This window comes from Manis javanica, chromosome 1, assembly GCF_040802235.1.
Source record: "Manis javanica isolate MJ-LG chromosome 1, MJ_LKY, whole genome shotgun sequence".
NCBI classification, from domain to species: domain Eukaryota; kingdom Metazoa; phylum Chordata; class Mammalia; order Pholidota; family Manidae; genus Manis; species Manis javanica.
In genome coordinates, this window is record NC_133156.1 from 6381114 (window position 1) to 6957829 (window position 576716).

General features: G+C 38.8%; 6 protein-coding genes, 2 long non-coding RNA genes, 1 other non-coding gene and 1 pseudogene across 40 annotated transcripts; 6 read left to right on the forward strand and 4 right to left on the reverse strand.

The window, feature by feature from the left end:
- The first annotated feature begins 282 nt into the window (after positions 1-282).
- Positions 283-389, forward strand: LOC118972231 (U6 spliceosomal RNA). The gene has a single exon (XR_005061074.1). It is a non-coding gene; the product is annotated as a U6 spliceosomal RNA (small nuclear RNA).
- A 46437-nt stretch (positions 390-46826) lies between these two features.
- LOC108394995 (uncharacterized) lies at positions 46827-55861 on the reverse strand. Of its 2 annotated transcripts, XR_012125409.1 has the most exons (4): positions 55562-55861; positions 54954-55246; positions 53076-54638; positions 46827-47159 (listed from the first exon to the last, which is right to left on the reverse strand). It is a non-coding gene; the product is annotated as an uncharacterized lncRNA (long non-coding RNA). The 2 variants fall into 2 exon arrangements; XR_012125402.1 differs by lacking the exon at positions 46827-47159 and having other exon boundaries at positions 47166-53291; positions 55562-55857.
- Positions 55862-56012: 151 nt separating this feature from the next.
- ATP12A (ATPase H+/K+ transporting non-gastric alpha2 subunit) lies at positions 56013-87213 on the forward strand. Of its 2 annotated transcripts, XM_073222305.1 has the most exons (23): positions 56015-56206; positions 56869-57027; positions 59973-60032; positions 68558-68761; positions 69547-69660; positions 70631-70765; positions 70896-71013; positions 71270-71538; positions 72784-72982; positions 73150-73259; positions 74774-74908; positions 78024-78216; positions 80078-80253; positions 80905-81041; positions 83142-83292; positions 83801-83969; positions 84058-84212; positions 84417-84540; positions 84721-84866; positions 85309-85442; positions 85569-85670; positions 86052-86143; positions 86236-87213. In XM_073222305.1, the coding sequence occupies exons 1-23, from the start codon at positions 56198-56200 to the stop codon at positions 86262-86264; spliced, it is 3120 nt and encodes a 1039-aa protein (XP_073078406.1). In that variant the 5' UTR covers positions 56015-56197; the 3' UTR covers positions 86265-87213. The 2 variants fall into 2 exon arrangements, 1 of the variants encoding a protein (XP_073078406.1); XR_012125374.1 differs by lacking the exons at positions 85309-85442; positions 86236-87213 and having other exon boundaries at positions 56013-56206.
- A 28394-nt stretch (positions 87214-115607) lies between these two features.
- On the forward strand, positions 115608-227394 carry RNF17 (ring finger protein 17). Of its 7 annotated transcripts, none has more exons than XM_017656924.3 (36): positions 115608-115772; positions 117734-117828; positions 119267-119358; positions 120700-120808; positions 121752-121832; positions 123072-123172; positions 137909-138080; positions 139271-139347; positions 139616-139690; positions 142935-143239; positions 145584-145742; positions 150704-150893; positions 151705-151876; positions 153159-153349; positions 154241-154382; positions 160849-161002; positions 163123-163238; positions 164161-164281; positions 166216-166336; positions 169545-169772; positions 170432-170582; positions 170737-170855; positions 186631-186721; positions 187763-187878; positions 190897-191027; positions 192463-192626; positions 203489-203608; positions 204556-204636; positions 206821-206946; positions 208053-208106; positions 211227-211343; positions 212533-212692; positions 215133-215268; positions 217000-217189; positions 218337-218436; positions 227189-227394. In XM_017656924.3, the coding sequence occupies exons 1-35, from the start codon at positions 115643-115645 to the stop codon at positions 218433-218435; spliced, it is 4686 nt and encodes a 1561-aa protein (XP_017512413.3). In that variant the 5' UTR covers positions 115608-115642; the 3' UTR covers position 218436; positions 227189-227394. The 7 variants fall into 7 exon arrangements, 6 of the variants coding, with proteins under 6 accessions (XP_017512413.3, XP_017512412.3, XP_073078645.1 ...); XM_017656923.3 differs by lacking the exon at positions 227189-227394 and adding an exon at positions 218906-220430; XM_073222544.1 differs by lacking the exons at positions 169545-169772; positions 227189-227394 and adding an exon at positions 218906-220430.
- Positions 220741-277288, reverse strand: CPAP (centrosome assembly and centriole elongation protein). 7 transcript variants are annotated; one of them, XM_017656930.3, is made up of 18 exons: positions 275813-276073; positions 274697-274761; positions 271650-272159; positions 270987-271110; positions 266387-266671; positions 264234-264342; positions 263326-263422; positions 261567-263196; positions 259557-259689; positions 256285-256450; positions 243821-244063; positions 240386-240470; positions 226252-226316; positions 225875-225994; positions 223908-224048; positions 223745-223829; positions 223540-223663; positions 220741-221087 (listed from the first exon to the last, which is right to left on the reverse strand). In XM_017656930.3, the coding sequence occupies exons 3-18, from the start codon at positions 272091-272093 to the stop codon at positions 220895-220897; spliced, it is 4044 nt and encodes a 1347-aa protein (XP_017512419.3). In that variant the 5' UTR covers positions 272094-272159; positions 274697-274761; positions 275813-276073; the 3' UTR covers positions 220741-220894. The 7 variants fall into 7 exon arrangements, with proteins under 7 accessions (XP_017512419.3, XP_017512422.3, XP_017512418.3 ...); XM_017656933.3 differs by lacking the exons at positions 274697-274761; positions 275813-276073 and adding an exon at positions 276356-277288; XM_017656929.3 differs by lacking the exon at positions 274697-274761.
- A 21292-nt stretch (positions 277289-298580) lies between these two features.
- Positions 298581-345475, forward strand: MPHOSPH8 (M-phase phosphoprotein 8). 5 transcript variants are annotated; one of them, XM_017656936.3, is made up of 14 exons: positions 298594-299595; positions 312860-313015; positions 325953-326771; positions 328017-328116; positions 329993-330250; positions 332982-333107; positions 333184-333272; positions 335288-335428; positions 335945-336031; positions 339700-339854; positions 341891-342045; positions 343332-343459; positions 344541-344624; positions 345140-345475. In XM_017656936.3, exons 1-14 carry the CDS (start codon positions 298765-298767, stop codon positions 345179-345181), a joined length of 3171 nt encoding a protein of 1056 aa, XP_017512425.3. In that variant the 5' UTR covers positions 298594-298764; the 3' UTR covers positions 345182-345475. The 5 variants fall into 5 exon arrangements, 3 of the variants coding, with proteins under 3 accessions (XP_073079188.1, XP_036873062.2, XP_017512425.3); XR_005061064.2 differs by lacking the exons at positions 343332-343459; positions 344541-344624; positions 345140-345475 and adding an exon at positions 341146-341286 and having other exon boundaries at positions 298584-299595; positions 341891-342028; XM_037017167.2 differs by lacking the exons at positions 343332-343459; positions 344541-344624; positions 345140-345475 and adding an exon at positions 342444-343301 and having other exon boundaries at positions 298586-299595.
- A 1056-nt stretch (positions 345476-346531) lies between these two features.
- Positions 346532-436330, reverse strand: PSPC1 (paraspeckle component 1). Of its 7 annotated transcripts, XR_012125697.1 has the most exons (11): positions 435777-436328; positions 429617-429918; positions 419564-419659; positions 415316-415512; positions 408294-408378; positions 401524-401629; positions 384663-384720; positions 381169-381338; positions 350220-350316; positions 348975-349035; positions 346532-347052 (listed from the first exon to the last, which is right to left on the reverse strand). XR_012125697.1 is itself a non-coding variant. In XM_017656937.3 (9 exons), exons 1-9 carry the CDS (start codon positions 436140-436142, stop codon positions 379026-379028), a joined length of 1566 nt encoding a protein of 521 aa, XP_017512426.1. In that variant the 5' UTR covers positions 436143-436325; the 3' UTR covers positions 378718-379025. The 7 variants fall into 7 exon arrangements, 2 of the variants coding, with proteins under 2 accessions (XP_017512426.1, XP_073079318.1); XR_012125722.1 differs by lacking the exons at positions 381169-381338; positions 384663-384720 and adding an exon at positions 392542-392647 and having other exon boundaries at positions 435777-436330; XR_012125731.1 differs by lacking the exon at positions 384663-384720.
- Positions 436331-457559: 21229 nt separating this feature from the next.
- LOC118972230 (uncharacterized) lies at positions 457560-458967 on the forward strand. The gene is made up of 3 exons (XR_005061068.2): positions 457560-457763; positions 458437-458564; positions 458728-458967. It is a non-coding gene; the product is annotated as an uncharacterized lncRNA (long non-coding RNA).
- A 21454-nt stretch (positions 458968-480421) lies between these two features.
- On the reverse strand, positions 480422-528602 carry ZMYM5 (zinc finger MYM-type containing 5). Of its 8 annotated transcripts, XM_037017187.2 has the most exons (9): positions 528447-528602; positions 527323-527390; positions 512158-512656; positions 511823-511916; positions 495500-495785; positions 494779-494938; positions 493625-493837; positions 481554-481860; positions 481163-481339 (listed from the first exon to the last, which is right to left on the reverse strand). In XM_037017187.2, the coding sequence occupies exons 3-9, from the start codon at positions 512644-512646 to the stop codon at positions 481311-481313; spliced, it is 1578 nt and encodes a 525-aa protein (XP_036873082.1). In that variant the 5' UTR covers positions 512647-512656; positions 527323-527390; positions 528447-528602; the 3' UTR covers positions 481163-481310. The 8 variants fall into 8 exon arrangements, 7 of the variants coding, with proteins under 7 accessions (XP_036873077.1, XP_036873079.1, XP_036873078.1 ...); XM_037017182.2 differs by having other exon boundaries at positions 480422-481860; XM_037017184.2 differs by lacking the exon at positions 528447-528602 and adding an exon at positions 528179-528410 and having other exon boundaries at positions 480422-481860.
- On the forward strand, positions 507251-509832 carry LOC108384124 (obg-like ATPase 1 pseudogene; annotated as a pseudogene).
- Positions 528603-576716: the final 48114 nt, after the last annotated feature.

The following is a 576716-nucleotide window of genomic DNA, read 5'->3' on the forward strand; positions in this document are numbered from 1 at the left end:
CCTGACACTGCCCTGGACCTATGCTTACTGGTCCTTCCAAAGATGCAACAGAATACCTCTGGCAACCTAAAAAAATTAAAAATAGTTTTTGAAGGATCGAAGTCCAATTCTTAACAGTGGCAAGCAGAACTGTGTGTTAGCTTCTCTGTAACTTAAATTTAAATAACCTGATAAGCTACCCCCTACTTACTAGAACCAGATCCTTTTTCACTCAAACCAGGAACAGTCTTAACTGAACCCGTTGGCCTGTCACTTGGTATCAAACTAAAACAGAAGTCCGTGGTGTTTGCTTCAGCAGCACATACACTAAAATTATAACAATACAGAAAAGGTTGGCATGGTCCCTGCACAAGGATAACACACAAATTCATGAAGCTTTCCATATTTTAAAGACAAAAACCAGAAGTTCATGTATTTAGCAAAGCTTCTCTAAGTATTTATGGATAAAACTAAATAACCCCATTCAACACTTTACATAAAGTGGGAGCTTTAAATTATAACACTATCTACAGCTAAATTATACATCAAGACACCAAACCAAATCAGATCAACCTCAGGGACCAGGTTTTAGTATGATATGGTCGAGGATGTAAACTGGTAACGTTTGCCCTAATATTTACAGACTAAAATTCACTCTTCCATGCTAACAGCACAGACCTTAGAATCTGGGTCAAATATTTAACTGAGAGTTCCAACAGAGTTTCAACAGCCTTTATTGAAAAATCTGACCTTCCTCTAGGCACTCTGAAAACGGGCATCTATTTAGGCTAAAATATACATTAGTTTCCTAGATTTACAAAACAGAATGCCTACTGCAAAACCCATTATTTGGAATCTACAACACGCAACTATTAAGAATAAAAGCATTTCAGATATTTGGCTTACCAAAGGTTTAAAAGAAGTAAAGAAACTATTTTACTTTTGTACCCAATCTTACAGCCAAGGCACCTTTCTTTTTATCATTCCATAATTCTTCCTAATATTACATAAGAAGGAATAATTTAATGGCACTAAAGTTCACAGAACACATTTTGGCAAATGCTGCTCCAGACCAAATTGCTTGCTTCTTTTACTTGAACATATAACCTGTTATGTTTTCCTTCTGTTTTTCTTTTTTTTTTAACTTTTTATATTGAGGTTCATACAATAAAATGAACAAATTTTAGTGTATAGCTGGATGAATTTTGACATTTATATACACTCATGTAACCACCACACAGACCAAGACAGCAAATATTTTCACTATCATTCCCTGTTCACCTATTTTGCTAATTCCCCCATCCCCCACCACTATGACAACCACCAATCTGTTCTGTGTGTTTATGAGTCTATTTCAGTACTGTTTATTTCTTCATCTGTTTTGTTTTTTAGATTCCACATATAAGTGAAATCATATAGTATTTCTCTTTCTCTGATTTATTTCACTTAGCATAATACCATCTAGGTCTATCCATGCTATCACTAGTGGCAAGATTTCATTCTTTTTTATGGCTGAGAAATATTCCATTATATGTATGTACCACATTTTTTTAATACATCTATCCATAGACATCAGTGTGTTTCCATTTTTTGGCTATTGTAAGTAATGCTACAAGAAACACAGGAGTGCATAAGTGGGGTAAATTGCAGAATTTCCAGAATCTCCCCACTAGCCTTAGTCTATTTTCATGTCAGTAGCTGTTTTGCACTGCAACCTCCCACAGCTTCCAGGGCAAGGGGTGGAGAGATGATGGCCTCTCCATTCCTGGTACATTATTGGTCTGGCATCTGCCAGTCACCAAAGACGCACCAATGGGCCTCATCCCAGAAGGGGAGGTGGGAAGTAGAGAGCACACTGGGATGGCAGAGCCTGAGTGGTGGCCAGAGGAGACAGACGGGGCCAGCCCTAGCTAGCAAATTCGAGCAAGCTGTGAGCAATAAAATGATTTCTCCCAATTTATCCTTCCCCTTGATTTATTTCAGTTTCACTGGTTTCACTGGGGGATTCGCCCCAGGCCAGGAATACCTTCCCCTTGGAGCTACAACCAGCATGAGTCAGTAGGATCCAGTGAACCTGAAATCTGCCCTCACAGGTGTGCTGTTTGGGCAGGCTTCCCCTAGAGATGGTGGGAAAATACCCTTGGATCCCCCGTGGGTGGTGGAGATCCACCCAATAACCACCCGCCCTGTGCATGGCGGGGTTTCACCTGGGGATTCCCCAGTGGGGCCTTGATCTCCAGTAAAGTGCCTCCTACAGGAGTGGGCTCCTCCCCAGAATTGGGGAAGGGTGGGGACACCAGAGGCAGTAGAGTTGACCCTCTGCAAAATAGGGGACCCCTTAGGGGGACTGAGGAGCCACAAGGCAGTAGGAATGCTGGGGTTTCTCCCGGCACTGGAAAAGCTTACGAAGGAGAGAGAGGCACTTCAGCATTGATTCGAAGAACAGGGAGAGGTTGTGGGATGCTTTGAAAAAGGAACAAAAGCTATTGAGAACTGAGATCAGGCTGCTGAGAGACACTACAGGCAAGTGAGGAGGCAAGGCAGCAGAGAAATGCAAGCTGCAAGAGGTGTGGGGGAGACACAGGAAGGAGTGGGGCTGTGAATAGGGGAATCTGATGTTGTGCCTGATGTTATGCTCACCTCTGATTCTCTTACAGGTAACTGTGGTATTACTGCAAGAGGTTTTGGGTCTCATAGGCTACTGGAGAGTGTTTATCTCACACTTGGCACAAATTCGGAAGCCCTTGTGCCCCTTGGCATGTAAGGGTATCAAGTGGGGTAGGATAAAACGTGTATAGTCACCTCCACCTTTGCAAAATGGACAGGCTAGATGTCCATGTGACTAGGGCCTCTGGCAGCCACTTGCAGGCCATTTGCCTTGCCATCCCCAGGGAAGGATGGAGCAGATGAGCTGGTCCAGGGCAGAGAGCACTGTGGGCTGTGGTCCATCAGGAGGCGTGCCTCTGCCTGGCAGGAGCTCATTATGTGACTGAGACTACATGGCCCTGGACATATCGGCACATGGACCATTGATGGCTGGCCCTGCTGGCACCTGGAGTAACTGCCCAGCAGCCACCAGAGGTCAGGGTAGTGCGCCCAAAGCTAGAAGGTGAAAGTACCTTGTGGGGGAGTTTGTCTCATTACTGTGGCCAGTGCCTGTGCTTTCAGGAGTGCGGCATCCACCCCATTCCTGCCACTGTCCCAGCACAGGACCCTGTCTGCACACATCCCACCTGCACCGCCCCTGCACAGGACCACTCTCCTGCATGCATCTTACCTGATGGACAGGATTTGCCTAAGCTGGTGTCATTAACACATGTATCTTACAGCCCTTAAGGTCATTCTCTTCTACAGTCCTTGCAGCCTGGGCCCACCTCCTAGCCATAGCGCTACTTGCTGAGTGTGCTCGGAGCTCCCTACCGATTCAGCTGCGGGCTTCCTGTGGATGGACGAGCTGTGGTCTTACTCTGAGTAGGACATTAAACCCAGCTGGATCCTCAGGATTGAGGATTGTCATGATTTTATTGCTATCTGTATCATAATTTCTGTTATTAGTCTGGTTATAGTGCTCTAGCTTTCTCACACAGGGGCCATTGCAGAACATTGGAGGCATGTAGATTGTGAGGTGAGAATTCCAGAGGGTGGATTATGGGGTAAATTGCAGAATTTCCAGAATCTCCCCACTAGCCTTAGTCCATTTACGTATCAGTAGCTGTTTCTCACTGCAGCCTCCCACAGCCTCCAGGGCAAGGGGTGGAGAGATGATGGCCTCTCCGTTCCTGGTACATAATTGGTCTGGCATCTGCCAGTCACCAAGGACCCACCACTGGAGCTCCTCCTGGAAGGGGTGGGCTGGGCGCTGTGAGAGAGCATTAGAGGTGGCAGGGGGAGACAGATGGGGGCCAGGCTTAGGTAGTGAATTTGAGCAAGCTACCGGCAATAAAAACAGTTTCTCCCAATCTACCCTTTCCCTTGACTTATTCTGGTTTCACTGCTTTCTTAAGGGATTTGCCCCAGGCTAGGGAACACCCTTCCCCCCAGAGCTACAATATGTATCTTTTCAAATTAACAGTTTTTATTTCTTTGGGTAAATTTCCAGAAGTGGGCCTGCTGGGTTGTATGGTATTTCTATTTTGAGTTTTTGGAGAAACCTCCATCCTGTTTTCCACAGCGGCTACACCGATTTACAATTCTGTCAGCAGTGCACAAGGGTTCCCTTTGGTCCACATCCTCACTAACACTTTTTATTTCTTGTCTTGTTGATTGTTTTCCTTTTGTTTTGACTTCCAGAACCTTAATACTATGTTTATTTTAAACTCTCAATGAGTCATTTATTTGAGGTGCCTAGTACATATGTCTCTTTATTCATTCTGATATTTATGTATTTTCTGTGTGCAAAATTAAGGCATACTTATTGTAGAAAAGTTGAAAATTTAACAAAACATAGAGAAGAAAATATAAATCTTCCATAATTTTAGCACTCAGAGATAATCACTGTTAAAATGTTGTTATATTTATTTCCAATCTTGTTTTTATACTATCCATATGTTTTTAAAAATTGGAATTGTTTTTATATAAATTTGTAGGCTCCGTTTTCTATGGAATATTTCCCCCTGCAACTAAATATATCTTCAAACTGTGATCTCCACTAGCTACAGAACAGTCTGTAATATGTATATACCTTCATTTATTTAATTATTGTTAGACATTTAATTTTTTCAATTTAACTATTATAAATCATAATGCAATAGGTATACATTTTTTAAAAGTCATGATGTACCTGTCAAATTGCTTTCCAGAAATCTGCCAATCTCCACCCCTACTAGCAATGGATGAGATTGCCTATCTCAACACACCTTGGCCAGTATTGAATAATTAGAGGGTTTTCTTTTTTTTTTTTTTTTTCATGAGCACTAATGGTTTTAATGAAGACACAGGATCTTATGCGAAATAAACTGTTAATTAGTCACAACAAAGCTACAAGCGTATAGCACATGAGTTTTCATAGTATTTCAAGCTGCTTAATATTTCCTCCATCACTGTTCTCGTCTTGCATGCACACAGACTTCTGTACTTCATTCTCATTCTTGTCATTAAGCTTTAGACTATTACTGATGTCGATGGTGTTTTTCATAATAACATTCATGTTGTCAGCAGAACTTGTTTTCCGTAATCAGTTGTCAAGAACAAAATTCTCAGGTCTGTCTACCCTTGGCCGCCGCAGGGGAAAGAGTCTTTCCTGAGTTCCTATAAGGAGTCCTGTGTAAAAGAATCAGGGAATTTCTAAGGTTTTTGACAAGCGTAGGTAGGAATTTCCTTGCCGAGATGGTTATCACTTCTGGAAAAGTCTTCCCAGAAGAGGAGACACAGGTATGTGACACATTCAATCAGTATTCATGGTTTCTTTTCTTTTTTTTTTTTTTGAGAGGGCATCTCTCATATTTATTGATCAAATGGTTGTTAACAATAAAATTCTGTATAGCGGAGTCAATGCTCAATGCACAATCATTAATCCATCTCAAGCCTAATTCTCGTCAGTCTCCAATCTTCTGAAGCATAACGAACAAGTTCTTACATGGTGAACAAATTCTTACATAGTGAATAAGTTCTTACATGGTGAACAGTACAAGAGCAGTCATCACAGAAACTTTCGGTTTTGATCATGCATTATGAACTATAAACAATCAGGTCAAATATGAACATTCGTTTGATTTTTATACTTGATTTATATGTGGATACCACATTTCTCCCTTTATTATTATTATTTTTTTTATTTTTAATAAAATGCTGAAGTGGTAGGTAGATGCAAGATAAAGGTAGAAAACATAGTTTAGTGTTGTAAGAGAGCCATTGTAGATGATCAGGTGTGTGTCTGTAGACTATGTGTTAATCCAAGCTAGACAAGGGCCTTAAAACATCCACGGATGCAGAAGATTTCTCTCAAAATAGGGGGTTGAGGTTCTAAGCCTCAGAGGGTTTTCTTTTTAATTTACCTATTTGGCAGGTAAAAACATAGCATCTCATTTTAATTTGAAAGAGTTTGATAGTTAAATAATACATTTCTTCATTTGTTAATTTCCAGTTTGTTTCTTCAGTGCCCATTGTCTTTTCCTACATTGACATGTTTATGTTCATTTCATTGATTTAAAAGAGTTCTTTAGACATTAATAATTTTAATAATTTTTCTTTCAGTCTTGTGTATATAGTTTCATTTCTTTGATATTAGAAATTAAAAAATTTTTATGGACAAATATATTGATGTTTTCTTTTGCAGTTTCTTCCATTGCTTATACCACCCTCTGTATCCCAAGATTAGCTGTATTTCCTTTTTGGTTTGTTTGTTTCTTTGTTTATATACTGTATAAGGTAGGAATCTAATTTCATTTTTTTATATGTCTAATATCATTTCGTCACTAATTTGCAATACCTCCACTATCTTATAGCAAGTTCTCATATAAACATATAAACACGTGTTTGTTTTCTATACCTTCATCCATTTTTTAATTTCCTCTATTCCATTTTTTAATTCAATTATCACTGTTTTAAATACTATAGTTTCATGATAATTTCTTATGTTCACTAGTTCAAGTTCTTCTTCTTAATTCTTTTTTTTTCAGATATATTTTAGCTATTGGATTTTTCACTTTTTCATATGAATTTTAGTAACAATTTGTGACATTCCACCAAAAATTTGTTGGAGTTTTTATTGGAATTGCATTGGACCTAGAATCGATTTGTGTCGAATTTACATCTCTGTGATGTTGATCTCTACATTCAGGAAACCTGGTCTATTTCTCTATTTATTTGGTTCTTCTACATCTTTCAATAATATTTTATAATTAATTCCATAAAGTTCTTGTGTATTTTGAAGTGTCTTGTAATTCATTGCTATTGTCTTTTTCTACTACATTTCCTAGTTGGCTATTGCATAAAAATGTTATTACTTTTTAAAAAATAACTTCATTAAGTATAACTAACATAAAGTAAAATGCACACATTTTAAGTGTACAGTTAAATGAGTTTTGACAAAACACATGCACTCATGTGGCCAACACCTGTCATGATACAGAATGTTTCCATCATTCCAGTGGTTCCCAATCTCAACCCATAACCCCAAGCACCACAGATTCATCGATGTGCTTTGTACTGTAGATGAGATTTGTCTTTCCTAGAATTTTATGCCAGTGGAATAATACAGCAAATACTCTTTCGTGTCCTGCTTCCTTTGCTCACCAAAATGTTTTTAAAGTCCATTCATATTGTATCAGAAGTTAATTCATTTACATTGCTTCCATGGTATAGATGTACCATAAATTGTCTATCTATTCATCTGTTGATTGAAATTTGGATTGTGTCCAGTTTGGGACTATTTTAAATAAGGCTGCCATGAGCATTCATGTACAAGTCTTCGGGTGACTGTACATTTTCATTTCTTTTGACTAAATAATGAAGTGGAATTGGTATGGCCTATGATAAGGTATGCTTAACTGTACAAAATCTACCGAACTGTTTTCCAAAACAGGAGTACTATTTTACATTCCTACCTGTAATGCATTCAGTTGCTCCACATCTTTCCTAATAATTGGCGATTTGAATCTTTAGCAATTTGGTAATTTGACTCTCTGCAGATTCATCCATTGCATTTAAGTTTACAAAATTGTTGAATTTAATATCTATTATTCTTTAATGTCTCCAGGATCATCTGATACTCTTTTATTCTTTCTTTTCTTTTTCTTTTTTCATTTTTTAATTTTACTATTTTTACTGTTGACCAGTCTAAGTAGATTTATCTACTTTATTGATTTTTCTAAAAACAAACAAACCCAATTTTATATTTTATTTTCTGTATTGCCTGTCTTTTCTGTATTTCATTGATTTCTAAGCCTGTCTTGATTGTCCCCTTCCTACTTACTTTGAATTTAACTTATTCTTCTAGCACCTTAAGGTGGAAGTTTAGATAGCTGGTTTTAGGCCTTTGTTTCTTTTCTAAAATAAACATTTAAAGCTATACATTTCCCTCTAACTACTACTTTTATGCTACATTCCATAAATACTATGTTGTGCTTTTATTTTCGTTTTTATTCAAAATATTTTCTAATTTCCCTTGTGACTTCTCCCCATGGATTATTTAGAAGTATTTGCTTAATTTCAAAATATACAGGGATTTTCCAAATATCTTTGTTATTGAATTTATAAATGATCTATTCAATAAACTGTTGAGCTCACTTATTAGGAATTCCAGTTCATAACCAGATTTTCCTGGATTTTTCCTTAGGCGATTATTTCATATACAAATTTTACACTGGCTAGAAACTCTATTGTGACATTAATTTGTAGAAGTGAGAACAGGGATATTGTACATCTGATTTTAATATGACTCATTTAAGGTTTCACCCATTCAGTATGACGTTTGCTATAGGTTTTGAGATTAGAGAATATTTATATGAGCATAAGTTGGATATTTTGAGTGTATTTTATTCATCTACTGATAGAACAATATGAATTTTTTCTCTTTTAATTTGTCGAAGGGATCAATCACACTGAAGATTTTCTGACATTGCACTGATCTTTGCAATCGTGGGATAAACTTTAATGTTCATCGATGCGGGGGTTCTTGCTCGTGGAGTCAAAGAATGAACGTCGTGAATGAGCAAGGTAGGAGATTTACAGAGAAAGTTCTATTCAGGATAAGAGAAAGCATGGAACTGGGGTCTTGGTGTCTAGGGTTTATGCCTATTGCAGTGGGAGCTGTCTGCTTTCTATAGGTTCAGCTAGAATGCTAGTTATGTTTTAACCAATCTCGTTAAAGGTTACCCTGTGTTAAACTAATGTGCCTACGTGATTATAATCAGCAAGCTGTTCCGTATCACTGGGTCCCAGCGTGGGGAGGGGTAGGGTGGGGAGTGAGGGAGGGGGCTTCTCTGTACATTGTTACATTGTTTCAGCCTCAAGCACCCTGCTTTTTCCTCTACATTCCCGACACCTCAGTAAGACTTTGTTCTTTCCCAGGGGCCACACTCTGCTCTGACTGGGCAGGGGTTACTCCCTGCGGCCTCGCTAACTCATTCTCCCCTCTATGAATGGAGACCCTAAGCGCTGTTAGGGTGCTGGGCGATGGCCGCTCTGACTGCTTCAGGCTGAGAGGGACGAAGTGAAGGGTGCAGTCAGGTCTCCATCACTGGCCCATCTAGGGACCTCAGAAAATGGGCGCTTCCATCCTGGGCTCCCTTTCCATCGCCTTCTCTAGACTTATGGCTTCTAGGTGAGATAGAACTAATAGTATTACTAAGCTAAGTAGACAGGGGCCAAATACTAGTATAAGAATAATGATGAGTCTGATAAGTAGAATAGATTTTCACCAAAAGGATTTAGAAAACCAGTTCCATATTGTAGTGGTTCACGGGACCTCAGGATCTGACGCAGCTTGGACCTGACTCTGGAGATCCTAGAGTGAATCAGAAACGTTTGTGAATAATCTGGAATTTACACACAGCACTCACCTTTAATTATGGCACATGTTCCCCCCTATGCTGCTGTTAAGATACCTAGTGCCATCCTGTTTTGTATAACAGCTTGATACACTAATTTAACTTTGATATTAAGGAGAGCAATTCCTTGGATTGTATCGTTTAAGGCCTTTTTGAGTAAAATTGGTTAAGAATTCAATATGCCAAATTATATCCTCTAGCCCAAGAGACGGTATGAAAATGGAAGCTAGGTGATCATACTCATGAAAAATGCTCCTAGTCCATCAATGTCGGAGGCTTGGGAAGTTTGCAGGGTGTGGGATGTCTTTGACCTAATGTCCTTGTAACAAAGGGAATCCTAGCACCCCCTCTCCCTATCCATCCTGGGGGAGATCAGTTCCACACAGCCAGTGAATCCCGTCTGCGGCTGGCCAACAGATACCAGGGCAGAACAGCCGATGGTGGTGAACCAGTCTGTGCCTGCCTGTAAAGTTATATGTGAACAGTGGTCCTTGGGAAACCACCCTAAACACTGGGTAAAGCTTAGGCGATGGTTATCAGAATGGTTTCTTTGCTTCCAACAGAGGGGGGCCTTTTGGTTCAAGCGTCCTGCCATTGGCATAACCCAAATGAATGCATCCCAGATTTGAAAAAAAAACATTTTTGTATCTGTGATTATTTATAAGGAGAATTGGCAGTCCGGAGGCATTCTGCAGTTAGGTAATGCTATAATGATGGTTAAGTTTTTCGTGCCCTTATAGGAGAAAGGGAATTTGTGCCCTTTGTTTGGTAAAGTTGCATTAATGGGCCAGAATCTCACATTCTAATTAGTTATTCTAGCATTTAATGCACTCTTGGCAGTCTGTGTGTCATTTATAAAAATTTGTCATTGAAACCAATCATGTCCCTGAAGTGGAGACACCCACCAAGGGATTCCAGAGGCACTAGAAACATGAAGTGTTCCACATATCCAACAGGATAAACTTCATTTATCCTAGCTACATCTTCAGCCCAATTTAAAAAGGAGTTAGATTAATTTATTACAGAAGGGGCATTAGAAAGCAATAGGTAGGAGAATAACATAGGTCTCATATTGATCTCATAGGAGGTGATCCCTGACAGTAATATGAAGCAATGAGTGGGCTCATTAGAATGAGAACCAAAGAATCCAGTATTTGGGAGTCATAGGGTACTTATCTTAAGCGTCAGTAGTAGGGGAAGACTTCATTCTGAACAGTAGTTTCAGGTCTTCTAAAAGTTCACAGGTGTGCTCAGGTTTCTGACACTCGGTGCTCTGTGCAGTAGGTTCTTATTCATCTGTGTTGTCTGAGAGGTCTTGAAAGGAGTTTTTCCAGGCTTTTACTCTGGAGTGGTGAATCCAAGCCTTGATACCTGTGACCTCTCCATAATAGAGGGGCCTGAATAAGTGCCTTATAAGTCTCTCCGGCTGCTTCTTTGGCTTTTGTATCTGCTCACCTGTTTCCTTCTGTTGTCTCATCCATTCCCTTCTGATGGCCTCTGCAGTGAATACCTGCTGCCTCTTTAGGCTTATGTACAGCTTGTATCAATTGGTTGATTTCACTATGCTATTTGATAGGGGAACCTTCAGAATTTAAAAGTCTCTTTCTTTCCGTATGGCTGCATGGGCATGCATCACTAGGTAGGCATACTAACATCGCAGTATGTATTAACCCTCTTTCCTCTCCCTATTTCAAGGGCTTGAGTGAGGGCTATTAATTCTGCCAGCTGGGCACTCATTCCCAGTGGAAGTGACTGGCACTTGATAGTATCCCACAGAGTGACAACTGCGTAGCCAGCTTTCCTCTGGCCCTGCTCAATGAAGAAACCAACCTCTGTGAAGAGGACAAGCTCTGGATTCTCTAAGGGAGTAATTCTGATCTTCTGTGGTGGAATCGTTTAGGGCGAGGACCTGTTGGCAATCGTGCTCAGGTCCTTCACTCATGGATTCAGGGGTAAAGGTGGCTGGGTTCAGGGTGGAGCATGTCCGCAACTGGGTGACAGGGCCCTCAAGGAGAAGTGACTGATATTTTAGTAGCCTGACAACTGCAGGTCTCCTCAGTGGGGGTGGGGGTGGGGCTCAATAAGCAGGTGATATTATGGGGTGTATGTACTATTAAGTCTCTTCCCAGGGTCAGTTTTGTGGCTTCAGGTACTAGCAGGGCTACAGCTGCCACAGACCTCAGACAGTGCGGCCAGCCCTTAGCTACTGGGTCCAGCTCCTTGCTTAGATAGGCTACGGGCCACTGCATTTCTCCTCGAAGTTGGGTGAGTACTCCCAGCACCACTCCTGATCGCTCAGTGACAAGTAGGGTAAACCAGTTTCCAGTTTCCAGTTTCCAGTGGGCAGGCTTAAGGCGGGGGCCTGGAGCAGGGCTTTATTTTAAGTCTCATAAGCATTAATGGCATCAGGTTCCCATTGGAGTTCTATGGTGCCTTCTCTTTGGGCTTCTTTAAGGAGTTGGTAGAGGGGTCTGCCTAACTATGTTCGGGGATCCAAATTCTGCAATATCCAGTGATGCCCAGCAGTCCTCTTAGGTGATAGAAGAGGGCAAGGGGTGGCAGAGAATGGGCTCTGGTACCTTGGGAGAGGTTAAGGCTCAGATATTTCACCTGTTGTTGACATATCTGTGCTCTCTGATGGGAGACCCTATAGCCACAATCAGCTAGGGAGTTCAGTGATCTCTTGAGTGCTTTCCTTACACTCACTCAGCCTCTGTGGTGGTGCATGGAAGTATATCATCCACATAGTAGATGATTTCTGCCTCCCCTGAATCAAAGGATGCCAGGTCTTTGGTTAAGACCTGCCCAAATAGATGTGGGCTATCTCTGAATCCCTGGGGCAAAATTGTACGGTTTAACTGGGCTGAGGGATTTACAGGATCCTCAAAATCAAAGAGAAACTGGGACTCAGGTGCAAGCAGGATACAAAAGAAAGCATCCTTCAGAACTACCACAGTAAACCATGCTGCTCCCTCGGGAATCCGGGATAACAGGGTATAGGGATTAGGTAGTACTGGATGCAGGGGCACAGCTGCTTCATGATTGGCCCATGGGTCTTGCACAAGGCACCAGCTTCTGTCTGGCTTTTGTACTCCAGATACGGGAGTGTTACAAGGACTTATATATATAGTGTTACAGGCTATCAAGGGACCTTGGGTTTTCAAGTTATCAATAATTGGCCTTAGACCTTCATGAGCTTCTGTTTTCAAGGGATACTGCCTCTTATGAGGAAAGTGATTAGGGCCTTTAAGATGAATCTGTACTGGTTGGGCTGATTTTTCCCTTCCAATAATCCCTTGGTCACCCAGACCTCAGGATCAATGTCTGCTTCCACCAGAGGGAGATATCACTTGTCCCTTTCCACGTTCATGTATACAGAAGCTTGCACCTAAGAAAGTATATGACAGCCTAGAAGTGGTGCTGGACTTTCTGGACCACCAGGAAGGCATGGGAGAACAGCAGAGAGTCCCATTCACAACCTAAAAGCTGAGTGAAATATTTGGTCATGGGCTTCCCAGATACGCCTCTGATCATAGCTGACCAGAAGGGGGGAGGGCCAGGACTATGGTGGAGGACTGAATAGGCAGCTTCCGTATCAAGCAAGGAATCAACGGTGTGGTCTCCTACAGAGAGAGCTGCCCAGGGCTCCTGTGGGGTTATGATGGTGACAGAAGTCCCCACGGGCAGCCCCGGGACCCTTCAGTCCCGACCACACTGATGCAGGCCCGACCCCAGTTGCCTGCGCCTCTGAGGGCAGGCAGTCTCACTTCCAGGGGTCTCCTTGACAGAGCAGAGGATTTTTTGGTAGCCAAGCTTAGGGCATTCTTGCCTAAAATGCCCATCTCTGCCACAGAGGAAACAAGTCCTGGGCCCAGTCCTTGGGCTGGTCTCTGTGTCTCCAACCTCGGCGGCCCAGAGGTGACTCTCTGCAAGGCCGTCATGAACGCCCCTGCCTTTGGCTTCTCTCCCTGTCCCCATCCTTTCTCTCCTCCTTATCTCCATTAGAGAAAACTGATGTGGTGACCTGCGGGATGTTCTCCAGATTCTGTTCTGGGTCAAACGCAACTTCCGTACCTTCCTCCCAATTTCTGGGCTGACTGAGTGACGGATTTATCTCTAAGAACAATTGGGCCCTCTGGGGACTCCAGGGGCATGCAGGTATGTCTCACCAGTGCCTCCCTGGGTCTTTCCAGAAAGGCCAAGGGGCTCTCTCTTTCTTCCTGTATTACTGCTGATCATATAGAATAATTCAGAGATTTTACTCATGCTCATTTTAGCCCTTCTGGAATACAGGTTATAAAGTGGTTCCAGTGCCAGGTATCGGTATCGTCTGCATCTTGGCCCCACTCTGGGTCAGTGAATGGCACTGCCTGATGCCAGTGGGGACTCGGGTTAGTTCCTCTGGAGGTTTGCTGCCTGCATGTACAGTGCACCAATCATCTCCAAACTCTAAGCCTCCCCTGGTCACTTCTTCTTTCTCCCCTCTGGTAAGGGTTTGGTTCAATATAAGCATAATGTCCTTCCAGAACCACTCAAATGTCAAGATAAGTCCGTGGAAGGCTTCTATCTACTCATCTGGGTCATATGAAAACGTACCCAGGTCCTGTTTGATGTGCCTCAAGTCTTGGAGGGAGAAGGGACATGGTTGGGAACCAGTTTCCATTCTCTGTTGGATACTTCTTGTAGGGACAATAAGGATGGACATAACTGCTTTTTTACCCCTGGGGGAGCCTGGCGGGGGCAATCGGCCCAATGATGCTTGGGGAGGTCATTCTCCTGTGGTCTGACTCTTGGAGTCTCAGCAAGTGGACCTAAACCTGGACAGGGTGGGTGGACATGGTGGGGCTGATATGGGGGAGTTAGTGTTTAGAGTTGGGTCAGGAATTAACCCACATTTTTGGCATATTCCTTTATTTTCCCTAAGGGCAAAGAAATCCTGTACATATGGGACTTCTGATCATTTCCTTTCCTTGTGGCAAAATAAATGTAGCTGCATAATCTTACTGTATTGAATACTTCCCTCAGGAGGCCAGGCCTCTCCATCAGTGAGTGTGCATTGAGGCCAGGCTTGTGTGCAGACGGTAAGTCACTTATTTTTCAGGGTGTGGGGATCAAATTGCTCCCAGTTCTTCAGAATGCACACCAGAGGCATGTCTGGCTTTAGACTTGAAGAGGAAGCTCCCATTAGGAAAAGAACAGAGGAACATGTGTCCAGCACCTGGCCTGAGGCTTCATACTGGGGTGTCCCCCTACAGACGGGGGGTTGAGTGAACAGTGATAAGTCACCTCCCTCTCTGGCCTGCTGGACTTAATTGCTCCTTACCAGCGTGGCCCATGCCTTGATTTACCTCTTGCCTTCCCAATAAACAAGGGTAGTTTCCGAGCTCTGGTTGTAGTGGGACCTCACCAGCGTGCTCTCTCTCTGCTCCTTCTGGGAGTTCTGATCCAGACCCTGGTTTCCTCTGCACGGGCCTCAGCACAGTACACTTAGGCACAGAGTGTGCGATAGATTTCCTCAGTGCACCATTCAAACAGCCTCCTCATGCATAGCTCAGCAAGGGAAGAAGGGGATTTGTCTTTCCTCACCCTAAGTTTGTTGGGGCTAATGCCCTTTGAATTTCAGGGGACTCTGTCAACCACTTTAGGGTAGGGTCATCCCCTGAGGGGCCTCTGCCTGTCCAATCAAAGAGAATTAGGTGCAGGGACTGTGTGACCTCTCCCTGACAAAGGAGTGCTCAGTAAGAGTCACAAGCCTGTACCACTCCCCTGGGGCTGCAGAAAAGGAAAGGTCACAGCCCCAGGGGGACTGCCCCCAAGAAAGAGAGGTTGGCAGGATAGACCCATGGCCTGGGCTCAAACAGGCCATTGGGATTCCAAGGTCAACACTTATAAGCGTATGGACCTATGATTTTGAGAGTGATTTCCTCCCATGAGATGGGAATCACCCTCCTTGAGCGGTCCTGCAGGAAGATGTTGCTTGTGGGAGAGGGGTCTTGAAATATGGGGACATTTATGAGGGGCTGCCTTCTCTTTCTATTTGCCTCTGCCAGGAATATGGAGGCATGAAGTTGGTACTATATCTCCCCAACATGAAGCACAAAGATTTTCCTCACACATATGCCAACTAGGGACTGTGACTTTCTCATTTCAGGCTCAGATTTTGGCCTGATCACAGGCCAGCTCAGTGATGCCAGAGATGCCTCTAGAGAGTGAAAGGGGTGAGGCGTCTCGAGTCCTGTGACTGTCCAGTCTAGGGGGATCAAATGCGTAGTCCATGTAAGGTTCTGAAGCCAGATAAGAGGCCTGAATATGGGGCCCACCGTGCAAGCCTCATTCACACTACGCAGGAGAAGGTGCTGCTGTCCCAAAAGGACCACCTGGAACGAGGAGCAGGGGAGCTCTTCCCAAGGCCAGCAACAGAAGTGAGACAGAGGCGACTGTGGTGGCGGGGGAGTAGGGACACTCAAACACCAGTTCCCTCCACTGCCTGGGAATCAGCCTGCGAGTCACCCACTGCGGGGAGGTTCTGGACTGTGAGGTCACCTGTGACTCTCTCATAGACAGCAGCCCAGCTGGAGATTCACTCAGCACCATCCATTCAATCAGCCAGAGCCCAGACTCAAGGCCCCCTGTCTACTAGTCTGGTCTGCCAGATTAGGATAGGAAAGTACCAGTCAGCTCAGCCACTCCTTGACATTCCTGTTGGGAGGACGGGGATCAAGGAGCAGCAGATGCTGGGAACGCTTTCACCTGGGCTCTGAGACTGGATGTCTATGCTAGTCATTGTAAGTGGCTAACGGGTGCCCAGACACACTTCCAAGATAGTGAAAAGAGGTGCAGTGTTAGAATTAAGAGCAGAAGTGAAGCATTGACCTCCTACCTCATGGCGGTGAGCACTGGGCCCCGTGAAGTTGACGGAGGAGTCAAAGGCCTACAGAGAGTGTAAAGGAAGCAGGGAGTGCCTCTGCCTCACACAAAGGCCAGGGCGGCCTGGAGACGCAGGCTGAAGGCCAGAGAGAGAGAGAGGAAGAGAGAGAGGCTCCTTGTGGGCACCCGACTGGGGGGTCGGGGCCTGATTCCAGGCACGCAGGCCTTTGAGGGGCCGCTGAAGTGCAGCCTCAGCCTGGACTCTCACAGTTGCCCACAGCCTTCCTCAGTCCCTCACATCCAAGGAGAACCCCTGAAAGGGAATCCCGGCCTCCACTCAGGTGACTTTCCCGGCTCCCAAGGGAGATGGGGTATCCACACAGGGAGACACAGGGGAGCCTGTCACTCGAGACGAGATCAGCAGCCAGGCTGGTCCCATTTGAGTGGCTGACAAGTGCCCTAGACGGCTTCCTTGTAGAAGGAGAGTGAAAGAAAAAGGAGAGCTCAGATGCTGATACTCAGCCCCAGAGATGATCCTGGATGAGCCCTGAGAAATGATGTCGGGGTTCTTGCTCGTGGAGTCAAAGAATGAACTTCATGAATGGCCAAGGTAGCAGATTCACAGAGAAAGTTCTATTCAGGATAAAAGAAAGCATGGAATGGGGTCTTGGTGTCTAGGGTTTTATGCCTGTTTGCAATGGGAGCTGTCTGCTTTTTATAGGTTCAGCTAGAATGCTAGTTATGTTTTGACCAATCTCATTAAAGGTTACCCTGTTTTAAACTAATGTGCCTACATGACTATGGTCAGCAAGATGTTCTATATCACTGGGTGGCTGGCTTCTCTGTCCATTGCTACATTGTTTCAGCCTCAAGCACCCTGCTTTTTCCTCTACATTCCCCTTGCCTCAGTAAGACTTTGTCCTTTCCCAGGAGCCACACTGCTCTGACTGGGCACGGGTTACTCCCGGTGGCCTCCTTACCTTGCTCATTGTTCAAAGTACAATTCTGGATTCATTTTTGTTTGGTTTGTTGCTGTTGTGTTCTGACAGTGATTTTAATGTATATGAAATTTGGGCATATAATGTGAGAATCAAATCTAGTTTATTCAATACCTAATTTTCCCTACATCATTTATTTATTTATTCATTAAGGTATTATTGATATACACTCTTACGAAGGTTTCACATGAAAAACAATGGGATTACTACAGTCACCCATATTATCATGTCCCCCCCACAACCCATTGCAGTCACTGTCCATCAGTGTAGTAAGATGCCACAGAGTCACTACTTGTCTTCTCTGTGCTACACTGTCTTTCCTATGATCCCCCCCCACACCATGTGTATTAATCATAATTCCCCTCAGTCCCCTTCTCCCTCCATCCCCACCCACCCTTCACCACCCCTCCCCTTTGGTAACCACTAGTCTCTTCTTGGAGCCTCTGAGTCTGCTGCTGTTTTGTTCCTTCAGTTTTGCTTCATTGTTATACTCCACAAATGAGGGAAATCATTTGGCACTTGTCTTTCTCCACCTGGCTTGTTTTGCTGAGCATAATGTCCTGCAGCTCCATCCACATTGTTGCAAATGGTAGGATTTGTTTCTTTCTTATGGCTGAATAGTATTCCACTGTATATATGTACCACATCTTCTTTATCCATTCATCTACTGATGGACACTTAGGTTGCTTCCATTTATGATAAAAACTCTCAACAAAATGGGTATAGAGGGCAAGTACCTCAACATAATAAAGGTCATATATGACAAACCCTCAGCCAACATTATACTTAAAATCAAGAAGCTGAAAGCTTTTCCTCTAAGATCAGGAACAAGACCAGGATGCCCACTCTCTCCACTTTTTTTCAACGTAGTACTGGAGGTCCTAGCCATGGCAATGAGACAACACAAAGAAATACAAGGCATCCAGATTGGCAAGGAAGAAGTTAAACTGTCCCTATTTGCAGATGACATGATATTGTACATAAAAACCCTAAAGAATCCACTCCAAAACTACTAAAACTAATATCTGAATTGAGCAAAGTTGCAAGACACAAAATTAATACACAGAAATCTGTTGCATTCCTATACACTAATGATTAACTAGCAGAAAGAGAAATCAGGAAAACAATTCCATTCATAATTGCATCAAAAAGAATAAAATACCTAGAAATAAACCTAACCAAGGTAGTGAAGGACCTATACCCTGAAAACCATAAGACACTTAAGAGAAATCAAAGAAGACACCAATAAATGGAAATACATCCCATGCTTTTGGGTAGGAAGAATTAATATTGTCAAAATTTCCATCCTGCCTAAAGCAATCTACAGATCCAATGCTATCTCTATTAAAATACTGACAGCATTCTTCAATGAACTAGAACAAATCATTCTAAAAACTCCAAATAGCCAAAACAATCCTGAGAAGGAAGAATAAAGCTGGGGGGATTATGCTTCCCAACTTCAACCTCTACTACAAAGCCACAGTAATCAGGACACTTTGGTACTGTCACAAGAACAGAGCCATAGATCAATGGAATAGAATAGAGTTCAGATATAAACCCACACACATATGTTCAATTAATATATGGTAAAGGAGCCATGGATATACAATGGGGAAATGACAGCCTCTTCTAGAACTGGTGTTGGCAAAACTGGACAACTAGATGTAAGAGAATGAAACTAGCTATATGTAAGAGAATGAAACTGTATTACTGTCTAACTCCTTCCACAGAAGTAAACTCGAAATGGATCAAAGACCTGAATATATGTCATGAAACCATAAAACTCTTATAAGAAAACATAGGCAAAAATCTCTTGAATATAAACATGAACAACTTTTTCATGAACATATCTCCTCGGGCAAGAGAAACAAAATTAAAAATGAACAAATGGGACTACATCAAACCAAAAAGCTTCTGTACAGCAAAGGACTCCATTGGTAGAATAAAAAGGTATCCCTCAGAATGGGAGAATATATTCATAAATGACATATCCAATAAGGGTTTAACATCGAAAACATATAAAGAACTCACACACTTCAACAACCAAAAAGCAAATAAAACTATTAAAAATGGGTGGAAAATATGAACAGACAATTCTCCAAAGAACAAATTCAGATGGCCAACACAAACATGAAAAGATGCTCCACATTGCTAATTATCAGGGTCATGCAAATTAAAACCACAGTGAGATAGCACCTCACACCAGTTAGGATGGCCAACATTGAAAAGACTAAGAACAACAAATGCTAGTGAGGATGCAGAGAAAAGGGAGCCCTCCTACATTGCTGGTGGAAATGTAAACTAGTTCAGTCATTGTGGAAAGAAATATAAAAATAGAAATACCATTTGAGTCAGGAATTCCACTCCCAGGAACTTACACAAGGAAAACAAGATCCCTGATTTGAAAAGACATATGCACCCCTATGTTTATTGCAGCACTATTTACAATAGCCAAGACATGGAAGCAACCTAAGTGTCCATCAGTGGATGAATGGATAAAGAAGATGTGGTACATATACACAATGGAATATTATTCAGCCATAAGAAGAAAACAAATCTACCATTTGCAACAACATGGATAGAGATAGAGGGTATTATGCTCAGTGAAATAAGCCAGATGGAGAAAAACAAGTACCAAATGATTTCACTCATCTGTGGAATATAACAACAAAGCAAAAACTGAATGAACAAAACAGCCTGAGACTCACAGAACCCAAGAATGGACTAACAGTTATCAAAAGGGAGGGGTTTAGGAGGGTGGGCAGGAAGGGAGGGATAATGGGAATAAGGGGTATTATGATTAGCACACATAATATAGGGGGAGTATGGGAAAGGCAGTGTAGCAGAGAATACAAGTAGTGACTCTATAGCATCTTACTATGCTGATGGACAGTGACTGTAATGGGGTATGTGGTGGGGGACTTGATAATGGGGAGAAATGTAGTAACCACAATGTTGCTGATGTGAAACCTAAGCATTAAATTGTATATCAATGGTACCTTAATAAAAAAAAGTAGTCAGGACATAAATGATTGTTTTTTTACTCCATGAAGATATTCAAGATTTTCTCATACAAGACAGTGTAAAAATATCACTCTCAAAAGGTCATCTATCTGTCTGTCTTGTCCAGAACTGTTTATACTCAGTAAGAGGGAGCTCTGCTTATCTTTGCAAGGGTATTACCTCCTATTACCCTAAATGCATTTTAATTGATGGGAAGGAAAGCAAACCCAATCTAGTCTACCCAAATGATAACTAAGGTTGGAATCCAATTTGAGCTGAACCTGGGGAAAAGAATCAGGCCCAGGTGACTAATAAGTAATCTGATTAGGCTCCATTCCCTTCAAATGCTGTGCAAGGACAAGGTCTGACCCTTTAGAGCAGGCTGGATTGCAGCCAGTTCCAGTCCCTTTGCCTGCATGTAACCACTGCTCAGTTAGTGTGTATCCTTCCAGAGCTAGGATACATTCACCTGAGACTGTGTTTATACATACGTGCATTGCAGGTATGGGTGTTCACCTGCTTCACACAAGTGATATTGCGTGTCCTTGTTTCACTCTGCCATGCTTTGGCACTCTTTCCGTGTGAGCACATGTAGGCCCAACTCAGTCTGCCTCACTGCTCCATGCTGTGCCGTGGATTGGCTACATCATGACTATGTAACTGTTTCCTGATTGGTGGGCATCTGGGTGGCTGCCATTTTTCACTACTACATTGTAATACCAGTCTTTCAAGACAAAGGTATTCAATGGTATTTGAGGTTCTCTACAATGTCCTCCAACTCTCTCTGAAAGTCCCATCTCCCAGCTATGACCCCTCCCCCAACAGTACACTCCAGACAAACTGGTCTGACAGGCTTTTCTGGCCTCAAAATTTCTGTGCACATCCACCCTCCCACAGGAGGCCCTTCTCTTCTTCCGTCTTTCTAGGCCTGGCCTGTGATAGCGGCCACCTCCCGACCCACTCCTCCATGAAGACTTCTCTCTTCCCTGGCCTCCCAGCCTGTAAGTCTTTTTCCAAATATCTATTGTATTCTATACCACTCATCCAAGATTTGTAAACTCTCTTGTATTATATATATAATGAGATTAATAATCCTGATGTCTCCAACTAAAACTGAGAACAGAAGTTAAGCCTCTTGTCTGATCTCCCTGGCTCTATTCTCTTTCTCTCTCTGCATCCTTTTCTCCAAATCTTAACAAATTTGTCCACATTATTCCTCTGCTCACAAATCAATGATGATGACGCCCTCCTCAACAGCTCTCTGACACGTGACATCACCTGTCTTACTCAGATTAAGGAGTCACAACAGCGTCTTATAAGGTGATTCCTGTTTTCAGCCTACAAACCCTCCCTTTTCCACTCCCCACCCACACTGGATCCCGTCCCCATTGCCTGTGTGCCTTTATTAGTCCAGATGGGTCAGGCTATGTGGGAATGAGTCCCAAAGTCTTCATCGCACTATAACTCTGAGGGGAAAATAAGTTCCCAGCCTAGGACTAATTACCTTTGAAGCCAATATCAGTCAAACGGAGAAATAAAGTGGGAAAAACCCATTTATTGCTTACAACCTGTCATCCACTTCTGCTTGCCTGTGTCTCTCATGACCCAGCTGTTAAAAGAGACCCCACCCAACCTCTCTGGTCCAGACATACCCTCGCTCCCCCCATCCTTGTAATCACATATTGATGTGAAGATGGACTACTTCTCTCCACCCACTGGAAACCCCTGTTGATATGGAGATGCACTAAGGCCAGCCCCGAGATTCTGGAAATATTGCAATTTTGCCCACAGCACAAATACAAGAGGCCTGTCTCCCTTGCGTCACACTGGGCCCATGGTCAGAACGGTCTCCTGCCAGCTCTTCCTCTGCTAGCTCTGCTGCCATCCCTAGGTCTTCACTTGTAGCCCCCAAACGGAAGAAAGAGTGGATGTTGAAGGCTCACACTTTCTCTTCACTACCTCTTCCCAGAAGTGACCCCCAGCCACCACACTCACGTGCCCCCAGCAAAAATGAACTTAGAACTTTAACAAATGGAGGCAGCAACACCAAAGACAGAAAGAGCCTCAGGAAATTGTTCAGGAGAAAGCCTTCCATGCAAGCCTGGGATGGAGTCTCTGACCAAAAATATGTACCCTGATCCTACCTAAGAACTCTGCCTGAAATCCTACCAGTGATAGAGGCATTTGGCTTGGCGAATATTCTTCCTGAAAATTGCAGATACTCCGAGAAACATGAGGGCCTGTGTCCTTTCTCTGTCCCTGAATTAATTTAAGTAAGGTTTTCCCCACCATCCCTAAATGAGATCAGTGAGAGAGGATGCATGTGCAGGGAGAAAATAAAGACGTTACTTTGGAGCAGGGTCCTTTAGAAAGTGGGCAGCCTGGGCAAGAAGCTAGCCACCATGAAGAGCTGGGGTGCAGGGGAGAGCAAGCAGCAAATGGGGAGCACAGGGGCCCTGATTTCCACACGGTGCTTCCGCCGTCTCTGGAAGGGGAAAGAATCACTTACTTCCTCTTCCACAGCACAGATTTCAGTCTGGCTTCAGAAACACAAATCCCTTTGAGAAACATGGCAGATTTTATACTTAATTAGATTAGCTTTATATTTTTCAACTACTTTATGGGTTATATAGGATTTTATAATCTCACCTGAGGATCCAAACAGCAATTTTAACTTGCCATAGAAAAATATGATAATGATCTAAGTTCCAAACATCTGGATTACATTTTTAAAAATGAAATGTACTGCCTTTTTCTGATCATAAAAGTAATACCTGTAATAATGAACTTTGGGAAATGTAGGGAAATATAAGGAAGCTTATATCACCCAAAATTTCACGTTAGAAACACAACCCATTCTTTAATGGGGTCTGCACACACTGCCAGCCACTAGCCAAAATTCATGTTTTTACATCCCTGGGTACAGAGGTGGAACTCATTTCCTCTATTGCTGTCAGATGTGGCCCTGTAATGAAATCCTAGCCAACGAATGTAAATAGAAAGGCCCACATGCCTGGCCTGGCCCAAAGAGAGCTCCCACACCTGTGCTTTGGTGCTCCCTACCTCTCCAGCTGGCATGAAGATGGTCTCCAAAGCAACCCTGGAAGCCACACATTCAAACAAGTGCCCAGATCGGCTTCCGTCCTGTGATAGCTTCACAGAGGAGGGCCTAGGCCCATCTGCCATCCACCGGGTAGTGCTAAGAAAAGGCGGTCTTCTCCTGTATTACAGCTTCCATGCCTGTGGGCCTACCCCTCCTACAGGTACCTTCCTCTGTTAATACAGGTGAGGACTACCTGGACTTCTCTAGTAGCCTGTAAACTCTGTACTGTGGGTCTAGTGTATGTAGAGGCCCTGAACAAACATTTCTTGTTTGATTATTGACCAACTGGTCAACTGAACAGATATTCTCAATAGACTGTTTCGTATAGGATCCCTTCCTTTCTACAGCTGCAACATTTTAAGTACTAGAATTGAGGCCTTGCTCTCTAAGAGCCCCATTGCTAGCCATTCTGGGAAGCCTTTAGCACACTATGGAATTTTCCATTTCCTCATATCCTCTATTGGGAAACAAGACCATAAATGTTTCAAAACACAGTGAGATCACAGTGAAGAAAGAGTTTAATACTTATTTTACAAATCCAGAATGACCAGGGAGTGTCATATCATCACATCTAAATGCTAATTAGTATCCTCTGGCAGCACAATAAGCCTGCATTAATGGAGCAGTCTAGATAGAATTTTCCCTCCATGTGGACTCATGGCTTTTAGAATACACACAATAAGTAAATGTCCCCCATGAGTAAAGAAAAAGAACAATGAGAAAGAAATGAGAGGATGGAAAATGAAGATCAAGAAAATACAAGAAAGAAAATGCTTAAACTGAAAAAAATAGAAACAAATGTATCTCTTAAAAAAATGGAAAGATGGGACAAAAAATGAAAAGAAAGCTAAATATCTTGGTAAAAGCCCTATGATTTTCCAGCATCCCAGCACCGCTGGAGGCTGGGCAGAGTCTGATCTGGATCAGCATGCTGCATCCCCAAGACCTTTCTTTTGTGAAGAAAGTGAAGGTTCCTATAGCCAGGATTCTCACCTGGCCCTGGATAGCTTGCTCACTACACACATGTGAGCAATGCTTTGTTATTAACTCTACATAAAGAGCTCTGCCCACTTTCTGGGCAACACAGCTGCCTGACTGCAAGGCTGCAGGAGAGCAGAGGACAGAGACTGAGATGGCTGCAGGAGTAGAGAGGCCCTGAAACAGAGACCGGCTTGCTGCATGCAGACTCGTGCTGAGGTGGACGGGATTCTAGTGACTGACCTGCCACTGTGGAAATAAAGTTGGGTGTAACCCTTTCACACCAAGAACACTCCACTGTCATTTTTTTGGTCTCACTGAATCCATAGTGAACTTGTCCAGGACTGACGCCCATTGACCAGACACCTTTCACCTACTTTCTCCTCAGTGAACATGCCTCAGTATGGAATTATGCTAATTATTCTGGAATTAACTCTGCAAACCAGTCGAACAGCTTGCTTAAGCCAGAGTGAGACAGGACTGAGACTGATGGAAACAATGGAAAGTGCCACCAGGGTTGTCTAGCTGGGCTAACACTTGCCCTAACACCCACAGAAAGGGCACCTTCTGAGGGACTCACTGCCCAGAACCTGCCCCTCTGCACTGCGAGTCAGACCCTGACAAGGCCACTGCTGGTCCAGGTGGGACCCTAATGATCATGCCTATGAAGGAGGCGTGAGCTGCTGGTGCTGAGCTGGCCTTAGCACTTACCACCAAATGCCATTTTCTTTAAACACCAGAAGGATGTATGTCAGTATCTCAGTAAACAGTCATACCATATGGGGCTTTGGAAAGTGTCTAGAATCAAGCCATCACCTGTACATCTCCAAAGACATGCGCATCCCTCTAAAATGACCAGTAGATAAATGCTGAAGGATGTGTATGTTTTAACAGAGACTCTTAGAAATTTCTTTAGAAAAAGCCTTCAAAATCCTTAAATGGAAACCATAATAGTAGGATTTCAGGCTCTTCACAGATGCTGGAGAGACTAGGGAACTAGCAGGATCCTTCCAAACCCCATGCTTGAGTACCAATAACTCAGTAAATGTTTTAGACTACTTGTGTCCAAAGACATGAGTCTCCAAGCTGACACATTTTCCTGACTCCAGAACATCTGGCCAGTCTAGCTGTGGAATAATGTCCACGAGGAGCGCAAACTATTACTCCTTCTCTTCTGTCAATCAACAAGAGGTCCATGCGTGACACAGCTGATGCCAGCCTTCCATGCACAGAGCTGCTTGGCGAAACCATGAAGTGACTGGCAAAACCATGAAGTGATTAAACTCCAAGAAAATCCAAGCAGTTCTTGCTCCCCCTACCTTCTCCCCCTGGTACCCTGTTCCAGAGTGGAGTAAGCATAGCAAAGTGAATGGATTTATGCTGTCTCTTCACTTCCTGGCCCCTTCTATATCCTATAGGAGACTCGATTATAAAAGAAACAGTAATAATCAAAGAGGAAAGGTAGGAGAAGAAACCAAGGGCTGGGTGGTAGATGTGCTGAGCAGTCAGCCTTGAGGACCAAGAGTCTGCCCACTAAGTAAGGGCTCTTGGTAGAATATGAAGCATCTCATCACTCACGGCTTCACATGGTCCTCACGGCAATCTGATGAACTAGGGAAGGCGGGTGTTATTCCAGCAGGTCACCTAGCTACTAACTGACAGAAGAACATAGGTTTTCTGGTTTCTTATGCAGTGGTCTTTTCACTGTATCAAATTATCCCTTGGACAAATATGTCTGACTCCAGAAAACTATATTCCCAACTGGCTCATACAGACGCTTGTCAAGAGAGAGGGATTCCTAGGCTCCCAACCTCTACCCACAAAAAGGCCATTGACCCAGAGGCTAGATGGAAAGAATTCCATTTCTTCCTTCCCATTGTCCATTTCTTGGGAAAGATGGGTCTCCCTCAAGCACACCTTCTGGGTGTCTAAGTCTCAGCCAGTATGGGAAGGTGTGTAGTATGAGAGGGCAGAGGTAAGTAATAACCCAAATATGGACTAACCAAAAAAATTGACTAATTTCATCTGTTTTTTAAACCCACCTAAGTGTTACTTACAAGAGGCAAGTCTTAAAAGAAACTGACACAGAAAATTGAACATAAATTGATGGAAAGCAATGCACCAGACAAATACTAACCAAAAGAAAATACATTTCACAATATTAATACCAGAAAAATACAATTTAAGACAAAAAACAATAATTAATAAAGATAGAAGGTCCTTGCTGCAACTGTTGTGGAAAGCAGTATGGAGGTTTCTCAAAAAACTAAAAATAGAAATACCATTTGACCTAGGAATTTACCCGAAGAAAGCAAGATCCCTGATTTGAAAAGACAGATGCACCCCTATGTTTATTGCAGCACTATTTACAACAGCCAAGATATGGAAGCAACCTAAGTTTCCATCAGTAGATGAATGGATAAAGAAGAGGTTGTACATATACACAACGGAATATTATTTAGTCATGAAAAGAAAATAAATTCCACCATTTGCAACAACATGGATGGAACTGGATGGTATTATGTTCATTGAAATAAACCAGGTGGAGAAAGACAAATACCAAATGATTTCACTTATTTGTGGAGTATAAAAAGAAAGCAAAACAGAAGGAACTAAACAGCAGTAGACTTACAGACACCAAGAAAAAACTAGTGGTTACCAAGAGGGAGGGGTGGGGGAGGGAGGAAAGGGATTAAGGGATACAATAATTCACAGTCACAATATAGATGGGTCATGGGGACGATAGTACAGCATGGAGAATAGAGTTCATGATTCTGTAACATCTTACTATGTTCATGGACAGTGACTGCACTGGAAGGGTGAGGACTTGATGATATGGGTAAATGTTGAACGACAGTGTTATGTATTTGAAACCAACATAAGATTGTATATCAATGGTACTTAAAAAAAAAAAGATAGAAGGTCCCTACATAACAGGAGGAAAAACACATCAGAAGACAACAACATAGATAATTATAGAGACTCTAGACCATAAAGTAAAAACTGTCATAAATTACAAGAAGAAATGAACAAATCCACAACTCCAATGGGAGATTTTAAGACACCTCTAAATCAGACACTGAAAGATCAAACACATATTAAAAAATTAATAAAATGATAGAATATTGAACAACACAGTCAGTGAGCCTAATCCCATGGTTCTCAAACTCTACACCATGGCACCGCAGATGCTGAGGAGGAATCATGAGGACACTGTGCCAGTTCTCAGGCCCCAAGGGGAATGGCTGCACCCAGTTGACGGTCAGGCGCTGTGCATGCTCACATTTCACACTAGATCACACTGCATTCTTTCCACAACTTCATGTTTTGTGAAGCTGAGGTTTTGGCAGTTGTCGTAATGAAAGGCACTTGCCATGGAAACCAAAGGGGAATGGGATGGGGCTGTTAGTGGCACCCAGTCTGCTTCCGGGTTGAGAAGACGCAGTCCCCAGCAAGCACATAGACTGTCCATGAGCAATCATGGTTATTTAAGATACTACAAATATTTTTTTTCTCAATTTTTTTTCAAACAGCTGTTGTTGGAGCACAAATGCTGAAGTCATTTGGATCTAACTTACTTAACCAGGCATTTCTTTGGGTCTAGGGGTGCTGCAAAACATTATTGAGATACCAAGGGTGCTGTTGTAAGTCCAGGGAGAGGAAATGCCAGGGTGAAATACCTCTAAAAACCGAAATCAGTCAAAGGGAGAAATAAAGTTTAAAACCCATTTAGGCTCACAAACTGCAGTCCGGCCCATCTCTCTCTCTTGCTCCAGCAGCAGCAAAACCGGCCCTCCCCCCACCTCCCAGGTACAGATAAGCCCTCCTTTGCCTAGGTAACTACCCATTGATATGGATGAACTTCTCTCCACCCCTGAGGAATTATGCAAATCCACTAAAGCCATACTTCTCCCCACCCTTGAGCTCTTGTTGAAATGCATATGTACTAAAGCCAGGTGAGATATTCTGGATAAATTACAATTTTACCCACAGCTGTGAACAGGAAATTTTGGGGTCTCTGGTCTAACTTAATAGCACACTTAAAATCTATACCCCCAACATCAGGAAAATACATTCTCAAGAAACTTTTTTAAAAAATTGATCATTATGTATGTTAGGCTGGAGGAAGGAAAAACAAGGACATGCAAACAGAACAGAGAGATGCCACAGGGGGAGAACAGACCAGACCCCAAGGTCCATGCCTTATATGGAAAGGAGACAGCTCTTCCTGAATTCCATCCTTCTGATGTACCAACTAAGACCGGGATGTCAGCCTCCTCCCTCTTGGAAGGAAACAAAGTTTCTAGTTGTCTATTATGTCACCTTTAGCCAATCATACCTCTCCACACCCCCTAGGATAGCTTGCCCACTCCTCCCCCTCCTAATCCCTTATAAGCCCCAACCTCCCTGACCGGGTGTGAGTTCCCCCGGCCTGTAATACCCAGACTGCGGAACATCACCCAGGAGTTGCGCTCAAATAAACTAACTGGCCCTTTGTTGCCTCTCTTCGCCTGCTTATTTCCATTAGAATTTATTGGAATTTATCTTACAATGTATTAGGTCACAAAGTCTCCACCTCACTCAAAAAATTATTATTCCACAACCCATAACATCTGATCATAATGTCTTTAAACTAGAAATCAATAATAAAGATGATTTTTACAAATATATATATCTATAAATTTAAGACCACACTTCTAAACATCACTGGCTTAACAGAAAAACACAGTGAAAAGCTTTGAAATATTTCTAACTTAACAAAAAGAACTGCATTTTAAAAACCTGTGGAAAACACCTTATGAAGGAAAACACCTTATGCACCTTATGCAAAAACATGAAGGATTGAAAATAAACACAATCAACTAGGGAAAGGACAAACAGAGCAAATGCAAAGAAAGCAGGAAGAAAATAACCTAAGTTAAAGTAAACAGTAGTAGAATAAACAAGATAAAAACAGTAGAAATAACCAAACCAAAGCCTCACAAGGACTATTAAAATAAACAAAACCTTTGAACATTGATCAAAGAAGAACAAGCTGCAAATAAGCAAATTTAAAATGAAAAGGTGACATGCTTACATAACTAGCAGAGTTTTAAAAGGAGAATACTACAAACAACCTTATGTCAATAGATCCAGAAACTTCAATGAAACAGAAAAATTCCTAGCAAAGTAAAACTTACCAAACTTGACCAAGGAATGAATAGAAAGAAATTGATTCAATACTCAAAAATATCCCACCTACAAAAGATAATAGGGAATAAAAGAATAAATGAGGAGAAAAGACAGATCTCCATGCAACAGCACTCCACATACTTTATGCAGAGGCTCCATCCTCAGGAAAATGAGTCATAACTTCCCACGTCTTAGGTATGGGCTGCACTTGGTAATTCTTTTTTTTTAAATTTTTTATTGAGGTATTATTGATATACACTCTTATGAAGGTTTCGCATGAAAAAACAATGCTGCACTTGGTAATTCTATCAAAGAGTAAGCATGGATGGTGAAGGGTTGGGAGAGTGACCTCACAATGGAGAGATCTGACAAGCACTACCTCAGCCAGGAGGTCAAGGTCAGTATCATCAGGGATAAGTCATTCTGAGAGTATGTACTTCAGCTATAATATAATGAGAAGGTTTTCTCCTCTGTGGTCTTCTCCCCCAAAACATGTGACCCCAGTCTAATAATGAGAAAAACCTCAAAAGGAACCCATGTGCATGTAAGTTGGTGCATGTAAGTTGGTGTAAGTTGGTGGGCATGTAAGTTGGTACAGCCACTATGGGAAATTGTATGGAGGCTCCTCAAAAACTAACACTAACCATGTAACTCAGCAATCCCACTTCTGGGGATTTATCCAAAAGAAATGAAAACACTAACTCAAAACGAGATCTACTCCCCCATGTTCATTGCAGCATTGTTTAGACACAAAAACAGCCCAGTGTCCTTCAGTGGGTGGGCAGATAAAGAAGACACATGGCATATATATATGATAGAATATTGCTCAGCCATACAACAAGAAAGGAAATCTTGCCATTTGTGACAACATGGATGGACCTAGAAGGCATTAGGCTCAGTGAAATAAGTCAGACAGAGATAGACAAATACCATATGATCTCACTTATATGTGGAATCTTAAACAAAATGGAACTCATAGATACAAACCACAGATTGTTGATTGGCAGAGGCAGGATGGGAATTGGACAAAATGGGTGAAGGGGGTCAGAAGTACAAACTTTCAGTGATAAAGTAAGTCCTAGGGATATAATGTATGGCCTAGTGAATATAGTTACTAATCCTGTATTATATATTTGAAAGTTAATAGAGATCTTAAAAGTTCTCACCACAAAAAAGAAAACTTGCTGAGTGGTGATAGGTATTAACTAGACATGGTTGTGTTCATTTCATATACATACATATACCAAATCACCGTTGTACACCTGAGACTAATATATATATGTCAACTACATCTCAAACTTAAAAACAGATAAATAAATAAAATTTTAAAAAAGGAAAAGAAAAACACCAGCAAATCCTAACTAAGGGACAAAATACCTGACCAGTTGCCTCAAAACCACCCCAGTCATCAGAAACAAGGGAAGTCAGAGCCCGGAGAAGGGGAAAGAGACGTAACCGCTGAACATGATGTGGTTGCCTGGAAGGGATCCTGGAACAGTAAAAAGACATTAGGGAAAAACTAAGGAAATTCAAATAAAGTATAGGATTAAGTGGATAACAATGTATCGATATTGGCTCCTTGATTGTCCACATGTCCACACAAAGGGAAGGTGTCAACAACAGGGCAAAGCACGTGGTGGGGTGGACAGTGCACGGGAGCTCGCTGTGCTATACCAGACCCGTTACAGATGCAGTATCAAAAAAGCCACATGACTACTTCATTATAGATGCAGAAAAATAATTAAAATTCAACAATTGTTCACTATTTGTTCAATAGTACATTCTCTTTATTGAATTATTATTTAAAAAGTGAATTAATTTTTTAAAGCTCTTGGCAAATGTGGAATAAAAAAGAATTCTTTTAAGCTGATAAACAGCATCCACTAAAAACATCAAACTTAATTGTGAAGCATTATAAATGTCCATTTAAAGTCAGGTGCAAGACAGGGCGGCTACTGTCAGCAACCTATCCAAAGTTACACTGGAGGCCAACTCAATGCAATAAAGAAAAAGAAGAAAAGAAGTTAGGATTGGAAATAAATGGGAAAATATTCATCATTTACAAATGATAGACTTTGTCAAATAAATGGAAGTGAGTTCTCAGAGCACCTGGCAGAGTCCCACACCCAGCTGGCTCCCGACCAATCCGAGTGCTGGAGAAGGGACGGAGGCCCCTGTCAGGCTCACTGTGGTTTATGCATTTCTCAAACCATCTCCTGCCCCTGCCCTGCCCAGCAGGACCATCTGGCCACCTCTCCACCATAAGAGGAAAAGGGACGTTGACAGATTCGTCCCACAGTGTCCCTAGGACAGCTTAGGGAAGTCGGAGGCCAAACAGACATTCTGTGCAGGGTGACCGCACCGCAGCCCTGCGCTCCCACATGCCTCCCCGCCCAGCCCTGCTGCGTATGTGTTACAGCCATGGTTTCCTGCATCCCATGGCCAACCAACAGCAGTTTTGTCCCTCTAGGAGGACAGAAAAATCCAGGAAGAGACGGTCTCTCCTCAAACACCTTGAACTACATAAGCCTTCTGCACCACCCAGCCCCAGCACTAGGGGAAGCAGGGTGACCCCAAGTGAACCAGTGCTCACTTTCTGCCTCCTGGCAAATAGATTTTTTTAAATTATTTTTATTTTTTTGAAGAACATTATGTTTACTAGGCTCTCCCCTACCCCCAGTCACCCCCACAAACCCCATTACAGTCACTGTCCATCAGCATAGTAAGATGTTGTAGAATCACTACTTGTCTTCTCTATGTTGCAAAGCCCTCCCCTTTCCTCCACCCCCCACATTATACATGCTAATCATAATACCCCCTTTCTTCTTCCCGACCCTTATCCCTCCCTACCCTCCCATTCTCCCCAGTCTCTTTCCCTTTGGTAACTGTTAGTCCATTCATGGGTTCTGTGATTCTGCTGCTGTTTTGTTCCTTCAGTTTTTCTTTTGTTCTTATACTCCACAGATGAGTGAAATCATTTGGTATTTCTCTTTCTCCGCTTGGCTTATTTCACTGAGCATAATACCCTCTAGCTCCATCCATGTTGTTGCAAATGGTAGGATTTGTTTTCTTCTTATGGCTGAATAATATTCCACTGTGTATATGTACCACATCTTCTTTATCCATTCATCTACTGATGGACACTTAGGTTGCTTCCATTTCTTGGCTATTGTAAATAGTGCTGTGATAAACATAGGGGTGCATCTGTCTTTTTCAAACTGGAGTGCTGCATCCTTAGGGTAAATTCCTAGAAATGGAATTCCTGGGTCAAATGTTATTTCTATTTTGAGCATTTTGAGGAACCTCCATACTGCTTTACACAATGGTTGAACTAATTTACATTCCCACCAGCAGTATAGGAGGGTTCCCCTTTCTCTGCAACCTCCCCAACATTTGTTGCTGTTTGTCTTTTGGATGGTGGCCATCCTTACTGGTGTGAGGTGATATCTCATTGTGGTTTTAATTTGCATTTCTCTGATAACTAGCAATGTGGAGCATCTTTTCATGTGTCTGTTGGCCATCTGAATTTCTTCTTTGGAGAAGCATCTGTTCAGCTCCTCTGCCCATTTTTTAATTGGATTATTTGCTTTTTGTTTGTTGAGGGGCGTGAGCTCTTTATATATTTTGGATGTCAACCCTTTATCGGATCTGTCATTTACGAAAATATTCTCCCATATGGTAGGGTACCTTTTTGTTCTATTGATGGTGTCCTTTGCTGTGCAGAAGATTTTCAGCTTGATGTAGTCCCACTTGTTCATTTTTGCTTTTGTTTTCCTTGCCCGGGAGATATGTTCATGAAGAAGTCACTAATGTTCACATCCAAGAGATTTTTGCCTATGTTTTTTTCTAAGAATTTTATGGTTTCATGACTTACATTCAGGTCTTTGATCCATTTTGAATTTACTTTTGTGTATGGGGTTAGACAGTGATCCAGTTTCATTCTCTTACATGTAGCTGTCCAGTTCTGCCAGCACCATCTGTCGAAGAGACTGTCATTTCCCCATTGTATGTCCATGGCTCCTTTATTGAATATTAATTGACCATATATGTTTGGGTTAATGTCTGGAGTCTCTAAGCTGTTCCACTGGTCTGTGACTCTGTTCTTGTGCCAGTACCAAATTGTCTTGATTACTATGGCTTTGTAGTAGATCTTGAGGTTGGGGAGTGAGATCCCCGCCACTTTATTCTTCTTTCTCAGGATTACTTTGGCTATTCGGGGTCTTTGGGGTTTTCACATGAATTTTTGAACTATTTGTTCCATTTCATTGAAGAATGCTGTTGGTAATTTGATAGGAATTGCATCAAATCTGTATATTGCTTTGGGCAGGGTGGCCATTTTGACGATATTAATTCTTCCTAGCCAAGAGCATGGGATGAGTTTCCATTTGTTAGTGTCCTCTTTAACTTCTCTTAAGAGTGTCTTATAGTTTTCAGGATATAGGTCTTTCACTTCTTTGGTTAGGTTTATTCCTAAGTATTTTATTCTTTTTGATGCAATTGTGAATGGAATTGTTTTCCTGATTTCTCTTTCTATTGGCTCATTGTTAGTGTATAGGAAAGCCACAGATTTCTGTGTGTTAATTTTGTATCCTGCAACTTTTCTGTATTCCAATATCAGTTCTAGTAGTTTTGGAGTGGAGTCTTTAGGGTCTTTTATGTACAATATCATGTCATCTGCATATAGTGACAGTTTGGCTTCTTCTTTTCCAATCTGGATTCCTTGTATTTCTTTGTTTTGTCTAATTGCCATGGCTAGGACCTCCAGTACTATGTTAAATAACAGTGGGGAGAGTGGGCATCCCTGTCTTGTTCCCAATCTCAGAGGAAAAGCTTTCAGCATCTCACTGTTAAGTATGATGTTGGCTGTGAGTTTATTGTATATGGCCTTTATTATGTTGAGGTACTGGCAAATAGATTTTGAAATAGAAACCAACTTAGCTACAGGTAAATAAAGTTCTGTTTCTCATACACCCAAGTTTGTGATTTGAGTCTCATTTCCACTACATGAGCATTATTGGTGCTTAATATATATTAAGGGGTCATGACCCTTAACCATGTTACAGATGCTACAGCTTGGGGGATCTCCCTACCTGTGGCCTCCTGACACTCTTTCTCCAGTAAGCTCTTGCAGTGATGATTTCTGAGAATAAGGATGAAGGAAGAGAGGCATAGAGACTTTCATGTTTACTTTATACAGTGCTACTAACTTTTCTAATTTTTAAAAAATTAAAACGAACTTCTTTATGTCAATTTTATCTCAATTAAAAAAAATGTTTATAGTATATGCAGCACACAGAAAACACTAGAAATGAGAGCTGCCAATGAGAAGATCGATGTAAAACAATGATTCTTGGAAGACATCTGTCCACAGCCATGAAATTACATCCTTTTCAATGAGGATTTGCTCTTATTGTTATTGCTTCTTCTGCCCAATGTTCAAATAGGATATTTTGACTCACTGTTCAAGCATTTAATCAAATGAATTACTTTAAAGATTAAAAAGTTCTAAGCAACAGAAAATAGTGCATAAATTAAGATAAAATCTAATATAAATGAGTATTTCCAAAGACTGCCTGAGTCCCCAGGAGTCATGAAAAGGGTGGTGCAGATTGACTTGCCTTCGTGTACTTGCCAAGCAGAGGGAAAGAACGATGCTCATCATAAAACTAAATTCTCCTTTTTAAAGGGAAGATGATGATGCTAATCAGCAAGTTATAAAACTAGAGAATTTCAAGATTATCCGAAGAAGTCCTCCAAAATCATTCAGGAAAGGAACACTACTGAATTTGAACAGTTGCTCTGTTGTGTTTTACTTTAAAAGTTACATCATGGGCTCTCTATACTGGCCTGTACAGGATTTCCTTATATTCCCCAAAAAACCAAAGCAGCTCAGCTTCAAAAAAACAAAAAAGAGAGAGAGAGAAAGAAAATAACAAAACGTCTATCCTTCTAGCCTTCATGGTTCCTTGCTCCCCAAATGAGGGGATTTTTTGAGGAAATAGAATCTTTTGTACAAATCACACATCTGACCTTGAAGATATAATTCTCCAAACTATTATTAGAATCCATATTTATGCACATTTTCTGAGAACATAGATGAAAATTCTATGTTAAGGGTATGATAAACTCATAAGGAACCTGCAAAGTTGAATTCTAAGTAAATATATTTGGGGAGTGTGCTCTCCTTCATAAGCCCAGGAGTCTTACTAGTTGGGGAGGAGCCGCCCTCTGACCTGGAAGGATGACTTTTATATCTCATTACATATAAACTCATTTTCCTAGGAAGAATTTTCCAAGACTTCCTAATTTATCTCCTGCATCTGGAGTTTGTGAGTTTTTCAGGTTTTGGGGCAGGAATGCTACCTACACTCCTGCTGCCCCCTGTCCTGCTTTTGGCATCTTCAATCCAGGCAAGTGCTTGGACTGTGGACACTGAGATTCCGGGGTGACTCTGAGATGGGAAGGGAGTTCACTCAGCTGTCGCTGCCAGCTCACCCAGGAATCTCTCTCGGCCTCTTCGTGGACTGGTGCCTGCCTGCCCTGACTTCAGCTCACCAGCCCCAGGCTGCGAAGGGAAGCAGCAGGGAAATGGACTACCACCCGGACGTTCTTAAAGAGGGCTGCATAAACTGCTTCCAGCATTTCAAAAGAAACTTCTTGCATCTCTCAGCTCTCATGAAGCTTTCAAAGGAACTTTATAGAGAAGGCTCAGCAAATCCTCCCTTCCCCTTTTCCCAGAGTCAGAAAAACAAAGAGGCTACCCAATCGGATTGCCTGGGTCTGGTCCTTGCAGTATTTTTACAGAAAAACCTGAGAAACCTGGCCTGGATTGCCGATGGAAGATCCAAGCAGTACTGGAGGTCTTGGAGTGCTGAGGTTCTATTTTTACACTGGTGGGCTCAGAGGGGACTAACCTCCCAAGGTCTGAGCCCCAAACAAAGGCAAGGGAACCAATATATATCTTTCTGCTTCCATATCTGCAACATTCCTATGTGCACAGCAAGCGACCAGGCAAGGGGGAGGGAGTTTAGGGAGTGAGTGTCTGGCAGAGTGGGGGGTGAAGGGGAGGTGGACAATGGGCATTTCTGCTCTTTGCTAACTAGAGAAGAGAAGGGAGCCACCTGGACTAGACTGCTGCCCTTGTAAGGATTTCCCTCTCAGTATCACTTACCCACTCTGCAGATACTGTAAAAGCCACTTACCTCAGTGCATTTCCATTTACTTATCTAAAAGTGCTTGTAGTAACTGTATCAGTACAAGTTCAACCAGAGAAACAGAGCAGTAGAGGATAGATAGTGAAAGACAGATTACAAAGAATTAGCTCATGAAACTGTGGGGCCAGGAAGGCAAGTCCACAGGCTGTCAGCAGCTGGGGCCTGAGCTGATGGGGGCTGTCCCCAGGTAACATTTCTTCTTTGGGAAGCCTCCACTCTGCTCTTAAGTCCTTTCCCATTTTTGGATTGGACCCACCCAGATTATCAAGGATAGCCTCCCTTGCCTAGAGTCAACTGATTGTAGACTTCAGTCACATCTTCAAAATGCCTTACAACACCCAAATGAGTGCTTGGTTGAGATGTGGGGAAGCAGCCTCACCAAGTGGATGCATCAGACCACCACCACGTGAATGTCTTTCCTTCTCTTGCCCCACACCAGTGAAACGGTGACCCCCACTTCACATACTTAGGAGGGTTTAAACTTGCCCTCTTTTAGAAACTTGAGCAGTTGTATGAAAAAAGAACACAATGACTATTAAATTATAAACCACTGGAAGAGAATTAAAGATGGCAGTGTGAGAAGAGAGACAGAGGCTTCCTCCTAAAACCGTATACAATTAGAAAATATAGTCGGTGCAACTAATCATTAGAGAGCAACAGGAAAGAGGATGGCACCAGACTGCATAGACCTGGAGAAAAGAGCAGACTTCACAGAACAGGGTAACAAAGCAAATCTGTGGCCCAGCAGGACCCAAGCCCTTCCCCCACCCCAGCTCACTGGCTGGAGGAAGAGAAACAGAGCGGGGAGGGAGTGGAGGCCTGGGACTGCTGAACACCTAGCTTCAGAGATCTGCTCTGGGAGCACAAGCCTACATTTCATGGTGCTTTCATGATACTCATGTGATTACGGGGTTGGAAAGCTAATGCAGGTAGAGTTCCTGGAGAGACTGAGATTCCAGCCGCTTGTGGAAAGCAGGGATCTATATCTGGCTGCTCTGGGACAAAAGCTTATACCTGTGTGTTCGACCCACTGGTTCAGGCAGTGAAGACAGGCATAGCAGCCGGGAAGCAGGAAACAGCTCTTTCCTCCCCCAAGGCACCAATACCACTCCCCTGCAACCTCCAACATTGCTTAGGGGCTGAGCAGCTCCAGAATAGAGCTTCTAGACACTAAATGGCGCCATATACAAACATGAAACACCTAAGGAATCTTGTCCAGAGTAAAATTAATATAACTCCGGAGAAAGATTTAAATGACATGAACCTTATGACTCTTCCCAAAAGGGAGTTCAAAATAAAAATCATCAACATGCTAATGGAGGTACGGAAAGATATCCAAGAACTCAGGAATGAATTCAGGTCGGAGATCTAATCATTGAAGAGCACAATGGAGGGTATTAAAAGCAGGGTGGATGCGGTGGATGAGACGATCAATGAAATAGAAACCAGAGAAGAGGAATACAAAGAAGCTGAGGCACAAAGAGAAAAAGGATCTCTAAGAATGAAAGAATATTGAAAGAACTGTGTGACCAATCCAAAGGGAACAATATTCGCATTATAGTGATACCAGAAGAAGAAGAGAGAGAGAAAGGGATAGAAAATGTCTTTGAGGAGGTAGTTGTTGAAAACTCCCCCAATTTAGAGAAGGAGATAGTCTCTCAGGCCATGGAGATCCACAGATCTCCCAACAAAAGGGACCCAAGGAAGACAACACTAAGACATATAGTAATAAAATTTGCAAAGATAAAGGATAAGGACAGACTATTAAAAGCAGCCAGAGAGAGAAATAAGATCACATACAAAGGAAAGCTCATCAGGCTAACATCAGACTTCTCAGCAGAAACCTTACAGGCCAGAAGGGACTGGCATGATGTATTTAATGCCATGAAGCAGAAGGGCCTGGAACTAAGATTACTTTATCCGGCAAGATTATCATTTAAATTTGAAGGAGGGATTAAACAATTTCCAGATAAGCAAAAGCTGAGAGAATTTACCTCCCACAAACCATGTCTACAGTCTATTTTGGAGGGACTGCTATAGATGGAAGTGTTCCTAAGGTTGAATAGCTGTCACCAGAGGAAATAAAACTACAGTAAAGAAAGTAGAATAGCTAATTACTAAGCAAATGCAAAATTAAATTAACTATCCCCAAAGTCAATCAAGGGATAGACAAAGAATACAGAATATAATACCTAATATATACAGAATGGAGGAGGAAGAAAAAGGAGGAGAAAAAGAAAAGAACCTTTAGATTGTGTTTGTAACAGCATATTAAGTGAGTTAAGTTAGACTCTTAGATAGTAAGGAAATTAACCTTGAACCTTTGGTAACCATGAATCTAAAGCCTGCAATGGCGATAAGTATATACCTATAGATAATCACCCTAAATGTAAATGGACTGAATGCACCAATCAAAAGACATAGAGTCACTGAATGGATAAAAAAACAAGATCCGTCTATACGTTGCCTACAAGAGACTCACTTTAAACCCAAAGACATACACTGACTAAAAGTGAAGGGATGGAGAAAGATATTTCATGCAACTAACAGAGAGAAAAAAGCAGAAGTTGCAAAACTTGCATCAGGCAAAATAGACTTCAAAACAAAGAAAGTCACAAGAGACAAAGAAGGACATTACATAATGATAAAGGGGACAATCCAACAAGAAGATATAACCATTATAAATATCTATGCTCCCAACACAGGAGCACCCACATATGTGAAACAAATATTAACAGAATTAAAAGGGAAAATAGAATGCAATGCATTCATTCTAGGAGACTTCAACACTCCACTCACTCTGAAGGTGATCAACCAGACTGAAGATAAGTAAGGAAACAGAGGCACTGAACAACACAATAGACCAGATGGAACTAACAGACATCTACAGAACTCTACACCCAAAAGCAACAGAATACACATTCTTCGCAAGTGCACATGGTACATTTTCAAGAATAGATTATATACTAGGCCACAAAAAGAGCCTCAGTAAATTCAAAAATTTTGAAATTGTACCAACCAGTTTCTCAGATCACAAAGGTATGAAACTAGAAATAAATTATGCAAAGAAAATGAAAAATCCCAAAAACACATGGAGGCTTAACAACATGCTCCTAAATAACCAATGGATCAATGACCAAATAAAAACAGAGATCAAGCAATATATGGAGACAAATGACAAGAATAATTCAACACCTCAAAAATCTGTGGGATGCAGCCAAGGCTGTGCTAAGAGGAAAGTATATTGCAATACAGGCCTACCTCAAGAAAGAAGAACAATCCCACATAAGCAGTCTAAACTCACAATTAACGAAACTAGAAAAAGAACAACAAATGAAGCCCAAATCAATGAAAGCAAGAGCTGGTTCTTTGAGAAAATAAAGTAGATAAACCCTTAGCCAGACTTATCAAGAAAAAAAGAGAATCTACACACATAAATAGAATCAGAAATGAGAAAGGAAAATGACTATGGATACCACAGAATACAAAGAATTATTAGAGAGTACTATGAAAAATTATATGCTAACAACTGGATAACCTAGAAGAAATAGACAACTTTCTAGAAAAATACAACCTTCCAAGGCTGACCAAGGAAGAAACAGAAAATCTGAACAGACCAATTACCAGCAATGATATTGAACTGGTAATCAAAAACCTACCTAAGAACAAAACCCCTGGACCAGATCGCTTCACCACTGAATTTTATCAAACATTTAGTGAAGACCTAATACCCATTCTCCTGAAAGTTTTCCAAAACATAGAAGAGGAGGGAATACTTCCAAACTCATTCTATGAGGCTAGCATCACTCTAATATCAAAACCAGGCAAAGACACCACAGAAAAAGAAAATTACAGACCAATATTCCTGATGAACATAGATGCAAAAATACTCAACAAACCATTAGCAAACCGTATTCAAAAATAAATAAAAAATCAAGTAGGATTTATGCCAGGGATGCAAGGATGATACAATATTCGAAAATCCATCAACAACATCCAGCACATCAACAAAAAGAAGGACAAAAACCACATAATCATCTCCATAGATGCTGAAAAAGCATTTGACAAAATTCAACATCCATTCATGAAAAAACTCTCAACAAAATGGGTGTAGAGGGCAAGTACCTTAACATAATAAAGGCCATATATGACAAACCCTCAGCCAACATTTTACTTAACAGCAAGAAGCTGAAAGCTTTTCCTCTGAGATCGGGAACAAGACAAGGATGCCCACTCTCTCCACTTCTATTCAACATTGTTCTGGAGGTCCTAGCCATGGCAATCAGACAACTCATAGAAATAAAATGCATCCACATTGGTAAAGAATAAGTTAAACTGTCACTGTGTGCAGATGACATGATATTGTACATAAAAAACCCTAAAGAATTCACTCCAAAACTACTAGATCTAATATCTCAATACAGCAATATGGCAGGATACAAAATTAACACACAGAAATCTGTGGCATTCCTATACACTAACAATGAACTAGCAGAGAGAGAAATCAGGAAAATAATTCCACTCACAATTGCATCAAAAAGAATAAAATACCTAGGAATAAACCTAACCAAGGAAGTGAAAGACCTATACTCTGAAAACTACAAGACACTCATGAGAGAAATTAAAGAAGATTCCAGCAAATGGAAACACATCCTGTGCTCATGGATAGGAATAATTAATATTGTCAAAATCGCCATCCTGCCTAAAGCAATCTATAGATTCAATGCAATTCCTATCAAAATACCAAAAGCATTCTCCAACGAACTAGTGAAAATCGTCCTAAACTTCATATGGAACCACAAAAGACCTCAAACAGCCAAAGCAATCCTGAGAAGGAAGAATAAAGCAGGGGGAATTATGCTCCCCAACTTCAAGCTCTACTACAAAGCCACAGTAATCAAGACAAATTGGTACTGGCACAAGAACAGACCCATAGACTAATGGAACAGACTAAAGAGCCCTGATATAAACCCAACCATATATAGTCAATTAATATATGATAAAGGAGCCATGGACATACAATGGGGGAAATGACAGCCTCTTCAACACCTGGTGTTGGTAAAACTGGACAGCTATGTGCAAGAGAATGAAACAGGATTATTGTTTAACCCCATACACAAAAGTAAACTCAAAATGGACTAAAGACTTGAATGTAAGTCATGAAACCATAAAACTCTTAGAAAAAAACATAGGCAAACATCTCCTGAATATAAGCATGAGCAACTTCTTCCTGAACCCATCTCCTCGAGAAAGGGAAACAAAAGCAAAAATGAACTCATGGGACTACATCAAAATAAAAGGTTTTGTACGGCAAAGGACATCATCAACAAAACAAAAAGGTATCCTACAGTATGGGAGAATATATTTGTAAATGACATATCTGACAAGGGGTTAACATCCAAAATATATAAAGAGCTTACACACCTCAACACCCAAAAAACAATAACCCGATTAAAAAATGGGCAGAAGATATGAAGAGGCAGTTCTCCAAATAAGAAATTCAGATGGCCAACAGACACATGAGAAGATGCTCCACATCACTAATCATCAGGGAAATGCAAATTAAAACCACAATGAGATATCACCTCACACCAGTAAGGAAGGCCAGCATTGAAAAGACTAAGAGCAATAAATGCTGGTGAGGATGTGGGGAGAGGGGAATCCTCCTACACTGCTGGTGGGAATGTAAGCTAGTTCAACCGCTGTGGAAAGCAATATGGAGGTTCCTCAAAAAACTGAAAATAGAAATACCATTTGACCCTGGAATCCCAGTCCTTAGAATATACCCAAAGAACACAACTTCTCAGATTCAAAAAGACATATGCACCCCTATGTGTATCACAGCACTTTTTACAATAGGCAAGATATGGAAGCAACCTAAGTGTCCATCTGTAGATGAATGGATAAAGAAGATGTGGTACATATATACAATGGAATACTATTCAGCCATAAGAAAGAAACAAATTCTACCATTTGCAATAACATGGATGGAGCTGGAGGACATTATGGTCAGTGAAATAAACCAGACAGAGAAAGACAAATGCCAAATGATTTTCCTAATTTGTGGAGTATAAAAATGAAGCAAAACTGAAGGACCAAAATGGCAGCAGATTCTCAGACTCCAAGAAGGAACTAGTGGTTACCAAAGGGGAGGGGTGTGGGAGGGTGGGTGGGGAGGGAGGGAGAAGGGGACTGAGGGGTATTATGTTTAGTACACATGGTGTGGAGGATCATGGAGAGAACAGAGTAGCACAGAGAAGGGACATAGTGGATCTCTGGCAATTTGCTGCACTGATGGACAGTGACGGCATTGGGATATGGGTGGGGACTTGATAATATGGGTAAATGAAATAACCACATTGTTTTTTCATGTGAAACCTTCATAAGAGTGTTTATCAATCATATCTTAATAAAAAAAATTTTTAAAATTCTAAACTACTAACCTCCTTCAAATTCCTTATATTTGCTAAAAGACACACATACAGTTCCACAACATTATAACTGCTGTACACATAACTTACTTTTGGCACTTTTCACCTAACTTCATTTCATTTAGGCATGTCCTTGTATTGGTATTTCCTACATATATGTCATTTTTGCAATTAATTCACAGCACTTATTCATGTTAATATGCTATGATATTAAGTCATACCCCTTTCCTGCCATTTGTATAGTTCCAAATATTTGCCATTCAAAAAGTACTACCATGAACATATTTATGCAAATAGTTTTCTTAACTTTTGAATAAAAACCATTCTTACTACTTCAGATCCTCCAAAGCATCAAACCCGCTGTGGATGCTGCACTTACAATGGCCCTAGTCGGCACCTGGCAGAGGTGACATGACCTCACCTGAGCGTCCATGCATGTATGCAGTTCTCCCAAGAACTTCTGCAGCATGAAGGCATTTGCAGGCTTGGGAAAAAAGGAGCACTTTCATAATGCATGGTAACAGTGTACTTACTGTTTTAGTTATGCCTCTTCCTGCTGAGTTAACATGACCATTTAAAATCAGTGATCTTCTAGAGCAGGTTTTCTGTTCCAACAAAGGCCCCTCTGAGGGAGGTTGGTTAGGTCCTAGCAACTTTTGAATGCTAACAGCATGGCAAGTATCCAAGGATGAGAAGGCCCTGATGTAAAACATCACTGATTGTGTTTGTCCTTATGACCCACTGCAGGGCGAAGATTCCATGGCACACATTTGGGGATCACTGCTAAGATAAATAGACTCCTAGAGAAAGCACCTTTCAGAATTTCTCCTTCTCATGCATTAATAATCATAGCTGAATAATCGGATTGTATGGGGCTGAGACCCAAGAAGCCAAGAAAACAAAGGTATTTCAGCAGTTGTCGGGATCATTCTGGTTCCTAAACCTCCAAATCTAAGTGTTCATGTAAGCTGCAGACTTGGTGTCTATACTGATCAGATCCCCCAGGAAGTTGCTGCATGCCCTATTTCCTTTCATTTTGTAGAAGCAAGTTAGATGCTGCATTTGAAAACAGAGCTTATAACCAATATGAGATTTAACAGAAATAGCTTGACTCTCTGAGTTCCTAGGAAAATCAAGAATTCAAATCACTTAGTTGTAGCCTCTCCAACATTTTAAAACCAGACCTTATGCTCCATTCTTCTCCCACCTGGAGCTGATTGCTCATTGTCTGCCTCCGTACCACTACCCAGACACCCCAAGGTCAGTAACATGGCTTCAGAACAAAACACAAGGAAATCTGGTTCTAAACAGTGTTTATGAAAATGGAGCAGTTGAAGATAATATCTGGTTATGATGACATCAATAGCTTCTTCATATAAACCCCATCCTAAAAGGCAAGTGATCATATAGACCTTCTTTAGGCTGCAGATGAAAGAATGAAACCTGCCTTTGATACTCGATTTCTTTTGTATATGCTAGAAATTTTCTGTGTGGTTTGCTGGGCTGATGAGCTTAGGGGGCTTAAATTGGTTTGTATTAGCTCAGGAGTCTCCAGAGAACATAACCAATAGGATGTTGAATAGAGAGAGATTTATTTTAAGAAATTGGCTCATACAATTGCGGGGGCTGCAAACCCACTCTCTGCAGAGCAGGTGGGCAGGCTGCAGGTCCAGAAAGGACTCCCTCTTCCTCAGGGATCTCAGTCTATTTTCTCTTAAATTCTTCAAACTGATTGGATGAGGCCCACCCACCTTATGGAAGGTAATCTCCTTTGCTGGAAGTCTACTAATTTAACTGTTAATCATATCTAAGAAAAATACCTTCATAGCAACATCTAGACTGGTATTTGACCAAAACCTGGGTAGCATGGCCTAGCCACGCTGACACATCAAATTACCCATCACAGAGCTTTAGTCAGAATTTTCTAACAGCTGCAAGGTTGCATCAGAAGTAAAATGGAATGATGGGACTGAGACCAGCTATTTTTTTTTTTTGAGAGGGCATCTCTCATATTTATTGATCAAATGGTTGTTAACAACAATAAAATTCTGTATAGGGGGGTCAATGCTCAATGCACAATCATAATCCATCTCAAGCCTAATTCTCGTCAGTCTCCAATCTCTGAAGCATAACAAACAAGTTCTTACATGGTGAACGAATTCTTACATAGTGAATAAATTCTTACATGGTGAACAGTACAAGGGCATTCATCACAGAAACTTTCAGTTTTGATCATGCATTATGACCTATAAACAATCAGCTCAAATATGAATATTTGTTTGATTTTTATACATGATTTATATGTGGATCCCACATTTCTCCCTTTATTATTATTATTATTTTTATTTTTATCTTATTTTATTTTATTTTTTGAGAGGGCATCTCTCATATTTATTGATCAAATGGTTGTTAACAACAATAAAATTCTGTATAGGGGGGGTCAATGCTCAATGTACAATCATTAATCCATCTCAAGCCTAATTCTTGTCAGTCTCCAATCTTCTGAAGCATAATGAACAAGTTTTTACATGGTGAACGAATTCTTACATAGTGAATAAATTCTTACATGGTGAACAGTACAAGGGCATTCATCACAGAAACTTTAGGTTTTGATCACACATTATGAACTATAAACAATCAGGTCAAATATGAATATTCATTTGATTTTTATACTTGATTTATATGTTGATCCCACATTTCTCCCTTTATTATTATTATTATTTTTATTTTTAATAAAATACTGAAGTGGTAGGTAGATGCAAGATAAAGGTAGAAAACATAGTTTAGTGCTGTAAGAGGGCAAATGTAGATATCAGGTGTGTGCCTATGGACTAAGTATTAATCCAGGCTAGACAAGGGCAGCAAAACATCCATGGATGCAGAAGATTTCTCTCAAAACAGGGAGGGTGAGGTTCTGAGCCTCACCTCTGTTGATCCCCAGTTTCTCACCTGATGGCCCCCCTGCGACTGTGCCTGTCTTAGGTTGTTCCTCCCTTGAGGAATCTTACCCGTCTCTGGCTAACCAGTCACCTTCCGGGGCCATACAGGGAAATGTAAAGTTGGTAAGTGAGAGAGAAGCCATATTGTTTGAAAAGGTTAGCTTTTTACTTCTTTGCAGATTTATGCCCTGTGGCTTCTATGCCCAGCACTTGTCTCGAGGTATCTTTACCACCTGGAGGAATTATGATACTTGGTAAATTCGATATGAGGCACGAATTCTATTTAAGGGTTGTAATTAGGAAGGAAGAAGAAAAGCTATAGAGGTAGCATATGGAAGAAAACATGGGAGGGTTGATTATTTCTTTGACATATCTTCTTGTAGAGTACCTTAAGCATGTATAGGTTTTAAACTACTAACTAACTTGCGCTCACATATTAACATAATAGGAATACGGTGACATAAACAAAGCAAATCTATAATTACCATCCATCTCCAGTGAAGCCAAGAAAACCATTTAGGCACCCTAGGTATTTGTGAAAATTTGTCTATGATATGATGGATATTGTCCAACTGTACTTGAACAGTCTGAGAGAAATCAGACAAATTAAAGCAACCCATTTCTGGGATCTGTTCACATCCCATATGTTCTTTTAACCGTAGATAGTCTATAGTCATAAGATTTTGGAGTGCTACAACTTGCACCCCTCCCAACTCCTGGTTGAGTTCCAACAGTACAGATCCGGTCAAATTCGTTATCTCACTGTATGCACATGCCAGCCTAGACATCTCCCTCTTCATTCCAATGGCAAGTCCAGGAAATGGTGGGGTGGATGCAGCCGCAACTGCAGCATTGTCCGGATCCCTGTGGAGGCTTTTTGATGATCATCCCCCGGCACAGGTCTTCCAGAGAGTGCTGATGCTGGAAGCTCCTCCTCATATTGTATCTTAGTTCATTTTCTGGGTAGCCAAGCTAGGTCTTGATCTTCTGCATAGAAACAAACAGACCCTTTGCCCACACTTTGACATGCCCTCTATACCACTGTGTAGAACTCACTGGAGGTCAGCACACAGGAACTGCTTTTTTTTTTTTTTTATTAAGAGAAAGGAATATTATCAGAAAAGAGTACCTCCATAGCTGATCATCTGACAAGAGACCAGCTATTTTTTCCATGTGGCCCACCTTCCAGTGCTTGGCAGAGTGGAGCTGATGGGTGTTCCTGGAAGAGGGTCAGGTTCCTAGCCATGAGCAAGCCTGTCCCTTGGAAAGGTGGAGATGCCAGGGCCCAGAGCCTGGCTTCTCTAGTCTAAACCCAGCCCCAGCCAGTCTTTCCTTGCCACATAGGAAGGGACTGAAGGAGAAGAAAGATACCCCTAAGTCACCATGTAAAGGCTGACACATTTCCATAAGCATTCCAGGAAAAGAGGAGGCAGGTATTAGACACACAGATGGCTATGACCTCTGAAATTGCCTAAACTAGCAGGATTTTCCATCACTTGCTCACCATAGGAGCATGCTGTTCTCAGTGCAGATGAACCAACCCTTGCACACTCTTGATGACAACATCAGGACTAAAGGACCAACCCAGAGAGGTGGAGGACAATAGACAGAGCCTGGCATTTGCTGAACTGACCTGGAAAAATCTCCGGAAGAGATCACAGGTGTGCGGACCCTAGACTGGGTCTCTGCGAACTGGAAACTGACAGCATGGATGGTGGCTGTGTTCCCTCTGCTAATTCAGAGCCCAGGTTTACGGAGGCCCTCTGGCAGCCCTGCAGCACCCTTCTTCCCTTCCTCTGCTTTAGCCCTGGCTGCTCTCCACCACTAACTGTCACCCCGTCCACCAGATACCAAGGCTTATCACCACCTCCTGGAAGTCCTCACTGGACCTCAGTTTTCCATGAAGCATCACCACAGCCCTGCCCAGAGCCTACAGGTGCCTGAACCTCCATGTTTGTGGGGCTTTGTGAAATGGACTTCTGAGATTTTACTTTCAGTCCCCACTCTTCCTAGGGCCAGAAATGCGTCTATGAGCTGGGCCATGAGCCTCACCCTGGCTATGCTTCCTTTGGGAACTATATTGCCCTCCCATTGGCTAAGGCTTGTGTACTAGACCAGCCTGGCACACCTCAGTCCCTCTTCCCTGCAAGGAGGTGCCTCCATGATGTCCTGCCTTTTGGTCTGCCCCAGGTAACCAGACATGCCAGGCAAGAAGCCCTGTCATGCTCGCAAATGTGTTCCTTTGTCTTCATGCAAAAATACACGTGCATCAGTTACATTTAGAAATAATTTGACATGTTAGTACTTTGAGGTCATCACAACTCAATATGCTGTTTGAAGAATGAATCTACTTCCCTGTTTATGAAAAGCTCTGTGCGAATGTAAATAACACCTACATAACCAGAAGCCACCACAGGGCTGGGATGCTCAGCCTGCTGTTGGTGGACATGAACTTTGAGCTGTCGCCTTGTGGCACACTTGGCCTGGGCTGACTCACCACACTCCCACATTCCCTTCTTCCTGTGAACAGTGGCAGCCCCTGGTCAGGGGTGGTGGGTGCGAGACATCCACCCCCTAGCCCACAGATTTGAGCTACAAGACTACAGCACCCACTTTAACTAAATGCAGTAAAATTACCATGTAAGTAATTAAAGGAAGGCAAGGTAACATTCTCAGACTGTAGAGTATTAGTCAGCAAGGATATTAAAGAGTATGGAGCCCAGGACCCTTGACCTTGGCTGCACGTTGGAACCACCCGGGGAGGCTTGCACCAGACCAGTGAGGTTGCTCCCTGGTGTGCAGGCATCAGTGTGCCCAGGTCGGGGGCCAGTGATCCCGTTCATGGTTCTCAAGCCCACTAGCTCATAAGAATCACCTGGGGAGCTGTACAAAAATAAACTTCCAGGACTCATCCCAGACTTATATGGGTGTAGGGCCCAGGGAATCCTTAAAACTCCCAGGAGATTCTGTGATCAGGGAGGTTTGGGAACCACTGATCTACTCAGTTCTGACACTCTTGAGGCCACAGAAATGTTCCACGTCTTGCCCTAGCAAATGTGATCAGCAAACAGAAAAGCCAGCACCAGTGCTCAGGGCTACAGACTCTCAGCTGAGCATTCTTGAGGAAGAAATTACTAAATCTCTGTCTCTCAAGCTGGAAAAAAATAACGGCTTTTATATTTTAGGTTTCACAAAGAATTTAAACCATGTTCTTTTCCTATTTCATCAGGACCTCCTCACATCTAGAATAAACTCCAGCTGCAAAAGGAGTTTTTTTAGTAGTTTATCAGGAAGAGTTCCCTAATTGCAAGCATCAATCACTAAAATTATGGATGATGAGGCAAGATTGCAGAATCTCCTTTTAAAATGATATTTTAAAAAATATACTTTCATTTCTCCAAGAGACTTGAGAGGTGGAGGCATCTACTCTGTGCCAGTCACCATGTCTCCGAGAGACCCAAGAGATTATAAGACATGGCATCCAGGAGCTTATTTCCTCGGTGGGGAGACCAACAAATAAAGGGAGGCAAATGGACTGTGGGCCAGACAGTGAGCGCACTAGGCCTGCAGAGGAGGTGGGGAGTGAGCCGGATGCTGCTCCGAGCTTATCTAAACGCAAGACTCAGGACGCCGAACATGGTGTTCCCAGATCCCACCCAGCCCTGGCAGTAGGAAAACACTAACAGGTTTTTTCTTATAATCTTGTAGTTCATTCTTTATGCTAATTATCACTGGAGTTTTTTTTCTTTTTTTTGGTAGATTTTTTTTTCTAGTTGGATTGTTTGGAGTTTGTCTTTTGCCTGTGTTGTCCTCGGCTCAGTCAGAAATGACATATTTGGCACACAGTTGCAAAGCCTGCGGGTATTGTATAAATTCTTGGTGCCTGAGTGATTCCAGGTGGCCTCCACAGGGCCGATGTCACCAGGTACCCCAGCTCAGCACGTCCGTGTCAGAGTGCTCCCTCTGCTGGTTGATTCTAAAAGTGAGACTTGGTTTCAAGACAACCTTGAATTACTCCTGCACTTTCCTCACATTCAAGAATGTGTCACTACACAATAGTGAGAATTTCCTGGCTGAAGAGATATTTGACTTAAGAAAAAAATCTTATTCCAGACTCATTTAAGCTGACCATCTTAAGAAATGCCAGCTCATTTGGGTTTTTAAGAAGAAACAGCATGACCAACAGAGAAAATCTGAATGTGTTTTTACTTTCACGTTTGGCCTAGCAATGAGAAGACCGTAGAGATTAGACCAATGTCCCCAGATATGCCTGCTAGTGAGGAGTAAAGAACTGACTCACAGGGCATCTGGAGGGAGTTGGGATTGTCAGAGTTAGCAAATAAAACAACCAGTTAAATTTGCATTTCAGCTAACAATGGATAGTTTTTGTAGTATATGTCCCATGCAATATTTAAGGCACACTAGAACATTATTCATTGTCTAGCTGACATGCAGCTCTAATGGGAAGCCTGTGTTTTATCTGGCAACCTGACAAGGGAGGAAAGAGAGACAGGACGAGGAGAAAGGTCAGCCCAGAGTCTAAGAAGGCTCTTGGCTGGATACTCAAATGTGCTTGTAGATGGAAGCTGGTAACAGTTGAGCCATTAGGATTGATGCCAGCCCCACCAAGACCCTTTTAATTTAATTCGTTCTCCCTATAGCTGGAGACAGGCCAAGCTTTATTGCATCTGTTGATTAACTAAATGCAGTTTGTCCTGCTTTACTGACTCTGCCTGTTTCCCAGGCTGTAGTCATTCTGGTCGCATGTTAATTAACACATACTGAGCTTCATTGGCCAGTAGCTTTCTTGCCAAACACTTTGGCAGCCACAACAAGATTGCTATCAATGTACCAAGTGTTTTCTCTGACCTGCCCCAGCGCCCAGGTGCTCTTATGGACCAGGTCTGACCCTTGGCTGCTTCCCCTGTGGGATGCTAGGTCAGTCCTCAGAGCCTCTTCCCTATTAGGGAACTTCCCAGTGGATTTGCAACCAAGCACTTGCTGCTTTTCTCCTGATTATCCCTTGAAAGGAGTTTCTCATCCCTTTATTTGTTTTTTATTTCCTCAGGTTTATATTCAAGACATCCAAAGTCTGTAGCTGTGTTTTAGACTGCTCGCTGGGTAATGGCGTGGCCCGCTCCCACACACCTGTCTGCATCAGCAAGAGCTAAACTGGGCCCTGGTAGGAATGAGACCAGGCGTTCGGGCTATGTTCCTGCGCTTGTGTTCCCATTTGCTTCTACAGAATTTGTGTTCTTTTGAATCCCATGATAGAGATGTTCACCGAGCTAGAATGACTTACTTCACGCTGACTTCAGATGCTGTGTTACCACAATTATTTTAAGTACATCAGAGAGAGAAAGACAGACAACCAAGGCAGACGAGAGACTAAGCTATTGTACCTGGTTTATGTGGAACACAGACCCCGTAATGCCAAGGTCATTCCTCTCACGCACCCAAAACCTGAACCTTGCAGCTCACAAGGGGCAAATCAGGCATGAAAACTGGGGGAGATGTACAGAGCTCCACTACTGCTAGAAGAAGGTCAAAATCTACTTTCTTTAAATCAGCGTAGCTCATCATAAATAATGTCCATGAATAGACTGAAGCTTACCTGGGGGCGCGAATGACCATGGCCCTCCTCAGTTCACCCTAGAAACACAGAGGAAATATGCACTTCCTAGGGGCATGAACAGGGGAGAGTCCCAGAGCTTCTCTGATAGGGTGAGTGACTATCATTTGTCTTTTCCTGGTTTCATTTCAAAAGACTTTTGTAGAACAGATAAATTCTATCTGAAATAACAATTCTCAGACGTGCTCAGGGCATTGGGGTGCTGATGTACATGTGACGGAAGCGGCAGGCCATCGAGTTTACAACTCACTCACTGGCAGCAACTGAGGGTGAAGAGAACAGGCCTGAGACCCATGTGGGGGCAGGTGCAAGCCCAGCAGTTTCAGAGTCAGCAGAGCTCCCAGTTTTTGCTATAAACTCTTTTATCTTCTCCACAATGTGCCCTTTATGCTACTGTCATCCTCAGAGGGCTCCCAGGGCATAGGATAAAGCCCAGTCCCTGGTGGCCCTACCTTGGCAGCCGGACTCTGGCAGCTGCCTGGTAGAACCCAGCTGCTCAGACCCTTGCTTTCCCAGAAGCGCTGCTTTTTCCATCCTCGACCACCCCGCCGTGCCCGCAGCACTGCCGCGGCCGCCCTGCTCATCTCAGGTTCCCTGGTTTCCAGTCCATTTGCACCTGACCCTCTTCAAGCAGCGCGCCCACAATTCCATAGCACAGAGCTGACTCCTCCCTCGGTCCCCGGGCCTTGGGCTCTGCCTCCCAGCTCAGAGCGGGCCACCTGCAGTCCGTGACATCCCTGGGGGATGCATCTTACCTCCTCAACCAGGCTGAATGCTCTCTCAGAGGAACCACCGGCAATGGTGCAACACTGCACAAGCCTCCAAGAAACACTTCAGGAATAAATAAATACTGTGGGGTCTGCTTCTGGCTCCCTAACTCTGAGGAATGTGGGAACAGGTAACCAAGAGAGCATCACCTCCATCATCAGAGGAAAAGCCAATTCCTACAAAGTTAAAATGTATTTGTATGAATAATACCCTTCATGTCATACAGGTTATATGTCGTATATGTTACATATGTATACATGCTATAATTTCCAGATAAAGGTGCAGATTTGAGTGGGAAAATTCTTTCACCCTAAGATTAAAAAACAAATCAACTTGAAACTATTACAATATTGTCAACTATACTTCAATTTGAAAAAAATTTTAAAATTCCAGAAGGCAGTCAATTTTTTCAATTTCTTATTAATAAGAAAATGATAAATTTCTGAAAAAGGATCTTATTACTCAAAATAAGTCACAGAGAATAAGCGCGGTGGTAACCTAACCTCCGAGGCAGCTGTATTCACAAGAGGAGAAGCACGTGGTGGCGGGCCTGTGGCCGCCAGGGCCCCCGCAGGCCTCCAGCTGCTCCTGGAAGCTCCACAACCTGCTCGGCCGCAACTCTAACAGCCCCGCACTGGCCTGTCACCGCGGCACATGAGCTAATTACTGAGGGCAGGTGTCCTTCCTGCAGGATGTTCATATGCCAATCTCAGGGTTTCCTGTAAATGAAGAAATGAGGAAACAGTACAGGAGTGTGGTTGGCTGAATGTTTGTTTTGTTTATGTCTTTCCCTTCTGACTGCAACTCCAGGCAGCCATCATCAGTGGGGAAACGCTGCCTCGTCATAGCCTGGCACGATGAGTGGACACGGGTGCGTGGGCAGCCCGGGTGCGTGGGAGAGGAATCCAGGGAGAGGACCTGGGCACCGGGCAGTGGCGGCGCCGTCTGGGTCTGGAGTGGGGCCGGGACAGAGCCCTCGTCTGCCCGTGACCACCAGGGCCTCCTCTTCTGTGCTTCTGACCCTCACACCCACACTGCGCCGGCAGCGGGAGGGGCCCCCCAGCGCTCGGAGGGCCCCCCCCCCCCAGCGCTCTGCCTCTCTCCCCTTCCATGGAGGGTGCAGAGGGGTAGGAAAAATCTGAATAACCAATTCTAAGTAATAGAAATCCTGCCGTCTACCCCCATCTTTCCTTTAAACTCTTAAAGCACTTAGAGTCTAAACCATTTAGCACTGCATCTGTCTCTGCTTGGGTCGTTTACTATTGTTTATTTGTTAATTTCACCTCCCAAACTCAAGTGTAACTTCCTCCAGAGCAGAGAATCACATAATTTTAGTACCATTTTTTCCACATCACCTATGTCTAGTACAGTTTCAAATACATCAAGTGTATTAACTAATTTAAATGGGCAAGGAATAGTTATACTGGTGACAGCTTGTCCCAAATATGTAATATTTGTCAATGGAAACAGTCCTGGAGACATTCTTGGCATAAACTGGCTTCTATTCAAAGACAAGAAAACACAGCCCCAAGCAGAAGCTGCTTCTAGAGTGTTCTAGCTGTGGAGGTATCCGGGGTTGTACCCTGGCCTTTATGGCTAGCCCAAGAGAGGTGATTAGATTTGGGTGGAGTTCAGGGTCCCCTGCCCAGAACAGCGCAGGTGATATTGCCTGGGGCCAAGAGGAGAGGAAATCCAGTTCACAGTGAGTTCTGTCAGGTGAGGACTGCTCCAGGGGCCTGCATCAGATACCAGGAGGCCAGTCTCCTCAAGGAGTACTGGGATGTCTGGATTCTGGGGCAATGGGACTGGAGAGCAAAGCAGCAACTCTGGAGTTAGGGTGGCTTTGTGGGGAGTGGCCCCATTTGTTCTCTTTGATGGGGTCACTCTCTGGGACATTTGGTGGCACCGGTAGCTGTCACATGAGCCACAGCAGCAATGGCTCAGACTGATGCCTGGCAGAACAGGAACTCTGCAGGACTAGAGATGCTGGGGAATCTGACCATGCTCTCTCGGGTCCAGTTTGGCAGTAATTAACACTTTCCCAAACAAGAATTAACAGCAGTCACCTGGAGGAGAAGGAGGTTGTTACAGTGTACTCATTTGTGAGCCCCCTCAGCCTACTCTTCTGCTGGGGACACCCTCCCAGACCCCTAACCAGGTCAACAGTGAGTCAGCCTTTGCTCTTGGGGCTTGAACTAGACTTGGGTTAAGCGGTGTCTCTCTCCCACCCTGTTCTCTACTCCCTATCTGTGCAAACAGGCGGAGCAGGGACCAGAGGAGGTGAAGGTGAGCACAGCTACCTGGGCCTGCAAAACCCCTTGTCTTGGATCCCCAGCAAACTGTGGGGACATCAGTTCCATACAAAGTTAGTTTCTCCTTACCCCAGAAAGATCTTCAAATCTGTCCTTCGGAGTGCATTCTTCAGGGAAGGAGGAGAGAGGGGGGACACACAGAGACCTCACCTAGCTCCACTGTTGCTTGAGTTGGGACCAGAATCTAATGTCTCCTCCAACTCTAAAGAGCCCGTGGCGTGTGTCTGTAAGCCAGGTGCAGCTGGGAGTCTTCTGCCCCTCACGACTTGGTGTAGTTAAAGAGTGGCTCCTTGGTGCTGCTCTTGCTCCAGGGCAGTGGGCGTGGAGGTGGAGTGGGGAGTGGAGACTTCAAATTCTGCTCTCTGTGAAAAAAAAGAAAGAAAAGGCAGACGCATGGGGAGAACAGTGTAGCACAGAGAAGGCACATAGTGGATCTCTGGCATCCTGCTGCACTGACGGACAGTGACTGCATTGGGGTATGCGGGGAGACTTGATAATATGGGTAAATGTGGTAACCACATTGTTTTTTCATGTAAAACCTTCATAAGAGTGTATATCAATGATACCTTAATAAAAAATTTAAAAAGAAGAAAAGAAAAGAAAAGGCAGAGGGAAGGGACTTGTGCGTGCAACATTGTGGCCCAGAACATCCGTCCCGGCCGGGGTGGGGTCTTTACCGGACCGCGGGGCAGCCTCGCAGAGCCTCTGGCCTCGCATTCCGGGGGCTTTGCGCCGCCTCCGCCCATCTGTCCTGGCCACTCTCTCCTTTTGCAATTGCATCCGAACTCCAAAAGCCCCACGGATCAGGCAGAGTACCTCCGCCCCTAGCTGTGTGCGTGGCTCCGAGCTCACTGTGGGACCCTGTGTGCCGAGGAAACCCACCCCCGCGCTGCAGCGTCTGGCACTGCCCGACACCGTGCACGGCAGCCGCCTCTAGGGACTGCCACCGTCCCGCTTTGCCCACGTATTTATGTAAATTCCCTTACGGGTAAGCACAAGAAATCCCAGGAGCGGGGTGGGTGCGGGCTCTTCCAGAGCTGGTACCGGGGCGTGGGAGCGCCCGCCGCCGCGGCCGCCGCCCTCCCTCCTCCTCCCTGGCGGCCCGAGGGGCGGGGCGCGCGGCCTTTAAGGAGGTGCCGGGGAGTGCGGAGGGCGCTCGTCGCCGGAGGTGCGCTCGGGTCCGCGCCGCCGCCGCCCTCGCGACCCGCGCCCTCCGGATCCCCTGTCCGCCCGCCCGACGGGCCCTCCCCCACCCGCTCTGAGCGCGGACCCCGCGCCCACAGCCTGCCCCGCGGGGAGCCGCCAGCCGAGTCATGGACCAGGTGGGTGCAACCCCCCGCCGGCGGACAGCCCGGGGACCCGTGCGGAAGCCCTGCGGACGGCGAGGACAGGGAGGGAGGGCCGCTGATCCCGGCAGGGCTTCGCTCTCCACGCGGACAGAGTTGCAGGCTGTCCGCGGTGAAGACCCAAAGCCAAATGCAGGGATGGGACCCCCGGGCCCTGGCCGGCTCCGATTCAGAGGGAGGCACCGGGCAGGAGGCTACAGAGAGGCATGTGGTCCGTCAAGCCCACCTTAACTGGGCCTAGGGTTCGCGGACTCAGTGGGCACCTTACGCCCAAGAAAGGGGACACACAGCCGGTGCGTCCTGCAGGAAACAGGTGCCATGGAGGCCCTGTGGTAACTTCCCACTTTGCCCACCCCCAGGGAGGGGTCACCTGAGGAGGTGCCTCAGGCCTGTGGCAGCCCAGCCTTCCCTCTACCAGCAAGGGAGCAAAGGGGAGAAAAGACAGGCTAGGCAGGTGCTGTTGAAGGTGGGGAGAGAACCCCACCGCAGTCCTGCTCCTGCCTTTCAGCAGAGGAGGGATGAAGGCAGTGGCGGTGATGGGCGGCCTCCAGTTGGTCCCTGACCCGTGGGGAGACATGCTCTTCACCTCTTCAGAAAACTCATCTTGAGCTGATATTGCACCTCTGCTTCCCTTTCAGAAAATACCAGAAATTTTCTCTGTGGAGCTCAGTGGAACTAAAGACATACAGGAAACAGACGGGTGGCATGAAAAAGAGAAGTATAGGGGTCTGAAGAGCAAGCCCTGGGAGCTCAAGAAGCATCACCAGAAGGAGGAGCTTAAGAAAGACCTGGATTTGGTCAGTGGATTTGGTCCTTAAGCCTGAGGGGTCCCACTGAGAACTGCCCTTCCCCCAAGTGCTGGCCCCTATAACCTACCTCTTACAAAAGAAAAATCAGTCTCAAGGATTTCCAAATCCCCTTGAGATTTGTTTCCTTGTTTAAAAAAAAAAGTGATAGTATCTGCCCCAGGGTCAGGCTCTCTGCAGGATTCCTGCCTTCTGGTTTTAGGCACTCCCAGGTAGAACTTAAGGGCAAGAGACTCTGATTCCAGTCCCCACCTGCGTGGCCCAGGCCTCTCTCCTACCTGCTGCTTCACAGAGAGACACACAAACACTTGCCAGGTTTTAGCTGATAAGGTAAAAACTATTTGAGTCAGAACTGCCCAGGAGGAAAACCAAAACCACTGAACTTCGCTAGGTCTCTGGGTATACCTGCCCCATGAGAGAGAATAATTTCACTGGGAAGAACATGGGGCTTGGATTCAGATGCCCGCCCCAAGGCTCAGCTGAAGTCCCACATTCTGTGGACTGATGTGTAACTGGGAGCAAAGTGCCTCACTTCACGGAAACTCCATTTCCTTCATGTAAAGTGGAGAAGAATTGCATGGGGCTGTAAGGAGAGAAAGTAAGAGAAGAATTAAGAGCACTTTGTAACTAAGGTGCATGATGGAAATACAATATAATTACTATTAAGGAAGAACCCTGGTGCTATGAAGGTTGGCCATCATGAAAAAGAGCAGCTTCAGAACTGAAATGTGATAAATCTCAGGGGAAAACTTGTCAGAGGGGAGACTTTTACACTTGAGAGTGAGGTTTTGCTGGATTGCCCCTGCAGTTCATTGCAGACTTTAAAGCTCAGTGATCTTGGGGGCAGATGTGGTGCTGTGAGCTCATGCAGGCCGAAGAGCTGATTGTTAAATATTCAGGAATTCGGCAAGCTAACTGACCGTCAAGTTAGCAGCTTGAAATTTGGCTATGGTGAGAAACTGGCAAATGCTACAAATAGAGCTTTTTGTTTATTTTTCCTGAAGAGCTTGTTAAACATTCAACAGCACACCACTAGTCTATATATATATTCTGGTAGACACTTAAGAACACAGCCCTAAAATTGGACTGAGCTGATTTGAAATCACAGTTTGACTAAGTTCAGTTTCCTATTTTGAAAAATAGTAATCAAATATGGTGTTTACTTCTTAGAGTTGTTAAAAGGTTTAAATGAGATAAAGCAGGAGAAAGACTTAGCAAAGCACCAGACAATAGTCATTCTTACTTCTTATGTATCTCTAGCATTTCGGTTTGAAGACATATCTAGTGTTATTTGAAATTGCCACTTATAACATGGAAATACATTCATTCTATGATATGCCTGTTTATTATGGTAAGAATCACCCTTTGAGGAGTTTGTGAAGATGTGTGATAAAGAAAAATAATTTCAAGAGTGTTAGCCAAAGTGTTCCCCTGCTACCCTGATGAGAGAGAAACATCCTCCCTCTTTTTTTGGAAGCTTCACCCAATAATCCGATCATTTGTGAGCACATATTTGGATGCTCTTGCATCCCTACCTCTCTGGCAAATTCGGACCTTGAGAACTAAAGTACCCCTGGCTTCTGAATAAAACCGCGGACTGATAAATGATCCAAGCCTGAGCCCGCTATGTGGTGCTGTTCCAGTGCTGGCCAGCAGAGTGCACCCCAGACACCCCCTCCCTCCCCTATGCCCTCAGGCTCAAAGCTGAGCTGAAGCGAGCAGGGAAAGTTCTGTCTCACAGCACCGGCCCCTTGAAGTCTGGGGTCCGTCCGCGCAAAAACGGCTCTAATCCATTACTAGCATCTGCCGAGAACTTGACCTGCCGGGCTCAGAACTGTGTCTGGATCCTCTGAATCCCCAGCAGCAGCATATTTAGTCATCCGTACAGGGAATGAAGGAGAAAGCAGAAATGGACGAGGGGAGGGCAAAAGTATATTTCTGATTGTAGTCTAACCTGTTAACACAACGTGTAACTTTTTTGAGTATATTTAAGAAAAGAGATGGTGCTGATACAATCACAGTATATAAGTCTCAGTATCAGACGATCAGAGTTTAGAGTCCTAAGTGCTGGGTTTTCTAGGTGGGGTGCGGGAGACATACCTCTGGGTTTTCTGAAACAGGAAGACGCTTCTAGTTCTTCAGCTCAGTGGTTCTCAAAGGAGAGAGAGGCAGATTTTGCCCCCCAGGGAACAGTAGTAACATCTGGAGACATTTTGGGTTGCCACAGAGGGAGGGAAGGTGCTAGTAGGTGGCGTCTGGGCAGAAGTCCCCTAGACAAAGGGCTATTGGCCCAAAATGTCATTCATGCCAAGTTTGAGGAGCTGTGCTTTAGTCTAATGATCCTGTGGCAAAATTAGCCAGTGTGGGCCTGCTGGTATTAGGCAGGTTTTGCATCTGCAAGTCTTTTCCAACTAGTGAGCTACCTGAGACTCAAGTACTTGAGTAAGAAAAGGCATGCTTCTCTCTACCCGAGACTACCCACCTGGAGGGCTGCATGGACAAGGGGTCATCAGAACACAGGAAATGGGTTTGATTTAGTAGTGCTCGTCTGCCTCAACTAATCCCAGAATTCAGGTCTGAGTTCAGTATCCAGAGCATGAGAACCTGGAAGACAGGTGTGCTGTGACCTGCATGTGCTGAGAGATCGAGGTGAAATGCATTGCTTTGTTCATAAAAACTAACCATAGCTAAATGGCAAGTTAAGTCTACAGTCTTCAGGGATGGGCAGAAAATCCCCTGGCCAGCCAATCAGAGGACGCCTCTCCTGCGGCAGACTCTCCTCCCGCACTGGAGCCACCACCTGGCACCTGGGGCTCTTGCCTCTTTCCCCCACGTGACCTGGCCCCTCACCCAGCTTTCCGTGACTGGTCAAAGCTTAGGGTTTGAGTCTTTTGAAATTACCTAATTGACTCTGTTCTTCCTCTTATGGACTTCAGGATGACCACAAACTCAGCAATAATGAATTGGAAAAGAAATATGGAACAAACATCATGACGGTAAGTCATCAGGGAATAAGGGGAGGGGAAGAGAAGTTCTGTGGCTGTACAAGGGAGAAGTCTGTGCGCAGGGTGTGTGGAGAAGTAGGTGCACCTGTAGGACGGGCAGCCTACAGCCACAACTTTGAGAATGCCTGTCACCCATGTGCCTGGCAGGTGAGTGCAGGCTGGTTATACTCACAGGCTGGCATACCTGATCTGAAGCCCCATCTGAAGCCCCATGTCCAGCCCCTCTGCAAAGCCTACGCTTGGCTGTGAACAGTTCTTTTGACTGTGACTGCAGGAAAGCCATGGTATCCCCAGAAAGGTTTGCATGCTTCCTCATTGTCATGGTCAGAGGTTGCTTTTAATCCCTGTGTCCAAAAAGTATAATGATCCTATCAGAGAAATAGGAAAACCAGTGTTAAAAAGCAAGGATCCAGAGTAACAGTCTTAGCACCCTGCCTACCTGCCCTCTAAGAAGGGGATGGCTCCTGGGTGTGCTGTGTGCCCCACGGCGCTCACAAATTATCCTACCAGGGAAGTACTACTTCCTCTGTGAATTCAAACTCAAATTAAATTTCAAAAGTTTTGGTATGTTGACCTCAGGAGATTTGGATACATCTGTTCAAACCAACAAAAATTCCTGCTCTGTGGATGCACTGGCCTAGCAGTGAGGGCAAAGAGCAGCCCCTCATGGTCCATGAGGAGGCGACTCCTTGGGGGAGACAGATGTGCAGGACAGCATCCCATACCTACTACATCCACTGAGATGGCCAGGAGAGGTTTGAATGGCGTGCCCAGAGAGCGCGGAGCTGGCCAGAGGGGCAAAGCGGGCTCAGGGACAGCACCAGCGCTTGAACTGGGACATAAGAGGAGGAGGAGGATTTAAGCTGGCAGAGTGCCCAGGGGGCTGGAAAGGACAGGCTGCATTCAGAGAGCAGTCTGGGGTTTCTGGGAGCTGGTGTGTACAAAAGGGGAGAGGTGAGGAGAGGTAATTTGGGTGGAACTGCCAAGCACTGTCATACTGAACTGAGTTAGGACTCTATTAATTGTATAAGGGGCACAATTTCTAAATGAAAGTGATTTGATAAGACTGGTTATAAAAAGGCATTCTGCTAGGAGATATATAGAGATTAGACAGATAGATGTTTTTCTTTTCAGTGGGAGATAAAAGGATCTCGAAGAATGAGACAATAATCCAGGACTATGAAGTGAGTACCTGAAATAGGGCAGCAGCAGTACGATGGCAAAGGGACAGATTCAAGAAATAACTAGTAGTACTTTGCCTTGCTAGGATTTTGCTTTGTTTTGTTTTTATTAAATTATAGTTGACATATATTAGTCTCAGGTTTACAACATAGCTATTCAACAATTATATACATTATGAAATGCTCACCATGAGAAATGTAGTTAACTGTCACCGTATGAAGATATTGTAATATTATTGGCTATTACTGACTATCCCCATGCTGTACTTTTCATCCCAGCAGCTTATTTATTTTCTACCTGGTTTGTACCTCTTGATCCCCTTCACCTATCTCCCATTCTCCCACCCCCTTCCCTATGGCAACCACTCATCTGTTTACTGTATTTATGAGTCTATTTGTTGGGTTTTTTTTTTTGGTCTGTTTGCTTGTTTGTTCATTTGTTTTTTAGATTCCACATGTACATGAGATCATATGGTATTTGTCTTTCTGTCTGACTTACTTCACTTAGCATAATAGCCTTCAGTTCCATCCATGTTGTCACAAATGGCAATATTTCTCTTTTTTTCATGACTAATATTCCATTGTATATATGTACCACATTTTCTCTATCCATTTGCCTAGTAATGGCCCCTTAGGTTGCTTCCATATCTTGGCTATTTTAAACAATGCTGCAATAAACACAGGGGTACATATGTCTTTTAAACTAGTATTTTCACTTTGTTCAGGTAAGTATCCAGAAGTGGAATTATTGGATCACATCATGTTTCATTTTTAATTTTTTAAGGAACCCCCATATTCTTTTCCATAGTGGCTGCACCAATGTACATTCCACCAACAGTATATGAGGCTCCCTTTTCTCCACATCTTCACCAACACTTGTTATTTCTTGTTTTTTTGATACTAGCCATTCTGACTGGTGTGAAGTTATATCTCAATGTGGTTTTGATTCATTTCCCTAATGATTAGTGATGTTGAACATCTTTTCAGGTACCTGTTGGCTATCTTTATGTCTCCTTTGGAAAAATGTCTATCCAGGTCCTCTGCCCATTTTTTAATTAGATTATTTGACTCTTTTGTGTTCATTTGTAGGAACTTTTAATATATTTTGGGTATTAGCCCCTTATGAGATACATCATTTGCAAATATATTCTCCCATTCAGTAGGTTGTTTTCATTTTGTTGATGGTTTCCTTCACTGTGCAGAAGGTTTTTATTTTGATGTCACCCTATTTGTTTATTTTCCTCTTGTTTCCTTTGCTGAGAAGACATATCCAGAAAAAAGTTGCTAAGGCCAATGTCCAAGTTTACTACCTATTATTTCTTTTAGGATTTTTATGGTTTCAGGTCTTTCATTTATATCTTTAATCCATTTTGAATTTATTTTTATGCATGCTGTAAGATATGGTCTGGTTTCATTCTTTTGTGTGTAGATGTCCAGTTTTCCCAACACCATTTATTGAAAAGACTCTTTTCCCCATTGTATACTCTTGCCTCCTTTGTCATAGATTAATTAACTGTATAAGCATGGGTTTATTTCTGTGCTCTCTGTTCTGTTCCATTGATCTATGTGTCTATTTTTATGCCAATACCATACTGTTTTGATTATTAGCTTTGTAGTATAGTTTGAAATCAGGAGGCATAATACCTCCAGCTTTGTTCTTTCTCAAGATTGCTTTGCCTATTCAGGGTTTATAGTGTAGTTCCATACAAATTTTAGGATTATTTGTTCTAGTTCTGTGAAAAGTGCCATGAGTATTTTGATAGGGATTGCATTAAACCAGTAGATTTCTTTGGATAGTATGGATATTTAACTATTTTAATTCTTCCAGTCCATGACACAGAATATCTTTCCATTTGTTTGCATCATCTTTAATTTCTTTCATCAATGTCTTACAGTTTTCAGAGTGTAGATCCTTCACCTCCTTGTTTAAATTTATTCCTAAGTATTTTGTTCTTTTTGATGTAATTATAAATGGGATTATTTTCTTAATTTCTCTTTCTGCTAGTTTGTTACTAGTATAAATGAAATAGATTTCTATATACTGATTTTGTATCCTGAAGTTTTACTGAATTCATATATTAGTTCTAAAATTTTTGGTGGAATATTTAGTGTTTTCTGTATGTAGGATCATGTCAGCTGCAATTAGTGAAGTTTTATTTTTTTCCTTACAAATTTGGGTGCCTTTTATTTCTTTTTTTTTGTCTAACTGTTATGGCTAGGACTTCCAGTACTATGTTGAGAGTGGGTATCCTTGTCTGTTCCTGATTTCGGAGAAAAAGCTTTCAGCTTTTCACCTTTGTGTATGATACTAGCTGTGGGTTCATCATATATGGCCTTAATTTTTTGAGGTATGTTCCCTGTATACCCACTTTAGTGAGAATTTTTATCATGAATGGATGTGGAATCTTTGTCAAATGCTTTTTCTGCACCTATGGAGATGATCTAATGGTTTTTATCCTTTGTTTTGGTAATGTAGTATATTACATTAACTGCTTTGCTGATGTTGAACCTTCTTTACATCCCTGGAATAAATCCCACTTGATCATGGAGAATGATCCATTTAATGTATTTTTTTAATTTGGTTCACTAATATTTTGATGAGGATTTTTACATCTATGTTCATCAGAGATATTGGTCTATAATTTTATTTTTTTGTCATATCTTTGGTTTTGGTATGAGAGTAGTGCTGGCCTTGTAGGATGAATTTGGAAGCCTTCTTTTGTCTTCTATTTTTTGCAATAGTTTAAAGAAGGATATTTAAAGGAGGTAGTAACTCTTCTTTAAATGTTTGTCAGAATTCATCTGTGAAGACTTCTGGTTCAGACTTTTGTTTGTTGAGATATTTTTTATTACTGATTCTATTTCCTTACTAGCATTCAGTCTGTTTAGGTTTTCTGTTTCTTCCTGGTTCAGTCTTGGAAGATTGAATGGTTCTAGAAATTTATCTATTCCTTCTAAGTTATCCAATTTGCTAGCATATAATTTTTTATAAGATCTCTTATAATCGTCTATATTTCTGTGGTGTCAATTGTAACCTTTTTCATCTCTGATTTTATTTATTTGAGTCCTTTTTCTTGATAAGTCTGACTATCCATTTTATTTATCTTTTCAGAGAATCAACTCTCAGTTTTATTAATGTTTCCTATTGTTTTTTTAGTATCTTTCTTTTATTTATGCTCTTATGACTTTGGGTTTTGTCCTTTTTCTAGTTCCTTTGGGTCTAAGATTAGATTGCTTATTTGAGATTTTCCTTGTTTCTTGAGTTAAGCCTGTAATACTATTAATTTCCCTCTTAGAATTGTTTTTGCTGCATCCCAGAGGTTTTGCACTGTTGTGTTTCTATTTTCATTTGTCTCCAAGTGTTTTTTTAATTTCCCCTTCGATTTCCTCATTGACCCATTAGTTGTTTGGTAGAATGCTGGTTGGCCTCCTCATTTTGTATTTTTTCCAGTTTTTCTTCTTGTAGTTGATTTCCAGCTTCATACTGTTGTGGTCAGAAAAGATTCTTGACATGACTTCAATCATATCAAGAATATAAGACCTAATATGTGATCGATCCTGGAGGATGTTCCATGTGCACTTGAAAAGAATGTGCATTCTGCTGGCTTTGCACATAATGTTCTGTATACATCTGTTAAATCCATCTGGTCTAATGTGTCATTCAAAGCCACTGTTTCCTGATTGATTTCTGTCTGGATGATCTATCCATGATGTAAGTGGGGTGTTCAAGTCCCAAACTATTACTGTAGTTTGTCAATTTTTCCCTTTGGGTCTGTTAATATTTACCTTATGTATTTTGGTGCTCCATTGTTGGGTGCATATATATTTGCAATTGTTTTATTCTCCTGTTGGATTGATCTGTTTACCATTGTGCAATGCCCTTCCTTGTCTTTTGTTACAGTCTTTGGTTTGAAGTCTATTTTATCTAATATAAATATTGCTACCCCAACTTCTTTTTTCTGCATCCATGGAATAGCTTTTTTTTTTTTTTTTTGCATGGAATAGCTTTTTCCATCCTCTCTCTTTCAGTCTGTATGTGTCTTTAGGTCTGACGTGAATTCTTCTGCAGGCATCATATAGATGGCTCCTGTTTATTTATCCTATGCCCTGTTTATTTAGTCACCTATGTCTTTTGATTGGAGCATTTAGTCCATTTATATTTAAAGTAATTATTGATGAGCATGTGGTTGTTTTCATTTTATTAATTGTTTTCTGGTTGTTTTTGTGGTTTTTCTCTGTTCCGTTTTTCTTCTCTTTCTCTGTTCTCTTGAGAAATGATGACTTTCTTTAGTGTTGTACTTGGATTCCTTTCTCTTTGTTTTTGTGTAACTCTTACAGGTTTTTGGTTTGTGATTACTATGAGGTTTATATATAGTATCCTCTATATATAAGTCTGTCATTAGCTTGATGGTCATTTAAGTTGAAACACTTTCTAAAAGCACTGATTTTTAATTACTCCTCCTCCACATTTTATGTATATGATGTCATATTTTACATCTTTGTAGCTTGTGTATTCCTGACTAATTTGTAGCATAAGTAGTTTATTTTACTATTTTGGTCTTTTAAAGTTTGTACTAGCTGCATGGGTGATTGATCTACTACTTTTATTGTATGTTTGCTTTCACCAGTGAATTTTTCCTTTTATAATTATCTTGCTTCTAGTTATGACCTTTTTCATTAAATAAGTCCCTTTAATATTTCTTGTAAAGATGGTTTATTGGTGGTAAGTTCTTTTAACTTTTGGTTGTCTGGGAAACTCTCTCTTTTCATTCTTAATGATAACCTTGCTGAGTAGAGTATTCTTGGCTGCAGTTTTTTTTTCTCCTTTCAGCACTTTGAATATATCCTACCACTCTCTTCTGGCCTGTACAGTTCTGCTGAAAAATCAGCTGATAACCTTATGGGATTTCCCTTGTCATAGCTCATTGCTTTTCTCCTGCTGCTTTTAAGATTCTACCTTTTTCTTTTAAAAATCTTTGCCATTTTAATTACTATTTGTCTTGGTGTAGACCTCCTTGGGTTCATCTCATTTTAGGCTCTTTACTTCCTGGACCTGGATGTCTGTTTCCTTCACAAGGTTAGGGAAGTTTTCAGCCATTATTTCTTCAAATAATTTTTCTTCCCTGTTTTCTCTCTCTTCTCCTTCTAGGACTTCTGTATTGGGAATGTTAGTACACTGGAATTTGTCTCAGAGTTCCCTTAACCTGTCTTCATTTCTTTTTATCCTTTTTGTTTTCTGCTCTTTAGCTTCAGGGCTTTCCATTACTCTGTCCCTCAGATCACTGACCAGTTCTTCTGCATCCTCTCATCTCCTATTGATTCCCTCTACCATTTTCTCATTTCAGCAATTGTATATTTCATCTCTGACTGGTTCTTTTTTATATTTTCTATCTCTTTGTTGAAGTTCTCACTGAGTTCATCTGCTTTTCTCTGCAGTTCCATCCAGAGTATCTCTATGGTCATTACTTTGAACTATTTATCTGGTAGATTGCTTGACTCCATTTAGTCCTTTTTCTGAAATTGGTCTTGTTCTTCCTCTGAAACTTATTTCTCTGTCTCCTCACTTTGATTCTGTGAATTCGTTTCTATGTATTATGTAAATCAGGTATGTCTTCTGCTCTTGAAAGCAGTAGCTGTTACGTAGTAGGCATCCTGTGGTGCCCAGAAATGCAATATCCTCTGGACACCAGAATCAGGTGCTTCAACAGTGTCCCCTGTGTGGGCTGGACTGTGACTGCCACAGGTTGCTCTGGTGGGAAGGGCCTGTCCTCCACCCAGCTGTTAGCAATGGAAGCCAGGCTGCTATGGATGCATTGATACAGAGGGCTTATTCCCATTGTAGCTTCCCAAGAGGCCCAGATGTATCTACTGCAGGTATGCTGGTGGGTGGGGCTACCTGCCCCACTCTCTGGGGCAGAAACCCTCTGGAGGGGCACCTATCCTATCACGACTGCCCACAAGGTGTGGTGGCTGCTTTGGAAGGGTCCTTGTTGAGACAGGCAAGTTGGGTGGGGTGAGTCTGCAGGAGAACACTGAGGCAGGGCAAGCAGTGCTGGCACACTAGACACAGAGTGTCAGAAACAGCTCCCAGAAGCATCTGGCCAGCTAGGCTGAGAAAGGGCAAGAAAAATGACACCTGCAAGCACCTCCTCCCTTGGAAAAAGCTCCCGCTGACCCCTGCCCCTCCAGCCTTGCCAGGGTGTGTGAACGAATCCCTAGTCCCAATTACCAAAGTAGAGAAGCAGGAGGAGGAGGAGACTTGGTTAAGTGGTGGACTGGGCCATGGCAGGCAGGTGGGGCATGAGAGATCAGAGAGTGAAGAGAGGGTGATGGCTTTTATTCTGAATTGTACTATTAGAAATGTCTCTGGAACACCCTGGTGGAAGTGTTTAATAGGCATTGAGAAAGATGAGTCTGGGGTCTGGAAAAGGGGGTGATGATATCAAGTTGGTGACTCCAAATACAGTTATTCAACAAATATTTCAATCTCCACTACAGAAAAAGCAGACCCCATAAAAAATGCAAAAATGAACAAGAATCAAGTCTGTACCTTAAAGTAGCTTACAACATAATTAGGGAGAAAAAACATGTACAAGATTTTCTCCATAAAAGATAATGGAAAAACCCCATGAGTGGCAGTACAGGTTTTAAGGGTGTCTAGGGGGCTCTCTGCACCTGTGGATGGCTTGTTTACCAGGGGGAATTTCTGGTAAGAAGTGATGGCTAATGTGGGCCTTGGAGGCTCTCACGGTGAGCGAGGACTTAGAACTCAGGGTGGATATATAGAAAAGCAGGAAGGCTGCGGGTTACGATGAAAAGGTGGCCCGTTTGCTGTTTGGAAGTGCTGGAATACAGAATGTTATCTGGATAGTTACTGCACTGCCCTTAACCCTGGTGAATAGCTTTTGTATTATAAATCCTCCTTAGCCAAGTTATTCTAGTCTCTGGATAAATCTCTAAGAAACTTAGATGCCTTAGCAGAACACAGTATGGTCATTCTGGAGCCAGCTTGCCTGGTCAAATTCTGGTGGAGTGTTTAGTAGCCAGATGACTTAACTTCATTTACATCAATTCCACTTCTATAAAATGAGGAAAATAATAATACCTTCTTTAGAAGGTTATTTTGAAGAACAAATGAGGAAATACATGGAGAACACTGCCTGGCTGATATTAAGCATTAAATATTCTTTTTATAAAGGTGAGGATTGGGGAGATGGGCATCATCCACCTTTCCCAGGCCCTCCTTGGGCATGTGTCTCTTACCACAATGTGCAGAAATATGATGTCCAACCTGAGGGAGGAGAAATGTCTAATTCCTATTTATTACTTTCTCAGGGTCTCTCCAGTGCCCAAGCTGCCGAGCTCCTGGCTCGGGATGGGCCCAATGCCCTGAGCCCTCCCAAGGAAGCACCAGAGATTATCAAGTTCCTCAAGCAAATGGTGGGGGGATTCTCCATCCTTCTGTGGGTAGGAGCCATCCTGTGTTGGATCGCATATGGGATTCAGTACTCCAATAATAAGTCCTCGTCCTTGGACAACGTAAGGCCCTGGGGCTCCCTTCCTGGTTTTTCTCACTAGTAATGGGAAAACAGAACCATAAAGTAAGACCTTTAGAAGACTGAGTGCTGGGCTAGAATCAAGAGTCCACCACTGATCAATCACTGCACAGGCTTGGGAAAATCAATTAATTTCCCATCTGTACAATAGAAATTATATCTGACTTTCTGATGTCACAAAGGCAGTATGATGTGAATTTTAAAAAGGGAGAGGGGGAAATACTCTGTGTTTCTAAATGGGAAGAAAAATCTATATCCATGTAAAGTATTTGTGGCCTCTTTCCCCTCAATGGTGATTGACCCCCTTGAACACAGAGAGCAGTGCTGTGTGTTGAGAACTGAGAACCGAAACCACAAAAATGAGGTGGCCAACTTGATGCTAAGAGAAAGAAGCCAGGTACAGAAAGCCACATGCTGTATGATTCCATTGATATGAAATGTCTAAAACAGGCATATCTCAGAGGCAGAAAGCAAACCATCGATTGCCAGGGTGGGAGGGGGTATGGGGAGTGATGCTGATGGCCACTGGGAATCTCACTGGGATGACAGAAATGTTCTAAAGCTGGATCATGGTGATTGTTGCACAACTGTACATTTATTAAAAATCGTTGAATTGTATATTTAAAATGGGTAAATTTTGTGTCCTGACAGTGACACCAGGACACAACTGCTGTCTCTCGCCTTTCCATAGAGGGGCTCCAGTGTGAGGACCTGGCTCATTCCTGACGCTTGTTTTCTGATGGATGCCTCTCCTTGTCTGTCACCCAGGTGTACTTGGGCACTGTGCTCGCTGTGGTTGTTATTTTGACGGGGATCTTCGCGTACTACCAAGAGGCGAAAAGCACCAACATCATGGCCAGCTTCAGTAAGATGATCCCGCAGGTGAGTGGCAGCCGCTTGTCTCTGGCCTCTTTGTGGCTTCAGGTGAGGAAGCATCAGATGAGGAGGAGAGCGGTGCCTTGGAGGCGAGGGTTGGCGCTCAATCCCTGGCCCTGTCCTTTGCTGACTGAGCAGTCTTGGAAAAGTAACCTAATGTCTCTGAACCCCCATTTCCTCCCAGGGTTTTGAGATGATCAGTGAGGTAAGAGATAAGAACATGCTCAGTCAAGAGTAAAGTAGAACAGAAACACGGGCCATTCAGAACCTCTTCTGTTCCTGCTCTTAAGCATTGGTGAGCTGCTGGGAGAAAAGTGATTCAGAAGGTTCCCAGAGCAGCTGTAGGAGCTCAGGAGTGACCACCAGTAGCCAAGGAGATCAAACTGTGATTCTTTATCTGTGACCATTTCTGAGCCTCACTGCATGTTGCCCAAAATGCTCTCAGCCTAGGAAGTCCACTGCTCCCCGTTCCCACAGGAACCCCTGGCAGGTGTCCTTAGAGTCTGTGCTCCGCCCTCAGCACAGCAGTAAACCACACTCTCATCTTGCCCACGGAGCTGCCAGCTGGACAGGATTCCAGGTGGAATCCTCTATGCTAAGAAGTGGGAAATCCACTTGTACTCCATTAGTTTTCCTGACCTGAGCAAGATTATTAAACCCTTCGGCTCAGCCTTCAGGATTCTTCCTGGACACCCCGGCAAAGATCACTGATCCTTGACGGCTTCCCTTTCCCTCAGGCCCGGGGCTGTCGCTGTGCTAGATCTGCTCATGGCAGCATTTTCTGGTTTCAAGAACACCTGTGAGCTCCTCGTCAGTAAGGACCCCAAATAAAGATGTCTCATTTCATTGTTTGCCATTCTGACCGCTGTGGATTCCGGTGCATCGGCATCTGATCCTGAGATTTGGGGGTGTGGGTGAAGGAGGGTTAGCAGCACTCCAGAATCTGAGGCATCTGTCACATTTTTTTTTTTCACAGCAAGCTCTTGTCATTCGAGATTCAGAAAAGAAGACCATCCCTGCTGAGCAGCTGGTGGTGGGGGACATAGTGGAGATTAAAGGAGGAGACCAGGTCCCCGCGGACGTCCGCGTGCTGACTGCTCAGGGCTGTAAGGTGAGTGGCATGGGCCCCTCAAGGGTCATGCTTGTAGCAAGCTGGCGTCCGTCATCTTTCCAGGTTTCAGTACGTGGGGTGGCAGGAAATAAGATGCCTCATTTTGAACTTTTTTCAAAATTCCTTCTAGGTCGACAATTCATCTCTCACTGGGGAATCTGAGCCCCAGGCCCGGTCCTGTGAGTTCACCCATGACAATGCCCTGGAAACAAAGAACATCTGCTTCTATTCCACAACATGCCTGGAAGGTAAGTCCTGCTAGCTCTCGGACTGTGTGCCCTGCAGGTCATGTCTCCTTCCTCAGAGCCTTGTGCTTTTGTTTCTATTATCTCTTGTACAAACTCTTCTAAGAGAATGGAATTAAAGAGCCCAGAGAACTAATATTTGGCCTTTGTAATGTCATGTGCTAATTGATCATGTAAGCCACCAAAGATAGGACTGTAGCAGGTTGTGGTCCTCCCCTAGCTGAGGATCCCTGGAATAAAATGTCTACTTCACCTGTAGGCACAGCGACTGGCATGGTCATTAACACGGGTGACCGCACCATCATTGGTCAGATCGCCTCACTGGCTTCAGGAGTCGGAAATGAGAAGACGCCCATTGCCATTGAGATCGAGCACTTTGTTCATATCGTGGCAGGAGTGGCTGTCTCCATCGGCATCCTTTTCTTCATCATCGCTATGTCCATGCAGTATTATATCTTGGACTCCATCATCTTCCTCATTGGCATCACTGTGGCCAATGTGCCTGAGGGTCTCCTGGCCACTGTCACTGTGAGTCCATGCTGTTAGGTGGCCTGCACCCTGACCCTGTTATCACAGCCATTCAGCTGGGCTAGGGGAGAGCCCCCTGCAAACTGAGTCTCTTCCATCTTCAGAGCCACACTTCCTCCCCATCAGGGACAGCCCTTCGACGTTCTGAGTAGACTGTTTCTTAGAGGGACAAAAGGAATGCGATATTGTTAATATCTGAATACACTGTCCTTGAAACCTTTATATTTTCATTTTCAGGAGATCTATCTGCAAACCATGTATGTTACTTGCCCCTTAAGATACAGATAAAACATATTCGAACCACCACTTGCAGATTTTCTAGAAGCCTGATGCCTTTGCCACATTTCTACATTTCCTAAAAAGGAAAAAAAAAAGTTCTTTGGAAGTTTCTATAACTTAGGAACTCAGGAACATTGTCTACCTCCCTTCTTTTTCCTCTCAGACACACATATGCACACATGTGCATGCACATGCGCACATGCACACATTCCTCCCATTTTTTTGCAAAGCAGTTCAGCCCTTTGCTGCCCCTACTTTGGGTCTCCCTCAGTAAGGGCGCTTCCAATTCATCCTTAAACAAACCCCTGCCCCAGTCTCTGCTGTGGAGGCCCTGTGGGGTGGGGAAGAGGAGATCCATATTCCTAGTTCTGTAGAAAGGCAGCCTCCACGATCATTGGCCTGGTGTTGTTCTGAGCAAAGAGAGAGGAGTTTGTAAACCCCAGTTCTTCTAACTCCAGCAGATAATAGTTTTAAAAAACTGGAGTCAGAATAACACTTTGGATCTTGGTGTTTAAAATACAGTGCTAAGAATCTAAAATGTGGAGCTCTCAAATGAAACACACGCTCATTGATTCTCCAGATCAACAGGTGGGCCCTTTGGGACAAGCCCTTCGGCACACACCAGTCAAAACCCTCTTGAGTATTCGTGCTTGTGAATGACGGGCCAGGGGGCCAGCACCCCCTTGATAATCATGTGTGAGCTCTGGTCACATCTCGCCTGGCTCTGCCACCTGTGGGTCCCTCACCATCATTTTCTTCAAGGGGTGATGGGACAAATAAAACATCTCATATTTAATAAGAGGACTGTGGCGAACAGGGCTTTATAGGGTTTATTAGCCACCGGGTAGGTTTGTGGCATCTGTAACTGTCCCTCTGTCCTGAAACTAGTCCTTCTCTAGCTACTTCTGTGTTAATGGACCTGAGTCAAAATGGTTTTCCTCAAAGCTTCCTCTCTCTCTCATCTAGGTTACTCTGTCACTGACGGCGAAACGGATGGCGAAGAAGAACTGCCTGGTCAAGAACCTAGAGGCTGTGGAGACACTGGGCTCCACCTCCATCATTTGTTCAGACAAGACTGGGACTCTGACCCAGAACAGGATGACTGTGGCCCATCTGTGGTTTGACAACCAGATCTTCATGGCTGACACTAGCGAAAGCCATTCAAGTAAGTCTTGTGGAGCATTCAGTATAGCCCGTGCCGTGGACTCCTGCAGTGGGTGCTAAGCTGAACATGGTGGTGGCCCTGGTCTGCAGTCTCAGAGAGCTGCTTGAATAGTATGGTTCGCAAAGAGTGGCCTGGCCTACAGCATCCTCTGCTCTTCTGTTTTCTAGATCAAGTCTTTGATCAAAGCTCCGAAACCTGGGCCTCCTTATCAAAGATAATAACATTGTGTAACCGAGCTGAATTCAAACCAGGACAGGAAAGCGTCCCAATCATGAAGGTAAAGCTTCTGCGTCACTTGGTCTTAAATCCCAGCCAGTTTGAAGTCACTTTCTCTGTTCTGATTTGGTGCTTGATTTAATCTCTCCGAGTGAACTTTGTACTAGTAAGAGCCAGTCTGACTCACAAGACCTGCAGAAAATTTTCTTCATTAACTAACTTTGAGAAATCAGAGATGTCTAAAATTTCTCAGCACACTGATTTAGATCTTTTGATAATTGTGTCTCATTCCAGAAAATAAATGTGCTGCCTTTAAGTGACTTTCCTAATTTCTTTACCAGCTAAGGAGATATCATCAAAGCATCTTTATTACATAAATGCCACTCACTGAAGCTTGAAATGTAATTGGGAATTGGGTGGAAATAGAAGGACTGATCTCAGAACGTACTCCCTTGGCAGCAGATGGAGCCCTGAGGGGTCCTGGAATACTGGAATATGCACAGACAAACTCCTCTTCTCCCTCTCATGGGGTCACGGCATCCGTGTTCTCCTGGCGTGTCTATTTGCCATCTGTTTCCTTCATTGACTCTTTCTCTTTATTAAATTGTTTATTTGCTTTTCTTTCTCTATCAGACAGCTTATCAATTCTCTTTCTGGCCAGTCACTTCCTTGTCTGCATCTGTCAATCCCTATCTCTAGTTCTGGTTTCTGACGCAGACTCCACGGATCTCCAGCCACCTGCATGTTTATACTTGGAAATTTTGCCATGTTAGACTCTCAGCAAATCGTACTTGTGTCTTGCACCTGTATCCAACTTGGCTCCAAGTCAATGTCTTGTCCCAAATGTCCTGTTTTTCTGTGACATAACCATTTTACTTATCACCAAAGTCAGAACTTTTGGAAGTCATTTTTAACTTTCTCCTTCCCTAATATCTAGTGAATCACCAAGTCTTATTGTTCTTGCTTCAAAATATCTATGACTTTGTATTTCTATTATCACCAATATGTAAATAATTGTACTAACCTCTTAATCAGCCTCCATGATTCCAGTTTAACCCTCTTTATATTTCCCTCTTTGTATTTATTTCCATAAATACTTCATTAGATGAAATACATCACCTGACTTTACTCAAAAACTTTCCTCCTGTAGTTTCTGCTTCTCAAGTCCAGACCTTGGCCTGCCCCAGCCCATCAGGGCCCTCTCTGTGTGACCATATCCACCTGCCCTGACCAGAGACTCTTTCCCACCATGCCTTCATTCATGGCTTCCTGGTTTCTAGAAGGCTTTCTTCTACTGTTCTGTCAATAACCCACCTGTCTTTCAAGATCTAGTTCACAGCCACTTTTTTCATGACACCCTCCAGCCCTCATAAAGCTCTAATTTTTTTGAACCATAGTGCCTGTCGGCAACACCGTTTAGTCTGACACTTTGACCAGGTCTCAAATCAGTCACTAATTGTGATGTAATCAATTTTTCTCTCTAGTTTGATGGTAAACTTAGTCATTGAAAATAATCACAAATAACCAAACCAGAGTATGTGCTGCAAATACTTGTTTCTCTCTTTTGATTCTCAGAAAGTTGTGGTTGGAGATGCTTCAGAAACAGCTCTTTTGAAATTCTCAGAGGTCATTTTGGGCGATGTGATGGAAATTAGAAAGAGAAACCACAAAGTGGCTGAAATCCCTTTTAACTCGACTAATAAATTTCAGGTGAGTTTTTTCTCCCAACTAAATCTTTGTCTTCACTAGAATGGCATTTCTACCTGTAAGTATCCTTTGGATGGCTTCTATTTTGAATGATGCTTGACTTCAGAAACAGTCCCTGGGGATGCAGGGCCCGGGCATCAAGGAGACCCAGAGCGGGTTTCCTCTGCCCACTTCCTTCCTTTGTTTGAAGTCAGAAGAGAAAAAGAGAAAGGTGGGTATCTTGTCAGGGTCTGGCTATTCCTGTGAGTGATCTAGCTGTATTACGTACACACTCACAAACACACCACTACCAGCACACCTCTGCTGAGTGACTTTTACACAAACGAGGAGCAAGGCCCACATCCCAGAGACTAGGCGCAAGGGTGCGAGTGGGGAGAGCCGACACTCCCGGAGTTCACTGCGCCCTGGTCTGCATCAGGCACTCTATGCACTTCATCCCACTTGGTCCTCAGAGTAAGCCTGTGACGTAGGACTAAAAATAATCCCGATCTCTAGGTGAGGAAACAGGTCCTTAGGAAGGAGCAGAGTCACACAAGCATCTAATGGCACAACCAGTTTGCACATCTTTTTGACTCCCAAGTCCATGCTTTCTCTACCGCAACACAGAGGCAGGTGTTTACTTCAGGCCATGTGAGCAGCCTTGCCCTTTGCAAAGACCAGTGAGTGGTCTCTCAGGCGGCCAGTCACGCTGAGCTCCAGGACTGTCCTCTGCCCCTGGGAGGAATTTCCTTTCCATCCATCGCTTGGGAAGAAGTGGCCTCCTTGCCTCATTGTCTCCGCTCCTTCTAGGGGTGACCCACGTTCAGCCCTCCCCATCCTCCTCATGTTAGGACAAATGACAATTTATTGCCCAAGGTATGGATGCAGGTGGGATTTCCCATAGACACCAAGTCTGAGAGCAGGGCATCAAGACTTGGCCTCTGTATGACAGGAGAGTTTATGAACAGGATAAGCATGTTTGTAAAAGTTTCTGATGATTACTCAAACATTTTGTTTGGATGGAGTTTAGGATTGAAAAAGAACTGTTTGTGTTGCAAACATCTTTGTGGATAATGGGCTAATAAAGAATTGCAGTTTGCCAAATAGACATCAAAAACATATGATATAAAACGTTAAAGCCAGGAAATCAGACCTCTTGTTCAGAATGTAAATGAAAGTCGAATGAGTAACAATCTTAGAATTACAGTTGCAGTGGTAGCTATTATGTGCCAATTCCCACGTGTATTAAGTCACTCATTCTCACAACAGCAGGTAAGTGGAGAGTGAGGGAACTGAGAGCAGAGCACCATCACACAGCCAGTAAGGGCCAGGGCCAGGATTCAAACGGAGCCAGGGAGTCTGTGCTCTGAAGTACTAGTTTGATTGACCTTCTGGTCAGAAACAAGACTCCAGGTCCTGCTGGGTCTCCGTCTACCAGGAACGGCTTCCTTGTCATGTGAGAAGCAGGTTCCCCAAGGCCTCACCTACCAAATGCTGAGGGAGAAAGCAGGCTTCGCAGAGTCGGGACTGGAAAGGAGAGGGTCCCGTATGGGTCCCTGCAGAAGAGATCAAACAGCCTCTTCGGAGCTGTTAGGGCCCCTCTGCTGCTGACATGAGCAACACGCAGCCCTCGACCAGGACCCTTAGTGGCCCTGACCTTAGAAGGTCTCCAGGGTATCATTCAACCCAAGGAAACAAAGTGGAGTCTTTGCCTTGTTGACCTTAGGCTAGCAATTCCCCAAATTAAGACTGTATAAAAATATTTTCAGTAGTTTATGGCAAATGGGAAGATTGGGACAATATTTTATGAAGTTTTATATTAAGATGAATACATTTAATTTAAAAGATCATCCTTTATTTCTTACGCAGTTAGGGCAGGGACCCTGGAGCCTGCTGGCCTGAATTCAGATCCCAGGGCAGCCACCTGCTAGGGTATGACCTTGCTCAAGTCACTTCAGCGTCCTTCCCTGTCAGGGTGACAATACTCACAGCTTGGGCTAGTTTTGAGAATTAAATGGGTCACTGTATGAGGCACTTAAAACAGTACACACTAAAAAAGTGTTTATTATGCCTACTTTTTAAATATTAAAATGTCCTATCTTTGAGAAAATAATAGTAAAAATAGATGGGAGGTTTAGTTTTGGTTTTGGTCGGTTAGTTGGGGTTTTTTTTAATGTGTTTCCTTGACCATGAAAAAAACGCTGGCAACCCTATGTTTGCCATTTATTTTTTTGTACTCACCTCTGATATCCAAAAGTCTGAGAACTACTAATGTAGAATCAACTGACAGACCCTGATGGTAGAAAGTTTCTCTGTAACTTAATTCATTCTCTTCCTGAAATTCCTTTGAAGGGCTTAGACGAGTATCTGGTATAAAATAAAGGCTACATAGACTTAGCCACTTTATCATCATCTATAATTTTTTTCACATTTTTCCTTATTACTTATTAGGATGAATCTAGAAATGGAATCACTAGATCAAAGGATATAGATGTTAACACGGTGACACCTATTTCTTGCCAGTCTTCCTGGAAGCCTGCCCCTGAGATGCCCACTTCCTCACAGGCCCCTACCCCCACCCCCACCCCATTTTCTTTCACATCCAGGCGGTTAAACCGGATCAATTCGGGGATGAGGAGGGACACGGCTCCTGCCGCCCTCAGGGGGTCTGAGCTCCGAACAGCTTGGGTCTGAAGGCTGCTCCTCACAGTAGGGTGGCAGAGACAGGAGGTGAGGTGAGATGGCTCAGCTGCCACCCCACCAGGCACTCCAGAGATCTTACTCCAGTTAGGAGATGTCATGACCAATAGCCACATTTTGCCTCCCTACAGCAGCCAGGTTCTGCTTGGAAGACAGTCTCCACTTAGTTCGAATGCAAACTCAGGGTTCGCCCTGGGCTTGGACTAAGTCTAGATCTCTGCATATTTTGTGGCCACAAAGTAAAAAGTGTAAAACACACCTGTAGAAACTACTCCTCCTTTACACTTAAAGGGTAAGAGTCCAGCAAAGGCAAAGGATGTTTTGGGTCGTCTTGTCATGTTCCTAATCAAAGGAACTGCACAGCCTAGGCCCTTAGCAGTAGTGATGCGTCACTGCCGCATAGCCTGCTGTACTTACCACCTCAATCCCTTCCCTCCAGCTCTCCATACACAGGACGGATGACCCCAGTGACAAGCGCTTCCTCCTGGTGATGAAAGGGGCCCCGGAAAGGGTCTTAGAGAAGTGCAGCACCATCATGGTCAGCGGCCGGGAGCAGCCTCTGGACAGGAGCACGGCAGAGGCCTTCCACACGGCCTACATGGAGCTGGGGGGCCTGGGCGAGCGCGTGCTGGGTGAGCGCTCAGCGGCAGAGCCATCCTCCATCACCTGTGAGGTGGGAGGCTCCAGGCCAGGCCAGGGCACAAGATGAGACAGCTTATATCTAGCAAGTAGCTGTGGTATCCACAGGACTCATGGGAAGAAGAATACGGGGTGCATATAAGAGAATCTGTGTGATAGCCCTGAGCATGGGGTCTCTCCCCGCGAAGGAGACTCTGGGGAGAGTTTATAGAAGGAGTTACATTTTAACCTGGGCCTTGAATGACAGCCTTTGAAGGGAAGCAGGGGGAAGCATTCACAGGTGAGGAAGCAGGCCAGAGCACACAGGCAGGAATGGATGGGTATGCACACATGGCCAGCAGGCCTGTCTATGTTGAGCTTGGCAGGTAGATGAGATGACATAGTCATGGGAAATAGGCCTGGAAAGAGCAATGAGTCGTGATGCCACATGCCTAATGGGGCAGGGACAGGGTTTCATTCTGCAGTCAGTGCGCAGCCGCCAAAGGCCATGTGGCAGGGGACAGATCAGGCACAGCGACAGCGAGAGGAGAGGTGTGAGGCTCAGTGGAGGTGGTTGCCCCCACTCAGGTGAAAGAGCAATGGGAATAGGAGAGGGGTCAGATACACGAGCCTTCATGGAGGCAGACCTGGTTAAGCTAGGCAGCTGATTAGAGGAGAAAAGCGTTTTTTAAAAAATGTTGAAGTTTTCCTCTTAGTAATGAGGGAACAAATACTGCCAGTCACAGAAATGGAACATTACAGGTGGAATGAACTACAGAAATACAAGCACTGTGACAGGAGCCTAGCTGGGTAACGTAAGCGGTAACGTGGCGCATGTTCTTTGTGGGAGTGGTAGGCTCACAGAACACTACCTCTGAACTACAGAGTGATGGATTCAAGGTGACAGAAGTTCATGGCTGATGATATGGCTCATTAAACATCATGAAAATTCTTGCCAATAGAGATGGAATCTGTGGAATGTGTATTTTTAAAGGATATTTGAGTCTGTAAAGCAAATGAAGTATGTAAATGAGACCATAATGCTCTGAGCATGCCTTGAATAACCCATGGCACCCGGCAGTCTTTGCAGTGCAGGACTGATGCGCATCTGACTAGAGCCGCTCCAGGAGCCTCGTGTCTGACCTCTCAAAGTCTGGCTTCACTGAGATGTGTAAAGCAGTGGGCCATGCTGAGAATACATTTGATGTAAAGCTTATGAGACAGTCGTGGGGTCACAGAACCTCTTCTGCTCAACCTGTAGAGGCAGATGCCTTCCAAGTAACGAAATGTCCTCTGCTCCTAACTGCCTTGCTCCCACCATCCTCTTGATTAAAGGCTGAGCTTCACACCATTGCCCAGATGCCCCCAGAGGCTTCCCCAGTCTGTGCAGTAGCTCATTTGTTTTCTCTGCCAAATTGGCATTCCCACCAGTAGGCCTCCCTTCCTTCCCTGGTAATGTCTGTCCCCTCTTAAGAGACAGCTCCCGGTGATGCCTCGGTGAGGGAGGCCCTCCCCGATTCCCCAGCAGCAGCAGAACTCCACTCCATAGTGCTCACCATGGTTCATTATGCTTTATCTCGTTAAAGCACACGAAACTAGAGCATCTTCAGAAGGAAAGGCTGGGCACTCTTGGTCTTTATATCCCTAGAACATGACAGAGAACCTGATGCCCACACAGTCAATTATTTTTGGGTGAAATACATCTTTCCTAAAAGCAACATGCATTAGGGAATTGAAAGAACTAAACCAGCCTAGTATACTTAATCTAAAGCATTAGTAAAATAGTGAAGAACTGAGAGTGTGTGAAAATGTTCTTCCTTGGCTGTTGTCATCTTTACCCTGGTTCATTGACTCGCGAATTCATGCCCCTTCCAGGTTTCTGTCATTTCTACCTGCCAGCAGATGAGTTTCCAGAAACCTACTCATTTGATATAGATGCCATGAACTTTCCTACATCCAACCTCTGTTTTGTGGGGCTCTTGTCAATGATTGACCCCCCTCGGTCCACTGTTCCTGACGCAGTCACCAAATGCCGGAGCGCAGGAATCAAGGTGAGAGTTATTTTCCTGACTTAAGATTCTCCATTTCAATTATATCCCTGAGAATATTTGTCATACAAAATAGTATTTAGGTCTCTTCAAGTAAATATCATAATTCCCCTTTTTTTTATCCCTATCTTCACCATAATAGATTTTGGTAACCAATAAAAGCAAAATGACTGTGTCGTGTGGAGTAAACCACAATAGTAGCTGCAGTGAGAACTGCCACAAGGTGACCGTATCTTACCCTAGACTATGACAGACAATAAAAGGTTTTGTGACTCAGCTTTGAGGTCCAGACTCCATAAGCCATTACCTTCATGATACTGAAGCCAAAATATTAATCCCTTACCAGGTGATAATGTGCTAAGCAGCATGAGGCTGTCCCAAGTAGATGGCTACCAGCCCTTTCACAAAAAATGTGATGTCCTCTAATGTCAGGGGAGGAAATGTAAGACGCTCATAGCAGAACAATAGGATCAGTGTGTCCTTTGAAGACAGTTGTGTCTTTGATCTAGAGATCCAAGGACTGCCCGAAAGGGCAGACCACAATAATCACTAACCTTCTTCTACCAGATTATGGTCAAGTAGGCAATACTGAATTGTCCCTACACTGGCCAGCTGGGTTCTCATTGTGTAAATGCCTCTCTCATTTTGTTCCAGGTTATTATGGTTACAGGCGATCATCCAATCACAGCCAAAGCTATTGCCAAGAGCGTAGGTATCATTTCAGCTAACAGTGAGACAGTGGAAGACATTGCAAAACGTCTCAACATTGCTGTGGAACAAGTCAACAAACGGTGAGCACAGAACCAACGTGGCAGAAACTTAACTTCTCACCTGTGGGGCTTTGTTGGCTCTAAAGAGCTGTTCTATTTGGAGCAAATCCCCTTTGTGCCAAATGCTCTCTCAAGGTAGTGCTAGGCTGGCTTCCTTTATAATTCATATATTCACTCATTCACTCAAAATTTAATGAACACCTAATGTGTGCCACTGTGTTGATTGCTATAAAAATTACCCTTTATGTATTCCGTGTATGAAATTTCAAACCCAATGAAGTGGATCTGAAAACTTAAGTGCCCAATTTAGAGTGAGAAAAACTGAAATAGACAGTTTATGTGAAATTACTTGCCATTGATCTAGTTGTGTGGTCAGGAATATTAAGAACCCCTGGGGTTTCGTGCACCCACCTACTGTGCATTTTGAGCTTTCATCTGCTCAGTGTTGCAGTGTAAACACATGCTTCTTTTCTATTTTATCTGGCAGTAAATAGAATGGAAGCTTCCTAAGGGAAGACTCAGGTTCCCCTTTTGTCTCCTAGTTCCTTTAATCACGTCTGTCCTCTCAGCCATTCATTCATGTACTAATTCTTTCAACAATTAATTGTTGAGTGCCAACTATATACCAAGCACCATGCTACACACTGGAACTACAATGCCAAACAGATCAGATACTATGTCCACCATTGGGGAGATTCCCATCCAGCTAGAGTGACAGAAAAATAGAAAGTAATTGTGACATGATAAGTACAATGAAGAACACACATGGGGACACAAGGGCTGGCAGTGGGAGGAGAGTTACCTGGACTGTTGATAATTTAAATGATCAAAGACTCCGAAGTCTCAGTTTGAAAATAAATGTCATTGGCCTCATAATACTTTGATGCATGTGGAGCGAAAAGGAACACCAGTGAACTGCCTCTAGTTTACCCAGGCATTTATGCCTTTTAGGAACACTGAGCTGCCAGGTAATAACTTAGCAATTAGGACAAATTACCTAGTAGGGCAACCAAACAGAGTGGCAGCCTCTGGGCACAACACTATCTTTATTCTAAAGTAGGTCTGTGATCTTTTGTATAAATAATATTCATCTACAAAAACACAGGTTTGGGGCATTTCTTTATTTGTTTTTTTTGTAAAAAATAATAGGATTATGTATTTCATACAAGTCACCACACTGAACAGGGCAGTGGGGTAGACACTTCTGTGAATGTTTGCAGTTATCAATGTTATCAGCTCTGGCTTCATAATCATGGTATTTTTGCAGCTATGGGCGAGTGGGCAGAGAAACACCCTTCTTATCCTGTTACATTTTTTTCCCAGAACATAAGAAGACCTATAGTTTGAGTCAAGTACTGCAACTCTAATATTTAGCATCAGTAGGGAAAAACAGACCTAAAAAACTCAAAACTTAAAACATGTAACAAATCATGCAGTGTTCTGTACTCAGAGTATTTAAGCTGACCTTTGAAGGCTGAAACACAGAGTCAGCCATTCCCAGCGAAGGCAGCAGGTAGCAAGCACCCAGGCCCCAGGACCGGGCCTGCTGAGCAGTGGGCCGGGCGCCCCGGGCCGCACTGCACAGGCCATGCTGAGCACAGCGCGAGGCCTCTGAAGGGTTTAGTCAGACGAACAGGACCAGCAGTTCCCAGAACCTTACTTTCATAGTCAGCTGAGTGTCCCCCAAAGAAGACCTCAGTACAGTCCTCTCCCTAACAGTTCTTTGCATAGTGGATGCTCCATAAATCTGAAATAAACAACAACAAAGAACTGTCACCCGTGTATTTTGGTATAAGCTGAATTTTAGAAGCCCAAACAGAGAAACAGGAATTTTTTTTTAACCTCCTTTTACTTAAGTACCACCCTCACCCATTTCCATAAGGGAAAGCTACTGGCATGTTCCTATTGTTGTAGTGCCAGGCATGCACTTTCCTAGCCTCAGTTTACTATCCTGAAATGGAGACCAGAGTGTCCCCAGGGCTTACAGCTCTGTCATCCACTAGTGTGGTGGGTGTTAATGACACTGGGCTCCAGGTAAAGGAAAAGGGCCTCCAGCCCAGAGCAGTGTTTCCACGTATGACCCAACCTGGAGCCTCATCCGGCTCCTACCTGCCCTTCCAGGGATGCTAAGGCTGTGGTGGTGACTGGCACAGAACTGAAGGACATGAGCCAGGAACAGCTGGATGAGCTTTTAACCAACTACTCAGAGATCGTGTTTGCCCGGACATCCCCCCAGCAGAAGCTGGTCATTGTGGAGGGCTGTCAGAGGCAGGTGGGTAGCACCAGTGCCAGAGAGCCTTCCGGGTCTGCTGCTGTCCTGGGGCCTGTGTGCAGGGCTGAGGCCTGGGTCCCTGAATGGGACTCTGGCACCTTTTAAAACCTCTCAATCAAAAGACCATTCTTCACCTGGTCCCATCACCTCTTGGCGCTAACCCTCTGCCCTCCTTTGAGGCCCTCCCACATGCAGGGCTTTCTGAATGAAGCATTTGGTGCACTGGGGTAGGTGTGGGATAAGAAGATTTTAAAATGTAAGATACACATTTTACTCAAGACACAGATGTAACAGACCCACTCTAGCCCACCCTGCACTGGTCTTATTACTCAAACACATGCTGCTCATCACCCCTCGCTCTGGGATTCCCGTCTTTATCTTCCCCAGAATGGGCCCTCAGTTTCAGCTGCTCTTGTCCCTTCACCTTCTAGGAAGGGAGGCTGTTGTTCTGCCCAGCCTGTGGGCCCTCGGAACTGCCCTCTCCCACTTTCTCACCACGTCCCCACAGGATGCAGTTGTCGCTGTGACGGGGGATGGAGTTAATGATTCTCCAGCTCTAAAGAAGGCAGACATTGGGATCGCCATGGGGATAGCAGGCTCCGACGCCGCCAAAAACGCAGCTGACATGGTCTTGCTGGACGACAATTTCGCATCCATAGTCACAGGGGTGGAGGAAGGTGAGTGCAGTCTTGAGTGGTCTCACTGGGGGCTGGGGGCACCTGGGGACCAAAAGCAAATCCTATGAAGGGCAACATCTTTGCCTAGGTCGCCTGATCTTTGACAACCTAAAGAAGACAATCGCATATACGCTGACCAAGAACATTGCCGAGCTGTGCCCCTTCCTGATCTACATCATCGTTGGGCTTCCCTTGCCCATTGGCAGCATTACTATCTTGTTCATCGACTTGGGCACAGACATAGTAAGTGGCCCCAAAAGGAGCATGGTCCAGTAACTGCCGCAGGGGGTGTGGACTTCGGAGTCATTACCTGTGCTTCTCAAACTTCTCATGATGGGGCCTGAAGTTCTGCATTTCTAACAAGCTCTTGTCATCTAGCAATGCTCTTGTCATTCTGCCATCAGGGCAGGGTTTCAGGGTCAGGCTTCACAGCTCTCTCCCCTCTAGATCCCCTCCATTGCCTTGGCTTATGAGAAAGCTGAAAGTGACATTATGAACAGAAAGCCTCGCCACAAGAAGAAGGACAGACTGGTGAATCAGGAACTTGCCATTTACTCTTACCTGCACATCGGTATGACCGCACATTTCTTGCCTGTCACACAATGGCCACCCAGAGAACTCATTGCAGTCAGAAACTTCTTCCTTGGGGGGGCGGGGTTGGGATGGGAGGAGGGGCCAAGGGGAGGGCGGGGACAGGATGGTTCGACGTCGCTCTGGAGCCTGCACGCCCTCCTCTCCTTTACGCTTCCAGGCCTCATGCAAGCTGTGGGGGCTTTTGTGGTGTATTTTGCTGTGTACGCACAGGAGGGCTTCCGCCCCACCGCACTTATCAGTCTCCGGGTAGAATGGGAAAAGGACTATGTGAACGACTTGGAGGACAGCTACGGACAGGAGTGGGTAAGGAGGTCCTCTGCCCCACCCTCCTGCCTTGCCCAACCTGGTGCAGAACTTTCATTTACATGGATGGCCTTTTCTGGGGCAGAGAAGGTGAACACTCTCTCAGTTGGTAGGGCTGTGGGCCTCTGGGTTCCAGTGGCATGACCTTTGTGGGGACTCAACTTCCGCTCTGGAATTAGATGCTTAGCATCAGCTTTGCAGCCAGTATGGAAGAGCAGCCCACCCAGCAATGCCCACAGCTGGACCAAATCAGTTAAGTTAGTGTCTTTCCCTTCTTACCTGGTTGAAGAAAAAAAACTGTTTCTTTCCAAACACAGGAAGGTGGTTCCCTCTCATTCTCTGTGAGGTCAGGAAAAAGGGTTGACCTTACGCAACTGCACCGAGATCTCCCTGAGGGTTTCCCTCTAGCGCCTCATGGTCTCCTTTCTCTGTCCACTGGCAGACGAGGTCCCAGAGGACGTACCTGGAATGGTCAGGCTACACGGCTTTCTTTGTTGGCATCATGGTCCAGCAAACAGCCGATCTCATCATCAGGAAGACTCGGAGGAATTCCATCTTCCAGCAGGGTCTCTTCAGGTGCCTGCCTGCCCATGCCCAACCTACACCTGAGATGCAGTGAGGGGAGCCATGCTTGTAGCCCCAGGCTAGCCGGAGGCACTGTGCCATGGGTTCCGAATCTGTTTGTCTTTGTGTTTCTTGTAGAAATAAAGTCATCTGGGTGGGAATTGCCTCGCAGGTCATCATTGCATTGATCCTCTCCTACGGCCTTGGAAGTGTCACGGCCCTGAACTTCACCATGCTCCGGTGAGCTCCCCTCTGCAGTGGGCGGGAGGGGCCAGCCCTGTTCTGAGTGGTCTTAGTCTGAGTAATCTCTTAACCTCCCAGGGCTCCTTCCCCTCCAGTCTTTAAAAGAGATAAAGGAGCGTCAGTTCCATACTAGTCCAAGGCTTTGGCCACAAGAGGAAGCGGGTTTTGCAGACCTCACATCCCATTGCTACCTGCACCCAGCAGGTCACTTCAAAGGCAGGTGTTGCTTCTAGTGGGCACAGTCCACGTTAAATGAGAGCTTTTCCAGGTCTGTGTTGTGTGACCCAGTGGACTTATTCTTTCCAGTAAGGCAGGGAAAATGAACAAGGAGCCCTGTCTTGGGTGCCTTCACAGTCACAATATCCCTTCTGCTTCCAGGCCTCAGTACTGGTTCGTAGCTGTGCCTTATGCCATTCTGATTTGGGTATATGATGAGGCACGAAAATTTTTCATCAGACTCTACCCTGGAAGTAAGTAATAATATTATTTTTGAGACTGTCTACTTCATTAGTTTTGAGACTTCATACTCCATTCCTTCATTAACTTTTTTCTTCCTCGACAGGCTGGTGGGATAAGAACATGTATTATTAAGACCATTTTACTTCCAAGCCTCCCAGCCACACTTGTCATCTTCTGGCTGCTAGCTGGGAGATTGCTGCAACTGGGACATCATCAAAATGCAAGCAAGAGAGGGCAGAAACTATAGGAAGATTCCCACTGATGTTCTGTACTTTAAAGTAGAGATTCGACGGTCTATATATGATTCTCATCTCTAGATCCATCTCCTTATTTAAAAATATGTGAATTTCAAAGTAATGGTATAGGGAAGAATGATGTGTTTATGTATATAAAGCTCACTCCTGTTAAATAGTCTTGTCTATTCTAGATACATACTGGGGTCTCCCTGCTCCTTCAGCTCTAAATAGGACTGCTCAAACCTCCATTCCACACCCTGTTAAAAGTCCAGTGACCTCCCTAGATTTCTGTGAATTGCCAGACAACTTGTTAAAAGAAAGGCTAATACAGCTGAAGGTTTGCAGTAGAAGGTTTAGGTGTGATTGCAGGCTTCGTCACAGCAACAAGGATAGCCTGCTTTGACTCTGAGACATCCTTCCTAAAGGTCCCCAGCCACCTGGCTGCACCCCTCAGCCCTGCTCTCGCCACCCCAGCAGTCCCTTGGTACCTTTGTCTGCCCTTTCTGACTCCTCCCTCCCTCCCAATGTGAGGGCCCTCTACCCCTACCACCCATTCTTCCAAAATTGAGCGCCAAGTCCATTTGTATATCCTAGCTCCAAATGCTCTCGTGACCCAAAGAGGTTTTCCTTTATCAGGGTTCAACTTCAGTAGAGATCCACTGTGGTTTAAAGCAGTAATATTTATTTCCTGTAAAAAGTCACAAAGCACTCTCCAGCACTGATGTTATATCAGTCATGTTTCATGCTTTAACTTAGCTTTATTCATGCTGACACATAAATCCATGTTGCCAACACCCACCCACTGAGAGGCCTCATTTTTAAATAAAAGATGTTTCATAAAACCATCATTGTGGTGTTCTATACTCAAGTTTTTCTAGATTGCAGAGCACAGGACACCAAAAAATGCAGAGTGATTTCAGTTTTTTCACTCACCCCTCCTCCTCAACCCCCACCTCCCTGTCATTTTGTTTGTCCACAGCAGGTCTGAAAATGCAGGACTTGCCTGCTGGGCAGCCCCCTCACCCATGCCCCCACCCTACTCTGGGTCCGAGGAGCCCACGTTCCAGTCAGGCCTGTGTGGGAGGGTGGCCGTGCTCCTGGCTTTCCCTGTGCTGCATGCCAGCGCAAGTCCTTGACACACCTGAAACTACACTTCCCTTCAGTGCCTGCCCCTTTGCTCTCCTCCAATATCCGGAGCCTGCCCTCCCCTCTCCTCCGTTATCTGGAGCCTGCCCTCCCCTCTCCATTTATCCAGAGCCTGCCCTCCCCTCTCCATTACCAGGCACCTGCCCTCCCCTCTCCTCTGTTATCCACTCAGACTAGGACAGTGGGCTGTTGATGCCTTCAGATGGACATCTCTGGAGCAAGAACAGGGAGACCTGGAGCCACGCTCCCCTCCGTGTTCTCAGGAGTCTCACCGAGGAGCCTGAAGGGTGTCAGTGGCCATCACCCCCACTTATGTAGAGATTATAACGTACAATGTGTGTAAATTAGTGTTGCTGTCTTCATTTTTTAATCTTTCTTCCAGCTGCAACTATCACACAGCTAGGCCTGGATTAATCCCACACCGGCACTCCCAGTGAGCTGGAGGCCGGCCTCATTCCAGTCCTGCAAGGCAGCCAGTGTTTTCTAACTGCAACTAAGGATAACTTGGCCTCACTTTTTCCTGCCAGGCTGCTGCTGGCTGTGCCATTTGGCAACTCTTGGTCCTGCCATAGCCAGGAGAAGGCTGTAAATGCAGCACAAAGCCTGAGGGGCTTAACTTGGGGCTGGATTAAGTTTGAAAGGAGATAAATTTGAAATAAATGTCTCTTCACATCAGGAGCTCTGTATGGAATGACTTTCATTTTGCACATACCTACTCTTGCAAAAAGTTGGCACTCAAATAATTGTAAAATGAACAAATAATTTAAGGAATCCCAGAAAAGACACTGGTACATCAAGTAGCTTGTTAAGGTATAGACAGAAAAAGGCAATGAAACCCCATATATCTGAGAGTTTTGGGAGAGACTACATCATTGCCCCACTAAGGCCTAGATACTTTTTAGAAAACATAATAGTTAATGTGAATGTGAATTGGTGTGCCAGAGTAACTCAGAGATAAGATGAGGCTGGATTTAGACAGTCTTTATTTTTTTTAAACAATCTATGTTGTACTCTGATTTTGAAATTGCAGCTCATTTTAGGAAATTTAGAACATCCAGACAAAAAAGAAAATTTAAATCATCCTGAATTTCACTATTGAGTAATATATCTAAAGAAAAGAGTAGTTATTTCTTTAGACAAGATTGAAATGTAAAGTTTTCCATTCTGCTTTTTTATTTAACACTGAAGATATGATTTTAATGGTGGTCAGAATTCCATATTCAGAGAGCTTTAACCATATCCCCACTGTTGGATGGTTCATTTATTTCCTACCATCCTTTCTTTTTTAAAAGCTGCATCTTGTACAACATCTCTATTTTATAGTAGATGCCTCAAGGTGAAAGGGGTTAAGTCCATTTTTAGATTCCTGATACACATTACCAGATTTATTTTCAGATAAGCTGCATCAGTTTACATTTCTGCCAACAATAATAAAGTGAATATTTATCTTGCCTGTCATTATAATATAGGAAAACTGTCAGCTCTTACAAGAGGTTTTTATTCCTTCCACAGAGAGCCTGCTGTACAGTCTGAGCACAGAGCAGGGACAAGACACACTCATGGAGCTAGCACTCTAGCGTGGGGGCAGAAGTAGGTATTACAAACTGCAATAAGGGTTTTAAAAGACATAGTGCTGCTAATAGGATGGGGAGGTGGGGTGAACTGAAAAGTCCTTTTTGGTGACGCACATGACAGGGGCAGCCACTATCAAGAACAGAGAAGTCCAGGAAGAGAAGGGACGCGAACTCCACCATCCAAGCAGGCTAAATCTGAGAGGGACCCCTCTGTTCCGGCCAGCAGAACAAAGAAGGTGTCTCTTACAGGCTAAGAGGCTATTATGGCCAGGTTTTTTTGGCAGGCTTTTGAGGGGATGGGTCAGGGAAAAGGTGGGCTTGTGGCTTGCTGACGTGTCTTCCAGAGAATGCTTGTAGCCTAAGTTAAATGAAACCTAGGTTTCTCTGAGATGGTGGGTGGGTTTATTCAAAAAGGCAGTACTGTCTGGGCTCTATCAGGGACGATGCATGAATTCTCTGAGGACAGGTGGGGAAGGAACACTGCAATGGGAAGGCAAGTTCCTTAGGTGGTTGGAGACAAAGGCAAGAATCTTATGTGGGGTCTCATTGTCCATGTGATGGAGGTTGGGTTTCATTACAAATCCAATGTCAAGCTACTGAAGATTATTAATAAAAGTAGTGCCTTGCTCCAGTTTACGTGCTAAGATCCCTTCAGCTAGATAGAAGGATAGAAGGAAGACCAGGGAAGAATGGACACAAGGAGATGAATTAGGCAGGGAAAGCTATGACTTAGGCTAGGCAGGGTGACAGGTATGGGACCAGCATGTAGTGTGTGTGTGTGTGTGTGTGTGTGTGTGTGTGTGTGTGTGTGTGTGTGTGTGTGCACCTATAACTGGAAGAACAGACTTCTATGGAGGAATTTTGTAAGGAAGGTTACCTGTAGCTGACCCAGGTCAGGTCCCTAGAAAGGCCACCAGCTTCCCTGACTGACTACATTATTATCAAGGTGGGGAAAGAGAAGATACCTAGACAAGGATCTTCTAGGAGACTTTTTAAAAAGAACAATATAAATATGCACAAATATGCTAGTTTCTTCTGACTTAACTTTTACAGAGATGACAAGGTCTCTGCATTGATTCCTTCTGCCATCACCATTCTGAGGTGGGGCAGGGACATGCGACAATCTTTCCTGCCTTTGATGAAAAATGCCAAGAAATAAGTAGTACAGTAAGAATAGGGGGGACTCCATCTTAAGGCTAAGATTCTATTTTAAAAACCAGGGAGTTAGGAGGTAAGACTCCCAACATATTTTATGGTAATTAGCCAACAAATGACCTCAATTTAAGGCAGGTCAAGCAGTCCTAAATGATATGTCCCCACTGCTTGAGGGTAACCACTATCTTGGAGAAAAATGGGATCAATAAATTTCTTGTGTTAAGTTTATCTTACAGAATATCTAGAGGACTGATAATGGATGATGATACAATGTCTCTCACCAGAGACAGACATCATGTCAAGCCCATGCTCCCTTGGCCCTTTACCCCATTCTTGAAACCCTTAAAAAAACATGAACCCTGAGCCTTTATGGGCACCTCCTCTCTGAGGTTGCCTGCACTCCCCTTTTTTCTTAAAGGTGGGGAAAGAGATGATACCTAGGCAAGTGTGTACTTTGCCTTAAAGTAAAGCCTTCTTGCTACTCAACTGCATTTTATCTCTGTGTCCTTCTGCCTCTTGGGAAATTAATGAGACTCCTTTTCCCAGTGATAAGCATCTTTGTTAGTTCAATATTTCATTGAGTTTTCTAGACTTGAGCACAAGTCTTCACTCTTGTTCTACTCCAGACAGGTAGCAAAGGGCTACTGAGATCTCTGATTTTGTCTTGAAAGTGCCCTTCACCAGGTGACCTGAACAGGACTGCAGCTGTTCTTTAGAAGCCTGCCCAAAAACCTTTCTTTGCTTTAGGAAGTTCTCAGAAGATACTCCATCCAGTGCTCTGTGGCTCCCACAAATCCTGGGGCGGTAGGGGCTTAGTTCCCACACTGCAGATCAAGCAGACACTGGAAGCCAGGTGACCCTGGTTTCAGGAGTTAGCAAGGCATCTGCCCTATTTCAAGCAGGAGTTCAATGAACTTTCCTCTCCTCCCTCTGCTCTTCCTTGCTCTCCACTGCCTGCATGGCTGCTGCCATTCACTACTACTGTCACTTTAATGAATTTCTTCCTTACCTACTCTTATCTGACCTGTTAGTGAATTCTTTCTTGATCAGAGTCAAGAACTCTCTCCAATACGGGTTGAGGTTTTACCTAGTGTGCAGGAAGAGACCTCCCCAGACTCAGCTGCCTAGCAACAGTTTCATGAGTAGAGTTCAATGTCTCTGATATTTACACTGTCACCTGAGCACTGCAATGCCTCCTATCAGCATTGTCTCATTCATACTCACAGCAACTGTGAGGTGGTATGTCAACTGTGCATTACACACAAGGAGGCTGAGATGTGCTGGTTAAGTGACTTCCCAGCTCTGTTGGTTTCTCCTGTTCCAGTAAGTGGCTAAGCCTTGTAATCTGTCAAGGACTGGAGAACTTGTGCTTCAGTGGAAAACTACATACTGTCTAGAGCATACCCTCAGGCATGCTTTATGGCTTTAAGGGTAAGGAGAAATGATAGCGATTCAAAATATTCTTTGTCTGTAGATATGCAAATAGGCCTTCCCCTAGGGACAATCCTCCTTCCTCTGGAAAACCCAGGCTTGCTGCACAGTCATCTGACATTCCTTGACTCTAGATAAACGTAGGCTTATTGCTCCTTTGAACTGGTTCTAACAACTGCCTCGTTCCCTCCTTGAAATAATGAGTTAAAATCTTTAACACATGTCCAATTTATATCTTTAGGAGAGTCATGATTTTACCCTTTCTTTGAAAAATCCTTTCACAGTGAAAAGAGAGGAAGAAAATCTCCACTCTCTCGTTTCAGGGCACTCTTATCCTTGGCACAGACATGTGCCAGCTCTAGTCACCTGTGTGTGAAACTGGCCAGCCAGTCCTCCAAGCAGGCTCCAAGGCGTGTCTCCCGTTTTTTCCATTTTGGCTTTTTTGATGCTGTTTTCTCTGCTTTAGACCAGAATTCTTGGCAGGCCCCTTCCTCCCCTGACTCCATTCCTGGTGCCTGACCCTTCCCTCTGACATGCCATGACCCAGCTCAGGGGATTTCATCTTCCTGGTTCAGAGATTCTAAGATAAAGTTTAATGAAAATTTAAGACAAAAGGGATAGAAGTTCCCCTCTACAAAGCTGTGAGAATAAACTGATATATTCTGGAGGAAGGCATTTTGAAAGCCTGAAAGTACTAGAACTCATTTGGTTTAGGGATTTCTTTTTTTTTTTACAACTTGGGGTTTCTTCTTCTTGCCTTTTCTTTCCTTATTGAGGTATAGCTGATGCACAATCTTATATTGGTCTCAAATATACAACACAGTGGTTCAACAGTTACACACTATTAAATCCTCACCTCAACTAGTGCATTTACTATCTGTCAACAAAGAAAGATGTTAAAGAATCATTGGCAATATTCCCCATGCTGCACTTCCATCCCTGTGAACAACTTATATTGTGATTGATATTGTCGTGCTCCTTTATCCCCCTCATCCACTCCACCCACCCATCCCTCCTCCATGGTAAGCACTAGTCACTTCTCAGTGTCTGTGAGTCTACTTCTATTTTGTTAATTTTGTTTTGTTTTGGTTTTAGATTTCACAAATAAGTGAAATCATATGGTATTTGTCTGTCTCCACCTGGCTTATTTCACTTAGCCTAATACCCTTGAGGTCCATCCATGTTGTTGCAAAAGGCAGGATTTCTTTCTTTTTTATGGCTAAATGATATTCCATTGTGTGTATGTACCACATCTTTATCCATTCATCTACTGATGGATACTTGGGTTGCTTCCATATCTTGGCTCTTGTAAATAATGTGGCTGTTTCTAACATGCCTGAGGGTATGCTTTATTTCAACAAATTAAGCCTTTGCTGAGCACACAGCACCAGACTCAATGATGTGAGAAACACTAAGACTGGTCAGTGTGGTCCCCTTCGAGGGAGCAAAGGAAGCAAGAGGGAAGGCAAGGCTGTGAAGAGCTGTCGCCCAGGACAGAACTGGATGCGGGCAGCAGAGGCACAGAGTGTGTGGGCTCAGGGGGCCACTCTCCACAGGAGGTGGGATTGCAATGGCCAAGTTATGGGGAGCGTGGCAGGCACAGGGAAGGAAGGGGCAGGGTTCACAGATGTGCCCAGAGAATCACCATGCATCCTGGAATCCAGCTCCCTTCAAGGCAGGTTTCAAGCTACCTCTGCAACATATCTGCAGGGCAGAGAGACATATATCAGCTCTCAGAACCCACTGTGAGCTTGGGTCTGGTGTTCCACCTGGTTGTCTGTGGGGGCTGCAGACCAAACCTCCAAAGACAGAAATAGGATTGCCTGTGGGATTAAAACTAATGAACACAGTTCAGGGCAAGGCAGAGAGACAGAGACCCACCTAAACAAAGAGGTTACAGACAGCATTGGTCAGACAGTGGCATTCACAATAGAGGCAAAGAAGTGGTCACTGAGCCTGAGCATGTGGACGGCTCCCCCAAACCCTGTCAGGAGGAAAGGGCCTGTCCCAAGGAGTCATGATGGCATCCCCAGCAGGGTTAGCCCCAGTGTGGGGATAGGTATATCAGGCCCGTATCAGGTCACAGGCCCACAGCCACCTATCAGCTTTCTGACTTAGAAGCAACCAGGGGAAGGAGGCCTGGCTGGGAATACGAAGGCTTCTGTGCCTCTGCAGAAATCCCCTAATTGAAGTTGGTAAATTGGCATGTTTTACACACTTGAGCCTCTCCAATGCCAGCTGTGGTGGAATCAGCCCCTATGATGCTGTCAACTCCCAAGAGACTGAAGGCCCATTGCTCCAGACAGATTACTGACAGTCGGCCTTGCCAGTGGATTTGAGCCCTGGGCAAGTTCACTATGGATTCAGTGAGACCAAGGAATGACAATGGAACATTCTTGGGGTGAAAGGGTTATCCCCAACTTTATTCCTACGGTGGCAGATCAATCACTAGAATCCTGTTCACTCGGAGCAAGTCTGCATGCAGCAAGCCGGTCTCTGCCTCTGGGCCTCTCTGCCCCCACAGCCATCTCAGTCTCTGTCCTCGATGCTGCCACCACTCCAGTCTCATCTCTGCTCTCCTGCAGCCTTGCAGCCATGCCTCTGTGTTGCCCAGAGCACTGGGCGGAGCTCTTTATATTAGAGTCAGTCACGATGTGTAGTTAGCTAGCTGACCAGGGCCAAAAGAGAATCCCGGCCATAGGAACTTTCACTTTATTAACACTTGCCAAAGAGTTTCAGCCCCAGGCAAGTTCACTATGGATTCAATGAGACTGAAGAAAATGACAATGGAACATTCTTGGGGTGAAAGGGTTTATACCCAACTTTATTCCCATGGTGGCAGGTCAATCACTAGAATGCCATCCACTCAGAGCGAGTCTGCATGCAGAAAGCCGGTCTCTGGGCCTCTCTTTCCCTGCAGCTGTCTTAGTCTCTGTCCTCAGCACTGCCACGTCTCCAGTCTCTGCTCTCCTGCAGCTGTGCAGCCCAGAGCACCAGGTGGAGCTCTTTAGAGTCAATGGCAATGTATTTCCCACATGTGTGTAGTGAGCAAGCCAACCAGGGCCAGGTGAGAATCCTGGCCATAGGAACCTTCATGTTCTCCACACAGAGACAACCAGGGAATGAATTTAGAAAAGAGGCTTAGAAACAAAAACATGGAAAGACCTATATTCAGAAAGTAGGAGGAAAGGAGAGTGGCCTGAGCCCAGAATTTGTGACAGACTATTCATAGAGGAAAAGCTTCCTGGGCTTTGGAGTCAGGTAAAGCCAGTTTGAATACTCTCTGCCCTTTATAATCATAAAGAACTACACATTCCAAAGGTAGTAATAATGAAGCAATTAACTTGAAAACACTAGAATGGAGTAAAAGTTAATTTTGAAAATATGTAAAAAATAGCAAATACAGGTGTGGGGAAAATGGAAGTTCCTATGGCCAGGATCTTCACCTGCCCCTAAACAACTTGATGATGTAATTGGTCTACTGCTAGGCTACTGCTTCCACACCCATAGGCAATAAGGTATTATGACTGAATCACTATATAAAGAGCTTTTTGCCCAGTGCCCTCAATGGAGGCATATACTGAGGTGGATTACAGACCTGCAGACTGCTGGAAGCAGACATGATTCTAGTGTTTGACCTACTGCTGTGAGAATAAAGCCGGGTATAAATTCTTTTACCCCAAGAATGCTCTGTTGTCATCTCTCGGTCTCACAGAATCCATAGTGAACTTGCCCAGGGCTGAAACCCTCAGGCAAGTCAACAGGTAATGCCCTAACGTCTGCATTCACTAAACTTTGGCTTTTGAGAAAATCCTACCATAAGTTCTCCTGGGGTGGCAGCCTATACATTCCTTCTAGAGGACAGAGAACAGATTTATTCAACTACTCAACTGGTAGGGATGGTTCTGTTCTTTATATTCCTCATCTATATCTTTCTAAAGGAGGCTAGTCTACTTTAAACAAATAATCGGCTCTCAAAGCTTGTCAAAAAGTGAACAAAAAAAGATACTGGCCCAGGCTGAGGATGTGTAACTGTCCAACTGGTAAAGTAGTGTCTTGCCAATGGGTTTCAGCCCCGGGCAAGTTCACTCTGGATTCAGTGTGACCAAAGAAATGACAGTAGACTGTTCTTGGGGTGAAAGAGTTATACCCAACTTTATTTCCATGGTGGAAGGTCAGTCACTAAAATCCTGTCCACTCAGAGCGAGTCTGCATGCAGCAAGCCAGTCTCTGTGTCTGGGCCTCTGTCCTCGGCACTGCCACCACTCCAGCCTGTGCTCTGCTCTCCTGCAGCCTTGCAACTGTGCGTGTCGCCCAGAGCACTGGACAGAGCTCTTTACATAAAGTCAATAATGATGTATTATCCACATGTGTGTACTGAGCTAGCCAACCAGGGCTGGGTAGGAATCCTGGCCACAGGAACTTTCATTTTATCCACAAGTAATAAATAGTAATTAATAGGAATTCTAATTTGTAATTTGAACACATAGAGAAATAATCCCTCTCCTCTTAATTCTGAGACTTCATTTAAAAAGTAGCCTCCTTTAGAAAGATATAGATGACAAAATTTTACTTATAGGCAATGCTTTTTTTTCCCCCTTCATAGAAAGTGCTCTTAATGTGTGTGGATAAAGTGAAGGTTCCTGTGACAAAGATTCTCACCTGGCCCTGGTCGGCTAGCTCACTACACACATGTGGTCAATACGTCATTATTGACTTTATGTAAAGAGCTCTGCCCAGTTCTCTGGGTGACACGGTGGCACGGCTGCAAGACTGCAGGAGAGCAGAGCAGAGGCTGGAGTGGTGGCAGCACTGAGGACAGAGACTGAGATGACTGCAGGAGACAGAGGGACCCAGAGGCAAAGACCGACTTGCTGCACGCAGACTCGCTCTGAGTGGATGGGATTCCAGCGACTGACCTGCCACCATGGGAATAAAGTTGGGTATAAACACTTTCACCCCAAGAACGTCCATTGCCATTCTTTGGTCTCACTGAATCCATAGTGAACTTGTCTGGGGCTGAAACCCATTGGCAAGACAATGTGTTCTTTCATTTATAGGTTTATGATGTGAAGGCCTCATTTGAACATGTAAAGAAAGTGGACAAATTCTAAATTGCCACAGATATTTGGCATTTTTTGCACTCTACTAAAATCTACTTTCGACCCCAAGCAAAATGGTTTCAGAGATCTGATGAAAGCAGAGGAGGACAAGCAGGGCTGGCAGCCTGGAATCAGAGTCCTCACAAAACCCCCTGCATGTGAACTATTTGAGTATGAGCGCCCTAGGTCTTCACTCTATTTCAGCTGGACTCCTTCCTTCATAGGGAGCCCTCTGCATTTCACTATGCTTATAACTTCTCTCACATATTTTATCTTGTTTTACCAATGTGTAAAGTGGGAAGTGTTGCAGGATCTACTGTCTCTTGTTCAGGTTGTTTCTCTGCTGTGTATTGCTTTTATTTTTCCAGTTTCTAAAAAGAGGAAAACACTTGAGAATAAAAGAAATCATCAGTGATTAGGGGGGAAAAAAGTAGCCTCCCTTACTGCTTCTGCTTCCCAGTCCTAAATCCTTGAGCTCTGACATTTTCTCCACTGACACTGTTCTCACCAGGTTTGGAGGCCCTTGTAGTCCCACCACACTTGTCCTCTTGCAGCATTCGTACCATAGTCTAGAAATACCATTCTTTATTTTCCTGGCTCTGTGCCCTCCTGAGGGTCTGGAGAGAAGAGCGTGTCAATGTGATACCACTGAGCATCTGTGATACATCCTCAGGACAGCACAAGAAAAGGCAACTTGTGATAGGGCTGGTAGAGATGGGCCCCAGGGTTGAACTACTGGGTCCTGAATTAAAGACCACCAGGGACACACCTGTAGGCAAAGCTAGCTTAGTTAACTTGCTGCTTTAAGGGAAAGAACACACCAAGGAAACCATGGAGCTCTTAGTGAGACAGAACTAGGAGGAGTTCACTCAAGCGCTTGGCTTCTGCTGAGAGATTCTAAGCCATGTAGGGGACCAAGCACCGGCTTTGCTTGGGCGCCATCAGGAAACAAGGGCAAACTGGTGGTCAGGGATCTTGGTGATTTTTATCTAGGAGGTGGGAGGATTACAGAATGCTAAAGCTGTCATGGGTAAAGAGACCCATATTAGCTGGGAGAGGGACATTTAGACGTTTCTAGAAAGAGTGCCTTTATCTCTTTCTAGGTCCGGACATGAAGAGAATAAGCATATCTCTGTGCTGCTGCACCCTGGCTGCAGGGTAGACATGTCTGAGTCTTGTTTAGAGTCTTTGAAAATTGTTCAGACTGCAGGAACATTGTGTCCTGGCTGTCAGCTGCCAGGGATGTTTCTTTACTTAGTTGAATTGGTTGTTCTCCATTTATTGGCTGTGAAGCTTTGGGCAAATAACATTCTCTATGCTTCAGTTTTCTCATCTGTGAAATGATGACAATAATATTATCTAATCTAATAGGAATGTGTGAGCAGAAGTTAATACACAGTAAGTGATGGTTTGGTGTGTTGTGCATAGTAAGCACTCAGTAATCAGTAGCTATTATTATCAACATCATTCTCATCATGATCATTACCACAACTTCCCATTCATTTAGAGATGACTTTTCTGAAGGAAATTGCTTGCAAGCAGGTGGGATCACTTGTGTAAGCATGCAGGCACACACACTAGAGCAGTATTTTTCCAATTCTGCTCTCTCAAGAAGCTGCTAAAAAGCAATGTTGGCTTAAATTAATTAAACAAGAAAATTCTTCAGCAGGTTCAACAAGAAAGATACATTACAGATCAAATGTAACCCTGAAGCCAGGTGAGAAGTTCAGGGAGGCCTTTCTAAGCCATGAAATCCTCCAACAATATTTGCAAAGTGCCGATTTTCCCAAATTAAACATGATTGGTATATAATAATAATAAGCACTAATGCAAATTGCTAAAGACAGTTAGATAAAAAATACCCTAGGCTCTTCTGTATTTGGGGGTAACTATATAACTTATTACTCAAATTGGGACACTTTTGGAAATAAAATGAGGTATTCTAAATAATTTTGCTTAGACAGGAGGCATAAACCAGTATGTCCTGGACTACCCAGGATGTATGATTACACTGTGCATTAGGTGGTGGGACCTCATGAGAAAGGCACAGTTCTAGGGCCCAGGGTTTGCCTTCTCAGTGTGTCAATGGGCAACTCATTTATTCACTATGTACTGCAGATTTCCTCAAACATAAGATCTTAATCTCAGAAGGATGACTTGAGGAGAAGAGATTTTAGTGCTTGTTTAAGTCATATCTCATCAAGGATGGGACAAGATGCTAATGCTATTAAACATTTTCTGTTGGGGTTCTGAGAATCTGACCTCTTAACAATTTCTTGAAAAAAATATTTATGCTCAGATTCAGCAACCACTGCCCCCCTAAGCTGTTGAGGTTAATGAGAGAGTTGTAGGATTTTCTTGGGAGAAAGTTGCCTCCCCTAACGACCACCTATTCAAACAGCTTCCATGGGGGCCAGTTCAGAAAGCTGTTCAAATCTTCAGATGCTAAAACCAAATGCTCATAGAATCTCCAAAATGATTAGATCCTCAATATGTGTTCTGTTTGTATCCAAAAGGCTGTAATATTATATTACCTAAAAGTGAAAGATTTGGGACAAGACAAATTTGAATGGTCTTGCCCTTATGATCTATCTGGATTCTCCAAAAGGTAGCAGCCATTCTATTTATCTTTAAAAAAATTGAGGGATAGTTGACATAAAATATTACATTAGTTTCAGGTGTTCAGCATAGTGATTCAATAATTACATACATTATGAAATGCTCACTACAGTAAGTGTAGTTATCAGCTGTCACCATACAGGCAGCCATTTTATTTATATATTAATTCAGCTAGCTCTTTCATAAGCAGTAATTGTCCATTTTGCATATAGGATTATTGGAGAGAGGCTATTATAGCCACTCTGCATAAACAGAATGAATGCCACCCACAATTTGGTTCAGACATCAAAACAATTGATGCCGTACATATACCAAAAGGAGGTGGAAAAGTTTATTAGTCAAATAATGAGACTTTCTGGGGAGAGCAGTGTGACTCCCAACCAGGTCCAAAAAATGACTTGAGAGAGCAGAGAAAGGACATAGATATGTGCTTTTCTCATGTTAGGGGAGGGGAGAGATTCAAGAATCCAGGAGACAGAACATCCAGGCTTGAGTTCTGGATGTCGGCATAAGAAGTCAGGCAGAAACCTCTTCCCCAAATCACATAAAACACAAAAATACAACAAATACAACTAATCCTGAAAAAGTGACCCAAAGACTTCAGAACAGACTGCCTACATCTGTGGAAAAGAGATCTCATGGTAAAGGGTAAAGTAGCAAAGCTACAATCCAGCGGTACCCAAGCCCTCTTCTTACCTCAGCCCAAAGGCAGGAGAAAGAGAAATGGAGCAGGGATGGAATAGAAGTCCAGGACTGATGAACACCCAGCCCTGGAGATCTGCTCCAGGAGGACAAACTCACATTACATGATGCTCTGGATATTAGTGGTATTAGACAGCAAAGATGAATGGAATACTTGGAGAAACTGAGATTCCAGCCACTTCTGGAGAACAGGTACACACCACCAGCCCCCCTGGGAGAAAAGAAAGGTGGGCTGTTTGAAAGATTTTCCAGTGCCAAGAGGGACACTAAAGGGGCAAAGATTACACAGAGCTCACTGCTCAGGAGAAAGGGCAGGTGTTCAAAATTGTCCCAGCACATTCAGCCTAGCAGGTTGGGTTCAGGTGCTCCAACCCCCTGGCTGGCAACAGCAGCCCCGAAGCCCCCCCCACTGCAGTACGCAGCCTGTTGCTCCTTCCTCTGAGGAGGCATCAGTACCAAACACCTCCTACCTTGCCATCATGCCAGGCCAGCCAGAGGGTGGCCCTGCCAAAGGCAATTACAGGAGCATAGCACAGAGGCTCCTCCCTGCAAGCTCCACCCACTGCACCTGGCAGTGGAGGCAGGTGTTAACAGCCAGGAAGGCAAGAAAAGCTTTTTCCTCCTGGCAAGCGCTGGTTCTGTTTACCTGCGACCCCTGCCATTTGCTGCAAGTGCTCAGCAGCTCCAGAGAGTAGGCTTCTGGGCAGTAGAGGGCACCTCCTACACAATTCTATTATCCCAAAGAAATATTAAAATAAAAGAGAGAGAGAGGAATTTGGGAAAACGCCAGAAAGTGGGCTTAGTGAAACAGAAATTACCAATCTTCTTGATAATGATTTCAGAATAAAAGTCATAAACATGCTTAGAGAGCTACAGAAAACTATTCAAGCTCTCAGGGAGGACTTCAACAAAGATATAGAAACTTTGAAAAATACAGTATCTGAAATGAAACATACAGTGGAGGGATTTAAAAGTGGATTAGATGAGATAGAGGAGATGGTAAATGAAATAGAAATTAGATAACAGGAAAACAAAGAAGCTGAGGAAGAGAGAGAAAAAAGGATCTATAGGAATGAAAGAATAAGAGCTGTATGACCAATCCAAATGGAACAATATTCAGATTATAGGGGTACCAGGAGAAGAAGAAGAGAAAAAAAGGGACAGAAAGTCTCTTTGAGACAATAATTGCTGAAAACTTCTCCAGTCTGGGAAAGGAAATAGTCTCTCAGGTCATGGAAGTGCAGAGATTTCCAAACACAAGGAACCCTAGGAAGACAACACCAAGACATATAATAATTAAAATAGCAAAGATCAAAGACAAGGACAGAGTATTGAAAGTAGCCACAGAGAGAAAAAAGATCACATATAAAGGAAAGCCCATCAGGCTATCATCAGATTTCTCAGCAGAAACCATACAGGTCAAAAGGGAGTGGCATGATATATTTAATGCAATGAAAGAGAAGGGCCTTGAACCAAGAATATTCTACGCAGCAAGATTATATTTAAATTTGAAGCAGGAATTAAACAATTTCCAGATAAGCAAAAGTTGAGAGAATTCATCCCCCACAAACCATCTCTACAGTGTATCTTAAAGGGACTACTATAGATGGAAGTGCTCCTAAGGCTAAAAAGCTGTCACCAGAGAAAATAAAACCACAGCAAAGGAAGTAGACCAATAATTACTAGCAAATACAAAATTAAATAAACTATTCACAAAGTCAGTCAAGGATTATGCAAAGAGTACAGAATATTGTACTATATATATATATAGTACAATATATATATAATATATATATAATATATATAAAGTGTGGAGGAGAAAGAAGAAGAAGGGGAGCAAAAAAATAACCTTTAGATTGTGTTTGAAATAGCACAATAAGTGAGTTAAGACAGACTATTAGATAGTAAGAAAGCTGCCATTGAGCCTTTGGTGAACACAAATCTAAAGCCTACAATGGCAATAAGTACATATCTATCAGTAATGACACTAACTGTACATGGATTGAATGCCCCAATCAAAAGACACAGAGATACAGAATGGATTAAAAAATGGGACCCATTTATATGCTGCCTACAAGAGACTCACTTCAAACCCAAAGACATACGCAGACTAAAAGTGAAAGGATGGAAAAAGATATTTCATGCAATAGGGAGAAAAAAGCAGAAAAAGCAGTATTTCCATCAGACAAAATAAATCTCAAAACAAAGAAAGTAACAAGAGACAAAGAAGGATATTACACAATGATAAAGGGGTCAGTCCAACAAGAGGATATAACCATTATAAATATCTATGCACCCAATATAGGAGCAACTAAATATTTTCAACAAATAAAACAGAACTAAATGGAGAAACAGACAGTAATTCATTCATTTTAGGAGACTTCAACACACCATTCACTCCAAAGGACAGATCAACCAGACAGAAACTAAGTAAAGAGACATAGGCACTGAACACATTAGAACAGATAGACCTAACAAACATCTATTGAACATTCTACCAAAAAGCAGCAGGATACACATTCCTCTCAAGTGTACATGGAACATTTTCCAGAATGGATAACATACCAGACCATAAAAAGAGTATCAGTAAATTAAAAAAGATTGAAATTGTTCCAACCATATTCTCAGACCACAAAGGCATGAAATTAGAAATAAATTATGCAGAGAAAACAAAAAAGCCCACAAACACGTGGAGGCTTAACAACATGCTTCTAAATAATCAATGGGTCAATGATTAAATGAAAACAGAGATCAAGCAAAATATGGAGACAAATGAAAATGACAACTCAACAGCCCAAAACCTGTGGGAAGCAGTGAAGGCAGTTCTAAGAGGAATATATATAGCAAAACAGGCCTACCTCAAGAAAGAAGAACAATCCCAAATGAACAGTCTAAACTCACAATTAATAAACTAGAAAAAGAGGAACAAATGAGGCTCAAAGTCAGTAGAATGTGGGACATAATTAAGATCAGAGCAGAAATAAATAAAATTGAGAAAAATAAAACAATAGAATCAATGAAACTAGGAGATGGTTCTTTGAGAAAATAAACAAAATAGATAAACTCATAACCAGACTTAAATAAAAAAAGAGAGTGTACACACATTAACAGAATCAGAAAATGAGAAGAGAAAAATCACTACAGATACCACAGAATTACAAAGAATTATTAGAGATACTATGAAAAATTACATGCCAACAAATTGGACAACTAGAGGAAATGGACAACTTTCTAGAAAAATACAACCTTCCAAGACTGACCCAGGAAGAAAGAAAAATCTGAACAGACTGATTACCAGCAATGAACTAGAATTGGTAATCAAAAAATTACCTAAATACAAAATGCCTGAACCAGATGGCTTCATGGCTGAATTTTATCAAACATTTAAATAAGAGATAAGACCCATCCTCCTTAAAGTTTTCCAGGAGGTAGAGGAGGGAATACTTCCAAACTCAGTCTATGAGGGCAGCATCACTTTAATACCAAAACGAGACAAAGACCCCACTATAAAAGACCAATATCCCTGATGAACACAGATGCAAAAATCCTCAACAAAATCTTAGCAAACCAAATTCAAAAAAACATCAAAAAGATCATCCATCATGACCAAGTGGGATTTATTCCAGGGGTGCAAGGATGGTACAATATTCAAAAATCAATCAACATTATACACCACATCAACTAAAAGAAGGACAAAAAACACATGATTATCTCAGTAGATGCTGAGAAAGCATTTGACAAAATTCAACATCCATTCATGATAAAAACTCTCAACAAAATGGGTACAGAGGGAATGTACTTCAATATAATAAAGGGCATATACAATAAACCAACAGCTAACATCATACTTAACAGTAAAAAGCTGAACACTTTTCCTCTAAGATACAGAAAAAGACAAGAATGCCCAGTCTCACTGCTTTTATTCAACATAGTACTGGAGGTCTTAGCCACGGCAATCAGAAAACACAAGGCAGCCAGATTGGTAAGGAAGAAGTTAAACTGTCACTGTTTGCAGATGACACAATATTATACATAGAAAACCCTACAGAATCCACCCAAAAACTACTAGAGCTAATAACTGAATTCAACAAAGTTGCAGGATACAAAACGAACACACAGAAATCTGTGGCATTCCTATATACTAATGATGAATGAGCAAGAAAAAGAAATCAGGAAAATAATTCCATTCACAATTGCATCAGTAAGAATAAAATGCCTAGGAATAAACCTAACCAAGGAGGTGAAAGACCTGTACCCTGAAAACTACAAGATACTCATGAGAGAAATTAAAGGAGACACCAATAAATGGAAATACATCCCATGCTCACGGATAGAAAGTATACTATTGTCAAAATGGCAACCTACAGATTTAATGCATTCCTAATCAAAATGCTAACAGCATTCTTCAATGAACTAGAACAAATAGTTCTAAAGTTCATATGCAACCACAAAAGACCTGAATAGCTAAAGAAATCCTGAGAAGGAAGAACTAAGCTGAGGGGATTATACTCCCTAACTTGAAGCTCTACTACAAAGCCACAGTAATCAAAAAATTTGGTACTGGCACAAGAACAGACCCATCAATGGAACAGAATAGAGAGCCCAGATATAAACCCACACATAATGGCCAATTAATATATGATAAAGGGGCCATGGATATGCAATGGGGAAAAGGCAGCCTCTTCAACAAATGGTGTTGGCAAAACTGGACAGCTACATGTCAGAGAATGAAACCAGATTACTGTGTAACTCCACACACAAAAGTAAACTCAAAATGGATCTAAAACCTGAATGTAAGTCATGAAACCATGAAACTCAGAAGAAATCATAGGCAAGAATTTCTTGAATATAAACATTAGCAACTTTTTCCTGAACACATCTACTTGGGCAAGGGAAACAAAATAAAAAACGAACAATGGGACTACATCAAACTAAAAGTCTTCTGTACAGCAAAGGACACCATCAGCAGAACAAAAAGGTATTCTACAATACTGGAGGATATATTTGTAAGTGACTTATCAGATAAGGGGTTAACATCCAAAATACATAAAGAAATCACAGGCCTCAACACCCAAAAAATAAATAATCCAATTAAGAAATGGGCAGAGGATCTGAACTGATACTTCCCCAAAGAAGAGATACAAATGGCCAACAGGGACATGAAAAGATGCTCCACATCACTAATTATCAGGGAAATGCAACTTAAAACCACAATGAGATATCACCTCATACCAGTTAGGATGGCCAACATCCAAAAGACAAGGAACAACAAATGCTGGTGAGGATGCAGAGAAAGGGGAACCCTCCTACACTGTTGGTGGAAATATAAATTAGTTCAACCATGTGGAAAGCAATATGGAGATTCCTCAAAAAAACTAAAAATAGAAATACCAGTTGACCCAGTAATTCCACTCTTAGGAATTCATCTGAAGAAAACAAGATCCCTGATTCAAAAAGACATATGCATCCCTATGTTTTTCACAGCATTATTTACAATAGCCAAGATATGGAAGCAACCTAAGTGTCCATCAGTAGACTAATGGATAAAGAAGATGTGGTATATATACACAATGGAATATTATTCAGCCATAAGAAGAAAATAAATCCCACCATTTGCAACAACATGGATGGAGCTAGAGGGTATTATGCTTAGTGAAATCAGCCAGGCAGAGAAAGAGAAGTACTAAATGATTTTACTCATTTGTGGAGTATAATAACAAAGCAAAACTGAAGGAACAAATCAGCAGCAGACTCACAGACCCCACGAAGGGACTAACAGTTACCAAAGGGAATGGGTAGGGAGAGTGCATAGAGAGGGAGGGAAGGGGGGATTAAGGGGCATTATAATTAGCAGTCACAATATAGGTAGGTCACAGGGAAGGCAGTACAACACAGATAAGACATATAATGACTCTATAGCATCTTACTCTGCTGATAGACAATGACTGCAATGTGGGGGTGAGGACTTGATACTCACTTATGGTGAATACTGAAACCACAATGTTGTTTATGTGAAACTGTCATAAGATTGTGTATCAAAAATACTTAAAATTAAAAAAATAAAGAACTTCCAGGCTTTATTATTACATTTCCCAGACGTGGGGCAAAAGGAAAAGGAATAAGTGATGCTTAAAAGCTGTTAGGAGCTGGAGGAAAAAGATGGTGGAATGGGAAGGCAAGGTAGAATCCTCCCACATACACACCAAGGAAGCAATTATAATACAACTAACCCTGAAAATAACCTGATGACTTCATAAAAAACCATTTACACCTGGTGAAGAAGAGAAGACCATACAGAGAAGTGTAAAGTGGCAGAGCCACAACTGAGCAGGACCCAATCCCTTTCACCATCACAGCCCACAAGCAGGAGGGAGAGGAATGGAGCAGGGAGGGGATAAATGCTCATCAATCCTGCACACCTGACCCTGGATATCTGCTCCACGAACACACATCCACATTGTATGGGCTTTGGTAATTAATGGGGCTGGACACCAGCAAGCATTGGTGCACTCAGGGAGGCTGAGACTCCTGTTGCTAGTGGAGGATAAGCATACTCCATTGGTCCCGCTAAGACCCAAAACAGAGGGGGCAGTGTGAAAGATTTACCAGCAGTTGGAAGTGTGCCAGAAGGGCAAGGGTTGGAGGTAGCTCTTTCCAGAGGACAAAGGGAAGGTGCATGAGGCTTCCCCATCCCTCCTTCAGCCCAACTGGTCAGGCACTCATAGGACCAGCCCCAAATGTTCCAACCCCCTCATTGGTGGCTCAGCTCCCAGGCATTTCCCTTTGCACCTGCCCACCACCCACTCAGCCCAGAAGCAGTCAGACTTTGCTGCCTGGCAGACAGAAGGAGACTTTGCTGCCTGACATGTATAGAGGAGCTTTCTCAGCTTTCCCAGCTCTCTCTCGGCCCAACTGAAGAGATGCCTAAGGGAGTAAGCTCCAAATGCTCCTTCCCCTTGCTTTTGGCCCAGCCTGCTTCATGCTCCCCTGTGCCCTTGTCTCTTGCCTTGCTGGCCCACCAATGCCATCATTTCATCATTGCTGCCTGGCAGGCAGAGGCCATGCTCACAACATTCCCACAGAAGCCATTCTTGGCTCACAAACAGCCCACTAAGGCAAGCTGTCAGCCATGGAAGACTGAGATCAGCCACTGCTGGCAGACCTGACCACATCCCACCAACAGCAACTGAGACTCCACCACAAATGAGAATCAGGCATTGGTTAGTAAAAAGTCTTGAGCTTCTGGGCACCACAGGATGCCTTCTTCATAAAGCCATCACTCTCTGGACCAGGAAGCATAGTGGATCTATCAAAGAAAGAAACAGAGAAACACAGACATAATGAAGAGGCAGAGAAATAGTTTCTAAACAAAAGAATAGGCTAAGACACCATAAATAGTATTAAATGAAAGGAGAACATCAATCTTCTTGATAAAGACTTCAAAGTAACAGTCATAAATATGCTCACTGAGCTGAGGAAAATAATTGATGATCTCAGAGAAGACTTCAACAAAGATATAGAATATCTGTAAAACAGCCACTCAAAGTTGAAGAATACAGTAACTGAAATGATATATACAATGGAGGGAATGAATAATAATAGACTGCTGCAAGTAGAGGAGGAAATCAATGATATGGAAATTAGAGAACAGGGAAACAGTGAAACTAGGAACAAAAAGAAAAAAAGAATCTCTAGTAATGAGAAGATGCTAAGAGAGCTGTGTGACAACTCCAAACCAACCAATGTTTGCATAATAGGGTACCAGAAGGAGAACAGAAAGACAAAGGAGTAGGAAGTCTCTTTGAATAAATAATTGCTGAAAACTTCCCCATCCTAGGGAAGAAAATAGACATCCAAGTCCTGGAAGTGCAGAGAGCCACCTAGCAAAAGGAACCCCAGGAAGACACCATCAAGACATACAATAATCAAATGGCAAAGAGAGAGTATCGAAAGCAGGAAGAGACAGGCAGTTACATATAAGGGAAACCCCACAAGGCTATCAGCAGGTTTCTCGGCAGAAAATTTACAGATCAGAAGGGAGTGGCATGAAATATTAAATGTACCGAAACAGAAGAACTTTCAACCAAGAATCCTCTACCCAGCAAGGTTATCATTCAGAATTGAAGGAGAGATTAAAAGTTTCCAGCATAAACAATAGTTAAAAGAATTTACCACTACTAAACTGGCCTTACAAGATATATTAAAAGAACTTCTATAGACGGAAATGTTCTTAAGCCTAAATATTTTTCATCAGTGAAAATAAACCCACAGTAAAGGTAGTAGATCAATTACTTATTAAGCAAGTATGAAGTAAAAAATAAAGTAGTGAAATTAACTGTACACAAAATCAGTCAAGGGATATACACAAAAAAGCTGATTATGACATCTATAACAAAGGAAGGAGGAGGAAGAACAATAAAAAGGAAGTACTTTTAGATTGTGTTTGGTATACAGTGACTATCAACTTAATATAGACCATTATATATTTAGGAAACTACGAACCTTATGGTAACCAAAAATCTGAAGCCTATAAAAGATAAACAAAAAACATTTTTTTTAAGAATTTCAATAACAACACTAAAGAAAACCATCAAATAAGAAAGAGTATAAACGGGGAAGAAAAGAACAGAGAGGAACTCCAAAAATGACCAAAAAATAACAAAATGGCAACAAGTACACTCCTATCAATAAGTACCTTAAATGTAAATGGACTGAGTGCACCCATCAAGACACTGGGTGGCAGAATGGATAAAGGAACAAGAATCATCTATATGCTGCCTACAAGAGACTCATTTCAGACCCAAAGACATACATAGACTGAAATGAAGAGATGTAAAAAGATATTTAATGCAAATAGTAGGGAGAAAAAAGCAGGAGCTGCAGTACTATATCAGACAAAATATACTTCAAAGCAAAGAAAGTAACAAAAGACAAAGAAGGACATTCCATAGTGATAAAGGGGTCAGTCCAAGAAGAGGATATAACAATTATAAACATTTATTCCCCCAACATAGAAGCACCTAAATATGTAAAATAAATACTAACAGAATAAATACTAACAGAAACAGACTGAAACTCATTCACATTGGGGGACTTTAACACAAATCAACCAGAAAGAAAATAAATAAGGAAACAGAGGCACTGAACAATACATTAGATCTGATGGACTTAACAGATACATACAGAACATGCCATCCAAAAGCAACAGGAAAAAAATTTTCTCAAGTGCACATAGAATGTTCTTCAGTGTAGATCACATATTAGGACACGTAAAGAGCCTCAATAGATTAAAGAAGATTGAAATTGTATAAAACATTTTTTCAGATCACACTAGTATGAAATGAGAAATTAATTACATGAAGAAAAAAATCCACAAACATATGGAGGCTAAACAACATGCTTCTAAATAATCAATGGATTGATGAACAAATCGAAAAAGAAATCAAGCAATACATGGAGACAAATGAAAACAAAAATACAACAGTTCAAAATATGTGGGATGTTGCAAAAGTGGTTCTAAATGGAAGTCATAGAAATACAGGCCTACCTCAAGAAATAAGAATAATCACAAATAAACAGTCTAAACTTACAATAAATGCAATCAGAAAAAGAAGAATCAATGAAACTCAATTAGTAGAAGGAAGGACATAATAAAGATCAGATCAGGAATTAACAAAATAGAGAAGAATAAACAATAGAAAAAAATTAATGAAGCCAAGAGGTAGTTCTTTGATAGATAAACAAAGTAGACAAACCAATGGCCAGATTTATCAATAAAAAATGACAGAGGACACAAATATAATCAGAAATGAAAAAGGAATAGTTATTACTGATACCACAGAAATACAAAGAATTATAGAGAATTCTATGAAAAATTATGTCAGTAAACTGGACAACTTAGAAGAAAGGGACAAATTCCCAGAAAAGGACAACTTCCCAAGACTGACCAAGGAAGAAACAGAAAATCTGAACATACCAATTACCAGTAATGGAATTGAATTAGTAATCAAAAATCTCCCAATAAATAAAATCCATATCCAGATGGATTCACAGCTCTATTCTACCAAACATTTAAAGAGCTAATATCCATCCTTCTTAAAGTATTCCAAAAGTAGAAGATAAGGCAATACTTCCAAATTCATTCTATGAAGCCAGCAGCACTCTAATAACAAAACCAGACAGACACCACACAAAAAGAAATTATAGACCAATACCCCTGATAAATATAGATGTAAAAGTCCTCAACAAAATAGTAGGAAACTGAATTAAAAAATATGTCAATAAGATCATCCATCATTATCAAATGGGATTTATTCTGGGTATGCAAGGATGGTACAATATTAATAAATCAATCAATGTGATATACCACATTAACAAAAAAAAGGATAAAAACCATATGATCACCTCAACAGATCCTGAAAAAGCATTTGACTAAATTCAACATCCATTTGTGATAAAAACTCTCAACAAAATGGGTACAGAAGGAACATAATAAAGGTCATATATGAAAAACCCACAGCTAACATCATACTCAATGGTGAAAAGCTGATAGCTTTTCCTCTAAGATCAGGAACAAGACAAGGATGTTCACTCTCACCACTTGTATTCAACATAGTACTGGAAGTCCTAGCCATGGCAATCAGACATCATAAAGAGATAAAAGGCATCCATATCAGTAAAGAAGAAGTAAAACTGTCACTATTTGCAGATGATATGATACCATACATAGGAAATCCTTAAGACTCCACCAGAAAACTATTAGAATAACAGATTCAGCAAAGTTGCAGGACACAAAATTAATATACAGAAATCTGTTGCATTCCTATATACTAACAATGAACTAGTAGAAAGAAAAATCAAGAAAATAATTCCATCTACAATTGCACCAAGAATAAAATAGCTAGGAGTATTATAAACTTGTTAGTATAATAAACCTAACCAAGAGGGTGAAAGACCTATACTCTGAAAACTGTAAGACACTGATGAAAGAAATTAAAGAAGACACAAATAAATGGAAATATACCCTATGCTCACACATAGGAAGAATTAGTATTGTCAAATGGCCATCTTGCCCAAAGCAATTTACAGAGTCAGTGCAATTCCTATCAAAATACCAACAGCATTGTTCAATAAACTAGAGCAAATAATCCTAAAAATCATATGGAACCACAAAGACCCTGAATAGCCAAAGCAATCCTGAGAAAGAAGAACAAAGCTGGGAGTATTAAGCTCTCTAACTTCAAGCCATACTACAAAGCTACAGTAATCAAAACAGTATAATAGTGGGACAAAAACAGACCCATACATCAATAGAACAGAACAGAAAGCCAAGATAGAAACTCATGCATATACGGTCAATTAATACAAAAAAAGAGCTGTGAATATAAAGTGGGGAAAAGACAGACTTGTTAATAACTGCTATTGGGAGAACTGGACATCTACAAGCAAGAGAATGAAACTGGATTATTGTCCAATTCCATAAACAAAAGTAAATTTGAAATGGTTTGAAGACCTAAATATAAGACATGAAACCATAAAACTCTTAGAAACAAACATAGGTAAAAATCTCTTGAACATAACCATGAGCAATTTTTTTCTGGACACATCTCCCCAGGCAAGGGAAATAAAATAAAAAATGAACAAGTGGGACTACATGAAATTAAAACGTTTCTATATAGCAAAGGATACCATCAACAGAATGAAAAGGCAACCTACAGTATGGGAGAATATGTTCATAAACAATTTATCCGATAAGGGGTTAACATCCAAAATATATAACATCTCAACACCCAAAAAACAAATAACCTGATTAAAAATTGGCAGATGACATGAACAGACATTTCTCCAAAGAAATACAGGTGGCCAACGGGCACATGGAAAGATGCTCCACATAGCTAATCATCAGGGAAATGCAAACCAAAACCACAATGAGACATCGCCTCTCACCAGTTTGAATGGCCACTATCCAAAATATAAGAAATAACAAGTGCTGGCAAGGATGTGGAGAACAGGGGAACCCTCCGACATTGTTAGTGAGAATGTGCATTGGTGCAGCACTGTGGAAAGCAGTATGGAATTTCTTCAAAAAATCAAAAATAGAAATACCATACCATCCAGTAACTCCACTTCTAGGAATTTACCCAAGGAAAACAAAATCCCTGATTTGAAAAGATATATGCACCCTATGTTTATTGCTGCATTAGCCAACCTATGGAATCAACTAAATTGTCCATCAATAGATGAATGGATTAAGAAGATACAGTATATATACACTGTGGAATATTATTCAGCCATAAAAAAGAAAGATTACTTGCCATTTGTAACAACATGGATGGCACTGGAAGGTAGTTTGCTAGTGAAATAAGCCAGGCAGAGAAAGACAAATATCATACAATTTCACTTAAATGCAGAATCTAGAAATAAAACAAAATGAACAAAAGTAGATTCATAAGACACTGAGAAGTGACTGGTGGTGTCCATAGTGTTGGGGTAGATGGATGGAGAGGGTGAGGGGGATAAAGGGGCACAAAAATCTCAATCATAGTATAAGCTGGCCATAGGGATGGAATTACAGCATGGAGAATACAGCCAATGGTTCAATAACAATTTTCTATACTGACAAATAGTAACCATACTATTTGGGGTGAGTATTTGATAATGTGTATAACTGTTGAACTATGCTGTATACTTGAAACCAACATAAGATCAACTATACAATAAAAAAAACAAAAGCCAAAAAAATTTAATTAAAAAAAAGATAAATTATCCATCAATACAGCCTTATAAATCAAGTAGAAGTAAACTATAAGAATCTTAAAAAAAAATGTTAGCAATCAAACACCAAAAAGATGAAGGTTGACAACTCTTTCCTGGGGGCATGTCTGAGTTGAGTCAGCTCTGTGGGACAAGGAATGCAAACATAAATAAACAACAATGACACATCTGATAACGGGCTCTTATCCAAATAAAGAACTCTTAAAACTCAACAAAAAGAAAGCAACCTGATTTAAAAAGTGGGCCAAAAATGTTCACACACGCCTCACCAAAAGAAGACATGCAGATGGCAAATAAGCATATGAAAACATGCTCCACATCATACGTCCTCAGGGAGATGCTGATAATTATTATAGATGATTAATAAAGTAACAATAAGTTATCACTACACCCAATTAGAATGGCCAACTTGGGAACACAGACACCAAATGCTGGTTCGGATGTGGAGCAAGAGGAACTTTCATGCATTGCTTTTGGTGATGCAAAACAATACAGCCACTTTGGAAGGTAGTTTGGCAGTTGCTTAAAACTAAGTATAGTCTTACCACATGTCCCAGAAATCAGGCTCCCTGGTATTTACCAAAAGGAGTTGAAAACTTATGCCCACACAAAAAATATGCACATGGATGTTTTTAGAAGCTTTATTTGTAATAGCGGAAACTTGGAAGCAATCAAGATGTCCTTCCGTGGGTGAACAGATAAATAAACTGTGGTATAACCAGACAGTGGAAGATTATTCAGACATAAAAAGAAACGAGCAATCAAGCCATGAAAAGACATGGAGGAATCTTAAATACTAAGTGAAAGAAGCCAATCTGCAAACTGTAAGATTCCAACTATATGACACTCTGGAAAAGGCAAAACTGTGGAGACAGTAAAAAGATCAGTGGTTGCCAGGGACTGGGGAAGGGAGCACAGGGGATTTTTAGGGCAGTGAAGATACTGTGTATGATAATGGTAGATACATATCATTAGACATTTGTCCAAACCCACTGAATGTACAACAAGAGACCTAAGGTGAACTATGTACTTTAGGTGATTACAATGTGTCAATGTAGGTTCATTTTTGGTTAAAAAAAATACCATTTTCTTGACTGATGTGGCTAATGGTGGAGGTTGTGCATGTGTGGGGTGCAGGAGGTATATGGGAAATCTTTCAAATTTTCTTTACAATTTCATTATAAACTTAAAACTGCTGTTAAAACCGAAAAGAAAGAGAAAGAGAGTGGAGGGATTTACAGCAAACTTCTCAATCTCAATAATGACAATAGCTTGAAATCAGCATGCTATTTCCAGTCTGGGAAAAAATAAGTATCAGTAATAAATCATTCAACAATGAAAATGGGATAAAAACAGATTTTCATCCAAAAAACAACCAAGAAAGAGCATTCTCCATTAACATATCCTCACTAAAGACATTTCTTCAGGATGTCCTTGAAGAAGAAAAATTACCCTATAAGGAAGGTATGAGACACAAGGAGGAATAAAGAATTGGCCAACATGTGAGTAAATGGCCAGACATAAACTGGATTATCTGGATAAAATTAATTACTTCTTAAAGTGGTTGGAGGGTATATGGGCATTCATCATTTTGTTCTTTATTCCTTTTCATGGTACTAAAATATTTTATAATGACTTTTTATGGTGCTAAAATATTTTGTAATGTTTTTTAATAATGCATGCAGACTTTTATTCTCAACAGTTACGGTGCTCTGCCATCTCCAGGTGCTTCCTCCACAATATACCTGACACAATGCTACCAAATTACTTCGTCCCTTGCTCACACAGCTTCGCCAGTGCTCTACTGCTTAAAGGGTACAGTCCAAACTCCTCAGCCCAACATTCAAGACTCTTCAAAATTTGCCAACATATCTCTCCAAAAAGCTTTAAGTTAATTAATATGCTGGCCAAATAGTCTGAAAATTAATTCCAAAGAGGTCCCTGCATCTCCCACCTACTTAACCTTGTTTATGCCATTTTTTTTCTCTCTGGAATGCCTTATCTCCTCTGTTTACTCCTATAAGTCTATCCAGGTTTTAAGGTCTAATGCAAATCCTATATGCTCTAGTAAGGCTTTTCATACCACTGTAGGCCATACTGACATCATCTCTTCAGAATGCAGTAATTCTTGTTTTCTCTAACTCTCCTCTGGCACTTAACACAAGCTACCTTAGCAGAAGTTTCCATTTTAGGTAGAGGGCTACATACCTCTCAAGCAGGAACCTGTTAGTTTATACATTTTTGGCATCCACAGACACTGTCAGCACAGTGCCCATACCATTAGTCTCAACAACTGTTAGTAATAATGATTACTCCTTAGTTTGAAATTGCCCAGTGAATCTCTCCCCCGGCAGCTCCCCTAAGGCTGTCGAGCCCTCAAGTCCACAGAGCACAGATTTGCCCCGACCCTATAGGTATAGGGTATTGCTTCAATATAAAGGATTGCTTGCTACCTAAGTCAACAACGTTGTAAGTAATAACATGTGAAATCTTAATTCGAACGCACCACGAGTGCTACTGTGGTGATGCTTTTGGTTAAGTTCTGGAAGTAAACGTACCTCCGGGACCACACAAAAGCCCTTCTTAAAAGGGGCAGCCCCGGTGAGGCTGAAAACGGTCTCCCGCGCCAGGAAGCGGCCCGCAGGCACGTCCAGGGGGCGGGCATTGACCGCTTTCCCCTCTGATTGGCTATCTGGAGCCGCCTGCCCGCGAGGATTGGCCGCTGCCGCGAGGGACGCCGGAACTGGACTTGGGTCCGAAAGGAGGCAGCAATGGCGACGGAAGCTTCGACGGCCGTGCCGGCCCTGCCTTTATCTGGGCAGATGGTAAGGAAGAGCTGTCCCTGGGATGCTGCGGAGATTCACTGCGCTGGATGTGGACGTAGGGTGTCCAGAGCTGCTGGTGAGGAGCCCGAGGGGTAGGCTCACAGCCCGGCCTGCCTAGCTTCCGCCCCCTATGGCGCCGCGTCTGGGCAGGAGGGTGGGCTGGTTGCGTGGAGTGTGCGGCCGCCAGGCCCGGCCCGACGACGGGCGCACGCGAACGCCACGTGTCCCGCCTCCCCGGTTGCCAGCAGCCCACACCTGAGCGGTCGAGAAGCCGGGGTTCATTGAGTGCGCGCCGCGCCTCGCCCGGTCTGCCCCTCGTGCGCACGCGCTCTTTCCCGTCACTGATTCAGGCGAGGTGGTGGGTGGGCTCTCGGGAGCGAGCACCGGTTCGAAAACTCCCCCAGGTTCACAGGGCCATAAAGAGTGGATGTATTGTCTTGTCAGGAAGTAATGGAAACTGATTTTCTCGTGTAGTTTTTGTGTAGGAATAACAAGTGACCACTGCACAATGTTCCTGAATTAAAACATAGGTATTAGGGATTTTTTTGGTTGGTGGGACGGGGCCGTTATTGCTCAGTTGGCTAAAAGTGTTTGGCAAACGTTACGTTCCTTTTGTGCATCTTTATTTTTCTTTGTATGTCAAAGGGAAAAAATACACTGCATATCCTGTTGATATGTTAGAGTATACTTAAATGAAAACAGGTTCAAATACTTAATGTAACTTAAAATGCCTTAGAGTGCTGTGTCTCTGTCAGGTGAGTGGTTCAGTTGAAAGCTGCTGAAATCTTTAATGTTTGTACTTTAAAAGTGAAAGTCATTCCATCAGTTTTCTCAGTTTCTCCAGGATGAACTTTTTGGGAGACGTGAACCTGTGCAGAGAAAGTTGGATGGTTTTATTTCCCCGTGGAGAGTCAAGTTTCTCCTACTTTTGGTTTTGATCACTGCTGTAACACAGAATATCTCCATTGTTTGAATGAAATAAGTATTACAACTCTTAGAAATACTCAGTTGGAAAGGTGGTGGTTATGTGCATAGAATTGTGAAAGTGCTTTGTAGGCTGTAATGCACCCACAAAATTTATAAAGATGAGACAGTTAAACAGTTTCAATTTCTTTGGTAATATTATCTACAGAATTTAGGTAGAGCTTTAAAATTTAACTTGATTGTAAGCAAGTTTCATATACTTAAGTTGGCTTAAAAACTAAAGCTTTTTAAATCAAAATAATGCAGTTGTGTCAGTAATAACTTTTTTTGCTAATAAAGATTAATTTTATCTAGTTTCTTTTTCTCTTTCCTTTTTTATTTGCAGAGTCCTTAAAAATGATAACTTGAAGTTACATGGCTAAAACAAATGTTTATTATAATACACTTAAAATTCTACCTCATTAAAATCTTGGTGTTAGATTTTCAATCAAGATTATAGTATTTCACCTCATAAATACTAAGTTTATGAATATGATCTTTATATGGGTCATATATGGAGGCTGTAATGCATCTGGCTTCTGTTCCTGCCAATGTCTTAGATCATTGCTGAGAGGGGTCATGCCAGTGTCTTGTTTCTGCCCTCCCAGTATCCTGCACAGGATGGGAAATATAAATTAGCAAAGGGCAATATGATCAAGTAGAACATTGGACTAGGAAACACAACTTTGGAGTCTGGATTATATCATTTAATTGGCCAGATCACCAAAATATTTTTCCGTCTCTAGGTTGAATATAACATTCTCAGCTTACATAGCAGTGATCTTTACAAAGATCAGAGGAAATAGATCAGAGCACTTCATATGAATGTAAGATATGGCATATATTCAAAGCATTATAGGTATCAAACTATCTAAACTATTACATAGCTCTTTTTTTTCCTTCTCATTTTTCTCTCTCCTGTATGGTTTCTCCTGAATTACAGGTTATCCATTTCTACCTAAACTTGGTATCTTTTCCTATACAAAAGAATCCTCTTTAATTCTCCCCTCTGATTAATGCTGCACATTCAGTGTTAACAAACTATGGAAAGTTTAATTTAGAATTTCATCATAGGTAACCACCATGACCTTCAGTGTGGACATGCTTTTTGTGAACTATGCTTGTTAATAACTGAAGAATACAGCACAATTACATGCCCTGATTGTGAGGTAAGTTTTATCATCTTTTATACTAATACACTACAATCTAATGTTAAAGGTAAAAATTAGAGAAGTAAAACATACTTATAGTTAGAAACTAAAAACTTGCATTTTCACTGGCGAGTCTTTCAGCAAAGAAGACTGACAAGATAAAGCTTTTCCTATACATTTTGTAATTGTTCAGAGTGATAAAGAGGAATACAAGGTTAAGGTCTTATATTAATCAGCCTACATATTGTTTGCTTGTTCATTTTGTTTTTTAGATTCCACTTATAAGTGAAACCAGATGATACTTGTCTTTCTCTGTCTGACTTAGTTCACTTAGCGTAATATCGTTCATGCCCATCATGTTGTTGCAAATGCAAGATTTCATTCTTTTTCATTGCTGAGTAATGTTCCATTGTTTATATGTACCACATCTTTCTTCATTCATCTGTTGATGGGTGCTTAGTTTTTTCTGTATTTTGACAATTATAAATAATACTTCAGTAAACATAGAAGTGCATATATTCAAATTAGTGATTTTGTTTCTTCAGGTAAATTCCCAGAAGTGGAATTACTGGGTAGTATATTTGTACTTTTAGTTTTTTGAGAAACCTCCATACTCTTTTCCATAGTGGCTGCACCAATTTATATTCCCAACACAGTGTACATGGGTTCCCTTTTCTCCATATCCTCACCAACACTTATTATTTCTTATGTTGCTGATATTAGTCACTCTGACTGGTCTGAAGTGATTTTGGTTTGTGGTTTGATTTGATTTTCATTGTGCTTTTGACTTACATTTCCCTGATGATTAGTGATGTTGAGCCTCTTTTCCTGTGTCTTGGCCATCCATTTGTATGTCTTCTTTGGAAAACGTCTGTTCAGGTCCTCCACCCATTTTTTAATTGGATTATTTGGGTTTTTTTGGTGTTGAGTTGTATGAGTTCTTCATGTATTTTGGATACTGGCTCCCTATAAGATTTGCAGATATCTTCTCCCTCTCCCATTCAGTAGGTTTGCCTTTTCATTTTGTTGATGGTTTCCCTTGCTGTGTTATACTCTAGTGTTTTAATTACAGTAGCTTTATTATCTGGTGGAATTTATCTCTACTGAGTAGTGTGTTAAAACTACTCTACTGAGTAGTATGAATTCAGAATTGTATTACTTTCATATTAGATGTATTTTAGGATATTAAATATTATCTCCTGGAACCTGACATGACTCTCCATTTATTCAGTTCTTGTTTTATGATCTCCAGTAAATTATTTGGTTTTCTTAGAGCTTATATTTTTCTTACTAAATTTATCCCTAAGTATTTTAGAGTCTTGAACATGCCTTGAGATGTCACTGTAAAAATTTTACAGTAAATTTATAAAGTATCTTTGCAAGTATTTCCTTTAGAGATATGGTAGAATGAATTATTTTAGTAAATGATTTTTTCAAATCTTATTTTGTCCTACAGATTGCTACAACTATAAATATGAGACAAAGATGCTACCCAATAGATGGGTGTATTAAAGAAGATTCTTCTATGGAAAAACTGCAGCCTCAAATGTATGTTCTATATGCACTTATTTTAGTATTAAAGTTCAATGTATTTCTGAAAGAATAATTTTAGCATTGATAAAATGTCATTCTTAGATCAAGTTTCTAATCATTGTTTATCTAATGCTCGCCGAGTTTATAATTTGTCTTAGCTGTTAATAAAATGGGGACTCCAGCTCTTAAAGAAACAGTGTTGGTTTGTCCTTATTTAAAGTGAAAAAAACTAAAAGAAAAAAATGCAAAAGTACCACATCAAAACAAGAAAAGCTAGAGTACAATTCTGGCAAAAGCTACTTGTGCTGGATGGGAGTAAGGTGTGAGGGAAAAATAACTTCTCTGTTGTTTCTTAAAGTAGCACAATACAGTTCAGTGAAAGACTTTGGGAAGAGGTGGTTTGAGAGGTGATTTGTAAATGGAAAAGTAGTAACTTTGAGATTCCTCTATTCTTACTTCCATTCTTCCGTAAGACTTTGCACACGTAAATTAAATTCTCCATGTCAAGTATACTTATGTTAGAAACTCTTATTCCCTAATTTCAGTAGAGTTTGCTTTAAAATAGTTGTGTATTTTTAAACAGAAGTATCCCTTAATCCATGATGTTTCCTTCCTGATGTATCTTTAAAATTTTGAAACAGGAATTGAATAATCAATTCTCCAACACTCACATATATTTCAAGAACATGAATACTTGCTTTTCAAAGTAATTGAATGTTTGAAAATTAGTCTGTTTTCCTCTGTAAGAATAACATTTTTAACATTTTTAAATATCATAGTTTCTTCTGTAAACTTTTATAGGTTTCAGATTAACTTACTCAACAAACAGTAAGTGCTTAACTGTGTGCTGGCCAATATGGGGACATAAAGATAAAAATAGGCAAAACTCCAGCATGTGTAGAAAAGAAATGGAACTAACTTTTTCTTTGCAAATTAACTTACCTAGTGGATTCATTCACCTTTTTGTAAATTATCCAGGCATATAAGTACATTTTTTAAATAGCTGGCATTTATGTGTATAAGTACTTTAATTGAGTTTAAGACAGTTCCATGTTTATCAACATCTCTACCAAAAAAATATCAGGTAAGGAGAGGTGATTAGGAAATTAAAGCACAGTACTGTGTGCTATTATTTTCAGGGATTTGTTAAGTTGAATTCTTGATAAAAATTAAGTTTTATATGAAAGTACATTTAATCATAGTCCCCCCCCTGCACTTATCATAAATGATTGAGAATGCACAGTACATGTTCTTTATGTTATCATATGATATGATTTTTGATAGAGGGTAAAAACCAGTATAGGAGGTTAAAACTGTTATATTAGTATTTAAAATAATGTACTTGACATTTTTCAGGATAAAGAATTGTTCTCAGGACTTTAGAAAGGCTGCTGATCCTCTGAATTTTGCTTTAGAACTTTCAACATCTACACACAGGACTCTATTGAGCTCAACTGTAATGGCGGTATGAGAAATGTTATTCATAAAGTAAGGTGAAGCCAAAAGTTTTGCTTTGTCTCTGGTCTATTTCCTCTCCTCTTAAGGTTCCTATAATTATAGACTCTTTTGGAAATTTAAAGGTAAGAGGTAAACCTACACTCTTTACTTGAACCTATTGTTTTATTCTAAACTATGCTTGAACAATTCTTTATTCTTCTCAGGGCAGCCCATTCTACCTTTGATCAACTGTATGTAGCTTCTGCCCTTTGAACCTAGTTATTGAATACAGCTTCTATGAAACTTGCATAAAGTACAAGGTTCTAAATTCTAAGTGTGGCTTTCCAGTTATTTTAATGGCAGCCAAAAGACCTCACAATATTACTTGTTGATGATGACATTATTGTTGGAAGAATGGAAGATTTTACTTGTTACTACTCCTGATAACTTTAAATGATGTATTGTTTTACTTTAAGACCAGAAATAGAACAAACTCCAAAATGCTGTTAAATGAAATGTTAAGTCTTTGTTAATAAGGTCTTTAGTGGGCTGGTAAAGGAGAGGGAGCACTTAATCTTGCTGTCTTTTACTTCAAGTTTAAATTTTAACATAGCCAAATTATCTTTTTTGTCTTAAAAACTGCTAATTTTTGCATGTATACATTTATTGCCATGATAAAAATTTTCAAGATAGTTTTAAGTTGCAAAATGGTTACAAGACACAATCACCTTTTTGTCAAAAAGATATCCAAAAAAAACCTGGAATACTATAACTGAACTCTAAAATGTTAATGGTTTTTCATCTCTGGAAAGTGGTATTAAAATGTATTTTTGTTGCTTGTTTTCAGATTTATGTATTGGATCTATAATATTGCTACCAGAATGGCAGCTTGATATTTTTGCAAGTAATGTAACGTAATCTTCTATTTTTATATTTTATATTTGCATGTGGCTCCCTCTTCCCTTTCTTAGGAGACTAAAACCTCAGAAGAAATTGATGAAGCATTGAAGATAGCAAGCTATACTTCTGAACAATTAAGTATCGCTATAAAAGTAAGCATTTTGAAAGATTAAATTCTAGCGTAAATTAAAGCATGTTCTCTTTAAATGTGTATATTTAAATATCACTGAAGTTAGAACTTAGCACTGAGATTATTAAGCATGATAATCTAATGACAGAGAAATATACAAAAGAATGGAAATTCCCATGGCCTGCCAGGATTGGTCTTGTAGCATTGTTGTGCTAGCAGCCTACTGAAATTGGAGCTCTGTTAAGGAACCATGATTTCTGCTTGCTGTGAGCTGAATTTTGTCTCAGAAGCATTGCAGATCATCTTTCTAACACTGCTTATTATTTGGCTGTATACCTTACAAACAGAGTCTTATTCTCTTTTCTCCTTTACCCTGTCTCTTAAAGGAGAGACCCACTCATTTGGTGACAGTAAGCTCCTAGTACCCAGCAACAGCAGATTTAAAATCAAGGCATTCTAAAGGTTATAGCTGATGTGGGAGTTAAAACTTCAACATAAGAATTTGGGAGGTGGGAACAAAATTCAACCCATAACAGTCTGATCTGGCTCCCCAGATTCATGTCCTTCTCACAGGGAAAATACAGTCACTCCATCCCAACCTAGGCTTACCTTATTCCAGCATCAACTCTAAGACCAAAATCTCATCTAAATATTTTCTAAATCAGGTATGGGTGAGACTCAGGGTACCATTCATCCTTGGGGAAAATTCTCCAACAGTGAACCTGTGAAACTAGATAAGTTATCTGCTTCTAAAATACATGTGTTGGATAGACATAGATTCCCATTCCAAAAGGGAAAATTGGAAAAAGGGGTCACAGATCTAAAGCAAAAATTCTTTGTTTAAAAATACAAGAAAGTAAGTATGTGGACTAGTTAACATTTTAATTCAAGTATTTTTGAATATTATACTTAAAGGTTTCTTTTAATTTAAGGAATCCTACCAGAAAGAAACTCAGGTATCCAAAACAGCTCATTTCCTGTAATGATAAAAAGGGATAAGAAGCTCAGCAAACTTTGTGGATTTTCTAGGCTTTTTTGCCAGTTTATCAGTACACAGTCCCAACAAAGATGTATATGATCTTGCTGACAAGTACCAGACTTTAAAGTTGAACTTTGTGACTTATTCCATTTTTATCTTCTAATCTCCTCTGTGTTGTTAATTTGAAAGTCCAAAAAGGGCCTTTTACCTTAAAAATTATGTTGAATAGTACAGTTTCTAGAAAATATAACAATTAAGGTCTTTGTATTTTATTCTTTCTAGATGCTCGAACACATATACAGTCAAACAAAAGAGGAGACAGTCAGTCTTATAGAGGTTCTAGAGAAACAGTTTGCTCAACTTTTTACTTCTCTTGGTTCCAGGTAATAACTTAAAAATATGGACTCGATGAAACTGAAGTTTTTAACATTAACTTGTCATTTTGTTTCTTTGTAAAGACAGAGATAATGAGTAACTTTTTTTTTTTGTAGATAATTATTTTTTATTGAGGGGTAGTTGACACACAGTATTACATTAGTTTCAGGTGTGCAACACAGTGATTCACCATTTATATACATGATAATTCTAGCTACCAGCTATCACCATACAAAGTTGTTACAATATTTTGACTATATTCCTTATGCTATATATTACATCCCGGTTACTTATTTATTTTACAATTGTAAGTCTGTACTTTTTTTGTTTTGTTTTGTTTTGTTTGTTTTTTGAGAGGGCATCTCATATTTATTGATCAAATGGTTATTAACAACAATAAAATTCTGTATAGGGGAGTCAATGCTCAATGCACAATCATTAATCCACCCCAAGCCTAATTTTCGTCAGTCTCCAATCTTCTGAAGCATAACGAACAAGTTCTTACATGGAGAACAAATTCTTACATAGTGAGTAAGTTACATGGTGAACAGTACAAGGGCAGTCATCACAGAAACTTTCGGTTTTGATCACGCATTATGAACTATAAACAATCAGTTCAAATATGAATATTCGTTTGATTTTTATACTTGATTTATATGTGGATACCACATTTCTCTCATTATTATTATTTTTAATAAAATGCTGCAGTGGTAGGTAGATGCAAGATAAAGGTAGAAAACATAGTTTAGTGTTGTAGGAGAGCAAATGTAGATGATCAGGTGTGTGCCTGTAGACTGTGTGTTAATCCAAGCTAGACACGGGCAATAAAACATCCATGGATGCAGAAGATTTCTCTCAGAACAGTGGGGGTGAGGTTCTAAGCCTCACCTCTGTTAATCCCCAATTTCTCATCTGATGGCCCCCCTGCGACTGTGCCTGTCTTAGGTTGTTCCTCCCTTGAGGAATCTTACCCATCTCTGGCTAACCAGTCATCTTCCAGGGCCGTACAGGGAAATGTAAAGTTGGTAAGTGAGAGAGAAGCCATATTGTTTGAAAAGGTTAGCTTTTTACTTCTTTGCATATTTATGCCCTGTGGCTTCTATGCCCAGCATTTGTCTTGAGGTATCTTTACCACTTGGAGGAATTATGATACGATAATGAGTAACTTTTAAACAAGTTTGTAAGGTAATGAATGGGTGGTCCCTGCAGGCTAACATTTACAACTTCAAAATGAACAATTTGTTTTTCTTTTGGCTATTTTCCTTCTGGTCCAAAAGCTGACTGTTAAGATGAACAAGCTTCTCTCTTAAAGCAGTCAGCACACAAAATTATTTTCAAAATCAGAACCCATGTTGTAGAATTCAGCATAATTGGGAAAAAGCAAACATATTTGTACATGTTTCCATCATTTTTTCCTATGTTTATTGTAAAAGAGAAAATACTTTCTAATACCCATTTCTAAATAAACACCATGGTTATATATTCATCACTTTAAAAAAACCTCTTTGATATATATGACCTTTAATAACCTTTAATCACATTTTGCAGTTCAAGAATCATGACCATAAAGTTTTTGACATGCCCAAAGTAATATATTTAGTAATGATACTTGTCCATTTGATTCTTAGTTCATGTTTTTTAAATCTTATTAAGGTACCTAAAACATATGCTCAGTACTCTATGAACAGATGAGTTGATCTTCATTCTTGGAAGTTGATGCTATCTCGCATGTAGTCTTGATAGCACTTAAGTTATAGGTCATGTGCATGCATTTTTAAAACTTTTTTTGTAGTGGTAAAATATATACAGTAAAGTTTATCTCTTTAACCATTTTTAAGGTATGGTTTAGTGGCATATGGGTGTTTTATGTTTAACTGTTTGAAGGAAACACCAAGCTCTTTTCTACTGTGGCTGTACATTGTACATTCGTACCAGCAGCTGCCAGGGTTCCAATTTCTTCATTCTCACCAACATTGTTTTCTGTTTTGTTTTGTTTTAATAATCACATCCTAATGGGTATGAAGTAGTATCTCATTGTGATTTTGATCTGCATTTTCCTCATGAGTGGTCATGTTATATATTGTCAGGTGCTGATTTACTGGACTTCTGTTTATCTTCTTTGGAGAAATGTCTTCTCAAGTCCTTTGCTTATTTTTGATTTAGATTATTTGTTGTTGGATTATAGGAGTTCTTTATATAGTATGGATTATTAATCCTTTGTCATATATGTCATTTTCAGTATTACCTCCTGTTCTGTGGGTTGCCTTTTCACTTTCTTGATAGCATTCTTTGATCCACAATTATTGATAAACTCCAGTTTTATCTATTTTTTCTTTGGTTGCCCATGCTTTTGCTGTCATATCCAAGAAGACATTGCCAAATCTCACATCATGAAGCTTTTACCCTATATTTTCTTCTGAGAGTTTTTTGGTTTTAACTCTTATATTTAGGTCTTAAGTTGACTTTGAGTTAATTTTTGCATGTGGTATAAAGGAAGGGTCCAACATGACTCCCATGTGAATATCCAGTTTTCCCTCTATCATTTGTTGAAAGGACAGTCTTTTTTCCATTGAATGGTCTTGGCATGCTTGTGAAAATGATACCAGGCTTCTTGTTCATGGAACCGAAGAATGAACTTGGCAAACACTTAAGGTAGGAGAGCCAGGTAGAGGCTTTCATTTAGAGATAAAGTGAGAGAACAGAGCTGGTTCATGCCAGGAGGGGACAAGAGAGTCTGTGATTGTGCCATTGCCTGGGGGTTTTATGTGCAGTTGAGGATTTTCAGGAATGGGGATAAAGGGCTAGGGGTATAGACTTGTTGTAAGACCACCTGCCCTGCCCCCAAGGTGGGATGGGTTGTTGTCTGTTTGCTTGGGCTGTTTATAGTTTGGATTGCTTACCAAATTAATCTTTTGCTTAGGTTGAAGATTAATTGATTAGGATTATAGAATGAAAAATAGCATAGGTACAGTTAAAAATAAGCTGGGCCTTTCAGCAGGCTAAGGTGAATTTTACAATGTCGTGATCTAATTGATACAGTGAAGCCACAGGTTATGCTGAGATATTCCTCTTTATTTACGGAACACTCAAACATTCCAGGCCAAGTTGCTCCTGGCCTTTTGACCTTTAACTGATCTCACTGATGACCTCTATATTCCTAGTCGGGTATCTCTACCCTAGAGAATTAATGTGACTCTGACTTCGCATAATGATTAATACAGAGTTTCAATAGGCACTTCTTTGCACATTGTTACATTGTTTTGACTGTAATTATCTTCTCTGCTTTTTTTCCGGAAGCCTTCAACCTACTCTGCCTAAACCCATGGGCCCTGTCTCAAAAACTCAATTTAGCATATATGTTAAGGTTTATTTCTGGGCTGTTTTATTCCACTGGTCTATCTGTCTGTCTTTAAGCCTTTAGCACACTGTTTGGATTCCTATACCTTTTTAGTGGATTTTCAAATCAGAATGTATGAGGGGTCCAACTTTGTTCTTCTTTTTCAAGATTGTTTTGGCAATTTGGGATCCCTAGTGATTCCATATAACTTCTAGGATGAGTTTTTCTATTTTCCATAAAACACTGGGATTTTGAAGATACTGCATTGAAGTATCAGTTGCTTTGGATAGTATTGGCAATAATATTAAGTCCTCCAGTCTATGAATGTGGGAGGTCTTTCCTTTTATTTTTGTTGTCTTTAATTTCTTTCATCAGTGTCATGTAGTAAAACAAATAACGCAAGTCTGTTCCCTCCTTTTTTTTTTATTTTGGTATCATTAATCTACAAGTACATGAGGAACATTATGTTTACTAGACTCGCCCCGTCACCAAGCCTCCCCCTGACAAACCCCATTACAGTCACTGTCCATCAGCATAGTAAGATGCTATAGAATCACTACTTGTCTTCTCTGTGTTGCCCTTCCCATGCCCCCCACCCCCACATTATACATGCTGATCGTAATGCCCCCTTTCTTTTTCCCCGCCCTTATCCCTCCCTTCCCACCCATCCTCCGCAGTCCATTTTCCTTTGGTAACTGTTAGTCCATTCATGGGTTCTGTGATTCTGCTGGTGTTTTGTTCCTTCAGTTTTTCTTTGTTCTAATACTCCACATATGAGTGAAATCATTTGGTACTTGTCTTTCTCCGCCTGGCTTATTTCGCAGAGCATAATATCCTCTAGCTCCATCCATGTTGTTGCAAATGGTAGGATTTGTTTTCTTCTTATGGCTGAATAATATTCCATTGTGTATATGTACCATATCTTCTTTATCCATTCATCTACTGATGGACACTTAAGTTGCTTCCATTTTTTGGGTATTGTAAATAGTGCTGCAGTAAACATGGGGGTGCTTATGTCTTTTTGAGACTGAGAAACTGCATTCTTAAGGTAAATTCCTAGGAGTGAAATTCCCAGGTCAAATGGTATTTCTATTTTGAGTTTTTTGAGGAACCTCCATACTGCTTTCCACAATGGTTGAACTAGTTTACATTCCCACCAGTAGTGTAGGAGGGTTCCTTCCCCTTTCTCCACAACCTCGCCAACATTTGTTGTTGTTTGTCTTTTGGATGGTGGCCATCCTTACTGGTGTGAGGTGATATCTCATTGTGTTTTTAATTTGCATTTCTCTGATGAATAGGGATGTGGAGCATCTTTTCCTGTGCCTGTTGGCCATCTGAATTTCTTCTTTGGAGAAGCATCTGTTCAGCTCCTCTGCCCATTTTTTAATTGGATTATTTGCTTTTTTTTTGTTGAGGTGCATGAGCTCTTTATAAATTTTGGATGTCAACCCTTTATCAGATCTGTCATTTATGAATATATTCTCCCATACTTTAGGATGCCTTTTTGTTCTGTTGGTGGTGTCCTTTGCTGTACAGAAGCTTTTCAGCTTGATATAGTCCTACTTGTCCATTTTTGCTTTAGTTTTCCTTGCCTGGGGAGATATGTTCATGAAGAGGTTACTCATGTTGATGTCCTAGAGATTTTTGCCTATGTTTTTTCCTAAGAGTTTTATGATTTCATGACTTACATTCAGGTCTTTAATCCATTTTGAATTTACTTTTGTGTATAGGATTAGAAAGTGATCCAGTTTCATTCTCTTACATGTAGCTGTCCAGTTTTGCCAACACCAGCTGTTGAAGAGGCTGTCATTTCCCCATTGTATGTCATGGCTCCTTTATCATATATTAATTGACCATATATGTTTGGGTTAATGTCTGGAGTCTCTATTCTGTTCCACTGGTCTGTGGGTCTGTTCTGGTGCCAGTACCAAATTGTCTTGATTACTATGGTTTTGTAGTAGAGCTTGAAGTTGGGAAGCAAGAACCCCCCCCACTTTATTCTTCCTTCTCAGGATTGCTTTGGCTATTTGGGGTCTTTGGTGATTCCATATGAATTTTAGAACTATTTGTTCCAGTTAGTTGAAGAATGCTGTTGGTATTTTGATAGGGATTGCATTGAATTTGTAGATTGCTTTGGGCAGGATGGCCATTTTGACAATATTATTTCTTAGCAAGAGCATGGGATGAGTTTCCATTTTTTAGTGTCCTCTTTAATTTATCTTAAGAGTGTCTTGTAGTTTTCAGGGTATAAGTCTTTCACTTCCTTGGTTAGGTTTACTCCTAGGTATTTTATTCTTTTTGATGCTATTATGAATGGAATTGTTTTTCTGATTTCTCTTTCTGCTACTTCATCGTTAGTGTATCAGAAAGCAACGGATTTCTTGTATTAATTCTGTATCCTGCAACTTTGCTGAATTCACATATTAGTTCTAGTAGTTTTGGAGTGGATTCTTTAGGGTTTTTTATGTACAATATCATGTCATCTGCAAATAGTGGCAGTTTGACTTCTTTACCAATCTGGATGCCTTGTTTTTCTTAGTTTTGTCTGATTGCCGTGGCTAGCACCTCCAGCACTATGTTGAATAACAGTGGGGAGAGTGGGCATCCCTGTCTTGTTCCTGATCTTAGAGGAAAAGCTTTCAGCTTCTTGCTGTTAAGTGTGATATTGGCTGTGGTTTTGTCATATATGGCCTTTATTATGTTGAGGTACTTGCCCTCTATACCCATTTTGTTGAGAGTTTTTATCATGAATCGATATTGAATTTTGTTGAATGCTTTTTCAGCATCTATGGAGATGATTATGTGGTTTTTGTCCTTCTTTTTGTTGATGTGGTGGATGATGCTGATGGATTTTCGAATGTTGTACCATCCTTGCTCCCTGAGATGTATCCCACTTGGTCATGGTGTATGATGATCCTCTTGATGTATTTTTGAATTCAGTTTGCTAATATTTTGTTGAGTATTTTTGCATCTATGTTCATCAGGGATATTGGTCTGTAATTTTCTTTTTTGGTGGGGTCTTTGCCCAGTTTTGGTATTAGAGTGATGTTGACTTCATAGAATGAGTTTGGAAGTATTCCTTCCTCTTCTATTTTTTGGAAAACTTTAGGGAGAAAGGTTATTATGTCTTCTCTGTATGTCTGATAAAATTCTGCAGTCAATCCATCTGGCCTAGGGGTTTTGCTCTTGGGTACTTTTTGATTACTGATTCAATTTCTTTGCTGGTAATTGGTTTGTTTAGATTTTCTGTTTCTTCCTTGGTCAGTCTTGGAAGGTTGTATTTTTCTAGGAAGTTGTCCATTTCTTCTAGGTTTTCCAGCTTGTTAGCGTATAGATTCTCATAGTATTCTCTAATGATTCTTTATATTTTTGTGGGATCTGTCATGATTTTTCCTTTCTCGTTTCTGATCCTGTTAATGTGTGTAGATTCTCTTTTTCTCATAATCAGTCTGGCTAGGGGCTTATCTATTTTGTTTCTTTTCTCAAAGAACCAACGTGTGGTTTCATTGATTTTTTTTCTGTTGTTTTATTCTTCTCAATTTTATTTATTTCTTCTCTGATCTTTATTATGTCCCTCCTTCTGCTGAATTTGGACCTCATTTTTTCTTTTTCCTATTTCTATAATTGTGAGTTTAGACTATTCATTTGGGATTGTTCTTCCTTCTTTAAATAGGCCTGGATTTCTATATATTTTCCTCTTAGAACTACCTTCATTGCGTCCCACAGAAGTTGGGGCTTTGTGCTGTTGTTCTCATTTGTCTCCATATATTGCTTGATCTCTGTTTTAATCTGGTCATTGGTCCTTTAATTATTTAGGAGCATGTTGTTAAGTGTCCATGTGTTTGTGGGCCTTTTTGCTTTCTTTGTACAATTTATTTCTAGTTTTATACCTTTGTGGTCTGAAAAGTTGGTTGGTAGGATTTCAATCTTTTTGAATTTAGTGAGGCTCTTTTTGTGGCCAAGTATGTGGTCTATTCTGGAAAATGTTCCATGTGCCCTTGAGAAGAATGTGTATCCTGCTGCTTTTAGGTGTAGAATTCTGTAGATGTCTATTAGGTCCATCTGTTCTAGTGTGTTGTTCAGTGCCTCTCTGTCCTTACGTATTTTCTGTCTGGTGGATCTGTCCTTTGGAGTGAGTGGTGTGTTAAAGTCTCCCAAAATGAATGCATTGCAATCTGTTTCCTCCTTAATTCTGTTAATATTTGGTTCACATATGTTGGTCCTCCTGTATTGGGTGTGTGTATATAATGTTTATATCCTCTTGTTGGACTGTCCCCTTTATCATTAAGTAATGTCCTTCTTTATCTCTTGTTACTTTCTTTGTTTTGAATTCTATTTTGTCTGATACTAATACTGCAACACCTGCTTTTTTCTTCATTTTTTGCATGAAATATCTTTTTCCATCCCTTTTAATCTGTGCATGTCTTTGGGTTTGAAGTGAGTCTCTTGGAAGCAGCATATAGATGGGTCTTGCTTTTTTATCCATTCTATTACTCTGTGTCTTTTGATTGTTGCATTCAGTCCATTTACATTTAGGGTGATTATTGAAAGATATGTACTTATTGCCATTGCAGGCTTTAGATTCATGGTTACCAAAGGTTCAAGGGTAGCTTCTTTACTATCTGTCTAACTTAACTCACATATTAAGCTATTATAAACACAGTCTGATGATTCTTTATCTCTCTCCTTTCTTATTCCTCCTCCTCCATTCTTCATATGTTGGGTGTTTTGTTCTTTGCTGTTTTTAGGAGTGCTCCCATCTAGAGCAGTCCCTCTAAAAATACCCTGTAGAGGTTGTTTGTGGGAGGCAAATTCCCTCAACTTTTGCTTGTCCGGGAATTGTTTAATCCCTTCTTCATATTTAAATGATAATTGTGCTGGGTACAGTATCCTTGGTTTAAGTCCCTTCTGTTTCATTGCATTAAATATATCATGCCATTCTCTTCTGGCCTGTCAGGTTTCTGTTGAGAAATCTGAAGATAGCCTGATGGGTTTTCCTTTGTAGGTGACCTTTTTTTCTCTCTCTGGCTGCCTTTAATACTCTGTCCTTGTCCTTGATCTTTGCCATTTTAATTATTATGTGTCTTGGTGTTGTCTTCTTTGGGTCCCTTCTGTTGGGAGTTCTGTGTGCTTCCGTGGTCTAGGCAACTATTTCCTCTCCCAGTTTGGGGAAGTTCTCAGCAATTATTTCTTCAAAGACACTTTCTATCCCTTTATGTCTCTCTTCGTTTTCTGGTACCCCTGTAATGCGGATATTGTTCCTTTTGGATTGGTCACATGGTTCTCTTAATATTGTTCATTTCTGGAGATCCTTTTATCTCTCTCTGCATCAGCTTCTATGCATTCCTGTTCTCTGGTTTCTAGTCCATTAGTGGCCTCTTGCATCCCGTCCATTCTGCTTTTAAGTCCTTCCAGAGATTGTTTAATTTCTGTAGTCTCCCTCTGTACTTGCTCCTTTAGCTCTTGCATATTTCTCTGCAGATCCATCAGCATGTTTATGATTTTTATTTTGAATTCTTTTTCAGGGAGACTGTTTAGGTCTGTCTCTGCAGATCCTCTCTCAGGGGTTGTCTGGACTATTTTGAACTGGATTAAATTTTTCTGCCTTTTCATGGTGATAGTGGTGACTGTAGGCAGGTGTGGGTGTGTCAGCTGGGAGAAGAACGTTCTTTCCTGCTTGCTGGATGCCTTGCCCTTCTCCGCTACCTGTGATGGTTACCCGCACTCCTGGAGCAGCCACCGGGTTAATCCCCTAAGCTGCTGAGGGCAGGGTCTCCATCAGAGCAGCCCAGACCCCTGCGGAGAGTGTCAGGCACACTAGGTGCGCTCCTCCACGATAGCGGCTCCCCTGCCAGGCGGCTGTGTACCAGAAGTGGCCTTTCGGTCTGGCCCAGGTGGCTGTGTGTTGGGCTGGGATTTCAGTCAGCTGCTTGGAGTGCGGCTGCTCCCTCTGGCACTGCTGCAGGCGTGCGTGGGCCTCTCCCGTGCTCCTCTGGCACCACCGCCTCTGGCAAGTGCGGGCCACTCCCGGGCCACTTGGTCACCACCGCTGTGGGCTCGCGTGGGCCTCTCCTAGGCCCCTGTGGCACTGTGGCTGCTGGTGTGCATGGGCCGCTCCCGGGCTGCTCGGTCGCTGCTGCGGCAGGCTTGCATGGGCCGCTCCCGGTCCCCTCTGGCACCACCGCCCCCTGTGCACACTGCCACTCTCCCACTACTGGGCCAGTGTGTTGGGGTCCACACCAGTTGGCGGAATGACTGGCAGGCTGCTTAGTGCTGTGAGGGGCTTCAGAGCTTGCCTGCCGCCCAGGGGTTTAGGGCGCCTAGAGTTCCCCAGATTCCCATCTGCCGGCTAAGTGTGCCGGGACAACTTCATCCTGCTGTGGGGTTCCTGTCTTTTTAAGACTTGCTGAAAGCACTCGCTTTTCTTTTGTCTCAGGTGCGCCGGTTGTGGGGACCTGCCCATAGGTTTTGCTTTTCCGTTTCTCTAGTATCCAGCACCCCGTGCACCTTGTGTCTGTGCTCCGTGTGCGGATTTCTAGAGCTGGTTGTTTCGCAGTCCTGGGCTTTCACTCCCTCCCTGTTCCGACTCCTTTCTTCCCACTGGGTTCTGAGTTGGGGGGGCATTTGGGTCCCACCTGGCCGTGGCTTGTATGTTACCCCCTTTGTGTGATGTTGAGTTCTCGCAGATGTAGGTGTATCCTGGCTGTTGTACTGTATCCACTGGTGTCTCTTTTCGGAATAGTAGTATTTATTGTATTTTCATAAATATATATGTTTTTGGGAGGTAATTTCCACTGAACTACTCATGCTGCCATCTTGTCTCTGCCCCCCCCATTTTTACTTCTTTTGAAATGTATATTTGTTGATTTTCATATGTTGAAGAATCATATATTGAATTCCAGGAATAAACCCCATTTGGTCATAATGCATTGTTCTTTTAATATGCTGCTGAATTCAATCTGCTTTTGTTTTGTTGAGGATTTTTCATCAGTGCTCATGAGAGTTATTGGACCATAATTCTTGGTGTCTTCATGTAACTTTGGTAATGCTGGCCCCATGGAATGAGTTAGGAAGTGCTCCCATTTCTTTAACTTTTTGGAATGGTTTGAGGAGTATTGGTGTTAATTATTCATTAAATTTTTGGTAGCATTCACCAGTGAAGCCATCTGTCCAGGGTTTTTCTTTTGGGAGGGTTTTGTTAATGACTGAATTTCCTCACTTGTTACTGCTGTGTTCACACTTTCTTCTTCTTCCTGATTCAGTCTTGTTGGGTGGTGTGTTTCTAAGAATTTGACCATCTCATCTAGGATATTTAATTTCTTTGAATATAGTTGTGTGTAAAACTCTCTTATCCTTTTCATTTCTGTAAAATTGGTCATCATGTGCTCACTTTTTTTCTGACTTCAGTTCATTCTTCTGTTTCTTAGTCAACATAGCTGAAAAGTTATCACTCTTTATCTTTTCAAAGACCAACTTTTGGTTTCATTGCTTTTTTCCTTTATGTTTTCTCGTCTCTCTCTTTCTCTCCATTCCAACCTTTATTATTCCTGTCTTCTGCTAGCTTTGGGTATAGTTCATTCTTTTCTAGTTCTCAAGATATAAAGTTATGTTGTTGGTTTGTCATCTCTTTTTTAATGTCTCTGGTAGCAGTGCTTTCACTGCATCCATAAATTCTGGTATTTTGGGATTTTGTTTTCATTTGTCTTAAGATACTTTCCTAATGATTTTTTTCTTTGACCTATTTGTGTTTAGGAGTATGTTATTTAATTTGCACATATTTGTGAATTTTCTAGTTTCCTTCTATTAATTGATTTCAAGTTTCATTCCTTTGTGACCAGAAAAGATACTTCATATGCTTTCTGTCTTTTAAAATTGAGACTTGTTTTTTGATCTAATGTATGGTCTCCCTTGTAGAATGTTCCATATATGCCTGAGGAATATGTGTATTCTCTGTTGTTGGGTAGATTTTTCTCTGTATGTCTATTAGGTCCAATTGGTCTATAAAGTTGTTTAAGTAATCTATTTTCTTGTTGATATTTTGTATGGTTTTTCTATCCATTATTGGAAGATTGAAGTCTCCAACTATTGTTGTAGAGCTATTTCTCCCTATAATTATGTCAACTTCGTATAGTTTGGAGCTCTTATATTTGGTGCATATGTGTTACTATATCTTCCTGTTGAATTGACCGTCTTTGTCTCTTGAAACTTTTTAACTTAACATCAATTTTGTCTTAAATTAGTATAGCCACCCTAGCTCTCTTTTGGTTACTACTTTCACAGAATATCTTTTTCCATCCTTTCACTTTCAACCTATGTATGTCTTTAGATCTAAACTGAGTCTTTTGTAGACCTAAATATATTTTATCATTAAAAATTCTATTCTTCCTGTCTTTGCCTTTTGATTCAGAAGTTTACTCCATTTACATTTAAAGTAATACTGGTAAAATACTTATTTTGCCATGTTTTCAATAGGTCAGAGCTTTTTTGTCATTCATTTACTCTCTTACTGCCTTCCTTTCTCCTTAATTGGATTTATTTTTTATAGGGACACTTTTTAATGCCCTTCTTATTTCTTTTTTGCATATTGTGTAGTTAGTTTCTTTGTGGCTACCACAGGAATTACATATAACATCCTACAGTTATGACAGTCTATTTTGAATTTATACCAGCTTAACTGAATTACATATAAAAACTCTAACCTTTACATCTCCATTCCTTCTTTTTGTTGTCACAGTTGCATTGTGAACCCATTAATACAGATTTATAGTCATTTTATGTATTTGTCCTTTAAATCCTATAGAAAATAAAAACTGAAGTTATAAACCAAAATTATAATAATACCAGATTTTAGATTTTTTCATATATTTACCTTTACTGGAGATGTGTGTCTTGGTATGGTTTTGAGTTATTGTCTAGCTTTTTTTCATTTTAACCTGAAGGATTTGCCTTTAGCATTTCTTGTAGGACAGGTGTGTTGATTATGTACTTCCTTGGCTTTTGTTTATCTGGGAATGTTTTAATTTCTCCCTCATTTTCTGATAACAGTTTTGCTGGATGTAGAATTCTCAGTTGGCAATATGTTTTTTTTCCTTTCAACACTCTAAGTGTTATCCTATTGCCTTCTGACCTTCAAGGTTTCCGCTGAAAACTTGGCTGATTATATTACTGAGAATCCCTTGCATATGGTAAATTGCATTTCTCTTGCTGCTTTCAAGATTATTTGTCTTTCAACAGTTTGAATATATTGTGTTGCATTGTGGGGGGTCTCTTTGAGTTTTTCTGTTTTGTTTTCTTTGAGTTTTTTGATTTGTAAATTAATGTATCTTACGTAATTTTGGAAGCTTATAGCCATTATTTCTTCAATTTCTCTACACCTTTCTCTCTGTCTTACTCCTGTAGGGATTCCCATAATGGACATGTTAGTCCTCTCGAGAGTGTTCCTCAAATCCCTTAGGCTCTCGTCACTTCTCTACAGTCTTTATGTTCTTTAGCCTCAATGATTTCAGTTGTCCTATATTCAAGTTTACTGACTCCTTTTTATTCCTACTCAAATCTGCAGTTGAATCTCTCTAGGGTTAAGTGAATTTTTCATTTCAATTATTATACTTTTGAGCTCCAGAATTTTTTAAATAATTTATGTTGATATTTTCATTTTCATTCTTTATTCTTTTCTTGGTTTTCTCTAGTTCTTTGTCCATGTTTTCCTTTAGCTCTTTGAACACATCTAAGACAATTGTAAAGTCTTTATCTTATAAGTCTGATGCCTTTGCTTTTTTCAGGATGGTTTCTGCCCCTCTAATTTTTTTCCTTTGAATCGGTCATGATTTCCCATGTTTTTGTTGAAAATTGGGCATTTGAGAACACAGCCACCTCTCCCAGTCACTACAAACTGGCTCTTTGGTGGGCAGTTCTTCCTAAGTGGCTACGCAGGCTCTGAGCCTTGGAATCAGCCTGAGGTGAAGGCTTAAGGTATTCCCAGGTCTTTGCTGAGTATGCATCTTGTTTGGGCCTGAGTGTAGCTTTTTTACTTTCCTTATATACATAGTTGTTTTTAAATGTCGTAATTTTCCAGAGTCTCACCTTAGATTTTCCTCTGAGCCTCAGATGGTCTGTTGTATGTTTTTACCTGTAATCTTTGCCCAGGCATCTATAGCTCTTAGCCTTCCCAGGTAGTGCTTGCTGTCTCAGTGCCTAAATTTCAAGGTAGGTGAAACAGACTAGTTTTTCAGGCAACCCCCAGACAACTTAGAACATTGAAAATAAAGTCTGCTGTGCCCCATGTGGTTTGAGAGAAGGAATTAGGAACTGGGTTGCTTCTTCCAGACCAAGACTGCACCTTGCCCAGGAAGGGGCTAGGCAAGGGCAACTAAATGACCATGAAATTTCCTACTGTTTTGAATGTAGGTTTTTCTTGATTTGGCATTTACCTGGTTGCTCTGTAACCTTGTCTGTTGTCTCAGAGTTCCTGTTAGATTAGTTTAAGCAATTTTTGCTTGTTTTTGATATTTCCTTTGGGAAATGAGGGCTTAGAGTTTCCTAGTCTGCTATTTTGCTGACATCACCCCATAGGCATGAGTTTTTAAGAATCATGCTAGAACTTTTCAAAATGACCATTTTCTCCCCTAAATAAATGAACTTAAGAGATTATATATACAATTACTAAATGATTTTTGTAATACCTTTTCACCTTCAGAGCCTATTTCATATTATTGTTACTCTTCAGAGTGGCAAACTCTCCTCCTTTTGAGGCCAGATTTGATTTTGAGGAATAATAAAGTAATTTATTTAATGAATAAAATGAGCAAAGTATACACTACAATTTTGGGTACAGAATTTTTTCCTTGCCATAGTGAGGTAATTCTACCATAGGCACAGAAAAGATTTTGAGCAATGATATGCAAGTAATGAAGGCATGATTGTATAGTCTTCCTAAGTGATTACTTTAGAGATTATAGTTAACAAACCTAATTTCTGCTTTGGTGAAGTCTACCTTAAAATATCACTTTATATTCATGTAATATGTATCTATTGATGGAAATTTTTTAATGTGCAGGTAGATCCTTGTCAGAAGTCAGTTCAGATCTGTCTTTTTAATGGCACGAGTGACTGCAAGATAACCAGGATTTTTCTTTGAGGTGGAATCATCTAGGGTTTGTCTTACCTCTAATTCTGTGACAGCTACCTGTGACATAATAACTGTATCTTCCGACAAAATTCACTTTTTCCTGTGTTTACACATATATGGCTTTCATCTGTAGTACATTTCAGTTCAGGTCAACACCATATTTAACCAGGTTAGGTTTATAAACTAATTGAAACCCTTTCAATACCATTCAGAAATTATAAATTCACTTTCATATAAATGTTTATGAAATGCTGAAAAATAACTTTGGGATCTTATATGAAGGAAAAAGAACCTGTGTGGAGAAGTAGAAAGAAATGCAGATGATTATTTGTCAAATGTAATAATGGCTAAAAGTAACATTGAAGAGAAAAAAAATGACTTGGATGCAGCTATGAAGATAGCGAGAGAGTTAAAGTCAACACCTTCTCTGAGGACCTACTGTGACTTGAATCAGGTAATTTAATTGTTCACCATGTGAATTATTTCTGAGGTAGCTTATTTTACATGCATTGGAATGTTATACTTAAGACTTAACAAGAAGAATTTGTTTTCCAGATTGCCTAACTAGTATGAGTTGTTTGAATTCTAAGACATATTATAAATTGATTTAGCTTTTTATTTTTTATCACTTAGGGGAATGGTGCAGGTAAGGTCTTTATAACACATGATCTGAGAGCAAGGATGACAGTGAGTTGAAAGTTGATGTTTCTAGGACACTTTAATAAAAAATGAGGACAAATAAAGGTAGCAAACTAAATGGGACTCCATTTTCTTTTCATAAACAATTTAGGTATGATTGTCAACCCTTGACTTAAACACTTAATACAGATTCCACTCAGTTTTTCTCCTTCCTCTTACCTCCTCACATGTGCAGAGCAAGAAGTGAGGTGCTTCAGCTGTGTCTGTTCATCTAATCATATGCCTGGTGGGCAGAATTGGGCAAAAACTGAAATGTTTCTTATGAGACTCTTTGGCAGGACAAAGTTAACCAGCAATCCTCTTTGCTAATTCCTGCCTTGTTCCCTTGGGTCTAGATCCTATGCTATTGTCTGAATCCTCAGGGCCTCATTTGCCATAAATAATCAGAGGTTTGAACTGAAGTGAGGTATGAAATAGAAACCATTGGTTTACCTGCCTCCAGAATCTCTAACTTTAAATGAAAGAAGAGTCTGCCACTATCTTATTTGGCGGAGGCTCCAACTGTACTTTAAAAACAGTAACAGTCGCTTCCTCTGTATTATATGTGAAGCATTTGGAGATGAAAAAAAGTGTCAGAGATTTAGTCTTCACCCTAGTTAGCCTCATTTAGGAAGATGAGGCAAAATAAAAGAAGGAAACATTTGAGGATAGCAACACAGGTGCACATTGTATTTGATTAGTTTTCTCTGATCACATAGCCATATACCACTAATCTTTTGTTGTTACCTGCTTAATCCCATCTCTAAAATATTTTAAATTTCTTCAGGGGAAAAAATCACAAACACTTATTTGCATCCTTTCCTTTCAGTGCCTAAAATCAAATGTTTGACCACATTAGTAAAATGCCTAAAAGACAGTTTTCCTTCTAAAATCTTACTCTGTTTTAACAATATTGATAAAAAAAAGAAAATTCACATCTGACTGACACTTCCTTTTTGATTCTAGATTATCAGGACTTTGAAGTTAACATTTGAGAGAGAATTGTTACAAGTTAGCTCTCTAAAACTAAGAAACTCTCCCAAGTAAGTTATAATTCAGGAGAACATAACAATTAAGTATAAAAAATGTATTAAAATCTAGATTTATTAAAATAACAAGCAATTATAAATTGAAAATTCAGGTCATAAATGTTTTCCAAATTAGCAGCCAAATTAAAATAAGTATAATTTATGATAAATTAAAAGGTTATTTAAATGTTCTTTTAGAGTTTTTAATGTCAACAACTGATTTTTATTTAGAGAAAGTAATAAATTATATTAGATATACTTATATGCCAGTGTGTTATTTTAGGTTGAATATGAATTGCAGTGAGATCATCTGTATGTTCAACGATGTGGGAAAGATTGAATTTGAGGACTCAACAAAGTAAGTTTTATAAGAATGGCAACATGTTGTTCCTGTCTGACAGGGTCTAAGAGACAGAAAAATTGATGTTGATTGTGATTCAAAAGCTAAAAAATAAGATAGGGCAAAAGTTTCTATCAGTTAAATTCAACATAAGATATTTAAGAGTTAGAAGACCTAGAAGGAATCAATATTCAATGATGTGCCTGTGAAAGTCATCTTTGAGGTTGATTTCAACTAGTCTGTATTAAACACTGATTTTATGCTAGGCACTGACACCTTAGATACTGAGATATATGTCAGAGAAGTTAGAAAAAAGTAGTCGGTAACACATGTAAACAATAAAGTGCATAATTGCTATGATAGCAATATATGCAGAATTTAGTGGCAATGTAAAGGAAGGGAATGGTCAGTTTTTCTTGGGGTAATGAGATTTGGGAAGATTTTATTTTTCCTCATACATGAAAAATGACAATTAGAAAGGAGGATAAGATGGAGGTACAGTCATCTTAACAAAAAGAAACGTATAGACAGTGAGATAACATGCTGCATGAAAGAATCTGCGTATACAAGTCCATTTGGCAGAGGATACCTAGAGGCTAAATTCCTAAGGCTTTGTATGCTGTGCAGTGATGTTTGGACTTCATTTTCTAGACACATTATCCAGTATGGTAGCCACTAACCACATGTGGCCATTTAAATTTAAGCATGAATTAACTAAAACTAAATTGAAAAATTCAGTTCCTCAATTGCACTAGCCATATTTTAAGTACTCAGTAGCCACATATGGTTAGTGGCAACCGTATTGGACAGTATAGCACATTTCACTATGGTAGAAAGCCCAGCTGTAGACAATAAAAAAAAAAGATTTTCATTACGAAAGTAAAAATAATTTGGTTGCTTTATAAAAAGATAACTCTGACCATTTATTGGATTGATTATTTGGAAGAGTATGAGACTAGAGGCCAAAGGATCAGATGGCTTTTTGTATCAAAAATGTCAGCAAATGAGAAACCGAACATAGGGAGTAGCCCTGAAGATCAGTAGATCTGACAAATGCTAACCAGTGAGAATTGAGAAAACTTAATAGTTGAGCATGAGGAAAGGGGAAGCATCCTTAATGTCTGACTTTAATGATTAAGTTGATGGATTTTGGCGTTGCTCACTAAGATTGGGAATACAAGAAGAAAAATTGGGATAGGGGAGATAGTGGATATGTTGTTACTGTTGTTTACCTGTTATCTGGGGAGAAATGTCTAGAGGGAAGTTGGCAGTATGTGCTGAAACTGAAGAATAAGTCTTGGATTTAATTCTGGGTTCAGGTGTTGTCAGAATATAGATGGTTTAGAAAGCCCCCAAAAGAAAATAAGTTCATTCATTGTAGGTGGTATGCCTTGGGGGGTCATCCATGCCCCAAGAGGCACCACATACATTAACCTTAGAGAGCTTATCAGAGGCCAGCCCACAGGCTTGTAAGCTCAGAGAAAAATGAGTAGATCCAGTCCAAATCAGGTAAACTCATCTAAGCCAATTCACAAAACTGATGAATAGTAAGAATATTAACTTAATGGGTAAATATAATAGCCACAGGGACACCTTATGTTGGCATTCTTTTCCAACATCTGGACAGAAATGAGAAGCCAAATTATCAGAAGTTGCTTTTTTGCAGTCTTGTTTGGAATAAAGGGGATAAGATTAATCAAATGGCTTGATAGCATTAGGCCTAGATAATCTGCTGTGTTCTTGCCACCACAGAGAAGACCTTGCCACAGGACTAGAGATACCAGTCCTTTGGCTGCAGTTATCTTCTCCCAGATAGGGAGTCCTGCCCCACATTTGTCTCTGTGACATTACTTTTGTGCTTCTGTGGATGAGTACATTCTTTTGTATATTTTCATGACTTCAGTAGGTCACTATCAAATATTTCTAATATCAAAAGCTCTTCTGTCTCTAAAATCAAATCTTGTTTTGGTTTTAAATTTAACTCAGAGTAGAATTTAAAATTTTTCCTTAGTTTTCAGGGAAGTATCACTGTAACCTGCCTCTATTGACTACAGGTACTAATTAAACAGTGGCTTTGTCCAGTGAGAGCAGATACTGAAGTAAGTGAAGGACAGTACCCTGGAAAAATACTAAGTTTTAAGACAGGGAAAGGGTAACCTGCAAAAAACAAAACAAAACTGAGAAGCAGCAGGCAGAGGGTAAAAGACAAATAGAACAAAGTGGTTTATAGAAGTCACAGGAGAGGTTTATGAGACTGGAGTTGGTTGACAGTGTTTGTTAAATGTTTAAGTAAGTTCAAATAAGAGTTGTTCTAAAAAGACATGTTTAGATTGCAAAGTTGTGCACATATACGTATCCTCAAAGGGAGTTTGGATTCAACATGTATTTGATTTGACTTAGGTTGAGCATACCCTCTGTTGGAAAAGACAGATGTATCATTGAATACAGTTGGCCTTGTTTTTCTTATTTTTAAAACACTTTTTAAATGATCTGTGATGAAGCTTAATCCACCATGGTTTAACTAAAATAAAAGCTTTTGAAACTCAATCTCATTTCTTTGCTAGAATTTCTGTACTTGTAGATTTGATATCCTGAATCTGTGTGTTTATGTGAAGATAGAAAAATATGGAGTAAATTGCATAAATAATCAGTTGTGAATCAGTGACTATTGAATAATCATCCCAAAGGATTCAGACTAATGGTGCTTTTTAGCCTGGGTAGAGGTTTCTAATGATTTACTCAGGGTTATATCCTACACTGTTATTTTTAAGCCAATGAATTGAAAGAAGACATAGTCTTAACTTAAAATCAAACACCTAGGCCAAATCAAAATGACTTCCTTTGAAAATCTATATCCACTTTTTTTTTAGGACCAGATTATTGTGACATGACCATCAAGTTCTTTTTTCAGCTTCTTGTTGATTATACCGCTTACTGACCTGTTGACCTTTTTAAGATCCTTGGGCTTGCTTGGGCTAGGAATGGGCAAAAGTTTCTTCCTGGGTAATGGAACTGTTCTAAAATTTGATTGTGGTGATTGGTTACACAAGTCTAAATTTAGTAAAAATTGTTGAATTTTATGGTGTGTAAATTACACATCAATAAATTATTTTAAAAGTACCCCTGGGGCACCTATACAAATTTACCCCTTTGTATGTATCACAGTATTAACTGTCATGTGGAAAGGAAATGGTTTGATGGTGAATATTAACAATTTATGAAAGGATTTAAAGTAGCCATATGCCTTTCTATATTTAAACAGATGTGATCCCCAAAAAAATGAAACTGGACAGAATGTTCAAAAGAAATATAATCACAAAAAGGAATTTTTTTGTCATGATGCATACCCATCACCAAGGGAAAAAAAGGTTGACATGTCTGTCCTAACTAATGAAGCCCCAGCCCCTCCTCTGCAACTGGAAACCAATAAAGTGCATTTAGAAACCGAAGACTTCCAGCCACAGAAGGAGGTTGTTGCAGCATCCCCTAAAACCATCGCTGCTTTACCTCAGATGGGCTCTAGCCCTGATGTGATAATTGAAGAAATTATTGAAGAAAACCTGGAAAGTAAGTGAAAAATACAAAAGCTAGGAAACATATTATGTCTGTAATTTGAAACAAAATCATTACCTGTTCCTGTGGTTAACAAACATATTGCTCTTTCCTTACCCTTCATTATGAGTTAACACTTGGTGGTTCCATGCCCCTACTTTCTTACACATTGTAGGGTAATTTTGAAGTAGGGATAATTTTTTTTATTAAGGTATCATTGATATACAATCTTATGAAGGTTTCACATGAGCAACATTGTGGTTACTACATTTCCTCCTATTATCAGGTCCCCCCCACACCCCATTACAGTCACTGCCCATCAGCATAGCAAGATGCTATAGAGTCACTACTTGTCTTCTCTGTGCTATACTGCCTTCCCCGTGTGCCCCCATATTATGTATGCCAATCATTATACTAACGTAGGGATAATTTTTATTTTTAATGCAATAATACAGCTAAACTCTGAGATGTAAATTTAGTATTTGGTTTAACTCGGATGTTTGACTTTTTAATGTTCTACATAGAAACCTTGTATAAAGGATGAAAATATAAATGAGAGATTTGTAGTAGATGTGATCTCATGAATTCATCCTTAAATTTAAGAACAGCCTCTCTTAAATCTTAGGTCATTTTATAACAGATTACCTCTCAGAACAATTCTGAATATAATTGCATCTATTTTGTAACATAGATTGTAATTGATTAGATTTCCAATGTTGGTTTTTTTCTGCATTGACATGAGGATGAGATACTACCAAGTGTAGTCATACTACCATCTTCAGGACTATTCCTGCTTTAGTTCTCTTCTTCCCCAATCTGTTTCATTGTCACCTCTTCAGAATGACATTTTCTATACAGAAAAAGGACATGCTGTTTTTTCTTGTTTCTACTGCATTATCACTGATATCTCAGTGCATTAAGAAACCTATTATGACTTTACTTTCTGACAAGGGGTCTTGCCATTCCAGTATTTTCCCAATTGAAGTAGAGCTTTTTAAACAATAGTATCCATTGTCAATGTAATAAAATCAGTACAGTTGCCTTTATTTTTTATTTTGATGAAGCATACTTCACAGATTGTATTGTGGCAACAGCTAACTATCCAAAAAAGCCTCTTCAAAAAAAAAATCATCTGTTCCTTTTGGAACAAAAACAGGTATTTTAACAACTCTGAACTTAATGTTGTTGAGTTTGCTGTTTGTATAGTAATTCTTACGTAGCATGGGGCAGTAAGTAAAATGAATTTTACTGATGATTAAAACTTTAAAAGTTTTGGCAGTTACTGGCTAAAATATTTCAGAAGTTTGTCATACTTCTCTCAGTCGTCTCCCCAGTTATATACATGTATCTCTTTACCCATCCTCAATATAGATGTTATTCTTTCTTACCTGTATCAGATAGTTAAAATAATCTGTTCAGCTTTTATCATCTATCTATTCTTGGCTGTCTCCAATTCCACTCCTCCTTGTCTTTGTTTTTAAACATTTTACAAGAAAAAAAAATCTACAGGGTTCAAAATTTACATATTAAAATTCCCCATGAAACTTTTCCCCTGACCTATTCCCATTCCATCCAATCCCTCCCTCCCTGAGCTTCTTTGTGCATATATAAACAGATAAATGTGTCTGTTTTCCTCTTTTTTGTTGTTGTTTTTACACAAAATGTAACATACCATACACAGTGTTCTGTTCTTTTAATTCCTTTCTTAACATTGTACTCTGGAGGTCTTTTCATATCACGAATTAACTCTTGGCTTAATTACTGCTTATATACAAAAAATTTCTGTCTTTTATTCTGCCCTACCTCTACCTCTACCGCAACACACATCTCTTTCCCTAAATGTTGCTCAATATGTTGGCTTTGCCCAGACATAAATAAGTTTTGGAATTCAGAGTGGCTATGAGCTAATGATTGGTTCTTTGGTGATAGTATAGATTAAACAGAATTTTTTAGCTTATACTTGAAATCTTATCATAATCTGTGGGATTCTGGATTCCAAATATGTTCATAAATATTAAGCTCTAAAACTTTGTTGTAATACATAGAGTTATAGCATATTCTGACTTTAGAGTCTAACTACCACATGAACTGCAGTTCCACTTATTTAACATATTTTGCAAGTCAAATGAAATATTTGCAATTCAGGTTGCTAACAAATTCACTGTTGGAAGTGGAATCTATTTGTTTTATCAGTCTAGTTACCATTTTGGGTTTGGATTCTTTTGTGGAGCCCAAGTATTCTAGAGTTTTCAATAACACAAGATACTTATTATTCTTTTAGAGGATATTATGTTCATTTTTTGTGATTTCCCCCCCCTACCTTCTGGTTTATTAATGTCGTTTAAATATTCTTATCCAGGTTCTCCAGAGCTAGTTTTTGTAAGCCATGTAATACATCCTTGCCACTTCTACATTCGGAAGTATTCACAATTAAAAGATGCAATAGTATTGGAAAAGAAGGTGAATCAGTTTTGCAAGAAGAGTTTACACTTTGATCCTTCAGATATCTTGGAGCTAGGTAATGAAATTTTATTCCAAGCTCAAATGTCAAGTTTATTTAAATATTGTAATATTTGGGCAACCCACGTAGACTTTTATAATACAAATTTGTTCTCCAAACAGAAGTTTTGAAATTACTGAACTAAATAAGTTAAATTTTATTTAGGCAAGTTAGGTAAATATTGACTACTGAGTGAAATATACATAAACACTCCAGTATGGAGTGAGATGAATCATTATTTTTTTAAATTTTATTTATATTAAAGTATGGTTGATAATATATAATTATTAGAGTTAGGGATACGGTTATATATGTTAATGGAATTATATATATGTTAATGACAGTTATATATATGTTAATGAAATGTTTACCATGATACATGTAGTTACCATCTATTACAATACAAAGTTATTACAATAGTATTGACTATATTCCCTATGCTGAACTTTCATCCCTGTGACTAATTATTTTATAATTTGTACCTCTTTTTCCTCTTTACCTATTTTGTTCACTTCCCTACCCCCACCCCTTTCCCCTATGGCAACTACCAGTCTGTTCTCTGTGTTTATGAGTCTTTTTCTGTTTTGATAGTTTGTTTGTTAGTTTTTTAGGTTCCACATATAAGTGGAATCATATGGTACTTGTCTTTCTCTGTCTGACACACTTCACTAAACATAGTACCCTTTGGGTACATCCGTGTTGTTACAAATGGCAAGATTTTGTTCTTTCTAATGGCTGAGTTAATATTCCATTATTTTATGTACCACACCTTCAGCCATTCATCTACTGATGAACACTTAGGAGGTTTCTTTCATATTTTAGCTATTGTAAATAATGCTGCAGTAAACATAGGAGTACGTGTATCTTTTAAAACAGGGATTTTATTTTCTTTGCATATATTCCCAGAAGTGGAATTGCTGGGTTGTATGGCATTTCTCTTTTTAGTTTTTTGAGAAACCTCCAAATTGTTTTCCATAGTGCATAGTGGATACATCAATTTACATTCCAGCCAGCAGTGTATAATTGTTGCTTTTTATCCACAACCTTGTCTCCTCTAGGGGAAAACTCTTCCTCGAAGATGATCCTCATATTGTAACTACTGCACATGTGAATGTTGAGGATTTCATTGAGCACTTAAATGAGGTGCAGGATAGTGACATCCATTCCTAGGGCCACATGGAGGGTAGTTGGTAAACTTAATCAGTCCATCTTAATTCTAAGGGTACATGTAATTTGCCATGATCTAGGCTTTTGCTACAAATGTTTTCCTTATAATACTGTTGACTGACTTAGATTATATTCTGTAATAAGATGATGCTATGATTTAGTTTAAGAACAGAATGAGGAAAATTATCTAATGCAATCAATACCTATATATAACTAATTCCAAAAAGGATTAGCTTTTTAACCTTATATAGTAATATTTTTAAGTGTGATTAACTATTAGTCCATCTATGTAGCTTATCAGAATCATATATTTTTGACAAAGGATCATCATATATTTTTGACAAAGATGAATAATAATTTCAAACTTAAAACACATTCACATTATGAGAATCTAAGAGGAGGGAAGTATAGTACTAAACTTAATTTTTACAGGTACAAATCTCCAAAATTTAATATATATATTCAGAAAATATTCTAAGATAGCCAAAAGTCATTCTTTCTTTTTTAAGTTGATAATTTCAAGATAAATATATATGATTTAAATACTCATTATATTTTGAGAAATTGGTAATAAGAGATGTGATATGATGCTTTAGGAGAATATCCTCTTGTTCCCTTTTCCTACTTGTTCTTTTTATTATAAAAAATAATAAATGATTATACATAAAAAACCCTAAAGACTCCACTCCAAAACTACTAGAACTAATATCTGAATTCAGCAAAGTTGCAGGATACAAAATTAATACAAGAAATCTGTTGCTTTCCTATACACTAACAATGAACTAGCAGAAAGAGAAATCAGGAGAACAATTTCATTCACAATAGCATCAAAAAGAATAAAATACCTAGGAATAAACCTAACCAAGGAAGTGAAAGACCTATACCCTGAAAACTATAAGACACTCTTAAGAGAAATTAAAAGAAAACTCTAACAAATGGAAACTCATCCCATGCTCTTGGCTAGGAAGAATTAATATTGTCAAAATGGCCATCCTATCTAAAGCAATCTAAAATTTCAATGCAATCCCTATCAAATTACCAACAGTATTCTTCAACAAACTGGAACAAATAGTTCTAAAATTCATATGGAACCAACCAAAGACCCCGAATAGCCAAAGCAGTCCTGAGTAGGAAGAATAAAGCAGGGGGTATCTCACTTCCCAACTTCAAGCTCTACTACAAAGCCACAGTAATCAAGACAATTTGGTACTGGCACCAGAACAGACCCACAGACCAGTGGAACAGAATAAGGAGTCCATATATTAACCCAAACATATATGGTCAATTAATATGCGATAAAGGAGCCATGGACATACAATGGGGAAATGACAGCCTCTTCAACAGCTGGTGTTGGCAAAACTGGACAGCTACATGTAAGAGAATGAAACTGGATCATTGTCTAAGCCCATATACAAAAGTAAATTCAAAATAGATCAAAGACCTGAATGTAAGTCATGAAACCTTAAGACTCTTAGAAGAAACAGGCAAAAATCTCTTGGACATAAATACGAGTGACTTCTTCATGAACATATCTCCCCAGGCAAGGGAAACAAAAGCAAATGAACAAATGGAACTATATCAAGCTGAAAAGCTTCTGTACAGCAAAGGACATCATTAATAGAACAAAAAGGCATCCTACAGTATGGGAAAATATATTCATAAATGACAGATCCGATAAAGGGTTGACACCCAAAATATATGAAGAGCTCATGCACCTCAACAAACAAAAAGCAAATAATCCAATTAAAAAATGGGCAGAGGAGCTGAACAGACACTTCTCCAAAGAAGAAATTCAGATGGCCAACAGATACAGGAAAAGATGCTCCACATCGCTAATCATCAGAGAAATACAAATTAAAACCACAATGAGATATCACCTCACACCAGTAAGGATTGCCACCATCCAAAAGACAAACAACAACAAATGTTGGCGGGGTTGTGGAGAAAGGGGAACCCTCCTATACTGCTGGTGGGAATGTAAAGTAGTTCAGCCATTGTGGAAAGCAGTATGGAGGTTCCTCAAAAAGCTCAAAATAGCAATACCATTTGACCCAGGAATTCCACTTCTAGGAATTTACCCTAAGAATGCAGCAGCCCAGTTTGAAAAAGACAGATGCACCCCTATGTTTACTGCAGCACTATTTATAATAGCAAAGAAATGGAAGCAACCAAAGTGTCCATCAGTAGATGAATGGATAAAGAAGATGTGGTACATATACACAATGGAGTATTATTCAGCCATAAGAAGAAAACAAATCTACCATTTGCAACAACATGGATGGAGCTAGAGGGTATTATGCTCAGTGAAATAAGCCCAATGGAAAAACACAAGTATCAGATGATTTCGCTCATCTGTGGAGTATACGAACAAAGAAACAAACTGAAGGAACAGAACAGCAGACTCACAGAACCCAAGAATGGACTAACAGTTACCAAAGGGAAAGGGACGGATAAGGGGAAAAAGAGTGGGGGGCATTACTATTAGCAGACCTAATGTAGGGGGTGGGCATGGGAGGGCTGTACAACACAGAGAAGACAAGTAGTGATTCTATAGCATCTTACTACGCTGATGGAAAGTGACTGTAATGGGGTTTGTTGGGGGGACTTGGTGATGGGGGGAGTCTAGTAAACATAATGTTCCTCATGTAATTATAGATTAATCATTTGAAAAAAAATAAATGGTTTCAACAGGCTTTTATGTATCTCAAGAAAAAATGATTTAATAGTATATAGTTTAAAACTATAAATATTGGTTATGTGGTATATTGGTAATGTGGTATAACAGACGAAAGGGTTGATAACAATCTGAATGCCAAACAGATGTTTTGGTAGAACTTAAAAGGCTGCCCTGATGGTATCTCTCAATTATCCTAACTTTATTAACATGTGCAGAGGGAATCACATGGCATCTCTGTGTATATAACCAGTGACCACGTCTCGACATGCCTCCCTCTGATCTGTGGCTTAGTCGTTAAGAGGGCAGTTTCTAAGACCTCCTGGCTCCTCCATCTCTTCTGATTACTGCAGGGCTTGGCTGGGTCTTCAGCCTCTCTGTCTAGTTTCCTGATGTATGCAGTGGCAGCATCATTTCCATTGGGTTGTTGTGAGAAGTTAGTAAATCCATACATAAAATACGAGAACATTGTTGAGCTTATAGTAAGCATTCAAATTCAGGCCTCTTCCCTGATCCTTTTCTCCTGATTATTTATTTGTAATTCATCTGATCCTTCTATAAGGTCTTCCTCTGCTACTAGGTTCTTGGTTTATCTTTCCCTTTTCTGAACTCCACTGTATATTTATTTTGGCATTTCACTCTGCCTTTCATTGTTTCTTACTCTCACTCCCCTTGATCATGAGAAGGTAATTGTTTTTTCCTTTATGCTGTCAATATATTTTACAAATTTCAGTATGTATAGCTGTATGGGTGTGTGTACATGCACATGCAATAGAAGGTCTTTACTGTTGTGAGTACTGTGTATTATAATTTATTTACCTTTCTCTTTTCCTTTCTTGAGCTTCTTGGTGGCAGGGTGGTCTCAATTCATCTTCATTATAGTTCATAAAACATAGGTCTTCACTGCATGACTGCAAAGTATTCTGTGTTTTCATCTCCCCATTTAGCTCGTCAGTTTTTTTTATAGCAGAAATTATCTTAATATACTACCTTTATTCTTCTCATACCACTTGACATAGTACTATAAATGAATTAAAACTTCTTAGTGGTGGAACTAATATGTCTGTATGTGTTCATAAATTAGAGCTTATTTGATATTTTTTGTCTATAAACATTGATAATTTGTCTCATTATATAGGTGCAAGAATATTCGTCAGCAGTATTGAAAATGGAATGTGGTGTCGAGGAACTATCACTGAATTAATTCCAATAGAAAGTGAAAATATTAGAAAACTTTGTAATCCAACCAAATTCCCAGTTAGTGAAGTTGCACTAATACAAATATTCATGGTAGATTTTGGAAATTCTGAAGTCCTAATTGTTGCAGGGTATGCTGTTATTATATGTTCCTGGCCTGCTAACATTTGTGATGGTGGGGCGGGGGAGGATACTAAAGAATAAAGGAAACTGGGAAAGGGTAGACAAAAGTAATTTATCATTCTTTACTTCTAGGCATACACTTGTTATTTTGCTGTAATATTTCTAAATTAGTAAGGTATCATTTATCAGTGTTAGCAGATGGGGAGCTTGGAAAGGACCTTTTTGATGCATCCAAACTTAACCACTCCTTCTTTGTTGCTTTAAGGCTGAGAATGATGCACAGAAATAGTTCTTTTAAGTGAGGTGGTAGAGTTAGCTGTGAGATGGTTGAGTACAGCTTTTTGTCAGATTCTAAAATTTCATTAATGCATGTTAAAGTGGCATAATGTCTAACTTACTCTAGGTATTCAAAAATGTTTCCTTCGTTCTTCTAGGAAAATAACCTGAAAGGTTTCTGTGGTAAGGGCTGGAATTAACTGTAGCATGGCCACTGACTGTGTAATGGCCACAGCTCTGTACACACATAGATTTCTAATTGGGGACATAGATAATCATGTCTCCTTTAAACTGAATAGACCCATGAAAGACAATTCAGAAAACATCAATTGAGATTTAATTCTGTAAATAGGAACAGTGTGCTTATAAAAACTAGATTAAACCTATAATATGGATTGAGTATAAAAGTAAGTATGAGTTAGAATGTAACTTTCTAGAAGATTTAACTTAAGGAGAGTACCTTTAGAACTGCATACCTTTTGATGGAGGAAAGCAAGTTTGGATTTGAAGTATTTTCATAAATATTACTTGAATTCTTTCTAGAGTTGGTGATATCCATGTAAAATCAAAACAAATGGCTGAGCAGCAGCATGTAGTACTAAATGACTTATGCCTGGTTCTAAGGAAGTCTGAACCATTTATGGAAGGGCTGCTGAAAAACATCCAGCCATTAGCACAGCCGTGCTCATTGAAAGACATTGTTCCACAGAATTCAGTAAGTGAGCCATAAATTATTTCTTTTCCAAGGGTTAAATCTAATTTTAGCTATGTACTGAGTATAGGTTCAAGGCACCAGTTCTGTTGGTAAATAGATTTTTCACAATAAACTATCTGGACCAAAAAAAGGAAATGAACTTCAGTTTCCACAATTGGAAATTCTTAATGGGAAACTGAGTTGAATAAGCATGTATGGACATATTTATAGGTGAAATATTCAAGTGAACTACTTAATTTGGTGTCAAATAAATATGGAGAGAGAAATAAATTTAAAATACAGTGTGGTGTATGCTTCTATACTTTTCTTCACTGTTTCCGTGGCTCTTTATTACTGTACTTATAGCCTACATTGCATTTTGCTTTGTATTATTTATGAATATTTATTACCCAACAAGACTGAAAACTCCTAGGAGACAATATTTGTGCATAAGAATATGCATTAAGCAGTTACATTATTACAAAGTCTGTAAAAAACGGGAATCTGCTTTGTTCATCAGTGTGTTCCGAGCACTTAGCAGATCACCTAGTACACAGTAGGCATTCAATAGATTATTTGAAAGAATAAGAAATGAGTAAAAAAATAAAAGGAAACATGTAAGTATTGTCACTAGTGTTTTCCTCCAAATAATAATCTTTTTTTTAATTATACTGTTTTTCCATTTTCTTTTCTGAGTAGGCTTTACTTGTATACTCATAAAATCTTGAGAAAGATGTTTATTTTTTGTTATAAGGAATGTCTACTTTTGACACTTTGAACTTTACTTTAGGTATAATACTTAACATTTCAAAAATCAAAACTTTTCAGTGGTTTAATATTTTCCTTACTGTTTAAGAAGCATATACTTCATATATTGCTAGTTAAAGGAAACTAACTTAACTGATGAAATTATAAATGATCTTAATTCTATTTTATGGTTCCCATTATACTTTAAAAATTACCTTTTAAATTTTCATCTTTTAAGTGGAAAGTTCATATGCAATACTTATTTTAAAATCTGTAATCTTTGTATAAATATTCAGAAGTGAAGCCGAATTTCAAGTACAACAGTTTATAGAACTCCTTGAGACTATGTTTATAAAATCAAAGTGTAATCCATATACAGTGTACGTATGTAAAGACTGTCCTTGGGTTAGTGGCCCCAGCTGCTGTTTAATATCTGTGGTTGGTTCATTGGCTTTGCTCAAGTTTGCGGACTTTGGCTGATAGCTAAATCCAAAGCATTGTACCATTAGAGGTAATTATAATTACTAAGTATATTGGAATTTTACTTCTTCCACAGAATGAAGGCTGGGGAGAAGAAGCTAAGGTAGAATTTTTGAAAATGGTAAATAACAAAACTGTTCTAATGAAAGTTTTTAGAGAAGAAAATGGTGTGCTTATTGTAGATCTTCAGAAACCACCAACAAATAAAATAAGCAGTGATATGCCTGTGTCTCTTAGAGATGCTTTGGTCTTTATGGAACTAGCAAGGTAGGTAATTTATTAAAAGTTAAGTATTTTTTGAGATTATAGGTGTAAGTTGGAGTAGCAAATTTTACCTTTAAAAACTGTGGACCCTAAAATCAACCTAAGCATAATCTAAGAGGTTAAAAATACTGCTATCAGAGATTTTTCCATAGTCTGTGAAAACTGCATTCAGGAAATTCAACTTAAGGAAGTAGTTTCTATTTTGTATTATCTTAGTTTTTTCTTAGTTTTTTCTATTTGTAGATACTGAATGTTTTTTAGAGTCTTGATAACTTCACAGGCAGTAACAGTAGCATTTTAAGAACTTTAACAGTTCTTGACTTAAATTTTCTAGCCTTTAGAATAAGTTAGTGATCACCACCTTATATTTAATCTATGGATCTAGAATCTCTTCATCTCTAATGGGCAAAATAAGGTAACTGACCATAACAGACAGTGGGTGATACCAGCTTTCTGTCCTGAGTAATGAAATGACTCTGGAAGTGACCCAAGTAGGTTCTATTCTGGAGAAATAAAAGTAGAGTCTTGGAGGTGGAAGGGGCCGCAGAGACACTTCAGCCTACCTTGCTAGTGCTATCATAGAGAGCATAGTTATCAATTCAACTGAAAGAGCAGAAACTGGAACTGAGTAGAAGATAAAACCCCAGCTCGAAAATGTCCCAGCACAAATTTGAAGGTTAGTTATTGAGTTTGGGGAGTGGACATCTTATTTAACCTTGTTTGATGTTTGGAAACAATACCAAGAAATGTTATATTAGAAGAGAGAAGGAAGGGCAATACCCTTGGTAAATAAGTTAGTGTATGTACAGTCCTTTCTTCAGGCCAAGTCACTTAGAAAAGAAAGGCTTAAAGAAAATGGGACTTGCTTATACTTTTAATTGTGCTTTTAATTAGGTTTAGGTCACAATCACCAAGAAGTCACTCTGAAAAAAATACAGCTCTCCACTATCATCCACCTATTTTACCTAAAGAAATGACAGATGTTTCAGTTATGGTTTGTCATATAAACAGTCCTGCTGATTTCTATGTTCAGTTGGTAAGTATATAGTATTCCTTTGATACAAAGTATTTTTCAGATTTTAAGTAGAGCTGTATAATGGAAATAAGTGCCCAATATAAATTTTAGAGCAAATAAACCACTCTCAACCTCCCATAAATTAAAGTTTCTTAGTAGATACAATTTTAAATTATATGATTCATATGACATTGAAGGAACTCTTCATCATGCAAGTTAGTGTAATATAGAGGGAAAGAACAGTGAAAAATACCTAATGCATAAATGTTTCTTACCACCTTCCAGTGTGATTGTGAAAGATACTTTGTTTTCATTGTTTTAAATTTTATTAAGATTTGTTTTGTGGCCAAATATATGGTCTATCCTGAGGATGTTCCATATGCACCTGAGGAAAAATATATGTATTCTGCTATTGGCTGGAGTGTTCTGTACATTGTCTGTTAGGTCTAACTGGTTTGTAGTGTTGCTCAAGTAATCTATTTTTTTCTGTGGTATTTCATATAAATACCAACTTAAAGTCCCAGATCTCATCAGGTATAGGTAAGACTTGGGTATCACTCAGGCTGGGACAAAATTCCTCTCCATTTATGAATCCATGAGTCCAAACAGATATTCTTTGTAGTTCTATCTATGAAAATGAACATTTTAACTGTTACTGTAGAACTGTCTTTCTCCAGTTGTCAGTGTTTGCATCATTTGGAGGCTCTGATGTTTGGTACATATGTATTTATAATTGTTACATCTTAATGGTAAATTGACCCTTTTGTCAATCTATAATGTCTTTCTTTGTTTCTTACTATATTATCTGACTTAAAGTCTGTTTTGTCTGATAATAGCATAGCTACCCCAGCTCTCTTTTGGTTACTGTTTGCATGGAATATCTTTTCCATTCACTTTAAACCTCTGTGTATCTTTAGATCTAAAGTGAGTATTTAGACAGCATACAATTGGGCTATTTTAAAAATCCATTCTGCTAATCTCTGCCTTTGAATTGGAGAGTTTAATCCATTTAAAGTAATTACTGATAAGAAGGCTTCTGCCATTTTGCTGTTTTCTATATATCTTATAGCTTTTTTGTCTCAGTCCTATATTACTGCCCTCTTCTGTGTTCAGTTGATTTTTTTGTAATGTATTTTTTTATCTTTAAAAAAATTGTCATAAAACACACATAATGAAATTTACCATCTTAACTGTTTTTAAATGTATAGTTTAGTAGTGTTAACTATACTCACATTATGCAACAGATCCCTAAACAATTTCAGTTTTTCATCTTGCAAAACTGAAACTCTACCGCTTGAACAGTAACTCCCCATTTCCCACTGCCACCAGGCACTGACAAAACTATTCTTTCTTTTTCTATGAATTTGACTATTTTGATACTTCATATAAGTAGAATCATAAAAAATTTGTCTTTTGTGACTGGCTTGATTCACTTAGCCTAATGCCCTCAAGGTTATCCATGTTGTGGTAAGACCTTCTTCTTTAAGACTGGCTATATAACCTGTTATTACGTATATACCACATCTTATTAATCCATTCATCCATCAGTGGTCATTTGGTTTGCTTCCACCTCTTGGCTATTGTCAGTAATGCAGTGACTGGGAGGTGTGCAAATATTATGGTGTCATGTTTTGATTCCCTTATTTCCTTCTGTATGTATTTATAGCTTTTTTTGTTACCATGGGGATTATATGTACCCTAAAGTTATGACAATTTAATATGAATTTATACCAACTTCAACTGCACAAAAAGCCTACTCATGCAGCTCTGTTTCCCTTTTATATTATTAATGTTACAAAATAATCTCTCTACATTGTGAACTCAATAACATAAAGTTATACTTTATGCATGATTTAAATCCTGTAGAAAATAAAAGTGGAGTTACAAACCAAAATTAAAATAATACTCACTTTCATATTTGTCCATGTACTTACCTAAACCACAAATCTGTATATCTTCATGTGGCTCTGATTACACTCTAGCGTCCTTTCATTGCCACCTGAATGACTCACTTTAAGCATTTCTTACAGAGCAGGTGTAGTGGTAGTGAATTCCCTCCTCTTGTTTATCTGTGAACGAATTTTTCCCTCATTTTTGAAGGATAGTTTTCTGGATCTGTAGTTCTCAGTTGATAGTTTCTCATTCAGTACTTTAACTATAACTTCCCATTGTCTTCTGGCCTTCAAGGTTTCTGATGAGAAATCAGCTAAAAATCTTATTTATCTCTTGCATATAACAAGTTGCTTCTCCCATTGCTTTCAAGATTCTCTTTGTCTTAGGCTATTGGAAGTTTAATTATAATGCATATCAGTGTGGCTCTCTTTGGGTTTATCCTACTTGGTATTTGTTGAATGTATTAGCTTTCTAGAGCTGCAGTAAGGTGCCACAAACTGGATAGCTTAAACAACGGAAATTTATTGAAATATCTCACAATTCTGAAGTCTAGAAGTCTAAAATCAAGGTGTTGGCAGGGTTTGCGTCATCTGAGGGCTGAAAGGGAAGATCTGTTCCATGTCTCTCCCCTAGATTTTGGCAGTTTTTTTCACTCATTGGCTTTTGTTGCTTCATCCCAATCTCTTCCTTCTTCATATGGCATTCTCTCTCCCTATTCTCTGTTACAAAAATACGTAACATTTTTGCAGGAGGACACAGTTTAACCTATAACAGACCACCATCTGCTTTATCAAAAATTCATGTTCTTCCCTCATATAAAATACATTCACCCCATTCCAACATTGTAAACAGTCACCCCATTCTAACATTGTAAACAGTCTTAATTATTCTAGCATCAATTCTTTAAGTCCAAACTTTCATATAAATACCAACTCAAAGTCCCAGATCTCATCAGGTATAGGTAAGACTTGGGTATCACTCAGACTGGGACAAAATTCCTCTCCATTTATGAATCCATGAGTCCAAACAGCAAACCCAAAACCTAGCAGGGCAAATTCCGTTAGATTCTTAATGACTTGAGAATAAATCTGATTGACTGGATGATCTATCCTCCAGTCTTACTGAGGTGGTGGCCCTGCCCCATCAGCCCTGGCAGCTGTGTCACCTGTTGGAATGAAGGGCTTGTCCTCACCCTTTGGAACTCAGGAGGAGGCCTCACCTCATGGAACAGAGGACAAGATGGCTCTGTCTCTCAGGCCTGTGCCCCCTGGGCCCCTGTCTGAACACACCAGCCTCTAAAACTGACTTTAGGTTCATTCTTCCCTTTTTTTTTTTAAAGATAACACACATTTGTGACCAAATGGCCTTATTAGTTTGCTTCCTGCCCACAGCATTCCACAATTCCAACAGCCTTCCTTCATTTCCTCTCATCTCTGTCTCCCCTTACGTTCAAGCTGGGAGTGTTTCTGCTGAGATGATTGATTGGATCCACATGTCACGTGCCCATAATATTTTGAGAAAACACAGTCCAGCTACACCATAGGTGTCCTCTCTAGAGCATAGATTCTCAGTTTATGCAGTATGGGAAGCCTGAGAATTTTCTAAGTCTTCAAGTTCTCGTTCCTTTATGTTTAAAAATTTCTCCTTCTGTTTATCCCTGTCCTCTCATATTTTAATATAAGCAGCAAGGAAAACCGAGTTGTGCCTTCACCTCTTTGCTTAGAGGTCTCCTCAGTTAAGTATCCAAGTTCTTGTTCCATCCAGCAGAACACAATTCAGCCAAGTTCTCTACCACTTTATAGCAAGGTTTACCTTTCCTCCATTTTCCAGTAATGGTCTTCATTTCTGTCTGAGATATCCCCAGAAGTGCCTTTAACATCTGTATTTCTACCAATAGTCTTTTCAAGGCAGTGTGTATGTTTTCATTTAAGCACCTCATAACTCTTACTCCTCTACAAGTTACCCAGTTCCAAAGCCATTCCTACATTTTAGGTATTTGTTACAGCAACACCCTACTACGCAGAACCAAAATCTGTATTCATTTCCTAGGGCTGCAGTAACAAAGTTCTACAAATTAGGTGGCTTAAACAAATCTATTGTCCCACAGTTCTGGAGTCTAGAAGTGAGAGATGAAGGTATCCTTAGGGTAGATTCTTCTAAGAGCTGTGAGTGAGACTGTTCCATGTCTGTCTCCTAGCTTCTGGTAGTTTAGCTGGAAATTTTTGCTGCTCTGTGGCTTTTGCAGTATCACCCCAGTCTCTGCCTTCATCTTGACATGCATTCTCTTTTGTGTTTGTCTCTGTACCCTATTTTTCTGTTTTTAATAAGGTCATCAGTCATACTGGATTGAGGCCTACCATAGTGATTTTATTTTGATTTTATTAACTCTATACTTCCTCCAAATAAGATCACATTCTAAGGTACTGGGAGTTACAACTCCAACATATCTTTTTTGGTAGATATAATTTAACCCATAATATTGAGCTTCTTGTATTTGCAGATTTATGTTTTTCATCAGTTTGGGGAGCTTTTGGCCATGTCTTCAAATAATCTTTCTGCTCCTTTCTGTCTCTTTTCTTTCTGGGACTCCCGTAATGCATATATTGATCTACTTAATGGTGTACCTTAGTCTCTGTTCAGGTTCTTTCTAGGCTCATTCCTGTCCTTTTTTCTTCTCAAAGATTTCAGTTGCCCTGTCTTCAAGTTCACTCATTCTTTCTTATGCCTACTCACATCTGCTGTTGAAACTCTCTGTTGCATCTTTCACTTCAGTAATTGCACTTTTCAGCCCCAGAATGTCCGCTTAATTCCTTTTTATAATTTCTCTCTGTTGATATTTTCTTTTTGGTCCTTTATTTTCCTGGTTTTCTCTACCTCTTTTCACTTAGCAGTTTGAAATATTTAATAGTTACAAAGTATTTGTCTAGTAAATCTACTTTCTAGGCTTCCTTATGGACTGCTTCTATTTTGTTCCTTTGAGCCCCATTTCCTGTTTTTTTTAATATGTTTTCTGATTTTTTGTTGGAAATTGGTCATTTGACTATTATAATTTGGTAACTCTGAAAATCAGATACCTACCCACCAGGGTCTGCTGGATTTTTTTCAAGTGTGGAAGACTGTAGTAGACATTTTGAGATTTTTCCAAACTATCTTCTGCAAAGACTATTATTCCTTGTATGTGACCACTGAAGTCTCTGATCCTTTAGCTTGTGTTCAGGAAATATTTTGACAGCTATTTCTCTGAATGCCATGAGCTTGATTGGGTGTTTGCTTGGCCCTCCTTCTACTTTAGACCTTCAACTGCTTTCTTGAGCTCTGACAAAGTTGGCTCATGTGGCTCCCCCACCCCCACCCCAGTGTTTCTGTAAGGGAACAAGGGCTTAGAGCCTCCTGGTCTTCTATTTTGCTGTCATTCCTTTGTTGAGTTTTTCAGTGTTCACTTTGGCTACCCTGTTAATGGAAGAATATGAATAATACCTACTTAGAAATACAAGTTTAGAAAATTTCAAGTAGTTTTTAAAGTAATTTAAATAATCAAGCATTTAATCCTTGGTGTTTTTGATTTGTTTGAAGAACTATTTCTCTTTTTTTTCTGGTACTATAGGAACTAAAGTAACCAAATATTCATATCTAGTTAAAAGAAAGGCCTAGCTTATTCAATAATGCAGTCATTTCACAAACCCTACTGAAATCATTGATTTAAAGAATTATCAATTCACTTGAAAACCATTAGATGAATAGTTGATGGGAAACTGGACATTCATATAATGCCAAAGTAGCACTACATGAATTAATTGGTAGCCATTAAGGGGAAAAACATAACTACAATAGAGGAATCAGAATCATCACTGCAATCCATAGGTGAATCTTAGCACATTCATAGTGAGTCAGTAATATGTGTCTTGATGTGTACCAACCTGAATATACTTATGATGTATTCTGGCCAAAAAGGTTTGTATCCATCAAATCTGTAGATACAACTTTCAACTTTGGGGAAATTCAGGGGACAGACCCCACTTAGTGGAGGGCCAAGCTGAATAACAGCATGAAGACATAACCACATAAATCCAGGATATAGGGCAGTCTGCAGAAAATAGCAAATTCTCTACAACAAGACAAGGTTATCAAAAAAATAGGATAGTACTAGATTATAAAAGACCTATTGAGATAACTGGATATAATGTATAGTCTATAATGGTATGGATCAGTTAGAGAAATCTAAACATTGGAAGTACTTGTAGGAATATTTATTGAAATAGGAAAAGAATTGATAGAAAATGCAGGGTATCAAACATTGTATGGTATAGTTTTGCTTTTGGTAACATACTATGAAAAGTTGGTAAAAAAAAGATCTAGGAGGATATATATTTATGATTTCTGAAGGGAATGATTTAAAAAAATTTTTTTTATGTCTAGGTTAATTTCATATACTGCTTCTGTAATAAAATGTTTCAGATGTAAGTTATATAAAATGAGTTATGTCTAATTACAGTTATAACAGTTCATAATTACATGAGCAGTGCCTGTAATGCATGTGACATTTAAAATTAAGTTTTATTTGAAACTACACTGCTTTAATCCCTTTATTTCTTAGATAGATAGCCTGGATTTTTTATCTGTATTGAACACAATTGAGGAATTCTATAATAGTGAAGATGGGGAAAATCTGGAAATCCTCTGTCCAGTTCAAGATCAAGCCTGTGTAGCTAAATTTGAAGATGGAGTTTGGTACCGAGCAAAAGTCATTGGTAGGAAATTGCATGCTATTTCTGTAGGGAAATGTTTTGCTTAAAACCATTTGACTTGGTACAGATTAAATCATGGAGGTGATATATCTTATCATGTTGCTCTGTCATCCAGCTTTAGAAAGCTAGTGCTATTGTCAGGAGATCGATCTTTGGGTCCTTAGATTTCAGTTCACCTGACTGGAACCTAACCATTTTTTTGTTTTCTAATGTCTGCCTTGTCTAAACAGTTAAATAGTGCTAGACAGCTTACACTCCACTCATCAAAGGCAAGTACTTTTAATTCTTTTAGCTGTTTCTTTTGATATTTACCTGTGTTACTTCTTCTAAATAATATGTAATACTTTATTGATACTTCAGTCTTAGATATCTATTCTTATGCCAGATAAAAGTTTTAGATCTCCTAAAGCTCTTTTGTCTACTCTTTCCACAATTTTTATTTAAATGAATATTCTGTATATAAATATTTTCACTGCTAAGCCATTAAGTATACTTTGTTTAGTTTACTTTCAGTTAATAATTACATCAATTTTTCACTTTATTTTCTTTTAATTTATGATTACATTTTCCTAATAGTTCAAAACAATTTTCCACATGTTCAGACTTTTCAGATAATGTTAGTTTTTCTTTTTTTTAATGGTGAAAACATTCTGTTTTTTGTTCCAATTTAAACTGCTTGTCCTTGAGACATATTACACTTCCGTTATTGTGGGTATTTATTTCCCTCTGCAATTACTTCATTGCTTTCCTGTATTGGATTCCTTGCTTTCTGGTCCCATGTTTACCTCTTCAGTTTATTCCAGTTTATTTTGTGGAGCAGCTTCTTCTGATTGTTTCCTCATAGAGAGAGAATGAATGGGAGGTAAATTTTAAGGCCTTCTGGGTCTCCTGACTCTAATTTCTTATGTGATCTGATAATTTGGGTAACAAATGCCCTTTAAATTATATCTCATATGCATTTATTTTGTTTAAAACTGTGTTTCCATTCAGAGACTTGGTAAGAGTCTAATGGCTTTGGTACCATTGAGAACATCCTTCTAGCATGAAGATCCTAGTGGAAGTGTGACAGGTTGCCTCACCTTCTCACCTTATACTTACAGTAACACGTGTCTTCTCAGTTGCTGCAGATGTCCACCACCCTAGGGCCTAAGTTATTTGAAGTGTCCTCTCAGTACCCTGCTTCCACTTCTGCCAGGGAACAGAGAATGCGTATATAAAATTTTACCATTTTGAAATTATATATACTGTATTAGTCTTAAACTTTGAAAGTGATGGCAACAACTTTAGTAGCACTGTACAAAGGTGTGCTGAGATAAGCTAAATTCAACTATGTACTTTGAGTATTTTCAGAATGATCAGGATAATAGTCTTTATTCAAACTTTGGTATGTTTGAAACTTGCAGGGGTTTCGTTGGTATTCTGTTAAATATAGAGCCTAGGCTGACATAGAGGCCTGTCTCTGCTTATTCCTCACAATATCCCCAAAACAAGATGTTTTAAAAATTTTGCAGATACTGTTGTATGAATGACTCTATGTTGATTACTATATTTTTGCCTTTTTTAATCACCTATGTTCACGAACAATAAACATTAAATGCATACTTTGTAATTGGTACTTTGCAGAGTATTTTAAGTAGGTGAATCCTCAAAAAAAATTCTTAATGAGATTTGATTCTGTTGGTAAATTTATTTACAGATGAAATAATGAGGCCTATTTGATGAGAAAAAGTAACTTGCTCAGGGTAATATCTTAGAGATATTAATTAGTTTGTTTAGAGTCACATTTAAGTAACTGAGTTAAGTTCTAACCCAGTCAGTCTACTCAAAGTCTAATTATTTTAGGCCATAGCACCTAGTATTTGATAGCTGTGTTGTTATCCTGATTTGGCCATCCTTTGGATATCTTTAAATTGTTAGTTTCTCATTCACCAAGTCTGCACAACTATGCATTATGGTTGTTTTTTTTTAATTCATGTATTAGGCATTTTTTTTACATTTTAAAAAATACTAACTTTGTTGATCATAAAAGTATTCTAATCGAATTGACTATAGATCAGTCTAAATTTTGCTAGATTATTCTCTTCTTTTCAAGTTTGTGATTTCTAATTTCATAATTGTTGAAGGATTGCCTGGACATCGTGAAGTTGAAGTTAAATATGTGGACTTTGGCAACACTGCAAAAATAACACTTAAAGAAATGCGTAAAATAAAGGATGAGTTTCTGAATCCCCCAGAGAAGGTAATTTACTTATTGTGAATCATAGGGGTAGAATATTAGCGCAAATATTCAGGTATTTTTAGAAGTGATTTGCACCATAAAAATGTACCTATAAATAATTTCTGATATATGGACTATAGTAAAGAATTGCTGTAGTTACTATTAAATAATATGTATATTTTAGTAAATAATCATTAATTGTATGAATGTGTATATATGTATATATGTATTTGTGTCCTTATAAGTACTTAGTTTGTAGCTTTAAATATGCTATTTTGAAGTACATGTGTAGTAAGAGTATGATATATTATGTAAAAAAAGCTCATTACAGACTTTTACTGTGATCCCAGTTATATTTAAGTATATATAATGTGCAAGAGAAATAGAATCTGAAAGAATAAGTAAAAAATGTATCCTCCTGGACTCCTACTCTCCAGAGATAAGTAAGGTTAAGGGGGCTTATTTTCTAATTCATATACTCCTATGGTATTTAAATTGTTAAGCAATACTTTTTCATTTTAAAAATGGGTAATATGTTACTGGAAAAACTTGAAAATACAGATGAGCAAAATGAGGTTAAACACTCAGAATTATTCAATATTTTTTATGTATATGCTTCTAAGGTGAGTCTCCTTAGAAGTTACAGGATTAGATGCCTTTCTCATTTAATGGTGAATCATTAGCATCTGTAATTCTTTCCGGGGATGCTTGTTATTCCAGTATTTGAATGTGCAATAATTCATTCAGCCAAATGCTCTGTTGATTGCAATTATTTGCATTTATAAAGTACTATTACGGACACCTTTGCACATTTGATTATTTTCTAAATATGTATTAAAGTTAAACACAAACAGTTTAGTTTTGTATGCTCATAAAGCTTTATTTTAATTCTAATTAGAAATTAAGTTTATTTTTTCTTATGGTGCAATTTTGTTTGATGCAGGCAATTAAATGTAAGCTGGCCTATATCGAACCATGTATAAGGACAGTGCAGTGGTCCAAAAAAGCTAAAGAAAAATTTGAAGAAAAGACTCAAGATAAATTTATGAAATGTTCAGTCATTAGTAAGCTATTTCCGTTTTTATTTGTTGCTGTGTAATCATACATAATTTTAAATAAGAATAACATTGTGTGTCATTTGTCAGATCAATAAATTCAATGTGTCATTTTGGTCTTAATGAGTACTAGTGCAGGATACATAAGACCATGTTTACTTAGGACTGATTTTTGGGACTTCAGGGGTAGTTTTTGCTATGTCTATTTTTTCGCTTTTATCATACTTAACATTAAATGAGTATAAATGGGGAAACTGAGGCTTAGAGATCAACTGCTCAGGTTTACATACCTAGAAATTATGGCTTATCTGTAATAATTTATTCACTTTGTTAATACAAAAACTTTTCCTGAAGAACAGTTCTGTTGAAAAGGAATGTGATTATAGAAATTGTATCCTTATTCTATAGAATTTTTATATCTTCCTTCTCTGATATGAACAGCAAATTAAAGGCCTCTTAGTCCTTGAATAATCTTCACTGATTTTGAGCTGACTGTACCCTAGGTAATTCTGCTTCCGAACTTTCCTTTTGATATTTACCTTCCCCTTGAATCTCCCCCTCCCATGACCGATCCATCAAGACCTGACTCTGGGTTTCTTTCTTGACTCCCCCTTTTTCTGTCTCACTTTATTATTTATTACTTACAACGTCCAAACACTAGTTGTACTATAGTTATTAGCCTAGACAGTTTGATTTAAGGAGTGCCAAAAGTCCCTGCTCAATTTAAAGTATCTTTTGCCATTAACCTGCACAATGATGATACTGAGAGTTTAAGACATTTATAATAAAATGAACTGCCATAGATGAGAAAGGGATCCTCCCGTTCATAGGCATTATTACCTTATAAAGCAAGGGATATTTACATTTTAATGAGGAGCAGAGCAGGGAAGATGGTGAAGTATAGAACATGGGGAAAGTTGGCCCTGTTGGAATAAAGAATGTTATATATTAGACATCTGAAGTAAAGGAACTAAAGGGAACACAAGAGGCCGAAGATAAGGACATCAAAGTTTATTGAGGATCAACATTGCCTAGCATTTTATTTCTAGATAATATATCTGGTCCAATGAAAAGTAGGAATTACTGTTAAGCTCTCACAAAAAGCTTTCTAAAATAGATTCTTATAAGTAGACAGTATAGAATGCTCTGCTGGTAATGGTTTATCTTTTACTTGGAATCATCATTCTAACTAGTACCTACCAACTACTAGTTTTTAGCTAGTAGTATAGAAGGTGTAAATATAAACTTATTTCAGTAGATTGAAGTATGTTTCCTAAAGAAATTCCTCTCATTTATTCAGACACATATTGAGCAGGCTGTCTGCTATGTGCCGTAAGTAAGTAAATAAGCACATGAGGTGTAAACTTTATGCAGTAAGTTTAAGAAATAGATCTAATAAAAATAACTAATTTGTTTTCTAAAAGAAATTAAAAGTTATGTGGTTTGTCCTAAAAACAGAGGGATGGGGAAAATTCCAATCTCCAAGGTTCTAGATTGAGTTTTTGCTGTTTTGAACTTTGTGCCGTTCTTATAAAAGCTACAAATCTTTGCAAATAGTCACTGGCATGAATTAACTTTCAGTAAGTTCTTTTGTCCCCTGGAACTTGATTGAATCCAAAACGTTTACAAATACAACAATGTATGTCAAGTTATATTTTTCTGAATCTCAAAGCTTGACCTGCTTTTGGTTCATTATAGAACAGCATACAATAACTTTAAAATAATAGTTTTATTAATTTGCATATGCTGTAGATAACGTCAGCAGTTCTTTTGCATGTGCAAAATGCTACTTTTACCCCAAAGAGAGACTTTGATATTTTTCAGCAAGAAAACACATGTATGCAAAATAAAATAAAAAGTCCATTTTTTAAAAATTGCCTCATTTAGTATGTTTTGCGACATAATTTCTTTCTTTCTTTAAACTAGTCTTAATGGTTTTACAGAAATTCTGGAAGATAATGTGCTCTTTGTTGAACTCTTTGATTCTCTTGGTACTCCTGGAGTAACTCCTACTAGTATTAATGACCAGCTTGTCAAAGAGAGCCTAGCATCTTATGAATCAGGGTAAGTAGACCTGTGAACTTTTATTTTTCATTTATATGTAACTGTTCACAAAAGGGGAAACTGGTATATCATTCCCCTAAGTTGGGTATCTGCTTAGGCTATAGACTTGGGAGTTTTCCTCTGTTCTTGGGTTAGGACAGATAGAGGAAAAAACAAATGCAATCATTAGTCTAAGTGGTGAGTAGAGTAGTTTTTCTCTCCATCACTAAAGGACCCTGAAACCAAAAGTATGGCTCCAAGAGATTGAAGTTGCTTCTAAGAAAAGGTGACTGGCATCTTATATCTAGTTGGAACATCTGCTTAGGCTTGTGCCCATCTGAGAACAGAATGAGGAAGAGAAATGGCAGGATAGCACAGTGGTAGAGTAGCCCACATTCCCATTAGAGAAATGTGGATTATTCCTGGATTCAAGTGGATTCTTTGAAAGAGAACCAGGCTTTGAATCATTGTGCTAATACCAGGACAGGACAGTGGTTGAGTCAATCCTTGAAACAGAAGAGGGGAGTGGTGGTGAGGAGAGGTAGGAAGGCTGGGAGCCCAGACAGAGAAGTCCTTCCACAGTGGGGCCTGTGCAGTGAGATGGCCCCAAGAAGTCTTCAGAAGAACTCTTTACATGTCACCTTCAAAAAAGCCATATTCATTAACACCTACACATGATGCCTGTCAGGGTAAGCCAGGGAAGCAGTGATAGCTAGCAGAAGCCTGCAGTCTTGGCTGGGCAGGTGGTCTTGTTCCTCTCCCTACCCTAACACTGGAAAAGCTAGAAGCAGGAGGGAGAGGGCCTGCTATGGACCCTCAGTAAGAACATAATGTGTTGGACTGACTGTTCTTGTTTTTAAATATTGATAAACATATTCAGTCATACAACCATCATCACAGACAGAATATGGACTGTTTGCATCACCCCAAAAAGCTCCTTCCTTGTGTACTTATTTTTTTTTAATCTCTCCCTTCCCACCCATCCTCCCCAGTCCCTTTCCCTTTGGTAACTGTTTGTCCACTCTTAGGTTCTGTGATTCTGCTGCTGTTTTGTTCCTTCAGTTTTTCTTTGTTCTAATACTCCACATATGAGTGAAATCATTTGGTACTTGTCTTTCTCCGCCTGGCTTATTTCGCAGAGCATAATATCCTCTAGCTCCATCCATGTTGTTGCAAATGGTAGGATTTGTTTTCTTCTTATGGCTGAATAATATTCCATTGTGTATATGTACCATATCTTCTTTATCCATTCATCTACTGATGGACACTTAAGTTGCTTCCATTTTTTGGGTATTGTAAATAGTGCTGCAGTAAACATGGGGGTGCTTATGTCTTTTTGAGACTGAGAAACTGCATTCTTAAGGTAAATTCCTAGGAGTGAAATTCCCAGGTCAAATGGTATTTCTATTTTGAGTTTTTTGAGGAACCTCCATACTGCTTTCCACAATGGTTGAACTAGTTTACATTCCCACCAGTAGTGTAGGAAGGTTCCTTCCCCTTTCTCCACAACCTCGCCAACATTTGTTGTTGTTTGTCTTTTGGATGGTGGCCATCCTTACTGGTGTGAGGTGATATCTCATTGTGATTTTAATTTGCATTTCTCTGATAACCAGCGATGTGGAACATCTTTTCATGTATCTGTTGGCCATCTGAATTTCTTCTTTGAAGAAGTGTCTGTTCAGCAAATCTGCCCATTTTTTAATTGGATTGTTTGCTTTTTGTTTGTTGAGGTACGTGAGCTCTTTATATATTTTGGATGTCAACCCTTTATCACATCTGTCATTTATGAATATATTCTCCCATACCTGTAGGATGCCTTTTTGTTCTGTTGATGGTGTCCTTTGCTGTACAGAAGCTTTTCAGCTGATACAGTCCCACTTTTCATTTTTGCTTTTGTTTCCCTTGCCTGGGGAGATATGTTCATCAAGAGGTCGCTCATGTTTATGTCCAAGAGATTTTTGCCTATGTTTTTTTCTAAGAGTTTTATGGTTTCATGACTTACATTCAGGTCTTTGATTCATTTTGAATTTACTTTTGTGTATGGGGTTAGACAATGATCCAGTTTCATTCTCTTACGTGTAGCTGTCCAGTTTTGCCAACACAAGTTGTTGAAGCGGCTGTCATTTCCCCATTGTATATCCATGGCTCCTGTATCATATATTAATTGACCATGTATGTTTGGGTTAATGTCTGGCGTCTCTATTCTGTTCCACTGGTCTGTGGCTCTGTTCTTGTTCCAGTACCAAATTGTCTTGATTACTCTGGCTTTGTGGTAGAGCTTGAAGTTTGGAAGTGAGATCTGCCCCACTTTATTCTTCTCAGGATTGCTTTGGCCATTTGGGGTCTTTGGTGGTTCTATATGAATTTTAGAACTATTTGTTACAGTTTGTTGAAGAATGCTATTGGCAATTTGATAGGGATTGCATTGAATCTGTAGATTGCTTTGGGTAGGATGGCTATTTTGACGATATTAATTCTTCCTAGCCAAGAGCATGGGATGAGTTTCCATTTGTTAGTGTCCTCTTTAATTTCTCTTAAGAGTATCTTATAGTTTTCAGGGTATAGGTCTTTCACTTCCTTGTTTAGGTTTATTCCTAGGTATTTTATTCTTTTTGATGCAAGTGTGAATGTAATTGTTTTCCTGATTTCTTTTTGTGCTAGTTCATCATTAGTGTGTAGGAAAGCAACAGATTTCTGTATATTAATTTTGTATCCTGCAACTTTGCTGAATTCAGATATTAGTTCTAGTAGTTTTGGAGTGGATTCTTTAGGGTTTTTTATGTACAATATCATGTCATCTGCAAATACTGACAGTTTGACTTCTTCTTTACCAATCTGGATTCCTTGTGTTTCTTAGTTTTGTCTGATTGCCATGGCTAGGACCTCCTGTACTATGTTGAATAACAGTGGGGAGAGTGGGCATTCCTGTCTTGTTCCCGATCTTAGAGGAAAAGCTTTCAGCTTCTCGCTGCTCAGTGTGATGTTGGCTCTGGGTTTATCATATATGGCCTTTATTATGTTGAGGTACTTGCCCTCTAAACCCATTTTGTTGAGAGTTTTTATCATGAATGGATGTGAAATATCTTTTTAAAAAAAATATATTAACATTGCTATTAATATGAAAACTGGGATGCAGTAAATCATAGCTCAGACTTGTTCATTCATAGATTTAAGCAAATGGATACAAATCATTTGCAAGCTGCTCTTTCTGGGTTTTGTTATTTTTCAGATATACCCTCAAAAATAATTCCCAAAAGCACACTGAAGTATGGGATCCTTCTCCAGAAGAAATTATTTCAAATGAAGTAAACCACTTAAATCCTGTGTCTGTAAAATCTCTACATAATGAGAATCTCCAATCACTTTATAATAAGGAAGTGCCTGTGCATATCTGTAATGTAATATCTCCTGAGAAGATATTTGTTCAGTGGTTATTAACAGAAAATTTACTTAATAGGTATAATATTTAAGGAAAACAAGTATTGCATCTGGGTTTTTTTATATATACATGTTTTTTTCGAAGATCTGAAAGTGATAAATGTAGAATTTTAAAAGCAGATTTATTTCAGTTAAAGAGTCACTAACAAACGAGTTAAAAGTATAGGTATCTTTACTGGTTATTTTTACTGCATTAGAATTTATTCATTTTACAAGTACTTACCAAGTACCTATTATTTTATAGCAGTATCCTAGCATTGGGAATACAGTGGTAAAAACATTTATAAGTCTTTGCTGTCATGAAGGTTAAATTCTTGTAAAGGGAGAAACAATGAACAAATAAAATATTTAGTAGCCGATTGTGATAAATACAGAAAAATAAGACAGTTGGGGAGGAAAGGAATTTTAGGATGATCAAGGAAACCCTCACAAAGACAGTGTCATTTGAACTGGATCCTGAAGGAGGAGAGAGTTAAGTCATGAGGTATCTGGGGGAATATCATCTCAGTAGAGGGAAGAGCTGGTTCAAAGACCCGACAGTGGAAATATGCTTGGGTGTTCAAGGAAGAGCAAGGTATCCAGTGTGGCTGAGTATGAGTTAGGGACAGCAGAAAACATGTGGCTAGAGAATTATGTAAAATAAAAGATTTAGAAAATAAAATATTTTTCTTTACATAGTTTAGAGAAAAAGATGGTAGCTGCTTATGAAAACTCAGAATGGGAACCTGTTAAATGGGAAAATGATATGCACTGTGCTGTTAAGATCCCAGATAAAAATCAGTGGCGAAGAGGCCAGATCATCAGAACAGTTACAGACACATTGGTAGAGGTAAATGCAGAATTTAAAATATAATTGTGAAAGTGAATGCATTTATATTTTTATCCTGGTGTTATTTAATCCAGTTTTTATTACGGTCTTCAGTTTGCAAAAACATGTTTTGAAGTGTTGTCTTTCCACAGACTCAAAGCTTCTGTTTTCATAGGTCTTGCTGTATGACGTGGGTGTTGAACTAGTAGTGAATATTAACTGTTTAAGAGAACTTCAAGAAAACCTAAAGTTGATGAGAAGATTATCTTTGGAATGCTCTCTTACTGATATAAGGTAGTTTTTAACTGAGTAAATTTTCTCATTATTGTATAGGATTTTAAATGTTTTTCTTTTTGGATTTGTTCTTGTCAGTTTTAATTTTGCTAACATATTCTGAAACTTCATAAAATCTAGTTAAATTTAAGGCTTTAAGAAGAAGGAATAACACGGAGCCAGGAATTATAGTGGTATTAAGGAATAGAGATTGGTGAGCATCACAGGTATGTAGAGAGAATTCAAACTGTTAAATATAAAAAAACTGAGGAACAAAGGCAGATAGAAATAAAATATATTTTGTAAGTTTAGAATTTCATGGAAAGCCAAAAATGTGTAAGTTATCAAAAAGTGAACTGGAGAGGATTCTGGGAACTGGCATGGCGTAGTTTTTGAGTCTACTAAGTTCCTACCATGAGCAACTTGGAGAGCAAAACAAAATACTGAATAGTCAACATCTACATTGAAAGTAGGCAACAGAGTTTCCCCTGATGAATCCACAATTACAAGCAAGTGTTGCGCACCATGCCCTAATGGACCCTGTGGTATCAACATTTGTGTGGGCGGATGTGGAAAGAAGGCTAATTGGGATTCTAGCACTGAGAACAGCAGTTAGCAACAGGATTTCACTGGAGCGTGCAGGCCAATCTGAGAACAACCAAAACTGAAAAGGGCATAAAAGCAACATGCTATTCATAGTTGAATGCAAGAGCTCTGTAGGGTACCAAAGTTTCATGGTACTGGAGCCTTCTTAGCCATAAAACCTCTTGAAAGTAAACTGATGCTCTCTTCCATGACCTCACATTGAGGAGAAACTACTGGAAACAGAGCCTAATTGAGCAAGTCTAACAGTGGGGCAAAGGAAAGAAAATATGTGGATAGACATAGGGGAGAGGAACAGGATATCAGAGTATGATGCCATATTTTCTATCACTTTGGGAAAACAACAAAGGAAAGAGTTCTAGAGCTATAAAGCTAGAAAAGCAATTGTGATCCACCCCTCCCTCTTTAAGAGCACAGACAATTTTACTTAAGACATGAGCAAAAATAAAAAAGGATTTTCATTTAAATTCCGTACAAATTACAATGAGAAAAAAGACTGGGGACAAAAGTAATATCCCTAGAAGCGATTCAAATTCACCAAAAACACATACTCACAAAACAAAATGAAACTGTAATCTAATCTTTCAAAATGAACTAAACATTTTAGAAAATGATAGACACTAATGAACAACAAAACAGAATTAGAAAAACTCAAAAATAAGACTGATTACATTCAAAAGAAGAGTTTAAAACAGATGAGCTCCCTTGGAAAGAACTAGAAATAAAATCATACCAGAAATATAAAGTAGAAAAAAACTCAAAAGCAAATCTGTAATAGATAATGCTTTAAGATAAATACAAGATAGAAAGGACAAACTTTTAAAATTCAAAAAAGAACAAAACACCAAAGATTCAAAACAAAAGATATCTAAAACAGACAAAAAAGACCCAGCATATGTGTAATAGGAGTCTCAAAGAAGAAAACCAAAAGAAATAGAACAAACAAAAAATACTGAAAACTGCTGTTCAAGAAAGTGTTCCCAAAATAAAAGACAATTTAAAACTATATACATATATTCAAAGGACACACTGCTTATCTTGGAAAACAATTCAGGAATGCCAACACTAAGAGATTATCTAATTCCTATATAGGAACTTTGTCAAGTCAACTTAAAACACAGTAAATCAGCTGTACATCTTTCCTGGAATATATCCTAAGGACAAAAAATCACTGCCCCTGCCCGAAAAAATCATCAGCTATTTTCATTAATCCCAAAGTTGGTTGTAATGTTAACTGAATCTACTATGTGTTTATTGTAGGATAAGTGAAAGTAGTGACTAACATACATATTAAGAACGGGTGTGGTTGATAGATGACAGAGATGTAAGATTTAGGTTAATTTACCTGGTATTCCTAATTTTGAATTAGAATTATCAGAAACTCATGTGGTATTTTAATTACAAGAAAAATACATGTTTTTTTAGGCTTGTAACATGGAGGATCTAGTAGCAAAGAGCTATGCTGGTGTACAAATTATTGTCTCCAAATACCATTTCCCACTAAAAGAAAAATTAGTGCTCAATGGGAAACCATCTGATTCCAGGTTTGGGGCAGGAAATTTACAATAGGAGCCTAAGATATCTTGTCCTAGCAAAAAAGCAAGAATGCTATAAAAAAAATTATTGGGATTATGACAAAAATGAATCAATAAGCAAACCAGAATAAATTTCCACTGACCAAATATGAGACAGCCTGAGCATTAGTAGGATGATAATTATAATGTAGTAAGCATTCAACATGTTTAAATCACTAAGTTCATAAAGTTATTTTTAAAAGCCCTTATTGGTCAATTTTTTGAGGATTCTAGGGAACTACTTCATTTTGAAAACTGATGAATAAGGGAGATGAGCATTTATCTTGCTTTTCCTATATAATATTTCAGGGTAATCAAACAATTGACAAGGGGGTGTTGTTTTTTATAAGTGTTCCAATCAACAAAGGAAGAATGATACTAGAATAACACTGTTTTGTAACCCTATAATCTAAGGGGTCTAGGCAATGATTGTTGGTGGCTGCTAACGTCACAGAAAGAAAATCAGACACCATGTGCCTCCTTATGGAAGTACACAGCACCATCTATGAATACTCCTGCTGAAAAAAGAAAAATGCAAACCTAAGTCTAATCAAAAGTCTAGACTTCACTATGAATTTAAAGGAAATACAAGAGATGGAGGATCATCCTAAACACCATGGGAACGCAATCACCAAATCTAAGCCATAGAAAACAGAGAACAAATGACTCAGTTTTTTCCAGAGAAAATTGCAAAGGAAAGAATCAAACTGATTCAAACATCAGGAAAAAATACCATTTGAATGGTTGATATTAAGAAACTAAGATTTTTAGATGTGATATGTTACTGTGATTATGTTTAAAAATACTTTTTATTGAATAATTGGCATACAATATACATTCATTTCATGTGTACAACATAGCGATTCAATATTTATATACATTATGAAATTGTTACCACAATAAGTCTATTACCATCTGTCACCATACAAAGTTATTACAGTATTATTGACTATCATCCCTATGCTGTAGCATTGCATCCCCATGTCATTGATTTTGTAACTGAAAGATTGTACCTCTTAATCCCCTTCACCTATTTCTTCCATTCCTCCCAACCCTTTTTCCACTGGCAGGCACCAGTTCTCTGTAGCTGAGTATGTTTCTATTTGTTTTGTTTTATAGATTCCACATATAAATGAAATCATAATGGTATTTGTCTTTCTCTGACTTATTTAGCATAAGATCTTCTAGGTCCTTTAATATTGCAGCAAATGTCAAGACTTAATTCTTTTTTTTAGCTGAATAATATTCCATTGTATATATGTAACAAATTTTTATCCATTCATCTATCAGTAGACACTTAGGTTGCTTCCATATCTTGACTGTTGTAAATAAGGCTGCAATGAACACATGGGTACATTGGTCTTTTTCAGTTAGTATTTTTGTGTTCTTTGGATAAGTATCTAGAAGTGAAATTGCTCTTTTGGTGGTTCTATTTTTAATTTTTTGAGGAACCTCCATATTACTTCCCATAGTGGCTGGACCAATCTGCAATCCCATCAGCAGTGTATGAGGGTTCCCGTTCCTCTACATCCTCACCAGCACTAGTTATTTCTTGTCTTTTTGATAATAGGCATCTAACAGGCATGGGTTGATATCTCATTGTTGCTTTGATTTTCATTTCCCCAATAATTAGTGATGTGCAGCAGAGCATCTTATCATGTGCCTGTTGCCCATCTGTATGCCTTCTTTGAAAAAATGTCTATTCGGGTCCACTGCCCATTTTTTAATTGGATTGTTTGGGTTTTGATATTGAGTTCTATGAGTCCTTTATATGTTTTAGACTTTAACCCCTTATCAGGTTTATCACTTGCAAATATATCCCACCATTCAGTAGGTTGCCTTTTCATTTCATTGATGGTTTCCTTTGCTGTGCAAAAGCTTTTTAGTTTGATGTAGTCCCCTTTATTTATTTTTGCTTTTGTTGTCTCTTCCTCAGGAGACAGAGCCAAAAAAGTTCTCTTAAGACTAGTGTTAAACAGCTCACTGCCTATGTTTTTTTCCAGGAGTTTTTGTGATTTTGGGTCTTACATTTAAGTCTTTTTTCTATTTGAGTTAATTTGTGTGTATGGTGTAAAAAAGTGGTCCAGTTTTATTCTTTTGCATGTAGCTCTCCAGTTTTTGCAACACCATTTTTTAAGAGACTCTCTTCCCTCATTGTATATTCTTGAATATAGCTTTTTTGTCATAAATTATCTTTTTGACCATGTAAATGTAGGTTTATTTCTGGGCTATTCTGTTCCATTGTTCTGTGTCTATTTTTGTACCAGTACTGTATTGATTACTATGGCTTTGTAGTATAGTTTGAAATCTGGACACGTGATACCTCCAGCTTTGTTCTTCTTTTCCAAGGTTGCATTAGGTATTTGGGTTTTTTTACTGGTTCCAGCCAAGTTTTAGGATTATTTGTTTTAGTTCTGTAAAAAACACCATAGGTATTTTGATAAGGATTGCATTGAATTTGGGGATTGCTTTGGATACTATGGACATTTTAACAATATTCTTCCAGTCCATGAGCATGATATATCTTTCCATTTATTTGTGATGTCTTCAGTATCTATCATCAATCTCTTAAAAGTCCTCACCATGCAGGTCTTTCACCTCCTTGTTTAAATTTATTCCTAGGTATAATGTTTTTGTTGCAGTTGTAATGGAATATTTCCTTAATTTCTCTTCCTGGTAGTCCATTACTAATGTATACAAATGCAACAGATTTCTGTATATTGATTTTGTATCCTGCAAGTTTATTGAATTCATTTATTAGTTCTGATGGTTTTCTGGTGGAGGCCTTAGGGTTCTCTATATACAGTATTGTATCCTCTACAAATAATGACAGTTACTTCTTCTTTCTTTCCAATTTTGATACTTTTATTTATTTTTGTGCCTAATGGCTAGGACTTCCATACTACATTGAATAAAAGTGGTAAGGGTGGACATCCTAGTCTTGTTCCTGATCTTACAGGAAGAACTTTAGCTTTTCACCATTTTGTTTGATGTTGTTAGTTGTGAGTCTAATATATGGGCTTATTATGTTGAGGTGTGTTCCCTGTATACCCATTTTTGTTGAGTTTTTTTTCATAATAGATGTTGAATTTTCTGAGGTGCTTTTTCTGTACCTTTTGAGATTATATGATTTTTAACCTCAGCTGATTATCTTGTGGGGGGTTCTCTTAAATATAGCTAGTTGCTTTTCTTTTGCTGCTTTTAAGATTCTCTGTCTTTAATTTATAACTTTTTTTTGATATCATCAATCTACAATTACATGAGGAACATTATGTTTACTAGACTCCCCGCATCATCAAGTTCCCTCCCACATACCCGATTACAGTCACTGTCCATCAGTGTAATAAGATGCTATAGAATCACTATTTCTCTGTGTTGTACAGCCCTCCCCGTGCCTCCCCCATACATTATGTCTGCTAATAGTAATGCCCGTCCCCTTTTTTCCCCCCTTATCCCTCCCTTCCCAACCACCCTTCCCAGCCCTTTTCCCTTTGGTAACTGTTAGTCCATTCTTGGCTTCTGTGATTCTGCTGCTGTTTTGTTCCTTTGGTTTTTTCTTTGTTCTTGTCCTCCACAGATGAGTGAAATCATTTGATACTTGTCTTTCTCCAGCTGGCTTAATTCACTGAGCATAATACCTTCTAGCTCCATCCATGTTGTTGCAAATGGTAGATTTATTTTCTTCTTATGGCTGAATAATATTCCATTGTGTATATGTACCACATGTTCTTTATCCATTCATCTACTGATGGACACCTAAGTTGCTTCCATTTCTTGGCTATTGTAAATAGTGCTGTGATTAACATAGGGGTGCATATGTCTTTTTCAAACTGGGATGCTGTATTCATAGGGTAAATTCCTAGGAGTAGAATTCTTGGGTCAAAAAGTATTTCTATTTTGAGATTTTTGAGGAACCTCCGTACTGATTTCCACAATGATTGAACTAGTTTACATTCCCACCAGCATTCCCACAACCCTGCCAACATTTGTTGTGGTTTGTCTTTTGGATGGTGGCCATCCTTACTGGTGTGAGGTGATATCTCATTGTGGTTTTAATTTGCATTTCTCTGATGAATAGCGATGTGGAGCATCTTTTCATGTGTCTGTTGGCCATCTGAATTTCTTCTTTGAAAAAGTGTCTGTTCAGCTCCTCTGCCCATTTTTAAATTGGATTGTTTGCTTTTTGTTTGTTGAAGTACATGAGCTCTTTATATATTTTGGATGTCAAGCCTTTATTGGATCTGTCATTTATGAATATATTCTCCCATACTGTAGGATACCTTTTTGTTCTATTGATGATGTCCTTTGCTGTACAGAAGCTTTTCAGCTTGATGTAGTCCCACTTGTTCATTTTTGCTTTTGTTTCCCTTGCCTGGGGAGATATGTTCATGAAGAGGTTACTCATGTTTATGTCCAAGAGATTTTTGCCTATGTTTTTTTCTAAGAGTTTTATGGTTTCATGACTTACATTCAGGTCTTTGATTCATTTTGAATTTACTTTTGTGTATGGGGTTAGACAATGATCCAGTTTCATTCTCTTACATGTATGTGTCCATTTTTGCCAGCACCGTCTGTTGAAGAGGCTGTCATTTCCCCATTGTATGTCCATGGTTCCTGTATCGTGTATTAATTGACCATATATGTTTGGGTTAATATCTGGAGTCTCTATTTTGTTCCACAGGTCTGTGGCTCTGTTCTTGTGCCAGTACCAAATTTTCTTGATTACTGTGGCTTTGTAGTAGAGCTTGAAGTTGGGAAGCAAGATCCCCCCTAACTTTATTCTTCTCAGGATTGCTTTGGCCATTTGGGGTCTTTGGTGGTTCCATATGAATTTTAGAACTATTTGTTCCAGTTCATTGAAGAATGCTGTTGGCAATTTGATAGGGATTGCATTGAATCTGTAGATTGCTTTGGGCAGGATGGCCATTTTGACGATATTAATTCTTCCTAGCCAAGAGCATGGGATGAGTTTCCATTTGTTAGTGTCCTCTTTAATTTCTCTTAAGAGTGTCTTGTAGTTTTCAGTGTATAGGTCTTTCACCTCCTTGGTTAGGTTTATTCCTAGGTATTTTATTCTTTTTGATGCAATTGTGAATGTAATTGTTTTCCTGATTTCTCTTTCTGCCAGTTCATCGTTAGTGTATAGGAAAGCAACAGATTTCTGTGTATTAATTCTGTATCCTGCAACTTTGCTGAATTCAGATATTCTAGTAGTTTTGGAGTGGATTCTTTAGGGTTTTTTATGTACAGTATCATGTCATCTGCAGATACTGACAGTTTGACTTCTTTACCAATCTGGATTCCTTGTATTTCTTAGTTTTGTCTGATTGCCGTGGCTAGGACCTCCAGTACTATGTTGAATAACAGTGGGGAGAGGGGGCATTCCTGTCTTGTTCCTGGTCTTAGAGGCAAAGCTTTCAGCTTCTTGCTGTTAAGTATGATATTGGCTGTGGTTTTGTCATATATGGCCTTTATTATGTTGAGGTACTTGCCCTCTATACCCATTTTGTTGGAGTTTTATCATGAATGGATGTTGAATTTTGTCTAATGCTTGTTATGCATCTATGGAGATGATCATGTGATTTTTGTCCTTCTTTTTGTTGATGTGGTGAATGATGTTGATGGATTTTCGAATGTTGTACCATCCTTGCATCCCTGAGATGAATCCCACTTGGTCATGGTGTATGATCCTCTTGATGTATTTTTTAATTCAGTTTGCTAATTTTTTGTTGAGTATTTTTGCATCTATGTTCATCAGGGATATTAGTCTGTACTTTTCTTTTTTTGTGAGGTCTTTGCCTGGTTTTGGTATTAGAGTGATGCTGACTTCATAGAATGAGTTTGGGAGTATTCCCTCCTCTTCTGTTTTTTGGAAAACTTTAAGGAGAATGATTATTATATCTTCTCTGTATGTCTGATAAAATTCCACAGCAAATCTACCTGGCCCAGGGCTTTTGCTCTTGGGTAGTTTTTTGATTACCAGTTCAGTTTTGTTGCTGGTAATTGGTCTGTTTAGATTTTCTGTTTCTTCCTTGGTCAGTCTTGGAAGGTTGTATTTTTCTAGGAAGTTGTCCATTTCTTCTAGGTTTTCCAGCTTGTTAGCATATAGATTCTCATAGTATTCTCTAATGATTCTTTGTATTTCTGTGGGATCTGTCGTGATTTTTCCTTTCTCGTTTCTGATTCTGTTGCTGTGTGTAGATTCTCTTTTTCTCTTAATCAGTCTGGCTAGGGGCTTATCTATTTTGTTAATTTTCTCAAAGAACCAACTCTTGGTTTCATTGATTTTTTTATTGTTTTATTCTTCTCAATTTTATTTATTTCTTCTCTGATATTTATTATGTCCCTCCTCCTGCTGACTTTGGACCTCTTTTTTTCTTCTTTTTCCAGTTTCAATAATTGTGACTTTAGACTATTCATTTGGGATTGTTCTTCCTTCTTCAAGTGTGCCTGGATCGCTATATACTTTCCTCTTAAGACTGCTTTCGCTGCGTCCCACAGAAGTTGGGGCTTTGTGTTGTTGTTGTAATTTGTCTCCATATATTGCTTGATCTCTGTTTTAATCTGGTCATTGATCCACTGATTATTTAGGAGCATGTTGTTAACTGACCATGTGTTTGCGAGCTTTTTTGTTTTCCTTGTACAATTTATTTCTAATTTTATATCTTTGTGGTCTGAGAAGTTGGTTAGTAAAATTTTGATCTTTTTGAATTTACTGAGGCTCATTTTGTGGCCTAGTATGTGGTCTATTCTGGAAAATGTTCCATGTGCCCGTGAGAAGAATGTGTATCCTACTGCTTTTGGGTGTAGAGTTCTGTAGATGTCTATTAGGTCCATCTGTTCTAGTGTGTTGTTCAGTGCCTCTGTGTCCTTATTTGCTGTCGGGTTGATCTGTCCTTTGGAGTGAGTGGTGTGTTGAAGTCTCCCAAAATGAATGCATTGCTTTCTGTTTTCTCCTTTAATTCTGTTAGTATTTGTTTTCACATTTGTTGGTGCTTCTGTATTGGGTGCATATATATTTACAATGGTTATATCGTCTTGTTGGACTGACCCCTTTATCATTATGTAATGTTCTTCTTTATCTCTTGTTACTTTGTTTGTTTTGAAGTCTATTTTGTCTGATACTACAACTGCAGCACCTGCTTTTTTCTCCCTATTGTTTGCATGAAATATCTTTTTCCATCCCTTCACTTTTAGTTTGTGTATGTCTTTGGGTTTGAACTGGGTCTCTTGTAAGCAGCATATAGATGGGTCTTGCTTTTTTATCCATTCTGTTCCTCTGTGTCTTTCGATTGGTACATTCATTACATTTACATTAGGGTAATTCCTGAAAGTTATGTACTTACTGCCATTGCAGGCTTTATATTCATGGTTACCAAAGGTTCAATGTTAGCTTCTTTACTATCTAACTGTCTAACTTAACTCACTTATTAAGCTATTGTAAACACAGTCTGATGATTCTTTATTTCTCTCCCTTCTTATTCCTCCTCCTCCATTCTTTATATGTTAGGTGTTTTATTCTGTACTCTTTTGTGTTTCCTTTGACTACTTTTGTGAGTAGTTGATTTTATTTTTTGCCTTTAATTAGTATTTGTTTGGTCTGCTTTCTCTGCTGTGATCTTATTTTCTCTGTTGACTTCTATTTATCCTTAAGAGTGCTTCCATCTAGAGCAGTCCCTTAAAAATATCCCATAGAGGTGATTTGTGGGAGGCAAATTCTCTCAACTTTTGCTTGCCTGGGAATTGTCTATTCCCTCCTTCATATTTAAATGATAATCATGCTGGATACAATATTCTTGGTTCAAGGCCCTTCTGTTTCATTGCATTAAATATATCATGCCATTCTCTTCTGGCCTGTCAGGTTTCTGTTGAGAAGTCTGATGATATCCTGATGGGTGTTCTTTTTGTAGGTGACCTTTTTTTCTCTCTCTGGCTGCCTTTAATGCTCTGTCCTTGTCCTTGATCTTTGCCATTTTAATTATTACATCTCTTAGTGTTGTTCTCCTTGAGTCCCTTGTGTTGGGAGATCTGTGAACTTCCATGGTCTGAGAGACTATTTCCTCCCCCAGTTTGGGGTAGTTTTCATCAGTTATTTCTTCAAGTACAGTTTCTATCCCTTTTTCTCTCTCTTCTTCTTCTGGTACCCCTATAATGCGAATATTGTTCCTTTTGGATTGATCACACAGTTCTCTTAATATTCTTTCATTCCTAGAGATCCTTTTATCTCTCTCTGCCTCAGCTTCTCTGTGTTCCTGTTCTCTGGTTTTTATTCATTAATGGCCTCTTGAACCTCATCCATTCTGCTCCTAAGTCCTTCCAGAGATTGTTTTATTTCTGTATTCTCCCTCCTAAGTTGATCCTTTAGCTCTTGCATATTTCTCTGCAGGTCCATCCACATGATTATGACCTTTATTTGGAATTCTTTTTCAGAAAGATTGGTTAAATCTGTCTCCCCAGGCTCCCTCTCATGTATTGTCTGGGTAATTCTGGACTGGATCAAATTCTTCTGCCTTTTCATGGCCATAGAGGTAGTTGTAGGCAGTTGGTGTGTGTGTCAGTTCGGAGAACAATGACCCTTCCTGTGGCGTGCCCTTGTGTGCTGCCTGTGCTGTTTACCTGCACATGAGGAGCAGCTTCCAGTTTTATTTCCTGAGCTCCCACGGGCAGCACAGTCATTGGGTCAGCTCAGTGCCCCACAGGGACAGGCAGGCACGCCGTGTGTGCTTTCCTGCAGGAATGATGACCCTTCGCATCCTGTCCCGGCTTCCTCTGTGCTGGGCTGCCACGTGCCGTCAGGGCCTTTAAGTCTGTCCCGGGTGGCTGTGGAGGAGGCTCTGGGTGGCCGCTGTGGACGCAGCTGCTCTCAGGCTGCTCCCCTGCTGTGGCAGGGCTGCGCCGGAGGGAGAAATGGATGGAAGCTATTTATCACTGTGAGGGGCTTCAGAGGCGCATTGCCTCCCAGGGGGCAGGGGCACCTGAAATTCCCCAGGTTTCCCAGCTGCTGGACTGAGTGTACCTGGACAGTTCCATCCAGCTGTGGAGTCCCTGTCCCTTTAAGACTTTGAAAAAGCACTCGCTTTTCTTTTTTCCCAGGGGCACTTGCTGCAGGGAACTTCTCGCAGGTTTTACTGTTCTGTTTCCCTAATATCCAGCACACCACGCACTGTGTGTGTTTGCTCCTGGTGTGGGAGATTAGGGCTGGGTGTTTAGCAGTCCTGGGCCCCCTCTCCCTCCCCGCTCCAACTCCTCTCTTCCCACTGGTGAGCTGGGGTGGGGGGCGTGCTCAGGTCCCACTGGGCCGCGGCTTGTATCTTACCCCCTTCATGAGGCACTGGGTTCTCGCAGATGGGGATGTAGCCTGGCTGTTGTGCTGTATTTTCTGGTCTCTCTTTTAGGAATAGTTCTATTTGTTGTATTTTCAAAAATATGTAAGGTTTTGGAAGGAGATTTCCACTGCCCTACTCATGCCGCCATCTTGGCTCCTACCCCAAATCGAACTCACCAGATTTTTAAGAAAATATTCAGTTAATGTTCAGATGTTAAGAAAAATCTATAAATATGTATAGTTTAAAGGAAAATAGGAAAATACATTCCAAATAGATTATTTAGGAGGAAAATGTTGTTTTGGTAAAAGCTAAATGGCTCATCATAGATCTCAGTGTTGACCTTCATTTTATGGTTTTCCCAGGCTGGAAAATAGTCACAGGAACACTCAGCCATGGGTGTATGTTATATTAAGCTGTTTGAAAAATATAGAAGTGGCCAATTCCTCCTTCTAGGGCACTGTACTTCACCAGTAAGTCCATGGCAAGAAATACAATTCTTTGTAACAAAAATGACAGAATCTTAGACTTGGGATCTGAAGAGCTTAGAGACATGTGATACTCATTTATTTTATACAAGCCCTAAAAAATTGACGTTCCAGACCTGCTGATTCCCAGTGGTGTGGAGCATCTCTCTTAAGGAGCTTGTTTCCCCATCAAGCAGCTTCAGTTACTAGAATATGCTTACACTGCATTAACCTTGGTTGCCTATACCTTCCATACATCCTGTTTTTGCCTCAAAACGAACTTCTTGACTCTTCTAACCATCAGATATTAAAAGATAGATTTCATGTTTCACTTAGACTTTTTCTTCCAGGCTCTGTAGTTTCCTCAAATAATCCTAAAGTAACTTTTCTAAATTTTATGCTTGCCTTCTCTAAATGCTTTCTGATTTAAGTTGGAAGAATTATTTCATGTGTATTCTGAGCAGATCTCACTAAAATTGTAAACATGTACTTCTGTTCATTTATATTTTAATCATTTTTAAGTTTGTATTTTGCAGAGCTGTGTTGCGTTGGATTGAATTTCTTAAGCAGTTCTCACTGAACTTGTGAAAATTGGGGTACTAGTCAAAGCCCAGAGGTCTGAGCTGTAACTCTATCCACATTTTAGTTTTACTAAACAATGATCGTGTAAAAGATCCCAAACATTGTCTGTCTCTATCCATTTGTAGACTATACCAGAATTATCATGCCCCATGCACTTCAAAGAAGGTATCACCAGCTGAAACGGATCACAGTTGATAGCTAAGCACTGACCTAGAGGAGCAAGACAGGCCTTGATGTCCTTACAAGGACTTCCCACTTAGAAGGGCTTCTATAGGTGTGGCACTTGCCTTTTGTACTTGAACCTATTAAGAAACTATCATCTTATATACTTAAATAATTGATTTTTTTCACTGAATATAGAATATTACATTTATTTTTTGTCAAGTTTCACTTCATTGTTTTGAAATGCAAATGTCCTTTCCAGTGTATTATCTATAATTTTGAATTCATATCTCTGTGTCAGAGGTTTCAGTTTACAGTCTGTGAGCCAGACTCAACTAGCATGCACCATACATTTGGCCTACAGAATGTTTTTAAAATTTTGAACTATTAACCAACATTTTTTTAAAAACCAGCAGGTGCCACATGTATATTTGAATATTGGCAAAAATTAGAATTATCTGGTCACTAAACTAACAAGTTGACAAAAATTAATTGGCCTTTCCTCCAGAGGTTCAAAAGAGTCATTAACTATTGCAAAATAAATCTTCTCTATTACTCACCATGCAGTATTAGATATAATTTAACATGGGAAGCATCTTTATCATTAATTAAAGCCTATGAGAGGATAATTTCCTGTTGCTTTGATGTGCTACCCACAGTTAACCAAATCAAGCAAGAAAGCTTGTAGTTTGGGATTTTCTCAAAGTTTTCTCAAAGTTGCTACCTTATTTGAAGCAAATCCATCTAAGCCGATTAAGACTTAGATGTTTGACTAAAAGACATATGACCATACATACACATATGCATATGTGTGTACATTTTTCAGACATGGATACAAAAAGGAATATTAAAAATTGACTCACAAATAAAGCTAAAAGATCCCAAAGACCCATTCAGTATTATAAAGATTTTAATGAATTATTTAAAATTCCAGGTTTATCCAGCTTATATTTATCTTAACCACAAGGATCTCGAGAGAACTTCAGATACACTATACACCGACACCTAATATTTATTGTTTCCTAGGGCAAACGTTGTACAGAAGGCTGTACATGTATTAGTTCATTTAATTCTCACAACACTAAATTGGGAACTGCTATTATCCCAGTGTAACAATTAAGGGAAAATGACACAGAGAAATTAAGTACCTTGCCCAAGGTCATCTATAAATCTGACATTGATTTATCAGTTTTGAAACCTAATTTTTTAAAAATTGAAATTCAAATAAGATTCCTTGTTCTTAAGTGATCCCTTTCAGCTTTAATTGCTGGTAGACATCTATTTAATATTCTTAAAGAGCTTATCAACAGTAATTTCCATAACCCACCTGTTTGCACAGAACATGTCTCCGATTTACAGGCACCTCTCACATTGTCTGTGATTACTAATAGTGATCATTGGAACCATATCTATAAATTTTTCCTAAATTGAAAGAATTTAATGCCATGGAATGGAAGTCTCAGGTTCACATACCACATAAATCCTATGCTAGTGTTCATTTCCACCTCAGTCAACAATTGAACAGAATTCCGTCAATCCCTTAATCATACTCAATATTGTAGAGAATATATTCCTTTACACACCTTGACTTATATCTTATGGACTATAATGGGATACTGTCATTTCAAAGGCTCTTAGTCACTAACCTTAACACTTCTGGATTGTGTATTAATTGCCTTACAGGCATTATTTTAGTGAATCTTCACTACAAACCTTTAAGCTATAGATAAAGTATGATTTACAGATAAAGAAATAGAGCCTTTAAGAGGTTAAGAATTTTATTATCAAGAGTATTCTATCTGCTAACTGTTGAACTTGGATTATAAACAAGGTCTGAATTCAGAACTGGAGCTCTAACTGGTATGTTTTACTAGCCCTCTGAGATATTTGCCATAGATGGCTTTTTATCAGGGTAAAATACACATAACATAAAATTTACTAGTTTTAAGTGTACAATTCAACAGCACTAAGTACATTCACAGTTGTGCGACCGTTACCACCCTCCATCTCCAGAACTTTCTTATCTTCCCAACTGAAACATATGATTTTATGGATACAGACCATAAATTTTTTTAAATGTTGTAAATAATTTCAGGCACTTTTAGAGGTAGTATTTACAAAATGTACATTCATAATCATAGTAAAATCTTAATGTTATGTTGATTTTTATCTGTATACCATCATAATAAACAACTAATTCTAGGATTCATAATTTAAGCCTCTTAATTCATAAGAACACTGTTTGGGCTTAATAAATAGTGTAGCATATTTATTAAGTTCTATTTGGTCAAAAAGTGCATGAACAATTGATTTCATTAGTTCACTCACATAAACCATTGAACATGAAAAGATTCGCTGAGTCAGTTACTTACTCAGCTGATGGGTTGGCTGCAGTGAACCTCCTGATCTGGAAACCACATCTAGAAAGCTTTTAGAGCCCTGCATTATGTTACTTGTAATCTGTTGAGTGGTACTAGGTCTTTACTCTTTGGGGGTGGATTTTATAGTTCAGAAACATTTAAAGCTTCTCTATTTCAACTCTGCAAACTCAAATAGATGAAATTGGATACTCTTCATTAATTTGTCAATAAATATTTATTGAGCACTTTTTACCATGAATATTAAAAAGTAAACTTTCTATAAATTATTAAAGCTGGGTAGTAATTCATATTAGCTTTAAATTCCTGGAAAAAAACTTCCAAAAATGTTTGGGCAGTGGAATCATCGCAAAGGGACTTTCTCTATTTCCATTAAATACTTCTGGAGTGCCTTCTATGTGCCAACCCTATCCTAGGCACTAGGGATATGGTGATAGATATAACTATCTAGTACAAACACACATAACACATGATACGTAATCCCTTGTTTTCTGAGTTTATAGTTAGCATATATGAAATATATATATAATAGCTAAAAAGTATGTAAGACCTACCTGCTTTTTAAGGTTTCTTAGTATAGTTGCAGAACAGGTATACATAAGGTAGCATGTACATATTTATGTAAATATATGTAAGGTGTGTGTATATATTTGGTGGCTCCTCTGTATTTTTAGCTATTATGAAGTTGTCACTATTTTCTGTTTTAGACCAACTGGTGGGAGTGACAGATGGACAGCAACGGCTTGTGATTGCCTGTCATTGTACCTAACTGGAGCTGTTGCAACTATGATCTTACAGGTGTGTAGTGCAATAAACAGTTACAATAGATGTATACTGATTATTTCACTGGTATTTTCTACAGTTACATTTATTTTCTTTTTGAGAAAATAACAGCAAAATAGTTTTTTTTTTTTGCACCTCTTGTGGTCTTAATTGCACCTGTTTGGTAAAAGGTGTCCCATAAATGTATGAATGAATCAAAACATTTCTAAAATAATATTCTTGAGTCGATAGTTTGCATGTCAAAAAACAGGCATGTCAAGGAAAGTAAGATTGATGTGATTTTTTTCTTCATGCCTTACTGGTTTTTTAAATACTCTGATTATAAAAATATTTTAATTAAAAATGCATTTGTATATTAAAAAAAGAAAAGCAATGTATATATGCCAGAGTGAATTTCTAAAGCCTTTTGATATTCTTTATAAACTGGAAAGTTAGGCTTCTAGTTAAACTGTGTCATAAAAGGTGTGTGTATGAGTTAGGGATTTGAACACTTAATATTTTTTCCTTTTTTTTCTCATTTGAAATATTTTTTGCATTAATGCTTAGAGTTTTCTTACATAAATAATTTTTACATGTTATTTTTACCATATGTACTTTCTCTTTTTTTAATCCATATAAAGTAGAACATTTGTTTTATAATTCTTTTAGTTTCTGTAAAGAAAAAAGGCACACTTGGGAAAATATATTTTAATTCTATAATTTGCAAAGAGTTTAGGAGAATAGAGAAACTTGTAACTGATGATATATTTTCCATCACCCATTCTGGGATGAAAAAAAGTTCTCAGTATGGTTTTTTTTGCCCTATCTCCACCCCAATTTGGTAAATTTCACCTTGATGTGAGGTCTTCCTGACACATACCACAAAATAACTATCTGTCCCCATTGACTGTCTTCCATGGTATTTTCTCTCTGATATGGTCTGATATCAGAATTACTTGATTGGAAAATGTTTTTCGCTAGTTTCAAGAAATGTGGTGAAAATGCCTATAGAAAGTATATTGTTTATAAGATTTCATTTTTGTGTCTCATATTTACTCTGCTCTTAAATCACTGTAGGAAAACAACATGACGTGGCCATTACCTGTGAAAATTTTCTGCATAGATGAAAAAGGAGAGCATGTTGATGTTTCTAAATATTTGATTAAAAAGGGTTTGGCTTTGAGACAAAGGAGGTATAGACTATTTTTTTAACATCAGTTTGTGATAGAAGCTTCTTATTTGCCTGTGTAAATATTCATAACTGTGTGCTTTCAAACCTGAATTACTTCTTGTTTGCTCTTTAAAATGACTTGTAAACTAACCCTGAGGAGCACGCTCAGAAGTAAATTCATTCATGACTGCTAATTTCTTTACTCAAGCACATTAGCTTTTGCATGTTTAAACCCACACTGACATTTTTGCTCCTATACTTCCCCTTTTGCTTTGGCTTATACACTATAAACCAGAGAAAGGGAGATCTGTATAGTGGGTACCATAGCTGAGCCCTTTGGAATCATTGCTTAGACAGAAATATTCAAGCTTTATGTTGGAGTTTCTGGTTGATATATACAACAAAATGTATTTTATGAAACAGGAATTGCTAACAAAAATGTACTTCACTGATGTTTACATTTAATGATCCTTTCAGATAATAACTTCAGGGTTTAAGTACCATTGGTCCAGAAGAAGGATCAGTATGCCCTAGCTTCCTCTTTCTCTCTTTCTTTTCTAGACATGAAGGTATATTGGAATTGTAAATGCATGTTCCAAGGAGCCACGTTGTACCGTACACAAGATCTCTTTTTTTAATCTTGTGGTTTTTTTTCTTTACCCTGTTGCACCTATCATTTCTTTTCTATTAAAGTATCGCTAATGTACAATCTTATCGTGCTTTCACATGTACATCATAGCAGTTTAACAGTCCCCGTGATCCCTTATATTGTGATTGTGAATTATTGTGCCTATTTATCTCCCTGCTCACTGCACTTGCCCCAACCTCTTCCCCTTCACTCTTCATTATCTGAGTCTAATGCTGTTGGTTCCTTGTGTTTTGCTTTGTTTTTATATTCCACAAATAAGTGAAATCATTAAGTATTTGTCTTTCTCCACCTGGTTTATTTCACTGAGCATAATTACCCTCTAGCTCCATCCATGTTGTTGCAAATGGTAGGATTCGTTTTCTTTTTGTGGCTGAATAATATTCCACTGTGTATAGGTACCACATCTTCTTTATCCATTCATCTACTGATGAACACTTAGGTTGCTTCCATATCTTGGCTGTTGCACATAGTGTGGCAATAAACATAAGGGTCCATATATCCTTTTGAATCAGGGAATTTTGTTTTCTTTGGGTAAGTTCCTAAGAGTGGAATTCCTGGGTCAAATGGTATTTCTATTTTTAGTTTTTGAGGAACCCGCATGCTGCTTTCCACAGCTGTTGTACCGATGTGCAGTCCCAACAGTGTAGAAGGGTTCCCATTTCTCTGCATCCTTGCCAGCATTTGTTGTTTCTTGTCTTTTGGATAGTGTGCCATTCTAACAGTGTGAGGTGATAATCTCATTGTGGTTTTAATTTGCATTTCCCTGATGATTAGCAACATGGAGCATCTTTTCACGTGTCTGTTAGCCATTTGTATTTCCTCTTTGGCAAAACATCTGTTCAGGTCCTCTGCCCATTTCTTTTTTTTTTATTTTAAGGTATTGCTGATATACACTCTTATGAATGTTTCACATGAAAAACAATGTGGTTACTACATTCACCCATATTATCAAGTCCCCCCACATACCCCAATGCAATCACTGTCCATCAGTGCAGCAAGATGCCACAGATCCACTATGTGCCTTCTCTGTGCTACACTGTCTTCCCCGTGATCCTCCACACCATGTGTACTAAACATAATACCCCTCAATCCCCTTCTCCCTCCCTCCCCACCCACCCTTCCCCACCCCTCCCCTTTGGTAACCGCTAGTCCCTTCTTGAAGTCTGTGAGTCTGCTGCTGTTTTGTTCCTTCAGTTTTGCTTTGTGGTTATACTCCACAAATGAGGGAAATCATTTGGCACTTGTCTTTCTCCTCCTGGCTCATTTCACTGAGCATAATATCCTCCAGCTCCATCCATGGTGTTGCAAATGGTAGGATTTGTTTCTTTCTTATGTCTGTCCATTTCTTAGTTGGGTTATTTATTTTTTGAGTGTTGAGGTGTATGAATTCTTTATATATTTTGGATGTTAACCGCTTATTAGATGAGTCACATAAAAACATATTCTCCCATACTGTAGGATGCTGATCTTTTCTGCTGATGGTGTCCTTTGCTGTACAGAAGCTTTTTAGTTTGCTGTAGTGCCACTTGCTCATTTTTTATTTGGTTTTGATTTGATGCTGAGGAAATATGTCCCAGGAAAAAATTACTCTTAATTATGTTCAGGAGATTTTTTGCTTATGTTTCATCTAAGAGTTTTGTGGTTTCATGACTTACATTCATGTCTTTGATCCATTTCCAGTTTACTTTTGCATATGGATTTAGACAGTGATCCATTTTCATTCTCCTACATGTAGCTGCCCAGTTTTCCCAATACCAGTTGTTGAAGAGGCTGTCTTTTCCCCATTGTGTATTCATGGCTCCTAATTGAGCAACTGTGCATGGGTTTATATCTAGGCTCTCTGTTGTGTTCCATTGATCTACAGGTCTGTTCTTGAGGCACTCATATTATCTTTGTATTGTTTCATGAATGTTGACAAATTGCTATGTCTATATGTTCTCTCTGTGAATTAGAATTGACCTGAAGGTATTATATTTCCTAATAACATCTAGTTAATTATATAATACCTGGAGATGCTTATTAAGAGATTTTAAGAGAGAATAGCATGAAATATAAGATAGGAATTTAAAACATTTAAGTAAAATATTTTTTCATTATGCTTATTTATAATTTTAAGTAGTTTTCATTATAACTTAAAGTATGTTCATTTTTATGTAACAAACTTGGCTTTATATTGTTTTGCCTAGAATTTTTTTATTTGCTCAAATTTAGATGTATTCTTTTGTTGATATTGCAAAATTAATAAATTACATAATAGCCATTCATTATCTCAGAAGTCTCTGAAACTCCCTCTGGAACAAGAAGATTCCATAGTTACTAAGTGTATTAAAATTAATTTTGACTCGACAAAAAGGCTGCTGATATTAGTTAACACAATGTGTCTAAATTTAGGGAAAAAATTTTAGAACCAAGAACCACTGGATGCTATAAACCACCAGCTATTCCTAACATAAAAGTATTTGAGGCAGTAGTCAGCTGCATTGGTGATGATGGAACTATATTTGTGGTACCCAAATTATCAGGTAAGATCTTTTACATTATGTGGGATTAGTCACTAAAAGTAGCAGCTAGCAGCTCCATTATTCTAGCAAGACAGACATGGTTTAAAATTCCTTGGGCAACTATTTAACTTCTTTAATCCTCATTTTCACAGGAATGTTCTGAAGGTTAAATGAAATAATGCACAAAAGTGGTTTTCACATAAAAACCATTTATTGACACATTGGAAATAGATAGACATTGAAACTAAATTAAGTATAGGACTAGTTCCAGATTTGTCAGAACTGGCACTTGTGCAAGTTTGGCATCTCTAAGAAAAAAGAACATAAATATTTGTATTCATTTAGAATGAGAGAAAAAAAGATCACAAATCAAATTGAGAAGAAATTGAATGACTGGAGATTCAGGGCCCTTTGAGAATGTTCAGGTCCTCCCTGAGATTTCCTTGAATTTAAGTAGAAATGCATCCTTACTACCACCTGGGCACAGCCAGGTTACTTTGTAACTCAGCAATTCCAGCACTCACAAGATTTAAGCTCCATTAGCTCCTTAGGAAGTCTATCTTCAGATAAGGGTATAGTAGCTAGGAATTTGTTGAGTTTTTTGTCTCATTTGTTGATCTTCTAAATACTATCTTTTATATTTGAAGAACAGAAAAAATCTGTGCCATTTGCTTTCTAGAAGAAGTGAAAAATGTTTGAGACGTCTAGCAATAGTACTTAATCCAGAAGCTTTGCTCAATCTGTAAATAGTCAAAGCTAAAACTGGTTGACTGTTACATGCCATGCAATGTGCTAGATGCTGTACATCTAACCCCTACTCCCCCAATTACTGATAATGCAGATAGGTACTTTTATGCCAGGTTTACAGAAGAATAAACAGGCTTATTGTAGGTAAAGGGACTACCCTGATCATGCAACTGAAGTGGTAGAACTGGTAAGGGAACTGACTCCAGAGCTTGCCTTCTGTGGTATCACTTATAGGGATAGATATTTACTCTGGAAATGATAAGCCAATTAGCAGTAACTAGCAAAATCAGAATTTTAACTTTATATCCCCAGCATTGTGCTCTATCTAAGCATCAAGTAACATATTTCTTGTTTGTTGTACTGAGGTGTGTTAGTCAAAATGACATTACCTTAAAGTGGTAGTTCTTTTATACTAGGGTATCTGGTATGTGTTTAGAGCTTTTAATGATGCTTGTACTCCCAAAATAATACTTGCATTTATAACTAGAGATCAGAATAATTATTTATATGCTGTTAGTAGTATGTTTTGAAACTTATAGAAGCTACTTGACTGAATTAGATTTTCATTAAAGCACCTTTATGTGGGGATTGATTTTTAATTTCCTTATAATATCTAAGTGGTGAAATTATTAAAGGTTGATGATGACTTCATAGTGAAAATGGTAGGGAATTTTTCCTAAATGCTTTCTATTTTTAATGATTTCTTCAGAATTTGAACTGACAAAAATGATGAATGAAATTCAAAATAATTTAAAATGCCTTGGTCTTTTGGAGCCTTATTTCTGGAAAAAGGGAGAAGCCTGTGCAGTAAGAGGATCTGATACTATGTGGTATCGAGGCAAAGTAATGGAAGTTGTTGGTGGCACTATCAGGGTGAGTCTGATACTCTTTTGTGACTATTTTAAGGCCAAGTGCTGTAATTAAAGTGGTCTTTTGAGTCTAAATACATGAAAGTTTGATCAAAACATCTTTTAATGAGTTTAGTCCTATAGGAAGACTGGTCAAATACATTACACATTTATTTGTAAAAAAAACTTTTCTTTTTATTTTCAAGTATATTGATTACTCTGAATAACCAAAAACATTTCCAGGTGGAAATTGGCCATTGGTAGTTTAATGGTACCACTTATTTGTAATTGGCAGCCCTATTTGTGTACATAGTGTTAATAAAACAGCTTGTTTTCCAATATGTTACATATTTCCTTTGCAAATTTGTTTATAGCCCAGCTAGTTTACCTTTCTAAAATACTGAAATTGTATTTGCATGACACTGAGTTTCATGCAAAATCTTCAGGAAGAGCTGTGTACTTTGAAAAACTGTGTATGTAAAAATAATAGATGAAAATACCTCTATTTATAATGAATTCCTTAAGTAAAGCAATGAAAATGATAAAGCACTTCATGAAACATTCAGCACTTGAAAATTTTAGTTTTAGAAGGGAAGAAAAATTAAGGAGAAAAGCCTTTTGTTTCTACTTGCACAGGAGTTTATTACTTACTTGATGATAATCCCAATTACATAGCACTTCGGGTTTTTAAGCTTCTTTTTCACATGTGCATTCATATTTTATAATTTGTTCCTAACTTTCATAGAAGTAGATTATTATTCCCATTTTACTAATAAGAAATTTAGGTTCAATGATCTGCCCAAGGTTATCCTATCAGGGTAGTGTTGTTGGAATTCATATCCAAGCATCTGATTCCTAAATTTCTGATCTAAGTCTTGAGCTTTTTCTGATGAATGACAGGCTTTAAATGGTTTTACTAGAGGTAAAAATGCTTTCCAATTTTCAATGAACATTTAAGTGTTGGTAGTTTACAGATTCAAGTGTTTGTATGCAAATAAGTCCATTTTCACATATATTTGAATTGTTCAGATAATCCATTTTCTTCTTTAATACACAAGTAAACCAAAATTCAATTTTTATTATAAGTCATGAACTTTACGTATATGGAATCCAACTTTATTTTTTCTCATGCTTATTTCTGCTTTTTACATTTAAGTTTTAATCACTTTTTATTTTTTCCATAGTCATTTTACATTTTGCATATACACAATAAATTTTTATTCCTGAACCTAATAGCTTTCAAAGTTCGTCTTATGATCCACATTAATAAACATTATGAGAAACTATATTCACCCTATCTGTGGTATACTCAGTTATTTTTTTATTCAGTTCTATTTCATATATTAAAATGCTGATTGCCAACCCAAATAAACAGTGATATGTTAATTTCATTAATTTGGGGCAAAAGAAATAACTTGACATTCCTTAGTCTTACTACAGTTTAGCAATTGAATTATCAAAGCTAAAAAAGCATTTCAAAACTGGGTTGTTGAGGACTTCTGTTTTCACGTGTAAGGAGCTTGGAAGTTGTCACACCATTCTAACAGGTAGAAAGCTGAAGAGCTCTTCTTGGATCTGTAAGAGAGGGAGTACACAGGACAAACCACTGCCCCAAAGATTAGAGAGTCAGGTGAATATAAGGAGTCAAAAGTTTATGGCCGCAGAGACTCACAACCACAACTGTACTTAAGGAATTGCTGGCGACTCAGTGTGGACAGCTCTGAGAGTTACTCCAGAGAGACCCATTCATCAGAAGGCCCCCCCACAATTCTGTGAGACTTATTTCCAGGAGCTTGCTCTATTTCTCATAAGAAATATAAAAGAAAAACTCCTCATGATTCCAGCAGGGGGAGGGAAAAAGGAACCATTTTTTAAATATGCCAGAGATGATGTTCTTAACAAAGCCTGCCCTCAGGAGAAACTAGGTAGCTGGGGCCCAACCCCCTGGGGTATTGTCAGAGTCTGACTGACTTGGGAGAAAGGAGATACCCAACTCTAGCCCACTGTGTTCATCCTGTCATCTAAGAGAGGAGAACAAAGAAATGAAAAACTGTCAAGGTCACAGTCCAGAGGCAAAGGCCCACTAAGACTGAGATCTAATTGTAGGACTGTAGGACTTCCCCCCCCCCCCCCCACACCTTACTCTCATATTACTAAAAGCCTATTTATAGCAGTTTCTTTTACACACTACATCATGTCCAGCCATCAAGAAAAAACTGCAATAAAAACAGTATGGCATCAAATATTCATGTTTGAACTGATTGTTTATAGTTCATAATGCATGATCAAAACTGAAAGTTTCTGTGATGACTGCCCTTGTACTGTTTACCATGTAACTTATTCACTATGTAAGAATTTGTTCTCCATGTAAGAACTTGTTCGTTATGCTTCAGAAGATTGGAGACTGATGAAAATTAGGCTTGGGGTGGATTAATGATTGTGCATTGAGCATTGACTCCCCTATACAGAATTTTATTGTTGTTAACAACCATTTGATCAATAAATATGAGAGATGCCCTCTCAAAAAAACAAAATAAAACAAAACAAAACAAAACAAAACAAAACAAAACAAAACAAAAAAGTACAGACTTCCAATTGTAAAATAAATAAGTAACCGGGATGTAATGTATAGCATAAGGAATATAGTCAAAATATTGTAACAACTTTGTATGGTGATAGCTGGTAGCTAGAATTATCATGTATATAAATGTTGAATCACTGTGTTGTACACCTGAAACTAATGTAATACTGTTTGTCAACTACCCTTCAATAAAAAACAAACAAACAAACAAAAAACAGTATGGCATTGGCATCAACAAGCACATAGATCAATTGGAACAGAATAAAGAGCCTAGAAATAAACCCACACATATGTGGTCAGCTAATTTACAGCAGAGGGGTCAAGAACATTCAATGGAGAAAGGGCAGTCTCTTCAATAAACAGTGTTGGAAAACAGGAGAGCCACATGCAAAAAAACAAAACTGGATGACTGTCTTACACCATATTCAAAAATTAACTCAGAACAGATAGAAGATCTGAATGTAAGACCTGAAACCATAAAACTCTTAGAGAAAAACATAGTTGGTAAGCTCCTTGACATTGGTCCTGGCAAAGATTTTGGGGGTTTGGCACCAAAAGTAAAAATAAATAAGTGGAACTATATCAAACTGTAAAGCTCTGCACTGCAAAAGGAACCATCAACAAAATGAAAAGACAACCTACCAAAAGGGAGCAAGTATTTGCAAATCACTTATCTGATAGGAGGTTAATATTCAAAATATATAAAGCAATTGTACAATTCAGTAGCAAAGAACAATCTGATTAAAAAATGGGCAGAGATCTGAAAAGATACTTTATGAAGACATACAGGTAGTCAACAGGTGCATGAAAATGTGCTCAAAATCACTAATCTTTAGGGAAATGCAAACCAAAACCACAAAGAGATATATCACCTTATAACTGTTAGAATGGTGATTGTCAAAAAGACAAGAAACAACAAGTGTTGGAGAGGATGTGGAGAAAAAGGAGCCCTTGTGCACTGTTAGAATGTAAATTGATACAACCACTGTAGAAAACAGTATGGAGGTTCCACAAAAAATTAAAAGTAGAACTACCATATGATTCAGCAATTCCATTTCTGGGTATTTATCTGAATGATACAAAAAGAGTAACTCAAAAGATGTGTGTATGTTTATGTTCATTGCAACATTTTTTACAATAGCCAAGATATGGACCCAACATAAGTGTCCATCAGTGGGTGAATGGATAAAGAAAATATGTTATATATTTGTGATGTATATATTACATACACACACACACAATGAAATACATAATATTATGCAGCCATAAAAAAAGAAGGAAATCTTGCCATTTCTGACAACATGGATAGATCTTGAGGGCATTATGCTAAGTGAAATAAGGCCAAGAAAGACAAATACCATGTGATCTCACTTTTTTGTGTAATCTTAAAAAAAAAACAGCAACAATAAATACCAGGATCATGGATGGCAAATTGTTGGTTGCATAGGTGGGGGGTAGGGCTAGGGAAATGGTTGAAAAGGTTTAAAAAGTACAAACTTCCAGCAAAAAATAAGCAAGTCATGGGATGTAATGTATAGCCTGGTGACTCTAGTTAATTATACTGTTATATATATTTGAGAGTTGCTAAGAGAATAAATCTTAAGTTTTCTTTACAAGAAAAAAAATTTGCGGCTTGTATTGTGATGGATGCTTAACTAGACTTTCTATTGTAATCATTTCATAATATGTACAAATATTAAATCATTATGCTGTATGCCTGAAATAAATATAATGTTATATGTCAGTAATAGCTAAATAAAAAATTTTTTAAAAAAAGAAAAAAATTACAATAAGTACTAAAAGGCAACAAAAAAAAACTGTTGGAAGAGACAGAGTAAGTATCAGAACCAGACATGGCAAGGATATTGAAATGATCAGAATGGGAATTTTAAATAACTATGATTAATATGGTAAGGGATCTAATGGGTAAAGCAAACAGCATGTAAGAACAGATGGGCAATGTAATCAGAGGGATAGAAATACTAAGGACCAAAAAGAAATGTAGAGATCAAAAACACAGTAACAGAAAGGAACAATGCCTTTCTTTGATGGGTTTATTACTAGACTGTTCACAGAATAAAGGAATCTCTAAGCTATGGGACAGAAACCTCTAAAAGTGAAAAGAACAAAAACTGAAAAAAAAAAAACCAGAACCAAATACTCAAGAGCTGTGAGACAGCTACAAAAGGCATAGCATACAAATAGTGGGAATACTAGAAGGAGAAGAAAGAGAGGAATCAGAAGAAATATTTGAAACAATTATGACAGAATTTTCCCCAAATTAATGTCAGACACCAACCACAGGCCCAGGAGTTCAGAGAACACCAGAGTATAAATGCAAAAAAGCAAAACCCAAAAACTACACCTGGGTGTGTAATATCAAAGTACAAAAAACCAAAGTTATAGAAAAAATACTGAAGTGAGGAAAAAACACCTCACCTTTCGAGAAACAAAGATAAGAATTTCACCCAACTTCCCAGAAGCCTTTCAAGCAGGAAAACAGTGGATTGAAAAAGTTAAAATTGGAGGAAAACTCACCAGCCTGGGATTCTGTACTCTGAAATCATTTTTCAAAACTGAAGGATAAATAATGTCTAAGAGAAAAATTGAGAGAACTTGTTGGTAGTAGCCTTGCCTTTCAAGAAATGTTGAAAGAGACTCTTTAGACAGAAGGAAAATAATACAGGTCAGAAACTCAGATCTACATAAAAAGAAAGAAGGAATAAGTGGAGATGAAATATATTTTTCTCAGTGATCTCACAGATAATAGTTCAAAGTAATTTATTCAACTACATATGCTTTTGTGTGTATCATACATTATATGCTTAAGTATGCTTATATATTAGTGAAATGAATGACAATGATACAAGTGGTGGAAAGGAAAAAATAGGATTATTTTGTTGTTATAAGGTATTCACTACCCAAATAGTGGTATAGTGTTATTTGAAAGTGGATTTGGGTTCATTGTAACTGTGTATTTTAGCAAGCTGTAGAGTAACCACTAAACAAGTTTTTTTAAAAGTACAACTGATACGCTAAGAAAGAGAAAATGGAATATAAAATGCTTAGTTAGAGCCACAAGGCAGAATAATAGTGAAAAATAAAAAGAAGAAAGAGCAACAAATAGAAAACAGTAACAAATATGTTAGATGCTACTCCAACTATATCAGTAATCACTTTGAAAATCAATGGTCTGAATGTACCAATTAAAAGATACTGTCAGAATGGGTCAAAAAACAACACCCAACACTATGCTGTATAAAAATACATGTCTGGAGAGCTACGTGCAAGAGAATGAAACTGGATTATTGTCTAACCCCATACACAAAAGTAAACTCAAAATGGATCAAAGACCTGAATGTAAGTCATGAAATCATAAAACTCTTAGAAGAAAATATAGACAAAAATCTCTTTAATATAAACAGGAACAACTCTTTCCTGAACTCATCTCCTCAGGCAAGGAAACAAATAAAAAATGAACAAATGGGACTACATCATGCTAAAAAGCTTCTGTACAGCAAAGGACACCATCAGCAAAACAAAAAGGCATTGTACGGTATGGGAGAATATATTTGTAAATGACATATCCGACATGGGGTTAACATCCAAAATACATAAAGAACTCACACGCCTCAACACCCAGAAAGCAAATAACCCTATTAAAAAATGGGCAGAGGATATGAACAGACACTTCTACAAAGAAATTCAGATGGCCAACAGGCACATGAAAAGATGCTTCACATTGCTAATTATCAGGGAAATGCAAATTAACCACTGTGAGATGTCACCTCACACCAGTTAGGATGGCCAACATAGAAAAGACTAGGAACAACAAATGCTGGCATGGATGTGGAGAAAGGGGAACACCCCTACACTGCTCGTGGGAATGTAAACTAGTTCAACCATTGGGGAAAGCAATACGGAGGTTCCTCAAAAAACTAGAAATACATTTGACCTGGGAATTTCACTCCTAGGAATTTACCCAAAGAAAACATCTTCTCAGATTCAAAAAGACATATGCACCCGTATGTCTATCGCAGCACTATTTACAATAGCCAAGAAATGGAAGCAACCTAAGTGTCCATCAGTAGATGAATGGATAAAGAAGGTGTGGTACATATATACAATGGAATACTATTCAGCCATAAGAAAAAAGCAAATCCTACCATTTGCAACAGCATGAATGATTTGCAACAACATGAATGGAGCTAGAGGATATTCTGCTTAATGAAATAAGTCAGGCAGAGAAAGAGAAATACCAAATGATTTCCCTCATTTGTGGAGTATAATGACAAAGCAGAACTGCATGAACAGTATAGCAGCAGACTCAGACTCCAAGAAGGGACTAGTGGTTACCAAAGGGGAGGGGTGGGGGAGGGCAGGTGGGGAGGGAGGGAGAAGGGGATTGTGGAGTATCATGATTGGTACACATGGTGTGTGGGGGGTCATGGGGAAGACCCTATAGCTCAGAGAAGACAAATAGGGACTCTGGCATCTTATTACACTGATGGTCAGTGACTGCAATGGGGTATGGGGGGAGTAATGACAATAAGGATGAATGTAATAACCACATTGTTTTTCTTGTGAAACCTTCATAAGAGTGTATATCAATGATACCTTAATAAAAAATACATGAAGGTTAGAAGTAAATTGACAAAGAAAAATATTCCATATTAACACTAATTAAAAGAAAGCAGAAGCTATAATAATTTCAGACAGAGCAGACTTCAAAGCAAGGACAGTTATCAGGAATAAGGGCATTACATAATGATAAAGGAGCTTATTTTCCAAGAAGACATAATAGCCCTTAATGTGTATGTGCCTAACAACAGAAAGTCAAACTACATGTAACAAAAACTAATAGAACTTCAAGTAGAAATAGGTGTGCCCACTGTCATAGCTGGAGAACTCAACACCCCTTTTGCAGAGCTGGACAGATTGAGCAGGCAGAAAATCAAAAAGAATATAGTTGAATTCAAAAACACCATCAATCAACTGGATATAATTGGCATGTACATACTGTTTTATCAAATAGCAGAATACACATTCTTCTCAAGCTCACATGAAACAGTCACCAAGGTGGACCACAGTACAAGCCATAAGTCACACCTTAAATTGAAAAGAAAAGAAATCAGTATCGTCAGACCAGAATGAAATTAAACTAGAAATCAGTAACACATAACTGGCAAATCCCCAAATACATGGAGATTTAACAACAAACTTCTAAATAGCATATTGGTCATTAAGGAATAAATCTCAAGAGAAATTTAAAGATATTTTGAACTAAATAAAAATGTAAACTTACCAAATTTGTGAGATGCAACAAAAGCAATGCAAAAAGGGAAAATCATAGCATTGAGTGCATATTAGAAAATAAAAATCTAAAATCCATTATCTATGTTTCCAGCTTAGAATGCTAGAAAAAGAAAAAAATCCAAAGTAGCAGAAGAAAAGAAGAATTAAAGCAGAGATCAGTGAAATTGAAAACAAAAAATCAAGAAAGCAAATCTATGAGATTAAAAGCTGGTTCATTGAAAAGATTAATACAATTAAAAAGTCTCTTGCCAGGCTAAGAAAAAAGAGAAAGGACACAAATTACTAGTATCATAAATGGTAGAATATAATTACAGATCCTATGCACATTACAAGATAATAAAGGAATACGAACATCTCTAAACCCACAAACTTGATAACCTAGATGGAATGGACCAATTCCTTATATGACACAATCTGCCAAAATCCACACAAGAAGAAATAGACCATCTGAATAGGTCTATATCTATTGAATTGAATAATTGATAACCTTCCAAAACAAAAGTACTAGGACCAGATAGGTTCACTGATGAATTCTATAAAACATTTAAGGAAGTTATTTTACCTGTTCTCTACAATATCTCTCAGAAGATAGAAACGGAATACTTCTAACTTGTATGAGGCCAGCATCACCATAATACCAAAAACAACAAAGACATTACAAGAAAACTACAGACCGGTATCCTCAGCAGCATAGATGTAAAAATTCTTTACAAAATGTTAGCAAATCAAATCCAACAATGTATAAAAACGATTATACATCATGACTAAATCATTTATCTCAAGTATACAAAGCTGATTCAACATTTGAAAATCAATTAACATCCACATCAACAAGCTAAAAAAGAATCACATGACCATATCAAAAGATGCAGAAAAAGCATTTGAGAGAATCTAATACTCATGCTAAAACCTCTTAGTAAACTAGGAAGAAAAGGAAATTTCCTCAACTTGATAAAGATCATCTACAAAATCTTAGAGCTAACATCATAACGGTGAGACCCTCAAGCATTGCCACTAAGAGCAAGAAGAAGGCAAGATGTCTTCTTTCACCGCTCCTTTTCGAACATCAAAGTGCAACAAGATGTAAGAAAAAAGGAAATACAGTTGACCTTTGAATAATGTGGGAATTGGGGTGCCCACTTTTGACTCTCCAAATTCTTAACTACTAATTGTCTACTGTTGACCAGAAGTCTTAGTGATGATATAAACAGTTAACATGTATTTTGTATGTTACATGTATTATAGGCTATTTTTTTATTAAGGTATCATTGATAGATAATCTTAGGAAGGTTTCACATAAACAGCATTGTGGTTATTACATTCACCTGTATTATCAAGTCCTACACACACACCCCATTGCAGTCACTGTCCATCAGGGTAGTAAGACACTCTAGAGTCACTACTTGTCTTCTCTGTGTTATACTGATAGGCTGTATTCTAAAATAAAGTAAGCTAGAGAAAATTTTTTTTCAAATTGTCACAACCCTCCAAAAAGTTTTCCAATATGTTACTTGAAAAAAATCATGTAAGTGGACCTGCATGGTTCAAACCCATGTTGTTCAGGGGCCAACTGTAAAAGGTACACAGATTAGGAAGGAGGAAATATAACTGTTCACAGATAACAGTTCATCTATGAGAAAAATGTGAAAGAATTGACAAAACTTTTGGAACTAAACAATTACAGCAAAATTGTAGGATAGAAAGTTGGTATACAGAAGTCAATCACTTTCCTATACACCAGCAATGAACAAGTAGAATTTGAAATAAAAAACACAATGCCATTTACATTAGCAACTCCCAAAACAAAATACTTAGGTGTAAATCTAAATATGTCCAAGATCTATATGAGGAAAACTACAAAAATTATGATCAAAATAAGTGGAGAGAGTCCATGTTCATGGATAGGAGGGCTCAGCATTGTCAGAATAACAACTTGATTTATATATTCACTGCAGTCCCAGTCAGAATCTTGGCAAGTTATTTTGTGGATATTGATAAACTGATTTTAAAGCTTATATGTATAAGCAAAAGATCCAAAGTAGCCCACACAGTATTAAATGAGAAGAACAAAGCTAGAGGATTCATGCCTCCAGACTTCAAGACTTAGTATAAAGTTATAATAATTGAGACATTGTGGGATTGGTGAAACAATAAGGAAATGGATCATTGGAACAGAATAGCCCAGAAACAGATTCACATAAATATAGCCAACCAATCTTTGACAAGGGATCAAAGGCAGTGCAATGTAGCAAAGATTCTTTTCAAAAAAAGGTACTGGAACAAGTGGATGTCCACATGCAAAAAAATGAATCCAGACACACTTTACATCCTTCACAAAAATTCACTCAAAATAGATCACAGACACTATTGTAAAACACAAAACTGCAAAACTCCTAGAAGATTGCACAGAAAACCTCAGTGAGTTCAGGTGTGGCAGTTCCTTTTTAGTGGATCAAAGACATGACACAGGAAAGAAATAAGGAATAAGGGAGACTTCATTTGAATTAAAAACTTCTTTGTGAAAGACAATGTCAAGAGAGTGAGAAGACAAGCCCCACACTGGGAGAAAATATTTGCAAAAGACTCATCTGATAAAGGTCTATTATCCAAAATAACTCCTGAAATTCAACAATAAGAATATAACCCAGTATGGTCCATTATTAAGTGTGAATTAGAGCTTCTAAAATACTTGGAAAAATAAATAAATACAACTTAAAAATCATTTTCAACAAAAGGATTATTCTCAAGGAATTTGTAAATATAACAGACAAAGTTTTTTTAAAAAAAAGCTTTATGTGTAAGAAAATCTGTTGACAATGATTACTATGGGATGACTGAATGCAGTGTTGTCTTTTTCTGGAGATTTTTCAAATCCAGATTTAGATACTTTCTAGGATGTCTGGTTTGGTTTTTTTTGATACCAGGGAGTCTATTCTGTCCCCTAGTTTTTAGTAGCACATTTTAATTATAAATATCATTTCCTCTTTCAGGTTCAGTATCTAGATCATGGATTCACTGAGAAGATCCCACAGTGCCATCTTTACCCTATTTTGCTATATCCCGAGATACCCCAGTTTTGTATTCCTTGTCAACTCTATAATACCATACCTGTGAGTAAACAGTAATTTGTGGGGTGATTAATTTTAAAGGTTTTTAGCTATAATTTTCTAGAACTTAGAAGGTAAAATGAAATCCCTTTCAGTTGCAGTGAAAGTAGTAAAATACTTAGAAATAAACTAAATAAGGCAGCTAAAGATGCTTTGTGGAGAAAACTACAAATTTACACTGAAGGATATAAAAAACAACTGAATAAATGAAGAGTCATAATGCCTTCATAGACTGGAAGATGTAAGATTGCAAAAATTTAGTTACTCCTTCAAGTAAAATTTCAACAATTTGGAACCTGGTAATCAATAGAATGGTATATTTATTAATGCTTGCTGCATAACAAATTAAGCTAAAACTTAATAGTGTAAATCAACAATAAACTTTTTTTCTCTAGTAGTTACTGTGGCTCGGGTTGGAGCAGCTCAGCCCAGGGGCTTTTTCTCAGGGTCACTAGCGATGCTGCTGTCAAGGCGTCCACCAGAAATGGGATCGAGATGACTGGCCTCTGAGTGGCTCTCACGTGGCTTTGGCAGGCAGCTGAGGCTCCTTGTGGGCTGTTGGCAGGAGGCCCCAGTTGTTTGCCATATGAACCTCTTAACGTAAAACATAACAGTCACAGCTCCTTGGTAAAAACATACTGTAGGCATTATCCTAGCACTATGTTGGCATATTAGTCTTTTAAAAAAAATTTTATGATGCTTTGTTTTTAATGTAGGTTTATATTTTTTAAGCATAAGATGCTTTAATTGAGTATTGTGGGGAGGGGCTCAAATTGTTAGTTTATTCAGATCATTTTTATAATATACTCATGATATTCTCTGAAAACTATGTTTTGTACTACTGTCTAGTGTTATCTGTTTATGACTACTTTTGTATATCTTCATTTGCTTCCTGCTCTGTCTTATTTTGTGAAAGTATGAAAGAATCTGAATTTATTAATCCCAAATAGGTTGGGAATGTTTGGCAACCAGATGCAATAGAACTCCTTCAGGAACTGCTTTCAAAGAGAGAGGTGGAAATTCACATTGTGGTAATTTATATTTAAAGCATATATTTAAATGATTTAAGTATTTGCCATGAAGTGTTATAGGAAACATAGTTTGAGGGATATTTTTTATGTTGAGTAGTGTTCCTATGGGATCATAAATTCAGGGAAGAAAATAGTTACAGAAAATAGTTACTGCTTTGATGCCTAATTTTCAGCAAGTTCCCGAGAACTTTCATAAGCTTTAAAGTCAATACGTTTGAAGGTTCTTTGTTAACAGTTTATTTTAATACAGAGAGCAGTATTGAAGAATTGGAGAGGTATCTAAATACATGTACTAGTTTCTAGGATGGCACTGTTCATGTAGCACTGTGGTAAGTGCAGGTAATCTCTGTCCTCAAAGACCTTATCTAGTTAGTGGAACAGCTAGATACAAGACAGAACCCTAAAATGTGCACACTGCAAAGTAACACACTGAGAGCCAAGTGACTGGTAAACAGAGCCAGTGTATTAGGAACTTAGACACAGGGAGAATCGAGGTAGCCCTTGAAGAAGAGATGGTGAAGTCCTCCTGACCGTGGAAACGGAGCGCACGAGTAGGCAGAGAGACAGAAGCAGGTGTGACATGTTTTCAGGAAAGAGTGTATAACTGGCTAGAATAATAGAGGTTTTGTGAGGACAAGTGGTTTGTGAACAGGACTTAAGAGAGGTAGAGTTGCTCAGTGGGAACCCCCTGGAGGTTTCTGAGCAATGAGGTAATAAGATTAATCTGTAGCCATATTTGAGCATCCCAGTAGAAAAATACAGACTGTAAGGAAAGTATTTCTGTCTGAAAGGTGATGATGGGATGCTAAAGATCCCAAAAGGGCCACAGACCCTCTGAAAAAGTAGAGATGTTTTAAGGTTGCTGTGTTAGTGCCAAGAGCCTCTCTCTGGTTGCTCAGTTGCTGTGTAAGGTCATGGGAGCAAGGTAGAGATCAAAATGTCTTCGTTTATCAAAGTAGCTTTCTCTGCTGCTTAGCTTAACCCAGGACAGTTTGTAGTATACCAGAGGCTGCCATGTGCACACCATGCAGCACTTATTGCCATACCAAACCTTCCCTGAATGCGCTTCTCTGACCTTTTATACTACTAAGAAATACTGAGTGCCTCACATGTGCTGGGCTCTAGGCCAGTGTTGTAGCAATGAACTGAATAGTCAGGAATTCCTGCCTTCAGTGAGCTTCCATTTAGTGATGGCAAAAAAATTAAAAACATAGAATATATGGTATATTATTAGATAGCAGTAAGTGTTAGGAAACAATGAACTGGGAAGGGCTAATAGGGTGGGGTAGAGTAGACGAGGAGGAGCATTTTAAATTACAGTGCTCAGGAAAGACCTCACTGCAAAGATGAGATTTGAGTAAAGACTTTAAAATGGCGAGAGGACACTGTGCAGCTACCGGGAGAACGGTGCGGAGAACTCGAAAGCTGGGCCGAAGAAATGACACAGAAAACTTGGAAATGGGGAGAGTTGGGGAGCTTCAGCTGTCATCTGGCACAGGCAGCCTTTTGAGGGGTTGAGCAAAGGAGTACCATGGTCTGACCTTACTTCCAGTATTTTCATTCTACTGCACTGGTAAAAACTGGATAGTAGAAAAAGAAAGCAGCAGGGAGATCTGATGGAAGGCAATACAACTCAGTAACTCAATAGAGATATGAGTTCAAACTAAGGTGGCAGCAAGTGGAAATGATGAGAAGTGATCATCTTATTAGCTGTATACACAGCTGGTAAGTATAGCGCAGTACCTAATAATTATGAATGGACTTAGGAGTTTGAAAGCCATTATCATAACTCCTTATAGATGGTTACTAATTTCTTCTGATTCCTACAAGTTTTGGATTTTTAATGAAACTATTTCTTTACCCCTGAACATACCTTTTCCTTCTCCTTCTACTTTTATAAGTTACTAGTATCATCTTAAGGTAATGTGTAGTAAATTATTTCCTAGTAACTAGAAATCTCTCTGCCTTATGGAAACCTAAATATATTTTACATGAACCATAGTAGAATTAATTATACCTCAAAACCTGCCCAAATACCAGGAAGTAAATTTTATGAAATGAGTCACCAGTCAAACCAGTAATAATGTGATTGTCAAAAATGTAATTTCATATTTGGTGATTATAAAATTTTAATCTTCAAACTTTGTTTTTATAGTAATAATCTTCTTTATTGAACTTAAATAGGAATTACCTAACAATCCATGGGGGAAATTATCTATTCATCTCTATTTTGATGGAATGTCACTTTCTTATTTTATGGCACACCATAAGTATTGTACTTCTGAACATTCTGAAGAGATAGTGAAAGAAGTAAGTGAACTGTTTTCTATTTTCTATAAAAATTTAAACTATAGAAAAACATTCTCAATAAAATGTCATATTTTATTTTACACCTCAAGTCTTAATGGTTCTACATTTCTGATATGTTAAGACAGTCTAGAGAATTTGTAAATTCTTTACTGAGAAAGCAATACACTATATCATGCTTTATAAATTTCCTAACCAACACTTATAATTGCATTAAGATTCAATTAATATTTGTTTACCTTCAAACTTATTGAAAAGCCCATATGTTATCCAATGTTATTCAAGAATAGAAATGTGAATTATAAAATCTTAGAATTCCACTGCCAGAAAAGGACTCTCTTCCCATAAAATGTGTTTTCCTTTTATTTGACATTAAAACAGTTCCCCAATTTTGCCTTATTATAGGAAACTCATAACGAGATTTTAAGCACCTTTTCCAGTTGCCTGGTGCTTCTGTTTTTAATATTTTAAAAAACATAGTTAGCCTATTATAAATATGATTTCACATTGCTAGTTGCCATAAATATAGAAATAGGGTATCGTAAATAATATTAATATTGTATATAGCAAGGTATATTTATCTCCAAACTTTCACTTGTTATGTTTTTAAATATTTATTACATGGCCAACGTTGTGTTCAGTTCAGTATAGAAAATTACTTTCTTTTCTCAAACAGAAATTACGATACTACTTCGTACATGTGATCCTCACTGCTAGCTTTTCCTTTTGAGCAGAGGGGTGTATGTGTGTGCCCCATGTGTTTGCATAAAAGGTGTCCCATCTATTTAATTGATTTTATAAAGACTACTTTGTCTCTTCCAGTTGTACTCTTCAGTGTGAACATTTAAAAGGAAAAGCTCCCACAGCTCCTACTCTCTTAAAAAAACTAATTACCATTGGTGTGCTTTTAGCATAATTTTGAGGATTCTTATTGTTGCAATATTAAGATAACTCAGAACATTAGATTTTCCCATAAGTAACCTGAAATAACTAAGTCATGCCAATAAGGACTTGCATGTGTTTTTTTGTGAGAAATGTGAAAAGAACCTTAAAACTATTATATGTAATTAAAGGTGGTTTTATTCATTAATAATACTATATTATTTCAGAAACCAACAGATTACAAAAAGTATGAGGAGGAAAGTTGGGAAATAAGGTTTGAGGTAAGTTTCAATCCAAATATTTTGGAAACTTTGGACACTTCAATATAAAGATCTAATACAAGATCAGAAAGAAAGCATTTTCTCTCATAACAGCTTTATTGAGATACAGTTTACATACCATAAAATTACCTTTCTAAGTATACAGTTCAGTGGTTTTCAGCATATTCACAGAGTTGTGCAATCATCACAGCTACTTAATTCAATAACAATTTTATCACCCCAAGCAGAAACTACATACCAACAGCAGTCACTTCCCATTCTCCCCTCCCCCAGTTTCCTGAAAACCACTCATCTTCTGTCTGTATGGATTTGCCTATTTTGGACATTTTATATAACTGGGACCATATAATACATAGCCCTTTATGACTGGATTCTTTCACTGGCAAGTTTTCAAGGTTCATTCATGTTACAGTATGTGTCCTTTTCATTGCTAAATAGTCTTCCGTTGTGTGGCTGTACCACATTGTGTTCATTCACCAGTTGATGGACTGGTGGGTTGTTTTCACTGTTTTGCCATTGTGAATAAAACTGAATATTCATGTACAAGTTTTTATATGGATGTCTATTTTAACTTCTCTTGGGTTATGACACAGAGTGAAACTACTGAGGCATGGTAACTGTTTACCATTTTAAGGAGCTACAAGACTGTTTTCAAAGGGGTTGCACCATTTTACTTTCATACTAGGAATGAGTGAATTTCCATTTTCCTCAAATCCTCACCAGCATTTGTTATGTGATTTTTTTTTCCCAGCCATTTTAGAATAGGTGTAAAATAGTATCTCTTTGTGATTTTTGATTTGTATTTCCCTAATGATGAGCATCTTTTCATGTGTTCTTTGGCTATTTGTATATTTTCTTTGGAGAAATCTCTGTTCAAATCCTCTTCTGAGGATTTGGCACCAAAAACAAAAGCAATGAAAATTAAAATAAACAACTGAAACTACATCAAACTAAAAACTTCTGCACAGCAAAGGGAATAGTCACAAAATAAAAAGGCAACCCTACAAAATGGGAGGAAATATTTGTAAATCATGTATCTGGTAAGGCATTAATATCCAAAATATATAAAGAATTCATACGACTCAACAGCAAAAAAAAAAATCTGATTTAAAAAATCAGCAGAGGAATTGAATAAACATTTTTCCAAAGAAGACATATATCTATCCAGCAGGTATGTAAAAAGGTGCTCAGTATCACTAATCATCAAGAAAATGCAAATCAAAAACACCATGAGATACCACCTTACACCTGTTAGAATGAGTGTTACTCAAAAGACAGGAGATAGTAAGTGCTGGTGAGGATGTGGAGAAAAGGGAGCCCTTGCGCACTGTTGGTGGGATTGTAAACTAGTACAGCCACTGTGGAAAACAGTATGGAGGTCTCTCAAAAAATTTTGAAGTAGAACTATCATATGATCCAGCAGTTTCACCTATGGGTATATATCCGAAGGAAATGAAATCACCATCTTGAAAAGATATCTGCACCCCCATGTTCATTCCAGCATTATTTACAATATCAAAGAGGTGAAAAAAACTGTCCATTGATGGATGAATGTATACAGATGTTTGTGTGTGTCAACACATGGAATATTCAGCCTTAGAAAAGGAAATCCTGCCATTTGTAACAACATGGATAGACCTCGAAGGCATTATACTAAGTGAAATAAGTCAGAGAAAAACAAATACTGTATGACCTTACTAATATGTGGAATGTAAACAAAACTGAGCACAGATTGGTGATTGCCAGGGTAAGGAGTTGGGGGTGGGTAGGAGAAAAGGGTGAAGGCAGTCAAAAGGTACACACTTCCAATCATAAGTAAGTCCTGGGGATATAATGTATCACATGGTGACTATGCATAACAACACAGTATTGTATATTTGAAAGTTGCTAAGAGAGTAGATCTTGAATGTTCACATCAGAACTATATGTAACACATCTGCAACTATAAAAGGTGATAAAGCGTGTCAATTACATTTCAGTAAAACTAGAATCAATAGAAAATGAAAATAAAAAAGAATGAAAAAAGTCTATTGCCCATTTTTAGTTGTGTTGTGTTTTTATTATTGAGTTGTCAGAGTTCTTTATATATTCTGAATGCAAGTCCCTGACTAAATACATGATTTACAGATATGTCTCCCATTCTGTGGGTTGTCTTTTCATTTTCTTGGTGGTGTCTTTGGAAGCACCAAAATTTTTAATCTTGATGAAGTCCAATATATATTTTTTCTTTCTCACTTGTGCTTTTTGGTGCAGGAAGTAAGAGTTTTAATAAGTAAAAGGTTGATCATCTAGTAGAATTTCATTCTTATGGTTATAAAAATAGCATGTTTATTGTAAAGTGCTTTGTAACAAATCAATAAAATTCAACAATGGGTAGTCACTTTTTGCTGAACTCTACTAAGTAGTTCAAATACACTTTGTTTTGTTTTGCCACCAGTTTGGAAATGTTAAATAGTAGTAATAAATTAATCTACAAATTTGCATGTGATACTTTTACTTTTTATGCTAATTCCCATATTAAAGAACGTTTTGAAACTTTCTAAAAGAAAAACCACCCCCATTTTAGTATAGCTTTGCTTTTAACAACCACTAACTGCTGTGATCCTCTTGGGAATCACAGAACTACTTCTTGTGCTTTTATAAAGTTTGAGAGCACACTTTTATGATGACTTTCACTTTTTGGCTTTTCATATATCAGTTTAGTTTTTATAATGAAATATGTACTTATTCTAAAAATAAATGAAATACTACAGAAATGTGAAAAGGAAGAAAGTCCCCCCCCATCCTACACCTCAGACACCCCTGTCCCCATAAGCAGTGGCTCTTACTGGAAACTATTTGTTAGTCATTTTCCCAGAATTCTCTGTGTATATGTAAATATGTACAAACAAATAAACATTCCTATATGGGTTCCTTTGCACAAATTCTAGCTGGGGGGACAAAAATACTAAAGATCTTCACTCATCACATTTTGGTCATACTGAAAATCCTTTTGTGGTATTCTGTATCTAAGAGAGCTTGCTTTCTGCTAATTGAAAATATTGTCAGTGTAATGAATTTTGATAATGTGGATTTCTTTAATAGTCATTCTGAAATTTGCATTTATTTGTGGTGTTTTAGGAATTGCTTTTGTCTGAAACGGAGACTCCTCTTTTACCACCTTATTTGCCTTCATCTCTGCCTCCCCCAAGAGAACTCTATGCTGTTCAAGTTAAACATGTCATCTCACCTGATGAAGTATGTAATCTAAATGATAAGTTGTTGCTTAAAAACATAATAAACAATTTTGGTCTTTAACTGTAGGATTGGCTCTCCACATTTCCATCTTCCTGATTTTAAATAATTGAAAATTAGTGACCTGTTTTGCCCACCCTGTAATTTCCTCTTCAGACATTTGTTAATAAGGCAAGTATTGTTAATAAGGCACGGCTGGGTTCCCGGTGTTTGTTTCTTTGTTATGTTTATATAAGGTATTTGTATTTTTAAGCTGGAACTATTTCTACCTATGAAATTTTGAACAGCTCATTCCCCTATCCTCTTCCCACACTGAACTGTAGATGCTCTTCACCCCACTCTTTTTCCATTTATCACCTGACACACTGTGCTGCTTTGTCTGCTTCTTCTGCCAGGATGCAACTTTGTCTATTTTGATCATTAATGTGTTCCCAGAACCTGGAATACTGCCTGATGCATAGCAGGCACTCAATAAATATTGGTTGAATGAATAAGCGCACTAAAGGAAATTCAGTTATGTGTCCTTGGCTAACAAGAAAGAAAGAAATGACAAATTAAGTAGTACCAGCATTTCCTTCAGCTGTTTTACACAGTAAACCATTCTTGCAGAGGCAGGAGTAGACTTTGCTCTGTAATTTCATTAGAAGAGTAGTGCAATTCTTAATATTTTGCTGTGTAACAAATTACCCCAAGCTTAGCAGCCTGAAACAACACACGTGAGATTCAGGAATCCAGGGGCTGCTTAGTTAAGTACTGGCTCAGGATCTCTCAAGAAGTTGCAATCAAGATGTTGGGGTGGGGGAGGGCTCTGCAGACTTCCAAAAAGACTCCCATGGGGTATCCCCTAGAGTGCTTAGATCCATGACGTGGGCCTCTCAGTTGGCCTCATAAACGGCTGCATATTTTCCTGATCACATAGGCTCATATAGCAATATAGAGCACAGCCAAGAGAGGCCACAGGTCTGGTGATCTGATCTCAGCAGCCACATATTGGTACTTCTGTCCCTTGGCACAAAGACCAACTCGGGTTGATGTGGGAAAGGAATTCTGCAAGGGGTCATAGGAGCGGCATTGGCAGCTGTAACACCTCCGCGTGATTTTAGCTGACTGCCTCTATAATTTTTTTGTCTATATAAATGAATACTAAAAATTACAGAATTTTAACCATTTTCCTTCCCTTCCCCCCACTTAGGTGTACATTTGCCTTGATTCTGTAGAAAACTATAATCTGTTCAGCCAGCGCAGTGACACAGACGACAGTGGGGTTGGCTGGGACTCTGAGAGCCTGGAGGAAGCCCTGCAGCGGTTTAATAAGGACGTGGAGACATTCCGTCTGACCGACTTTAGGACAGGTAGACTGCCGTGTTTTGAGTAAAGTGGTGCTCGTATTAACTGTTGCTTTGTGCTAATGGCTCATGAATTTGGGTTATTTCTAATGTTGATTGGCATTTTATCACACTATATGCATTGTCTCTTTTCCTACTTCTGGGTAAGTGAACTTAGAGAAGGTAAGGAACTGCATTGGGGTGCTCTCACTGTCCAAAACTCAGGCTGCACTGGAACACTGACTGTATAAAAGGGATTTTTCCTAGCTTGAGGTTTTGCCACTAGCACAAAATATCAGAGTTGTCCTTCAAACCTAAATGACAGTAATTTTAATTACAAGCCACCCAAACTGATAATTTTGGAGTGGGGGCAGGGGAGCCGTGATAGTGTCATGTCAGGATAGGCCAAATCCTGTTATCCTTTTTTCTTTCTAATCTGTTCTTACCCATGTTTACGATTATACTGTGAGGAAGATGCGCCTAGTTACTGGTGTTGACAATCCCTGAAAACCAAGATTGGCATCTGTACATTCTTCTCAGTACGTGATATATAGAGATGTATTTATTCTTGGTTTTGTACATATCAGAGGATATGCTAATGCAAAGGAAAACATCAGCCTCATGTCTTATGTGACTTTACTCAGTGAGATCTTAATTAGTTGTGTCCCATGCTTGGGTGACATCGCTGTTCCCTCTGCCTGGAACACTTACCCCAGACTGCATAGCAGTGTGGGTCTCTGCTCAGCTGTCCCACTGCATGTCTTCCCTGAACCCCCTCCCTAAAGTGGCAAGCCTGCCACCTTCCCCTGCCCCATTATTCTCCATCTCTCCTACTCTCCTTTTAAAGCTGCACTGTGAACAGAAACACTTTGTACTGCTGTGTCACCAGCCATTAGAAGGGCACCTTACACAAGTAGGTGCTCATAAATATTTGTTGAATGAGTGAAAGAATAAATTCACCATGATTTTCTCTTTTTGTAAACTCAGATTTATAGTCTGGAAGGAAAAATTCCCCATTGTAATATGTCTCAAGGGAAGTCACAAAATCTGTGCATGATGGAATAATTCATGAAACTATACATATATTATTTGTGCTTTTTTCTGCAGGTATTTTTTCAATAAAGGTTTATCAGTGTGCATATGCACAAGTTGATTCATAGACAAGCGACTACTAAAGAGTTGTTTTGTGGGTTAAACTTACATTGACACATAACAACCAGGTTTTTTTTTTACATTCTATTTTGAGATGAAACTTCAGCCATGTTTTTAAGGCTGGAAGTGGTAAAAGTTGGAAGGGACTGTTAACAGTGATTCCATCAGTTGTTACAGAACAGCTCTATTAGATGAGATTCTTACTGTTCTACTGATAACCTCTATATACTTAAGAAGTTGTTTACAACTCCTTAATAAAAATTGTTTGAAATAAGAAATCTTTGTACATTAGGAGTTATGTAGTATTTAAATACCACTTGCCCACAACTACATGTTTCATGTAGAGGAGAACAGAACAGAACATAAAGAGGGGAGTGGCAGTAGAACAAGATAGGAATCTCAAGTATATTGCATCTACTCTGAAATAATAAAGTGTATGAAGGAAATTACATACTATACTAATTTTTCCAGAATTTTACTTTAGCCTAGCACTCATTAGCAAGTTTTTTTACTGAACAGTTGCTTGTACCAGGTACAATGTTAGGAATACAAACTACAGGTCTGCACATGAGAATTATTGGGCTAGCAGAAAAGGGACTTGCAAACCATGTACAGTATGAGCACACCAGCTTATGTTAAAGTGTGTGCTTATATAATGCCTTAGGGTCACAGAACAGTCATCAGGAGTAGTCGGGGCTTTACAAAGTTCGTGTTGGAGCTGATCTTTGAAAGAGTAGATGTTTATCATAAAAAGGGCACAGGGGGACATTCTGAATATGGGGAACAGCCATGAACTAAAGTCGGTGCTCAAGTAATTCAGTAACACATTGAGGATATGTGATAGGAAATTGTTGGGGTTATACTGTGAACAATTCTGTAACTTGTAGTGCTAAGGGCTTGGTAGCACAGACAGGATGCTATTGAAGACTTTTTAAGCAAGAGAATAACTGAATTCATAAAATTTAACTAAAAATTTTCTAGATAATGGATTAGAGGACAAAATTGCAAGCAGGAATAGCAGAAACCATTTTATTATCCTTTGCGGAAGATGACAGCCCGAGTGGAGAGATTGGGAGAGTCTAAGGAGGGGGGTCAGTAGAACTAGAACTGGAGTGGGTAAGTGCCTTGCTTCAGAGCTGAATTCTTAGGAAAAACTAGGTCTATGAATTATAAACAGAAAAAAGAGCAGAATGGCCAAATGTTGAGAGTTTAATTCTGAATGATGGGTATGTGGTACTTACGTTTTCTTCATACTGTTCTGTATTTTTAAGAAAATAAAAGGCAATATGATTTTTCCCTTTTTCTGTCTTTCCAGAAATGCCTTGCCTTGCAGAATATGTTGATGGCTTATGGTATAGAGCAAAGATTGTTTCCATTAAAGAATTTAATCCTCTAACTGTCCTGGTACAATTTGTTGACTACGGATCAACTGAAAAGCTGACAATAAACAGGTCAAAAAAAAATTTAGTTGAACTAGTATTCTTAGGGTTTTTAGCAATTAGAAAGATTTTGCCTCTTTTAAAAGGAAAAAAGGCTAAAGCTGTTTATGTAATAGGGTTTTTTTAATCTGAAAGTTTCTTTGTGGTAAAATATATACAAAATTTACCGCTTTAGCCATTTTTAAGTATGCAGTTAACTGGCATTAACGGTGTTGTGCAACCATTGCCACTGTCCATTTTCAGGACTTTGTTATCATCCCAAACAGAAATTCTGCCCTCATTAAATAGTGACATCCCATTCCCTCTCCCTGCCCCTGGCAGCCTTTGTTCTGTCCCTGTGAATCTGCCTGGTTTTGGTACCTCATGTAAGTAGTCATAAAATATTTGTCCTTTTGTGTCTGATTTGTTAGAATATTTTTAGGGTTCATCCAATTATAACATATCAGAACTTCATTATTTTTATGGCTCAATATGCCATTGTATGTATATACCAAATTTTGTTTATTCATGTTGATAGACACTTGGGTTGTTTCCATCTTTTTGCTATTTTGAATAAAGCTGCCATAACATTGATGTGCAGGTAGCTATTTGAGTCCCTGGGTTCAGTTGTTGGGGTGTATATACATCTAGGAGTGGAATTACTGGATCGTAGGGTCATTCTATGTTTAACTTTTTGAAGAACTGCCAAACTTTTCCACAGCAGCTGTACCATTGTACACCCTACCAGCAATGCTCAAGGGTTCCATTTTTTCCATGTCCTTGCCATCGCTTTTGATTTTTTTTGTACTTAAAAAAAAATTGTGGGTAGACGTGTCCTGAAATTTCCCATCTTAACAGATTTTAAATGTACAGCTAAGTGGCGTTAACTATACACTGTTGTGTCACCAGTCTTCAGAACTCTTTTCATTTTGCAAAACTGAAATTGTACCCATTAAACAATTTACCATTCCCCCTCATATAGCCCCTGGCAACCACCGTTCTATGTTCTGTCTGTGATTTGACTGTTACAGGTATCTCATGTAAGTAGAATCCTAACAGTATTGTTTGTCCCTTTGTGACTGGCTTACTTCATATTGCGTAGTGTCCTACAGGTTCATCCATTTTGTAGCACAGGTCTAATTTCCTTCCTTTTCCATGTAGTAGATACCACATTGTGTTTATACACTTACCCATTTGATTCTGCCTTTTGCTGTTGTAATGCTGTGATGAACATGGGTGTCCAGATATTTCTTTGTCATCTTTCAGTTCTTTTGGGCAGGGTCATAGTTCACTGTAGTTTTACCATTTGGAGGAACAACAAAACAGTTTCCACAGTGGCTGTACCATTTTCATTCCCACCAAGTGCGGGAGGGTCTGGTCTCTATCCTCACCAGTCCGTGTTTTCTTACAGTAGCTGCCCTAGTGGATGTGAGGTCCTATCTCTTTGTGGCCTCCTTTTATTTCCCTAGTGATCAATGATGTCGAGAATCTTTTCATGTGCCTATTGGCCCTATCTTCTCTGGAGAAATGTGTATTTTCTTTCATTCTAAAGGCGGCCTTTTTACTCTGTTGACTGTATCCTTTGCAGTTTTTAATTTTGATGTAGTCCAGTTTTTTTCTTCCATTGCCATGATTTTGGTATCAAATCCAAGAAATCATTGCCAAATCCACTATCATAAACTTTTCCCTAGGTTTTGCAGTTTTAGCTATTAGAGAGAACTTAAATTGTGATATTCTTAACATTTTAACCATTTCTTTTAACAGACTGTGTCAAATTCCTCTTCACCTTATGCAGTATCCAGCCCGAGCCATAAAGGTTCTCTTGGCAGGGTTTAAACCTCCTTTAAGAGATTCAGGAAAGACAAGAATACCATATTGTCCCCAGTGGAGCATGGAAGCATTGTGGGCCATGATAGACTGTCTTCAGGGAAAACAACTTTATGCTTCTTCCATGGTGAGTGCATCTTAATTAGCCAAAATAACTTTAGAAGCCATTTTGAGGGTATTAACTTTCTAAAGTGCTTTCTACCTGTGCAAACATGCTTTAACTAAAGCTTCTATAAACTATAGGATTAATTTTAAGGCTTGTTAAAATAATGTCTTAATGTTTTCAAAACACTGTTAGCCCTTCAAGGACTTATCAGTGATGTAATGAGTAAGATAAAAATTATTAAGATGAGGATCCTGTAATCAAAGAACTTACAAGTTAATGAGGGAAACCAGTAATTAATGAGGCAGGATGAAGTACTTACAAGAGAACTTGGCAGGGGCTGGGGTGGGAGGTGTGGGGAGGGACAAGGAGGAATGATTTTTTCCATCTGGAAAGATCAGGATATGGTGTTTGAGCTCCTTAGTAGCCACTCAAGTGAGTAATTCAGGCATTTACTGAAGCGGGACAGGAAAGTGACATTAAGCTGTAATCTAAAAGTAGAAAAGACCAGAATGGGAGTTCTGGTCAAAGTCATAGAAAGCCTTGAATTTTACTAACTTTGATTTAATGCAGTAGAACCTATATCAAAAGGTTCAAGTAAGTCCCTGGTTTCACTTGTTCAAAGACAGGTAATTGCAGGGACAAGCTTTTTCATTAATTGTATTAGAGGGATCTCTTTAAAAAAAACAAAAATAGGTTCAAATAAGAACTCTAGATAGTGTTTAGTATAAATATACTTTTCTTTAGAGGCTTAGCATATCACAAAGGGATAGCCCACTGGCAATATCTAGCCTGCACCTACGTTTTACTTAATGCACAGTGTTTTAAAATTGGAAAATTTTACTAAAAGAATGTGTTTATGACTTCTGGTTAACCTCCCTTCCAAATTTAGGCATAAAGATATAAATGCTTTATATGTAGAATATAAATGAATTTTAACAGGAATGGTAGTGTTAAAATCCATTAGCCTAATCTAGGAAAACTGCAGGGAGGAGTTAACATTTTAAATAAAGTATAAGAATGGGAAGAATGGGATTTAGATCATCACAAATACCTTTTGAAATTAGAGTATAAATTGTAAATAAACTTAAAGAGAATGCCTTTTCCCTCCTATGTGACGGAGGCCAGATGTAGAAGAGAAAGTAAAGATGTTGTTGTGTTTTAATTTTAGGCTCAGGCACCAGAACAAATAGTGACATTATATGAAGATAAACAGCATCCCGTTCATATGTCCTTAGTAGAAATGGGGCTCGCAGACCGAGATGAATGACGTAAGTGTCCCGACTGCTTGTTCGCCAGTACAGGCAGCGCAGGGCGTGTGTGGCTTACAGCCAGGATCAGTGCTGAACTGCCCATAAACCTTTCAGCTTTTCTTTGGTTTCTCAGAGGAATGACAACAAAGCTTGACAAGAATGTGTCTCCTAGACTTCTTCGTAGGCCCTTCTCACCTACTGAGTAGGAGAATCAGAGGCTCCATATCTGTAAGAATGTTTGGCGTGGCTGTCATGAATATTCATAGTACCAGACAGTTAAGGAGATAGGCAGAAGAGCAGAAGGAAATGGGCATTCTAAGTAATTTAAGCATGTAACACTACTGAACAATCAATATCCTAACAAAGTTATTGAAAGTACTTGGGTAACCAGCTCACTCTGTATCTGCTTACATAAACCTACTAATGATTCAGTATCTAGAGTTGAACATAAGCAAAGGTTTAAAATAACACACATTTTATTTTTCAGGTATACAGTGCAGGACATCTATAGCATCCCAGAAGAAAGTTTTCTGTCATACGTGACCATTTCAGGCTTATTTTTCTTTTTCTTAATGTGTTCTGCAAACTGCTGGCCTTTTTTTTTCTTTGCTTACATGTTGAATTTTTAGAACTGTTTGAAAAATGTTAATAAATATTTGCTTTAAAATGTTTTATTTTACTATGATTTCAAATCAGATATTTTAGGTACATGAAAAAATGTTCCCTTCATCTTATAACTAATGTATATTCAACTTACATAATAGGATACTGTCAGTACTAGCAAAGGCCCCGGGTGCTCTTCCCGTCATTCTCCCCGAGGAGAGCTGAACACTATGGTGACTTTGAGGTTCATGATTCTTATGTAGGTCTTCACAGTTTTACTGTGTATGAAAGCAGCCATAAATAAGACAAGCATTGCTGAGTATTTTAAGTGTGTACAGTACCACACAATTTTATTTCCTCACTGCTTTATTTATCCTGGTTATCCATGTTGGTGTGTGCGGCTCTAATTCCCTTTCACTGTACATTCATCTGTGCACATGGTTAATTCTGTTGAGAGATACTTAGTTGTTGTTTTTTCTCAATTACAAATACTCTTCTGTAGGACCCTGTGTACATCTGAGTGGTTTTCTGTATGTATACTTAGTAATGGAATTTACTAGGTCATGGGATCAATGCTTTCCAAAAGTGGTATTACCAGTTTACTCACCATCAGCAGTCTGTGTTCCTTGCCAACACATGGTGAGGCCAGACCAATACTTCCCAGTATGTGATACTAATATAAAAATGTGTCTCATTACTTCAGTGTACATTCATGGGCTTAGAAGTCTTGGTCACCTGTTTGCTTGTTCATATCCTTTATCCACTTTTCTATTGAGTTGTTTGTAATTATCTTACTGATTTCTAGGAATCTTTATTCTGAATATTAATCCTTTGTCAAGTATCTTCTAGTCTGTGGCTTTTCTCTTTTGTGGTATCTTTGGACAGACCACTCATTTATCAGCCTTTTAAGGTTTGTGCTGTATCTCACTTAAAAATCCTTCTCTGTCAACAGGTAGTATATGTAACTCATTTTCTTTGAGAAGTTTTAAACATTTTTCATATTCAGTTCTTAAATCACCTGGAATTGATATATTTAGCTTTTTTCTTTAAATTGAGTCATTGCCAACACTGTTCTCATTACTGCAGTAAGTGACTTGACCAATCTATAATTACTATGTTACATGTAAGTGTCCTTCCTTCAAGGACAGCTTGTCTTCTGTGACCTACAGTCTGTCTTACAGGTATGCACATCAAGGCACCTGTGGTTGATCAGTTAACACCAGCTATGCACCCTCCATTCTCAAGTGTCCCATTTTGACCAGTTTATAGTAACCTTTGTTACAAGTGCTTTCTCCTATGAGATTGCGTACTCACAGAACTCTTTTGTCTGTCCTATTGTTTCACCTATATTTGTAGTCACTTACTGTTCATGCTTCCCATTTTATATCACAATTAAAGAACCTCTACAGTAGATAAAATGCTTTAATAGTAGTTGAATATACTAACATTCTGACTGGAGAAATTATCACTCCTTGAGTAAATTTAATTAAGCCCTTGTTCTATGGCTGATGTACTGGTGAAAATCTTTGTGCTATTTTATTTATTGTACTTACTGGTTTTTATAAGCATCTATCCTTAAGAGAAGTACCCACTTACTATTTTTACAGTCTATACAGTTTATAACAAAGTAACATTGTTTTCGTTAGTCATGCATTTAGCTGTAGAAAGACAGGGTAGGTAAATTAAAATGAAGGCTGTCCCTGCGCATTTCAAAGAGTATTTTTTTTAAAGAGTATGAAGTTTTATTTATGTTTTCCATTTATACACAGACACAAAATATATATAAATTAAACCACAGAATTCACAAAAATGTACATTTTTAAACAAGAAAATCATGTTAGTGTTATTTCTTATTAGTCATGCACAAAGATTATTAAAACTTTGTGTCCATAAGAACATTACCATCCTTGTCTTTAACCCTTATTTGACCAGACGAATATTTTGTTTCTTGATGACCATTTATATATACAGTTTTGACAGTGCCATCTGGATATTCCCGTCTCTTGAATTGGGCAGTATGTAGTTCTCTTTGGCCATTATTAAACTCTATGATTTTGTTGCCGTTTCTGTAAATTTAAAATAGAATTTAATAACATAAAGTGTGCAATAGGAAAAAGGATTTAAAAGCAGCCTCTGATTTGGGCAGTTCTCTCTTCTCTGACAGCACCTTTTCCCTGCACAAAACCTCTGCAAGATCTTTCTAGTGTTTATGCATCAGGCTGACAGTTCCAGTGATCAGATTTGCTCTTAAATGTGCCCATGAAACATCTTACTACATTGATGGACAGTGACTTCAATGGGGTATGGGGGGAACTTAATAAATATGGGTGAATGTAGTAACAACAACGTTTTTCATGTGAAACCGTAAGAGTGTATATCAATGATACCTTTAAAAAAAAAAGTGATCAAATTCTAAAATATTAAAATATTTGTTTACTTAAAAAACAAAAACAAAAAAAACAAAGCAAAACTGAAGGAACAAAACAGCAGCAGACTCACAGACTCCAAGAAGGGATTAGTGGTTATGAAAGGGAAGGGGGTTGGCGGGGACAAGAAGGGGATTAAGGGGCATTGTAATTTGCAGTCACAATATAGGTAGGTCACAGGGAAGGCAGTACAGCACAGAGAAGACAAGTAATGACTCTATCATCTTACTACACTGATAGACAGTGATTGCAGTGGGGGGTGGTGAGGACTTGATAATATGGTTGAATGTTGAAACCACAGTGTTGTTCATGTGAAATTTCATAAGATTGTATATCAATGAAACTTCAATAAAAAATAAAAACTGTGTCCATGAAAAATTTTAATGAACCTATACATCTGTTCTGCCTCTCAAAAGAGTTGGATGTGGTATTAAGATAGGGTTTTCAGTTTTGACACTTACTCTTTGCACTGAGTTACAAGTGAAGAATATTGGCTCGCTCTTATTTTGGAGAAGAGAGCTTAATTCTGGGAAAGGAGCTTGAGCAGAATTATGATCTGTTTTGAAGCAATGGAACAAAGAAGCAGACTGTGGGAAAGTTAATACCAATTTGATAGCTTTATGTGTGGGGGACATTCAAACTGAACCCCAAAATACAGGTATAATGTGCTGTTAGAAATATGAAACAAGGGCTAAAGATGGTGAATGACCACTTCCTAACACAGTAGTTTTTCTCTGTTTTCGTTATTTCTCAAATGTTGTATATAAATTGACATATAAATTGTCAGACTTAATAGCCATTCTGAGAGCCACTCCCTTGTCATGTGTGGCCCCTGACCCAGGGATGCCAGCGTCACCCGGGAACTCATTAGAAATGCCAGTTATTGGGATGGGCCCCAGCAATCTGCATTTGAACAATTCCTCCAGGTGATCCTAATGCACACTATAGTTGGAGAACCACTGCCATAAATCAAAAATGCCAAAATAATCCTGAATACCTGGGATCTGCTTGAGAATAGATGAAAAAAGATTGGCTATGAGTCAATGATTGTTACCTGAGTTTTTCATACTATCTTCTTTTTATTACAGAAAATTTTAAATATAAGAGTTAAAGAAAGCCTGAAATTTCTGAAATCAAAGCATAATGTACATACAAAATTTTCCTCAAACTTGAACAAATTCCTATTTATGTAGTTGAGCACAAGATAAAGTTTTATACCGTGTTAAAGGGGAAAACATGACCTTAAGAAGTTCTCATGTTATTCAAATTAGTGTTTTGCCTTTTTCTTTGCTATGGCTTATATCAGAACTCAAGTTAATGGGTACTTAATTGTCACACTTGAGGAGGGCACTAGACAGACATGCCTTCATGGTTTTAAATAAAATAGTGAATAGGCACAGGTCTTCACTGTCGACAGAGGAAGTCACAGAAGAAACCTCTAACTTGAGGAAATGTGACACCCAGAAGAATAAATAAAGAGGTAGGTGATTTTAAAGAATTGGGTCAAGGAGGCCAGAGGAGTAAAGTGCTGTGACTGGGATGGAGACCCAGAAAAATCAAAACATAACAGAAGAGAATCAGTCTTATCCAAGCTCTGCTGTCACTGTGTGGTTATTATTTTTATTAAGGTATCATTGCTACATACTCTTATGAAGGTTTCACAAGAAAAACAGTGTGGTTATTATGTTCACCCTTACTATTGAGTCCCCCGCATACCCCATTGCAGTCTGGGTGGTTATTCTCAAAAACTGACAGGGCAGCTTTCCTTCTTTGTATCTCATTCAAAGGTTTCAAATTTCACCAAATTTATTTCTAAATAAGTACCATTCCCTTCCCCTGAGGTGCTGTGCAGATTCCATTTAACTTTCTAGGCTAAAGGCTGACTGTATATTCGAATTTACATCTCAAATAACTTCTAAACCCCCAAATGCTGAAAACTTTTCTTACCTCCTCTCAAAGTATGTCTTGCTCACTTGAAATTCTGGATGACTTACACATATACAAATGTTTTAAGATTTAAGAAATTCCATTGGCAGTAAAAGTTGAACCATGAAAACTGAAAAATCTAGAAACAAATTTACAGGTATCATACCGTTGTACTCTGACAATTGTACCATCTGGGAAGATGCTTTCTTCATGTCCATCGGCAAATAAGTTTTTGATAGTTTGGTCAGGAAATGTGATTTCTTTTCTTCCATCTGGGAAATGTTTTTCTGCTTAAAAAAGGTTTTTGTTAAGTGCTTTATTTTTAAAGGAAGGGAAGAATTTAATAAGGAGAGGGTAGAGCAAGTTTTCACCTATTTGTCCGCTTGAGAAATGTAAGACTTGTAGTCCTTCTGGGTAAGTAGTGTGAGTGATCTGGGCGGCTGCGTAGTAGTAGATCTGTAAAGATGCACAGTCAGTAAGCCTTCTGTCCAGAGACACTCAAGCTGTGGGGAAAGCACCCCTGTGGGGACCTACCACTCTCTTGTCTGGCAGGACCCGCTTCACATCGCCATTGAAGAAGCTGACAGTGACAGTCATCCCGTCTGCACTCACTTCTTTTTGAGTTCCATTTGGAAACAGTATAAGACGGCATCCATTCTTATAAACCTTTTCTATCTGCAAAAGATCCCAAGATTTTCACTATGTAAAATTTCCTCCTGAGAACACATGACAAAAATATCCCTAGTTCTCTTCCTAATTGGCTACCTTGGGATTTTTCATAATAAAAAGTAAACACATTCTTTCAAAAGGAGGAAAAAAGTAAACTCATAACTCAAGTATCAAAACATCACCAGTGTTATGTCACCTATTCCCCCAAAACAACCTCGTTTTTGATAGAGTTTTTTTTAAAGCCAACTGTTGTCAGCACTTCACCTGAAAACTTTAACCAAATCATTACTGCCCCTAACAAACTAATGGCTCCATCATACTGTAACCATCACGTTGGTTTTCCTATATTCATGAAGCAAATCTTTTACAGTTTGAGTCAGGATCGAATCAAGGTCTGCACACATGCTTGGCTGGCATGTTTAATGCCCTCTGCTGCCCCCCCCCACCTTTTCATGCCAATTACTTGTTGAAGGAGCTGGATAAATGAACACACAAAATTTCCCACATTCTGGATGTGGCTGATTGCTTTCCTATTACGGTGTCATTTAACATGTTCTTGTATTCTTGTATTTCCTTATCAAAAAACTACAGTTGACTCCTGAACATCATGGGTTTGAGCTGCAAAGGCCCACTTATACATCGATTTTTTTCAACAAATACATTGGAAAAAATTTTTGGAGATTTGCCACAATTTGAAAAAACATTTTCTATAGTTTACTTTAATATGGTATAAAATACATATGCAAGACTATTAATTGATTATGTCATCGGTGAGGCTTCTGGTAAACAGCAGACCTAAATTTGGGGGAGCCCAAAGTTACAGATTTTTTAACTATACAGGAGTTTGGTGCCCCAATCCCTATATTTTTCAAGGGAACTGTATAGATAGATCTAGAGGCTTGATTAAATTCTGGGTGAATTATGCTGATAAGAATATTTTAGGTGCTGCTGTGAGCTTCTCATAGCAACACATTCAGAAGTACAGGATGCAGTTGTCCTCATGACCTCAGGTCTGACGGGGTCCTATCAGATCTGCCATGAAGCTCCACCAACCTTTCATCTATGGTTTCAGTAGTCATTGATGCTTTATTTGATTAGAGATGACAATTCATATTTCTCTAATTTTCTCTGTCCTTTTCCATTTATTTGCTGGAAATCCTCTAAAAAAAAGGTCTTTCCTCATTAAAAATGTGTTGGTCTACAGTTTGAACAGGGAAGTACACCTCCTTTTTGACTGTTCTTTGTCTTTCCCTTTCCTCAGAACTACAGTGGACATTGGCCTTATAATTTCAATTTAAATGGATCTAAGCAGGGTATTCAGAGAAGTAAATTTTCTATAAACTTGAGGAAAAATTTCCTCCTCTCCTCCCTGCTAATAAATCCTGCTTACGTCCCTTCCGTTTTCCTTCTTCTAGCTGGAACACTCAGCCAGGCAGTTTGCCCACTCAAAACCTTTCCTAAGCATAAGAATAAAATTGCGTAGCAGGAGATGGAGAGGGAGGCACAAGACCCAGGATAAATTGAAGAAAGGCTGTAGGAATCAGAAAACATAAAGCCTTTCAAAAAGTACCAAGGATTTCAGTTATGTTCAGAGGAAGAACAAAAAGTTGAAACAAAGGGATTGTATTTCTTTTGCTGCGTCTCTACAGTAGAAATGGCAACTAGTTGCATGTCATGTATTTCTCAGAGTCCAAAGGCTTAAGTCAAGATCTTGCCCCAAGGTACTCAAGTTCTTTAAGCCCCAGTCTTAAAATATTTTAGGATCTAAGCAGTTCCACTCTTTTTTAACCCATGTTTATTTTTTATAGTATTATTATTTTTTAATGTTTAACCTTTCCATCAGGATGACTGATTTCTCCCTGAATTCCTTCTTTTTCCTCTTTCTCATCATCCTCTTTATATTCAGGATCTGTGATGTCTGCTGGTTCAGAGGATTCCCTGGGTGAGGCAGTCTGTAAGGACAAAAGGCGCTCATCTGTCCTAATGAACATGTAATACCATTTCAAGCAGCTAAAACTTACACTTACCCCCAAAAGTCAGGTTCTATTATAATAGGGTTCTTTGACTTATGTTTGAAGTTACATAGAAAACATTTACAATAACTAAAAAAAGCCTCCTTTTCAAATAGTTCTAGAAGTTTAAGTAAGTTAACTAATCAATTTCAAGCCTCAATCTATGTTGGAATATACAGAAACAGAAAAAGATTTACTTGTCCTTTATCCGGATTGCCTAAAACATGAGGCGGCACAGACTTGGATCTCCGAGATGGATTGCCTGTTAGAATATAATTTTCAGAATTAGTTTTCATATTTAACTCAAAATTCTAAATTTACTTAATATTACATTCAAACATTTTCTTAGTGAACTGCTGTCCTTACCCATTAATTAAGGAAGTCTTATTATCTTTCTTTAATAATTCATAGTTCTTCATTATATAAGTTCAAACATTTTTTCATGTACTTAAGTCCTGGGCAACCAAGAAAGGCAAAGACAATATCTGTTCTGAGAGTTTGGATGAAGAGACAGGTGCTCAACTAACCTAAGAGACGGACCCAAATGTATTTTGGAGATAATTACATAACTTTAGTTAGAAGCTAAGTGTGAGGTAGAAAAAATAGAGGTCTCTAAGAGTACTTGTAGAGTATTTTGCTTGACAGAATAACTGGGTATTTAATTAAAATCTAGACCTAATGGCTGCGGTCTAAACTTTTTAAGATCATGACCAGCACTCCAACCATATACTGTATCAGTACATATATAATAAGCATACACACACAACCACCATCACTGACAACTACCACCTGAGGCGAATTTTTAAAAATATACTAATGTTCTAATATTTTCTTCCTAGATGGCAATGGGTCGTATTATAAACACTCCCAAATTCTAAATATTTCGAGCATGTTAAAACTGTAATAGGTACTAGAAGCTGCAGGGAGAACAGGCTGGAGAAGAGTAAAGGCAAGAGAGCCCAGTCAGGACCCTGGCTGGCAGGCGTATGTATGAGAAGGCTTGTGTGGCACCGAGGAGACGGAAACGTTGCAACCTCTCTCTGTGTCAAATTGTGACCAGATATCTAGGTATAACAAGGGTAAATGGGGAACTCAGAGCTGAGGGTTAATATTCTTGGCTAAATCATTTGGCAGAACAAGATGTTGCGGAGGAGCTGTTCTCAACTGCAGGAACGCCTCTGGATGCCACCTGGGGCCGCCTCCCTGTTGCCAAGGACTGAGAGTTTTGGCCAATTGCAGCTGCCCGTCATCTGAGCACCAATCAGAATTGTACAGAGTTTTCACATCATCTGCATAATTACATACCAACTAGAATTATACTGAATGTTGTGTGCATTTAAAGACCTGCTTTGAACACACGTCTTTCAAAGCTGTCCCACAGTGTTCTCCTTACTGCAAGTAGTGACTTCTGTTTCTTACCATCTGGCTCAGTTGACTTTTTTTTTTAATCTTTTTTTTATTAAGGGATCATTGATATACACTCTTATGAAGGTTTCACAAGAAAAACAATGTGGTTACTACATTCACCCTTATTATCGAGTCTCCCCACAAACCCCATTGCAGTCAGTGTCCATCAGTGTAGAAAAGTGCCAGAGTCCCTACTTGTCTTCTCTGTGCTACACTGTCTTACCTGTGACACCCCAACATACCATGATACCCCACAATACCCTTCTCCCTGCCACCCCACCTCCCCCCAACCACTCCCCTTTAGTAACCACTAGTCACTTTTTGGAGTCTGTGAGTCTGCTGCTATTTTGTTCCTCCAGTTTTGCTTCGTTGTTATACCCCACAAATGAGGAGAATCATTTGGTATTTGTCTTTCTCTGCATGACTTATTTCACTGAGCATGATACTCTCTAGCTCTGTCCATGTTGTTGCAAATGGTAGGATTTTTTTCTTCCTTATGGCTGAATAGTATTCCATTGTATATATGTACCACATCTTCTTTATCCATTCATCTACTGATGGACACTTAGGTTGCTTCCATATCTTGGCTACTGTAAATAGTGCTACAGTAAACATAGGGGTACCTATGTCTTTTTGAATCTCAGAAGTTGTTTTCTTTGGGTAAATTCCTAGAAGTGGAATTCCCAGGTCAAATGGTATTTCTATATTTAGTTTTTTGAGGAATCTCCATATTGCTTTCCACAATGGTTGAACTAGTTTACATTCCCACCAGCAGTAGGAGGGATCCTCTTTCTCCACATTTTCACCAGCATTTGTTGTTCTTAGTCTTTTTGATAGTAGCCATCCTTACTGGTGTGAGGTGATATCTTATGTGGTTTTAATTTGCATTTCCCTGATAATTAGCGATATGGGGCATATTTTCATGTGCCTGTTGGCCATCTGAATTTCTTCTTTGGAGAACTGTCTGTTCATATCCTCTGCCCATTTTTTAATTGAGTTATTTGCTTTTTGGGTATTGAGATGTGTGAGCTCTTAATATATTTTGGATGTTAATAACCCTTATTGGATATGTCATTTATGAATATATTCTCCCATACTGAAGGATGCCTTTTTATTCTACTGATGGTGTCCTTTGCTGTACACTACCTTTTTCTTTGATATAGTCCCATTTGTACATTTTTGCTTTTGTTTCCCTTGCCTGAGGAGATGCGTTCAGGAAAAAGTTGCTCATGTTTATATTCAAGATATTTTTGCCTGTTTTCTTCTAAGAGTTTTATGTATTCATGACTTACATTCAGTTCTTTGATTCATTTTGAGTTTACTTTTCTGTATGGGTTAGACAATAATCCAGTTTCATTCTCTTGCATGTAGCTGTCCAGTTTTGCCAACACCAGCTGTTGAAGAGGCTGTCATTTCCCCATTATATATCCATGGCTCCTCTATCATATATTAATAGACCATATATGCTTTTTTATCTGGGCTATGGGTCTGTTCTTGTGCCAGTACCAAATTGTCTTGATTACTGTGGCTTTGTAGTAGAGCTTCAAGTTGGGGAGCGTAATCCCCCCAGCTTTGTTTTTCATTGTCAGAATTGCTTTGGCTATTCGGGGTCTTTTGTGGTTCTATATGAATTTTAGAACTATTTGCTGTAGTTCATTGAAGAATGCTGTTGGTATTTTGATTGGGATTGCACTGAATCTGTAGATTGCTTTAGGCAGGATGGTCACTTTGACAGTATTAATTCTTCCTATCCATGAGCATGGGATGTATTTCCATTTATTGGTATCTTCTTTAATTTCTCTCATGAGTGTCTTTTAGTTTTTAGGGTATAGGTCTTTCACTTCCTTGGTTAGGTTTATTCCTAGGTATTTATTTTCTTTTTGATACAAGTGTGAATGGAATTGTTTTCCTGATTTCTCTTTCTGCTAGCTCATTGTTAGTGTATAGGAATGCAACAGATTTCTGTGCATTAATTTTGTGTCCTGCAACTTTGCTGAATTCAGATATTAGTTCTAGTAGTTTTGGAGTGGATTCTTTAGGGTTTTATATGAACAATACCATGTCATCTGCAAACACTTACAGTTTAATTTCTTCCTTGCCAATCTGGATGCCTTTTATTTCTTTGTGTTGTCTGATTGCTGTGGCTAGGACCTTGAGAACTATGTTGAATAAAAGTGGGGAGAGTGGGCATCCTTGTCTTGTTCCTGATCTCAGAGGAAAAGCTTTCAGCTTCTTGCTGTTAAGTATGATGTTGGCAGTGGGATCGTCATATATGGCCTTTATAATGTTGAAGTACTTGCCTTTTTATACCCATATTATTGAGAGTTTTTATCATGAATGTATGTTGAATTTTGTCAAATGCTTTTTCAGCATCTATGGAGATGATCATGTGATTTTTTTCCTTCTTTTTGATGTGCTTGATGACATTGATGGATTTTAAATATTGTACCATCCTTGCATCCCTGGACTTGATCATGATGGATGGTCTTTTGGATGTATTTTTGAATTCAGTTTGCTAATGTTTTGTTGAGTATTTTTGCATCTATGTTCATCAGGGATATTGGTCTGTAATTTTTTTGTGTGTGTGGTATCTTTGCCTAGTGTTGGTATTAGAGTGATGCTGGCCTCATAGAATGAGTTTGGAAGTCTTCCCTCCCCTTCTACTTTTTGGAAAACTTTAAGGAGGATGGGTATTAGGTCTTCACTAAATGTTTGATAAAATTCAGCGATGAAGCCATCTGGACCAGGGTTTTATTATCAGGTAGTTTTTTTATTACCAATTTAATTTCATTGCTGGTAATTGGTCTGTTTAGATTTTCTGTTTCTTCCTGGGTCAGCCTTGGAAGGTTGTATTTTTCTAGATAGTTGTCCATTTTCTAGTTTATCCAGTTTGTTAGCACATAATTTTTAATACTATTTTCTAATAATTATTTGTATTTCTGTGGTGTCCATAGTGTTTTTTACATCTCATTTCTGATTCTGTTTGTAGACTCTCATTTTTCTTGATAAGTCTGGGTAGGGGTTTATCTATTTTGTTTATTATCTCAAAGAATTAGCTCCTGCTTTCATTGATTCTTTCCATTCTTTTATTTTTCTCGATTTCATTTCTGCTCTAATCTTTATTATGTCTCTCCTTCTACTGACTTTGGGTCTCATTTGTTCTTCTTTTGCTAGTTTCATTTTTTGTGAATTTAGACTCTCCACATGGGATTGTTCTTTCTTGAGGTAGACCTGCATTGCAATATACTTCCATTAGCACAGCCTTAGCTGCATCCCACAGATTTTGCGATGTTGAATTATTGTTGTAATTTGTCTCCATGTATTGCTTGATCTCTTTTTATTTGGTCATTGATCCACTAGTTATTGAGGAGCATGCTGTTAAGCCTCCATATGTTTGTGGGCTTTTTTTGTTTTCTTTGCATAATTTATTTCTAGTTTCATACCTCTGTGATCTGAGAAGCTGGTTCGTAAAATTTCAATCTTTTTAAATTTACTGAGGCTCTTTTTGTGGCCTAGTATATGATCTATTCTTGAAAATGTTCCATGTGCACTTGAGAAGAATGTGCATCCTGTTGCCTTAGATGGAGTGTTCTGTAGATGTCTGTTAGGTCCATCTGTTCTAATGTGTTGTTCAGTGCCTCTGCCTTACTTATTTCCTGTCTGGTTGATCTGTCCTTTGGAGTGAGTGGTGTGTTGAAGTCTCCTAAAATGAATGCACTGCATTCTATTTCCTCCTTTATTTCTGTTAATATTTGTTTCACGTATGTAGGTGCCCCTGTGTTGAGTAAACAGATATTTATAATAGTTATATCCTCTATTTGGACTGACCCCTTCATCATTATGCAATGTCGTTCTCTGTCTCTTGTGACTTTCTTTGTTTTAAAGTCTATTTTGTCTGATACAAGTACTGCAACTCCTGCTTTTTTCTCCCTATTAGTTGCATGAAATAACTTTATCCATCCCTTCAATTTTAGTCTGTGTATGTCTTTGGGTTTGAAGTGAGTCCCTTGTAGGCAGCATATAGATGGGTCTTGTTTTTTTATCCATTCATTGATTCTATGTCTTTTGATTGGTGCACTCAGACCATTTACATTTAGGGTGATTATCAATAGGTATGTAATTATTGCCATTGCAGGCTTTAGATTTGTGGTTACCAAAGGTTCAAGGGTAATTCCCTTACTATCTAACAGTCTAATTTAACTTACTTAGTATGCTGTTAGAAACACAAGTTAAAGGTTCTTTTTTTCCCTCCTTTTTCTTCCATCTTCATTCTTTACATATTAGATATCGTATTCTGTAGTCTTTGTCCGTTGAGTAACTTTGAGGATAGTTGATTTGATTTTGTGTCTGCTTAGTAATTAAAACTGTTCCACTTCCTCTACTGTGGTTTTGTTTCCCCTGGTGACACCTGTTTAGCCGTAGGAACACTTCCATCTATAGCAGTCCCTGCAAAATGTACTGTACAGATTGTTTGTGAGAGGTAAATTCCCTCAGCTTTTGCTTATCCGGAAATTGTTTAGTCCCTCCTTCAAATTTAAACGATATCCTTGCCGGGTAGAGTATTCATGGTTCAAGGCCCTTTTGTTTTATTGCATTAAATACATCATGCCACTCCCTTCTGTCCTGTAAGATTTCTGTTGAGAAGTCTGATGATAGCCTGATGGGTTTTCCTTCTTTTTTCTCTCTCTGGCTGCTTTTAAAACTGTCCTTATCCTTGATCTTTGTCATTTTAATTATATGTCTTGGTGTTGTCTTTCTTTGGTCCCTTGTGTTGGGAGATCTGTGCACCTCCAGGGCCTGAGAGACTATCTCCTTCCCCAGATTGGGGGAGTTTTCAGCAATCACCCCCTCAAAGACACTTTCTATCTCTTTTTCTCCCTCTTTTCTTCTGGTACCTCTATAATACAAATATTGTTCCGTTTGGATTGGTCACACAGTTCTCTCAATATTCTTTCATTCCTAGAGATCCTTTTTTCTCTCTGTCTCAGTTTCTTTGTATTCCTCTTTTCTAATTTCTGTTCCATTTATTGTCTCTTCTACTACATCTACTCTGCTTTTAAATCCCTCCATTGTATGTTTCATTTCCGATATGGAATTTCTTAATGATTGATACTCTGTCATAAATTTGTCCCTGAGTTCTTAAATCTTTTTCTTTACCTCCATGAGCATGTTTATGATTTTTATTTTGAACTCTTTCCGGATGATTGATGAGTTCAGTATCACTTGGCCCTTTTTCTGGTGTTGGTGAAATTTTGGTTTGAACCAGGTTCCTTTGACATTTCATATTTGTATGTGGTGCCCTCTAGTGCCCAGCAGCTCTACTCTCTGGAGCTACTCGGCCCCTGGAGTGGTGTTGGGGGTTGCAGGGTACCACTGCTGGTGCCTGGGGTGAGGAAATAGCTGTTTGCTGCTTCCTGGCTGCTATGCCTGTCTCCACTGTCAGAACCAGTGGACCAAGCACACAAGTGTAAGCCTCTGTGCTTTGTGTTTGTAGCTACCATAGGCGGGGCCTCTCTGTAGCTGGCCTGATGCCAGGGCAGGAACTACTGGTCTGGAAACTTGTGCTGGCCAGGAGGAATGTGTAGCAGGCTGCCTATCACATTAGTGGCCTTGGAGCTGAGTAGTCAGCTGGGGCAACAGATCACCTGAAGCTCCTGAAAGTTCCCAACCTGCTGGGCAGAGTGTACCCAGTTTTGTCCACATATCCTTTCTCCTGAGCAGCAAGCTCTGTGCAATCCTTGCCCCTTTAACAGCCCTCTCACTGTCAGGAAGTGTCTCAGAATGCCCGCCTTTCTTTGTCCCAGAGCAGCCAATGTGGATCCCTGTTTTTCACAAATGGCTGGAATCTCAGTCTCTCCAGGTATTCCACCTGTCTTAGCTTTCCAACCCCACTAATCTCCAGAGCACCATGCAATGTAAGTTCGTGCTTCCAAAGCAGATCTCCAGGGCTGGCTGTTCAGCAGTCCTAGATTTCTGTCCCCTCCCGGCTCCATTTCTCTTCCTCCCACCAATGAGCTGGGGTGTGGGAAGGGTTTGGGTTCTGCCGATCAAGGCTTTGTTTTGTGAGGTCTGCTCTTTTCTCCAGGTGTATGAAGTCTGGCGCAGCCTTCTTTCCTGTTGTTCTTTTAGGATTAGTTGTATTTAACTATATTTTCGTATTATATGTGGTTTTGGGAGGAGTTCTCTGTCTCACCTCTCACGCTGCCATCTTTTATCCCTATGTGTCAACTGAGTTTTATAAGCTGCTAATACTCACAAGAGAGCTGATCCTCACAAAAGCAAGCTGATGATCACCAAGAGCGCCCCGAGAGCTGGCGCTCCCCAACGAAAGTGGACTCAAGAGCTGGCCTCACAGTGAGCAGATGCCTGTTCAGAGGGTGGTGAGCACCAGCGCTGACACTCACCGAGAGCAGACACCAAGGGAACCCTTGTGAGCAGAGAGTCACCAACAAATAAACCCCTTGTATTTGGGTACACATTGACTCACAGGTCGCAAACTGCCAAGAATCAGCAATTTCATATGATTCAACCTCCTTAATTCAGAAACATCCACATGAGAAATGGATTAGTTTAGGGATTGACAGGAGTGGAGGAAAGAAAGGATAAAAGAAAAAAGGAATCAAATACAGATAGATTTCAGCGTGAGCAAACAGGTGGACGGCAACCAAGTCCTGGGATGAAAGGAGTGCTCTGTTTCGGATGTTAATAAGTAAAAATTTCCCCCACTCATAGGTGCAAAAAGAAGACTATACACTGAAATTTAGGCTCTGTGTTACCTCATACCTATGAATGTTATAACTCCCTCTACAGAAAAGACTAATATTCCCATTTTTTGGCTGAGGAAACAAAGGCTGAGAGATTGTCAACTAATAAAAGACAGAACCAGGAGTCAAACCCATCAAGCTTAGTTCTCAAGCTGTTGATGATACTGACTTGAACCTCTAGCATGTACCCACTGGGAGGAACAAGGAGAGGCGAGCGGGGGCAGGAGCTCTGACTCCTAAGTCTGTGCTCACCACTTGGAGTGCTGTGCATACATGCCTCATAAAATCAAACACAACAAAGTGGGAACAGACTAAATTAACAAACAATGCTGGAAAAACTAGACAGAGATAATACAAGAGGATAATGTATTTTTATGACCTCAAGATGAGGAAAGACTGAAGAAGCACTACCCATAAAACAAAAAGCTGAAATGACATTACAGTAAGAATCTGGGGAATTTTGAAGGTGATGTCTATCACCAACATGGAAGCATGAGTCACTCCTCTTTTCTCTCCCCTTTTTTAAACAACCAGTTAGACATACATGACCAAACATAAGTGTCTCAACACCTTACACCAAGTGACCCAGGAAGCCTCTCACCCACCTGTGCACCCAAAAACAAGACCTCGGTAAGGACTGCAGATCATGTAAGTCACTGAACCTACCCCACCCCTACTCACCACAATGGGAGAAAAATCCTGGAGAGTGCTGACTGAGGCAGATACCCGTGGGGAGAGAATTAGCAGAAGTCTAGCCTGCCTAAGGGGAGATTCTAGCATGCCAGGACAGAGAGAAGATAGCAACAGAGTTTGGAAGCATTGCACAGGGCTAAGCTATTTGGTTGTGGTAGTGACGACCTCTCCCAAGGAGGAGGTGCTAAGTACAAGCAGTGAGTGACTGCCCAGCTATGCCAATTTTGTAGGTTGTGACTGGAAAAACCTCTCTCCACAGAAGTACCCAGATTTCTGAGACAGGACCTCCATGACTGGGTGGAGAGACAGGAGTGGGAAAGAAGCAGACAGAATTCCAAATACATTAAAGGAATTCAGTTCCTACTGTCTGACTCAGGACTTCAGCAGGAAGTCCCCCACGAGCCTCTGGCAGTACCCCACTCGAGGATCTCCCTACCAGACCCTGGGCACCCTAAATCCCCGAGTGCTTGGTGTTACATAAAAAACGTTTACACTGTTAAATAAAAAGCCCCCTTTACAAATGGTTTTAGATTAAGTCAGTTAACTAATCAGTTTCCATGTGAGTAATCCATGTGCTAAACCTATACTCTCCTAGCTCTGCTGCAGGCTCCTGTGTGTACCCCCAGTGCAATTGAGGACAAGGTATAGTAGACAAGGAGTGTGCTCAGAAACTACATATTGAGCTACAGCACCATCTTCTGGAATACAAAAGGGAAGTTTCTAGTAGTAAGCCTAATTTTAAGAAACAAAGATGTCATAAAAGCTTAATTAAGGAGGCATCTGCTACTTCAAATGCAAAAACAGCAGCACATAGCTAAGAAACAATATCAAAAATCAAGGAAATAGGATATCACAAAGAAAATGATAATTCTCCAGCAACTGAAATATTGCAATCTGATAAAGAATTCAAAATTGCTGTTAAGAAGAAACTCAACAAGCTACAAGAAAACAGAAAGACAATTCCGTTAAATCAGGAATAAAATTAATGACCAGAAGTTCTTTACCAAAGAGATTGAAATGATAAAAAAGAACCCAAACAGAAATTCTGGAGCTGAAGAATTCAATGGATGAGATGAAGAATATAATAGAGAGCATCCGTAGTAGAGTAAAGCACATGGAAGAAAGAGTTAAGTGACCTGGAGTACAAGAATATAGAAATAATGCAGAGAGGGAACTAATACTGAAAAAGAGTAAAGAAAGCCAATGAGAACTATCAGATTCCATCAAAGAGGCAAATATTTGAATAATTGGGGTTCCAGAAGGAAAAAAGAGGAAGAAGGGCACAGAGAACTTACTTAAAGAAATAAAAGCTGAGAACTTTCCAAACATGGAGAATGACTTAGATACTCAAGTCCATGAAGCTAACATCCTATCATCTCAATGCAGAAAGACCTTCTACAGGACACATTCTAATGAAACTCGGATATCAATGATAAAGAAAGAATCTTGAGGCAGCCAGGGGAAAAAAGAAGTACCCTATAAAGGAACCCCTTTAGGTTGTCAGTAGGTTTCTCAGCAGAACTCTATAAGCCAGGAGAGAGCTGAATGATAAATTTAAAGTGATGAAAGATAAAAATTGCCAACCAAGCATATTTTATCTGGCAAAGTTCTTCATATTCTTCAAATATGGAGAAGAAATAAAGGCTTCCCCAGATGAACAAAGGATGAGGGAGTTTATCACCACTACCAGACCTGCCTTGCAAGAAAAATGCTCAAATGAGTTCTTCAAGCTGAACCAAAAAGACATGAATCAGTGACATGAAAACATACAAAGTACACACCACACTGATAAGGTGAAATCTTTATAGTCTGATATAGTAAATTCCAATTATATAAACAGGATGTATTAACCACTTAACTATAGTATAAAGGTTAAAGGAAAAGTATTAAAAATAGCTACAGCTACTGAAACTTGCTAACAAATACACAGCATAAAAAGAAATAAACTGTGATTATCAAAAATATAAAAGGGAAGGACTAAAAGAGCAGAGCCTGTTAGGTGAACAAAGAGAAGTTGCTTTTCTATCAGGATAGACAGTTCTGTGATATGTTTTATGTAAGCCTCATGGTGACCACAAGAAAAATACCTGGAGTAGACCCGCAAAGCAAAGGGGAAACAGAACACCATGGAGAATCACTAGTTTACAAAGGTAGGCTGAAACAGGGAAAAAGAAACAATGGAAATACAAAACAATCAGAGCACCATCAACAAGACAGCAGTATTAAGTCCTTATGTGTCAGTAACCAACTAAAGGTGAATGGATTGAATCCACCAACCAAAACGTAGAGTGGCTAGATGGATAAAAAACAAGCCCCAACTATACGCAGCCTCATCTCAGCAGTATATACAGACATGGGCTTGAAGCAAAGAGACGGAAGAAGGTATCCATGCAAAAGTAAACTGAAAGAAAGCGGCAGCAGCCATGCTCTTATCAGACAGGACATACTTGAGCCAAAAATGGTGACAAGAGACAAAGAAGGTTATTAGATGATATTAAAGGGGTCAATTTATCAAGAAGATATAACAATCATAAATACTTATGAACACAAATCAGAGCACCTAAATATATTAAGCAAATACTAACAGATCTGAAGGGAGAAATAGACAATGCAATGATGCAGGGAACTTCTATAGCCTATGCTGCAATGGATGATCACCCAGAGAAAATCAACAAAAAACACTGGAACTGACCTGCGCTTTAGACCAAACAAACTAAACAGACATATAAAGAATATTCCACCCAGCAACAGAATACATATTCTTCTCAAGTATACAGAGTATATTATATTCTCCAGGAGACAACATAAGTCACAAAACAATTCTTAGCAAATTTAAGACTGAAATCATACCAACTATCTTTTCTAACCACAATGGTATGAAATTACTAATCAACAAGAAGTAAACTGGAAAAGCTACAAATATCTGGAAAATACACACACCGAAAAATGAATGGAGCAAAGAAGAAATCAAAAGAGAAATTTAAAAAATGTATCAAAACAAACGAAAATGGAAACACAACATACCAAAGCCCATAGGATACTGCAAAAGCAGCTGAGAGGAAAGTTTTCAATGATAAATGCATATATGAAGGAATTAGAAAGATCTGAAATAAAAATCAAACTTTACACCTCTAGGACCTAGCCAAAGAAGAAGAAATTAAGACCAGAATTAGGAGAAGTAAGGAAATAATAAAGATCAGAGTTGAAATTATCAGATTGGAAAGTAAATGAAATAGATACAAGAAAAACAACAAAAAGGATCAACAAAACTAAGAGCTGGTATTTCAGAACGATAAACAAAATGACAAACCTTTAACTAGATTAATTAAAGGAGAGAAGACAACACAAATAAACAGAACTAGAGTTGAAAAAAGAGTTATTAAACTGATACTGCAGAAACACACAGGATCACAAGAGATCATCAAGCCGCTAAGAGATGGTATCTTAATTATTCTCTCCACTAAAAATGTGACAGAGGTGCTAACTGGCAATAATACTATAATATAAAAATGTATCAAATCAACATGTACAACTCAAATTTACACAACTTATATGTCAGATATATTTCAATAAAAAAATAATGTTGGTTTATCAAAAGATGTAGAGTAAAAAGAAACGCAGTATACTGGGAGAAGATATTTGCTATACATGTAATTGTTAAAGGATTATGATGGAGGTGGTTACCCTCCCACAAATCAAATAGAGAAAACAGACAACTCCATGGAATAACAAGTAAAAGACTGAATCATTTCCGTCTCAAAGAGGGAATCTAAAGAGCAACTAAACATAGGCAAAGGTGTTCAACATACTAAGTAATCAGGGTGATACAAATTAAAACTATAATGAGATATTATTACCTCTTCTACCAGACTGGCAAAAATTTAAGTCTGACAATACCAAGTATTAACAAAGTGTGGAGCAAAGAAAGCACTTACATTGCTGGTGAGAGAGTAAAATCATTTTGGAAAGTATTTTGGCAAAATCTGTCAGTGTTAAACATATTCCCCCAATTACCCAGAATTCCAGACCTAGTTATATGCCCTCTAGAAACGGATGTGTGTCCCAACAGTGTACAGGAATGTTTATAGCATCATTATTTAACATCCCAAAACTTAAATTTAACCATCAAAAGAATAGTAAATTGTAATATATTCATAACTGAAATACTCCCTTGCAGTGAAATCTAGTGAACTAGAGATCTGACCAACATGATTGAGTCTCAAACACAGCATATAATGAAAGGCAACATAGCACATACAGCACAACTACTCAGAAAGTTCAAAAACCAGTAAAACCTATTTTTAGGGCTGCAACCTGTGGGAGTAAAAACTACCAGGAAAAGCAATTGTAACGTGATCATGGAGGGAACAGCTTTGGGGTGCTAACCTATTTTATCTAGCTGGTGGTTATCCAAGTAGTTCCTTTATAATCATCAAGTTGCATATGTTATATCCACTTTCCTAAATTTAATTCACAAAAACGATTTCTAAAAATTGCGGGTAGATTCAGAGATCCAGTTGTGAAAACAAAAGTTCATAGGAGAAAATAGTATATTTGTGACATGAGGACTGAGATGGATTTCCTAAAGTCATGAAAAATAACTGATAAATTCAATATTAAAAGGAAAACATGTATAAAAAAACACAAACCAAAAAGCTGAACCCAGATTGGAAGAAGATATTGGCAGTGCTTGTAACTGACAAAGGATTAATATGCAGAATAATTAATTCATTAAGGAAAAACACTCCCACCCAACAAGTTTTAAATGAGCAAAAGAAACATAAAGGCAACTCACAGAAGAGGAAAACCAAATGTCCACATGACCCCACCAGCAATCAGAGAAATGCATATTAAAACTTCACTGACCCTCCCATTTCACACCTGACTGGCCCAAATTTTAAAGTCTGACCAGATCAAGGGTTGGTAAGCACAAAGAACATATTCTGCTGATGGTTAAAAAAAAAACCACTGGTAAAACCACTTTGCTAAGGGAAAACCTACAATTGCACAAACCTGCTATGACCCAGCATTCCACTTTTGATATGTGTCCTAGAGAAAATCACAGGATCAAGTCATGTTCTGCAACCCTATTCATTCCATTGACAAACCGGGACAAAACCTGAATGTCCATCAACAGCAAAAGTTAATTGAGGCAAATATACATGGAATCTGTACAGCTAATAAAATCAATAAACTAGAGGTTATGTAAGTGTGGGTAAGTCTTAAAATATTGAGAGAAAAAAGCAAATTGCAGAAAGATACAGAGTGTGAAACAGTACTATATTGATTTATGGACACAATATAGTAAAAGAATGAAAAACAAGGGCAGGAATACTGTCAGGGAGGAAATTAGTGGGGGAGTAGAATATACTGGCTCTAATTATATTTACATTTTATTTCTTAGGTGCAAATTCTCTATTCTTTAAATTCCTTAAATATTTTATAAAAAGATGATTCAACTTCTTACCTTGTGTTGGCAAATAATTTTTCTTATATTTTTCTACTTGGGTTCCTGAAGAAATTTGACTCTTTTGAAATCGAACTGATGAGCTCTATAGTATGAGATAATTTGGGAGACAAAATCAGCATCAGTCTACATATTAGCATAATGAATGAAACGTGCAGAGCTCAGCTTGCAACAAGAATGCTTCATGTTTGTTCATTTATGTTGTTTTCATTTGTCATTATAGGCCAGAGTGAGCAAGCCGTTGTCTAGGAATGAGTCATACACAAGCTTGTGTGCACACACACGTGTGCCTTTGGAACTGTATCCATTCTTCAAGTGAGGGTGTAACAGACAACATAAAACAAAACAGTCCTCTGTGACTGAGCAGATCAGCTAGAGAAGGCAGAAGGTCCTGGTCAACAAAAACTGGCCCTCCTGTGAACACGTCCCCGTCTTGCTCCAGCCCCGTAATGAGCCCTAGCTCCCCACTGAGAGGACCGTTCACCACTGTCCCCTCCCAGGGATGAAGTCTGTTGCCCTCAGAGCTCACGCCCCAGGCTTGGAGGTAGGGTAGATGTCTTCTTGTTCTCCATCAGCCCTTACAGCCAAATCTGTCTCTCTAACCCCAACCAGCCATGCCCCAGCTCCAAGCCCCACGTCTGCCTACTCAGCTGTCAGGTACCCCTCCTCTCCAGATGCCCCATGCCTCACTTACTGTTTGCTGACACACTCCCTCCAGTATGTACTCTGTCCTACCCTGCCATGCACTCCAACAGGCAAACTCTAGAACTCGTCATTATTAGTATCTGCAGTCATCAATAACTGCAAAAATCTTATTTTCAAATCATTCAAATCCATAATGTGGGGCATTCTACAAAAATAATAGGCCTGGTTTATTTAAAAAATCCAATGCCATTCAATAAAATACTGAGGTATTTAGGGGTGAGATGCCATGATTTCTACAATTACCTTTATGGTCCAGTAAAATACATACATATAAATACAGCAAATGCTAACAGTGGTTGAATCTAGGTGAGTATTCAGGTGCCCATCATACTCTTCTTTCAAATTTCTCTATTAGGGGAAGCTTTCATAAAGTTTTGGGGAGGAGAGGAAAATTCCATTTTCCAACTACCATATCCTGTCCTTCAGCTCATTCCTTCTAATACCCTAACTCCCACAATGCTTTCAGCCTGAAAACCACTGACCCACATAGGTTTCTGTGTCCCTCAAATGCCCTCCTCATCCGCCTCACACCCTGGGCCCCTGCAGTCGTTCGTGCTGCACACTGTTCACCTCCATGCCCCTCTCTCACTGTGTGGTATCCGCCTGGATGATCACACCTCTTCTAAAATGTAACTCTCCACCTCCCTACAACCAAAAAGCTGAACAGAAAACAGTAATGTAAACAGTTCTCACTTGAACTACATGATCTCTATATCCACGGATGCCCAAAGCAGCCTAGGAATCAAGCTACATTTCCTCAGCCCGTTGCTTCCCCTCTCTTCCACATGATGTCACACTTGCTCCATCTCCTCAAACCTCCTACAACTCCTCTATCCTCACCCGGCTGATGACCACTCTCCCACTTCCTTGAGAATGTTAACACATTCAGAGGGCACTTATTCCGACTGGTGCCACATGCCCGCCCTGGCCCCGGCCCCACACCTCTGTGCTCCTGGCCACGCCCAGCCCCCACCATCCCAAAGGCCCATCTCCTCTCACAATAAACACTCTTCAACAATTCTCCCACTTTCTGCTGCATCAGTATTGTCCTCTCTATTGAGTCAATTTTCCCATCTTAAAACATAAAAATACTTCCCCTACAGCCACTACCCCAGTTTGTCACTGCAGAGCTTCTCCACAAGCTGCCCTCATTCACGTATCCAGGCAGGCTTTCAGCTTCAACACGCCTCCACCTGGTAAATCCAATGGCTCATTTCCAGTCCTCGTCTTACCTAGCAGCTACCCTCCCACCCCTGAGGTCTGCTCTTCACTGGGATCTCAGGACATCACGCGGGCCTTTACTTTGTACTCCGAGTGTGCATTCTCTGCATCCCCCTCTTCTCACAGTCTAGCTCAGACGGACCTCCTAACTGCCCATGAGTTCAGCCTTGGTGACCTCTCCCGGCCCAGAGCTTCACCACATGTTCTGATGACCCCCGAACTTCAGGTTGCAACCCGACTTTCTCCTCAAATGGGTACAGCTGCTCCATCAACATACCCACCCGACATCCAGTAGGCATTTCAAACTTACCTCATCTAAACCCGAGCCCCTACTATCTGCGCCCCTGAGCAGTCATTGTTCTCGCAGTCTCTCAGTATTCGGAAACTGTTGTGCCAAAGCACTACACCAAACTGGAGGCCATTCCTACTCCCTTCTGGCTGTCACTCTCCATATCCAGTTCATCAGGAAACCCTGTCCATTTCCTACCCCTCCACTAACACTCCCCCAACCTGAGTCACCATCATCTCTGGTCTGAAATGCTTCAACAATCCCCACTGGTGTTCCTACTGCCCCTCAGTCTAAAGCCTCAGCAAGCGAGCTCACTACAAAAAGGATCAAGCCACCCGTTCAATCAAAGCCCTCCAAGGGTTCCCCATCTCGCCTGGGGAGAAAGTCCGGGTGCCCACACGCGTCTCTCTGGCATAAGGAGCTCTGCCCCCGCCACCCTCCGTCACAGCTCCAGTCTTGGTCTCCAGCCTCGGGCCGACCAGGCAGAGAGCCTCACTATGTACGCCTCTGCCGCCCTCGCCCAGCTCTCATACAGGCTCACACCCTCTTTGGGCACTCATTCCCAGCTGCTTTCCCAGTGAGGCCTTCCCTGGCCATCCCATCTGAGCCTGCAGCACCCCCGCCCCGGCAGTCACCCGCTTGCCTTTCCCACAGTTCCCATCACTGTGTCACACACCCTGGCTTTTATTTATCAATCTCATTTATGGCCTTGCTCCCGCCTCTAGAGTATAAATCCAAGAGTGCACGGAAGTGGTCTGCTCTCCGCATCGCTTGATCCCCAGTGCCTAAAAGCAGTGTTGGGAATACAGACAAACGAGAGACCAATTACTTGATTCAAAAGGATCACTGACCTGTTTTAAATGAAATTATCTCCCTACTGTGGTGTGATTCCTTTATAAAAATTATAAAATGAATCTGAAAACTATTTGCATAGCAGATTTTTTTTCATTTATGGTAAAATATGCCACAACTGTGGTAAAATATACATAACAAAAGTGACCATCTTAATCATTCTTAACTGAGTGCACAGTTCAGTGGCAGTAAACACATTCACACTGTCGTGCAGCCGTCACCACCACGCATCTCCAGAGCTCTCTTCATCTTGCAAAACTCCCTCCAGAAGTGGCAGCCACCTTTCCACTTCCTGTCTCTACAAACCTGACTGCTCGAACATTTAACATATCTCCGACTCAACAAAACCAGCTGGTCTCCACACCTACCATGGACCCATCTTTTTTCACAGCAGTTGCACACTGACCCAACTTGGCACTGCTCTCAGTAGCCTCTGCTTTCTTCCAGGCATCTAGTCGGAATCTTTCCATCACTTTTATTTCTTCCCGGAGGTCTGTGTTCTCTTTGACCAACATTTCTATCTGGCTTCTAAGACGGCCATGTGTGCTTGACCATTTTGCTTCCTTTCTTTTCAGATCTTCCTGTAAATCTGCTATCTGCTGTTTCAAAACCTCTCAAAAGAAAAGCATTATTAGAATTAAAATAATGCAACAGAAGAGACACATCAACAAAACAGAATAGTTAGCCTAGTACAGAAAGCAGAAAAGCGAAGGCTTAGTCAATCACATTTAAATAACATTGGGTTTCTCAGGAAGGGGGATAGACGTTCGAGGTAGAGCCTCACCTCATACCATCAACAAAATTAATTCCAGAAGGAGGCAAACATCGCTTAGGAGTTCACTGCAGTAACACTTCTAAGAGGTAATAATGGTCTAAACTAAGACATCAGAAATGAAAGAAGATTCAAAGTCAAACTACCAGCTCAGAAAACCGAGTCTATTTGGAATTCATGAAAGAGGTTTTAAGAAAATGAGTTGCTTTAGATGGATTAAGTATGTAAGTGAAGAAACCCCTGGAAATGTCTAGAAGCAATCTGACGTCAGAACTAGGGAGAGATGGTCACCCACCGGCATATGCAGGTGCAGGTTTGGAGAGTGACTGAGAGCTGAGGAAGGGAGCAGAGACAGGAGCGAGAGGGCGTCCCCAGCCAAGTGCCACTCAGACACAAGGCGGAGGCAGCAAAGGGCCGTAACCACCTCCCACACGCGTGGCCCTTGCCTGTCCGCCATTCTCACGTAAGCCTCACAACAGCCAACAAAGCAGCCCAGGGGAAAGGGGAGGAAACTAGGGCTTTTAAAGGAACCTCTTCCTCAGGTGTGGCATCGCACGCAGAGCGCGGACTCTGAACCAGGCAACTTCGAGGCTCGAGTCCCAGTTCTGGGCGCTGAAAGCTCTTGGGACAAAGTCATTAACCTCCCTGAACGTAAGTCTCCCTATTTATAAATTGTGGTTTCTGACCAATAAATGAGAAATTTCTAACATTTTTAAGCATTGAGCATTTTTATCATGCAGGAAAACAGACTTATTAGTACTAAAACTCTAGCTTAAGTCAAAATAGGTTAAGAATTCAAAGACAAATCAGCCAAGGATAAATACTCTATGATATTGCTTGTTTGTGGAATATTGGGGGGAAAAGCCAGTATCACAGAAAGAGAACAGAATGGTAGGTGCCTGGGGCAAGGGAGAGGGAAATGGGGGGATGGAGGTCAAAGGGTACAAACTGTCAGTCACAAGAAGAGCAGGTTCTTCTGTCCAGCAGGGTGCCCGCGCTTGATGGTGTTGTACTTGGAAGTGGCTGAGAGTAGACCGTAAGTCCTCTCGTGACAAGAGAACAACTAACAGTGTGAGGTGACAGATTAATGATCTGGATCTTGGTAATCATTCTACGGTGTATATGTGTATCAAATCATCACACTGTACATTTTAAATACGTGTAACTATAGTTTTGAATTATTCCTCAACAGTTAAAAGAATTCAATCGCAATTTATATTTATAAAATACCTACTATCAGGTACTGTTTTAGGTCCCAGGAATACAAAGAATAAAAAAGATTGTAGGGAAACTAACATGAGGTGACAGGGCTATAGGAGAAATGGCGAAGACGGGGGTGGGGGTGGGGGCAGTGTGCACAGAAGGCAAGCCACGTCACTAACCGTGTTAGGAACCACCCAACAAATGCCTCGTGGAGGGGGAGAACAAGCCTGGTGGCTGTCGGTGGGAGAGCTTTCCCAGAAGCACAGCGAATACACCAGGGTGTGGGGTGCCTGGTACAGTCACAGCACAGCAAGGAGGCCGGTGAGCTCAGAAAGAATGAGCAACACGGAGGAGGAGGCAGTGACGTGAGGAAGCCAAGGATGCCGGTCACACAGGAACTGGAGGCCGTCCTGGGGTCGGAGCCACTGTAGGGCAGGGTGAGAGAGGGGACCTAACTGGCTTCCTCATGAGGAATCACTGGCCACTGCATGGAAAAGAAACCACAGATAGGGCAAGAGTGGAGGCCAGGTGGACAGCCAGTCCATCAGTTCAGATGGCAACTCAAATCTGGGAAGCTTTCTGCAGCAGAGCATGGAGTAGGAAAGAAAAAGAAAAGAACAATTCTAAGTTTCTGGCCCAGACACATGGAAGGTCAGGGTTGCTGTCACTTGAGATGCAGATGATGGAAGGGAAGATCTGTTTACTTCGAGACATGCTGAGGTGAAATGCCTAGTAGTTAGTCTGATACACCAGTAGAGAGCTGTATGGGCCAGGGTTTAAGTCTGGGACTCTTTAGCATATAGATCATGATTTAAGCCAGGAAACTCATCTGAGATCATCAAGGAGAGTAGGACCTCCTCCCTGTGAGATGAACTCCAGCATTAAGTTAGAGATGAGGAAAAGCAAATGAGAAGAGGGCAAGTGATCAGCCAGGTAAGGGAAAACCCAGAGCACTTGGCATCCGAAAGTCAGGCCAAGGAAGCTGTGATGAGGAGTTGCCGCTGCTGACAGCCCAGCCGCACAAGGGATGAGCAGAGCCACCAGGTCTACGTCGGGGAGGGCCGGGGAGCTGGACAGGAGCAGGCTCAGAGCAGCAGTAGAGCTGGAAGCCACCCTGAAGTGTGTGCAGAGAAAACAGGAGGCAAGGTCTGGAGAGGACACTTCCAAGGAGCTTTGCTGCAGAGGAACAAGGAGATAGGATTGTGGCTGATGGGGACGTGGGGGTGAGATAGATTTTAAGAACAGCAAGTGTGTACACCGATGAGAAGATTCTAGACTGGAAACTGTAGGCCAGAGGAGGAGGAATGCTGGAGCAAGCTGCAGGTGAGGAAGGGGCAAAGACCTGGCACACAGGCAGGCCCTCACTGACAGGTACAGACAGCTCATCTCAGGAAAGGGGGCAGCAGAGACTCAGATGCCAAGGTGGCACCGAGGGTAAGATTGGAAGGAAGTTCTTGGCCAAGGAGAAAGCACCATCCGCAAGGGAGGGTGAGGCCACAGGTTGGAGGGTTCGAGAATGGTGGAAGTATGAAACAGTCCTCTAGGAGAGGTGAGAGGGGTAAGGATGGAAACATCCAGGCCCACCTGTGGTTCATGCTTACAACTTTAAAATGAGCCTGTTCTCCATGAAATTTGTCTTCCAGCCAAGTTTAAGTGTCATGGGCAGAGATGGAGTAGAAAGGAAATGCCAGAGTTGCAGTTTTGCCAAAAAAATACAATGACTTGAGAATAGGGAGCAGAGAAATCCTTTAAGGTAATGGTTATAGTGACTGACTCTGGGGTTAAGAACGTAAGAGAGTAAATAGGATCAATGGACGCGAAGGTCCTAATGGGACTGAAAGATCACTGGATCTAGAGTAATGGGGTGGGGGGGGAACAAATGACAATGTGCTTGGCTGAAAAAAGCTAACAAATGATGTTTAAAATAATGACTAAGTTTATTAGTATTAATAATGGGAAAAAAGGTCCTCCAGGCTTAAAGCTATGGAAAACATAATCAAAGATAGGCTTACTGAAGCAGGTTTTCACTAAAAGACCAGTAAGTCACACCAATGAGCAGAAAGAGAAAGATTACTGTTAGACAGAGCAAACGACAGACAGATGTGAAGCTGGGCCGGAAAGACTGAGCAAAGGGTCCTCCCAGGGGACAGCTCAGGCTTCAGGGCGGAGGAAGGAACATCACTAGGGAGGTCTTCACGGCACGCTACAGACTCTGCATTTCATCCCAAGGGGAAGCAGCTGAAGGATTTCAGCAGGAGAACTTGAGATTTCACAAAGGAAGATCACTCTGAAAGCACAGAAGGACAGCAGAGAGGAAAGGGGGAGACAGAAACTGAAGCTAAGAGGCTAGGCAAGAAGCGAACACAGGTCAGACATGAGAAGAGGGGGAGAGAAAGCGTCAGGATGAAAAAGACATGAAGAAGAAGATAAAGTCAGAACTCACTGTCTGGTGGGGTCTGCAAGTGGAAGCAGCCCTGACTACACCCCAAGTGAGTGGACAGAAAGTCAGAAGGAAAGGCGGATTCAGTAGGCACAGGCAAAGCAAGTCTGACACACCCAGACAGAGCTGGCGGCTCCCTCTATGGCCCCTCACCGTCCCTGGACCCTCAAACACCTGCTGACTCAAAACAGATTCCCAGCTCTGTAGTTCAGCAGAGATCCAACTCAAAGTCAATGTGGAAACTGTCAAGGAAACCTCACTGAATAAAGTGAAAATCAGAATGAAGGCACATACATGATCAAGATAGAAAAATCAATGTGACCTCATGCATTCAGGAAGACCCTGCCCTTGCCCAGCTCTTCCACTACATCAGACTCGGCCCCACTGAACCTCAAGTGGGTGCCACTGGTACGATAAAAGGCACAGGTCTCCTTGGAGGATGGTCGTTTCAGATCTGGGGTAGGCTTAGGGGAAAAAAGCAAAAAACAGATGCTCTAAAATAATCAGTTGTTACAGGAAGCAGGGATACTTTCAGAAATTCAAGGGCAGTGGCAATGATGACAGACAAGGGAGCCAATGTACTTAAAGGTGCTCCCCCTGGTTAAGCTAGGACCTCCTGATACTCCAAAAGGAAATCTTATAATTAATTAAAGTAACTTGTGTTTGTGAAAGGCTATAAATCAATAATGATGAATGTAAATTCCAGGATAGAAATGTCTTATTCATCACCAATTCCCTGGTGTTTAGAACAATATCTAGTCATAAAGCATTCTCAATAAATTTGCTGAATGAATGAATACCCAAAAGAAAAGAGCTAATATTCTTAAAAACAACTATAATATACAGGAAGGTCAAATATATCATTTCTTTATTCTTTTAATAACTTAATAAGTAGAAAAGTATCAATAAATACAGTTTTGTTTTCTGTTAAGTATATATCTGTTTTTAAAATACGTATTTGCATAGTAGAAATAGAAAGAAGGGTAAATACAAGAACCTATAAATAAACTAAATAGTGTAAGGAAATAAAAAGTAACTGTACCAAAAATAGAAAAAAATAATGAATATTCATGGTCACACATGAAAATCAAATCTGAAAAGGGCCCAATAATTAAATCTACACCATCAAAGTAGAAAGAAGGTTCAAGAATAAGTTCCAAAATTATGAAATAGGTTGAAGTCCAACATATTAGATATTAAAAAACAAGCATTAAACAAAACCTAACAGCCCATGTTTCTCCCACATGAATAAATAGGATCAAACACCCTAATCAATATGGCATGTGATAACATGCTATAGATAACAGACGAGCTTGTTCAAGGATGGCATACCCCTGAGAAAGGAAGAAAGCGGAGGATGGGACTCAAAAATATTAGCACTTAAATATGGAAGTGGAAGGTGAGTTTGCATTTATGCCATAAGCAATGGATAGCCATTTAGAGTTTTTCTTTTGGTAGACTGAAATTTTACTTTTAATGAAGTCCAATATATCCATTTTTTTCTTTTAAACTTAGTCCTTTGTCTTCTCTTGAAATCTTTGCACATACCGATGTCATGAATATATTCACTTGTTTTTTTCTAGAAGGTGTAGTTTTAGTTAGAAATACATTAGTTCTTCAGAGACTCCATGGGACTAGTGGTTACCAAAGGTGAGGGGTGTGGCAGGGTGGGTGGGGAGGGAGGGAGAAGGGGACTGAGGGGCATTGTGTTTAGTACACATGGTGGGGGGGATCAAGGGGAGAAGAGAGTAGCACAGAGAAGGGACATAGTGGATCTCTGGCAACTTGCTGCACTGATGGACAGTGACTGCATTGGGGTATGGGTGGGGACTTGATAATACAGGTGAATGTAGTAACCACATTGTTTTTTCATGTGAAACCTTCATAAGAGTGTATATCAATAATGCCTTAATTAATAATAGAAAAAAGAAATACATTAGTTCTTTTTAACTACTACATTATTTCTCTGATCATGTCCATTTCTAAAGTTGAAATGATAATTTGGCCTATCAGTTTATAAGTTTTGGAATTAAAAACCTAGTCAATATACAGGTCTTAAATTATTATAAATGAACAGAATCAACAGTATTGGTGTATAGTGGGTCAGCAGATTAACACAACATTATTCTGGTGAATTTCCAACTCCTTGCTTGTTAATTCATCCACGTCATTATTGTAGGTTTTTTTTTTTGGAAGCCTTTAGTAAGAGAAGAATTGCTATATTTTACTCTTGAGAAATCAGACTACCATGGGATTAAAGATGGCGGTGTGAGAGGAGAGACAGAGGCTTCCTCCTAAAACTGGATACAATTAGAAAATTTAATTGGCGCAACTAATCCTGAGAGAGCAACAGGAAAGAGGTCGGCGCCAGACTGCACACACCTGGAGAGAAGAGCAGACCTCAGCTAATGGGGTAATGTACCAGAGCTGTGGCTCAGCAGGACCTGAGCCACTCCCCCACCCCAGCTCACCAGCAGGAGGAAGAGAAACCAAGCAGGGAGGGAGTAGAAGGCTTCAGACTGCTGAATACCTAGCTCCCGAGTCCTGAGCTGGGAGCACAAACCTACATTTCACGGTGCTTTCATGAGACTCACATGACTACTGGGTTGGAAAGTTAATACGGGCAGAGTTCCTGGGGAGCCTGGGATTCCGGCTGCTTGTGGAAAGCAGTGATCCATATCCGGCTGCTCTGGGACAAAAACTTATACCTGTGTGACCGGCACACTGGCTCAGGCAGTGAAAACAGGCACAGCAGCCGGGAGGCAGGGGGAACACCTCTTTCCTTCCCCCAGGTACCGGTACTGCTCCCCTGAGACCCCCGACATTGCTTCAGGGGCTGAGCAGCTTCAGTATAGAGCTTCTGGACACTAGAGGGCGCTATACACAAACATGAACCGCCAAAGGAACCTTGTCCAGAGTAAAATTGTTAATACAACTCCCGAGAAAGATTTAAATGATATGGACCTCGTGACTCTTCCGGAAAGGGAGTTCAAAATAAAAATCATCAATATCCTAATGGAGGTACAGAAAGACATCCAAGAACTCAGGAATGAATTCAGGTCAGAGATCCAATCGTTAAAGAACACGATGGAGGGTATTAAAAGCAGGTTGGATACGGTGGAGGAGACAATAAATGAAATAGAAACCACAGAAGAGGAATACAAAGAAGCTGAGGCACAGAGAGAAAAAAGGATCTCTAAAAATGAAAGAATATTGGGAGAACTGTGTGACCAATCCAAGCAGAACAATATTCACATTATAGGGATACCAGAAGAAGAAGAAGAAGAGAGAGAGAAAGGGATAGAAAGTGTCTTTGAGGAGGTAGTTGCTGAAAACTTCCCCAATCTGGGGAAGGACATAGTCTGTCAGGCCATGGAGATCCACAGATCCCCCAACACAAGGGACCCAAGGAAGACAACAGCAAGACACATAGTAATTAAAATGGGAAAGATCAAGGATAAGGACAGACTGTTAAAAGCAGCCAGAGGCAGAAATAAGATCACACACAAAGGAAAACCCATCAGACTATTATCAGACTTCTCAGCAGAAACCTTACAGGCCAGAAGGGAGTGGCATGATGTATTAAATGTCATGAAGCAGAAGGGCCTGGAACCAAGATTACTTTATCCAGCAAGATTATCATTTAAATTTGAAGGAGGGATTAAACAATTTCCAGATAAGCAAAAGCTGAGAGAGTTTACCTCCCACAAACCATCTCTGCAGTCTATTTTGGAGGGACTGCTATAGATGGAAGTGTTCCTAGGGTTGGATAGCTGTCACCAGAGGTAGTAAAACCACAGTAGGGAGGGTAGAGCAGCTGATTGAGAGGCAAATGCAAAATTAAATTGACTATCCCCAAAGTCAAATCAAGGGATAGACAAAAAGTACAGAATTTGATACCTAATATATAAAGAATGAAGGAGGAAGAAAAAGGAGGAGAAATAGAAAAGAACCTTTAGATTGTGTTTGTTAAAGCATACTAAGTGAGTTAAGTTAGACTCTTAGATAGTAAGGAAAGTAATCTGGAACCTTTGGTAACCACGAATCTAAAGCCTGAAATGGCAATAGGTACATACCTATCGATAATCACCCTAAATGTAAATGGACTGAATGCACCAATGAAAAGACATAGAGTCACTGAATGGATAAAAAAACAAGCCCCATCTATATGCTGCTTACAAGAGACTCACCTCAAACCCAAAGACATGCACAGACTAAAAGTCAAGGGATGGAAAAAGATATTTCATGCAAACAATAGGGAGAAAAAAGCAGGTGTTGCAGTACTAGTATCAGACAAAACAGACTTCAAAACAAAGAAAGTAACAAGAGATAAAGAAGGACATTATATAATGATAAAGGGCTCAGTCCAACAAAAGGATATAACCATTGTAAATATATATGCACCCAATACAGGAGCACCAACATATGTGAAAGAAATACTAACAGAATTAAAGGAGGAAATAGACTGCAATGCATCCATTTTAGGAGACTTCAATACACCATTCACTCCAAAGGACAGATCCACCAGACAGAAAATAAGTAAGGACACAGAGGCACTGAACAACACACTAGAACAGATGGACCTAACAGACATCTACAGAACTCTAAACCCAAAAGCAACAGGATACACATTCTTCTCAAGTGCACATGAACATTCTCCAGAATAGACCACATACTAGGCTACAAAAAGAGCCTCAGTAAATTCCAAAATACTGAAATCCTACCAACCAACTTTTCAGACCACAAAGGTATAAAACTAGAAATAAATTGTACAAAGAAAGCAAAAAGGCTCACAAACACATGGAGGCTTAACAACATGCTTCTAAATAGTCAATGGATCAATGACCAAATTAAAATGGAGATCCAGAAACATATGGAAATAAATGACAACAACAACACAAAGCCCCAACTTCTGTGGGACGCAGTGAAAGCAGTCTTAAGAGGAAAGTATATAGCAATCCAGGCATATTTCAAGAAGGAAGAACAAACCCAAATGAATAGTCTAATATCACAATTATCAAAATTGGAAAAAGAAGAACAAATGAGGCCTAAAATCAGCAGAAGGAGGGACATAATAAAGATCAGACAATAAACAAAATTGAGAAGAATAAAACAATAGAAAAAATCAATGAAACCAAGAGCTGGTTCTTTGAGAAAATATACAAAATAGATAAGCCTCTAGCCAGACTTATTAAGACAAAAAGAGAATCAACACACATCAACAGGATCAGAAATGAGAAAGGAAACATCACGACGGACCCAACAGAAATACAAAGAATTATTAGAGAATACTATGAAAACCTATATGCTAAGAAGCTGGAACACCTAGAAGAAATGGACAACTTCCTAGAAAAATACAACCTTCCAAGACTGACCAAGGAAGAAACACAAAATCTAAACAAACCAATTATCAGCAAAGAAATTGAAGCGGTAATCAAAAAACTACCCAAGAAAAAAACACCCGGGCCAGATAGATTTACCTTGGAATTTTATCAGACATACAGAGAAGATATAATACCCATTCTCCTTAAAGTTTTCCAAAAAACAGAAGAGTAGGGAATACTCCCAAACTCCTTCTATGAAGCCAGCATCAACCTGATACCAAAACCAAGCAAAGACCCCACCAAAAAAGAAAATTACAGACCAATATCCCTGATGAACATAGATGCAAAAATACTCAATAAAATTTTAGCAAACCAAATTCAAAAATATATCAAAAGAATCATACACCATGACCAAGTGGGATTCATCCCAGGGATGCAAGGATGGTACAACATTTGAAAATCCATCAATATCATCCACCACATAAACAAAAAGAAGGACAAAAACCACATGATCATCTCCATAGATGCTGAAAAAGCATTTGACAAAATTCAACATCCACTCATGATAAAAACTCTCAAACAAAATGGGCATAGAGGGCAAGTACCTCCACATAATAAAGGCCACATATGATAAACCCACAGCCAACATCATACTGAACAGCGAGAAGCTGAAAGCTTTTCCTCTGAGATCGGGAACAAGACAGGGATGCCCACTCTCCCCACTGTTATTTAACATAGAACTGGAGGTCCTAGCCACGGCAATTAGACAAAAAAAAAAAATACAAGGAATCCAGATTGGTAAAGAAGTTAAACTGTCACTATTTGCAGATGACATGATATTGTACATAAAAAACCCTAAAGACTCCACTTCAAAACTACTAGAACTGATATTGGAATACAGTAAGGTTGCAGGGTACAAAATTAACACACAGAAATCTGTGGCGTTCCTATACACTAACAATGAATCAATAGAAAGAGAAATCAGGAAAACTATTCCATTCACAATTGCATCAGAAAGAATAAAATACCTAGGAATAAACCTAACCAAAGAAGTGAAAGATCTATACCCTGAAAACTATAATACACTCTTAAGAGAAATTAAAGAGGACACTAACAAATGGATACTCATCCCATGCTCCTGGCTAGGCAGAATTAATATAATAAAAATGGCCATCCTGCCCAAAGCAATATACAGATCAAATTACCAACAGCATTCTTCAATGAACTGGAACAAATAGTTCAAAAATTCATATGGAACCACACCCCGAATAGCCAAAGCAATCCTGAGAAGGAAGAATAAAGTGGTGTGGGGGGGTTCTCACTCCCCAACTTCAAGCTCTACTACAAAGCCATAGTAATCAAGACAGTTTAGTACTGGGACAAGAACAGAGCCACAGACCAGTGGAACAGATTAGAGACTCCAGACATTAACCCAAACATATATGGTCAATTAATATTCGATAAAGGAGCTATGGACATACAATGGGGAAATGACAGTCTCTTCAACAGATGGTGCTGGCAAAACTGGACAGCTACATGTAAGAGAATGAAACTGGATCACTGTCTAAGCCCATACACAAAAGTAAATTCAAAATGGATAAAAGACCTGAATGTATGTCATGAAACCATAAAACTCTTAGAAAAAAACAGGCAAAAATCTCTTGGACATAAACATGAGTGACTTCTTCATGAATATATCTCCCTGGGCAAGGAAAAGAAAAGCAAAAATGAACAAGTGGGACTATATCAAGCTGAAAAGCTTCTGTACAGCAAAGGATACCATCAATAGAACAAAGAGGTATCCTACAGTATGGGAGAATATATTCATAAATGACAGATCCAATAAAGGCTTGACATCCAAAATATATAAAGAGCTCACACACCTCAACAAACAAAAAGCAAATAATCCAATTAAAAAATGGGCAGGGGAGCTCAACAGACAGTTCTCCAAAAAAGAAATTCAGATGGCCAACAGACACATGAAAAGATGCTCCCCATCGCCAGTCATCAGAGAAATGCAAATTAAAACCACAATGAGATATCACCACACACCAGTAAGGATGGCTACCATCCAAAAGACAAACAACAACAAATGTTGGCGAGGTTGTGGAGAAAGGGGAACCCTCCTACACTGCTGGTGGGAATGTAAATTAGTTCAACCATTGTGGAAAGCAATATGGAGGTTCCTCAAAATGCTCAAAATAGACTTACCATTTGACCCAGGAATTCCACTTCTAGGAATTTACCCTAAGAATGCAGCAGCCCAGTTTGAAAAAGACAGATGCACCCCTATGTTTATCGCAGCACTATTTACAATAGCCAAGAAATGGAAGCAACCTAAGTGTCCATCAGTAGATGAATGGATAAAGATATGGTACATATACACAAGGAATATTATTCAGCCATAAGAAGAAAACAAATCCTACCATTTGCAACAACATGGATGGAGCTAGAGGGTATTATGCTCAGTGAAATAAGCCAATCAGAGAAAGACAAATACCAAATGATTTCACTCATCTGTGGAGTATAAGAACAAAAGAAAAACTGAAGGAACAAAAAAGCAGCAGAATCACAGAACCCAAGAAGGGACTAACAGTTACCAAAGGGAAAGAGACTGGGGAGAATGGGAGGGTAGGGAGGGATAAGGTCGGGGAAGAAGAAAGGGGTTATTATGATTAGCATGTATAATGTTGGGGGTGGGGGAAAGGGGGGGCTTTGCAACACAGAGAAGACAAGTAGTGATTCTACAACATCTTACTATGCTGATGGACAGTGACTGTAATGGCATTTGGTAGGGGGGACATGGGGTAGGGGAGAGCCTAGTAAACGTAATGTTCTTCATGTAATTGTAGATTAATGATAACAAAATTTTTAAAAAAATGTTTTTAAAATTTAAAAGAAAAAAAAAAAGAAGAATCAGACTACCAAACATGTTCCTGACACAGCGCCTCAGGGTGATTATTTTTTAAGTCAATGGATGATTAATAAATTGATACCTAATTTCTCTTTGACATATCAATGACTCAGAGATTCTTACAAGATCATCACCTTTACTAACTTACATGATTATCACATAATGAACTGGTAGCATACCTGTATTTCTTCACGTTCCTTTTTATCTGGAAAAGTTCTTGCAACTGTAGTATAGTTTTCAAAAACTTTGCGTTCCTTTTGTAGTTTCCTCCTTTCCTCCTTTTTAAACTCTTCTATTCGAGCCAATTCTTTTGCTTTCTGTTGTTCAAAGTCTGCAATTTCTTTCCTAAAATGACATGTTATCATTTAAGGGGACCATCTCTATAAAGTAACCTATATGTGCTACTGAAATGAACACCAGTGGCAGCCTAAAATTGAGGAGCTACTAGCCAATCCCATCTTCAATCCACAGTGCTGAAGTAAATAAGAGTCAATTAACTCAATAAGGCATTCCTCCAACAAGCATCACTGAGCACCTACTATAAATCATGTGCTACACCAGGTACTGGAGAAACCACAGTGAAAAAAAAATCCTTACTCCTGTGAAGCTTCTAATTCTAATGGGAGAGACAGACCATAATAAACAAGGCAGGTAAATAAATATATGGAAAACAAGAAAAGAATGAGGTTTTACTAGGACACATTAGGGTAGGAGGCTATAATTATTGATGGACTCATCTTGCTGAAATAATATTTGAAGCAAAACCTGAAGGAAGTGAGAGAACAGCCATGAGGATTTCTGGACAAAACAGCTCATCAGGCAGAGGGAACACCACATGCAAAAGCCCTAGGGTAGGAATATGCTTGATGTGTTCAAAGAACAGTGTGGCTGTAAGAGACTATGCAAGAGAGAATAGTTGGATAAAATTAAAAAAAAAAAAAAAAAGAGGGACAGATAAATTGGGATCTTATAGAGCCCTGTGAGAACTTTAGTATTTAGCTTAGGAGAATCTTGGTCAGAGGAACCGTCAGCTCAGGCTCCCTCTGGATGCCGTGTTAGGAGCATAAGGAGGGTGATGCCAGCAGGGTGGTGGAACAGGTGGTCCTTGCTCACATCCTCCTTCACAAAAAAATAATCTAACAGGCATCCATGGACAACAGAGTTTTTGTGGAAGCACCACAATCCAGGGTAAGAGGCTAAGAAACCCCAGTGAAGCCTAAGATTGAGGACAAACACTTTGAGAATATGGGCTTATGCCCCAGTGACAGGCTTACAAAATGTGGTCCTGGCTGCAGACCAAACACAGTCCAGCTCCAGCCCCATCCAACAAAGGACCCACAAGAGGAGCCATGCCCATCCAAGACCCTGGTAACCGCCCACAGACCTTAGCCCTAACTACAAATACTGAAAGAGCCCTGCAGCTTGGCGCCAGCCCTGCCCAGTCAGGAACCCTGCCCAGGAGGACGCCTGGGAACCACACACCCGTCTTCACCCCTATTAACAGACCCACTGTCTGCAGACTCAACGGCAGATCCGTAAGTAGCTCCAGGACCTAGCTCCAGTCCTGTCCAACTGGGAATCTAGCAGGGGCTATACCTGCCTGCACCCCTGGGAACAGGCCAGCCAAATGCAGACCCAACAGCAGTCACACGATCCAACTACAAACCCACTCAACTGTGATCCTGGAGACAAACCCATCAGTCCAGGGGTCCAGGAGGAGAAGGTCTTCACCTGCCAAAACCTTTCTGTAAAGAAAGGAAGAGGTGTTTGTTTTCTCAAATGCAAACACATCAGCACACAGCTATGTGGATCACAAAGAAGCAGGCAGACATGACCTTACCAAAGGAAACTGAAAAAACTCTAGTGACCAACCCCCAAAAATGGAAATATACAAATTGTTTGACAAATAATTCAAAATAATTGTTTTAAGGAAGTGCAGCAAGCTATAAGAGAACACAGATAAACAACTCAACAAAAACCAGGAAAATAATACATGAAACAAAATGAGAAGTTCAACAAAAAGGGAGAAATCACAAAAAAACAAACAGAAATCCTGGAGCTGACAGAAGATTCAGTCATGCAGAGGAAAGAATCTGTAAATTTGAAGACAGGTATTCTGAAGTTATCCAGTCAGAGGAGAAAAAAGAAAAAAGAAAGAAAAAGAGTGAAGAAAACCTATGGATTTCTGAGACACCATAAATGACCCAATATACTCATAAGCAGTCTCAGAAGGAAAAACCACAAAATCGACAAACCCTAGCTAGACTAAAAAAAAGAGAGAAGACTCAAATAAAATCCTAAGTGAAAGAGGAGACATTACAACAGATGGCTCAGAAACAAAAAGGACCATACTCTAAATAATTATATTCCAAAAAATTAGATAACCTTAGAAGAAATAAATTCCTAGAAACATACAACCCACCAAAACTGAATCTAGAAGAAATAGAAAGCCTAAACAGACCAAAAACAAGACCTGGATCGGTGATCAAAAACCTCCAACCAAGTCCAGGGTCAGGTGGCTTCACTGGTAAATTCTACCATTCAAAGAAATAACAATTCTCTTTAAAAAAAGAAGGAACACTCCCAAACTCTTTATGAGGCCAGTTCACTCTGATACCAAAGCCAGATAAAGACACCACAAGAAAAGAAAGCTACAAGCTAATATCCCTAATGAGCACAGATGTAAAAATCCTCAGTAAAATACTAGCACACCAAATTCAACAGCATGTTAAAACGATTATACACCATGACCAAGTAGGATTCACCCCTGGGATGCACGACTGGTTCGACATATGCAAGTCAATTAATGTGATATAAATTGGTACAGCCACTACAGAAGTAAGTATTATGGTTCCTCAAAAAATTGAGCATAGAATTACTATATGACTATATGATCCTTTGATTCTACCCCAGGTGGATATCCAAAAGAATTAAAAGCAGACACTTTGACCGATGTTGTACACCCATGTTAACAGCAGCGTTATTCACAATAATTAAGACAGAAACAACCCAAATGTCCAGCTGCAGCCAAGGAAAGCCAACAACCCACAGCCACCACTAGCAGACAGGTGAGAAAGCACAGCTCTACCGATGCATCAGCTTCCGACTTTTAGTCTCCAGAACTCTAAGAAAACTAATTCCTGTGTTTTAAGGCACCCAGTTTGTATGTACTCAGTTGCAGTAACTCTAGTAGCACGTGAATTTATAGCTCCAAACTGCTTTTCAGATTTCAATTTATGATCTCATTACTAAGAGATCTCCTGTTTTAGCAGATTCTTGAACACAATAGGTCATTTTATTTAATTAAAAAGTTTCTAAGTGAATACAGATTTCACTTTCTTTTCATTTACATTGCTTGATTGACAAAAACTGTTTTAAATATTTTAGATTTAATCTTAAAGATAAAATTGAATCACTGTATATTTTTACCAACTTACAGACCCTAACTTACCTGAACTTTTCCAAGGCCTTTTCCCTTTCAAAGCGAAGTTTAGCTAAAGATGTGTTCTCAGCCTTAAATTTTTCTATTTCTGTTTCTAATTCAATAACTTTCTCTCTCAAAACTTGAGATCTAGTACTGTCACCTATAAAAGAGACCATAAAATTGAACTTCACAAAAGGCCTTCAGCAGGAAAAACATTAGTTAGCTATTAACACTAAAAGCCAAACATATGGTAAACACCTGTACTATTAAAATGCATTAGAAACAATGCTTCTAATAACAAAAAGAAAAATTACTGACCTAACTTTCCAGATGAAACCAATCTAAATTTAACAAAGAGTCAAATTATTCTAGTTCAAAAGAGCATCAATCTGACAACGAATTAACATTATGTATATATAAAGAAAAAAAGAACCTATATATATTGTCTTTTTAATAATAGCCAATATTGTACTAACTTTGGATGGTGACAGATACTAACTAGAATTATCATGAGGATCATTTTGTAATCTATAAGAATACTGAATCACGAGGATGTACACCTATAAATAATAGGATATTATATGACATTTATACTTCAAAAGATATATATAAATAGCTGAGGAACATAAATAAGTAATTCACAAACATCTAAAGCACTACTCAACACCAAAATCAAAGTTTACTCCCTACTAAGCAAAGAAATCCAAAGTAAAACTTATCCACAAATTGCCATTTAAGAGTAAAACAGTCAGTGATTCTGTCCCTCAACTATCCTTTTGGAAAATAAATTTGATTTATACCTTAAGGCTTTTAAAATACACTTATCGACCTTTGATCCAGTTATTCTACTTCCAAAAATCTAGTTAAAGAACAAACTTCTAAAATCATACAAATAGTTTTGAACAAAAATATGCATTGCATTATTTCTAATAGTGAAAAATTTCCAGCATTAAGGAAATTAATGAAAAAATTATGCTACACTTATGTAATATACTGCAACAAAATATGCAAAGAGTTTTAATGATATGGTCAACACATATTATATACCTGGGTCAAACAGGATGAGGCAAGTTATAAAAAATGTCTCTACCACATTAAAAATACCACAGGAAAAATTACTGGAAGGTAATATCCCAAAATGAATACCTTTGGGTAGCTGAGTATAAACATTTTTGCTTCTATACTTTTTAAGCTTCTAAATATTCACAAAAAGTACTACTTTTAAAATCAGAGGTTTTTTTTTTTAAAATAGTTCAACTTCATTTGTATTTTAAAGCACTTATGCTTTGTTAAACATTCAGTTTATAACATGATATCATGGGAAAGAGTTTTTCAATTTCAGTTTTATAGAGTCCATCATATCAACTGGATCCAATACAGCCATTAAATGGAATGAGGCAAATGGATACATGTATTAGAACAATCTTCAAAATCTATTATAAACAAAGTACAGAATGGTATGTAAAAGGCGTATTTTCATTTGTGTAGAGTGGGGGTCACAAATATGCTTTCATGTGCATAGAATCTTTTTAGAACACACAATGAAATGGGAATGCTGAGCCTCTAAGAAAGGAGAACCCAGGTCTGGGGAAGAAAAGAAACTTGGGATTTACTGTATTTCTTCTTGGTCATATTTAGCAAGCTAATGAATGAGGCAGTAAAAAAAACTAAGGAAGTAACAGTCATTCTAAGAGTGTGCATACCCAAAGGTTCATCCCTTTGTAACACAAATCATAAATCGGGTACTCCCCGGTCATAAAAGAAACTTAAATGTTATCTCACTTTACAATAGTTAATTGTAAAGCCTTGGGAATAAGACATGGGCTCAAATTTGAAAAATCTGAAATTGTAAGTCATCCAAATCTCTTATACTAGTGACTATTACACTATTTAGGCCTGTAAAACCAATCAAATTTTAACAAATCACCTACTAATTATAGTTCTGAGCAGTAGCAATGCAGGATTCAAGCATTCTGACAAGTTGATAAATGTTAAATTTGTAATACTCTCTACATATTTTATAATGCTCTGACTTACCAGATGGTTGGTCTTGACTTATATTTAATTTGGGTTCATTTCCCAAATGTCGATCTGATTTTGGTTTCAGTTTCAAAGAAGGAAAGAATTTCATCATCAGATCTGATGTAGGAGGGGGACTTGTGCTCCTAATGGATGTGCTCAAGTCTTCTCCCTTCTTGACTGGTGCAACTTTCCTTTTTACTGTTTTGTCCAGTACATATATTTCACTCGTATTAGGGTAGGCTGTCTGGGGAGTACCATAAATGGCTTCATTCCCAGGAATAACATCATGTTTAAATGAATTTTCTTCAAGGTCAGCCCAAGATCTTTCATCATCAAAGTCAATTTTACACACGCTTACAGATGAGGGTCTTCTTGTGGACTCAGAAACTTTATTTTTCAAGCTTTCTATTTTGATAGACTCATCACTACTATAATCTTTATCAGACAAGTCTAAATCCACATCTCTCCCTTTATCTTCTTGAGTCCCAGTGTCCCTAAAAGGTCCCTTACCATCACAGACTTGTGGACTATCTTCTCTGCTGCTAAAACCTCTCTCTTCAGCCTCAGCTGACGGTTTCATGGCAACGTCAAGTCGTTCCTCAGTGTCAGTGCTGTCACTGTTCGCAACATCTTCATCCTCACTTACATTCCACCTAGTTTGATTTTCAGAAGTGCTCGTTGGGCACGCTTTCCTGCTGGCTTTGAAAGAGTGTTCCCTCAGCCCTTCAGGCAAGGACACTGAATCAAGCTGTCTGGGTGCAACCTCACACTTACCCTTACTTTGTTTTTTAGTTTGGTCTGGATCCTCCATTCGGGCACACTGACTAATGGGTCCCGAAGCTGCCATCTCCTCCTGCTGCACGGCTTTGACGGGGGTAGAAGACAGCTGGTGACACTTGTAGACCTGTTGGTCCCTCTCTAAGATCTTCAGTACAAATGAGGAATTACTGGAAAATGATATTTCATCAGCAGCTTGTTCTAAAAATAAAAATTCATCTAATTCTAAATTTTCCTTTTCCTTTTCTCGTTCCCAATTCTCTAATCTTTTCTGAAGAGAAATGTCAAGAGAAGATTCTGACTCTTTCAAGGTCTCACTTATCATACTCTTAGAAGCCGCACAGCTGACCAGCCCTATTGAAAGGGGAAGTTTGTTTTTACTTTGTGCCTTATTCCAGACTTCCCAACTAATATCACAAGGTTTTATACACTCAGGTACATTTTCTTTATCATTAGACTCTACTTTTTTTTCTAATTTGATCTGGTCTCTGAATCGCCCATCACATTTCCTCCCAGTGAGTAGTTTCAGTCCTGACAGAGAGAGACCTTTCCTATTATTACTCTTCAGCACTTTGGGTTTCTGATTAAGTGTGAACAAACCACTCTTGATTCTAGTTTTATTGTTCTTTTTCACAGAAGAGTTCTCTGTACACAGTTCTTTATTTTTAAGAGCAATTTTCCGCTGGAATTGTTGTCTGTCTATTTTAAACACAGGTTGGTTCTCTGAAATGCTCTGATTAGTCACTGGTTTACTTTCTCTCCCTTTCTGAAACTTAGATTCAGCATTAATAAATCTAGCTAAACCTTCTCCTCTTTTTAAGAATGGATGCTTTGGTTTTGCTTTGATTAGCAATGATCCTTCTGCTTCCTAAAATAAAAGAATATTTGAATTAACTCTGGTATCACCCAATCTCAAAGTTATTTTGAAAGCAAGTTATCAATAACTCTCTAAAGCCCTAGATAACTGAAGTAAAACAGTGGAAGTATTAACTCTTACCTGTTTTTGCTTCAGTTCTTGTTCTTCCAACTGAATTTGTTCTTCTAAGTAGTCTTCAAATGTCTGTTTCTTTTCTCTAATAGCAGCTTGGATGGGCCTAATCATAAAAATAGTTACCTAACATGCAAATCATGAGGTGGTGAAATCTTCACCCTTAGTGTGCCTGACATAGACCCCCTGACTGAGAACTGACCTTCTTCAAAGCCACAGGCCCCTTGTGAGAGTCTGATGAAAGCTACAGTTCCACTCTGTCTCCCAAAATACATTGACTACGACACTCTACATGTGATTTGACAAAAAGCCTTCTGAAGTCCTTCTATGGACTATAGATTAACTTTTAAAGTAACATATTCATTATAACTTTAAAATATATTTCAAAAATAGATCACAAAAATTGTTCTTTAATTTAAAAAGATCCTTAACAATGTAAATAGAGCAAAAATCAAAAAATCTATTTGCCAATCCATAACCTGTATTAAAATATTTTAAATATTTAAGGAAATAAACCTCCATTTGATATTTTATCTTTGTCATAAAATTTTTGAATTCTGTAACCTGACTTACACAATTTTAAGTGACATCAAATGTGAGACTCCAATATTTGTGTTTCTCTTTGCCAGAATAGGATTTACTTAACTATTTGAGAGATTACTTTTATCCAGATATTTCTTAAGTGAAAATACTTTGCTCAGTTCTTCGAATACAATGCCAAAACTAATTTAACTGATATATCTCTCTAACCTCTTTCTGTTGCTGACAGTATGTGATACTGTTGTATATCTTGAACATTATATTTAAAAGCATATTTAAGGTGAAATAAGAAAACTATGGATCTTTCAAAGAAAGAGCTCAATAATGATGGCTGGCTATTAAACTGTCACATTTCTTATTCCTTTCAACATGGATACCTTTCTTCAATATTAAGCATTTCTGAGGAACCACATTTTTTTAGGTTCATATCATTTCCTTCCTGAATCGGTTCCATCATTTTCTCCCAGCATGGTAAAATATCTTCTCCTAGGATAAAAATTAGGAACAACTTAGTTGAAAAAAAGCAGATCAAAGTCTTAAAACTTGAGAATTTTATAAGTTACTGTGCTAAAAAGTGTTTAAAGTAATGAATGTCAAAGATTTTTAGAACTCTTTAATTCAATAAAGAAAAACTTTATAAAACCCTAATTAAAACGACATCCTTCAAAAGGTTATTATGGGCAAAAAATAGGTGGGCTTCTCTAAATTAAAAACGACTAAAGAGGTGTCACAACTGAGTGTAATACAATGAACTTGATCAGATCCTGGTTTTTAAAAAAACGCCTTTAAAAAACATTTTGGGGATAACAGGAGAAATTCTAAAATGGATTTGAATATTAAGGAATTACTGTTAATGTCCTTGGATATAATAGTAGTATTGTGGTTATCTAGAAAATAATTTTTACTTGATGAATGCTGAAATATTTGAAATGATATAACATAATGTCTGAATATTACTTGCGATGAAATGATTTGGCAAGTTATACAGAGATTCTGAGAGACATACACAAGTCCCCCTATCCACAGTTTTGCTCTCCACACTTTCAGTTACCTGTACTCAACCAAGGTCCCAAAGCAGATGATTCTCCTCCTGACAGAAGGTCAGAGAGCAATGGTTGCCTAACACTACTGCCCTGTGCCTATGTTATTCACCTCACTTAATCTCATCACATAGCATTTTATCATCTCACATCATCACAAGGTGAATACAGTACAGTAAGACATTATGAGAGACCACATTGACTTAACTTTTATTACACTATATTGTTATAATTGCTCTATTTTAGTATTATTGTTGTAATCTCTTATTTCATACCTAATTTATAAATTAAACTTTATCATAGGTATGCATGTAGAGGGAAAAAACATAATATATATCTGCAGTTTCAGGCATACACTGGGGGTCTGAGAACGTATCCCCCACAGATAAGGGGGGACTACTATATAGGTATAGATATAGATACACACATAAAAATACAGACTAAATATGACACAATATTAACTGTTGAATCTAGGTGGCTGGTATACTGGTAATCATTGCAGTGGTCTTTCAACTTTTCTTGATGTTTGAAGTTTTCCAAAATAGAAACTTAGGGGAGTATATTGTTTAAAAAATAAGAAAAAGACATTTGATCTTTCCATACCAGAGAAATTACTCAAAATTAGGAATAAGATATTATGCAGAAAGGTACCCAATCCTAAGTAGTAAGCATATTCACCTTTTGTCATATTACTTGTATTTTCAATAACTTACTCAAAATAACGTATTTGTGAAAACACCATTAAAATCAAAAATTAAAATGAAAAATTAAGCAAAAAACTCAGTCCTATTGCAAGGAACATTAAATAGTGGTATATTATTTGGTGACAACATAATGATGACAATTATAATAATGATAATGAAAACTATGGAACCTATCATAAACATTTTTCAGATTGAGTGGGAAAACAACACAATTTATTAAACAATATTCTATGATTACAAAAGTGAAGGGGGTGGGGGTGGCCACAGAAACATACAAAAAAAAAGACCACAAATGCCATGTAAGCTCCATGAGTTTAGACCATCGGACACCAAGTGCCATTTCTCTGGCAGGAACGTGCTTGGTACTAGGAATACAGGGGTACAGTGTAGACAATCTGAGTGTCTGGGTTAGTATTTCTTTTATGAGTTGTGACTCCCATCACCAACCTATTTCTCATATTTCACATCTTCTATCATGCACCCTACCACCAACCCCCCACCACACACCTTTTATATCAACCTCAAACTATTTCTAAGCTCTCAAAGAAAATGGCACACACAGAACTCGCTGTCTTCCTTTCTGAAGACCCCGTGCTACCATGCAAGGCAGCGTGAGTAAGGTGATCGCCCTTGGGAAGAAACAAATCCTATCTGGTTCTGCATCCAATCCAGGCTCACAATTAAAGCTGAGGGGACAGGGAAAAAATGCAGAAACGGCTGTTCTTGAGTAGGATAACTTGGTAACACTCTTAGTTAAATACAAAAAGAGAAATATAAGTAACTCACCTATAGGAAGGTTATGGTTTTCTTCCTTCAAATCGTTTTTTTTCGCAAGTGCTTCTTGACATTGTGCCTCATAAAACATATTGTGAGAAGCACTACTTTTTGACGTCAACACAAAATCTTGAGGAGTACAGAAGTCTTGTTCAGTGGATAAAATGTTGAAAGTGTGCATTTTTTCTTGCATTTGATTCTGGTAGATATATGATGGTAAGAAGGGTGCGGTTTTTTCTATAGGGGCTGAATTTCCTGGAGACCTGTACTTCTGGCTTTGATTGTCAGGCAGTGGAGCTGAACATTGCAATTAAGAAGATCAATAAAGCTTTTATAACATTCTCTCTTCTGCCTATTAGTGACTTCTACCACAAAGTTTTCTCCAAAGTAATGAAAGTATCTTTTCCTTCTTAAGAAACCATGTTTAACAAAATCATGGACCAAAGTGCCAACTGCATAATTAGCAGTAAGAATATATTTATACCGTGACTTGTGTGCAGACAATGTGCACCTGGCAGAGCCGCAGCACTGCCTATCTCTGGAAGGGGCCATTCATGCTCCACCTGTGAGAGCACTGCTGGGATTGTCAACTCTACAGCCCGAGACAAATACAGACAGCACCAATGCAAACAGTTACAAATGATCTGGATTGTTCCCCAATGATCAGTAACTGCTCTGTGTCACAACATATAAGAATATCTTCCCTTTAGACTACCATTAACAGTTTGGCATCCTCGGGTGGTGGAATCATGGATGACTTTTCTGTGTTTTATTTTTCTGTAGTTTCTAATTTCCTGTATTACTTTTTGCCTGTTTTATTTCTTAAGTCTCTGCTTTTGAAATAACCAAATCAACAGACAGAAGATATTTCCCTTCTATCTGAGATACAATTCTTGGAGGAGAGATGTAATACTAGCCATCCTGCCTGCTGTACCAGCCCCTTGAAATCCTGCTCATATCTCTGTACTCCCAGATTGTCCCATCTAAACTTAAAAGGGAAGGCACAATGGGCAGGTTTTCATGGAGGAGTTGCGCCACCTCTGTCTTCTACCCATCTCCCTCACCCAGCCCTCAGTAACCCTGGAGTCGGATAGGTCCTCACTGACTACCAGGTCCAACCTCCCTTCCTTTTTAACAATACTCTCCCCATGTAAATGCTTTTGACCAAAGGCCATCCCACTTCAGTTTGAAGATGTCTTTAGTAAAACAGCAACATCCCAAAGCAGCAGTTCTCAAGTCTTGGCCTGTAAACCCCTGGGGCTCTCCAAGACTCTTTCAGGGCATCCACCAGGTTAAAACTATTTTCCAAAAATACTAAGATAGTATTTGCCTTCTTCACTGTGCCAACATATGCACCAATGGTGCAAAAGCAAAATGAAAACTTCTGGTGCCTTTACTCAAAAGCAGGACAGTAGCACCCAAATTGTACCAGCAGTCATGTGGTTGTCACCATGGCAGTTAACAAATACCAGGTTTACTTAAAGTGGCAAAATTATTAAATTTTTTATTAAATCTCTACCCTTGAATATATGTCTTTTGAACATCCTATAGGGCAAAATGGAAAGTACATATAAATCAGTTCCACTGCAAACCAAGACATGGCTGTGTAATTTTTTGAGTTGTAAGCTCAACCAGCCACTTCTTTTAAGAAATATTTTTACTTGAAAGAATGAATGACAAACTATAATGATTTAAACCTCAGTAGCTGGCAGACATTTTCTCAAAAATGAAACAAGTGAGCCACTCATTTCAAGGAAAATAACTGACAATATTTGTTGCCAATGATAAAATTTGAACTTTCAATCAAGAATTAGCATTTTGGAAAACATGTCCACCACCACATGAGCTTGATAGCTTTATAAACTTCAAGACTTTTATGATGAGGTCTATAGTGGTATTAATGGATACAATTTTTTTTATATTATATAATGTAATATGTTAATATTTTAAAGACCTACATAACTCAATGAACCAAATAACCAATGCATGATTTTAATACAGAAAGAGCTATTCAAATTGCCAAGATACTCCAATATATTTTAATGTAACAGAGTATAAAATGTTCATTAATATGATTTCAGATTCCATACTATGAATACTAAGAAATGCAGTTTGGGTGCAATATCAAAGAAATAACCACAATTATTTGAAAAGGTTATTACAGTAGTCCTCTCTCACCTTTCCACTTACATATCCACTTGAGGCTGGATTTTTATTCACATACTTCAACCAAAACAACCTAACTTAAGAGACTGAATGCAGAAGTAAATAAAAGAAATCAGCTGAATTTTTTTTAAACCAGATGGTAAAGAGATTTCAAAAATATAAAACAATGACATTCTTACCACTAATCTTTCAGAAAAGCTTTTTCATTAAAAAATGTTATTTATGATAACATGAATTGGTTATTATTATTATTATTATTTTTTAACAATTGTGTATTTTTTTTATTTTTATTTATTTATTTTTTTTATTTTTGTGATTATTTTTTATTTTTTTTATTTTTTATTTTTTATTTTTATTTTTTGAGAGGGCATCTCTCATATTTATTGATCAAATGGTTGTTAACAACAATAAAATTCACTATAGGGGGGTCAACGCTCAATGTACAATCATTAATCCATCTCAAGCCTAATTCTCGTCAGTCTCCAATCTTCTGAAGCATAACGAACAAGTTCTTACATGGTGAACGAATTCTTACATAGTGAATAAATTCTTACATGGTGAACAGTACAAGGGCAGTCATCACAGAAACTTTCGGTTTTGATCATGCAATATGACCTATAAACAATCAGGTCAAATATGAATATTCGTTTGATTTTTGTACTTGATTTATATGTTGATCCCACATTTCTCCTATTATTATTATTATTTTTATTTTTAATAAAATGCTGAAGTGGTAGGTAGATGCAAGATAAAGGTAGAAAACATAGTTTAGTGCTGTAAGAAGGCAAATGTAGATGATCAGATGATCAGGTGTGTGCCTATGGACTAAGTATTAATCCAGGCTAGACAAGGGCAGCAAGACATCCACGGATGCAGAAGATTTCTCTCAAAGCAGGGGGGGTGAGGTTCTGAGCCTCACCTCTGTTGATCCCCAAATTCTCACCTGATGGCCCCCCTGCGACTGTGCCTGTCTTAGGTTGTTCCTCCCTTGAGGAATCTTAGAATTGGTTATTATTTTTAATGAATTAGTTTTTAGATTTCATTTTAATTCCTAATACAGTAAATACTGACAGCTATAGGCCACATAACAAAAGCTTATTTTTGGTCCTCACTCATTTAAAAGTGTTAAGGGTTCTAAGAACAAAAAGTGGGAAAGACACTTCTGTGAAGCAACTGCTCTGTGACTGAATGGGACTAGTCCTTATATCAGTAACTCTGAAATCTACTTCCCTATCTATCTACCATAGTACTATTTCTACCTTAAAAAATATCATAGGTTATTACTTAAGTGATCTCGAGTATCCTTTTTATGTATTCCATAACTACTTTAAGATATACACTGGGTTCTCTATAGTTTCTAAGATAAATATTCAAACCCCCTAAACCACTCTTCATTGGCTACATTTCTCATCACACCACTACTACCACTCCCTAAATCCAATCTGGCCACAGTTTGCAGACTCATTTGCCAATGTCTTTTCTTCTCAGCGCCCAGCACAGCCTCTGAAAAAAACAGGTGCTTCCTTGAATCCATAAAGTATGTCTCTTAAAAGGTAGCACCAAGAAGCAAACATATAGCTGCAGATAAATGGCTTTCAAACTGTGGGACTCGATTCATTAGTAATATCATCAGATACAGGTCATGATTGGCATTTTTCAAAATGACACAGAATAAAGAAAATAGCCTTGCTATATGCTGGGCACACCCAGAAAGACTGACATAAGAAATTTCTTTGAAATTATGTGACTCATGATTTTAAACATTTTTGTTACTATGCAGTATAGTCAAAAACTTTTAAAACCATTGCTCCACATCACACTTCAACAGGTCCCCTGTCCACCCCCACAGTGAGCACATTTATGATAACATGTAATTGGCTATTATTTTAAATGTATTAGTTTTCAAGTTTCTCTGTTTTAAATATCAGTATCTATATAGCCCACATAACAAAAGCTCTTTGGGGTCCTCAATAGTTGATTTCTATTAGTATATTCCTTTCTATTAATTGATCGAGCATACAATAAAAGAATTCTATCACCTACTACCAAAGGAAAATATGGTTCTTTGGCTGAGTAGAGTAGCTTCTACACACATTACCTTTATGACCTTGAGCAGTTTTTCATTCACTGGGCAAGGGTTGTAAACGTGTTGCCCTAGCCCAAATTTAGCTCTACATCTTTAATTCTGCTAGGTCTTTAAAAATTTTTATTTTATAAATGAACGTGAATGCCTTTAAGCAGGATACACATGCTCCAAAATGGCACAGCTCCCACATGCCCCAATTTTTTATATTACATCCCCACCATTTCACAGTTATCTGCCTGGCCCTAAGGAAACTGCAGTTTGCAACAGTGGATGAAATAACCTGTCAAACAACTAAAGACAAGAAATATATGTAACTGTCTGTCATCGTACTGACTGACGGCCCTAGTGAACAAAAAATACCTGGGAGTGTGTGTTGCCCAGACACCAGAGTAAGCAGCTTCTCTTGTTCTTCCATGAGCCTTTGTAGTTGCTCTGACTGTTGCCTCTTCAGTTGTTCCTGTTTCTTCTGCTGTACTTCTTTCAGCTTTTTAAACATAAAATTAACTTTATTAAACTAACTTTACATTTCTTTCTGGACTTCTGTTCCTTACATTTATCTTAACCCCTCCAATTTCCTTCTCATATCTTCCCAAATAGTTTCAAAGAGGGATCCTTAGGTAACTACATCTGCCACCAAAACTCTAAAATCAAATTTGTTTGAAGGAAACCATATCAACTATCTCAACTAAGAAAACAGAAAATGTCATATAAATCCTTTGATTCTTAAAATAGGACAGTTATCAGTATATTTATGATCAACCTTCCCCCTATAATCTCTGATCAACCATTTCTAATTTAGCTTTTACCAAATGAGTAGAAACTTAAAGATATTATCTTAAGTGTTACATTTATGTCTTACATACTAAAGATGTTTCAATGTTTCGCATTAAACAAAAGGCAAAATCCGGCATTTTGGGAATTTTGTAGTAAAGGGGAAAAAACGAGGACCTGAAACAGGTGACTCTTCATCACAAACATAAACCTACAATGACATAAATGCCTAACAGACCAGTCCTATTGTACCTGTTCAAGCTTTTTAAAAAGTGGGTCTTTATAATCCACGTCCTTGAATTCACTCCCATTATCTGAGATAAAGTCACTTTTGTTATCTTCCCAGTGTCCAGGAGCATCCTGACATGCCACGATCTGTGGTCTCTCTTTAGTTAAAGGAAAGACTGTAGGTATTTCAGATTCATCTGACTGTAGTTTGTAAGAGCTGTCAGACTCCAACTTCTGTCCATCATGAAGTGAATCTTCTTCACTTATAAAGCTGAAGCTATTTGAAAAATGTGGGGCTTTAAGAGGAAAGCTAGTAGGAATGGTCACATTTACTCGCTTCTCATCGTGTGCTTCCGAAAGAGGAAGTGCACGATTTAATATGACCCCAGCCCGAGAAGGATTGGTCATCCACTGAGTTAAGAAGTTCTGCTCAATGTTTAACTCTGAAGAGGTTGGCATCAGGAACATTTTAGTCCAATGACACTACTGTATTTAAATGATGTAAAAACTAGAAGAGCTATTAATTTCCAACACCTGTAGAAAGAAGACAGCCAACAAAAAGTTAAAACTGTTTTAGCCAAACCTTGACCCAGCACAAAAATCTACAGAATATTTCATATACACTTAACTAGCAAAGCAATTGGGCATTAAGTTTGTTAAAGTCTTAAAAATATAACTGAGTTGGATCAAAAACTTAAGTTCCCTTTGATATAATCATTCAATTACCAATGATTTTATACAAGTGCTAGATCAGTTCATCCAAAACTATGGAACTAAAGCACCTTCTAAGTTATTTCATTACCAAAGGAAAAAAGGCCACCATCAGTATCAAACATCACCCACATTAAGCACTTCATGCTGCTGGACCTAGTCCAACATTGCTTCTTTGCCCAACTGGGGAACTGAAACGAAAAAGGAATAGTCACAACAGATGCTAAAGAAATACAAAGAATTAAAAAATCCTATGAAAAATTATGTACCAATAAATTGGACAATGTAGAAGAAATGGACAACTTCCTAGAAAAACATAACCATCCAAGGAAAAGACAGAAAAATCTGAACAGACCAATTACTAGTAATGAAATTGAATTGGTGATCAAAAACTCCCAATGAACAAAAGTACAGGACCAAATGGCTTTACAGCTGAATTATCCAAAACATTTAAAAGAGAGCTAATCCTTCTTAAAGTATTTAAAAAGGTAAAAGAGGAGGGAATACCTCCAAACTCATTCTGAGGTCAGCATCACTCTAATACCAAAACCAGAGACACTACAAAAGAGAAAATTTTAGACCACTATCCTGATGAACATAGATGCAAAAATCCTCAACAAAATATTAGAAAATAGACTTCAAAAATACATTGAGAGGATCATCCATCACAACTAAGAAGGATTTATTCCAGGGATACAGGATGGTAAAATATTCATAAATCAATCAACACAATACAGCACATTAACAAAAAGGATAAAACCATGATCAATCATCTCAACAGATGCTAAAAAAGCATTTGACAAAATTCAACAACCATTCATGATAAAAACTCTCACTGTGCCTCAACATAATAAAGGCCATATATGACAAACCAACAGCTAACAACTTACTCAATGGGGAAGAGCTGAAAGGTTTTCCTCTAAGATCAAAAACAAGACAAGGATGTCCATTCTTACCACTTTTATTCAACACACTACTGGAGGTCTTACAACGGCAATCAGACAACACAAGATTAAAGGTATCCAAATTGGTATGGAAGAAGTTAAATTCTCACTATTTGCAGATGATATGATACTAAACATAGAAAAACCCTAAACTCTAAAAACCTATTAGAATGAATAACTAAAAAGCTATTAAAATGAATAACTAGATTCAGGATACAAAAATACACAGAAATCTGTCGCATTCCTATATACTAACAGTGTACTAGCAGAAAGAGAAATCAGGAAAACAATTGAATTTACAGTTGTACCAAAAACAACAAAACCAAGGAATAAACCTAACCAAGTAGGTGAAAGATCTTTACTCTGAAAAATATAAGACACTAATGAGAGAAATTAAATTAGACACCAATAAATGGAAATGTATCCCATGCTCATGGATAGGAAGAATTTATATTGTCAAAATGGCCATCCCACCCAGAGCAATTTACAGAGTCAATGCAATCCCTATCAAAATACCAACAGCATTCTTGAATTACCTAGAACAAACAGTTCTAAAATTCATATGGAACCACAAAAGACCCCAAAGAACCAAAGTAATCCTGAGAAAGAAGAACAATGCTGGGAATATTAGACTCCCTGACTTCAAGCTACACTACAATGCTACAGTAATCAAAAGAGTATGGTACTAGCATAAGAACAGACACATAGATCAATAGAACAGAATAAAGAGCCCAGATATAAACCCACACATATATGGTCAATTCATATACTACATAGGAGCCACAAATATACACTGGGGAAAAGACAGCCTCTTCAATAAATGGTGTTGGGAAATCTGGACGACTACTTGCAAGATAATGAAACTGGTTTACTGCCTAACTCCATACACAAAAGTAAATTCAAAATGGATCAAAGACCTAAATGTAAGCCATGAAACCATAAAACTCATAGAAGAAAACATAGGCAAAAATCTCTTCAACATTAAGTATAAGCAATTTTTTCCTGGACACATCTCGGGCAAGAGAAACAAAATAAATAAAAAATGAACAAGTGGTTCTACATCAAACTGAAAAGCCTCTGTGCAGTAAAGGACACCATCTGCAGAACAAAAAGGCAACTTACAGTATGGGAGAATATATTCATAAACGTTTTATCAGATAAGGGGTAACATCCAAAATATATAAAGAACTCATATGCCTTAAAACTAAAAAAAGCAAATGGGCAGAGGCATTTTTCAAAAAAAAAGACATACAAATGGAAAACAGGCACATGAAAAGATGCTCCACATAATCACCAAAGAAATGCAAATCAAAACCACAATGAGATACCCCCTCACACCAGTCAGAAGGGCCACTATTCAAAAAATAAGAAATAACAAGTGTTGGCAAGGATGTGGAGGAAAGGGAGTCCTCTTACCCTGTTGGTGGGAATGTAAATTTGTGCAGCCATTGTGGAAAGCAGTATGGAGGTTCCTCCAAAAACTAAATATAGAAATATCATACAATCCAGTAAATTCTATTTCTAGGAATTTACCTGCAGAACACAAAAGTCCTGATTCGAAAGACACAGGCACCCCTATGTTTATCGCCACCTTACTTACAATAGCCAAGATATGGAAGCAACCTAAGTGTCCGTCAATAGATGAATGAATAAAGACGATGTGGTAATATATACAATGGAATATTACTCAGCCATTAAAAAATGAAATCCTGCAATTTGCAACATGGATGGACCTAGAGGGTATCATGCTAAGTGAAATAAGCCAGGTGGAGGGTACTATGCTAAGAGAAATAAGCCATGTGGAGACAAATACCGTATGATTTCACTTGTCTGTGAACTATGAAAACAAAACAACAAAATAGCAGTAGACTCACAGACACTGAAAATGAACTAGTGGCTACCATTGCAAAAGGGATGGGGTGGAAGGGTGGGGAGGCTGTGGTGGATAAGGGGCACAAAAATTCTCAATCATAATATAAGTCAGTCACTGGGCACAGTAGTGCAGCATGGAGAATACTGTCAATGATTCTGTAATATCTTACTATGTTGACAGTAACTACACTAGTGGCAGTGAGGATTTAACAATATGGGTTAACTGTTAAACAACTGTGTTGTATACTTGAAACCAATATGACTGTATATCAACCATACTTCTATGTAAGAAATGGAGGGAAAATAGAGAAGAGTAAAAAATTGCGAAAACCTTTTAAAAAAATCAGTTTAAGGAAAAGAAAAATTCTCTCCCTAGTGACGGGGAAAGTGGATACAAATAGCTAATTCAGAGCCACCATCAAACCCTGAGAAGTAACCAGTTGGCTTAGGAGGTATTAATTAGTACCCAAAATACACTTCCTTCAGAGCGGGAATCCACAGCAAAGCTTTACAAGACCAGCACTTGACAAGGGCGGAGGCCGACCCTTAGGGATGCAGAAGCTACGCCACTTTACGCTCGCCCCCAGATGACCGCCTCCCCTGCGCTTCCCAACAACAGCTTAAAGTACAGCCAAAACTCAAGCAGGGAGACGCCCCGACCTGAAGGCTCCCCACGAAAGGGAATCCAACCGGGGCAGCCGCCGAGCCGGAGTAGACACTGCCGCCCGCTCCCTCCGCGCCCCGGCGGCCCCTCTGCGCACCGCGGCGTGCACACCAGCTCTTCTGCTCCTCTGGCCCACCATTTACCGCTCCGCCACCCGAGCCTCTGAACCCACTCCCGCCGGCCCTCGCCTTGCCGCCGCGCTTATGAATGAGCCGCTATAACCACCACTTTGGCCGGAGCCCCGCCCCCACCCGCTCCGCTGCTCCGAGGGCTCCTGGGAAGTGTAGTTCCCGCCTGCCTCCTCTGCGCTTCCCGCGGGCACTGCAGGACCCACTCAAACTACCAGCCCCAGCGCCGTCACGACGTGCGACGTTGCCGCGGAGCTTCAGCCCCGCGCTTCCTGCCCGGGCCGCCAGAGGGGACGCGGAAATAGCTCAGAGTGAACTCCCGCGAAAGGCCGTATCCAGCCCCACCTGAACAACCCAGGAGGGGCGCGCCTTCTGTAGGGCCGCGCGACGCGGCCGAGACTGCGCGCTCACCGTGGCTGCGCCAGCTGCCGAATCCGCCGCTCTGCATGTGGTAGGGGCGTGTTTGCCTTATGGTCGGGCTGTTTGGTCGGTTTTCTTTCTTTTTGGTCTGTTTTCCACCTTCGCTGGATGAGACTTGGTAAAGGAAAAACAGGTTTAGTGAGCCTCACAATGCCGTGAGCAGTGGTAACCGCGCGAGAATTCCGTCCAGAATAACCGTCGCTCATCTTTTCCTCGGCTAATGCGTGTTTTGGCAGGGTATACCCATTAGACATTAAACTGTTTATTTTGCGCACCGAAACTGAAAAATTCAACACCCGTTTCCTTAATTTCCTCCGCGGAGCACTGCAAGTTACCATACATACCCAGGCTTCGCGTCTAATTAAATAATAGTAATGAAATAGATTTAATAAAATTAATTAGTGATAATAAAATTAATTGAATTTAATAATAACTACTTAGCTAAATAACCAAGTAAAAACTTTTTAAGATGCGAAATTGAGCGCCATTTTTTTTTTTTTTTTTTTTTTTTTGAGAGGGCATCTCTCATATTTATTGATCAAATGGTTGTTAACAACAATAAAATTCAGTATAGGGGGGTCAATGCTCAATGTACAATCATTAATCCATCTCAAGCCTAATTCTCGTCAGTCTCCAATCTTCTGAAGCATAACGAACAAGTTCTTACATGGTGAACGAATTCTTACAGAGTGAATAAATTCTTACATGGTGAACAGTACAAGGGCATTCATCACAGAAACTTTCGGTTTTGATCATGCAATATGACCTATAAACCATCAGGTCAAATATGAATATTCATTTGATTTTTGTACTTGATTTATATGTTGATCCCACATTTCTCCTATTATTATTATTATTTTTATTTTTAATAAAATGCTGAAGTGGTAGGTAGATGCAAGATAAAGGTAGAAAACATAGTTTAGTGCTGTAAGAAGGCAAATGTAGATGATCAGATGATCACGTGTGTGCCCATGGACTAAGTATTAATCCAGGCTAGACAAGGGCAGCAAGACATCCACGGATGCAGAAGATTTCTCTCAAAGCAGGGGGGGTGAGGTTCTGAGCCTCACCTCTGTTGATCCCCAAATTCTCACCTGATGGCCCCCCTGCGACTGTGCCTGTCTTAGGTTGTTCCTCCCTTGAGGAATCTTACCCGTCTCTGGCTAACCAGTCATCTTCCGGGGCCATACAGGGAAATGTAAAGTTGGTAAGTGAGAGAGAAGCCATATTGTTTGCAAAGGTTAGCTTTTTACTTCTTTGCAGATTTATGCCCTGTGGCTTCTATGCCCAGCACTTGTCTCGAGGTATCTTTACCACCTGGAGGAATTATGATACTCGGTAAATTCGATATGAGGCACGAATTCTATTTAAGGTTTGTAATTAGGAAGGAAGAAGAAAAGCTATAGATGTAGCATATGAAGGAAACTTGGGAGGATTGATTATTTCTTTGACATATCTTCTTGTATAGTACCTTAAGTATGTATAGGTTTTAAACTACTAACTAATTTGCACACACATATTAACATAATAGGAATACGGTGACATAAACAAAGCAAATCTATAATTACCAGCCATCTCCAGTGAAGCCAAGAAAACCATTTAGGCACCCTAGGCATTTGTGAAAATTTATCTATAATATGATGGATATTTTCCAACTGTACTTGAACCATCAGACAAATTAAAGCAGCCCATTTCTGGGATCTGTTCACATCCCGTATGTTCTTTTAACCATAGATAGTCTATAGTCATGAGATTTTGGGGTGCTACAACTTGCACCCCTCCCAACTCCTGGTTGAGTTCCAACAGTACAGATCCAGTCAAATTCGTTGTCTCACTGTATGCACATGCCAGCCTAGACATCTCCCTCCTCCTTCTTATGGCAAGTCCAGGAGAGGGTGGGCTGGATGCAGCCACAACCGCAGCATCGTCCGGATCCCTGGGGAGGCTTTTTGATGATCATCCCCCGGCACGAGTCCTCCAGAGAGTGCTGATGCCGGAAGCTCCTCCTCATATCGTATCTTATTTCATTTTCTGGGTATCCAAGCTAGGCCTTGATCTTCTGCGTAGAAACAAACAGACCCTTTGCCCACACTTTGACATGCCCTCTATACCACTGTGCAGAACTCATTGGAGGTCAGCACACAGTAACTGCTTTTTTTTTTTTTTTTTTTTTAATTAAGAGAAAGGAATATTATCAGAAAAGAGTACCTCCATAGCTGATCATCTGACACCCTTTAAGTGATCAACATTAAGGATATTTAAAGCATGCGTTGATCTTTGATTTACCAATAGTTTTATCCTGTTAACGAGTAATCCCCTTTTCTTTCTTTCTTTCTTTCTTTTTTTTTTTTTTTTTAAATTTTTAATCTACCCTTACATGAAGAATACTATGTTTACTATGCTCTCCCCTATATCAGGTCCCCCCTAACAACCCCATTACGGTTACTGTCCATCAGCTTAGCAAAATGTGGTAGAGTCACTACTTGTCCTCTCTGTGTTGTGCAGCCCACCCTCCCCTTTCTCCCTCCCCCCCATGCATGCTAATCTTAATACCCCCCTTCTTCTGCCCCACCCTTATCCCTCCCTGCCCACCCATCCTCCCCAGTTCCTTTCCCTTTGGTACCTGTTAGTCCATTTTTGGGTTCTGTAATTCTGCTGCTGTTTTGTTCCTTCAGTTTTTCCTTTGTTCCTATACTCCTCAGATGAGTGAAATCATTTGGTATTTCTCTTTCTCCGCTTGGCTTATTTCACTGAGCATAATACTCTCCAGCTCCATCCATGTTGCTGCAAATGGTTGGATTTTTCCACTTCTTATGGCTGAGTAGTATTCCATTGTGTATATGTACCACATCTTCTTTATCCATTCATCTACAGATGGACATTTAGGTTGCTTCCAATTCTTGGCTATTGTAAATAGTGCTGCGATAAACATAGGAGTGCATCTGTCTTTCTCAAACTTGATTGCTGCGTTCTTAGGGTAAATTCCTAGGAGTGGAATTCCTGGGTCAAATGGTAGGTCTGTTTTGAGCATTTTGATGCACCTCCATACTGCTTTCCACAATGGTTGAACTAATTTACATTCCCACCAGCAGTGTAGGAGGGTTCCCCTTTCTCCACAGCCTCGCCAACATTTGTTGTTGTTTGTCTTTTGGATGGCAGCTATCCTTACTGGTGTGAGGTGATACCTCATTGTAGTTTTAATTTGCATTTCTCTGATAATTAGCGATGTGGAGCATCTTTTCATGTGTCTCTTGGCCATCTGTATTTCTTTTTTGGAGAACTGTCTGTTCAGTTCCTCTGCCCATTTTTTAATTGGGTTATTTGTTTTTTGTTTGTTGAGGCGTGTGAGCTCGTTATATATTCTGGACGTCAAGCCTTTATCAGATCTGTCATTTTCAAATATATTCTCCCATACTGTAGGGTTCCTTTTTGTTCTATTGATGGTGTCTTTCGCTGTACAGAAGCTTTTCAGCTTAATGTAGTCCCACTTGCTCATTTTTGCTGTTGTTTTCCTTGCCCGGGGAGATATGTTCAAGAAGAGATCACTCATGTTTATGTCTAAGAGGTTTTTGCCTATGTTTTTTTCCAAGAGTTTAATGGTTTCGTGACTTACATTCAGGTCTTTGATCCATTTTGAGTTTACCTTTGTATATGGGGTTAGACAATGGTCCAGTTTCATTCTCCTACATGTAGCTGTCCAGTTTTGCCAGCACCATCTGTTGAAGAGACTGTCATTTTGCCATTGTATGTCCATGGCTCCTTTATCAAATATTAATTGACCATATATGTTTGGGTTAATTTCTGGGGTCTCTAATCTGTTCCACTGGTCTGTGGCTCTGTTCTTGTGCCAGTACCAAATTGTCTTGATTACTATGGCTTTGTAGTAGAGCTTGAAGTTGGGGAGTGAGATCCCCCCTACTTTATTCTTCTTTTTCAGGATTGCTTTGGCTATTCGGGGTCTTTGGTGTTTCCATATGAATTTTTGAATTATTTGTTCCAATTCATTGAAGAATGTTGCTGGTAATTTGAGAGGGATTGCATCAAATTTGTATATTGCTTTCGGCAGGATGGCCATTTTGACGATATTAATTCTTCCTAGCCATGAGCATGGGATGAGTTTCCATTTATTAGTGTCCCCTTTAATTTCTCTTAAGAGTGACTTGTAGTTTTCAGAGTATAAGTCTTTCACTTCCTTGGTTAGGTTTATTCCTAGGTATTTTATTCTTTTTGATGCAATGGTGAATGGAATTGTTTTCCTGATTTCTCTTTCTATTGATTCGTTGTTAGTGTATAGGAAAGCTACAGATTTCTGTGTGTTGATTTTGTATCCTGCAACTTTGCTGTATTCCGATATCAGTTCTAGTAGTTTTGGAGTGGAGTCTTTAGGGTTTTTTATGTACAGTATCATATCATCTGCAAATAGTGACAGTTTAACTTCTTCTTTACCAATCTGGATTCCTTGTATTTCTTTGTTTTGTCTGATTGCCGTGGCTAGGACCTCCAGTACTATGTTAAATAACAGTGGGGAGAGTGGGCATCCCTGTCTGGTTCCCGATCTCAGTGGAAATGCTTTCAGCTTCTCGCTGTTCAGTATAATGCTGGCTGTGGGTTTATCATAGATGGCCTTTATTATGTTGAGGTACTTGCCCTCTATTCCCATTTTGCTGAGAGTTTTTATCATGAATGGATGTTGAATTTTGTCAAATGCTTTTTCAGCATCTATGGAGATGATCATGTGGTTTTTGTCTTTCTTTTTGTTGATGTGGTGGATGATGTTGATGGATTTTCGAATGTTGTACCATCCTTGCATCCCTGGGATGAACCCCACTTGGTCATGGTGTATGATCCTTTTGATATACTGTTGAATTCTGTTTGCTAATATTTTATTGAGTATTTTTGCATCTACATTCATCAGGGATATTGGTCTGTAATTTTCTTTTTTGGTGGGGTCTTTTCCTGGTTTTGGTATTAGGGTGATGTTGGCTTCATAGAATGAGTTTGGGAGTATTCCCTCTTCTTCTATTTTGTGGAACACTTTAAGGAGAATGGGTATTATGTCTTCTCTGTGTGTCTGATAAAATTCCGAGGTAAATCCGTCCGGCCCCGGGGTTTTGTTCTTGGGTAGTTTTTTGATTACTGTTTCAATTTCTTTGCTTGTAATTGGTTTGTTTAACTTTTGTGTTTCTTCCTTGGTCAGTCTTGGGAGGTTGTATTTTTCTAGGAAGTTGTCCATTTCTTCTAGGTTTTCCAGCTTGTTGGCATATAGGTTTTCATAGTAGTCTTTAATAATTCTTTGTATTTCTGTGGAGTCTGTCGTGATTTTTCCATTCTCATTTCTGATTATGTTGATTTGTGTTGACTCTCTTTTTCTCTTAATAAGTTGGGCTAGAGGCTTATCTATTTTGTTTATTTTCTCAAAGAACCAGCTCTTGGTTTCGTTGATTTTTGCTATTGTTTTATTCTTCTCAATTTTGTTTATTTCTTCTCTGATCTTTATTATGTCCCTCCTTCTGCTGACTTTAGGCCTCATTTGTTCTTCTTTTTCCAGTTTTAATAATTGTGATGTTAGACTATTCATTTGGGATTGTTCTTCCTTCTTCAAGTGTGCCTGGATTGCTATATACTTTCCTCTTAAGACTGCTTTCGCTGCATCCCACAGAAGTTGGGGCTTAGTGTTGTTGTTGTCATTTGTTTCTATATATTCCTTGATCTCTATTTTGATTTGTTCATTGATCCATTGATTATTTAGTAGCATGTTGTTAAGCCTCCATGTGTTTGTGAGCCTTTTTGTTTTCTTTGTAGAATTTATTTCTACTTTCATACCTTTGTGGTCTGAAAAATTGGTTGGTAGAATTTCAATATTGTGGAATTTACTGAGGCTCTTTTTGTGAGCTAGTATGTGGTCTATTCTGGAGAATGTTCCATGTGCACTTGAGAAGAATGTATATCCTGTTGCTTTTGGATGTAAAGTTCTATAGATGTCTATTAGGTCCATCTGTTCTAGTGTGTTGTTCAGTGCCTGTGTGTCTTTACTTATTTTCTGCCCGGTGGATCTATCCTTTGGGGTGAGTGGTGTGTTGAAGTCTCCTACAATGAATGCATTGCAGTCTATTTCCCTCTTTAGTTCTGTTAGTATTTGCTTCACATATGCTGGTGCTCCTGTATTGGGTGCATATATATTTAGAATGGTTATATCCTCTTGTTGGACTAAGCCCTTTATCATTATGTAGTGGCCTTCTTTATCTCTTGTTACTTTCTTTGTTTTGAAGTCTATTTTGTCTGATATTAGTACTGCAACCCCTGCTTTCTTCTCACTGTTGTTTGCCTGAAATATGTTTTTCCATCCCTTGACTTTTAGTCTATGCTTATCTTTGGGTTTAAGGTGAGTTTCTTGTAAGCAGCATATAGATGGGTCTTGCTTTTTTATCCATTCTATTACTCTATGTCTTTTGATTGGTGCATTAAGTCCATTTACATTTAGGGTGACTATTGAAAGATATGTACTTATTGCCATTGCAGGCTTTAGATTCGTGGTTACCAAAGGTTCAAGGTTAGCTTCTTTAGTATCTTACTGCCTAACTTAGCTCGCTTATTGAGCTGTTATATACACTGTCTGGAGAGTCTTTTCTTCTCTCCCTTCTTATTCCTCCTCCTCCCTTCTTCATATGTTGTGTGTTTTGTTCTGTGCTCTTTTTAGGGGTGCTCCCATCTAGAGCAGTCCCTGTAGGATGCCCTGTAGAGGTGGTTTGTGGGAAGCAAATTCCCTCAGCTTTTGCTTGTCTGGGAATTGTTTGATCCCACCATCATATTTAAATGATAGTCGTGCTGGATACAGTATCCTTGGTTCAAGGCCCTTCTGTTTCATTGCATTAAGTATATCATGCCATTCTCTTCTGGCCTGTAGGGTTTCTGTTGAGAAGTCTGATGTTAGCCTGATTGGTTTTCCTTTATAGGTGACCTTTTTCTCTCTAGCTGCCTTTAAAACTCTTTCCTTGTCCTTGATCCTTGCCATTTTAATTATTATGTGTCTTGGTGTTGTCCTCCTTGGATCCTTTCTGTTGGGGGTTCTGTATAATTCCATGGTCTGTTCGATTATTTCCTCCCCCAGTTTGGGGAAGTTTTCAGCAATTATTTCTTCAAAGACACTTTCTATCCCTTTTCCTCTTTCTTCCTCTTCTGGTATCCCTATAATACGAATGTTTTTCCTTTTGTATTGGTCACATATTTCTCTTAGTGTTGTTTCATTCCTGGAGATCCTTTTATCTCTCTCTCTGTCAGCTTCTATACGTTCCTGTTCTCTGGCTTCTATTCCTTCAATGGCCTCTTGCATCTTATCCATTCTGCTTATAAATCCTTCCAGGGATTGTTTCACTTCTGTGATCTCTTTCCTGACATCTGTGATCTCCTTCCGGACTTCATCCCACTGCTCTTGCATTTTTCTCTGCATCTCATCCCACTGCTCTTGCATTTTTCTCTGCATCTCATCCCATTGCTCTTGCATTTTTTTCTGCATCTCTGTCAGCATGTTCATGATTTTTATTTTGAATTCTTTTTCAGGAGGACTAGTTAGGTCTGTCTCCTTCTCAGGTGTTGTCTCTGTGATCTTTGTCTGCCTGTAGTTTTGCCTTTTCATGGTGATAGAGATAGTTTGCAGAGCTGGTACAAGTGACCGCTGGAAGAGCTTCCCTTCTTGTTGGTTTGTAGCCTTTTCCTGGGAGAATAGCGACCTCTAGTGACTTGTGCTGGGCAGCTGTGCGCAGACAGGGCTTCTGCTTCCTGCCCAGTTGCTTTGGGGTTTATCTCCGCTGTTGCTGTGGGCTTGGCCTGGCTGGGGCTGTTCCTCCAAAATGGTGGAGCCCCGTTGGAGGGGGAGCAGCCAGGAGACTATTTATCTCCGTAAGGGGCCTCTGTGCTCCCTGCTGCCCAGGGGGTTAGAGTGCCCAGAGATCCCCAGATTCCCTGCTTCTGGTCTAAGTGACCTGTCCTGCCCCTTTAAGATTTCCAAAAAGCACTCTCCAAACCAAAACAACAACAGCAACAATGAGAGAGGGAACAGAAAGAAAGAGAAAAAAAAAAAAGGGAAAAAAAGGAAAAAACAAGCGATTTTTTTTTTTTTTTTTTTTTTTTTTTGTCCTCAGGTGCCGGTCCCAGGCACCCGCTCACTGGTCCTGCTGCCCTGTCTCCCTAGCACCAGGGTCCCTGTCCTTTCAAGGCTTCCAAAAAGCACCCACCCACCGGTCCCGCAGGGAAGGAACGCTCAATATTCTTTGTCCTCAGGCACTGGTCCCACGCACCCGCTCACCAGTCCCGCCGCCCTGCCTCCCTAGCACCGGGGTCCCTGTCCCTTCAAGGCTTCCAAAAAGCACTCGGCAAAAAGAGAGAAAAAAAAGGGGAAAAACGCGCGATTTCTTCCCTCCTCAGGTGCTGGTCTCAGGCACCCACCCACTGGTCCCACAGGGAAAAATGCGGGATATTCTTTGTCCTCAGGTGCCGGTCCCAGGCACCCGCTCACCAATCCCGCCGCCCTGCCTCCCTAGCACCGGGGTCCCTGTCCCTTTTAGGCTTCCAAAAAGCACTCGCAGAAAAGAGAAAAAAAAAGGGGAAAAACGCGCGATTTCCTCTGTCCTCAAGTGCCGGTCTCAGGCACCCGCCCACCGGTCCCGCAGGGAAAAATGGGGGATATTCTTTGTCCTCAGGCGCCGGTCCCAGCCACCCGCTCACCAGTCCCGCCACCGTGCCTCCCTAGCACTGGGGTCCCCGTCCCTTCAAGGCTTCCAAAAAGCGCTCGCCCAAAAGAGAAAAAAAAAAAAAGGGGAAAAACGCGCGACCTCCTCCGTCCTCAGGCACCGGTCTCAGGCACCCGCCCCCAGGTCTCGCAGGGAGAAACGCGGGATATTCTTTGTCCTCCGGAGCCGTTCCCAGGCACCTCCTCACCGGTCCCGCCACCCTGCCTCCCCAGCAACGGGGGCCCGTCCCTCTAAGGCTTCCAAAAAGCGCTCGCCAAAAAAAAAACCGCTCCGGTTTCTCTCCACCCGCCAGGAGCCGGGGGGAGGGGCGCTCGGGTCCCGCCGGGCTGGGGCTTGTATCTTACCCCCTTCACAAGGCGCTGGGTTCTTGCAGGTGTGGATGTGGTCTGGATGTTGTCCTGTGTCCTGTGGTCTCTATTTTAGGAAGATTTTTCTTTGTTATATTTTCATAGCTCTATGTGTTTTTGGGAGGAGATTTCCACTGCTCTACTCACGCCGCCATCTTGGCTCCGCCCCCCTGAGCGCCATTTTTAAGAGCCGGTTTAATAAGCTGAAACAAATTACCACTAGTCAAAGAGAATTAAAAAACACCGTCACAGAAATTTGGCCCTCCAAAGTTGCTTTGCTGTCTACTTCAAAAATTAGTCCTTCCCTGAATCAAGGTTTGGAATTTGCTTCTTTTGTCTTTTTTAAAATGTTCCTTACGAATGAAGAAACCAAAGCCCAAGACTTCGAAAGGCACACAAGGGTTGTGAGGAGGACCTTCCAACTTCTGTTCTGCCGGGCAATGAAAGATTCAGCTTCATCATCTATCATTGTTGCATCTTCAAGTATACAAGAGAAAAATTAAACTAACAGCTCCTATACAGAGGTTTTAACCACAAATAATTCCCATTCTGATACAGTCCTTTAAGTCATCGCAGGATACAGGAGGGCGCTATAATGTAATGGCTTAGAGCCCGTGCTTTGGAGTCAGGCCGGCCTGGGATCCAATTCTATCTGAAGATTTACAGAGGGCCTCATAGCTTTAGCACTCAACATCTCAGAAATTCAATCTTCTCATCTGCAAAATGGGAATAACAGTAATATCTACCTCATAGACTTGTCAAGAAAATTAAAAGGAAGAATATATGTAAAAACTTAGTGTAACACCTACCATGTAGTAAATCTTCAACAAGCAGGAGTTGTTGTCATTTTTTAAATCATTTTATTAAGGTATGATTGACATACAAAAGACTACACATGTGTAATATATATAACTTGATGAGTTTAGAGGTAAGTGTTCACGCATGAAACTGTTGGGAACGCTGTGTATTTTCCTCGGTTCTTGTCCCCACCGCAACAAAGAATTGAAGGGCAGAAACACAGTGGTGAAGCAGAGTAAAAGTTTTATTTAAAAAGTTACTTAAAGAGAGAAGTGCAGCAGGCGACCTCAGGGAGGAGAGGTGCTTTGAAAGGTTTAAGTTTTATTGAAAGAGAGAAAGTCTGCATGCTTATAAAGTGCCGGCGACCTCAGAGAGAGGAGCGAGCTGAAAGGTTGGGGGTGTCCCTGTTAAGGATTTTTCAGGAATGTGTCCAAGGGCTGGGGGTGCAGACTTGTTAAGTGGTCTCAAAATGTTTTAAATTAACATAAATTTACTACTATGATTTCTCCCTGAGATACCAGCATCTTGGTCTGGGAGCTTTAAAACAAGACTGCCTGCCCTGCCCCTGAGGTGGGCTGAGTTATTGTCTGTTTGCTAAGGAGTACGTTAAAAAACTTAGGAATCCTTCTTGCTTTTACTGTCGTTTATGGCAGGGCTTGCTTGCCATATTAATTGCCCAGGTTGTAAATTACTTGATTAGGGCTGGAGGAGGAAAAGCAGCATCTGGGGAAAGTTAAAAAAATTAATTGGGCCTTTTAGAAGGCTGAAGTAAATCTTATAATGGCGTGATCTAATTGACACAATGAAGACATGGGCTATACTGAGGTACCCTCCTTTATCTGAGGAATACTCAAACATTCCAGGCCAAGTTACTCCTGCCTTTTTTTTCCCCCAGCTTTAACTGATTAACTGATTAACTCTGGGTCTTTTCTGACTCCCTTTTAACTGGTTAATTTTTTTAATGTCTTTTTTGTGGGCTTTCCTGGCCTAATTCTCTTTCCACCCCGCTCATACCTATTTTCCTGCCTAACAAAACCACACCACAATCCATACCATAAACATTTTTTCATTTTAACATGACTTCATCTGTTAATGAACTCATTTTGTCTGCCACAGCCAAGTTGTACTGGTCATGTCAAATGGTTTAGCAAATACAGAAATAGTACAATGTTATTTTCAAATTCTTTGGTGATAATATTATTTTAACATAATTGATCTGGGTATGAAAGATGTTTAGAGAATTGAAAACTTTTCATTGCTGGACTAGTGGTAGCAGTGACTACTCTTTTAAGAGAGGACAGAATTGAAGGCCTGGCAGAGGAATGATCCCCTATGCTCATTTGCCCAGACTAGAAAGACTCTATCTACCAGGGTAGGGAGATACACAGAGATGAAAGTAACCAGCCTTTAGGCAAAGGGAAGAAAACCCACCGCCCACTTTATCGGTGGGGAAGAAAGGGAGTTCCTCACCTACACCCAAAACCTCAGATTTTGAGAATTATACCTCAGTGAAGAAGATTCTAACAACAATGTTGCATGCTGGAAGACATCTCTTTTTAATCTTATTTTAATATAGATAAAACTATTGCTGGTGTATTAAACTTGTAGACTTGTGTAAAGATCATGGAAACCTGTGAGTCTAAACAACAGAGGGATTTGATAATCCCATCACAACTACTGCAGCCTAGAATGTTTGAGCAATAATGTTGAATAGACTATAAAGGTGAATTCTAGCCTGAATCTTTGCTATGATCACAACAGAGCAATACCATCATAGTTGTCACAAGTATATTTTTACTTTTCTCTTGAAAATAACAGTAATGGAGATTTTTATGTAATTGTGTGATGGTTTTTGAAGCATTCTTTAAGTTTTTATCCACATTTTTAAAGCAGCACATTTACTTGCCACAAGTATGAAAATTACCAGTGAATTGTGTATCCTAAAAAATATACATTAAGTACAAGGAGCAGAGCTGTCCAAAAAACTCCTGTGTTCCACTGCTCATTTCCTAAAATACTGAGTGGTTCTTATGTGTCATGCAGATTCTTTGAATATTTGGTAGAATTCATCGGTGAAGCAATCTGATCCTCGAATTTTGTTGGGTGGTTTTCATTACTAATTCAGTCGGTATCTTGCTATATATCTCTTCATATTTTCTGTTTCTTCCTGAGTAAGTATTGGTAGTTTGTGTGTTTCTAGGAATTTCTCCACCTAGGTTATCTAATTTGTTGACTACAATTGTTCGTAGATTCTCTTATAATGCTTTTCATTTCTGTAGGTTCAGTAATATGTCCCCACGTTCATTTCTGATTTTAATAATTTGAGTCTTGTTTTTCCTTGTTAGTCTAGCTAAAATTTTGTCATTTTTGTTATCTTTTAAAAAACCAACTTCGATTTCATCGATTCTATTTTTATGTTCTTTATTTCATGTTATCTGTGCTCTAATTATTACTTCCTGCTGACATTGGGTTTAGTTTGCTGTTCTTTTCCTAGGTCTTTAAGGTGTAAAGTTAGGTTGTTGATTTGGAATTTTACTTCTTTTGTAATATAGGCATGTAGAGCTATAACCTCCCTCTGGACACTTACTGCATCCCATAATTTTTGTGTGTTCTTATTTTGTTTTCATTCATCTTTAAGTATTTTCTAATTACTCTTGTCATTTCTTCTTTGATCCCACTTTGATTAAGTGTGTTTTGTTTACTTTCCACATATTTGCTATTTTTCAGTTTTTCTCCTGTTACTCATTTCTAGCTTCATTCCATTCAGGTCAGAGAATATATTTTGCATGATTTCAGTTATTTTAAATTTACTGGAAATTGCTTTGTGACCTAACACATGGTCTACCCTGGAGTATGTTCTATTGTGTGAAGTGGTGGTCTGTGTATGTCTTTTAAGCCTCATTAGTTCATAGTATGTTTCCTTATTAATCTTCTTTTTAGTTCTACCAGATATTGAAAGTTGGGTATTGAAGTCTCCAATTATTGTACAACTGTCTATTTCTCCCTTCACTCCTGTCTTGTTTTGCTCATATAATTTGGGGCTCTGTTAGATGTGTATGTATTTGTAATTGTTCTATCTTCTTCATGTATTGACTCATTAATAATATGTTCCTTTTTGTCTCATAACAATTTTTTACTTAAATTTCATTTTATTTGATACTAGTATAGCCTTCCCTGCTGTTTTTTGGTTACTGTTTTCATGGACTTTTGTATCTGTCCTTTCACTCTCAACCTATTTGTGTCTTTGGATCTAAAGTAAATTTCTTATAGACAACATACAGACAGATTATATATTTTTAATGCATTTTTTCAGTCTCTGCCTTTTATCTGGAGAGAGTGTAAGTAATTACTTGTAACGGTGGACTTTGGCCATTTTGCAATTTTTTTCTAAATGTCTCATATACTTCTACCTCAATTTCTACATTACCATCTTTTGTGTTTAATTGATTTTTTTAATATACCATTTTGATTCCTATCCCATTAATTTTTATGTATATTTCTCATATATTTTCTCTGCTTCAAATCTGCTCTTGAGCACCTCTGGTGAATTTTTCATTTCAGTTATTCCAAAATTTCTCTTTGGTTCTTCTTTTTAATCATTTCTGACTCTTTTTTGATATTCTTTATTTGTTGAGACATTTTTCCTAGTTTCTTTCAGTTCTTTAGTCCATGTTTTCCTTTAGCTCTTTCAGCATATTCAAGGTAGCCCATTTAATGTGTTTGTGTAATAAATTCTATGTTGTGCTTCTGTGGGTAAAATTGTAACATTTCCAGAATATCTCACCTGGCTTTAGTGCATTTGCATATCCTAAGGGGTGGAGAGGTTTATCTCCATGTCAGTGGGTAATTACCTGGGCAACCAAGGGTGTGTCTGAACCTGAGAGTTGAAAGGGAGGAGCTTGCTTGCTTGCTTGCTTGCTTGCTTCCTCCAGAGCAGAGGAGAAAGATGGCCCTGGACTGCAGTTTGTAAGCAATAAATGGGTTTTAAACATTATTTCTCCCTTTGACTGATTTCGGTTTTTAGAAATATTTTGCCCTGGGATTCCCTCTCCCCGGACTTACATCTGGTGGCAGTCAGCAGAGTACTTCTGAACCTGAAATCTGTCATAGTAGGTCCGACCTTTGGGAGGGCTGCTCTTGTGGATGGTGGGGAGGCCCTAGTGGATGCAACAGCAGACAGTGCCACTTCACCTCTTATTATCTCCCCAGCTGTGGGGCTCCCAACTTGGGAACCCCTAGTGGGGAACTGGTCTAGGGTAAAGTACCTCCTAGAGGGGTGGAGCCTTCCCCAGAACTGGAGAAGGGTGGAAACACTGGAAGCTGCAGAATTAGCCCTCCGTGAGTTGGAAGACTGCTTGGAGACCTTAGGGGGCTGTGTAGCGGCTGGCATTGTAGGGTCTCTTTTCATCGAGATAGTGGGAAATGTTATACAGAAGAAAGATAAGATTATTGGGAGGGTTAGCGAGGAGAGAGAGGGACTTAGGTGGGAGAGAGACACACTTCAACATTGCTTGGAGGAGCTTGGTGATGACCTATGGGATGCTGTTAAAGAAGAGAGATAGTTACTGAAAAGGCAGGTCACACTCCTAGAAGATTCCTTAGCAATGGTGAGGGGAAGATGGCCGGAAAAGTCACGTTGCAGGAGGCCATGGGGGAGGAGGAAGAAAGAGTGGTGCCTTCAGCCCCAGAAATGGTGGAGGAGGAGCTGTTGGTGGAGGAGCCAAAGGGAGAAGAGGAGGAGGCGGGGCCATTGGCAGATCTGCTACCCAGGCCACTGCTGGAGGTACCATTTTCTCCTGTTTTAAAGGCCCGCCCAGCTGTAATTAAGAAAATAAGAACGAAACAACCGCAGGCTCCTTGGGGAGGAACACCATCCTCCCCAGGTTGTGGAGCACTCCATGCTCCGCCCCTATGCCCAGGATGAGCTGGTAGACATGAGCATCTGGTATAGGCAGAGGCCTTTGGAATCTCTGCCTACATGGCTTTTACATCTCTGGGATCTGGGGGTGGAAAACATTGTTGTGTTGTGTACTGAGATGAGTAGAATGGCTTCCCTGACGACTCACCCTTCCTCCAGCAGTGGTTGCAGATTCCTGTCTCACCTCAGGGAATCAGACACTCCTGGAATGGCTGACAGCTGCCATCAGGATAGTTTGGCCAAATCAGGGTGATTTACCATATTTTCCCAGTTAGTTGGGAAATGTATGCAGAGCTCCAACAGGTACTGCGGGAATCGGGTAAAAAACATCATCTATGATATGGACCCCCAGAGCCCTGATGAGGAGGTGTTCACTATAGGAATTAGAAACCTGGTGCTGCATACACTCCCACATCTCTCTTTGGGTCCCTAGTGAATACTCTTGCCCCCCACCTAGGGCAACCCGTAAGGGACGATACTGGTGCTTTAGCAGATCTGGGGGAGATTGAAACAATAAGGGCACAGAGGAAAGTACAGGCCATGACTACAAGAAGTGCAAAAGGCCCTGTGAAGGTCTCGAGGACCCAGATGTGGGTTGATTTGATAAAAGCCGGGTTAGTGAAAGAAAAACTCAATGGGCAGCCCAATAGAATATTGTTAGAACTGTGACACCAATTAAAGCCAGAGCAGCAGTTCCAGCCGCTGAGGTCCAGGACACAGAAACCAGAGTCAAGGCCTCATGCCCGACCTGTGTCCCTGCAAAAATTCATGGGAGACAGTACTCAGGATTTGCCTGAGCCCTCACCCCCACAGGAGGATGACTGGGCATCGCGGCTTGACTGAGGGGGGGGGCGGGTCAAAGTTGCCACCTTGGGGGACATGTAGAATTAGCAATTCACTAGTCCCCTGTGAATGTACAACGTGTCCTGGCGCTGATGGACACAGGAGCTGAGTGTTTTTTGATTTGTGGCAACCCTGAGCATTTTCCTGGGACCCCTGGTGTGATAGATGGCCATGGGGGTAAGGCAATGAGAGTGAAGAAGGCCCAAATCCCATTGGGGATAAGGCATTTACCCCCAAAGGAGTATACCATGTACATTTCTCCCATCCCTGAATATATTTTGGGGGTGGATATCCTACAGGGCCTGTGGTTACAGACCACTGCAGGTGAGTTCAGACTGAGGGTACGTGTGGTAAAGGAAGTTCTGAGGGGACATGCTAAGCACCCACCTGTAGCTCTGCCTGTACCTCAGTGGGTGACAAATATTAAGTAGTATAAATTGCCTGGGGGGGGCACAAGAAAATTGGAGAAACTCTACAGGAGTTGGAGAGTGTGGGCAGTATAAAGCCCACTCACAGTCCTTTTAATTCCCCCATGTGGCCAGTGAGAAAGCCAGACAGCTCCTGGCATATGACTGTAGATTACAGGGAATTGAATAAAGTCACACCCCCTTTCCATGCTGCTGTCCCCTCTATCGCAGACATTCTGGACACCCTCAGCCATGAACTGGGAACATATATGTAGTAGACCTTGCTAATGCCTTCTTCTCTATTGACATAGCACAGGAAAGACCGGAACAGTTTGCCTTCATGTGGGAAGGCTGGCAGTGGACATTCACTGTCCTTCCACAGGGATACCTCCACAGCCCCACCATTTGTCATGGACTTGTAGCCCAGGACTTGGCCACATGGAGGAAACCGCAAACAGTGTGGTGTATCACTACATTGATGACATTATGCTCACATCTGATTCTCTTTAAGATTTAGAAGGGGCAGTTCCTAGACTGTTGCAACATCTACAGGAAAAAGGATGGACTGTGAATAACACCAAGGTTCAGGGACCTGGTTTGTCTGTGAATTTCTTGGGGGTTGTCTGGTCGGGTAAAACTAAAGTTGTTCCTGAAGCAGTTACAGACAAGGTCCAGGCGTTTCCCACCCCTACTACAGTGGCAGTATTACAAGAGTTTTTGGGTCTTTTGGGGTAGTGGAGAGTGTTTATCCCACACTTGGGACAAATTCTAAAGCCCTTACACTGGTTGGTACGAAAGGCATCAGGTGGGACTGGGATGAGCCATCTGCAGCTGCTTTTACTGCTGCCAAGCGGGCAGTCAAGGCTGTACAGGCCTTGCATGTTATGAACTCAGTCAAGGCCCTGTGTGCTAGATGTTCATGTAACCAAAGATGGTTATGCATGGGGTCTTTTGCAGTGGCTTGAATGGACATGCCAACCTATTGGATTCTGGTCACAGCTATGGGAAGGAGCAGAGGTCCGGTACACCTTGATAGAGAAGTAATTGGTTGCTGTGTACTACACCTTGCTGGCTATGGAGCCCATTGTTGGACCAGCTCCAACTAAGATAATAGCCATCTATCCCATCACGGGGTGAGTGAGAGACTAGACCCAAAGGCCATGGAGTGGCGTGGCACAGATGCCTACACTGGCCAAATGGGGCACATATTTACAGCAGTGTAGTGCCCTCTCTACTAGCCCAAAGTAGAGAACTCCAATGCTTATTGGGGCCAGTGACCTATACCAGTGGAAAGCAGGAAGAACTTGCTTTTCAGCCCTTGGTAGCCAAGACTCCTTATCAGGAGGGAAAATGCTATACCTGAAGATGCTTGGTACACAGACGGCTCCAGTCGTGGGCAGCCCCTAAAGTGGAGGGCTGTGGCTTTCCATCCTAAGACTGAGACAATATGGATGGAGGATGGAGAGGGGAAGAGCAGCCAATGGCCTGAGTTGCAGGCAGTATGGGTTGTGATCACCCAGGAGCCTTCCCCTATAGTTGTCTGCACTGACAGCTGGGCTGTCTGTCGGGCTTTGATTCTGTGGCTACCGACATGGTATCACGCCAACTGGATGGTTGGTCACTGGCCCCTTTGGGGACAAGAGTTGTGGCAAGTGTAAGACTGTTACTGTATGTCATGTGGCTGGCCATTTGCCTTTGGCCTCCCCGGGGAATGATGAAGCAGACACATCGGCCCAGCTGCACTGGCTAGAAGGAAAGCCTGCCTCTGATAGGGCCCAATGGCCACACCAGCATTTGTTGCATGCAGGGCAAAAACCAATGTGGGCCAAAGCCCATCAGTGGAGCTTTCCATTGACCTTTGAAGAAGTCAGCAGAGCTTGGAAGGAGTGCCTTGTGTGCTTTAAGAGGGACTTATACTGAGTCCCACAGCAACATCAGACAATAATAGTAAGGGAGCCAATACCCCTTGTCAGGTGGCAAGTAGACTATATTGGGCCTCTGCCCATATCAGAAGGATATCGGTATGCCATGACTTGTGTGAAGATGGCTACTGGACTATTGGTTGCTTTTCCTGCACATTGTGCAGCTCAGCAAACTACCAAGAGGGGCCTGGAGCATCTCTTTATGGCCTATGGCCCACCGCAGGTGACTGAGAGCGATCAAGGCACCCACTTTATTGGACGTGCATTACAAGGATGGGTGCAGCAATTAGGAATAAAGTGGAAATTTCATATACCATATAACCCTACTGGGGCAGGCATGATAGAGAGGTACAATGGTTTTTTAAAATCTGGCCTGAAGTTGGACACCAATAGTCTACGGGGTTGGTCAGTTCATGTATGGACGGTGCTCTGGCATTTGAATGAGAAGCCACGTAAAGGAGCTTTGAGCCCTGTGGATGTGCTCCCACACCTTGCTGCCTCTCCTATACAATTGTACATCCAAACCAAAGAAGAGCTATTGAGGCCAGGATATGGCCAGCAGAGCAACCTCCTGCTGCCAGTCCTCAACTGCATTAAGCCCTGGAGACACTATTGAATGGATATGGCCCTTGACATTTCAACACATGGACCAGCGATGGCTGGCCCTTCTGGCAACTTGAGGGAAAGGTGTGGAAGCTGGCCTCATGTGTATTCCTGGGGTAACAGCTGAATGGCCTCCAAAGGTCATGGTAGTATACCCAAAACATCCAGGAGGTAAGAGCATCTTGTGGGGAAGTTTTGTTCTATCTTTATGGCCATTGCATGTACCTCCCATAGCCCTTTATATCGACCCATGTGTAACTCCCACAGGAGGTGCATATAAGTCTGGTATACTAGACCAGGACGAGGTCCCATTTCTGCCACTGTTTTATCACAAGACCACTCTCTTGCATGTATCCTACCTGATGGACAAGATTTGTCTATGCTGGCATCATTAAAACATGTATCTTATCACCCTTAAGGTTATTTTCTCCTACAGTCCTTGGGGCCTGAATGCGCTCCCTGACTGCAGCTGCCGCATGATGATTGCTCTGGACCCTCAGCTACTGACTGCCTGTGGAATGGACAGGCTATGGACTTAATCTGTATAAGACTTTGAACTAGCTGAATGCTGTGGCTTGGTGATTGTCATAATTTTATTGCTGTTCCTATTGTTATGTCATTAGTCTGGTCACAGTGCTCCAGTTTTCTCGCCCAGGGACCATTGCGGAAGAAGGAACGAGTAGTTTGTAAGGCGAGATTTCTGGAGAGGTGGCCTATGGGTAAAATTGTAACATTTCTAGAGTATTTTGCCTGGTGTTAGTGCATTTGCATATTCGCAAGGGCGGAGAGAAGTTCATTTCCAAGTCACTGGGTAATTACCTGGGCAAGCAAGGGCATGTCTGAACCTGAGAGTTTAAAGGGAGGGGCTTGCTTGCTTGCTTGTTTCTTCTAGAGAAGAGAGAGACGGCCCTTACTGCAGTTTGTAAGCAATAAATGGGTTTTAAACTTTTTTCTCCCTTTGACTGATTTTGGTTTTTAGAGGTATTTTGCCCCAGCATTTCCTCTCCCTGGACTTACAGCTACTTTAAGCAGAGACTTTCAGAAAGCACATATGACTCTGGGTTTGCCTTCATAGGGAGAACTTTTGTGCCCTCAGTTGGGATAAGTGCCAATAAATATTTCAGTTGGCTACTGACTTAAGACCCTCATGCTACTTGCAGTTATGTTACATCTTCTGTTTTATATTATTTTAAGTTTTATATTCTGTGGCCTCTCAAACTTCTGTAAAGGTGAGGTACCCAGTAATAAGGTGATCTCCAATATTTATGATCTCCATAAATATGGACTTTAGGTGTGAAACATTTGAGTGTTCCCTATAGCTCTCATTAGTCAAATGTGGCCTTAAGTGACTTCCTAGTGCTATGTACTTTTCCTCTGATATAGGACATGACAACCAGGAAAGGTCCTTTCTAGCATTGAGGGACAATACCACTAGGTGTAGAAAAGCTGACTTGATCAATGATGCTTTTGTTGCTGGGCAGCTGCATCTGAGGAAGTCTCTCCCTGCTCACTAAGAGAAGGAGGCACGAGGAGAAACCGCAACCTGGATGGGAGAGCGTTCTTGACTTCCAGTGAGAAAGAATTCTCAAACAGGTCAGACGAGTGTAGGTAAGGAATTCATTAAAGCAAGAACAGCAGGGAATGGCAGCTGCTGTGTGGGCAGCAGAGAACAGGAAAGTGCCGAGGGAAAGTTCTCAGCCTAGGGCAGATTCCCTTGCCAACTCCTGAAGCCAGGGTCACCTGGCATTCTGTGTCCACTTGGATCAGTATGGTATGAGTAGTAGTCCCTACCACTCCAGAATTTGGGGGGACCCATGGAGCACAGGATGGACTGAGATTATGTTCTGAGAACTTTCCAAAGAAAAGATTTTCAGGCAGGCTACTAAGAGCAGATCTCACAGCAGCAGTTCCGTCTGAGTCATCGAGGTGACAGAAACATGCAGGCCCAAATGTGAGCTCGTAGCAGCCCCTTCCTACTTACTAGGGGTAAAGCAGAGACAGAGTGAAAACTTGGAACTAAAATGAAATAGAGACAAACCACAATAATTGGAGCAGTGAGAAAGCTTTATCTGAAAGTACGCACTTAAAGGAAACTGCAGGCGTCCTCAGAAAGGAGGCATGCCCTGAAAGGTTGAGAAAAAGTGCGGGCGACCTCAGAGAGGGGGCGCACTGGAAGTTTGGGGATTCCGTCTTTTCAGAATGGAGGAAAGGGCAGAGGGGTGGGGCTGTTGGTTATAGGCTTGACTTGTGGTCTCAAGGTGCTTATCTCTGGTGAGAGACACCATGTTTCCTTTCCTTTATTATCAGGCCTCCAGCTAATTCTGCTAAATAAGCCCAACATAAGGGATTTATTTATCCTGTTCTTCTCCAAGATAGTGTTTACCGTCAAGCAGTGGGGATATATCAGTTATGACTGCCTGCCCTGCCTTAAAATAGGCTGTTGGGTTATTGTCTGATTACCAGAGAGTGTGTTAAGAATCTCACTTCTCAACTCCGTGCTCTTTAAAATGGAATATTAGCCTTAAGATGGAGTCCCTCCTGTTCTTACTACACTACTTATATCTTGGCATTTTTCATCATAGGCAGGAAAAGTTAATCATGATGCTTGTCCCATGTCCCTGCCCTACCTTCCTTTCAGAGAAAGATCTGAAAAGGGGGCGGATATTGAATGCTGATAAAGGGAAGCCTCACTGACATGGCATTAGGTCTGCTGGTGGGTCTCTCATGCCAGGTGCTCCTGGCCAATTGCAGACCCCACAAGAAGGGACAGGAGCCTTACAATTCATACTACTTTGGCTACTTCACCATTAAGTGAGGAGCTAAGAATTTCTGCCTTCCCCAACAGCCTGGCAACAGCCCAGGCAATGAGACGCTGTCACAACTCAGCCAATGAGCAGTCACGACCCCAGTTTCCTCCAATGGACTTTTTTATTAGAGCAGACCCCAACTCTCCCTTTATTCTATAAAAGAGCTTCTTGTCCTTAGTTCTCCAGGCTTGTCAATGGTTTTGCCACAGGTTGCTCGACCTGAATTGTAATTTTCTGCTGTTCCCAAATAAACCCCTTTTGCTTGTAAAATAACTGACAGTTTTACTTTTAAGGTTAAAATTACATAGGATGCATTTAGCAAGCTAAATAAATACCCAATCAATGCACCAACCCAGAGGTTTGGATGTCCTCTCCAAAGGGATCTGCTGGATCAAAGATATTATTTTTAAGCTCAGAGAGTTAAACTCATTTAAAAGAGTTAATCTTAAACTGCATTATTTTTGTCAGCAGAGCTCATATTAAAACCAATAGCAATATCACTGGATTCATAGGCCAAATCTTTTATTTCTATTCCCCATCATGGAATCTGGCAAAACAGTAACTATATTAGAGAGAACAGAATTTAATAACGACAGATTTTATAGTCAGAAAAACAGTGGTGCAAGTCCTGGATCTTCCAGGACCCGGTGATAACTTCAGCCTGTCACATATCTTTACTACATGTCAATTTCTACATTTGTAATGGAGATAAAACTCCGGATAGATAGCAATAAATAAATAAAGAGTTAATCTTATAAATCCACCATTCAAAGAAAGAAAAAAGCTTACTACCATATATATTTTTTATTTGCTTATTTGCAAGTCAACGTGGGAAAAAAAACTCTGGGTGACTTCATGAATCAATCATAAAACAGACAAAATACTTTCATCACGCCCTCTAACATGTTAAGAAGCCAGAAACCTAGAACGTGGAAAACAAATGCTAGCCTTATAGTTAAACATGTCCATAACTTTAAACAATACTAAAACATAATAGCACTTTGAATTATGTTTCAGTGGGTCGTTCACGCGCGTGATGCGATTCAAAATCATACACATGAACTACGGGGCCGCTCGTCCGCGAAGAAGCCCGCGTTGGAGACGGGAGGCCCTCGCCGCACCGCTGCTCGCGCGTCTGCCTCTCCGCCTAGGGGGACTCGCGCATCTCCTCTCCCAGCCGCTCCTTTCGACCCGGAGGCGCCAACACCAGCCGCCGCGCCACTCCCCGCCTCCCTTCGGAGCCCCGGCTCGCGGGGATCGGCTGCCCGGCGGCCCGCGCCCCGCCCACCGCCCGTTAGCACCTCCCCGGCGGCCCAGCCACTTCCCCGCCCCGACAGGCCCGTCCCCTCCGCCTTGTCCTCTCTGAGCCGCGACGCCAGCCCTTCCGCCCCGTGCCCCTCGGCCCGCCCATCCGCTTCACGTAGGCCCTGTGAGGTTACGCGCTCCTGCCTCTACGTGATTGGCCTTTGTGCACGTCGCTCAGAAGTCCCGAACCCACCATTGGCGGTTTTCCCTGCTGAGTCACGCTACTCGAGCGGCTTAGGGCCGAAGAAGAGCGCACGGAGGAACCGCATCGTGTGTTGCAACCGATTTTCCTCGGCAGTGTGCCGAGCTGCTGCTATGGCGGCGGCCGCTGCAGAGGCAGCGAGTGTGGCTGCAGTTCCTATTTCGAGTACAGGTAGCTACGGCGAGTCGCCTGAAGTCAAAGGGGGAGCAGTTGGAGCCCTGTGCGTAGAGAAAGATGCGGCCTCGAAAGGCACAGAGGGCGCCGCGGACAGCGAGGAGGACGGCGAGAACGTGTTCGAGGTGGAGAAGATCTTGGACATGAAGAGTGAGGGGGTAGGCACGGCGCCGCAGGCCGAGGGGAGCGTGTGCTCCGGGGAGCGCTGAGGGGTGTGTTGTCGGGGGAGCCCGCGGGAGTGCGCTGGGTGCTAATGGAAGGAGGGCACACCGCTGCGCAGCGTTCACGGGGTCGTCAGCGTGTAGGAGCCTGCTGAAGGCCCCCGTCCTGCGCGGGAAAGCGGCGACGTCAACACGCGCCTCTCCGTGGTCCGGCGTCCTTTCGGTGTTTGCCGGAGCCGTGATTGATTTTATGCCGTAAAACCTTCGGAATTCCCATTCGCCCTTAGAATCTCACCCAAGAGGAGGCATATAAAGTTTTTAAAACCTGACCGTTATTTTTCTCTCCCTGTGAGTTACACGATTGTAGCCGCTCAGTAACACTTGAATTTCCTCATTGCACCAGGCCGTGGCACTCACTGTCCCCTCGCTTGGTGAAATCCTGCTCGCTCTTTGAAGGACTCGAGTCCGTTTGACAGCCTTTTTTGACCTAGATCCCTGCAGAGTGAGGTGCTGCCTCTCCTATGCCCTTAAGACCCTTTGTATAGATCTGTCTTTCAGCATTTAAAGCATTACCGTTCTTCCTGTGGATGTGTCTCCTGATACATTGTAGGCTCCTTTAATGCAGAGAATATGATTTTTGCTAATCTTCCTATCACTGGTACTTAATCCAGTGCCTAGCATTCAGTAAATGCTTAGTGTTGTTTAGATTATTGAGTGAGTGAATGAATTGTGGGATGGAGGCTGTGGTGAAGGGGAGAGTGTGGAAAGATGGGCAGAAGAAAAATAATTGTTTCAGTAGATGGATGTGAGATGACCAAAGACACCCCCGCCGTGGTCGGGTTTCTATATTGTATTCATTCGTTTTATGTATTGTCTGTTATTTCCTATTTGTCATATGCTACCTTGTGTTAATTTTTTTGTCCATTCAGTAAATTTTTTCTGAATAAACTACTGTGTGCTAGGTGCTGTGGTAGGTCCTGAGAATACAGAAATGAATTGTAGCATACACAGTTGCTGACCCTGAAAAGTTCTGTTGAGTGTCAATGGAAATCCAGTGCCATTAATAGTTAGTTGCAGTGCAGTAAAGATATGAACATGTTAAGTATAATTTTCCCAAATATATTTTAAGTATCTGGAAGTGAGAGGTGGAGCCAGTCTTAATCTGTTTTGTATCATTTAACAGTGCTTGGCACATGTAAGTAACTTAGAAAATACTTGACTCGGAGGGTAATATCTTCAGAATTAAGATGATTCACTTTAATTTTGCAGTCCCAAAGAACTGTAGACACCATACATAAAGCCTCATATTCTAGTCAAAAGTGGATGAAGCTAAGAAACTTAAGTGTGTAAGACAGTAAAGGAGGCTTAGGCTTTAGTGGTATAAACAAGGTTGAGTAAATATGCTAGTTTGAGGGCCTTGGGGTTTTAGGTGCCTTTGTGAATGAGTGAGTTATTAGATAGATGATTAGTGCAGCAGCAGGACACTATGGCGGTTACTTTGTAAATGCTGCTGAGCCTGCCAGCCAGTTGACAAACGTAAAGGTCCTGATAGCCATTTGTTAGACCTTCTTATAGTGGAAGAGTTTTAAATACTTGGTCTGTTGATATTTCTGTGGTTCATAGCCACTGGCCTATGGTATTGTTACACACTAAATCACTGTGGTGAATGTTGGCTTAAGGGAATAGTATTAACACATTTATGTGTTAGCCATGTTCTTTTTTTTGTTTGGTTATTGCTCAATGTAATGTTGTGTTTTCAGAAAAATTAAATGAATCTGACTGAAAAATTGGGTTTTTAGCTTCAGTTTTGAATTGCAGTCGTTTTACACAATAAGAAAACTAGCTCTTAAAAGAAAAATTTTGTGGGCATTTCATTTGATTATTTAGTGTATAAATAAATGTTTTTATTATACAATTTAGTGAATTATCGCAAAGCTAATAACTGTGTAACCCCCACCCAAGTTACAAAATACTAGGTTGCCAGCCCCAGAAATCTCTTTTGAATCCCCTCTTACCAAAGCCCCTTCAATTTCCCAGAGACATTATCCTGAATTATTACATGGTAGTTTTTTCCATCTAAGCATGCATTGTTTAACACTTCAGCTTTACCTGATTTTTCCCCTTCATTTAAGTAGAATCTCACCATACTTGTTATGTGTCTGGGTTTTTCTGCTCAACAGTATCTTTGTGAGATTTAACCCATGTTGTATGGGGCTTTAGTTTCTCTAATCCTCATTGCTACATAGTATTTAGTTGCATAAATATATTACAGTCTACCTTTTCTCCTTCTGTTGATGGGCATTTGGGTCATTTCCAGTTTTGGGCTGTTGTGAATAATGCTTCTGTGAACTTTATTGACTATGTCTCCTGGTGCCTTGTACACAATGCATTTCTCTTGGTTGCAGACATTTGAGAGAGGAATTGTTCAGACATAAAGGGCACATACATCTTTGGCTTTAAGTGGAAACTTTTTGAAACTGGTTGTACCTATTTTCACTACTACTAATGGTTTCAGAATTCCTTTTGTTTCACATCTTGTCAACACTTGATATTGTCAGTCTTTTTATTTTAGCTGGTATACCAGTGGGTATATAATGGTATCTCCTTTTAGTTTGTACTTCTCTGGATCCTGCATTACTAATCAGTGTTGAAATCATCGAGCATCTTTTCATATACTTACTTATTGATGATTTAGTTATCTTGTGTTATGAAGTACCTATTTAAATCTCTTTTTCTAATAGATAGTCTTTCTTTATTGATCTGTGGGAGTCCTTTGTGTATTCTCGATTCAAACCCTTTATTGGTGATGTGTTACAAATCTCTTTTCCTGATGTGTCTGATGAATAGATCATATGGTTAATGTAGGAAAGCTTAATCTTTGTCTTCATGTTGAGTGCTTTTTAATGTGTGGTTTGAGAAATCTTTACCTACCCTAGAAATTCAATTTTTTTCTTTGTTTTTTTCTAGAAGCCCTATTGTGTTGCCTTGCATATTTTATATTTATACTTCCCTTGGAGTTGATTTTCTGTATAGTGTAATGTTGGAGTCAGGTTTCATTGTACAAATATGCTGTTATTCTTACAGTGTCTTGTAAATTTTAGAGTCAGCCTGCCAAATTTGCACATATAAAAACTTGGGGGTTTTATTGGAATTTGCATCAAATCTGCAGATAAATTTAGGATCAGTTTAATTTTTTCTAGTAATGTTTTATAGCTTTCTGTGTTAAGGACTTGAACATCTTTTATTAAATTTACTAAGTATATTTAATATTTTTGATGCAGTAGTAAGTTGTCTTTAAAAATTTCATTGTCTTGTTCATATATAGAAATAGTTAATTTGTGTATATTTTCTCTTTGTTGGACACAAATTCCCTTTTATTTCTAGTTGCTAAATACTTCTATAAATGGTCGTTGAATTTTATTAAATTTTTTTCCTGCATCTATGAGGTAATTGCATCATTTTTTCCCTTTATTCCATTCATGTGGCACAGTAGATTGATTTCCTAGTGTTGAATTGACTTTGCGTTCATAGAATAAACCAAAACTGTGATGTTACCCCTTTAAATGTTGGATTATAAATTTGTTTTAGTTCCTTAATTTCTGCTTTTCCTTCATATTCTTTCCTTAATTTGCTGATCTTTTTCTAACTAACATCTTGAGGTGGATACATAGTTCATGGTTTTTCATCCTTTATTTTTTCAAATTGTTTGTCTTTAAAACTATAAACTACCTTCTAATTTTAGTTTAGCTGCAGCTCACAAATTATGTAGTATGTTTGTTTTCATTCAGATGAAACCATTTTCCAATTTCCATAAATTATGTGCAAATACATTGCTGACTTCCAAACATTTGAGAGTATTAGTAAATGTTTCCTCTGCTTTAAAGGAATTTTTACTTTAACTGTAAATATTATTGTAAAAATAATTAAATGTAAAAATACCTGATTGTGTTCACTAAAACCTGTAATACAGCTGCCACCAGACAAATTAGTCTTTACTTAGGAACTTGAAATTGCAGGAATATAGGAAAGTAGAATAATTTCCATGGAAGAGGCTCTTCAGTGCTTCATATTCCTAATTATTGATTATGGTAATTGATATTTTTTAATGATGTGTACCCTGTTTATTTTAAGAGACAACATACTTTTACATCTATCATTAACACTATTGAAATGCTTAATTGTAGTGGGTTTTTTTGGTATTATTATTATTAATCTACAATTACATGAGGAACATTATGTTTACTAGACTCCCCCCTTCCATTAGGTAGTAAGTTGCTGTAGAATCACTACTTGTCTTCTCTGTGCTGCACAGCCGTCCCCATGTCTTCCCCCATATTATGCATGCTAATCATAATGACCCCTTTCTTTTACCCCGCCCTCCCATCCCACCCTTCCCAACCATCCTCTCCAGTCCCTTTCCCTTTGGTAACTGTTAGTCTATTCTCGGGTTCTGTGATCTGCTGCTGTTTTGTTCCTTCAGTTATTTCTTTGTTCTTATACTCCACATATGAGTAAAATCATTTGGTACTTGTCTTTCTCCGCCTGGCTTATTTCACTGAGTGTAATACCTTCTAGCTCCATCCATGTTGTTGCAAATGGTAGGATTTGTTTTCTTCTTATGGCTGAATAATATTCCTTGTGTATATGTACCACATCTTCTTTATTCATTCATCTACTGATGGACACTTAGGTTGCTTCCATTTCTTGGCTATTGTATATAGTGCTGCGATAAACATAGGGGTGCATCTGTCTTTTTCAAACTGGGCTGCTGCATTCTTAGGGTAAATTCCTAGAAGTGGAATTCCTGGGTCAAATGGTAAGTCTATTTTGAGCTTTTTGAGGAATCCCCATACTGCTTTTCCACAATGGTTGAACTAATTTATATTCCCAGCAGCAGTGTAGGAGTGTTCCCCTTCCTCCCCAACCTTGCCAAAACTTGTTCTTGTTTGTCTTTTGGATGGTAGCCATCCTTAATGGTGTGAGGTGATATCTCATTGTGGTTTCATTTTGCATTTCTCTGATGACTAGCGATGTGTAGCATCTTTTCATGTGTCTGTTGGCCATCTGAATTTCTTCTTTGGAGAACTGTCTGTTCAGCTCCTCTGCCCAGTTTTTAATTGGATTATTTGCTTCTTGTTTGTTGAGGTGTGTAAGCTCTATATATATTTTGGATGTCAAGCCTTTATTGGATCTGTCATTTATGAATATATTCTCCCATACTGTAGGGTAGCTTTTTGTTCTATTGATGGTGTCCTTTGCTGTACAGAAGGTTTTCAGTTTGATATAGTCCCACTTGTTCATTTTTGCTTTTGTTTCCCTTGCCCGGGGAGATATGTTCATGAAGAAGTCGCTCATGTTTATGTCCAAGAGATTTTTGCCTGTGTTTTTTACTAAGAGTTTTATGGTTTCATGACTTACATTCAGGTCTTTGATCCATATCAAATTTACTTTTGTGTATGGGGTTAGACAGTGATCCAGTTTCATTCTCTTACATGTAGCTGTCCAGTTTTGCCAACACCAACTGTTGAAGAGGCTGTCATTTCCCATTTGGGTTAATGTCTGGAGTCTCTGTTCTGTTCCACTGGTCTGTGGCTCTGTTCTTGTGCCAGTACCAAATTGTCTTGATTACTGTGGCTTTGTAGTAGAGCTTGAAGTTGGGGAGCGAGATCCCCCCCCACTTTATTCTTCCTTCTCAAGATTGCTTTGGCTGTTCGGGGTCTTTGGTGGTTCCATATGAATTTTTGAACTATTTGTTCCAGTTCATTGAAGAATGCTGTTGGTAATTTGATAGGGATTGCATCGAATCTGTATATTGCTTTGGGCAGGATGGCCATTTTGACGATATTAATTCTTCCTAGCCAAGAGCATGGGATGAGTTTCCATTTGTTAGTGACCTCTTTAATTTCTCTTTAAGAGTGTCTTGTAGTTTTTCAGGGTATAGGTCTTCCACTTCCTTGGTTAGGATTATTCCTAGGTATTTTATTCTTTTTGATGCTATTGTGAATGGAATTGTTTTCCTGATTTCTCTTTCTATTAGTTCATTGTTAGTGTATACAAAAGCTACAGATTTCTTTGTGTTAATTTTGTATCCTGCAACTTTGCTGAATACAGATATTAGTTCTAGTAGTTTTGGATGGAGACTTTAGGGTTTTTTATGTACAATATCATGTCATCTGCAAATAGTGACAGTTTGATTTATTCTTTGCCAGTCTGGATGCCTTGTATTTCTTTGTTTTGTCTGACTGCCATGGCTAGGACCTCCAGTACCAAGTTGAATAACAGTGGGGAGAGTGGGCATCCGTGTCTTGTTCCCGATTTCAGAGGAAAAGGTTTCAGCCTCTTGCTGTTCAGTATGATGTTAGCTGTGGGTTTATCATATATGGCCTTTATTATGTTGAGGTACTTGCCCTCTGTGCCCATTTTGTTGAGAGTTTTAATCATGAATGGATGTTGAATTTTGTCTAATGCTTTTTCAGCATCTATGGTGATGATCACGTGGTTTTTGTCCTTCTTTTTGTTGATGTGGTGGATCATGTTGATGGATTTTTGAATGTTGTACCATTCTTGCATCCCTGGGATGAATCCCACTTCGTCATGGGGTATGATCCTCTTGCTGTATTTTTGAATTCAGTTTGCTAATATTTTGTTGAGTATTTTTGCATCTACGTTCATCAGGGATATTGGTCTATAGTTTTCTTTTTTGGTGGGGTCTTTGCTTGGTTTTGGTACTAGGGTGATGTTGGCTTGATAGAATGAGTTTAGGAATATTTTCTCCTCTTCTCTTTTTTGGAAAACTTTAAGGAGAATGGGTGTTATGTCTTCTCTGTATGTCTGATAAAATTCCGAGGTAAATCCATCTGGCCCGTGGGTTTTGTTCTTGGGTAGTTTTTTGATTACCAATTCAATTTCATTGCTGGTAATTGGTCTGTTTAGATTTTGTGTTTCTTCCTTGGTCAGTCTTGGAAGGTTGTATTTTTCTAGGAAGTTGTGCATTTCTCCTAGGTTTTGCAGCTTGTTAGCATATAGGTTTTCATAGTATTCTCTAATAATTCTTTGTATTTCTGTTGGGCCCGTCGTGATTTTTCCTTTCTCGTTTCTGATTCTGTTGATGTGTGTTGATTCTCTTTTTCTCTTAATAAGTCTGGCTAGAGGCTTATCTATTTCGTTTATATTCTAGAAGAACCAGCTCGTGGTTTCATTGATTTTTTTCTATTGTTTTATTCTTCTCAATTTTATTTATTTCTTTTCTGATCTTTATTATGTCCCTCTGTCTGCTGACCTTAGGCCTCATTTGTTCTTCCTTTTCCAATTTTGATAATTGTGACATTAGACTATTCATTTGGGATTGTTCTTCCTTCTTTAAATATGCCTGGATTGCTATATACTTTCCTCTTAAGACTGCTTTCGCTGCGTCCCACAGCATTTGGGGCTTTGTGTTGTTGTCATTTGCTTCCATATATTGCTGGATCTCCATTTTAATTTGGTCATTGATCCATTGATTATTTAGGAGCATGTTGTTAAGCCTCCATGTGTTTGTGAGCCTTTTTGCTTTCTTTGTACAATTTATTTCTAGTTTTATACCTTTGTGGTCTGAAAAGTTGTTTGGTAGGATTCAGTCTTTTGGAATTTACTGAGGCTCTTATTGTGGCCTAGAATGTGGTCTGTTCTGGAGAATGTTCCATGTGCACTTGAGAAGAATGTGTATCGTGTTGCTTTGAATGTAGAGTTCTGTAGATGTCTGTTAGGTCCATCTGTTCTAGTGTGTTGTTCAGTGCCTCTGTGTCCTTACTTATTTTCTGTCTGGTGGATCTGTCCTTTGGAGTGAGTGGTGTGTTGTTAAAGTCTCCCAAAATGAATGCATTGCATTCTATTTCCTCCTTTCATTCTGTTAGTATTTGTTTCACATATATTGGTGCTCCTGTATTGGGTGCACATATGTTTATAATGGTTATATCCTCTTGTTGGACTGAGCCCTTTATCATTATGTAATGTCCTTCTTTATCTCTTGTTACTTTCTTCATTTTGAAGTCTATTTTGTCTGATACTAGTATTGCAACACCTGCTTTTTTCTCACTGTTGTTTGCATGAAATATCTTTTTCCATCCCTTGACTTTTAATCTGTGCATGTCTTTGGGTTTGAGGTGAGTCTCCTGTAGGCAGCATATAGATGGGTCTTGCTTTTTTATCCTTTCTAGTACTCTGTGTCTTTCGGTTGGTGCATTCAGTCCATTTACATTTAAGGTGATTATTGAAAGATATGTACTTATTGCCATTGCAGGCTTTAGATTTGTGGTTACCAAAGGTTCAAGGTTAGCTTGTTTACTACCTTACTGTCTGACCTCACTCGCTTATTGAGCTGTTATAAACACAGTCTGATGATTATTTCTTTCCCTTCTTTTTCCTCCTCCTCCATTCTTCATATGTTAGGTGTTTTGTTCTGTGCTCTTTTTAGGAGTGCTCCCATCTAGAGCAGTCCCTCTGAGATACCCTGTAGAAGTGGTTTGTGGGAGGCAAATTCCCTTAACTTTTGCTTGTCTTGGAATTGTTTAATCCCGCCATCATATTTAAATGATAGTCGTGCTGGATACAGTATCCTTGGTTCAAGGCCCTTCTGTTTCATTGCATTAAATATATCATGCCATTCTCTCCTGGCCTGTAAGGTTTCTGTTGAGAAGTCTGATCATAGCCTGATGTGTTTTCCTTTGTAGGTGACCTTTTTTTTTCTCTCTGGCTGCCTTTAATACTCTGTCCTTGTCCTTGATCTTTGCCGTTTTAATTATTATGTGTCTTGGTATTGTCCTCTTTGGGTCCCGTCTCTCGGGAGTTCTGTTTGCTTCCATAGGCTGAGCAACTATTTCCTCCCCCAGTTTGGGGAAGTTCTCAGCAACTATTTCTTCAAAGACACTTTCTACCCCATTTTCTCTCTCTCCTTCTTCTTCTGGTACCCCTGTAATGCGGATATTGTTCCTTTTGGACTGGTCACAATGTTCTCTTAATATTGTTTCATTCCTGGAGATCCTTTTATATCTCTCTGCATCAGCTTCTGTGCGTTCCTGTTCTCTGGTTTCTATTCCATCAATGGCCTCTTGCATCTTATCTATTCTGCTTATAAATCCTTCCAGAGTTTGTTTCACTTCTGTAATCTCTCTCCGGACGTCTATACTCTCCCTCCGGACTTCATCCCTTAGCTCTTGCATATTTCTCTGAAGCTCTGTCAGCATGTTTATGATTTTTATTTTGAATTCTTTTTCAGGGAGACTGGTTAGGTCTGCCTCTGCATATCTTTTCTCAGGTGTTGTTTGAAGTATCTTGGTCTGGATCAAATTTTTTTGTCTTTTCATGGTGATGGCAATGGCTGTAGGCAGGTTGCGGGTGTGTCAACTAGGAGAAGAAAGTCCTTTCCTGCTTGCTGGATGCCTTGCCCTTCTCTGCTGCCTGTGATGGTTACCCACACTCCTGGAGCAGCCACTGGGTTAGTCCCCTAAGCTGCTGTTGGCGGGGTGTCCGTCAGAGCAGCACGGAGCCCTGCGGGGAGTGGCAGGCATGCCAGGTGCACTCCTCCATGCTAGCAGCGACCCTACCGGGCAGCTGTGTAACAGCAGCGGCCTTTGGGTCTGGCCCGGGCGGCTGTGTGTTGGGCTGGGATTCCGGTCAGCTGCTGGGAGCACACCTGCACCCTCTGGCTCCTCTGCAGGTGCGCGCGGGGCTCTTCCGCGCAGGCTTCTACTGGGCTCCTCTGGCTTTACCGCCGCCACTGCGCACAAGCCGCGCCAGGGCTGTTCAGTTGCACTGCTGCGGGCTAGCACAAGCCTCTCCTGTTCTCCTCTGGTGCCGTTGGCACACGGATCTGCTCTCGGTCCCTTCCAGTGCCGCCATCCCCGGCACGCGCTGCCACTCTCCCGCTACTGGGCCGGTGTGTCAGGGTCCGCACCAGTTGTAGGAACGACTGGCAGGCTGCTTAGTGCCGTGAGGGGCTTCAGAGCTGCAGTGCCTCCCCGGGGTTTAGGGTGCCTAAGTTTCCCCAAGATTCCCAGCTGCTGGCTATGTGTGCCGCGTCAACTTCGTCCAGCTATGGGGTCTCTGTCTCTTTAAGACTTGCAGAAAACACTCTCTTTTCTTTGGTCTCAGGGTTGCCGGTTGCGGGGACCTGCCCACAGGTTTTGCTTTTCACTTTCTCTAATATCCAGCACCCCATGCACCTTGTGTCTGCATTCTGGGTGCAGATTTCTAGAGCTGGTTGTTTAACAGTCCTGGGCTTTCACTCCCTCCCTGTTACAACTCCTTTCTTCCCACCGGGTTTTGGGGTGGGGGAGCATTCGGGTCCTGCCTGGCCACGGCTTCTATCTTACCCCCTTCGTGTGATGCTGAGTTCTCGCAGATATAGATGTATCCTGGCTGTTGTACTGCATTCACTGGTGTCTCTTTTAGAAATAGTTGTATTTATTGTATTTTCATAAATATATATGTTTTGGGGAGAAGATTTCCTCTGAACTACTCATGCCGCCATCTTCCTGTGATCCTCTGGGTTATTCTTATCTGGATCAAATTATTCTGCCTTTTCATGGCGATAGAGGTAGTTGTGGGCTGTTGGCATGTCTGTCAGCTGGGAGAACAAAGTCCCTTCTTGCTTGCTGCTCACCTTCCTCTCCTGTGATAACGGCAACCCCTAACAGCTTGTGCTGGGCAGCTGCATGCCGACAGGGCCTCTGAGTCTGGCCTGGGCGGCTATAGAGGAGGCTCTGGCATTTACTGTGGGTGTGGCCACTCTCAGGGTGCTATCCTGCTATGGCGGGGCTGCACTGGAGGGAGAATGGTTGGGAGGCTATTTATCATTGTGAGGGTCCTCAGAGCTGCACTGCTGCCCAGTGGGTTAGGGCGCCTGGAGTTCCCCGGGATTCCCAGCTGCTGGGCTGAGTGTGCTGGGACACTTCCGTCCAGCTATGAGACTCCTGTCCCTTTAAGACTTTCGGAAAGCACTCGCTTTTCTTTTGTCCCAGGGGTGCCAGCTGCGGGGACCCGCTCACAGGTTTTACTGTTCCATTTCCCTAGTATCCAGCACCCCACGCACGCACTGTGTGTCTGCGCTCCTGGTTCGGATGACTAGGGCTGGGTATTTAGCAGTCCTTGGCTCCTTCTCCCGCCCCACTCAAAGTCCTCTACTCCCACCGGGCAGCTGGGGTGGGGGGCACGCTCGGGTCTTGCCGGGCTGCGGCTTGTATCTTCCCCCCCTTCGTGAGGCGCTGGGTTCTCGCAGATGTGGATGTAGCCTGGCTGTTGTGCTGTATCTTCTGGTCTCTCTTTTAGGAATAGTTGTATTTGTTGTATTTTCAAAAATATATATGGTTTTGGGAGGAGATTTCCGTTGTTCTACTCACGCCGCCATCTTGGCTCCGTCCCCGAATTTACTGTTATTTTTATGTACACACAAAAATAAATTGGCCTACAAATAAGGATCATTTGTTTCTAATGCTTGTATTGAATGAATTAGCATATTCTTGCAGTCTGCATAACTCTTCTCTGTTTCTGCTGAGACCAAGCATACTGCTCTTTCTGGGCAGTACTGCATACTGTTGACTAAGATTTCTTTTCTTTCCCCTCCATTCATACAGACTTTTTTTAAACAACCATGCTGTTTCACCTTTGTCTGTCTTCAGTTTTAAATACACCTTCATTGAAACTCTTCCAAAGTTGTATATAAGAGTAATTTTCACTGTTTAATAGAAATTTTCACTTTCCTAAAGAGAATGTGATGTATTTTCAGCTTATAGAGTCCTTGTTCCCTAGCCAAGCTATGTAGCTGAGCCATAAAACTTTGTTGTTGTAGACTCTTAATTATTATTTTAAAAGTATGAGAATTTTCAGGATTATCTAAAAGTCTACATCAACAGTTTTTCCAGTATTTTCTTAGTTTCTAATCCTACTAGATGCTGATGCTTGTCTTCCTACCAGTGGCAGAGTGATTGAGAGGCTGTGTGGGTGTGATTGACAGGTAAAAATTTACAGGTAAAATGGGAAGGACTGTGCTTCGCACTCAGTTTGGAAAGTTATTGCCTTGGTGGTTATATGAACAAAATCAGGCAAGTGTTAAGCATATCACTAGAATGGTGTTCTTCATTTCATGTGGAAAATTATTTTATGAGTCCCTTTCCCTTTGGTAACTGTTAGTCCATTCTTGGGTTCTGAGTCTGCTGCTGTTGTGTTCCTTCAGTTTTTGCTTTGTTCTTATGCTCCACAGATGAGTGAAATCATTTGGTACTTGTCTTTCTCCGTGTGGCTTATTTCACTGAGCATAATACCCTCTAGCTCCATCCATGTTGTTGCAAATGGTAGGATTTGTTTTCTTCTTATGGCTGAATAATATTCCATTGTGTATGTACCACATCTTCTGTCTTTTTGAAACTGGGATCCTGCATTCTTAGGGTAAATTCCCAGGAGTGGAATTCCCGGGTCAAATGGTATTTCTATTTTGAGTTTTTTGAGGAACCTCCATACTACTTTCTACAATGGTTGAACTAGCTTACATTCCCACCAGCAGTGTAGGAGGGTTCCCCTTTCTCTGCATCCTCGCCAGCAGTTGTTGTTCCTATTCTTTTTATGTTGGCCATCTTAACTGGTGTGAGGTGATATCTCATTGTGGTTTTAATTTGCATTTCCCTGATAATTATTCATGTAAAACATCTTTTCATGTGCCTGTGTTGGCCATCTGAATTCCTTCTTTAGAGAAGTGTCTGTTCATATCCTCCGCCTATCTCTTGTCTTTTTGATCATGGCAATTCTAACTGATGTAATGGGATGACTCGTGGTTTTGATTTGCATGCATTTCCCTGGTGATCACTGATGTTGAACATCTTTTCATGTACTCTTGGCTAGCTGTATGTCTTCTTTGGAAAAATGCCCGTTTTTTAATTGTATCTTTTTTTTTGCTCTTGAGTTATATGAGTTCTTTTTGTATTTTGGATATTAACTACTTACCAGATATATGATTTGCAAGTATTTTCCCAATCATAGATTGCCTTTTCATTTTGTTGATGGTTTCCTTTTCTGTTCAGTTGCTTTTAGTGTGATGTAGTCCTGCTTGTTCACTTTTCTTCAGTTACTTTTAGTATGAGACTTTTCTTAGGCCACTTGCTTCAGGTGATGAACATACTTTTAATCTTCATTTCAAAGTTCATTCGTATATTCTCAGCAATTGTATGTTTTTGGAAATTTTAATCAAGTCAGTAATAACCCTTTATTTACCCATTCTTAATTTGCATAACAGGGTAAAGTCCTTTACAAAGTAAGATGGAAAGGATACACATCAGATGATGATACCTGGGAGCCTGAGGTTCATCTTGAGGACTGTAAAGAAGTTCTTCTTGATTTTAGGAAGAAAGTCGTGGATAACAAAGCTAAACAAGTCAAGAAAGATGTTCAGGTATCATGTTTTATTTCATACTTCTTTCTTTTTTTAGTAGGGTAAATTTTACTGATAAGGAATTTTATACATAATAAAATACACTGTTCCAATTATAAATCCTATGTACACAGTTGAATGCTTCCATTAATTTTTACCAAACTCTTCTCTTCTGTAGCCAGTCTGTGATTGCAGCTGACACACAAGTATAGTGTGGGCATGTTAGGTAGTTAGTAGGAGAGAATAAAATGAAAGTTGGGGTGGAGAAGACATGTTGAAACTTTACTTGTTCGTCCATGATGTGAACATCTTGTTTTTGTTTACCTGAGGAATATTTTTTTGCTATTCTCATTGCTACAGATACAATGCAGACTTCTATATTTAACATACATAATTAATGCATTTATTATGTCTGATTTTTCTGCTAATTAAAAAAATTCTTAGATCACTTGATAAAGATAGAAATTTTAATCCATTTCAGATTATTCACAGGTCTGATTATCCAGGTCTTTTTTCTTTTCTGTTCCCACTTCAGTTTTTAGCTACTTTAATGCCTTTTAGTAGCTCTTCCTGATGATAAGGAAGGGTGAAGAGATTAAAGGAACTCAGTTGGATTAGTTAAACTTTTATCATCAACAGTTGAAAAATTAATTTGATGGTGGTCTAGAGTGGAGTATAATGTTAAAACTAATGCACTAATTTGGTTTAAGGGATTTGTCCATTGTTTATCCTTGATTTTCTGTAATTGCATTGGCTTTATTTATGAATCTTGTAAGAATTCCCCATTTACTTTTCCATGTAAATTTCATGTATAGCTCCTGTTTATAAGTTGAACCAGTTCTTACTGAGTTTCTTGCTATTACCTTTAGAGTTTTCTTTTTCATTAGCAATAATCTTTTTTTTAGGATACTGGCAAAGATTCTTGAACTTAGAACTATATAGTGAAAATTTATTATAAGAAACGGATTCTTGCTTATGGAAATCTTGATTTTAAGGATTGAATTTTGATCCTTTCTCTCCCTACAATTTGAGTTGCAACCAAATTTTAAAAAATATCTAGTATTTTTTTAAGGAACCAAACAATATTAGAACACAGTTCTGACTGTGTAGTGGTTGCTAATAATAATAATAGTAATAACAAAGACAGCTTGTATTTTCTGAGCACTTGGACTGTGTATGTACCAAACACTGAGTCAGCATTTTATATGGATTAAGATAAGAAATTGAGGCTAGTAGCTAAGTTAAGCAACTAGGCCTGGTTTACCAGTTAGTAATGATAGAGTCAGGCAGCTGCACTCTTAACCCCCATGCTTGGTGGCCTTTTGGTTTGGGCTGTAGCTTGAAATTTTGTTACAGGCAGGAATTACCAGTTTTTTAATTTTATGCAATAGTGACAGGGTCTTTAATAAGTATGGTTTTTAAATTACTAAGCAAAATGTTTAATACTTTGAAGTTTTTTGTAAAGGAAACCCTTTACAAAAATGCATTCAGATTAATGTAGAGACTCTCCCCAAATTCTTTGCCATAATTCCATTTCACTTTTCCAAAATAGGTGCCTATTCTCTACTTCCCTATTTCTTTCCCTAAAAACATTAAGACAAACACTAATATACCTGTTTTACTAAGTAATTGGTTCACATTCATACTCTCAAATTTTAGATTCTTTAATTGAAGTCTTCCTAAAGTGTATTTCTCACTTTCCTGCCTTGTTAGTAAGACAATTTCATTGAAACTTCTCCCAACAAGTCATGTCTTTCAGAATACTGGTTTTATTGCCCATTTCACTTTACCAAGTCTCTGGTTAAACCTAACTTGCTTTCTGTCTTGATTTAGAATTACTGATGATGGTCAGAATGAGAATGATTCCTTATACACTGGTGTGTTTGAGGCTTATGCTCAGAAATCCTTGTCCTAACTTTAGGAAGATACTTCACTACTTGAAAGTGTCTTTTTAGAAAAAACTTAGAAGCTATCCTTACTTTTTTAAAATAATTGAGCATTTCAGCACACAACATTTTGAATCTCTGTAAGACTTCTGTAAGTCAATTTCCTGTGTCATGAGGTCTGTCTCACAAATCCTCTCATTTATGAGGTGTTCCAGTCTATGACTCTTTGGCCTAATTGCTGAAGTAGTGTCAGTGAATTTGGCAAAAATACAACTGGTCACTGACCTTTTTCCCTTCCAGCAAAATAGTTTTGCTATTCACAAGCTTTTGTGATTCATTTACTGCAGATATAGTAATAGTAGGAGAAAACTGCTTTATCTCTTTATTTGTCTGTGTGCTGTGCTGCCAATGAAAATAGTTACATTTCCCATCCACCAATATTTTTGTCTTATGGAGAATTTTTATCACAGCTTGTACCTGTAAGGATATTTGATTTGTCACTTTTTCTACTTCTGTCTGGGAGCATTTTTTGCTTAGGACTCGGTAAGCATCACGGAAGTTAGAAATGATTTCTACAATAACCAAAAGGATGGTTGTTAAATGTTTTTAGAAAATACACATGGTAAATAGTATTTGTTCATTAACTTACCATCATTAAGAGTTTTAATAGCTGTCTTTTTGCTGACCATTAGGTATTTCAAAGTTAAAAAAGAAAGTTGAGATGCAGTGCAACAGTCATGTATAATATGGCCAGCCCTTCGTTTTTAGTGGACTGAAAATCTACTAATAAGGCAGCCACTGGTCTGCCTCGAGCTCTGAAGACACAGATGAACTTCACTGTTACATCAGCATTTTACTGCTGCCTTTGTGGGTTTTGTGGGTGGTTTCATTCTGTTTTGTTTTCAGTAAACATAGAGGGTCTTGTATGTCAGTATTTGTTGCACATATGTTGGTGCTCCTGTGTTGGGTGCATATATATTTATAATGTTATGCCCCCTTGTTGAACTGACCCCTTTATTATTATGTAATGTCCTTCTTTGTCTCTTGTTACTTTCTTTGTTTTGAAGTCTATTTTGTCTGATACAAGTACTGCAACACCTGCTTTTTTCTCCCTATTGTTTGCATGAAATACCTTTTTTATTCCATCCTTTGACTTTTAGTCTGTGTATGTCTTTGGGTTTGAAGTGAGTCTCTTGTAGGCAGCATATAGATGGATCTTGCTTTTTTATTCTCTCAGTGACTCTGTGTCTTTTGATTGGTGCATTCAGCCATTTACATTTAGGGTGATTATCGATAGGTATGTACTTATTGCCATTGCAGGCTTTAGATCTGTGGTTACCAAAAACTCTGCCTTTGTTTTCAAATGATTTTTTATCATATATATTGTTGGCAATGAACAATTTTTTTTTTAATTATGAAACAATCACCTGTGTATCTCATAATAAGAGATGACTTTGCTTTTAGTGTTTGAGTGAAGGTAGCTTTTTTTAGGGATAACTTTTTTTTTTTTTTGAGAGGGCATCTCTCATATTTATTGATCATATGGTTGTTAACAACAATAAAATTCTGTATAGGGGACTCAATGCACAATCAATAATCAACCCCAAGCCTAATTCTCAACAGTCTCCAATCTTCTGAAGCATAATGAACATGTTTTTACATGGTGAACAAGTTCTTACATAGTGAATAAGTTCTTACATGGTGAACAGTGCAAGGGCAGTCATATCACAGAAACTTTCGGTTTTGATCACGCATCATGAACTATAAACAATCAGGTCAAATATTATTCGTTTGATTTTTATACTTGATTTATATGTGAATCCCACATTTCTCCCTTATTATTATTATTTATTTATTTTTAATAAAATGCTGAAGTGGTAGGTAGATGCAAGATAAAGGTAGAAAACATAGTTTAGTGCTGTAAGAGGGCAAATGTAGATGATCAGGTGTGTACCTGTAGACTATGTGTTAATCCAAGCTAGACAAGGGCAACAAAACATCCACGGATGCAGAAGATTTCTCTCAAAACAGGGTGACTGTGCCTGTCTTACATTGTTCCTTAGAGATAACTTTTTGAAATATTTGTTTAGTTTGTTAAAGTGTGGCTATAAAATAATATATATATACTCTTCTAATGTAAAAGGAATTAGTATTTGCACACCCAGATACACATTATTTCTAAGCATGTACATTTTGTGAAGTAAACATTTATTCTAATAGTGCCATGCCCAAAAAGGTTTTAAATTTTTTCTTCTAAATTGTCTTCATAAGTACTTTTAAGGTCATGCAAGAAAACAGTTTCTAGTGACACCTCCTTCTTGGCTCAAAATAGTACTCACAGTATGATAAGAGTTCTGATAGTGCAAGAGTACACTTCCAGTAGTGCTTTGAGCAGTGGCTGCACTGCTGAAAAGGTCTTGTTCCCAAAGGTGACATTGGGGTTTGTGTATGTTAGACGTTTGACAAATTCAGCACCATTTCTTTGTCATCACAGATCGTATACAGTGTTACTGGACAGCATGAAGATCATATATGTAAATAGAGTAGGTGGTTATATCTTGATTTGCTTGAGTCTGCCCCAGTTTATGCCTTTTGACTGGCTCTAATTATTAATAGATCCCCATTTGATTTTTAGAGTTGTCCTGATTTGGATAATAAATGTTTATTTTACCTCAGACTATTAAAATGAGTAAGACAACAGATAGCTAGGGTACTAAAAGTACTCCGACTTGTGGTATGTGTGATTATAATTCTTTGTTGTGATTACTTTATTGTTATCTTTAAAATTATCACTGACTCCTCTCTGTCATTTAATGCTTCTTGTCTGGTGGCAAATAATTAACTGTTCATCAGATGGTATCTAATTTTTATATCCTAAGTTCGTTGAATCTGCCAAGTATTCCAGGACTGGATCACCCAGATAAAATTAACGTACCTATTCATTTAAAACACAGCTAAGTAATTATTTCATAGTATTTTGATGCCTAAAGTCAAGCTTCTATATTTTAATCTATTCGTATCAACTTGTTTTATATTAAAAACCTACATGTTATAACTGCCTTGGGGGATAGGATAGTCTAATGACAAAGAAAAAGCTTTTCTTCAAAGTTATTTGCTAAGGAGCCAGCATTAGAGCTCTTCCCAGATGACTAAGAATTAGAAAGACTCAGAGCTTCCAGGTGACCCTCCCACCCTGTGTAATGACAGCTATGGCAGCCATCAAATGGGGCAGGGAGCATTGCTGGGTGACAGACAAAGCAAAGGCAATAAACAAGGTGCAGGAAGGGTGTGCAAGTGAGAAGACAACACACTAGTTGGTTTGGAGACTCAGTTTTACAGTGTGATGAGTGGAAACTCCCATGGAGGATCTTTTTTGTTTATACAATTAGAATTTTCAGCATTTGGAATTGTTTTAAGTTGTTTTACCTGAAAAAAATGGAAAGCTCCAGCCTCTTGTTTACTAATTATTTCATGTTCTTTCATTCAGAAACTCGTTTTAGTGTGACAGTCTCTAGGCATACAAAGAAGAATGAAATGTATCCCCATCTTCAAAGAACTCACAGTACAGTGAAGGGCAGGCTGAGGCAGACAGGAAACTAAAATGCAGAGTGAGAAACATTGTCAGGTGGCTGTTTGCAGTGGAAAAATCAGGCAGGAAGGAGTGATTAGCTTCCTAACATAAGCATAAAAGTTCTGTTACAAAGGATTCGTCATTTCACCTAAGCCCCAGAAGATGAGGAATTCAGGGGATCTTAGGAGGAGAGGCAGATGCAAAGAGAGTCATGCAAAAGCACAGGGCATTTGGGAACAGTGAGCAGTGTTACGGAGCTCCCTGGGGAAAAGCATGGGAGTGATGCTAGGGAAGAATCTGCATGCAGCTGAGTTGAAACATAACCATCCAGGCAGTAGAGAGACCTGCAGAAGTTTTGAGGGAAATTATGGTCAGATTTATGTTTTAGAAAGATGATGTTTAAAGACTTTTATTAAGGAAAGTTCGAAGATACAGCAATAGAGAGAGGCAGTATGACGAGACTAGGATTCATCACCCAGTTATCAATTATTACTGGTACATGACCATTCTTTTTCTTCCAAATGTTCCCTCCTGTTTTTTATTTGCTGGACTATTTTAAAGGAAACCCCATGTCACATCACTTCACCCTAAAATGCTTTAGTAGATACAGCAGTTGCTGGAACATCACCATACTGTTATCATTCCAAAATAAAAAGTTTACACTTAGTTCTTAGTATCTTCTAACAGTATGTTTGGTTTTCCCAGTTGTCTCAAAAAAAAAAAAAAAACCAAAACATGTCTTTTTGGTGATATGATTGAAATGGGATTTGAAAAAGGTCTTTTTCAAACTGTATGTCACATTGTATATCATTGATAATCTCAAAAATCTCTCTTAATTGGTAACAGTTTCTTATCCTGACCTCCCCTTTTCCCCTTGTTGTTTATTTGATGAAGAAACCAGGTCTTTTCTTCTAGAGAATTTCCCATATTCTATATTTGGCTCAGTGCATGGTGTCTTTTAACATGTACTTCTATCCCCCATATTCCTATAAACTGATAGCTAGATACAGAAGCATGAGTATATTCAGGTGTTTTGTTTTGTTTTTTCTTTTGCCGGAATAGTCCATAAGTGCTGGTGTGCCTCCCTGTTGCAGCACAGAGAAAGCATGTGTGTCTAGTTGACTCACTTAAAATGAGGTTGATATGATCATTGAGATTGGGTGTTTTCAGTCTGATCCATAACTGGAAAGCTTAAGATTTCATGTTTGGGTTTTAAGAGTTATTGATGATCATTGCCTAGAACTATTATTTCATTAGATGTTGGAAAATAGTGATTTTCTAATTCTGTCATTCCTTCTGTGTATTTCTGGCAGGAGAGGGTTCCTGGCCCAAGGCAAGTTACCTGTGCATTTGATGAAATCAAAGAAAGGCAAGGGCAAGAAGGTAGAAATTATGGGATTTATTCTCCCTGGCAGTAGGTCTCAGTCTCTCCTCGGTCCCTGCTGTCCAAGCTCCCTGCTCCCTCACTTAGGCTTATCTCCAGGAGCACCAGGGGTGCACTCCCACCTGCTCTAGCCCTAGGAGGCACTCTGTGGGAGGGTTTCTGGTGACTGGCCAGACACCTGACCGATTATGTTTTAGGAACTGAGAGGGGAGGCCTCCCCTGGGCCAGTACTCCCATGACTGACCAGTGGCTCTGTTGAGGGTAAACATAAATGTGCAGGCAGGCTCTTATCATACACAATGGGCACTGTTAAGGCCAGGGGGGAATCCTGATCCGAAAGTTCCATTTTCCCCACACTTCTGCCTTTATTAGCAGGAAGGTGATTCTTGAGACACTGTGGTCATGATTCTGAAATGGGAAGAGACTGCCGGCGGGGAGAGGTTAAGAGCTGGATTAAGGTCGAATAGAGTGAGGAACTGATTCCACATCCTGCAGGATATAGTGGCAAGGAAAGTGGTGTCACAGATAATTAAGACGACTGGTGTGGGAACCTACGTAAATGGTGGTGTTACTTAGGAAACAAGTCCAGTTTTAAGCACATCAGATTTTAGTTACTTGTCATTGTTGGGGAGGAAGAATTCCCTCTACCCCTTGAGGTTCTTCGAACTGGTTTAAGAATCACATTGACATGAGACAAATTAACAGGAGAAAAAAAACCAAGTTAAATTACATAGATGCCGTAGGCAAGGATTTCAAAGACAGGGAGAATGAGATATATCATCCTGAACCAAGAGAAGTGGAGAGGGCCTGAGACTTGAAAAGAAATGGAAGCAATTTCACATTTCAAGAATATGAAAGAGTAAATGTTCAGTAAACAAACGTTTATGGGGCCACATGGAAACAGTGGGGCATAGAGAGGAATTTTTTTTTGCCTTTTTTTTTTTTGGTATCATTAATCTACAAATACATGAGCAATATTATGGTTACTAGACTCCCCCCGTCATCAAGCCCCTCCTCTCCCACATACCCCATTGTAGTCACTGTCCATCAAGTAGTAAGGTGCTATAGAATCACTACTTGTCTTCTCTGTGTTGCACAGCCCTCCCTGTGCCCCGCCCCCTCAGAGAGGAGTTTTAACAGATGACTAAACCACATTCCTCCCTTTCTACCACACCCACTTTACACTTTGATGTAGTTAAGGAGATAGCTCTTTTCCTGGAGCAGGTCCTCTAAGATTCTTTTTGTGCATGCAGGGTGGGGTGGGAGAGGTCAGTTTCTCTGTCTTTTGGGCCTTGTTTTCAACTTTGAACTAATTCATGTCACAGTGACACATCTGGGGGCAGCCTGCCCTTGGCCCCTGCATCATCCAAGTGAAGATGTCCAGTCTTCTTTTGGAAATCTGGGTCTGAGATGAAAATATTGGGCCAGAGATTGAAGTGACTGGGGAATTGGAGGCATATGCAGGATAGTGGTTCTTACTACCATGTTCCAAGTAAAAATTATAAATGTTTTGAAAAAATTTAGAGTTTTATGATTCTAGTTTAAAGTTCTTTTGAAGTAATACTCTTATGGATTGAAGTTAGTCTTGGTCCTTATCCCTGTTGCAACAAAGAATGGAAAGGCAGAGACGCAGTAGCCAAGCAGAATGAAAGTATTATTTGAATACATTCGAAGATGGGAGCAGGCCAGAGTCAAGGCAAAGGCCCCGGGACTTTTAGGGGAAGGTTTGTCTCCACCTAGCTGGGACACTTCCTTAGAGTGAGAGGGTGAGGTCATTTAATTGACAACTCTAGTTCTACACCCATTCCTCTTGGTGTGCATGTCTTTTCCCAGATTGCACACAGAAAAACCCATGGGGGTGCAGGCAAAACCGCAATTTTATTTTAATGAGATTATGAGGAGATGTGGTTCAGTGGTTCTTAGTTTTGGTCCCTTGCCCCCTACGTTGGGACTGGACCTGTTCTGGACAGGTCAGGCCTGGTCTGAATAGGCAAGAAGTCACCTCCCTGAAAAGCCTTTGTGTCTTTCCGTGGGACTCCCTACCTGGGCTGAGTTTGGGCAGTTCTGGGTTTTTTTTAACATCTTTCCTTTCCCCAGCTGTTCATGTCTATCTTTCTACTTTACATTCCTAACAGTATTAGTCATATGCCTAGCAAGTAAAATTTATTCTTCCTATTTTTCCCCCTCCTTTTCCCTTTTACCAGTGTAGAAAATTTAAGTAAAAACAGGCTATTCAGTTTAGAAATGAGGAGGTCAACACCAGTCTTTAGCAAAATGATTTTCAAGAGGATGGAAATCATTAAGATTGAGGGAAAGTGGGGCAAGTAGGAGTCATTAAGTGCTCTTCTGCAGGCCTTCCTTGAGGCAAAGGGGTGACTTTAGGGTCGGGAGATGACACCCCCAGCCCTGGAGCAAGCTGCAGACTTTCCTTGCATTCCTCCACTGGGACTTCCTAGCAATAGAGAGGCTGTCCTGCATCCTCACACTCAGGACATTTAAATTCATCAGTGTGACATTCCAGTGGTGTACATCAGCAGTCCTGCCATCTAATAAGCAGCTGATACTATTAAACTAGCACCATTCATCTGACTTTGCTAGTTTGTCCTAGAATGCCCTTCACTGCTGTCTGTCTTGCAGTGCATTTAGTGCTGTGTCTTTCCAGTTTTCTTCGTCTGAAACAGTGCAGAGCCTTTTGCCAACCCTTTTATTGTCTTTCGGGATATGGACCCTTTTCTAGGAGGTCAGGCCAGTTAGTTGTGATAGAGCCCGGACAGGAGTACCACCTTTTTGAATAAGCCCACCCACCATCTCAAAGAGACCTAGGTTTCATCTTACCTGGGCTACAAGCATCCCCAAGAGGACACGTCAGCAAGCCACAAGCCCACCTTTATCCTAAACCCGCCCCTCACAAAGCCCGCCAGAAACCTGGCCATATAAAGCCTCTTAGCCTCTTATTTGTCCTGCTGGCCAGAGCAGGGGTCCCTCTCAGTTTTAGCAATAAACCTGCCTGGACTGTGGAGTTTGCATCCCCTCTTTTCTTTTCAAGTTGTTTCATTGAAAGTTTTCTTCAAATTTGAATTAGGTGAATGCTGATTAATGTCAAATCACAAGCTATGTTTTTTAGTTTTAATTAGAATTACATGATTTGTTTCCTCCTGATCAGATTCAGTGTAAATACTCTGGCAGATGTATTATATAGGTAATGTACATTACATCCGGAGATACCTGATGGCTCCCTTACCGCTCCGTTAAATTATAATTAGATGCTAAAGTGAAGCCCGTTATTTTTTCTCCCTTTTCAAAGAAAGAAACTCTTTCCCTTTTAAAATAATAATCTGATCATAAATAATCCAGTAAGTACTCATTGAGACTGAGAATCTCTTGTTCCCCAACAACCTCTCAACCCCATGATTTTAAAATACTTTGATGACTCTTGCTCTAATTATTATTGCTGTGGTGACTGCAGAATACTGGTTTTTCTAACTGTTCAATATTTTTCAGTTTGTATAGTATAAAGAGCAGCTCCTTCTCCCTTAAATTTTTTTAGTATCATACACACTTTAATCTTTTTATTCAACGTGTTCATACCTTACTGTTGTTATTCCTGTTAATGCTAAAACAGTTCCAAATTTGTCTAGGAGGAGCCTTTTCAGGACACCTCCTGTGTCCTTTTGATGTCTCACTCTCTGTTTTGCTCACATAATTGCCTTATGGCAACAGGTGTTCCAGCGTGACTATATACTTTCCTGCTCCACCCTGGCATCAACCATTTCTCCAGGGAATCCCAGTTGTTTTTACAGGGGAGTAGGATTTAGAAACCAAGATTACTTACTGCTAGGGGGCATTATTATATCTAGGCCCTTAAAGTGGACAGAAGTAAAGGAAAAAGTATGCTTGTTTTAAATCATAAACTCATTAATTTCAGTCCATCGCCTCAAGGTCTTCCTGCCATTTTCGCTCTGACTCCTACATCCTTTTCCAACATGAGAACTCTGGGTCCCATTAACATTGCATGTGCTCATAGCCTACCATAATTAGAAATAAGTTTAGATTTGCTACACCCACTCTACTGTGAGATTCTTAGTTCATTTGTAATTCTTTTGTCCTTACAGGATACTCACTAAGGATGTTTAGTGTTCCAACAGTTACTTGGATTATTTTTTTTCCTCTCTGTGGTTTTGTTACCAATTTACATAAACAGATTCATTTGTTTAATTAGCACCAGTTTTCTCCCTGCCTTCCCTCTCCCTCCATATCTAATTTGAAGTTGTCTTTTTACTACTAGTTTATAATTCTAAGAGTCATGCAGAATATTATGCTTAGAATAATATAATTCTAAGGAGTCATGCAGAATCAACACTCCCTCCCCATTATTTTGATGGGTGCACTGAATATTATCAGAGCATTTAGTTACTACATACCATACTCTCTCATAACCATTATTCAGTCTTAATTCTGAAAGCACATATCTATTTAATGCTTTCCTGTCCATCCTTTGATGTCTGCCCAGTCATTTGGTTAGCTGAAGCTATTCTCTAGTCCAGTGGTAGACTCCAGGACAGAAGCCTCAGTTACCTCATCTGGGAAGGTGTTAGAAATGCAGTTTCAGGGGTGCACCTGGTTGGGTGGGGACTAGCTATCGGTGTTTTGGTAAGCCCTCCAGTATACTCATGCACACTAAGGTTTTAAAACCAAGTCTGTAGTAGAAAGGACTTTTGAGAACGATATTCCAAAGCTCTTTTATTTCATAACAATTTCAAGCCTTTGTACTTGAAAGCCAGTTTGACTGGATATAAATTCCTTGGCTCACATTTTTTTCTTGAATATCTTAATGTCTTATTCTATTGTCATCTGGCATAAAATACTGCTTTTGATGAGTAATCTGAGTTTCTTTCTCTTTTAAGTGGCTTGGTCTTTCTAACTGATACCTCTAAAATTTTTGTATATTTTCCCTCTTGTACTGTGGGCATGTCTTTCTGGCATGCTTTTGTTGTTTTCAGGATAGTTTAGATATTAATAAGAAATTTCTTTCTATGAAATTTTAGAAGGCAGAAGAGGAGAACAAGATAATCTTTTTAGCTTTATGACTCCTGAGCAGCCTCCTTTATTATTTTTATGAGGGGTTAAAAAACATGGTCCTAGACTTAGGGGATTTTTTTTCTGGCTCTGGCTTCAGTCTGCACACACGAACAACACTTCTTTCTGAATCTTCTCTTTGTTTCTGTTTTCCCTTTTCTGCCTGATTTGGAATCTGATCTCAGCAGTTCCTGTGCTTTGTGGGGCTTCATCATTGTAAGTCCTGGAGTGGGGAACATGGGCTAGTTCCTGTGGAGAGTTCAGAAAGTCACGCCAGCATCGTCACATTCCTACCATCTCATTGACCTCAGTGGCATTTACTTCTTAGGCACTGGAGGGAAAACTTTAAAGCACACCTTTATTTTCCCTCTCTTTGTTCCCCCCCCCAAGTCATTTAGAAGAGAATTTTGGGTAAGTGGGAACTTAAAATAATTGGCATAGTGGTTTTGTGTTTATACAGATACTTTATTCTTAAGTTTTTTTTTTATAAGTAGTATTTTCCATAGGAACTGTTTCAAATAATGTAACATCAAATCAATCGGGAAGTAAGATTTGTGCACAGTCTTGTTCATTCTACATATATAACTGAAACATAGCAGCACATTTAAATGTTGTAGGACCCAAAGTCTTAAAAAAAAACCTGGGTGTTTGGATTGGGAACTACTTTTTTGAGAACCAAGAAAGTCTGTACAAATTATTTCCTTGGTGTTTTTGGACATTTTGAAGTTCAAATCATGCAACCCACTTCATGAGCCTGTTGCTGTTCACTTCTGCGTAGTTTGGGACCCCCAGCAGTGCTCACATTTTTCCGTACCTCTGTTTATCTGCTTTCTTAAAGTGATGCTTATCATCACTACCAAGACCTATTTACTAAATTACAGGTATAAGTAATATTATACAACTTCAATTTAGGTAAGTAATTTTAAAGAGTTGAGAAACTGCTTGGGGAAAGAAATATTTCCACCAGATTTCATTTGTACTACTTTTCAAAACCTTTTAAATTACTATGTTAATGTGTATTTAAATCTTTATATCTTATAGAGACTATCCTTAAATAATGACATATTTGAGACAAACTCTGATAGTGATCAGCAAAGTGAGACAAAAGAAGATGTGTCTCCAAAGAAGAAGAAGAAAAAATTAAGGCATAGGGACGGGAAAAGCCCAGGTGATCTGAAAAAGAAAAGAACAAAGACTGGGAAAGTAAAAGATAAATCCAAACCAGACCTGGAGATATCCTCTGAAAGTTTAGTTTCTGATTTAAGGACAAAGAAAAGGATTTTGGAAACCAAAGAAGAATTAAAGGAACCCAAAAAGCCCAAAAAAGGTGATACAAAAGAAACAAAGCAATTAAACAAAATTAAAAAGGGTGGAATAAGAGATTTAAAGACTAAAAGAAGAGAAGATTCCAAAGAAAACAGAAAAACAAAGAAGGAAAAATGTGTTGAATCTCAGTGGGAATCTGAGTCAAGTGTACTTACTGATTCTCCTTTCCAGGAAGATGACAGTGAAGACTTACAGTCGGACAACAGAGAAGAGAAACAAAAGATGAAAAGTGTCAAAGATAAAGCCGGGCAAGATGCAGGGCAGGATAGTATTTCTGACAAACTGCTAGATGGTGCTGTCAGCGCTGATGAGGACGCTGATGTCAAAGCAAAGCGGAATAAAAGACTACAGAAGACTGAGGAACTGAAGGGGAGCAAAAAGCTGGAAAACAAGCACCCTTTTCTAAATAGGAAAAACAGACGTAAAAAGCGAAGACGTCAAGACAGAGGCAAAGACACTGTAGAGTCAGACAGGCCTACACCCGCTCCTGCCCCGACACTGAGGAGCACCAGGCCCCCTGAGGTGGCCGGGGAGGTGAGTGCTGGCGGGGGGACAGGCACAGCCCCTCGGGACCCAGAGCTCCATCCCGCACGCGCGCTCCGGAGACAGGCCGTGAAGAGGAAATGGTGAGAGGAACTGTGAGAATACTTTTTCGATCAGTAGTAAGTTAATCTGTGGCCAGTAATTGGCACTTACAAATACTGAGGGTGATCTAGTTTTTGGACCTCCCCACCTTATCTCCTAGTCTTCAGTCTTGCTTTCTTTTAGACTAACTACAATTGGAAAATTGAGGGCTCATTTGTGAACAGTTCAGGACTTTTTTAGAGGTACTCAGCATGACATGTAGAACTATGTAGTAAAGCTTATAGCTTCATCAGCTTATTTTATTAGCTTTTCTATCCTGCTTGATATTTTCCCCCTTTGTCTTAAGAATATATCACTTTTTAATTTAAATAATGGTACATAGATGACACATTATAGATCTTTTAATCCTTACAAAAATGTATTTAATAGTTTATCCCATTATTATCAAAATTATCTTCATCTGGTTTTTCAAAATGGAAACATTTCACACATAGTGAAGGTATGCATATATGCAATATTTATCAAGGGCTATAAAAAAGGCAATTATTTTTTCTTCTATTACTCCCTGTTTTGTGGATTTATCTTAAAGATATCATTTAAAGGGGAGGGGAAAGTTATGTATACAAAGATATTTCTGGCTATGTTGTTATCGTCACTAAAATACCAGTCTAACTATGTAGCCATGAGAGAAATGGTTAAGAGAATGTTAAGTATCATCTTGGGTCTGTTACATATCCATTGAAATATTAGTCATGAGTTCAATGCAGTAAAAATAGAAAAGTTTACAAACTGTTAATGGTGAAGGAAACTATATATATGTATATGAATACAGTCATGTAAAAATTTCTGTGCAGTGTAAAGATAAATGAATTTTAAACAACAATATTACCCATGTAAAATACAAAGATCAGAAGGGAGAATGTGGAGATATAAATATAGCTATGTTTGGTTAATAGGACTATAGGTGAATATTTTTTGGAAGGAAACTGGTATTGGGTTTTGAATTTGATATTTTGTGAGTTACCGTGGTTGCAGGATAATAATCTCAATTGAGGAAGCAGTCAGTGTGAAAAAAGGTCAGTGCGTGTGTCCTGTGCAGTAGGACGCAGACTGCGACCCTCATGATCTCGGGGCTATCACAGGACAGTGTCCGCTCTCTGTTCTTGCTCTGTGTCTTACATGTGTCTCTTTCAGGAGAAGGAGACTAAGAAAAATGAACCCAAAGAAAAATACCAGAAAAGGTATGATTTGGATAAGGAAGAGAGAGGCCGAAAAGAGCCAAAGGGATTAAAGAGTGAGTGTGTGTGCTGACATTTAACCGTTTAACATCCCTGTTGTTTATACACAGCAGCGAGTTTACTATGCTGACAATCTCTTTTTTAACCTGTGGTGTCACAGAACTGCAAAATGTCATCACTGGGGAATTCAGAACCCTCTGCTAGTTTTGTTTAACCGTTCACTTTAGTTTTATTACATAACAATATACACTTTTTCTGGAATTAATTTTTTATCTTCTGTTCATCTTGTTCTTTTGTCCTTTGGAGTATGATGATGGAGCACATTAGAAGCCCAGAGACAGGAAATTAGTTAAGGCAGAAAAGTGAATGTCTCTCCTTATAGTGGATGCAAATGAGACTAACACCTGTTTGATACGTTTATTGTATTTAGCTCCATGTCCTTTGTATAAATATGATATTCAAGGTACATTCTGTATCACATCATCATGTACCATAACTGATAATCCGTCATAACACACATCACTACTAGAACAAGTACTTGATAAAAGCAGTCGCCATTACAGTGTTTCAAGCCCTAGTAGATACTTTAGTTCATGTACCAGAAGTACTTGGACACATGTTCTCATGGGAGCAGAGCTAGAGTCATGGAAGCAGGATTCTAAGACATGGAGAATTTCCTCTGGGTTTTCTCCCCAAAGCTTCATGTATCTGAGATAATATTAAAAGTAGATTTTGATTCTAAGCCTAAGCTGGGATTCAGCAGCAAGGGGAAGGGTAATGGAAGATAGGAAGAGCAGTCATTTCAATGGGTCATGCATAAAGTGATTATAATTTAAGGACTTTATCAGTTTGGTATTCCTCAAAGAGTGATTGGAGATTCAAAATACTATAACACTGAAGCTGATTGAGATTTTCTTCCTCCTAGTATCTTACACATCAATTCCAGGTACTTTTTTACTGTGACATACAGTCTTTATTATTTTTTTTTATTCAGGTATTGTTGATACACAATCTTGGATTGGTTTCAGATGTACAACACAGTGGTTCAGCAGTTACACACATTATTAAGTCCTCACCCCCCCTCTAGTCCAGGTGCTATCTGTCAACGTAGAAAGGTGTTACAGAATCATTGACTATTTTCTCCATGCTGTACTGCTGTCCCTGTGACCATCTTACATTGTGATTGTGAATTACTGTGCCTCTTTATCCCCCACACCCACCCGCCCCAAGCTCTCCCCTTGGTAACCACTACGCATGTCTCAGTGTCTGTAAGTCGGCTGTACTGTGAACATATAGTCAAACTGCATTCATTCCATTCATGGTGGTGATACTGAGAGCGTTATTTTCAGTATCCCCTGCTGAAGCCTATCTGCTGTGTACCCAGAGTTTATAATAGAGTTTTTCCTAACTTTGTTGGGTTCTACCTTTCTTTGAGTACTTCTGTTAGATCTAGTGCTTTGCCAGTCCTCTGCAACTTTATCTTTAGTTAAAAACTGAGTGGATTTTCAGAGGCATCAGGTGCATGGCCAGTGTGTAAGAGCCCGTCCTTTCCCCACTCACCATCAGCGGTCGTTTTTGCACCCGGTCAGCTTCAGGACAGTTGCCGGCAGCTGTGTCAGCAGAAGGTTGGTTGGTGGCATGGCTCACATTATCCTGAGGCGCACCATCTTCAGTGGGCCTTAGTTAAAGCTTGGAGAACGCCAAAATACTGGATTAAATCAATCCACTGTGGACACCCTTTTTAAATATTGAGCAGCCAATAGAAAGACAAACTGAAACAACTCCATGGCTTTGGTAGTAAATCTGATCATGCTTTATAACAAAGGCAGATATTCTTAAAAATTAAGAAAGAATCTGTTTCTTCAATACTCAGATTTCTTTTGATTGCAGTAGAAATTCATGACTCATATTACAGGTTTTTTTTTTTACCAGCATTTAAGGAAATCAGAAATGCATTTGATTTATTTAAGTTAACTCCAGAAGAAAAAAATGATTTTCCTGAGAATAATCGGAAAAGAGAAGAAATACCACTCGATGGTAAAATCACAGAAGATCACAAAACCAAGGAAAACAAGCTATTGCTTAAAGAAAGGAGAAATACTAGAGATGAAACTGACACCTGGGTGTACATAGCTGCAGAAGGTGATGAAGAGGGTCCGGATGGTGTGCGCCATGCGGATGAGAATTCCGGTGAGCATGTAGGCGTTCATTCTGCACCATTCAGGTAGTGTGCCAGCCGTTTCTCTCACCCATTCTTCTTTCCCACTGCAATTCTGATCTCAGAAAGTAATGGAGAAGAACATTTTATTTGAATCTCCTAAATAACTGAGTTTTTATATCAAAGATTAAGTCATTCTGTTATTTCTGAATTGATAAAGCAGATATTTCTGAGCCTCTATAATATGCTCAGTACATTTAAAATTATAAAAGTTTCTGGTTTTCTACCTTACCCAGTCTTGCCAAACTGTCTGATTATATATCTTAATAGATTTCTTGCAGAAAACTCTGAAATATGGACTCATTTGTATTCTGGCCTTTTAACTTTGCAGTAACATTTACTGAATAGTACTATTTATTAAATTACAATTTACTAAATTGTAAATGCTATCCTGAGGACACTGCAAGTAGCTGAGAAGGGGAAGGACCGTGTATGGTGGGAGCTGTGGGAGGAGTAATAAAAAGATGCGTATGTTTGTTTATAACTAGGACAGAATAAACAAAGTGGGGAAGTGGGTTGCCCAGAGGGCTAACTAACGCCCAAAACGGCACTGCCGTTGGGAAACCAGGCCATAAAGAACAGGCAGTAAGTGTTGGTTCACAGTCTTGGGAGATCCCCAGGTGAAATCTGAACTGGCCCCCATACAAGGAGGGCAGGGAGAGACCGAAGAAATAAGCAGACCCCTCTACACTGGTAGGTAGCAAGGGAACTTACATACAAGGCCTGTCTCGGTGGCCATAAAACCAGTAGATCTCTGCAGCTGCCTGCCAGAATCTTCAAAGTTTCTCTGGAGGCTTCAATAGAACTCAGTCACAAAATCAGTCCAGGTGGTCTCAGCAACACCTTGCTTTCTGAAGAATGTGTCCTTGAAAAGGTTCCAGTTGTGAGATCGGTGGGCAGAACACAGACCTCCAAGGATAGGGGCAAGGGTGGGGATCCTCCAGTTGCCCAAGTCCTGGTAGTAGGTCCAGCAGCCATGTCCTCTCAGTGATGACCTCCAAGAGTAGAATAGCAATAAAATCAGAAATTAGTTCATTGGAAAGACCAATAGAATAGACAAGCCTCAGGTACTGTTGGTTAAGGGAAAAAGGAATGGAAGCTTCAACATTATTTCCAGTGGAGAAAGAAACATGATTATAGATTATGTCCAGATTAAACCAATAAAAGAATTGAATACCCTTAAAACTATTAAAAAATGTGAAATGGTAATTTAAAATAGCTTTACAGATGGAACACCAGGCACAGATGGTTTCATATGCAAAAATTTGCCAAACTTATAAAAAAGTCTTCCTAAAAATGTACAATGCTAACTTATTCTGTGAGCCTGTTCCAACTTCACTACCAAAACCAGACAAAAACTATATGACCAAGGAAAATGAAAAGCCAGGCTCACTCATAAGCTCAGATGTAAAAATCTCAAACAAAATATTAGCAAATAGAATGTAGCCTTGTGTGAAAACATAACCTCTTACGATCAAGTTAGGTATTCCCTAGGAATTGAGTGAGTAAAGCAGAAATTGATATAGTGACATTATTTTAAAGAACAAAACCTAGCAAACTTTCCCAGTCCATAAAGAGCATTAAAACTGGCAAGCATCTTTTGTAGTGGTGAAACATTGAAAACATTTCTTTTAAATCTAAATAAATACAAGGATGCCTCTGTCACCATTTTATTCAACATTATACAAAGGTCTACCCAGTACAGTAAGACACTGAGAAACAAAATTACTCGTGAATAATGTAACACTTCTTACTGACTGTTGGGTGCTTGGCCATTACCACTACTGTTATTCAGGAAGTGAGGTACAGCACGTTTATGTGACTCCCTCAGAGCCCCACAGCCGACATGAAGCTGGTATATAGACCCAAAGGCTGTTTCCTGCTCTGTGATGGCGTGCCCGGGGAGGTGGCAAAGAGAAGTATTGGTTGGAGTTGAGGTCTTTGGGAAAAGTTACTTTGATTATTTGCACATCATTTACAAACTTCATTTCTATGGCAAGGTTAGCTGCCTATCTGTGTAGTTTAAGGAATTTATTTTATGTGAAAATCCTTTGACTCATACCATCAAATATTTATGTTTTTCAGTTTTTAAAATAGCACAGTCATTTTAAATACTCCCGAAGGAGTTTATACTCAGACCGCCTTTATTGCCCTGCCAATAAGGGGTGCACATGTCCACATACAGAGTCCGTGAGCCCATTGGTCAGGCCCACGAGGGAGGAAGCCGGCTCCTGCTCTGTGGTGTGCAAGGCAGTTTGGACGGGTCTGGAAGGATCCATAGGCAATGACTTTTATTTACATACAGGTCTGATTTACACCGTCCTTCCAGGGATTGGAAGCAATGTAGATCAGGAAGAATGGACAGAGAAAATGTTAGAGATTGCTCTTACTGAATCGCTGTAATTTCTCTCTTTGAGCTATTTAAACCTAATTTTGTAGTTGATTTGTATTTAAAGTTCATATTTCACTATTTTACTAGTTAACAGGTTACCTATTTATCTTTATGCCTTTGAAGCACTATGACATCTAAATATGGATAGTTCTTATTATTTGCCAGAAGAAAAGTTGAAGACTCAGTTACATAATGCCATACTAAAAGTATACATAAAGTTTTGGTTGAGACACCACAAATTTAACAAAATAGCATTGTATTTTCTTACAGTCTAGAAAAATGTATATTAATAAGGCTTTTCTCTGTTCCAGATGGCAAACAACAGATTTTGAGCTTGGGCATGGACTTGCAGTTGGAATGGATGAAATTAGAAGATTTTCAAAAGCATCTTGATGGGGAAGATGAGACTTTTACTACAACAGAAGCAGTTCCAAGTAGTGAGTAGTTTGAATTATGCTCCATAGATATGAATCTAGATTATAAAATCTAATTTATCTTTTCTTTCATTTTTAGATTTATTGAGGGATGCTGTGAAAAATGGGGATTATATTGCTGTGAAGGTTGCACTTAATTCAAATGAAGACTATAACCTGGACCAAGAGGTAATAGGTCTTTGTAAATACAATCTCATGAATTAAAGATGGAAAGTAGCTCTTCTAAAATAATTGTTTGTTTTTATTTCTTTTTGTAATTATAAAAGTAATGCTCACTTTATAAAGTGCAAACACTGTAGAAAATTAGGGTTCCTGTGACTCCAGCCCCCTAGAATGGCCGTCTGGCTCAGCTGTGCTCTGTTTGCCTGGGTAGAATGGCTCCTTCTGTTCAGTTCCCAGTTGTGTTCTGAGGGTCATTCCCCGTCTGTATCAACTGCCCCTCTTATATTTGGTGGTGGTGGTTTTTCATATTGACTTTTAAGGTTTTTTTTTTATGTGGCAGCATCTTCACCCTTTCTTCCTAGTTGTTAGGTTTGGGTTTTTTTTGGAATCTCACTGCTTGGAGGATTTTTATCTTCAGCTGGTCACATCTATCTTTTCCTTTATGACTTTTAGGTGTCACTGTCTTGCTCAGAAAAGGTGTTTAAATTTTCTTCTTTAGTTTTCTTGCTTTCGTTGTGAATTTTTTAGGTTTAATCCTTTGAGATTACAGTTAAAACCATTTGAAATTTTGATTTTAAAATTGCATGAAATATATAGATCAGTTTGTTTGACAGCTGACATTTTTACATTTTGAGTCTTCCATCTAGGAACATGTTTATCCCATTAAGCAGTTTTATGGGGTTTTTTCTTCATATAGTTCTTACATATTTACTTTAGGTCTATTCCTACATGTTTTTAAATTTTTTAGTTATTTTATGATCAGTAGGATCTTTTACCCCTCCATTTGGTTTTCTGATTATGACATGTCTTTGGCAGAGATGTTGGGGTGTGTGTGTGTGTGTGAGAGAGAGAGAGAGAGAGAGAGAGAGAGAAGGAGATCTCTACTATATGAAATTCTCTTACTCTCTTGTTACTTGCCTTGGATTTTTCTGGGTAAAGGATTTAATCATCTTCCAGAAAATAGCTATTTTTTTTTCTTTTTCCCAGCACCACCTCTTGTCTTGTACAGTGGTGACATTTTGAATAATAGTGATGATAGACATGATCACCTCCATCCCTGACCTGTGCGGGTCTCAGCGGGAAGACTGTGTTTCTGTCATGCTGCTGTTTTCTTGTGGACGGCCTTTATTAAACTTTCTTTTTTAGCTGCTTAAGTGTTTATCAGGAATAGATGTTGGATTTTATCATATGCCTTTTGTTGTATTTTAATACTTACTTAGCTTGTCTGTTAATAAACCTAGTAATTTCATGGAACTTTCTATAACATGTTTTGTGGTAAAAAGATACTTAACAAATGAGAGGAAGTGATTACAGTATCTTATCTCAGTTTTAGTGGATTTTCTTGAGTCTCTCTAAAGTGGTTCTGCCGAAAGAAATCATTCTTAGATTTGTGTTCCTCAGATTTTTTATACAGGCAAATTCTGGTGAATTTTCAGACTAGGCAAATTAACCTGTACTGTTGGAATTTGATTTTATCAAATGGCATTTAATAAATGGGTTGGTTTTCTCATGTTTATTCAACTAGTGATAGAAAATATTTTAGCTAATAATTATATAATTTACATAATATTATCTTTGTTCAAACCCTGCCTCTTAGAAACTAATCATTATCAGTAACCTATTTTCTTACTCTGAATTTTCTTCTTATCCTTAGAGCAAACTCTTACTTCCCAATAGTTAGGTTTATATAGGTCAGCATTTGTCTAATTCAGACAAGATTCATTGAGATTGTCATCAACGGGATGGGCTCATGTGAACCTATAATGTGGTCATTTCTGGGTTTATGTATTTGTATCAATTAAGTGAATGTAAATGTGCAGCATTGATGTGCCTTTAGAACATGGAAGTTGTAAAATTTTATGGTTTCTGGTTGTTAGGTATTTTAATGGAAAACCTAAGTACAGGCTTAAGTCAATGCACTTTAGTGATTTCACATAGAAACCTCCTAAATGAAAAGACTTAGTTCCAAAATTTTTATGATTAAACATTGACATGTTTTTCCTTAACCAAAATCAATGAAGGATTCAAGCGGGATGACACTGGTGATGCTCGCCGCCGCGGGGGGGCAGGACGACCTGCTGCGGCTCCTCATCCGGAAAGGGGCCAAAGTGAACGGCCGGCAGAGGAACGGGACCACAGCTCTCATCCACGCGGCGGAGAAGGTCGGCGGCCCCGCCTCAGACAGAGCCGGGATCTGTTTCTGTGAAGTGTCGCCATCACACAGTCAAGCAGCTTTAAGATTTCCTACTTCCCGTTCATCTGTGACTTACCACGAATGGATCTTTATTTAATCAACAGTAGTACTTTTTGTAATTTAATTTTCACAATGTAATTTATGTAGTGGGAAGTGATTTATATTAAAAAATGACCTCTGATTAAGGTAGTAATATTGATTGCAACCTTTTAAAAACATTTTCCAGTTGAGATTAAGATTGAACTTGGTGGCAAAAGGGTGTGTGGCCACTGTGTGAGGACCAGAGCTGTGGGGCCACCCAGGCAGCGCCGGCCCTTGAGGGAGGGGGCTGCACTGTGGGGGGCCCAGGGTGCTGTGTTCACCCGCTAGACTGGGATAGGGTCAGAGGATTTTTTCTGATGGCTAAAAATTTCAGAACATCTGAAATATCTTACTTTGAATGAATTTAGGGAATTAAATTTGTGTGTTTTTTTTTCTTTAATAGAACTTTTTAACTACAGTGGCTATTCTTTTGGAAGCAGGAGCTTTTGTGAATGTCCAGCAGAGCAATGGCGAGACAGCACTGATGAAGGTAAGTACTTCCGGGGTTGCCTGTCCCCTCACCCCTCAGGTGCAGCATATGCCCACGCCGGGTCACGTTCCACATGACAGTCTCGGGACTCAGGGGCCCTGGAAGAGGAGGAGGAGACGAGCGTAGTTGATTCGCAGTCAGAGCTCAGTGTGAGCGGGATGTGGTGGGAACGTCGGTGCCGAGCTCAGCCTGTGGATTTGGGGAGCCGTAGGCTGGATGTGAGTGGTGGCTGAGCCCTGTTGGGCAGGCATGGTGTGTGGAATGCAGAGGCCTGGCAGTGGGAAGAGCACCTGTATTCTCAGTAGTATTTTATGTTGGTGAATTCATCTCCTTAGCTTCAAATTTCTTCATGTGGTTTTGGAATTGTAGTTTGCAGGTGGTTTGGAGTGTAAGGTTGCTAGGGCCCAGCGCATGCTGGCCTGTTCTTGCAGTAGCTGTAGGTACCTGACCAGAGATGCTGGCGGACCACAGCGGGTCCTACTCGGAGCCGCGGGGCTTGGTGCGGCCCCCGTGTGGCAGCTCTGTCTCACGGCCCCCTCTCCGGGTGCGGCTTTGTGTTGGCTATGGCCCGAGTAGGTACTTGTCTGCATTACCTATTTTCAACTTCCTCTCATGAGCCCCTCAGGAGCCTGGTGACAACCCCCAGTGAGCCAGCGGGCCTGGCCATGTCTGGACTTGAATCTGTTATTCTGAAGGCCTGGATCATCTGCCTTTCGGCCTTCTTCCACACTTGGGGTTTAAACCTTGCTCTCTGCTTGTGTTTCTGTTTCATTTTTGGTTCTGAGAAATTTTTGTTCTGTTCAGGAGCCCTACTTTTGACTTTTAATTTTCCTTTATGTGTTTCTGTTATTGCCATATGTTTAGAGTAGAGGTGGCTCCTCAAAGCATGAATTTTAACTTTTATCTTAATTGAGAAATCACCAGGTGGATTCTAAATAGCAGATACTAAAATAGTCTGGAGCATAAAGGGTGTGTGTGGAGGGGAGTAAACACAGAAACTTTCTATACCCATGATAAGGAATCAGGAATTCATCCTGAGAGCAGTTGGGAGCCATTAAAGGTTTAATGCTGGAGAAAAGTATAACCAGAGTAAAGGTTGGGTGGTGGTGGTGGTGGGTTTTAATGTCCCCTAGTAGGAGGGTGGATAGAAAGGCAGGCAGCGTGCAGACATGTAAGCAGTGGTTTGTACGTCTGTGGTCCTGGTAGAGAGGCGTGGATAGACAGACTGACCAATTTCTTGGGGCAGAATTCACAAGTAGTTCGATAATAGAAGGTGACATTGGTGATGCTATTTCCTAAGCTCAGAGCACCCAGCTTCTGCGTGCTGCATCTGAGCTACAAATGCTCGGCTGTCTCATGTGTGGATCTTTCACTCAGGAGAGATTTCTGGACTGGAGATTGAGATCCGGGGTCAGCCCTGATCATAGCCACGGTCCGAGCCTGCAATCGCTCGTAGTGAGTCGGAAAGGAAGGAAAGGCCGGACATGGCAGGCAATTGATCGCATAGGAGAGACCCGAGAAGTAGAGGAAGAGATAGGAGAGGGGTCCTGGGGTCAGAGGGAGAAGGCGCCAGCCGCATCCCTGGGGCAGAGCATCAAAGGGCAACAAGGCTGAGAGGCTCCTGGGGGTTGGTGCCACAGAGAGCAGCGGTGCCCTCGTCTGGGAGGAGCTTGGTTGGGTTGGAGGGTCTGTGAGGCTGCGGGGGTGACAGGCGAATGCTCTAACAGGAGCCTTGCTGAGAAGGGAGAGGGGTTGGGCCCAGAGGGAAGTCAGCCCTGGGCCAGTTCGGTGCCTCTTCCTGGAGAGGAGCTGAAAGTAGGTTTGTGTAACAACTGTGTGTATTTGACTAGACTGCTAAATCCATTTAACAACTACATTGTATCTACACTTTATTTATTTAGGTACTTGTTCCTAAAAGGCTGGGTTTTAGTTGATTTTAAGGATTTAGTATATTAAATCAGTTCTGTTGAATTTTAGGATTAGAAGAAACAAACATGGGGAAACATTTTCAGAAACTAAAATAAAAACCTTTCCATCTCAGGAAATAATGTATAAAATTAGTTTTTACCAGAGTGTGAGGGTGTGGAGAAAGCCTGTGGGGCTGCTGTTGGGGGTCCAGCAGGGCTTCTCAGCCCTCCCACTCCTGGCACGGGCGGCCGGTCATTCTCATCGTGAGGACTGCCCTGTGCATCGTAGGATGATTGGCAGCGTCTCTGCCCTCTCCACTTGGTGTCAGCAGGTCCCATGCCCAGTTCTGACAACCAGAAACATCTCCAGACAGTTCGGTTGCAGCCTTTTGAGGGGCAGTTTGTCGTATCTGCCAAAACACATGCCCTTTGACCTTGCAGTTGCCCCTATTCTGTAGAAAAAACTGGCCCCTAGTAGGTGCAGACAAATGCCTGTGTTCTCTTGGGAGAGTTCATTGGCCTGGTCCCCATCCTTTATGCTTCCATTTCAGCTCAATGTGTGAGACAGAAACACGATTATCCCATTTTGACAAATAGAAACACTGAGACTCAGAATTAAGGGTGACCTAAAGTCACCTGGCTGGTTAGTAATGAGACAGGAAGAGATCCTTGGACATAGATATTTTGGCCCAAGAAATGATCATTAAACAGTGTCACAGCTCCATCTTAAATTTGCTGAATTCAAATTGTACCTATTTGGAACAGTTTGAAATTACTTTGTGCCAAGAGGTGCTTTAGAGATTCCCCAGACTAACCTGTCCGAGTGTGAGGAGTAGGCACTCTGACCTGGTGCCTCTGTTCACAGGACACAGAGCTGATGCAGGATGGGCAGCGTGAGCATGACAGGGCATAGAGAAGCCTGGCATGTGTTCTGTTTGGGGACAGAAGTATCTTTTTCAAAGTTGCCCATTTGGTGAGGAATCAGTCGGCGAAGAAATGAATTGAAGGATGGAGCTAAGGTATCACCTAGCTGGGGGGCCCACATGGGCTGAGCCTTCCAGACCTGCTAGTGGGAATGGCCACTGAGCACACAAAAAAGCCGTTGCTCTTCCAGGCTGCCTGTTCACAGACTTAGTCTGGAGGGTCAGCACGGCCCACGGAAATCAGTGAGAACTGCCCGCCACTGAAACACAAAGAAATCCCAGGATATTAAGAGAAAAAGAAAAGAGCATAGCTCGACTACCTCAGAGAAAACAGAGGGACTGAGATCATGCAAAAAAGCAGGAGGCAGTGAGTGAGAAATCTGTGTGGATGAGAAAAAAACGATCACTATTTGGAAAACCTGGGCTCTGTTGCCAAGTAGGGTTGTTGGCTCTGTGATCAGGGTCTCGCAGAGTAGACAGTCAGCACCTATTACATATCCTTACAAAACTGTTTTAAACTTCACCTTTCAGCCTGATTGAGTGTGGTATTTCCGAACCATTCTTCAAAGAGCACTAACCATACAGGTGCTGGGAGTGTGGACACGGGGCAGAAATGACTGTCGGATGCAGATTTCTGTATTTTCCTAGGGTGAAAGGAGCACCCACTTCAGTTTACATCATAGGCCCAGTGAGGCCTGACCCCAGGTTTCACCTGGGGTCCAACATCCCCGGGCCCTCTGCGGAGAGAATTCCCCAGCTCTGGAGAAAGGACAAAGGCTGACTGGTCGGTACCTTACTTCACAGTTAAGTAATTAGTTCTCTTCTTTTCCTAACGTAGGCCTGCAAAAGAGGAAACTCGGACATCGTACGACTTGTGATTGAATGTGGAGCTGACTGCAATATTTTGTCAAAGCACCAAAACAGTGCGTTGCATTTTGCAAAGCAGTGTAACAACGTGTTGGTGTATGACTTGCTCAAGAGTCATTTAGAGACGTAAGTGTTAAGAGAATGTCCCATGGTTAAGTCACAAAGTTTAATGTCATTTGATAGGACACATCATGACTGAGATGTCATGTGTGTAACCGCTCAGAACAAGACTGTCAAGTAGGAGGCCTGAGAGGTTCTGTTCTCACAAGATCTTGAATTTAATAAGTGACAGATGAAGAATTACTTTTCTGCAAGTTATTGAGGTCTTAGAAAGTTTTGGACTAGCACTGTCCTGCCTGGGGTATATCCTTAAAATCTCAGGTTCACAAACATTTTCTTAAAATCATTTACACTTTAGTTCTTGTTGTTAATAGACCTAAGTGTTTACAGCAGTTTTAGGCTCACAGTAAAATTGAGCAGAAAGCACAGAGACGGCCACAGGCATAGCCTCCTGTGCTGCCAGCACTGCACCCAGGGCTGTGCACGGCTTGGAGCCTGAGGTGCGCACCTCAGTGGTGTCAATTCTCTGGCTTTGGACAAACGTGCAGTGACATGGATCTGCTTTGTGCTCGTACAGAATAGTCACCGCTCTAAAATCCTGTCTTCCCTCCCTCTCCCCAACCCCTGGCAACCGCTGATGTTTTTACTTTTGGAATTGTATATTCTTTGCTTTTCAGAATAAAAAAGAATGAAACCTTGCCATTTGTAACACAGTTGAATCAGGTATGACACTAACTGAAATAAGTTAGAGAAGATAAATGCCATATGATTTCATTAATATGTAGAATCTCAAAAGTGAACAAACAAAAAAAACAGACGCATAAACACACTGGTGGTTGCCGTAGAGAGGGGAGGAGGGGAGGGATCACAGTTTATCCATTCGAGCTCATGCATTTTCAAATGCATTCTAAATTATTTTCTTTTATTGGAAGTTCATACTAGTAATTTAGTAGCTTTCTATCATTTAAGAATTATTTTGGTGACACCTAACAAACTTCACAAAGAGCAACACAAGTAAAGTTCTTAGTGTCTGTGTAACGGAGTCAGTGGTCTGCAGCCTCAGGCAGGAGCAGCCACTCTCCCCACCTCCTCGTCCACCGTCCTTGGGACACGACTTTGATCTTCATGCCTGTAAGATCATTGCAATTTCAGGTGTACAATTTATATCCTAAGCAGAAAGACTTCAAACACAAGACAGAAAAGGCAAAGGCCAAGAAAGGGTATGTGCCTGGTGAGTCTGACCGCTCTGACAGCCTTTGCTGGGAGCCCCACCCAGCCAGTGATTTCTGCATGCATCTTTGACCATAGTTTTTTCTATTCATCTGAAATTTTACTGGAGATGTCCTGTCATCCTCAGGTGAAACGTCCTGGTAGATTTTCCTGACCCTGGCTACTCAGGTGTGGTCTCCTCCACTTGCTCTTGTTGCCTGCTAGAGATGCAGGTGCTCAGACCCACGCACGCACTCACGAGTCTCGGTCAGCACCTTGTTGATTCCAGGTGATTCGTGGCTGCAAGGAGTCCTGCGAAGCCCACTCATCTCAGTCTGTTCCTGGGGGATAGTTGATAGGTAGCCAGCAAGTAGGTGACCCATCTTCCTGGTTTGCCTGAGGGTCAGGGGCTCCTGGGATGCTGGATTTTACTTGAAAACTGACTAAAGAAAGGATTTCCTGGGACTTAGGACTTAACACCCCTAAAACCAGAATATCCTGGGCAAACCAGGTAAGATTTTACCCTCCCAGCAAAATAGTTTAAAAAATCTCTGTAGTAGCACTACTCATAATCACCAATTTCTAAATTAAGTACTATATCAAGAGTGTGTATAGCAATTCTTCAGTTTATTTTTTAACAGAATTCTTAATTCTGCTCCAAATTAATCACTTATTCATTAGACAAGTATGAATTGAGCACTGTATACCAGGCACTATTATTCAAAAGGGGAGAGATGGAGACAGCTTGTCTGCTTAGAATCTAGATTCCCCTCAGAGGACATAGACAGTGAGACAGGCAGACATATGGTGGATCAGATGCCGAGTGCTAAAAACTGATGAGGGAAATGAGAAGAGGGAAGTTAAATTGATATTAAAAACTCTTTACTTATTAGACTTTCAAGAGTAGCAGAAGAAACAATAAGGGATTACTTTGAAGCACGTCTTGCTCTACTAGAACCGGTTTTTCCAATAGCATGTCATCGTCTCTGTGAGGGGCCAGATTTTTCGACAGATTTCAATTACAAACTCCCACAGAATATACCAGAAGGTAAGCCTGTTTTCTCTGTTTGAAATGTGACATTATAAATGTGGAACTCTTTCTTTGAGCAAAATGTTAAGAAAATTCCATTGTGTATAATAATTAGCATGTATAATAATCACACAAGTGTGATTAACACTGACCTTGGTCTCTTGAGGATGTTTGTGGCTCTTTAGAACTGTACATCTTGTTTAATAATTTGGCTGGAAAAAAAGTCTATACTGATACCATGAAACAACTGTTAGCAAATTAGTTAGGGTCCCTTGGGTCATTTCATCACCAGTGAAATTCCAGCATTTGTCTGTTAGAGCACAGCTCACTGTGGACACCCCTGCCCTGCCTTGAAGGGAACTCATTTTGGTTGGCAGACATACAAACATGACCTTAACGGAAGGATCTTCCAATAGGATTTCACTGCAGACCTCCCTATTCAAGTGTGTTCTGAAGAGTGACCAACCAGCCGTCCTTACCAGACAGTGACAGAGCACTTGACCTGTGTGCCGGTGGAGTTCATGGTGGAGCTGAGGGGAGGGTCAAGGAGAAACTCCTTCCCTGTCTGCAGACAGCCTTTCCTTCTCTGGATCCGCAGTGCTTTAGGCCAGAAAGGTGCTTTCTAAAGCTAGAGAGCACATCAGTATGTCACCTTAAAAATAGTTTGAAAGGGGAGGTAAAGTAGTCCAAACAAAAAAGTGTGCCCTTTTTTCCTGAGACCAGAGCATTAAGCAAATGGCTCTGGGGATCACCCTTACGGAGTCTCCTCGTTTGTAACTGGCTTGGATCGGTATTGTACCATGTTAAAAGTGCTTAGCTTACGAGAAAGGTCATAGAACTCATATACTTAGTTTTTGTTTAAAAGTACTGCTTTTGTTCAAAAAAACGATCTTGCAGAATATTTTGGCATTCAGTAAAAATTTCAAATCTCTTTTTTCTTTCAAAGTTAGATTTTTTAGTATTAATCACAAAAATTGGAAAAGGCAAAAATAGCATGTGGAAGAAAATGGAAAATCACTCTGACCCATAAACAACATGGGTTTGTTTCTGTGACATTTATTCATTCAGTGGTAACTTTCCAATAACGCTTTTTTTAAAAATACAGCTTATTTTTAAGTCTGTTCTATCAGTAGGAATTCACTTGGACAGAAAATAGAAAGGGTTCTATGGTTCGAAAAAATTGGAGTGCTGATTGTTCACAGTGGGTGGTGGGTGGGGCTGGCTCAGGGTCCCCCACCACATGGGTGTCCTACCTCCCTGGCTCATGTTCAGATTCAATTAAAATGTACATCTCTCTTATGCAGGCTCTGGTATTCTGCTGTTTATATTCCATGCAAACTTTTTGGGTAAAGAAGTTATTGCTCGGCTCTGTGGACCATGTAGTGTACAAGCCGTGGTTTTAAATGATAAATTTCAGCTTCCTGTTTTTCTGGTAAGATTTTCTATAGTTCATTACTGAAATTACATTCACAGATGACTTATAATTAACATATTAAAACAGCAATTTAAAACTCAGTAAACCAATGAGATACTAACACATAATCATAAACTAAAATTACACTAAATCTTTGTCAATGAAAATCTTTGATCTCTCTCCCTTAAATTACATTTGCCATGTCTCAGAACTAACATTCTGAATATAAATTCTTAATTTTAAATACGCCTTTTTCTGCCATTATAATTACAAGTGTTCACTTAAGCTTAGGAAATGGAAAAAGGAAAACATCTTTTCATGATTCAAATACAACCACTGTGTGTATTTGGTTGTATTTATGCTTCATTTTAATGTGTAATTTTATTCAATCATATAATTGATTTACTCAAACATTTAAAAATAAAAATATATAATCTATTAGTGGCAGTATAAATTTTAACATAAAGTACTCTTGAAGAATTAGCATGTATGATTCTTTTGCCAAATTTAGAGTTCTTTCCTTAAGTTGCATTAAGTAGTTGTGAAGATTTTTAATATTTAAGCTCCATATGGCTGAATATATCGTATAATTTAAAGATTTATCTGGATAGTGTTTTTCCAACTAAGCCCTACAAACAAGTGTTTTATCATTTATCTTTTTAATAAAATCAAGGGGAAAAGGAAAGAAATCACAGCATGTTGCCTTAATGTAAAGTCAAATACAAAACATTCTTTTACATCACAGGTGTCTTAAAAGATTTCTGGTCTCTTAAGATAAGGTTATATTCTTAGACTAACAGTCTAGCTGTGTCTAGCTGTACACGTTTGAGAAAATGCTAACACTAGTGATCTGTGCACTTCAAATGGTTATGATGCTAAATTTTGTTACGTGCTTTTTACAATAAAAAAACATCGTAAGTATCCAATAGAAGCTGACAAAAAAATAACTGCGTATTTGGAAGGAGATGGTGCAGGGAGTCAGTTATTTGGCTTTTTATATCATTTTGATTTTGTAACCATCTGAATGTATTACCTTGAATAGATAATGTGGATTTAAACTACATATTATAAATTAAGAATAACTTTTCTCTTTCCCTAGGATAGCCATTTTGTTTACTCATTCAGCCCTGTTGCAGGCCTCAATAAACTCTTCATAAGGTTGACAGAAGCACCCTGTGCTAAGGTGAAAATCCTTTCCTTATATTGTCACTTAAATGCTACCCCAGATTACTTTGTCATCATGAGAGTACGTTTTCCAGTGCCATGGTAGCCCTGGTATGCCTGTCCCAGAGACACGTGCTCCCTGGGGTAGCAGTGCTGGGTGGATGCACCTATTGAATCTAGAATGTGTTGGGACAGATGTGTCAAGAAGGTTAACAGTGAAAATGGGAAGCATGCATCTCTGTGGGATCTAACAGTGAGATGTGTTGTAAATTTCCTTAATGGCCAGATGTATGTAAGTAACCTGCCCTTGTAAAATGAAGCTGAATATGATAAATAGTACAATTTAAAATAACATAAAAACTCAAACTCTAAGCATTTGGATTTTTTATTCAAATAACAACCTATATTGATAACCGATTTGAAAATGTTGCCAAATAGAGAAACAAGCGATGGGCGTGGGTTTTTTTTTCCTCTTCTAGGAAAGGAGAATGCCACACTTCTGTACTGATGTATGTGTATTCTTTCTTTCAATAGGTTAAATTGCTAATAGGTGCATATAGAGTGCAGCTGCAGTGAGCAAGCCGAGGACTGGGACGGAGTCGCTCCCCATTTCTAAATACTCTCTTGGAGGCAGTTTGGGATTCCAGCACAGCTAACACTTCATCTGTGAGCCTCTTACAGTTTAATAAGGCCTATCATCTGTTGGAGTCTGCAAGATGGTACCTGGTGTTCTGACATATTATAAAACATAAATTATCTATACCAGTGTTCTGAAATCCTGGTTTGTCCAAACTGCATTTATTTCAGTTTTTCCACAATGTGGAATGGTATAGGATTAAGAAAATTAAAAAAAAAATTTTTTTTACTTGAGATTTTCTAGCTTTGGTGAATTTGTTTTAAAAAAGGAATTTGTGTGTGTGCTACATACATTTGGGTTACCCAAGCACTATAAAATGTGAAATCACCACCCTTGAAGTGTATGACTCATCTAACATGGTAGGAGGTCTGCCCCCAAATCCCAAATCCCAGGTGACCATGATGACTCTATTATTTGCAGTTTATTGTTTGTAAATAAAGATAAATCAGAATCTGAGATACAGCAAAAAATGTATATATCAAGACATAATGAGGTGAGGCCCGAAAGGGAATGTAAACTTTTAGCCTTTTTTTTTTTATATTCCATCAGGTAATTTTGAAAAACCAGATTCTGTTCCCTTTAAAGGCCGGCCCAGCTTCAGCACACAGCCTTGTGAAGTTGTTGCTTCTGTGGAGTTCCCACTGGTCTGACAACACTGGTTCAAGAAATAACTAACAAACAGACAGAGTGATAAATGAAGCTGAGTCTAGACTGTGGGACTGTGTAAGGTTGTTCAGTTCCTGGCGGGTTTTATGGCTGGTTATAATTTTAATGAGAAATTTTCAGAATGTCTCATATTAGACCACGTATGGTGTACTGACATTGTTCATTGTTCAGAGAACCATGTTCACATACTAAAGTTGCCTTTTCCTACAGTGTTTTCCACCAAACAGCAGTGGTCTATGTCCTTTCTATCTCAAGTATCAGGACCTCAAGGTGGATACTAAAGAGGCACCTAAATGATAGCTGGGATTTTAACTTTTTTTGGTTATCTTGAATCATGTACTAACAATAGCTTTCTAGAAAAAAGTTATGAGATTTGAATTAGCAACAGTGCATATATGGACCAGGGATGTTAAGGGGAACAGTAATACCTTGATCCCATATACATAAGAGAAATGGGTTGTTGTTGCTTTTTTAAGAAAATTTCTCTTATCTCAAAATCATGCCTAATATGACAACAGCTTTACAAGAACACGTTAGATACACTAATGTGAAGAGAGGCAAGGCTATCTATGATAAAACCTGAAATAGTTCCCTTAGGTTGTTTAGGCTAAGGAATAGGATAAAGTCTTTTAACAGTATTTATTGGGGAAATGGGCAAGTTACTTTAATGAAGCAGGGTCAGGGAAACAACGTTAAGGTTTGAGTTAACTTGGGGTAACATTACCTAAAAGTTGTGTATATCAACTTCTACGAGTTTTGTGCCAGATATGCCAGTAAATTCTGTAAACAGTCGTGTCTATAGGATAATACCTTAGAGCCTCACAGTTTAATATAGTTGTTTTGCTCTAAACCATAGCTTCTCTCATCAGTTGAAATCACACTTGTCCTTGAGAGTATGCAAACGCTGAAAGCTCCAGTTTCTTAAGGATGGAAGTTCTGTCTCTTGAACCGTCTGGCCACTCCTTCCACTTGAGAGAGTTGTTCCTTGCTGGGTCTGACGAGGCAGCTAAATCCTCGCAGATGCCGCTGCCTGGAGAACAGCTGAGCGCTGCGCTGGTCCACTTACTACACAGATGTTTTCAGTAAATACAGTGGAAAGTGTTTGGAGCTTTGTTACCATTTGAAGAAATATGAACTAGATAGCCTAGAAATAATAAAGAATAAAAAGTATGTCATGAATGCATGAAATATATGTAGGTACTAGTCTAATTTACCATTACTACAAAATGTATACAAATCTATTACAAAAAGTTAAAAAACTTAGGTACACAATCAAGAAATGTCAGCAATACAAATAACATGAAATATGTTAATCAACTGTTACCAGTAAGGCTTCTGGGCAATAGTAGGCTATTAAGTTGGGGGGAGCCAAAAGTTATATGCAGATTTTCAGCTGTGGGAGTGACACCCCTAACTCCCACATAGTTCAAGGGTCAACTGCATGTACAAAATGTGAGCAATAATTCCTCTGGAAAACCAATTCTCAAGTAGCAACTTAGCAGAACGTTTACAGATATGCTTAGTACTGCAGGTCAAAACCAACGCAATTCCCTCATACAGTTAGTTAAAGTATACACTATACAGAACACGTAACAGCTTCATCTAGGCCACGGATGATCTGACTGAACAGCAGGTCAGGTATCACATCATCACCCTTTGGCCAGACTCACTGAAAAGCAATTAGTATCCATCATTTTTCCTCAATTTTAAGAAAAATCACTCCAAAGCCATTAGTCCTTTCTGGTGTTGCTGAGGTTTTAAGGACAGTATAACCAGGTTATTCAGTGAATTTAACTTCACTGTACCATTCAGGTCAGTCTACTCATAAGGAGTATTTCTAATAGGCACATCACACCTTTTATCTGCAATAGCTGGTACCAGAGAGAAGTACCCAGGACATAATACTACTAAATAAATGTGAACTACTACAATTAAATGGGGAGTTTGATTTCAGTCCAGGAATATGAAATTACTCCATACACTATCTTCTCAAGTCATTCCCACCTTAATTAAATGTGTAGAATTTATTCAGTGGAGTGTCTCAACATTATACCAGTGGCTTTCAAAGTTAACAAGTGCTGCCAAGATTTCACATCTAAAAGATTAACAGAGGACCTTTGTAAGCATTGTGAAAGTCTAATGTGCTTTATGTAAAAACTGGGAGAAGTAGAAAATTTCATGCAGCATGATTAGCACAGACCAGAGAAGAGCAGAACCACAGGCACCAGATATGTAATTTGTAAAATGAAATACTAAATTTTAGAGATCTTAATATTTCATGCAGTTAGTTTCACTGCTATAAAAACCTCAAATTATTTTAAGGTTAAAACCTTATCAGTCCCAAATCCTGTGAAGTAAGCGCAGAAGATCACTGAAGGGGCCCGCACTGCTCTGTCCTGGGCCAACCTGCAGACAATGAATGCTCCTTTCAGACCAGACTGGGTTTCTCGGCCTGACTACCTCCTCTGAGTACAGGACAAGCAAGCTGGAAAATTATGACAGAGTTCATAACTCAATCAGGACAAAAAACAAAATTGGGAAATAGTCATCTGTCCTTTGTCCTGGGTTCCTAAAGGACCCACAGCTGGAAATCTAAACCTAGTAATTCATTAATTTGGGAGGAAATTTTTCTGTTGCCCTACCACGTCTCTCTGCCTTGCTTATATTCCCCATTATTTGCTTTCCTTGGGGCAGGATACGTATTTCAGTAAAAACATGATTTTTTTCACAACAATGCATAACATGTTATGAGTGGGACTAAACCAAAACTGCAGGCTACATGAGGTAAAAATCCCTCTAAATGGTTCCTGTTTACAAGGAGTTGAAAAGGAGGATTCACTGGTTAGTCTGTGTGCATGCTACCTCTATACTTCCCAACATTAACCAGCAAAACCACACAAAGGGATAGGAATATACGTTTAAAAAAACAAAACATGAATATGTAAAGTTATCACTATTTGAGAGACTATTTTAACCATAGAGAATCTGCCCATAAGATATAAATGTCAAGGTTATGACTGCTTGTATATATATCCATAAGTTGTTCATACAGAATAATAAACTCACTGTTTTCTTGTTTGTTTCTGTCCTGTAATCAAAAACATTTCTCCCACAGAATGATGTCGGCCTGAAAAAAAAGAATTTATTTGTTAGTAAACAGGAATTACTATTCATGGTAGATTTTTTTAAAGGAAGAACCAAGAGGTTTCAATTACAAAGAAAATAATTTGCTGGGCTAGAGTCACTTAGCAGCAGGCCAAACAATTATCAAACTGAATCACTTTCCTTAACCTACAGATTTTTGTTCAGTAATCCAGTTATTTCTCTAACTGGTGTTCAGTGAGCTTCTACAGAGATAAATACCTGAAGAGTTAAACGTGTTAATACTAAAAAGCAGTGGTTCTTAAAAGGACAGACGTCTCATTTTTGTGCTGAATGAGGTATCAGATACTTTAAAAGGTGAAATCTCTTAAATCTGCTGTGCATCAGTGCTTCTCATACAATGTGAACACAAAGCCCCGGGGAGCTTGCTGAAATCGGCAGTCTGATGCCGCTGCTCCACTATGTGCTGAGTTTCTGCACTCCCACAAAACTCTCAGGTATTGTTGACAATCCTATAGTAGTATAAGAACAGAATGATTACCAACCATCACCAAATAAGGCAGATAGGAAAGAAATACTTAATACTTTATGATCTCTCGGGACAACAGTATTACACCACCGTTAAAATACCATCATGATCACATATGTAAATGTTTCTATAAAATTTCATGTCTAACTTAATAGTTAAAACTGTTACCCTCTACAAAAGGGTGAAAAGCACAAAGGAAAACTGGAGCTAGAATCCCTAGCATGGATCTGATTTTATGATGATAAATCATTTTTAAGATTACATACCTTCAAAAGGCTCTAACAAGACTAAAATTTTAGCTTGGGATCACTAACACCCAAGAGGTAATCGTTTTTTTTCCCTTAGTAAACAGACCTGTTTAAGATGTCATTTCCACTCTTACTTTCTGGACATTTCTAGTCTAGTTTCACCTAAAGACCACACATTACTACCAGTGAGGAAAGACAAGGGCAATTTGAAACTAAAACAACCTCCGACCTTGCTCGGAGAACAGGGCAGTGACCCAGGATATCATGAAACAAGCAGAGAAGCAGAGGTTTGAGCTTCTACTATAAACTGTTCACTGTTCCACTAACTCAAAACACAGGGACTTCCACATGTTCATTAAGTCCAAAGTCAGCAGCAGGAAGACAGTGAAGAATCTCAGAAGCAAGGAGCAGGCTGTCAGGATGGACACTGACCTGAGAGGGAACAGACCAGCACTTTCTAGTCTACAAACTTCAATTTGTGCTCGAAGCCGAGTTTCAGGGAGCTTCATCCATGTTTTCTTTTATACTCCTAGGAATGCAGTAAAATCAGATTTAAGACTTTTAAAAGCCAGTTTCAATAATGAATAAAAATACAGAAGAGTTAACGCATTGAAGTTCTTAACAGAACCCAGCTTCCATTCAGATGCTATTTCAAGCCTTGATCTCGTTTACTTCCATTCACGAAAAATCTTTATTTCCTCAAAGGACATCAACTGACTTAAAATTCAACTCAGTTTTTTTGTATTTTAACATTGAACACCCACCATTAAACCCTAAACACTAAATCTTCATGTCTACTATGATTTAAAAATACTGAGTGTCTTATTTTGCCAAATTCTTCCTTTGCTATATAGGTAGGCCCATTTATATGGTTTATTGGCCCTCAGCAACCCACACCTTGAAGCCGTGTAATCCAAAATCCTACATAGGATCATTTCTACTTATCTACAAAATTTTATCCTACTTGTACCAAGGCAGAGCACACAAATATGTTACTACCTATTGGTCCAACGCTCTCCAAAGGTAGTGCATGCAACCCAGATTTTTCAGTGGGACACAGGTTTATGTTTATTGTTCTCATATTTATAAAAATGTTTTTATGACACACCTGAAATATTAGTACAGTAGGACACAATTATATTTACAAATAAATACACATTTGTGCTCAATTTTTTTAAATGCTGAGGGGTACATGATCCAAAAATAGTGTAATTAACTGCCCTAAATTGGTATTGTTCTCCAAACCACTTGTATCTTTAAATTCACCTAAGAATTGAATGAAATACAAATCTCCCCCTGGATATTACTCATGCAAAAATGTGTATATAAAATTCTGCATGTAACAAGAGAATTCATAGACCTCTCTAATGTACTTCAGTGATCGGACAGGTCCTGGGCATTATTTCAAATAAGGCATGCTATATGTAAGTCAACAAAAACCTATCTTATATATATATTTCCAATTTTAACTAGCATTCTGTTGTACATGAAACTTGTTCCTAAAGTCATTAGCATTCTTAAGGTGGTACTGAAAATATTACTTCCATATATATTGCCTTTGGTAAAGTTAAGGTGGACAAGAAAAATAAATGGAATCATAAACCAAAGTGGACACTGGATTATTCAGTTCTTAATGAAACAATACAAGAATACTAAATATTTTAATTAAGACTTCTAAACTATTCAAAAATGTGACCAACAATTCACTAAAGATTAACTATATTGAAACCTAGGAAGGTAATCTCCAGATCAGCCAATTCCCAGTGGCCAATAGGTAGTTCAAAAAGGGTGGTTTATTTTATGACTTGAGTTCAATATTCAATCACTAAAGTTGACTAAAGAAGTGGTCTCACACAGAAGTGACCAACTTTACACTGGATTATAACACTAATAATTATAGCAAGCTATTGCCCACATTCACCCATTCAATGATACTCAAAATAAGCATTTTAAATTTTGTAAAATTCTAAAAAGTTGATACACAAAGATAGAGAACTTTGGACTTTTGACATTTTCTGATGCTGAAGAATAGTGATCTCCATCAAACTGATACTGTCATATAGGGGAAAAAATTGCATTATAAGAGTCTCCCTCAACTGGGATCTTAAAGCTTACCTGTAACGACTGTATGACAGCACTTTGGACAAAAGTGACATTTTAAATTAATTTTAGGATAGAATGGGGTCAATAAGAATTGTATGCAAGTTAAAAGTTTGATTTTTACCGTCCCAAGCCAAAACACTTGATTTGTTGAGTAAAAAAAAACTCCCCTAGAACCCTCCTACACTGCTGGTGGGAATGTAAACTAGTTCAAACATTGTGGAAAGCAGTAATAAGGTTCCTCAAAAACCTAAAAATAGAAATACCATTTGACCCAGGAATTCCACTCCTAGAAATTTAGCCTAAAAATGTAGGAGCCCAATAAATATGCAAAGAAGTAAAAAGCTAACCTTTTCAAACAATATGGCTTCTCTCTCACTTACCAACTTTACATTTCCCTGTATGGCCCCGGAAGATGACTGGTTAGCCAGAGACGGGTAAGATTCCTCAAGGGAGGAACAACCTAAGACAGGCACAGTCGCAGGAGGGCCATCAGGTGAGAAATTGGGGATCAACGGTGGTGAAGCTTAGAATTTCACCCCCCGTTTTGAGAGAAATCTTCTGCATCCGTGGATGTTTTATTGCCCTTGTCTAGCTCGGATTAACACATAGTCTACAGGCACACACCTGATCATCTACAACTGCTCTCTTACAACACTAAACTATGTTTTCTACCTTTATATTGCATCTACCTACCACTTGAGCATTTTATTAAAAATAAAAAAAATAATAATAAAAAAGGGAGAAATGTGGGATCCACATATAAATCAAGTATAAAAAAAAATGTAGGAGCCCAGTTTCAAAAAGACATATGCACCCCTATGTTTATTGCAGCACTATTTACAATAGCCAAGAAATGGAAGCAACCTAAGTGTCCATCAGTAGATGAATGGATAAAGAGATGTGGTACATATACACAATGGAATATTGTTCAGCCATAAGAACAAAACAAATCCTACCATTTGCAACATGGATGGAACTAGAGGGTATTACACTCAGTGAAATAAGCCAGGTGGAGAAAGACAAGTATCAAATGATTTCACTCATCTGTGGAGTATAAGAACAAAGGAAAACAGAAGGAACAAAACAGCAGCAGAATCACAGAACCCAAGAATGGACTAACAGTTACCAAAGGGAAAGGGACTGGGGAGGATGGGTGGGGAGGGAGGGATAAGGGCGGGGAAAAAGAAAGCAGCCATTACGATTAGCATATATAGTGCATGGGGGGCACGGGGAGGGCTGTGCAACACAGAGAAGAAAAGTAGTGATTTTACAGCATCTTACTATGCAGATGGACAGTGACTGTGAAGGGGTATGTGGGGGGGACCTGGTGAAGGGGGGAACCTAGTAAACAATGTTCTTTCTATAATTGTAGATTAATGATACCCAAAAAAACACAAAAACTCTTGGAAAGGAACACAGGCAAAAATCTCTTAGACATAAACATGAGTGACCTCTTCATAAACGTTATCTACCCAGGCAAGGAAAACAAATGCAAAAATGAACAAGTGGGACTATATCAAGCTGAAAAGCTTCTGTACAGCAAAGGACACCATCAATAGAACAAAAAGGTACCCTTCAGTATGGGAGAATATATTCATAAATGACAGATCCAATAAAGGGTTGACACCCAAAATATATAAAGAGCTCATGCACCTCAACAAACAAAAAGCAAATAATCCAATCAAAAACTGGGCAGAGGAGCTGAATAGACAGTTCTCTAAAGAAGAAATCCAGATGGCCAACAGGTACATGAAAAGATGCTTCACATCGCTAATCATCAGAGAAATTCAAATTAAAACCACAATGAGATATCACCTCACACCAGTAAGGATCGCCACCATCCAAAAGACAACAACAAATGTTGGCAAAGTTGTGGAGGACGGGGAACCCTCCTACACTGCTGGTGGGAATGTAAATTAGTTCAACCATTGTGGAAAGCAGTATGGAGGTTCCTCAAAAAGCTCAAAATAGAAATACCATTTGACCCAGGAATTCCACTTCTAGGAATTTGCCCTAAGAATGCAGCACTCCAGTTTGAAAAAGACAGATGCACCCCTATGTTTATCGCAGCACTATATACAATAGCCAAGAAATGGAAGCAACCTAAATGTCCATCAGTAGATGAATGGATAAAGAGATGTGGTACATATACACAATGGAATATTGTTCAGCCATAAGAACAAAACAGATCCTACCATTTGCAACAACATGGATGGAGCTAGAGGGTATTATGCTCAGTGAAATAAGCCAAGCGGAGAAGGACAAGTACCAAATGATTTCACTCATCTGTGGAGTATAAGAACAAAAGAAAAACTGAAGGAACAAAACAGCAGCAGAATCACAGAACCCAAGAATGGACTAACATTTGCCAAAGGGAAATTGACTGGCAGGGGGTGGGGGTGGGAGGGGTGGGGGGGAGTTGGTGGGAAGGGAGGGAGAAGGGGAATGAGGGGCATTACGATCAGCACACGTAACAAAAGGGGGGCCATGGGGAAGGCAGTATATACAGACAAGACAAATAGTCTATAGCATCTTACTACGCTGATGGAGTGACTATAATGGGGTATGCGGTGGGGACTCGATAATAGGGGGAATCTAGTAACTACAATGTTGCCCATGTGATTTTATATTAATGATACCAAAATAATAAATAAATAAATAGTACTACAGCTTCCCTTTGCAGAAACATGTTTGGAAGTTTGCAAACACTGGGTCGGGAGGTGGGAGGCGGTATCCGTATTTGTGAATAGTGTTATCAGATCTCATATAAGAACAGTGCTCATAACTAAATTTGATTGTTGGCCTGTATGATGACACAGACCATAATACTGGCTGCCAAATAAGCCAAATGCTACTATTACAGGCAATTTTTAACAGTCAAAATATATAGTATACTCTTTGCTGAAAGTACTTTTATTCCAATGGCAACTAAAAGACTCTTGAAGCATATATCCTCAGAGATTATAGGGAAATAGAATGTGATTAAGAGAATAACAGATTAAGGCCAAAAATTCAAAATACATCATTTCCCAAGGAAACTTGAGAAAATGCCCACAAAAGCATATCAGTAAAACACTTGACAATACACCTACAAGTTCATCCTGCTTTTCGGTGTAATACAATTTCAACTGATGAACAAGTGATATTACATAACAGAACACAATTTCAATTAAATGAACAAATAACTGGATGTTAGACATAAAGTTCTTAGTAAGTTTACTTTTCACATGACTTAGACTGCAAATTTACAAAATGAAAATAACTAAGGTTTTGACTTTCTATCAAAGTCTTGAATTTTCCACCCAAGTTAGCAAACCAGGTATCATAATAAAAGTTCAATTATATAATGATGTCCATCTTTCATCTGATAGTTACAAAAAGCAGAAATCCATAATATTAATATTCAATATGAACAATGAAGGTAAACATTCAATTCCCAATATCATCTGGCTTTTCTGAATGCTAATAAAGCTACGCATTGTTTTTTAACCTCATAGGTTATAGAAAGATAACTGAGTTTTATATCAGACAGCAATGAAACCACACAACCTAGTTTAGTTCCCCCTTATCCAGTTTCACTTTCTGCACTCATCAATGTTCCAGAAACAGATGATACTCCAACATACTGTCAGAAGATCAATAGTAGCCTGCTAACAGTGCCTATGTGAATCACCTTACTTCACCTCACCATATAGCATTTTATTATTATTATTTCGCATCACAAGTGAATACAACACAGTATGTTATTTTGAGGGAGACAATACATTCACACAAAGTTTATTACTGTATTGTTATAATTGCTCTATTTTATTTTTATTGTTAATCTCACTGCCTGATTTATTATCATAGGTGTGATATATTTTTCCTATCATTTTGGAAAAATCATAGTACATATAGGATCGGGTATTAGCCACAGTCTCAGGCATCTGCCAGGGGTCTTGGAACATATGCCCTGCAAATAAGGGGGGACTACTGTATAAATACCATTGAGGTAAAGGTAAGGCAAAAATAACTTCACTAAAAAAGGTCTGCTTGGCCAAAAAGTGCATGAAAAGGTACTCAGCATCAGAAGTTACTAGGGAAATGTAAATAAAAATTACACTGATAAACCTCTACACACTTACTTACAATGGCTAAAACCTACATAACGACAATATCAAGTGTTGACAAAGATGCAGAGCAGCAGAATATCATATACACTGCTCATGGGAGTATAAACTGGAAAACTGGCAGTTTCTAAGAAACATAGATACATATACATACCCTACACTTAGCAATTTCATTCCTAGTCAGTTTCCTCAAGGAAAGTGAAATGCATTAAAAACTTACAGAAGAATGTTCATAGCAGCTTTATTCATAATAACCCCAAGCTGGGAACTATTCCAAGGGTATATCAAACAGGAGACTGGAAAAACAAAACGTCACATATTCACTTAATGGTATATACTATGCAGCAACTTTCCTGATACGTGCCAACAACACAAATAAATCTCCAAAGCACAATGTTGAGTGAAAGAATCGAGAGGCAAAAGTGTATGTTGTAAGATTCTATTTATACAAAGTTCAAAAACAGAGAAAATAATCTAAAGTGACCAAAATAGAACAGTGGTTGTCTCTTGGGTAGGACGGACTAACTAGAAAGGAGCTTATAAAATGTGAAGTTTATGGAAACTGAGGCTGTCAAACCAAACAACTCAAAAATTCTGAAAAAGTAACAGGCTAGTACAAACTTTTAGAAAGCAAGATTTTAGGTTTTTTAAAATTAAAGAATCAAAAAGATTATTTTGAAGTTCATGTAGAAACTCAAAAGAAATAAGTACATAAAATAACGTCATGTTCAAGTAAACAGGTATGAATAATTTACGATTTATAAATATTAAATAACACTGAAATCTAGAAAATATTTTAGAAAAAATAATAGCAACTTTTTTTCAGCCAAAGTCAATGATACAAGGTGGTGATTCTTCGAGAAAATACACAAAATAGATAAACCCCTAGCCAGACTTATCAAGAAAAAAACAGTCTACACACATAAACAGAATCAGAAATGAGAAAGGAAAAATCACTATGGACACCACAGAAATACAAAGAATTACTAGAGAATTCTATGAAAAATTATATGCTAACAAATTGGATAACCTAGAAGAAATAGACAACTTTCTAGAAAAACACATCCCTCCAAGACTGACCCAGGAAGAAACAGAAAATCTGTTACCAATTACCAGCAGCGAAATTGAATTGGTAATCAAAAACTACCTTCAAACAAAACTTCTGGACCAGATGGCTTCACCACTGAATTTTATCAAACATTTAGTGAAGACCTAATACCCATCCTCCTTATATACTTTTCCAAAAAGTAGAAGATGAGGAAATCCTTCCAAACTCATTCTGTGAGGCCAGGATCACTCTAATACCAAAACCAGGCAAAGATACCACAAAAAAAGAAAATTATAGGCCAATATCCATGATGAACATACACAGAAAAATGCTCAACAAAATCTTAGCAAACCGAATTCAAAATATATCAGAAAGATCATCCATAATGATCAAGTAGGATTTATTCCAGGGATGCAAGGGTGGTACAATATGCGAAAATCCATCAACATCATAGACCACATCAACAAAAAGGACAAAAACCATATGATCATCTCCATAGATGCTGAAAAAACATTTGACAAAATTCAACATCCATTCATGATAAAAGCTCTCAACAAAATGGGTATAGAGGGCAAAAACCTCAACATAACAAAGGCCATATATGACAGCTCCACGGCCAAGCTCATACTTAATGGCAAGAAGCTGAAAGCTTTTCCTTTAAGATCGGGTACAAGACAAGGATGCCCACACTCCCCATTTTTATTCAAGATAGTTCTGGAGGTCCTAGCCATGGCAATCAGACAACTCATAGAAATAAAATGCATCCAAGATGCTAAGGAAGAGAAGTTAAGCTGTCACTGTTTGTAGATGACATGGTATTATACATAAAAAAAACCTTAAATAATGCACCCCAAAACTACTAGAATAACTGAATTCAGCAGAGTTGCAGAATACATAATTAACACAGAGATCTGTTGCATTCCTATACACTAATGATGAACTAGCAGAAAGAGGAATGGGGAAGCAATTTCATTCACAATTGCATAAAAAAGAATACAATACCTATGAATAAACCTAAAAAGGTGAAAGACCTACACTCTGAACACTAATGAGAGAAATTAAAGAGGACACCAATAAATGGAAATCTATCCCATGCTCATGGATAGGAAGAATATTGTCAAAATGGCCATCTTGCCTAAAGCAATCTACAGATTCAATGTAATCCCTATAAAAAAACTCAACAGCATTCTTCAATGAACTAGAGCAAATAGTTCTAAAATTCATATGGAACCACAAAAGACACCAAATAGCCAAAGCAATCCTGAGAAGGAATAATAAAGCTGGGGGGCTTATGCTCCCCAACTTCAAGCTCTCTTACAAAGCCACAGTAAGACAATTTGGTACTGGCACAAGAACAGACCGATACATCAATGGAACAGAATAGAGAGCCCAGATATAAACCCAACCATATATGGCCAATTAATATACAATAAAGGAGCCATGGACATACAACAGGAAAATGACAGCCTCTTCGACAACTGGTGTTGGTAAAACTGGACAGCTACATGCAAGAGAATGAAACTGAGTTATTGTCTATCCCTATACACAAAAGTAAAGACGAAATGGATCAAAGACCTAAATGTAAGTCATGAAAACATAAAACTCTAAGAAGAAAACAGGCAAAAATCTCTTGAAAATAAACGTGAGCAACTTTTTCCTGAACTAATCTCCCTGGGCAAGGGAAACAAAAGCAAAAATGTACAAAAGGAACTACATCAAAGTAAAAAGCTTCTGTACACCAAGGACACCATCAACAGAACAAAAAGGCATCCTACAGTATGGGAGAACATATTTGTAAATGACATACCCGACAAGGGGTTAACATCCAAAATATTTAAAGAACTCATACACCTCAACACCTAAAAATCAAAGAACCCTATCAAAAAATGGGTGGAGAATATGAACATACAATTCTCCAAAGAAGAAATTCAGATGGCCAACAGACACATGAATCACTAATTTTAAGGGAAATGCAAATAAAAACCACAATGAGATATCATCTCACATCAGTTAGGATGGCCAACATCCAAAAGACAAGCAACAACAAATGCTGGCAAGGGTGTGGAGAAAGGGGAAACCTCCTACACTGCTGGTGGGAATGTAAATTACTTCAACCTTTGTGGAAAGCAATATGGAGGTTCCTCAAAAAACTAAAAATAGAAATACCACTTGATCCAGGAATTCCACTCCTAGGAATTTACCCAAAGGAAACAAGATCTCCGATGCAAAAAGACATATGCACCCCTATGTTTGCTGCAGTACTTTTCACAATAGCCAAAATCTGGAAGCAAGCAAAGTGTCCATCAGTAGATGAATGGATAAAGATGATGTGGTACATATACACAATGGAATGCTATTCATCCATAAGAAAGAAACAAATCCTACCACTTGGAACAACATGGATGGAGCTAGAGGGCATTATGCTCAGTGAAATAAGCCAGGTGGCGAAAGACAATTAACAAATAATTCCACTCATTTGTAGAGTATATCGATGAAGCAAAACTAAAAGAACAAAACAGCAGTAGACTCACAGACTCGAAGGGACTAGCGGTTATCAAAGGGGAGGGGTGGAGGGTGAAAGTGGGGAGGGAGGGAGGAGATTGAGGGAGGGATATTATGATTGGTACACATGGTGTGTGGAGGGGTCACGGGGAATATAGTGTAACAGAGAAGACAAGTAGGGACACTCTGGCATCTTACTATGCTGATGGACAGTGACTGCAATGGGGTGTTGGGGGGACTTGATAATATGGGTGACTGAAGTAACCACTACGTTTTTCATGCGAAACCTTCGTAAGAGTGTATATCAGTGATACTTTAATAAAAATATATAAATAAAAAGGGACTGGCAAGTCTAAAAACACAAGGGAAAGAGAAAAAAATTTGTTAGATACCTGTCTCATTTTGAAGCTGCTTTATTTTCCTATTTATTACCACTGGGTTTGAGAAATCTACACTATATAAACCAGATTAACAGAAAACACAATAACAAGGCATAAAACCCCCCACAAGATACCCCCACAAAATATAGTCATAAATCTCCACCAAAGACCCCGAATAGCCAAAGCAATCCTGAGAAGAATAAAGTAGCGGGGATCTCACTCCCCAACTTAAAGCTCTACTACAAAGCCACAGTAATCAAGACAATTTGGTACTGGCACAAGAACAGAGCCACAGACTAGTGGAACAGAACAGACTCCAGACATTAACCCAAACATATATGGTCAATTAATATATGACAAAGGAACCATGGACATACAATGGGGAAATGACAGTCTCTTCAACAGATGGTGCTGGCAAAACTGGACAGCTACATGTAAGAGAATGAAACTGGATCACTGTCTAACCCCATACACAAAAGTAAATTCAAAATGGATCAAAGACCTGAATGTAAGTCATAAAACCATAAAACTCTTAGAAAAGTGGAGACGATGGGTGGGAAGGGAGGGATAAGGGCGGGGAAAAAGAAAGAGGGCATTACGATTAGCATGTATAGTGTGTGGGGGGCACGGGGAGGGCTGTGCAACACAGAGAAGACAAATAGTGATTCTACAGCATCTTACTACGCTGATAGACAGTGACTGTAATGGGGTGGGGTGGGGGGACTTGTTGAAGTAAACATAATGTTCTTCATGTAATTGTAGATTAATGATACCAAAATAAAAATATAAAAATATATAGTCATAAATCTCACTCATCAAACTTTGTGTGCTTCCCCACAATTTGCAAATATAATATATTCCCAGTATATTACAAAAGCTGCAGATGTGTGCATTGGGTCTCATGAGAGTCCAAAGGACTTCACACCTTCCCTCAGCAAGGAAGGCGTAACAGAATCTTCTAAAAGGAATGTGAACCTTAGCTCCCTGCAGTCACTTCTTAAGACGGTTATTTCCTACTTGGCATTTTCAGTCACTGTCAGCGCTTATTGATTACACTCAACTTTGAGATAAATCTGTGGTATGAAGAAATCTCAACTTAATTCTATTAACTCTGGTGTGGCATTGGAGAAAACTGCCTTTTCACTGATTCAACAAACATTCAGGAAGCACCTGTGAGGCCCTGTGCCTTGGGGCAGTATCTCAGAGGGCCCAATAACTGTATATGAGAAAACAACCATTTAATACTAACAGAAACAATTAGAATTTTACTGAAAATGTTCACATACTAATGCATAATCTCTACTATTGCAGCAGACCAAGAAAGTGCAGCCAGGCTTTTAATACATTCTGTAGTAAAATGTCTGGAACGGAAGGCATAAAATATAGGAGCACATTTCTACAGAGACAAAATAAAAAGTTCAAATAAATCTGCAGATTTTACCATCCTAAAACTGTGTGAGTGTGATGATCTATTATACCCAAATGACTGAAAAATAGGAAATGTATGATATCAAGATTAAAAATCAGACTCAATTTTCTCATTTCCCAAGGACCATCTCCTGAGAAGTTAGTGGGTTCCACAGGCAACTGTCCCTTTTCACTGGGGAGGGAATTTTTTCCCTGAGCTTTTACCAGTAATATACATACTTCAGGATCATTAATACCATATCCATTTCCCCTGTTTTTCTATTTCCCCTCCTGTATCTATGTATCAATAATCTTCACAGGCCACGCCACCATTATCTCTCACCTCTCCTTACAAGTCTAATTGGTTAGTCTGCTTTTATTCTGGCTTTTCTTCAGTCAAGTCTCCATGAGTAACTAAAATTCATTTTGAAAACATAAACTAGATCCCATCACTACCTGGCCCAAGTCTTTCCAGTCTCATTCCATCAAGAAAACAGTCTTAGCTATCCACCACAGCATTCACCTCTCTGCATCTGGCTTTCTCGACTGGGCCATGTCACCAACGAGAGAAAATTAGCTGGAGGTGGAAGTAGGGGAGGATAAAAATCTTAAGTCTCGTCATGTATAAAGCACAGATAGGACAGACCTACAGTACATAAAAAGCTAACTGTTAAAATTTCATTGAGGGGTGGGAGGGGTCTAATAGAAAAATGAAAAAAGTTTGAGAAACACCCTTGCCTTGTTCACTGAATGTTCCTGTCCCTTGCTTTTCATTTCAGCTTGAATTGGGTTCACCTCCACACCTCCAACTTTGCATCCCCTTTTGATCATCCAGGTATCATCAGCTTGTATGTCTCCTCAGAGGAGCTTCCCCTGACCATCCTGGCTAAAACGGACATGATTTTCTCCAACCTACAGTAAAATATATTCCTGGCTGCATCCTCAGTGTCCAGACAGTTCTGATTCCTGCCCTAGTATGTGCTCAAAAAACAAAATAATGTTTATTTTCCAGCCCTACCTTGGAGAAATAACACATCACAGTTATGATGAACTGTAAGGTGGAACAAATGACCCTCAGTCAAGATTTCCATTTTTTTCAATAGCAAACTTGCACTCATTCAAGTCCTTGGGTAACAATGTTTACAAAACTCCTTGAAGCTACAATCCTGAGACATAAATTTTTTAATTAAAAAATCCTTTTCCTTTTGCTATCAAGTCTTCACATTTATATAATAATCACTAAATAACATTGTGTTTATTTTTTTATTAATTTTAGGTAGAACTAATAAAATCTTACAGCCTCCAACCTTTTTGTTTTGTAAATTAAGTGTATCTTCCCACTCCAATATTTCCAAATAATTCCATTTTAAATTCTAATTTAAATTGTAATATGAAAGCCAAAGATGGGAATTCTTCTAGCAGAAAAACTTTATGGTTCTTCCTACTCTTCATATTTAATAAACGAAATTCAACTTAGCTATCTGGACACAGCAACATTAATAATGCCCATTCCCATCACTGGAGAACTATAGAAATTTTGTAAATGGAAAATTTCTGAATTTGAGTCAAATGTCCCCCAATCTCTCTCACAAAAGAATAAAGCAAGCCATTATTAAATTCAGTGTAAGATCTCTCGTGAGGCAAATTGTTAATGTTCATCATGTCATTTAAAAACTCATACTGATAACTCTCTTGAAGATTAATGTAGCTTACTTAATGGAATAGGCATCAACTTAACATAATTTAGTATTTAAAGCACAAGACTTATGTCTAATTGCTAGAACTCGCATTCGTAAACCTGAGACTTTTCCAAAGCTCCCCCAAATACAATCAATGTAATTTCTATTCCTAAACTTTTACTGTCACCTGTAACAATGCCATCAGTTTGTATGATCGTCTAATCTTTACTGACTTCATGCATTTGACTGAGGACTCCAGGGAATAAAGGTAAATTCCCACCATCCATAGTATAGGCAGCATCTAAAAAGACTTTAAAAATATACATACCCAGTGACCAAAGATAATTCACTCACTACAAGCTTTATCCTAAAGGTAAATTTATATACATAGTCCAAAACACATTTCCAAGTCATACTAGGTGGGTATGTCAATTAAATACTGGCCTAAAATGATCTGGTACATACAATGACCTACCAATACATGTAAAAAGAGTAGGGGATCTCCCTCTCTCACATATACATTTATATACATTTCTAATCTCCTTAGGGATCTCCCTCTCTCGCATATATTTATGTATAATTTAGGAGATTATTATACATTTATATACATTCCCATCCACACTCAGGAATAATCTCAACAGATTATGATGAGAAAATAAACTGTATGTATACAATGTGCTTGCATATACATTAAGGGTGTACAAAAATACGCCTGTGAATGCACAGAAACTTGTGGAAAGATACACAAGGTATCAGTGATAATGGGTTACTCCTGGACAGGGAATCAAGGTGAATGATTGAAAGCATGCAGAAATTTGCTTTCATTACCATTCAGTATTTTCCATATTTGTATATCATGTGCATAGTTATTTTTGAAATTTGAAAGTGTATTAGTTTTTGCATGGATAGTATTTGAAGGCTGGCTGATTTTTATCAGGTGCTAATGCTTCCTAAAATCCAATGGTGTAATGGTTATTTCTAGATCTCAAAGGACTTGAGTGATGCCTACAGTATAAGGCCTATTTAGGTAACTTTTAAGTCTGAGAAATAAAATAATACGGGTTAGTCTACATCTGATTTCCACATTTCCTCAAGCTGACCATTGACCAAGTATAAATACAATGAATAATCTTTAATAAATGTCCATTTATTCAGCACACTTGTTTCTGTAACTAATGAATGAAACTTCAATAATCTACATAGCCTTAAAGGCTTAGAAGTGTTCCAGATCCCAGCGTCCTAACCTATATCAATCATCCACTGATTAGTTATTTATATCTCACACTTTATCAACTGTTGCTTACTCTGTTGATGACAATCAGAACTCTCCAGCCAGGACCTTTTCCCAAGCATCACAATTTTATATGCTGAACACCCTTTCTGGAAGTCACAAAGATTTGAAGCCTTCCATCCTGACCTTGCTGCTTTACTATTCTTGGAAGCTGGCAGCACCAAAATTACCTGCTGTTTGATTAAAAATCAGTCACCCTTGTTTCCTCCATATAATCCATACATACACATCCAATTAACTACCACATCTTGACCATTTCATAATTGTTGTGTCTTGACTTCTACTTTCTCAGTCTTATTACCATATACTGGTTTCCCTATCTGCAGTCTGTTACTACAAATGCATCCTTGCCACAATCTAGTTAATATTTATGAAAACAAACCTACCATTCTTGCCAAAAAAAAAAACTCCTTATGATTCCTTATCATGGGATAAAATCTCTGCTTCGTTTTCCAGCTTCATTTTGGATAACTACAAGCTTGATGCACATTTATCAGCTCCGAGTCTGTTCATTGCGGGCCCTCTGAGAGTGTCGGCTCCCAATAAACAAGGTATCACTCATCCTGATGATGTTTAGGCATTTCTCTACCTCAGTACTTGGGCACTATTGTTTAGATATGTAATTCTCCCCATTTTGTCCTGGAGTGGTGCTTTAACTCTCCCACCCCTAAGCAGTAACATTCTCTTTCACTCATCCTATGCAAATCCCTCCCAATTGGTTTATTTTAGTCACTTTTCTTCTCCAAACTCCCTTTAACAATTTTGAACTGGTTTCATACATAGTTATGTCAAGTCACCCAAGAATATCCAGCACTGCTACTGAGCTGTACACATAGGTGATTTTTTAAAATGGGAAATGGGATACTAGATAACCTACTCATGTAACACTCCCAACAGGCTGATAACCAAATGCATTCTTTATTGATAACACGATTCCAAGACTTTGTGTTCACATGTACCTTCTTGAATTTTTCTTCTTCTAATTCATGAAAGCTCAAATTATTAAATGGTGCTATCCATATTTATGTTTCCCATCCTTTTCTGTTTCCTCTTAGGCCCTTTCTGCATTGTATCCTGATTATTGTACTGCATTCTAATCTTTACTACTCGAGCTTGGAGTTGCTGAAGAACAGGAACACCTCATATCTACTGCACACTGGCTGCCTTGGTCTTTAAAGAAGCAAATAGCTTCATTTGCCAAATGGAGCTAATATTCCACTGTCACCCATACCTACTGCACAATTAGTCATTCAGAATCTCTAACAACTTCTAGCGTATAGTATAACCTAGGGTCTTTCCAAATACAACAAGGATGTAATCTCTTAAAATTCATTCATGGGCCCTATCCTTTTAAATATCATTTTTTTAATTGACCAAATAGTGTTAGCATATATCCAACATCGTGTAACAGCAGCAAAACACATACATTAACATTTTAATGCCTACTTTTAACAATGTGATTAAATTATAAAAGGAAATAAGGCAAAAATCATTGTTGTACTAGAACCCGTCTGTGTGCATACTACCCTAAGTAAATAACTAACTAAAGGACAAATAGGAAAAGAATCAGAGTAACCCATCAAAATGAATTCTCAAGTGTTCATTCGATGACAATCCAGCTGAGCGCACACACCACCCGGAAGAGCCCTGAAGTTCTAAGGGATATGATTCTGCTGCAGCTGTTCTGTAGGGCAGCAGTTCAGAACAGAGCAGAGAAAGGCAGGCCTCCAAATGGATGAGGAGGAGCTGAGTGTAAAGACAGGATGATGAAGAGCATGGGAAATTAAGGAAAGATGTATATAAAATAGTTCAAACAGCTAACTAATGGTCTTAAAAACCAACTCTCTTTCCTTACCTCTAAGCTCAAAGATATAAAATACAACCATGGTTTAAAGAAATGTATTAACTATATTTAATATATTAGCTATATAGAAAAAATTACATTGACTTGATCCCAATTTTGGATGCCTTAACTTGATTCCATTTATTTGCCCACCCAAGTCGAATGAAATAAAACATGCTGACTATTAACCAAACTGTACTCTAACACAAACTAGAAAAAATTTTAAGTCCTTTCCAAATACTGCATTATACATTTAGCTCCTAATTTTTCATCAGACGTGGCAGCATTCCCATTCTAACTCCCCACATACTGATTTGCATTTATTACAAAATATATAGTCCAGGATACAAGAATATACTAAATATACCTAACAGAAGACAAAAGCCAAAATGCAAGAACTGAGTGGTGTCTACGTAAGAAAAATGGAAATCTAATCTTTTTAGAAACATTTCAAGTCATCATTGTAAAGGCAATCCAGAAAAGCAAACTGCCTATTTTGTATATAATTTTTAAAATCCTTATAATCCAACCAACTGAACAGTAATAAATATTAACCCAAAGGTCACACTAACGCAAGCAAGTGGATGGGGCGGAAGGGAACCGGAAGCCTTTACACCCCCCAATATTGGAATGATTACCCACTCTTAAATAGGAGCCATCGACATAAAACACCAACTCAAAGAAACATTTCTTCAAGTTTATGTATTAATATTTTTATCTTCCCAGTATTAGTACAAAATAGTTTCTCAATCTCTTTTTGGTACAATGCCCAACTTATTTATCAAAGCCTCTAGGAGGACTTGGTGTTCCCTTCGTAACATCCAAGTTTTACTGAATCATTTCTCCTAGAAACTTTTACCACTTAGACATTTTAAAGTTCAATTACTAGAAGAATTACCATAATTAGATCTTCAGTGTCTATAGAAGCGTATATGATCATACATAAGAAGTGTATACAGGTATCACGCATGCATTTTAACAGAGACCCTTCTGAGTATTTCCTGAAGAGTTACACTTAGCAGTCAACTGGTCCCACTTTGGCTGCTTCTAATCTTTTCTTCAATGGACATCAACAAAGATGCAAAACAAATATGTAAACTTTAAAAATCTGTAGCTTTCATTTTATATTCAATTAGAAAAATTGTTGCTTTCCTGAAGAGAAATACGAATAGGATTCAGACACTTAGAGCAGGTTTTTTAAACTTCTTTCCAGTTCCTCCGGTTCCCTGAAATGTAGGGGGTTCCACCAACACCAAGGCCCATATGGATATAGCCAATACACAAATCTTTTTTTTTTCAGTTTTAAAAGTTTATAAGAACTCATTATTGTTCCAGCTGTTACAAACTGGTCTCCTTCCATTCCACCAGCCTCATCCACTCTACTCTCCAGCCTCAGAGAGAAAGAAGGTGTGGACTCCTCCCATTTATCCATTTACATTTCCTTCCTTCTCTCCCTTTCTCTCAGTACTTTCTTTTTAGACATATTTCTATTTGGACATATTTAAGGGTACATATTCTTCCAAATTCTATTAGAAACTAGGCTGTCCACTCATGTTTTCTGCTGGTTCTTCTTGCTCTGACCCTTGATAGAATTGTGTAATAATTTGTCATTTCCTCTCATTATCTCCCTGGCCACCCACTATGACTTCAAGCTCAGAGAAGGCATGGACCACTTGTTTTCTTCGCTATGAACATGCACAGGCTGAGACCAAAATGCTCAGTATCTAATGAATGAGTGAGTGAGCAATCTGGGATTCCCATCCACACTCAGGTACTAAAAACTTTACTGTCAAATCTATGCCATTACTCCCTATTGTTCCTGTTTTTTGGCCTTAACTCAGTTAAGATACTGCGTGTCTTGCATTGTGCTATGGTATTGGGAACATTGATAAAAGAATACAATGTAGACACAATAAGCAAATAAACTAGTAAATATCCTATACTGACAAAGTGACAAGAATGGATAGAGGTGATGTCCAATTCTATTGGAGAAACTGTTCCTATTCTTTTTTTAAGAGACCTACAAAAGTACCTGGAGGCAGAAGAACCACTTTAGTGTTCAGTTTAGTGAGCAAGGGGTGGAAGGTAGATGAGGTTGGAAAGCCAGACTGAGACCAGATCAAGTTCAGTCCCATGGCATACAATGTTAGATTTTACTTTAGACAGAATGCTACTGCATTTGAGAAAGGAAAGAGATCACAACCTACTTCAAGTTTTAAAAGGATGCACTAGATATCATGTGCACAACAAATTGCAAGAGCAAAAGTAAAAGCAGGACAAGTTTGGAGGGTATTTCAGTCATCTTCAGTAATAAAATGACAATGTCTTGAGACCATATTAACCAGGTAGAGAGGTTTTCTGGTTTTCCAACAAACCATCACAGGTACTTAAAAACCAAAATACTCAAAAATCCAATGGATTATACATATCTTCCTCTCCTCAAGCAGCTACCCCCCATCCCCAGTCTTAAACACACTTACCTTGCATCTCAATTAAAGGTTATCACTACCACCCCATCATGGAAACCAGAAACTCCCAGATTACTTCGCATCTCCTTCTCCCACCAACACACAACACCAATGCAGTTGAGATCCCTCCACTTGTTACTCCTCTCTGAAATCTTAACACCTCACCAACACTGAAGATCCTTTCAAATATCATGTGGGGGTAGATCTGCAGATCAATTATCTATGTGGTCTCTCTGCTTTTTATTTCTGACCCAGTCACTCCTGTCCTGGGTCAGAAATAACTGGGTTAAAATAACTGTCCTGATGGCCAGTTACGTAAAACGTAAAGATTAAACCTCCATAACTCAGGTCAACCAGAATTTCATCTGAACTTTACTTCTTCCCTTCTCCATTCCCACGTCCCTCCCCTGGACAGTGCCTTAACTGCTCAGGTTCAATGCTAGTCTTTACCAGCCCTCTGATCACACCATTTCAACATCCCCCAACCCTTCCTGCCCGATCCCCCTCCAAAAATCCTACAACAATCAAGTACTTACTCACTTTCATGAACTGCTCAAAAGTTACATTAGTGAAGCCTTCCCAACATAAGTAGATATATGCTTCTAAGTTTTCAGAGCATTATTCCTTAATTCTCATTATTACCGGTTGGTCTAAAAATTTGCTTACAGCTGTACACCCATTAGACTCCAAATGCCAAGAGGGCAGGGACTATTTTTGTTCATTTCTGTATTCTCATTAGTAAGCACTGTGTGTCTGTTGTTGCCATTCACTCACTGAACATTTACAAAGTAAAGAAATTGGGATAAATCACTAAATGACAGATAAAATCCCCAGTCTTAGAACTGATATCCTGGGTGGGATGAAGTTAAATAAATGAACACAGAAACTTCACACACAAGTTTTAAGGAAAATCTTGTTTGACAGTAAAACTTTTTCAGGACTTACATTTGCTTAAACATTTTATGGAGAGTATCACGTTAAGATAATAAACACAAAAGCAAAAAGAGTAAAATGTTAACTTAATGTGCACAATTTATTTCCTGAGAAGTGGGTGCCCAAACTCCTTTCTTGCACTCCTGCACAAACACCAAGTAATTATACTATTGGAAATCCATCTCACCCTGTCACCTAATGGTAAATATACACTTGACAAATTTTAAATGGCAATCTCAAATCACTCATTTAAAAAGATAAAATAAGTCGACTACATAATTACATACTATATAAAGAGATTCTAGGATTAGTCATGTAAGAAAAATTTTTGACAAAATTACTATTCAAACAAGCATCATCCATTAGAAAAATGCCAATAACATATTATGTCAAAATGTCTATTTTAAGCTTCTTACAAGCTGCATTAAAGAGGAAAGACAGCAACAGATGAAATTAGCTAAATAGTGTACTTTATTTAACCAAATGTACCCAAAAATAGTTGACCCTTGAACATGAATTTGAACTGGGAGGGCCCACTTAAATACAATTTACTTCAATAAATTCATTGCAAAATTTTTTGAGATTAGTGACAATCTGAAAAAAATTTTTCTCTACCTTACTTTATTGAAAGAATACAGTATATAACACACATTACAAAAGATGGATTAATTGACTGTTATCAATAAGGCTTCCAGACAACAGGTAAGTTAACTTTTGGGGAATCAAAAGTTATATGGAGATTTTAGATTGTGCAGATCAGCACCCCTTTCCCCACCTTGTTCAAGAGTTGACTGTATTACCATTTCAACACAGCCATGTAATGTAAAATATGCGTGGAACTGCAAAGATTTAGTATGAAGAAAAACATGTAAAATATTTCACATCTAATTCAAGTGGTAAATTTCCTTTAATACTATGTTTATTTACATTTCATTAACTTTAAGATGCAGTAGATTGACATACCCGAGTTGTTCCAAATATGCTCAGCACTGTATTGATGACTGAATTACAGTAAAATTTAAAACTTCAGTTAACAGTATCATTAGTCTCAGTTCCAAAGACTCAACAGCCACCTGTGGTCACAGGAGACTTACAGCATCTACTTCACAGATTAAAAAGGATGCTGTCCCTACTCTACTGAGACTGGCATTTTCTCCCCTTATCTAGATTAGTAGCTGTCATTTTTCCTCCCCTTATGACTAGACTACATTAACTTATTTCAACTCTGTCAATTTGTTCCTCTAAGTCTAAAAGCACAAGTGCCATGGGAACTGCGGGTTGTTCTACTTTGTGCACAGCTGTATTGACAGTGTCCAGGGTGCAATAAATTACTGTTACCATAGCAACTGTAGAAAACCAGTAGTTTCAAATGTTGCTAATTATTTAGTATGTGTATTAATCTTATATGACCTATAAAAAAGAATGACTAGAAACTAGTTGTGACAGGTGGTCTTCCATATTGCCCAAGTAACTAAAAATAATTCAAATTGAGAGCTGTATTCTCCATCAACCTAGGAAGTATCTCATCCATTCACAGATCTACAAGATAACATGAATTATACTTTAGTTTTCCTTACCTCTAACACTTGTAGCACAAATACTAGGACACAGATTAAGCTTACTCTTCCTAAAATATAAGGACATTCATTATACTGCAAGGCGTTAATTAAGAATCTGAGTATGTACTTTCTATATTACACTTCTCATCCCCCAAATTTGGAGCATGTCATTTTCCAAAGTTCTGATACTCCTTACTAGTACTTTAGAAGACTTAATGGCACAAGATAACAAAAGACAAGTCTTTTTAATTTTCCTGATTAATCATGCACATAACTAAACAGTAGCAACAGAGCAATTACAAATTTTAAACTTCTATGGCTTTCTAGCAGGGTACCAGCAAGGCTGTTAAACATGTTGGGTGGCAGGGGAAAACAGCACTCTCCCTTATCCAAAGTTTTGCTATTCATGGTACCCACAGTCAACTGCAGTCTGGAAGTAGGTGAGCCTCTTTCGGGTATATAATCAGGCCAATCGTGCCCTGACACTGTCACAGTGTCTATGTTACTCATCAAGTAGGCATTTTATCTTACGTCATCACAAGAAGGGTGAGTACAGTACAAATGACAATTTTGTGAATTAGTGTTTTTTTAAACTGCTCTAGTATTTTTCATCTCTTTCTGTGCCTGATTTATAAGTTAAGCTTTTATCATAGGTATGTGTGGGAAAAACACAGTATATAGAGGGGTTTGGATGCCATCTACAGTTTCAAGCATTCACTGGGGGTCTTGGAATGATGCCTGCAAATAAGGTGGACTACTGTGGGGAAAACAATCTGAATCAGAAAGCTTCATTACTGTACAGATTAGAAAACAGAGTAGAAACTTAAGTTTCCTTTCACAAAACTTCTATTTTTCTGTATTTATATACCTAAAAATAAAGTTAAGCTCTAAATTTTGTAGATATAAGTCATTGTAGTACCAAGGTACTGCCATAGGAGTTAAAATAATCATTTCTTGAAGAAAATCAGCAGGAAAAACAAATGTGTCAAGAAACCTATCCATATAAATTATATTAAGGATAAAACATTATTGTGCTCTCATTCGCCTGCCTGAGATTTCCTCAGTTGGAAAATAGATTAATAAGCCACCTTGGTGTAGAAGCCCAGTCTCTTTAAGCCCTGGCCTTCCAAAGAGCAAGAAATCCAATTTCTTAATATAATAAATGAGGGAGGGGTATGCTGGTACAACGTTAAAAAACAAAAGGCAGATGAAATGACTTCTTGATCACAGATAACATGTGCTCCCAGGGTCAAACTCATTTCTAGTTCAGAAAAAAACAAAGAGCTTGTTGAAAGTGGATTTCCTGGGAAAACTGAGAGGGCACTAGAGTAGTCTCTGGGAAGGAGCACACAGAGGCACCCAGGTAACATGTGGATTATGATTTGAAACAAGTCTATACTTGTTACCTATACACAGATATTCTTAGAGGACATTCACAATGGCCCAGAAACCACCTTCTGATATTTTTAGAAGGTTTCAAAAGCAGGTAATTATTTCTTTGCACTGATATAGATGTAATTTTTTTGGAACTATTGACATTATACGCTATATGCTCTCATTATGGACCAATTTGTTTTAGAGTACTGCATCATTTTGAATAAACTTTCAATCACATGTATACGTAGCATGTATCTTTGTAAGGTCTCACAAAGCAGGCTATAATTTGTTACCATTAAATTACTTAACAATTCCCATTTAGTGAATTCCTTGGTGGACATTACTTTCTAAGTACACAATAAATACTGAAGCTACAAAGCAAGGGAAATTGCGTTTAATAAATATACTTCATAGTCTTAGATAATTCATTTATCAAATCTTTATCTTCAATCTAGAAATGCAGGTGAGCTCACACAAGAAAGTCAGGCCATCATTTTAATCCATCAAAATGGTGTCGGCTCTATTCATTTTTACCAGGATAATAAGGAAAGACCAGGACAGTTTTTTAGTACCTTACCTTTCAGGCATAAACATGTTCAAATACACTAATACAAAAATAATTACATTATTTCATTTCTCATATAGTATGGATAGCTGAAAATCACTTAAGTGAAAAATATTCACAAATCTTTCAAAATGTGCTTTTCTATATTCCTTCTTCACTTGAATAAGTAGGCTTGTGAACACAACAGAATCCTAGTTCAGTAGAGCATAACAAGTAACGTATTATGTATAAGATTTAACACTCAATACCCATGACATTGTCTAATCAAGAAAAATGGGCTTTTTAGACTATTTTTCAATTGGCAAGTAGCTGGGAAGTTTGGGAGCGTTTTGGATTGTCTCCTATTTGGCCAGGGATCCTAAACAACTTACCAGAAGAGTCATCTATGCCACCAACCATAAAAATCAACCAACTGAAGAAATGTTACTGTGCCTGTTTTCACTGACACTTCAGAACAGAGGTTTTCAAAGTGAGATTCTGTTTCAAAGCTTTCGGTATCATCCTCCAACTTGTTTAGAAATACACATTATTTAGATCCATCTGAGATATGGGTAGTCAGAAACTTTGGAATGGGCCCAGAACTGTTTTTGATAAGCCCTCTAGCTGATTCTAATACACACTGAAATCTAAGAACCACCAATTTAGAGGGACGTCAATGGCTGCTGTCCTGTAACTTGGGGCAAGGATTTTCTTTTTCCATTGGTGCATCTCAGAATTGAGAAAGGGTCCAGTATAAAAGATGACCCCTCAATACATATTGGTACAATGAATAAATGGACACAGTAAAATTTTGAATGACATGGCTCCTTCATAAATGCTACATGACTGATAAGAATTAACATTATCGAGTAAGTAACCATTGAGCAAGTTACTACCGCCTTCAACACTAAACAGTCAGAAATTATCAAAAGAGAATCACTCTCTGTAGGATTGTTTTTCTCAACACATAAAAACACTGACAACATTTGATAAGGATTTACATTATCTAATAATCCCAAAATACCGAGGAAAGATTAACTACAATTACTCTGGCAAAATGTGTAATGAAAGTAAGATGCTTGTTTTCATGTATGATATAATAAGAATTTGAAGAAAATAAATTATTTAAATAAGCATATAAAAATAAAAATGCAGGAAAGTCATAGGCTGAGAGTGGTAAAGTTAATAGATACGATTATTTACATAGTTCTTCTAAAACCCAAAGATATACACAAAATCTCATTCACATTCACACAAGTTCAATTGGTTGACATTTTGAAGAAAACAGAACAAGTAAGGGTATCTTAGAGATCCAGTCACAGATAAAACAAACGATTACTGTAGCTACTCATTTGAGTTTTTGATACTACCACATATAAATGTCTTATACCTTAAACAGAGATGTGGAATATATAATAAAATACACAGCTGATTTTGTAATGACAATTTCAGAACTAGAAACAAATTTTTGGTATATCAATTCCAAAGTCTTCAAAACCACCTACATGGTCCACTTACATTACTGTTGCTGCAATGCAGGACCCTTATATTTAACAAATAAACAAAAAATTATTTAGACTATGTCTTTTTAAAAAATAAGAAAATTGCCAAGAAATCATGTATTCAAAGTAAGTACTTCTTAATTTTACCTAATTCTACCAATATTCAAGTTTTAAATTTGCGACGTAAGTGTCTCACATGAAATTTGGGTGACTGGATTGAAACAGAACTGAAATCTTGTTTACATGTCCAAACAGAATACTATCTCTTTTAAAATTCATTTCTTTAATTCAGAAAGATAAACAGTAATTCTAAGTTAAGATTTTTAAAAACAGTCAACAAAATATGATACCTGTTGCAGAGGGAGGAGTTAGTAATGGGAATGGTGATTAAAGCCATAAACAATATACTTCAAAAATCTTTTTTAATGTGCATTATGAACTCTGGCTAAATTACTTTAAGAAATATAGTATCCTCCACCTAGAAAATATAGACTTCTCTTACTGAAAACTATCATAAAACAAAGTACATACTTCTAATTCTACCAGATAAATAAAAATATACTCAAATATTAAGTTTCAACCTAAAATCCTTAGAAATATTGATAATATAATTATGGTTCTTAAAGAAAAAGATAAGAGGTCAAATAATATTTCCAAGATAACAGAGTACCATCATTGAGCCTTTAAATATTATTATAAAATTCAAGCTTCAATCATTAATGTTGTTATTCAGTAACCAAGGAAACAAAAACTTCAAAATATTTTTCCTAGTTAGAAGACAGTACTTTTGATATAAAAATATGAGCTAATAGAACTTACAATGTATGAATCTAGCTTTTAAAGGTCAGATATTATTTTAAAAGATCAGATGCTATAAAAATAATGAAATTCTTCATTATTTCCCCAGAAATGACATTCTATAAATTATCTGACCATATTCAACTGGAAAATTGTGTGCATAGTTCATTTTACATAACTGGGAAAAACAGTATGTCTAAAAATTGTTTCCTATTTTTTTAAATTTAGTAATGAATGGTGCTGGAAAAGAAATAATGCTCTTGTAAAATATGAAACTACTTTCAATGTATTTAATCATGACATGTTTACAATGAAATCAACCCATACTGGGCTATTCACCATTAAGGGAAGGACTTGCTACTATAAAACTGTTTGCTACTCCTCCCAAGTAAGTCCATCTATAAGTATCTATGAATTAAATACAGGGAAACATTTAAACTGTTAAATCTTGGAGTTAGGCATTTGGGTGTCCATTATTTTATTCTTGAAAATAAGAAGCCTGACTTCTTAAATTATTGCTACCCTCTCAAATAATTTAACATACATTAGATTATATAAACAAAACTCTTAACAAATACAAAACATTTCAATACCACCATACTCTCCAGGAAATATCCTCTTATTTTTGTAAAATAATGAGTCCCTTTTTAGAATAACCAGTTCAATTTGACAATTTCTAACTTTTTAAAGGTTTGAACATAATTTGATCACATTCCTTCACAAACCATTTCCTTTCAATCACACATTTATGTTCTTTTTCTCATTTGGAATCTAGGTTGTAATTATTAACCTAAATCCCACTTTTTAATTAGCGACCATTAATCAACCACACTGATAGTTAGCAATTATTACAGACATCACATATAAAATCAAGTTACTGAATCAACAAGTGTAAAATGTAAAGGTATAATTTCAATTACCATGTGAGAAACATGATCCAATGTTTGTTACTGTCCTTGATATTTGTTTCTATTAAATGGTGATTCCAGCTAAAACAGACATTTTCCTTAATATTAGTAATACATTAATATATTTAATTTCTCCCATTGAATGCTCAGCACTGATTTTAAGTAGAAAAATCCAAAAACTCAAGAACAAATTGACCTTTATGAAATACAAGTGAACCTCAAGTTCTTTAAAATCTACATCTGCCCAGACAAAAATCCATTTATTTTCAAAATAACAAAAAGGGGAAATTCTGACAAAACACTGCTAAAATAAAATAAAACAATTAGGAAAGTGGATATTCCTTTATTTTGTGCACAATTACATGTTAACAGTATATGAAACCTAAGTCCTGCAGACTTTAAACTCAGTGTTTCAAATCATGACACAAAAAGAAACATAATATTGTAGTGTTATAGAATTAAAATTGTTCCTATTACCTTGTTATGGAAAGAATTATGGTAGCATGTACAACAAATCCATACTTATTTAGAAAAGCTAATACTATTCTTTATTTTTATATCTACCACTTTTGAGCAAGTGACATTCAAATATATTCCCTGGTATACTAATTCACAAGAAAAAATACTGACTGAACCAGCCACAAAGTTTTTAACTACACAAAACACTAAAAACTGAATAACTAGTTCACAGATGCTCCACTTGACTGTCACTCAGAAGCTGACTGCTCCCAGGGTACACTTGGTAAGTACTGGAACAAGGATTTTCTTGATGCAGGGGAAAGCTGTGTAGAACTCTGTTCTTGGAGCCAGAGTTGAGCCGGACACTAGAATGTTCAGGAAATTAGGACATCTCTTTGTGCACTGGCTTTCAAATGTTCTTGAATCAATCTTACAGAATGTCACAGCCTTGGCCAAAGATAGCTTGGTATTAACATCAAAGGATTCTCCCCATCTTAATTCAGCTTTGAAGGAAAATACAATGCTCAAGATTGCCTAAGGATTATATATAGATGATGGGAAAGATACATATACGTACAATAGATAAATTAAAAATTATAGCTACTATTAAAACTCCCCATGGTGCAACTAATGTAACAAGTTACAACAAATCTCACTCCCTGCCAACTCATACTCATGGAAAACATGATGAGCAGTCAGTGACTACTGTTTTACAATCCCCAAAGCATGTTAATCAAAGATTTTGTTTAAAAAAAAAGCCAGAATATTACAAATTTTAGGAAATAATTCCATCCATATTATCTAAAAAAATAGCACCTGAAGTAGAAAAATACATAAGAAAAATCTAATTGGTACAGAAGAATTCATCTCAATTATGTTTTACACCCAGCTACTTTTATGCAAGATTTTAAATAATTAACCAAATGTCTGTCTTTCCAAAGAATGCCTTCTAGCAAAAGCAGAAACCGTGTCAAAAATGAGAGGTAATATTTACCGTGTTCATCTAAGAACAGCACATTAATCTTCAGAAAAATGCTAGAAGCATGATATAATAATACAGTGAAATGTTATACGACAAATAACTATGCTATGATCGATGGCTGATGCACTGCATTTGTGGTGTAACTTAAATATAGGATTATGTAAATGTAATTTTAAATTAAACATAATTAACATACAAAATTTTAAGTATGGTCAGGACTTTGCTTCGGAATAAAAATTATGTGATAAAATCAGTTTCTTTCTACTACTGCAAAACCAAACTTGAACTAACACATTCGATAGAGAGATACAATCTTATTTCATGACCCTAGCCATTCTCAAATTAATTGTTTTTTGAAATCACCACTTGAACTGTATTCCTTGGAGATAAGCATACCTAGCCTGTCAGACAAGTTTTACTGCAGAGACTTAACAAATTAGAGGAAAATATTTACAACACTAAAGAGTCAGGCCATATTTAGTACTTCTAAAACTCAACATTCTAAAGAAATGCCTAATTTCTCCAAATCACACAGCAAAGTCTCACTTAACATCCAACCTAACAGTATTGCCTAATTTTGAAGAAAACTTATAGGGTAAGATCAAGATATTGATTCCAAATAAATGACGGCAGAAAATAGACATTATCTTACAAGGAGGAGATTTGCCTTCAAACGGTTTTTTTTTTTTTTTTTTTTTTTGGTTTTCAAGATTCAAAAGATTTATTTGGAAAAATCAGCACAGGACAAAGATATCCTTAATATTCCTTCAGAATCTATATGAAATGTAGACAGCAAATCTGATTTCACAGAACATCAACGGTTTATACAAATGTAAACTCCCATACCCACCCCTCCCCAAGGTAAAACTCTATCTACCCACTGCTTGACTGACATTAGCTTTTACTAAGCTTCTACAGTACTACTTGCACAACTAAAAAGCAGAAAATCATTTTCAAAGGGCTGGACTTTTGGTTAAAGCAAGCAAGTATTACTGTTACAGTGAAGTTTAGTGTAACTGTAAGAGAATACCACTAACATTTTTAAATTATCCAAAATGATTTCTTTATTGAGTAAGTAACTACACAGATTTCACAGTACTATGGCATACTTATATTTAGGTAAAGTCACACACATTTTAACATTCACAATGATGAGCATCATCATTACCATTCTAATCTACAAAGCTTATGAATAAAGAAAAATACAAAAACCTCAAGTTGTACAAAAGAAAAACTTTAAAGTCTGCATACATTAACAATAAAACCATTTCTTCCAGGTAACAGGTAAAATTGTAAAGGCATACCACCAAATTTTTTTCTCCAGACAGCCAGGAATGAAAGAGCTTTTAATATCTACGACGCTTATTAGGGCCTTCAAAGTTGCCCCCTTGGCTTCCTCTACCAAAACCACCAGGACCACCACTAACAGGACCTACACCACTCATTGGTGCTTGAGGGGTTTCAGAACCTGCTCTACTACCCATAGGAGATCCCATCTGTGATGGTGGTCCTTGCGGAAATCTATCATTGTGCTATAATACCATATAATAAATATGAAGTCCATTTGGAACACGCCAAATATAAGTGACAAGAAAAATTGGCAAAATCCCAAGTGGTGGTGTCATGAAGTTCAGCAGAAAGTCCAGCAGAATCAGGATCACACATAGAAGGAAGAAAGGAGCAATTTAATTAGTTACTATGTTAAAAAAAAAAAAAAGCATCTGAAGAGTTACATATTGCTAATGCTATGCCCCATTTCATGAAAAAAACAAAACGAACTTATTTTTATGAAGTGAATGCCATCTTAAACCAAACTGGTATTATAATACTCTTCTTATCTCTCTTTTTAAAGTTTTTATTGTATGTAACTGTGCTGTGTACTAAAAATACTTTTTAAAAATGAGAACTAAAACAGGATCATCATCACATTATCTGAAAAAGTAAAATTTTACAAATTTCAACAGCAATGCTTTTAACGTAGAAGTACTAGCATAAACACAGTTATAATCCCAAAATGAAAACTTTTGAGGTGTTTTTCTGGAAAAACTATATTATCAGGAAAATTGAGTCTTTAAAATTGACAGTTTGTCAACATGTACTATTTACTAATAGCACAATTAGATATCTGAATGATGTATTTTGAAAAAACTTCACAATGATAACCACATATATTAATCTCAAAGGTTGAATTAACTTCCTATGTAGAAGTAAAATGTCAGTGTGAAAAAGACCAAGGTTGATATTTAGATAAAGTTTACAGTGGGAAAAATGGGCCAGTTAAAATATTATTTCTAAATTACTACATAGATGATTATGGACTACACAATTTAGCCAAAATAGTGCAAATCTTTACTAGCTTTCAGACTTCAATGGAGGACACAAGTACACTAGTTAATTACATTATGTGCCATCTGATCACAGTAGTCATGGCACTGCCTCTATCTCCTTGTATAATCATGCATTAAAAAAAAAAAAGTTTAGCATGTCCAATTTTTCCAAATTCTTAATAGGATTGCACTTACATAAATGTTACGATAAAACATTACATCCATCAGTTCCCAATTATCTCCCATCTCACTTTCCAATTATCTCTGAGATCAGGATGGATTTACAGCTGATGGCATACCTGAGTTTAACTGACAGTGCTGCTTCTTTCTTGGCAGCAATGGTGCCTTAAGATTTGATGTGGTAGATTTAAAACTAAACTGCCTTTTCGAAATATATCAATCAATTTTCCTTTTCAAAGTGTCAACGATTAACAAAAACCAAATGAAAACATATTTTGCCAACATAAAGCCTCATTTAAAGATGACTAAGGGAAAATGAAAAAAGGTATCAGTCTTGCTACTGATAATCAAATACAATGAAAGTTACAACTGAAAAATGTTGTTTTTATATTTAACCCACACAAAGATATCTTCACACTCTCAAACCAAGACATAAAAATTGTCTACTTTAAATTTAGTAACAAATGCAATTAGTAGTCCTATAATGCAACAACGTAAATTTAAAGTATACTTTAAAACTTCAACATAAATTATTTTACAGTTAAAATGAATTCTCTGAAATTAATGATAAACAATCTTTTTACTAAAATGTGTGTCTTCAAATATACTGGAGCTTTGTCCCTCAACAAAGGTAAGGAGTCCTCACAGGAAAAGAACACAATTATAAAATATTTGACCATTCATTATATTGAATGCTGAGGTGAACACAAAAGCACTGAAAAAAATAACTTTAATTAACATATGTATTTGCTATATACTGAAGTACAAAAAAGCATGCTATGGATGGTAATCCTAACTCGGGATGCTTAAAACTTGCCTCTCACAAATGAATACATGACTTCACCAAAGTACTTGTTCTTCATTGGATACTGATCTTCACTGCCAAAACAAATGACGCCAAACTATGTTAAGTGTGAAGTTACCTTTGGGGCAGAAGTAGGTATTAATAAATATAATCAAAATAATGTTTATGATACATTACCACTGTTCCATTATCTGGCATCATTGGAGTTCCCATATTTGCAGCTCCTTCTGGTCCCATGGCAGGACCAGGACCCATTGGTGGGCCAGGTATAGTTCCTCTGTTGTTCATATTCATACCCATCATTGGAGGAGGACCTTGGTTACCAGCAGGTGCTGGGCTAAATGCATCTACGCAAAACAATCTGTACTTAGAGCTGTCCTATCTTAGTTTAGTAAACATTAAAAACTTAACAGTACTTATGCAATCTATATAGCAAGTTTACCAAAATCATTTTTCTTCCTTAAGAATGGGACACTCAATTTTCTACTCTGTAGTCAAGTAGGACCTAAACTATAAAATTTTCATCCCCAAAACAAATGTACATAAAACAAGTGAGTCAACTATCAATTGTTTTAGGACAAAAGAGACTGTAAAAACTTGAAGTTTTTCAAAAACTCAGTACTATTTTCTATTGTCTACTTTTTAACAAAATACTTCCTTTAAAATGGCAACCAGACTGTACCAGCTTAAATTAAAACCAAAGGATCAGCCCTTAGGAAAACATTTAATTTCTTAAAGTCAAGGCTAAAAATATTATCATGTGAACTGAATTAAGTTGTAAAAGGAAAAAACACTTCTGTGTGTGTGTATATATATATGTATGTACATATATATAAAACATATATACATTTATTCACTGTAACTAACCTCTCAACTTTTATAGTTACTGAACATCTCCCAAAAACTATAGGAAGTAGTTTCTTAAATTTATGTAAAAATATGCAATCTCAACAACTGAAAGGAATCATGACAAAATTTGTTTTTAAAAGCAACTTCAACCAATCACAGATAAAATATTAATACGGTTATTTTAATTTTTCAACATGCTGAAATTCTAGAAATGGCATCAAGTATACTTCAAATTTTTCATCAAAGGTATACATCTGCCTCATGTTAGAGCTATAATACTTATACTTACAATGGCCTCAACTAAGGCATTTTTAGATATCTTCTTTAATTTTTTTTCACTTTAAAGTACTCATGCATTTATCATTCAAAATTCATTAAAAGAGACTGACTCCAACTTAGAGCTTTCCTCTAGGTTTTCATTATGTAGGTCAATTTTATTATACTCAAAATTCAACCTCTCAAAAACACATTATAACAGGAGTTGAAGTTTTCATTCAAACCCACTACACAGCATGTAGAGCAAATGTAAGCAAATGAACTCTACATATGGCTAAGTCCAGGTAGCAGCTGAGGGAAAGAAGTTTTACTTCTTTCCAGTCCCTGGCAACATGCCATTGCTCTTCTTAAAGCCAATGCACAGGAACCTAGCAACTTCATAGGAAAGGAATTAATTCTTTAATATCAAAATGTTCTTACTAATAAATTCGCACTGTCCAAGAATATTTTTATTCCCTTAGCATATAGCTATAAATAAAAAAATTTACCAGACTTCCACAACATCTCCCACAATGGAAATGAGGAAGGGTAGAGACAGTATCTAGGAGGACTCTTCCCTCAATTTTCCTCTAAAGAACAGATCAAGGATTCAGGTTTTTATTCTCTATTTAATAGAACATGGCTGTTACACCTAACTTGTGAGATTCAAATACAACTATACAACTATGGGTATAATAAAATAAACCAAAAATAGTCATTTTCGATTATAAGTAGTTGAAGTAGTCTTATTTTTAGTAACTATATTATCCACCACATAGCTATTAAACTAAATTTAAAGATCTAACAAATTTTAGAATTCTCTGGTCCTCTGAAAAGAAGTTTTATAATCTATGTTTCACAAGGTACATTACAATGGTCCAGAAACTCTACTGCCACATTCCATCAATGTAACTTGATAAGACAATTTACTGACTCAAAAGCAACATTCAACTGCATGATAATGACTCATAACTCCAGTAAACTGCTTGGATAAAGTCTCACATTGAATAAAATGTAAAGAGGAGAAAATTAAATGGTTTGAACTTTAGAGGAGTTAAGCGCTCACATGTATATGGTTCTCTGGTGAATAAAATGACATAAAATGTTTTAATTCTCTTAAATTCCTAATTAAACAAGGACTCTTAAGGGCATATTCTCCTAATTCTTTGGATAAAGATGACTATCAAGCAGTCAATCAATGTTTTCAGGGTCTCTGCAACATCAGAAAAATCTCAAGTTTGGTTCTGACGTTAATGACAATCTAATAATTACAACAGAATTTCAAACTACCTACAATTCTTAACAATCTTACACTTACAATCCTTAAAACTGCCTGGGTTATATTAAACACCACCCCACAGTTTACTTTAAAAGACATAAATACTGAATTACTCAACTGCGCTTCACAGTTTAGAACTTGTGTACTTTTTGTTCACTAATTACTCGTGATCTGTCTTAATAACTTCACAATTAAGTTCTTTATGGGAAAGGGCCATGTTTCATGCTTCCTTTGCACACCCGAGATACTTGGTAACTTCTTTTCAGTAGCTCAGGAAAGTAGCCAAGTAAACAGCAATCAATAATTTTAGATGATCTGGTTCGTGGTGGCAAAAAAACTGGCAGGAGAGGTAGAGATGAAAAGGCTCATCTTGGAAAAATGCTCATTCCACCTATTAGATGCATTAACACTTTTTATTCCAAACACTGTATGTTCTAAGTACAATCTGGATTTTCTCAGTGGGTGTGCATGTCATGTGTATTATAATGCACAGATCAATGTAAACTTTACAACAATATGTACATTTGAGTTAGGATTTTACTTCATGACACCTTCTGTTGGGACCATGTGAAATGAGTATGTAAAATTTACCTAATTTTTAAATGAATATCTCCAATAAGACCTATGAAGACAATACATTACACACTTTTTCCTTCAACTTATTTACTTGATACTTTCCCTGACAATACAGCCAATCAAGTTTAAATAGGCACTTTCTAAAAAACTTTATATCAACTCTAAAGATACGCATCAGCCTAAGTGTGCAAGACACATCTCATTTCCTTGTCAAGTTATGGATGCCTCCGGTGCATTTCTGTGCATAATACTGTAGGTTAGGGCAAAATAAGGAAAACAATCAGCAAAACAAAAATAGCTTCGAAGTTATACAAAAGAGAGAAATTATAAAACCCTCTCAAAAAGCTTAAAAACACTGGAACTCAGAAACTACCAAATTTCCAAGGTAAAAAAGCCAATTTTAAGGCACGAAATTTGACTTTTAAAAATGCAACAATATAGCTATATTATAATGAAAAAGTTCCAAATTGTACCAAAACCTGGTTACAGGTTTCTTACATTAAATCTATTAAGATAAAATATATCTTTTTAGCCCCCAAACAAAATGATAAATGTTCTTACATATGTGTTTATTATACCTTTTTTTCCCAATTTAATAAATACTGGTTCCAAATATTATTGTGTTACTGATATGTAGGTACCACAAATAGCATGTACAGTTCCCCAAAGAATTACAAGTAAGTTACAGAAGCCTTTTGCTTCAAATCCCTACCTCCCATGTTTATTGCTCCACGGGGACCCATATCACCCATTCTCATTTCCTGTTCTCTCTGTAAGTAAACATAGTGGTCACAGTCAACCTATCGATCTTAACGACTTTACATTTCCCATCTAAAATCAAAAAGAAAAGAATAAATTGGGATATCACTTTCCATTAAAATTTTTTTTAATTTTCCAAACACCGTATACTTAATAAGAACACCAAATAAGAAACTTCAGTTTCCCAGGCTTGATATATACAAGTGCTTAGAGTGCCCAGTTTATAATTCCTTGATTATCAATGAAAGATTACATAAAATCTACTAAAAATAGCTTTAACATTTTTACTCCAATAGATCAAAGATTGCAAAAATTACCTAGATTGCAAGAAAATAAGTCTAGTAATAATAACTACCAAGGCAAATTACCTCTTCCTCCCAGGTCACTAAAGTCTTAAAACAGAAATGACAGTTAACCATTTTTATATTCAAATGTATTCAAACGTAGATACAACATATACAGCTATGGGGGTATAAACTAAAAATAAAGTTATAGACAATTTTAATTTTTGAAATATGATAATACATCTCTGCATTTTTATTCAAGTATTCAAGCATTATTAACCTGTGACCTACTGACACACACACAGAGGTAATTATTGAAAGGCTGACATAACATTGCCTCCCTTAGGGTTTTACTGGGAAACCTAAATAAAAATGTTATTACACAGTTGGCCAGTTCTGAAACAAAATGCTCTTAAGGTTAATGATGACAACAAAATGGTCATACAATGTACAAAATGTGTTAAATTTCAGTACAGACAGTGCTTCTTAAAAACTCATCATTTATTTAAATAGTTATACAGAATTAATTTCAATGCAATCTTAAGGTGTAATTATCCAACATATAATTGAAATTTGCACTATTTTATGATCTCCAGTTTAGACAAGTGTGTTCAAGGTAGTAATCAAACATTCTGAGATAAAATAAGGTCTAAATCTAAAGGGAACATTATTTTCCTAATTATAAAAGCAATTAAAATGTATTAAAAATCATTTGATTAAAATTTCACTTAACACAAAATACTGGCAAAAAGCACCTATAAAGCTACAAATAAAGAAAATAAAAGCCTGTGATGGATAAATGCCACTAAGCAGTAAATCAACTGTACATCTAACTAATGGGGATGCTTCAAAAGGTATCTTAGTGAAGCTACAGTACAAGAAAAACACCACTTACATAGCATCATGAAATGCTCTGTCAACTTATTTTTAAAATTTAAATCCCAGTATTTTCTCAAACCTATTTAATTTTCCTAAAAATAAACGTGCCTCTTCTCATAAAACTTTTGACTATTAATGGATACTACTTTCGACCAGCAAAAAGGCTGGACTACTTTATAAAACTGATCACTGATGAGCCCATAAATTTCCCAATTATATGGAAAATACTATTTTGTAATAACACTTAACACTGTTATCAGTATCAAAACAAGTTGTCATTTTCTTATTACTAGAACCTACACTAGATACAGTATGGACTGCTTCAGCATACCCACAATCTTCCAGGTTTTATTTAAAGCATATACTTGTTACTGAAAGCCGATTGCATTTCAGCACCACAGGGTGAACCACACAGATTTTATGATTGTGACATTTTTGGAAGACAGGGCATAAATTTATATTTTTACTTTTGTATGTGCCCTAACTATGGAAGATTAAGAATATGACATCTAACCACCAACAGAGGATAATTATTATACTCTGTCTGAGGCTTCTATTTTCAAACCCCCCTTATATACTGTTACCTAAGCTGGATGCCTATGATTCACCAGTGGTGGGAATGGGGACAGACAGCCTCTCATATTGTCTCTTTGTAATTTCAACTTTACCTATCACTTTCTGAAATAACAGTGTTTATTTGGCTATTGTCCAGAAATTAAGTACTTATGTTTAATTGCTCTTAAAATATTCTATTATTCCATTTTTTCATTAACAGAACTTTATGGAAAATATAACATACTAAAGAGATTTAAGGCTTAAAGTTAACTATTCAACAGTGACCAAACACTCCCTTTCTGGTGCTCTATTATAGAACCGGTTCCAATTCTAACATCTTTAATATGATTATCAGAATGTCTTACGGTAATCCATTCTATGTAGCATATCACTGTTAAAATACCATTTCATGTTATATGCTATAGCATTTTCCACTAAATATATGTTCACTCAATTTATTCAGTTATGTCCACATTTCCTTAAATTGAGTACTATTTTATACAGCTATACTTTTAAGATTAAGAAAAATAGCATAATTAGATGACAGACCATTTTTAATCTATTTTAAAAGTAAAAGAAGTTTCCAGTTTCCTAGTCATGTCTTAAGGTTACTGTAACTTTCTATAAATCCACTGGTACATACTTTCACTAAAATTAGAGGCAGAGATAATATGTAAAGGTAGTTTAATGGAAATTAAGACCGTATTTCTTATTATAACTTGATATATAATGAAGAGAATCACTCAAAGTTCACTATTACTGTGTATCCACCAAAAAGCAATACACAAGGCCCTCACTTCTCCTGAGTTACTTCTAATGTACTTTAAATTTGAACTAGTATATATGTGATATTTTTAAAATACAAATTTTAATGATGCTTTAATTTTTCAAAAATTAAGAGTTGTGGTTTGACATGAAACTTACATGTAAACAAAATCTCTAAAACTACAATGCAGTAAAATGATAAAGCTGTGAGAACATAGTCTTAATTCAATTAATCTTCACAGCAACCCTATGAAGCAGGTCTACTGTTACCCTATTTTAGAAATCATAAAACTGTGGCACAGAGCTGTTAAATAACTTACTCCAGGTCATAACTACATATAGTAAGTGGTTGGGCTGACCTATAAAATTCTGCCAGAGTTCATAAAATTCCCATATTCACAAAGCACCTTCACTTTTCAACAATTCCAACAGAAATTAACAAGAGGCAAGATTTTAAATATATTTTTAGGATTTATAAGAAAATGTGCCTTTCCATTAAAAGAATTATGCAGTATATGCCTAAAATCTTGTCACTGAAATATGCTTAAATTCACAACCGAACAAAAAAGTAAACAAAGTCTGGCTTATTTGTTGAACCATACATCAAAGCAGCTTTTCATTAAAAGAACAAGTCTCAAAAAGCATGGCTCATGGAGTATTACGAGTACCCAAGACTCTTTCAGGAAATGCACAATTCAAAACTATTTCATGTCTTATCAACATTAAAACAGTTATAATACTACAATCTAATTGGGCTTTTCACTCTATTGACATTTATGTGGATAGGTGGTGGGCAAAAATCCTGGTGCTTTACCACAAACCAAGGCACTTGCATCCAGTTCTTAACAGTAATCATGTATTCTTCACAATAGCAGTTAAAATTTTTCAACTATTAATACCTGGATGAAGCAGTGAAAATTTTATTAAATCACGATCCTTGAGCACATCTTAAAAACAGGCATACCTCATTTTATTGCATTTCACAGATACCACGGTTTTTATAAACTGAAGGTTTGTGGCAACACTGTGTAGGAAAAGTCTATCAGCTCCATTTTTCCCAACAGCATTTGCTCACATGGTATCTCTGTGTCACATTTTGGTAATTCTCACAATATCTAGAACTTTTTCATCATTATAGTTGACATGGTGATCTATGATTACCACTCACTGAAGGCTCATATGATGGTTAGCATTTTTTGACAATGAAGTATTTTTTCACTAAGGTATGTACACTGTTTTTTTAGACATAACATGCTTGCAATTTAACAGACTACAGTATAGTATAAACCTTATTTTTATATGCAGTGGAAAACCAAGAAATTTATTTGGCTCACCTTATCACAATAAAGTGATATTAACTTTTATTGCAGTGTCTGGAACCAAACCCACAGTATCTACAAGACATGCCTGTAATTCTATGCAACAAAACAGGACATATATGTATATATTAAAGCACTTCTGCTACATTCTGAAGTAGACTGACTATTTCAAGAACAACCATTCCTGTGACTGAGTTCCAAACTGAGTGAGACCCTTTTTTGGGAAACAAGATTTTTACTTGCGACAACTTTTGACAGACAAACTGATTACTTATTTATATGTACAGGCATCCCCTGCTTTTTCAAAGTTCGTGTTACTGCACTTTGCTTTTTACAAGACATACATTAGTCCCTGTTTTCACTAACCAAAAGAAATCCGAAGAGATTTTCAGTTTTACAGAAAAAAGCGAAAAATGAAAATCGCATTCAGCATTTGTCTTCAAGCAAGCCCTTACAGACACAGCAGACTCCCAGTGCAGGGAGAGTAGCACTGCCAAGCTCTTTCCCTGGGAATTACACTCAGCATCAAGCAGACACAGCTTTTAACTGTGTCTGTGAATACCTGTGCTTTGTACTGATTTATTCTATTGTATCTTTTAGCAAGCAAGATGTGTTCTAAGGTATCAGAGACGCATAAGAGGTTATTTCTTAGGTTTGGGAATGCTCAAGATTTTTTCATATAGATTAACAGTAGTTGCTTCTTTGCTTTTCGTCATTTCAGCTTACAAAAGGTGTCACAGGAACGCTCTACTTTCAGACAGCAGAGGAGATCTGTATTTGTCAGACTTTCTGACAAGATCAGCAGTTAATACTAAGAAATGTGATTTGTTTTTAATTTGGAAGATTTGCATAACTCAATGGATTAACATTTTTCTAATGTTTGGTACATGACATTACAAAATCATGCATGATTAAAGTCCATTCAAGTTCAAAGTAGACCAATGAATTATAATGCAAAAGAGTGGTTTTAAGAAACTCCTGCTTATCAAGTTTTACTGCAGTATCAAACAAGAATATCTACACTTAAAACTGAAAAGGTTAAAATATATTCATCACTATTTACTAATTACTTCATGTGAAGCCAGATTTTCTTCATATACTTTAACCAAAAGAGCATTTTGCAACAGATGGAGTGAAGAAGCAAACATAAGCCAACAATTTATGAGAAAAACACTGAAAAAAATCTACGTAACACTGAAACAATTCCACTCTTCCCACCACATTAAAGTAGAACAGTAAAGAGATTTGCAAAACCTGTAAAATAAGGCCACTCTTCTCACTACAATGTATTTTCTTTCAAATTTCTCTTCTAACGTGGTAAACACTGATATAGCTAAACAAGAGTCTTTGGGGTCTCCAGTGATTTTTAACAGTGTGAAGGAATTTTAAAACCAGGAAGTTTGAGAACCACTTTTTAAGTTCCAGTTGGAATTCGTTCATGAAAATAAAAAGTTACAGGAAATCTGCATAATATACATCAACTAAACCAGTATACACCGAAATGCAGAACTTGATGACTATTTTATATAGACTATGTATTTTTTTCCCATTAATATTTAACATTTAGGAATCAATCTGTGATTTTGTAGCTTTTTTGTTTTTAGTTAACCAAATTTAAATAAGAATTATATCATACAAAAATAAGCTAAAATGAAGTATAATATGAGTGCCTAAGGTTTAGGAAACAGTGAACTAAATAGTTATTACCTTAACATAATACCAACTGGAATGTTTTTCAATCAATGACACCATGTTCATCCTATACTTCAATCTAAATTCTCGTTTGAATGAAGTCTTTCAATGTAGTGTTACCACAATCATTATTCTATTCTTTAATTAGTAAAGACTTCTTGTATGTCTCTACAGAAGCTTCTAAGAATACTGTCTAGGAACCACCATGTGCCATTTAGATTCCAGGTCTTACTAAAGAAAGTTAAAAAGCCTTATCTAAAAATACTGACATAGAGTATTTAAACCTACTAAAGGAAACGTAATTCTAGAGAAATGCGTAAGTATACTAGCAAGTAACAAGATCCAACCTTTTATCCTTAAATATTCCTAAAACTTTTCCTAAAAATAAATTACATTTAGCACATGAAAATAGATCTTTCCTTCACTAGAGAAGTTTACAAAAAAGAAAAATAAGATTATTAGATAACTAGCCAAACTTTAATGGAGAAATTAAGTAGGAACTATTAGTATATGGAAATACTGTGTAACAAACAACATATTTAGAATAGAAAAATCAATTACGGGAAATAATAAGAAAACAGATGTAACAGACAAAAGCTCAAAAAACTGGCCTCTTTGCAAAGAAATCATTCACTCATTTAAAAATCAAGATACCGAAAGATGTGCATCAACAAAGTAAATTTTCCTTAATAAAGGTAATTTTAAGCTAAATGGTAAAAAAGAACATGTTCCCACTGATACAACTCAAATAATAGCATGCAAATTCCAACACAACAAAGAGAGAAAACTTAACATTTTTAATTTAAGGAATTAGAAACAATAATTTTCAAAGCATTTTATCATTCACTGCTTTAAAAAAAAAGGTGGTGGGGAAGAATGTTTTATGTAACAAGATAGTCTTTCGATATATACAATGTATGGTGGTTTTCCCCCTCAATTTGAATATATGCATTTCAAAATATCTGCATCCATGAGTACTGGGAAATTGTTCCTGTTTTATTATCATCAATGATGATTATAATCATGATTATGATTAAAATGAAACACTGACTCATGTATCATTAGGGAAATGCAAATTAAGGAGCGATACAACAGAGCAATTAGAATGGCCAAAATCCTAAACACTGATAACAAAATGCAGGCAAGGATCTGGAGAAAAAGTCTCATTCCTGCTGGTAGGAAAGAAAATGTTGTGTCCACTTTGGAAAATCATGTAAGTTTCCTACAAAACTAAACATATGTTTGCCATATGCTCCAGCAACCAGCATTCTTGGTTATTTACCCAAAGGAGTTGAAAACTACATCCACACAAAAACCTGCGCATTGATGTTTATAGCAGCTTTATTTATAATAGCTGAAACTTGGAAGTAACAAAGATGTCCTTCAATAGGTGAATGAATAAAAAAATTGTGACAATGTGGACAGTGTGACAACATCCAGACAATGGAACATTCAGCACTAAAAATAAATGTGCTAACAAGCCATGAAAAGACACAGAGAAAGAAACCTTAAGTGCACTGCGAAGAAGCCACTATGGAAAGGTTACATACTGTATGATTCCAAGTACATGACATTTGGGGGAAAGGCAAAACTGTGGAGACCGCAAAACAATCAGTGATTGAAAGGATAAGTTAAGGAAGATTTTTAGGACAGTGAAACTCTTCTTTATGATATTATAATGGTGGGTGTATGTCATTATACATTTGTCCAAACCCAGAGAATATGCAACACCAAGAGTGAACCCTAAACTATGAACTTTGGGTAACGAGGCATGACCTGCTCCACGTCATTACCTATTGCTGGTATAACTGCATCCAGGTATAACTGCAACAGATGTACCACTCTGCAGTGTGGGGCTGTGACAGTAATGCAATCTGTGCATGTCAGGAGAAGGTGCATGGGAAATCCCTACACCTTCTTCTAAATTTTGCTGTGAACCCTAAAACCACTCAAAAAAGTAAAGTAAAAAAAACTTCAGAATGTTTCTTTTTGGATAATCAATTCTATCTTAATTTACACTGTAAATTTTAGTTATGAAATAATAAATGTTACTTGTTAAATTCTTAATCAGAAATACAAGGCAACAAACAAATATAACAGGGGGACTTATTCTTAGCTGACCATACTCATTAACCTTAAGACATGTACCTGAGAAACTAGATTCATTCAATGTATTTTTAAAGCCTAGTTCAGGCAGCTTACTAGAGTTTACTCTGATGTCACTAACAAATTCAACTGCTCACGTAGCAAAATTAACTGCTGCTTTCTAAATGAAGATGAATTAAACGTAATTACATAAAATCTAGCAGACATCAAGAGACAGAAGAATTAAACTTACATTCAGCTGAGAATTTTATCTTTAATCTACGTATCTGAAGGACATTTTCAAGATCATCATTTTCAACTGTCACGACAAGCTGTCTCTGAAGAGGCACTTTTAAAAACTGAAATTGATTAGGAATACTTCATTATTTTTTTCCCAAATGCTTAAAGAAATCAGCAAAAATGGTATCAGCTACAAAACAAACATAATACTTTTAACAGTATCTTACAAAAGCTCACCTAATACTGGTGTCTGGTCTGCCATTTCTTTACCCATAAACTCTTAGTGTGTACAATTCCATATCAAAGTCAAAACAACTATCATGATTGGCCAGATCAAAATATGAAAGATGAAACAAAAGAACAAATATAAACTTCATAAGAAGCAATTCTAAATTGGTCTCACCAACAGAAGAAAGCAGTGGAAGAAGCAAACAAAGCAGATGTGTTCCAATGGATAAAGAAGTAAGTATGTACTTAATAGAGTATCTTTTTCTGTTTGTGATACTAGGCATTAAACAAATTACCTTAGTAGTCTATCAGAAGCTTTGGAATTTTGACAAATTGTATACTGTTTGTAAGTAGGTAACTCAAAGCAACAGACTCAACATACAGTTAATTTTTACATATCTAGTGATAACTAAAATTCAAGAAGTTATTTAAAATTTATAATTTGAGAAGCTACTACTATAATAGGTTTATAACTGTTTAAAAGCAGGATTTAGGAAAAGCAGTAATAAGCCAAATGCAGAAGTTATCTTGTGAGAAACATGGTAAATTTACAAAAGCAAAGACAGGATTTGAAATGTGGTGCACAATATAGTAAAGGATACCATGAGACAAAGAAGTAAATATACCCATATATTTTTCAGTTATTTGAAATTTTAAACAGAAATAAATGTGTTTCATCAGCAGAGCATGCTTATAAACCCAAGTTCCTTAACAATTACCACTAGTAGTTACTTAATAATTAAATATGGTTATTGACATTTACCTAGTTTGATTTGGTATACAATTCTGACATTTCAGGTGATACTACAGAGCTTCAATGCCCTCAATATGAAGTATAGAAGACATTAGATATTCACTGACCTAAAAAATTTTTTTTTATATAATCACTTTGTAGGACACCTCTGGTAAGGTACTCTAAATCTTACATTAAGAAATCACAAAGTAGAAGCAACAAGTTGAATTTTTATGTCTTCCTAAAATCTAGTTACTAATTCAAACTATTTAATAATTAAATTAAATTATTATTATTCATATTATATATATTGGACATTTCCAAAAACATGTCACTTTAGTTGAACATTTCTATTCCCTAATTGTGACTCTCCTCGTCTTCAACCCCTCAAAGACGGTACATAGTAGCTAAAAGATCTTACCATTCTGAATCAAGAAAGATGAGAACTTACCATTTCTTTCAAATGAAAGACATGCGGTATACCTACAACATGGTGGGATAATAAACTAACCGTATCAGTTAAGAAGAAAAAAAAAACACCCAAAATAAGGTCCACAACAGTGCTGAAACTACTCAATAACACCTCTGACACTCCCTAGAAAGACTGTTTCTCTAAACTGTCGTTTAGTTGTGCCTCTTAACATACTCTGTACAGGTACTCTGCAGAAGGAATGACCCTTGGCTTAATTCTTCTCTTTATATTCTATGGTACTCAGCACTGTGTTTTGAACACAGGAAAACAATGAACAAACTTTTCTTACTAAATGGAAACCTGAAAGTCTTCCTATAAGTCTAATACTCTGAAAGGATATTCAAGTGCAATCTGCATATTAAAAAAAGTTAGGTGTGCTGAAAATGAAGCACAAAAAATTGGTGATTCTTTGACTGTTTTAAAATTTACTCTTCATTATGTGATTCTATTATGAAGTCTATAAAAATGCATCAACAGCTGCACCCCAATGCCACCCATGTTTCAAAACTACTGATGTTTAACATTAGTAATAACAAGGTATAGCGCCCATAAAGAACACTGAAAACATGACTGAGCTACACTGGCATCTGGGAAAAAAAGAAATCAATCCATCATTTAATTCTTGCAGCTTACATTTAAGTACCTACAATCAGAAGAAAATGTAAAGTACAAAGAGAGAGAACTAAAAATTATATAGGATCACATTTGTGTGAGTAGTCGGAGAAGATTATGTATGTGCTGAGTATATACAGATATTCTCCAGGAGGGAAAAAAGAGATAATGGAAAATTTCCAGGATTATGAGCCTCTCTGAAACTCTAATGGAAGGTTAAGACCAAAAAAAGACACTAGAGTCATCTTAGTAAGAAATAGTTAAGTAAAATAATGTCCTCTGGTAGAGACTGTATGGTGTATAAGGGGCTCAGTAATCATTTCCATCTGGATTCATTCAGAAGACTGTTAAATATGAATAATAAAACAGAAAAAAATCTACCACTTATAACTGTAACTTAAGATTATGGTTACCAAACATCTTGTTTGCTTGAGACAATCCATTTTAAGCGTTATAAAAAAATAATTTTAAACAGTACTCATATTCACTTTCATCAGTTTGGATGAAAACTTTAAGTTTCCCCTATATATGATTAGGTATTATTAAAAACTATTAAATAGCCCTTTTGAGAAGTGATCAAAGATTTCCAATGGCTGGTTAAAACTGACACATATCTTCAACCCAAATACCCCAAATAGTCAAAATCCTAAAGATCACTTCCAAGAGCATATGTAAATATTATAAATATGTATGTACCTTTGTTTATTTTCATTTGGGTACAAAAGTCTAAGACAAGTTCCAATTATGTACCATCGCAAATATTCAGAAATGTTCTTAGCTCATTTTAGGAAATCAAATTACCTTAGTGAATAAATAAATGAAAACAATTAATTAACAATAAAAAAACTGGTCACAACTAGAGCATTATGTATGAGACCACTGTAATTTTAACTGTCATTGTCCATTTTGATTTTCACCATCACGTCCAAACCACCAGAACTGGCTGCCATTATACCAGCAAGAGGTAATATCCTGCCCAGCAGGTCACACCAAAATCTGACACAAACCACTACAGCAAATAAATACTCAGTTTTTCATAGGATGAAGAGGCTAAAAATCACTTGTGAAATATGTCCTGTTTGAATGCTTCAGGTGCTTAGACTTCCAAATAAACAATCTTCTACTGTAACACAATCAAATCACTTGTTAGAACTAAAAAATGTATATAAGAAAGAGGAGAGTGATGACTATATGGAAACCACAAAATGGCAACTTCTCACAAAAATGTTTCAGAAAACATATTTGTTCATACTCATTAGTAACAATTGAGATCAATTCCTTCTGCTAGCACCTAATAATGAAATTTTATGTTTGGCAGGACTTTCTGTTATGAATTTTGTACATGGCACATCAGGGAAAGTTGGGTCATAACTAAATCAAGGGCAGATAGTAAGAGTAACAATGCCAACTCAAGAAGGAGGAAAAGAGACTGACAAAATGATTAGGTAGCAGGCCAAATTTGGCAATACTAACCAAGGGGAAGTAATAGCTGAAAGAATAATGCTTTATGTCTCTACTGATCAAAAACATACAGGATTTGAAACCTCCAAGGTATCAGCTATGGGGCAGTGACACTTTATCAGTTCTTCCCATAACTTTTGCTCTGATTTATAACCTTCTGGACAGTAATTTGGTTTCTTCTGGAGCCTCGGTTCTAGGATATGAAGTGATCTGCTCAATGACCCTTCTAAAATCACTGGAAAAAGAACATATAAGTTAGTAATTTCATTTGAATTCAAACTCTTTATGAGTTTGGTTAATATGTGCCAGTTTTTATAGATGTGCCCCAACTCTTCAGACTGGCCCTAGATCAGAGGTCAGCAAACACTTTCCATAAAGGGCCAGATAATAAATACTTCAGGCTGCGCATGCCATACAGTCTTGATATAGGCTCATACAACTGTGCCACACTAGTTGAGTCTAGCCCTGACACTTCAGGCAAAACAGTCATGAACTAGACATAAATATGGCTGTTCCAATAAAACTGTTTTAAAATCAGGCAGTGTTCAGATTTGGACTGGGTTATCGCAGTCTGTTGATCCCCAGGTTTAGATGAAATACCTAAAAGACTAAAAATTAATACATCACTTACAATGATACCTCTTCTATATACAGGCTGAAAACCTAATTAAAAGTTGTCACACTAAACTACCACAGATTATTACTTACATAGAATATTGTGCTATTTATGCTAACTGTATAAATCCTGTCTCCCATGTTGAATGACTTTGAGCCCCTCCTTAAACTCCCAGATCCCATAAAAAATTTCAACTACTACTATACTCATCTTAAAATATGGCCAGTGGTTTTCTACCTCTGTGAATGAAAATAAGCAAGCAAGAGTTCTTAAAATGCAGATCCCATGGCTCCAACCCAGACCCACTGTATCAAACTATTTGGTGGACTGGATCTCAGGCACTTTTCTTAATTTCCACAGATATGCTGCAAAGATCTAATGCAATGTGTCCCAAAGGCTGAAAACTAATGGATTTAACTAAAAATGTGATAAATGGTCAACATACCTAAATCTACCTGGATCAAAGAATTGATTTGTAAGAACCCACATTTTTAAAAAGCTCCAAGTGGTTAATATGCACTCATTTGAAAAACACTACCACATAAGAAGCATTACATCTTTAGCCTCTGGCTATACCTCCTTGATACTTTTGGCCATGTTACATAATACCAGAGAGGCACAATGCAGCACCTATGACAAAGGAACATAACTGGGTCATATTATTGCCTAAACATATAATACATACTTATATTTGCAGGTTTATTACGTATGTGTGTTCAAATATCGAGGGCTATTCCCACCTACTCAAATAGGAATAAAAAATTCTTCAATATCTATTCATGTATATATTTTGAAAAAGATATAAAGGGTTATTCTTTTCTTCACTAAAAACTAATTACATTTACCATACCAGAAAAATAAACTTCTAAAAAGAAACTTCAAAGTAGCAAACAAGCTAAACATTGCCCCAGTTTTCCTAAACAAAGTATTTTATAATTATACGATATAACTACTAAGACTAAAATTACATTTAGATACTTTATGACATTATCTTTTTCCCAAGAAAGCAAAGTTTATTCTAGGAAAGTACATTAAAAAATGTTATAATTAAAATCTCCCCTTTACTCCAACCCAAACTGTATTACAAATAAAAACTGGTACAATGCAGTACTTAAATTTACAGTAAGTGGAGCTACCAAACTAATACAAAAAAAATCAAAAGGACAAACATAAAGGACAATTTCATACATTCTTATCAGAATAATCTCTTGTGATATGTCCCAAAGGCTGTAAAACTGTTAATAGAAAATTTCATCCTTGTAATACTACCTATAAAATGGTTCAAAATACACTTCACACCATGGTAAAAATAAACCTAAATGTACTTAAGGCACAGCATAAAAAAATATACTTTTATGGCAATCAAAAATAAATTAGGCTACAGGAGTGAAAAATAAAGTTTAATTTGTAATTATCAGAGCTATTATCAAAGAGCATGACTTAGAGAAAAAAGGTATGAAATAAAAATGATTACTTCTAATTAAGGGCTGACATATCCTTGAGACTCTAAAAATGTTCACTGCAGGGGACATATGTTCACTGCATGTGCCATATGTTCACTGCATGTCATAAAATTACAATGAAGCTGAAGGCTAACAAAGAAATACATGACCAGATAGATATGGGGGGTGTTTTCCCCCATTTTGTTAACATTCTTAATAATTATCCAAGACACAAAATATGGAAATGACTATTTATTTTATAATTCAAAGCCCATATTATTAGTTGTGTTGGAATATTTCTAATAGGAATATGAGAAAGAAATGAGAGCTGATATCGTTAAACAAACCAAGTAAATCTACTTTGCTCTTATTACTTGGGCAAACTAAACACTTACCATTTGATTCTTCCCTTTAAACTCAACAGTAAAAAAAGAGAAAGCACATAAGAGAGCCTAATTTCAAAGCTTGTAAAAACAAAAACGTTAAAACTGTTTAACAATTTTTTCCAAAGTTTTCAAAATAAATGAATAAATGATTCAATAATTGCCTCAATGTCTTTTCTATTAACACAAAGGCTGAGACCTGTAAAGAGCTGTTGTATTTCTTTAGTACTTGATTATACTATGCCATGCTATAATTCTTCAGTACTCAGTTTGTATTAGCAAGCATTATGAAGCTGACACCAAAATAATAAACTTATTTCTATTCATAATTTCTAATCACAAAAAAATCTAAAAGTAGAATAAAGATTCTGTTTTCCTCTAAGTATTGAATTTCATTGTTATGTATTATTTAAAATATGGTTCCTCTTCAGAAAATTAAAAACAGAGTAACTTTGAGGTCTAACATGAATACTAATTAGAAAAAAAAGTGAACAATTTTCCAACCCAGTGGTTCAGCAAACTTTTACTGTAAAGGGCCAAAGAGTAAATTTTAGGTTTTGTGGGCCACAAACACTAATACTCTTTTTTTTCCCTTATCCATCAACTCTTTAAAAATTCTTAGCTCTGGGGTAGGATGGTATGAAAACTGGGGTGGTTCCCAGCTACAGTTTGCAGACCTCTGCTCTAGCCAAATTAATCTTATGATGCTTCTAATATGCAACACATACTTTGACTATTTGAAAACAAAATATCTTAATACTGAATTATATAATCATCTAAGTTTTCTAAGAGCATAATTTTATAAAACAATAAATCTATTTTTGAAATGCCAATAAATCTACCATGAGTACTTTTAAATTACTAGTTTACTTATTCTCAAAGTTCACTGGACATCTGTAAAATTTTACCCATTAAAATTAATTTTAAATATACAAACATTTTCAAATTAAAATAAGAATTTGCATTATTTCAATTTTAAATTGTAGCAACATTTTCAAATCCTTTTTGAATAAGAAAGTGAAATTAAAACTGTCTTTCATTAATTATACCTTCATTAAATGTCCTTAATATATTTAAAAAACTGGTATAATTTCTAAAAATTATCAAATGATTTCAAAGGATAAAAAGTCTGCAGTCAATTTTGTGATACAACCAAGTTAATCAAGTTTAACAGTACTTCTAGTAAAGTTTCATTTCCTTCTAGTCCCGTAAATAATTTATGCATGACAGTATTACAAATAGCTACACATCTACTCGAAGAATATAATGTTTATGAAACCAGAAAAATATTAAGTAAGGTATTAAGCAAGTTAACTTCACCAAGTTTACCATAAGCTAGCACTTTAGTAAAATAAATGTTCAGGTATATTTCCTCAATGGAATAAAATAAAAGTTTCCCTAATAAATATATCGTATGTAGCTTACATCTTGATTATATCTGCAGATTAAAACAATATTATTACTAGCTGTCAAAATACAGGCCTGACAAATTTTTGAAATTCCATTCTTTAGTAACATCATAAAATATCTTCACATTGATAAATCCAGCAAATTATGTTCAAATGTAACAACCAAAAACACCTAAAACCAAATTTAAAACATGTCATAAGCAAGTGCTATTTATCCAAGGAAAAGAGAATTACAAACTAATACTAGAAATTATTCCCCCCAAAATTACAATGTTTCAAAAACCTCAACTAATTTGGTAATAGAATTTAAAAATCAATTAAGTTAAACTTAAAAGAATGACATAATAATAAATTTTTCTAATTAACTGTATTTAAATGCCACGATTGCCATTCAAACGATACTTACTTGATGGAAGGTAAGCTAGAAGTTTCTTATTGCTATATAATTTAGGATTTACTTTACTGTATTTGTACTCTTTAATAAAAAAAAAGTTTAAAATTTTTCTAAGGACAAAGCAATGGGATAGCCAGGTCAGGGAAAAAGGGACCATACCTTGAATTAATAGTTTTAGCTTTAGAAACTTATTAAAGAACCATAGCTTTTTAACAGCTAGAGAAAAAAATAACTAGAAAGTATTTCACAGAATGAGCTGTTAAGCTGTCATTCATCTAAGGTAGACAATCAGACTCTTTGTTAATTACCATGAAGCACTTGTACTGTGGATTTTAACATATTTGAGGTATCCTTGTTTGCCCTACCATTTTGCTTCCCCAAAACAAAAACCTGAGTCAGATCAAGTCTTTGGAAGTAACTCCAGTTTAGGAGAAATTCAGGCATAAAGAACTTAAAAATCACTGCTAAGATAGATCAGCAGATCCAGAATGAGAGATACTCTATACAATGAAGATGTTTCTTAAGGAAAAATTTTAAAAAGAAGAAAAGAAAACCTACAGACTAAAGAACACATTTATCAGCCAATTTGAAGAAACCAACTGTATTAAAAAACATACAGACACACACTCTCTCTCTCTCTTTTATAAAACCTGGACAATTTTGGGCTTTTACTAGTTAATATTAAGAACTGACAGCTTTTAAGATATGATAAAGACAATTTTAAAGAGGGTCCTTTTCTTTTGCATATACGTATTGAAATACTTATGAATGAAATCATACAAGGGGATTTCATACAAAATAATTCAGGAATGTGGTATACATAAAGCTAAAAAAGTTCAGCCATATGTTGATAATTGCTATGATTGGGTGATGAGCACATACTAGTCTACTTTTGTATATGTCTAAAATCTTCCAAAATTACTAATTTTTAATATCAGTAAATGGTGAAAATCAATGAAGTAGAAATGATGGATTTATCAAGATTTCTAATTTAGTAGCATATATTAAAAAAAGATGAAGTGGAGAAAAGTTTACATCCCTTTCATAACACATGAATATTATCCCTAGAAACTAACTTTAATTTACTTCCTGTAAGGGGTTAAGAAAATCATTAGTTTAATATAAACAAACATGAAATTCAGAAAATTTAGGAATGACTATACAAAACAGTACATCTAAGGAATTCTAAATATACATTGTCCATCTGACAATACAAAATCATTTATCTAGTATTTTTTTACTTACATTTTCCATATAGTTTGGCTTAAAGCCCTCTTGCTGTCGCCTCAGCTCCTCCTGTTCTCTGTGTCGGATCATTTCTTCCTCGCGACGACGATGCTCTTCTTCATGTCTGAAAGATTTTTAAATAAGAATTTCAGCATGGTTGACATGTAAGCCATAATTGGGTATGTTATTTCAAACAAAACAAAATCATTTATTCAAGTTACATTATGCTAAATCTGTGAAAAATGACTGTCTTAGTAAATTTACCTTCCTCCTCCTATTTTGCTCTAAGTCTTTAAATAAACCGAAGAAATAAAGAAACTTAGCTAGGGTAAAAAAAAAACATGTAACTAAGATAGTGATAAGCTTACAGTCAAGAAACTAAGAGTCCAAAAGCTCAAACATGTACTCTATTACTGTATAAAAAGAAAAGCCTGGGATCTATCACTAGCATAGCAGAGTACTTAAAGACACTCAGAACCTACCTTGAAAGAAACCACTGCAAAGTACTACACTGTCAAGACAAAAATTCTTGTGTAGAAGAAAGTAAAACCCCCTCTCCCCATCCCATCAACACATTGAGGGAATTCCCTACAGCAGGTGTAAGCCTACTATTTGTTTCTGTAAAGTACAGTTTTGTAGGACAATCATTTCTTTACTGTCCATGGCTACTTTCAAGCTACAGCGGTCAAATAGTTGAGACAGGGACCATATGACCTGCAAAAGCCCAGAACTTCATTATCTAACCTTTTCATAGAAAAAGTATGCCACCTCTACCCTAGAGGCATATTCAACCATGCCAAAAGAAAAAGAGAATTGAACTATACGTATGTGCAGAACTACTATTTTAGTAGTTACAATTAAGAGGGAAAGCCTACAAAATAATTTTGACATACAGGCTCACATTATATTGGCATTTAAATCAATGCAATTCAAATATTTACACCCTCCACTCAAAAACAAGAAAGCACTTTTAACTGAGGACTTTATAAACATGCTGATGCCCACTAAATAGGTCTCATTTTCCAGGCTGCTCTTATAAGCCCCTTTTGTAGAAAGGTGTAATACTATAATTTCAAGATAGTTTGTCGTCGTTTATTATACAACAGTCATCCTAAACACAAGTCCAACAAATGAATGAAATGGTGACATCTCCCACAGCCAGCAGAAAAAACTGGCTGTTAGGACTGTATGTCACACCACAAGGCAACAAATCAAGCAAAATCTGGACTACTGAGACTTTTCTCTAGGTCCCCAATATACAACCCTGTTCAAGTAAACTGATTACTCAACTAAACTGGTTAATCCATTTCTTGGACATTGACACACTCATAAATTTTAGTTTAAGAAAATAATTTTCATATTCATATACTACTAAAAATATACACAGGTACAGGTTAGAAATTCCCTTATTCAAAACCCCCAAAGCCACATGTGTTTAGAAACTGAGTTTTCCCAATTTTAAAAAGGGTCAATATCCACATTAATATTTTTACAATAAGATGAACATTCACATTGTATGGCACTAATAAAGGTTTGACACAGCCACAATGTAAGTATTGGTCACTTTTTGCCATCAAATAGGCTCATGTCAGATTCTGCCACTGAATGATACATGAAAAAGCTTTTGATTTTCAAATCATTTTTGGTTTTCAAAACTGCAAAAATGATCTTGAGGGCCAACTTGTAACACAAATTTTTAGATGTTCAAGTCCATTTCAAATAAACTAAACAGAAATATTTGTGCAAGTATGCAAGGATGTATGTATATACAACTATACACTGTGGCATTAATTAAAGACAAAACATTGAGGGCAAAACCAATTATGAATAGGGGACAATTATGGTTCACTGATGCCAAGAAACACAATTGTTACAAAGAGGTAGATTAGCATTTACTGACACGAATGTCTAAAATACCACTGTCAGAAAATGGGCAAGTAAAAGAACAGCATTCCTATTATAGCTTTTAAAAATCATCTGATGAAAAGGGTATGAAAAAGTTTTTATCACACAGGGAATAATAATCTGGGTAACAGGAGCATTACCCTTTTAATTTTATATACATGTGCATCACGTAAGTTTTGTTTTAAGCATGTATTGCCATAACATTTTTAATAAAACCAAATAAAATATTTCGAACTAAACTGAATATATACTTCTCCCATTGTAGAAGCACTTTTCTGATAATAATGTGAGAAGAGATTTACAAATTAGGAGAAAAAATATAGTGAAAAGGTAAAATCATTTTAAACATTTGTTATTTTCTCTTCCCATTCCTTCGTCTATAAATTCCAGAATTTCTTACTTTATTTTGAACTGAACTGTGCTCGTACTACACTGACAACTCCATAATCCAAATGTACACACACAGACAGCATACAGGAACATCCCCTATTGTACACACGTTTGCATTTAATTTTTTCTATTCCACAAAATGCTTTCCTGATCATCCTTGTATTTGTATTTAATGTCTCTTTAGGTCAAGGATAACTTCTTAGGTCATATTCACAAATGAACTAGTAAGTAAGAAAGTGTGACAAATTTTAACATTCTTCATGTTATATAATCAATTGGAACCTGATTAAAGCTCAATTTTACAATTTATTTTCATTTGAAGCATACTAATTATTTTCAGGTCTCTTGTATTTTGAAAAACTGAGGCTCTAGGCACTAAGCTATGGTATCAGCAACAGATTAACAACATCCAGTCATTCTCTGTTACCGTTCAGCACTATGCCTGTCACACCTATTGCAGTTCTCAACATACCATAAGATCTTTATAATATGTCCAATGACATAATAAGGGAAAGAAGGGGTAAATAGATAGGTGAGTGAGTATGAGGGTGGTAAGAGAAGGAAGAAAGGAATAAATGAACAACTAAGTGGTCAAGCCACAGCTCAAACCAGCTCATCCTGGTCTTTCTTCTTCACTGCTACAGTCTCTGAAGAAGTGTGACACACAAAAAATAAAATAGTTTAATTGCATCACTGAAAGAAAAACCACAAATTTGTATCTTCCAAATTAATTTATCTCAAAATGTGCGTTCTTAAGCCAATCTTTTCAATCTTCCAACTAAGGTGTAAGAAAAATAAAGTGCAAACCATCTGGCTTGTTGACAATTAAATCTGTTTTATATGGTAGCAGCCTCAGTCAGATAAATTTCTTCAGCCTAACAGCTATAGTTTTATTTGCTTTGTCTTGAAAGTACAGGATATATTTAAAGATTATTAGTACTAAACTTCTAAACATACTATTTTTCCTTTCCTTGACAGATGATGTAAAACTACTCAATTTTAAGACAAGTTGTTCACATTTCTTTACTCAAGATTCTTAGTTATTTTTAAAAAAAACTCCCCAACCATCAGGCACAGGGTAAGATTGTAAACAGATCTGTCACTGCCTGTATTTGCCAGAATATAGCCAAACATAAAGGTTACCCAGCAAATTATAACCTAATTGTTCAGGTATTTTTACTGTTGGTACATAGTTAACTTAATTTCAAGTTGAATCTGGTATGCTTCTACATACTAAAAAAAACCTCAATGAAAAATTACCACGTGCACAGAATACTTATGCCAAGCAAACCAATATTTCACCTATTATGAGACCAGATAACCTATTAAAAATTCTTATTAAGTACTCCAAACTGTTTCTATATACTTTACTTTCTTTTTAATAATCTGATCATTCCGACTAATGTCTGCCTCTCTCCTGCATTACCATAAGTTCCATAGTGGCAGAGCTTGTCTCTGTTGTTCCCCAATGAATCCCCAATACCTACAGTACTTATTTTTTCCCCCAATTTTAAACACACAGAAAAGTTGCAAAAATAGAACAGAATCCCTATATATCCCTTATGCAGCATCCCCTAATATTAAAATCTTAACCATGATACAATTACGAAAATGAGGAATTAACACTGGCTACACTTAAACCATGGATCTTACTCAGATTTCACGTTTCCTTGCTAATGTCTTTCTTCTGTTCCAGGACCCTATCCAGAATCCCATCTTTTATTTAATTATTATTTCTCCTTAGTTTTCTCCAGTCTGTATCATTATTTCTTGATCTTTCATGAATGTGACACTTTTAAAAAGAACTGAGTATTCTGCAGAATGTCCCTCAATTCTGGTTTGTCTTAAATCTTCTGAAATTTGTAAACTTAGCACCAGATTATAAATTCACGGCAAGAAAACCATGACATTACAGCCTTAGTGTACCATACCAAGGGCTTCCTGGTGTCAGCATCTTACTACAGGTGATATGAACTGCTTAACACTTTGGTCTGCTGCGTTTCTTTAAATTCTTTCACTTTAAATTTACTACTTTTCTTTCTGTACCTAATACAAATCTGAAGCTCTGCCAATCCCACTTCTCAAGTTTCTATGCAACAACTAGCATCCACTAGTTAAGTGTTGTACTTGCCCATTGATAATATTCTCTCATTCCTTCCATATTTTAACTGGAATTCTCTGTAAGGAAAAATTGTCCATTCTCCTCTATTTATTTGTTTACTTCTATCACTATGGATTTACTTTATTCTACAGCTTAAAAACCTAATACTATTATTTTTTATTTTGTTCCTGAAATTGTTTCAACTTTGGCCATCAGGAGCGCCTTCAGTTTGGCTCCTGTGTTCTTTCAATATGCTCCATCCTTCTTTGAATACTTTTTTACTCTCTGGCACAAACTATTCCAGACTCATCTTGGACTTTTCAGTATTAGAGTCAAGCACTTCAAAACACCTTTGTTCCTTTTATTGAAAGTGATATTTAGAAACATAAATCTGGGCACTAGATGTGTTCACTGTTACTGAAGCATCCCTGCTTCCAGGTATAGGGCTATGAAATACATATATGAACCCACACATATACACATACCTATATTTATCTATCTACCCATCTAAATTAAATACCACTGAGTTCATAGTGGTAGCTTGGATTCCACTCCAACACCAAAAGATTCCTTTTATTTTAGCCTTTCTCCTTTCTTTCCCTAACATAAGAAAACTGGTCTCATCACCTATTTTTACTAATTTGTTCATTTAAAAGAGTATATATAATAAAGGCCTGATCAAAGATGGGGAACAAAGTATACACACAAAATATTACTGCCATTATTATCAGAATCACTAACCTATATTCTTGTTTTTAAGAAACACATTTACCCTCTGGATTACAGAACATATATATTGTTCTTCCTGTCACTAACCTATGTATTCTAGTCAAGATACTATTTGCCAAAGTTACCAAGGTGCCTTATTTTCATTCCTGCCCCCTTTCAGTATGATACGGTTATCCATTTGTAATACAGTTAGATTCATTTGCTATATTTTTATAACCTATTTTGGGTTCTCCCACACTGTTTGGTTTTAATTATTTATTTTTTTCAGCATGTGATGGGTAAAGTACTAATTCTGAAGGCCTAGATGTCAAGTATACATATAAGAGAAGAAAGCTGGATTTAGACAGGTTTTTATGTTGGGGAAGAGGTGGTATCCTTTTCTTTTTAAAAGCAGAAATACCTGAATGCTTTACACAAAAAAGAAAGAAGTTGAAAAAGTTCCCTTGTATAAGGAGTTGAGGTGGAAAGCTGTATACAATAGGGGTCCTCAAACTTTAGGATGCATCATAATCACCTACAGAATTTATGAAAGCACAGGTGGCTGGGTTTCCACCCCAACAGTTTCTGATTTATTCTTAGGAGAAAGAGGTTTGGAGACCTTCTAATAATTCCCCTGCTAAGAATGCTGATGCTGCCTGTCCAAACACCATAATTTGAGAATAAGTAGGTTAGAGTAAAATCATAGTAGTTCTAAGACAAAGGGGAGGGGGGTAGGGGAGGAGGGGGGCAGAGGAGGAGAAGGGGAGAAGGGAAGGAGGGACCAAGGGAGGAAGGAAGAAAGAGGAGGAGAAGGAAAGATACAGATAGAATCAGGTACAAAGTTGTAAAAAGTACATTAAAACACATTGAATACTACCTATCTCCAGACTGTGAAGACACTTCACACTCAATTCAGTTTTTCACTTTCTTCTCTATTTTTTATTTGCCATGGATACCTTACTTCCTACCACAAGCACTTACTATTTTTATAGTATTTTCAAAGACAAAATTTAAGTTTAATCTATCATAGCTTTGGTTCATAACATTTCATAATTATGAGTTTTTAAAACTTTTAAGAATAAACTCATTATATTTCACAATTAAATATTACCAAGTACAAAGGAAGTTGTTAATTTTTGTTTATACATCTTGGATCAACCAGTCTCCAAACTTCCTTACCTAACATACAAGATTTTAATCTGACCATCATAGCTGCCTCTTACATACTGAGATTTTAAATCCTTTCATGACAGATTCCACTTTCAGAAAGCTTTTTAAACAAATTATCAGAAGCACAAAGATGCATAAAGATATTTATGGTAGTGTAACATGCATGAAAAATTTTAAACTAATAGCAATTCAAACATATCCATCTCTGGGAAAAAGATCCAGTAAATCATAGTGTGTTTTTAACAATACATTCCATGCCATAATGTCTAAGCCCCTTAGGTAAATTCATAGTGTATGCAATCCAAGCACGCATAACCAGCTAAAAAAATCCTAACAATAAAGAATTATGCTAGTTTGTGGAGTAATTCCCTAAGTGTAATAAAAAATGAACAATTTTATTTCTGTGTTTTCTAACTTGTACTACTTGTTTATAATAGGCAGTGGGGAGTTTTACTAATAATACACAATGAAAACTACACATATTCACATATATGTTACAATTATGTTCTTTTACCTTAGCTGTATTTGCTTCCTTTTTTGCAGCTCTTGGTTTCTGAGTTCTTCCAAGCGTCTGAGTTCTTCCTGACGTCTCATTAGATCTATAAAATATTGATTATACATTAGTATTTTTAGCTTCCCTTTTTCTATTTTTATATCAATAAGCATTTATATTCTCTAGTACCGACAATATATTTGGTAACTTATTCATACTAATGCAGCTAGCTTCTCGTTTATTTTGTCATGTTATAATATGACATTATAAACTGTGTAGTTTATCAGACAGAATTCCTTTCCAGGCCTATTTCCTCATGTGTATGAAGAGAATAATAAAAATTCATTGTAATGTTAAGAAATTAAAATCCACAGTAACTGTTTACACAGGGCCTAAAACATACAAAAACAGAATAAATGGTAGTTATATTTTCATTTCCATCCTTTTGAACAAACTACAGTATTTTTCAGCAGCAGACGCAAAGCCTAAAATGATGCCTTGAGAGACATCAGCAGAGCACATAGGAACCAGACCAGAAAAAGAACAGGAATAATGAGATAAGACACATAAACCCAAAGACCATCCCTCCCAATACAATTAGCCTAAGATTCCTCCTTCGTAAGTCAATGTCTTATGAAGGTGGGCAATGAGAGAATTCTTGAAAGGGAAAAAGAGTGACCTGAACAAGATCGTTTTAAACAAGACAAACATTCACACTATCATCGTATCTTTGCCGACTCCTCAAGAACAAAACTTGAGTGGGAGAGACCTAGCAAAAACTAAAAATATATAATCTACTTATATTCCTAAAAGGAAATGCTTCAATAGGCCAAACAATGAAAAGTATCCTACTAACAGATTAATTATCTAAGAAAGTCAATCCACTATATCCTGTAATGATTTTATCATGGTTTTATAGGATAGCTGCTCTTAAATCCTGGAGTTCCTACTGTGTAATAACAACAAATGTAAAAATATGCATTACATTTTCTTCCACGAAAATAAGAACATGAATGCTTGTTTTCTGACAACTGGATCCTCTCCCTTTAAGATGTGTCAGGGGAGAAGCTGCTTTAACCAGATCTGTGTCCTCACCTGTAACAGTGCTATAATAATTAGCTCACAGGATCTGACTTCATATTATCAGATAAGCACAATATCTGATACCAAGTAGGAGTATTATCAACTTGAAATAAGACTACCATTTTACATTTACTAAATTATTTCTTTTAAGTTACCAATATCCAAAGTTCCTAAAGTTTCACTAAAGCTTATGTATTCGTACACTGTTATGATAACATTCTTCTGGGGGAAAAAAATTACCAAAAAAATATATAATTAGAGGTGTTATCCTTTAATCTTAAATCACACACACATAGGGGTTTTACTTTAAAATAATAATCCGAATACATCCATAGACTTGCCAACATCACTGTAACTAATTACTAGACCAAATAACATTTTTAAATGCTTACCTAACAAATTTAGTGTTAACATAAAATTTATCTATGATTTCAATACACTATAAATATGGGTACACAGCAAAAGGGAATAGAGGGAAACACAAATTTAAAACTAATTTGCTAGATTATAACAAAGTGTTTCAATGTAATATCCTCAAGTTGAAATTTCAAATTGCAAATTTTCAAATAGAAAAATTGAATGTTCTCTAACAAGTCTACTTCCAGAAATTTAAGTTTCAATTACAGACTGAAAGGGCATCTAGTCCCAAGAAAAAGTTGAAATATTTACAGATACATCTTGAGTACAGAAAGAATGATGGGACGATGTAATAAGTATGATAGTATGTTAACAAAATCTAAGTAGTGAACCCCTTAAAAGTATTTCAGAATTTACTTGAAGAAAACAAACTCCCTGATTCAAAAAGACATATGCATCCCTGTGTATCAGAGCACTTTTTGCAATAGCCAAGATATGGAAGCAACCTAAGTGTCCATCAGTAGATGAATGGATAAAGATGTGGTACATACACAAAAATGGAATATTATTCAGCCATAAAAATAAAAAAAATCCTGCCATTTGCGACAACATGGATGGATCTAGAGAGTATTATGCTAGAGAAAGGAAAATACCAAATGATTTCACTTAGTTGTGGAGTATATAAACAAAGCAAAACAGAAGGAACAAATTAGCAACAGACTCACAGACACCAAGAAAGGAGTAGCAGTTACCGGAGTGGGGGAGTGGGGGAGGGTAGGAGTGGGGGAGAGTGGGAAGGGTAGGAGGGGAGGGAGAAGGGGATTAAGGGGCACAATAATTCTCAATTACAATACAGGTTGGTCACAGGGACGGTAGTACAGCATGGAGAATACAGTTAATGATTCTGTAACATCTTACTATGTTGATGGATAGTGACTCCACTGAAGGGGGTTGAGGACTTGATAATATGGGTGAATGTTGAACCACTGTGTTGTGTATTTGAAACCCAACATAAGATTGTATATCAAGGATACTTTAATTTTAAAAAAACCAAAACAGAAGGAACAAAATAGCAGTAGACTCATAGACACTGAGAAGGGACTAGTGGTTACCAAGGGGAAAGGGTTGTGGGGGAAGGGGGAAGGGGCTAAAGGGACACAATAATTGGCAATCACAATGTAAGTTGATAACGGAGGGTAGTACAGCATGGAGAATAGTTAATGATTCCGTAACACCTTACTACATTGATAGATAGTGACTGCACTAGAAGGGGTGAGTATTTAATAATATGGATGACTGTTTAACCATTGTGTTGTATATTTGAAACCAACATAAGATTGTGTATCAATGACACTTTAATAAAAAAAAAAAGTCTTTCAATTTTTTTAATGCTTAACATTTCTCATAACAAAGTTCTGGTGGGGAAACATAGCCTAATACTAGACTTCAACAATCAAGAATTCACATGAAAGCCTGATAAAAGGATCATGACACTTAGAAGGGGGAAAAGAATTCTTGCTTATCTCAAGACTTCCCCACAAAAATATTCAATGTTAAAAGACAATGAAACATGCTATCAAGCATATAAGAAAGGCAGGGAGGAAAAGACCCATGAATTTTATACCATTCAAGCACCAGTTTTTTTGTTTTATTGATATCGTTTATGTACATTACTTGAGCAACATTATGGTTACTAGACTCCCCTTATTATCAAGTCCCCCCAACATACCCCATTACAGTCACTGTCCAACAGCATAGTAAGACGCTATAGAATCATTAGTTGTCTTCTCTATATATACTGCCTTTCCCGTGCCCCCTCATACTACATTATGTGTGTTAATCATAATGCCCCTTTTTCCCCCTTCCGACACATCCTCCCCAGTCCCTTTCTCTTTGGTAAATGGTAGTCCATTCTTGGGTTCTGTGAGTCTGGAAGCAACAGTTTTAAAGTACAGAGATGACAGTTATCTTTAGAACATCTAAGAACTCAAGGAATATTGGTTCTATGAACCCTACTTAAAGAAATCATGAGAACAAACATAGACCATCAAGAAAACAGAAAAGTCATGAATCTATTTAAAACAGGAGTAAAATTTAAACACTATGAGAATTATGGTTAAAGAACATTAAGTAGAAATGAAAATAGGATATCAAAGAGATTATCTGCACCCCCATTTTCACTGCAGCATTATTCGCAATACCCGAGATACAGAAACAATCTAAGTGTCTGGCAATGGACTAATGGATAAAGATGTAGTGTGTATATGTATACTTACATACATTGTGGTGTATATACACACACATAGAGGAATATTATTCAGCCATGAGAAAAGGAAACCCTGGTGTTTGCAAGAACATGGATGGCATGTGAGGGAATTATGCTCAGTGGAATAAGACAAAGACAAAAAAACAGCATGTATCACTTACACACAGAAGTTAAAAAAAAAAAAGTCAAACACAGAAACAATAGAAAAGTGGCTGCCAGGAGCTGGGACATGGGAGAAATAGAGAGAGGCTGTTAAAATGGTATAAACTTTCAGATAAAAATAAACAGTGTTAGTTATATGTGTTAACACTGTATTTTATAACTGAAAGTCACTGAGAATGAAACTTACATACTCTCACCAAAAAAAGTTTTACACCTTAAAAAACTAAAAACAAAGTAATAGGGTGAATGTAGTAACCACATATTGCTCATGTGAAACCTTCATAAGATTGTATATCAATGATACCTTAATAAAAAATAAAACAAAAAAAATATTAAGTCAATGACATAAATCCAGAAAAATCAGAAGCAAAATAAATACTGACAAGAAAAGCAAAGGAGGAGCCAAACATGCCTCTTTTTTGTTCTTTTTCCTTTGGTAATAAGGAATCAACTGGTATTATTTAAAGGAAATAAATATACTTTTATTACTTGACTTACCAGTACAAAGGCATACATAAAGAATGATAATGTAATCAAGTAAAATGCAACGGTGGAAAAGGAAAAGAGTAATAGCCAGATGCACTGCAGAGCCAGTGTCATTCTATTGAGGGTTACATAACTATAATAACAAAGGTAACATAAAAAAATAACCACAAAGAAAATTCAGGAAGTGCCCCCTATACTGATGATCAAAAATAGATGGAGAAGGGAAAAAAAGTAACGTGTAGTAGTAAGTGTAATGGGATTTGGCTCTAGAAAGGACTAAATAAACAATAAAGTATAAATGAAGCAATTATTAAAAGATACTGGTGGTATTCAATCAGAATCAATATTTATAAAAATTTACTAAGATACATGCATAAATATTCTTTGCAGCAGTTACTAATAAACTGGAAAGAGAACTAGACATCAATCAATAGAGAATGAGCTAAGCTAACTATAGCCACTTAATGGATTATCACAGACATTAAAAAAAGATGCAGATTTATATGTAATCTATATTTATGTACTTATGCAGGAAATAAAATAGCCAAGTGCAGAAAAAAAATAGGTGGATTTTTCTGGGTTCTAAATACACATCTACTGTCATTCAAGATTTTTCATTAAATGATACAAAAGAAACTGTTAAAATGCAGAAGAAACAGTGATTCCTACAAGAAAACAGAAAGTGGAGGCAGGGGAAAGGACACTTTCTGTATTGTCTTGAGCTTTTTAGTTCATAACAGATCGGATATAGAGCCCTGCATTTCTGCAGAAAGACAGAACTAATAACACCTAAAGTCACTTTCTTACTTGAACACACACTTAAGAAATGCTGAATGAAATATAAAATTGTAGAAGAGACAAAACTGCAAAGTTTAAAAGAAAATTTTAACACTGAAACAAATTTATCTCCTGCAGACTTTTGCTGGAATACATGATGTGCTTCAGCAGAAGTAAACAGAAGCAAGTGGTAGAACACATTTAGCAATGTGCTTTTCTAATATTATAAATTAAAATATTAACAGGATTACGAATAAACAAAAAGCAATGAAATAAAAAAAAGCTCATGGGAACTTTACAAAACTGTTTCAAAAGCCAAAATGCCCTAAGGAGTTGAGATGAGACAGTTTTCTAAGTGTTCACAAGAGCTCCATGAGGCCTGAAGAAATGTCGTTCATTGTCATCACCGTGACATCCTCAGTAATTCAGTGACTTCTACAACTAACACTAAATATGTGCTGAAGAAATGACTGGCATATATACTACTGTTGTCAGTAGCAGCAACAAGTATCTTTTAATACAAATGCTTTCACATGTGATCAGTGTTATTTCCTAATTAAAGCATGACTATAGAAAATCATGTGGCAAAGTGCCTGACAGGCTATGAGCAGAGAACAATTCACATTGGAGAGAAGTACTAGAGCAACTATGATACCTAGCAAACTTTAAATTCCCAGTTGATTGTGATGTGTAACCAAATTTTAAAACCATAAAACCACCAGGCTGGATAAGCTTGAAGCTCTCTCTTCCAGCTCTAAGCAACCAATGATTCTGTAACTTCACCTCAGATAACAATTTTCAAACTTAGTTTATCTTTAATGCTCAATAAACATTTACTCAATATGCTATGGGAACCACCTCCAGTTTATCCTAGAGAAAACAAGAATCTACCAAAAGGACTTAGCAATGAATGATGATGAAATTTTCACCCTTTAAAGAAATAAAGAATGACTTAGAGGAGGTCAAAATTAGATGGTACAAGCCCAATTGGAGGGCTACTACAGAAATTCAAGCAGGCATCTGTGGTGCCTTGATCGCTGGGAGCAGACAAATGTTAAATTAAAACAAAACAAAATATTTAAGAGCAAAAAAGAAAGCAATCAGAAGTTTATTTTAAGAACTACAAAACTATTATGTATAGTGGAAAAGATGAATTGTAGGAAGAATCAGGAAAAGTTATTTGGAGAATTAAAGACAGAAGACAGGGAGAGATAATGAAGATAAATATGCACAAAAAGAAACTTAAGCACTGTGTTGTGTATTTGAAACCAATATAACATTGTGTATCAACAATATTTTAATTTAAAAAAAATTCTGGGGAAAAAAAAAAGAAATCTAAGAGGAAAAGGGAAGTGAGCTTCTGAGATGTATTTAAGCAGTTTGTCATGTTGCTGGGTATGTCACCAGTGAATATGGGTGTGAATTACCACTATTTTGACTGCTCTTAGAAATTCAGTTTGCTCAGTCTTAAGTATTTAAAACGTTCTTGCCAATAACTAAGAATTCAGTCTTCCTGAATCCCCATATCCACTAACACACATGAATCTTTTTCATCTCTGTGAAAGATTATCCATCCCTCTGAAATGTAGTAAGAATTTTAAATACTTTTTCCACCAAACAAAATCTTAATATATTAGCCACTCTGTTTCTCTTTTGCCAGCAGAATCATGTATTTGCTACTGGAAAAATTTAACGATCTTAATTACCTCCAACAATACTATTTATGTAGGTTATGTAATAAAGAACTCATTTTTAATGGAAGTTGTCTGGGAAAAGGGAGATTTTTGTTTCTAGTATGTTGGAGTTCCAAGTGTCTCTAAAGTCCTAACTGGCAATTTGAAACAATAGTGGGAGAATGAACCCCAAGGGGAAAAAAAAATCATACCACATCTATATGAAAACCCATTTTTACCTTGCCTCATTAGCATTAATTGGTGTTCGTGCCTAGCTGCTTCCATTTCTGCCTCCAATTTCTCTTTGGCTTCTCTGATGTTTCTATCAACCTGCTCACGTTGCTGCTTTTCCATTTCATCAAGAGCCTTCCATCGAGATGCATACTCAAATTCAAATGTCCCAGGCTGAGCAAAACGTGGCGGCTGTTCTCTTTCCCTAAGTTTACATTTGAAAACATACAGAAGTGTATGTTTAAAAGGTAAAACAACAAGTAAGCATAACAAGAACTACTATTTACTGAGTACATACAGTATTCATGGCACTGTGTCAAGCAAGTACTCTACATAAACTACCTCACAGCAATACTCTGATGCAGTTCAACAGCCTTAGTTTGAGAAATTGCATAACTAATAAGTAACGGACCCAGGATTCAAACCTAAGCAATCTGATGCCACAACCTGTACTCCCCTAATTATCACCTCCAATGAGGCCTTTCTGGTTTTCACTCAACAATTTTACAGAAGGAAGTCTGCAACATATTAATCAAATGTGCCTGGAATTAGAAGTTATTTCTCTAAAAGTAGTAACTTTTAGGGATAGTTAATAAAAGCAGAGTTTGAGTATTATTCGCAAGGTTAATTGGCTAAGCCAAAAAATAAAGATCTACCTTACTACAATTTTATTTTATTTGTTTAATGCTTGTTTCCCTTGCTAGACTGTAAACTCAATGAGAACATGAACTATGTCTGTTAACTGCTGTACCTCAAGTACTAATATATGGCACATTGTACATTTATTTCTTGAACGAATGAATGAATGATGAGCAAACAAACAGCCAAAATTTTTTTGAAATATAAAGACCTATCAATGTGCTGAAAATTCAAATAAATTTTTAAATTATTCTTGTACATCACAGTTTCTATTTAAAAGTATTGATCAGAAAACAATTCCTACCCCAACCAATAAAAGTATAGGTGCCTTGCAATCATAAATTTTAACTTGTATTTTGGGTTGAGGAGGGAAGATGGATGGGTGGGACAAAGTTGGGAGATAAATGGGGATGTTGTTACAGAGAGAAAAATGTAGTAAGAAAACAGCTTCAAACATCTTCATAAGTATATAAGGAAAATCAAAGTTAGCCATTATCTTAGGTATTCTATGCCTAAAAACCAGACTTGGCATTTTTTTCTTTTTAAAGCTCTGAAAAAGAAAAAGATTTAGGGGGATTACCATCCACTTATTTTTCATAAAGAATTATTAGTCAGCAGTTCGCAAATCAGACATTGACTATAAATATAAAAAGTTCTTCATTTTCTCCCAAGGGAAACACTACTGAAAAGATTAGGATTTGGGGAAGTTAGAACTATATAAGAATTTGGGCTCATATTCTTAGTGAATATTCCTTTCTGAGCAAAACTCTTTAGCAGTAAAACTGGGAGTATAACAAAAATTTTATAAGGCTTGCTGGGATAATTACAAGCACACCTTGGGGATATCCTGGGTTCAGTTCCAGACTACCACAATAAAGCAAATATTGCAATAAAATAAGCCAAATGAATTTTCTGGTTTCCCAATGCATATAAAAGTTTTGTTTAGACTCTACCATAGTGTATTAAGTATGCAACAGCATAATGTCTTGAGAAAACAATGTATATACCTTAATGAAAAAATGTTTTGTCAAAAAATGCTAACCATCTATCTGAACTTTCAGCAAGTCATAATCATTGATCACAGATAACCAAATAATAGTGAGAAAGTTTGAAATATTTTGAATTGCCAAAATGTGACAGAGATATAAAGTGAACAAACGCTGTTTGAAAAACAGCACCAAAAGACTTGCTTGACACAGGGTTGCAACAAACCTTCAATTTGTAAAAATGCAGTACAAAGTGCAATAAAGTGAAGTGCAATAAAACCAGGTAAGCCTGTAAATCATTATATAAACAAACACTACCTATAAATTTCACTTCTTGTAACACCCTTTTACAATTTTAATTCTCTAACTTCTGAATCCAAAAGTATGCTCTATTTCAAATAGGTAATGATAACCTTTAACCAGAAAAAAGGTCAAGTGAACAGAAAAATCATAGTCTTTGAAAAACAGACTTATAAGAGAAATTTAAATGGTTATGAATGACAAGCAATTGCTACTGATCCTTCTTCCCTGAAATACTTTCTTCCCCTACTTCCAAGACACACCCCCCATTTACTCCAATGAGTACTCCCATTCAGTCTCTGCTGATTGCTTCTCATCTTCCCAAGCCTCTATATTCGGAATAGTCCACAGCTCAGTCCTTTGACATAATTTTCTACCACATGTGATAACTCTAGCCCAGACAATTCACCTAAATTCTAGACATAAATCCAACTACTTACTTGACATCTCCACTTGGATGGTCAAAAGCCATCTCAAACTTAACATGTCCACAACAGAGTTCTGTCTTCCTTTCCCAAAACTGCTCCTCCATAGGATTCTCCAAATCAGTCACTAGCACTATTTCCATACTTCCAGTTTCTTAGGCCAGAAACCTTGTAATCATTCTTTTAACTCTCTTGCTCACATATCTCAATATCCATCAACAAAGCCAATGTCTATTTTCAAACTATATCTAGAATATGACCACTTCTCACTATCACCATTGTGACTACTTAATGTTAGCAGACTCCTAACCTTATCGCTATTATCTCAATTCCATCCTTGATTCTTCACAATCTACTCTTAAAAGAGCAACCAGGAAACTACTGTTAAACTTAAGTCACTACTCTGCTCCTTCTTTTCTCTAAAATACAAAAGGAAAAGTAGCTCAACAGCCTACAAAGCCCAATAATCTGTACTCCTCCTAGTATGCCCTATCTCTACCTCATCCCTACTACTCTGCCCCCCTTATATGCCACGTTCCAGGCTAAACAGATTTTCTCTACTGTTCCTGGAACAGTGCCAGAGTCCTCCCCTCAAGGCCCTGATAGTTACTATTCCTACTGTGGGACCACTATTCTCTACTCCATCCTTGTTCTGACAGCTACATGGCTAGTTTCCTCTCCCCCTTCTTCAAGCTGCTCATCAAATGTCACCCTCTCAAACAGACTTCCCTAACCAAGTCTATAAAACAGCCACACTCCTCTGTGTCCCAGCAACCACTTTGCCCTGTCTCTTTTTGCCATATGTATCTTACTCATTTTATTTACTTCCTTACCATCCCCAAAAAGCATGAATTTCTGGTCTATTTTGTTCATGATACATCTCCAGTACCAGGCATATAGCAAGTACTCTGTCATTTAAATTAACTACATGGGAAAACATGCAATTACACTAAAATCAAAGAATGCCAATTAAAATAACATGCATATAATACCATCTTGAACAGACTATCAGATCTTAAAATCGCAACGTGAATTTTTTTGGTCAGGATGAAGAAAAATACTTTTATACAAACACCAATGAGTGTAAATTGGTATATTTCTCAAGAACCATTTGCTAGTATTAATCAGCTTTAAACATGCATACTTTTGACCTACACCTTTATACCTTACTTTAGTGGCCTTTTTAAGTAGTACTCTTCACTAGTTACAATGTTTTATAATCTTTCATCTGTTCTTTATTGTATCTCTCCACCACCAGAAATATAAGCTTCATGATGGCAGAAACCACTCAGTCACACAGCACCTAGAACAGGGCCTGGCACAAAGGCGCTTCAATATTTGTTGAATTCATGCATGGAAAATATGTTATGGTTTTGTCATAATAAGCAAGAGATAGGTTAAAAGCAACACAATATGTTCACATAAACAACTTATGTAAAAATATTTTTCATACTGAGTGAAAAGGAGTTGGTAAAAGAATAATATACATTTTGAAAATAAGCTTTATTTTAATCCCTAAGAGGTCTTCTTATCTTGTACCACATTATTTAACTAGGTCCTCCCTTACTCTGCTCTTCAATAAAATCTTCTTTTAACTTATAATACAGCTGAAGTATATAAATTAAGTATTTTCATGTTACCTAGACTTCACTATTTCTCTGGCATAATAACTGACAATCTCCTCCTACCTACCCACACCTGCAGAGTTAGAAAAAGTAGAAACTTTTCTAAGTTAAGTTACTATTTTACCCATATACAAAAAAACATTAGCATTCCATGTGGACAAAACCACTCTATTAATCAGATTATATGACTAAGACACCTTACAGTCAACAATACTTGATAACAAATATAATATAATAAATACCCTTGATTGCTAAAACACCTTTTATTAATAAAATCTTACTTATGATATTGTTGAGTTTTCTGCATTAGCTTCTCTGGCAAGCCATCTTCATCATCAAACTGCTCCATAGGCTCCACAATGACTGGCCGAGGAGTCCTGGATAGGTAAAAAGCATCAGTAAAAATTAATACAATACAGTGTTTAGAATAAATTTCCTCTTATAAATATGATTCCAAGATATGTATGTACTTGGAAAATTTCTCTCTTGAAAAAAATGTCTCCTAAGTTATCACATACATTCATAAAACCAGTCAATAAACATTTGCTGTGCTAGACACAAATGTAAAAGTGAGAGACGCTTGTTTAAATTTAGAACATTGTCTATTCAAGATGACAGAAAAGAAGGTCAACAACTAGGAACCTGTGTAACCACTGTAGTTAACTTTTACAAAGTATGATGGAAAAGAACAAGTACTTAACTCATGTTTATGTATGTGGTATCACCATCCCCAGATCCCACTGCCTCAAATTTGCATCTCCACCCACCTCCCTGCCTCTCTGTGTCTTAACAGTCTCGTTCAGTCTTTATAAAACCTAAAATGAAACCTGAAAGTCATCAGCCAAGCAAAAAAAGAGGAGGGAGAACCAAAAGACACAACACACTGAGGAGAAAGTTGGGAGGAGAGAAAGACAAGAAGAGTGGATGATGGAAGCTATTAACTTGAAAACCCTCCTTTGTTATTTTCCTAAATTAAACAGGAGGAAGGGAAAGTTCACTGGGGAAAGACAAATAAGAAGGGCAGTAAGTGGAGTGGATGATATACTGATACTAAAATATTCCTATCAGTCTCCCATGAGGCAAGCAGCAGTAAAATCTATTTATTCTGCCTTCTGAACAGAGATGCTTCAGAGAAAAACAAATCACTTAACTTCTGAGGTGTTAACAAAAAATCCAGAAAAGTGAAGGTGCTTTTGGTTAAGGGGATTCTAAAAGCTTCCCTTCACAATTAAGTAAAGATCCAGAAAGATTATGAGAGTTTAAATCCTGAACTGTAGGGAAAGATATAAAAATCGTTATTTAAAAATGATTCCTGGAATAGGAGAGACATTTCAGAGCAAAAGAATTAGAAGCAGGCATGGAATAACATGGGGTGGTGGAGACACTGAGATTACAGAAACCTCAGATAAAGTTGAGTAGGAACTCAAAAGAAAAACAACTTAACAGGCCTCCATTTCCAAGGTTGAGACCTCATATCCAACATGTTAAAACAGAAAATAAAAAATGAGAACAGCCGCAAAGACTACATGCAACCCACTAAAGTCTGAGAAAGCAACTGAGAGCTTCTGGGCCCATCCAACCCATGGGACTTCTAAGATAACCCACAGGTACCCAAGCACATAGAAAAGAAGATGCAAGGCACTATAGGGACCACATACCCACTAGAAGCCATGACAGGACCACAAATATCAGAATAGTTAGTAGGGACAGTAAGAACTACACCTGAGCAGAGGCCAATAAAAGCAGAAGTCATACCCAGCCACCTCAATACCACAAGGACACCAACACCCAAGAGAAAAATCAGGAAAGGAGACTCAAGAAGAAACAGGTACATTTGTTATTCAGAATATGACAAGTTACTTAGAATTGACAAGATTAATTTTATGAAGTCAAGGAAATGGTGAAAAAAAGAGTAACGTCTCGTCTACACTCGCAAATAATGTCAACTAATTTTTACTATAAGTTTTCAATATGGGCCACACTCTTATACATGCTGGGGGGGAGTACAGCCCTGAGAAAAACCTGACCAATTCATACAAATGGCAAATGGTATATATTTATGCCTTGTTCCTGTGATTCCATTTCTAAAAAGATACATGAATAAGTGAGCAAAGATCAATCAAAACCACATTTATCACATTATATAATACAAAAAGACCATGTGTGGTATACACAGTCCTTAAGGAATTGTGTCATGTTTTCTCTGGGATATATGCAAAAACGTGAACATTTATGGTTTCACTGTATCAACAAATCCCTGTAGAAAATTCCCTGTTGTCTTGCCAATCTTGTTTATTCCACTTTGATCTTCAGATGTTAACAAAAGTTTTTAAAACCTAACAAATTGTTTATAGGTATAATTATTAAACTAACTCTTTTACAATTATAGGTAAGTATTGTATGTAAAAAAAAGACTGACAGAACAAATCAAAGTGGTCTACCACAATGTTAAATCTGGAATTATCTTCAGGTTTTCTCCTCACTTTGTCCCTAATCATCAGTTTAGTTGTCTAAGTGATAAATGTTCCATTGTGGAGAAATTTAAACAGCATAATAATTTTTATAGAAGAATGTAAGTCCCATGAAATCCTATCATTTGGAGAAGACCTCTGATCATGCTTCATGAACATCTATTTCTAATTTTCTTTTCTACTAGATATACATAATTTAACACAGAATGAATCACCTATACATGCTTTCTTCAGACATCCTGTATATAAAATGCCACCATTTCAGATGTATGCATGTATAGCAACTGGCCTGCATTCAAGGTTTTCATCTTTTCTATAAGACACATGATTAACTTATTTATAACTGATCATTCCTCACCTGTTCGACTACCTCTTTAGAATTATGAGAACAAGGTGAACTATACAGTACTAAAAACATGGTGATTTAAGAGAGAATACCATATTTTGTGCATGCAATTTTAAAAAATGAGGGATTATGTAATTATGACCATTTGTTTCACTATTGAATCATCTATGCAAATGTACACCATTTTGTAAGGGATTTTCATTTCAGTTTTTTAAAAAATAGTTGAGAATTTAAGAGTAATTCTTAGGATGATGAAGTAAGATGTTTTATGACAGAGGAAAAATAAAATCACTAGGACCTGATAATGTTACCTTAAAGTTATAAAATGACTCAGTGGGACCCATATGGTAATTTTAAGGTTGAAAAGAGTTTATTCTACTTTTTAGATTTGTTATTTTGAAGACCTCAAGAAGAAGTAATAAAAACCAATTCTTAAAAATAATTAGGGCTGCTCAAAAAAGAAAGTAAAAACTAAAATTGGACCCAATTAACACTGATGGAACACTGAAGGTTAAGGGTGCTTTTCCACAAAGTTGTAATTTATACTTCTACCACCAGCAGGTAGGTCCAGATAATCTCTTTCCAATATTAAAAAAGAAATATTGCAATGCTTTTATTAATATTTTTTTCTGAATCTAAAAGTAATCCCATTTAATGGAAAGATGTGATGAAGCAAATAAAATGTTGGAAAAGTAATCCCTTTTAAACATAAGTATAAAATTGTAAAGTATAAAAAACTGTTAGTGAAACAATTACTTATATACAGAAAAAAGTAACAGCAGGCCTGACAATGCTATCCCATCACCCTAACCAATAGGACTGGTTTTCTGTGCCAAAGTTGTTTGTGCACTATAGTTTATGTTGACCCTTCTGAGTTTGTTTCCTTCTAAGTCTGAAATTTTGGTAAAGTCAGATAAAAGGGAATACAAAACTGACACTCCACCTTCTACCCACTCACTCACACACACACACACACACACACACACACCTAGGATTAGGTGAACCTCCCGACAGGTAACGTTTCATTCATGCTGTCTCAACTAGTTGCTGGAGGAATTAAGCAGGTCCTGTGTGAATCAACTGGTAAAGGAGTCTTGGAAGCTTACCTTCCAAGTTTCCTCCAGACTTCACCCCATGTGCATTTTTCCTTTACTAATTTTTGCTCTGTATACTTTCACTGTAATAAATCTTAGTTGTAAGACTACATTGCTGAGACCTGAGTCTTCCTAAGATCCACAAAACCTCAGAATGGTCTTGAAGATGCCCAAGATACACCTGTAAATATACTCATCAATTATAACTTCTGCTGACATATTCATCACATTTTTTCTCACTAGTTTAATAACACAAACTTTATCACAGCATACATCTAGTTTTGAGTCCTTCCTTTTTTCTTGCTAAATTAATGATTATAATGAAAAGTTTTTGAGCAGTTGTTACACAGCATATGTGCACTAGCATTATGTTCTTCCATAAACAAAGATGGAATTTATTTGTTTTTATTCTTATGGAGATACAATCCACATAACCTAAAATTCACTTTTTAAGTATACAGCTCAGTGGTTTTTAGGATGTGCAACCAACATCACTATCTAATCCAAAAACATTTCTATCCCCCCCAAAAAGGAATCCCACGCTTATTAACCTTTAACTCCCCACTCCCCTGCCCCCTGAGCTTCTGGCAACTATTAATCTACTTTCTGACTTTATGGTATGTATGCCATTTAAAAAATTTTTCTTGAGTGTTTTATCTTCCAGTGTCATGAAATATTTTTTGCAAAGTAACTACACATTAATCCACTGTATGTAAAATTTACTTGACCATTTGTTAAGAAATTTATCTGTCCAAATTTTATTAGAAATGAAGTGATAAACCAGATATAAAGGGACACACCAAACCTCTGAGTCAAAATATTTACTTAGAATATACCTCTGTTACATTAGTCAGAGAATCTTAGCTTTTACATAACCAGTACCTAAATCCCATCCAGAAACAAAATAACCAATTTCTATTAGCACCAGGAGTTTTAAAAATAGTCATGTGGCTTCACGTTCATTCACTGGATATTTTTAAATCTTTGCCAACAGATCAAAAAAAGAAAGTTTTAATTTGTTTTTACTTTACACTAAAAAATTATTTAAATATCTAGCCGTCAATCTTAAAAACCACTATTAAAGCCACAAATGTCTCTCTCCTGAATCAATAGCACAGAAATATAGAGTTGGAAGAGAACAGGTGTAGGGAGGAATAAATTTTCTCTCTCCCCAAAAAGAACAAAAATAAAAGGGACAAATAATTAGCATATACAGTAATGCTACACCCAACAAGAATTTGAGCCACATTACTAGTCATAACAGAAAAGAGATTATTCCTCATGTAATACAAGTCAGGAGGGTATCTCCAAAGTTTAAGGCTTTACAAATAGTCTTGCACTCTTGAATCCTTGACTTTTAATAGAGTTTGGGTTACCAAAGTTCAAATACTTTAAAAGGAAACCATTTATGCTTTTTCCAAGGAAATTCTGGAGTAAGTCTGCCCATAAAAATCTGGTCAGAGAATCTTAGCTTTTACATAACCAGTACCTAAATCCTATCCAGAAACAAAATAAAAATCTAAACCTAGGAAACAAAGAATGTGTACCCATAATGTTTGTCACAAGGCTTGTTTTTATCATAGAAAAAGGGAACAACCTACATATCTAGTAATAAAATGTCTAATGTCCCATAAATGGTTAAGTCTGGCATAAATATAATGAAGTACTATACAGCATTTTTAACGATATGAGAACAGCTCACATCATAAATGTAAGGAAAACATTGTAAAAAGAGGATGCCTATTAATAAGGAGAAATTCTTGGGTTTACTATAATAAATAAATCCCAAAGGTAATAAAATAAGTCGTGAAAAATGAAATTATTTATGTATTGGAATCTTCTTTCCTACAAAGCTAAAAAAGAGAGTAACAGTGCAAACCCTTAAAAGCCTAAAAGGAAACAAATCCAAATCAATGCACATTCTAAAAAACAATTGTCCTGAACTCTCCAAAAATACTAGTGTCATGACACTGACATTTTTGTCATTTAGAAAACAATTACAGAAAGACAAAAGGGAATTATAGACATGGTAACTAAATTCCATGTTTAATCTCTGAATACTAGATAGAAAAAAGTTTTTAAAGATATTGTTAGGCAATGGGGGAAACTTAAATACCAACTGTATATATTAGATTAAAATAGTATATTAACATTAAATTTCCTCAGTGTAACAATTAGATTGTGGCTGTATAAGAGAACATTCTTAGGAGATACATGCCAAGTACTATAATGCACGGGTAAAGTATGGTTCCTGTAGCTGATTCTCAAATTAATTAGCAAAAAAATTTGTGTATACAGTGGGGGAAAAAAAAGTGGCAAAATGTTGTATTTTAATTTAACCTGCAATGAGCTTAAAAAAAAATAAAGGCCAGAGAGAGAAAATCTAACTAGTGAGCACCTATCATCATGCCTACTCAATTTCTAGGCATAATCTAGGCATAGTGTCCTACTCAATTCCTGTAGCTCTAGGGCATGAGCATCTATAAATCATCTTGGTGTGACTCTTAGTGCTTAAAGATGTGGACATACCATTAACGGTACAGGTTTTAAATTTTCCTTTTCTCCCCATTTTAATGCTTCTTCTGTCCTTTCAAAACAGCAAAAATATGTAATTTACACATACTTTTGCATAATGTATGCTTACCATTTTATGTACTACACAAGGCTGTTTACCTAAAACCACATATAGTATACATTTTATGACAACTTAAAAGCACTTATCACAGAAGTTTTGATCACACAAGATGTCTACATGTAGAAATTAAACTCTTATGATACCACTCCTATAAACTGCTTGTATTATCTAAGATAAATGAGATTCAGTCAGTCATCCATCAATATTTGACTACCTAATATGTACCAAGATTGTACTTGGAGCTAGGGATACCAAAATCCCTAAGGTCTTACAAGAAAAAAAAATGAGTAAACAAATAAAATAATCATTTTTAAAGTTAAGAAGAAAAAAATGCTGCCAGAAAGGCCAACAGAGGGAACCCACTAGATAAGGTAGTCAGGAAAATCCTCTCCCTGAAGAGACCCTTTAGCTGAGACCAACTATCCAAACAGCAGCAAGAGCATCCTGAGTTCTATGAGGTTTGACTAACAAAGTTCCTGAGCAAGGAGTGTCTACAGAAAGAATAAACCACTTCTCTTGTAGTACAAAAAGCACAGGATTTGACATCAGACCAAACATGTTTTACCTGTGCAATCTTAAGCAAATTACTTAACATCTCTGGGCCAATTTTCTCATCTGAAATAACCAGTGTTGTGGAAATCCAAAAGACCATAATTATGAAAGATCTGACAGATAATGAAATGTTCAACACCTGGCCCTCAAAACTTTACTGAATTATTCTAAAAAGCATTTGTACAAAATTGTTATCGTTTACCAATGTCTGGCCAATAAACTTTAAACACCAATTAATCAAAGCTTGCAGTGGAAAAATAAAAATACTAATCACATGCCTTACCTATTGCTTTAGTTCCTTCATTCCTTAAATAATTATTATAACCTTACTATGTGGCCAGGAATTATTAGAATACTATATTATTCTACATAGTATATATATTCTATATTCTAAACTAATTATTATAACCTTACTATGTGACCAGGAATTAATAGAATATTAGGTGCTGGGACTAAGGTGTTGACCAAGACAAGGTTCCTGCCCTCTCGGAGCTTACATTCTACAGCAGAGAAAGACATGCAAATTTAAACAGGTTCTATGAAGAAAAATAAACTGGAGAGTAAAGCATCAGTGATGGTGCAGAACGGATGGGTATTTTAAGATAAAATAGCTTCCTGAAGATATAACATCTTAGCAAAATGTGAATGAAATGGAGAGCAACACCTGGATCTGGAGGACGGGAAAACCAAAGTCTATGAGAGAACAAACTGGCAGTGTTGTAAAATAGCAGATGCAGCATGAATTACAGCTTTAGCATGAAAAGTAAATAATCAAAAACAAATTGAAAAATGCTTTACAATTCACCAAACTAAGCTCCATGAGGCCAAGAATCAATTTTTACATTATCTTTGTATACAATTCCCCAAACCCTAAAGTATTTTAATGACCAATCAACAGCACAAGAAGTGTCAAAGGTGGGCAGTTATCACAGATAAAAGGAATCAATGCAATAATCAATTAAGAAACTTTTACAAATCCAGTCTGAAGACTAAGGACTTCCTTATGGACGAACTGAAAGGAAAGGCATGTTAATATGGCAACAGGTTGAAGGACTATTATAATTACAGGCATATCTCACTGTATTGTGCTTCTCAGATCTTGCAGTTTTTTTTATTTTTTTATTTTTTGAAAAATTGAAAGTTTGTGGCAATCTAGGCAACTCTGTCAGAACCATTTTTCCAACAGCATTTGCTCACTTCATATATGTGACAATTTGGGATTCTCACAATAAAGTATTTTTTAATAAAGATGTGCACATTGTTTTTTCAGACATAATGCTAATTAATGCACTTAATAGACTACAGTATAGTGTAAATACAGCTTTTATATGCACTGAGAAATCAAAATATTCACTTGACTTACTCTGCTGAGATAATCGCTTTTTTGTGGTGGTCTGGAACCAAACCCAGTTACCTCTGAGGTATGCCTGCACTTAAAAATATTTTAAAGTAAATGGAGAGATACATCACATTCACAGACTGGAAAAAGTAAATACTGTGAAGATGTCAATGTTCCTCAGAACGATCTGTAGATTCAACACAGTACCTATCAAAAGCCCAGCAGTTTTTAAATTGACAAGCTGAGTTTAAAGTAATGATATACAAAGACATAACAAGAACAATGATGAAAAAATTAATAAAGTTGGGCGATATTACCTGGTTTCAAAGCTTAGGACAAAGCTATTAAGGAAGTACAGTCAGTACTGGTTAAGAGACATAATGATCAATGAAACATAAACAAGGGCAATTTTTTTCCCCCAGATTTTTGATAAAGGTAACAAAGGGGAAAATCATAAATCTTTTCAATTAAGAGTGCTAGAACTGTGTATCCTATTAAATAAAAATGAATTGTTACCTCACATCATACCCAAAATAGATCACAGGCATAAATTAAAAGCTGTAAAATTTCTCAACAAAATGTGACAAAAACTTTGCTACTTTAGAAAAGTAAAGATATCATATAGTAATATACAAACAGCACAAACCATTAAGAGAAAAAAACTGATAAAGTGAAAAGCTCCACTCTTTGAAGAACACTATTAAGAAAATTAAAAACCAAGTCACTAGAAGAAAGTCACAATGTAGACTTATACCTAGACTAGTACCTTAATCCAGTAAGACACACCACCCAATTAAAGAGGCAAAATGTTTCAACAGACTGTTCACAAAAGATATAAAACAGCCCCAAACACCAGATGAAAAGATGCTCATCACTTATTTTTAGGAAAATAAAATTTAAACCACAATTAGACATCTTTACACTCAACAGAATATCTAAAAGACTGAAAATATCAGTTGTTGCTGAGGATACAGAGCAACTAGAATGCTTTCATGCATTGCTGGAGGGAATGTTTTAAAATGGTACAAACATTTTGGAAAACAGTTTGCAATTTCTTATAAACAGGCATTTACTCCCTAAATATTACCCAAGCCACATGAAAGCATAATATTCACAAGAAGGCTGGCACACAAATGTCAGTAATAACTTCATTTGCAATGGCCAGTGGTTGGAGGCAATCAGGACATCCAGGACACAGGACAAACTGCGGCTATGTCTCAATGATGGAATACAACTCAACCATAAAAAGGAACAAAATACTGATATAATGATATGGATGGTATTTTATAAACATTAAGCTAAGTAAAAGAAATGAGACACACAGGAGTATATACTATATGATTTCATTTATGTGAAATCCAGGAAAGGCAAAACTAATTTATAGTAGCAGAAAGATCAACAGCAGTCTATTGACAGATAAGAGGTGAGAAATAACTACAAAAGGGCATATAGGAACTTTTGTTGGATGATGGAAATTATATCTTAATTATGGTGATAGGTTACTTGAGTACATGCATTTGTTAAAATTCAATGAGCTCTACATTTAAAATTGGGTGCATTTTAATGTATGTAAAATATATGTAAGTATTAAAATATCATTCATTTATTATTTAAATATAAAGTTTTGCTTTGCATATAACATTCAGTAAGCTGAATCAAAACGATACTGTGAAACATTCCTGATAATCAACAGGCAATACACTTAAGTTTAAACAAGGTATCACTCCTGACTCCTAGTAGATACACAAAAATTCCTTATTTATATTTATTGAGTTATTTATTCAACACCTACTTACCACATACCAAGAAAGTATGAACTAGAAGGAAAGAGAACTCCACGAACAAAGAAAAGAATAAAAGAACTGCAAAAAAGAATGACAAGATGTTTGAAACTTACGTTGTTAGTAAGAACGCCCCATCACCACATCTTTCCAGAGCCTTTCGTGCAGGAGGTTTTGCTGCAAATTCTACAAAACCTTTTCCAGTAGCTCTACCACGATCATCCACAACCACAACGGCTTTCTCTACTGGACCAAACTGGGAAAACGCTTGCTCTAGAAGCTCATTGGAAACAACTGGAGAAAGGTTCTTGACAGTTAGGGCTGCTCCATGTGTAGCAAAACGAATTCGTAGAGGTCTGCTCTTCAAAATGGTGCCATCCAGCTCTGCTTTTGCAATTTCAGCCAGTGTTCTGGATTCCTTTTTAGAAGGAAAAATCACTTTTTTAAAGATAATAGCAACACAAATTTTAAGTAGTGGTTTGTTTCTAGGGAGGAGAGTTTGGCAGCTTTAGAAAATGACTGATAGGGTCACTTTGTTTCTGTGTCAATTTTGGTTATCACATGCATTTTATTAACTATTCAAAAATAAGTAATCTTAAACATTTTAGGTACAGCTGACTCCTGAACAATGCAGTGGCTGGGGCAACAACAACCATGTAGTCAAAAATCCAAGTATAACGACTCCCCAAACATTTAACTATTAATAGCTATGTTGACCAGAAGCCTTGAGAGTAATGTAAACAGTTGATTAACACATATCACTGTATTTTACAATAAAGTAAGCTAAACAAATTTTCCAAATTGTTGCAAATGTTCAAAAATTTTGCCATTATATTTATCGGGGGAAAAAAAATCGCATGTAAGTTGACCCACAGTTAACTGTGGTTTAACAGTCAACCATACAAAGTCCCAACCCCAATATCCTGTTGTTAAGTAATCAGAATCACTTATAAAGACTACCTGCTCATAAACAGATTATCAGTAATTAAATATTCAAAGCAGTATCTTTTTTAAATCTCCAACATATATTAAAAGAAATACTGCATCACTCAAAACAAAGTACCAGTTACCAGAAACTATTATGGAAAACAGACTAATTCTCTGTATACCGCACTTTTATGATATTCATATCTTAATTAATCATCCTATCTCTCCAAAGCCAGACAAATCCCCTTAACTTTTAATTTCCATTTCTCTTTAACATTATCTGTAAAAACTACTATTAGGTATTTTTAACCACTTCTCCTGAAATACTTTCTTGGGTTACGTTTCTCACCATTATATTGACAGAAGCAAACACGTTTCATGGCCTATAGAGTTTTCTCCATTATATAGAGAAGCAGTGTAAATGCACTTACTGTGAACTAGAAAATATGTTTATTGCTAAAATCACAAGAGAACTTCCTCCTTGAAGAATTCCAAGTTGGAATAGAATATAGGCATATAAAACAAACAAGCTGATAAACTTAATACAGATATTTTCTTTTTTTTGTGTTGACAACTTACCAGGAAGGACTGAAAGAGGCTTTATATGCATTTGTAAGAATACAAACGTACTGTCATAGGAAAAGTCTTAAGGTCACATTAGGTCATTATTCAGTCCCTAAAATGTTCACAACTTTCAATTACTCCACTTATGCAAAAATCTAAACTAATTTTACAAAGATAAATATAACCTTTTTACAGATACTCAAAATGGCCATTTTGCTTATTACTCTTATAGCAGCAGTAATACCAGCAAACATTTAATGAACATACTTAACAAATGATAAGTACTTGGTACCTAATACGTCATATAATCTAACAACTCTCGAAGGTAGATTTTTTAGGAATGGAGCCTTGAATTAAAGTGCTGCAGATATAACTGGGGATGGGAAGGGAGACATGAAGAAAAATTTCACAGGGTGATGATGATGTTCTGTATCTTGGCATTTTAATGAAACAGATATCTCTACAATCACTTAAAATTTCTGCACTTTGCTGTATGTAGATTTCAAATACCTTTAAAAAACTGGACTCTAGTTAATGATAAGCATGTTGGCATGCTTAAGATTCAAGTCATGGATGGAGAGATGTTTATGTGAAAAACAGCAAAATTTAGTTGTAAAATCTATGTGGTGGATGTACGGACGTTCGTTTCTGTTATCTGAAATTTGAGGGGGAGGAAGATAGAGAGAACCTGGTTTTGACTCTAAAACTGAAGTGTTTCTAAAGGGCATCTCCTTTTTGATATAGTCATAATATAACACATTTTGTTTTTTCAGGGTAAGCAATTTTTACGTTAAATCAATTGTCTAACTGATGGCAGAGAGTTCAATTTGTAATACTTTGTGGCCAAATAAAATGTTTATGCTGTCAGAAATTTTAAATGCCATAATCCTTTTTCAAAATTTGTACTTTTCATGGTTCTATATCAGGGTTTCTCAACCTCAGCAGTACCAACATTAAGGGCAAGGTAATTCTCGTGGTGAGGGGCTGTCCTGGCCACTGTAGGATGTTTATGCTGGAAGATCCACTTTTTGACAACCAGAAATGTCTTCAGACATTGTCAAATGTCCCCTGGAAAGCAAAACCACCCATCTGAGAATTGCTGCTCCAAACGTGCCTTTAAATTTACGTGTTAATAACAACAGCTCAGATTAAACAGTAAAGTTATCCATGAAGTCAAATTTTCTTAAGCATCTGTAAAATCATTTAAAATTACATATTTGAAATGAAACCAAAGATTTCTTTACTTCATCCCTCAGAATAGCTTGTGCCACGTAGTTACTACATGCCAGCCATTACCAACGTGTGTGTACACATGCATTACTTTTCATTACCCTCACCAACAATCTTATGAAATGGTTACTGTCCCCACTTCACATATAAGGAAACGGGCCTAGAGAATTAACTTGCCCAAGATCCTATTTCAAATATAGATGTTAATCTATTCAGAATTCAGTCTCCACCAGTATGCCATAAATCCTAGCTTCCAACTGGTATCCCAGCATCACTGCATAAAAAGTAAAACTATAGATTCTTAACTGAAAGGAATACACAAAAAAACAAAAACAAGAAGTTAAGTGACTACCCCAAGATGGGACTGAACTAGGGACTAATGATTTCCATTAGAACCTTTTCAAAGCACATAATCTTTTCTCCCACAGTTTACTACTGGTTAAAATTCCCCACTACAGAAGTACTAAGTTAAAGAAATCCACTGATCCAAAATGGAAATAGCATTCAAGTCAATTAAGAGAAAGCTGGTTAACTAGCAGTACGTTCATACTGAGAAATACAGTATGGTCATTAAAAAAAATGTAATGACATGAAAAGATGTCACAGATATATTAAATGAAAAACTCAATTTACAATACAATATACAGAATGGCTTTTTACTGTATAATTACACAAAGGTTAAACAATGATCACAGTAAGTTTACTAGAGGAAGGGAAGATCATTCCCTACTGTTAATACTGTAATTAAGAAAACTTCTCTAGAATATCTTGATTTGAAATTATATGCTGGTCAGGCCCACTAAATGGATTCTGCTATGTTTTCTCTAACATTTGAACATTCTGTAAGAAGTATATATCCTTCCATAATTTAAAAGAAGCAGATGAGGGGAAGGGATTTAGTATTCAATAACTAAATAAGTAAATTCAGTTGATGTTTAATTCTTTTATTAGAGAATGGTTCTTAAACTTCAGCAAGCATAAAAATAACATGGAGAGCTGGTTGAAACCCAAAATTGCTGGGCCCCTACCCTAAAATTTCTGATTCAAGTAGATCTAGGGTGAGGCCCTGGAATTTGCACTTCTAACAATTTCTCAGTTAACTGATGAAGCAAGACAATTTTTGAGATGATTTAGGGTCAGCAATGCTAGCATGAATAGCAGGGAAAATAATTCAAGCTGTCTTCTGCTTATACTGGGAAAAGACCTGAAGCTGTTGGAGAGGAACCACACTTCTGTGAATCACTGCTCCAGAAATCTGGCTTACTAAAGCTACAAGTAGAGGGGGGAAAAAAAAGCAGAAACTGAGTTCAGGTCAAACCAATACTTGTTTTAACATTAAACTAGATTTAAAATGCACTATGACTTCTCAGTTAAGTTATACAATCGAAACTGTCCGCAACTAGTCAAAAACCTAAGGTTTTGGGTCTGAAATCCCACAAAATGTATCCAAAATACACACACAGTCTATCTCATCCCTAACGTCCCATGGGATCATAATATGGATTAGAAAGAACCTTAGGAGAAACTGCCATTTCAATTCTTTGCCCACCATCACATAATAGGAATGGTGGCACTATACCACCTCAAAAATACTATCCCACCTCACAACTTAACTGGAAAAGTATAACTACTAGTCTAAGAAAGTTTATTTGCATTTAAAGATTTATTACTGAACAAGTAAAAACTATTTCTAAAAAAAAAATCAAATATAATCACACCACTACTTTAGCGCCACTACACCACCAATACACATACAGTCACTACATCATTATTTATATTCATATTAGGTACACGCTGTATGATTTTCCTAAGTAGAAAAATATGTATAATAGCTCAGAAATACTTAAAGCTTTTAAATTTACCTGTTAATAATAGAGCTCAGATAAAACAGAACAGTTATCCATAAAGTCCAACTCTGCAAATTAAATTCTGATTTCTGATTTCCTACACAGAAATTTAGGGTGACAAGTTTGGAGGAACATATCCCTAAGAAGCAGACAGCAGAAGCCCTTCTCACCTCCCATTTCATAATCCCATAGAGATTTTTTTTAAAGAAAGAAAAAGGAATGAGCTGTGCTGTTTAACATAATAGTCTCTAGTCACATGTGGCTATTTAAATTTAAAATAATAATAAATAATATTTAAAATTCAAGTCCTCAGCCTCAATGGCCACATTTCAAGTGCTCAACAGTCACATACGGCTAGCAGACTACTCCACCAGACATCACAGATACGTAAGCATATCGATCACTGCAAGAAGTTCTACTGGACACTGCTAATACACAAAAGCAGAAAAGATTATTAGTAGCTTTAAAGATAGACCTTTCCGTGTCAATAAAATGTTTCTTGGCTTATTTAACTGTTGTCATCAAAAACAAAGGGCAATGCAGTCCTACCATTCTTCCCCCAGAATGTCAACTTCAGAATAGACCAAGATGATGCCAGAGGCTAAAGATTATGAAAATGTTAAGTAACATCCTTTTGGAAAATTTAAGTTGCATGTAATACCTTATTATAGAAACTTAAAAATAATTGCATGAAGTGACAACTTGTTTTCCTAATATTCCAAAGATAATAAAATCTATTTGTAACTTTATGTTCAGAACAGCATTACTTAACTTGAATTTTAAGTAAATTCCATGTCTCATTAATACCCTTTGAAGATTTACCCTTTTCTTGAAACCATTTAGATATTCAAACCCTTAAAATATTCAATGTCACTTAATTACAATCAGTTTTCTCTACATACTAAATTTGCTTTGTTCAGTCACGGAGAGAACCCAATCTTCAAAGTTGAAATTCATTAAGAAAGCTCCCATGAACTGCAATGAACATAAAATTTGAGGGTCAAACTAGAAAGGGTCAAACACACAAAAATCACCTATTTATGCAAAAATGTCTTCAAGAAACCTATTTTCTTGGGAGAAAAAAAAGCACCTAAATATGAGTTGCAATAATGTTGTATAACGGACACTGATTACCACAAAGCACACAGGAAAAACTAACAGAGATTTTGTCCTGTAACTGTAAACACTTATGCTTCAAGCTGTTCTTAAAATATAAGGGAGTCACAATATTTGTATGTTATTGAAAACTTTGTAAGATATGTTACAACGGGGTAAAACATACACAATTGCAATACTAAAATGTATAAGTAAAATAAAAATTGTATATATAATTCGTCTTTCCCGGCAAAAACGTTAAGATTTCCAGAAAGGTTCGGGAGGGACACATTAGATACCTAAGAATTCAACACCGTCCCAACGCTGCTGAGTTTAGGAATGGGGGCAGTTTAAGGTAAATGGCGGGCTGCTCTGAGGTGAGGAGAGGCAAAAAGAGGTTCACCGTTACAAGCATGCAAGTCGGCTTGAAGCCAAAGAACGAGGTGCGGAGTTTTTCAAGAACCAAGTCCGCCGGTGGGTCCTTCCTGCCCGATGAAATCTCGGGTGAGACCGAGGCCTCCTTTCGTCGGCCTGCAGGAAGCGGCCCCGCGCCCCCTCCGAGCGGGGATGCCCCCCGCGGGCGGCGCGCGGCCGGCCCGGGCCCGACACTCACCAGGCGGATGAAGCCGAAGCCGCGGTCCCGGTTGATAAAGACCTCGCTGGGCTCGCCGTAGCGCTCGAAGAGCCTCTTGAAGTCCTCCTCGGTGATGTCGGTGGGCAGGTTCCCTACGAAGAGGCGGCAGCGCTGCGTGTACGTCTTCTCCCCTGGCTTGAGGAAGCTCTTGATGTCGATGGTGAAGCCCATCTCCTCGTCGGGACGGTCCTCCGGGGGCGCGGGGCCGGGTAGCCCCGGCTCCCCGGCCAGCGCGAGCGCCATGGCGGACGCCGGCTCGCTCTCTCCAGCCGCCGACTCCAAGGCGCGAAGGCGGGCCGGGTTTTTCTCAATGCGCACTTGCTTCAGGTTTCCTCGTAGCATCATCGTAGTGGGTTCACCTCGATACCGGATGTGATCCTCGAGCCGTATCTATGTCTCTATAGATACCTGTGGAAACGGAATAAGGAGAGCGAGAGGACTGCTACACGGTCCGGCCGGCACCCGCCTGCTCAGGTTCACGCTCGCAGCGGCCACACATCCAAAATGGCGCGGCCACAAGTCGCGGTTAGAAGAGACGCCGTCGCCTGAACCAATGCGCCTGCGCATCCTTGGCGCCAACGGCTCTGTAGCTAGCACGCGCGTGCGCACGACATTATAGGCGTTAGGGTTCCAAGCCCGGAGCTCGGAGAAATGCAGTTTCGCAGCCGCGTAAGGGAGACTAGATTGTTGGTTGCAGTTACGGGAAAAATTGTGTGATGTGTGAAAATACAATGAGTTAGGGAATATCCATATTCTTTTATGGATATCCAGCTCAATTTTCAATGACTACAGGAAAATGAAACTTGCAGATTTTATATATAGCATTGAATAACGAGATATTTCCCAGTAAATGAAACATAAAAACACGTTTATGTCTGCCCAGTTTCAAGAGCAAGGCATTATATTTCGTAATAAATCAATGAACTCTGAAATAATTGTACTGTTGATTATTCAGCTCAGAGAAGGACTCCATGAAATTGCTTGACAGTAGTACAACTAGACATGAATTCCTATGGACCATGCTCTATGACAAGGGTCAACGCGAGATTTCTTTAAAGAGCCATATTTCAAATATTTTAAGATTTGCGAGCCACAGAGTGTCTAAAAAACTACTCGGTCCTGCCAAGTACCACTCCTGGCACATGGTAAGTCTTCAGTGAATGTAAAAAGGAAATGAATTAGCAGTCATTGCAAAACAGTGTTTTCTCATGAAGTTGAACATATGCTTACTTTAGAACAGCAATCCTACTCCTAACTATGCATCCAAGTGAAATGAAAATTTGCGTTCACACAAAAACCTGTATGTTAATCTTTAGAGGGGCTTTATCTGAATCAACAGAAACTGGCAACAATCAAATGTCTAACTGGTGAATGGATAAGCAGTAGTACATTCATAGACTAAGATATGCTCAGCAATAAAAAGGAATAAACTACTGATATAAGGAGCAAACTAACCCAAGAGGTTATGTAGTGTATACATAACATTCCGGAAAAGGCAAAACTGTAGTTACAGAATACAGTGGTGGCCAGGAACTGAGAGGTAGGGACGCGCTGACTACAAGGGGACACAGAGAAATCTTGAAATGTGGAACTATATCTTGATTGTGGTGGTAGTGGCTACAAAATCTTACATACTTGTCAAAACTTGGTAGAATGGTACACTAAAAGAGTCAAGGTTACGTTATTTAAATTATAGCTTAAACCAAAAAAAAAGTTTATCCAAAAAATAAAAATGGAACACCATCAGGACTAATCCCTATTTACCTCAGTTTACCACCCTAAATCAGACTCTAATCCCCATACAGCTCTGTACAGCTCTGTAAATTCTTCAATCTGACCCAATTCCTCCCTCCTCTCAGTTGTTCCAAAGCCTTCTATTGAGTGAGCACTTGGAAACACTCTCTGTCATCAGCAAAATCCCCTGTCCTTAATTTTTCCTCTGAACTTCACTTTCCCTCTTTAACTGGAACATGGTTTTCCTATGAAAACTGCTTCCTTACAGCCTTCCTGAGAAGTGAATGGGTTTATTTCCTATCCCATATGTCACTGGACTTATGGATGGGATACACAACATTCTCCATGATCCCTTCAAACGGGAGACCATTTTCCTCTTTCTTTCAATAAAAATTCCAGCTCCCAAAAGCATGCCAACATGAACTCCCCTTCTCCATCTCTCCCTCTTCTTTACCCTCTCTCTCCCCCCTGACCACCTGTAGCTCTGGGAGAAAAGAGTGTTCCCAGTCAGGGGTGAATAAACTGGTGTGACTGAAATCAGTCTAGGGAAAGGCTAGATTGGGAGAAGCCCTTTTGCTGCTCACTGGGAGGCCCGGCTCCATTCGTGTGCGCTCTCTCCTTTCTCCCAGTCCCCACTAGGGAAAGCCCCCTCGGAGCTCTCCATCTCCCCAGCCACCCGGGGTCACAGTGCCTGCTCACCTCTCCACCCGCCCCTTCTGGGAGAAACTCCACAGACAGGTCCCCAGCGACTGACAGGCACCAGACTAATTAGGCAATGGAAGGGAGGGGAGAACTGCCTCTCTTCTCACTGCGCCCCAGAAGCTGTGATATATGTAAATAGGCTAAGGTCAAGCGAGACATTCTGGAAATACTGCAATTTATCCGACAACCCATCCCTCCAGAATTCTCACCTCACAATCTACATGCTTCCCATCTTCCATAATGGCCTCTGCTGTGAGAAATCTAGAGCACTGTAACCAGATTAATTATATACAGTAACAGCAGACATACAGGTAGCAATAACATCATGATAATCCTCAAGCCTGAGAATCCAGTTAGGTTCAAAGTCCTACACAAATTAAGTCCATAGTTCTCCCATTCCACAGGAGGCCAGCTGCTGAGCTGGTAGGGAGCTCAGTGCACACTCAGCAAGCAGCAGCTGTGGCCAGGAGGTGGGCCCAATTCACAAGGACTGTAGAAGACAATAACCTTAACAGCATTAAAACACATGTTTTAATGATGTCAGCATAAGCAACTCCTGTCCATCAAGTAGGATGTATGCAGAGTGGTCTTGTGATGGGGTGGAGCAGGTGGGATGTGTGCAGAGAGTGGTCCTGTGATAAGATGGTGGCAGGAACGGGGTAGATGTGGAGCTACTAGAAGCACAGGCACTGGCCACAATAATAAAACAAACTTCCCTGCAAAGTGCTTTTACCTTCCAGCTATGTGGGTGCACTACCCTGACCTTTAGGGGCTGCTCTGCAGTTACTCCAGGAACACAGGAGGCCAGCTTCCAGGCCTTGTCCCCAAGGTGCCAGCAGGGCCAGCCATCACTGGTCCATGTGTTGAGATGTCCACGGTCATGTAGTCTCCAGATTGCTGTGGGGCTCAGTCACATAATGCACTCCTGTCAGGCTCTGCTGATGTCTTCAAATATCAGAGGAAGGCCTCCTGACAGCCCACAGCCCACAGTGCCCTCTGCCCTGGACCACGTCATCTGCTCCATCATTCCATGGGGATGCCAAAGCAAATGGCTTGCAAGTTGCTGACAGAGGCCCCAGTCTCACAGACATCTAGTTTGTCCACTTTGCAATGGTAGAGGTAACTGCACACATTTTATCCCAGCCCCACCTGATGCCCTTTTGTACCAAATAGGATAAGGCCTTCAGAATTTGTGCCAAGTGTGGGATAAACACTCAACAGGAGCCTACAAAACCCAAAAACTCTTGTAATACTGCCAAAGTGGTAGGGGTGGGGAAAGCCTGGACCTTGTCTATTACTTCTTCTGGGATAACTTTAGATTTACCCAACCAGACAACCCCCAAGAACTTTACAGACAAACTAGGTCCCTGAACCTTGGTGCTGTTCACAACCCATCCTTTCTCTTGTAGATGTTGCAGCAGTCTAGGAACTGCCCCTTCTAAATCTGCAAGACAATCAGATGTGAGCATGATATCATCAGTGTAGTGATACAACCACACTATTGGAACTTTCTTCCATGTGGCCAAGTCCTGGGCTACAAGTCCATGACAGATGGTGGGACTGTAGAGGTATCCCTGTGGAAGGACAGTGAATGTCCACTGCCGGCCTTCTCATGTGAAGGCAAACTGTTCCTGACTTTTCTGTGCTATGTCAATAGAGAAGAAAACAGCAGTTTCCACAACATAATGATACATCCCTAACTCATGCCTAAGGGTGTCCATAAGGGCTGCTCTAGAGGGGACAGTAGCATGCAAAGGGGGTGTGACTTCATTCAGTTCTCTGTAGTCCATGGTCATGCACCAGGAGCCGACTGGCTTTTTCACTCGTCACACTGGGGAATTAAAAGGACTGTGAGTGGGCTTTATGATGCCCACCTTCTCCAGCTCCTCTAGAGTTTCTCCAATTTCTTTGTGCCCCCCAGGGAATTTATACTGTATAGTATTTGTCACCCACTGAGGTACAGGAAGAGTTGCAGGTGTGTGCTTACCCTTACCACACACATCCTCAGTCTGAACTCACCTGCAGTGGTCTGTAACCACAGGCCCTGCAGGATATCTGCCCCCAAAATAGATTCAGGGATGGGAGAAATGTACACAGTATACTCCTTAGTGGGTAAACACCCTACTTCCAAGGGGATCTGGGCTTTCTTCATTCTAACTACCTTAACCCCATAGCCTCTATCACAGCAAAGGTCCCAGGAAACCATTCAGGGTTGCCATTAAGTCAGAGAACATTCAGCTCCTGTGTCCACTAGCACCAAGACACATTGTACATTCACAGGGGACCAATGAATTGCTAATTCAACATGTGGCCTCGGTCCCCACCACATTCCCCATGGTCCCCATGGTGGGGGACTTAACACCCACCTCAGTCAAACTGCAATGTCCAAATGCCCTCCTGTGGGAGCTAGGGCCCAGACAGGGTCTGAGTATTGTCCCCCAGGAAGTCCTGCAGGCACACGGGCAGGACATGGGCCTTTGCCTCCAGCTTCCATGTCTTGGACTTCAGTGGCTGGAACCTCTGCTCTGGCTTTAATTGGTGCCACAGTTCTAACAAGAGTCTATTGGGCTGCCCATCAAGTTTTTCTTTTACTACCCCCACACTTATCAAATCAACCCACATCTGGGTCCTCAAGACCTTCACGGGGCTCTCTGAACCTCTTTTTTCAATTGTAGACCATACTTCCTTCCATGCTCTTATTGTTTCAACCTCTCCCAGATTAGCTATAGTACAAGTAATCTCACTTATTAGATTAGGCATTAGGTTGCCCTATGTGGGGGGCAAGAATGGTCACTAGGGACCCAAAGAAGCATGGGGGAGCTGTATGCAGCACCAGATTTCTCATTTCTGTGGTGAACAGCTCCTCACTGGGGCCCTCAGGGTCCATATTATAGATGATACTTCTCATGCTCAGCTCCCATAATACCTGCTGGAGCTCTGCATATGTTTCCCAGCTAGTAGGGAAGTATGCTAAATCACCCTGATTAGGTCAAATTGCCCTAACTGCTACAGTCAGCCAACCCAGAAGTGCCTGGTTCTCTCAGGTGTGACAGGTATTTTGCAACCACTGCTGAAGGAAAGGGTGAGCCAGTCTACCCATTTGTAAGTCCAGGAAGAGGAAATCCTGAGACAAAACACCTCCAAAACCAAAATCAGTCGAAGAGATAAATAAAGTTTAAAACCCATTTATTGCTTACAAACTGCAGTCTGGGGCATTTCTCTTTCCTGCTCCAGCAGAAGCCAACCAGCCCTCCCCCTCAACTCTCAGGTTCAGATAAGCCCTCTGTTGCCCAGGCAATTACCCATTGATATGGAGATGAACTTTTCTTCACCCCTGAGGAATGCCTGTTGATAAGCATATGCACTAAAGCCAGGTGAAATATTCTGGAAATATTACAAATTTACCCACAACTACAAATATCAGGTAGGACCTCAGCTCCTAGTTATTTATCTCACCTAATTTCCTATACAGTGATTTCACACTATTTTCTCTCTTGCCAGATAAATACTCCTCCTCAACTTAATCATAACCAATATTGTCAATTTCTATTAATTTCATTAAAGAAAAAGGCACAATCAGAATAACATTGCCTCATTCTGTCAACCCCAAATCTAACAACCTAATTCCATGTGCAGTTATATATGCTACCTTCCCTCCTGTTAAAATGAATGAATTGCCAATGATCTCTTCTAAGGGCAAGCTGCTGGATAGTATCTTCTTTCAAAGTACTTTGCTTCTGCAGTTATCTAATCTTTTTCCCAAGTTAATTATTTGATCTGTATTAAACTATTTCTGTCTTCAAAACAAATTGCTGATATAACTTTCATCTTTAAGAAAAAAGGAGGGAGGGAGGAGGGATGGATGAAATAAGTAAAGGCAATAAAGAGGTGCAAACTTCAAGTTACAAAATAAGTAAGTCATGGGGATAAAATGTACAGCATAAGGAATATAGTCAATAATACTGTAATTTCTTTGGTGACAGATGGTAACTATTTTGTCATGGTGAGCATTTTGTAATGTATACAAATGTCAAATTTCTGTGTTTTACAACTGCAACTAATATAATATTGAATGTCAACCATATTTCAATTAAAAATAAAGCAAAAAACCCTTCCTAGACCATATGTTGTCCTTTAGCTATTTCTTTACTAAGAAACAAAGAAAGAAGGATGCTTTATATTTTGTCTCCATTTGCTCACCACTTGATTTCACCTTCAGCCGAACTAATCAGATGTCTATCTCTTCATTCCCTTCCTCTGAAGCCTCTTGTCACAGCTTCCACTTTATCAGATGCAACATTCAAATCACAGATCTTTCAGCAGCATTTGACATTGTAGATCTGTATAATATGGGAATAATACTTAACAGAGTTATTATGTGTATTAAATAAATTAAAGCATAACCCTTGAAAAATATTCTGACACGATAAATATTCTTCTTATTATTGACCACTTCCCTCCTACCTTTGTGAAACAATGTTCCGGCTCCTGTACTATCACATTCTCCTGGTGTTCTCACACCTTCTGGCCACTGCTCAGTCTCCATATCTTCCTTGTTAATGTTCACTTCAGTATGTGGGAGAACCACAGGTCTAAGTCCTTCTGTCTTCTTTAGGTACACTCATTCCCAAGGTTAGACCATCCACACCAGTGTCCTCAGAAGCATTAGAGCAGATTTTCTAAAGCTCATGCTATTCACATTTTGGACCAAATATTCATTTGTTATGAGGAATGTTCAACATAACTGGCTTCTACCCACTGGATGCCAATAGCACCCACACTCAGTTGTGACAAACCAAAATCTGCCAAGTATTTTTTTAATTGCCTTACACTTATTAACTAATTTTTCTTCATAACAATCTTTTAAAGTAGGTACTATCATTTTTTTCAATTTTATTTTGTAGAGCAGTTTTAGGTTCACCATAAAATTAAGAGGAAGGTACAGAGTTCCCATTCACTCCCTGCCCCCACATATGCACAGCCTCCCCCATTATCAACATTCCCCAACAGAATGGGATTTGTACAGCTGATGAACCTACATTCACACATCATTGTCACCCGGAGCCCAGAACTTAGAGTAGGGTTCATTCCTGGTTGTACATTCTATGGGTGTGAAAAATTAAAGTGATATGTATCCACCATAATAGTAGTATACAGAATATTTTCACTGCCTTAAAACTCCTCTATGCTATACCTGTTCATTCCCCTCCCCACCCAACCCCTGGCAACCAGATCTTTTTACTGTTTCCATAGTTTTGCACTTTCCAGAATGTCATATAGTTGAAATTGTAAAGTATGTATCCTTTTCAGACTGTCTTCTTTCACTTAGCAATATGCACTTGTTTCCTGTTTTTTCATGGTTTGATAGTTCATGTCTTTGTCATGCTGAATAATATTCCATTGTCCTGATGAACCACAGTTTATCTATTCACCTACTGAAGAACTTGGTTGTTTCCAAGTTTAGCAATTATTAATAAAGTTGCTACAAACATCTGTGTGCAAGTTTTTGTGTGGACACAATTTTCAACACCTGAGGGTAAATACCTAGCAGTCACTGCTGGGTCATACGGTAAGAGTATGTTTAGTTTTTGAGAAACTGCCAAACTGTCTTCCAAAGTGGCTATACCATTTTGCATTCCCACCAGCAATGAATGAGAATTCCTGTTGCTCCACATCATTGTTAACATTTGGTGTTATTGGTGTTCCAGATTCTGGCCATTCTAATAGTACAGTGAGCTCATTTTTGTTTTAGTTTGTATTTATTTGATGATATATGAGATGGAGCATCTTTTCATATGCTCCTTTGCCATCTATATATCTTTGCTGAGGTGTTTGTTAAGGTTATTGGCCCATTTATTAATTAGGTTGTTTTATTATTGTTGAGTTTTAAGAGTTCTTTGTACATTTTGAATAACAGTCTTTTATCAGATATGTCTTTGGCAAATATTTTCTTTCAACCCTATGGCTTGTCTTTTTATTCTAGCGACAGTGTCTTTTGCAGAGCATAATCTTAATTTTATTGAAGTTCAGCTTATCAATTCTTTCTCTCATGGTTCATGCTTTTGGTGCTGTATCAAAAAAGTCATCATCAAACCAAAAGTCATCTATATTTTCTCCAATTTTTCCTCTTGGAGTTTTGTAATTTTTCATCCCAGCTTAAGGTCTGTCTATTTTGAGTTAATCTTGTGGAGGGTGTAAAGTCTGTATCTATATTAATTTTTCTGCATGTGGATGTTCACTTTCACCAGGACCATTTGTTGAAAAGACAGTCTTTGCTCCCTTGTTATTGCCTTTGTTCCTTTGTCAAAGATCAGTTGACTATATTGATGAGGGTTCTTTATTGTGTTCCATTGATCTATTTGTCTGTTCTTCCACCTATTCCACTCTCTCCACGACTGTAGTTTTTTACTAAGTCTCTAAATCAGGTAGCATCGGTCCTCCAACTCTGTTCTTCTCTTCAGTATTGTGTTGGCTACTGTGTGTCTTTTGTCTCTCCGTGTAAAATCATAAGAATCAAGATTATTAGCTACCAAATAATTTGCTGGGCAATGAAATAATTATAGCAACGGATTATAATGAATAGAATTAAATAAGAATCTGTAAACCCATAGGTATAAATAAAGCAACTTGTAGCCTGGGAGACCAAAAAAGCCTCCCAGGAGAGGTGAGAGCGAAGTCATTCCGCTGGCTTTACGCCGCTGCGTTTTGGGCAACACAAAGCAGAGGCCCCACCCCCTCACCCCAAAGCCCACCCTCTCCTCCCTGCTGCGCCCTCTGAGCCCCGCCGCCCGCCCCCCACTGCTCCTCGCAGCCCCCATTCCCCTCGAGTCCCTCGCGCCTCCTCTCCGCTCCCCACTCCACGCCCCCGGGCCCTCAGCTCCTTGCCCCTGAGCCCCTCTCCTGCCATCCCCTCCCACCGTTACCTCTCCCGTGGCCCAGTGCCCCGGGGCGCCTCTCTCCCAGCCCCGCAGCCCCTCTTTCCGCACCCCATGGTCCCCTCTCCCCTGTACAACCCCCCACCTCTGACCCTGCTCCCTGCACCCCCACGCCCCGCGACGCCCGCTGGCTGAAACCCACCCAGTCCGGACCAGTTCCTCTCCCGACCTCACGCTAGGAGGCTGTGAATGTGCTGCTCAGGCCCTCCGCGAGCCTCTGCGCGCTCCTCAAATTAAACAGTCTCCAGAGTTAGGAGAAGCCACCCTCCCGCCTTGGCCTCAGTGCCTCGCCGCCTCGCCGCCTGGCCCCAGAGAAGCAGCGGCACCCCAGCCCAAAAGAGTCCTGATGCGACAGGGACCGTGGGTGCAGTCAGAGTAGCGTGAGGGCCTCCGGAAAAAGCAAGGCAGTATATCTGCAGTCAGAACAGTGTAACTACGTGCAAGGAAACCCCCTACTGAAACTCTGTGTTAAACATTCAGCTCTAGAGTCATTCTCCTGTTAAGATGAGTTAATATTCCCCAGATAAAGAAGAGTAGCATGTTTTTATTATGCTAATCATTTGTAATCATGTGTAAGATTCACCTTAGCGTGCTTAAAGGCCCAGGCCTCTGTGCTGTCTTTCCTCCTTCAGATCTGATGAGGTGATTTGCAAACTGGGCAACTAATTTAGCATGCAGGCCCAGCCATAAATAACACAGTAAAAGGCAAGAAGGACTCCACCTTAAAGACAAGATTGCATTTTAATACCCAAGAAGGTAGGACGTTAGAAATTCTTAACTTACTCTTTAGCAAGCAATACTTCAGCTCACCTTGGGGGCTGGGCAGGTGGCCTTGTTTCATATGCTGCCAGACCAAGATGCTGGTATCTCAGGAAGAAATCATCAGAGCAGGAAGTAGCTTGTGTTAAGTTAATTCTAAATATTCTGGGACCACTTAACAAGTCCACACCCCTAAGCCTTTTTTCATGTTCTCAAAAATCCTCAACTGCCTATAAAACCCCCTAGACAAGCACCACCCCGGACTCTCTTGCCCCCTCCTGGCATGAGCCAGGAGCTCTGTCCTTTTACTTTATCTCTAAATAAAAGCCTGTACCTTGCTCTCCTACCTTGAGTGTTTGTGAAGTTTATTCTTCGGCTCCGTGAACAAGAACCCCGCATCACTAAGGACAGTATGGGCAGGAAGGGCCAGGAGACCTAACCAGCAACCCACACTGCCATTAGCCCTAATCCGGCTCCACAGAGATAATTTGTGGCCAGAACTCCAGAACAGAAGTGTGGCTCAGTGGCCCACGTGGGTTCTGGGCCCATTGTGGAAGCTGGAGGCGCTATGCTGCCCAGGGCTTGTAGTGTAAGGGTGTGCTCCCTAGCACTGACTGGCAGAGACCTGTGTTCTGCTCCAGAACTTCTCCAGGAGGCCTGAAATCTCAGACCCTCCCCAAACAATTCTCTACCTGCCCACATTATGAATGGCATGCCCATACATGTGGCACTCTGAGCCCCTGAACAGACCAATATACTCCACAAAACCAAAGCAGGCTCTGCAAAGGGAGTAAAAATCTAGGGGGCCCGCAAAGCCTTACTTACTGCATATGCACACCTTCACACATAGAAGGAAGATGATTAAAAACCAACCAGTTTTTAAACTTTCAATGGAGATATTTCAGGGATGAATACAAAGAGATAAAGTCTGGTTATTCAGTTAAAGTAGTGTAATGTAAATCCACACAGAACTGTGATCACAATCCACACCAGCTACACTAATGGAAGAATCACTTACACTTGCAATCCTACAGTTCTTTGGCACCAGCTCCTTCTCGTGCCTTTTGCCTGTTTGGTGGCCTGCATAAAGATGGACCTCACCTGCTGCAACAAAGATTGGGAGTTGTGAGCCTCCCCCAGTGCCTTTCAACATTGCCGCTTATTCCTTAAGGGGAATTTGTGAATTTCAAATAAGTCTATGCAAAACATTTCCTAAAACTTATTATGAAGACAAATCACTGTGCTGCACTCAAATAGGTAAACAAACAAAATTAAGGGAGGAGAGGAAATACAAGCCAGGTAAAGGGATGATTAATGCAAAACCTGGAGTCATGACAGGGTCTTCCTCTCAGGAAGATGGAGAGTTTAGAAAGGCAAGGCAAGGAGGGATGTGACAGGAAGTAATCAAGGATGAATCTGACTATGACTGGTAGAGTCCAAGAGTACATATCCTTCTATACCAAGCTGAAGAACTGTTGTGTCCTCTCAAAACTCTTGTTGAAGTCCTAACCCCAATACCTCAGAATGGGACTATATTTGGAGATGAGACTTTTAGGAGGTAATTAAGTTTAAATGAGGTCATTGGGGTGGACTCTAATCTGATATGACTTGTATCCTTAGAAGAAGAGATTATCACACAAACAGGCACATGGAGAAGACAGACATGTGCAAGCCATGGTGACAGGCCTCAGAATAAATAGCCCTGAGGACATCTTGGTCTTGGACTTCTAGCCTCCAGCACTATGAGGAAATAAATTTCTGTTGTTTAAGGCTATGTCATCACAAGTTCAATGCCTGTTCAAGTAGGTGAGTTAACAGTGGGAAAGTGCTTAAAAGCCTAAGGAGGGGAGGAGCCAAGATGGCGGTGTGAGTAGAGCAGTGGAAATCTCACAAAACCATATATATTTTTGAAAATACAATGAATACAACTATTCCTAAATGAGAGACCAGAAGATACAGTACAACATCCAAACTGCATCTACATCTGCGAGAACCCAGTGCCTCACGAAGGGGGTAAGATACAACCCACGGCTGGTGGGACCCGAGCGACACCCTTATCCAGCTCCCTGGTGGGAGGAGAGGAGTTGGAGCGGGGAGGGAGAGGGAGCCCAGGTCTGCTAAATATCCAGCCCTAGCCATCCGCACCGGGAGCACAGACATACAGGGCGTTGTGTGCTGGACACTAGGGAAACGGAACAGTAAAACCTATGAACGGGTCCCCACAACTGGCACCCCTGGGACAAAGAAAAGTGAGTGTTTTTGAAAGTCTTAAAGGGACAGGGGCCTCACAGCCAGACAAAAGCATCCTGGTGCACTCAGCCCAGCAGCTGGGAATACCGGGGAACTTCAGGCATACTACCCCCTGGGTAGCAGGGCAGCTTTGAGGCCCCTCACAGTGATAAACAGTCTTCCGCCCATTCCCCCTCCAGTGCAGCCCTGCCATAGTGGAGCAGCAGCCTGAGACTGGCCACGCCCACGACAACCATGCGGAGCTTACTGCACAGCAACCTGGCAAGAATCAGACCCCATCTGAGTGCAACTGCCCAGCACAAGCCACTAGGGGTCGCCATTATCCCAGGAGAGGAAGGCCACAAACTAGGAAGAAGGGATGTTCTCCCAGCTGACATATGTGCCAAAGCCCCACAACTACCTCTATCACCATGAAAAGCCAGAAGAATTTGATCCAGACCAGAATCACAGAGACATCCTCCCCTGAGAGGGAACCTGGGGACATAGATCTAAACAAACATCCTGAAAAAGAATTCAAAATAAGGTTATACCCATGCTGATGGAGCTGCAGAGAAAAATGCAAGAGCTAACCAACAAAGCAGGGAGGGAGACTACAGAAATAAAACAATCTCTGGAAGGACTTAAAAGCAGAATGGACAAGATGCAAGAGGCCATTAATGTAATAGAAACCAGAGAACAGGAATGCATAGAAACTGATGCAGAGAGAGATAAAAGGATCTCCAGAAATGAAACAAAATTAAGAGAACTGTGTGACCAATCCAAAAGAAACAATATCCACATTGTAGGGGTACCAGAAGAACAAGAAGAGAGAAAAAGGAATAGAAAGTGTATTTGAAGAAATAATTGCTGAAAACTTCCCCATACTGGGGAAGGAAATAATCGCTCAGACCACAGAAGTACACAGAAATCCCAACAGAAGCGACCCAAGGAGGACAACACCAAGACACATAATAATTAAAATGGTAAAGATCAAGGACAAGGACAGAGTTTTAAAGGCAGCTAGAGAGAGGAAAAAGGTCACCTACAAAGGAAAACCCATCAGGCTATCATCAGACTTCTCAACAGATACCTTACAGGCCAGAAGAGAATGACATGATATATTCAGTGCAGTGAAACAGAAGGGCCTTGAACCAAGGATACTGTAACTAGCAAGATTATCATTTAAATATGAAGGAGGGATTAAACAATTTCCAGACAAGCAAAAGTTGAGGGAATTTGCCTCCCACAAATGACTTCTACAGGGTATATTAGAGGGAATGCTCTAAATGGGAGCCCTCCTAAGGCTAAATAGATGTCACCAGAGAAAATAAAATCACAGCAAAGAAAGCAGACCAACCAAATACTAACTAAAGGCAAAAAATAGAATCAACTACTAACAAAAGCAGTCAAATAAAATGCAAAAGAACACAGAATAAAACACCTAACATATAAAGAATGGAGGAGGAGGAATAAGAAGGGAGAGAAATAAAGAATCATCAGACAGTGTTTATAATAGCTCAATAAGCGAGTTAAGTTAGACAGAAAGATACTAAAGAAGCTAACCTTGAACCTTTGGTAACCACGAATCTAAAGTCTGCAATGTCAATAAGTACATATCTTTCAATAATCACCCTAAATGTAAATGGACTGAATGCACCAATCAAAAGACACAGAGTTATAGAATGGATAAAAAAGCAAGACCCATCTATATGCTGCTTACAAGAGATTCATCTCAAACCAAAAGACATGCACAGACTAAAAGTCAAGGGATGGAAAAAGATACTTCATGCAAACAACATGGAGAAAAAAGTAGGTGTTGCAGTACTAGTATCAGACAAAATAGACTTCAGAACAATGCAAGTAAAAACAGATAAAGAAGGACATTACATAATGATAAAGGGCTCAGTCCAACAAGAGGATATAAAAACTATAAATATATATGCACCCAATACAGGAGCACCAGCATATGTGAAATAAATACTAACAGAATTAAAGGAGGAAATAGAATGCAATGCATTCATTATGGGAGACTTTTATACACCACTCACTCCAAAGGACAGATCCACCAGACAGAAAATAAGTAAGGACACAGAGGCACTGAACAACACACTAGAACAGATGGACCTAATAGACATCTATAGAACTCTACATCCAAATGCAACAGCATACACATTCTTCTCAAGTGCACATGGAACATTCTCCAGAATAGACCACATACTAGGCCACAAAAAGAGCCTCAGTAAATTCAAAAAGATTGAAATCCTACCAAACAACTTTTAAGACCACAAAGGTATAAAACTAGAAATAAATTGTACAAAGTAAAAAGGCCCACAAACACATGGAGGCTTAACAACATGCTCCTAAATAATCAATGGATCAATGACCAAATTAAAATGGAGATCCAGCAATATATGGAAACAAAAGACAACAACAACACAAAGCCCCAACTTCTGTGGGACGCAGCAAAAGCGGTCTTAAGAGGAAAGAATATAGCAATCCAGGCATATTTAAAGAAGGAAGAACAATCCCAAATGAATAGTCTAACATCAAAATTATTGAAATTGGAAAAAGAAGAACAAATGAGGCCTAAAGTCAGCAGAAGGAAGGACATAATAAAGATCCGAAAAGAAATAAATAAAATCAAGAAGAATAAAACAATAGAAAAAAATCAATGAAACCAAGAGCTGGTTCTTTGGGAAAATAAACAAAATAGATAAGCCTCTAGCCAGACTTATTAAGAGAAAAAGAGAATCAACACACATCAACAGAATCAGAAACAAGAAAGGAAAAATCACGATGGACCCCACAGAAATACAAAGAATTATTAGAGAATACCGTGAAAACCTATATGCTAACAAGCTGGAAAACCTAGAATAAATGGACAACTTCCTAGAAAAATACAACCTTCCAAGACTGACCAAGAAAGAAAAAGAAAATCTAAACAGACCAATTACCAACAACGAAATTGAAGCAGTACTCAAAAAACTACCCAAAAACAAAACCTCCAGGCCAGTTGGATTTACCTCGGAATTTTATCAGACATACAGAGAAGACATAATACCCATTCTCCTTAAAGTTTAACAAAAAATAGAAGATGAGCGAACACTCCCAAACTCATTCTATGAAGCCAACATCGCCTTAATACCAAAATGAGGCAAAGACGCCACCAAAAAAGAAAACTACAGACCAATATCCCTGATGAACGTAGATGCAAAAATACTCAACAAAATATTAGCAAACCGAATTCAAAAATACATAAAAAGGGTCATACACCATGACCAAGGGGGATTCATCTCAGGGATGCAAGGATGGTACAACATTTGAAAATCCATCAACATCATCCACCACATCAACAAAAAGAAGGACAAAAACCACATGATCATCTCCATAGATGCTGAAAAAGCATTTGACAAAATTCAACATCCATTCATGATAAAAACTCTCAGCAAATTGGGTATAGAGGGCAAGTACCTCAACATAATAAAGGCCACATATGATAAATCCACAGACAACATCATACTGAAGAGCGAGAAGCTGAAAGCTTTTCCTCTGAGATTGGGTACAAGACAGTGATGCCCACTCTCCCCACTGTTATTCAGCGTAGTACTGGAGGTCCTAGCCATGGCAATTAGACAAAACAAAGAAATACAAAGAATCCAGATTGGTAAAGAGGAAGTTAAACTGTCACTATTTGCAGATGACATGTTATTGTACATAAAAAACCCTAAGGAATCCACTCCAAAACTACCAGAACTAATACCGGAATTCAGCAAAGTTGCAGCATACAAAATTAACACACAGAAATATGTAGCTTTCCTATACACTAACAATGAACTAATAGAAAGAGAAATCAGGAAAACAATTCCATTCACAATGGCATCAAAAAGAATAAAATACCTAGGAATAAACCTAACCAAGGAAGTGAAAGACCTATACCCTGAAAACTACAGGACACTCTTAAGAGAAATTAAAGAGGACACTAACAAAGACAAACTTACTCCATGCTCTTGTCTAGGAAGAATTAATACAGTCAAAATGGCCATACTGCCCAAAGCAATATACAGATTCAATGCAATCCCTATCAAATTACCAACAGCATTCTTCAATGAACTGAAACAAATAATTCAAAAATTCATATGTAACCACCAAAGACCCCGAATAGCCAAAGCAATCCTGAGAAGGAAGAACAAAGTGGGGGGAATCTGGCTCCCCAACTTCAAGCTCTACTACAAAGCCACAGTAATCAAGACAATTTGCTACTGACACAAGAACAGAGCCACAGACCAATGGAACTGAATAGAGACTCCAAACATTAACCCAAACATATATGGTCAATTAATATATGATAAATGAGCCATGGACATACAATGGGGAAATGACAGCCTCTTCAACAGTTGGTGCTGGCAAAACTGGGCAGCTACATGCAAGAGAATGAAACTGGACCATTGTCTAACCCCATACACAAAAGTAAATTCGAAATGGATCAAAGACCTGAATGTAAGTCATAAAACCATATAACTCTTAGAAAAAAACATAGGCAAAAATCTCTTGGACATAAACATGAGCGACTTCTTCATGAACATATCTCCCAGGGAAAGGGAAACTAAGGCAAAAATGAACAAATGGGACTATATCAAGTTGAAAAGCTTCTGTAGAGCAAAGGACACCATCAATAGAACAAAAAGGCATCGTACAGTATGGGAGAATATATTCATAAATGACAGATCCGATAAAGGCTTGACATCCAAAATATATGAAGAGCTCATGTACCTCAACAAACAAAAAACCAAATAATCTGATTAAAAAATGGGCAGAGGAGCTGAACAGACAGTTCTCCAAAGAAGAAATTCAGATGGCCAACAGACACATGAAAAGATGCTCCACATCACTTGTCATAAGAGAAGTGCAAATTAAAACCACAATGACATACCACCTCACATCAGTAAAGATCGCCACCATCCAAAAGACAAACAATAACAAATGTTGGCGAGATTGTGGGGAAAGGGGAACCCTCCTACACTGTTGGTAGGAATGTAAATTAGTTCAACCACTATGCAAAGCAATATGGAGGTTCCCCAAAAAGCTCAAAATAAAAATACCATTTGACCCAGGAATTCCACTTCCAGGAATTTACCCTAAGAATATAGCAGCCCATTATGAAGAGGACAGATGCACCCCGATGCTTATCACAGCACTATTTACAATAGCCAGGAAATGGAAGCAACCTAAATGTCCACCAGTAGATGAATGGATAAAGAGGATGTGGTACATATACACAATGGAATATTATTCAGCCATAAGAAGAAAACTAATCCAACCATTTACAACAACATGGATGGAGCAAGAGGGTATTATGCTCAGTGAAATAAGTCAGGTGGAGAAAGACAAGTACCAAATGATTTCACTCATATGTGGAGTAAAAGAACAAAGAAAAACTGAAGGAACAAAACAGCAGCAGAATCACAGAACCTAAGAATGGACTAACAGTTACCAAAGGGAAAGGGACTGAGGATGATGGGTGGGAAGGGAGGGATAAGGGCGGGGAATAAGAAAGGGGGCATTATGATTTGCGTGTATAATGTGGCAGGGGCACAGGGAGGGCTGTGCAACACAGAGAAGATAAGCAGTGATTCTACAGCATCTTACTATGCTGATGGACAGTGAATGTTATGGGGTTTGTCGGGGGGATTTGGTGTAGGGGAGAGCCTAGTAAACATAATGTTCTTCATGTAATTATAGTTTAATGATACCAAAAAAAAAAAAGCCTAAGGAAAGGCCTGGAGATGCCACATAAGATATGAAGGTTTATTGGGGCTTAAGTACAGGGTGACCAGGAGTGGCCAACTGGCAAAGGATGCACTTTACTGTTGTGGACAGGGAGGGAGCTGTTTATATGGGGAAAGGGGACAGAGACTACATGCATGCCAGGGTTGGGGGAACAAAGACTATGTGCTTTGCAAGATCATTCTTGTTTGACCAGTGCCCCAAGGAACAAAACCTTGGTTAGAGAGGTCTGCCTCCTGGTAAGTTGTTTCCATAAATAAGGTTAGCCTAGATTTGGCCAACCCCAGGCCATCAACATATCATCTACTTAGCATACTGCCTGAAGGAGGGGACCAGGAAGATGCATAATTATTCTGGGAAAGAAGGTTATAAACAGGCAGTCCTGGTCCCCACAAAGGCACCCAGAAAGTGGTACTTTGTTAGAGTGGGCCTAGAAAACTAATACAGGAGCCAATAGCATTATTGTTGGATTCCCCTGAGGAAGGCGCCGCCCCAAATTACTCACCAAAGACGTTTCTTGATGCAACAAGCAAGAGGAATTTATTCAGAAGCCAACTAGTTGGGGTCCAAGTCAGCCCGTCGCAGCGGGTCTCAACGAGGACCCTGAGCACTTACAACTAAGTGGTTATATAGGATTTTCTGAGGCATTCAGCCCTAGAGGATTACCATGGTTACAGATTGTTTTGTAATAACAAGATAACAATACTACATAGCAAGATAACAATACTACAAAGGCAGTAATTTTTCAAACCTACGATTTCTGGGTTAGTGCCACGTCCTGGGGGGGTGTAGCAAGGTAGGGTCGGCATTTATGATTAACTAACCGAGAGGTTAGCGCTGCCAGCAGTCATGATTGATTAACTTGTTTTTCCAGAGGAGTTACCTGGTTTCAGTTGTTCCCTCTGAGTCATATATCAGAATGGCTTTTTGGGCTTCAAGATGGCTACTCTTAGGCTAACTTATTTCTCAGGGAGGTTGGGGTCCTACATTATCAAGGCAGAAGACTGGACAAAGTTATCTTGTTTTTTAGGAAAATAACTGGTAGTTGAGTAGAGAATGAACTGTAATGGAGAGACATAGTATACTAGAGAGATGGAGCAGGTATTAAATTACAGAAAAAGGGTAAGAAAGCTATGGTTAGGCTTGGACGAAGCAATAGTGGGAATGAAAAAGAAAGGCTTATTTCAATAAAAAATCTTTTGGGGAGAAATACAGAGGAATTGATTGCTGACTGGCTTGACAGGGGAAAGGTCGAATGAGAAGAGATTCACATTGTAAAATAGAGCCACGGAGTTGAGCAGGACACCAGAGCTGTGCTTCTTGAATAATATTTTAAGTAGGATTAAAATTAGAACAGAAGCAGCTGAAGATGTTTTAGGCTGAAGGATAAATAAAAAAACAGGTGAAGTGAGTCAAAACTTTCAGCATTATGACCTTGGGTAGATAAAGATTATGAAAAGGCTTGGCTCAGAGCATTGGCCTATTGGCACTCAAAAAGTATTTGTTTTTAAAAGAGAAAACAGTCACAGCATCAAAAATAATAAAATACATAGGAATAAACTTAACCAAGGAGGTGAAAGACTTGTACACTAAAAGCTGCAAAATGCTGATGAAAGAGAAATTAAAGAAAACAAATAAACTCTCCCATCTCATGGATTGGAGGATTTGGTTTTGTTAAGACAATAATACTACAAAAGTGGTCTGCAGACTCAATGCAATTCCCATCAAAATCCCAACAAAGATTTTTTGCAGAAATAGAGAAACTCATTCTAAAATTCACATGGAATCTCAAGGGGCTGAAAATAACCAAAACAGCCTTGAAAAAGAACAAAGCTGGAGGTCCCGTACTCCAAGATTTCAAAATTTAACACAACTTTCAGCAATCAAAACAGTATGACATTGTCATAAAGACAGACATATAGACCAATGGAATGGAAAGAAAGCCCAGAAATAAACTCTCATGTATATAATCAAGTGATTTTTGACAAGGATGCCAAGACCGGGAGAGGACAATCTTTTCAACAATTGTTGTTGGTAAAACTGGAGATCCACATGGAAAAGAATGAAGCTGGATTCTTTCCTTACACAATATTCAAAAGTTTACTCTAAATTGATCAAATATAGACCTCAGTATAAGAGCTAAAATTATAAGACTCAGAAGAAAACATTGGACTTTCAGACATTGGATTTGTCACTGATTTCTCGTGTATGACACTAAAAGCGCAGGTAACAAAAGAAAAAAAATAGATAAATTGGACTTCACCAAAATTAAAAATTGTGCATCCAAGGACACTATGAAGGGAATGAAAAGACAATCCACAATATGAGAGAAAATATTTGTAAATAATTTATCTGATAAGGGATTAATATCCAGAATATCAAAAGAATTTTAAATTCAACAAGTTCTAAAAAAATTCAAAAATGGGCAGAGAATTTGAATAGACATTTCTCTAAAGAAATGTGCAAACGGCCAATAAACTCATGCAAAGACGCTCAATTCACTAATTATTAGGCAAATGCAAATCAAAAACCACAATGAGATATCACTTCCTATTCATTAGGGTGTCTATTATCATGAACAAACACACGCATACACAAAACAAAACAAAACAACAGAAAATAACAAGTGTTTGTGCATGGAATGCCTGGGTATTCCTAGTGGGGATGTAAAATGGTATAGCTACTATGGTGTTGTTAGAGTAGGTAGATAGCCAGGCATTGCTAGAAATGGCATAAAAGTAAATGTGATTTATTTCCAGAGGAATTAACATTTAAACAAAAGGGTACTGACAAGAAGCCCACACGTTAGAACATGTACCAGGGAGTCACTCCGGCTGGGACAGGGAGGAAGACTGAGAAAGACAGGGCTGTGTGTCACTTCAGAAAAATGCAGAAAAAGTTTTGAACCAGCCAATAAAATTAAGACAAATGTAAAAAAAGCCTAATATAGATATAATTTGCTTAGGTTATGTCCAGGAAAGAATGTGAACCCTGTAGTATTCAGCCAGTGAAAAACCAAGGGAGGGATCTGTGTGCTAGGGAATAAATTGCTTGTTGTAACCCCCTGAGTGTGCCTGCTCACCAGACACCCAATCCTGCAAAACCATCATTAAAGCCTCACTCTGCTGTTCTCTTTGTCTCCATGTCCACTTATTGAGTTTGGTCCATTGAGAATATTTCTCACAGCATGAGCAGGAAGGGGCTTGGGGACTTTGGTGTTTACATTCAGTTAGATGCATGTTTATATTTTAAACATTCCATGCAAACTGTTTTCTTGGGATGTGGGGAGGGAGGGTATAGGTAACAGACCTTTCAAAACTAACTGGTTCCAAAGAGGAAGAGAAGCTGACCCTGACTTCACCTCAGAGTACATTATACACTCATTAGCATACTAAAAGTCACACCCCTTGGCACCATGACTGTTCTGAGGCAGACCAACTAAGGACAAAAAGAGAGCATCACCTCATTTCCTGGAAATTCCCTCCCTTTTCTGAGAAAAAATATTGCAACCCCTGCTTAAACTGCAGCTGTAAGAACACCCAACCCAAGCCACTCCTCTCCAGCACGTTCCCACGCTCTCTCCCTGAGTGCGTACTTCTGCCTTATTAAACTGCTTTGTACTTATACCAGCTCTACCTGCTCATGAATTCTTCCTCAGTCAGAGTCAAGAGCTCTTTTCCTAGGTTAAGGTCTCACCTAGTGCACAGGGAGATCTCCCCAGCTGAACTGCCAACAACAGTGTTAAGAAACAAAATTTAACCAAGTACATTTGAAGACCTACGTGGCTTATTAACAATTCATGAATCAGACAGTATCTCATCTGGTAAGTAGAGAAGAGCTGCAAAAAATGGCAAATATATAAAAATTTGCTTTTATAGACAAAATGGAGCAGGGCAAGAAAGTTACAAGCAAAAGAAAAGAAAGGATTGACTCAAGCAAGGTCACCTTTCTTTGGGGAAGGGTGGGGGTCTGTCCTGCTGATTACCTCCATGGTGCTGATCAGGATATTCCAGACTGACTGGTTAAAAGTCACATTCTGGAGGAAGGTTGAAATAACAATTAAGTCTTGGTTTGCTGTTGTGGGGACAAATGATTCCATTTTGGGCCTGCTGTTTCTTTTTCAAGAATGGAAAGGAGTATAGCAGTATCTTAAAAAATTAAAAATAGAATTACCATACGATCCAGGAATTACACTTCTGGGTATATAAAAGTACTGAAAGCAGAATCTCAAAGATATATTTGTACCTCCATGTTCATAGCACCATTACTTCCAATAGTCAAAAGGTGGAAGGAACCCAGCACCCGTCAATGGATAAATGGATAGATAAAATGAGAAACACACATAAATACAATGAAATATTCTGTCTTCAAATATAGATTTTGATTTGTTGCAACATGGATACATCCTAAAAACTGTATTAGTTTGTTTGGGCTGTCATAACAAATACAGGCATACCTCATTTTATTGTGCTTTACAGATATTGTGTGTTTTACAGATTGGTTTGTGGAACCCTGTACCAAGCACGTCTGTTGGCATTGAAAGTGAGCCGGCACAGCGAAGCGCAAGAGGGAGTCTATTTTAAATTAAACCTCCTCCATTTAAAATTACGTTAAAGGTTTAAAGGTAAAATTCCTAGACTGTTTTTTTTTTTAAAAAAAGAATTTATAGTCTGACTTTATCTAAAATCCAAACAAACACTCCCAAGAATCAATGGCCAGTCTGTTTTAGTGAGAAGAATCATTACCTTGGGGGAGAAAGAAAAATTACAAAAATTCTTTTGTGTCAGCTTATCTTATAGAAACATTGAAGACAGAGGTCCCTGACCAGGTTCTGGGAAGGCCAGTGAGTCAACATCTGCTGACGGTGAAGTGGCACCAACAGAAGCTGAAAGATGGAGGTAACATCACGAGATAAGTCACCAATGCCATTCCTCCCGGCCCCTCGCCTTCTGAAACTGCCCTCCGGAGCCCCATGTACAACCCCTTTGAGCAGCTCAGCATTCCTCCTTCTTGCTGGCTTCCTTGCACACAAGCTATCTCTAATAAACTCTGCCAGCTTTCTTCTGAGTTCAATGTTCAACATTTCTATAACATTGAAATCTTTGGGGTCCAGTAATAGCATTTTTTCAACAGCATTTGCTCACTGTCTCTGTGTCATATTTTGGTAGTTCTCACATTTCAAACTTTTTCACTGGTACTATATTTGTTATGGTGATCTGTGATCAGTGATTACAACTTGGTGAAAGCTCAGATGATGGTTAGCGTTTTTTAACAATGAAGTATTTTCTAATTAAGGTATGTACATTGCTTTTTTTACACATAGCTTTGCACACTTAGTAGACAACAGTATAGTGTAAGTACAACTTTCATATGTGCTTGGAAACCCAAAAAATTCATTTAACTCACTTCATTCGGATATGTGCTTTATTGCAGTGGTCTGGAACCAAACCCACAATATCTTCAAGGTGTGCCAATACCACTGACTGGGTGGCTTAAATAATAGAACTTAATTTTCATATAATTCTGGGGGCTAGAAGTTCAAGGTCGAGGCAGATTTGGCTGCTCCTGAGGCCTCTGTCCTTGCCTTATAGACACCCACCTTCTCTCTGTGTCCTCACATAGTATTTCCTCTGTGTGTGGGTATATCTGTGTCCTGAACTCCTCTTATAAGGATTCTAGTCCTGTAGGATTAGGGCCCACCCATACGATCTCATGTTACCTTAACTACCTTTTTAAAGGCCTTGTGGTCAAATACAGTCACATTCGGAGATAGTGAGTACTACAGAACATGAATTGGTGGGGGGACACAGTTCAGTCTCTAACAAGGATTCATTTATGCTAAGTGAAATAAGCCAGTCACAAGAAGACAAATATTGTATGATTTCATTTAATGAGATATCTATAGTAGTCAAATTCATAGAGATAAAAGCAGTAGTTGCTAAGGGCTGAAGGAAGAGGGTAAAGGAGGATTGTCTAAAGGGTAGTTTCATTTTTACAAGATGAAGAGTCCTTGAGATTACCTGTATGACAGTGGGACTTTCCTTCATGCTACCAAAATGTGTCCTTAAAGTGGTTAACATGCTGTTAAAAAACAAAATGCGATCAAGCAAATTTATAGATCTAATTGGGTTTATTAAGCAGTTCATGAATTGTTGTGGGTAAAATTGTGACATTTCCAGATTATCTCGCCTTGCTTTAGTGCATTTGCATATCCTCAAGGGTGGAGAGAAGTTCAATTCCATGTTAGTGGGAGGGCATGTCTGAACCTGAGAGTTTAAAGGAAAGGGCTGGCTTGCTTGCTTCTTCAGGAGCAGAGGAGAGAGATGGCCCTGGAAAGCAGTTTGAAAGCAATAAATGCGTTTTAAACTTTATTTCTGCGTTTGACTGATTTCGGTTTTTAGAGGTATTTTGCCCTGGGAGTTCCTCTCCCCGGACTTACAGTTGTGCAGCAGGCCACCTAGCAAGTAGAGAAATGCTACAGGAGTTAGAAAATGGCAGGGTTTTATACACAAAAGGGTAGGGCAAGCTGTTATTAGCAAAAGAAAACATCAGGGATGGTTTCAAGTAAGGTCATCCTCACTTAGAAGGAGGAGGGTGTCTTATGCAGATGACCTCAGTAGGAATTCCAACCTGATTGGTTTAAAATTTCACTCTGGGTGGAATTGGTTTAATATTGCAGGCTGAAACTGCAATTAGGTTGGGTGTTAAACCCCACTTTGGTGATTTGTTCTAGAAATGACTCCATGTTAGGTGGCTGTATTTCTTTTTAACAATGGTAAATATATATATATATATATATATATATATATATATATATATATATTTTAAGTATCACTGAAGTACAGAAAAAGATGACAGCGTGAGAGGTGAGACAGAGGCTTCCTCCTAAAACCTCATGAAATACGAAAATATAATTAATACAACTAATCCTGAAAGAGCAACAGGAAAGAGGACTGTGCAAGACTGCATACACCTGAATAAAAGGGCAGACCTCACCGAACAGGGTAATGTACCAGAGCTGTGGATCCATGGGACCCAAGCCCTTCCCCCACCCCAGCTCACTGGTGGGAGGAAGCGAAACAGAGCAGGGAGGGAGTGGAAGGATTGGGACTACTGAATACCTAACTCCGGAGATCTGCTCTGGGAGCACAAACCTACATTTCATGGTGCTTTCATGATACTCTCGTGATTAGGGGATTGGAAAGCTAAGACAGGCAGAATCCCTGGAGAGGCTGAGATTCCAGCTGCTTGTGGAAAGCAGGGATCCATATCCGGTTGCTCTGGGACAAAAGAAAGGTGGGCAGGCTGAGAGACTTCCTAACAAGAAAGCCCTTACCAAGAGGGATGCTAAAGGGGTGAGGACTGCACAGAGCTTACTGCTCAGTAAAAAGCACAGGTAAACAAAATTGTCTGGGTGCACTCTGCCCAGCAGGTTGGGAGCTTTCACGATTTCCAGGTGCTCCAGCTCCCTGGCAGGCTACACAGCTCCAAGGACACCCTCCATGATTCACAGCCTATTGCACCTTTCTCCTGGCCAGCCCCACCTGGCTCTCAAACTGGCAAAAACCTATCCTGGCATTAGGCAAACCACGGGGAAGATCTGTCTACAGCAACTACAAATGCATAGAGGCTTATACTGTGTGTTCGGCCCACTGGTTCAGGCAGAGGGGACAGGCATAGCGGCCAGGAAGCAGGGAACAGCTCTTTCCTCCCCACAGGCACCAGTACCGCTCCCCTGCAACCTCTGACATTACTTCAGGGGCTGAGCAACTCCAGAGAGTAGAGCTTCTGGGCAGTAGAGGGTGCCATATAAAAATATAAAATGCCAAAGGAACCTGGTTCAAAGTAAAATTAATATAACTCCTGAGAAAGATGACATGGACCTCATGACTCTTCCTGAAAGGGAGTTCAAAAAAAAAATCATCAACATGCTCATGGAGGTATGGAAAGATATTTAAGAAAACAGGAATGAATTCTGGTCACTGATCCAATGGTTGAAGAGTAAAATGGAAGGTATTAACAGCAGATTAGACATGGTAGAGGAGATGATAAATGAAATAGAAACAAAAAAGAGGAATACAAAGAAGCTGAGGCACAGAGAGAAGAAAGGATCTCTAAGAATGAAAGAACATTGAGAGAACTGTGTCACCAATCCAAACAGAACAATATTTGCATTATAGGAGTACTGGAAGAAGAAGAGAGAGAAAAAGGGATAGAAAGTGTCTTGGATGAGGTAATTGCTGAAAACTTCCCCAATCTGGGGAAGGAGATAGTCTCTGAGGCCATGGAGATCCACAGGTCTCCCAACACAAGAGACCCAAGGAAGACAACACCAAGACATATAATAATTATAATGGCAAAGATCAAAGAGTAAGGACAGACTTTTAGAAGCAACCAGAGAGAGAAAAAGATCACAAACAAAGGAAAACCCATTGGGCTATCATCAGACTTTCAACAGAAACCTTACAGGCCAGAAAGGAGTGGCACAATGTATTTAATGCAACAAAGCAGAAGGGCATTGAACCAAGGTTACTTTCTCCAGCAAGATTATCATTTAAATTTGAAGGAGGGATTAAACAATTTCCAGATAAGCAAAAGCTGAGAGAATTTACCTCCTACAAACCATCTGTACAGTGTATTTTGGAGGGACTGCTATAGATGGAAGTGTTCCTAAGGATTAATAGCTGTCACTAGAGGTAATAAAACCACAGTAAAGAAAGTAGAACAGCTAGTTACTAAGCAAATGCAAAACAAAATGAACTATCCCCAAAGTCAATCAAGGGATAGACAAAGAGTATGAAATATGATACCTAATATATAAAGAATGGAGAAAGAAGAAAAAGGAGGAGAAAAAGAAAAGAACCTTTAGGTTGTGTTTGTAATAGCATATTAAGTGAGTTAAGTTAGACTCTTAGATAGTAAGGAAGTTAACCTTGAACTAATGGTAATCACGAATCTAAAGCCTATAATAGCAGTAAGTACATACCTATTGATAATCACCCTAAATGTAAATGGACTGAATGCACCAATCAAAACACATGGAGCCACTGAATGGATAAAAAAATAAGACCCATTTATATGCTGCCTACAAGAGACTCACTTGAAACCCAAAGATATACACAGACTAAAAGTGAAGGGATGGAAAATGATATTTCATGCAACTAATAGAGAGAAAAAAGCAGGTGTAGCAGTACTTGTATCAGACGAAGTAGACTTCAAAACAAAGGAAGTCACAAGAGACAAAGAAGGACATTACATCATGATAAAGGGGTAAATCATCAAGAAGATATAACCATTAGAAATATCTATGTGCCCAACACAGGAGCACCTATGTATGTGAAACAAATATTAACATGATTAAAAGGTGAAATAGAATGCAATGCATTCATTCCAGGAGACTTCAACACTCCATTCACTCTGAAGGCAGAACAACCAGACAGAAATAAAAGTAAAGGGACAGAGGCACTGAACAACACATTAGAACAGAGGGACCTAACAGACATCTACAGAACTCTACACCCAAAAGCAGCAGAATACACATTCTTCTCAAGTGCACATGGAACATTTTCAAGAATAGATCATATACTAGGCCACAAAGAGAACCTCAGTAAATTCAAAAAGATTGAAATTGTACCAACCAGCTTCTCAGGCCATATGAAACTAGAAATAAATTAAACAAATAAAATGAAAAATCTGCCAAACACATGGAGGCTTCAAAACACGCTCCTAAATAACCAATGGATTAATGACCAAATAAAAACAGAGATAAGGCAATATACAGAGACAAATGACAACAATAATTCAACACCGCAAAAATCTGTGGGACACAGCCAAGGCCGTGCTAAGAGGAAAGTATATTGCAATACAGGCCTACCTCAGGAAAGAAGAACAATCCCATATGAGCAGTCTAAACTCACAATTAATGAAACCAGAAAAAGAAAAACAAATGCAAACCGAAGTCAGTAGAAGGAGGGACATAATAAAGATTAGAGCAGAAATAAATAAAATTGAGAAGAATAAAACAATAGAATCAATGAAAGCAAGAGCTGGTTCTTCGAGAAAATAAACAAAATAGATAAACCGCTAGCCAGACTTATCAAGGAAAAAAGAGAGTCTACGCACATAAACAGAATCAGAAATGAGAAAGGAAAAATCACTATGGACACCACAGAAATGCAAAGAATTATTAGAGAATACTTAGAAAAATTATATGCTAACAAACTGGATAATCTAGAAGAAATGGACAACTTTCTAGAAAGTACAACCTTGCAAGGCCGACCAAGGAAGAAAGAGAAAATCTGAACAGACCAATTATCAGCAATGAAACAGAACTGGTAATCAAGGAACTACCTAAGAACAAAACTCCTGGACCAGATGGCTTCACTGCTGAATTTTGTCATTTAGTGAAGACCTAATATTTATCCTTCTTAAAGTTTTCCAAAGATTATAAGAAGAGGGCATACCTACAAACTCATTCTATGAGGCTAGCATCACCCTAATACCAAAACCAGGCAAAGACACCACAAGAAAACAAAATCACATGCCAATATCCCTGATGAACACAGAAGCAAAAATACTCAACAAAATATTGCCAAAACGAATTAAAAAATACATCAAAAAGATCATCCATCATGGTCAAGCAGGATTTATTCCAGGGATGCAAGGATGGTACAATATTCGAAAATCCATCAACATCATCCACCACATCAACAAAAAGAAGGACAAAAACCACATGATCATCTCCATAGATGCTGAAAAAGTATTCGACAAAATTCAACATCCATTCATGATAAAAACTCTCAACAAAATGTGTATAGAGGGCAAGTACCTCAAAATAATAAAGACTATATATGACAAACCCACAGCCAACATTATACTTAACAGTGAGAAGCTGAAAGCTTTTCCTTTAAGATCGGGAACAAGACAAGGATGCCCACTCTCCCCACTTCTATTCAACATAGTACTGGAGGTCCTAGCCATGGCAATCAGACAACACAAAGAAATAAAAGGCATCCAGATTGACAAGGAAGAAGTTAAATTGTCCCTGTCTACAGATGACATGATATTGTACATAAAAAACCCTAAAGAATCCACTCCAAAACAACTAGATCTAATATTTGAATTCAGCAAAGTTGCAGGATACAAAGTTAATGCACAGAAATCTGTGGCATTCCTATACACTAATGATGAACTAGCAGAAAGAGAAATTAGGAAAACAGTTCCATTCACAGTTGCATCAAAAAAGAATAAAATACCTAGGAATAAACCTAACCAAGGAAGTGAAAGACCTTTACTCTGAAAACTACAAGACACTCATGAGAGAAATTAAAGAAGATACCAATAAATGGAAATACATACCATGCTCATGGATAGGAATAATTAATATTGTCGAAATGGCCATTCTGCCTAAAGCAATCTATAGATTCAATGCAATTCCCATAAAAATACCAACAGCACTCTTCAACAAACTAGAGAAAATCGTTCTAAAATTCATATGGAACCACAAAGACCTCAAATAGCCAAAGCAATTCTGAGAAGGAAGAATAAAGCTGACTGGATTATGCTCCCCAACTTCAAGCTCTACTACAAAGCCACAGTAATCAAGACAATTTGGTACTGGGACAAGAACAGACTCATAGACCAGTGAAACAGACTGGAGATCCCAGATATAAACCCAATCATATATAGTCAATTAATATATGATAAAGAAGCCATGGACATAAAATGGGGAAGTGACAGCCTCTTCAACAGCTGGTGTTGGCAAAACTGGACAGCTACATGTAAGAGAATGAAACTGGATTATTGTTTAACCCCATACACAAAAGTAAACTCAAAATGGATCAAAGACCTGAATGTAAGTCATGAAACCATAAAACTCTTAGAAGACAGCATAGGCAAAAATCTCCTGAATATATGCATGAGCAACTTCTTCCCGAACGCGTCTCATCGAGGAAGGGAAACAAAAGCAAAAATGAACTCATGAGACTACATCAAACTAAAAAGATTCTGTACGGCAAAGGACACCATCAACAGAACAAAAAGGCATCCTACAGTATGGGAGAATATATTTGTAAATGACATATCCAACAAGGGGTTAACATCCAAAATATATAAAGAACTTACACGCCTCAACACCTAAAAAGCAAATAACCCGATCAAGAAATGGGCAGAGGATGTGAAGAGACAGTTCTCCAAAGAAGAAATTCAGATGGCCAACAGACACATGAAAAGATGCTCCACATCACTAATCATCAGAGAAATGCAAATTAAAACAATGAGATATCACTTCATACTAGTAAGGATGGCCTGCATTGAAAAGACTAAGAACAACAAATGTTGGCGAGGATGCGGAGAAAGGGGAACCTTCCTACACTGCTGGTGGGAATGTAAGCTAGTTCAACCATTGTGGAAGGCAATATGGAGGTTCCTCAAAAAACTAATAATAAAAATATCATTTGACCTGGGAATCCCACTCCTTGGAATTTACCTAAAGAATGCAACTTGTCAGATTCAAAAAGACATATGCACCCCTATGTTTATTGCAGCACTATTTGCAATAGCCAAGATACGGAAGCAACCTAAGTGTCCCTCAGTAGATGAATGGGTAAAGAAGAGATGGTACATATACACAACGGAATACTATTCAGCTATAAGAAAGAAACAAATCCTCCCATTTGCAACAACATGGATGGAGCTGCAGGACATTATGCTCAGTGAAATAAGCCAGGCAGAGAAAGATAAGTGCTAAATAATTTCCCTCATTTATGGTGGATAACAACCAAGCAAAACTGAAGGAACATAATAGCAGCAGACTCAGAGACTCCAAGAAGGAACTAGTGGTTACCAAAAGGGAGGGGTGTGGGAGGGCGCGTGGGGAGGAAGGGAGAAGGGGACTGAGGGATATTGTGTTTAGTACACATGGTGTGGGGGGTCACGGGGAGAACAGAGTAGCACAGAAAAGTCACATAGTGGATCTCTGGCAACTTGCTGCACTGATGTACAGTGACTGCTTTGGGGTATGGGTGGGGACTTGATAATATGGGTAAATGTAGTAACCACATTGTTTTTTCATGTGAAACCTTCATAAGAGTGTATATCAATAATACCTTTAAAAAGTTACTTTTTTAAAGTATCACTTATACAGTCTCATGAAGGTTTCACATGAACCACACTGTGATTTCAACATTCACCTGTATTATGAATTCCTCACTGCCGTCCCCATTGCAGTCACCATCCATCAGCGTAGTAAGATGCCACAGAGTCACTACCTGTCTTCTCTGTGCTACACACTGTCTTCCCCAAGACCCCCCATACCATGTGTGCCAGTCATAATGCCCTTCAATCCCTTTCTCCCTCCCAGCCCACCCACCTTCCCACACCCCTTCTCCTTTGGTGACCGCTAGGGCCTTCTTGGAATCTGTGAATCTGCTGCTGTTTTGTTCCTTCAGTTTTGCTCCAGAAAGGCAATGTATATTTTTTGTAATGGTTACTGCATATAGGGTCCTGCTTAAGAAATTCTTGCTTCTCTCAAAGTCATGAAAGTATTTTCCTGTTTCATATAGTAGTTTTGTTTTACTTTTCATGTTGAAGTCTATGATCAGTATCAAATATCTTTATGTGTGTGGTGTGAGATAGGCGTCAAGATCACTTTTTCATATGTATGACCAATTACCTAGCACCACTTATTAACAAGACTGCCCCTTCTTCACTAAGTTGCAGTAGTGCCTTTGCTGTAAACCAGGTGAATATATATATTTATTTTTGGTTTTGGGTTCTTGATTCTACTGCATCCAATGGATTTTTATCTGAAAGGAAAGGAGCGACACATAGCAGCAATTCACCGGAGAATTCCGCTTTATTAGGGAAAGGTGCTGGGTTATATAGGAAGGGGCATGAATTGATTGAGGTGTCATTTCTACGGGGCTGTTGGCTGTTGGCTAGGTGCTGGGATTGGGAGGGGGGCGAGAGGTGATTGGGCTTCAGGTGGCGCCGGCGGGAACTGAGGACCCCCCCTGAAGAGAAGCCGGAAGTTTGCCATCTTACTGGTGGGGACCCTTCATTATCTATCCTTGCAACAATATCAGACTTAACTGTAGTTTTATAATACATTTCGATAGGGCAGAGTAAGGTAGATACTTCAAATTTATAGTTTCAAGAATGTTTTTGCTATTATTCTAAGACTGCATTTCGTATAAACTTTAGGATCAGTTTATCAATTTCCACCAAACTTAATAAACAAGGTGAGATTTTGATGGGATTGTGCTGAATCTAGATCAGTATCGAGAGAACTAACATAATTATGTTCATATCAAGAATTCCAACCTGGGAAAATGGTTTTTCAGGTTTTTGATGTAGAGATTGTGCTTATATATTTGACTTTTAATGCTACTGTAAACAGCACTTACCTTCATTTTCTGTTTATTCCTAATATATAGAAATACAATTAATATGTTCACCTTGTTGCTAACTTCCTTGTTAAATTCCCTTATTAATTCTAATAGTTCGTCATGTATATTCTTTTAGTTCTTCTCCATAGAAATGTCAAATGCAACTGAGCTTTATTCTTCTGTAAGTCCAGGAAGAGGAAATCCTGGGGCAAAATACCTCTAAAAACCGAAACCAGTCAAAGGGAGAAATAAAGTTTAAAACCCGTATTGCTTACAAAGTGCAGTCCCAGGCCATCTCTCTCCTCTGCTCTGGAAGAAGCAAGGAAGCCAGCCCCTCCCCTTAACCTCTCAGGTTCAGACACCCCCTCAGTTGCCCAGGTTATTACCCATTGACATGGAGATAAACCTCTCTCCACCCCTGAGGATATGCAAATAGCTAAAGCCAGGCGAGATATTCGGGAAATGTTACAATTTTACCCACACTTCCATTCCTATCTTATTCTTTTATTTATCTTCCCTTATTAAACTTAGAAGAAACTTGAGCAACATTGAATAGATGTGATAGTGAACATCTTTCTCTTGTTCCTGAACTCTGAAAATGTTATTACACTATTAAGTGTGATCTTAATTATAGGTTTGTGGTATATTTCCTTTTTTCATAGTAAATCCCTTTGTTTTTTCTTTACTGAACTTTTATTATGAATGTTTTTTTTTCTATCAACATGTTTGTATTTTTTTCTATTCTGTTCATGTGGTAAATTATGTCTATTGATATCAAAAGTTAAACAAGTTTCTATTTCTGAAAAAAACATAGTTATAATGTATCATCCTTTTTATTCCTAGAATCAATTGTTAATATTGTGGTTAGGACTCTAGTAAGTTCCGAAGAGTCCTAAAACCTGTAATTTTTCTTTCTTGTATTATTCTTTTTTAAAAAATTAATTAATTAACTTATTAAAAAACATTTTTATTGAGGTATCATTGATATACACTCTTATGAAGGTTTCAAATGGAAAACAATGTGGTTACCACATTCATCCATACTATAAAGTACCCCCATACTCCACTGCAGTCCCTGTCCATCACTGTAGTAAGATGCCACAGTCACTACTTGTCTTCTCTTTGCTGTACTGTCTTCCCCATAATTCCTCCCACACCATGTGTACTAATCATAATACCCCTCAATCCCCTTCTCCCTCCCTCACCACACACCCTCACCGACCCCTCCCCTTTGGCAACCACTAGTCCCTTCTTCTAGTTTGTGAGTCTGCTGCTGTTTTGTTCCTTGAGTTTTGCTTCATTGTTATAATCCACAAATGAGGGAAATTATCTGGTATTTGTCCATCTCTGCCTGACTTAATTCACTGAGCATAATATCCTCTGGATCAATCCATGTTGTTGCAAATGGTAGGATTTGTTTCTATCTTGTGGCTGAATAGTATTCCATTGTGTATATGTACCATCTCTTCTTTATCCATTCATCTACTGAGGGACACTTAGGTTGCTTCCATATCTTGGCTATTGCAAATAGTGCTGCGATAAACATAGGGGTGCATATGTCTTTTTGAATCTGAGAACTTGTATTCTTTGAGTAAATTCCTAGGAGTGGAATTCCTGGGTCAAATGGTATCTCTATTTTTAGTTTTTTGAGGAATCTCCATATTGCTTTCCACAATGGTTGAACTGCTTTATATTCCCACCAGCAGTGTAGGGAGGTGGGTTCTCCTATCTCCACATCCTTGCCAGCATTTGTTATTCTTAGTCTTTTTGATGCTGGCCATTCTAACTGATATGAGGTGATACCTCATTCTGGTTTTAATTTGCATTACCCTGTTGATTAGTGATGTGGAGCATCTCTTCATGTGTCTGTTGGCCATCTGAATGTCTTCTTTGGAGAACTATCTGTTCATAACCTCTACCTATTTTTTAATAGGGTCATTTGCTTTTTGGGTGTTGAGTTCTGTGAGTTCTTTATATATCTTGGATGTTAACCCCTTGTTGGACATGTTGTTTACAAAAATATTGTCCGATGCTGTAGGATGCCTTTTTGTTCTGTTGATGGTGTCCTTTGCTGTACAGAAGCTTTTTAGCTTGAGGCAGTCCCATTTGTTCATTTTTGCTTTTGTTTCCCTTGCCCGAGGAGATGTGTTCAGGAAAAAGTTGCTCATGTTTATATTCAGGAGATTTTTGCCTATGCTGTCTTCTAAGAGTTTTATGGTTTCATGACTTACATTCAGGTCTTTGATCCATTTTGAGTTTACTTTTGTGTATGGGGTTAGACAATAATTCATTTTCATTCTCCTGCATGTAGCTGTCCAGTTTTGCCAACACCAGGTGTTGAAGAGGTTTATTACCCCACTGCATGTCCATGGCTCCATTATCATACATTAATTGACCACATATTCATGGGTTTATATCTGGGCTCTCTAGTCTGTTCCACTGGACTGTGGGTCTGTTCTTGTGTCAGTAACAAACTGTCCTGATTATTGTGCCTTTTTGGTAGAGCTTGAAATCAGGGAGCATAATCCCCTCAGCTTTATTCTTCCTTCTCAGGACCTCTTTGGCTATTGGGGGTCTTTTGTGGTTCCATATAAATTTTAGAACAATTTGCTCTAATTCATTAAAGAATGCTATTGGTATTTTGATAGGGATTGTATTGAATCTGTATATTGTTTTAGGCAGGATGGTCATTTTGACAATATTAATTCTTCCTATCCATGAGCACAGAATGTGTTTCCATTTATTGGTATCTTCTGTAATTTCATGAGTGTCTTGTAGTTTCCAGGGTATAGGTCTTTCACCTCCTTGGTTAGGTTTATACCTACATATGTTACTGTTTTAGATGCAATTGTGAATGGAATTATTTTCCTAATTTCTCTTTCTGCTAGTACATTGTGAGTGAATAGGAAAGCAACAGATTTCCACGTATTAATTTTGTGTCCTGCAACTTTGCTGAATTCAGATATTAGATCTATTGTTTTGGAGTGGATTCCTTAGGGGTTTTTTAAGTACAATATCATGTCATCAGGAAACAGTGACAGTTCAACTTCTTTCTTACGTATTTGGATGCGCTTTATTTCTTTGTGTTGTCTAATTGCTGTGGTGAGGACCGCCAGAACTATGTTGAATAAAAGTGGGGTGAGTGAGCATCCTTGTCTTGTTCCCTATCTTAAAGGAAAGACTTTCAGCTTCTCACTCTTAAGGATGATGTTGGCTGTAGGTTTGTCATATATGGCCTTTATTATGTTGAGGTACTTGCTGTGTATACACATGTTGTTGAGAGCTTTTATCATAAATGGATGTTGAATTTTGTCAAATGCTTTTTCAGCATCTTATGGATATGATTATGTGGTTTTTGTCCTTCTTTTTCTTGATGTTGATGTGTTTTCAAATATTGTACAATCCTTGCATCCCTGAAATGAATACTACTTGATCATGATGGATGACGTTTTTAATGTATTTTTTAATTCAGTTTGATAATATCTTGTTGAGTATTTTTGCATCTATTATCATTAGGGATATTGGTCTGTAATTTTCTTTTCTTGTGGTGTCTTTGCCTAGTTTTGGTATTAGAGAGATGCTGGCCTCATAGAGTGAGTTTTAAACTATTCCCTTCTCTTCTACTCTTTGGAAAACTTTAATAAGGAGGATGGGTATTAGGTCTTCACTAAATGTTTGTTAAAATTTAGTTGCAAATACAACTATTCGTAAAAGACAGACCAGAAGATACAGTGCAACAGCCAGCCTACATCTACATCTGTGAGAGCTCAGCACCTCACGAAGGGGTAAGATCAAGCCACAGCCTGGTGGGACCTGAGCGCCCCCCAACCCCAGCTCCCCAGCAGGAGGAAAGGAGTTGGAGCAGGGAGGGAGTGGGAGCCCAGGACTGCTAAATACCCAGCCCTAGTCATCTGCACCAGGAGCGCAGACACACATTGCATGGTGTACTGGATATTAGGGAAATGGAACAGTAAAATCTGTCAGTGGCTCCCTGCAGCTGGTGCCCCTGGAACAAAAGTGACTGCTTTTTGGAAGTCTTAAAGGAACAGGGGCCTCACAGCTGGACAGAAGCATGCCAGCACACTCAGCCCAACAGCTAGGAATTCCCGGGATTCCCAGCTAGGATTCCTGGGAGGCAGTGAAGCTCTGAAGCCCTTCACAGTGACAAACAGCCTCCCAGTCCATTCCCCCTCCAGCACGGCCCTGCCATAGCAGGGGAGCAGCCTGAGAGGGGCCGTGCCCACAGAATTTCCCAGAGATTCCTCCGCAGCTGCCCAGGCTAGACTCAGAGGACCTGCCAGTATACAGTGGCTCAGCACAGAGGAAGCCAGGACAAGGTGCAAAAGGTCGCCATTCTCACAGGAGGGCACACCCGGCATGCCTGACCCTCCCTGCAAGGCTCTGGGCTGCCCTGACAGCTGCCCCACCCATGGTGGCTCAGGAAATAAAATTGGAAGCTGTTCCCCATCTGTGGGTAACCAGCAGAGGCAGCAAGGAGGGCTTCTACCTCTATTGCCATGAAAAGGCAGAAGAATTTGTTACAGTCAAGAGTAACCCAGACAATCCCTGAGAGGGAGCCTGGGGAGATAGATTTAACCAATATGCCTGAAAAAGAATTCAGAATAAAGATAATAACCATGCTGATGGATCTTCAGAGATATATGCAAGAGCTAAAGGATAAAGTTGGGAGGGAAAATATAGAAATAAAACAATCTCTGGAAGGACTTAAGAGCAGACTGGATTAGGTGCAAGAGGCCATTAATGCAATAGAAATCAGAGAACAGGAACACAGAGAAGCTCAGGCAGAGAGAGATAAAAGGATCTCTGGAAATGAAACAATATTAAGAGAACTGTGTGACCACTCCAAATAGAACAATATTCGTGTTATAGGCATACCAGAAGAAGAAGAAGAGAGAAAAAGGGGATAGAAAGCGTCTTTGAAGAAATAATTGCTGAAAACTTCCCCAAATTTGGGGAGGAAATAGTCTCTCAGACCATGGAAGCCCAGAGAACTCCCAACACAAGGGACCCAAGGAGGATAACATCAAGACACATAATAATCAAAATGGCAAAGATCAAGGACAAGGACAGAGCATTAAAGGCAGCCAGACAGAGAAAAAAGGTCACCTACAAAGGAAAACCCATCAGGCTATCATCAGACGTCTCAACAGAAACTTTACAGGGCATGTATGGCATGATATATTTAATGCAATAAAACAGAAGGGCCTTGAAGCAAGAATACTGTATCCAGCACGATTATCATTTAAATATGAAGGAGGGATAAACAATATCCAGACAAGCAAAAGTTGAGGGAATTTGCCTCCCACAAACCACCTCTACAGGGTATTTTAGAGGGACTCCTCTAGATGGAAGTACCCCTAAGGCTAAATAGATGTCACCAGAGAAAATAAAATCACAGCAAAGAATGCAGATAAACCAAATACTAACTAAAGGCAAAAAATAAAATCAACTATTCACAATAGCAGTCAAAGGAAACACAAAAGAGTACAGAATAAAATAGCTAACATATAAAGAATGGTGGAGGAGGAATAAGAAGGGAGAGAAAGAATCATCAGACTGTGTTTATAATAGCTTAATAAGTGAGTTAAGTTAGACAGTTATATAGTAAAGAAGCTAACCTTGAACCTTTGGTAACCACAAATCTAAAGCCTGCAATGGCTATAAGTACATATCTTTCAATGATCATCCTAAATGTAAATGGACTGAAAGCACCAATCAAAAGATACAGAGTAATGGAATGGATAAAAATGCAAGACCCATCTATGTGCTGCTTACAAGAGACTCACCTCAAACCCAAAGACATACACAGACTAAAAGTCAAGGGATGGAAAAAGATACTTCATGCAAACAACAGGGAGAAAAAAGCAGGTGTTGCAGTACTAGTATCAGACAAAAGAGACTTCAAAACAAAAGAAAGTAACAAGAGATAAAGAAGGACATTACGTAATGATAAAGGGGTCAGTCCAACAAGAGGATATAAAAACTATAAATATATATGCACCCAATACAGGAGCACCAGCATATGTGAAACAAATACTAACAGAATTAAAGGAGGAAATAGAATGCAATGCATTCATTCTAGGAGACTTCAACACACCACTCACGCCAAAGGACAGATCCACCAGACAGAAAATAAGGACACAGAGGCACTGAACAACACACTAGAACAGATGGCCCTAATAGACATCTACAGAACGCTACACCCAAAAGTAACAGGATGTACATTCTTTTCAAGTGCACATGGAACATTTTCCAGAATAGACCACATAGTAGGCCACAAAAAGAGCCTCAGTAAATTCAAAAAGATTGAAATTCTACCAACCAACTTCTCAGACCACAAAGGTATAAAACTAGAAATATATTGTACAAAGAAAGCAAAAAGGCTCACAAACACATGGAGGCTTAACAACATGCTCCTGAATAATCAATGGATCAATGACCAAATTAAAATGGAGATCCAGCAATATATGGAGACAAATGACAACAACTGCACCAAGCCCCAACTTCTGTGGAATGCAGCAAAAGGAGTTCTAAGAGGAAAGAATATAGCAATCCAGGCATATTTAAAGAAGGAAGAATAATCCCAAATGAATAGTCTAAAGTCACAATTATTGAAATTGTGAAAAGAAGAACAAATGAGGCCCAAAGGCAGCAGAAGGTGGGACATAATAAAGATCTGAGAAGAAATAAATAAAATTGAGAAGAATAAAACAATAGAAAAAAATCAATGAAACCAAGAGCTGGTTCTTTGAGAAAATAAACAAAATAGATAAGCCGCTAGCCAGACTTATTAAGAGAAAAAGAGAATCTACACACATCAACAGAATCAGAAATGAGAAAGGAAAAATCACTACGGACCCCACAGAAATACAAAGAATCATTAGAGAATACTATGAAAACCTATATGCTAACAAGCTGGAAAACCTAGGAGAAATGGAGAACTTCCTAGATTGTAGCAGAGGAGGCACTCGGGGGAGAAGAGAGAATGGTGCCATCACCCCCAGAAATGGAGGAGCTGGGGAAGGATGAAAGTGTGATGCCTTAGGCACAGGCACCTCTTATACTGAAAACACACACAGTGGTTGTAAGAAAATAAAGACCCAGCAGCTGAAAATTCCCCAAGGAGAGGAGCAGCCTCCTCCCCAGGTCATGGAGCACTCTATGCTCCATCCCTATACTCAGGCTGAGCTGGTGGATTTGGGCTCCTGGTTTAGGTAGAAACCCTTGGCGTAAGTGTCAGCTTGTCTCCTGTGTCTGTGGGACTTCGGGGTGGATGGAATTGTTTTGTCGGGATCAGAGATGACAAAGCTGGCTTCCCTGATGGTTCAGCCTGCCTTGAGCAGCAATTACAAATGTACATCAGTCCCCAGGAAATCTTTCCCTCCATGATTGGCTTATGGCTGCACTTTGTGCTGTGTGGCCCAGTCAGGGTGATCTACCATCCTCCCCTGCTGGATGGTGGACATATGCTGAGCTCCAACAAATGCTACGAGAGCTAGGCATTAAAAATGCCATCTATAGCCCAGAGAATCATGGCCCAGATGAGGAACCTTTCACTATAGGAATGAGAAATATTGCACTTCAAATGGCTCCCACATCCCTCTTTGGGTCTCTACTGGCCATTCTTTCCCCTCACTTACTGCAGGCCATAGTGAGGTTACACATAGATTAGCAGACTTAAGAGAGGCTGAAGCAATGAGAACATGGAAGAAATAAGGTCTTCTACTTACCTGAAGAATTTACAGGGCCCCGTGAAGGTTACGAGACCCAGATGTGGGTTGATTTAATATGGGCAGGAGCCAACAGATGGAAATTAGATGGGAAGTCAAATAGGATCTTACTGAAGCTATGGCAACTACTGAAACCTGAGCAGCAATTCCAAGCCATTAAGAACAAAGAGGCAGAGGTCACAGGGCCACATGTCCAGCCTGTGTGCGTGCAAGACTTCCTTCTGGAGAGTGAGCTAACCTCACTTGAGTGCACACAGGAAGATGATTGGGGAACATGGTTTGACTGAGGGGAAGGTCGAGGTATCTGCCCTGAGGGACCAGGGGGGGACCGGAGGCCAGATGTTGAAATAGCTATCCATTGGTCCCCAGTGAACATATGTGTCCTGGCTCTGGTGGATACTGGGGCTGAATGTACACTGATTCTTGGTAACTCTGTGCGGTTCCCTGGAACCCCCACTATCATAGATGGATACTGGGTAAGGCTATCAGAGTGAAACAAGGCCAAATCCCTTTGGGACTTGGGCGTCCACACCTAAAAGAGTATAATGTGTATATATCTCCCTTTTCTGAGTATATTTTGGGCATTGATATCCTGCAGGGTCTATGGTTGCAGACCACTGCAGGTGAGTTCAGACTGAGAGTATGTGTGGTGAAGGCAGTTCTGAGGGGACATGCTAGGCACCTGCCCATAGCTTTGCCTGTACCTTGGTGGGTGACTGATACCAAACAATACAAACTACCTGGGTGGCATAAAAAGATTGGAGAAACTGTCTAGGAGCTGGAAAAGGTGGGTATTATGAAGCCCAGGCATAGTCCTTTCAATTCCCGTGTGTCCCATAAAGCCGGATATCTCCTGGCATGTGAACATGAATTACAGAGAATTGAATAAAGTCATACCCCCTATGCATGGTGCTGTCCCCTCTATTGCAGGCTTTATGGATACCCTCAGCCATGAACTAGGAACATACCATTATGTGGTAGATCTTGCTAATGTGTTCTTTTCCATTGACATTGAGCAGGAAAGTCTGGAACAGTTTGCCTTCATATGGGAAGGACTGCAATGGACTTTCACTGTCCTTCCACAGGGATACCTCTGCAGCCCCACTGTCTGTCATGGACTTGTAGCCCAGGACTTGGCTACATGGGAGAAACCGCCAACGGTGAGGCTGTACAATTATATCGATGATGTCATGCTCATGTCCGATTCTCTTTCTGATCTAGAAGGTGCCACACCTAGACTGCTGCAACATCTACAGGAGGAAGGATGGGCTGTGAACAGCACCCAAGGTTCAGGGACCTGGTTTGTCGGTCAAATTCTTGGGGGTTGTCTGGTCTAAGACCAAAGTTATACCAGAAGCAGTCATTGATAAAGTCCAGGATTTTCCTACCTCTACAACTGTAGCATTGTTACATGAGTTTTTGGGTTTCCTGGGATACTGGAGAGTGTTTACCCCACACTTGGCACAAATTCTGAAGCCCTTATACCGGTTGGTATGAAAGGGCATCAGGTGGGGCTGGGATGAGACATGTGCATCTGCCTTTACTACAGCAAAATGGCAGTCAAGGCCATGCAGGCCTTGAGTGTGAAAGACCCATCAAGGCCCTGTGAGCTGGATGTTCATGTGACTGAAGATGGTTATGGTTGGGGTCTCTGGCAGCGGCTTGAATGAACTCATCAACGTATTGAGTCTGGTCACAACTCTGGAAAGGGGCAGAGGTACAATACACTTTGATAGAAAAACAACTGGCTGCCATCTATCAAGCCTTGCTGACTACAGAACCTATCACTGGAATGGCCCCGATAAAGACAATAACCACCTATCCCATCTTGGGGTGGGTATGAGACTAGACCCAAAGCCAGAGTGGTGTGGCACAAACACCCACACTGGCCAAGTGGGGTGCTTACCTACAGCAGCGTAGTGCCCTCTCTAGTAGCCCCTTGAGTGAAGAACTGCAATGCATATTGGGGCCAGTGACATATACTAGTGAAAAGCAGGAAGAAGTACTTTAGAACCATTAGAAGCAGAGAGTCCTTATCGAGAGGGATGACCCCCCTATACCTGAAGATGCATAGTACAGAGAGAGCTCCAGGCATGGCAGCCCCAAAAGTGGAGGGCCATAGCTTTCCATCCTAAGACTGAGACAATATGGATGGAAGATGGTAAAGGGTAGAGCAGCCAATGGGCAGAGTTGCAGGCTGTGTGGCTTGTGATCAGCCAGGAGCTCTTCCCTATAGTCGTCTGCATTCACAGCTGGGCTGTCTATCGGGGCTTGACCCTGTGGCTACCAACCTGGTACTATGCCAACTGGTTGGTTGGTCACCGACCCCTTTGGGGGTAAGAATTGTGACCAGACTTATGGGCCTGTGGTCAGACTAAAATGATTACAGTATACCATGTGACAGGTCATTTGCTACTGGTATCCCCAGGAAATGATGGAGATACATTGGCCCAGATACGTTGGTTAGAAGGAAAGCCTACCTCTGACGTAGCCCAATGGTTACATCAGCGTTTGTTGCATGCGGGGCAAAAGACAGTGTGAACTGTAGCACATCAGTGGGGCTTGCCTTTGACATTTGAAGTTAGTAGAGCCCGACAGGAGAGTGTCCTATGCTCTAAAAGGGACTTACATTGAGTTCCACAGCAACATGGAACAATAGCTAAGAGGCCGATAGCCCTCATCAGGTGGCAGATAGACTCTATTGGGCCTCTACTTGTGTCAGAAGGGTATCAGCATGCCATGACTTGTGTGTACATAGCTACTGGACTTCTGGTTGCTTTTCCTAGCTGTTGTGCAGATCAGCAGATGACCAAAAGAGGCCTGGAGTGGTTCTTTGCCACCTATGGCTGACCATAGGTAATTGAGAGTGATCAGAGCACCCATTTTACTGGACATGTACAGAAAGAATGGGTGCTATAGTTGGGAATCAAATGGAAGTTTCATGTGCCATACAATACTACCATAGCAGGCATGATAGTGAGGCACAATGGCTTGTTAAAATATAGACTAAAGTCAGACACCAGTAGTCTGTGGGGATGGTCAGTCTGCTATGGACAGTGCTACGGCATTTGAACGGAGACCCTAAAAGGGAGCCCTGAGCCTTTAGACATGTTAACACATATGGCTGCCTCCCCTATACAACTGCAAGTACAAACCAAAGAAGAATCATTGAAGCCAAGGTTCGGCCACCAGAATAATATCTTGCTGCCAGCACCAAATGCCCTAAAACCCTGGAGACTCCATTGAGTGGATGTGGCCTTTGACCTTTCAACACATGGACCAATGATGGCCTGCTCTCCTGGCACCTTGGGGAAAATGCTTGGAAGCTGGCCTACTTTGTATCTTGGAGTATGAGCACAGTGGCCCCCAAAGATCACAGTAGTATATCCTGAACAGCCAGAAGGTAGGAGCATCTTACCGGGGAGTTTTATTGCCAGTGCATGCACCTCCAGAAGCACTATATATAGACCTCTCAGTAACCCCGGTGGGGAGAGGAGTAAAATATGGTACACTAGACCTGGACGGGATCCCCTTCCTGCTACAGTCCTATCATAGGACCACTCTCTTGCATGCATCCTACCTGATGGACAAGATTTGCCTATGTTGGTGTCATTAAAACATGTGTCTTATCACCCCTAAGGTCTTTGTGGATTGGGAATCTCCATTGGCTTGAGGATTATAATAATTTTTGTTCAAAATCTTGTTCTATCTTAATTTTTGTTATTATCTCTAAGTTGTTGTTATCCTCTATTGCTGTTGTGGAATCTGGTTAGTGCTCCAGCTTTCTTGCACAGGGACCATTGCGAAAGATTGAGAGTGTGTAGATTGTAAGGTGGGAATCCTGGAGGGGTGGAATGTGGGGAAGTTGGGGTTCCTATGGCCAGTATCCTCACTGAACTTACACCACTTGATGATATAACTGGTCTGTTGCTAGGCTACTGCTTCCACACCCATAAGCAATAAGCTGTTATTGCACTATATAATAGAGCTCGGCTCAGTGCTCTGGGCAGAGGCAGAGATGTTAGTGCTTGACCTGTCACCAGGAGAATAAGCTGGGTAATAAACCCTTTTACTCCAAGAACATCCTACTGTCATTTCTTTGGCCACACTGAATCCACAGCGAACTTGCCCAGGGCTGAAACCATTTGGCAAGACAAACCTAACAGATGATAGACTTGCTACCAGAAACCAGAAACAAAGGGAGAATTACTGAATATACAGTGATGGGAACACTGACTGACCATCTGAAATATTGAGATCCTTAATTTCCATTAGTGTATTCCTACAATTTCAAATTTGTAGTCTCCTTCAGAGGGGGAAAAAAAAGCCACAGTACCTAAAGCTTAACTTAATATGTTTTTATTTTTGCATATCTTAAATTTGTACCAACATAAAAATAGGTATATACTCTTTATGCTTATAGTTCTCCTAAAAACAAAAGCTGAAATATTTACAAATTAAATAAAACAAAACAAGACCAATAAAATGCAAAATAATCTTTATTTAAAAATGATCTTTTTTCACTCAGTTAATAAATGTTTCGGCCCCCCCCTCCCCAGAAATAATCACAAGTATTTGGTTTAACAGCAAAAGTTGCAGTTTTAGATCCCATTCTGTTCTTAAACTGTTTCTGAATGTTTTTATTTTAATTATAATGATGAGAATGTTTTTTCACCCAAGTATCTTGTTCAAACTGGTATTGATAAATTTAAGCCTTTCTTTCAAAGTAATCAGAGGTGTAAATTAACCAAACCTGTCAAAATGTTAGTCCTTAAATACCAATTTAAAAAGGTGTGAATTGAAAAAATTAACAACTGCATTTATTGAAATCTGTATTAATCACTATGGAATCCAATTACCTTTAGAATTTGTAACAGAAACATTCTTTTCTCTTTGCTGTTATAATTATTGCTAATGAACTGCTGAAAATTACTCTGCATAGGAGCCTTACAATCCAAACAGTTATGTTAGGGTACAGATCTTTTCTGAATAAATATAAGACCCTGTCATGTCAAAAACCAAATAGAGTATATTATGTATACAGTAAGAGTATACCATCATTTTTCTCATTCTCATGTAATTTCTGCTTTACAGTTTCAACAGCTTTACTTTTCTTCAAATCAGATTTTAATTTTGAATACTTAACACTATTGTTGATGTGCATTTCACTTTCTTCATGTTTGCTAAGAATATGTGATAAATGCTGCCAATCTTTGCACCCATTCTCATTCTTCAGTTGATTTTTTCCTTCCCCAAAGAGTCTGCAATATAGACAAAATACAGAATCTTTTGAAGTTGAATAAAGTAACCAGGATCTGGTAGTTTTTTCACCATTTGGAAGAATTCGTGTATAGTAAGTTTCTGAAAACTTCCTCCCTGTACTGTCTTTTGGAAAGTTAAAATTTCTTACTTGAGGTGGATCATTTTTAACAAGACTGTCCCGTTGTTTAATATTCAAAATTCGGGGCCATGTACCTGGATCTGCAGAAAGCACAACTGTTACAATGGAGTCTTCTGGTTTCTTCTCTTCTAGTTGTTCTTGAAACTTATCAGCTATGGTTGACACAGAAGGTAAATTCACATTCTGTTTGATCAGTGATGTATCTGTGTTACATTCCGAAACATGCTGTTCTGAATTCTCTTCCTTTTTTTCTGGTATTCCCTCGATTTTTTCCAAAGACGTATTCAATGGTCCATGTACTTTTCTTCCCTTTTCTTCTCTCACAGAATTCCTTTTTCTGTTTTTTGATGTTGACAATTTTTTTGATTTTGTTTCCATCATCTGAGAAGATATTACAATTTTATCTTAGAATTGTTAACACCAAAGAATTTAATGTATATACAATGCCCAATAAGCACATGAAAAGATGTTTATTAGCCATCAACAAAATACAAATCAAAACCACAACATACCACTTCACATATACTAGGATGGCTAAAACAAAAATATAATGACTAGTGTTGGAAAAGATGTGGAAAAACTGGAACCTACCTAACATGGTTGGAATGTAAAATGGTAGAGATGCCTTGGAACACACTCTGGTGAGTCCTCAAAAGTTAAGCAGTTACCATATGACCCAATAAAAGCCAAAATGAAAACATATATTCCAGAAAGACTTGTATAAAATATTTATAGCAACATTATTCATAATAGCCAAAAGTAGAAATAATTCAAATGTCCATTAGTGATGGATAAAAAAATGTGGTATTATCCGTATGTGGATAAAGTGAAGGTTCCTGTGGCCAGGATTCTCACCTGGCCCTGGCTGACTAGCTCACTACACACATGTGGGCAATATGTTATTGACTCTATATAAAAAGAGCTCCGCCCAGTTCTCTGGGAGACATGGTGGCATGGCTGCAAGGCTACAGGAGAGCAGAGCAGAGGCTGGAGTGGTGGCAGTGCTGAGGACAGAGACTGAGATGGCTGCGGGAGTAGAGAGGCCCAGAGGTAGAGACCAGCTTGCTGCATGCAAGCAAGTGGATGAGATTCTAGTGACTGACTTGACACTGTGGGAATAAAGTTGGGTATAACCCTTTCACTCCAAGAATGTTCTGCTGTCATTTCCTTGGTCTCATTGAATCCATAGTGAACTTGTCTGGGGCTGAAACCCATTGGCAAGACACCATATAATGGAAATTATTCAGCAAAACAAGTAAAGATATATGCTGCAACATGGATCAACCTTGAAAACAATACAGCATGTGATAGCCAGTCACTAAGTACCACATATTGTATGACAGCATTTAATAAAAAGACATTAACTATTTTTGAGTCAATAAATGCAAAAAAAGATCTAAAATAACAGATGTATACAATGTGAATGTAATCCTGTTAGCTGTAATATTTTTGTACACAGCACACTTTGAATACTGTATACAATGGAGCTTAAGAAACTAAAAACTTTGATTTAATCCTGAAAGCAATGTGGCACCACTGAAGTAAAAAAAGCCAGAGTGATATAGTGAAATTTGTACTTTAGAAAGGTCGCTCAGATGGCATTATGGAGTCCCAAAAGTAAGGAAGACAGGAAGCTTGGGTAGTAATTCTGTTAAGGGATGATGGCTATGTCCAGGAATATGGAAGTAGAGACAGGAGATGAGAGATTTAGAAAGTAGAATCTGGATTAGTTGGTAACTGAGTGGCCCTTCTGGCTAACGAAGAGAAGGGAACAAAGAATGACCCTAAATTTCTGCCTGCGCATCTGAATAGATGGTGGGATTATCCACTGGTGTGGAAAACAAAGGAAAGCAGGTTTTGGAGTTTTAGTTTTAGAGAGTTTGAAGTTTTTTGTGGAACATTCAAATGGAGATTACAAATGGATAGATTGGTCTGACACTGAAGAAAAAAAATATGACCTTCAGATATATTTTGGAATTCATTAAAAATATATACTAACTGTAACTATGGGATTGGATGAGTATATTAGAAGAGTGTACGTATACAGAAAAAGAAAGCCAATGGCTGTAGTTATTTCTTTAAAAAACCAAACCCAAGCTTCGCTCTTATCTTTCCCTCCTGAGTTTACTGGTAATGCATAGGTAGTCAAGTTGTTAAGTTATAATAGATGGGCGATTTCCCAACTGTATGACCTAGGTTAAATTACTTAAGCATCTAAGTTTCAGCTTCCTGGCAATGACACAAATTGCACCTAATTAGGGAGATTGTTTAGATAATTAAATGTGAAAATACCCGTATCTGACAACACACTAAACTATGTCAGCTGTTGTTATTGGCATACACTCAAAAAAGGATACTCCTAATTATTTGACAAGTACTGAATATAGTCTAATAGCAAAGAACTGATGATAAAAAGACAAAAGTGGTTGATCCAGCTACTCCTCTGTACAAAGGCTCAGGGATTTTCTGCCTTATACTCTAGGTTTCCAGGTTAAATTGCTTGCCTTTTCCCATTTATGTCATTCCGGCTCTCTCCAGGGACATTTGCTTGAGATTCTTTGAAAATGAAGTTCAAAAATACTTTTGAGCCATACTACCTTCTTTCCACAACCACTAGTTTTACTAATGACCTGGATGAAAATAGAAGCCAAGTAAAAGGCAAGTGTGGTAGGCACTAATTCCCTAAAGACTCTTAAAAAGAGGGGAGAATCATTGGAAAGAGCAAGATGGAGAGCACTGTATTAACAGCATCTCAATTCACTCTCACAATGGGAGGGCTAGATGGCTGGGTCACCCCATATAGAAGACTAGTTATTCTGGAGATTATAAAATTGAAGCAGGCAGAGATCCTGGCCACACGAACTTACAGCTTATTAGGAGAGATACCGCATATGTATAATGAAATATTTATATCATAGGCAGTGGAGCATACTAATTACAGCTTCAGATGTGAGGTCAAACCTAGTTGTGTGACTTTGGGTAAGACACGTTCTCTGAACTTGAGTATCTTTAGTGTATTTTAAAGACTTTATTTAATCAAAATTGGGTATGTATTTAGTATAAAGCATCAAATGATTAAAACAAATAGCCCCCTACCACCTCCACTCATTTCTCCTTTCCAGAAGTTAAGCACTTGTAACAGTTTTAGCTGATTCTTTTGGTATTTATTTCCTAACATCAAAGTAATGTTTGTGTTGCTATTTACTGACTTTTTTCTTCTAGTTTTAGGCATTACCAGTCAGCTTCTCAATGAAGATGAAAATTTAGTTCTCAGTCTCACTATGCTTATCATACACACTCATGATCCAGACACCTACTTTTGTTTTAGGATTTCTCAACATCGGCACTATTGACATCTTGGTTTAGATAATTCTTTGTTGTGAGGGGTTGTCTTGTGCACTGCATCTTTATCAGCATCCCTGGCCCCTACCTACTACATTCTAGCATACCCCAACCCAAGGTATGATTATCAAATATCTACAGACATTATTAAATGTCCCCATGGAGACAAAATTGCCCGTGGTTAGGTCATCAGGTAAGATCAAGATTCAGTCTTTACATTTTGTCTATTCTGAGATAAACCACTAACTACAAAATTTCAGTTTCTCCTTAAGGTCTTTATATATAACTAACACTTCCTATTGTGAGAAGGTGTCTTGCCAAAGGGTTTCAGCCCCAGACAAGTTCACTAAGTGTTCAATGAAACCAAAGAAATGACAATGGAACATTCTCAGGGTGAAAGCGTTTCTACCTAACTTTATTCCCACAGTGGCAGGTCAATCACTAGAATCCCATTCACTCAGAGCGAGTCTGCATGCAGCAAGCTGTTCTCTGCCTCTGGGCCTCTCTACCCCTGCAGCCATCTGTCTCTGTCCTCAGCACTGCCACCACTCCAGTCTTGTCTCTGCTCTCCTGCAGCCCTGCAGCCCTGAGCACTGTGCAAAGCTCTTTACATAGAGTTAATAATGATGTACTGCCCACACATATGTACTGAGCCAGCCAATTAGGACTAGTTGAGATTTCTGGCCATAGGAACCTGCACTTCATCCACAGAAGGCCTGTCACTAATTACTTAAAAATCCCAAGAATGTGGTTGGGAGTGGGGTTGGGTAAGCACATTTATAAAACTGCATATTATACAGAAATATCATTCCTGTATTTGCCAACTGTTTAAGAGCTATTTTGCATTACTGATATATGCATGGTAAAATGGACACACTTTTTCTTCCAGAGGGGCAGGCATTATAGTTACTCAAGAAAGTCTGGATATATGGATGCTACCTATTGACTTTCCATATTTTCTCATTTTTACCTCTTCTGGTATTCATTTAGCAGTAAAAAATTGATCATTTATGGCTAAGTCTTGTGTTCTTCAGAGAATAAGCATTATATGTGTCAAGATCATGAGCTCATTGCCTTAACATGGCGAAAACTCATGGTCTAAGTAGATCTAGGTAAATCAAACATAAAAAAAAACTTGTAAAATATTAAGACCTGACATAGTAGCTTTTTAACCAAATCAGAAGTTCACTAAGTTATTTCACCATGTATTCTTTTGAGAAGATACCCTATGATAAGACTTTCTGCCTATTTTTTAACTGTTCATTGTTCCTTCTTATAAGCCATATATAAAAGCTTTGTTAAATATGACATACAGTATATACAAAGAAAATAATAAAGGGAATATTAAAGGAAGTCTTCCATACAAAAACCTAAAAATCAACTATGGATATCTACTGTTATCCTTTACTGTTCAATAATCCTTGCACTTAAGTCATTTTTCCCTAAGCTAACTTCTTAAATCCTTAGCTAATGAAATGGGTAAGAATGTTCCTGGTTTGCATCCCGAGACTAAAGATGGCAGTGTGAGAGGTCAGACAGAGACCTCCTCCCAAAACCACATACACTAGGAAAATACAGTTATTACAACTAATCGTGAAAGAGCAGCAGGAAAGAAGGGTGCGCCAGACTGCATACACCTTCATAAAAAAAACAGACCTCATGGAACAGGGAACCGGCGGCTCTCCCCTGAGATCCCTGACATCACTCCAGGGTGGAGAAGCTACAGGGAGTAGACCTTCTGGGCACTAGAGGGCACCACACACAAATATGAAATGTCAAAGGAACCTGGTTCAAACTAAAATCTCACGATCACCAGAAAAAGCACAAAGTGAAACAGAACTCTTCAATCTTCCTGAAAGAGATTTCAAAACAAAAATCATAAACATGCTCATGGAGGTACAGAAAAATATTCAAGAACTCAGGAACAAATTCAGGACTGAGATTCAATCTATAAGGAATACAATATCTAAAATGAAACATACAATGGAGGGATTTAAAAGCAGATTAGATGAAATAGAGGAGATAAATGGAATAGAAATTAGAGAAGAGGAATACAAAGAAGCTGAGGCACAGAGAGAAAAAAGGATCTCTAGGAATGAAAGAATATTGAGAGAACTGTGTGACCAATCTAAATGGAAAAATATTCACTTTATAGGGGTACCAGAAGAAAAGGGATAGAAGGGTCTTTGAGGAAGTAATGGCTGAAAACATCCCCAATCTGGGGAAGGAGACAGTCTCGCAGGCCATGGAGGTGGACAGATCTCCCAACACAAGAGACCCAAGGAAAACAACACCAAGACATAACTAAAATGGCAAAGATCAAGGATAAGGACTACTAAAAGCAACCAGAGAGAGAAAAAAGATCACATACAAAGGAAAACCCATCAGGCCTATCATTAGACTAAAAATACTCTACCCAAACCAAAAATATCATTTAAATTTGAAGGAGGGTTAAACAATTTCCAGATAAGCAAAAGCCGAGAGTATTTACCTCCTACAAATAGTCTCTACAGTATATTTTAGAGGGACTGCTATAGATGGAAGTGCTTACCTAAGGGTAAACAGCTGTCATAAGAGGAAATAAAAACACAGTAAAGTAGAACAATTAATTACTAAGCAGAAGCAAAATCAAATCAACTACCCACAGGCAGTCAAAAGATAGACAAAGAGGACAGAATATCATACCTAATATATAAAGAATGGAGGAGGAAGAAAAAGGAGGAGAAAAAAAAGAAACTTTAGACTGTGTTTGTAAGAGCATACTAAGTAAGAGCATACTAAGTGAGTTAAGTTAGACTCCTAGATAGTAAGAAAGTTAACCTTGAACCTGTGGTAACTACGAATCTACAGCTTGCAATGGCAGTAAGTACATACCTATCAACCATCAACCTAAATATAAATGGTCTGAATGCACCAATCAAAAGACAAGAGAGCCACTGAATGGATAAAAAACAAGAATGGTCTATATGCTGCCTACAAGAGACTCACTTGAAATTCAAAGACATACACAGACTAAAAGTGAAGGGATGGAAAAGATATTTCATGCAACTAAGAAGGAGAAAAAAAGCAGGAGTTGAAGTACTGGTATCAGACAAGACAGACTTTAAAACAAAGAAAGTCACAAGAGACAAAGAAGGACATTACATAACAATAAGGGGATCAGTTCAAGTAGAGGATATAACCATTATAAATATGTATGCATCCAACACAGGAGCAGCACCTAATGTGAATCAAATACTAACAGAATTAAAGGAGGAAATAGAATGCAATGCATTCATTAGAGGAGACTTCAACACACTACTCATTCCAAAGGACAGATCAACCAGACAGAAAATAAGTAAGGACAAAGAAGCACTGAACAACACATTAGAAAAGATGGACCTAACAGACATCTTCAGAACAATCCACCCAAAAGCAGCAGGATACACATTCTTCTCAAGTGCATATGGGACATTTTTCAGACTAGATCATATACTAGGCCACAAAAAGAACCTCAGTAAATTCAGGATTGAAATTGTACCAACTAGCTTCCCATACCACAAAGGCATGAAACTAGAAATAAATTACGCAAAGAAAATGAAGGAGCCCACAAACACATGGAGGCTTCACAACATGCTCCTAAATAACCACTGGATCAATGACCAAATAAAAACATAGATCATTCACAATTGCATCAAAAATAATAAAATACCTAGGAATAAACCTAACCAAAGAAGTGAAAGACCTATACCCTAAAAACTATAAGACACTCTTAAGAGAAATTAAAGAGGACACTAACAAATGGAAACTCATAGCATGCTCTTGGCTAAGAAGAACTAATATAGTCAAAATGGCCATCCTGCCCTAAGCAATATACAGATTTGATGCAATCCCTATCAAATTACCAGCAACATTCCTCAACGAACTGGAACAAATGGTTCAAAAATTCATATGGAACCACCAAAGACCCCGAATAGCCAAAGCAAACCTGAGAAAGAAGAATAAAGTGGGGGGATCTCACTCCCCAACTTCAAGCTCTACTACAAAGCCACAGTAATCAAGACAATTTGGTACTGGCACAAGAACAGAGCCACAGACTAGTGGAACACATTAGAGACTCTAGACATTAACCCATATATGGTTAATTAATATTCAATAAAAGAGCTATGGACATACAATGGGGAAATGACAGTCTCTTCAACAGACGGTGCTGGCACTGGACAGCTACATGTAAGAGAATGAAACTGGATCACTGTCTAACCCCATACACAAAAGTAAATTCAAAATGGATCAAAGACCTGAATGTAAGTCATGAAACCATAAAACTCTTAGAAAAAAACATAGGCAAAAATCTCTTGGACATAAACATGAGCAACTTCTTCATGAACATATCTCCCTGGCCAAGGAAAACAAAAACAAAAATGAACAAGTGGGACTATATCAAGCTGAAAAGCTTTTGTACAGCAAAGGACACATCAATAGAACAAAAAGGTACCCTACAGTATGGGAGAATATATTCGTAAATGACAGATCCGATAAAGGCTTGACGTCCAGAATATATAAAGAGCTCATACACCTCAACAAACAAAAAGCAAATAATCCAATTAAAAAATGGGCAGAGGAGCTGAACAGACAGGTCTCCAAAGAAGAAATTCAGATGGCCAACAGACACATGAAAAGATGCTCCACATCGCTAGTTATCAGAGAAATGCAAATTAAAACCACAATGAGATATCACCTCACACCAGTAAGGATGGCTACCATACAAAAGACAATCAACAACAAATGTTGGCGAGGTTGTGGAGAAAAGGGAACCCTCCTACACTGCTGGTGGGAATGTAAATTAGTTCAACCATTGTGGAAAGCAGTATGGAGGTTCCTCAAAATAGAAATACCATTTGACCCAGGAATTCCTCTTCTAGGAATTTACCCTAAGAATGCAGCACTCTAGTTTGAAAAAGACAGATGCACCCCTGTTTATCGCAGCACTATTTACAATAGCCAAAAAATGGAAGCAACCTAAGTCTCCATCAGTAGATGAATGGATAAAGAAGATGTGGTATTTATACACAATGGAATATTATTCAGCCATAAGAAGAAAACAAATCCTACCATTTGCAACAACATGGATGGAGCTAGAGGGTATTATGCTCAGTGAAATAAGCCAAGTGGAGAAAGACAAATACCAAATGATTTCACTCTGTGGAGTATAAGAACAAAGGAAAACTGAAGGAACAAAACAGCACCAGAATCACAGAACCCAAGAAGGGACTAACAGTTACCAAAGGGAAAGAGACTGGGGAGAATGGGAGGGTAGGGAGGGATAAGGGTGGGGAAGAAGAAAGGGGGTATTATGATTAGCATGTAGAATGTAGTGGGTGGGGGAAAGGGGAGGGCTGTGCAACACAGGGAAGACAAGTAGTGATTCTACAACATCTTACTATGCTGATGGACAGTGACTGTAATGGGGTTTGTTGGGGGAACTTGGTGAAGGGGAGAGCCTAGTAAACATAATGTTCTTCATGTAATTGTAGATTAATGATAACAATAAATAAATAAATAAATAAATAAATAAATAAATAAATAAATAAGAGATCAAGCAATATATGGAGACAAATGAAAATAATAACTCAATATTCCAATATCTGTGGGATTCAGCGAAGGCCATTGTAAGAGGGAAGTACACTGCAATACAGGCCTAGCATAGAAAAGAAGAACAATCCCATATGAACAGTCTAAATTCACAATGAACGAAACTAGAAAAAGAAGAACAAATGAGGCCCAAAGTCAGTAGGAGAGACATAAGAAAGATTAGGGCAGAAATAAATAAAATTGAGAAGAATAAAACAATAGACGGAATCAATGAGAGCAGGAGCTGGTTCTTTGAGAAAACAAACAAAACAGATAAACCCCTAGCAAGACTTATCAAGAGAAAAAGAGAGTGTACACACATAAACAGAATCAGAAATGAGAAAGGAAAAATCAGCAGACACCACAGAAATAGAAAGTATTATTAGAGAATACTATGAAAAATTAAATGCTAACAAACAGGATAACTGATAAGAAATGTATAACTTTCTAGAAAAATACAACCTTGCAAGGCTGATGGAGGAAGAAAGAAAATCTGAACAGATAAATTACCTGCAATAAATTGAATTGGTAATAAAAAAACTACCTAAGAACAAAACTCCTGGATCAGATAGCTTCACTTCTGAATTTTATCAAACATTTAGAGAAAACCTAATGTCCATCCTCCTTAAAGTTTTCCAAAAAGTAGAAGAGGAGGGAATACTTCGAATTCATTCTATGAGGCCAGCATCACCCTAATACAAAAACCAGGCAAAGACACCACAAAAAAAGAAAATTACACACCAGTATCCCTGATGAACACAGATGCAAAAATATTCAACAAAATCTCAGCAAACTGAATTAAAAAATACATGGAAAAGATCACCCATCATGATCAATTAGGATTTATTCCCGGGGTGCAAGGATGGTACAATATTTGAATATCCATCAACATAATCCACCACATCAACAAAAGGAAGGACAAAAATTACCTGATCACCTCCACAGATGCTAAAAAAGTATTCAACAAAATTCAACATTCATCCATGATAAAAAATCTCAACAAAATGGGTATACAGGGCCAGTACCTCAACATAATAAAGGCCATATATGACAATCCCACAGCCAACATCATATTTAACAGTGAGAAGCTGAAAGCTTTTCCTCTAAGATTGGGAACAAGACAAGGATGCCCGTTCTTCCCACTTTTATACAACATAGTTCTGGAGGTCCTAGCCACGGCAATCAGACAACACACAGAAATAAAAGGTGTCCAGATTGGTAAGGAAGAAGTTAAACTGTCACTGTTTGCAGATGATATGACATTGTACATAAAAAACCTTAAAGAATCCACTCTAAAACTACTAGATCTAATATTTGAATTCAGCAAAGTTGCAGAATACAAAATAAATACACAGAAATCTTTTGTATTCTTATACATTAATGATGAACTAGCAGAAAGAGAAATTAGGAAAATAATTCCATTCATAATTGCATCAAAAGGAATAAAATACCTAAAAAATAAACCTAACCAAGGAAGTGAAAGACCTAGTTATACCCTTAAAACTACAAGACACTCCTGACAGAAATTAAAGAAGATACCAATAAATGGAAACACATCCCGTGCTCATGGAAAGGAAGAATTAATATTGTCAAAATGGCCATCCTGCCTAAAGCAATTTACAGATTCAATGAAATCCCTATCAAAACACCAACAGCATTCTTCAATGAACTAGAGCAAATAGTTCTAAAATTCAGATGGTACTACAAAAGACCCCCAATAGCCAAATCAATCCTGAGAAGGAAGAATAAAGCTGGGGGTATTACGCTCCCTGACTTCAAGCTCTACTAGAAAGCCACAGTAATCAAGACAATTTGGTATTGGCACAAGAACAGAGCCACAGACCAGTGGAACAGAATAGAGACTCCAGACATTAACCCAAACATATATGGTCAATTAAGATTTGATAAATGAGCCATGGACATACAATGGGGAAATGACAGCCTCCTTAACAACTGGTGTTGGCAAAACTGGACAGCTACATGCAAGAGAATGAAACTGGATTATTGTCTATCTGCATATATAAAAGTAAACTTGAAATGGATGAAAGACCTGTATATAAGTCATGAAAGCATAGAAACATAGGCTTAGAAGAAAACATAGGCAAAAATCTCCTGAATATAAACATGAACAACTTTTTCCTGAATGCATCTCCTTGGGCAAGGGAAACAAATGCAAATATGAACAAATGGGACTACATCACGCTACAAAGCTTCTGTACAGCAAAGCACATCATCAGTAGAAAAAGGCATCCTACAGTATGGGAGAATATATTTGTAAACAACATTATCTGACAAGGGGTTAACATTGAAAATATATAAAGAACTCACATGCGTCAACAACCAAAAAGCAAATAACCTAATTAAAACATGGGTGGAGGATCTGAATAGATACTTCTCCAAAGAAGAAATTCAGATGGACAACAGGCACATGAAAAGATGCTCCACATCACTAATTATCAGGGAAATGCAAATAAAAACCAATACCATATGGTTTTGCTTATTTGTAGAATATAAAAACAAAGGAAAATAAGGAATAAAACAGCATTAGTCTCATAGATACTGTTAAGTGAGTAATGATTACCAAGGGGAAAGGTGGTGTGTGGGGGAGGGGCACTGTTGAATCACTGTTATGTACATTTGGTAATTAAAAAACAAAGAAAATGAAAACACTACCCAGAAGAAAATTTTCCAAACACCATTTATTTCACACAAGATATGTGTATGGATTATATAAAAAATTCCTACAACTCAATGATAAGAAGATATTCCCATTTTTAAAAAGAGCTGACAACTTGAATAGACCATTTACAAAACAGACATGTGAGTGATGCAAAGGGAATTATTAGGTATCAGGCAAATTCAAATTAAAACCACAGTCAGATAATTATTTCATATCCACTTGAATAGCTTAAATCAAAAAGATAATACCAAATGTTGGTGAGAAAGTGGAGCAATGAGAACTATCAAGTTGTCTGTGGGAGTGCAAAGTAGAGAAAAAGTTAGTAGTAACACCTGCTAACTAACACCGAGCATAAAACAAACTTACAACAATCGATTTTAGTATTTATTTCAGATGGGGCAGCTCAGTGACAGACTGAGAAAAATGAACTGAGATTCTAAGATAAATCTGGTTAATGTAAACAAATGGAGAAGCTGTGTACTTGATCATTTAAAACTCATTAAAAATAATTACCTGTTTATATTCATTAACACAACCTTGGCAGCAAAATCTCATCTGTGGACCTTCAATGATCAGGACATTGTTTTCAGCACTTTTACTGGGCAAGTACTCTCCGCACTGTTCACAGCAATTCATTATTAGACCATTGGCAAATCTGTATTTATTAAAGCACTGGTTACTGCACAGTTTATGTATTACATTATTAATGCTGACTTCATGGCGAATCTGAAAGAAAAGCCAGAATTTATTAAATAGAGGAGGTAGATTAGCACAGAAATAACCTTTAGTAATTTCTCAGTGGAGAAACATTCAGAGAAAAGACTAAAAAGCACATTTCATTATTCATTATTCTTTCACTTTAACCTTTGATTTCTTTGTAAAATCAAAGAATGATTTTACAAATGAGAAAAAATGATTCACAGAACAAAACACAATAAAATCAGTAAGAATTTCCCCTTAAGTTCACTTAAGTACAGAAAATGAACTTTTTTAAAAGATTTTGATTTGACCTGCTAAAAGAAATGGATTGGAAATTTGAAGTACCATAAAATTTCAGTGTCCTAGAAAATCTGTGGGAGGGGATTAGGGAATCAGTATTACCCATATTCAGGATGGTGTCTGTGTATACATAAGTAAAGTGGTTCTTGCTTTGTTCTGCTCTGTGGTAACAGATAAAATCGTGTCCTGGATTTGTAAGGCCCTGGAGTAACCAACACCAAGTTCTGTAACCAATGATGTATTAAAGTGAGAACTGCCTATATGCTTGTTGCTGCTTTCAGTAACTGGAAAGATGGCAATAACACTTAAGAAACGTGACGTTACCAATTTACTTTCATCCCACTTATTCTATATGTTCTTGTGCCAGGATCAGTTGCTTCCTTCATGTCTTGAACCTACACTTTTATTTAGTGTTAAATAATGGCTAGTAAGAACAAAATTCAGCATGAGATGATTATTTGTTTATGTGTACATCAGATTTGATGGAAACGTATACTTTCCACAGTATGCAAATGGCTATTTGTTTATAAGATAGTTCTAACATACCATTATTCTTCCTTTTAAGTTCATTATGTAGATTCAGAACATGTGCATTATGTAGAGCATATAACAGCACTTAAAAGTTAAAACTGTCCCTGTTAACCTAGATAATAAGAAAAAATCCAGACCTCTGTTAGTTTACTACAGATTATACATCTTGATTTATTAACTCTTTTTCTAAGGTTCTGGTTGACTTCATAGGGAGACAAAGATGTACTATAAAATTCTTGGAAGGGTTCGCTTGACTCCACTTGAGGAATAATAGCAGCCTTTTTTGTAGATGTATCTCTGAAACACAAGGGATAGACAAAATTTAAGAACATTCCATTTTACCAAAAGTCAAATAAATATATGAACAAAAATGGACATTTTTCATTTTCTGGTGATTTAACCCTAGGAATCAACTATAAATTTTGGATTAAAGAGTAGATTTATATAGCATAAATCTACTCTTTAGTTTCATTGTCAAGAGTTCCTAAATAATATGAGAAGATTTGGAGATAAAAATATTGTATAGCTTAAGAAACTTGCCATATGTTCTTACGACTTTTAGAAGCATTCAAGTAGTAATTTGGTAGAAGATGGGGAAGGGGCTGAGGCAAGGGAAGTAGCTGGGAGAGGGCAGATTTATTTGCAGATCTACATTCACCTCCCTGCCACGAGTTAAGTATAGTACAAATGAGCCCAGAGCTCTGACATACTCCACGATAACGCAAGCTCAATAAACTTAAAGACACCCCTGCAGCAATTCTACCCATGAATCTATGCAACTGTTCCATTAGATTCAGAACATAGATTTATACTTCTAGTATCCAAGTATATGGAGCCATGTTGAAAGGTACAGCTTACTTTTTACATATCACATTGCGTTTCTTTGGAGTACGCTTAGGAGAGAAGGAAGAAAGGCAGGTGGTAGAACAAAAAAGGTAAGCTGATCCTTTTCGTTGATAAGCTGTCTGTCCCTTCTGTAAAGTTTTTTTGCAGTATGCACAGGTGATTTTAGCTGGTTTAATAAGTTGTTGTTGGACCGAAGGCTGGAAAATCTGTTTAGGAAGGGAGGCCACTGGTGATAAAGAATCCACCCTTGGCTGTTTCTGATTACGGGGAAATGATGCTGACTGGGAGATCCAAGAATCTTAAAAAAAAAAAAACACACACACAGTCATGGAACATTTCAAAATTCACATCAGAAAAATATTTAAAATTTTCATTTTGCACAAGTTAAAGAGAACAGTAAAGCGCCACATAAGCCAACTGGTTAAGGCCAGGCAGCCTTGTTGCACAACTCCAGGGCAACTATTCACTTTGTATTGTGCCAAAAATGTAAATGGTGGCCCTGGAATTGTGCTATACGATAGCAATTATCTCTTAAGTCAGACTCCCCAGGTTCAAAATGTATCTTCAGCGTTTACTAGATTGGGTAAGTATATTAAACTGTGTCTTGGTTTTCTCAGCTATAAATTGGCAGTGATACCTAACTCATCAGAATGTTATGAAGACTAAATGAGGTAATGCATATTGTAAAGCATTATGTTTGGTACACTGGGAACTTGCAAAAAATATGAGCCATTTTTTCTTCTCTAAGAGGTAAGTATTAATATGTTTTAAACTAAAGCAAATACAAAGGTAACTATACAGTCTGGTATATGATATTCATTTTCCTAACAGCTCCTTGCCCAACATTATGATAAGTTTAAAGCATATAGAAAAGTTCAAAGATTTTATGGTGAACATCTATATGCCTACCAACTAGATCCTACACTATTCTACTTTTGCTCTATCATATGTTTCTATCTACTGATCTCTTTAAACAATCAATCCACATCTATTTTATGTATTTCAAGTATTATGTATCAGTACTCTTCCCTCCAAAATGTTATGAAATACATAGAATTTAGATGTAACATTTTAAAGCAATTCTTTCCACAATTTCTTCCCAGACTTCTAAAATATTATTCCATAGGCATTAATATTAAGTGGTGGATTACTCAGGAAAGACTTGGCCTTCCCACTTCACATAGGGACTCCTCCATCATAAACTGCTGTTAGCTTCAAAATAGTACAATATTACATACAGGTAAGAGTGTTTCTCAAACTTTAACACACGAGATCAGTTGGGAATCTTGTTTAAAAAGATTCTAAATCAGTAGCTATGGAGAGCGGGCCTGAGGTCCTGCTTTTCTAAATGCTCTTTGGTGATGGTGAGGCTTTGAGAAACAATGCCCTGGAGTAATGAATTATTCTGTCCTCTCTTCAAAAATAGCTTCTGTCATTAGCTAAGAGGCCTATGGCTCCTTCTGTCATAGCTCCAAAGACCTCTCACCATACTACCAACAGTAACAACTCTATTTTTATTTCTAAATTCTCACCCATTGCTTATAATTTTCTTTGTCCTACTTCAAGATAATTTTATCTTACAGGCAAAAACAACAGAACAAGCAACAAAAGGAATTCTTCCATTCAGCAGGACGATATGCTGGTGAATATGGCGTATATATAAGTTTTTTATCACCAAGTACTCCTTATTGCTAAATTTTCCTACGTATTCCTTTAGAAAGCAAAAATTACACATTCATTTATAGAACAAACACAGTTGCATTCTGGGATCAAATGTCTGCCAATCATCTGGATAACAAACTAGATTTAATAAGCAGAAATAAAAAACAGCAAACCACAAGATTACCATTAATACAGAAAAAAAAATAAACTTGCACAAAAACACAGGGATTCTTAATTTTGTGGACTTATCCATCCTTAAAGGGGGCATATATGGAAAGTGAGACAGCAACTATATTGCTTAAGAAAATAATCAGATTCTGAAATTTTTTCACTTTAACTTTGGTGCATACATAAGGCAAATGTTCCCTTTGTTTATACTGCAACAATTTAATCTCTCCTAATTCCAAAGTTTCTAATTGCATCAAATTTTTAAGTATTAGTGTCTCCAAGGTTAAACTTAAAACGTCTCAACAGAATTCTTCCATGCTATATCCCCAGAATAAATTTTAAGAGAAGAGGCCTAGTAGATTTAGTCCAAATCCCTCATTATACACAAAGAAAGTTAAGGCCTAGAAGTTAGGTTATTTGCCCAAAAGTCAAAGTAAGTATTAGTTAGACCCTCTGACTTTTAGGTGTTCTGCATTTCTTCCTGCATCTAAACTCTTCTGCATAAACAACTTTTTAGTATTTCTTTAGTGTTCATCTGCTAGTGGAAAGTTCTTTCAAAGACTCAGGTTTTTTTTTTATTGTTAAATGAAAGAATAACATATACACATAAAGTTTATATCTTAAGTACAGTGCTCAATTTTCTAAAATGAATGTATTTGTACAACCACCACCTAGATACACAGAATATTTCCAACATCCCAGAAGCCTTACTCTTTTCCTATTAACTTCCCTCTTTTCCCACAAGCCATTCCTATTCTGACATCAAAGATTAGTTTTGTCTTATTTTGAACTTCCCATAGATGGTATCACATGTACTTTTTTGTCCCTACTTTCCTTAATCCAACATCCTGTGTGTAAGGTTCATTCACACTGCATGCAGTTCATTCTTTTTCACTGTTCTTGAGTGTTCCATTCATTGTGTGGCTAATACCACTTATCTACTCTACTGTTGATGGACATTTGGACTGTTTCTAATTTGACCATGATTTCTGTATATATCTTTTAATGGTTTCTTTATCCTGCTTGGGATTTGTAACAGTCTTGAACTTGTAGATTAATATTTTTTCTCCATTTTAGAAAATTCGTAGTTGTATTTCTTCCACCTCATATCTTTCCTCTTCTTTCTGGGATATTAGTTACAGGTCCTTCTCATCAAATATTATAGATCTCTTACATTTTTTTATTTCATAAGTCTGAATGATTTTCTCTGATATATCTTGCAGTCTGCTTTCATCTCTTCAGCTGTGCTAAAACAGTTTCTTAAACCTGTCTGATAATCCTATTATCTGGATCCCTTATGGGCTGCCTTCTATTGTTTTTTTCCCTCGATTTTGTCATATGGCTTTGCCTCCTCATGTCCCTGATTGCTTTTTATGTTTCTTATATGAAAAACTGAAAACAAATTGAGGCTTAGGATTATGTTAACATCCCAATCCAAAGGTTAGAAGGTTTTTTTTGTTTTGTTTTTTGTTTGTATCAGTATCCCACATTGTGGGCCCCTGTGAGAGTGTTGAAAGCTCCACTTAGAAGCTCAGCATATTTTTTTGGAATTGAACACATGACCATAAGAGAAAAGCAGCCCTGGGCTTGTTCTCTCAGATCACAGAACTCTAATTTTTTCCACTGTATTTGTTGCTCAATAATGCTTTCAAGAGATGTTTAGGTATTGTCTGTGATGAGTGTTTTTCTGTTAAATAAAGATATGTGATGAGCGGGTAACTTTCACTGAAAAAAATCTATCCTAAAGGTTAAAGAAAGTACTAAATGACTCAAATGCCCATTTTAATTAACATAATCCTATTTTCATAAATGGAACATGTAGTTTTATGGGTACGTTATGCAGAGCTATAATTCTGTATGATGAAATTTGAACTTATAAGCCCTAGGTTTAAATATAACTCATCATGCTCTTGTTTTATTCTTTCCTGTGCTGGAAAGCCTTCAATTTATAGAAGTGGGAAGCACAAAGCAAGTAAAGTTAAGACAGTGTGGGGACCTTTGACTATAAACAACATTATGACAATTACTAATCACTGCCACCTTATTCTGTAAGTCTTCTGGTAAAAATTACTTTTACTGATGTTGTCAGCATGCAAAAACAAAATGTAGCGTTAATACTAAAATCAGATTATGCTATATTCAAGTTAAACAAAGAGCAAAAAATAGCAATGATAAAAAGATTCCTTTCAACAAATGACTTAAACTTTAAGAATGCTTCAAACATCTTCCCCTGACAACTGGTGAACATTTTCTAGAATTCTAGAGCACATCTTATTATTTAAAGGATATAGTTCTTTTGACCCCAAAAATAGAACATTAGAGAATTCAAAACTATTGTAAATTCGTCACTGATGATAGGTAGTAGAAATTTATTGCCATGTACCATAAAAAAGTTTAGAAATAGGTGGGAGGAGCCAAGATGGCGGTGTGAGTAGAGAAGCGGAAATCTCCTCCGAAAAACATATATATTTTTGAAAATACAACAAATACAACTACGCCGAAAAGAGAGACCAGAAGACACAGGACAACAGCCAGACTACATCTACACCTGTGAGAACACAGCGCCTCACGAAGGGGATAAGATACAAGCTGCAGCTCAGTGGGACCCGAGCACCCCATACCCCAGCTCCCGGTGGGAGGAGAGGAGTCAGAGCAGGGAGGGAGAGGGAGCCCAGGACTGCTAAACACCCAGTCCTAGTCATCCGCACTGGGGCGCAGACACACAGTGTGTGGGGTGCAGGATACTAGGGATACGGGACAGTAAAACTTGCAAGCGGGTCCCTGCCGCCGTCGCACCTGGGACAAAGAAAAGCGAGTGCTTTTTGAAAGTCTTAAAGGGACAGGGACCCCACAGCTGGACTAAAACATCCTGGGACACTTAGCCTAGCAGCTGGGAATCCCGGGGAACACTGGGCGCCCAAGCCCCCTGGGCGGCAGTGCAGCTCCGAGGCCCTTCACGGCGATAAACAGCCTCCCGCCCATTCGTGCTCCGGCGTGCCCCACCATAGAAACCCTGTGCGGAGCTTCCTTCACAGTGGCCGGACAAGAATCAGAAAACCCTCTGCACGCAACTGCCCAGCACAAGCCACTAGAGGTCGCTGTTCTCCCAGGAGAGAAAGGCCACATACTAGTAAGAAGGGATGTTCTCCCAGCTGACACATGCCAACTACCCATGACTCTCTCTATCACCATGAAAAGGCAGAAGAATTTGATACAGACCAGATTAACACAGACAGTCGCCTCTGAAAAGGAATCTGGGGAGATAGACCTATCCAATCTTCCTGAAAAAGAATTTAAAACTAAGGTCATAACCACACTGATGGACTTGCAGAGAAATATGCAAGAGCTAAGGAGGGAGAATAAGAAATAAAACAATCTCTGGAAGGATTTAAAAGCAGAATGGATGAGATGCAGGAGGCCACTGATGGATTAGAAACCAGAGAACAGGAATGCATAGAAGCTGATGCAGAGATAGATAAAAAGATCTGGGGATTGAAACAATATTAAGAGAACGGTGTGACCAATCGAAAATGAACAATATATGCATTATAGGGGTACCAGAAGAAGAGAAAAAGGGACAGAGAGTGTATTTGAAGAAATAATTGCTGAAAACTTCCCCAAACTGGGGGAGGAAATAGTCACTTAGACCACAGAACCCCCAACAGAAGGGACCCAATGAAGACAACACCAAGACAAATAATAATTAAAATGGCAAAGCTCAAGGACAAGGACAGAATTTTAAAGGCAGCTAGAGAGAGGAAAAAGATGACCTATAAAGGATAATCCATCAGGCTATCATCAGACTTCTCAACAGAAACCTTACAGGCCAGAAGAGAATGGCATGATATATTTAATGCAATGAGACAGAAGGGCCTTGAACCAAGAATACTATATCCAGCACCATTATCACTTAAATATGAAGGAGGGATTAAACAATTCCCAGACAAGCAAAAGTTGAGGCAATTTGCCTCCCACAAACCACACTTACAGGGTATTTTAGAGGAACTGCTCTGGACGGGAGCACTCCGAAGGCTAAATAGATGTCACCAGAGAAAATCAAATCAAAGCAAAAAAAGCAGACCAACCAAATACTAACTAAAGGCAAAAAATAAAATCAACTACCCACAAAAGCAGTCAAAGGAAACACAAAAGAGCACAGAATAAAACATCCAACATATAAAGAATGGAAGAGGAGAAATAAGAAGGGAGAGAAATAAAGAATCATCAGACAGTGTTTATAATAGCTCAATATGCGAGTTAAGTTAGACAGAAAAATACTAAAGAAGCTAACTTGAAACTTTGGTAACCACAAATCTAAAGCCTGCAATGGCAATAAGTACATATTTTCAAAATCACCCTAAATGTAAATGGACTGAATGCACCAATCAAAAGACATAGAGTCACTGAATGGATAAAAAAGCAAGACCCATCTATATGCTGCTTACAAGAGACTCACCTCAAACCCAAAGACATGCACAGACTAAAAGTCAAGGGATGGAAAAAGATATTTCATGAAAATAATAGGGAGAAAAAAGCAGGTGTTGCAGTACTAGTATCAGACAAAACAGACTTCAAAACAAAGAAAGTAACAAGAGATAAAGAAGGACATTACATAATGATAAAGGGCTCAGTCCAACAAAAGGATATAACCACTATAAATATATATGCACCCAATACAGGAGCACCAACATATGTGAAAGAAATACTAACAGAATTAAAGGAGGAAATAGACTGCAATGCATTCATTTTAGGAGAGTTCAACACACCATTCACTCCAAAGGACAGATCCACCAGACAGAAAATAAGTAAGGACACAGAGACACTGAACAATACACTAGAACAGATGGACCTAATAGATATCTACAGAACTCTACACCCAAAAGCAACAGGATACATATTCTTCTCAAGTGCACATGAACATTCTCCAGAATAGACCACATACTAGGCTACAAAAAGAGCCTCAGTAAATTCCAAAATATTGAAATCCTACCAACCAACTTTTCAGACCACAAAGGTATAAAACTAGAAATAAATTGTACAAAGAAAGTAAAAAGGCACAGAAACACATGGAGGCTTAACAACATGATCCTATATTATCAATGGATCAATGACCAAATTAAATTAGAGATGAAGTAATATATGGAAACAAATGACAACAACAACACAAAGCACCAACTTCTGTGGGACGCAGCGAAAGCAGTCTTAAGAGGAAAGTATATAGCAATCCAGGCATATTTAAAGAAGGAAGAACAACCCCAAATGAATAGTCTAATATCACAATAATCGGAATTGGAAAAAGAACAAATGAGACCTAAAGTCAGAAGAAGGAGGGACATAATAAAGATCAGAGAAGAAATAAATAAAATTGAGAAGAATACAACAGGAAAAAATCAGTGAAACCAAGAGCTGGTTTTTTTGGAAAATAAAATAGATAAGCCTCTAGCCAGACTTATTAAGAGAAAAAGTGAATCAACACACAATAACAGAATCAGAAATGAGAAAGGAAAAATCATGACGGACCCCACAGGAATACAAAGAATTATTAGAGAATACAATGAAAACCTATATGCTAACAAGCTGGAAAACCTAGATGAAATGGACAACTTCCTAGGAAAATACAACCTTCCAAGACTGCCCAAGGAAGAAACAGAAAATCTAAAGAAACCAATTACCAGCAAAGAAATTGAATCAGTAATCAAAAAACTACCCAAGAACAAAACTCCTGGAGCTGATGGATTTACCTCGGAATTTTATTAGACATACAGAGAAGATATAATACCCATTCTCCTTAAAGTTTCCCAAAAATAGAAGAGGAGGGAATACTCCCAAACTCATTCTATGAAGTCAACATCACCCTAATACCAAAACCAGGCAAAGACCCCACCAATAAAGAAAATTGCAGACCAATATCCCTGATGAACGTAGATGCAAAAATACGGAACAAAATATTAGTAAACCGAATTCAAAAATACATCAAAAGGATCATACAGCACGAACAAGTGGGATTCATCCCAGGGATGCAAGAATAGTACAACATTCAAAAATTCATCAACATCATCCACCACATAAATAAAAAGAAGAACAAAAACTATAGGATCATCTCCATAGATGCTGAAAAAGCATTTGACAAAATTCAACATCCATTCATGATAAAAACTCTCAACAAAATGGGATAAACCCACAGACAACATCATACTGAACGGCGAGAAGCTGCAAGCTTTTCCTCTGAGATCAGGTACAAGACAGGGATTCCCACTCTTCCCACTGTTATTCAACATAGTACTGGAGGTCCTAGCCATGGCAATTAAACAAAACAAAGAAAAACATGAAACCAGATTGGTAAAGAAGTTAAACTGTCACTATTTGCAGATGACATGATATTGTACATAAAAAACCCTAAAGACTCGACTACAAAACTACTAGAACTAATATCAGAATTCAGCAAAGTTGCCAGATACAAAATTAACACACAGAAATCTGTGACTTTCCTATACACTAACAATGAACCAATAGGAAGGGAAATCAGGAAAACAATTTCATTCACAATTGCATCAAAAAGAATAAAATACCTAGAAATAAACTTAACCAAGGAAGTGAAAGACCTATACCCTGAACATTATAAGACACTCTTAAGAGAAATTAAAGAGGACACTAACAAATGGAAACTCATTGCATGCTCTTGGCTAGGAAGAATTAATATAATCAAAATGGCCATCCTGCCCAAAGCGATATACAGATTTGATGCAATGCCTATCAAATTACCAATAGCATTCTTCAACGACCTGGAACAAATAGTTGTAAAATTCATATGGAAACACCAAAGACCCTGAACAGTTAAAGCAATCCTGCGAATGAAGAATAAAGTGGGGGGATCTCGCTCCCCAACTTCAAGCCCTACTACAAAGCCACAGTAAACAAGACAATTTGGTACTGGCACAAGAACAGAGCCACAGACCAGTGGAACAGAATAGAGACTCCAGACATTAACCCAAACATATATGGTCAATTAATATACGATACAGGAGCCATAGACATACAATGGGGAAATGACAGTCACTTCAACAGATGGTGCTGGCAAAACTGGACAGCTACATATAAGAGAATGAAACTGGATCACTGTCTAACCCCATACACAAAAGTAAATTCAAAATGGATCAAAGACCTGAACATAAGTCATGAAACCATAAAACTCTTAGAAAAAACAGAGGCAAAAATCTCTTAGATACAAACACGAGCGACTACTTCCTGAACATATCTCCCTGGGCAAGGGAAACAAAAGCAAAAATGAACAAGTGGGACTATATCAAGCTGAAAAGCTTCTGTACAGCAAAGGACACCACCAATAGAATGAAAAGGTACCCTACAGTTTGGGAGAATATATTCGTAAATGACAGATCCGATAAAGGGTTGACATCCAAAATACATAAAGAGCTCATGTGCCTCAACAAACAAAAAGCAAATAATCCAATTAAAAAATGGGCAGAGGAGCTGAACAGATAGGTCTCCAAAGAAGAAATCTAAGTGGCCAACTGACACATGAAAAGATGCTGCACATCACTAGTCATCAGAGAAATGCAAATTGAAACCACAATGAGATATCACCTCACACTGGTAAGGATCACCACCATCCAAAAGACAAATAACAACAAATATTGGCGAGGTTGTGGAGAAAGGGGAACCCTCCTACACTGCTGGTGGGAATGTAAATTAGTTCAACTATTGTGGAAAGCAATATGGAGGTTTCTCAAAAAGCTCAAAATAGAAATACCATTTGACCCAGGAATTCCACTTCTAGGAATCTGCCCTAAGAATGCAGCAGCCCAGTTTGAAAAAGATAGATGCACCCCTATGTTTATCGCAGCACTATTTACAATAGCCAAGAAATGGAAACAACCTATGTGTCCAACAGTAGATGAATGGATAAAGAAGATGTGGTACATATACACAATGGAATATTATTCAGCCATAAGAAGAAAACAAATCCTACCATTTGCAACAACATGGATGGAGCTAGAGGGTATTATGCTCAGTTAAATTAGCCAGGAAGAGAAAGACAAATACCAAATGATTTCACTCATATGTGGAGTATAAGAACAAAGAAAAACTGAAGGAACAAAATGGCAGAATTACAGAATCCAAGAATGGACTAACAGTTACCAAAGGGAAAGGGTCTGGGGAGGATGAGTAGGAAGGGACGGATAAGGGCAGGGAAAAAGAAAGGGGGCATTACGATTAGCATGTATAATGTGGGGGGGGGGCATGGGGAGGGCTGTACAACACAGAGAAGACATGTAGTGATTCTACAGCATCTTACTACACTGATGGACAGTGAATGTAATGGGGATTATTGGGGGGACTTGGTGAAGGAGGGAGCCTAGTAAACATAATGCTCTGCATGTAACTGTAGATTAATGATAACAACAACAAAAAAGTTTAGAAATAGCCAATAACCTCTTCATTTATGAGTTTCAAGTGGATTCTTTAGTGTTTTCTGTTACATATCACTGGTATTTTATGTGATCAGGAAATACCACAGGAATAGAAAATAGTTTTGAATTAATGATATGGGAAGACAAAAATAAAAATAAATCCAAGAGTAATCAAACACTGTTTGAAAGTAGTTTTGATTATGGCCACAATTTCAGTGGAATGTTAGAATGCACCTAATCATGATAGTATCAGTCTACGCTAAGCTTTTACATTAAAAAGCATCTTACTTATCCACCTTCACCATTAAATACACAACTTCAATTTACTCCAGAAGTTGAAAAGTGGTCAAGGCTGAAACATAAAAAAAATACAGACAAGACTTCTGATTTTAACTCCACTTAAAATCTTATGTGTACATGGATGAAATTCATACTTACATATGCGTGCATCTAAAATTTAGGAAATACAAAACAAAAAATAAGTAAAAGCATGAAATAAACAGACCCAAAAATGACTTTCAACAGACATTATTTCAAATCAACATCCACAATTGCTTTTAAGTTTAACACATCCTTTGATAGAGATCACAAGTTTTTTGTATTTCTCAGGTTTAACTCAATTCAATCAATAAACAAAAGATGTACATACGAATAAATGACAAACATGCTTGAATCAATTCATAAAGTCTGTAAATATATCTCTAAAAAGTTTAATAATGTATAAATTAAATATGATACCAACTTTCAATGATCAGTTTATCAAACATTAAATAACACTCCTACCCCTGAGGAGAACTTATAAATACGGAAAAAAAACGGACAACAAAAAAGTCCTTTTTATGTTGTTGGTAAAGTAATACAATTTTCTGATGGGGACAATTTACATTAACTATCAAAAGCTTTAAAATAAATGTTGACAGCCCGCCCTGCCCTGCTGTGCTGCTGCAGCCATCGTGCATGCAGCTGGGCGGAGAGGCCAGACCTGCGCTCTCTCTCCTCCTTCCCCACCTCCGGCTGCCTGCAGGGCTTGTCTCCTGCTGCTGCTGGGACACCCGTCATGGCCCGCCACGAGCATGAAGCCCCCCAAAAAGGGAGGTGATGGAATTAAAGCACCCCCCCCAATCACTGGAAGATTTGTAACCTCCTTGAAAATTGGTATTGTTGGATTGCCAAATGTTGGGAAGTCTACCTTCTTCAATGTATTAACCAATAGTTAGGGCTCTGCAGAAAACTTCCCATTCTGCACTACTGATCCTAATGAGAGCAGAGTACCTGTGCCAGATGAAAGGTCCGACTTCCTTTGCCAGTACCACAAACCAGCAAGCAAAATTCCTGCCTTTTTAAATGTAGTGGATATTGCTGGTCTTGTGAAAGGAGCTCAATGGGCAACGCCTGGGAAATGCCTTTTTATGTGATATTAGTGCCTGTGACGGAATCTTTCATTTAACACATGCTTTTGAAGATGATGATATCATACATGTTGAAGGAAGTGTAGATCCTATTTGAGATAAAGAAATAATATATGAAGAACTTCAGCTTCAAGATGAGGAAATGATTGGGCCCATTATAGATAAACTAGAAAAAGTGGCTGAGAGAGGAGATAAAATACTAAAACCTGAATATGACATAATGTGCAAAGTCAAATCCTGAGTTATAGATCAAAAGAAACCTGTTCACTTCTATCATGACTGGAATGACAAAGAGATTGAAGTGTTGAATAAAAACTTATTTCTGATTTCAAAACCAATGGCCTACTTGATTAATCTTTCTGAAAAAGACTACATTAGGAAGAAAAACAAATGGTTGATAAAAATTACAGAGTGGGTGGACAAGTGTGACCCAGGTGCCTTAGTCATTCCTTTTAGTGGGGACTTGGAACTCAAACTGCAAGAATTCAGTGCTGAGGAGAGACAGAAGTATCTGGAAGCAAACATGACAGAAAGCACTTTGCCAAAGATCATTAAGGCTGGGTTTGCAGCACTCCAACTAGCATACTTTCTCACTGCAGGCCCAGATGAAATGCGTGCATGGACCATCAGGAACGGGATGAAGGCCCCTCCAGCTGCAGGAAAGATTCACACAGATTTTGAAAAAGGATTCATTATGGCTGAAGTGATGAAATATGAAGATTTTAAAGAAGAAGGTTCTGAAAATGCGGTCAAGGCGGCTGGAAAATACAGACAACAAGGCAGAAATTACACTGTTGAAGATGGAGATATTATCTTCAAATTTAATATACCTCAGCAATCAAGGAATAAATTTTAGTTATTCCTCAGATAAATATACAACTTCCAAAAAGCATATGATTTTTTTTTAAATGAAAATTTCTGAAAACTGAAGGGAGAAATAAAGTTGGGGCAATAGGAATTGTCTAGAAAAAGAATTTTTGAAATTTGTTTTAAAATTAAAATATTGTGTATCTCCAATGAAATGCAAGTTCACTAAATGTGAACAGCTTTGCTTTTCATGTGATTAAGACCCTACTCCAAATTGTAGGAGCTGTTCAGGAACCATATTACTCTGATACTTCATTAAACTCTATCATGTATGCTAAGCCTGACACATTTGACAAAGAGGACAATACAACTTGCTCCTTTCTGAATCTACAGATAATGCATGTTTTACAGTACTCCAGATGTCTACACTCAATAAAACATTTGACAAAAACAACAAAAAAAAACCAAAAACATGTTGACATTTTTGACTTAGCAATTCCACCTGTACAAACTTCACAAGAAATTAAGACAAGTGTGCCAGACTTGCAGAGATATTCATGATACTCAAGTCTGTCTGCAATTGAAAAGACCAGAAACAATCTCAAATAACTATTAAATGAATTATCAACAGAAAAGGTATTCATGTATTACACAAGCTAGTAATATATTTAATGATGAAATGTCAAATGCTTCCTCCCAGCTCAAATAAAAAATTAAGACAAGGCTTTTATACTCATACTTCTATTCAATACTGTATTAGAAGAAATAAAAGGGGATCTATGAAGTCAAACTATTTCTGAAAAAATACTGAGATTATTTGTCTTTTCCACTGTGTTGGCATTTGCACTAATGGTGCAGTAGCAATGATGGGCAAAACTGCCGGCAGTGGAACCAAGCTATACTAGTAAGGTTTTCTTCACTATCACACACTTGCAGAAAAGCAAACGTGCCATCTTTATTTATGGTTGTTATTCTAACACCAACCAGTCAATACAATCTGACACTAACCACCTGGAATTAGCATCAGATGCCACCTGTACTTCTGGCCAAGTGGCTATAAATCTGGGAAGTTCTTAAGATTTTCAGATTTGATACTGACTCACAGAACTAAGGAAAGCTCTATACTTAAAATCACAACTTTATTATAAACGATACAAATCAGGATTAGCCAAATGAAAAGAGACCTGTAAGGGAGAGGTCTGGAAGGGTCCTAAATACAAAGCTTCTACACCCACTCTCCAGGAGCCAGGTAGTTTCAACCCACCTGGCACATGCAAGGGTTCACCAACAAGGAGGATGTACTGAGCTTCAGTGTCGACAGAGTTCATTGGTGTTTCAGTGTATAGGTATGCCTGACATAATCACTCATTGCATTGACTGAACTCAAGTCTCTACCCTCCCTCTCCTCCCTTGAGGCTGGGCCGGCTCCAACCCCCAACATTCTAATCACATGGTTGATCTTTCTGGTGACCCTCCCTCAGCCTCAGTCATCTGACCCCTTAGCACAAATTCAGGGGTCATCCAAAGGGCTCATGAACAGAAAACACACTCCTCTACTTGGGAAACTCCAAGGATTTAGTTTCTCTCCCAAGAACCAAGGATAAAAGCCAATGAAATTATTTATTATACAACAGATGTCCTTATGAAACAGTAAAAATTAGTATTAAGTTTACTCGATTTCAGTTTTTGACTACATCTTAATACTTGGTATGATGAACAGGGAAGCATGCATAAGCCACTTCTGTTTCATACCAAAATACAATGGTTGTCTTAAGGAAGGATGGAAAAACACTTGTAAAAGTGTTGCACTGCAAGCTGAACTAGCCTTTTTTCATGAAATACCATTTTTACTTGAAAGAATTACTTAACAAACTGGTTATTTAGACATTTTCTTGAAAATAAATCAAATGAGCCTGTCACTTCAAGAAAAGTGACATTTGTTGCCAATGAGAAAATCTGAGCTTTTAAGTGAAAATCAGAATATTTGAAAACTTGTATCCACTTCTGTGAGTCTGACAGCTTTCTAAAGTGTTCTTCCTCAAGATCATCAGTTAGATCTGTGTAACTCACTGCTCAGATTTTCCAAATAACCAAAGCACAACATTACCAATGACACATTGGTAAAAGATCTATTCAAAGATGAATGGATTTTAATGTAACAGAGTATGAAAAGTTCACTCTATGCTGTCGGATGCCAACCTGAAAGAACCTTTAAGAAATGAGCACTTATCAAGTTTTGGTGCTGTTCCAAAGCAAAACACCCACAAAGCATTATCCATAAATATGTAAAAATGCCATTAAAATACTGCTCCTTTCTACAACCCCGTATCTGTGTGAGGCCAGGTTTTCTTCTTATACTTCCAACAAACATGACACTGCAACAGATTCAATGTAGAAATAGATGTGAGGAGCTACATATATATTTCACTGTCTTATATTAAGTCAGACTCAAAAGAGGTTTTTGCAAAAATACAAAACGTCACTTTTCACTATATTTTTGAAAATAACTTTGATTAAAAATGGCATTTATCATAACATGTAGTTACTTTTAAATGAATAGTTTTAATATTTAAGTTTTAATTTCTAACTTGATAATGAATAAATAAAATAAAAAAATCCTTAGGGTCCTCAAATCATTTTTAAGAGTAAAACTGAGACTGGAAGGTTTAAGAACTGTCCTATGAAATAACAGACAATGTAAAAACAAAGACATTTAGTGTAGAGTTTCATCAGTAAAAAATGGGAAACCATATGAGCACTAAATAAAAGTAGAGGAATGGGTATCTCAAAAGAATATTTTATAGCCACTGAAACATCTTTTTTGAAAATGATGTAACACTGATATTTAGACAATGTCAATAGAACACAAAACTATATATAATATGCTCTAAATTACATGTTTAAAAACCAGACATTTTCTTATTTCTATGATTTCTTCTAAATACTATGCAGTAATCATGTAATATTCTAACCACAGAAAATATTTTTAAAAATTAAAGAAAAAAATACCAATATTTTGTTAAAGTAGTTAAATAATTAGGTTCTTAGCTCTAGTTACTTTTCAGTCCTTTCCCAAAATTCTAACTTGGTCAATAACTAAAAGCACTAAAATGGCTAAAAAACAACACCAAAACAATGAAAACATTAAAAAAAAAAATCCACCCTAAGTTATGAAAAAGTCACAAGAAAGATTTGGTAAGTTTTATGTAACTTTCATTATATTTTAGTTCTATCAAAACACGACTGTTCATGTAAAAGCTTTTAAAATACAGGTCTCTGATATATAGGTAAGAAACTTTTCCAGGTTTTAAACTGAAGCAACCACTAAGATGTGGATTTAAAGACATTTAAAAATTTAAAAATCAGAGACAAGCACCCAAAAGCAAGCTCTGAAAAGCAAAAACTGAATTTCCTTATGTAATTATAAACTCAATAAAATTCAATTACTAGATAATATTACCTTATTCCTTCAGTTCACTTTTTTTTAATTCCATGATTTTTGCATTAAATGCTAGTTTAATGCATTAAAATGTTAGTAAACAAGGGTGGTGGTAGTTAGTTGCTATGGAAGTTTTCAATTAAAACACTTTAGATTTAAACCACAGTGGGTAAAACAGATTATATTTCCAAAAATTCAGAGATCAAGTAGACTACATACTTGTTATTAAGTATTCTATCTTAATGTGAAAGTCAAGAGAAGTAATATATTTCTTCTCTTGAAATATAAATAAATATTTATGAAATATTTATTTCATAGTAACAGATGAAATATAAATAAAATAAATGTATATACTAAAAAAATAACAGCTGGAAGTTTATGTGGGGTGAAAGGAAAATATTTAATATTATTTACTGCTTACCAGGACTATGATGAGTTGTAAATCCTCCATGCTGAAATTCATCTCCAGCCATACTGATTCTACCAGGATTAAAAGGTCCTACTGCAGTCTTGGTCTGTGAAGTTAAAGATGGGGTGTATGTTTGTATATTAACACCAAAATTACTTGACTGAAGTCCTTTAGTGACATCTCCCAAGTTGGTATTCTATAGTGATGTTACATGTGTAACATTTAGTTCTTATCTTGCCCATCATTCACAGAGCTTACACCTGTTGCTAAGGTTGTAACATTATCAATATGAATTTCAGAGTCAATTCTGTAGTGATAACACTATTACCCATTCCTCCTGCATTTACCTTACTTCTTGAAAGACTGGAAGTGGAGAAATCCAAATCTTTGATTCTGTTTTTAGTTCCAGGAAGTCCCCATTCAGTGAAGCTGGAACAATTTTTCTTTTCCCCTCCATTTGTTTCTGTGTCCTCTTCATCATCAATAACAATTGTCTCACTTATATTTCCCTTCTGAGAAGCTATATCTCTTGAGGAAGGAAGAATTATGGAATAATTTCCTTGTACATTTTCATTTCTTGAGGAAGCAAATAGAAGATTTCTTTGATCAATTATAGCTGGGGCAGAAGTTGAAGGAGGTTGTATAGATTCAATAAATACAACATCATCATCCTCCTCTTCTTCCACTGCTGACTTTTTAGATGTATTACCTAAAGGACTAGTTGGGTTACCAAAAGAATTTCCTACGTCTATGCATCTAGCTGCCATGGCTGCATTCCCCAATAAAGCAGGAGTCTGTCCAGTAGAGTCTAATCTTCCTATTGAACATTTGTCCATGCCAAAGAACCTGAAAGAGACAGAGAAAAGAAAAAAGTTCTAGTGTATTATGATTATTGCAATGAAATAACACAAATAAAAATGTTAAAATCTTTATGTGGTTTTTATCTAACTCCTAGGGAAAAAAATGTCACCCAATCTGTTTTTCCTCTCCCATTAGCTTTTTCAATGCTACTTCTTCAGTTTGATGGAAATTAATCAAATGCTTGGCAGTCCTTAAGAAATTTTAAAAATTCATTTTATAACATTCAATTTACACCCTCTTTACCCTTTATAGTGAAAAAAAAATTCTAAGGCTTCCTTTGAAACAGAAAACAGAAACAAAATAATTCAATCAAGTAACAATCCTGGGTGCAAGGAGATTCACTATACTATTCATTTTTTTATCTACTAAAATGACTATGATATTGTCCAATCCCCATTTCCCTGGTGTTTCTGTCATTGTTTTTCAAATTCTCTGCTTCCAACCTAACTACTTGATTAAATCTTTCTGAATCTTTCTTGTTCCTATCTTGGAATGGCCAGATATTATGCTATGGGTATTTTATGTAAAATTCTGAAAACCACCCCATGATGTAGGTTAATTTAACTCATTTTACAGAGCAGGAAAGAGAAGCTAACTAAACTGTTCTGAGTAAGCCCAAATAGGACTTGAACTAAGGACTCTAACTCTAGGCCCTAAATCCTGAACCACTCTGCTATATTCAACAAACACTACTATACACTAGGTATGACAAAGAACCAAATTACTTCATTTCATTGATTTAGTTTTCTAAACTACCAACTTTTTTTTCACTTTTTCATTATAATTTTTTATTAAGGTATTATTGATATACACTTATGAAGGTTTCACATGAAAAACAATGTTGTTACTACATTCACCCTAATTACCGAGTCTCTTCCACCTCCTGCCATAACTAATTGGAGTCACTGTTCATCAGTGTAATAAAAAGCCACACAGTCACTACTTGTCTTCTCTGTGCTACTCTGAATTCACCATGATCCCCCTCACACCATGTGTACTGATCATAACACCTCTTGATCCCCTTCTCCCTCCCTCCCCACGCACCCTCCCCTGTGGTAACCACTAGCCCCTTCTTGGAGTCTGTGAGTCTGTTATTGTTTTGTTCCTTCAGTTTTGCTTCATTGTTACACTCCACAAATGAGGGAAATCATTTGGTACTTGTCTTTCTCTGCCTGACTTACTTCACTGAGCATAATATCCTCCAGCTTCATTCATGTTGTTGCAAATGGTAGGATTTGTTTCCTTCTTATAGCTGAATAGTATTCCACTGTGTATATGTACCACCTCTTGTTTATCCATTCATTTACTGAGGGACACTTCGGTTGCTTCCATTTCTTGGCTATTGTACATAGTGCTGTGATAAACATAGGGGTGCCCATGTCTTTTTGAATCTGAGAACTTGTATTCTTTGGATAAATTCCAAGGAGTGAAATTCCCGGGTCAAACAGTATTTCTATTTTTAGTTTTTTGCGGAACTTCCATATTGCTAACCACAATGGTTGAACTAGTTTCCATTCCCACCATCAGTGTAGGAGGGTTCCCCTTTATTCACATCCTCACCAGCATTACTTGTCCTTAGTCTTTTTGATACTGGCCATCCTAACTGGTATGAGGTGATACCTCATTGTGGTTTTAATTTGTATTTCCCTGATAATTAGTGATGTGGAGCATCTTTTCATCTGACTGTTGGCCATCTGAATTTCTTCTTTGGAGAACTGTCTGTTCACATTCTCTGCCCATTTTTAATTGGGTTATTTGCTTTTTGGTTGTTGAAGCATGTGAGTTCTTTATATATTTTGAATGTTAACTTTGTTGGATATGTCATTTACAAATATATTTCCCATACTATAGGGGAAAAAAACGCTTTTTGTTTTGTTGATGGTATCCTTTGCTGTACAGAAACTTTTTAGTTTGATGTAGTCCCATGTGTTCATTTTGCTTTTGTTTCCCTTGGCCGAAGAGATGCATTCAGGAAAAAGTTGCTCATGTTGATATTCAAGAGATTTTTGCCTATGTTTTCTTGTAAGAGTTTTATGGTTTCATGACTTACATTCAGGTCTTTGATCCATTTTGAGTTAACTTTTGTGTATGGGGATAGACAATAGTCCAGTTTTGCCAACACCAGTTGTTGAAGAAGCTGTCATTTCCTCATTGTATGTCCATGGTTTCTTTATCATATAGTAATTGACCATACATGCTTGGGTTTGTATCTGAGCTCTCTATAGTCTGTTCCATTGGTCTATGAGTCTGGTCTTGTGCCAGTACCAAATTGTCTTGATTACTGTCAATTTGTAGTAGAGCTTGAAGTCAGGGAGCATAATGCCCCAGCTTTATTCTTCTTTCTCAGGATTGCTTTGGCTATTTGGGGTCTTTTACTTTTCCATCTGAATTTTAGAACTATTTGTTCTAGTTCATTGAAGAATGCTGTTGGCATTTTGATAGGAATCACACTGAATGTGTAGATTGCTTTAGGCAGGATGGCCATTTTGACAATATTAACTCTTCCTATACATGAGCATGGGATGTGTTTCCATTTATTGGTATATTCTTTTATTTCTCTCAGGAGCGTCTTGTAGTTTTTAGAGTATAGGTCTTTCACTTCCTTGGTTAAGTTTATTCCTAGGTATTTTATTCTTTTTGATGCAATTGTGAATGGAATTGTTTTCCTGATTTCTCTTTCTGCTAGTTCATCATTAGTGTATAGGAATGCAACAGACTTCTGTGTATTAATTTTGTATCCTGCAACTTTGCTGAATTCAATTATTAGATCTAGATGTTTTGGAGTAGATTCCTTAGGTTTTTTTATGTACAAAATCATGTCATCTGCAATCAGGGACAGTTTAACATCTTCTTTACTAATCTGGATGCCTTTTATTTCTTTGTGTTGTCTGATTGCCATGGCTAGGACCTCCAGAACTATGTTGAATAAAAGTGGGGAGAGTGGGCATCCTTGTCTTGGTCCCAATCTTAAAGGAGAAGCTATCAGCTTCTTGCTGCTAAGTATGATGTTGGCTGTGGGTCTGCTGTACGGCCTTTATTATAATGAGGTACTTGCCCTCTCTGCCCATTTTATTGAGTTTTTATCATGAATGGATGTTCAATTTTGTCAAATGCTTTTTCAGCATCTATGGAGATGATCATGTGGTTTTTGTCCTTCTTTCTGTGGATGTGATGGATGATGTTGATGCATTTTCGAATATCGCACCATCTTTGCATCCCTAGAATAAATCCTACTTGATGATGGATGATCCTTTTGATGTATTTTTGAATTCGGTTTGCTAAAATTCTGTTGAGTATTTTTGCATCTATGTTCATCAGGGATATTGGTGTGTAATTTTCTTTTTTTGGGGTGTCTTTGCCTGGTTTTAGTCTTAGGCTGGTGCTGGCTTCATAGAATGAATTTGGAGGTATTCTTTCTTCTACTTTTTGGAAAAATTTAAGGAGAATGGGTATTAGGCCTTCACTAAATGTTTGATAAAATTCAGTGGTGAAGCCATCTGGTCGAGGGATTTTGTTTTTAGGTAGTTTCTTGATTACCAATTCAATTTCACTGCTTTTAATTGGTCTGTTCAGCTTTCCTATTTCTGAGTCAGCCTTGGAAGTTTGTATTTTCCTAGAAAGTTGTCCATTTCTTCTGGGTTATCAAGTTTGTCAGCATATAATTTTTCATAGTATTCTCTCATACTTCTTTGTATTTCTCTGGTGTCCGTAATGATTTTTCCTTTTGCATTTCTGATTGTTTATATGTGTAGACTCTTTTTTTTCTTGCAAGTCTGGGTAGGGGTCTACCTATTTTGTTTATTTTCTCAAAGAACCAGCTCCTGCTTTCATCGGTTCTTTCTACTGTATTATTCTTATCTATTTTATTTATTTCTGCTCTAATCTTTATTATGCCCCTCCTTCTACTGACTTGGCGCCTCATTTCTTCTTTTTCTAGCTTCATTAATTGTGAGTTTAGACTATTCATATGGGATTGTTCTTCTTTCCTGAGGTAGGCCTGTATTGCTATATGCGTCCCTCTTATCACGGCCTTCGCTGAATCCCATAGATTTTGCGGTCTTGAATTATTGTTGTCATTTATCTCCACATAGTGCTTTATCTGTTTTTATTTCTTCAGTAATCCATTGGTTATTTAGCAGCATGCTGCTAAACTCCATGTGTTTGTGGGCTTTTTGCTTTCTTTGTGTAATTTATTTCTAGTTTCATACCTTTCACTGCTTTTAATTGATCTGAGAGGCTGGTTGGTATAATTTCAATCTTGTTGAATTTACTGAGGATCTTTTTATGGCCTAGTCTGTGATCTATTCTGGAAAATATTTCATAAGCACTTGAGAAGAATGTGTATCCTGCTGCTTTTGGGTAGAGCATTCTGGAGATGTCTGTTAGGGTCCATCTGCTCTAATGTTTTGTTCAGTGCCTCTATGTCCTCACTTATTTTCTGTCTGGTTGATCTGTCCTTTGGAGTGAGTGGAATGTTGAAGTCTCCTAAAATGAATGCATTGCATTCTATTTCCCCCTTTAATCCTGTTAGTATTTGTTTCATATATATATGTGCTCCTGTGTTGGGTGCATATTTATAATCGTTATATACTTTTGTTGGACTGACCCCTTTATCATTATGTAATGTTCTTCTTTGTCTCTTGTGACTTTCTTTGTTTTGATATCTATTTTGTCTGATACAAGAACTGCAAATCCTGCTTTTTTCTCTCTATTGTCTGCATGAAGTATCTTTTTTCCATCCCATCATTTTTAGTCTGTGTATGTCTTTGGGTTTCAAGTGAGTCTCTTGTAGGCAGCATATAGATGGGTCTTGTTTTTTAATTCATTCAGTGACTCTGTCTTTTGATTGGAGCATTTGGACCATTTACATTTAGGGTGATTATCAACAGATATGTACTTAAGGCCATTGCTGGCTTTAGATTTGTGGTTACCAAAAGTACAAGGGTAACTTCCTCACTAACCAACAGTCTATTTTTAATTAACTCACTTAGTATACTGTTACAAACACAATATAAAGGTTCTTGCTTTTTGTTTTTTTGTCCTTTTTCTTTCTCCTCCATTCTTTATATGTTAGGTATCATATTCTGTACTCTTTGTCTTTCCCTTGACTGACTTTGGGGTGGTTGATTTGCTTTGCATCTACTGAGTAAACATTACTACTTTCTACTTTCTTTACTATGGTTTTATTTCTTCTAGTGATAATATTTAGCCTTAGAAACACTTCCATCTGTAGCAGTCCCTCCAAAATAAACTGTAGAGATGATTTGTGGGAGGTAAATTCTCTCAACATTTGCTTACTTGGAAATTGTTTCATCTCTCCTTCAAATGCAATCTTGCCAGGTACAGTGTTCTTGGTTAGAGGCCCTTCTGTCTCATTTTATTAAATATATCATGCCACTAAAAAGCCATAGTAATCAAGGTAATTTTGAACTGGCATAAGAACAGACTCATAGATCAATGGAATGGAACAGAAAGCCCAGATATAAACCCAAGCATATATGGTAAATTAATATACGATAAAGGAGCCTTGGATACACAATGGGGAAATGACAGCTTCTTCAACAATTGTTGTTCACAAAACTAGACAGCTACATGCAAGAGAATGAAACTGGATTATTGTCTATCCCCATACACAAAAGTAAACTCAAAATGGATCAAAGACCTGCATATAAGTAATGAAACCATAAAACTCTTAGAAGACAACATGGGCAAAAATCTCTTGAATATAAACATGGTAACTTTTTCCTGAATGGATCTCCACAGGCAAGGGAAACAAATAGAAATGAGCAAATGGGATTACATCAAACTAAAAAGCTTCTGTACAGTAAAGGACACCATCAGTAAAACAAAAGGGTATCCTACACTATGGAAGAACATATTTGTAAATGACATATCCAATAAGGGGTTAACATCCAAAATATATAAAGAACTCACAGCCTCAACACCCAAAAAGCAAATAACCCTATTAAAAAAATGGGTGGAGGATATGAACAGACAGTTCTCCAAAGAAGAAATACAGATAGCCAACAGATACATGAAAAGATGTTCCACATTGCTAATTATCAGGGAAATGCAAATTAAAACCCCAATGAGATATTACCTCACACAATTTAGGACGGCCAACATCCAAAAGACTAGGAACAACAAATGCTGACGATTCCACATTGCTAATTTTCAGGGAAATGCAAATTAAAACCCCAATGAGATATTACCTCACACAATTTAGGACAGCCAACATCCAAAAGACTAGGAACAACAAATGCTGGCAAGGATGCAGAGAAGGGGAACCCTCCTCCACTGCTGGTGAGAATGTAAATTAGTTCAACCTTTGTGGAAAGGAATATGGAGGTTCCTCAAAAAACTGAAAATAAAAATACCATTTGACCCAGGAATTCCACTCCTACAAGTTTACCAGAAGAAAACAAGTTCTCAGATTAAAAGAGACATATGCACGCCTATGGTTACTGCACCAGTATTTAGAATAGTCAAGATATAGAAGCAATCTAAGTGTCTGTCAGTAGATGAATCAATAAAGATGTGGTACATATACGTAACAGAATACTATTCAGCCATAAGAAGAAAACAAATCCTACCATTTGCAACAACACGGATGGAGCTAGAGGTTATTATGCTCAGTGAAATAAGCCAGGTGGAGAAAGACAAGTATCAAATGATATCCCTCATTTGTAGAGTATAACAACAAAGCAAAACTGAAGGAACAAGAACAAAACAGAAGCAGACTCAGACTCCAAGAAGGGACTAGCAGTTACCAAAGAGGAGGGGTTGGGGAGGATGTGTGGGGAGAGAGGGAAGGAGAAAGGGATCGAGGTGTGTTATGATTAGTAGACACAGTGGTGCGGGGCTCATGGGAAAGAGTGTCGCACAGAGAAGACAAGTAGTGACTCTGTGGCACTTTAGTACACTGATGGACAATGACTTCAATGGGGTATGAGGGGGACTTGATAATATGGGTGAATGTAGTAACCACAATGTTTTTCATGTGAAACCTTCATAAGAGTGTATATAAATGATACCTTAAAAAAAACAAAAACAAATTGTAAGCACATACAGAAAAAAATATTCAGTCTCCCTTGTAAGTAAATTCATTAAAACTACAACTAAATTTATAATAAAACAAAACCATTTATATAAATATAATTCCAAAGCTAGGCCCACATTTTGTTTCTACTAAAAGCATTCCCATTAAAAATCAGAAAGAAAAAAGGTGTTCTATGATTCTAGAGGTAGTAACAAATATAATGAAATAGGAGAAAGAATCCTATGAACAAATACTGCAAATATCAAGATAATTATTGAAGGCCCCACATATAAAACTGCTACTTACAAATCAATAGCCTGGTAAGGTTTAAGTTGGTAGATTAATCTCAGACAACCAACTTTACTCCCTTTAAAATTCCCGGATGAAACAGTAAAGTTCCCACTCACAAGAAAAGGAAGAACAAGAAAAAAAAAGCAACAATATTTTAAAACCCAAAGAGCAGATGGATGGTTAACTAACTCAGCCAATCTGATATAATCAAACTCTGAAACAGCGATGGAAAAAGCTGAGAAACATCCTGGTATACCATGTAGGATTCTGAAAAGATCCAGAAACCTATAGCTCCAGATATCCCTGGAATAGGTGGTGGGTAGCTAAAATAAGGTTAGGAGATCCTGGATCCCTTCCCTTACTCCACACTGATGAAGACAGGTCTTTCCCAATGCTGGCAAAAATTCTAGACTTTTTCTTTGGAGAGAATTAGAACTTAAGAACTTTGTCTTGAGTTCATCAAGCATGAGTGAATGTTTCAATACCATGCATATGGAATACCTCTTCTCCCACTTGATTAACAGAGCTGGAATCCAACTCTATTTTCCAGGCAGCAGACTATTCTGTGGAAGACTTTTTTCCTCAGAAACACTCTTCTTTCTGGAATTATGAAATAGCAAGAAGGAAAAACCTAAAAGTAATGACTCAAGAGGTTTACCATGAATTGGCTGTAAGAATCACTGTATAGTGAAGCTCCAAGGTGAAAGCTCCACTCACTCTTCCAATCCACTTTCTACTTTTCAGTTCTTAATCATAAATAGACCAGTCAAGAAGTACGAAATATCTGAGGAAAACTTCTAATAAGAATAATAAAGAGAAAAATACAAATGAAAGAGAGAGAATGCAGGAAAAAGTAAAACCACAAAATCATTACTACTCTAGATAGTTGATGGTGATGAGCAAAAGAACATAAGAAAAAAAAAATTCCAGAAAGTAAAACCTTGCCAGAAATGAGAAACTTGTAAAAGGGCTGGAAGATAAATCTGAGGAAATGTCAGGAAATAAAACAAAGGAAATACAGGATAAGAATTTTAGTTATCATTAACAATATGTACCACATGTGGCATTACTTATGTACCAGGCACTTTACCTACTTTTATACTCATTTCACGCTTCATAGCAATCTTGGGAAGACAGACATATTTTACTCATTTATAAAATGTGCATAATGAAAGTGCACTTAACTGAATCTGCTGTGCATTTATAAAAGTACATAATAAAGGCTGTTACTGATCCTTATTTTAGATTGCACTTGCAAAAGTAAACAGAGCAGGGCGAAGTCAAGATGGCGGTGTGAGTAGAGCAGCGGAAATCTCCTCCCAAAACCACATATATTTTTGAAAATACAACAAATACAACTCTTCCTAAAAGAGAGACCAGAAGACACAGGACAACAGCCAGACTACATCCATATCTGCGAGAACCCAGCGCCTTGCAAAGTGGGTTAGATATAAGCTATGGCCCGGCGGGATCCAAGCGCCCCTCACCCCAGCTCCTGGCGGGAAGAGAGGAGTTGGAGTGGGGAGGGAGAGGGAGCCCAGGACTGCTAAATGGCCAGCCCTAGCCATCCACACCAGAGCACAGACACAGTGCACGTGTGGGGTGCTGGAAACTAGGGAAACAGGACAGTAAAACCTGTGAGCGGGTCCCCACAACCGGCGCCCTGGGGACAAAGAAAAGCAAGTGCTTTTTGAAAGTCTTAAAGGGACAGGGACCCCACGGCTGGACGGAAGCGTCCCGGGACACGTAGCCCAGCTGCTGGGAATCCCGGGGAACTCTGGGCACTCTAACCCCCTGGGCAGCAGGGCAGCTAAGAGGCCCCTCAGGGAGATAAACAGCCTCCCGGCCGTTTCCCCTCCAATGCGGCTCCGCCATATTGGAGCAGCTGCCTGAGGCAGGCGATGCCCACATCAAACGCAGAGCTAAACTCCATAGCGTCCAGGCAAGAATCAGAAGCCCCGTCTGTGCACAGTTGCCCAGCACAAGCTGCTAGAGGTCGCTGTCCTCCCAGAAGAGGAAGGCCACAAACCAACAAGAAGGGACATTCTCCCAGCCATCACTTGAGCCAGCTCTGCAAACTATCTCTATCACCATGAAAAGGCAAAAGAATTTGATACAGACCGAAATCACAAACCCTGAGAAGGAGATAGACCTAATCAGTCTTCCTGAAAAAGAATTCAAAATAAAAACCATAAACATGCTGACAGAGCTGCAGAGAAATATACAAGAGCTAAGGGATGACTTCTGGAGGGAGATTACAGAAGTGAAACAATCTCTGGAAGGATTTATAAGCAGAATGGATAAGATGCAAGAGGCCATTGATGGAATAGAAACCAGAGAACAGGAAAACACAGAAGCTGATGCAGAGAGAGATAAAAGGATCTCCAGGAATGAAACAATATTAAGAGAACTGTGTAACCAATCCAAAAAGAGCAATATCCGCATTATAGGGGTACCAGAGGAAGAAGACAGAGAAAAAGGGATAGAAAGTGTCTTTGAAGAAATAACTGCTGAGAACTTCCCCAAACTGGGGGAGGAAATAGTTGCTCAGACTATGGAGGCACACAGAACTACCGAGAGACAGGACCCAAAGAGCATCCTAAATAATCAATGGATCAACGACCAAATTAAAATGGAGATCCAGCAATATATGGAAACAAATAACAACAACAACACAAAGCCACAACTTCTGTGGGAAACAGCAAAAGCAGTCTTAAGAGAAAAGTATATGGGAATTAAAAGCATATTAAAAGAAGGAAAAACAATCCCAAATGAATAGTCTAATGTCACAAATATCAAAATTGGTAAAAGAAGAACAAATGAGGCCTAAGGTCAGCAGACGGAGGGACATAATAAAGACCAGAGAAGAAATAAATAAAATTGAGAAGAATAAAACAATAGAAAAAATCAGTTAAACCAAGAGCTGGTTCTTCTAGAAAATAAATGAAATAGATAAGCCTCTAGCCAGACTTATTAAGAGGAAAAGAGAGTCAACATACATCAACAGAATCAGAAACAAGAAAGGAAAAATCATGACGGACCCCACGGAAATACAAAGAATTATTAGAGAATACTATGAAAACCTATATGCTAACAAGCTGGAAAACCTAGGAGAAATAGACAGCTTCATAGAAAAATACAACGTTCCAAGACTGACCCAGAAAGAAACAGAAAATCTAAACAGACCAATAAACAGCAATGAAATTGAAGCAGTAATCAAAAAACTACCCAAGAACAAAACCCCCGGGCCAGATGGATTTACCTCGGAATTTTATCAGACATACAGAGAAGACATAATACCCATTCTCCTTAAAGATTTCCAAAATAGAGAAGAGGAGGGAATAGTTCCAAACTCATTCAAAGCCAACATCACCCTAATACCAAAACGAGGCAAAGACCCCACCAAAAAAGAAAACTACAGACCAATATCCCTGATGAACATAGATGCAAAAATACTCAACAAGATATTGCGAACTGAATTAAAAAATACATCAAAAGGATCATACACCATGACCAAGTGGGATTCATCCCAGGGATGCAAGGATGGTACAACATTCGAAAATCCATCAACATCATCCACCACATCAACAAAAAGAACAAAAACCACATGATCATCTCCATAGATGCTGAAAAAGCATTCGACAAAATTCAACATCCATTCATGATAAAAACTCTCAACAAAATGGGCATAGAGGGCAAGTACCTCAACATAATAAAGGCCATATATGATAAGCCCACAGCTAACATCAACTGAACAGTGAGAGGCTGAAAGCTTTTCCTCTGAAATTGGGAACAAGACAGGGATGCCCACCCTCCCCACTGTTATTCAACATGGTACTGGAGAACTTGCCACGGCAATTAGACAAAACAAAGAAATACAAGGAATCCAGATTGGTAAAGAAGAAGTCAACTGTCAGTATTTGCAGATGACATGATATTGTACATAAAAAACCCTAAAGACTCCACTCCAAAACTACTAGAACTAATATCGGAATTCAGCAAAGTTGCAGGATGCAAAATTAACACACAGAAATCTGTGGTTTTCCTATACACTAACAATGAACCAATGGAAAGAGAAATCAGGAAAACAATTCCATTCACAATTGCATCAAAAAGAATAAAATACCTAGGAATAAACCTAACCAAGGAAGTGAAAGATCTATACCCTGAAAACTACAAGACACTCTTAAGAGAAATTATAGAGGTCACTAACAAATGGAAACTCATCCCATGCTCGTGGCTAGAAAAAATTAATATCGTCAAAATGGCCATCCTGCCCAAAGCAATATATAGATTCAATGCAATCCCTGTCAAATTACCAGCAGCATTCTTCAATGAACTGGAACAAATAGTTCAAAAATTCATATGGAACCACCAAAGACCCCGAATAGCCAAAGCAATCCTGAGAAGGAAGAATAAAGTGGGGGAGATCTCACTCCCCAACGTCAAGCTCTACTATAAAGCCACAGCAATCAAGACAATTTCGTACTGGCACAAGAATAGAGCCACAGACAAATGGAACAGAATAGAGACTCCAAACATTAACCCAAACATTTATGGTGAATTAATATATGATAAAGGAGCCATGGACATACAATGGGGAAATGATAGTCTCTTCAACAGATGGTGCTGGCAAAACTGGACAGCTACATGTAAGAGAATGAAACTGGATCACTGTCTAACCCCATACACAAAAGTAAATTCGAAATGGATCAAAGACTTGAACATGAGTCATGAAACCATAAAACTCTTAGAAAAAAACATAGGCAAAAATCTCTTAGACATACACATGAGTAACCTATTCTTGAACATATCTCCCTGGGCATGGGAAACAAAAGCAAAAACGAACAAGTGGGACTACATCAAGCTGAACAGCTTCTGTACAGCAAAGGACACCATCAATAGAACAAAAAGGTATCCTACAGTATGGGAGAATATATTCGTAAATGACAGATCCGATAAAGGCTTGACGTCCAGAATATATAAAGAGCTCATACACCTCAACAAACAAAAAGCAAATAATCCAATTAAAAAATGGGCAGAGGAGCTGAATAGACAGTTCTCTAAAGAAGAAATCCAGATGACCAACAGGTACATGAAAAGATGCTCCACATTGCTAATCATCAGAGAAATGCAAATTAAAACCACAATGAGATATCACCTCACACCAGTAAGGATGGCTACCATCCAAAAGACAAACAACAACAAATATTGGTGAGGTTTTGGAGAAAGGGGAACCCTCCTACACTGCTGGTGGGAATGTAAATTAGTTCAACCATTGTGGAAAGCAGTATGGAGGTTCCTCAGAATGCTCAAAATAGAAATACCATTTGACCCAGGAATTCCACTTCTAGAAGTTTACCCTAAGAATGCAGCACTCCAGTTTGAGAAAGACAGATGTACCCCTTTGTTTATTGCTGCACTATTTACAATAGCCAAGATATGGAAGCAACCTAAATGTCGATCACTAGATGAATGGATAAAGAAGAGGTGGTACATATACACAATGGAATATTACTCAGCCATAAGAAAAAAACAGATCCTACCATTTGCAACAACATGGATGGAGCTAGAGGGTATTATGCTCAGTGAAATAAGCCCGGCGGACAAAGACAAGTGCCAAATGATTTCACTCATATGTGGAGTATAAGAACAAAGGAAAATTGAAGGAACAAAACAGCAGCAGAATCACAGAACCCAAGAATGGACTAATAGTTACCAAAGGGAAAGGGACTGGGGAGGACGGGTGGGAAGGGATGGATAAGGGCATGGAAAAAGAAACAGGGCATTACGATTATCATGTACAGTGTGGGGCGGGGGTCACGGTGAGGGCTGTGAAACACAGAGAAGACAAGTAGTGATTTTACAGCATGTTACTATGCTGATGGACAGTGACTGTGAAGGGGTATGTGGGGGAGACTTGGTGAAGGGTGGAGCCTAGTAATCATAATGTTCTTCATGTAATTGTAGATTAATGATACCAACATAAAAAAAATAAATTAAAAAAATAAACCAGGAAAAAAAAAAGTAAACAGAGCAGAGATTTGAATCCCAAAATGGCTAGCAGTAAAACTTAGTCCTTTGTATTACATCATGCTACAAATACCTAGGAAACATTCTGCTGAGAAAAAAAAAAGACTTATCTAAGTGATATTGAGTCAGTGACATGTTACCCTGCTAATCTTCTTACTCACTATTTCCTTTCCATATGAAGGGCCATTATAGCTCTTGAACTACACCCACATCCCATCATCTTATAAAACTACTGTGGAATGAAATATCTCTTCAGGTATCCTATCAAAATTACCAAGTTGAAACAATATACATTCCTAAAATTTAGACAGACACTCTAAGTCCTGACACATTGTCTTGGGTATAACTAAACAGGTTTGCTGTGAAGCACAGTAGAGTAAGTATAAAGCCAAGTTTGGCAAGGTGAAAAGAAACAAAGGCAAATGGAAGGAGGTATACTACTATGGGAGAAAAACTAATCAAATTTCTTTTTAATCACAAGTTTCTTTTTTTGATGATCAATGTAAAACTGTGTAATCAGCTTGAAAGGACAGAACTGGCAGGACCTAAGACTGCAGAAAACCCAGATAATGTAAAATGTAAAACCAGATATTTTTAAAATCATTCTTTTGAGATACCCCCTCCCCCAGTAAAATTATTGATTCTGGCCAAGACTGGTGTTAAAACCATTAACTTCATAGCTGACAGAGAACTGGGCATTTTATTGTACCAAAATGAACACCATATAGATTACTTTCTGGTAACAAGGAAAAAACACATTAACTTCATAATGGAAGGATGAGGCTATCACCACCAATCTGGTGGTCAATTGTAGAATTGTAAGTAGTGTGACAACTAGATTATGTATTTCCTGATGTGATGAGCTGGAGGACTATTCGGGTATACAAATATAAACCTTCCACAAATATAAGACAAGCACATGCAGAAAATACTATCTCCATCAACCTTAAAACAAGAGAAGATTGAGTAGCTTATCTTAATCGAAAAGGAAAGAAAAAAATTCTATCTATCCACTGGAAAGAAATAAAAAAATGATAATCCAAAGCATTTAAAATGGCATTGATTCTAAAGTTATACTTTGGAACTCTAGAGAATACCAGTGGCATATGTGTTAGCACCCACTCCCAGTACTTTCCCAGGGATTACCCTGTTTAGGCTCTGGGGAGAGGGTCTACCCAAGCAATTAGGTGGTTGCCTTCAAGGTAACAGAAAAGCAAATCCAACACAGGAACACCCTACTATTGCACTAAGTGTGCAACTTAACAGAAAGTGGGGTAAAAATACTCACAAAAAGGATGTGTTCCTCCCAAAGTTTAACCAGATTGGGCTGGTTTAACCAGTAGGTGATTCCTGGTCCTAGCATGAAATGAAAAATTATTTAGTTACAGCCAAACTGGATGTAGCACCAACGCCTAACCACTAGAGGGAGGAAGCAAAGGGATTAAAAAGTCAAGGAGTTTCAGGTCTCTTCTATGCTCGCCCACCTCAACGCAGTGGAGAAAAACAGGTAAAAAGAAAAAAAGAAAAAAAAAGAGAGGGACCACAACTCTTAGACAAAACTAAATCTCTTTCTTCAAACTACAGAATGGAAGGCGGCGGGCACCAAGCCTGCCCCTGGGAAGCCGAGGGGTGAGGGGCCCCCGACGCCTGCAAGGGAATAGTGTTCCCTCTTAAATTTGCCCACCCAGCGTCACCCCCGACGCCACTCCGGCCTCTAATTCGGAGCCAAAGGGCGTCTCACATAACCGCTGAAATCGCCCAAGTTGGATCCAAGCAGTTGTCCTCGGGGGAAGAGTTCCCCGCTCTTCATCCGCCATTAAAAACTCGCCCAAATTAGACATAAAGAGTACAAGGCGCGAAACGCCAGGGAAGAGAAGAGCGAAGAGGGGACCCGGCGTGGGGGAGACAGCACCCTCGCCCCGAAAAACTTGGGGGCCTCGGCAGGGAAGGTGGGAGCGCAGCCCTGTGAGCGGGAGAACGACCTCAGGCGCCCCTCCCCCGTCTCCACACCCTCCTCCCCCCGCAAGAAAGAAAGAAAAAATACCCCGCGACCTCCTGCCGCCCCGGCCCGGGCGGACCCCGCCCCCGAGCGACCCCGGCCCCGGCGGCCGCCTCACCCGGCCCGCCCGGCCTCGCCCTCACGCCTGAGCCCTGCGGGCCGCCCGCGAAGGCGCCCGCGTCATGAACCGAGCCCGGAGCAGCCCCCGAGGCCCGACGCGGCAGCGGACGGCAGCCGCGCCGCGGGGTATTAATCCCGGGTCGGTGGGAGGCCCCGGAGGCTGCGCTCAGCCATCTCCGCCTCCCCAAGTCGCCTCCGCCTCTGCCTCCTCCCTCCTCCGGAGGCTGCGCTGCTCCCAGCCACCCCCACTACCCGCGGACATGGACTGGAAAGACAGCGGGGACAAACCTCACCCGGTTCTGGTTGCGGCGCCGTGCAACGAATCCCCCCCTCCCCCGGCCCACCCCTCTTCGCAACACGCACAACTCGGATCGGTCCAGTCCCGGCTTTAGCGCTGGTGAGGAGCAGGAGGCGGAGGAGGCGGCGGCAGCGGCGAGGCTGAGCCCAGCGAGGCCCCGCCCGCCGCACCCTCACTGGTGGCTGGGGAGGGCGGGCCGAGGCACCTCGGGCACGTCCATTGGATGCCTCTGCCTTCCTTCAGGAACCCCACCCTCGAGGGGGTGGCTCGGAAGGCCGTCCATCAGGCTCAGGCCACACCCCCAGCGCTGCCATTCCACTCCCCGCTCCGCCAGCCCTCGGCTCTCAGCCGCGTCCCTCCCCTCCTCTACCCCCCCGCCTCCCACCCTACCCCCACCCCGGGTCCGTCAGGGTCAGGCAGCCCGGGTGTCGCTGCCCGCTGCACCGGCCGTGGGCTCGGTCCCTGGGGTCTGGGGGCTGTCTGGTGCCCGCGCAGCCCGAGAGGCTGAGGCCGGGACCGCCTGCCCTCGCTCGGGCCTGGACGCCTAGGCCGCTGCAGCCGCTCCAGACGACCCTGCCCGAGGAGAGACGCGGCCTCGATGTCCCCAGCGCCCTCCCTGTCCAGTTCCTTGAAGCCCCCCGTGAGGGGCAGGCCCGGGCAGGGGCTGGAGCCGGGCAAAGTGGGAGTTCGGGGCAGCGGGCGAAGTGGATTCCCGAGTGCGCTGAGGGGAGCGGACGCACTTCCAGCCTCGCCTCACCCCCGTGGGGAGTCGTCCCCCCACCTCCCGTCATGGCTGCAGGAGGAGACGACGTCCTCCATTTTGTAGGGACCGCTGTGGGAACTTGGGACCAATTCAAAACCAAACCTCGTGGGGCTGGGAAACTTGTCCCCGGGAAGCCCCAACTGGGCTCCGCCATTCGACCGAGGGGACAGCCCCTGATGCCAGCGTCTGCACCCGCAGGGTCTTGGGGGACAGGCGCGACGGTGGGGAGACCCAGTCGCCGCTCCCTGCCTCCATCAACCAAGATGGAGGAAGCAGCGGGCGCCCCTGGAGCTGGGCCCCCGCCTGTTGGAAGGGCAGGAGCGTCCCCTCGGTGTGTCCCTCGGCGCCTGGGCTTCCTCCTCCGCGGCCTCTTTCGCTTGCCCTCCCCCAGCCTCTACCCAGCCCCTCCACTGCCTTCCACCATGTCCTGGCCCTCAACGGCTGATGGAGGCTCCAACCAGTCTGCTCCATCGCTGCGCCTGACCGTGACCGGCCTAGCCGCAGGCAGCGGAGCGAAGGTGCAGACTGCTGCCACATCGACGCTCGGGCTTCTCTTTTGTTTCTCGTCTACACCTACGTCTTCGGGGCACGTCATGGTGCTGTGCGATTTCCAAGATTCCATGTAAAGGTGAACGCCAGACCGCTTTCGTCTCACCCTAGCGGTGGTTAGTGGGATTACGACCGACGGTGTTGGGTTTCATAGAAGTTGTTCAACATCGCTTGGCCATAATGTACGGATATATTGATAATACGATTTTTTAAAACACATTGAGCCTCCTGATTACTCTTTCTGGTGTATGGTAATGATCGATTTATATATGACAGGCACAACTCTTCTAAGACAGAAGCATAGATTGTTCATAGATTGGTGAGAGTACTGTGTAATTTTTTATACATAGTGCTGTGTATTGATTGCATGGACATTCCTAATGTCACCAAGGATTTTTATTCTTTAAGCTCTCGGTTATTGGTTGGAAGTAAAAGAAATAATGAAACGTAATGCCAATATTTTAATAGCCGTTGTAAATTATAACCATTCTTTTTCTGTTAAAAACTGGAAATGAAAAACCAGAGGTATTTTCATAGAGAAAACCTCTTTAGATGAGATTTAAAGTAAAGTCTGCCAGTGACTTTAAATATCAAGTACAAAATGTTAGGTTGTATACTTTCCTTGCTCACACTCAAACACTATCTCAACACTCAAAACACTATCTTGCTCACAATTCTTTGGCATGACACTGCAAAAATGAAAAATTGGTAACATTTGTTTTCCCTGATAATAGCAAGAGTTCTCATCTATATGCCAATGAAAACTCTTAAATTGGTATGCTGCCATAATGTCAGGGAATGTTGAAAATTTGGCACAACAGAAAGTCATCATTAGTAATAATAGTATATACTTTAATACATTCAATACCATATAGAATTCATTTTCTAAATAAATTTTCTTTATTGAAGAAACAGACAATGTTTCCTGCACACATCACAAGAGTAAACTAGAGGCAATATCATATAGCTCAACTATGCTGAGCTTCCAGGGCAGAAGACTTGCATTCAAATTCTTAATTGATCTGCTGGTAATCACAAGTCCTTGATCCTCTATTACTCTCCCTCAGCCTCACTTGCTATTTTATAATAGAATAATACAGGAAGTTGTAAGGTCAATTTAAAAAAAAAAAAGGTAAAGAGTAACAATAAGACCATGTTATTTATTATGGATCTTTTGATAATTAAGGACTCACCACTTGTGAAAAGGCAGAGAAGCATTGTAACTAAGTACAGTTTCTGGATCCATATTCCCTGTCTTTCAACCTTAATTTTATTACCAGCTAACAAGTTACTGAAACTCTCTTGGTCTTATTAGCTACCATATTGGACAGCACAGAGAGAGAATATTTATATAATCACAAAATTCTACAGAAAATCAGTGAATTCCCCTTCAACATTAGAAAAGAGGAAAGAAAGATTGGAAAACCAGTTAGCATTTTTTTTTACTGTCTATCCTGTTTTTTATTTTTTTATTTTTTTATTTTGGTATTATTAATCTACAATACATGAAGGACATTATGTTTATGAGGCTCCCCCCTTCACCAAGTCCCCCCCACATACTCCTTCACAGTCACTATCCATCTGCGTAGTAAGATGCTGTAAAATCACTACTTGTCTTCTCTGTGCTGCACAGCCCTCGCTGTACACCCCACGAACTATACATGCTAATCATAATGTCCTCTTTCTTTTTCCCCATCCTTATCCCTCCCTTCCCTCCCATCCTCCCCAGACCCTTTCCCTTTGGTAACTATTAGTCCATTCTTGAGTTCTGTGATTCTGCTGCTGTTTTGTTCCTTCAATTTTCCTTTGTTCTTATACTCCACATGTGAGTGAAATCATTTGGCACTTGTCTTTGTCCGCCGGGCTTATTTCACTGAGCATAATACCCTCTAGCTCCATCCATGTTGTTGCAAATGGTAGGATCTGTTTTTTTCTTATGGCTGAGTAATATTCCATTGTGTATATGTACCACCTCTTCTTTATCCATTCATTTACTGATGGACATTTAAGTTGCTTCCATATCTTGGCTATTGTAAATAGTGCCGTGATAAACAAAGGGGTACATCTGTCTTTCTCAAACTGGAGTGCTGCATTCTTAGGGTAAACTTCTAGAAGTGGAATTCCTGGGTCAAATGGTATTTCTATTTTGAACATTCTGAGGAACCTCCATACTGCTTTCCACAATGGTTGAACTAATTTACATTCCCACCAGCAGTGTAGGAGGGTTCCCCTTTCTCCACAACCTCGCCAACATTTGTTGTTTGTCTTTTGGATGGTAGCCATCCTTACTGGTGTGAGGTGATATCTCATTGTGGTTTTAATTTGCATTTCTCTGATGATTAGCAATGTGGAGCATCTTTTCATGTAACTGTTGGTCATCTGGATTTCTTCTTTAGAGAACTGTCTATTCAGCTCCTCTGCCCATTTATTAATTGGTTTAATTGCTTTTTGTTTGTTGAGGCGTGTGAGCTCTTTATATATTTTGGACGTCAAGCCTTTATCAGATCTGTCATTTATGAATATGTTCTCCCATACTGTAGGATACCTTTTTGTTCTATTGATGGTGTCCTTTGCTGTACAGAAGCTGTTCAGCTTGATATAGTCCCACTTGTTCATTTTTGCTTTTGTTTCCCATGCCCAGGGAGATACATGTTCAAGAATAGGTTACTCATGTGTATGTCTAAGAGATTTTTGCCTATGTTTTTTTCTAAGAGTTTTATGGTTTCATGACTTACGTTCAAGTCTTTGATCCATTTCGAATTTACTTTTGTGTATGGGGTTAGACAGTGATCCAGTTTCATTCTCTTACATGTAGCTGTCCAGTTTTGCCAGCACCATCTGTTGAAGAGACCATCATTTCCCCATTGTATGTCCATGGCTCCTTTATCGTATATTAATTCACCATATATGTTTGGGTTAATGTTTGGAGTCCCTATTCTGTTCCTTTGGTCTGTGGCTCTATTCTTGTGCCAGTACCAAATTGTCTTGATTACTGTGGCTTTGTAGTAGAGCTTGACGTTGGGGAGTGAGATCTCCCCCACTTTATTCTTCCTTCTCAGGATTGCTTTGGCTATTCGGGGTCTTTGGTGGTTCCATATGAATTTTTGAACTATTTGTTCCAGTTCATTGAAGAATGCTGCTGGTAATTTGACAGGGATTGCATTGAATCTATATATTGCTATGGGCAGGATGGCCATTTTGACGATATTAATTTTTTCTAGCCACGAGCATGGGATGAGTTTCCATTTGTTAGTGACCTCTATAATTTCTCTAAAGAGTGTCTTGTAGTTTTCAGGGTATAGGTCTTTTACTTCCTTGGTTAGGTTTATTCCTAGGTATTTTATTCTTTTTGATGCAATTGTGAATGGAATTGTTTTCCTGATTTCTCTTTCTATTAGTTCATTGTTAGTGTATAGGAAAACCACAGATTTCTGTATGTTAATTTTGTATCCTGCAACTTTGCTGAATTCCGATATTAGTTCTAGTAGTTTTGCAGTGGGGTCTTTGGGGTTTTTTTTTATGTACAAGATCATGTCATCTACAGATAGTGACAGTTTGAATTCTTCTTTACCAATCTGGATTCCGTGTATTTCTTTGTTTTGTCTAATTGCCGTGGCAAGTTCTCCAGTACCATGTTGAATAACAGTGGGGAGAGTGGGCATCCCTGTCTTGTTCCCGATTTCAGAGGAAAAGCTTTCAGCCTCTCACTGCTCAGTATGATGTTAGCTGTGGGTTTATCATATATGGCCTTTATTATGTTGAGGTACTTGCCCTCTATGCCCATTTTGTTGAGAGTTTTTATCATGAATGGGTGTTGAATTTTGTCGAATGCTTTTTCAGCATCTATGGAGATGATCATGTGGTTTTTGTTCTTTTTGTTGATGTGGTGATGATGTTGATGGATTTTCGAATGTTGTACCATCCTTGCATCCCTGGGATGAATCCCACTTGGTCATGGTGTATGATCCTTTTGATGTATTTTTTAATTCGGTTCACAATATTTTGTTGAGTATTTTTGCATCTATGTTCATCAGGGATATTGGTCTGTAGTTTTCTTTTTTGGTGGGGTCTTTGCCTGGTTTTGGTATTAGGGTGATGTTGGCTGCATAGAATGAGTTTGGGACTATTCCCTCCTCTTCTTTTTTTTGGAAAACTTTAAGGATAATGGATGTTATGTCTTCTCTATATGTCTGATAAAATTCCGAGGTAAATCCATCTGGCCCAGGGGTTTTGTTCTTTGGTAGTTTTTTGATTACTGATTCAATTTCATTGCTGGTAATTGGTCTGTTTAGACTTTCTCTTTCTTTCTGGGTCAGTCTTGGAAGTTTGTATTTTTCTAGAAAGCTTTCCATTTCTCATAGGTTTTCCAGCTTGTCAGCATATAGGTTTTCATAGTATTCTGTAATAATTCTTTGTATTTCTGTTGGGTCTGTCATGATTTTTCCTTTCTCGTTTCTCATTCTGTTGATGTGTGTTGACTCTCTTTTTCTCTTAATAAGCCTGGCTAGGGGCTTATTTATTATGTTTATTCTCTTGAAGAAGCAGCTCTTAGTTTCAGGGATTTTTTCTATTGTTTTATTCTTCTCAATTTTATTTATTTCTTCTCTGATCTTTATTATGTCCCTACCTCTGCTGAATTTAGTTCTTGCTTGTTCTTCTTTTTCCAATTCCGATTATTGTGACATTAGACTATTCATTTGAGATTGTTCTTCCTTCTTTAAATATTCCTGTATTGCTATATACTTTCCTCTTAAGACTGCTTTTGCTGTGTCCCACAGAAGTTGGGGCTTTGTGTTGTTGTCTTTTGTTTCCATATATTGCTGAATATCCATTTTTTTTTTTGAGAGGGCGTCTCTCATATTTATTGATCAAATGGTTGTTAACAACAATAAAATTCTGTATAGGGGGGGTCAGTGCTCAATGCACAGTCATTAATCCATCTCAAGCCTAATTCTTGTCAGTCTCCAATCTTCTGAAGCATAACGAACAAGTTCTTACATGGTGAGTGAATTTTTACATAGTGAATAAATTCTTGCATGGTGAACAGTACAAGGGCATTCATCACAGAAACTCACGGTTTTGATCACGCATTATGAACTATAAACAATCAGGTCAGAGATGAATATTTGTTTGATTTTTATACTTGATTTATATGTGGATCCCACATTTCTCCCTTTATTATTATTATTATTTTTATTTTTAATAAAATGCTGAAGTAGTAGGTAGATGCAAGATAAAGGTAGAAAACATAGTTTAGTGTTGTAAGAGAGCAATTGTATATAATCATATGTGTGCCTGTAGACTATGTGCTAATCCGAGCTAGACAAGGGCAATAAAACATCCACGGATGCAGAAGCTTTCTCTCACAACGGGGGGGTGGGTGACGTTCTAAGCTTCACAACTGTTGTTCCCCGATTTCTCACCTGATGACCCCCCTGCGACTGTGCCTGTCTTAGGTTGTTCCTCCCTTGAGGAATCTTACCCGTCTCTGGCTAACCAGTCATCTTCTGGGGCCATACAGGGAAATGTAAAGTTGGTAAGTGAGAGAGAAGCCATATTGTTCTACTTCTTTGCAGATTTATGCCCCGTGGCTTCTATGCCCAGCACTTGTCTCGAGGTATCTTTCCCACCTGGAGGAATTATGATACTCGGTAAATTCGATATGAGGCATGAATTCTATTTAAGGGTTGTAATTAGGAAGGAAGAAGAAAAGCCATAGAGGTAGCATATGGAAGAAAACATGAGAGGATTGATTATTTCTTTGACATATCTTCTTGTAGAGTACCTTAAGCATGTATAGGTTTTAAACTACTAACTAACTTGCGCTCACATATTAACATAATAGGAATACGGTGACATAAACAAAGCAAATCTATAATTACCAGCCATCTCCAGTGAAGCCAAGAAAACCATTTAGGCACCCTAGGCATTTGTGAAAATTTGTCTATGATATGATGGATATTGTCCAACTGTACTTGAACAGTCTGAGAGAAATCAGACAAATTAAAGCAACCCATTTCTGGGATCTGTTCACATCCCATATGTTCTTTCAACCGTAGATAGTCTATAGTCGTAAGATTTTGGAGCGCTACAACTTGCACCCATCCCAACTCCTGGTTGAGTTCCAACAGTACAGATCCAGTCAAATTCGTTGTCTCACTGTATGCATATGCCAGCCTAGACATCTCCCTCCTCATTCCAATGGGAAGTCCGGGAAACGGTGGGATGGACGCAGCCACAACCGTAGCATCATCCAGATCCCTTAGGAGGCTTTTTGATGATCATCCCCTGGCACGAGTCCTCCAGAGAGTGCTGATGCTGGACGCTCCTCCTCATATCATATCTTAGTTCATTTTCTGGGCAGCCAAGCTACGCTTTGATCTTCTGCATAAAAACAAACAGACTCTTTGCCCACACTTTGACATGCCCTCTATACCACTGTGTAGAACTCACTGGGGGTCAGCACACAGGAACTGCTTTTTTAAAATTTTATTTATTTATTTATTTATTTTTATTTTTTAAAATTCTTATTAAGAGAAAGGAATATTATCAGAAAAGAGTACCTCCATAGCCAATCATCTGACACCCTTTAAGTGATCAAAATTAAGGATATTTAAAGCATGCGTTAATCTTTAATTTACCAATAGTTTTATCCTATCAAGGAGTAATCCCCCTTTTCTTTCTTTCTTTTTTTTAAATCTTTAATCTACACTTACATGAAGAATACTATGTTTACTATGCTGTCCTCTATACCAGGTCCCCCCTAAAAAGCACATTACAGTCACTGTCCATCAGCATAGCAAAATGTTGTAGAATCACTACTTGTCCTCTCTGTGTTGTACAGCCCTCCCTCCCCTTTCTCTCTCCCCATTCTATGCATGCTAATGTTAATTCCCCCTTTCTTCTTCCCCCCCCTTGTTACTCCCTGCCCACCCATCCTCCCCAGTTCCTTTCCCTTTGGTACCTGTTAGTCCACTTTTGGGTTCTGTAATTCTGCTGCTGTTTTGTTCCTTCAGTTTTTCCGTTGTTCTTATACTCCTCAGATGAGTGAAATCATTTGGTATTTCTCTTTCTCCACTTGGCTTATTTCACTGAGTATAATACTCTCCAGCACCATCCATGTTGCTGCAAATGGTAGGATTTTCCGTCTTCTTATGGCTGAGTAGTATTCCATTGTGTATATGTACCACATCTTCTTTATCCATTCATCTACCGATGGACATTTAGGTTGCTTCCAATTCTTGGCTATTGTAAATAGTGCTGCGATAAACATAGGGGTGCATCTGTCTTTCTCAAACTTGATTGCTGCGTTCTTAGGGTAAATTCCTAGGAGTGGAATTCCTGGGTCAAATGGTAGGTCTGTTTTGAGCATTTTGATGAACCTCCATACTGCTTTCCACAATGGTTGAACTAATTTACATTCCCACCAGCAGCATAGGAGGGTTCCCTTTTCTCCACAGCCTCGCCAACATTTGTTGTTGTTTGTCTTTTGGATGGCAGCCATCCTTACTGGTGTGAGGTGATACCTCATTGTAGTTTTAATTTGCATTTCTCTGATAATTAGCGATGTGGAGCATCTTTCCATGTGTCCGCTGGCCATCTGTATTTCTTTTTTAGAGAAACTGTCTGTTCAGTTCCTCTGCCCATTTTTTAATTGGGTTATTTATTTTTTGTTTGTTGAGGCATGTGAGCTCTTTATATATTCTGGACGTCAAGCCTTTATCGGATCTGTCATTTTCAAATATATTCTCCCATACTGTAGGGTTCCTTTTTGTTCTATTGATGGTGTCTTTCGCTGTACAGAAGCTTTTCAGTTAAAGTAGTCCCACTTACTCATTTTTGCTGTTGTTTTCCTTGCCCGGAGAGATATGTTCAAGAAGAGGTCACTCATGTTTATGTCTAAGAGGTTTTTGCCCATGTGTTTTTCCAAGAGTTTAATGGTTTCATGACTTACATTCAGGTCTTTGATCCATTTTGAGTTTACCTTTGTATATGGGGTTAGACAATGGTCCAGTTTCATTCTCCTACATGTAGCTGTCCAGTTTTGACAGCACCATCTGTTGAAGAGACTGTCATTTTGCCATTGTATGTCCATGGCTCCTTTATCAAATATTAATTGACCATATATGTTTGGGTTAATTTCTGGAGTCTTATCTGTTCCACTGGTCTGTGGCACTGTTCTTGTGCCAGTACCAAATTGTCTTGATTACTATGGCTTTGTAGTAGAGCTTGAAGTTGGGGAGTGAGATCCCCCCTACTTTATTCTTCTTTTTCAGGATTGCTTTGGCTATTCGGGGTCTTTGGTGTTTCCATATGATTTTTGAATTATTTGTTCCAGTTCATTGAAGAATGTTGCTGGTAATTTGATAAGGATTGCATCAAATCTGTATATTGCTTTGGGCAGGATGGCCGTTTTGACGATATTAATTCTTCCTAGCCAGGAGAATGGCATGAGTTTCCATTTGTTAGTGTCCCTTTTAATTTCTCTTAAGAGTAACTTGTAGTTTTCAGGATATAGGTCTTTCACTTCTTTGGTTAGATTTATTCCTAGGTATTTTATTCTTTTTGATGCAATTGTGAATGGAATTGTTTTCCTGATTTCTCTTTCCATTGGTTCATTGTTAGTGTATAGGAAAGCTACAGATTTTTGTGTGTTAATTTTGTATCCTGCAACTTTGCTGTATTCTGATATCAGTTCTAGTAGTTTTGGAGTGGAGTCTTTAGGGTTTTTTTATGTACAGTATCATATCATCTGCAAATAGTGACAGTTTAACTTCTTCTTTACCAATCTGGATTCCTTGTATTTCTTTGTTTTGTCTGATTGCCGTGGCTAGGACCTCCAGTACTATGTTAAATAACAGTGGGGAGAGTGGGCATCCCTGTCTGGTTCCCGATCACAGAGGAAATGCTTTCAGCTTCTCGCTGTTCAGTATAATGTTGGCTGTGGGTTTATCATATATGGCCTTTATTATGTTGAGGTACTTGCCCTCTATTCCCATTTTGCTGAGAGTTTTTATCATGAATGGATGGTAAATTTTGTCAAATGCTTTTTCAGCATATATGGGTGGTTTTTGTCTTTCTTTTTGTTGATGTGGTGGATGATGTTGATGGATTTTCGAATGTTGTACCATCCTTGCATCCCTGGGATCAATCCCACTTGGTCATGGTGTATGATCCTTTTGATATAGTGTTGAATTCTGTTTGATAATATTTTATTGAGTATTTTTGCATCTACGTTCATCAGGGATATTGGTCTGTAATTTTCTTTTTTGGTGGGGTCTTTGCCTGGTTTTGGTATTAGGGTGATGTTGGCTTAATAGAATGAGTTTGGGAGTATTCCCCCTTCTTCTATTTTTTGGAACACTTTAAGGAGAATGGGTATTATGTCTTCTCTGTGTCTGATAAAATTCCGAGGTAAATCCGTCCGGCCCCGGGGTTTTGTTCTTGGGTAGTTTTTTGATTACCATTTCAATTTCTTTGCTCGTAATTGGTTTGTTTAACTTTTGTGTTTCTTCCTTGGTCAGTCTTGGGAGGTTGTATTTTTCTAGGAAGTTGTCCATTTCTTCTAGTTTTTCCAGCTTGTTGGCATATAGGTTTTTATAGTAGTCTTTAATAATTCTTTGTATTTCTGTGGAGTCTGTCGTGATTTTTCCATTCTCATTTCTGATTATGTTGATTTGCGTTGATTCTCTTTTTCTCTTAATAAGTTTGGCTAGAGGCTTATCTATTTTGTTTATTTTCTCAAAGAAGCAGCTCTTGGTTTCATTGATTTTTACTATTGTTTTATTCTTCTCAATTTTGTTTACTTCTACTCTGATCTGTATTATGTCCCTCCTTCTGCTGACTTTAAGCCTCATTTGTTCTTCTTTTTCCCGTTTTGAAAATTGTGATGTTAGACTATTCATTTGGGATTGTTCTTCCTTGTTCAAGTGTGCCTGGATCGCTATATACTTTCCTCTTAAGACTGCTTTCGCTGCATCCCACAGAAGTTGGGGCTTTGTAGTGTTGTTGTCATTTGTTTCTATATATTCCTTGATCTCTATTTTGATTTGTTCATTGATCCATTGATTATTTAGAAGCATGTTGTTAAGCCTCCATGTGTTTGTGAGCCTTCTTGTTTTCTTTGCAGAATTTATTTCTAGTTTTATACCTTTGTGGTCTGAAAAATTGGTTGGTAGAATTTCAATATTTTGGAATTTACTGAGATTCTTTTTGTGAGCTACTATGCGGTCTATTCTGGAGAATGTTCCATGTGCACTTGAGAAGAATGTATATCCTGTTGCTTTTGGATGTAGAGTTCTATAGATGTCTATTAGGTCCATCTGTTCTAGTGTGTTGTTCAGTGCCTGTGTGTCCTTACTTATTTTCTGCCCAGTGGATCTATCCTTTGCGGTGAGTGGTGTGTTGAAGTCTCCTACAATGAATGCATTGCAGTCTATTTCCCTCTTTGGATCTGTTAGTATTTGTGTCAGATATGCTGGTGCTCCTGTGTTCGGTGCATATATATTTAGAATGGTTATATCCTCTTGTTGGATTCAGCCCTTTTTCATTATGTAGTGTCCTTCTTTATCTCTTGTTGCTTTCTTTTTTTTGAAGTCTATTTTGTCTGTTATCAGTACTGCAACCCCTGCTTTCTTCTCACTGTTGTTTGCCTGAAATATGTTTTTCCATCCCTTGACTTTTAGTCTGTGCATTTCTTTGCGTTTGAGGTGAGTTTCTTGTAAGCAGCATATAGATGGGTCTTGCTTTTTTATCCATTCTATTACTCTGTGTCTTTTGATTGGTGCATTCAGGCCATTTACATTTAGGGTGACTATTGAGAGATATGTACTTATTGCCATTGCACGCTTTAGATTCGTGGTTACCAAAGGTTCAAGGTTGGCTTCTTTAGTATCTTATTGCCTAACTTAGCTCGCTTATTGAGCTGTTATATACACTGTCTGGAGATTCTTTTCTTCTCTCCCTTCTTATTCCTCCTCCTCCATTCTTCATATGTTGTGTGTTTTGTTCTGTGCTCTTTTTAGGAGTGCTCCCATGTAGAGCAGTCCCTGTAAGATGCCCTGTAGAGGTGGTTTGTGGGAAGCAAATTCCCTCAGCTTTTGCTTGTCTGGGAATTGTTTAATCCTGCCATCATATTTAAATGATAGTCGTGCTGGATACAGTATCCTTGGTTCAAGGCCCTTCTGTTTCATTGCATTAAGTCTGTCATGCCATTCTCTTCTGGCCTGTAGGGTTTCTGTCGAGAAGTCTGATGTTAGCCTGATGGGTTTTCCTTTATAGGTGACCTTTTTCTCTCTAGCTGCCTTTAAAACTCTTTCCTTGTCCTTGATCCTTGCCATTTTAATTACTATGTGTCTTGGTGTTGTCCTCCTTGGATCCTTTCTGTTAGGGGTTCTGTGTATTTCCATGGTCTGTTCAATCATTTCCTCCCCCAGTTTGGGGAAGTTTTCAGCAATTATTTCTTCAAAGAGACTTTCTATCCCTTTTCCTCTTTCTTCTTCTTCTGGTACCCCTATAATATGAATATTATTCATTTTGGATTGGTCACATAGTTCTCTTAGTGTTGTTTCATTCTTGGAGATCCTTTTATCTCTCTCTATGTCAGCTTCTATACATTCCTGTTCTCTGGTTTCTATTCCTTCAATGGCCTCTTGCATCATATTCATTCTGCTTATAAATCCTTCCTGGGTTTGTTTCACTTCTGTGATCTCCTTCCTGACATCTGTGATCTCCCTCTGGACTTCATCCCATTGCTCTTGCATTTTTCTCTGCATCTCATCCCATTGCTCTTGCATTTTTTTCTGCATCTCTGTCAGCATGTTCATGATATTTATTTTAAAATCTTTTTCAGGAAGACTGGTTAGGTCTGTCTCCTTCTCAGATGTTGTCTCTGCGATCTTTGTCTGCCTGTAGTTTTGTCTTTTCATGGTCGTAGAGATAGTTTGCAGAGCTGGTATGAGTGACTGCTGGAAGAACTTTCCTTCTTGTTGCTTTGTGGCCTTCCTCTCCTGGGAGAATAGCGACCTCTAGTGTCTTATGCTTGGCAGCTGTGCACAGACAGGGCCTCTGCTACCTGCCCTGTTGCTATGGAGTTTATCTCTGCTGTTGCAGTGGGTATGGCCTGGCTGGGGCTGCTCCTCCAAAATGGTGGAACCCCATTGGAGGGGAACGTTCAGGAGGCTATTTATCTCCATAAGGGGCCTCTGTGCTCCCTGTTGCCCAGGGGCTTAGAGTGCCCAGAGATCCCCAGATTCCCTGCCTCTAGTCTAAGTGTCCGCTCCTGCCCCTTTAAGGCTTCCAGAAAGCACTCTTCAAACGAAAACAACAACAGCAACAACAAAAGAGAAAAAAAAAAGTAAATAAATAATTTTTTTAAAAAAGGCTAAAACGTGCGATTTTCTTTGTCCTCAGACACCAGTCTCAGGCACCCGCTCACTGGTCTTGCTGCCCTGTTTCCCTAGTATTTGCGGTATTGTTTTCCCTGTCCCTTTAAGGCTTCCAAAAAGCACTCACCAAACAAACAAAAAAAAAAAGAAATAGGGAAAAATGTGCGATTTTCTTTGTCCTCGGGCGCCGGTCTCAGGCACCCACTCACCATTGTTGCTGCCCTGTTTCCCTAGTATTGGGGTCACTGTCCCTTTAAGGCTTCCAAAAAGCACTCGCCAAAAAAATAGAGAAAAACAAAAAACCGCTCCCATTTCTTTGTTCTCCTGCACTGGCCTCAGGCACCCGCTCACTGGTCCTGCTGCTGGGAGCCGGGGGGGAGGGGCGTTTGGGTCCCGCCAGGCCAGGGCTTGTATCTTACCGCCTTCGCGAGGTGCTGGGTTCTCGCAGGTGTGTATGTGGTCTGGATGTTGTCCTGTGTCCTCTGGTCTCTATTTTAGGAAGAGTTGTCTTTGTTATATTTTCATAGATATATGTGTTTTTGGGAGGAGATTTTCGCGCTCTTCTCATGCTGCCGTCCTGGCTCTGCCTCCTGGATGTCCATTTTAATTTGGTCATTGATCTATTGATTATTTAGGAGCATGCTTTTAAGCCTCCATGTGTTTGTGAGCATTTTTGCTTTCTTTGTACAATTCATTTCTAGTTTTATACCTTTGTGGTCTGAAAAGTTGGTTGGTAGGGTTTCAATGTTTTTGAATTTACTGAGGTTCTTTTTGTGGCCTAGTATGTTGTCTATTCTGGAGAATGTTCCATGTGCACTTGAGAAGAATGTGTATCATGTTTCTTTTGGATGTAGAGTTCTATAGATGTCTATTAGGTCCATGTGTTCTAGTGTGGTGTTCAGTGCTTCTGTGTCCTTACTTATTTTCTGTCTGGTGTATCTGTCCTTTGGAGTCAGTGGTGTGTTAAAGTTTCCCAAAATGCATGCATTGCATTCTTTTTCCTCCTTTAATTCTGTTAGTGTTTGTTTGACATATATTGGTGCTCCTGTATTGGGTGCATATATGTTTATAATGGTTATATCCTCTTGTTGAACTAAGCCCTTTATCATTATGTAATGTCCTTCTTTATCTCTTCTTACTTTCTTTATTTTGAAGTCTATTTTGTCTGATACTGGTATTGCAACACCTGCTTTTTTCTCTCTGTTGTTTGCATGAAATATCTTTCTCCATCCCGTGACTTTTAATCTGTCCATGTCTTTCGGTTTGAGGTGAGTCTCTTGTAAGCAGCATATAGACGGGTCTTGCTTTTTTATCCATTCTATTACTCTGTGTCTTCTGATTGGTGCATTCAGTCCATTTACATTTAGGGTGATTATTGGAAGATATGTACTTATTGCCATTGCAGGCTTTAGATTCGTGATTACCAAAGGTTAAAGGTTAGCTTGTTTACTACCTTACTGTCTGACTTAACCTGCTTATTGAGCTGTTATAAACGCAGTCTGATGATTATTTCTTTCCCTTCTTTTTCCTCCTCCTCCATTCTTCATATGTTGGGTGTTTTGTTCTGTGCTCTTTTTAGGATTACTTCCATCTAGAGCAGTTCCTCTGAGATACCCTGTAGAGGTGGTTTGTGGGAGGCACATTCCCTCAACTTTTGCTTGCCTGGGAATTGTTTTATCCCTCCTTCATATTTAAATGATAATCGTGCTGGACACAGTATTCTTGGTTCGAGGCCCTTCTGTTTTATTGCATTAAATATATCATGCCATTCTCTTCTGGCCTGTAAGGTTTTTGTTGAGAAGTCTGATGATAGCCTGATGGGTTTTCCTTTGTAGGTGACCTTTTCCCTCTCTCTGGCTGCCTTTAATACTCTTTCCTTGTCCTTGATCTCTGCCATTTTTTTTTTGAGGGCATCTCTCATATTTAATGATCAAATGGTTGTTAACAACAATAAAATTCAGTATAGGGGCGTCAATGCTCAATGTACAATCATTAATCCATCTCAAGCCTAATTCTCGTGAGTCTCCAATCTTCTGAAGCATAACGAACAATTTCTTACATGGTATACGAATTCTTACATAGTGAATAAATTCTTACATGGTGAACAGTACAAGGGCATTCATCACAGAAACTTTCGGTTTTGATCACGCATTATGAACTATAAACAATCAGGTCAAATATGAATATTCGTTTGATTTTTATACTTGATTTATATGTTGATCCCACATTTCTCCCTTTATTATTATTATTATTATTTTTTTTTTGAGAGGGCATCTCTCATATTTATTGATCAAATGGTTGTTAACAACAATAAAATTCAGTATAGGGGGGTCAACGCTCAATGTACAATCATTAATCCATCTCAAGCCTAATTCTCGTCAGTCTCCAATCTTCTGAAGCATAACGAACAAGTTCTTACATGGTGAACGAATTCTTACATAGTGAATAAATTCTTACATGGTGAACAGTACAAGGGCATTCATCACAGAAACTTTCGGTTTTGATCATGTATTATGACCTATAAACAATCAGGTCAAATATGAATATTCGTTTGATTTTTGTACTTGATTTATATGTTGATCCCACATTTCTCCTATTATTATTATTATTTTTATTTTTAATAAAATGCTGAAGTGGTAGGTAGATGCAAGATAAAGGTAGAAAACATAGTTTAGTGCTGTAAGAGGGCAAATGTAGATGATCAGATGATCAGGTGTGTGCCTATGGACTAAGTATTAATCCAGGCTAGACAAGGGCAGCAAGACATCCACGGATGCAGAAGATTTCTCTCAAAGCAGGGGGGCGTGAGGTTCTGAGCCTCACCTCTGTTGATCCCCAAATTCTCACCTGATGGCCCCCCTGCGACTGTGCCTGTCTTAGGTTGTTCCTCCCTTGAGGAATCTTACCCGTCTCTGGCTAACCAGTCATCTTCCGTGGCCATACAGGGAAATGTAAGGTTGGTAAGTGAGAGAGAAGCCATATTGTTTGCAAAGGTTAGCTTTTTACTTCCTTGCAGATTTATGCCCTGTGGCTTCTATGCCCAGCACTTGTCTCGAGGTATCTTTACCACCTGGAGGAATTATGATACTAGGTAAATTCGATATGAGGCACGAATTCTATTTAAGGGTTGTAATTAAGAAGGAAGAAGAAAAGCTATAGATGTAGCATATGAAGGAAACCTGGGAGGATTGATTATTTCTTTGACATATCTTCTTGTAGAGTACCTTAAGTATGTATAGGTTTTAAACTACTAATTTGCACACACATATTAACATAATAGGAATACGGTGACATAAAGAAAGCAAATCTATAATTACCATCCATCTCCAGTGAAGCCAAGAAAACCATTTAGGCACCCTAGGCTTTTGTGAAAATTTATCTATGATATGATGGATATTGTCCAACTGTACTTGAACCATCAGACAAATTAAAGCAGCCCATTTCTGGGATCTTTGCCATTTTAATTATTATGTGTCTTGGTGTTGTCCTCTTTGGGTCCCATCTCTCGGGAGTTCTGTGTGCCTCTGTAGTCTGAGCAACTATTTCCTTCCCCAGTTTGGGTAAGTTCTCAGCAATTATTTCTTCAAAGACCCTTTCTCTCCCTTTTTCTCTCTCGTCTTCCTCTGGTACCCCTATAATGTAGATATTGTACCTTTTAGGTTGGTCTCTCTCTCGTCTTCCTCTGGTACCCCTATAATGTAGATATTGTACCTTTTAGGTTGGTCTCATAGTTCTCTTAATATTGTTTCATTCTTGGAGATCCTTTTATCTCTCTCTGTGTCAGCTTCTATGCATTCCTGTTCTCTGGTTTCTATTCCATCCATGGCCTGTTGCATCTTAACCATTCTGCTTATAAATTCTTCCAGAGTTTGTTTCTCTTCTGTAATTTCCCTCCAGACATCTGTAATCTCCCTCCAGACTTCATCCCTTAGCTCTTTCATTTACCTCTGCAGCTCTTTCAGCATATTTATTATTTTTATTTTGAATTCTTTTTCAGGGAGACTGTTTAGGTCTGCCTCTGCAGATCCTTTCTCAGGTGTTGTTTGAACTTGAACTGGACTAAATTTTTTTGCCTTTTCATGGTGATAGCAGTGGCTGTAGGCAGGTTGCAGGTGTGCCAGCTGGGAGAAGAAAGTCCTTTCCTGCTTGCTGGATGCCTTGCCCTTCTCTGCTGCCTCTGATGGTTACCTGCACTCCTGGAGGAGCCACCGGGTTAAGTCCCCTAAGTTGCTGTGGGCAGGGTCACCGTCAGAGCAGCATGGAGCACTGCGGGGAGTGGCAGGCATGCCAGGTGTGCTCCTCCATGCTAGCAGGACCCCTGCCAGGCATCTGTGTGGCAGCAGAGGCCTTTGGGTCTGTCATGGGCGGCTATGCATTGGGCTGGGATTCCGGTCAGCTGCTGGGAGCGTGTCTGCTCCCTCTGGCTCCGCTGCAGGTGCATGCGGGGCTCTCCCATGCGGGCCTCTACCGGGCTCCTCTGGCTTCACTGCCACCGGTACACACGACCCATGCCCAGGCTCTTCGGTCGCACCGCTACAGGCTTGCACAAGCCTCTCCTGGTCCCATCTGGCACCACTGGTACACACGGATTTGCTCCTTGTCCCGTCCAGCGCTGCTGTCCCCGGCACGTGCTGCCACTCTCCTGCTAATGGGCCAGTGCGTCGGGGTCTGTGCCAGTTGGAGGAATGACTGGCAGGCTGCTTAGTGCCATGAGGGACTTCAGAGCTGCACTGCCTCCCCGGGCTTTAGGGCGCTTAAGTTTCCCCAGGATTCCCAGCTGCTGGCTATGAGTACCGGGACAACTTCATCCAACTATGGGGTCCCTGTCTCTTTAAGACTTGCAGAAAGCACTTGCTTTTCTTTTGTCTCACAGGTGCTGGTTGCGGGGACCTACCCACAGGTTTTTCTTTTCCGTTTCTCTAATATCCAGCACCCTGTGCACCTTGTGTCTGCGTTCCAGGTGCAGATTTCTAGAGCTGGTTGTTTAGCTGTCCTGGGCTTTTTCTCCCTTCCCATTCTGACTCCTTTCTTCCCACTGGGTTTTGGGGTGGGGGACGGTTTGGGTCCCGCCTGGCCATGGCTTGTATCTTACCCCCTTCATGTGATGTTGAGTTCTCACAGATGTAGATGTATCCTGGCTGTTGTACTGCATCCACTGGTGTCTCTTTTAGGAGTAGTTGTATTTATTGTATTTTCATAAATATATATGTTTTGGAGAGGAGATTTCCTCTGAACTACTCATGCCGCCATCTTCCCATCTAGACCTGTGTAGTATATTTGAAACCAACATAAGATTGTATATCAATGATATTTTCAGAAAACGAGGATAGGGTAAGCAACCCCTGGGATAATATTAAGCATTGTAATATTTGCTTTACAAGGATAACAGAAGGAGAAGAGAGAGAAAAGGGGGAAGAAACTAATCAGAAGAAATAATAGCTGAATACTTCCCTAACCTGGGGAATGAAACAGATATTCAAATCCAGGAAGCTGACAGACTTCCAAATAAGACTAACCGAAGACAGAGAATTAAAGATGGCAGCAGGAAAGATAAGACAGAAACCTCCTCCCAAAACCATATCTAATATGAAAATACAGCAAATACATCAAATACTGAAAGAGCAACAAGAAAGGAGGCGGTAGCAAAGTGTCCAAACCTGGGGAAACCAACATACATCAAGGAAAAGGGTAAAGTACCAGAGCACTAATCCAGAGGAACCGAAGCCCTTCCCCCTCAGCAGATCACCAGAAGGAAGAAGACAATTGAGGCAGGGAGAAGGGTGAGGCCTAGGACTGCCGAACACCCAGTTCTGGAGATCTGCTCTGGAAGCATGAACCTATATTATATGGTTCACTGGAGATTAGTGGGGTTGGAAAGCTAAGACAGGTGGAATACTTGAAGAGACTGAGATTCCAGCTGCTTGTGGAAAAGAGGGATCCACATCCAGGCACACTGAGACAACAGAAAGGTGGGCAGTCTGAGAGACTTCCTAACAGTGACAGGGCTACTAAAAGGGCAAGGATTGAACAGAGCTTGCTGCTCAGGAGAATGGACAGGTGGACAAAATTGTCCGGGTGCTCTCTGCACAGCAGGTTGGGAACCTTCAGGAGCTTCAGGGGCTCCATCCCCCATCCTGGCAATACAGTAGTGAGGCCCACCACTGCAATACACAGTGTGCTGCACCTTCCTCCCAGCCGGAAACTAACTGCCACCACCATTGCACCAGACCAGCCAGAGGGCGGCCCTGCCTATTGCAGCAGGAAGTTAGATCCATAGAGGCTTCTCCTTGTGCACTCAGCCCTGGCAGTGGAGACAGGCACTGCAGCCGGGAAGCAGGAAACATTTCTTTCCTCCCAAAAAGCACCAGCACCGGTCACCTGTGGCCACTGGCCATCATCCTGGGGCTGATCAGATCCAGAGAGTAGAGCTTCTGGGCACTAGAGGCTGCCACTTAGAAATATGGAATGTCAAAGGAAACAGGTTCAAAGCAAAATCTCACAAACACTAGTAAGAGGACCAAGTGAAACTGAACTCATCAATCTTCCTGAAAGAGATTTCAAAATAAAAGTCATAAACATGCTCATGGAACTATAGAAAAATATTCCAAAACTCAAGGAGGATTTCAGGAATGAGATACAAATGAAGAATAGAGTATCTGAAATGAAACATACAATGCAGGGATTTAAAAGGAGATTAGATGCAATAGAGGAGAGAGTAAATGAAATAGAAATTAGAGAAGAGGTATAAAAAGAAGCTGAGGCACAGAGAGAAAAAAGGATTCTAGGAATGAAAGAATATTGAGAGAATTGTGTAACCAATCAAAATGGAACATTATTCACATTGTAGGAGTACCAGAAGAAGAAGAGGGAGTAAAAATGGGATATAAAGTGTCTTTGAGGAGGTAATTGCTGAGAATTTCCCCACTCTTGGGAATGAGATAGTCTCTCAAGCCATAGAGGTGAATAGATCTCCTAACACAAGGAACCCAAGAAAGACAACACCAAGACATATAATAATTAAAATGACAAAGATCAATGGTAAGAACAGAGTATTAAAAGCAACCAGAGAGAGAAAAAAGGATCACATACAAAGGAAAAAACATCAGGCTATCATTAGACTTCTCAACAGAAACTTTACAGGCCTGAAGAGAGTGGCATGATACAGTTAATGCAATGAAACAAAGGGCCTCAAAACAATAATACTCAATTGGGTAAGATTACCATTTAAATTTGAAAGAAGCTTAAACAATTTTCAAATAACCAAAAGCTGAGAGATTTTATCCCCCACAAACCATCTCTACAGTGTGTCTTGGAGCGACTGGTATAGATGAAGTGTTTTCCTTAGGCTAAATACATGTCAGCAGAGTAAATAAAACCACAGTAAAGAAAGTAGAGCAATTAATTACTGAGAAGATGCAAAATCAAATCCACTACCCACAAAGTCAGTCAAGGGAGAGACAAAGAGTGGAGAATATAATAACTAATATATAAAGAATGGAGAAGGAACAAAAAGAAGGAAAAAAAACAACCTTTAGATTGTGTCTGTAATTGCATACTAAGTGAGTTCAGTTGCTGTTAGACAGTAAGGAAGTTGCCTTTGAAGCTTTGGTAAATGCAAATTTAAAGCCTGCAATGGCAATAAGTATATACCTATTGATAATCACCCTAAATGTAAATGATCTGAATGCACTAATCAAAACACATAGAGTCACTCAATGGATTAAAAAACAAGACTTGTCTATATGTCACCTACAAGTGACTCACTTCAAACCTAAAGACATACACAGACTAAAATTGAAGGGATGGAAAAAGATATTTCATGCAAGTAATAAGGAGAAAAAAGCAGGAGTTGCAGTACTTCAGTCAGGCAAAATAGACTATGAAACAAAAAAGTAAGAAGAGACAACGAAGGGAAATACATAATTATAAATGGGTCAGTTGAACAACAGAATATAACCATTATAAACATTTATGCACCTAACACAGTAGCACCTACTTATGTGAAAGGAATACTAACAGAATTGAAGGGGAAAATAGAATGCAATGCATTCATTTTAGGAGACTTCAACACACCACTCACTCCATAGGACAGATCAACCAGACAGAAAGTAAGGCAACAGAGGTATTGAACAACACACTAGAACTGATGGACCTAATGGACATCTACAGAACACTCCACCCCAAAGCAACAGGATATACTTTTTTCTTAAGTGCACATGGAACATTTTAAAGAATAGATCATATACTACACATAAAAAGAGCCTCAGTAAATTAAAAAAGATTGAAATGATACCAATCAGCTTCTCAGACCACATATATATGAAACTAGAAATAAGTTGGACAAAGAAAACAAAAAATCCCACAAACATGTAGAGGCATGCTACCAAATAATCAATGGATCAATGACACAGAGATCAAGCAATATATGGAGACAAATGACTACAATAACTCAACATCTCAAAAATCTGAGGGATGCAGTAAAGGTCATGCTAAGAGGGATGCATATTGAAATATATGCTTATCTCAGGAAAGAAGAACATTCCCATATGAACAGTCTAAAGTCACAATTCATAAAACTAAAAAAAGAACAAATGAGGCCCAAAGTCAGTAGAAGGAGGGACATAATAAAGACTAGAGCACAAATAAATAAAAATGAGAAGAATAAAACAATAAAAGAATCAATGAAAGCAGGAGCTTAATTTCAGAACATAAAGAAAACAGATAAACCCCTAGCCAGACTTACCAAGAAAAAAAGAGAGTCTACCATCATAAACAGAATCAGAAATGAGAAAGAAAAACTCACTACAGACACCACAGAAATAAAAAGAATTATTGGAGAATACTATGAAAAATTATATGCTAACAAACAGGATAACCTAGAAGAAATGGACAACTTTCTAGAAAAAGACAAACTTCCAAGGCTGACCCAGGAAGAAAAAGAAAATTTGAACAGACCAATTACCACAACAAAATTGATTTGGAAATAAAAAACTACCTAAGAACAAAACCCTTGGACCAGATGGCTTCATGGCTGAATTTTCTCAAACATTTAGTGAAGACCTAATATCCATCCCCCTTAAAATTTTCCAAAAAGTAAAAGAGGTGGGAATACTCCTAAACTCATTCTGAGGCTAGCATCACTGTAATACCACAATCAGAATAAGACACCACAAAAAAATAAAATTACAAGGCAATATCCCTGATGAACATAGATGCAAAGATACTCAACAAAATATCAGGAAACCGAGTTCAAAAATACATCAAAAAGATCATCTGTCATGATCAAGTAGGATTTATTCCAGGGATGCAAGTGTGGGGAAGTTGGGGTTCCTATGGCCAGGATCCTTGCTGAACTTAAACCACCTGATGATGTAACTGGCCTGTTGCTAAGCTACTGCTTCCACACCTTTAGTCAATAAGCTACTATTGCACTATATAGAGAACTCAGCCCAGTGCTCTGGGTGGAGGCAGAGACACCAGTGCTCAACCTACCACCCAGAGAACAAGCCGAGTAATAAACCCTTTCACCCCAAAGAATGTTTTGCTGTCAATTTCTTTGGTCACATTGACTCCATACCAAACTTGCCTGGGGCTGAAACACATTGGCAAGACAACTGGTGAAAGTTGGCAGGGTTCATTGTTGACCAAAGAAAAAGACAGCCTGCCCTTATGGGAGGGGGTGCTTCAGTGGGCTGCCCCTGGAATGGGGAGACAGTGGATCATCCCCCAATCGGTATGTGGTCTGAGGTGGCTTGCCTCCTAGCGGGCTTGGCCCCACCCCAGTACTGGAGGCAAGTGGAGGTGACACCTAAGGCAGTAGGGGTAGCCCTTGGTATAGTAAGCAGATCCTTTGAGAAGCAGAATGCCCGGGAGGTAGCGGGGACTGTGGGTTGGTTGCTTCTCACAGTCTTAAGAAAGGTCTATAGAAGAGACCCAAGAAATGGGGTGTGGATAAAATGAGAGTTCTTGTGGCCAGGATTCTCACCTGGCCCTGGTTGACTAGCCCACTGCACACCTATGGGCAATGTGACTCTATAAAAAGAGCTCCACCCAGTGCTCTGGGCACATGATGGCAGGGCTGCAAGGCTGCAGGAGAGCAGGGCAGAGGCTGGAGTGGTGGCAGCGCCGAGGACAGAGGCCCAGAGGACGGCTATGTGGGATGACTGTGCAGAGAGGCCCAGAGGATGGCTGTGTGGGACACCTGTGCAGAGAAGCCTAGAGGACAGCTGTGTGGACAGAGGGGCCCAGAGGCAGAGACCATCTTGCTGTGTACAGACTCGCTCTGAGTGAATGGGATTGTAGTGACTGACCTCCCACCTGGAAATAAAGTTGGGTATAACCCTTTCACCCTGAAGAGCATTTTGCTGTCATTTTCTTTGGTCACATTGAATCCATAGCAAACTTGCCCAGGGCTGAAACCTATTGGCAAGACATGGCAGCACAAGAATGCAAGCTGAAAACTTCTGTGGATTCCCTGAGGAAGGAGATGGCCTTGATGCGGGAGGAGGCAGCATGAAAGCGCTGGCAGCAAGGTGCCATTGGAGACAAGATGGCAGTGCTGCCAGGTGTTCTGAAGGAGGAAGAGGCCATCAAGGAAAAAGACGAACTCCTGAGAGAAGCACAGGCAGAGGTGGCACGAGAATATCAGCTGCGACGCATTGAGCAGAAGGTAAGAGACCTTCTTAAGACTGAGGTAGCATTGCTGTGAGGCACAGTAGAAAAGGTAAAGGTTGTAGCACAGGAGGCCCTCAGGGGAGGGGAAATCGTGCCATCATCCCCAGAAATGGAGAAGCTGGGGAAGGATGAAGGGGTGGCGCCAGAGGCACTGGTGCCTCCTGTGTTGAAAGCATGCCCAGTGGTTGTAAAGAAAATAAAAACCCAACAGCTGAAAGTTCCCAAAGGAGAGGAGCAGCCCCATCCCCAGGTTGTGGAGCACTCTATGGTCTGCCCCTGTACTCAGGCTGAGCAGGTGGATTTGGGCTCCCGGTTTAAGCAGAAGCCCTCGGAGTCAATATCAGCTTGGCTCCCGCGTATGTGGGACTTAGGGGTGGATGGAATTGATCTGTCCGGATCAGAGATGGGAAAGCTGTCTTCCCTGACAGTGCAGCCTGCCTTGAGGCAGCGATTGCAAAATGCACATCAGACCCCAGGGAGTCACTTCCTCCTTGATTGGCTTACGGCTGCACTTCGTGCTGTGTGGTCCAATGCGGGTGGATCTACCATCCTCTCATGTTAGATGGCAGACATATGCTGAGCTCCAACAGGTGCTATGAGAGCTAGGCATAAGAAATGCCATCTACAGTTCAGAGAATTATAATCCAGATGAAGAGATTTTCACTACACGGATGAGAAATATTGTACTTCAAATGACTCCTGCATCCCTCTTTGGGTCTCTAGTGACCATTCTTTCCCCTCACTTAGGGAATCCTATAAGCGAGGTGACACATACAATAGCAGACTTAGGAGAGGCTGGAGCAACAAGAATCCGGAAAGAAATAAGACCTGCTACTCACAAGAAGAATTTACAGGGCCCTATGAAAGTTACAAGGACCCAGATGTGGGTTGGTTTAATAGGGGCAGGAGCAGATGGAAGGAAATTAGATGGGAAGTCAAATAGAATCTTACTAGAGCTATGGGAACAGCTGAAACCAGAGAAGCAGTTCCAGCCATTAAGACCAAAGAGGCAGAGGCCAGAGACAGAGCCACGAGTCTGGCCTGTGTGTTTACAAGACTTCCTGCTGGAGAACAAGCCAACCTCACTTGAGCCCACACAGGAAGGTGATTGTGGAACACAGTTTGACTGAGGGGAAGGTCAAGGTATCTGCCCTGAGGGACCAGGGGGGGACCAGAGGCCACATGTTGAAATAGCTATGCATTGGTCCCCAGTGAACATACAATGTGTCCTGGCTCTGGTGGACACAGGGGCTGAATGTTCACTGATTCGTGGTAACCCTGAGCAGTTCCCTGGGACCCCCACTATCATGGATGGAAGATGGTGAGGGGAAGAGCAGCCAATGGGCAGATTTGTGGGCTGTGTGGCTTGGGACCAGCCAGGAGCTCTCACCTATAGTCTGCACTGACAGCTGGCCTGTCTATCAGGGCTTGACCCTGTGGCTACCAACATGCTACCATGCCAACTGGTTGGTTGTTCACCCATGCCTTTGGGGGCAAGAATTATGGCAAGACTTATGGGCCTGTGGTCAGACCAAAATAATTACAGTATACTATGTGTCTTTTGCAACTGGCATCCTCAGGAAATGATGAGGCAGATAAGTTGGCCTAGATACATTGGTTAGAAGGAAAGCCTCCTCAGATGTAGCCCAAAGGCTACATCAGTGTTCATTGCATGCAGGGCAAAAGACAATCTGGGCTGTAGCCCATTGGTGGGGCTTTCCTTTGACCTTTGAAGAAGTTAGTAGAGCCCAGCAGGAGTGTGTCATGTGCTCCAAAAGAGACTTACAGGGGCAGAGCCAAGATGGCGGCATGAGTAGGACAGTGCGAATATCCTCCCAAAAACATATATATTTTTGAAAATACAACAAATACAACTATCCCTAAAAGAGAGACCAGAAGATACAGGACAACAGCCAGATTACATCCACACCTGTGAGAACCCAGCGCCTCGTGAAGGTGGTAAGATACAAGCCCCGGACTGGCCCAGTGGGACCTGAGTGTCCCTCACCCCAGCTCCTATCTGGAGGACAGGAGTTGGAGCAATGAGGGAGAGGGAGCCCAGAACTGCTAAATAGCCAGCCCTAGTCATTCACATGTGGAGCGCAGACACACAGTGTGAGGAGTGTGGGAAATTACTGAAATGGGACAGTAAAACCTGCGAGCGGGTTCCTGCATCTGGTGCCCCTGGGACAAAGAAAAGTGAGAGCTTTTCAAAAGTCTTAAAGGGACAGGGACCCCATGGCTGGACGGAAGCATCCCGGGACACTAAGCCTAGCAGCTGGGAATCCAGGGGAACTCCGAGTGCCCCAACCCACTGGGCAGCAGCGCAGCTCTGAGACCCTCACAGAGATAAACAGCCCCCTGCCCGTTCTCCCTCCGGCGTGGCCCTGCCATAGCAGAGCAGCAGCCTGAGGCCAGCCACACGCACAGCAAGGGAGCGTCCTCCAAACCAGCCAGGCAAGAAACAGAGACCCAGTCTACATGCAATGGCCCAACACAAGACGCTAGGGGTTACAGTTGTCCCATGAAAAAAAGGCCAGGAGCAAATGGAAAGGGTCTTAGTTCTCCCTGCTAACAGACAAGCTAACAGCATATCACTGCATCTATCAACATGAAAAGGCAGAAAAATTTCATCCAGACATCCTCCACATCCTCCCCTGAGAAGGAATCTGGGGAGATAGGTTTAACCAATCTTTCTGAAAAAGAATTCAAAGTAAAAGTCATAACCATGCTGATCGACTTGCAGAGAAATATGCAAGAGCTAAGGAGGAAGAATATAGAAATAAAACAATCTCTGGAAGGGCTTCAAAGCAGAATGGATGAGATGCAGGAGACCATTAATGGACTAGAAATCAGAGAACATGACACAGAGAAGCTGACGCAGAGAGAGATAAAAGGATTTCTAGGAATGAAACAATATTAAGAGAACTGTGTGACCAATTGAAATGGAACAATATTTGCATTATACGAGTACCAGAAGAAGAAGAGAGAGAAAAGGGATAGAAAATGTCTTTGAAGAAATAATTGCTGACAACTTCCCCAAACTGGGGAAGAAATGGCCTCTCAGACCACGGAAGCACACAGAACTCCCATGACAAGGGACCCAAGGAGGGTAACACCAAGACACATAATAATTAAAATAGCAAAGATTAAACACCAGAACAGAGTATTAAAGGCAGCCAGAGAGAAGAAAAAGGTCACCTACAAAGAAAACCCATCAGGCTATCATCAGACTTCTCAACAGAATCCTTACAGGCCAGAAGAGAATGGCATGATATATTTAATGCAATGAAACAGAAGGGCCTCGAACCAAGAATACTGTGTCCAGCACGATTATCATTTAAATATGAAGGAGGGATGAAACAATCCCCAGGCAAGCAAAAGTTGAGGGAATTTGCCTCCCACAAATCACTTCTACAGGGTATTTTAGAGGGACTGCTCTAGATGGGAGCACTCCTAAAAAGAGCACAGAACAAAACACCCAACATAAGAAGAATGGAGGAGGAGGAATAAGAAGTGAGAGAAATAAAGAATCATCAGGCCATGCTTATAATAGCTCAATAAGCGAGTTAAGTTAGATAGTAAAGAAGCTAACCTTGAACCGTTGGTAACCATGAACCTAAAGTCTACAATGGCAATAAGTACATATCTTTCAATAACAACCATAAATTTAAATGAACTGAATGCACCAATCAAAAGACAGAGTAATAAAATAGATAAAAAAGCAAGACCCATCTATATGCTGCTTACAAGAGACTCACCTCACACCCAAAGACATGGACAGATTAAAAGTCAAGGGATGGAAAAAGATATTTCATGAAAACAACAGGTAGAAAAAAGCAGGTGTTGCAATACTAGTATCAGACAAAATAGACTTCAAAACAAAGAAAGTAAGAAGAGATAAAGAAGGACATTACATAATGATATAGGAGTCAGTCCAACAAGAGGATATAACCATTATAAATATATATGCACCCAATACAGGAGCACCAACATATGTGAAACAAATGCTAACAGAATTAAAGGAGGAAATAGAAGGCAATGCATTCATTTTAGGAGACTTCAACACACCACTCACTCCAAAGGACAGATACACCAGACAGAAAATAAGTAAGGACACAGAGCCAGTGAACAACACACTAGAACAGATGGACCTAATAGACAACTATAGAACTCTACATCGAAAAGCAACAGCATACACATTCTTCTCAAGTCCACATGGAACACTCTCCAGAATAGACCACATGCTAGGCCACAAAAACAGCCTCAGTAAATTCCAAAAGATTGAAATCCTACCAACCAACTTTTCAGACCACAAAGGTATAAAACTAGAAATAAATTGTACAAAGAAAGCAGAAAGGCTCACAAACACATGGAGGCTTAACAACATGCTCCTAAATTATCAATGGATCAAAGACCAAATTAAAATGCAGATCCAGCAATGTGCAGAAACAAATGACAACAACAACGTAAAGCCACAACTTCAGTGGGACACACCGAAAGCAGTCTTAAGAGGAAAGTATACGGCAATCCAGGCATATTTAATGAAGAAAGAACAATCCCAAATGAATAGTCTAATGTCCCAATTATCAAAATTGGAAAAAGAAGAACAAACGAGAACTAAAGTCAGCAGAAGTAGGGACATACTAAAGATCAGAGAAGAAATAAATAAAATTGAGAAGAATAAAACAATAGAAAAAAGAGCTGTTTCTTCAAGAGAATAAACAAAATAAATAAGCCCCTAGCCAGACTTATTAAGAGAAAAGGAGAATCAACACACATCAACAGAATCAGAAATGAGAAAGGAAAAATCACGACGGACCCCACAGAAATACAAAGAATTATTAGAGGATACTATGAAAACCTATATGCTAACAAGCTGGAAAACCTAGAAGAAATGGAAAACTTCCCAGAAAAATACAACCTTCCAAGACTGACACAGAAAGAAACAGAAAATCTAAACAGACCAATAAACAGCAATGAAATTGAAGCAGTAATAAAAAAACTACCCAAGAACAAAACCCCCAGGTCAGATGGATTTACCTCGGAATTTTATCAGACATACAGAGAAGACATAATACCCATTCTCCTTAAAGTTTTCCAAAATAGAGAAGAGGAGGGAATAGTCCCAAACTCATTCAAAGCCAACATCACCCTAATACCAAAACGAGGCAAAGACCCCACCAAAAACGAAAACTACAGACCAATATCCCTGATGAACGTAGATGAAAAAATACTCAACAAAATATTAGCAAACTGAATTAAAAAGTACATCAAGAGGATCATACACCATGACCAAGTGGGATTCATCCCAGGGATGCAAGGATAGTACAACATTTGAAAATTCATCAACATCATCCACCACATAAATAAAAAGAAGGGAAAAAACCACATGATCATCACCATCGATGCTGAAAAAGCATTCGACAAAATTCAACATCCATTCATGATAACGCTCAACAAAATGGGTATAGAGGGCAAGTACCTCAACATAATAAAGGCCATATATGATAAACCCACGGCCAACATCATACTGAACAGCGAGAAGCTGAAAGCTTTTCCTCTGAGATCGGGAACAAGATGGGGATTCCCACTCTCCCCACTGTTATTCAACATGGTACTGGAGGTCCTAGCCACAGCAATCAGACAAAACAAAGAAATACAAGGAACTCAAATTGGTAAAGAAGAAGTCAAACTGTCACTATTTGCAGATGACATGATATTGTACATAAAAAACCCCAAAGACCCCACTGCAAAACTACTAGAACTAATATCGGAATTCAGCAAAGTTGCAGGATACAAAATTAACACACAGGAATCTGTGGTTTTCCTATACACTAACAATGAACTAATAGAAAGAGAAATCAGGAAAACAATTCCATTCACAATTGCATCAAAAAGAATAAAATACCTAGGAATAAACCTAACCAAGGAAGTGAAAGACCTATACCCTGAAAACTACAAGACACTCTTAAGTGAAATTAAAGAGGTAACTAACAAATGGAAACTCATCCCATGCTCGTGGCTAGGAAGAATTAGTATCATCAAAATGGCCATCCTGCCCAAAGCAATATACAGATTTGATCCAATCCCTATCAAATTACCATCAGCATTCTTCAATGAACTGGAACAAATAGTTCAAAAATTCATATGAAACTGTCAAAGACCCCGAATAGCCAAAGCAATCCTGAGAAGGAAGAATAAAGTGGGGTGGGGGGATCTCACTCCCCAACTTCAAGCTCTACTACAAAGCCATAGTAAACAAGACAATTTGGTACTGGCACAAGAACAGAGCCACAGACGAGTGGAACAGAATAGAGACTCAGGACATTAACCCAAACATATATGGCCAATTAATATATGATAAAGTAGCAATGGACATACAATGGGGAAATGACAGTCTCTTCAACAGATGGTGCTGGCAAAACTGGACAGCTACATGTAAGAGAATGAAACTGGATCACTGTCTAACGCCATACAGAAAAGTGAACTCCAAATGGATCAAAGACCTGAATGTAAGTCATGAAACCATGAAACTCTTAGAAAAAAACATAGGCGAAAATCTCATGGACATAAACATGAGTGACTTCTTCATGAACATATCTCCCTGGGCAAGGGAATCAAAGGCAACAATGAACAAGTGGGACTAAATCAAGCAAAAAAGCTTCTGTACAGCAAAGGACACCATCAATAGAACAAAAAGTTATCCTATAGTATGGGAGAACATATTCATAAATGACAGATCTGATAAAGGATTAACATCCAAAATATGTAAAGAGCTCACACGCCTCAACAAACAAAAAGCAAATGATCCAATTAGAAAATGGGCGGAGGAGGTGAATAGACAGTTCTCTGAAGAAGAAATCCAGATGGCCAACAGGTACATGAAAAGATGCTCCACATCACTAATCATCAGACAAATGCAAATTAAAACCACAATGAAATATCACCTCACACCAGTAAGGATGGCTACCATAGAAAAGACAAACAACAACAAATGTTGGCGAGGTTGTGGAGAAAGGGGAACCCTCCTACACTGCTGGTGGGAATGTAAATTAGTTCAACCATTGTGGAAAGCAGTATGGAGGTTCCTCAGAATGCTGAAAATAGAAATACCATTTGACCCAGGAATTCCACTTTTAGGAATTTACCCTCAGAATGCAGCAGCCCAGTTTGGAAAAGACAGATGTACCCCTATGTTTATCGCAGCACTATTTACAATAGCCAAGAAATGGAAATAACCTATGTGTCCACCAGTAGATGAATGGATAAAGAATATGTGGCACATATACACAATGGAACATTATTCAGCCATAAGAAAAAGACAAATCCTTCCATTTGCAACATGGATGGAGCTGGAGGGTATTATGCTCAGTGAAATAAGCCAGGTGGAGAAAGACAAGTACCAAATGATTTCACTCATATGTGGAGTATAAGAACAAAGGAAAACTGAAGGAACAGAACAGCAGCAGAATCAGAGAACCCATGAAGGGACTAACAGTTACCAATGGGAAAGGGACTGGGGACGGTGTGTGGGAAGGGAGGGATAAGGGCAGGGGAAAAAGAAAGAGGGCATTATGATTAGCATGCATAGTGCGTGAGGGGCACGGGGTGGGCTGTGCAACACAGAGAAGACAAGTAGTGATTTTACAGCATGTTACTATGCTGATGGACAGTGACTGTGAAGGTGTATGTGGGGGGGACTTGGTGAAGGGGGGGAACCTAGTAAACATAATGTTTTTTCTGTAATTGTAGATTAATGTTCCCCCCCATAAATATATATATATTACACACTGATTCAACATTTACTCATATTATTAAATCCTCACCCCCTCTAGCATGGTCACTGTCTAGCAATGTAGTAAGATGTTACAGTACTGTTACTTGTATTATCCATGCTGTACTACTGTCCCCGTGACCAATTTATATTGTGATTGTGGATTATTTTGCCCCTTTATCCCTTTCCCCCTTCACCCTCTCCCAACCTCCCACTCTTAGTAACCACTAGCTGTTTCTTTTTGTCAGTGAATCTCCTGCTATTTTGTTCCCTATGTTTTGCTTTCTTCTTTTACTCCACAAATGTGTGAAATCATATGGTGTTTATTTTTCTTTGCCTGGCTTATTTCACTGAGCACAATACCCAGTAGATCCATCCATATTGTTGCAAATGGGAGGATTTCTTTTTATTACTGAATGATATTCCATTGTGTATATGTACTATGTCTTCTTTATTCATTCATCTATCAGTGGACCCTTAGGTTGCTTCTACATCTTGGCTACTGTAAACAGTGCAGGAATAAACATAAGGGTCCCTATGTCTCTTTGATTCGAGGATTTTGTTTTCTTTGCATAAATTCCTAGAAGTGGAATTTCTGGGTCAAATGGTATTTCTATTTTTAGTATGAAGGAAACATCATACTGCTTTCCACAGTGGTTGCACCAATTTGCAGGCCAGCCAACAGTGTAGGAAGGTTCCTATTTCTCCATACCCTGACCAGCATTTGTTGTATCTTGTCTTTTGGACTGTGACCATTCTAACTGGTGTGAGGTGGTATCTCATTTTGGTTTTAATTCACATTTCTCTTATGATTAGTGATGTGGAGCATCTTTTCATGCACGTATGGGCCATTTGTATTTCTTTTTTGGGTAAGTGTCTGTCCAGATCCTCCACCACGTTTTTGATTGGTGTTGAGCATGTGAATTATTTATATGTTTTGGATGGTAACCCCTTCTCAGATGAGTCATTTACCAATATATTCTCCCATACTGTTGGATGAGTTTTTGTTCTGCTGATGGTGTCCTTTGCTTTACATAAGTGTTTTAGCTTGATGTAGTCCCACTTGTTCATTTTTTATTTCATTTCCCTTGCCTGAGGAGATGTGTCCAGAAAAACGTTGCTCATGTTTATGTTAAAGAGATTTTTGCCTGTGTTTTCTTCTAAGAGTTTTATGGTTTTATGACTTACATTCAGGCCTTTGATCCATTTCGAGTTTACTTTTGTATGTGGAGTTAGACAATAATACATTTTCATTCTCTTACATGTAGCTGTCCTGTTTTCCCAGCATCAGTTGTTAGACAGGCTGTCTTTTCCTCATTGAATATTCGTGGTTCCTGTATTGTATATTAATTGACCACATATGTGTGGATTTATGTCTGACCTCTCTATTCTGTTCCACTGGTCTATGGGTCTGTTTTTGTGCCAGCATCAAACTGTTTTGATTACTGTAGCTGTGTAATTCAGCTTGAAGTCAGGGACCGTAATATCCCCTGCTTTGTGCTTGTTTCTCAGGATTGCATTGGCTATTTGGGATCTTTTGTGGCTCCATATGAATTTTCAAACTATTTGTTCTAGTTCAGTGAACAATGCTGTTGGTATTTTGATGGGGATTACATTGAATCTGTAAATTGCTCTGGGCAGGATGGTCATTTTGATAATATTAATTCTTCTTGTCTGCGTGCATGGGATAGATTTCCTTTTGGTGTCTTCTGTGGTTTCTCCCAAGAGTGTCTTATGGTTTTCAGAGTAAAGGTCTTTCACCTTCTTCTTTAGGTTTATTTCTAGGTGTTCTTTTTTTTTGATGAATTTGAAATGGAATTGATTTCCTGATTTCTTTTACTGCTACTTTGTTGTTAGTATATAGGAATGCAACAGATTTCTGTGTATTAATTTTGTATCCTGCAACTTTGCTGAATTCAGTTATTAGCTCTAATAATTTTTTGGTGGAGTTTTTTGGGTTTTCTATGTATAATATCATGCCATCTGCAAATAGTGAGTGTTAAACTTCTTCCTTACCAGTTTGGATGCCTTGTATCCCTTTGTGTTGTCTGATTGCTGTGGCTTGGACTTCCCATACTATGTTGAATAATGGTCATGAAAATGGGCATCCTTGTCTTTTTCCCAAATTTAGAGGAGACTTATAGCTTATCACTGTTAAGTATGATGTTGGCTGTTGATTTGTCATATATGGCCTTTGTTATGTTGAGTTCATTACCCTCTATACCCATTTTGTTAAGTTCTTCTCATGAATGGATGTTGAATTGTGTCAAATGCTTTTTCAGCATCTCTAGAGATGATTGTATGATTTTTACCCTTTTTGTTGATGTGATGTGTGATATTGATTGGCTTATGAATACCATTCTTGTATTCCTTTAATAAATCCCACTTGGTCATGATGGATGACCTTTTTTATGCACATTTGAGTTTGGTCTGCTAATATTTTGTTGATTATTTTTGTATTTATGTACATGTGAGGAAGTTGGGGTTCCTATGGCCAGGATCCTCACTGAACTTAAAGCACCTGATGATGTAACTGACCTGTTGCTAGGCTACCACTTCCACACCTTTAGGCAGTAAGCTATTATTGCCCTGTATAGAGAGCTCGGTCCGTTGCTCTGGGTGGTGGCAGAGATGCTAGTGCTCGACCTACCACTGGAGAACAAGCCAGGTAATAAACCCTTTCACCCCAAAGAACGTTTTTCTGTCAATTTCTTTGGTCACACTGAATCCATAGCAAACTTGCCCAGGTCTGAAACCCATTGGCAAGACAGAGTATATCAGGGATATTGGTGTATAATTTTCTTTCTTTTTTTTTTTGTAGTGTCCTTTCCTGGTTTTGGTTTTAGAGTGATGCTGGCCTCATAGAATGAGTTTGGAAATACTGCCTCTTCTACCTTTTGAAGTACTTTAAGAAGAATGGGCATTAGGTCTTCTTTAAATGTTTGATAAAATTCAGCTGTGGATCCATCAGCACCTGGGTTTTTGTTTTTAAATAGTTTTTTGATTACCAATTCAACTTCATAGCTGGTAATTGGTCTGTTCAGATTTTCTGTTTCTTCCTGGGTCTGTCTTGGAAGGTTGCATTTTTCTTGAATGTTGTGCATTTTTACTTGGTTTTCCAATTTATTGGCATATAATTTTTCATAGTATTATCTAATAATTCTTTGTTTTTTTTGGTGTCGTGATTAGTCCATCTTCTTTTCTAATATTGTTTATGTGTGTACACTCTATCTTTCTCTTGATAAGTCTGGATAAATGTTTATCTATTTATTTATTTTCTCAAAGAACTAGTTCCTTGTGTCATTAATTTTTTAAATCATTTTATTCTTCTCTATTTTATTTATTTCTGCTCTGATCTTTGCTATGTTCCTCCATCAAATAACTTTGGTCTTCATTTGTTCTTCTTTTTCTACTTTCTTTAATTGTGCGTTTAGAGTATTAATTTGAGCTTGTTCTTGTTTTTTGAGGTAATCCTGTATTGGTATGTACTTTTCCCTTGCAACTGCCTTGGCTGCATACCACACATTTTGGCTACTGAATTTTTGTTTTCATTTGTCTCCATATATTTATTTATTTCTGTTTTAATTTGGTTGTTGTTCCATTGATTATTTAGGAGCATGTTGTTTAGCCTTCACATGTTTGTAAATCTTTTTTTTTCTTTGTGTAATTTCTTTCTAGTTTCATACCATTGTGTTCTGAGAAGCTACTTGATGTAATTTCTATCTTTTTTAATTTATTGAGGCTCTTTTTGTGGCCTTATTTCAGTATGTGATCTATTCTGGAAAATGTTCCATGTACATTTGAGACAAGTGTTTATCCAGCTGCTTTTGGTTGGAATGTTCTGTAGATATATCTTAAGCTCATTCAATCTAATATATTGTTCAGAGCCTCTGTTTCCTTATTCATTTCCTGTCTGGTTGATCTGCTTTTTGGTGTGAGTGGTGTTTTGAAGTCTAAAATGAATATGTTGCTTTCTATTTCCTCTTTATTTCTGTTAGTGTTTGTTTCACGTATTTAGGTTCTCCTATATTGGGTGCAGAGGTATTTATAATGGTTATATCCTCTTGTTGGACTGACCCCTCTATTGTTATGTAATGTCCTTTTTGCATCTTGTTACTTTCTTTTTCTTTGAAATCTATATTGTCTGATGTAAATACTGCTTCTCCTTTTTTTCTCCCTATTATTTGCTTGAAATACCCTTTTTCATCCCTTCACTTTTAGTCTGTGTATGTCTTCGGGTCTGAAATGAGTCTCTTTTAGGCATCAAAGATGGGTCTTGTTTTTTTATCCATTCTGCTGCTCAAGTCTTTTGACTGGTGTATTCAGTCCATTTATATTTAGGGTCATTATTGATAGATATGTGCTTATTGCCATTTTATTAATTGTTTTCTGGTTGTTCTTGTATCTTCTTCCTGGTCTTTTTTTCTTCTCTTATACAGTTCTCTTGTTATTTGTTGGATTTCTTTAGTATTGTGATTGGATCTTTGTCTCTTTCTTTCTTTTTTCTTTCTCTCTTTCTCTCTGTCCGTCCTTTCTCTCTCTCTCTCTTTCTTTTCTTTCTTTCTCTCTTTCTTTCTCTCTTTCTTTCTCTCTTTCTTTCTTTCTTTCTTTCTTTCTTTCTTTCTTTCTTTCTTTTTTTCTTTCTCTCTCTCTCTCTCTCTCCTCTCTCTCTCTCTCTCTCTCTCTCTCTCTCTCTCTCTCTCTCTCTCTTTCTCTCTCCCTCCCTCTCTCCCTTCCTTCCTTCCTTCCTTTCCTTTTCTTGTGTATTTATTGTAGGCTATAGTTTTGTAGTTACCAAAGTTTCAGGATAGTTTCCTTACTATATAACAATCTATCTTAAATTGCTGATTACTTTATTTCAAACACAATCTAAAGGTACTTCTTCTTCTTACTCCTTCACAGTTTATGTATTAAATGTCATAATATGTACTTTTTGTGTATAGCTTGACTGATTTTGTGTGTAATTGATTTTGCTTTTGTTTTAATTTTGTACTTTCTTGTTAATTAATTGGACCACTACCTTTACTGTGGGTTTATTTTTGGTGAAACCTATTTAGCCTTAGGAACATTTCCATCTACAGCAGTCCCTTTAACTTTTCCTGTTGGGCTGGCTTAGTGATAATGAATTCCTTCAACTTTTGTTTATCTGCCAAATTGTTTAATCCTTGCTTCAAATTTAAATTATAATATTTCTGGATAGAGCATTCTTAGTTAGAGGTCCTTCTGTTTCAATACATTAAATATATCATTCCTCTCCATTCTGGCCTGTAAAATTTCTACTGAGAAGTCTGATGATAGCTTAATATGATTTCCTTCCTAAGTACTCTTTTTTCTCTCTCTGTCTCTGCCTGTTGTGAATAGTCTCTCATTATCCTTGATCTTAGTCATTTTAATTATTATATGTCTTGGTGTTGTCTTCCTAGGATTTGTTTTGTTAGGGGATCTCTACTCTTCCATAACCTGAGTGTCTATTTTTGTCCCCAGATTGGGAAAGTTTTCAACAATTATTTCTTCAAAGAGACTTTCTATCCCTTTGTCTTTCTCTTCTCCTTCTGATACCCCTCTTATGTGAATTTTTTAAAAATTTTTGTTTGGATTGGTAACACAGCTCTCTTATTATTATTCCATTCCTAGAGATTCTTCTTTCTGTTTTACAGCTTCATTGTTTTCCTCTTCCTTATTTTCCATTTCATTTACAGCTTCAAAGTGTAATAGTCTGCTATTAAATCCCTCCATTGTGTGTTTCACTTCAGATACTGTGTTTTTCAGCTCTGAGTGGCTTTTTTGCAGGTCTTCTACTTTTTAGTTGAAGTTCTCACTAAGATCTTGAATATTTTTCTGTAGATCCATTGTCATGTTTATGATTTTTACTTTGAAATATTTATCAAGAAGGTTGGTAATCTCTGTTTCATTTAGCCCTTTGTCTGTTGTTTTATCTTGTTTTTCTGTTCAGAGTATATTGTTTTGCCTCCTCATTTTGTCAGTGTTTCTTCTTTTCTATTAGATGGATCTGCTATGTTTTCTGGGCTAAAGAGTAATAGCTTTGTGAAGAAGGTGCCCTCTAGTGCTCAGAAGCTCAAGACTCTACTTCCCAGTGCAGGAGCCCTAGATGTTGGTATGCAGTGAGTGGAGCCACCTGTTTGTCTGGCTTTTAGTGGTTTGATTCTAGGCAGGCAGCTTGCTTTGCCTGCACTTTGTGATCCGTGCAGAAGTCTCTTCTGTAGTTGCTGTGGGCAGGACTGCCATCTGCCTGGCCTGCAGTAATGGTGGAGATTGCAGAGTTAATTGGGTGGGTAGTATGCTGTGTGGCTCTGCCCAAGGCCATCTCTCAGCACCTGGTTGGGACACACACAGGGAGGAAGGAATTCTTGGTGTTGGCTCCTGCAGGTACCTCCCTGGTTGGGCTAAAATGGAGCCAAGAAATTGGGGAGGGCATCCCTTTTCCTACCTGGCAGAAAAGTCTGATCTACTGCTGGATCACGGGGTGTTCTGCTTGCCCCACATGCAGGCAGGAGTCTAGGGGCTGTGCTGTCAGCAAGGGGGATGGAGCATCTGGGGCTCCTGAGAGTTCTGACCTGGTGGGGAGGTATTATCCACTTGCCCTTTCTCCTGAGAACAGAGCTCTGTCTAGCACTTTCCTCTCTAGTACCCCTCACACTGCTGGGAAGTCTTTCAAACTACCCACTTTGCTTTTGTCTCAGGGGGACATATGGAGCATGCCTATTCTCCATAAACAGCTGGGATTTCAGTCTCCTCGAGTGTTCTGCCTGTCTTTGTTGTCCAGCCTTCCTAATCACCGGAAGAACACTATGTAATGTAGGCTCACACTCCTGGAACAAATGTCTAGGGCCAGGTGTTCTGTGATCCTGAGCTCCTACGTCTTCCCCACTCCACTCATCTTTCTCTTGCCTGTGGGCTGGTGTGGGGGAGAGGGCTTGGGCCCTGCTCAATCTGGCTTAGCCACTTTACTCTTTCCTGTGAGGTCTTCTTCCCCAGCTGTAGGTATTCTCTTTTGTAGCCTTCAGGTCATTTTCAGGTTTAGTGTATTTGCTGTATTTTCGTGTTTTATGTGTTTTTGGGAAGAGGTTTCCTCATTGCTTCCTATTCTACCACCTTTGTTCCATCCTATCCTCATTTTAAAACAATTCTTATTTCTTTTGGCCATTCAGTTTGGATAATTTTCACTACTCTGTCTTCGAAGTTGCTGATTTGTTCTGCATTCTGTAATCTGCTGTTGTTTCCCTCCAGTGTATTTTTCATTTCAGTTATTGTATTCAACTCTGCTTGGTTCTTTTTAAATATTTTCTATCTCTTTGTGGAAGTCTTTATGACCATTCCTTTGAACTCTTTATCAGCAGAGTGGTTATCTCTATTCCAATTAGTTCTTTTTCTAAGGTTTTGTTTTTTCCTTTCACTTGGAACATATTCCTCTGTCTCTTCCTTTTGTAGGACTCTCTGTGTTTATTTTTATGTATTATGTAGGTCAGCTACATCTCCTCATCTTGAAGGTAGTAGTGGCTTTATGTAGAAGGTGTGCTCGGGGGCCCAATAGTCCAATACCACTTGTTACCAGAACCAGGTGCTCTAAGGTTCTCTTCTGTGTGGGATTTATGTACCATCCTCTTGTGACTGGATCTTGATAGCTGGGGAAACACTGGTGGGTGGAGTTCATCCCTAGAGTTCTGGCTGAGAGGCCCAGCTGAAGCTGGTATAGGCCTTCTGGTGGGTGGGTGTAGTTAGCCCCTAACAAGATGGCTGAGAGACATGACTACAACTGTTGCTGGCCAGCTGGTGCATAGGGCTGCTCCTCTCACCCCCAGAGCAAGACTCACTCTAGAGGAGTGTCTGCCAGGACAAAGAGGTTGGATGGTTCAGGTTTGCAGTGGAATACTGGAGCAGGGCAAGTAGTATTAGCAAGGTAGATGGAGAGTGTCAGAACTGGCCCCTGCCAGTGTTGGCCCTGAGAGGCTAAAGGAGGGAAAGAAAAGTGGTGCTTGCAAGGCCTTTCTGTCCAAAGGAAGTTCGTGCATATTGCTGCCCTTCTGGCACATACCCTAACATTAGTCAATAAATCTTCACATATAACCCAGGCATTTTTCAAACTGCTGCCTCTGTGGTAGATATTGGAGTGAAAGATACTGTGCCCTAGGCCTTTAAGTATATTGTCTCAGCTTTGTTTTGGCCCTCTCTGGCTCTCCTGGAGTTAAATCCTGGTGATTTTCAAAGTTCCCAGTGTGGTACAGCCACACTGGGAGACAGTTTGGCAGTTTCTTACAAAACTAAACATGTTCTTAGCATCAGATCCAGTAATCATGTTCCTTGTAATTTATTCAAATTAGTTGAAAAGTTATGTTCACAAAAATATGTGCAAACAGATGTTTATAGCAGCTTCATTCACAATTGCCTAACTTGGAAATAAGCAAGATGTTCTTCAGTAGGTAAGTGGATAAATAAATGGGAGTATATCCAGACAATGGAATATTATTGACTGCTAAAAAGAAATGAGCTATGAAACCATGAAATGATGTGGAAGAAATTTAAATGCATATTACAAAGTTAAAGAAGTCAACCTGAAAATGCTACATAATGTATGATTCCAACTACAGGACATTCTGGAAAATGCAAAACTATGGAGACTCTAAAAAGCTCTGGTTTCCATGCATTGGGTGGGGAAGGGATAAATATTCTAGGAGGAGAAAAGTTTTAGGTCAGTGAAAATACTCTGTATGATACAATAATTATATATTTTCCCAAACCCATAGAATGTGCAACATGAAGAGTGTACCCTTAGGTAAACTATGCTTTCTGTTGGTTATATTGTGTCCATGAACATTCATCAATTGCAACTAATGTACCACTCCAGTGGGAGATGTTGATAATAGGGTAGACATGTAAGGGGCAGGATGTGTATGGGAATCTTTGTCCCTTCCCTTAATTTTACTGTGAACCTAAAACTGTGAAAAAATAAAGGATTAAAATAAAAAGAAAGTTCCTTAAGCTAATGTGTTTGTTATTTATAATTCAATACACATAACAGAAACCCTTGTAGGTATTCTAATCAGGAAAATATTGTACTATACATATTTTTGCCTCTCAACATCTATTCTCCACTTTTTCCCATCCTGCTCTATGATCCAGGTAGGTGAATTTATGTGGACTGATTTCTCAGGTTCCAATGCCATCTAATCTCCTATTGAGTTTGAAAGGAAATTGAAGATAAGAATAATGTTGCCATATAATGACAGACATATAAAGCAATGGAACAGAGTGTAGATACCAGAAAGAAACCCTTAAGTATATGATCAAATAATCTTTGGTAAAGGTACAAAGGCTACACAATTAAGAAAGGGTAGTATTGTTAAAAATGGACTTGCTTGAGAGAGGCCTAAAGATGGTGGCATGAGAGATGAGACAGAAATCTCCCCCCCAAAACACATCTATATGAAAATAGAGCAAATATGTCTAATCCTGAGAGAGCAACAGGAATGAATGCTGCAGCAGATTGTCTACACCTGGGGAAAGCATCAGACCTAAAGGAAAAGGGTAAAGTACCAAAGCCATGATCTGGCAGGACACAAATCCTTCCCACACCCCAGATCACCCTATGGAGGAAAAGAACCAGAGCAGGGAGGGGTGAAGGCCTAGGACTGATGAACACCCAGCCCTGGAGATCTGCCCTGGGAGCATAAACCTACAGTACATGGTGCTCTGGAGATTAGTGGGGCTAGAAAGGTAAGGTAGATGGACTGTTTAGAGAGACTGAGATTCAGCTGCTTGTGGAAAATAGAGATCCACATCTGGCCACTCTGGGACAAAAGAAAGGTGGCCAGTCTAAGAGAATTTCTAACAGCAAGAGGGCTGCTAACGGGGCAAGGGTTGCACAGAACATGCTGCTCAGGAGAAAGGACAGGTGGACAAAATTGTCCAGGCGCACTCAGCCCAGCAAGTTGGGAACTGTCAGGAGCTTCAGGTGCTCCATTCTCCTGGCTGGCTATGTGGCTATGAAGCCCACCACTGCAATACGCAGCCTGCTGCACCTTCCTCCTGGGCAACCAGCTTGCAAAATGGCTGCCCCGCCATTGTGCCAGGCCAGGCAGAGGGTGGCCCTGCTGATGGCATGTTCAAGTTCAAAGCATAGAGGCTTCTCCCTGCACACTTGTCCCAATGGCTGTGGCAGTGGAGACAGACACTGCAGCCATGAAGGAGGAAACAGCTCTTTCCTCCCAATAGGGACCAGTGCCCTCACCTGTGACCCCTGCCATTGCTAGAGTGGCTGAGCAGATCCAGGGAGTAGAGCTTCTGGGCACTAGAGGGAGCCACATACAAATATGAAATGTCAAAGGAACCTGGTTCAAACTAAAATCCCACAAACACCAGAAAGAGGATAAGTGAAATTGAACTCATCAATCTTCCTGAAAGAGATTTCAAAATAAAAATCATAAACATGTTCATGGAGCTACAGAAAAATATACAAGAACTTAGGGAGGCATTCAAGAATGAGATACAAGCATTGGAAGAACACAGTACCTGAAATGAAACATAGAATGGAGGGATTTCAAAGCAGATTAGAAGAAGTAGAGAAGACAGTAAATGAAATAGAAATTAGAGAAGAGGAATACAAAGAAGCTGAGGCACAGAGAGAAAAAAGGATCTCTAAGAATGAAAGAATATTGAGAGAACTGTGTGACCATTCCGAATAAAACAATATTTGCATTATTGGGGTACCAGAGGAAAAAGAGAGAGAAAAGGAATAGAAAATATCTTTGAGGAGGTAATTGCTGAAAACATCCCCACTTTGGGGAAGGAATAGTCTCTCAGGTCATGGAGATGCACAGATCTCCCAACACAAGGGAACCAAGGAAGACAGCACGAAGACATGTAATAATTAAAATGGCAAAGATCAAGGATAAGGACAGAATAACAAAGCAGCTAGTGAGAGAAAAAGATCACATACAAAGGAAAGCCCACCAGCTTTTATCAGACTTCTGAACAGAAACCTTACAGGCCAGAAGGGAGTGGCATGATATATTTAATGCAATGAAGCAGAAGGGCCTTGAACCAAGAATACTCTATCCGGCAAGATTGTAATTTAAATTTGAAGGAGGGATTACACAATTTCCAAATAAACAAAAGCTGAGAGAATTTACCTCCCACAAACCATCTGTACAGTGTATTTTGGAGGGACTGTTATAGATGGAAGTGTTTTCCTAAGGCTAAAATAGCTGTCATCAGAGGAAATTAAACCACAGTAAAGAAAGTAGAACAATTAATTACTAAGCAGATGCAAAATCAAATCAATGACCCACAAAGTCAGTCAAGGGATAGACAAATATGATACCTAATATACAAAGAATAGGAGGAAGAAAAACTAGGATAAAAGAAAAACAGTACTTTTATATTGTGCTGGTAATAGTATACTAAGTGAGTTAAATTAGCCTGTTATATAGTGATGATGTTACCCTTGAACCTTTGGTAACCATGAATCTAAAGCCAGCAATGGCAATAAGTACATACCTATCAATAATCACTCTTGATATAAATGGACTGAATGCACCAATCAAAAGACATAGAGTCAATGAATGGATAAAAAAACAAGACCCATCTATATACTGCCTACAAGAGACTCCCTTGAAACCCAAAGACATACACAGACTAAAAGAGTAGGGATGGAAAAAGACACTTCATGCAATGAATAGGGATAAAGAGCAGGAGTTTCAGTACTTGTATCAGACAAAACAGACTTCAAAACGAAGAAAGTCACAATAGACAAAGAAGAACATTACATAGTGATAAAGGGGTCAGCCAACAAGAGGAAAAAACCATTATAAATATCTATGCACCCAACACAGAAGCACCTACATATGTGAAACAAATACTAACATAATTAAAAGGTGAAATAGAATGCAATGCATTCATTTTAGGAGACTTCAACACTCCATTCACTTCAAAGGACAGATCAACCAGGCAGAAAATAAGTAATGAGACAGAGGCACTGAACAACACATCAGAACAAACTGACCTAATGGACATCTACAGAACACTCCACCCAAAAGCAGCAGGATACACATTCTTCTCAAGTGCACATGGAACATTTTCAAGAACAGATCATATACTAGTACACAAAAAGAGCCTTAGTAAATTCAGAAGGATTGAAATTGTACCGACTAGCTTCTCAGACCAGAAAGTTATGAAACTAGAAATAAATCATGCAAAGAAAATGAAAACGCCCACAAACACAGGGAGGCTTAAAAACATGCTCATAAATAATCAATGGATCAATGACCACATAAAAACAGAGATCAAGCAATATATGGAGACAAGTGACAAAATAACTCACTACTGTCAAAGCTGTGGCATGCAGGAAAGGTCGTGCTAAAAGGGAAGTATACTGCAATACTGGCTTACCTCAGGAAAGAAGAAGAATCCCATATGAACAGTCTAAAGTCCCAATTAACAAAACTAGAAGAAGAAGAACTAATGAGGCCCAAAGTCAGTAGAAGGTGAGACAGTGTAAGGATTGGAGCAGAAATAAATAAAATCAATAAAAATAAAACAATAGAATCAATGAAAGCAGCAGCTGGCTCTTTGAGAAAATAAACAAAACAGATAAACCCCTAGCCAGACTTGTCATGAAAAAAAGTCTACATTCAGAATCAGAAATGAGAAAGGAAAAGTCACTAAGGACATCACTGAAATACAATTAGTTGTTAGAGAATACTGTGAAAAATTATATGCTAATAAACTGGCTAACCTAGAAGAAATGGAGAACTTTTTAGAAAAACACAACCTTCCAAGGCTGACCCAAGTAGAAACAGAAAATCTGAGCAGACCAATTACCAGCAATGAAATTGAATTGGTAATAAAAAGCCATATAAGAAAAAAACTCTTGCGTCAGATGGCTTCTGCACTTAATTTTATTGAACATTATGTAAGACCTAATACCATCCTCCTTAAAGTTTTCCAAAAAGTAGAAGAGGAGGGAATACTTCCAACCAGGCAAAAACACAGCAAAAAAAGACAATTACAGCCCAATATCCCTGATGAACATAGATGCAAAAATGCTCAACAAAATATCAGCAAACTGAATTCAAAAATACATCAAGAGGATCATCCATAATGATCAAGTAGGATTTATTCCAGGGATGCAAGGATGGTACAATATTAGAAAATCCATCAACATCATCCACCACGTTAGCAAAAAGAAGGACAAAAAACACACGATCATCTCCACTGATGCTGAAAAAGCATTTGAAAAAATTCAACATGCATTCGTGATAAAAACTTTCAACAAAATGTGTATAGAGGGCAAGTACCTCAACATGATAAAGACCATAAATGACAAACCCACAGCCAATACCATACTTAACAGCGAGAAGCTGAAAGTTTTCCTTTAAGATCGGTAACAAGACAAGGATGCCCACTTTCCCCACTTATATTCAACATAGTTTCTGGAGGTCCTCGCCATGGCAATCAGACAACACAAAGAAATAAAAGACATCCAGATTGGTAAGGAAGAAGTCAAACTGTCACTGTTGGCAGATGATGTGATATTTTACATAAAAATCCTAAAAATTCCACCCCAAAACTATTAGAACTAATAATTGAATTCAGCAAAGCTCCAGGATACAAAATCCACACCCAGAAATCTATTTCATTCCTATATACTAACGATGAACTAGCAGAAATAGAAATCAGGAAAAGAATTTCATTCTCAATTGCATCAAAAAGAATAAAATACCTAGGAATAAAACTAATGAAGGAAGTGAAAGACCTATACCCTGAAAACTCAAGACACTAATGAGAGAAAAAAGAAGCTACCAATAAGTGGAAATACATGCCATGCTCATGGATAGGAAGACTTAATAATGTCAAAATGGCCATCCTGCCTAAATCTACAGATTCAATGCAATCCTTATCAAAATACCAACAGAATTCTTCAATGAAATAGAGCAAATAATTATCAAATTCATATAGAACCACAAAAGAGCCCGAATAGCTAAAGCAATCTTGAGAAGGAAGATCCATAAAGTTGGGGGAATTATGCTCCCTGACTTCAAGCTCTACTGCAATGGCACAATAGTCAAGACAATTTGTTACTTGCACAACAACAGAACCATAGATCAGTGAAGAGGATAGAGATCCCAGATATAAACCCAAGCATATATGGTGAATTAATATACGATAAAGGAGCCATGGACATACAATGGGGAAATGACAGTCTCTTCAACAGATGGTGTTGGCAAAACTAGACAGCTATGTGTAAGAGAATGAAACTGGATCACTGTCTAACCCCATACACAAAAGTAAATTCGAAATGGATCAAAGACTTGAATGTAAGTCATAAAACCATTAAACTCTTAGAAAAAAACATGGGCAAAAATCTCTTGAATATAAATATGAGCAATTTTTTCCTGAATGCATCTCCTTGGGCAAGGGCAACAAAACAAAAATGAACAAATGGGACTACCTCAAACTAAAAGCCTTCTGTACAGCAAAGGACACCATCAGTAGAACAAAAAGTCATCCTATAGCATAGGAGAATATATTTGTACATGACATATTTGACAAGTGGTTATCATCCAAAACATATAAAGAAATCACATGCCTCAACACCCAAAAAGCAAATAAGCCTATTAAAAAATGGGCTGATGATATGAACAGACATTTCTTCAAAGAAGAAATTCAGATGGCCAACAGGCACATGAAAATATGCTCCACATCAATAATTATCATGGAATGAAAATTAAAAACCATAAGGAGATATCACCTTTCTCCAGTTAGGCTGATCAACATCAGAAAGACGAGGAACAATAAATGCTGGTGAGGATGAGGAGAAAGGTGAACCCTTCTACACTGCTGGTGGAAATGTGAGCTAGTTCAACCATTTTGGAAAGCAGTACGAAGGTTCCTCAAGAAATTAAAATTGAAATGCCATTTGACCTGGTAATTCCACTCCTAGGAAATTACTTGAAGAAAACAAGTTCTCAGATTCAAAAAGACAAATGTACCCCTATGTTTATCTCAGCACTATTTACAATAGCCAAGAAATGGAACCAACCAATCAGTAGATGAATGGATAAAGAAGAGGTGGTACATATACACAATGGAATACTTTTCAGCCATGAGAAAAAACAAATTTGCAACAACAAGGATGGAGCTGGAGGGTATTATGCTCAGTGAAATAAGCCTGGCAGAGTAATACAAATACCAAATGATTTCCTTTATTTGTGGAGTATAACAATGAAGCAAAACTGAAGAAAAAAATTGTAGCAGATTGACATACTTCAAGAAGGGACTAGCAGTTACCAAAGGGGAAGGGTGGATGAGGGCGTGTGGGGAGGGAGGGAGAAGGGGATTGAGGGGTATCATGATTGGTACACATGGTGTGTGTGGGGGTTCACCTGAAGGCACTGTCACACAGAGAATACAAGTAATGACTCTGTGGCATCTTACTATACTGATGGACAGTGACTTTAATGGTTTATGGGGGCGACTTGATAACATGGGGTAATGTATTAATCATAATGTTTTTCATGTAAAACCCTCATGAGTGTGTATATCAATGATACCTTAATAAAGAAAAAATGGTGTTGCTTATTCTAAGCCCTGTATCCCAAACTGACACTTATGTTAATTACAGTCTTATCACTCCTGGAAATGAAATCTTAAAACTGTCAGTCAGGAATCACCTGATCATCAGTGGTTAGGTAACCTACCTGGTAGACCCTCTGCCATGCCCTAAAGGAAGGTAACTTTGCAGTACCCAATACCCTATTTTTCAGATTTGGCTAGTATAACTTCCTTGTTCCTGCTTCTTTCTACCTATGAAAAGCTTTCATTATGTACAGCTCCCTAGATTTCCTTTCTATCTTCTAGATTAGATGTGGCCTGATTTGAATAGAGTTTTGCTCAAATAAAGTAAAAAGATTTAATATGCCTCAGTTTATCTGTTTTCGTTGTTGAAGAGTCTCTTCAAGAAATGGTGTTGGAAAAACTGGTATCCACATGTAGAAGAATGAACTTTGGACCCTTGCCTTACCTGATATACAAAAATAAACTCAAAATGAATTGAAGTTCTAAATATAAATCTTGAAACTTATGCAGAACTCCTAAATT

Excerpts from the sequence above, each read along its gene's own strand:
- ATP12A (XM_073222305.1), top strand. Across the intron at positions 71,539-72,783 it reads GTCTCCTGGCCACTGTCACT|GTTACTCTGTCACTGACGGC; the intron begins GTGAGTCCATGC and ends TCTCTCATCTAG. Across the intron at positions 84,541-84,720 it reads TTACTCTTACCTGCACATCG|GCCTCATGCAAGCTGTGGGG; the intron begins GTATGACCGCAC and ends TTACGCTTCCAG.
- RNF17 (XM_017656924.3), top strand. The coding sequence starts at position 115,643 with ATGGCGACGGAAGCTTCGACGGCCGTGCCGGCCCTGCCTTTATCTGGG. Across the intron at positions 170,583-170,736 it reads TTACAGACACATTGGTAGAG|GTCTTGCTGTATGACGTGGG; the intron begins GTAAATGCAGAA and ends CTGTTTTCATAG. Across the intron at positions 203,609-204,555 it reads AACTCTATAATACCATACCT|GTTGGGAATGTTTGGCAACC; the intron begins GTGAGTAAACAG and ends AATCCCAAATAG.
- CPAP (XM_017656933.3), bottom strand. The coding sequence starts at position 272,093 with ATGTTCCTGATGCCAACCTCTTCAGAGTTAAACATTGAGCAGAACTTC. Across the intron at positions 240,471-243,820 it reads TGAAAAAAGATGGGTCCATG|AGCTCATCAGTTCGATTTCA; the intron begins GTAGGTGTGGAG and ends CTCATACTATAG. Across the intron at positions 223,664-223,744 it reads TTTCTCAAGCGGACAAATAG|CAGAAAAACATTTCCCAGAT; the intron begins GTGAAAACTTGC and ends ACCTTTTTTAAG.
- MPHOSPH8 (XM_017656936.3), top strand. The coding sequence starts at position 298,765 with ATGTTTCAGTGGGTCGTTCACGCGCGTGATGCGATTCAAAATCATACA. Across the intron at positions 330,251-332,981 it reads CCATGCGGATGAGAATTCCG|ATGGCAAACAACAGATTTTG; the intron begins GTGAGCATGTAG and ends TCTCTGTTCCAG. Across the intron at positions 342,046-343,331 it reads CCCACAGAATATACCAGAAG|GCTCTGGTATTCTGCTGTTT; the intron begins GTAAGCCTGTTT and ends TCTCTTATGCAG.
- PSPC1 (XM_017656937.3), bottom strand. The coding sequence starts at position 436,142 with ATGATGCTACGAGGAAACCTGAAGCAAGTGCGCATTGAGAAAAACCCG. Across the intron at positions 415,513-419,563 it reads AAAACTCAACAATATCATAA|GGAAAGAGAACAGCCGCCAC; the intron begins GTAAGATTTTAT and ends ATGTAAACTTAG. Across the intron at positions 379,212-381,168 it reads TGCCAGATAATGGAACAGTG|CACAATGATAGATTTCCGCA; the intron begins GTAATGTATCAT and ends ATGGTATTATAG.
- ZMYM5 (XM_037017186.2), bottom strand. The coding sequence starts at position 512,646 with ATGGACAAATGTTCAATAGGAAGATTAGACTCTACTGGACAGACTCCT. Across the intron at positions 495,786-511,822 it reads TACAACTCATCATAGTCCTG|ATTCTTGGATCTCCCAGTCA; the intron begins GTAAGCAGTAAA and ends TTTTTTTTTAAG. Across the intron at positions 481,861-493,624 it reads GTGTTAATGAATATAAACAG|ATGATGGAAACAAAATCAAA; the intron begins GTAATTATTTTT and ends ATATCTTCTCAG.